This window comes from Schistocerca cancellata, chromosome 2, assembly GCF_023864275.1.
Source record: "Schistocerca cancellata isolate TAMUIC-IGC-003103 chromosome 2, iqSchCanc2.1, whole genome shotgun sequence".
Taxonomy (NCBI): Eukaryota; Metazoa; Arthropoda; class Insecta; order Orthoptera; family Acrididae; genus Schistocerca; species Schistocerca cancellata.
Window position 1 is genome coordinate 494,856,505 of NC_064627.1, and position 499,992 is coordinate 495,356,496.

The following is a 499,992-nucleotide window of genomic DNA, read 5'->3' on the forward strand; positions in this document are numbered from 1 at the left end:
TGAACGCTCGAGTGTGCGCTGCCAGTTCAGTTTCTTCAGCATCTCTGTGACACTCAGCCGTAGGTCAAATAAACCTATGGGCATGCGAGCTGCCTTTCTCTTTCTGCGTTCAATAGCGAGAAACCTATTTGGCACGATTTCCATACACTTGACTAATATTCAAGGATGATCCGTACGAGTGTACTGTAAGTTATCGCCTTTGCAAACTGACTGCATTTTCCGAATTTTCTACGAATGAACTAAAATTCAGCACCTGCTTTACCTGCGACTGAGCCTATGACATCATTTCATTCCATATCCTTACAAATTTTTACATCTTGGTATTTGTATCTACTGATCGATACCAATCGTCAATCATTGATACTGCAGTTACAGGATACTACGTTCTCTGGTTATGTGAAGTGTACTGTTTTACATTTTTGAACATTTAAATCGACGTGCCGAACTTTACACCACTGTGAAATTTCATCCAAATCCGACTGAATATTTGTGCAGCTTTTTTCGGAGAATATATTATAGACAAGTGCATTATTTTCGAGATGCCTGAGGTTACTGTTAATTTTGTCTTCTAAGCCAGAAACAATGGTCTGTAGTACGCCATGATAAGAGGTCGTGTAGAAAAGAATAACATTAATAAGTGATTAAATGACCGATATGTGGCGTACACGTAGATCCAACAGCGCCCTCTTTTGTGTGACCGGACAGGTCACTATTTCACACACAACGCTCAATCGGTGCGGAGCCGTCACACTAAGTGGAAACGTGTAGCAAAGCCCACTATGTCTTGCCGACAGCATGGGATGCAATATCGGCACGTGAGTGCATTTCAATGGCGCATAATGATTGATCTCCGGGAGGCAGGTCTGTCGTTCCGTGACACTGCGCCTTGTAAACTGCATTCTGCGACAACAGTGAGGCGTGTGTGGAACCACTGGAGAGAAAGAGGCGTACGTAGCGCCGACAGGGCACTGCACGATACAGTGCGACCACAGTTTGATATACCGCCATCTTGTGCGCTTGACCGTAATGGACAGAAGAGCTTCGTCCACAGTGTTGGCGCGACGTTGGAGCGCTGCAACGGGCGCTGACACACCTGCGTCGGCGGTTCGACGCCGTCTTCTGCGGACTGGATTGGTGTCAGGGATGCCATAGCGTCCGCTTCCGTTGACCAGAACCAACCGACGCCGCAGACTGTAATGCGCACGTCAACGCCGATACTGGCGTGCGGAGTGGAAAAATGTAGCGTTTTCTGAAGTGTCCCGCTTCAGCTTCTCCACAGTGGTGGCCACATACACGTTCGAAGCCGCCACAGTAAACGCAATCGGGCAGACTGCACTGTTGAATGACATAGCGGACGACCGCCAAGTGTGGTGGTTTGGCCGCTCCTAGCGGCCGCGCGGTTTGAGACGCCATCTCACGGATTGCACGGCCCCTCCCGCCGGAGGTTCGAGTACTCCCTCGGGCAGGGGTGTGTGTGTTGTTCTTAGTATAAGTTAGTTTAAGTAGTGTCTAGGGACCGATGACCGCAGCAGTTTGGTCCCTTAAGAATTCACACATACGCATTTTGATGGTTTGGAGCGTCATCGCCTGTATATGTCAACTCCCCCACTACGTCGTGAGGGCAATATGAACAGCCACACCTGTTTAGGGAGGTTTCACGGCCAGAGGTCGTTCCACATGCCATATTTCAGCAGGACGACGCGCGACCGCAGGTGGCGCGGAATGGGTAAGCCTTCTTCCTGGAATGACGAGTATCACTGCTTCCCTCGCCTGCCTTTCAACTGATACGTTGCCCATTGGACATGTCTGGGATACGGTCGGTCGGAAACTTGTTCGTTCAGATCCTCCTGCAGCCAAGGTTGATGCTTTGTGGTCGCGCCTACAAACTGCGTGGTAGAGTAGTCCCCAGCAGCATATTCACGCGCTCTTCGATTCCATGCCGCGACGTCTAGCCGCTCTGACTGCAGCACCTTGTGGAGCTACTCCGTGCTGAATTTTCACAGTCACAGTGCGTGTGCATGTCTGTAATGCTAATCATTTGTGTAGCTTCAAGTCCCTAATCAGTGGAATAAACGTCACTGAGACTACATCTCTCTGTCTTGGTGTTTCACTTGATAGACGTACCGTAGTTGCAATCACAACGGAGGGGTATCTGTTGAGAGGCCAGACAAACGCGTTGTTCCTGAAGTGGGGCAGCAGCCTTTTCAGTAGTTGCAGGGGCAACAGTCTGCATGATTGACTGTTCCGGCTTGTAACACTAACCAAAACGGCCTTGCTGTGCTGGTACGGCTGAAAGCAAGGGGAAACTACAGCCCTGATATTTCCGGAGGGCATGCAGCTTTACTTTATGGATAAATGATGATGGCGTCCTCTAGGGTAAAATATTCCGGAGGTAAAATAGTCCCCTATTCGGATCTCCGGGCGGGGACTACTCAGGAGGACATCGTTAACAGGAGAAGGAAAACTGGCGTTAATCGGATCGGAGCGTGGAACGTCAGATCCCTTAATCGGACAACTAGGTTAGGAAAATTAAAAAGGAAATGGATAGGTTAAAGTTAGATATAGTGGGAATTAGTGAATTTCAGTGGCAGGAGAAACAAGACTTCTGGTCAGGTGAATACAATGTTATAAATACAAAATCAAATAGGGGTAATGCAGGAGTAGGTATAATAATGAATAAAAAAATAAGATTGTGGGTAAGTTACTACAAACAGCATAGTGAACGCATTATTGTGGCCAAATTAGACACGAAGCCTACGCCTACCACAGTAGTACAAGTTTATGTAGCAACTAGCTCCGCAGATGACGAAAAAATTCAAGAAATGTGTGATGAGATAAAAGAAGTTATTCAGATAGTGAAGGGAGACGAAAATTTAATAGTCATTTGTGACTGGAATTCGATAGTAGGAAAAGGAAGAGAAGGAAACGTATTAGGTTAATACGGAATGGGGGTAAGAAATGTAAGAGGAAGCCGCCTGCTAGAATTTTGCACAAAGCATAACTTAATCATAGCTAACATAGTTACTACAAACAGCATAGTGAACGCATTATTGTGGCCAAATTAGACACGAAGCCTACGCCTACCACAGTAGTACAAGTTTATGTAGCAACTAGCTCCGCAGATGACGAAAAAATTCAAGAAATGTGTGATGAGATAAAAGAAGTTATTCAGATAGTGAAGGGAGACGAAAATTTAATAGTCATTTGTGACTGGAATTCGATAGTAGGAAAAGGAAGAGAAGGAAACGTATTAGGTTAATACGGAATGGGGGTAAGAAATGTAAGAGGAAGCCGCCTGCTAGAATTTTGCACAAAGCATAACTTAATCATAGCTAACACTTGGTTCAAGAATCATAAAATAAGGTTGTATACATGGAAAAGGTCTGGCGATACTCGAAGGTTTCCGATAGATTATATAATGGTAAGACAGAGATTTAGGTACCAGATTTTAAATTGTAAGACATTTCCAGGGGCAGATGTGGACTCTGACCACAAACTATTGCTTATGAACTGTAGATTAAAACTGAAGAAACTGCAAAAAGGTGGGAATTTAAGGAGATGGGACCTGGATAAACTGAGGGAAGCAGAGGCTGTAGAGAGTTTCAGAGAGAACATTAGGGAACGATTGACAGGAATGGGGGAAAGAATACCGTAGAAGAAGAATGGGTAGGTTTGAGGGATGAAGTAGTGAAGGCAGCAGAGGATCAAGTAGATAAAAAGACTAGGGCTATAAGAAATCCTTAGGTAACAGAAGATATACTGAATTTAATTGATGAAAGGAGAAAATATAAAAATGCAGTAAATGAAGCAGGCAAAAAGGAATACAAACGTCTCAAAAATAAGATCGACAGGAAGTGCAAAATGGCTAAGCAGGGATGGCTAGAGGACAAATGTAAGGATGTAGACGCATATCTCACTAGGGGTAAGATAGGTACTGCCTACAGGAAAATTAAAGAGACTTTTGAAGAAAAGAGAACCACTTGCATGAATATCAAGAGCTCAGATGGAGACCCAGTTCTAAGCAAAAAGAGAAAGCAGAAAGGTGGAAGGAGTATATAGACGGTCTGTACAAGGGCGATATACTTGAGGACAATATTATGGAAATGGAAGAGGATGTAGATGAAGATGAAATGGGAGATACGATGCGTGAAGAGTTTGACAGAGCACTGAAAGACCTAAGTCGAAACGAGGCTCCGGGAGTAGACAACATTCCATTAGAACTACTGATAGCCTTGGGAGAGCCAGCCCTGACAAAATTCTACCATCTGGTGGGCAAGATGTATGAACCAGGCAAAATATCCTCAGACTTAAGAATATAATAATTCCAAGCCCAAAGAAAGCAAGAGTTGATAGATGTGAAAATTACAGAACTAGCAGTTTAATAAGCCACGGATGCAAAATACTAATACGAATTCATTACAGACGAACAGAAAAACTGGTAGATGCCGACCTCGGGGAAGATCAGCTTGGATTCCGTGGAAATGTTGGAACACGTGAGTCAATACTGATACTATGACTAATCTTAGAAAATAGATTAAGGAAAGGCAAACGTACGTTTCTAGCATTTGTAGACTTAGACAATGTTGACTGGCATACTCTCTTTCAAATTCTGAAGGTGGCAGGGGTAAAATACAGGGAGCGAAAGGCTGTTTCCAATTTGTACAGAAACCAGATGACAGTTATAAGAGTCGAGGGGCGTGAAAGGGAAGCAGTGGTTGGGAATGGAGTGAGACAGGGTTGTAGCCTATCCCCGATGTTATTCAATCTGTATATTGAACAAGCAGTAAAGGAAACAAAAGAAAATTTCGGAGTAGGAATTAAAATCCATGGAGAAGAAATAAAATCTTTTAGGTTCGCCGATGATATTGTAATTCTGTCAGAGACAGCAAAGGACTTGGAAGAGCAGTTGAACGGAATGGACAGTGTCTTGAAAGGAGGATATAAGATGAACATCAACAAAAGCAAAACGAAGATAATGGAATGTAGTCGAATTAAAGCGGGTGACGCTGAGGGTATTAGATTAGGAAATGAGACGCTTAAGTAGTAAATGAGTTTTGCTATTTGGATAGCAAAATAACTGATTATGGCCGAAATAGAGAGGATATAAAATGTAGACTGGCAATGGCAAGGAAAGCGTTTCTGAAGAAGAGAAATTTGTTAACATCGAGTATAGATATAAGTGTCAGGAAGTCGTTTCTGAAAGTATTTGTATGGAGTGTGGTCATGTATGGTAGTGAAACGTTGACGATAAATAGTTTGGACAAAAAGAGAATAGAAGCTTTCGAAATGTGGTGCTACAGAAGAATGCTGAAGATTAGATAGGTACATCACATAACTGAGGAGGTGTTGAATAGAATTAGGGTGAAGAGAAATTTGTGGCACACCTTGAATAGAAGAAGGGGTCGGTTGGTAGGACATGTTCTGAGGCATCAAGGGATCACCAATTTAGTATTGGAGGACAGAGTGGAGGGGAAAAATCGTAGAGGGAGACCAAGAGATGAATACGCTAAGCAGATTCAGAAGTATGTAGGTTGCAATAGGTACTGGGAGATGAAGAAGCCTGTACAGGATAGATTAGCATGGAGAACTGCGTCAAACCAGTCTCTGAAGACCACAACAACAACAACATCAACGTAATGTGAAGAGTAACGGTCACATCTGAAGTTACTTCTACATCTGGCGGTGATTCTCCATCTAAGCTGCGTCTTCCGTACCAAGAAATCCTTAATACAGTCAGAAATTTGCTCTGTGTCATTCTTTGCTCATTGTTTTCCTTTCTTATTTGAGAATGAGTGAAGAGAATAATCCTGGCCCATTACAGGAACCGAATACGAGTCACGATACTAGAAGATTTCGTACCGTGTCCGTTACGCTTTCACAGAAGCGCAGAACACGGGTGTAGTTTGCGAGCCCGCTGAGAAGCAGGCTTGTCTTATAGCCTTGCACCGTCCCTCACCCCCTGAGCGGCATACGTTCTCGTTTGTTTGTGCTCGCAGCCGAACGCCACATTACACAGAACCTGGTCCACCGTGGCACACTCACGCACTTGCCCCTGTACCACCAACACCATGGTTCGCAATAACTCAATAATGTTTATGAGGTAGGGAAAAGGTACATTTTGAAATTACTTACACAAAACCCTGGTAACATCGTTTGTCCATTGAGACTAAAAATATATATTGCACCAGCTGCTCTCTTCTCAATTTGTACTCGTTCGTAAGGTAACTGGAATTGTAGCAGTGTTCTAAGGATAACTGGTATCTAATGATCATCTCGCTTGATAGATACATTTTTGCATGGTATACGTACATTTCGTCCTGATGTGCACAACTCAAACTAAAAACTAAAGTCGTAAGGCAGATTGGATAGGAGACCGTGAAGGGCTGGCTCAGCCCCCTAATTTCTTACCCTACGCGCACACTGGCACTTTCTTCCCGAAGTGTGATATATGCATCTTAAGTGATTGGTGCGATACGTGTGGATGACTGTAACGGCGGTGTGTGGTTGAGTGGTATTATCTTTGCGAGAAGGGAGAGGGTGAAACCCGATGCCGGCACATAGCCTACTCCTGTCAAATAGCTACAAGGGGGCCGTGGAGTTTAACGTCTCCATCCGACGGATGGATCAACAGTGTCACATGCTTTCACTCCATGAGACACGGTGGAGAAGTTTGGAAGTTAATCCAGTTTATTGGCCCGATGATCAGGTACATCCTTTGTGCCATTACCTCCCCTTTGCCGGAAATGTAAATGGAAAATTCCAATAGCGCATGCCGTACCCGGGTGATTATCCATTCAAGTACTGGCCACACCGAGCCTTTCTTAACTTTGGTAATCTGACGGAAACCGACGTATTTAACGAGGCAAGACCGTTGGCAAAATTCACAGCAATTGATTGGCACTCAGTTTCCGTTCACGAGGCCGGAGCCGTTCCGAGGTGACACTGCGCCACAAACACTATTGCCAAATCTGCAATCCCCGCCTCCCTCCTCCCCCTCCGTAAGCAGCGTTTTCTACGCTGGGTTAGCAAATTTTACAATATTTAAATAGCTTTACTTATTAGAAAGCACGGTGCAACCGACTGTCCAGTAATATTTGATACGAAAACTGCGTAATTTAATCATTTACCACGGTAACAAAAGACGCACTTTCGATGCTTTAGCATATCAGGGTTTCATTCACGCTAGAATACCAACAAAACAGATTACCTGTTGTGAAGCCATCGTACAACTATCTTATGAATCGGTACTGAGAAAGTTATGCACCCGTTGTCAAACGTGTGATATTTTTACTACACCATGTTTCAAGACTGCCTTATCCCATTATCAAGTGCTATGAAACAGGGACACAAATCAATACGTTGCAATACTACTACAAGCACTAACAACCATATAAATATTTATACTGTCCTGTAGCATAACATACCTTAAAATTTCTATGCCAGTAGGCAGTATGAAAATTAAAACCAGCAGCAAACAAGCATTGTCATGCATAAATTTCTTGGTAGAACACCTCATTTTGGCGTGTTATACTCTCAAGGCTCAGTTGTAAACTAAGGACAGCTGCTTTCACCCCTACCAAAGACAGTACTTTCCAGTAACGCGTGCATCACAGCCCCCAATGATGCTACTACCGTAAAATCTATGAACGCTACATGTAAAATCCTTGTAACTTCTAAAAACCAATACTACACCTATGTTACAACGATTGTATACATATAAAGGTCCAGTCACGTTAATGTGACCGGTGCCTATATGCGATAATCTCTCACAGACGGCGGTGCCAGTAGTATCGGTGCAGGGTGCGAAAAGCCTATCGGAGAGACACAGAAACAGTGCAGTTGTTATGGTAATCCAGCGATTTATCAAGGACGGAAGAGTTTCCGAAACGGCTTTGTTTGTAAACTGTATATTGACAATATGGCGCTATCCAAAACCAGCACCGAGTCAAATGTGGTGCACCACGGTCCATAAATGACAGGTGTGAACGACGGCTACGGATATGTGTACGGGCGAATACGCGTGCAACTGTTGAGCAGCCGAGCGCCCAGAAGTACGAAGAGGCTACCAATGGTGTCTCCTTAACTACCGTTTAGGGAACGTTGCAGCTTATAGACTTCCGCAATGCGCACCTGGTTCATGCACCCACGCTGACTGCTGTTGGACGGCATTCAAGACTGGAATTTGGACGCCAAAATCGCAGCTGAGTGTCCATTGAATGGCGACAGCAATTTCAGATGATTTGCGTTTTATGCTCCACGGGACAGATGGCCCTTCGCATGTATGGTATGAAACGTCTGAAACCAAACATGCTGCAACAACTGTCGGAAGGGTCCAGGCTGAAGGAGGAGCGTTATGGCCTACGGAATCTTTTCATAGCATTCTCTGGGTGACTTCGTCATTCTGGAAGGCACAACGGATCAACGCTAGTCTGCATCTATCATTTGGGATCATGTCCACCACTACACGCAGCTTGTTTTTTCCTCGGAATGATGGCATCTACCAGCAGTGCAACACAACGTGTCAGGCAGACTGCAGTGTACGTGCGTGGTTCGAAGAGCACCACGACCAGTTTGCTCTCCTCGCCACCAGACTCCCCTGACTTAAAAGCAGTCGAGAATCTGTGGGACCACCTCGCTCAGGCCGTTCGCGCCGTGGATCCACAGCCGTGAACCTGGCACAGCTTGCCATGACACTGGAGTCGGCTTGGTTCCATATCGCTGCCCGCATGGAGTCTCAACCTAGAAACCTAGCGCAGCTTGACACCGTACTGGCGTTGGTTGTTGGTACCTTCCAGAACCTCACTGACTCTCTGGTTATTCAGCCTTCTGACATGAGGTCACATTAATGCGACTGGACACAAAACCTAACGTCGCTAACTCTAGGCCCAGAAATGCCCCTTCTGCCTTCTCATTTATCACGCTGACGTGTTCATTTCTTTAGGCGCAAAACGTCCCCACATCCAACTTGACAACATCCTTTATCCTCAAAGCCCAATACCCTCATGCTCTGTGCGATGTTATCCAACGTACTCTGCTCTTTCTTGAAGTGCTTCGCCACCACCGATGAAGGATTGCTTTAGCCTTCTTCAGAAAGTACGGATCTTACGTTCCTACTTTTTCAGTAAAGTGGATTATGTTGCGCAAACATTCCCACTCCCCGCGACGATGGAATTCAAACCGATGCACTTACCCGATCGTTTCCTGCGGAAAAGTCATATTTCTCGACTTCGGTATGAAATGGTGGCGAGGCTCCGTACGCTTGAAGGGTTAGGACTTTCCAGTTTCAAAGTAATGGCTTTGTAAGTAGGCTATTCAGGTTTTTATACTGGTGACGCCACGTAGCGATCTGTATGAAAGTCACTGACTGTGCTGTGTGCAGCCTGTGGCTGGTTTGCATTGTTGGGCATTGTTGGGCAGTTGTATGTGGGCAGCGTGTGGCGTTGCACAGTTGGAGGTGAGCCGCCAGCTGTGGTGGTTGTGTGGAGATAGATGGCAGATTTTGAGATCAGACGATCTGGACGTGTGTCCTTCAGAAAGAGTAAATTTGTAATAATGGATATCATGAACTGATATATATAATGACTTTTGAACATTATTAAGGTAAATACATTGTTTGTTCTCTATCAAAATCTTTCATTTGCTAACTATGCCTATCAGTAGTTAGTACCTTCAGTAGTTAGAATCTTTTATTCAGCTGGCAGTATTGGCGCATGCTGTATTGCAGTAGTTTGAGTAACGAAGGTTTTTGTGAGGTAAGTGATTCATGAAAGGTATAGGTTATTGTTAGTCAGGGCCATTCTTTTGTAGGGATTATTGAAAGTCAGATTGCGTTGCGCTAAAAAAAAAAATTGTGTGGCAGTTTAGTGATGATCAAAATAAGTAATGAGAGAAATGTCTGAGTATGTTCAGTTTTGCTCAGCTGTTTGAAAATCAAATAACGTAGAGGTTTTCCAGCACTGACATTTATAGAAATTTTCTAAGGGGATGTTTCAGCTTCAATATTGTTTATACGGGATAACATTTTACTATTTACTCATATCATTATATCTCACCTGTTTAGGTGTCTTCGGCCGACCAGTCTGACTCCGCCTGCAGATGTTGACTGGATCAACTCTACATTGCGGCACATTGTATATCATAATAAGTTTTATGGGAGCCGACATTTTATCAGTGAATACATTTACACTAGATCTTTGCTTTCTCGTTGGGCAGTGCCGTTTCCCCCCTCTCTTGTTGAAATAGCCTCGCCATTGATATCCTGGAAAACAATGTGAGTTCACGCGGCCCTGCCTATCCTCCCGATGGAAGTCCATCATCGTGGTATAGGGTTTTTCACAATTTGATCCCGGCTAACGAACACCTCTATACCGTTGGTCTTCGTCTGACTGGTCTTTCGACATACACCGTCAACAACTGACTCTCCATAGGCGATCAGTTGAAGCTCTCCGTTGAACTTCTCTGTTATTACTTTTCCCTTTCCCTAGGACGAGGACTAATACGATCCTATGGCTGCTCGGGCACTACGGCCACTATGTAGTCGGGTGTGACAAAAAGCCAGACCACCGTGTTTTTCGTCAATATGTGTTGAATGCGCATTGGAAATGGCAGAAGCTTTATTAGCAAACAGGTTACACCTTGCTTTTAATCGTCAAAGTATTGGATAGCTTTTTTTATTTACACATGTTCCGTTGCCTTCCCTCGTTGTATTCTTTCTAGAGAAGAGATTTGTTTCTTTTGAGTCCCTGAACTGTGGTGCTATCAACTTTCATTTTCCTTTTAAAAAAAAAAAGAGAGAGAGAGACAAAGGAATAGAATCTTCAGCTAGCAATCAAGCTGGACCCAGGTTCGAATCTCGCCACTGTTTAAATTTTGAATACAAATCATCGCCGGCCGGAGTGGCCGAGCGGTTCTAGGCGCTACAGTCTGGAACCGCGCAACTGCTACGGTCGCAGGTTCGAATCCTGCCTCGGGGCATGGACGTGTGTGATGTCCTTAGGTTAGTTAGGTTCAAGTAGTTCTAAGTTCTAGGGGACTGATGACCTCAGAAGTTGAGTCCCATAGTGCTCAGAGCCATTTGAACCACTTTTGAACAAATCATCGGCACTGGTTGCTGAACACTTCTGGCATAAGATGTCACCTTCGTTTTGCCGAAGGCCTTGTCGAAGAAGGAGAAGGGGTGGACAGATGTTCAGGGCACTCTCATGCACTTCAGGTGGGAAACTGTAACTAAAATGCGGAAGAATCGGAAAGGCTGCGAGAATACAAAAAGCAATGGAAACCACTGCATTGAATACTAATTATGTGTATCCACAGGATACGTGGCCTGTAACTGAAAAGCGCCATGTTGTTCCCTCAACTAGCAAAGGATTCCGGACTAGTCCCCCATTCGGATCTCCGGGAGAGGACTGCCAAAGGGGACGTGACCATGAGAAAAAGACTGAATAACCAACGAAAGAGTAACATTCTACGAATCGGGGCGAGGAATGTCAGAAGTTTGATCGTGATAGGGAAGCTAGAAAATCTCAAAAGGGAAATGGTAAGGCTCGATCTAGATAGAGTGAAGGTAGTGGCGGACGAGGAGAAGATTAGTGTTTAACATCCCGTCGATAACGAGGTCATTAGAGACGGGGCATAAACTAGGCTAGGGAAGGATTGGGAAGAAAAACGGCCGTGCCATTTCAAAGGAACCATCCCAGCATTTGCCGGAAATGATTTAGTGAAATCACGGGAAACCTAAATCAGGATGGCCAGAAGCGGGTTTGGATCGTCGTCCTCCCGAATGCGAGTTCAGTATGCTAACCACTGCGCCACCTTGCTCGGTGAGGGTAGTGGAGTGGAATAGGAAGAAGACAGGATCTTTGGTCAGGTGAGTATAGGGTAATATCAACAGCAGCAGAAAATGGCATAACGGCAGGAGGATTCGTTATGAATAGGAAGATAGGGCAGAGTTACTGTGAACAATTCAGCGATAGGGTTGTTCCCGTCAGAATCGATAGCAAACCAACAATAATTCAGGTATACATGCCAATGTCGTAAGCAGTAGATCAAGAGATAGAGAAAGGATATGAGCTCACTGAACAGAAAATTCAGTACGTAAAGGGAAATGAAAATCTAATTGTCACCGGGGACTGGAATGCCGTTCTAGGGGAGGAAGTACACTGAAGCGCCAAAGAAACTGGAATAGCCACGCATCTTCAAATACAGAGATATGTAAATCGGCAGAATACCGCGCTGTGGTCGGCAACGGCTATACAAGACAACAATTCTATGGCCCAGTTGTAAGATCGGTTAGTGCTGCTACAATGGCAGGTTATCAAGATTTAAGTGAGATTGAACGTGGTGCTATAGTTGATGTACGAGCGATGGGACACAGCGTCTCCGAGGTAGCGATAAGTGGGGATTTTCCCGTACGATCATACCACGAGGGTACCGTGAACATCAGGAATCCGGTAAAACATCAAATCTCCGACGTCGCTGCGGCACCAAAAGAATCCTGCAAGAACAGTGCCAACGACGAGTGAAGAGAATCGTTCAGTGTGACAGAAGTGCAACTCCCCTGCAAATTGCTGCAGATTTCAATGCTGGGCCATCAACTAGTGTCAGCGTGCGAACCATTCAACGAAACATCATCGATATGGGCTTTCGGAACCGAAGGTCCATTCTTGTACCCTTGATGACTGCACGACACAAAGCTTTACGCCTCGCCTGGGCTAGTCAACACCGACATTTGACTGCTGATGACTGGTAATATGTTGCCTGGTCGGACGAGTTTCGTTTCAAATCGCACTGAGCGGATGGACGTGTACGGGAATGGAAACAACCTCAAGAGTCCATGGAACCCGCATGTCAACAGAGGATTGTTCTAGCTGGTGGAGGCTCTGTAATGCTGTGGGGTGCGTGCTGTTGGATTGATATGGGAACCCTGACACGTCTAGATAAGACTTTGACAGGTGACATTACGTAAGCATCCTGCCTGATCACCTGCGTCTATTCATGTCCATTGTGCATTCTGACGGACTTGGGAAATCCCAGCAGGACAATGCGACACACCACACGTCCAGAATCGCTGCAGAGTGGCTCCAGGAACACTCCTCTGAGTTTAAACGCTCCCGCTGGCCACCTGACTCCCCAGACACGAACATTGCTGAGCATGTCTGGGATGCCTTGCAACATGCCTCGTAGTGTTACAGGTTTATGGACAGCTCTGCAGGATTCATGGCGTCAGTTCCCTCCAGCACTGCTTCAGACGTTACTCGAGTCCATGCCACATCGTGTTGTGGCACTTCTGCGTGTTCGCGGGGGCCCTGTAACGATATTAGGCAGGTGTACCAGTTTCTTTGGTTCTTCAGTGTCGGAAAAGGGTTACAGGAGAACACTGGCTTGGTACTAGAAACGAGAGATAAGAAAGACTAATTGAGTTCTATAATAAATTTCAGCTAATAGTAGGAATATTCTGTTCAAGAAAGACAAGAGAAGGAGGTACACTAGGAAAATGCCGGGATATACGGTAAGATTTCAGTTAGATAACGTCATGGTCAGAAAGAGATTCAGAACACAGCTATTGGATTGTAAGGCGTACCCAGGAGCAGACAGACTCTGATCACAATTCAGTAAACATGAAGAGTAGGCTGAAGTTTAAGAGACCAGTCGAGAATAAATCGAAAAAGAAATTGTTGTCAGAAGGAATGACTCAGCATACATAAAAGTCAAAACAGGTTTCGGTGAAATTAAAGCAAGGGCAGAAACATTAAGACAGCAATGGGAATTCCACTGTTAAACGCAGAGGAGAGAGCGGATATGTGGAACGAGTACACTGAATGCCTCTATGAACGGGAGAAATTGTCAGATAACGCGGTAGATGAAGAAACAGGAGTCGATAGGGAAGAAATAGGGGATCCAGTACTAGAATCTGGATTTAGAAGAGCTGAAGAAGACTTCAAATCAAATAAGGCAAAAGGGATAGAAAGCATTTCATTGAAATTTTTAAAATCATCGTGGGAAGGGCCACAAAACGACTATTAACGATGGGGTCTGGAATTTATGAGTCGTGATATATCACTAGACTTTCTTCCACACAATTCGAATGACTGCAAGAGCCGACAAATGCGTGAACTGTCGCAAATCAACTTAACAGGTCATGCACCCAAATTCCTGACATTAATAATATACAAAAGAATGGAAATTAAAATTGAGGATTTGTTAGATGACGAAGAGTTTGGATTTAGAAAAGGCAAAGCCACCAGAGAGGCAGTTCTGGTGTTGTGGCTACTGATGGAAGCAAGACAAGAAGATTCAAGATACGTTCAAAGGATCTGTCGATCTGGAGAAAGCGTTCGACAGCATCAGGTGGTGGAAGATGTTCGAAAATCTGAGAAAAACGATAGGGAAAGACGGGTAAAATACAATATGTACGAGAACCAAGAGGGAAGAATAAGAATGAAAGACCAAGAACGAAGAACGAAGTGCTCGGATTAAAAACGGTGTAAGACAGGGATGTAGTCTTTCGACCCTATTGTTCGATCTATACATCGGAGAAGCAATGGCAGAAATAAAATAAAGGTTCAACAAAAGTGGGATAAAAATTCAAGGTGAAAGGATATCAATGATAAATAAGCTAACGACATCGCTATCCTCAGTGAAAGTGAAGAGCCGGCCGCTGTGGCAGAGCAGTTCTAGGCGCGACTGCTACGGTCGGAGGTTCGAATCCTGTCTCGGGCATGGATGTGTGTGATATCCTTAGGTTGGTTAGGTTTAAGTAGTTCTAAGTTCTAGGGGACTGATGACCTCAGATGTTAAGTCCTATAGTGATAAGAGCCATTTGAACCATTTTTTGAAAGTGATGAAGAATTGAAGGATCTGTTGAATGGAATGAATAGTAGGAGTAAATCGAAAGCAGACGAAAGTAATGTCAAGTAGTAGAAATCAGAACAGCAAGAACCTAAACATCAGAATTGGTGATCACGAAGTAGATGAAGTTACGGAATTCTACTACTTAGGCAGCAAAATAATCCATGACGGACATAGCAAGAAGGACATAAAAAGCAAAGTAGCACTGGCTAGAAAGACGTTCCTGGCCAAGAGAAGTCTACTGATATCAAACATAGACCTTAATTTCAAGAAGAATTTTCTGAGAATGTACGTTTAGAGCACAGCATCGTATGGTACAGAAACATGGACTGTAGGAAAACTGGAACAGAAGAGAAACGAATCGTTTGAGATGTGCTGCTATAGAAGAATTTTGAAAATAAGATGGACTGATAAGGTAAGGAACGGGGTGGTTCTCCAAAGAATCGGCGAGGAAGGAATGTACGGAAAACACTGACAAGAAGAAGGAATGGGATAATAGGAATACATCTAACGAATAAGTGCTACACTGAGATGAAGAGGTTGGACGGGAGAGGAATTCGTGGCGGGCTGCACCAAACCAGTCAGAAAACTGATAACTCAAAAGAGAGAGAAAGACAGAGAGAGGGAGAGACAGGGACAGAGAGAGGAGAGAGGAGAGAGGGGGGGGGAAGTAGGGAGAGAGGGAGTTAGGGAGCGAGAGAGAGAGAATGCGACTGAGGCAGAGACACAGAAAAAGAGCACCGGCAATGCGTTTCTACCAACACTGTAATCCCTCTTTCCATGTTGAACTTTAAAAGTACAATGAAGTACACTGAATCTGTCGCAATATATACCCAGATCTGATTACGTCGCCACCTACAAAGCTACATACGAGCTCAAACTTTATTGACTTGCATGGCACATATTCATAGAAACTAACAAATAATTCCTAGTGCACACCGGATATAGGAAACATGCCACCAGGAACTGTTCGAATTCCTGGACAAATATTCGTTTCAAAAATTGCCTAATGATGCTAGAAGCCATTGGTACGACATAGTAACGAGCTCAGTCACAACAAAGATCTTTAAAATAAAAACGGTGAACACCCTACTTTGTATCAGGTGACAAGTAACGGCTTCTGTGAAGAATATGTTTACATGTCAATACCTATTACAGATTCTGAAGCCGCTACAGAAGAAATTTACACTCAATAACAGAATGTCACACTGTGTAATCTTTTTGGATAATATCCTTACACTGTACTGATTCCCGGTGAAAGAACGGCAGTTATGTGTGGTTAATCGGCCATTTTCTATCTTATACAATAGCCACTGAAAACTCGACATAAGTTACTCGTGCTATTACGTCACGTCATAATAATAGACAATAGTTAATAGACCTGAGCAGAAATGTAGCTTCAAATTCCAGAAGTAACTTAAAATCCCCTTGCAATAACAGGTAAGACACAACGAATGACCTCTTTCCTGTGTACCGTTCGTCGTCGACTCCGCAACATAACAAACAGCACCACCTCAAAATAATACTAGTATTTGACAGCGCACCTATGAAGCATTGTTTTAGTCATAATTTTATTTGTTTTTAGTGTGAGAAATAATATACATTACAGACAAGAGATTTCGAGTAGTGAAGAGGAATTTTTAATGTCTGTAGTTTGACTTCATTAAGAGATTTATTTCAAAAGAATAAAGATTTTCAGAAGTTTCTTCATCTTCAAGAGAATTTTTTGATTCCAAAATGATTTAAGTGTTACTTTTTTCTAATAAACCAGAGAACTTTTAGTGCCAAGAGCATTCATTATCAGTAATTTTATTTTATTTTTTTAATTTCCAACAAAATATGGGGTAAATTTCACATTCAAACAATTTGCATCGTATAAGGCACCATGAAATTGCAAGGCAGTTTATGTTCTTATACAAGATAGTTAATATCATTTAGAGCATCCCCTTTACATGAAATTCCCATCTTCGTCATTCCACGAAAGACGGGTATGGAGGCCGGAGTGCAGGTCAAAGAAACTGGTTCAAAGAAGTCCATTATAGTGAATACAAGTCCGATCAAAGGGCAGGATGAGGGCTCGGAAAACAAAGCAGAATTGGATAAATTTCGCCTGTGCAGTGGCGCTCGACTCAGAGGTAGCCCCAGCTGATGATGATAGAGGTTTCCTTTACCAGTATTTGTCTGGCGAAATGATGAGGTGGCACCAAGATCCTGATCCCAAGACCTGGTGATGACCAATAATCAGTAAATAGAAATTCATGTGACCTCATTTTCTGTTTAGTGTCCCTTGCTAATCAGCAGCTGATATAACAAAGAAACCACTTACATTAAATTTTAATACTGAAGTCATACCTTTGTGCCTAAGTGCCTATGTGTTCAAAACTCGAACCCAATGAAAGGTTTTTATTTAAGTAACAGCTCATCCTGGTGATCCTGACATTTTTATATATTACAAGCTGTAGAGCACAGCATACGTAATATATACTGAAATTTGTAAATCTACTAATAGAGAGCCACTTCATGGTCTTGAACAGCCCACCAACAAATACAAGTCCACAGCTAAGAATCGTTTAGTGAAATTTCAAAACCATTTGTTGCACTGGATTGATAGAGAACTCTCGTTTTCTCTAGTTAAGTTAGAGATTTGAACGGAATAGGAGAAAAAATTTAGAAAAGTGCAGTCTTGGTACATATGTAATGGTAGTTAGTAATATACTAAGTGCTAAATATATATAGGAATTCAGTATCCACTTTAAATTCTTTCGCCCGCCCCTCACTCTGCCCACCTTCTCATCCCCCCTCCCTCTCCGTACATCTCCCCCTCCCCTCATTATTTTATGCATTCCCTCCAACCGCTCTCCGTCTATCTCCTCTTAGCCCCTCACTACGTCCCATTTCTGTCTGAATGTACAGTAGAATATCGTGTAAAAGTTTGAAGTAAATCTGTAAACGTCTTTTCGAGATTTTTGGAACCAACGTTTCCCCTTTATACGTTTATTACATATACATTTATACACGTAACAGTCCGTGTGTTAGAGTATCGTACAAAATAATTGAAATAAATGTATCAAGAATTTTTTAAGGTTTGTGGTAACACCGTTTCCCCTTATATATCTAAAAGTTCTTCACCAATTTATTACAAATTTTTATACGATACCCTAACGAACCTTCGAACTAACATAGGTTGTTATATTTTACAAAAATATACAGCCTATGTCGTTCGTTCGTTAATGTGTCGTATAAAAATTTGTAGTAAATTGGTGACGAGCTTTTCGAGATTTTCGGTAGCAGCGTTTCCCTTTATACATTTCATACGTATTTATATATTATATGTATAACTGCCAAACAGTTTTTTTGGTTATGGAAACATATATCATGTCACACTGAAAGTAAAATTATTTTTTTATTTTCTTTCTCAAGTCAGAGATAGTATAACTATCCACAATAACGGACATAACAAAAGAGCGCGACTGCTACGGTCGCAGGTTCGAATCCTGCCTCGGGCATGGATGTGTGTGATGTCCTTAGGTTAGTTAGGTTTAAGTAGTTCTAAGTTCTAGGGGACTGATGACCATAGATGCTAAGTCCCATAGTGCTCAGAGCCATTTGAACCATTTGAACCATAACAAAAGAATTAACCATATCGGTCGAGCCGTTCTGAGGTGACGATCTTTCACAATTAATTTTAATTTTGGACTTTTCTGACGAATTTTTCAAAAGTTTTATTTCATACAAACCTTGTCCTGACAATTACGAACACAACAAAGACAAAAATCAACCAGATCTATCAAGCCATTCTTAATCGATGATACTTCACATATGTGGCAGTTGATATTAATTTCCGACTTTTCAACTGGATTTTCCAAAAAATTTCTTTGAATCCTTGTCGTGACAATAACGGACACACACACAAAAAGTCAAATCGGTCTAGCCGTTCTCAGGCGATAGTTTTTCATACATGTTGCAAGTAATTATTTTTTGCATAGATTTATGAGGCAGTTGATGGCTCGTGATGACAGTGGACTCTGGGGACCAAGATCGGCGACTGCGCTGCTTGGCGCTACTGGCCGGCCGCCGCCCACCTCCTGAGGACCCTCTTGGCCACCTTGCCGCTGGCCGTGTGCGGCAGCTCCCCCACGATCCTCACGCCACCTCGCAGCTTCTTGTGGTCCTCCACCTTTTCTGCAAGACCAAAGAAAATCAAAGGTGCGTGAGCTGCACTGCCTAATGTTATAAAGTGCAGACGTGATTAATACTCGTATGAGCAGGGGTGAGTGCTCTACCTCGCAATATTTTTCAGAATTCCGCTTTTAGCCAAACCTCTAATAGAAGTTACAGATATTGTATTGTTTAATTTTTAAATGATACCATTGGTTTTTTGTACGATGCTGTATTCATTCTGAAATTTCAAAAATTACTCTGGAAAAGTAATTTTCTTTTCCAAAAGTGAAAAAATGTCCCAAGGTACAATATGGTCACGTATTTAGGAACAAATATGATATCGAATTTACAATGGTTGCAATCGAGGAAATCTTTTAACACTGTATGTAATAATGTGCAGGAGCAGACAAAAATAAGAAAATACCAAAAACACATTAAGATGCCGAATACAGAGTAGAAAACAGGTAGGCATTTTAAACAACTTCCAGTCGTCTCGGAATGCATAAATACAATCCTGTATGGTTTTCAAGAGAATCTATAAACATTCTTTCTTCATTATAGTGGTAAGTTTAGGTAAATGTAAATGTTGTGTGGCTAAGGTCTTCCGTCGGGTAGACCGTTCCCCTGGTCTTTCGATTTGACGCCACTTCGGCGACTTCCGCGTCGATGGGGATGAAATGATGATGATTAGGACAACACAGCACCCAGTCCCTGAGCGAAGAAAATCTCCGACCCAGCCGGGAATCGAACCCGGGTCCTGAGGAGTGACATTCTGTCGCGCTGACCACTCAGCTATCCGGGGTGGACGCAAGTTTACGTAACGGGGATGGAAACGGATACCGATCATGCACCCTTCTCTCCAAGAAGACCACAAAGGCTAAATTGAGATTTGGTGGCCGTGGTGACCATGGGAGGTGCAACAATACATCCTGGTGCCTCTAAAACCAGTCATGGATGATGTGAGCTGTGTCTTGCAACACAGCATCACTGGTGGGGAACAAACACTGTACAATGGGATGGACTTGATCAACCCAAATGGTCACATAATACGTGGTAGACTTACGACGTTGCAGGGTAACCATGGCGTCCGTGCAATGAAAAGGTATGGCTGCCCGAATTATCGCTGAATCCCAGCCAAGTTCCAGTCTTGGCCCGTCAATTCGGGCACGAGTGTTAACGGACATTTGCATCGCTGATGAGTAGTTTTAGAAATCCAGCTCGCCCTGCAATTCCACGCTTATGGAGCTCCCTTCGTAATGATTTAATGCTGATGATTGCGAAATACAGTTCTACAATAACTTTTGCATCTGTCGTCACAATCCTCTTCAATGACCGTGTGTCATGATCACTCAACACACGCTTACGTCCTCACTGTCACTTAGCGGATGATGTATTCCGATGTGGTATAAATCTTCCACACAGTGCCTCGTGAAACACGAACACTTCGGCTAACTGTGTTACAGAAGCACCCACCATACAAACACCAATAATTAGCACACGTTCGAATTTGATCGTGTCGGCTTCCTTTCCTTTTACAAATGTATCCGGATGAGTTCGCAGCCGCGGTATAGTGTGCGCAGTTCATCTACGGAGCGTGGTGGTAGTGGCGCGTTGGGGAAAGGGAGGCGTTGCCGCTGGGAGCAGTGACCTGCCACCGTTGGTGCGTGGGCGGCGACGTCGTCCTCCCCTTTCAGTGTCAAGGGGGTCACGTGGTTCGAAATTGTGGCGAGGCATACTCTCTTTCGACGTTGGGTATTTTACGTGTGTACAATGGCTTTATTAATATTGATATCACTCAGGTTTTCAGGAACTGATTTATTTGCCGTGTGATAATCTAGTTTAGCATGGTAGCTGATTCGTGGCTGCAGAATAAAGCCACTTGTTGCTTGTTCGCCTAGTGTGAATTTTGTCTCCAAGAAACCCACTACTTGTCTGAAAGGGTCAATCGAAATTTTACCAGCGAGTGTCAGTGTTCCAATCGGGTAAGAGTCTCCCTGCCCCATCTGTCTCGTCCCCAGTGCCTTTGTAAGTCGGAGCGGAGCCAAGTTGAGTTGCAAATTCTGGCTGTTTAGTTGTCTTAGTCCATGCATGACAGTTCTTTTGGAATTATTTTTCTATTCCACCATATTTTGTGACACCCGCAGTGCGTATGTGCTATAACGTTGAATCAATTTTACCATTTTCCCTGAGTGCTGCAACTGTGGCAGCGATGAGCGTGTAATGGTGGTCCAGACATAGACGCGGCTTAGTCTGTTCCAGCGTCACGGAGAGTGTTGCATGCCTGCTTATGTAACTCTTGAACCGTAGTTCCTTCGTAGCCACGTGGCACGCACCTTCCTCGCTGACAATGTCGTTGCTCTCTAGGTTATGTAATTCTAATCTATTAACTCTTTCTTGGAACTGCTGTTTTTCTCGTTCTAATGTACCTAAGCGGCCAGTTATTCTATGCCAGGTTTGTCCCTCTTGTTTTAATAGTGTAGTGTGTTTTGAAATTTTGCAAAGTTTTTTCTATTACTATGGGAAGGAACCAATGTTGCAATCTGCTCATTCTTTCGGTTAAGTAGTTTATTTAATGCGACAGCCCTCTTTCCCCCCCTCCCCTTTCTTGTAGTGTCGGGAGCTACAACGGCTCTGGCGTTCGGTTCGTTCCATTTGGTTTGGCCACAGTTGACTGTATTTCGTAGATGCGCTGCCTAGAGGCAAACACATTGTTTTGGTTATTCCTTATTTTTTAAGATCTTCGCCTTGTAGGGCTCTGTTTACTGTGTTTGATGTTAGCAGTCAAATCCTGTGAGAGAGAAAAGGATATAATCTGCATTACGTAGCTTAGACCTCGTGTTTAATGGATTTATCTCTGCTGAACATTCTGGCTGCACGTTGTGAACTGTGACCAGTCTTGTGCGAGGTAGAGTTCCTTAATACTTTACAAAAAGAAAAAGGGGCGAAAAGAAAAGGCCGTAGCACAAAACATTAAATTTATTGTATTCTAAGGCTGATCCGCACTAAAGATTTCCAGTCTATGGACGTGTTTATAAAGATTTACAATTTGATAAAGGGCCCGGTTTCACTTTAAAACTGTTGTTGGAATCCAAACTGTAGTGCCCTTTTTAACTGATCTTTAACGTTAATCTTGTTGATCTCAGAAATTGTTTCTTTTAGTACACATACAGTGTTTTTTAATCGTAATGAAGTTTGTCAAATGGTGAATAACGTGCAGTTAAAACCCTGGCTCGGTCCTTTTTACGTGCTTGATTTTGGTTAAGCCAAACTCTAAAAGGTGGAATTTTAGGATACACGACACAATGCACTCACAACCACACAAAACACTGCAATGTTGAGGACATTGCTCAAATAAAACAGCTTAGTTTGCAGGCTTGGATATCATCTGCATTTATGTGCAAGCATCCATTTCTCATGATTACAATTTTTTGTTCAGCCCATCTCTCTGTTACAACATGACTCTACAACTCACTAATAATCAGTACATTCAATCATTTTAAGTAGAAATATTATCAAAAACCAATTTCAAATTAAATACATTAAATAGCAGCTATTCAAAACTAAGAGAAAATTCTATTTTCAGTGCAGGTAAAGCTGTTCAGGAGTTAAATAAACTCATTACATTTGCAAATACACCCTCCTCTACAGTAGAAGACTGCTCCATTTTCAAGGTACAAGATAGTACACGACCAACAAAATGTGGCTTAACCATTCACAGATTGTATACAGAGGAAAAATAGTCCCCCATTCGGATCTCAGGGCGAGGACTACTCAGGAGGACGTAGTTATCAGGAGAAAGAAAACTGGCGTTCTATGGATCGGAGCGTGGAATGTCAGGCCCCTTAATCGGGAAGGTAGGTTAGAAAATTTAAAAAAGGAAATGGATAGGTTGAAGTTAGATATAGTGGGAATTAGTGAAGTTCGGTGGCAGGAGGAACAAGACTTTTGGTCAGGTGAATACAGGGTATATAAATAAAAAATCAAATAGGGGTAATGAAGGAGTAGGTTTAATAATGAATAAAAAAATAGGAGTGCGGCTAAGCTACTGCCAACAGCATAGTGAACGCATTATTGTGGCCAGGATAGACACGAAGCCCATGCCTACTACAGTAGTACAAGTTTATATGCCAACTAGCTCTGCAGATGATGAAGAAATTGATGAAATGTATGATGAGATAAAAGAAATTATTCAGGTAGTGAAGGGAGACGAAAATTTAACAGTCATGGGTGACTAGAATTCGAGAGTAGGAAAAGGGAGAGAAGGAAACATAGTGGGTGAGAGATTGGGGGAGAGAAATGAAAGAGGAAGACGTCTGGTAGAATTTTGCACAGAGCATAACTTAATCATAGCTAACACTTGGTTCAAGAATCATAAAAGAAGGTTGTATTCATGGAAGAATCCGAGAGATACTAGAAGGTATCAGATAGATTAAATAATGGTAAGACAGAGATTTAGGAACCAGATTTTAAATTGTAAGACATTTCCAGGGGCAGATGTGGACTCTGACCACAATCTATTGGTTATGAACTGTAGATTAAAACTGAAGAAACTACAAAAAGGTGGGAATTGAAGGAGATGGGACCTGCATAAACTGAAAGAACCAGAGGTTGTACAGTGTTTCAGGGAGAGCATAAGGGAACAATTGACAGGAATGGGGGAAAGAAATGCAGTTGAAGAAGAATGGGTAGCTCTGAGGGATGAAGTAGTGAAGACAGCAGAGGATCAGGTAAAAAGACGAGGGCTAGTAGAAATCCTTGGGTAACAGAAGAAATATTGAATTTAATTGATGAAAGGAGAAAATATAAAAACGCAGTAAATGAAGCAGGCAAAAAGGAATACAAAAGTCTCAAAAATGAGATCGACAGGAAATGCAAAACTGCTAAGCAGGGATGGCTAGAGGAAAAATGTAAGGATGTAGAGGCTTATCTCACTAGGAGTAAGATAGATACTGCCTGCTGGAAAATTAAAGAGACCTTCGGAGAAAAGAGAGCCACTTGTATGAATATCAAGAGCTCAGATGGAAACTCAGTTCTAAGCAAAGAAGGGAAAGCAGAAAGGTGGAACGAGTATATAGAGGGTCTATACAAGGGCGATGTACTTGAGGACAATATTATGGAAATGGAAGAGGATGTAGATGAAGATGAAATGGGAGATACGATACTGCGTGAAGAGTTTGACAGAGCACTGAAAGACATGAGTCGAAACAAGGCCCCGGGAGTAGACAACATTCCATTGGAACTACTGACGGCCTTAAGATAGACAGTCCTGACAAAACTGTACCATCTGGTGAGCAAGATGTATGAGACTGGCGAAATACCCTCAGACTTCAAGAAGAATATAATAATTCCAATCACAAAGAAAGCAGGTGTTGACAGATGTGAAAATTACCGAACTACCAGTTTAATAAGCCACGGCTGCAAAATACTAACGAGAATTCTTTACACACGAATGGAAAAACTGGTAGAAGCCGACCTCGGCGAAGATCAGTTTGGATTCAGCAGAAATAATGGAACACGTGAGGCAATACTGACCCTACGACGTATCTTAGAAAATAGATTAAGGAAAGGCAAACCTACGTTTCTAGCAATTGTAGACTTAGAGAAAGCTTTTGACAATGTTGACTGGAATACTCTCTTTGAAATACTAAAGGTGGCAGGGGTAAAGTACCGGGAGCGAAAGGCTATTTACAATTTGTACAGAAACCAGATGGCAGTTATAAGAGTCGAGGGGCATGAAAGGGAAGCAGTGGTTGGGAAGGGAGTGAGACAGGGTTGTAGCCTATCCCCGATGTTATTTAATCTGTATATTGAGCAAGCAGTAAAGGAAACAAAAGCAAAATTCAGTGTAGGTATTAAAGTCCATGGAGAAGAAATAAAAACGTTGAGGTTCGCCGATGACATTGTAATTCTGTCAGAGACAACAAAGGACTTGGAAGAGCAGCTGATTGGAATGGACAGTGTCTTGAAAGGAGGATATAAGATGAACATCAACGAAAGCAAAACGAGGATAATGGAATGTAGTGGAATTAAGTTGGGTGATGGTGAGGGAATTAGATTAGGAAATGAGACACTTAAAGTAGTAAAGGACTTTTGCTATTTGGAGAGCGAAATAACTGATTATGGTCGAAGTAGAGAGAATATAAAATGTAGGCTGGCAATGGCAAGGAAAGCGTTTCTGAAGAAGAGAAATTTGTTAACATCGAGTATAGATTTAAGTGTCAGGAAGTCGTTTCTGAAAGTATTTGTATGGAGTGTAGCCATGTATGGAAGTGAAACATGGACGATAAATAGTTTGGACAAGACGAAAATAGAAGCTTTCGAAATGTGGTGCTACAGAAGAATGCTGAAGATTAGATGGGTAGATCACATAACTAATGAGGAGGTATTGAATAGAATTGGGAAGAAGAGGAGTTTGTGGCACAACTTGACAAGAAGAAGGGACCGGTTGGTAGGACATGTTCTGAGGCATCAAGGGATCACAAATTTAGCATTGGAGGGCAGCGTGAAGGGTAAAAATCATAGAGGGTGACCAAGAAATGAATACACTAAGCAGATACAGAAGGATGTAGGTTGCAGTAAGTACTGGGAGATGAAGAAGCTTGCAGAGGATAGAGTAGCATGGAGAGCTGCGTCAAACCTGTCTCTGGACTGAAGACCACAACAACAACAACCTACAGAGAGTACATAAAATCTGGGAACATTTCCAATTATTTATTGCACAAGAACTAAACATTGTACAGAAGTCATACATATTGCATTTTGAAGAGAAACCATGAAAGTTTTTTTCATGTATACCGCCACAGTGTAGTTTGGTAATTTGCCGATAGCCAGCGCCAGCACATTCACTTCACTCACACCGGGACGTTCGCTTCTCTTTGCCGGCACAAGCAACGCGTCGTAACGAATTTATCGTGCCAGAGGTAAATGGCCTTCCTTGTTGGTGGCTTCTTACCGTGCATGGTTCCAAACATCCGTTGAACAGCTGTAGCACACTTGTTTTTGTCGAACTCCAAGTGGTTCAAATGGCTCTTAGCACTATGGGACTTAACATATGTGGTCATCAGTCCCCTAGAACTTAGAACTACTTAAACCTAACTAACCTAAGGACATCACACACATCCATGCCCGAGGCAGGATTCGAACCTGCGACCGTAGCAGTCGCGCGGTTCCGGACTGAGCACCTTAACCTGTCGAATTCCAAGACACAGAAAGCTCGCTCCGCATCTTAACTCGTCATGTTTGCGACTAGCAAATTACCAAATTACGCTGTGGCGGTATACATGATTCTGTCAGGGATTCTCTTCAAAATGACATATGTATGATATCTGTACGATGTTTGTATCTTGTGCAATAAATAATTGAAAGTGTTCACTGACTTCATGTACACCCTGCATTTAGTTTTAAAAATGTGTAGAATTTTAATCTACATAAAATTTCTAAACAGAAGAATTAATAGTATCATCCAAGTATCTTTAATATACAGTCTAAGATAAAAAAAAGAACTTCTCATCACGAAGGATTTGTGCAAATTAGATGCAAACTAATATTCTTAGAGATGTCGACGACAAATGTAAAATAATAAACTTTGTCGGCCGAGCAATTTTACCTCACACCTGGCCAGAATTGTAAACAGGGGACATGTCGATACCGGTACATAACGTCTTTGCGAAATTTATTCTGTGTACTCAGCTGGTCTGTAACTTTGCCTCGCGACAGCCTCGTGAAAGTATATGCAGGGGTCAGCATTTGAGAGAGTTGGTCTCGAAAAAGACGGTTGGAGTAATCGGTGAATCGCTCAACTTTTGAACAGGAGCGATGCTACTATTCGACGATGTTGGCAGGAATGGGTGAACCATAGCCGAACACAGCGTCGAGAAGGAAGCGGTCGACCTAGAGAGACGACAAAATAAGAGAACCGAGCAATCAGAGTGGCACTCAGAGCCCCAGAGTCATCACTGTCATCGATCGAGACAGCAACTGGTGCTTCAGCGAGGATCATTAATAGGCTGCACAGAGACAGAAGGCGGAGCTCACGGTGCCTCTGGTGCCGGCTAAGATGGACCTCTGTACCCCAACAAGCCCGTCTGCAGCATTGTAGGATACATTCGGCGTGTAATTCCGTTGAATTGAGTAGAGTTGTCTTCAGCGATGAGTCCAACTTCGATTGAGCCCCAGTGACCAGCGAACACGTGTCTGGAGACGCCTCGGATAGTGGAGGGATACCAACCAGACTGTCGTTCGCCATATGGCCAGACAACTAGTATGATGGTCTGGGGTGCCGTTTCGTTTCATAGCAGGATGTGTTCAGTTGTCATCCGCGGCACCCTTACTGCATAGTGGTACATCGACAATATCCTACGCCCCGTACTGTTGCCCTTCTTGGCAAGCTATCCTGGGCGTGAATTTCAGCAAGATAATGCCCGCCTGCACACGGTGAAAGTTTCTCCTATTTATATTCGTGCTTGCCAAACACCTCCTTGGGCAGAATGGTCGGCGGATCTCAACCCAATTTAAAACGTTTGGAGCATTAGGCTCAGGGTTCACGAACCTACTAGGGATTTTGACGATCTAAAGCACAAACTGGACAGGGTGTGATACGATATCCGACAGGAGGACATCCAATAATTTTAATCAGTGCCATGCCGAATAACTGTTTCCGTAAGGACTAGGGTTAGACGAACGCGTTATTGACTTGCTCAATTTGTGACGCTCTTTATCGCGAATAAATCATCAAATTTTCCTGAAGTTGTAGGTGCTGCACACAACAGAATCTCATGTCTCACAACATAAACAATAGAAGATGCCGTAAACTGCTTATGGCGGTCTCTGTTGCGCATTCCCTGATGTGATCCTAAAATCGGTCTCTACATTGAAACATCTGCCAGGAATGATCATGTGTTCCTAGGTACACTACCTTATGGATACAACACTCTCCCCTAGACAAGAAATGTGTCTTCTCTGAGTCTATGTTCTGCGGAAAACAACAGATCGTCCAATTTTTGTTCACCTAGACAAGTTTTTGTATCAGAGATCCATCACACATTAAATTCCTTATTAATTTTCTCACTATCAGTTCTTAACGGCATTGTGAAACTTGATGTGCGTTTGAAAAGTTCGCTTCGCTTCATGGTGTGAGAAACGAAATGAACTGGAAGAAACAAAGTACATCTACTCCCCTTCAACGTAATAATAATTGCTAATAAGACATTTTCGACAACCTTTATAAAGCAGCTGGAAACTGTCCGCTAAGCATAGCGTCATACGTCTTCGGATGTCTTTCGGAAAGTGATAAGGTTTTGCGCTGATCGAGCGTCAACAAGCATAAGGGCAGACAATATTGGGCAGTCTTCAGACTGGCGCTCGAGTAAATAACCGGTTAGTACCAAGGACAGATAATGCCACGTACGTCCTATTACAGACACGGAGATGTTTTCTAGAAACTACACTCCTGGAAATTGAAATAAGAACACCGTGATCACACTGACAGAACCACAGGCACATAGACACAGGCAACAGAGCATGCACAATGTCGGCACTAGTACAGTGTATATCCACCTTTCGCAGCAATGCAGGCTGCTATTCTCTCATGGAGACGATCGTAGAGATGCTGGATGTAGTCCTGTGGAACGGCTTGCCATGCAATTTCCACCTGGCGCCTCAGTTGGACCAGCGTTCGTGCTGGACGTGCAGACCGCGTGAGACGACGCTTCATCCAGTCCCAAACATGCTCAATGGGGGACAGATCCGGAGATCTTGCTGGCCAGGGTAGTTGACTTACACCTTCTAGAGCACGTTGGGTGGCACGGGATACATGCGGACGTGCATTGTCCTGTTGGAACAGCAAGTTCCCTTGCCGGTCTAGGAATGGTAGAACGATGGGTTCGATGACGGTTTGGATGTACCGTGCACTATTCAGTGTCCCCTCGACGATCACCAGTGGTGTACGGCCAGTGTAGGAGATCGCTCCCCACACCATGATGCCGGGTGTTGGCCCTGTGTGCCTCGGTCGTATGCAGTCCTGATTGTGGCGCTCACCTGCACGGCGCCAAATACGCATACGACCATCATTGGCACCAAGGCAGAAGCGACTCTCATCGCTGAAGACGACACGTCTCCATTCGTCCCTCCATTCACGCCTGTCGCGACACCACTGGACGCGGGCTGCACGATGTTGGGGCGTGAGCGGAAGACGGCCTAACGGTGTGCGGGACCGTAGCCCAGCTTCATGGAGACGGCTGCGAATGGTCCTCGTCGGTACCCCAGGAGCAACAGTGTCCCTAATTTGCTGGGAAGTGGCGGTGCGGTCCCCTACGGCACTGCGTAGGATCCTACGGTCTTGGCGTGCATCCGTGCGTCGTTGCGGTCCGATCCCAGGTCGACGGGCACGTGCACCTTCCGCCGACCACTGGCGACAACATCGATGTACTGTGGAGACCTCACGCCCCACGTGTTGAGCAATTCGGCGGTACGTCCACCCGGCCTCCCGCATGCCCACTATACGCCCTCGCTCAAAGTCCGTCAACTGCACATACGGTTCACGTCCACGCTGTCGCGGCATGCTACCAGTGTTAAAGACTGCGATGGAGCTCCGTATGCCACGGCGAACTGGCTGACACTGACGGCGGCGGTGCACAAATGCTGCGCAGCTAGCGCCATTCGACGGCCAACACCGCGGTTCCTGGTGTGTCCGCCGTGCCGTGCGTGTGATCATTGCTTGTACAGCCCTCTCGCAGTGTCCGGAGCAAGTATGGTGGGTCTGACACACCGGTGTCAATGTGTTCTTTTTTCCATTTCCAGGAGTGTATATGGCGCGGACGTGTCAATTCCCTGGCCCTTTTCTCATTAGTCTGAGCAGAAGATTATACGTGGACTAGCTAGAGTCTTCACACCGCCAAATCACCTATTGAGTTCGTCCACCTTGCTGGAGGGACGCATGCTCAAACACGGACTAATGTTTGCCTGACTACCCTGCCACCGTACTGTGGTCATTGTGGACCATTTTGCCACTGACTACCGCCTAGGCTAGGCACCGTCCTGCAGCACCGACCATGCTAGGGGCCACGGTTTGAGCACTGAAGCGGGCCAGCAGCCTGGATGTGGCTCTCATTGAACGGCCGCGGCGTGCTCTTCCTGCCAGCAACTGCAGTCCTGCCGACTCCATCGGGTGACGCTGCCTATGCACGCCGTTGCCCAGATGGTCCTTCTGACGACGGATCGCTGAGCTTCTACGTATCACTATGTCATACACAGGCCAGAGCCAGCTGGGGTGGCCGAGCGATTCTAGGCGCTACAGTCTGGAGCTGCGCGACCGCTACGGTCGCAGGTTCGAATCCTGCCTCGGGCATGGATGTGTGTGATGTCCTTAGCTTAGTTAGGTTTAAGTAGTTCTAAGTTCTAGGGGACTGATGACCTCAGAAGTTAAGTCCCATAGTGCTCAGAGCCAATTGAACCATTTGAACAGGCCAGAGGCCTCCGCTTCTGTACCTAACATGAATAAAAGTCTAATTCATCCGGAGACACTTTACTAGCAGTCTCCGCCCCTCCCCGCCCCCAACTCCAGTCCAGTCTACAGCACCACTCTCAATCGATGCCTAGAGGAAGGAAGCGATGCTTTATCCTGACGTTCGTACAGCCGTTTCCTCCGTCACTGCTCTCTCGGCCCCAGCACTTCTGTCTCTGATAAAAAGGATCCTTTATCTACCGAAAGGTTATAAATCACTCACAAAGTAACCGCTACTAAAGTCCTGGGGAGTGCGTTGGACAAATATCACTTATCTATGCAACCTGCAATTAATTACGAAGTGCGTACGAACGGGGATTAAGATGTAAAAGTGGTACCTTACCACAATAAATGTTGCCACAAGTCATTCCTTGTCATATTTATCATCATCACCTCTGCCGTCAGCATCTGCCACCAGTTTCGTCAGTACCATGAGTCATCAGGTATGCCATCTCTGCAATCTCTGCACTACCGTAATCGATAACGAGGATGTCGACAGAGTTTTCCTTTTGTTATATCCAATTACTAGTTTCGGAATAATTATAGTATCTAAAATCTAAAGCTTATCTGTTTTCAAGCGATTGTTGTCTTATGCGGCAGTTTGTGATTTCAAACTCAAATAAGGAACTACGTTACTCGGATAATCCAACGGTCTTGCCGCCGAGGTAACACCGGTTCACATCAGATCACAGAACTTAAGAGCTGTCGGGAGGGGCAGGCTCTAGAATGGATGACCGTCTGGGTCTACCAAGCATTGTTAAGCGGGGTACACTCAGCTCTTGGAAGGTCAATAGAGGAGCTACTTGATTGAGGAGTAGTGGCTCCGAAATCTGACAGTGGCCGGGGGAGCGACATGCTGACCAGCATGCCCCTCCATATCCGCATCCAGTGATGATTATCGGCCGATGATGCAGAGGCCGTCGGTACCGTCGGGGCTTCCGAAGCGGAGTTTACGTGAAATCAGTGTCGCAGCGCCGCGATACCGGTTAAAAGCTGAAGAGAGTCAATGTCTTTGTCACTTACAAGTGTCGAGAGCTGGTTAGTTTACAAAAATAACGTCTTTTAGAAAATAAGACTAACTAGATGTGCTACTTCTTTACGGGGAACGCACAAGGAACACCAAGAGAATACTTGAAAAGGTGTCCCGACAGACGGCATCCAACAAGAATGATAATTCAGTGAATGTGCAAAAAACAGCTATTGTAATGACACTGGAGCATTATGCAAAAATAGTACGGAGCAATCCTCCTAGTAGTTTCACGGCCGGAAGGTTCGCCATTAATAAAATGTTGCGGGCTATTAGGCCGTGGTCGAATGGATCTTACATTTAAATCAAAAGTTTCGTCTCCATATGCGGATAACATTTTCAAAGAGTACGGCAGCTTCTTTGAGTGTCCGATTAATACCGTGCTCACTGCTGTCAGTAGCGAGCTAGTGTGTGAATCGGACAGTCAAAGAAGCTGTGGTCTCCCTTGAAAATGTCATGCGCAGATGGAGACGAAACTTTGGATTTAAATGTGAAATCCATTCGACCACCACATAATAGCCCGAGAAATTTTATTAAATTTAAGGATCAACCCTGCAACAACTTGACTGAAGGAAATAAACACTCTGGTAGTTGTTATTCGTAATCCGCAAGTTAGGTCCAGAGAAACTGCGAGTGCCTCAGGAATAAGTCAGACCAGCTTGTTCGCATTTTACGCGCAAACAGATTCCACGTGTGTTCATCAGCTAGTTAACCAGCGCGTTATAAAAGGCACACGAAATTCTGTCGCTTGGTTCTGAAGCGCCAGCAAGACACTTAGTTCTTACTTCAAAGAATTATCTTCACCGATGAACCTCCCCTTACAAACCATGAGAACATGAATGTAAAAAATACGCATTGTTAGACAACGGAGAATCTCTAAGTTCACTCTCCACTGCTTCTAACGTTCAAGCTGACTGCTTGAACACCAGAACCATGGAGAGTGTTTCGCATGGGATTATTGGAATCAAGCAATGGCCCTTACTTCAATGAAGAAGCATTAACGTGTAAAAGATGCGCACAATTTCTTACCGAAGTGGTACTGGTTCTCCTAGTAGAAGTACCACTTGAAAAATGTATACGTACGTGATGCCAGCACGATGGGTGCCCGGAACACTAGTCGCTCGCGACTACGAAAGCGATCATCTAGCTCTTACCTGGCCGCTGGACAGATCATTAAGCCGTTATCAGTTAGCTTGCCAGCTTCGCCTGATTAGACGCTACTGGAGGTTTTTCTGAGATAAACTCACAGATGAAGTCAGTGTACAAGTTCCGACTAACCAAGAGATTTTGAAACATCGAACTTACGAAGTGCTTGCACCAACGACTGAAAACGTATATTACAGTAGCAGTGGCATTAGAAAACGTATGACATGAATGGAATTTTAAGGTGTCTTAATGGCGATATTATTTTGTGAGTTCGTTTTGTTGTGTTGTTAATCGAATTTTGCAGTGTAATAGTGTATCTTTACATTAAACTAATGACACCAGTTATTATTCAATAACATTTATATGTCAGTTTCCTGTTTTATAAATCCGTTCAATGTTTTACGTGTGCGTTTCTTTCAAGGATGTGTCAGAAACAGGAGCGTTCTGTTATCGTAGTTAATCGGTGAATGACACTTAGATGCCATGTCCTTTGCGTTCCATTTGGTGGGTCAGTTCAGCCACATGTAACCATTTGTGATTGGTATCATTATATAATTTAACTTTTGTCCACCATCCCGCTTTAATAAGTAGACTCTTTTAGCTGCGTCAGGCTGGAGTGCCTCTTCAATCAGACGCGACTGTTCCGTAAAACAACACCAACTTCTCCGTGACAGAACAATTGATAAAGAGTCAAACGCCGTTACTTCGTCTCATTTACAACTGCGATACTAGCAGCAGAAAATACTGTAGTTCATTTAAAAAGCAAAGCTGAAACCGTATTCTCTAAATAATTGATGTATGAGAAGAGACTTCTATTGCTCAGTCCGGAGACTGGGTTGAGCCAGTTGTCCACGAAACCTTATCCTGTGCAAGACTCATAATTTCGGAATCACTACTGCAACCCAGGTCCATTTGAACCTGCTTACTGTACTCGTCGCTTCGTCACACTCTGCATCCCCCCCTCCACACCCCAATTAGCTCCAATACTAAAATTCATGATTTCTTGATGTCTCGTTATGTCTCCTATCAACACACAATTTATGTCAAAAATTTTTAATAAATATCATGTCATTAGTTTCACGATCATCCCACCTAATCTTCAGTTTCTCTCTGTAATATCACATTCCAAAATCTTCTTGTCTGAAGCGTTCATCGCCAAATTTCACTTCCGTAGAGGGCTACAGTTCACAAAAATACGTTCAGAAGGGAGTTTCTAACACTTCTATGTTAACAATTTCTCTTCTTCAGTAACGTCTTGCTTCCCATTGCCAGACTATTTTAATATCCTCTCTACTTCAGCCATCATCAGTTCTTTTACTACTTTCAGAGTCTCTTTTCCTAATCTAATTCCCAAAGCGTCGTCTCATTTCATTACATTACTTTCCATTACACTTACTTTGCCTTTATTGTTTTTCCTCTTATATCCTTCTTTCAAGACACTGCCCATTCCGTTCAACTGCTCTTCTAAGTCCGTTGCTGTCTCTGACAGAATTACAATGTCGTCAGTAAACGTCAGAGTTTTTATTTCTTCTCCGTGAACTTTAATTCCCTCGCAAAATTTTCTTTTGTTCCTTTTATTGCTTGGTCATGTACAGATTTAATAACGTCGAGGATCGGCTATAGCGCTGTCTTGCTCCCTTCCGAACCACTGCTTCCCTTTCATGTCCCTCGACTCTTATAACTGCCATTTCATATCTTCACAGGTTGTAAATAGCCTTTCGCTCTCTATATTTTAATCCTAAGATACGGTACGTCGTTTACTGAGGGCTTTTTCATAATTCATTCGAGTGAAAAGAGAATTTCGAAACTTTCAACGCTTCAGCTTAGCTAAACAGCCTATAGATGTAATTTAGTTCGTCACTGCAGTTATGTCTAGATTTGAAGGAAGGGTAGAAGACGCTGTCATCAGAGGCAGACCGAGCGAGGTGGCGCAGTGGTAGCACACTGGACTCGCATTCGGAAGGACGATGGTTCAATCCCGCGTCCGGCCATCCTGATTTAGGTTTTCCGTGATTTCCCTAAATCGCTCCAGGCAAATTCTGGGCTGGTTCCTTTGAAAGGGCACGGCCGATTTCCTTCCCTAATCCGATGAGACCGATGACCTTGCTGTTTGCTCTCTTCCCCGAAACAATCCAATCAATCCAATCAGAGGCAGAAAAGAACATAGTATCAAGGACGTATCAGGGATGGACTGGAAAGAATGTTGATCATTTTCTTTTCCATTATTTTGACCAACACCACTTTGCTAATGGGCATGCATCATAGACCGCAAACCAGTCCACGTCAGCTGTGAATGCCGCATGCAGTTTCGGTGCAGGTAGTCCATGTGGAACACCGTATTCGAAATAGTTTCGCTAATCAGACTCACCGTCTACGAGCGCCTGCAGCTCCTCAGCGGTGGCGGACGCTCCGGGCCGCAGCACGACGAAGGCGGTGGGGTGCTCCTGGTCGGTGGGGTGCGGCTTCCCCACCACGGCGGCCAGCTGCACGCTGGGGTGCGACATCAGCAGCGACTCCAGCTGCGGCGACAGCACCTGTTCACACGCACCAAAATATCTTCAGTAACTGCCATCGCGTCTCTGCTTAGAGAGTGTCTCTTGCGTGGTCCAACGCCATCGGAAGCGAAACGAGGTGTTGTTGTGTTTTTGATAGCTTTATGACACTCCTGGAGTGAAACAGAATTAGCACGGATTCAGAAGAAAGACACTAGTGGCAAACACTGCCTGTTTTATTCATACACGGCATCTTGCACGTGAACAGATAGTTTCCTAGATCTCCGAAAGGCCTACCACACTGCACCACGTCGTAGACGACCATACGGAATATCTTCGCAAACATGTCATTGTCTCGAGGAATATTTGACCAACAGAGCCCAGTAGGTTATACTGGACGGTAAACGTTCAGGGATGAAGAAATAAGTGCTATCGACAGGGGATGTCAAACTGATTCCATATTTTTAGATTTCCAGAAGGCTTTCGACACCGTTCCTCACAAGTGTCTTCTAACCAAACTGCGTGCCTACGGAGTATCGCCTCAGTTGTGCGACTGGATTCGTGATTTCCTGTCAGAAAGGTCCAGTTGGTAGTAATAGACGGAAAGTCATCGAGTAAAACAGAAGTAATATCCGACGTTCCCCAAGTGAGTGTTATAGGCCCTCTATTGTTCCTGATCTATATTAACGACATGGGAGACAATCTGAGTAGCCGTCTTAAATTGTTTGCAGATGATTCTCTCATTAATCGTCTTGTAAAGTCATCAGATGATCAAAACTACTTGCAAAATGATTTAGATAAGATATCTGTATGGTGCGAAAAGTGGCAACTGACCCTGAATAAAAAAAGTGTGAAGTTGTTCACATGAGTACTAAAAGAAATCAGCTAAATTTCAATTACGCGATAAGTCACACAAATCTGAAGGCTGTAAATTCAGCTAAATACTTAGGGATTACAATTACAAATAACCTAAATAACGATCACATAGATAATATTGTGGGTAGAGCAAACCAAAAACTGCGATTCATTGGCACAACACTTAGAAGGTGCAACAGGTGTACTAAACAGACTGCTTATACCACGCTTGTCCGCCCTATTCTGGAATATTGCTGTGCGGTGTCGGATCCGCATCAGGTGGGACTGACGGATGACATCGGAAAAGTACAAAGAAGGGTAGCTAGTTTTGTATTATAGCGAAATAGGGGAGATAGTGTTACAGACATGATACGTGAATTGGAGTGGCAATCATTTAAATAAAGGCGTTTTTCGTTGAGACGGAATCACCTCATGAAATTTCAAGCACCAGTTTTCTCCTCCGATTGCGAAAACACTCTGTTGGCACCCACCTACATAGGGAGAAATGATCATCATGATAAAATAAGATAAATCAGGTGCTCGTTTTTCCCGCGTGCCGTTCGAGAGTGGAACGGTAGAGAGACAGCCTGAAGGTGGTGGTTCAAATGGTTCAAATGGCTCTGAGCACTATGGGACTCAACTGCTGTGGTCATCAGTCCCCTAGAACTTAGAACTACTTAAACCTAACAAACCTAAGGACATCACACACACCCATGGCCGAGGCAGGATTCGAACCTGCGACCGTAGCAGCAGCGCGGCTCCGGACTGGAGCGCCTAGAACCGCACGGCCACAGCGGCCGGCTCTGAAGGTGGTTCATTGAACCCTCTGCCAAGCACTTTATAGTGAATAGCAGAGTAAGCACGTAGATGTAGAAACAAAAGTATCAATGGATATGCCCCAAGGAAGCGAAATAGCACATCTCGTGTTTCTATATAGTTTTTCGAACAGGATCTGTGGCATTATAAGATAGTTTGCTGACAATGCATTCTGTACAGCGGAACATCACCATTGGACGACCGTAAGAAATCCACTTAAGGTATCGAATGGAAGCTCTATTTAGACGCGGGTACTTTTAACGTCAAATGTAAGGATGTAGAGCTTATCTCACTAGGGGCAAGATAGATACTGCCTATAGGATAATTAAAGAGACCTTTGGAGAAAAGAGAACCATTTGTATGAATATCAAGAGCTCAGATGGAAACCCAGTTCATAGCAAAGAAGGGAAAGCAGAAACATGGAAGGAGTATATAGAGGGTCTATACAAGTACTTGAGGAAAATATTTTGGAAATGGAAGACGATGAAATGGGAGATACGATACTGCGTGAAGAGTTTGACAGAGCACTGAAAGACCTGAGTCGAAACAAGGCCCCGGGAGTAGACAACATTCCATTGGAACTACTGACGGCCTTGGGAGAGCCAGTCCTGACAAAACTCTATCATCTGGTGAGCAAGATGTATGAGACAGGTGAAATACCCTCAGACTTCAAGAAGAATATAATAATTCCAATCCCAAAGAAAGCAGGTGCTGACAGATGTGAAAATTACCGAACTATCAGTTTAATACGTCACAGCTGCAAAATACTAACGCGAATTCTTTACAGACGAATGAAAAAACTGGTAGATGCCGACCTCGGGGAAGATCAGTTTAGATTCCGTAGGAATGTTGGAACACGTGAGGCAATACTGACCCCATGACTTATCTTAGAAAATAGATTAAGGAAAGGCAAACCTACGTTTCTAGCATTTGTAGACTTAGAGAAAGCTTTTGACAATGTTGACTGCAATACTCTCTTTCAAATTCTGAAGGTGGCAGGGGTAAAATACAGGGAGCGAAAGGCTATTTACAATTTGTACAGAAAACAGATGGCAGTTATAAGAGTCGAGGGGCATGAAAGGGAAGCAGCGGTTGGGAAGGGAGTGAGACAGGGTTGTAGCCTATCCCCGATGCTATTCAAACTGTATATTGAGCAAGCAGTAAAGGAAACAAAAGAAAAATTCAGTGTAGGTATTAAAATCCATGGAGAAGAAATAAAGAAGCGTTTTTTAGACTGTTTGTGAAGGAAATGGAGAGCTTGAACGTGTGGGAGGAGGAGAGAGATTGTATTGTTGAGAGACGCCATTACGGTGTATAGTAAATGTTCAAATAGTTTTTATGACGAAAACAAATTCCAATAACTAACATCAGGTATTCAAGGTATGATATCTCCATACCGAAATTAGTTAATTATCACAGTACAGATATTAAGAGACGTAGATCGCTCGGAGGTGAAGTTTGGAACGAAAGTGCGAACCTGCATTTTCACGGTCATAATTCATCGACAGATCATCTCTGAATTAATAAACTTTAAATTGCTAAACTGCTGGACCTCATCAAACAACATAGCACACAGTTGTGCCGAACGATCTGTGTAGCGAATAAAAGGTTTCAGAGATTTCAGATGGAGCAGATAACGACGAGGAATTTCCACGAGATCGACGTTGAGGAATGCATCTCTTGCTCTTCTGTGGTATTTCAAACGAAATGTTTATATTTTACAGGTTTTCAGGAGAGTAAAGATAAAAGAAAATAAGTACCTAAGCTAAACCAACTAAAACCAATAACTAAACAAATATTTAAAATAAAAGCACACATAAAGAATATTTATTTATAATAATAAATAAAGGATATTTATAATTAACTAACCAATGGTAATGAAATACTTAATTGTCGTCCGAGTACTGGACGAAAATGGCTCTGAGCATTATGGGACTCAACTGCTGAGGTCATTAGTCCACTAGAACTTAGAACTAGTTAAACCTAACTAACCTAAGGACATCACAAACATCCATGCCCGAGGCAGGATTCGAACCTGCGACGTAGCGGTCTTGCGGTTCCAGACTGCAGCGCCTTTAACCGCACGGCCACTTCGGCCGGCGAGTACAGGACGTCCAACAATTAACAATTCTTGTATATATTGTATTTCTCTATTGTATGCATATATCAATCCGTATCTTGTGTGTGTTTTTCATGTACAACAACTAATATTCGTGGAGTCCGGTCGTGTGAGCTGAGCAGTCCCGGTCCCCACCGCAGAACTTCACATCACTGCAAGCTATATAAGGCAAGCACACACAACGATCAACATTCTTGTCTCAATCTGAATAGTCTCAACTTGTACATTGTAGAATAGCGCTATATTTTCAGTTCATTTCTGTATTTTATTCAGAAGTAGTCATAGGCAATTATTCTGTGAATTCTTTTCAGGGGAATTCGTTATGTGAAGTGGTATAATTAGGTGTGTAAAAGCATATAGGTATTTTATTTTCTAATTGGGTTATGCTCAAGACACGATCATTAATTGAAATGGATCAAGAGAAAGCTTCAGACGTTCAGGAAATCTGTGAAGTTCCTAGTGTAGATGAGATTGCAGCTGCGTCTCAACAGGAGACAAATCCTTTTAATTTTGGAGCAGCTGAGACTTCTATCTGTATCGGTAACGACAGTAACACAAAAGCAAACGGATCTGTCAGTTGTGGTGCAGGATATGTCACAGAAACAAGCTGATATGTAATTGGTGGTACAAACAGTATCGCAAAAGCAAAGTAATGTGTCAGCAATGGTACAAATTGTATCACAGAAGCAAGCAGACATGTGTCAAAAACTAACTGTCAGCTGCAATTCAAGCAATAGTTAGCCAGCAACTATAAATCTCAAATGAGATAACGGAATTGCGAAATACGCATAAGCAGTTTCCTCTTGAAATCCAAAAGATTATCCAAGAAATACAAACCATTAGATCGAAGCAGGAGGAAGCAGACATTTCCGTAGGACAGTTAACAGAAACTGCGACTAGCATAGCTTCTTTGTGTGACCAGTTGATACAAGCAAATTTCAGTAAGCACCAACAAGATTTCTCAACTAAACTAGATGAATGGGTATCCGCTAAAGAGCAGCAGGTGATGCAATGTGTAGACGAAAGCATAAAAGAAGCGGTAAGCAAATTGCCTATTGACAGCTTACCAATTTCAGCGAGTATTATGCTAGATATTAAGGAGGTAACAGAATAATTAGGAGCGAATTTCAAACGATGGAAGGACGAAATAGTCCATTCTGTCGCAAATATTTCGCAAAATGTGGAACAGATTCGAAGGACAGTAAAACATCATAGAAACGAGCTGCGTGAAGCAGAGCGGACGCAGGCCTCGAGCCACGAAACATGTTTCGGTAACGGACGTGCTTCGCTTATGGGAAATGTAAATTACAACGGAATGCATGCAGTGCCACAAGCTGCAATGCTAATGGAAGAAAATTGTTGAAGCATTGAACGAAAATCAATAAACCCGGTTGTATGCATACGAAGGTTTCGTGGAGTATTACCAAGGGCGGGCCCGCCCGGCTAAATGCGCGGTCTAACGCGCTGCTTCCCGAGAGAGAAGGCATACCGGTCCTCGGCACGAATCCACGAATCCGCCCTGCGGATTAGTGTCGAGGTCTGGTGTGATGGCCAGCCTGCGTATGGCTTTTAAGGTGATTTTCCATCTGCCTCGGCGAATGTGGGCTGGTTCCCCTTATTCCGCCTCAGTTACACTGCGTCGGCGATTGCTGCGCAAACACCGTTTCCACGTACACGTGCACCATAATTACTCTACCACGCAAACATATGGGGTTACACTCGTGTTATGAGATGTTGGCCGAACCGCACAATAACCCTGGGTTCGATGTGGGGTGGCAGTGGAGTGAGTGGCTGTGGCCTGTTGTGGGGTTGTGAACCACTGAGGGCTACAGGCGGGACGAAGCCTCGCCGTCGTTTCTAGGTCCCCGGTCTAATACAATTGAACACAATACAAGTACCAAGGGCATGGACTGAAGCGCAAAAGATTAGCCACGTTTCAGGGTATATCCAAGGTGATGGTGCGTTACGAATACTTATCAGAACCCTTATCTGCAATTAAAGTTATAATAGAGGGTATTCCAGTGACAGTAGTTTTAGATATGGGCGCATTAGTAAATGCAGTATCTACGAACCTATTTAATAAATTAATGAAGAAGACCCAGTTATCGACTTTTCCTGCACAGCATTGCAAGATACTAGGAGCATTTGGCACGCGATTCCAACTCGTGAGGATGCAGACGATGCTAAAACTGAATCTAGGAAATGCAGCGATTACATTTGCGTTCCTAGTAGTAGATAAATTAATAGTCGACTGTGTTCTTGGATTAGAGACTGTCCGGGTGAAGGACGCATAATTAGATTTCTCTACCGTGATGGTAAATTTTTGGATCGACGGAACCCCACGTAGACTTGCAGAGGGAAAACATGGAATATACAGCCGAGGGGCAAAGTTACAATTAATAATAAAAGAGCACCGCCAATTCAAGACTATTTCGATTAGCGTAATGCAAGTAGTAGAAGTATCCGAGCAGATACAAAGGAGTGAAGTGAGCCAGAGCACCTTAAGAAAGAGCAAAGGACACAATTGTCTGCTCTGTTATGCATGTATACGAGAGTATTCAAAGACCAACCAGGCATAATCAAGGATTATACATGTCATCTGAACGTCAAGCCACACAGAACATAATGCCATAGTTTCTATCCCATTCCTTGGAAACTACACAGTGCTGTGGACGAAGAAATACAGAGGATGTTCGACTGGAATCTGATGAAACCTTCAAACAGTCCCTACCAGTCCGCTTCTCGTTGTTCCAAAACCAGGTGGAAAAGTACGCCTAGTACTCGATGCTCGTGTAACTAACACAATCATTGTACCAATATGTACTCACCTAGAAAATATAAATGAGCTGATTCAAAAGTTCAGTGGACTGAAGTATTTTACAACAATTGATTTGCGTGCTCCATACTGGCAGGTCAAGTTATATGTTCAAATGTCTGTGAATTATTAAGGGACCAAACTGCTGAGGTCATCGGTCCTTAGACTTACACACTACTTAAACTAACTTATGCTAAGAACAACACACACACCCATGCTCGAGGGAGGACTCGAACTTCCGGTGGGAGGGGCTGTGCAGTCCGTGACATGGCGCCCTAAACCGAGCGGCCACTCAGCATGGCGTCAAGTTATATGAAGATTCAAGAAAGTATACAGCATTTGTATATGCCGGTAGGAGTTATCAGTTCAAGGTTCTTCCATTTGGTTTGAATATCAGTGCAGGAGTATTCATATCCGCAGTGGATGCAGTATTAGGTCCTCAACAAAGAAGTCAGCTAACATTATTTGCCGATGACATCCTGATAGCTACAGATACCTCGGAAGAACATGTGAGTATACTGACATGAGTATTAGAGAGATTTTCTAGTGTGGGAATAACGGCGAATCTACAAAAGTCACATTTCTATCTGGAGAAAATAAAATTCTTAGAGCATTTGATAAATTCAAGAGATATTTTACCCGAACAGAAGAAGATCAGTGCAATAAAAAATTATCCTGTTCCCATAACTAAACGGCATTAAAAGGATTTCTAGGTCTTGCATCGTTTTTCGTCAATTCATTGAGAATCTGTCGATGAATTCTGAGTCATTATTAAATTTGGGATTGTCAGTGGATGAGGAATGTCGACGAGCATTCGAAGCAATCAAGCAAGCTTTGTCCAATGCGAAGATTCTATATCATACTGATATGTCACTTGAATTTGGATTAATGACTGATGCCTCATCTGTTGGTTTGAGTGTATGTCTGTACCAAGTTAGAATAATAAATGGCAAGCCCACCCTTTTCCCAATAGCTTTTGCTATTAGGACACTGTCAAGTTGCGAGACATCTTATACTACAACAGAACAGAAGGCTGTTGAAGTAGTGTGGGCATTCAAAAAGTTTCATTATTATTTATATGGAGCAAGAACCACAGTCTATTGTAACCATCAAACTCTTAGCCTTTTACAAACCTGTAAGCTATTACATGCGAGATTAGGAAAGTGGACAGTCGCTCTTCAGGAATACCAATTTCGTATTGTATATAACCAAGGAAAGGAGAATATCATAGCAGATGCATTATCCTGTTTTCCAGAAGGATTAGAAGAAGACTTCATTTGGGATGAAAATGAAGGCGAGTTTCCAATATTATTGATAAGAGATCAGGTAAACCGAAGATAATACTTAGAGTTATGTGGAGATATGGCGAGACACCAACAAACTAATCGAAGGTGGATAAACATTTGACAGAAATTAGAAGATCCACAAGAAGATAAAATAAGCCAATACTATAAGGTAGAGATTGGAATAATAGAGAACTGTGAAGGTGGTTCGATGAACCCTCTGCCAGGCACTTGAATGTGATTTGTAGAGTATCAATGTAGATGTAGATGTACTATTTCATCGTCAGAGCAATATGAATCAGAATTGGTGTGTGTGTATACCCGAAGAATATGAGGAGAAGATAATAATGTATACTCACAACACTTGGGGACATTTTCGTGTTGCGAAACGTTCAAACAAACTGAGAATCTACTGTTACTTCCCAGAATTCCGTAGGAAAGTATGGAGGGTACTGAAAAAATGTGTAATAAGTCAGAAAACAAAACTGAACAATAGACTCACCAAACAACATAGCACACACGATCTGCTTAGCGAGTAAAGTTTTTAGAGATTTCAGGTGGAGCAGATGACGAAAGGAATTTCCGCGAGATCGACGCTGCGGAATACATGTCCTGGTATTTAAAACGAAATATTTATATTTTCCAGGTTTTCAGGAAAGTAAAGATAAAAGGAAATAAGAAACTAAGCTAAACCAACTACAACCAATAACTAAACCAACAATTAAAATAAAAACACATAAAGAGTATTTATTTATAATAATAAATAATATTTTCATTAACTAACCAATAATAATATACTAAAGTCTACAACAAAGAGAAATAACCCCACAGTATCTGATGACAAGATCAGTGATGAACATCTTGAACATGTCAATATGAAATGCGACCATAACGTAAACTCAGTATTGTAGCTCCAGTTGTTGATATTGTTGTTGTTGTGATCTTCAGTCCAAGACTGGTGTGATGCAGTTCTCCCTGCTTCTCTATCCTGTGTAAGCCCATACATGCATGGACTTGCTTATTGTTTATGTCTCTCAGATTCCCTCTACAGTTGTTTTCCCCTACACTTCCCCTAGTACTTAATTGAGATTTATTATACCCCGGAATATGTACTATCAACCGATCCCTTCTTTTAAACGTCTCCGCAGTTTTAAGGATTTCAGACATTTCTCATCGCCAGTGAGACTAATATCTACTTCGCTCATCCTTGAGGAGGTGTATGCATTAAATTCAGCCTAAGACATAAATATGAGTCGATTAAATCAAACATCTGTCCAACGATGAATGAAATTGACATTAGCGGTAATTTTCTTGAGAAACAGCTGAATTGGAAAAAGTCAGTATAGGGAACACGAAGACTTAGATTTGTTGGAAAGGCTCTAGGAACGAGTGATGCATCTATTAAGGAACTAGCTACAAAATGCTTAAGACCTAGCACGACCAATTCTTACTCTTCCAGTGTTTGGAGCCCTTATCGAGTAGACGTTAAAACAAATTTCAAAAGAATTCGGAGACAGCGGCTAGTATTGTAACAGGACAGCGTACCACAATGCTTAAGCGTAACAAACACGCCGCAAAGCTAAGTGAGAGTTCTTCGAAGGAAGACGATGTAGTTCACGTGAAACCCTATTGGGTAAATTTAGAGAACCTGTAGTCGAATTAAATGCGATACTTTGAGCTATAGCCAGTAACGAAAGACAAACATTCAGCACATATTGCAGAGGGCCCTGTCCTACAGCCAAGAGAATAGAAGAGAATAGAAACAGTCATTTCATCCTTCATGTGAACACAGAAAAGAAATCTCCTAAATTCTTAACTTCAGTTAAAGAAGAGTATTTTATCTTATAAACAACATTCAATAACACTTCAAAATACCGCACTGGTCTACAAACAAAAGCTGCAAAATGTATAGGAATCATAGAAGTAAACATGGGAATGAAAAATATTTGGACCATCAACGTAGTGGTAAAATGTAAAGAGGCAGTACTCACGTGGTGTCCCCTGAACTTGACGAGCTGCTTGACGCGGTCCACGACGTAGAAGTAGCCGTCGCGGTCGTAGCGCACGACGTCCCCCGTGTGGAACCAGCCGTCCGCGTCCCAGGCCGCCGCCGTCGCCTCCGGGTTGTTCCAGTAGCCCAGCGCCGCCGCGGGGGACTTCACCCACAGCTCGCCCTCCTGCTCGGGACCCACCGGCTCCTGCGTCTCCAGGTCCACCACCTGGGGAGCTACAAAGCACCTTTACAGAGCTTTGTCACTAATCGTACTCTCAGTAGTGGGCCTATGCAGCTTCTAAGCAAAGGGCCCATTCTCCTCCTTATGTACACAAGCCGACCAATTGCCCTAGCGTAATTCAGTGACCGATAAGTAAACAAACCATTCACTTCGGCTCTTGTTAACGATGTAATTAATAGGCTACACCTGTGATTATAATTACAGCTCATGATTCATAATTAACATTTTAACTATCATAATTTATGGGCCAGATGGCAACTGAATAGCACACTTGCGCTCATGTTTGCCCAGATAGTAGCTGATGGTCAAATGCTTGTAGTCACAAGTGGTAATTTATTACCCAAAATACCGTATTCCCTCCTTCACTGGTGCAGTGTGGTCAAAATTGTACAGCCCCCACCACACACCCTTAGCGTCCCCAGCAATCTGAGAGGGAACTTGGCATTCTTCATCTGCACCTGAGCTGAGCAACAGCTCAGTAGCAGCAATAAATTCCCCTGATATTCTCAAAAATCCAGCAGAACATTTCATACAACGGTATTCGCTTACTTTTCGCAGTTTTCGACAGACTATCATGTCCAGTGGTATTTTCTACAATACGTATTTTTTACTGTTTTGAGGTAACTATACCGAAATTTTGTAAGAGGATTCATGAAAAAACAGGGTTCGTTACTGTTTTCCAGATCCATTGTTGTCCAACAGGTTTTTGGCCCAATTATCGCGAAGACACATGTAACTATGGATTTGTAAGTACCACCAACTTAATTGCCACACAGGAACCGCAATGTAGGACCCTATTTACAAATTTGTGGGATTTGCTGATTTTCTCCCACTTCTTAAGAATACCTACGTACGCCGGCGGAGCGGTTGTAGGCGCTTCAGTCCGGAACCGCGCGACTGCTACGGTCGCAGGTTCGAATCCTGCATCGGGCATGAATGTGTGTAATGTCCTTAGGTTAGTTAGGTTTAAGTAGTTCTAAGTTCTAGGGGACTGATGACCTCGGATGTTAAGTCCCATAGTGTTCAGAGCCATTTGAACCAATACCTACGTAAATATTGTCTGTAAACCACTGCCGTCACCTTGTATGCCCTGCAAATACACCGATTTATGATGCTATTTACAGATTTAGGTCACGTCGTTACTATTTTACCGTTTCTCTCTCACTTTTTAAGGAAGACAAACACACACACAGGACATCACTAAATAATGTGTGCTGTTGCTAACACCACCACTGAGGATAGGAAATAGGAGAACTACGCACTCTATTTAAAATCAACAAAAGAATAATGGCTTCCACGCTCTTCATAGTGTACTTCTATCACGCAACATAATCCGCAGTTTGACAGCCTATCCAGTTGTGTTTTGCTGGCCGCTGTGTCCGAACAGTTCTAGGCACTTCAGTCCGGAAGCGCTGTTTCTACGGTCGCAGGTTCGAATCCTGCCTCGGGCATAGATGTGTGTGATGACTTTAGGTTGGTTAGGTTTAAGTAGTTCGAAGTCTAGGGGACTGATGACCTCAGATGATTAGTCCCATAATGCTTAGAGCCATTTGAACCATTTTCCAGTTTTCTTTTGCCAAAATGCACTTGTTTTCTGTCGTTTTTCTGTTTTTTACAGTTCCAGCCTTTGCCTTTACAAACATTGGTGTCACGAGATCAGCCATCTAGACGTTCGCCTGTCACATTGTACATCGAGCAGACAAAAGTCATGGGAGAGCGATATGCACGTATACCGATGGCAGTAGTATCGCGTACACAAACTATAAAAAGGAAGTGCACTGGCGGAGCTGTCATCTGTATTCAGGTGATTTATGTGAAAATGTTAAGACGGGACTACGGCCGCGCGACGGGATTGAACAGGCGTTGAACGCGGACTGTTAGATGAAGCTGGAAACAAGGGGCATTCCATTTCGGAAATCATTAAGGAATACATTATTCCGCGATCCACAGTGTCAACACTCTACCGAGAATATCACATTTCAGGCATTATCTCTCGCGACGGACAACACAGTGGCCGACGGTCTTCACTTAACGGCGTTTGAGCAGTGCTGTCAGTGCTAAGCAACAAGCAGCACTGCGTGAAATTGCCGCAGAAACCAGTGTGGGACGTACGACGAAACTATTCGTTAGGACAGTGCGGAGAAATCTAGCGTTAATGGGCTATGCCAGCAGACGACCAACATGAGTGCCTTTGCTAACAGCACGACATCGCCTGCAGAACCTGGGCTCGTGACCATGTAGGTAGGACCCCAAACCACACCTTGGCCTGGTCATATGAGTCCCGATTTCAGTTGGTAACAGTTGATGCTAGGGTTCGAGTGTGGCGCAAACCCCATGAAGCCATGAACCCATGTTGTCAACAAGGCACTGTGCAACCTGGTAATGGCTCCATAACGGTGTGGGCTGTGTTTACTTGGAATGGCCTGGGTCCTATGCTCCAATTGAACAGATCATTGACTGGAAATGATTATGCTCGGCTGCTTCGAGACCACTTTCAGCCATTCATGGACTTCATGTTCCCAAACATGTCACTGGAACACAAGTACTCGCGACTGATTTGAAGAATATTCTGAACAATTGGGAGGGAATGGTTTGGCTACCCACATCGCCCGACATGAATCCCATTGAACATTTATGGGACATAATCTGCACCAGGAGCACGTCAGCGGTTATGAACAGATATATAGGCAGCATGGCTCAATATTTCAGCAGGGTACTTCCGACGGCTTGTTCACTCCGTGCCATGTCGAGCTTCTGCGCTACACCAGGCAACAGTGGGTATCACATGATTTTTGTCACGTCAATGTATTATACAGTACTGGCCATTAAAATTGCAACACAACGAAGATGATGTGCTACAGACGCTAAATTTAACCGACAGGAAGAAGACGCTGTGATATGCAAATGATTAGCTTTTCAGAGTATTCACCCAAGGTTGGCGCCGGTGGCGACACCTACAACGTGCTGACATGAGGAAAGTTTCCAGCCGATTTCTCATACACAAGCAGCAGTTGACCGGCGTTGCCTGGTGAAACGTTGTTGTGATGCCTCGTGTAAGGAGGAGAAATACGTACCATCACGTTTCCAACTTTGATAAAGGTCGGATTGTAGCCTATCGGGATTGCGGTTTATCGTATAGCGACATTGCTGCTCGCGTTGGTCGAGATCCAATGAATGTTAGCAGAATATGGAATCGGTGGGTTCAGGAGGGTAATGCGGAACGCCGTGCTGGATCCCAACGGCCTCGTATCACCTGCAGTCGAGGACAGGCATCTTATCCGCATGGCTGTAACGGATCGTGCAGCCACGTCTCGATCCCTGAGTCAACATATGGGGACCTTTGCAAGACAACAACCATCTGCACGAACAGTTCGACGACGTTTGCAGCAGCATGGACTATCAGCTCAGAGACTATGGCTGCGGTTACCCTTGATGCTGCACCACCGACAGGAGCGCCTGCGATGGTGTACTCAACGACGAACCTGGGTGCACGAATGACAAAACGTCATTTTTTCGGATGAATCCAAGTTCTGTTTATAGCATCATGATGGTCGCATCCGAGTTTCGCGACATAGCGGTGAAGGCACATTGAAAGCGTGTATTTGTCATCGCCATACTGGTGTATCACCCGGCTTGATGGTATGGGGTCTACACATATCGGGCACCTCTTGTTCGCATTGACGGCGCTTTGAACAGTGGACGTTACATTTCAGATGTGTTACGACCATTAGCTCTACCGTTCATTCGATCCCTGCGCAATCCTACATTTCAGCAGGATAACGCACGACCGCATGTTGCAGATCCTGTACGGGCATTTCTGGATACAGAAAATGTTCGACTGCTGCCCTGGCCAGCACATTCTCCAGATCTCTCACCTATTGAAAACGTCTGGTCAATGGTGGCCGAGCAACTGGCTCGTCACAATACGCCAGTCACTACTCTTGATGAACTGTGGTATCGTGTTGAAGCTGCATGGGCAGCTGTATCTGTACACGCCATTCAAGCTCTGTTTGACTCAATGCCCAGGCGTATCAAGGCCGTTATTAAGGCCAGAGGTGGTTGTTCTGCGTTCTGATTTCTCAGGATCTATGCACTCAAATTGCGTGAAAATGTAATCACATGTCAGTTCTAGTATAATACAATTGTCCAATGAATAGCCGTTTATCATCTGCATTTTTTTCTTGGTGTAGCAATTTTAATGGCCAGTAGTGTCCTTCTTCTCCAGACAGAGATACCACCCATCCTTTTTCTTTCGAACATATTAAGTTTCGTGTTAATCAATTATTTAACAGTAAAATACAAATGGTTGATTGATGATGTTCAAATGTGTGTGAATTCCTAAGGGACCACACTGATGAGGTCATCAGTCCCTAGATTTACGCACTACTTAAACTAATTTATGCTAAGAACAACACACACACACACACACACACACACACACACACACACACACACCCGCGCACACACATACGCACACACAAACGAGGTGTAGTTCACTGCACATGGTACCGTATGCTGCTAGGTACCTAAATTTCCCCACTGAGTTAAATTTAAATATAATTAGGTTTTAGCACATAACATAAGGTACAAAAACAAAATTATAAATAAAATTCAGGAATTCTTATTTGTCAGAAAGAATTTAACAATAATTTAATTCTAGCAAACAGACTAATTAACAAAATTATTTAAAATATTTCTAAAACACCGATGTTTAAAGAGCGTGAAAACGTCTTAGTCGCTATGTAACAAAACTGCTCACTATATAGTCCTATCTTTTCTGTTATTCAACTCATTAAGGACACTGATGGAATCAATAATAGTGGAGAAGTACACTATACAACGTTCCAAACGTTATTGTGGAGCCTGAAAGTGCCCTCACAAAACGAGAAGCTAACCTGTGTACCGCCATTCTTATACAGGCTATATAAGAAAGCAAGAAAGAAGAAAGAATTCTGAGGATACTTTGGCCTCCACGTTGAAAAGCAGCTTGCCGGAAGAGCCGGCTGGAGGGAAGGTCTCAGGCGCTGATCCCAGGACAAGTATGGTCTCCGTCGAGCCGTACCTGCACAACGGAAAAGCACCATTATACGCGAACCACGTCAACACTACAAGTTCACACCATCAGCTTTTTGCTTTCGGATGCATGTTTCTCAAACTATTTTCGTATGTTACGATTTGGGCATTTATGTTCCCATTGCAGACAACTAAAAGTAGATATTTTCGTTTTCATCGATACTGCCGGAAACTTGCATAATACAGTTAATGATAAGGTGCAGTTGCACCACGAAATAATAAGTGACTCAGTAACACAATGATTCTAATCCTGAATGAGTTCTTGCCATGCCGTTCTCCATGTGCGGAAGGTATTGGGTAGGGTGACGTTGTGGGGGGGGGGGGGGGAGGGGCAGCTGCGGGAGGGAGCGGGGACAGCGGTGTGTGCATGACAGAGAGACACAATGCATTCTTCACCAAGGTAGCTTACGGAGCATGTGAGTAGAAACTTAGATTTATATACGACGGCGAAATTCAACTTTCACTTGCTTTGCGATATGTGTTAAACCTAATTCAACCTAGTTACATCTAAAGTCCATCACTGTAATCACAGTTTAAAAAATTATTTCTTAAACAGTCTGGGAGTCATGAAAATAGATTTCTTAGTTTCTAATTTGGAGAGAGGGTTATTACAGCTAGGCAACTAGATTGGTCCAAGTAAGATAGTCGCTCTAGGCCGTCAAGTAGCTAGTCTTTACTGAATGCATTAAATTCACACCGTGCAACACATGTATCGACTCAGTGACAACTTCGTGAGTCTTTATATCATGGCTTCACAGAGCGAACAGTAGCTCTCTAAATTTGTATAGTTTTTATTATGATATTATTTTAAAGGCACTATTTCCAGAATAGGGATTAAACTTTTGATTGTACCAAATTACTTTCGTTCTCCTTGATTTTACATGTTATTTATTTTACATGCAAGATGTAGAGGATGTAATTGTAGATATTTTTATATACGATTCCTTAATACGTAAACACGTCAGGTGTTGGTTCTTTTCTGTCTGTGTCGAACAGTCTTCCCACAAACACATCACATACTTTACTACCTGATGTTTTCTGCACAGTCGTAACTGCACCACTAAGTAGTCCACACCTATCAGCATAGACTAACTGTTTTGCGTCCACTCTCCATCCTTCAACATCTGATCTGCTGCCTATGGGAAAATAGCGCTAATGACTTACTCTTGTCACATGTTCTTGGAAGTACTAACCAACCTACAAACATACGACACGTAATGGCTATAATTACTAGTATGCAAATGACATAAACGCTGATGTAATTACGTTCATCAGTCGCCAACAAGTATATCTACACGTACACAGATTACATCCTCTATTATTGTACATCTGTCTGTTCTACAATTGGTCACCTCCCACCGATATCTCCTTCTTGGGTGGGGTGAGCTTTGTATTTTCAAATGTGAACTATCACCCCCTCCCCTCAATTTTTACTGTGTATTCGGATTACACGCCAAAAAATACGTATAGTTTACTCAAACCATTGTTTCCTTTCTTGTTTAATGGTGCTGTAATCGACAAACATCAAGTGTGACTGATTTAGGAATTAAGAAACGACGCATATGATTCTGTATTTCATTTACGATGTAAACGTAAACCTTTGTGGATTAACGGTAGATTTTGATGTTCGAACGTTACTTGAGAGTTGCAAATGTGATTGTACACTACAAATAAAGTGGCTAGATATTGCAATTTCCTGCAGTCGAGCTACTTGCATGGCAACATAGTTTCTTCTTCCCTACAGGTTCATTGTGGTGAGTGCCTGAGCCATCATATGCTTGTTTTCGGTGGCCGCCCTCAAACCCGGCCATCAGGGTAGCGAATTTCCGTGTGTGCTCCAATACAACGGCGCATCTCTCGCGCTGGCCGCTACGTGGCTACCGACGGAATGCAAACCGCAGCCACTATAACAGCGTAAAATGGCCGTGAAGTGATAGTGACAGGCGCACCTGTTATGGATACACACATATCGTGTAGTCACTCACGCGCTCGCCCCATCGCTCAGCGCCTCACCAAATGGCACACCCCGCCCAGCAGCGCAGCCTTTATAAACACAATATTGATGTTTAAATAACAACCGTTAGAACACAAATGCGTCGATTCTTAATTGCCAAATAGGTCACACTTGATATTTGTCGATTACAGCACCATTTACCACGAAATGAAAACAGTGGTTTGTGTAAACTATACATATTTTTTGGCGTGGAGGCCTACAATAAAAGTTGGGGGGAGGGGGGGCGTGGTTCGCATTTTAAAATACAAGGCTGACTCCATCTAAGCACAGGAAGGCTAGGTAGGATGTGACCAGTTGTATCAAAGATAGATGTCCCCTTTACTAATGTTAACTTTTCATCTAGATACGATGGAGAAGAAATAAAAACTTTGAGGTTCGCCGATGACATTGTAATTCTGTCAGAGACAGCAAAGGACTTGGAAGAGCAGTTGAACGGAATGGATATAAGATGAACATCAACAAAAGCAAAACGAGGATAATGGAATGTAGTCGAATTAAGTCAGGTGATGTTGAGGGTATTAGATTAGGAAATGAGACACTTAAAGTAGTAAAGGAGTTTTGCTATTTGGGGAGCAAAATAACTGATGATGGTCGAAGTAGAGAAGTTATAAAATGTAGACTGGCAATGGCAAGGAAAGCGTTTCTGAAGAAGAGAAATTTGTTAACATCGAGTATAGATTTAAGTGTCAGGAAGTCATTTCTGAAAGTATTTGTATGGAGTGTAGCCATGTATGGAAGTGAAACATGGACGGTAAATAGTTTGGACAAGAAGAGAATAGAAGCTTTTGAAATGTGGTGTTACAGAAGAATGCTGAAGATTAGATGGGTAGATCACATAACTAATGAGGAAGTATTGAATAGGATTGGGGAGAAGAGAAGTTTGTGGCACAACTTGACCAGAAGAAGGGATCGGTTGGTAGGACATGTTCTGAGGCATCAAGGGATCACCAATTTAGTATTGGAAGGCAGCGTGGAGGGTAAAAATCGCAGGGGGAGACCAAGAGATGAATACACTAAGCAGATTCAGAAGGATGTAGGTTGCAGTAGGTACTGGGAGATGAAGAAGCTTGCACAGGATAGAGTAGCATGGAGAGCTGCATCAAACCAGTCTCAGGACTGAAGACAACAACAACAACACGTCGTTTTCGAGATATTTAGTTGTCTCAAGTGAAAACAAACACCCTGAATATTTCAGGTTTTGTGTTTTACCATGCACACTGGACCGCAGTAAATACCAGAGCTATTTGCAAAAGTAAGCTCGCTACAAGAATATGGAAGCTGAAGCAAATTCTAACTTGACATGATTATCTCTGTGATCGACTGCAGAACGCCAGCAGGTGTGGCCGAGCGGTTCTAGATGCTTCAGTCTGGAACCGCGCGACCGCTACGGTCGCAGGCTCGAATCCTGCCTCGGGCATGGATGTGTGTGATGTCCTTAGGCTAGTTAGGTTTAAATAGTTCTACGTTCTAGGGGACTGATGACCTCAGATATTAAGTCCCATAGTTCTCAGAGCCATTTGAACAATTTGACTGCAGAACTTCGTGGGCTGTCTATTATTGAGGAAGGACTAGTAATGACCGATCAATCTTTTCGTTTTCAAATTTGTTTAGTAATGAACTGAGTGACGAAACCGTAGACAGGTTGGCCATATAACTCAGAGAGCTTACGTCCATCCAAATCAGTTAGAAAATTACTAGCGTCATATCAGTAAATTGCAGGAGCGTCCGTGGTGAGGTCCCAGAATTAGTATCGCTTGTAAAAGTGTAATAATGCCCACATAGAATTACAAACGAAATGTTGGCTGGAACCGGAAGTGAATATAAATATATCGCAAGGGCTGGTTATATGCTAGTGATGGCATTGTATTTATTGCCGTAGAGTATTCGATAACATGTGTTAGGGTTATTACAGGTTCCGGATGTGAAACAAACTTCGTGAAGTTAGCGTCAGAGGCGAGGAAAACACGGTAGTTTGACGTTTTTATAGACTGTAGTAGCAGATCACTTCAGAGGGAACTTGCTGGAAATAGCAAGTAAGTTTCAAAATGGTTCAAATGGCTCTGAGATCTATGGGACTTAACATCTGAGGTCATCAGTCCCCTAGAACTTAGAACTACTTAAACCTAACTAACCTAAGGACATCACACACATCCATGCCCGAGACAGGATTCGAACCTGCGACCGTAGCGGTAGCGTAGTTTCATCGTCATGCTACTGTGCCGGAGGTAGACTTCATTTTGCCAGCTATAGAATGGGAGAGTCATGCGCATAAAAGTAATCTCAGAGACAGAGACTTGTGTGAGATACTGTCTCAAAATGACTTCGAAGATATAGAAAACCGACTCGTGAGGACGACGTCGTGTCCTCCTAGCAACAAACACAGCAGAACTTTTCGTATCAGTGAATGTAGACAGCATCAGTGATCATAAGGCTGAGACAACGTCAGTGACTAAGAGTGTTCCAAAGAATGTTAAGAAAGTTAGGAAAATATTATTGCTTAGCAAGTATGACAGGTTACAAGCTGCAGAGTACCTGAGCAGTACAACATAAAATTGTCTGCAGCTCGTGCTCGTGCGGTAGCGTTCTCGCATCCCGCGCCCGGGTTCGATTCCCGGTGGGGTCAGGGATTTTCTCTGCCTCGTGATGACTGGGTGTTGTGTGATGTCCTTAGGTTAGTTAGGTTTAAGTAGTTCTAAGTTCTATGGGACTGATGACCATAGATATTAAGTCCCATAGTGCCCAGAGCCATTTGAACCATTTTGGACAACATAAAATATTCCGCGTCAGCTATACAGCCGCCACCGCACTTACCACTGCTTGACCGGAACGCCCAGCTCTTTCTCGACGAACCGCTGCGTGTCGGCATCCATGGCGGCGCCGGCGACCATCAGCACAGCGAGCCGAGGCAGTATCTCCCTGACGGGGCTGTCAGCTCTCTTTGCTACTGTCACAGCTATGTTTGGGGGTACGTACAAATCTTTCACCTGGGGACATATGAAATCAAACATTAATATATGACTGCACTACGATCCACATAACTATTATTTCTTTGTCAGTAGCTGTCTAGTTAGCGGTCTGTTAGTAATGACTAATGACAGCAAAAGTAAAAATCATCTAATAGAATAATGAGCAATTTATGATAAATAACGGGTACCTTACCAACGGTTGTATTCACATCGACAATCAATATCTTCTTAATGTACTAATATTTGTGGTAAAATATGAAACTGGGGTAATATGACACTCAAATGGTATTGACCTGGGTCCCTTCCGGACGCCAAAAACATAGAAAATTCAAATTAAATCGAGATCGCCCAAAGTTGGGCGACAAGATGTTGTAAAATGTAAATGGCATGTTATGCATCTGTAGTTGAATGTTTCCACCTTGGGCACAAATGTACGAAATACAAATTACTAAAGAAGGCAAAAATTTGCATTTATTATTAGTGTTCTTCACAAGTCCGCCGGTCGTGGTAGCGTTCTGGCTTCCCGAGCACGGGTTCGATTCCCGGTGGTGTCAGGGATTTTCACCTGCCCCGAGATGACTGGGTGTTGTTCTGTCGTCATCATCATCATCATCATCGTCAACATTCATCCCCATTATGGTCGGAGAAAGGCAACGGTAAACCACTTCCATTACGACCTTGCCTAGTACGGCGGTGCGCGTCTTCCGCATCGTTCCCCTACGCTCTGTCAAGAGGTATGGGACTTCAATTCCATTTCCATTCTTCACAAATCATTAATTCAAAACTTTCAAGACCGATTTGACTGGATGTATAGACACAACTCGGTAATTAGACATATAAGAGGGAGATTAACAACTTCATGAAATCAGCGGTGTGTGCAGGCTTGGGCACCTGGTTTGACGTCGGCGCAAGCTGTCGATCTCCTAGAGAGTAGGTGGTGTTGAGTACCCGTTGACAGACATTTCTGAGCTTTCATCTCCACATTTCTGCAGCTATGTGAACGATGCTCAGAGCAGCTTAACCCGTTTCGTGTTCTTCACTTCAACACAGTACACACCCGACAGTTGCGATTCCATAAAACTGACTGGGAGGTATTGACTCCGAGAGACTAAGAGGAATAGTACAAGACAGAAACAGGGTGAAACCATCGAAGGCACATATGTTTACCGACATCACCACAAAAGCACAAAATACATCCATACCAAAAATACAGAACACAAAACGCACACAAATACCACGGACAAATAAACTTACTAGACTAAAACAAGAAACACGAAGAGCGAGACGACTATACCTACGATCAATAGCAAACTGAAATAGACAAAGGAGACTGGAAGCATATGGGCTCGTAGAAGACCAGTACAAAAACAAATTGTTCAAAACACGTAAACAACACTGGGACAGACATGTGGCATCGCAAATACATACACACATATGGGGGGGGGGGGGGGGGAAGCCATACAAAATAATTACTGAAAAAATAAAGTGCCCACTAGTTCTGGGAACGCTAATAAATGATGACGGCGCGATGACAAAAGGACGGAGACAAACAGCACAATTCCTGCTGCACAAGCTCCTACCTAATGACATCGTCTACACTGACACACACCAACAAGCAACACTACGAGAGGAACTGAACACACCATACAACACTGCAATAGTCACCTGTCTTTTTGTGGAAGAAGAGGTGGCGACAGCAATCTCAGAGCTCAAAAACAAGGAAGTACCTGGACCAGACGGAATTCATTCAGAAGTATTTAAACAGATAATACCACAGATCACCCCATTCCTTACAACTCTGCTAAACGACGCCTTAGGCTTGGTCGTGTGCCTACGATTTGGAAGATCTCCAAGACAGTCGTCATAAAAAAAGGCAGCTGAAAGAGTTCCAGCAAACCCCCCAAGTCGTATACGCCTATATGTCTCTTAAATAGGTCGAGGAAGAACTCCTGTGCAGGCGTTTACAGGAGCATAGAGCTCTCCATGGCGCAAGCCAACATCAATTCGGCTTCTGAGAGGGAAAGTCACTGATGATGCCATCAACCAAGCGTAACCAACAGCACAAGGATTAAAAATGCAAAGGCACTTTTGACCGACATTGCGAGTGGCTTTGATAATCTCTGGTGGCTCGCAGTGTTCAAGAGACTCAGACAACTGGAGGTACCTGAAACTCTACACAACAGTCTGCCAGACACTCTGTAAGGACGGAGTGGCCAAATGGCACACGAACGGCCGAAAAGTAATCAAACGAATTACAAAACGCTGCCCGCAAGGGTCGATCTGTGGGCCCATCTTCTGGGACATCACTATTGGAACTATCGGAGGGACAATAACGACGGATGGAGTTGTCGCTTACGCGAACGACCGTTTGGTAGTATTGTTTGCTAATAATAGGTCCCAACTAGAAGAAAGAGTAAATGGCACACTGAAAACAATAACACAATGGTGACACAACAACAAACTCGAGATATCCGATAGCAAAACAACATACACTTTACTGAAAGGGTCTCTCGAGAGAAACCCTAGTGTTAAAATAGAAGACACGAGCATTATGCGAGCTGTCACCACACCCTATCTTGGGTTATACATAGACGAAAAGCAAATTTTCCCTGAACACAGGCGCATTGTCATAAACAAAGCAGAAAAAAATACCGCGCAAACTGGCAAGAATAAATTGAGAACACTTTAAACTCCCCTTGTCAGTTACACAGACACACCATTGTCCTCTCTTCGAGTCGGTAGTTAGCTTCGCCACCAGTACATGGGTTCATAGGTTGAGCCTACCAACGAACCCGACCCTCATCAGACGGCTTCCTTAGACTGTCTGGAGCATTCGGCGCCATCTCAGTTGAATCTCCCCAATAGACATTACGACAAGATATAGAGCGGCAGTATACTGGCTTGAGGTGGGAAGGCATAACCAGGTTCGAAAGATCACTGGAGTATCGATTGACACGAAACGCCAATTAAAAAACTGGAGGTTGGATACCTGGCAGGATGAGTGGGACATAAGTGATAAGGGCAGCATGCTACATCAGATCTTTCCCGATGGAAGGGACAGACTAAAACTGAAACATGTCGAAACCGGCCGCGGTATTGTCCACATCTTAACACCACATGATCCTTATCCCACGCACTTAAACCGCTTGAGTCAAAGGCAGTCACCAACACGCACACGTGGGGAAGAAAGCTCTCCAGAAAACATCGTCTTTTTGTGCGGACGATATACCAACCACAGACACACATTACACTTAAACCCAACAATATTCCAGACACTATGCACACAATGCTCAGAGGCTAAGATCAATGGACCATGCTAAACACACTCACTGACGATATATCCAAAGCGACTTATGTACAATCTGTCCGAGCCAGACAACGAGCCTCTATGGAAAGACAGGAAGGAATCTACAGGGTAGAAAGCAGCATTCATTCCGACATGGAATCAGGTGATAACACTGACCCCGATACGACCGTAAACGAAAAGGAAGACATACGCTAAATAAACGACACAGTAGCATAAAATAATTAAATTTTAAGGTTTAGTTATTAGGAAATCTAGTGCAGATATTAGATTTAGATGAAAAACTGCTATTGGCGGTCAGTGGCTTGATGCACAATTCCAAGACATTCACCGTTATACACACTTGGTGAAGGGACATTCTTCCACCACCATCTTTCCTATCTCCTGTTTTCATTCTTTTAAAAAAGTTACGTTTTATACATCGATTGTCCAACATTTTGTTAATTTCATTAATGTTCATTATCTTTTATCCATCCATTTTTATATCAAGAATCTTGTTTACTTCAGAAAATTTTTTCAAGATTTATAATGTGTCTTGAAGTTATAATATGCCTAACCTCTTCCCTGTCTTAGTAAATTCCTATCTTCTGATCAGAAATCGTTAACTTTAAGACTTTCGTTTCTTAGTTACTTCTAAGTCTATAAGTATTTAGAGCTGTAATATTATTAAACCTTACCAAAAATAAGAAATAACAAATAAGTTTCACATTCTGTATATGTACAATTTCGTATTGTGAAAGTAGAATCTGTCTTGGTAACAAGATGGCAAGTTATTTTTAAATGGTAGCAAATGAATAAATAAATGATAAATAAATAATCCTCACTTCCTGCATAATGGCTGTCCTGGGAAAGCTGCTACCAAGTGGTCGATGCAGCTCTATTGTACGGACCTTAGTGGCCACTCACCGTCTCCCAGTGCACGTGTGATATCTATCGTAAACCGTAATCACAGTCGAGAGATGGCCTCAAAGTTGTACTTGGAGGTAGCAGTCAAATGGCGAGAACGCAGTCGCGTCGGCTTTCAAGCATCGGACCAAAAAAAAAATCATCCGACATGGAATGGATATCGTTGTGTGACGACGGGACTCAAAAGTCCGAACACTAGAAAACAGGCTGAAACGTCTCCGGCATCCAAAGTCAGAGCTCTCTATGTGAATCACGATGATCGTGAAAATCTACCAAAAGTGTCTCCAGTGCGATTCTCAGTACGATCACATAATCAATCCCAAATGCACTGAGTGAACTCAGAATGGTCCAGAATGAACTTCAAATCAACTCCGAATGATCTCCTGAATGTGTCTACTCACAGTTTTGTTATCCTTCCTCCACTCTTGCCCTACGGGCACTGAATTTCTTGTCGTATTATCTTGTCGTTGGTAGGCTCAATTTGCAATGTCACCCAATGAACGATCGTCGCCGTGTGTATCCTCCCATCAGTCTGTTGTTATATATTTTTTTTTTTTTGGTCATCAGTCTACTGACTGATTTGATGCGGCCCGCCACGAATTCCTTTCCTGTGCTAACCTCTTCATCTCAGAGTAGCACTTGCAACCTACGCCCTCAATTATTTGCTTGACGTATTCCAATCTCTGTCTTCCTCTGCAGTTTTTGCCCTCTACAGCTCCCTCTAGTACCATGGAAGTCATTCCCTCATGTCTTAGCAGATGTCCTATCATCCTGTCCCTTCTCCTTATCAGTGTTTTCCACATATTCCTTTCCCCTCCGATTCTGCGTAGAACCTAATCATTCCTTACCTTATCAGTCCACCTAATTTTCAACATTCGTCTATAGCACCACATGTCAAATGCATCGATTCTCTTCTGTTCCGGTTTTCCCACAGTCCATGTTTCACTACCATACAATGCTGTACTCCAGACGTACCTCCTCAGAAATGTCTTCCTCAAATTAAGGCCGGTATTTGATATTAGTAGACTTCTCTTGGTCAGAAATGCCTTTTTTGCCATAGCGAGTCTGCTTTTGATGTCCTCCTTGCTCCGTCCGTCATTGGTTATTTTACTGTCTAGGTAGCAGAATTCCTTAACTTCATTGACTTCGTGACCATCAATCCTGATGTTAAATTTCTCGCTATTCTCATTTCTGCTACTTCTTATTACCTTCGTCTTTCTCCGATTTACTCTCAAACCATACTGTGTACTCATAAGACTGTTCATTCCCTTCAGCAGATCAGTTAATTTTTCTTCACTTTCACTCAGGATAGCAATGTCATCAGCGAATCGCATCATTGATATCCTTTCACCTTGTATTTTAATTCCACTCCTGAACCTCTCTTTTATTTCCATCATTGCTTCCTCGATGAACAGATTGAAGAGTAGGGGCGAAAGGCTGTAGCCCTGTCTTACACCCTTCTTAATACGAGCACTTCGTTCTTGATCGTCCACTCTTATTATTCCCTCTTGGTTGTTGTACATATTGTATATGACCCGTCTCTCCCTATAGCTCACCCCTACTTTTTTCAGAATCTCGAACAGCTTGCACCATTTTATATTGTCGAACGCTTTTTCCAGGTCGACAAATCCTATGAAAGTGTCTTGATTTTTCTTTAGCCTTGCTTCCATTATTAGCCGTAACGTCAGAATTGACTCTCTCGTCCCTTTACTTTTCCTAAAGCCAAACTGATCGGCACCTAGCGCATTCTCAATTTTCTTTTCCATTCTTCTGTATATTATTCTTGCAAGTAGCTTCGATGCATGAGCTGTTAATCTGATTGTGCGATAATTCTCGCACTTGTCAGCTCTTGCCGTCTTCGGAATTGTGTGGATGATGCTTTTCCGAAAGTCAGATGGTATATCACCAGACTCATATATTCTACACACCAACGTGAATAGTCGTTTTGTTGCCACTTCCCCCAATGATTTTAGAAATTCTGATGGAATGTTATCTATCCTTTCTGCCTTATTTGACCGTAAGTCTTCCAAAGCTCTTTTAAATACCGATTCTAATACTGGATCCCCTATCTCTTCTAAATCGACTCCTGTTTCTTCTTCTTTCACATCAGACAAATCTTCACCCTCATAGAGGCTTTCAATGTATTCTTTCCACCTATCTGCTCTCTCCTCTGCATTTAACAGTAGAATTCCCGTTGCACTCTTAATGTTACCACCGTTGCTTTTAATGTCACCAAAGGTTGTTTTGACTTTCCTGTATGCTGAGTCTGTCCTTACGACAATCATATCTTTTTCGATGTCTTCACATTTTTGCTGCAGCCATTTCGTCTTAGCTTCCCTGCACTTCCTATTTATTTCATTTCACAGCGACTTGTATTTCTGTGTTCCTGATTTTCCCGGAACATGTTTGTACTTCCTCCTTTCATCATTCAACTGAAGTATTTCTTCTGTTAACCATGGTTTCTTCGCAGCTACCTTCTTTGTACCTATGTTTTCCTTCCCAACTTCAGTGATGGCCCTTTTTAGAGATCTCCATTCCTCTTCAACTGTACTGCCTACTGCGCTATTCCTTATTGCTGTATCTATAGCGTTAGAGAACTTCAAACGTATCTCGTCATTCCTTAGTACTTTCGTATCCCACATCTTTGCGTATTGATTCTTCCTGACTAATGTCTTGAACTTCAGCCTACTCTTCATCACTACGATATTGTGATCTGAGTCTATATCTGCTCCTGAGTACGCCTTACAATCCAGTATCTGATTTCGGAATCTCTGTCTGACCATGATTTAATCTAATCGAAATCTTCCCGTATCTCCCGGCCTTTTCCAAGTATACCTCCTCCTCTTGTGATTCTTGAACAGGGTATTCGCTATTACTAGCTGAAACTTGTTACAGAACTCAATTAGTCTTTCTCCTCTTTCTTTCTTTGTCCCAAGCCCATATTCTCCTGTAACCTTTTCTTCTACTCCTTCCCCTACAACTGCATTCCAGTCGCCCATGACTATTAGATTTTCGTCTCCCTTTACATACTGCATTACACCTTCAATATCCTCATACACTTTCTCTATCTGATCAGCTTCAGCTTGCGACGTCGGCATGTATACCTGAACTATCGTTGTCGGTGTTGGTCTGCTGTCGATTCTGATTAGAACAACACGGTCACTGAACTGTTCACAGTAACACACCCTCTGCCCTACCTTCCTATTCATAACGAATCCTACACCTGTTATACCATTTTCTGCTGCTGTTGGTATTACCCGATACTCATCTGAACAGAAATCCTTGTCTTCCTTCCACTTCACTTCACTGACCCCTACTATATCTAGATTGAGCCTTTGCATTTCCCTTTTCAGATTTTCTAGTTTCCCTACCACGTTCAAGCTTCTGACATTCCACGCCCCGACTCGTAGAACGTTACCCTTTCGTTGATTATTCAATCTTTTTCTCATGGTAACCTCCCCCTTGGCAGTCCCCTCCCGGAGATCCGAGTGGGGAACTATTCCGGAATCATCATGACACTTCTTCAAATACAGGCCACATGTCCTGTGGATACACGTTACGTGTCTTTAATGCAGTGGTTTCCATTGCCTTCTGCATCCTCATGTCGTTGATCATTGCTGATTCTTCCGCCTTTAGGGGCAATTTCCCACCCCTAGGACAAGAGAGTGCCCTGAACCTCTATCCGCTCCTCCGCCCTCTTTGACAAGGCCGTTGGCAGAATGAGGCTGACTTCTTATGCCGGAAGTCTTCGGCCGCCAATGCTGATTATTTATCAAAATTTAGGCAGTGGCGGGGATCGAACCCGGAACCGAAGACGTTTTGAATTTGAATCATAGACGCTACCCCTAAACCACGGGTACTGTTGGTTGCAGATTGCTAATCTCTGTGATTATTTTTCGAAACTTCTCTGGACGGTGGCCCACATGGACTACGGGAATTTACGCAGCACTCTCATATCGCCTACCGTCTTGGTGCTTGTAATTTCTTTTTTTTTTTTCAGTTACCTAACTGCTTACAAGACGTATTTTCTTGAATAAACAGCTGAGAATGACTTCAGATGTCACTAAAGACGAAATAATTGTCCTGAGAGAGTAAGCAACTGTTTAGGTAGTTAAGATAATTCTCCTTTATTGATTCGTCTCAGTTGCATATTTTTAAATATATGACATGTATCGATAACTCTGGATCGTTCTCACATCTCAAACAAAGTAAAAATAAATATGTATCGTCTAATATTTTACAATAAGTAGCAAAGACAAGGACTATACATAAACGTAGAATTAATCAAAATAGTTGCGTCAGCAAACCGTCGTGTCCACTCAGAACAACATATCAGAGAAATGTGTTTTGCTACTGCGGTCAGTATTTTAAGTAAGTGTACGTTGCAGGTAGGGGAAGGGAGTAAGGAGAAATGGAGCGAGGCTCATTGGGGGTGGGGGGGAGGGGGGGGGGAAGCAGGGAGTGGGTTTTGGGGATGTTATGAGATTAGCAAGAATGGTCGTCCTAATATTATAGCCCGTGTAATTATGTAAATAATTTCGCTGCAACACTAATAATGTAGAACGATGGGTACGTAAAATGTAAACGGCTTAATGTAGTGTAATTATAAAATGGAGAGAATGGGGATGGAGAGTTTCAAAAAAGTCAAAGGAAGGGGAGGGGATGGAAAGAAGGATTGTGGCAGTGATGCTATGGTTCAACAGGAAAGGATATTGTACTAAAATTGCAAGAAGTCAATAACGTAAAAAACATTCTGTTGAGATACCAGAATGAATGTGTCAAACTGTAAAAGCGGACAAAATAGTAGACTATAAAAGCGAAAATAAAGCCGCGAAAACTGAATTAGTAACTGAAGATATTCAAAGTGCGAACCTTTGAAAGTTTAAAGTCATGAGTTGTTACTCTCAAAGTCTAAAACTGTATGAAAAAATTTCTTTTCGTCAAAATATTAGAAGTATACACCCCGAACTTGCGTAATTTTACAATCTCTATGTTTCTCACTATTTATGCAGCCATTGTTCTAGGCTTATACCTCTAATATTTTAACGAAGACGAAGACTCATGACTGTTACTTTAAAAGGCCACGCTATGAATATCCTCAGATGGTAATTCAGTTTCCGCGACTTTATTTCCACGTTCACAGTCTACTATTTTGTCCCCTTTACAGTTTTATGCATCCATTCTGGTATCTTAACAAAAGAGCTTTCACATTACTGACTTATTGCAATTTTAGTACGGGAACCTCTCTTGTTAAACTCTTAGCGTCCCTCCACTATCCCTCCCTGTCCCTCCCCCCCTTTCCCTTGCCTTCTATGCTCCCTCTCCGCTCTCTTCATTCCGTTTCATAATCTCTCTATTCTGTGATGTTTACATTTTACATACCACTTGTTCTACACTATTAGTGATTCAACGTCCTATAATTTTAACACGATCTCTCTTTTTAACTCATGACAATCTCACCACCCCCTCCCTCCCTGCTTCCTTTCCCTCACCCAATCAGCCTCACTCAATTTTCCCTTCCCCTCCCCCGTATCTCCAACATATACCTATTTTAATCTCTGATCTGTGGTTCTTGGTCGACAAGGCGGGTTTCTGACGCAACTACACTCCTGGAAATTGAAATAAGAACACCGTGAATTCATTGTCCCAGGAAGGGGAAACTTTATTGACACATTCCTGGGGTCAGATACATCACATGATCACACTGACAGAACCACAGGCACATAGACACAGGCAACAGAGCATGCACAATGTCGGCACTAGTACAGTGTATATCCACCTTTCGCAGCAATGCAGGCTGCTATTCGCCCATGGAGACGATCGTAGAGATGCTGGATGTAGTCCTGTGGAACGGCTTGCTATGCCATTTCCACCTGGCGCCTCAGTTGGACCAGCGTTCGTGCTGGACGTGCAGACCGCGTGAGACGACGTTTCATCCAGTCCCAAACATGCTCAATGGGGGACAGATCCGGAGATCTTGCTGGCCAGGGTAGTTGACTTACACCTTCTAGAGCACGTTGGGTGGCACGGGATACATGCGGACGTGCATTGTCCTGTTGGGACAGCAAGTTACCTTGCCGGTCTAGGAATGGTAGAACGATGGGTTCGATGACGGTTTGGATGTACCGTGCACTATTCAGTGTCCCCTCGACGATCACCAGTGGTGTACGGCCAGTGTAGGAGATCGCTCCCCACACCATGATGCCGGGTGTTGGCCCTGTGTGCCTCGGTCGTATGCAGTCCTGATTGTGGCGCTCACCTGCACGGCGCCAAACACGCATACGACCATCATTGGCACCAAGTCAGAAGCGACTCTCATCGCTGAAGACGACACGTCTCCATTCGTCCCTCCATTCACACCTGTCGCGACACCACTGGAGGCGGGCTGCACGATGTTGGGGCGTGAGCGGAAGACGGCCTATCGGTGTGCGGGACCGTAGCCCAGCTTCATGGAGACGGTTGCCAATGGTCCTCGCCGATACCCCAGGAGCAACAGTGTCCCTAATTTGCTGGGAAGTGGCGGTGCGGTCCCCTACGGCACTGCGTAGGATCCTACGGTCTTGGCGTGCATCCGTGCGTCGCTGCGGTCCGGTCCCAGGTCGACGGGCACGTGCACCTTCCGCCGACCACTGGCGACAACATCGATGTACTGTGGAGACCTCACGCCCCACGTGTTGAGCAATTCGGCGGTACGTCCACCCGGCCTCCCGCATGCCCACTATACGCCCTCGCTCAAAGTCCGTCAACTGCACATACGGTTCACGTCCACGCTGTCGCGGCATGCTACCAGTGTTAAAGACTGCGATGGAGCTCCGTATGCCACGGCAAACTGGCTGACACTGACGGCGGCGGTGCACAAATGCTGCGCAGCTAGCGCCATTTGACGGCCAACACCGCGGTTCCTGGTGTGTCCGCTGTGCCGTGCGTGTGATCATTGCTTGTACAGCCCTCTCGCAGTGTCCGGAGCAAGTATGGTGGGTCTGACACACCGGTGTCAATGTGTTCTTTTTTCCATTTCCAGGAGTGTACTTTGGTAAATTCTATGTTAATGTACAATTGTTGTCTTTGCTGAGTATTGTAAAATATTAGATAGTACACATTTAGTTATACTTTGTTTTTCATCTGAAGATGATCCAGGGTGACCGAATCATGTAATTTAAAATATGTGCAACTGAAAAGGAACGTAAATGAGAATCATCTTAATTGACTTCAGATGTTTCTCTCTGAGACGCCAAAAAAGAAACCCTTTAAGCCCACCTCTCTTTACTTGAAGGAAGACATCTTAGGTCTTCGGGACTTCGGCAGACTTACTCAGCTGGAAGTCTGTCATTAAATAAGACACCCCTTTCTTTCATATGGCACGGAGTGCACAACGCTTACACTCGCACATTTCGTGATTCCCGCACAGGGAGGGACAAATATTTTATTCTAATTTTAGCCCGTCGATACGTCGTTGATGGTTACAATGTCTGTGTTTATACAGTGTCTGCATCTCACATTACAGTGTCACTAACGATTACAGTTGTGGTAAATTTTACGAAATGTGCAAACGGGTCTCTGTGTTTCATACATCAAAATGTCCACATAGATGGCAATGTTGACATACGACGACGGGGCAATAAAGCAGTTTTAGGTTTTTCAAATGCTACGGTGGAGTCACTGGAACCTGAAATAAGCAAAAAATGGCTCGCAGTGTCCCCACCAAGTTAATAACACTAAATACCAGTCACTGAGTAAGTGGTGGGAAGAGTTTAATTTAGCCAATGGTAGTCCCGTTACTAATCGTTTCCTTGGTTTCAAGTCCGAAGCAAAGATACTCTACGTAATATTTTTATGAACATTTGAGTGAGCTCTACCTTCCAAGTTGGACGATAAGAAGAAAATTTAGTTTGTGATAGGACATTTGGAGACCGAAGTGGCTGAATGGGCAGTCCTTCACGCGAACAAGTGTTTAGCAGTTGGTCGGATTTTCCACAACAATTGAAAGATAAATCCTGGTCTGAAGGCGAACAACATAAGCTTACACTGGAGTTACTCGATACTGGCCCCTACACCAGGCGATGGGGAGGATTCAGGAAATATTTCGAGCGGCATGTGTGTAGATAGAAAACTGAGGAGCTACTTGACTGAGAAGTAGCGGCTCCGGTCTGGTAAACTGATATGCGGCTGGGAGAGCGTTGTGCTGACCACATGCCCCTCCATATCAACATCCAGTGACGCATGTTGGCTGTGGATGACACGGAGGCCGGTCGGTACTATTGAGGGTTCATGGCCTGTTCTTCTATATAGAAGAACATTTTTAGACGAACCTGTTGGTGAATGTCACTTAATTAAGGTATTTACGAGCCGTGTGCCCGTTTACTTGAAGGAAAAGATGAAGGTTAAAAATGGTCCACGGCAAACGCTACACTGAATTATCTGGAACAGCTATATATTCTGAATAAGCCTAGGGAAGACGAGAGTCTTAGGAATAATAAAATGACTTAATAACGAAGGCAATTTCTATTCAAAAAAAGAATAACGATAAAAACAGCAGAGATGGTCAGGTGAAGAGACAACATTCCTAGGTTAGGGTTAAGGGACAAAGTGAGCATGGTTTCCATAATGGAAAATGCACATCCTGTTGAAGATGTCATAGAAATTTCGGGAAACGTATAGTGTTCATAGGTCTGTTAATGGCTCCTTTGTATTTTTGTAAACTGTTTACCGACTGATAGGTTAGAATCTGTTATATGAATTTTGTAAGTCCTGGACTGATTGTTAATCATATGTCTGTTTCTAAATAATAATATTAAGCGGGTTGACTAATATTCTACACTCGTGAACAGTATAGAAGTCATGTAATACGGTTGACGATAGTTTTATACAACATAAGGAAGTTGAATGAAGCTAGGAGATTGAGCAAAGACTGTAAAAATGAGGATAATAATCCTCATTAATATCAGTATAAATGGGAGAAATATTTAAGAATAAGTACACACGTTGACTGCTGCCGAGCACGGGTCTTTGATAGACAGAAGACAATACAGGAGGGAAAAATGTAATGGATTACATGTTTTTCTTTTCTTTTGTTTTGTTTTAGGGTGCAAAAACAACTATAGAATACGAAGGCAGAGAGGAGTTAAAAAACGACATAAAACAAGACAGCTAAAAAGGTACGTGGAGAAAGGGCTACAAAAGGCACCATACAGAAACGAAGTTCCAAAACTAAAAATTAATGGCCTTCGCCATATTGCTTTGACGGGCAAAAAGTAAAACGCGGTCGACAGCCCGCTCGTCATTTGCTGAAACGGCCGATAACTCACACCGCAAACCCAAGCGGATGTTTTATATGGGCCATAAGTGATAGACATATATATATAAAGAACGCCGAGCAACGAATGAAAACTAAATAGATAATGACCTGTGGACTGCTAATGGGAAAGGGATTGGGTAGATAAATGTGGCACCTTGCTGTTGTCTGCCGTTGACAGCATATTTTAAAGTCGTGTAATTGTGTTGTAGTCACTTGTTGGTGAATTAATATACGACCAGAAAGTTGCTGCACTTCTCTCACTATTGATTGTGTTACTCGTAGACTGTATAAATCTCTTCCATTCAGCAACTGCTGGCACTTGTCAGAGCGAGCTTCAGTGAGTAGAACCACTTACCACAGATCAACAGGTAGGTGTGAATATATCTGACGGAATGGGGCTAATCATGTTTAAGTCTAGAGCAGTATCTGAGATAATTGGTTGCTTGTCTTAAGTTGAAATGTCTGAAGTTCCAAAACATCTATGTGCCGTACTTTCGTTGCAGAGGGAGATGGTTTAAATCTTGGGAGTTTTAAGACGTTAGGAACGATGAGACTGTGGTAATTGGTTGATACCCTTCATGCTGCGAAAAGACAGCCAGTGATAGTGGTCACAGTAAAATCGCCATTGTCGAATACATACTGACAGCATGTTACACTTGGGACAGGCTCTTCAGTGTGATAGACAGTTGACAGCTCCAGCTGTCGAACGTTTTTACATAATAGCTCATATAATAATTGCAGATACACTCCAAAACCAAAAGAAGAACGCACGACGAAGGAATTATCGGAATTGGATGATAATCCGTAGATATAATGTACACGTACTGAAAGACAAATAAAGTTTCAGAAAAATTTGAGGATATATTCAAGTATTCAAGAAATAGAGTTTCTCAAATTGAACAAGTCAATTACGTGTTGCCGCGTGGTCTAGGGCGCCTTGTCACGGTCCGTGCGGCTAGCCCCGGCGGAGGTTCGAGTCCTCCCTCGGGCATGGATGTGTGTGTGTTGTCCATAGCGTAAGTTAAAGTTAGCTTAAGTAGTGTGTAGGCTTAGGTACCGATGACCTCAGCAGTTTGATCCCATAAGACCTTACCACAAATTTCCGAAAAATTACGGGTTGGTCCACCGCTGGCCATTATGTAAGCAGTTATTTGGCTTAGCACTGACTGGTGAAGTTGTTGGAAGTTCTCTAGAGGGATATTCTGCCAAATTCTGTCCAATTGAAGCGTTAGATCGTCAAAAATCTGAGATGATTGGAGGGCCCTGTCTTTAATGCCCCAAACGTTCTTAATTAGTCAGAGGTACGGTCACGTTGCTGGCCAACATAGGGTTGGGTAAGCATGTAGATAAGCAGTAGAAACTCACGCTGTGTGGACCTTACTGAAATGTAAGCCCAGGATGGCTTGCCCTGAAGGGCAACAATACGGGTTGTAGAATATAGTCGACATACTACAATGCTGTAGGGATGTCGCGGATGACAGCTACAGAGGTCGTGCTGTGAAATGAAGTGGCGCCCCCGACCATCACTCCTGGTTGTTGGGCCATACGGCGTACGACGGTCGGGTTGGAATCCCGCTGCCTTTTGGGGCGTCTCCAGACACGCCTTTGCTGGTCACTGGGGTTCACTTCTATGCGGGACACGTCACTGAAGACAGCTCTACTACAGTCAATGATTACAGGCCGAAGATCTGTCTTGGGCTGACCCAGACAGCGGTTGTACCTGCCTCTCTTCCGCCGTACGGTCCGACAATAAGAAGTGGCGGTGACCGCAGAACACAATTTATTCCTGAATACAGCTCTGCTGTGCTTAGACGTGATGCATTGCTCTTAACCCACTTCATTTAAAAAGAAACAGCAATTTTATACCATTAAAATATTGTTTTTAATAATCTGCAACTTTTCTGTCCTCTGCAACGCAGACGCGATTAGTCCTAGACAAAAAATTCAAGGACCTGTTTTTGTAGAAACTTTCCTTCAATTTAATTTTGTAGTTGTAAACATTTTCGTTAGATGCCTCTGAGTTCGAGTTATTCAAGAAAAATGTAAAAAAATTACCTTTCAATAACCGTCCCCCACACCCCCACGCCTACACCCCATCGGTAGCGAATTGTAGTATGTTGTTCATGATAATTCCTCCCAGCGCTGTACAAAAATTTGCGACTACTTGATTTTTCCTCCTATGCCATCTTATTTCATCTTCTTTGGCTGGGCTATATGTAGTTTTGGCGGCTACCAAATTTCGTATTAAAAGATTGGGTATCAGCAACACTGGTCTGAGCTGACTTCAACTTTTAAAGAGAAATTATATATCAGCCGTTCCGTACAGTGGACGCTAACTATTCTGTGCCTCCACATCATCCGCCTGACTGAAAGACTGCTCTGGGAACGACGCCTTATGAGAGACACTTCAAGTGTTGCCATCTGCTCCGGAATTTATCACTCTCTATCATTGTATACGCTTTCGTTTATTTGGATTTTCTTTGTATTTTCTCTTGTTTGGCGGGGGGGTGGCTTCTTGTCTTTTCCGCCTTTTCTAGGAAAGCCTTTAATCTGTTACCTGCTAACCGAGACGCGTCTCCCTTGCGGAAATGCTTTCAGGATCCTCAACAACTCTGTCTGACACACAAGGAGTTCCTGCGAAGGATTCAACCTCGATTTGTGTCTTTTGTGTAAGACATTTCTTCATTTTTAGTCTGTTCTCTCTAATCTTGCAATCGATCCTGGAATCTGAATGTGTATCTGCTCCCAGTTCTATTGTAAGTGTTTAATTATCGGTGTTTACACAACATTGCCACCTCTTTATGGATGTCCATCCTATTGCTTGGATGAGTTGATGAAATATGTGATAAAAAGTACCACCAATCTTGAGAATGTCTTCATTGAAACTTCCTGGCAGATTAAAACTGTGTGCCCGACCGAGACTCGAACTCGGGACCTTTGCTTTTCGCAGGCAAGTGCTCTACCAGCTGAGCTACCGAAGCACGACTCACGCCCGGTACTCACAGCTTTACTTCTGCCAGTATCTCGTCTCCATCCTTCCAAACTTCACAGAAGCTCTCCTGCGAACCTTGCAGAACTAGCACTCCTGAAAGAAAGGATATTGCGGAGACATGGCTTAGCCACAGCCTGGGGGATGTTTCCAGAATGAGATTTTCACTCTGCAGCGGAGTGTGCGCTGATATGAAACTTCCTGGCAGATTAAAACTGTGTGCCCGACCGAGACTCGAACTCGGGACCTTTGCCTTTCGCGGGCAAGTGCTCTACCATCTGAGCTACCGAAGCACGACTCACGCCCGGTACTCACAGCTCTACTTCTGCCAGTATCTCGACGAGGTAGCTCAGATGGTAGAGCACTTGCCCGCGAAAGGCAAAGGTCCCGAGTTCGAGTCTCGGTCGGGCACACAGTTTTAATCTGCCAGGAAGTTTCATATCAGCGCACACTCCGCTGCAGAGTGAAAATCTCATTCTGGAAACATCCCCCAGGCTGTGGCTAAGCCATGTCTCCGCAATATCCTTTCTTTCAGGAGTGCTAGTTCTGCAAGGTTCGCAGGAGAGCTTCTGTAAAGTTTGGAAGGTAGGACACGAGATACTGGCAGAAGTAAAGCTGTGAGTACCGAGCTTGAGTCGTGCTTCGGTAGCTCAGATGGTAGAGCACTTGCCCGCGAAAGGCAAAGGTCCCGAGTTCGAGTCTCGGTCGGGCACACAGTTTTAATCTGCCAGGAAGTTTCATATCAGCGCACACTCCGCTGCAGAGTAAAAATCTCATTCTGGAATGTCTTCATTGTTTCACACTACTGGCTTCGGCGGCACATTACCGCCATCCTCAGGCCCCACCACTGCCAAAAACGTATTATATTTCCCTGGAGAATTTATTATGCAGTCCTCGTTACTAGTACACGTGGGCTTCCTTTCCTCAGAAGTCTCTACTCGACACTGTGTTGTCTCCAATGCCTCCAAGGACTGCACAATAAATGCGCCAGGGAAATCTAACACTCTTTCGGCAGTGGTGGGGCCTGAGGATGGTGGTAATTTGACGCCGGAACTAGTAGTGTATGACAATAAACATATTCTCAATTAAGCCATGGTGGCACTTTTTTCATATATTGTCGCCTCTGTCCGTTACCGGTACTCTTTCAGGATTTTCCAGTTGACTGATCGTATTTTCTCGTGGTATTCTAACAGTGCTTGTACTAATTTTCTTCGAAGTGGGCGCTTCGACGGCCTTACGATCCTTACTGCTTGTTCGTGACGTAGCATTTTGCAGACAGTTTCTTCCGCAGTTACCTTAGGTGCAAACATAGAGAGTTGCAGACGCAGCGGTTCTTGGCCCCACGGTCACTTCCACCGGTGTAGGTAATGGCACTTCCTAACAGGAGCTGTACGGACCATGTGTGCGACAGTTATTACGCACGTGATCTCGCGGTCAACAAAAAGGTCTGCGGCTGGCCGCTATGCGATACAAAACCGCTGTGTACTGCTACGAACAGAAAGGATGGCTTTCTCAAATCAATAATAATGGTTCTTACGCCCTAATTGCAGTGGAATCTATACACAGAGGACCATTTGTCATTTCTCACACTCACTCTATTCCCGACTAATTTCTCATTTGGGCTTTCAGAAGCTATGTTATACACTGAAGAGCCAAAGAAACTGGTGCAGCTGCCTAATATCGTGTAGGGCCCCCGAGAGCACGCAGAACTGCCGCAACACGACGTAGCATGGACTCGACTAATGTCGAAAGTAATGTTGCAGGGATCCGACACCATGAATCCTGCAGGGCTGTCCATAAATTCGTAATAGCACGGTGCAAGGCATCCCAGATATGCACAATAATGTTCATGTATGGGGAGTTTGGAGTCCACCGAAAGTGTTTAAACTCGGAAGACTGTTCCTGGAGTCACTCTGCACCCGGGAGGTGTCGCATTGTCCTGCTGGAATTGTCAAAGTCCGCCAAAATGCACAATGGGCATGAATGGATGTAAGTGATCAGACAGGATGCTTACGTACGTGTCACCTGTCAGAGTCATATCTAGTCGTATCAGGGTCCCATATCACTTCAACAGCACACGCCTCACATCATTACGGAGTCTCCACCAGCTTGAGCATCCGCTGCTGACATGCAGGGTCCATGGATTCATGAGGTTGTCTCCATACCCGTACACATCCATCCGCTCGATAGAATTTGAAACGGAACTCCTCCGACCAGGCAACATGTTCATAGTCATCAACAGACCATTGTCGGTGTTGACGATACGTCCGGCCGCTGTGGCCGAGCGGTTCTAGGCGCTTCAGTCCGGAACCCCGCTGCTGCTACGGTCGCAGTTTCGAATCCTGCCTCGGGAATGGATGTGTTTGATGTTCTTAAGTTAGTTAGGTTTAAGTAGTTCTAAGTCTAGGGGACTGATGACCTCAGATGTTAAGTCACATAGTGCTTAGAGCCATTTGAATCATTTTTACAAAGTTGAAATGAAATCCAAAAACCACCGTTGCTTGTAATTAGCATCTATTCACGGATATCAAATGCAGATGGACGCTGATGGTTTCTGTCAAAACTACGCTATTTATCTACACGACTGATAGCAGACTTTTTCTAACTATTTCTACACCCATGAAACTGTTAGGTCGCTTACCTGCAAGTAGCTGCGTCGGCTGCGTTATACGACTACGTGGTGTCCGTTCTTTCGCACATGCATTCATATAATTGGTTCGCCTCGATGAGCAATTAATCCACAACCTTCACTACAGATGCACAACATCATGCGACCTCCATGTAGGAACCTAAAAGTAGCGAGCATGGAGCCCATGGACGAGGACTGTGGATAGGTGGCGCTAGTTGGGAATGTGGCTCGGCCGGAGACAGTGGCGAGATAATTCGCGCATTTATGACAAATACTGTGTCCGGATGGTGCAAAGGTAAACGGAACTACTTAGGAAGCAGAAGATTCCGTGTTCGAATCCCAGTGAGAAAAAAGTCCTAATGCAGCTGATGTCAGCTTGCCTTTCTTTTCCTTCCCCCCCCCCCCCCCCTCCCACTTCCAACTTCAATTTATATAAAACGTGGTGGCTTCGCAGACGCAAACACACGCGAATAGCCCTGGCTCCCCCTGCCGGCCGAGTGACAGCAGATTGACAGCCGGCTGAGCTGTACGACGTGAGCTCAGTCTTACTTCCGTCTCCACCTCATCTCCTACCCTACGAACTTCACAGAACGTTTCCTCAGTAACTTGCCTGACTAGCACTCCTGGAAGAAAGGGTATTGGGAAGACGGCTCAGTCACAACATGGGGAGTTTTTCCGAGAAAAATTTTTCACTGCTGGGGCAGCCCCCGCCAAGTTACGCGTGAAGAATTCTTTGGCGCTTGGAAGCTAGGAAATGAGGCGCTGGCTAAATTAAAACTGTGCTGAGGGGTCGCGAGTAGTGCTGGGGTAGCTGAGTCGGTAAAGTGCTTGGCTATGAAAGGCATAGGTCCCAAATTCGAATCTCCGTCTGGCACACAGTTTTAAATCAGGTGATTTTCAGGAGTGATATATCAATACCTGTATATTTTCAGTGAAAATAAGCTCTTGTACGATGTAAGCTAAAGGGCAATAATAAAAATTATCAATATTATTACACTCATGGAAATTGAAATAAGAACACCGTGAATTCATTGTCCCAGGAAGGGGAAACTTTATTGACACATTCCTGGGGTCAGATACATCACATGATCACACTGACAGAACCACAGGCACATAGACACAGGCAACAGAGCATGCACAATGTCGGCACTAGTACAGTGTACATCCACCTTTCGCAGCAATGCAGGCTGCTATTCTCCCATGGAAACGATCGTAGAGATGCTGGATGTAGTCCTGCGGAACGGCTTGCCATGCCATTTCCACCTGGCGCCTCAGTTGGACCAGCGTTCGTGCTGGACGTGCAGACCGCGTGAGACGACGCTTCATCCAGTCCCAAACATGCTCAATGGGGGACAGATCCGGAGATCTTGCTGGCCAGGGTAGTTGACTTACACCTTCTAGAGCACGTTGGGTGGCACGGGATACATGCGGACGTGCATTGTCCTGTTGGAACAGCAAGTTCCCTTGCCGGTCTAGGAATGGTAGAACGATGGGTTCGATGACGGTTTGGATGTACCGTGCACTATTCAGTGTCCTCTCGACGATCACCAGTGGTGTACGGCCAGTGTAGGAGATCGCTCCCCACACCATGATGCCAGGTGTTGGCCCTGTGTGCCTCGGTCGTATGCAGTCCTGATTGTGGCGCTCACCTGCACGGCGCCAAACACGCATACGACCATCATTGGCACCAAGGCAGAAGCGACTCTCATCGCTGAAGACGACACGTCTCCATTCGTCCCTCCATTCACGCCTGTCGCGACACCACTGGAGGCGGGCTGCACGATGTTGGGGCGTGAGCGGAAGACGGCCTAACGGTGTGCGGGACCGTAGCCCAGCTTCATGGAGACGGTTGCGAATGGTCCTCGCCGATACCCCAGGAGCAACAGTGTCCCTAATTTGCTGGGAAGTGGCGGTGCGGTCCCCTACGGCACTGCGTAGGATCCTACGGTCTTGGCGTGCATCCGTGCGTCGCTGCGGTCAGGTCCCAGGTCGACGGGCACGTGCACTTTCCGCCGACCACTGGCGACAACATCGATGTACTGTGGAGACCTCACGCCCCACGTGTTGAGCAATTCGGCGGTACGTCCACCCGGCCTCCCGCATGCCCACTATACGCCCTCGCTCAAAGTCCGTCAACTGCACATACGGTTCACGTCCACGCTGTCGCGGCATGCTACCAGTGTTAAAGACTGCGATGGAGCTCCGTATGCCACGGCAAACTGGCTGACACTGACGGCGGCGGTGCACAAATGCTGCGCAGCTAGCGCCATTCGACGGCCAACACCGCGGTTCCTGGTGTGTCCGCTGTGCCGTGCGTGTGATCATTGCTTGTACAGCCCTCTCGCAGTGTCCGGAGCAAGTATGGTGGGTCTGACACACCGGTGTCAATGTGTTCTTTTTTGCATTTCCAGGAGTGTATTATTTCTATTAATATAACAAAATTATTGACAACCAACAGTGATAAGTGTTTCACACATAAATTTCTGTAGGTTTGGATGTCGCAGACGCGTCGGACGGTGCGCTACTCACGTGGTACTGGCCACACGCGCGGGCGACCATGCCCTCGTCGAAGTGCGGCAGGAAGCACGTGCGCAGACCCGCGCAGAGGCAGAGCAGGTGCGCTATCAGGCCCGAGACCCAGGACACAGGCGTCGTGGACACGACCGCCTCTGGCCGCTGGCCGCTCGTGGCTGGGGCGCTTTTCTCTCCCAGGCTGCAACCCCAGTACTCAGTTCACATTCACAAATCTAAAGCCACCCCGGGAATTGATAACTTGTGTTTGAGAATAATTTACCGAAGGAGATACGCACAAACATTCTCAGGTGAAGCGACCTGTTGCTGTATCAAGCACCACGGAACTTGTGCTAGGACATTGTTACGAGTAGAAATATTATAAGATTCCAAGCAAAACTCCAGTTGAGTTGTGACGTGCAACATACTGTGAGCCTCAGGAATTAGGTGGGAGTAGAATTTGGCTGCGGGTTCTGTGACCGTGGACTTTTAATTAAATGCAGTTTCATTTTGTATAATATTTAACATACAATAATAAGAGCGCATGCATGAAGATGAGCAACGAGGAATTAGGGCTCCGTTCTATTAAATGATCTTGACATCTGATACGAGGGCGTGCTGAAAAGTAGTGCCTCCGAATTGTTTTTATGAGAACTGTTAAGGCTTTTTTCTATATACAACACATTTATTAACAATCTATACGTTTATTACTTATGGCTACATATTTATTTCTCAACATACCCATCCTGGAGACGAACGCACTTCCCCAACGAGAGACCAGTACGTTGATATCGCCACAGTAGAATGTTTCACTTTGTTGATGAAATCACAACCTTCACCACCGCTTCACTATCAAAGTGAAGTCTTCGAGGGTGTTCTTTAAGTTCTGGAAACATTAAAATCGGATGGAGCCAAGTCGGTACTGTATGCAGGATGACCGATGACAGTGAACAGGCATCGGATTGTTGCAGAACTCGCAGCACTCACCTGTAGTTTGGCATTGTCATGTGATGGAGATGGTGGTCCATGTGTGCACGAAGACCTCGAATGCATGCTTTCAGAAACACTATTGCAACACGCTGTTCCTCACGCAAGGACGTAGATGCGTTACACACCACCATGTTACACGCTACAATTTGGAGCTCTCTGGCGGCAGACCGTTGTAGTTTGCGGCAGTGAAGCGGGGAAGTCGACAGAGTAAAGTGCACGACGTGCGGTACCTCAGCCAATATTGAGAACAGAATAAAAAATTCGGAGGCGTTACTTTTCATTGCGCCCTCCTATAGTACAATAAAATTAAATGGTTCAAATGGCTCTGAGCGCTGAGGTCATCAGTCCCCTAGACTTAGAACTCTTAAACCTAACTAACTTAAGAACATCAAACACACCCATGCCCGAGGCAGGATTCGAACCTGCGGTCGTAGCAGTGGCGCGGTTCCGGACTGAAGGGCCTGGAACCGCTCGGCCACTCCGGCCGGCAATACAATTAACATGCACTCGCAACTCGTAACAATAAATAAAACCCTTAAAGTGATACACATGAGCATACAATTAGCAATTCTTAACCTAATACACAGCATGCAACATAACTTTTTTTTTCTCATAGGAGTTAACTTTACAAGGAGGTACGAAATATAAGTTGTAATAACAACGAGCACAAGGACATCCAAGGAAGCCGACAGTTTGGGGAAACACCATACAGATACAGACTACAAGAGAGACATACGGAATGTATAATGACACGTTAACCAACGTATATCTAATAACAACATACGTAGAAAAGTAACCTCAGTAACGAGAAGGCTTATCCATAAAACACTGTTCTTCATACTAATCAGAGCTTTACATAATTCAAGCGTCGTCGTATTTCTCTAAAACACAGTTCACTCGTACAAGACACTTGTCTGCAGTCCAACAGCGGCTTCACCGTGTTTCAGCAACTAAAATCTTGGCAATTCAGAATGCCAGCACAGACTCGACGATGGAGACATACACTGTCTTCCAACCGTCTGAACGGAAGCCCATCTCCCGGTAACACTAACTCGCTCCCGGCTGCCATATCTTTTGGACGCACGGAGACAAACACGGTCCACTGCTTCAGCCAGACAACGCCTCGTTTTGACAGCATGGCATATCCAGTCTTGGAGGTCCCCAGCCTCATTGCCTCGCTGCACCGTCTCACTATACAATTCGAATTCAGGCAGTGTTCTCGAGCTTCTTCAAATTTTGTCGTTTTCTCTGCTGCCCGTTACACGGCAGCTGCCTCACACAGGCCAGTGGTCGGCCGTCCTCCGTCAGACGCTACCAGACAGACACCGGCACGTCCTGGCCCGCCCCGCTTATACAAATAACTTCTGCCGTCACGCCGATGAATGGCCCACCAGTGATGTACCTCATACTTGTCCACCGCTTCCCACGCCGAGCAGCACTGTTTCCCAGAAGACGTGGCCAGTGCTTTCTCTGCTGCCCATTACACGGCTGCTGCCTCACACAGGCCAGTGGTCGGCCGTCCTCCGTCAGACGCTACCAGACAGACACCGGCACGTCCTGGCCCGCCCCGCTTATACAAATAACTTCTGCCGTCACGCCGATGAATAGCCCGCCAGTGATGTACCTCATACTTGTCCACCGCTTCCCACGCCGAGCAGCACTGTTTCCCAGAAGACGTGGCCAGTGCTTTCTCTGCTGCCCATTACACGGCTGCTGCCTCACACAGGCCAGTGGTCGGCCGTCCTCCGTCAGACGCTACCAGACAGACACCGGCACGTCCTGGCCCGCCCCGCTTATACAAATAACTTCTGCCGTCACGCCGATGAATGGCCCGCCAGTGATGTACCTCATACTTGTCCACCGCTTCCCACGCCGAGCAGCACTGTTTCCCAGAAGACGTGGCCAGTTCCGTTGCTGTCGTTCAGCTAACCTACATTGAACTGCACTGAATGCGGCAACTGCGTGGACCATTGACTAAACTGGCTTGAATACGGCAACTGCATGGGCCAGTGACTAAACAGGCTTGGCCAGCGCACCGCGCAAAATCCGAGGCGCCGGGCCCAGACATGTCAGCAGCTACCCTCAGCGACTCGGCACAGGTTCCCAGTTCCGTATTTCCAGCTGCACAGGGTGAAGCGAGATTTCATGTGTGCTGTGAATTAGCTCATTCACACAACTAACCATACTACACAGATTAGCCAACCATATAGAAGAAGGGATCTTACCACAGCAGTTTGTAATCGCCAAGTACATTTCCTTTTGTAATAAAATCTTTTGTGTTTGTTACCATGTCACTACGCAGTATAACTATGGACGCATCTGTTTTCTACTGCAGCCTGACTTCATCAGAGTGTCTATTTGTGGTGGTTACTGCTTTTCATAAACATGGCTTTCCACAATTCCTGAATAGGCTTCTATGAGTGCAAATGGGATTTACTAGATAAAGTTTTGATAAGAAACACGTGTATGGAACTGTACCGTTTGGATATAAAATAAGTCTGAAGATCGCATCACTTTCAAATCTCCTGCTTCACATTACACCCTCAAATTGAGAAGAGGGTGCCTCCGGACATCACATACCTACCACAACAACGGCTGCGAGGAGCTGGTGCGTTTGCATCTAGGAGAGTTGACTGCAGTACTCCCCGGATACGCACTTCCTCTAGATTTTATAGGCGATGTCCTGCGCTACGTAGAAGAGATCCCAACGACAAGTCCTCGAAACATTACCCACGTCATGGGCCTCTGTAGAGCACACAAGCAGAGCTTATTGTCTCCGCTGTAAGCGTTCCGTGAAGCAGCAGATTTCAAAGTGATCTGATCTTATTTTACATGCAAACGGTACATTTCTGGACCTTGGGTCCTTATCAGAACTTTATATACGAAGACTCCTTTGCAAGGCCCTAGAAGCTTGTAATAGGAATAGGAATTATAAGTTTCCCGTATTATTTAGAAATAGTTGGGCATCGTAGGATGCTGTGTTATGATTCAGTGACAGGTTCATGTGAGAGGGATATCAGATGCTTGTTTTTGGGAATACTTTACGTTAATTTGTTTGGTTGTCTTTGGCGAATCCAATGTAAATTGCCAGCCCAACGCAGAGCTTATTACATACTAGACGGTGGCGCCTATGACCCGTCAGAAGTTTCTGGTGCCCGCGCATTTAACGGCCCGCCGTAGGGTAGCTAGCTATGCAGCTGAGGCTGGCCTGCCGGCCTGCAACAACTGGCAACCAAGTCGATACATGTTGGGCGACCGCTTTGCTATCTCGACGGCTTCTGGTTTTTCGTTTAGTTCTAAGTGGCTGCCTAGCTAAAACAGCTTTTTTTTTTTTTTACACTTGACTTAATGCACAAAACCAACAAGTTTGATGGCCACGTTCACGTTGCAGATATTTTTCATGTATATCTGCGCATCAGAGTGTGCTATCTAGAATTCATTTACCTACAAAACGGTTTTCGAATAGAATGATGTCTGTATTATGGCTAGAACAGCCATTAGCAGCTCGATCGAACAAAAGGAAACGCAGACCAGCTAGAGAGTTTTATGGAGAAATATACATCGAACCTTGGTCGCATCTCAGATCCTCTTGTTGTGGTACTTAATTGTGAACCGTGCGACTGCTACGGTCGCAGGCTCGAATCCTGCCTCGAGCATGGATATGTGTGATGTCCTTAGGTTAGTTAGGTTTAAGCAGTTCTAAGTTCTAGGGGACTGATGACCACAGATGTTAAGTCCCATAGTGCTCAGAGCCATTTGAACCAACTTAATTGTGAATGACAAAATTCCAACGAATGGCAAAATCCACAGCATTCATCTAGTTTCCATTGCCACCTATGATATATTTGAAAACATTAATTCATTATTACGCACATTCGCCTTTGGAATAGTATCAGCAACATGGAAGTTTCTTATCCAATAGCTGTGAATCATCTAGCAAACAAATTCACGCAGTGTGCGATATCGACGTACAAAACGAAGTGCTGCCCAGCGGATGCTGAGGCAAAGTCCCACATACATCACCGCAAATTGAAAAGCTCCACTTCCTTAATATCTATCATACACTGTGCATGGGGGCTTAATTAAAATATAAAATGCAAATATTTTTAGTAGCTGTATGTCCGATTACGCAAGTCTCGTAAACGGCTGGCCCTGACTAGTATTATTACGCAATCTGACTGCTTAGAATGACAACAACGAATGTAAGAAAATTTTCGTTAACACAGCTAATTAATTAAGTCCCCAGCAACTATAAAACCTACGAAACAACAAACTCAAGTGTAGCTGTTCTGTATGTGGTAGTATGACTCAACGCACATCTGGCACGGTTCTTCTTCAACAAGGCAAGAATTTTTAAATACCAATTATACTGACGTGATAAAAGAAAATTAGAAATACTATAATTGTTCAAGAAAACCAAAATTACACTCTAATACAAGAACACACGCCAGATGCTTTGCTGACCGAACCTGTAATGACACATTATTCAGGTCACTGAAAGAATAAAACAATAAAAGAAAATACCTCCATATATATTGACGAAATGCACTCTGACCATTACAATATCTCCATTAGAACAACATCTGCTATCTCTCCCATCAAACCACTGCATAAAACATGGAACAAACACTCACTACTACCCCATCTCACTCCAACTTCAGCTACAAGCAGTGTCCACCACAACTTCTCGGCAAGAACTGCCTGCCGCCACGTCTCAATAATCACTGCCAGTGGAGGCGGCGGAACAATACTCTCTGGCGCGATTTCTGGCGCTGTGGCTCAGTGTAGCCACCTTTCAACTGGGTGCGAATTTTGGCGGGTAACAGAACGAAGTAAACGCAAAAACTACATTTGATAATAATTACACTCCATGGTCACCGAATCATCGTCAGTGCGATCCCTCACACTTTAATCAAGTCTACAAATACAACAGTGGAAGAATATAAAGTAATTTAAGCTTTAGGACAAATCTTCAAGGTACGAAATCGTGACACCTGTGAAAACGCACCGAATCAGAACACTAGCAACGGAAATAATTTGTTGCACTCTAATATAGTTATTTATCTCAAACTTTGTAATATGAAATCTACCAATACTTAAGTACAAGAGGAATTACCAAGAGCGATGAAAACAAATGAAAGTAGTGATCAGCGATTTCGGAATGTTTCGACCAGGAGAACAGTCCTCTGACCAAGCGGTGTAAATTTTTTAGGACGCAGAAACGTCATTATACACTCCTGGAAATTGAAATAAGAACACCGTGAATTCATTGTCCCAGGAAGGGAAACTTTATTGACACATTCCTGGGGTCAGATACATCACATGATCACACTGACAGAACCACAGGCACATATACACAGGCAACAGAGCATGCACAATGTCGGCACTAGTACAGTGTATATACACCTTTCGCAGCAATGCAGGCTGCTATTCTCCCATGGAGACGATCGTAGAGATGCTGGATGTAGTCCTGTGGAACGGCTTGCCATGCCATTTCCACCTGGCGCCTCAGTTGGACCAGCGTTCGTGCTGGACGTGCAGACCGCGTGAGACGACGCTTCATCCAGTCACAAACATGCTCAATGGGGGACAGATCCGGAGATCTTGCTGGCCAGGGTAGTTGACTTACACCTTCTAGAGCACGTTGGGTGGCACGGGATACATGCGGACGTGCATTGTCCTGTTGGAACAGCAAGTTCCCTTTCCGGTCTAGGAATGGTAGAACGATGGGTTCGATGACGGTTTGGATGTACCGTGCACTATTCAGTGTCCCCTCGACGATCACCAGTGGTGTACGGCCAGTGTAGGAGATCGCTCCCCACACCATGATGCCGGGTGTTGGCCCTGTGTGCCTCGGTCGTATGCAGTCCTGATTGTGGCGCTCACCTGCACGGCGCCAAACACTCATACGACCATCATTGGCACCAAGGCAGAAGCGACTCTCATCGCTGAAGACGACACGTCTCCATTCGTCCCTCCATTCACGCCTGTCGCGACACCACTGGAGGCGGGCTGCAAGATGTTGGGGCGTGAGCGGAAGACGGCCTAACGGTGTGCGGGACCGTAGCCCAGCTTCATGGAGACGGTTGCCAATGGTCCTCGCCGATACCCCAGGAGCAACAGTGTCCCTAATTTGCTGGGAAGTGGCGGTGCGGTCCCCTACGGCACTGCGTAGGATCCTACGGTCTTGGCGTGCATCCGTGCGTCGCTGCGGTCCGGTCCTAGGTCGACGGGCACGTGCACCTTCCGCCGACCACTGGCGACAACATCGATGTACTGTGGAGACCTCACGCCCCACGTGTTGAGCAATTCGGCGGTACGTCCACCCGGCTTCCCGCATGCCCACTATACGCCCTCGCTCAAAGTCCGTCAACTGCACATACGGTTCACGTCCACGCTGTCGCGGCATGCTGCCAGTGTTAAAGACTGGGATGGAGCTCCGTATGCCATGGCAAACTGGCTGACACTGACGGCGGCGGTGCACAAATTCTGCACAGCTAGCGCCATTCGACGGCCAACACCGCGGTCCCTGGTGTGTCCGCTGTGCCGTGCGTGTGATCATTGTTTGTACAGCCCTCTCGCAGTGTCCGGAGCAAGTATGGTGGGTCTGACACACCGGTGTCAATGTGTTCTTTTTTCCATTTCCAGGAGTGTAGCTACATAATTTTTATACGTTGTTGATTGTAACTTTATTGATTTATATTCTTGTGTTCTAGTTATTGATTCGATGCATTAAAAATGTCTTCTGCTACCACCGATTCAGTGCGCAGACCAATCCACATACACTGAGGGGGCAAAAGTCGTGGGATACCTCCTAATATTGTGTCGGACAACATTTTGCGCGGAGTACTGCAGAAACTCGATGTCGCTTCCATTCAAATTGTTGGGAGTCCCCTGCAGAAATACAGAGCCGTGCTACCTCTACAGCCGTCCGTAACTGAGAAAGTGTTGCCGCCGGTGCAGGATTTTGTGCAGTTAAGGTTTATGGAAGACTTCGAGGAACGTGCATTGGAGTCGGCGCCTTTAAAACCCGCCTGTTTCTTTAGATACGTTGACGATACCTTCGTTGTTTGGCCTCACGGTAGGCAGAATTTGAATGTCTTTCTAGAACATCTGAACTCGATCCACCCGAACATTCGTTTTACGATGGAGGTGGAAGAGGATGGTTGCCTTCCCTTTCTCGACGTGTTGGTTAGGAGGAAGGATGATGGATCATTGTGACATGCAGTCTACAGGAAACGTACTCACACCGACTTGTACTTACAAGCTAATAGTTGTCACCATTCGGCTCAGCGCGAAGGGGTACTTCGTACCTTGGTACACAGGGCACATGTCGTTTCTGACGCTGAGACTTTGCCAGCTGAGCTGTCCCATCTTGAAGTTACATTTCATCAAAATGGTTACAGTGATAGACAGATTGGACGTGCGTTGCGCTATCGACCAACTGTACATCGGGTGATTGATGATAATTCTGAGTCAACACCTAAGTCTACTGCCTTCTTGCCTTAGGTAGGAAACACGTCCAATAAGATCGGTCGTATTTTACGGAAATACGATGTGAAATGTGTTTTCCGACCTCCATCTAAAATTAGAGCACTTTTGAGTTCCGTTAAGGATGATCTTGGACTGCGTAAGGCGGGTGTATATCGTATTCCTTGTAGCTGCGGCATGGCATATATTGGTCAAACTATCAGGACCGTGGAGGACAGATGTACTGAGCATAAACGGCACACACGATTACAGCAGCCAAATAGATCTGCTATTGCCGAACATTGCTTGGATACTGGTCATCCCATGTTATATAATAACACCGAGATATTGGCATGCACGTCCAGCTATTGGGACAGTGTCATTAGGGAGGCAGTTGAGATTAAATTAGCGAGCAACCTCGTTAACAGGGATGGAGGTTTCTGTTTAAACTCTGTTTGGAATCCGGCTCTCTCCCTTGTCAAAAAACAGAGGAACAGAGTCAATGCTGCCTCACTTGCGAATTCATAGTCTCACTATCGATAGCTCTGACTTTGGTCATCTTTGGTGGCACTAGTGTTCAGTGTGTGTGTGTGTGTGTGTGTGTGTGTGTGTGTTATCTTTCCTGCTTCGGTCCGAGAACCGAGGTATTAAATTTGCATGTACGCCGTCTGTCCGTTGCAGTTTGCCTTGAAAATGGCGGGGTGTTCTCCCGCCGAAATATCGGCGGTCGCTGAAAGTGTTACCTGGCTGAATTCCCGGAAGTTATTTGAAATACCTCTGATTGTGTATCATAAATGCTCGATTGGATTCATGTCGGGCGATCTGGGAGGCCAAATCATTCGGTCGAATTGTTCAGAATGTTTTTGAAACCATTGGTGAACGATTGTTACCCGGTGACATTATTGATAACATGAAGTCCATGAATGGTGGCAAATAGTCTCCAACAGCCGAACATAACTTTTCCAGTTCACATGGACCAGAGAACCCAGTCTATTCCATATAAAGACGTCCCACGCTATTACGAAGCCACCTCCAGCTTGCACAGTGCCTTGTCGACAACTTCGTGCACTCTGCTCTATACTCGAACCCTGCCATCTTGTCAACTGAAATCGGGACTCATCTGACCAGACCACGGTTTCCCATTTGTCTAAGGGCAATCGATACGGTCACGAGTCCGGGAGAGGCGCTAACGGATACGGTTGTCGTACGTCCCACACTGATTTCTGCGGTTATTTCACGCAGTGTTGCTTATCTGTTTGCACTGAGAGCTCTACGAAAACGCCGCTTCTATCGGTTGTTAAGTGAAGCCTGACGGCCACAACGTTGTCCGTGGTGAAAGGTAATGTCTGATACTTGCTGTTCTCGGCACTCTCTTGACAATGTGGATCTCGGAACTTGTAATCTCTCACAATTTCCGAAATGGAATGCCTCATTCATCCAGCTCCAACTATCATTCCACGTTCAAAGTCTTAATTTCCATCGTGCGGCCGTAATCACGTAGGAAACCTTTTCACGTGGATCACCTGAGTACAAAGGACAGTTCTGCCAATGACATTTGTCATTCCAGTGTATTTCACTGTGTACCAGGATTGCAGTCATGTACCTCCAAACAAACAAAAAAATCGATTAGTGTGTGGTTACAATTTAATTACAACTACTCACAGAGGTCCAGTATGGACTGTAGTTATTGTACGGCAGCGAAAGGTTGTAGATACGGTAATGCGTTATTGCAGAAGTGATTTACGCTGGATAAACAACATTAGTTCGGTTGTGGCGCTGTGCACTGTTTGTATGACGGTATGGCATCCACCTGTCATTTGCCAAGCGATAACATGAGTGAATAGTATGGCTATAAAGAACAGAAGCGGCTTGTCCTTAATGAAACTGTTTTATGTGAACGGCAGAAATTACAGTGCTGCATTGAGAGAGTATTTTCGACTGAAAGATCTGAGAGAGGCCCGGTGACGTTAAATGGTTTAAAGAAAATAATGAAATCCGTAAACACGGGTGAGCTTGGTGTACCACCTGGAAGAGTACGGCATTCTATGCACATGGAAGTTACAGACGAATTTGCTCTTACTGTGGCCAAGCAGCATGTGCCTCTGGCAGTGCTAGTGCTCCTGCAGTGTCGCGAGAATTGTCCATCCCATGGTCAACAGTACGGAAAGTTTTGCGGACAGTTTTACACAGGTACGTGAAGCCTCATCCGCAGCAATCTGCTCATCGGTTTCTGCCACGGATCGAAGTTAATGAAATGTGGCCAGGCTGTATAGCATGGAGTGACGAGGCATATTTTACACTACAAGATGCAGTGAATACACAGAACTATTAAACCGCATGTTCTGCACTCAGAGCCATTGCATTCGCCGTTTGTGACTGTTGTCTGACTCCACAAGGCCATTATTCTCGGTTCGTTGTTCTATGAAGAGAGTACAGCCAGAGCGTCTGTCAGATGTATCGTGACGTTGCACGTTTTCGAGAGCTCCTTGCACGTGATTACTGTTTTGGGAGAGCGCAAATGTGTGGTAATCACTGTTTTCATGCCAGATGGGTCAACACCTCTCGCCGCAAGCCCAGTGAAAGGTGTGCTTAATGCAACCTGTTGTGGGTTGGCAGGAGAGCCAACACCGGTATGAGAGGAAGCCGAAAGACACGCGTTTTAGCTCACGCAGGCTGGCGTGAGGTCTGGAACAGGACAAGGAAATTAGACTGTAGAAAAAACTGACGTAGCTGGTGGAATACTTAACTTTAATCCATAAATGGTGAACGTCGCTCTTGACGGTACATGTTTTACAGCATCAATAGTAACTGGTAATGGCGCCTTGCTAGGTCGTAGCAAATGACGTAGCTGAAGGCTATGCTAACTATCGTCTCGGCAAATGAGAGCGTATTTAGTCAGTCAACCATCGCTTGCAAAGTCGGTTGTACCACTGGGATGAGTGCTAGGAAGTCTCTCTAGACCTGCCGTGTGGCGGCGCTCGGTCTGCAATCACTGATAGTGGCGACACGCGGGTCCGACATATACTAACGGACCGCGGCCGATTTAAAGGCTACCACCTAGCAAGTGTGATGTCTGGCGGTGACACCACACAACCTTCTAGGGAAGTGTTGTCTCCATAGGTTTTTCAAATGCGTGGCCTCAAAAATCACTTGATTTCTACCCCTGTGTCTTTTAGTTCAAGGGATATATAAAAGAACCTGAAGGCCAGTGTACAGGAAGACGTTGGTCAGATTCCAGTGGAAGTGCTTCGAGTAACTGTTGATCCAGTCGTTTTACGGATGCAGTATCTCGTCGACATCTCCAGTGCGCATACTCAACAAGCTATGTAAGCACCGGTTAGTAATGAAATCAGTATTATGCCCTTCTCACTTGTTTGGCCCTTTCTGCCCAAATCCCATTCCTAATGCATTACATAGGGAAACATTTCTATACTTCTTTCATGCATTCACAGAGCCAGGTTGGCACCTGGTGGTCAAAACGGAAAAAAAATTTCTGGGGTAAATCAGATCCGCGTTAACGCATTAGAATATGCTTCATACGTTATTAGAATATGCTTCATACGTTAATTACAGCCCCTACTGGAGCTGTGGGGATAGCTGCACTTCAATTATAACCATCCGCTACTTAATTTTATTTGTTTATTTATTTCCAGAATGAGATTTTCACTCTGCCGCGGAGTGTGCGCTGATATGAAACTTCCTGGCAGATTAAAACTGTGTGCCGGACCGAGACTCGAACTCGGGACCTTTGCCTTTATTTATTTTTAGGTGCAAACTGTAGACTAACTTTGGAAAATAAATAAAGCGAATTTGCTATACTGTAAATAAATGTATACAACACATCAAAAGCAAGGAACAAGTGAGAAACGGAATAAAACCGTGGAGAAAGCGTATCTTGCAGAGAGAAAAAGATGTGAGGAAAAGAAATCTGCAACCAGTATCAGACCTTGATCTACAACGGAGGAAGTTGCTCTCAGCTGAACATACTTCACACGAAGATACATCGTCAGTCGGGAAGCGGGACAGTGAGAAACTGAAAGCTAGTAAATATACCTTAATAACAGAGAGAATGAGTGTACCTGGCCAGAGTGCAGACGGTGAGCAGCCCCCGGTGTGAGAGCATGACGCCCTTGGGCGGCCCCGTGGTGCCGGAGGAGCAGAGGATGGCGGCGCACGAGTCCAGCCAGCCGGCCGCGTCTGGCGGGGACAGCGCCTGCAGCGCCTGCTCCGGGTCTGCGTCTCGCTGCAGCCAGCCGTCCACCTGGGACAGCGGCAGCGCGGCGCACCCAGCCGTCTCCCCCACTGCCGACAGCGCCGGCTCCTGGCTCACCACCAGCTTCGGCCTGAGCATCTGCTGCACCACCAACGTCAACTCGTCTGCAACAATGCCAATGTATTCCACTTACGGGAACACTTGTTTTGTTTCTCATTTATTAGAAAGCGTGCATTGTTATGCTGACTCAAGCGACTAAGATGTTTCGATTCAGTTCAGTTTATTTATTTTACTTTAGCAGGTGTTTCCTCTTATTAGCAGTTGCCTCTTCTCAGACGCCACAAATTTCTATTCCGCCAACCTTCTTCCGATAGACATCTCATTTCCACAGCTTTGGCTACAGTTCCTCTCCATGTTGCCCACGGTCTTCCTCGGCATCTTCTCTCTGGCAGACACCAGTTGAGCTAACACTGCCACCATCGTTGTTCTTCCCCGTACTACATCACAAGGAAGCCCTTGCGGGCGAGGTCGCAAGTTCAGTCTTTAGTAAGGCTCGTTTGAAACTGTTCTGTCAACATTTATGACAGGTCAAATATTAGCTGCTAATGAGGGTAACAGAAAATGAGTGCCAGGGAAGTGCAAAGATCAACCTTCTATGGGATGTATGTATTACACTTCACAAAATGGACATCGTCGACATTCAAGAAAGGTTAAAAAAAATCATTAACTTGCACCATCAACACCGAGTGAAAAATGGAGTGCCACAGTAATCACATACGTCGGCACAATCAAGTTCGAAGGCGAACTCATTCAGAGTTACAAACTGTCTAGGATGATGAGAACTGATGGAATGCGATGGCATGCAACCCAGTGCAAAACAGTCTCTCGTGAAACTGGATATCTTTTTCGTCGTAGCTGCAGATAGTGTGATAATATGTTTCATAGGTACGGAAAAAACAAACATCTAGAGGCTAAGGTTGTCCAATGGCCGTTGGTGGCATAAATTGCAATGTCACACACTTTTCAGGAGGGATAGTTTGCTCTAAACACAGACCAGCAATCAACCAGAAGAAGTTCTTTTTTTTACCAGAAATTGGCAAAACGCAGTGATCATACCATAGCTGCAGTTCTCTTACGCCCATTTCTCCACTCTTGCTTCCTGTGACGAAAATAGTCTCTACATCCATTGCAAGATCATTCACACGTGAAAGAAACGTCGGGGGCAGAGCACCTCCAACTTCTATCAGCACAATAAATCACTTTCCAGCGGATTTACCATTCACATTAACAGTCGGCATAATAGTATACGAATACGTTAAGGCATTGATGATAGCTGATCTAGATATGACTCTCTTCGTACCTCAGATTTCCAGGTCTCCTTTGATATGTATTTCCTCTAAAAATCCCGATTGGTCTGAGTTGAAAACAAATTCCTTACTGAATGATGGGATAAGTTTGTTTATTTCATGTAAAAATTTTCGGGCCGATTCCACAGTTTGCTGTGCATCGTCAAGTTGACACTTTGTTTGAAATTTCGTCGTCTTACGTCTTCGAATTCTGTAGCATTGTTTGGAATTATGCAACCATCCACTTCTTCCCTTTAAATCACTGTAATCTATGTCATGCGCAATTTGATGTGCTTAGCGCACTAGGTCACAATCATGCACATCCTGTAAATAGCATCAAGTATCCTTGAAACGTACGCAAACACCAGTTTTTGTAACAAGTGCGCCTTGTCCTCCCTAAGTATGTGTAGTTTTTGTTATGCACTACACGGTCATATTGCTGCGGACGTATTCGAAATCGGTTCAAAATTATTTTTTTACTATTCTGCGGATGTAACTATGCTGCGTACGTAATTATGTTTAGTATCCGCTCCTTTGACGATTGCCCTTTGCTACGTTTCACTGAAAAGGGATTTGTGGCTCGCTGTCCGACAAGGATGATGAACTACATGGCTCGACGCCTGTTTCAGTACCACTTTCACTTGTTAAGCACTTATGGTCAGCATTGTAGTCCTCATATACATTGTCCGCACAGTCGATCCTATACGACACCACGCATTCAACTACCTCACCTTGCAGAAACGCTACTATCTCATCCGTCACTTCTCTCTGACACTGCGAAATTCCTTCGGTTCCTTTCTGACGAAATGCCAACTATGGCTACTGTTGTTGTAGATATAGTACAATGTTTGCTTTGTTTATCGTTGCCATTGCTCTCTTTTGTACCAGCACCACTAGCACTGCAGAACTGTTGTGAGTTACTCGTTGGCTAAGCAGTTCAACTGCACACCGTAGCCTCATGCTGTGTTCCCCATGGGGTATCTCCAGTCCTGCCGCTTGTTTCCATTAGCAACCAATATCGTAGCTTCATAGAAGACAACACGTGGGTCGTCGAATGCCGTAAACATCATTGGCCTTGCACTCAAGGGGTTCCTTCTCAGTGATCGAACATCCGCCCTATCTGTGACTGCTTCCATTGCATCCACCTCCATTCTTATATATTCATTCCTTATTCGACCGAAGTGGGTTGCTTTCATGCTCCGCAGTAACCAATTCATTTCAGCAGCGTTAATTCTTCCCCCTCTGTCTCTCGTTCAATGTCAAGGACACTGAGCCGTATATCAGAATGCTTCACAGCACACAGCTCTGCTTTCTTTGTTCGTACGGACATGTGCCGACTACAAAACAGATCATGTAATGAGTTAGTAGGCACCTTCGCTCGACTTTGCTATGGCTTAAGTCGTCGTCGCACAGTACAGTCTTATCGACTAGTGGACCGAGATATTTGAATATTTCCACATTTCTTACCGTATCAAAAAATCCAGATCCTCATTTTTGCCACTTTCAACAACAAGATATTCTATTTGATCCATGTTGACTATTAGCCAAATATCCATTAACTTTTTCATTTGACACATGGCATCACGTTTCTACGGAGCTATAAGTAATTTATCGTCAGCAAACAGTAATGAATGTAAACTTTGATGCTATACTGTCGCACCTCAACTTTTGTACTTTATCTATTTCCATAAATTTTGGACCTGTTTTCTATAAACTATTACGTAGGTCGTAAATGTCCATTAATCAAAATGTGCAATGCTTTACGTTACGTACATAGTGGTAAGGAATAATAATAGAAAATGTTGTTAATACGCAGGGTGTTAGGGGTATAAGTGCAGAACAACACTACATCAGTATTTACTTCATTTTCAGACTCATAATTATAGCTATTAGGAATAGTATGGTTTTAGTTTGGTTAGTACCTCCAAGCACACATCGTAGAAGCAAGCCAATGATGTTTATTTTCCCCTGGCCAGCAGGAAAAGTATTGAAGCGTGGTCACCTAGCTGAAATACGGACAGTGCATACTGACACTTTATGGCGCAGTTACGATCACGCAGAAAACATCATGTACAAAATATGTGATGTGTTTGTGGGAAGCAAGTAACACACTGAAGTGGGTACAAGTTATCACAACATCTGCACATGACCCCTATCACTCTGTGCAATGAAGAATCGATACGGAATGTTTAAAATATATTCAAATAAAACCAACTGAAATAGAAGGAATACAATTAAAGTCATAAGGAACTAACCTTCAGCTTGAATGATAACGTTACCAGTGAAATTTAAAGCTGCCTGTTATATTCGTCAACGTCGATTTTTCATTTTTTTAATACGCGCGAGCAGTTTTGCTACGACTGTCCGTGCCCACTAATCGATATCGCTGCTGTAGTCAATACTGGATCAGCCATGATGGTTTGCCGTAACGCCTTCCTTCGGAGTGCGGTTGTTCGCCCAATGGGAATTCGAGGTGGCCAGTGCTGGTAGCACGGTCTGTTGTGTTCTGTGGTCGTATAGTATGTTGCTTGTAAGGAGGAACCGTGCCTCCTCACAGATACATCTAGTCAGAAAGAGACTGGTTGATTACAACCAGGGTTTGTATGTGAAAATATATATCAAGAATTGCGACCTGCATTCCTCTGTGCACAAATGAAGAGATGTAAGGTTGCTTGGCGTGCCGTATTGATGCAAGCTATTCACGTCTGTACTGAGACATTATGAATGATATTGTGGGACAAGCAGTTTCGATTAGTATTGCCCAGAACTCGTCATCTCCATGCTAGGCATTTGTTTCCTCAGCGACCTGTGTAACGCTGTTATTCATTCTTTTAATGATTCCTTGCATTTTCATTGGTTTCACGAATCCTTTGTGAGCGAAGTCTTTTTCAAGCTATGATACAGATCCCACCTGGTCAATGTAACTTTAACTACGACCTTCATGTAAATGTATTCGGTTGCAATAATCAACAGTGTTAATAAATCTTCCTGTATTCATTCACACACGTTCCCAACGTTAAACTGAGAGTAGATAATTATACAGCGATTCTTTTCACGAAGTCACGTGGTCATGGATTTACATATTATTCAGAGTGATCTGCGATCATTTGCCTTCAGTAAGAGAATCTACTGAGAATTGTTCTCCACATGTTGCATTTATTTAGTCAGCATAAGAGTGGTATCACTATTTTTCGTACGTTTCTTACAGGTGACAGAATGAAATGTTCCGCAAGATCTATAGAGCAGCAGATGCTGTGTCCTATTCCACACAATTTTCTTCTACACTTCTTAAAAGAATTAAAGAATTAGGGGAACATGTGTGGCAACGTCCTGTAAATTAAACCTGTTTTGATACAGGCGGTACCTGGGCTATTATTGAATAGCTTCGGCTCTTCGGCTTCAATGCATGCCACAACTGAAGTAATTCGCCATCTATCGGCTGTGTTACGCATTACAGTATGATGTGACCGCTCAGAAGGAAGTGAGCACTGGTCCCAGTGTTCCTTTCAAATGGTTCAAATGGCTCTGAGCACTATGGGACTGAACATCTGAGGTCATCAGTCCCATAGAACTTAGAACTACTTAAACCTAACTAACCTAAGGACACCACACACATCCAGGCAGGATTCGAACCTGCGACCGTAGCGGTCGCGTGATTGAAGACTGAAGCTCCTAGAACCGCTCCGCAACAGCGGCCGGCCACAGTGTTGTCTGGTGAGGTACGCAGCTGGCCGTTGTTATCTGTAAGTGTTGTTTTCAACCAAGCAAATGAAACGCGACTTCATAATGCAGTTAAAGTTTCATTGCCAGTCTGTTTGATCCAAAACAGATGGACTTTCCGTCGTGTTGCTGCAAATGCCAGTATCAATCTGTCATCCATAGGTTGTGGACACGCAATAGGGACACATGTCAGTACACAGTGCGAGCTGGACAAGATCAGTGACACATTACGTACCGAGTAGTAATGTAAAAAGCATACTGGAGAAACCAAGGTTTCAGTCACGGTTACAGTGGTGTTGTTCTGGGTCTACTGATCAGTAGACCCGGAAGAAGGCTAGTGTAAACGTGACCGAAACGTTGGTGTCTCGAGTGTAGCTTTCTTACGTTATGACGCTGCACGATACTCAGAAAACTTTTGTGTCATCTGACTCTTGCCGAAGAAGCCTACACAATTAAATTCATAAAACGTTAATCACAAAGTAAATTCTCCATAACTTTACAAATATAGCTGTCCCGCAAAATCTAAGACCAGTTTTAGAATCAGTACGACAATTTCTTTAAAATGAGATTCTTTATACATCACTGAAATCTTATTGTCATGGCAGTTCCTGCTCTATTACAAGTGGCGGGAGGATGGACGCTGAAAAATAAAGATTTGTGGGAACCAGAAGCATTAGAAATGAAATTTGTAAGATCTTTGACAGGCTGCACTGGGAAGACGAAAAAAGAAACGAAATAAGAAAGGAAGAATTAGGGGTTCAACCAATAATTCAAAAAGGCAATCAAACACAAAGACAAAAAATTGGCCGGATGGGAGTAGGACTAACGCACTGAGGGTCCTATTCAAACATAATTATGTATACAAACATTTAATTCGTTTTGGGAATCGAGGATCTCGACGATTTTTGCACGTCATCTACATTGATAGCGTTAAGATATTGGTCCCACGGATTCCAATACTTTCGAGGACGTTTTAATTTGAAGTCGGATAACAAATGACAAAATAAATATTATTTCGTTAGACATAATTAAGAATTAACCATTTTATGATTTTTTACCTTTACTGTGAACCCTTTCTTCTTGCTAGATATCATAAATCTTCGTCAATGGGAAGTTTAAGAGCAACAGAAAGTGTGACATAAACGGCCTTATCTCTTGCTTGCATTGTCTTAGCAGATTACGTATATTATACCCCCAAGGGAGCACAGACGTGACAAATTTCAAGTTGATACGCCTAGTCGTTCCTGAGAAAAAGGGTTCTGAATAGTCGGACGGACAGGTAGACAGACAGACGGATAGCCGAGTGATGCTACAAGGGTTCCGTTTTTACCAAGTGAGATACGAAACACTAAAAAACATTTGAGTGATCGTGTACTTCGTATGCTGGCACAAAGATTTTCCAAACGAGCAATGAATTATAAACCATGTGGCAAGAGAAATGTAGGAGGACCGTGGAAGAGATGGTGAAGCCGGAACAGGATCTAGGCCTAAACCTGGAGTGCTTGAAGTAGAAGAAGACCCACGAGTAACACCGCCAACTTTCAGTGATATATTCGTTGTATTAAGATGTAACATACCGTATTTTATCGCGTAATTCGTCCCTTTTTTCCTCGAAAAATTTTCTTGAGAACACTAAGGAGAGAATTACACGAGTAGTAAATTGATGCTTCTAGGAAGGGAAACTATGTATATTAGGTAGGTAAAAGTTATATTTACAGTAATTTGAGAAAAAAATGGTACCTACCTATCGGTATTTACTTTCGATTAACACAAAAGAACTGGATTCATACCACGGTTTCAATAGCTAACAATGAAGAGCAGCAATGCATTGTTTCATTGTTTCTTTTCTATACGTATTTTGCGGCCTACTTTTGTCACTATCATCCCTATTTTCAGGCACAGATAACACATCTTCATTTTCACTATTCCACAGCATGTCGTGCTCGGAACCGTCAATGGTACAAGAAATTCCAGTTTTTTAAAACTCTCAACAAAATCGATACTAATTCTCTCTTACACGGATTATCCACTCGCACATCGTCGTATTCTTAATTTCTCCGCTCGAGTTGGCTTTAAAAAATACTTTTTGAGCCAGTTGGAATAAAGGGAGTGTTACGCGGCATATCAAAAAACACTGGCGTTTAGTCAGCGTTACCAACGTGGGAGAGCAAATAGTCTTATTGCTGTCGCTCTTGTACATATTATGTAACGATGGAACTCTATTACTCCGTGTAGTCTCGAGGTGAACGCTGGCACAATGATGTTCTCCTTTGTAGACTGAGATTTTGCTGTCTCATAAAACGAACTACCCAACCAATGCTTCCTCTAAAATCCTTTATGTCAATGTTGAGCGTGGCAGCTGAATCATTTCATAAGAGACAGCGCGACCACGATTCCGAAGTTCATTGACATAAGCAATTACACCATTATCAATTTCGGGATATTTCCCCGCTTCAGGACCACGGAAAAAATTGTAGCTTGCCTTTCCAGCCATGAGTTTATCTTTTTGTTTCCGCCATACCGTATTGAATTAAAATGTCTTCCTTCATTTGTATCAGCGTAAGATTATGTGTTTAATTTAAATTTTGCCGTGTATTTTGATATTTCAACATTATGTTGAATTGCAACAAACTGACCTAGAAATGTGTCTGTAAGTTCACTTTTCAAATTTATGGTATGCTGTGACGATGGAAATGTTTAATGCCATGTACCACTGCATCCACTGTTGTCCATTGTCAAGTCTCTTGAAGGCCGCTCCAGTAGGAACGAACCAGGAGAGGGAATTATGGGCGATGTAATAATTTGTTAACGATGAAAACTCGAAGGGAAGGGGGAAGCTTATGGGATAAAATACGGTAGGCGGCTCTAATAAGACACGCTTATCAATCGTTACCAAGAAATCGAATATCATATGAGAGTGCCACCTGTCGACCAGCCGCTTAACCGGCTGAGGCGCCAGATTAAAAGTCTGACCGTACTTTCCACTTAGGCAATGCTGTTGTCAGTAACGAGAGCGAAGACGTACCCACGTCGAGGTCTGGGTTGAAGGGCGCCGGCACGGCGTTCCTGAGGAGGGTGCCTATGAGGAGCGGCGCGAAGTGCGGCACGACGCGGCAGCCGAGCGCCACCACGTCCCCGGGGCCCACGCCGCGCATGCGCAGCTCCTCTGCCACGCAGGCCGCGCGCCTCGACAGCTCCCTGTACGACAGCCGCAGATCCTGTTCCCCGGGGTACACCTGCACACAAGCAAGTACAGCTAAACTCAAGTTCAAGAGCACACATCTTGTAAAATCGACTGTAACTCTCATTTTAGTCTCATTTTTTTTACTTAGTAATTGAACATTTCTCCAATTCACGTGATTCTATGTAGCACTAGTATTCACTGACTACATTCGCCCTGCAATAGAGCTACAAAATGTAGAAGCGTTGAGACTCATTCCTTAAGCAACTGTGACGGAAATTTTTTCGGTACACATAATTAATATCGGTTCAATAGTACCATTGGCTCTGTTTATAACATACGCTTCTAATGTTCAGTTGATTCACATTTTTACTGGTTCTGTAAATACAAATGCTAAAATTTAATAAGGACACTTGAATGTATGTACTTATAATGGTTCAAATGGCTATGGGGACTATGGGACTTAACTGCTGAAGTCATCATTCCCCTAGAACTTAGAACTAATTAAACCTCACTAACCTAAGGACATCATACACATCCATGCCCGAGGTAGGATTCGAACCTGCGACCGTAGCAGCAGCGCGGTTCCGGCCTGAAGCGCCTAGAACCGCTCGTTAGCATTTATGGCAGGAAAAATAGGATTGTATTTATGCATTCCGGGACGACTGTAAGTTGTTTAAAATGTCCACGTGTTTCCTACTATATATTCGTCATGTTAACGCGTTTTTAGTATTTCCTTATTTTTGTCTGCTCCTGTACATTGTCACATCAGTGTTAAAACATTTCCTCGATCACGACCATTTTAAATTCGATATAATACTTGTTCCTAAATACCTGACCATATTGTACCTTGGGACATTTTTTCACTTTTGAAAAACAAAATTACTTTTCCAGAGTAATTTTTGAAATTTTAGAAAGAAAACTCCAGCATACAAAAAGTCAAGACTATCATTTAAAAATGAAATAAGAAAATATATTTAACTTCTATTACAGGTTTCGCTAGAAGCGGAATTCTGAAAAGTTCAAATGGTTCAAATGGCTCTGAGCACTATGGGACTTTACATCTGAGGTCATCAGTCCCCTAGAACTTAGAACTACTTAAACGTAACTAACCTAAGGACATCACACACATCCATGCCCGAGGCAGGATTCGAACCTCCGACTGTAGCGGTCGCGCGGTTCCAGACTGTAGCGCCTAAAACCGCTCGACCACTCCGGCCGGCTTACTTGTAATGGAATTGTACTTCTTGTTCTACTTTTGTGTGATATTAATGTAAAATGCCACTAATGTGAAATAACTTAATAAAATATTAAATGCACAAGAAGACATCTGAGTGTGGAGAGATGGCGGGAGGTATAGGAGTATGTTAAGAGAAAATCGATACATTTATTGAAGAGTGAGACTGGTGTGAGGTGGTACTGGTTGTCTGGAGGGCCCAATAGAAACACCGTTGACAGTAAAGACTGATTTCATTTAACTGCAATACATGACGTGTTGTGGCTCAGCGAGACAAGCACGCCTCCCTGTGTCGTTCTTGGCGGGGCTCACGCACGAACGGCGGTGTCCACCCTGGGTGCTGAGGCGGCGCCCTCCTGTGCTGATGGTAGGCCGGCGACCTTGGGTGCCACAGCCGTTCACGTCAGTGGCGCGCTACTTCCCTTGGCCGCGTGGAGCCCTGGTGATCCTTCACTCTACACTCGTCTCCACGGCAGCACGTGGAGGTGCCTGCGCGCCGGGTTCAACTGACTGCCCTCTGGTAGGAATCGGACGGCGGCTTCTGCAGAGGTGCGAGACGCAGCATCAGTGGTAGCAGCCACAGACGGCAGGTCTTTGGGGCTGGGGCACCAAGTCCCGTGAAGGACTTAGTGCTGGCGGCAGGTGCAGCCTGGTCTCGAACCCTAGCCTGCTGCTGGCGGTCTCTAGTCGTCTTGTTGTCCAGAGTAACTTCGGCGTCGTAGTGGTGCTGCTGGTCTCCAGTGACGAGAAGTGCCTCTACCTCAAGATTCATTTACATCCCTCTGGCCCACATTTGTTTCTCTAAAACCCAGTACCTAGTCACATCATCCACAACAAGAGTTTCCCTGGTGTGATGACATCAACCTACTTCCTACATAGTTAACACTGCGCGGTGCAGTTCACTTCAGTGCTCGGATGTCCTCGTCCCGCAATCCACTTGCATGTCTGGCATCGTGACCCACTGCAGATGCTAATGCAACGCACTACGGTGACTGTTTCACTACTTCTTTTAAGTTTTCAAAAGACTTATTACTTTTTCTCATTGTCTACACAGTAACGCTGCACTGCCTCCTGCACGGAGAAGACTCGGCCCCTCACTGTAGCCAGGTTTCCTGCTACTGTTACTCTCCATTTCTAGAACACATACAGCCCTATCGATGTGATCATCAACTTTACGAACTCGTCTCCTCTTTGTTTTCCTCTGTTCATCCTGCTTCTGAAATATATATGTGCCCGTACCATTTACGCCACAATAGCTGCAACACAACTATCAGCAACACTTTGTGCATTCCCCTGTAGTATCTAACAGAACAAAATTATCTGCAGTTCCACTACGCACGACGCAAAAATCGCCGGTATATGTATCTCCCTGTGCGTCTGGCGCAGGCTATCTGGCATTAACGTCATCACCCAATGGGGCAAATACTACCGCACTTACATCATCCATGTTGCTGTCCCCGCAGTTAGTCACTCTGGTACTGCCCATATCCAGACTCCACAATTCCATTGGATATTGGAGATGGTACATCTGCATTAGTTTCCTTTACTTCAGCAATTTCATTACTCTGTGCATCACACGCATTCTCAGGAACTTGTATTATGACATCATCTATATTTAATTGTTTCACTAAAAAAAATCGTCTAAACAACTGGGACAATGTGTCCTACTCTTCACAGAATCGACAGGTTCAACGACATCAACGGTAGTGGGACGTTTTACAGTACCATGTAAATTATGCACAAGCCTGCTCCTCTTCCTTTCAGCTTCCTCTTTCTCCATTCTTTCCATCATCTCCATAATACACACATACCGAGGCCCGTTTTCCATTATCCATTTCTCGTTCTCTCTCCACAACTCCTCCTACACTCCTGACTTTTGTGATAAGTTATTTTCGTCACCTCAGCATCAAGTGCTTCTAATCTCTCCCCACTCCATCCTTTCCGCTTGCAACTTGTCTGCTTCCAGCTGGAAGCGGTTAGTAAAATAGTCCAATGGCCGAATCCTGAAATCTTTCTGAAGTTGGTCAGCATAAAACGGAGTCCCATAATCAGAAATAAATGTTGGGGGCATGGGCAGGAATCTTGCATCGCTGTACTGGACAACGTCCTACTGGGATGGTTTGAGGTGTCAAGTGTTATGAGGTGTCAAGTGTGTATCCATCTCGTATGAGTGGCTCTGGTTAGTACTTATATGGTGCAGTGTTGGGTCTGTGTTATTGATGAAGGGGAGGGAGAGGCCGAAAACCGGTATTGCTTGTATGTAGCCTCCTCCTCCTCCTCTCGAACAGCACCAAGGGGGCAACCCAGCTTAAGGTCCCCATCTGACAGACGTATCTCCATCAAATGTGGCATAGGAAGTTTGGAATTTAATCCAGGATACTGGCGCAAAGGCTGATCATCGGAAATCGTATACCACCGTTCAGGCTCCGGTTGGTAGCCAAATATTATTACTGAAAATTTTCCACCCCAGGATTCGACCGAGCTTATCTTCTTGTTGAGCTCCACTGTACAGGAGTGCGTTAGCGACCTCTTCTACGGAGGTGGGTAGTCGCACTGCGGCAGGGGTTTTAATTATTGATTTCAGAGTACTGAGAAGTTTAACCCCATTTCACGACATAAAGTGAGGAATGTGATTCTTATTTAAATTGATATACTAGGATAGTACTTTTGAATGTTAATCCGAGTCCGCCAACGAATGTTTCCGATTGCAAGTAAGCATCAGTAATTCGCGCAATACGCCTATGCGTGGATGCGACCACAGCAGCGAGTAGGATTTCACCACAGAAGCTGCGAATAACAGACGAAAGGAATGTTGCACTACGGCTGCCTCCAGTACCACGGTAGGTATACCTCCTATCATCCTGTACTTCCTTCTCGTCAGTGTTCCCCACATCAACCGTTCCTCGCCTATTCTGGGGAGATGTTCTTCATTTCTTATCTTATCGATCCATTTTTCGGAATTCTTCCGTAGGACTACATCTGAAACGCTTAGATTATGTTTCCTAAGGTCCATGATTCACTTCTATACAGTAATGAGCAAGTGGACGTAATTTTTGAATTTTTTTCTCAAACTAAATACTGTTTTTGGCACTGGGTGATTATAATTAAAGTACAGCTACTCACGGACGTCCATTTCGAGGTGTAATTGTCATATGGCAACGAAACTTGGTAGATATGTCGATGCGTTAATGCAGAACTTATTTACGCTGTAAAAAATATAAGTTCAAACTGTAGCGCTGCACGTCGTTTGTATGATGGTATGACATCGACGCTGTCGTTTGAAACGTGAGAGAATTGTGTGGTTGTGGAGAAGAGACATCATGTCCTGTTAGTGAAACTGTTTTATGCGAACGGCTGTTATTACTGTGCCGTACTGAGAGAGAGTCGCTCTCCTGAGAGGCCTGAGGAGAGACCCGTTGTATTCAAATTGTTTAAAGAAGCTGATAATGAAATTCGAAAACACCAACGGTGTAGCACCTGGAAGAGGAAGGCGACCTATCACGGTGGAAGTTATTGCCGAGGTTGCTGTTGTTGTTGTAACTGACCATGCTGCACGTGGCGCGAGTAGTGTTAGTGCTCGTGCAGGATCACGAGAATTATCCATCTCATGGTCCACAGTACGTTTTGTGGTTTCTGTTACACTGATACACGTACAAGATCCAGACGGTAAAGAAACTGAAACCTCATGATCGGCAACTCCGTCTGAATTTGCCCTTCGGTTTCTGGCACGGATTGAATTTTATGACATGGGTCTGGGCAAAAGGGTGGGAATTTAAAGAGATGGGATCTGGATAAACTGACTTAACCAGAGGTTGTAAAGAGTTTCAGGGAGAGCATAAGGGAACAATTGACAGGAATGGGGGAAAGAAATACAGTAGAAGAAGAATGGGTAGCTCTGAGGGATGAAGTAGTGAAGGCAGCAGAGGATCAAGTAGGTAAAAAGACGAGGGCTAGTAGAAATCCTTGGGTAACAGAAGGAATATTGAATTTAACTGATGAAAGGATAAAATATAAAAATGCAGTAAATGAAGCAGGCAAAGAGGAATACAAACGTCTCAAAAATGAGATCGACAGGAAGTGCAAAATGGCTAAGCAGGGATGGCTAGAGGACAAATGTAAGGATGTAGAGGCTTATCTCACTACGGGTAAGATAGATACTGCCTACAGGAAAACTAAAGAGACCTTTGGAGAAAAGGGAACCACTTGTATGAATATCAAGAACTCAGATGGGAAGCAAAGAAGGGAAAGCAGAAAGGTGGAAGGAGTATAAAGAGGGTCTATACATGGGCGATGTACTTGAGGAGAATATTATGGAAATGGAAGGGGATGCAGATGAAGATGAAATGGGGGATACGACACTGCGTGAAGAGTTTGACAGAGCACTGAAAGACCTAAGTCGAAACAAGGCCCCGGGGGGAGACAACATTCCATTAGAACTACTGACGGCCATGGGAGAGCCAGTCCTGACAAAACTCTACCATCTGGTGAGCAAGATGTATGAGACAGTCGAAATACCCTCAGACTTCAAGAAGAATATAATAATTCCAATCCCAAAGAAAGCAGGTGTTGACAGATATGAAAATTACCGAACGATCCGTTTAATACGTCACAGCTGCAAAATACTAACGCGAATTCTTCACAGATGAATGGGAAAACTGGTAGAAGCCGACCTCGGGGAAGATCAGTTTGGATTCCGTAGAAATTTTGGAACACGTGAGGCAATACTAACCTTACGCCTTATCTTAGAAGAAAGATTAAGGAAAGGCAAACCTACGTTTCTGGCATTTGTAGACTTAGAGAAAGTTTTTGACAATGTTGACTGGAATACTCTCTTTCTAATTCTGAAGGTGGCAGGGATAAAATACAGGGAGCGAAAGCCTATTTACAATTTGTACACAAACCAGATGGCAGTTATAAGACTCGAGGGATATGAAAGGGAAGCAGTGGTTGGGAAGGGAGTGAGACAGGGTTGTAGCCTCTCCCCGATGCTATTCAATCTATATATTGAGCAGGCACTAAAGGAAGCAAAAGAGTAGTTCGGAGTAGGTATTAAAATCCATGGAGAAGAAATAAAGACTTTGAGGTCCGCCGATGACATTGTAATTCTGTCAGATACAGCGAAGGACTTGGAAGAGCAGTTGAACGGAATGGACAACGTCTTGAAAGGAGGATATAAGATGAACATCAACAAAAGCAAAACGAGGATAATGGAATGCAGTAAGATTAAATCAGGTGACGCTGAAGGAATTAAATTAGGAAATGAGACATTTAAAGTAGTAAACGTGTCTTGCTATTTGGGGAGCAAAATAACTGATGATGGTCGAAGTAGAGAGGACATAAAATGTAAACTGGCAATGGCAAGGAAAGCGTTTCTGAAGAAAAGAAATTTGTTAACATCGAGTATAGATTTAAGGCTACGCCGGAAGAAAGGTGGTCGCTGTATTTATATGAACTATAATTTCTCTTAGGCGAGATATATGTCGAAAAAATTTCGGAACATCGGCACTTGTAATTTTGTGAATAAGCCTATCCGCGACGCAGTGCCTTACTTCTAAGGTCCCTTACAGCCGTTGGTTGACCTTTTCTCTGACTCTCTCATGCGGACTAACCAAATCCATTACAAATGATGCAGTTCTTCTTATAATCTTTTCTGTTCCGTTATCCAACATGGTAAAGAACCCAGACCGATGAATAATATGTAGGAACTGGTCGAATAACTATGCAGTAAAACAATATCTGACCCTTCGGCTATTTACGCTCATCACATTACATAAAACTGATGTATCAGAGCAACTAGAAGTCGGCAGGCACTATTTTTCATGCAGGGGAAATTTGGAGCAACTCGGATGCACAAAAATTCAAAAGTGTACCGCAACTTTTTACCTGTGGGTTCCAATGGTATTCCAAAGTCAACGGAGACGTAAAGTTTCGTTCACCTATCCAGCATGATGTTTCTCCACACCAAGACATTCTTTCTTGGCGTTCTTTGATTGTGCTTGCTAACACATTTCACCCAGGGGAACGTGCAAGGAGAGCCGTTCTTTAAAGTAAAAAGGGGTACCTCTATTCGTTCAAAACCTAGCCTCGATCTAAATGACTCATCGACAAACGGACCAACGTCTACACTGCCGTGAATGGAATACACCTTGCCGGACGCCGAGCATGCAAACAACTTTTCCTGAGTCTCCGATACACCATTTTTCCGGGAACAACCTCTTTAGTGGCATCCGCCATTTCTGCAGACAATTGTCTTGTATGCCCTATTATATTTCCTGTGCAGGTGGGTCCATATATCGATCCAGTTGCAGAGTGATTTCTCTTAGTCGATCGTGTTTTGTCTTAGGTCTAGAACAACATTACATAGAAGACAAAAGTTTCGTAAAAAACATTGAAGCTACATCTTGTGGTATGTTAAATCGCGGTTCAGACAGTGCTTCCATCGTCTGGGGATTCTGCCTCGCGAAACTGGGTGTAAATAACATTGTTGCGGCGTGAACCGCCGAGAGACTACATTCTGTTCGTACCAATTGCGGGACATGCTCCATTGTGTGTAGAGTGAATTTTTATTCGTTGCCTTGCCTCACATACTTATTAGAAGCAGGAAGTAATTCTTTCCTATGCAATTAGCTCATCATTCACCCGTCCAATGTTCTCTTTTCCACAGCACGCTGAACTTTTGGTCGCTGCTGTTCATCGACACAATATTAGTCACTGCAGAAATGTGGCAGGTAACACGTTCCTATTGGCTACGTACTTGGATCTCTTTCCGTTATGTTTCTGGATGCAGCGTCGGAAGAGTGGCTGCTTGAATTCTTTTATGGGAACGGTCTAATAGGAACAAGAAATTTGCCTTAATTTCTTTTATTTTTGAAAGTAGATATTCTTGGAATCTTTCTTCGAAGGTCTCTCAGCACAGATTTTTCATAAATTTCCGTGAATCTTCCATCTGTTAAGCTAGGTTAGAGATTAACGTTTCTGTGACGTTGTGATGATTAGCTATGGAGCATAGGTCATTTGGAAAAGTGTAGGTGAGGAGGCTACCACTGTCTGATTAATGCGTCATCCCTTCAAGTATTTGGATAAACCAAGGAAAACTTAAATCAGGACGCCTGAAACAGCTTCTGTCGAATTCGAGCTAAGAATTTTAAACACCACTCCACCTCCCTATGACTACAATCGTTGCCGTTTTACAGCGACAGTCACTGTATTCTTTTCAGCATATGCTACAGTTAATTCCCTCATTGGTCAGTTACTGTTAATTCATCGTAACTGCAACGAAACCAAAAAAGACGGAAGCATACTTGTCATTTATATCCTCATAATGTTGTTGTTGTTGTTGTCTTCAGTCCTGAGACTGGTGTGATGCAGCTCTCCATGCTACTCTATCCTGTGCAAGCTTCTTCATCTCCCAGTACTTACTGCAACCTACATCCTTCTGAATCTGCTTAGTGTATTCATCTCTTGGTCTCCCTCTACGATTTTTACCCTCCACGCTGCCCTCCAATACTAAATTGGTGATCCCTTGATGCCTCAGAACATGTCCTACCAACCGTTAATGTTTGATTATTCGTAAGACAAAATTACAGAAAGTAACCCGCCATCCACACCAAAGTTGTCAAAAATTGCCTTGAGGCTACACACAGAACTGTCATCTTCTTAGTACGCTATAGAATAATGATCCCCAGTTTCAGGTATCATACTTGTTTTGATTTGTGCTTATTCAATATCTTGAATGCGTCTTATCAATACACCTGCTTTTTGGCCTTGGTGTAGTAATTACGTGAGTCGCACACCACATTAAGGTGCCGGTTATTTCGTATCTTGGCTTTAAAAACACAACATGCAAACACGTAGAACGATGTACAAAAATGGCTCTGAGCACTATGGGAGTCAACTACTGAGGTCATTAGTCCCCTAGAACTTAGAACTAGTTAAACCTAACTAACCTAAGGACAGCACAAACATCCATGCCCGAGGCAGGATTCGAACCTGCGACCGTAGCGGTCTTGCGGTTCCAGACTGCAGCGCCTTTAACCGCACGGCCACTTCGGCCGGCGTAGAACGATGTTTACACGATTTGCAGACAGATGGCTCTCACGATAATAAAGGGGTGGCTGCGTAGTGAAGAAAGACAGCCAGCCAGTGTAAAAATAAATGATAACTCCACAATCCGAAATATGGCATAAGGTTCTGATGCTAAAGCGAAAAGCAAAATAATGCCAGGACAAAAGCAAACTTGTTTCAATACTTACATTTTTGTTAATTTATTTCTTTGCGATTATTGTGTGGGTGGCAGTGCTCACTCTTGTTATCGGCTAAGCTGCCAAGCTGAAACCTGCTGTCATCATATCCTTTTAAAATAATCGAGAAGATGATGGATAAATAAACGGCTCGTGGTCCAACAAATTATTTCTGGGGTAAGCTGCTTCTTTTTGGTCATTTATCTCATTGTTCCTGGAACACTGAAATTCTTGTTTCCCACATGCTCCCTGCTTATTACAGATGAGTCAGTATGTAGTTCTACGCGCCGTCGTCAAATGGGACGAGTTAGCTAATGACATGGAGCCTTACGATTTTTGTGATGACAGTTCCTGTTATTTCACACTGAGAAGCCATTGCCTCATTTACAACACAAAATAAGTTCTGCGGTATTTCGGCAATGTGTTACCAAATAAGAGGCAAGATCACTCGATACGCCAGAAATAGAACCTATCATATTCGGTATTGTATTTGCCGTTTTCAGCTGAAGCCCATATTAGGTGTGTTTTATCTTAACTTACACCCTACGAATATATACTGTCTCTCAGCATCAGTACATTGAGGACCTTTCAAAACTGCGTCGTCCTACATACGATGTTTTGTATTTTCGTAATATATTACACATACAGGATGCCCCACTCGAGAGAGACCCCACAAACAAACATTTGCTTAAATGAAACATCAAGACTTTGCATAACAATCAGGAAATGAAAAAGATGAACATTTCATAACTTGTTCATGGGGAAAGATGTGGGAAGTGATCGCCCTCGACTTGTAAACACACTTGCACACGACGCGACGGATTCTCCAGTTTTGCTGCCAGAACCTCAGGTGTCACTGCCTGGATTTCACTGATGATGATATCGCGTAAATCTTTTCAAGTTTTTTGGTTTGTTCCTGTAGATCTTGGCTATTAGGCCACTCCAGATAAAAAAGACAAGTCGTATTAAATCAAGTGACCTTGGGGGCCACAGTTCTTTCAAAATCTCTCTACCGTGGAAAAATGATTCCACTTTAGCTATGGTCACTCGAGACGTGTGGTATGTTGTGTCATCCTGTTGGTACCAGCCGAGTGTAAGTTCTTCACCGTCCAGCTAGTTCACAAATTCCCGAAACATTTCGATGTTACCTGCACTTGACACAGTAGACTCGTGAAAACTTGGCCCGATGATGCGACGATAGATACTGCACAGAACAAGTCAATCTTCTGTGAATGCAGGTGTTGCTCGGTCAGTGCATGTGAATTTTCATGACACTACAAACGTGTATTCTGGTAGTTTACATAGCCGGAGTGGTGGAACCACGCCATCACTGAACCATGTGTACTGCAATATTCACGGCTTCTGAGCAATAAATTTCTGAAACCAATGACAAAATGCAATGCGTTTGTCTTTGTCATTGGCGTTCACTGCCTGAACAACTGTAAACCTATGTGGATACACGTCTGCTTTCTTCGCAGTTCTGCGAGATGTGCTCCGTGACATTCCACATTCCTGAGCTAAACGTCGAACAGACTTTGCAGTAGAATTCAACAATCGTTGTTTGACGTCAGTTACTTATTCTTCCGATAATGGCTGCTGCCCCCCGCCGTGAAGCTCCAGCACCGTTCAATTGCTCTTCAACTTGTTCATTAACTTCTGTATACGGCACTTAGATGGTATATGCTGGCCACCAAACCGAACACATTCACTGACATGTCTTAATGAAACCAGTAATCGAATATTGTTTCACAAGAAACTCGAGCTATTCAACAGAGTAGCGATACATTGTCACTTAACACTAAACACTGAGCTCCAGCCACAATGAACCGCGGAAACACACGGTTGCGTTAAACGATGTTGCAGAGATCAGTGTTGCCGCGTCAAATGTCACAGATTACACGGTGAAATTTCATCAGAATTGCTACACATGTTTTGGGAGCCTCTTTCGAGTGGAACACCCTGTGTTATTTAGTTATTTTCGTATTATAGCTCGTGTATTGAGTAAGTACGCCATTTTAAGGAAACTGCATATTGAAGACTAGTCTTTATTCGTAGAATTTATTATAATTAAGTCCCAGTTCGTAATATAACGACGATTGAAGCCTTCTGAATACCATTACATAAAATACAAAGTCCTCTGTTAGAATTCAGCGTAGCACTGCTGGTAGAGGCCCTGAATTACCAAACAATGTTTAATGGCTTCGCGTTTTGCTGCATCCTGATTTATTTTTCAATCGTCACGTTATCTGAAAAGGTTCTGGGACTTTCTGCAATATTCTGTGTTATGTAAATATAAGTGCGTTCTCTCTTAGGAGTGAGTTTGTTCGGTTTCGTTATGAGTTTCTTGTGAAACAATATTCGATTACTGGTTTCATTAATACATGTCAGCGAATGTGTTCTGAACGGTTTGGTGGCCAGCATATACCGTCTAAGTGCCGTATACAGAAGTTGATGAGCCAGTTGGAGAGTCTAGATGGAACTTTCCTTTTTGTGTTATAACATGTTCAAGGATACTGAAGTTATATTTAAGTGTACTACAAATTTAGAAATTTGCGGTAAGGAGTACGGGACCAAACTGCTGAGGTCATCGGTCCCTAGGCTTACGCACTACTTAATCTAACTGAAACTAACTTATGCTAAAGACGACACACACTACCATGCCCGAGGGAGAACTCGAACCTCCGACGGGGGAAGCCGCGCGAGCCGCGACAAGACGCCCAAGACTGTACGACTACCCCACCCGGCTGTGTACTACAGACAAAAAACATGGGTGGCACATGGAAAGGGTAGGAAGTTCGCGTTGTAATAGAACGAACGTAAGAATTTTTCACGAGTGCATTATTATAAGCCAACCGTACGGTTTGCGAACGAGATACAGCCGCTACGGTTTCAAATGGTCCCACGTGACGAGGGAGCTGTCTCTCGTGAGGTCGTATTTCCCATCCGCTTCTACGTCAACGTTAGATGCCTCGTCACATGCGAGGATGGCTTTAGTATGAGACGTCCTGCAAGTTGAATAGCGGACGAGACAGAGAATTCAACAAAGAGCTGCGTGTTTCGTCACGGCTGTGACAGGTCAGAGAACGAGGGTCTGAGAAATGCTCAAATATCTCTGGTGGGAGACACTGGAGGAGGGACGTTGTCCACAATGTAAAAGCTTACTTTTAAAATTTCAAGATGAATCAACAAATGTAAAACTCTTTTCTGCATGCGGCTCACGGATCGTTACGGCAAAATTAACTACGTTCTAGGTTACACGATGATTTACCGATGACTGTACATTCTGTGCATCATCCGATATTGTATTCGAAGAGGGTAAAATGGTCACAGTACCCCATGTGCGTCCTACCACACCCCATGCGGTGGCTTATGCATCACAGATGGAGGAGCAAACGAGACAACTTACTGTGTTTCATGAGTTTGTTGACCTCTGTCTCTGGTCATCGAGCTCCTCCTTATCACCAGCTGTAAGGACGTATAGAAGATACTTTTATATCATCATACTACTACTGACATTTTGCGTCGGCTATGACGCTGATTATTGTAGCGCGAGAGCTGTGAATCCCCTAAGCCACGTCTCTACAGTATCCTTTCCTCTAGGGGTGCTAGTCCAGCGAGGTATGCAGCAGAAATGCTGTGAAGTTTGGAAGGTAGGGGACGAGCTACTGCCGAAAGCTGAGCTGTGAGGCCGGGTAGTGAAGCAAGCTTCGGTACCTCAGTCGGTCAGAGCACTGACTGCCCTTTGTAACAAAAAAAATTAAAACATAAAAAATAGCTAAGTGAATTATTCAACGATCAACTTGAGGTTGTGCTGTGTGACGTCCCACCCACACCAAAGAATGAGAACAATAACGAGCAAAATACCGTAGAGAAAAAAAGAAAAGATGTATGTCTGTAGAAAACTTGCTAGTAAAAGACAAAAGTCGCAGGTTCGTGTCACGGTGTGGCATACAGTTTTAATCTGCCAGAAAGTTTCTCATCTGGATTGTTATGCACAAGCAACAATATGAGGTAATAAGATCTTCGGCGAGTGATGTGTCGCCACGTGCCAAGTAAACGTAGAATTTAATCTCAAAATGCACACTCTTATCAGTATAAAGAGTGTGAAAACAACAGGAAGTAAAGTCGAGAGACAGATTGTTATCAGTACCGTTATACGTAATCAGGCTGTCATCTACGGAGAAAGAACTTGTAGAACTGATATAAACAGACCTGAAGTTTCCAGAATGAGATTTCACTCTGCAGCGGACTGTGTGCTGATATGAAACTTCCTGGCAGATTAAAACTGTGTGCCGGACCGCGACTTGAACTCGAGACCTTTGCCTTTCGCGGGCAAGTGCTCTACCGACTGAGCTACCCAAGCACGACTCACGACCCGTCCTCACAGCTTCAATTCTGCCAGTACCTCGTCCTCTACCTTCCAAAAGGTTCGCAGAAGAGCTTCTCTGAAGTTTGGAAGGTAGGGGACGAGGTACTGGCGGAACTGAAGCTGTGAGGACGGGTCGTGAGTCGTGCTTGGGTACCTCAGTTGGTAGAGCACTTGCCCGCGAAAGGCAAAGGTCTCGAGATCGAGTCTCGGTCCGGCACACCGTTTTAATCTGCCAGGAAGTTTCAGAATGGTTCAAATGGCTCTGAGCACTATGGGACTTAACATCTGAGGTCATCAGTCCCCTAGAACTTTGAACTACTTAAACCTAACTAACCTAAGGACATCACACACATCCATGCCCGAGGCAGAATCCGAACCTGCGACCGCAGCGGTCGAGCGGATCCAGACTGTAGCGCCTAGAACCGCTCGCCTACAACGGCCGGCGAAGTTACAGACCTGAAGCTTATTTGTCGAAACCAGCCATCGTCAAATGAAGTCTAGAACGACATATACTGTATTTAGAAAGAGACCGTGCATATCTTCTACAAATTTTCTTGAAAAGTTTATCTTATATTCAACCAGTCATCGTTTACTGCCTCGACTGACACCAACAAATGAGAATGTAATCAAGGAACCCTTACTCGATCAATGGTTCGACAGTCACCATCCGGAAGGTTTGCTCGAAGACTACAGTCATTTAATTATGTCTCCAGTGCGAAGAAACGGGAGGTATTTTGTTCAATTTAAAGACCCAAAAGACCAAAGGAGACACAAAAAGGGTCTTTCATAGGGCAGTTTGTCGCCTTTCACTCCTTCAAAGTAAATAGAACAGATCATCATCTGCTAAATACTACTACAAATTTTCTTATGCTGTCCGTCTAGTAACTTCATTCCGTTGAGAGAAGCCTGACAAAAGCGTTGGATCTCATTTATTGTACATCGTGCTCAAAACTACTTTTACAATCTTTGGAGATAGGTTTCTTACACGAAAACAAGAACAAACGTTCATGTAAACATATGCTCGAAAATCCTTCGTTTTTGAGTTATTAATGAAAGGAGCTCATGAACACGTAAACTCATAACAAATGCTCTAAATGCTCTTCTCTTGCTCCCAAACACGCATGCACTCATCGAATCACGGATTGTCGCAGCCTTTCAAGTACTCCCTGACAGTTTCCAAAGGTTTCACGGCATCCATGACGAAGATTTTCCTCAGTCTGGAACAAGCGCGACCGCTACGGTCGCAGGTTCGAATCCTGCCTCGGGCATGGATATGTGTGACGTCCTTAGGTTAGTTAGATTAAAGTAGTTCAAAGTTCTAGTTGGCTGATGACTTCAGATGTTAAGCCCCATAGTGCTCAGAGCCATTTGAACCGTCTGAAGATTTTCTGCATCCGCGTGGCGTTCCGCATAGAGCAGTTGTTAAAGGTGCCCCCACACATAATAATCTAAACGACTGTGGTTGGCGAAACGTGAAGGTCACGGAACTGATCCTTCTTACCTATCGATCTGTCATGGTAGATACCAGTCCGTGCATTTCGAACACTTAGATCGATACGTGCTGGAGCTCAATCATGTATAAATCACATTTTTCTTCTACTGGGTTTTGGAGGGAATTCTGCATAAAAAACCTGGAAATTGAAGGTCTAAGACGTGATGGGAGAACGTATGGCCCTACCAGGCAGTCACCTACAATTCCAGCCCACACATTAATCTTAAACTGATGCTAATGTCTGGCCTGTACTGTAGCATGAGGACTGCAGTCGTTCCATATGTGTTGATTGTTCGTTACTCTGCGTCTCCCAAACGTTGCCTCGTATGTAAACAAAGCTGAAGAGGCAAACAACGGTTTGGTAGGGTTTATGTAACAAACTATCGGCAGAAGTTTTCTCGTGGTGGGTGATCGGTAGGCGTAGGGCCCTGCACACGTTGAAGACGATACGGATGTGTGAGTCGTTCGTGAAGTATCCTCCATGTGGAACTTGAAGATGTACCACGTGCCACGGCCACTTGCCTTGCACTGATACCTGGCTCTTCTTCGCCAGCTCGTAGAACGTGGTACGAGCAACACGTGATCTCTATAGTCTGTGGAGCTACGTATTCCGTGTCGGCAACGCGACGATACACGTCACCAAAGGCTGGATGACTCGGCTGTCTTTGGCATGGAGACGCCATCTGATACAGCCGTCCAGCGTAGGGTCCATTGTGTTGCCAAGCAGACTTGTTTACATTCTCCATTCATCTGTCTTCAACGTGCCCATTGTACATATGTACTACAGGTCGTAAGTTAATTGAGAGTGATCCCTTCAAACGTGGTAGTTATTCATGTCTGCCAGGTCACGACATGAACATTTACCATATTTGAACTGAGCATTCTTAGTTAACTCACAATGGCCACGTTGAAGATAGATGAATGGCGAATGTAAATAAGTCCATATGGCAACATAACACCCTCTAGTATACAGTGAGTCAAAGGAACGCATAGATAAGTGAGGTTGCTTGGTTGTACCTGGAAAGCCTTTGAACGTCAGCTTTCAACAACAACTCGATAATGAAAGATTACCGGCACATGTTTATATGAAGTTTTTTCTTGTTTTGGTGAGAGTAACTTGCCCCCAAAGTTTGTAAAAGTATTTTTGAAACACCTTGTAGAAGAGGAACAAACTAAGTCCTTACTATCAGACACACAAATTTGTGGTCTCCATTTGAGAAATCTGGAAACTGAAACAACGTCACTAGTAAAACGGAATGTCACCAACCAGGAGTATTATTACGCACCAAAGTGTCTGGGAGTAACTTTGGTCCGTACGCCGAATTTTAACTTACATTGTATGAATAAGAAACTGGCTAATATCAGCATCATCAGAAGGCTAAAGAACGCTCGTTAGTGTGCATAACCACTTACACTGAGGACATTTACGCTTGCCCTGTGTTATTTGGAAGGGCAGTGCACAATCTCTGTGTAGTACGTATCTATAACTGGTCATCACCCTAACGAGACTACCAGACTGATACAGGGTGCCTAAAACCGCACTTTGCCGACGCGTCCCACCCTCTGAGATACCGGTGAGAGCTTACTGCACAGTAAGAATGGGTCAAGATCCGAAGGCAGGAGTGTCAACTAGTATGTGGGCACCAGATTCCTGGAGTGACACACATCAAGCAATAGTCGTCTGAGGACCTCCACTGTTTCTTCTACCTGCAGGCGGCCACAGTCCGCATAAGAGTTGTGAAAGGCAAGTGAAGAGACATCAGGAATGTATCCGCCATCACGGCTATACCCAACACTAGGCGTGAACAATTATGTCGTTAAACAATGAGAATTGCTCTAGCAATCACTTACCTGTGCGGTCTTGTCCCCATGTTTCAACATGTTGCTGAAAACGTATTTTCCCAGAGAGACATCTGGCAGCGGCAGGTCCATCCTAGGGCCACGCAGGATTGTGTCCTGTGATTCCATCATGTCTATTGGTGCGATGTTGGTACTGAGCAACACGACACCCACTTACAGTGTGGGTGAATTTACGGCTTACAAAGCCGTTTCAGAACCGAACAGCTGCCTCTTTGTCGGCAAGAAATCACTTGGAACTATGTGCGAGCCTTGCTCCGAGTCTAAGAGACCTTAAGAGGAAAGTCATGAGCGATCACGAATAAAACGACGACTACCGAGGAGCTGTGGCGTTACATGAGTAAGATGCTAATTTATGTGATCCCTTCCCACCTACACCTTACGTTATTTACTCGCTTTCAAGCACAAGAAGATAAGTACTCGGACCTTGGAGCATAGTGGCTTACTCACCTGCCACAGATGTAATCCTGATAACGTATGAATTTTGCTCCACAACATCAAACTAAAAAGTGTACAGCTTCATTATCACCCTCATTTCGAGTGACTCCATAATGGTCCATGATGCTGACTGAATAAAATGTGTTGCATACACCTTAATACATAAACCAGTTCTTCGATCTTTAACAAGATTATGTTGACGATGAATATCCATCAGGCTTCTGAATTATATAGTCCATTTCGGAAGAAATCTGCTGCTTTCTGACTCCTAATCTCGCTGCTTTCCATTGTTTAATTTTCAGGTACCACAATACAAATTCAGCACACGCGTAATACTCACATACCGTTCTGTAATTGGGAACGACATTGTAACATGTATCACAAGGATGTTAGCCATATTACCAAAGATACTTATTCGGAGCTTTCCTGAAAAAGAGTTTCGACGTAGTTGAATTCTCACCACTCCCAGTCCGAGTCTATCTTACTCATTTTTACCATCAAGGGGAGTTCACAATATTTATAGGTGACCTAATAGATAATGTCGAAAGTTCCATGAGGCTTCACAATATTTATAGGTGACCTAATAGATAATGTCGAAAGTTCCATGAGGCTTTTCGCAGATGATGCTATGATGTACAGAGAAGTCACGACGCTACAGAATTGTAGCGAAATGCAGGAACACCTGCAGAAGATGGACGCTTGGTGCAGGAAGTGGAAAATGACCCACAACATAAACGAATGTAACGTATTTTGACTACGTAGAGAGAAGACTACAAAACTGCAGAACAGTCAATTCTTCCACGAAATATGTACGAGTACGCTTAAGGAGCGATTTGAAGTGAAATGACCACATGAAACCAATCGCGAGTAACGTAGATGGCAGAATGAGATTCATTGGAAGGATCCTCAGGAAATGTAGTTCACCAACAATGGAAGTGGGTTACAAAACACTCGTTCGAGCAGTACTTGAATATTGCTCGGCAGTACGGAATCCGTAGCACGTAAGACTGATAGAGAAACTGGAGAAGATCGAAAGAAGAGCAGCGCCTTTTCCTACAGGCTTTAAAAAATTGAAAATAATATTTCATAAAACATTTACATTACCAATAAACTATCATTTAAAAAATCAGTTCTATAAAATATACTAAGACAAATTCCAACAAAATTATTTATATTAAATAATTAAATAAACAAAAAATAAATATAATAAAATAAAGCGTGAAGCAGATGCTCAGCCAAATCCAGTGGCAGAGGATGCAAGAGAGGCGTTCTGGATAACGTTATGGTGTACTTTTGAAGTTCCGAGTGGGTACGTTCCTATAAGAGTCAGCCAAGATATTGCTTCCTTATACGTAAATCTCGCGAAAAGAGCACGAAGGTAAGAGAAGGTAAGAGGTTCGAGCACACACCGAGGCTTACCAGTAATCGTTCTTCCCGCGATCCATACTCTACTGGTACAGGAAAAGGGGGAAGTGACATTGGTATACAAAGTACTCTCCACCATACACAGTAAGGTGACTTTAGGAGTATAGATGTAGATGTAGAAGGAGATCCTAGACAGAGAACAAAGGATGATCTGCAATTTACAGCAGTAACAATTAAAAAATAAATGTGTGTGTCATTCAGTTTCGACGATCAAACGTGACAGGTCACTGCAAAACCTCTTTCAGTCTGCTTATATGCGTCTGCTCTGTGTGAATAACCGCGAGGTGCGCAGAATTGTATACAGCTGAAGCGTTGATCGAAAACCACGTCCCCTATGAGAAGTGGCCGCTGTTCTTCTAGCGACTTTTTACAGAGGTCAAACACGTGAACACATGTTAGGGGCACCTTTTCACCCACAAAGTGCTGAAAATTGCCTTAAAAGGCGAAGAATCAGCAATGATTAACAGCATGAGGATGCAGAGCGCAATGGAAACCACTGCATTAAAGCAACATAATGAGTACCTAAAGGACTTGTGGCCTGTACTTCAAGAAGTGTCTTGATCTCTTTAGTGGCTAAACATTCCAGATTAATTCCCCAGTCGGATCTTCGGAAGGTGACTGCTAAGGGGAAGTGACTGTGGTAGAAAGACTGAATAACCAACGAGTGGGCAACATTCTACAAGGAGGTGTGTGGAATGCTAGAAGTCTGAAGGAGGTGGAGAAGCTATACAATCTAAAAACGAAGGTACAAGAGCTCAATCTAAATACAGTAGGGCCGAAAACCTTTCAACAGCCAATACTGCGTAAAATATTTATTTAAGACAACCAGTTTCAACAGACTTTGCTGTCATCTTCAGGTCTAAAAAATATTTTTGCTATGAAAGATCTTTATTTTAAGCTGAACCTCACACCAAGATGTCAAGTAGATAAAAATCAGCACATTACCCACATCCGCTTGACATCTTGGCCTGAGGTTCAGCGTAAAATGAACACGTTTTACAACAAAATGACTTTTAAGACCTGAAGATTCAACAAAGTCTGTTGAAAGCGTTTGAGTTTAATAAGGACATATTTACGTGATCTCCGCTGTTGAATGGTTTTTAACAATTAAAACAGATCACTCTTCAGTACTCTTAAAGTGAGAAAGAACAATAGTACGGCCAGTGAAATGAAATGAAAAAAGAATACTATTCCTGGTGACACGATTGTAGGTTAATACCAAAATCAGCAGAAAATGGCATAGTGGGAGCAGGGTCATCGTGAACAGGAATGTAGGGCAGAGAGTGAGTTACTGGGATACAGTTGTTCCCATCAGAATCGACAGCAAATCAACGCCAGCAAAAATAGTTCAGCTATACATGCGACGTCACAAGCAGGAGATGAAGAACAGAGAAAATGTATGAGAATACTGAACGAGTATTTTAGTACGTAAAGGGAATGACAGTTATGGGAGAATATGGATTTGATTACATGAATGAGTGAGGAGAAAGACTGAATTCTGCAGTAAAGGTCAGCTAGTGATAGCTAATACACGGTTCAAAAATTCAAGAAGGAGAATTACACATGGAAATGGCCTGGAGACATGGGAACATTCCAGCTGGATTACACCATGGCCAAGCAAAGATTTTAAAATAATTGTATTTTAAGGCGTGCCCTGGAACAGAAATAGACTCACTTTACAATTTGGTAATGAAATTAGAACTTAGAGTGAAGTTTAAGAGACTCGTTTGGAAGAATCAGTGTGCAAAGAAGCGAGATACTGAAGTACGGACGAATGAAGAGATGCGTTTGAAGTTCTCTAGGACTATTGGTACTGCGAGAGTGAACACCACAGCAGGCAGTTTGAAAGCTAACAAATGAATGTCCAGCGGTGTTTTGTACCGCGCGTTAGCAGGCCAAGCGAAAGCCACGTTGACAAGGGGACCGTAAGAACTTCACGTCACCGATTTGCTTCGTATTGACTTGGTGTGTAGGGCACGACTAGGATTTCAACATTTGTAATTAGAAAGCCGCAACTCTCAACCATTTTCGAGAAAAACAAGTTTGAAAATTGTAGTCGTCCTTATATACTTTGTATGGTCACCAATACGCAACAAGCACTCAGTCGAACGAGTAAGGACTTAGTTTCATAAGCGCGAGGTCACTGACTTCATTTTCGCTCGTGGAGCTGTTTCGTTTCGTTAGTGATATACACAAGCTTTCGCCGCTATGCTTCGATAAGCGTGGCGCTGTGCGAAATTGTGAGGCGGACGAGAACTGATTACAAATGTAAACCATGTTTGTTTTATAATAGACACATTGAAAACAAAAAATCATTGGCATGCAAGAATTCGGCGTTCCTTACAGTATGTTGTAGATCATGATGATTATTGTTTTACATATTTCTACGATCAGTATCATCTTGATTCTTGCAGCGCTGCATGTCAAAAATGTAGATACAATACTGTAAATAAAATGACTACACTGATTTAAAAAAAAAAATTAAACTTTTTCCTTTTTCATGTTAAAAATTAAGAAAAAGTAATTGAATTATTAAATATTGATATTTTTCACGATCGTAATAAATATATTGTTGGGTTACTTGCGATTGAAAAATGAACTACCGGCAGTGAGACTTGATCCACAGACCTACCGCATATGAAAGTAAGTCTAAAAAGCGTACAGCAAACGCACGAATATAATTTAAAACTCGATTTTCTCAAGAACTGTTGAAAGTTTCGTCTTCTTGTTTACATACTTTAAAGTACTAGTGAATAGTAAGGATGGAAGGCCAAGAACGAAGTATTCGGATTAGAAAGGGTGTAAGACAGGAATGTAGTCTTTCGCTCCCACTGTTCAATCCGGACATCAAGGAAGCAGGGACTAAAATAAAAGAAAGGTTCACGAGTGGAATTAAAATTCAAGGTGAAAGTATACCAATGATAGGACTCGCTGATGACATCGCTATCTACGCAAGGGAAACTCCCCATCGCACTCCCCTCAGGTTTAGTAGTAGCATGGCCCAGTGGTTATCCCGTCAGAAACTGAACACAGCTCAAGCATGAAAACAGGAACGAAACGTACTGAAGCAAGAAAAAAAAAGGCAAACAGTGACCGGTCCAAGGTTAACAAGTGCAACATCGAGCGCCGTGTAAGAGCTACCACATGGCTTTGGACTGTAACGCGGACGAGCCGTGTCCAAAGGTTTCTCGTGACAATTTTAATTTTTTTTCACAAAATTATAAACTGTACATCCGGTCATAGGAATGTTTGCTCTCTTTCTCTACTCTTGGCAGTTGTCATACTGTAAAATGGTTACAGAACATGAGTCATGTGGTAAGAATACATTAGAAGACATTATCGTCGCAAGTAAATGTGATGAATAGTGAGAGCAGGCGACATATCACACATACGTCCCACAGAAATAAAAATAACTAATAAAAGGGTATGAACTAAGTTAAAACAAAAGGAATTCGTTAGTCGTAACTTCAAAAACGGTACGAAACCTTAAACAAGTTGAAAACATACGTTTTGACAGAGTACAGGGAAAACGGTGTGATTGAGAAACTTCAGCGTTCATTTGTTGCAGCTTCTGTGACAAACTATTATGTTTTCATCATTTCCTTGGGAGTGATGATATTCACATTCATACGAATATCTAAACCGGGAAAGGAGGCAAATTTCACTCACTCATCACGCGTACAAATTAAGTGCTTCGATAAGAGATTCCTATCATATGACACACGTATTATCATCAATGCCGTGTATGACACACCAGACGTGTTTTCCTGTGGAGGATCCGGTTGACTTGTCGCCTTGTCATCAAACATTTGCGGTTCTCATTTCATTTTAGGCCCTTTCCTTACACCTCATTTTGCACGTCACACCACGACACAGACACAAATTTGAATACAGCGAACAGCGGAAAAAAATGGCACGGGGTAGGTTCGAAGACAACTCGTTCATTTGGCAGTCCAACACCATAATCACTTTCTTCTTAAGTGGAACCAAAATAGCCTTCTTCTGGATAGTTGTGAAACAGAAATTTTCTTCTCCTGCCTTCTTGTATTTTTCTTAACCTATTCCATAACTAAAAAGGATAGTGCCACTTTTACGTAGACCTGTGCGGGTAACATTTTAAACCTTAATTTGCTACAAAGCGTGCAGTTGTAGGCTTTTCTAGGTTCCATATTCCTTCAAAAAATTCCATTCTGTAATTGTCTGACCTTTAAACAAACAGATAAATGGCCATAGTAAAAATATTGAAAATGGATGTATTTATTTGTAATTACTTCGGCCACCACCTGATTTTGGCTGTTTGGCATACGTCATAGGTATGCTTCAAAATGGCTGATGTAAATGTTCGCGAGCGAATAACTGCTGTCTAATAATTGCTGTGTTTGGAAACGGTGTTACGTGCATCTGAGGCAGGACGTCGTTATGGTGTTGATGCTTCCACAGCAAGAAGACAGATTAGAGGATCTAGAGAGGTAGCGAGAAGTCCAGTACCAGGAAGACCAAGAGTCTCTACACGGAGACAATATTAAGAATTGGTCAGAGGGTCTCAGAATGCTCCATCACTCACTCTGGAACTAAGGAAACCTTCACATTTCCCGGCCTCGTCGAAAACCGCTCTCAGAAGATTAAAGGACCATGGAATCAGGTCCCGACGTTATCTTTCACGATGTGAATACCAAACTGAAGCTCCACGGACCACTAGAGATGTGAACCCTGGCACTTCTGAACTTGGGAATGCACAATGTTGTTCTTGGACTCTAGATTGGTCGGGCCGAGCAATCTTTTGTATATCCCTGTCTTCCATTTCTTTTAATCATTTTTAAACTTATTGGAGAGTGTAGTGGACCGGGTCTTCGCAAATGCAACAAAATCTGTTTACACGCGTAGTAGATAGTTCTGTCTCCTTTCTTGGTAAGGACTTATGTCACAGAGCCGCTAAGGCGGAGAAGCAATTTTCAGGCAAGACACCTGAAAGAAGAACACAGATGGAAGGCGTAGGAGGCACTGTTCTTCACAGAATATTTTTTCAGGTGTCACTAGTAATTTGATCATATCTTGGGGAACCTTCGATGTCGACTCACATTTTGTTAGTTGAAAAATAAATTGATCTTTTGCACAGATGAATCGGTATTTAAATTCATCCTGAATTCAGGTCCATTTTATGTAGCTGTGAGATGAGAAAAAGAAACGGTTAGAAAAGGAAATTGTTTGAAAAAACATTGTACTCATCGGAAAATCACGTGAAGCCATGGGCTGCAATCGGTGAAAAGCATACTGTTCGATGCACGGACGCTAAACCGTTCGAGGGTGTGCCAAGGAACCGTCACAAACGCAGGCATAGGATGCTGATTGTGGTGAATGTTAAAAGTGAACGACGGCAAATGATTTGAAGGTGCTCTGGAAAGAATGAGGTAACTATTTCAGACGGAACACTAAGGGCACAAGGTGGGCGTGACTATTGAATAAGAAAATTATCGAACAAGTTTTATTTTAGTAATGTTTTGAACAAAGCGAAATGATACGCTGCAATCGATGGTAATATTGCATGTTAACAGTTTCTGTCGTAAAACATCGGAAATATTAAGTTATATCTGAAAGGGAATAGCTGTAGATCTATTATTTCATTTAATCAGTTACCTACGAATCTGGTCACGAAAACTGACAACGACCGGGAGAGCGGTGTGCTGACCACATGGCCCTCCGTATCCGCTTCCGGTGACCCCTAAGGGCTGCGGACGACACAGGAGCAGGTCTGTAGCGTTGGGCCTTCAAGGCCTCTTCGGACGGTGTTGGTATCAACATCAACATCAAGAAAAGACCGATGAACACAAACTGAGCTCAGCATCATCTTGCAGGTAACGCAGGTCCAAGGTAGAAAATGGATCACAACACTCTTCCCAGACAAAGAGTCGTGAATTTTAATGATCAAGGTTAAAGCATTAATATTATGTCATACGATCTGTGTAATGTTGATGCATTAATTTCTTCTGAAAGCAGTGCTGATATTCAAGACAATAAAAACGGGTTAAAAGCTGTGAGCTATCTGTGGAAGTTAACCTTGCATTACTGAGCAACTGTTTCACCAGGTATCCAGTCTAGCTTACCAAATTTCCAACCAGACTAACATTAATTATAATCTTTTAGTACTCATCTTACGATAACCGGTGATATATATATATATATATATATATATATATATATATATATATATATATATATATATATATAGGGTGAGTCACCTAACATTACCGCTGGATATATTTCGTAAACCACATCAAATACTTACGAATCGATTCCACAGACCGAACGTGAGGAGAGGGGCTAGTGAAATTGGTTAATACAAACCATAAAAAAATGCACGGGAGTATGTTTTTTAACACAAACCTACGTTTTTTTAATGGAACTCCGTTAGTTTTGTTAGCACATCTGAACATATAAACAAATACGTAACCAGTGCCGTTTGTTGCATTGTAAAATGTTAATTACGGCCGGAGATTTTGTAACCTAAAGTTGACGCTTGAGTACCACTCCTCCGCTGTTCGAGCGTGTGTATCGGAGAGCACGTAGGGATCCAAAGGGAACGGTGATGGACCTTAGGTACAGAAGAGACTGGAACAGCACATTACGTCCACGACCTTTTTATTGGTCTTTTTCACTGACGCACATGTACATTACCATGAGGGGTAAGGTACACGTTCGACGGGCGTTTCATAGGACGTGGAGGACGCATAAATTTGTCAGCCCGTTCTCCTGATCTTACACCTCTGGACTTCTTTCTGTGGGCTACGTTAAAGGAGAATGTGTACGGAGATGCGCCTACAACCCCAGAGGATATGAAACAACGTATTGTGGCAGCCTGCAGCGACATTGCACCAGGTGTACTGCGGCGTGTACGACATTCATTACGCCAGAGATAGCAATTGTGTGCAGCAAATGATGGCCACCACATTGAACATCTATTGGCCTGACATGTCGGGACACACTCTATTCGCCGGCCGAAGTGGCCGCGCGGTTCTGGCGCTGCAGTCTGGAACCGCGAGACCGCTACGGTCGCAGTTTCGAATCCTGCCTCGGGCATGGATGTGTGTGATGTCCTTAGGTTAGTTAGGTTTAACTAGTTCTAAGTTCTAGGGGACTAATGACCTCAGCAGTTGAGTCCCATAGTGGTCAGAGCCATTTGAACCATTTTTGAACACACTATTCCACTCCGTAATTGAAAACGGAAACCACGTGTGTACGTGTACCTCACCCCTTATGGTAATGTACATGTGCGTCAGTGAAAAAGACCAATAAAAAGGTGTTAGCATGTGGACGTAATGTGCTGTTCCATTTTTGTATGGTTTGTATTAACCAATTACACAGCCCCTCTCCTCACGTTCGGTCTGTGGAATCGATTCGTCAGTATTTGATGTGGTTTACGAAACATAGCCAGCGGTAACGTTAGGTGACTCACCCTGTATAAAGACAATTTAAATAAAAAGAAATACATCAGTTTATATTTGGACATTTATTTTAACATTGATCATTGTTCCGTTAAAATTTCAGCGTATTAAACTTGATTCATAACTAAACTGGTGCCTTATTTAGGATTGTGAAAACGTGAGTTTGTAGTCTCACGGAACACATCAAATATGGAGCCAAGATTGGGAGACTGCATACAACACTGCATTCATAAAATAACACACGAAGAATGTTGAAACATATGCAAGAGGAAATTAACCACAACCAACCGATTCAATTTTCATCCAAAGAACTTACGTTCATAGCGCAATCCTGTCTGTCATGAAATTACCACACACTGGTATACTAAATTCATACTAACGCTCTGTGAAATCTTCCCGGAAATAATAGCTGAGGGCTACTTTGATGATTACACTACATGTTTCACGTGGTCAAATTGGGTTACACAAAGAGTGTAACTCCACAATAATTTTGATAACTAAAATAAATTACATCGAAACACAAATTACAAACGAAAAACCTCGGACTGGTTACTATCGTCTTATTATTAATCTGATGGGTCAAACAATTGTATAAGCACGTGGTAAGTACACCGCACGTGGGTTGAACATAAAGAATAGTTGCTATATTGAAAAATATTGTCAAGACGAGACGTTATTATCTCACGCTCATTCGCATTTAAGATTGATGATCTTAGAGTTACGGATCATCCACATGTGGTTCCACTTTACTCACAAAGTAGTGACAAAGCTACTACTGGAAGATATTCTGAACTTCACACTCGAATTACACTGCTTTACAATTTAAGATATATTTTAGATCTAAACGTGAAATAAAGGTGATTAAATTTTCAGTTAGGCTGAACTTAAGAAATCCATTGTCCTACGGACTTAGCAGAGACGCGCTTAGCTGGAGATCTTACCACTTCATACGCTCGCCGTGTACAGACTGCCGTGGGCCCCTACCAAGGGCGCTTCCAGATACAAAACAGAAGTGACCAGAGATGCAGCTTCCTATACCAACATGACAAGGGACGGACAGGTCCATACTAAGAATAGAAACCTCTTTACTTTTAGAAAGCGTAGCTAACTGTTCCGACGTTGGTCCTACTGTTCTCTAGCAGACAGGCTTCTCTGCTACAATCCAGCATGCAACTAGAAATACATTTGCTCATTCATCCTTTCACACAGAAGGGAAGGGGGATGACAGTATCTTATCATATACAGTATATAAAATGAAGTGGATTTTTTACGTGAAGCTTTTTTGAATAATTAGGTACAACTGGTATGGCATAAATTTCTGACATGTTTATGCTCCACCTTTTGTGATCATTTTTTTATTTACTGCATATGGCATACGAGAGCATTATCCTGCTAAACTAACTACACACCTTTCTGTCTGCAAGTCAGATTATGACATATATATATATATATATATATATATATATATATATATATATATAGGCTGTTATGCATATATTCCAGATCTATGAGCTATAGTTGCACGTAGGATACATCGTTGAAAACACGTATGTTTTTATGACGACTCTAGGCAGAGATGGAAAACACCAAGGAGAAGATCATTAATGTTCCCTGAATAACAAAACCACAAAGGTAAGAGTTATTCAGAATATGCAAATGTATGTCGCAATTAAAAGTTACAAGTTTCAACATACTCAGAGCAATATTTTCGTTAAAATCGGCATCTTTATGAAAAATTACAGCTGCTAAATGTTGGACTCAGAAATTCGTCTGTAACCTCAGTTACATGTAAAAACATAAATATGTCATACCAATAAGTAACCTCAATTAGTTTTCAAGTTATTTACTAAAAACCAAATTTTGATCTAAAATGTTCTTAATCATGGTAGATTAAGTATCATTGGTATCTCTAATTCAAATTTCTAATTACAGCTCTCGATTACATTCAGGCAATAATATAACTAAGTTTCAAGACTATTGTACATAACAATGACTACAAGTAATCTTAAAGAGGCATTTCAGGGATCATGTTCTAGTGTCAGTTCCGTTCTAGAAATTCTAGCTGGCAAAGTTTAAATTCAGTAGAGCTAAGACTTCTTCAGTAACAAAAGAAAACTTAACTCTGTTTAAAAAAATTAAGAAGATTATCAATTGTCAAACGACAAAACTATTATTTAATACGTATCCGAGGAAGGGGCCATTTAGATACTGCTACATTTGCGCAGGGTAGTTGATACCAGATGTTCCGTTTGGCCGTCCGCTGTGCCCATATACAAATGCAGCAAGGGAGGCAGTTGTGCAGAAATACTTCGCACCGAGATATCAAACTGTTCGCTTCAGTGCCGGCCGGAGTGGCCGAGTGGTTCTGGGCGCTACAGTCTGGAACCGCGCGACCGCTACGGTCGCGGGTTCGAATACTGCCTCGGGCATGGATGTGTGTGATGTCCTTAGGTTAGTTAGGTTTAAGTACTTCGAAGTTTTAGGGGACTGATGACCTCAGAAGTTAAGTTACATAGTGCTCAGAGGCATTTTTTTGTTCGCGTCAGTCAAACGCCTGTGTGCGTAGTGCCTCGGTTGACGTTAGGGCTGAGCAGACTTGAATGCGTTTCCGATACAAGTAACAAGTGAACACGCGAGGACTGTACACCGTTCTGGATCCCTTACATTTATCGGAAGTCACTGGCTCTGGGCCCCCTGTAATGTTGACAAAACCGTGTGGCACTTTTAAGGCGTGCAACTAATTATTGTGATTAGGAAGTAGGGCGATAGACCATTTCACTTGGAACTTCCCGTTATTATTATTATTATTATGGATGTTATTATATTTGGTGTGTGTGAATTTTTACAGAATACTTTTACTGATTGAAACTCTAAACTTTTATTTATAATCATAGTTCTTGATTCCGCTGAGTAAATAGCAAGTAGGAACATTTTCTTTTCTTTCAGTGAGCACAAGGAATAATGTAGACATGCAGACTAGAAATTATGCTCAGCTTCTTCTCCATCTCTTTCTGGCTGATCACAAAAGCAGTTGTCAGGCCCTTGTAAACTGCGAAGGTAGGTACAACGCACGCACAGAAAATTTAAGTCTTTTAATTGTGGATTATCAACTATTTTAATATTTATACGCCGCCCCACAGTAGGAGGGGGTATGCAAAATAAACCGGAATTGTTTTTAATAGCTGTAAATTTTCAAACTGTTTACAGAACAACCTTATCCTCTTCAAAATACCCTCCATTACAACTAATACATTTGTCCCACCGGTGCTTCCACTGTTCGAAACATTTTTTGTAATCATCTTTATAGCTGGGCTGACAGCTCCTCCCTGGTTTTGTTTTTTTCCTTTACTTCTTCAACGTTGTCAAATCAGCGTCCCTTCATGCCTCTTTTCATGCGTGGATATAAGAACAAGTCGCAAGGAGCCAGGTCAGGCGAGTAAGGTGCGTGAGGCCGTTGAATCATGCCATTTTTAGCCAAAAACTGTCTAACAGATGTGGCTGTGTGTGGAGGTGCATTGTCCTGTTTGCCACAAATCTGCTCTTTTTTGGAGAACACTGTTGCACTTTCTTCTGAAAACTTCCAAATAAAAGGTTTCATTGACAGTCTGACCTGGGGGAACAAACTCTGAATGAACTACGCCATTGGCATCAAAAAAGCAAATCAGCGTTGTTTTGATTTTGATCTTACTTGACGATATTTTTTTGGACGGGGAGACGATGACGTCTTCCGCTGGCTTGACTGTTTCTTTGTTTTTGGGTCATAACCATAGCACCATGACTCATAATCAGTAATTATATACGCCAGAAAATCTGGATCAGTTTCAGGCTGTTGTTTCAAAGCACATGTTTCAACTCGACGTTCCATTTGATTGTCAGTCAGAACTCGAGAAACAAACTTGGCAGTAACTCTTTTCATTCTCAAATCTTCCGTCAAAATTCGGTGAACCGAGCTCCAAGATAACCCACTAATTTCTGACAGTTGATCATTTGTCAGTCGGCGGTCTGTGAGCACAAGCTCTCGAATTTTTTCTATGTTTTTATCGATTCGGGCAGTTGGCAGACGTACAGAACAACATTTTTAAATAGAGCAAACCACTCGTACAGTTGGGGTTTTCTCCAGAGCGTCATCTTGGTAAGCTGTTTTCAAAATTAAAACAGTTTCAGCAGCATTTTTGCCGAGTAGAAAACAAAATTTCACAGCTGCACGTCGTTCACTTAAATTTGCCGTCATAACAAACGAAACAAAAACAAAACAGCGTAGCAAAAACAAACACTGCAGCTGAACAGAACAATACAGGTCGACAACACAAGCGGCTCTGAATTGGTGATGAGTTGCGCTATACACGCATAGCGGCAGAAATGTGTATTACACAAGCTCCGCCCATGGCAATGTTATTCGTTTTTTTTTTACACCCTCATTTGATAATGAATTTGGCTGCATTGCTTTTCTGATAAACTATTTTTGTGGATATATGTACATCGCAGCGTCCACGGGTTTTATCAGAGCTCTTTCGGTATAAGCATATGCTGTTAGGTGCTATAAATGATGTAAATGGCAACATAATTAAGAAAAATTAGTGTAGGAAACAGTAAATCGAGAATATAGCAGGTACACCCAGAAGTAAGAAAGTAATGAGTACAGAGAAATGGAAATAATAAAAAGTGTGATTAGGAATTGCGCAATGTGGAAATGTAAATGAATATAGGGAGGCTCAATAATAGGTATATTATGTGGTTATGATGATGTGAAACACAGACAAACTGACATGGTGTTTTTGGCAGGTAAACTGACATGAGAAGTATTATTAGACGAATATAACGTTTTTGGCAAGTACATTGAGGGAAAGGCTATTACAAGAAAAGTCTGATATCTGAGAGAAAGTATAGTATGTATACAATACAGCAGTCAGAAAGCTGATCAGTGCACTAGAGAAGTACATCACACTAGGATAAAATATCACACAGACTCTCAGACTTTGACTTTAAACTGCACTTAATTCCCTTTGGTTTTCCTTTACATGAACCATGATACATTTGTTTGTCATTTATTTCTGATCTATATACCTCCTTCGCTTACACTGTGTTAATGTTCTTTGATGTATGTATTTTTACTACCACTCTTACTACGATTTACGTGTTATTTGTTATTTCTGAGTAACTAAAAATGTTCTGTAACATAATATCTATCATTGTGTGCATGCTAGATTTTCTTGTACATATTTTTGCCCATTTGTCACCATTAGATAATGATGTTTTGTCAGCTGCTTCTCTTGTGAACTCTGCTTTCTATCTGGCACAGAATACTGTATAATTCTTTTATATGTGATGTTTACTGATCACACTGATTACTACAATCAACAAAAATTCATGTGTTGTACGTAAACCTTGTCTTACATTTCCATACAATGGTCGGTGTACCATTTCACATATTTACTAGGAATAAGGTCATTTCTTAGAAAGACTGCATGTGCAGTTCAGATTTTTGTGAGGTATTGTGAAAACCAGAAATTCGATGAAGTCGTGAGAGATTTAACTATTTTTTGCACACACTTAAAGGAAATAGTAGTACTGAGAGTAAAGTTATACGAGGTGCATTCAAGTTCTAAGGCCTCCGATTTTTTTTCTCCGGACTGGAAAGAGATAGAAACATGCGCATTGTTTTAAAATGAGGCCGCGTTCATTGTCAATACGTCCCAGAGATGGCAGCACTGTACGGCAGATGGAATTTTACCGCCAGCGGCGAGAATGAGAACTGTTTTAAACACTTAAAATGGTGACTTTTCCTTACTTGAACAGCGTGCAATCATTCGTTTCCTGAATTTGCGTGGTGTGAAACCAACTGAAATTCATCGACAGTTGAAGGAGACATGTGGTGATGGAGATATGGATGTGTCGAAAGTGCCTTCGTGGGTGCGACAGTTTAATGAAGGCAGAACATCGTGTGACAACATACCGGACAACCTCCGGCTCGCACAAGCTGGTCTGACGACATGATCGAGAAAGTGGAGAGAATTGTTTTGGGGGATCGCCGAATGACTGTTGAACAGATCGCCTCCAGAGTTGGCATTTCTGTGGGTTCTGTGCACACAATCCTGCATGACGACCTGAAAATGCGAAAAGTGTCATCCAGGTGGGTGCCACGAATGCTGACGGACGACCACATGGCTGCCCGTGTGGCATGTTGCCAAGCAATGTTGACGCGCAACGACAGCATGAATGGGACTTTCTTTTCGTCGGTTGTGATAATGGACGAGACGTGGATGCCATTTTTCAATCCAGAAACAAAGCGCCAGTCAGCTCAATGGAAGCACACAGATTCACCGCCACCAAACAAATTTCGGGTGCTGAAAAAATGATAGTGTCCATGTTCTGCGACAGCGAGGGCGTAATCCTTACCCATTGCGTTCCAAAGGGCACTACGGTAACAGGTGCACCCTACGAAAATGTTTTGAAGAACAAATTCCTTCCTGTACTGCAACAAAAACGTCCGGGAAGGGCTGCGCGTGTGCTGTTTCAGCAAGAGAACGCACCCACACATCGAGCTAACGTTACGCAACAGTTTCTTCGTGATAACAACTTTGAAGTGATTCCTCATGCTCCCTACTCACCTGACCTGGCTCCTAGTGACTTTTGGCTTTTTCCAACAATGAAAGACACTCTCCGTGGCCGCACATTCACCAGCCGTGCTGCTATTGCCTCAGAGATATTACAGTGGTCAAAACAGACTCCTAAAGAAGCCTTCGCCGCTGCCATGGAATCATGGCGTCAGCGTTGTGAAAAATGTGTACGTCTGCAGGGCGATTACGTCGAGAAGTAACGCCAGTTTCATCGATTTCGGGTGAGTAGTTAATCAGAAAAAAAATCGGAGGCCTTAGAACTTGAATGCATCTCGTATACGAGATTTCAACTGGACGTATCAGTTGTCAGTGGAAAACTATTTCCCTGAGTCTGCTCATATTTGATTCTACATTTACTGCCTATCTCCAGAGTTTAGTCGGTGATGGACAATCAATTGCCTTACTTGCTTCCCTCAAGCCTGAAACAGTTTTTACTTTCATTAGCGACCTCATCGGTGACTGTACTTCAAGAAATGTGTCAAAATTGTGCTAGTTGCATTCCTTTTCTTAGTCACATGATTAATAACAAGAGACATTAACAGTATCTTCGTTTGTGCTAAGTGATGCAACATTTTACCTTCAATTGTAGTCACATTCCAGCTGAATATTAATGATATGAAACTTTAAAACAAATTTTCGATGTTTTTCGGTGATGCAACATTTACCTACAATCTACATTCTACAGAACTCAGCGAAGATTGTGTGCGCTTCCTAACTGTAGAAAGACGATATTCGCAAGTAAAATTCAAATCCGGACATTTCTTTTTTATTTCATTTTGTAACCTATACAAAAAATTAGAAAGAAATGTATTCAATAAGTTACAATTAAAACTAACATTACACGGTTTACGATATTACTTTATTAAGTCACATACAATACTTTCTTGCTTTTTATACTAATTGTGAAGATTTTAGAGGAATTTTAAAAGTATGTAATTGCTTTGTAATGAGAAAATTTTGTAATTATTAGTCTTCTTCTATGGGCCAGTCTTTTTGTCAATAATCAGAGTCTGACTTCTCATGTACGATTTTCTATAGAGTAAAGCCCACCTCCATGCCTCATAGTAGAGTTTTAAATTATTGCCGTGTGTTCATTGTTCCCATGCCACACACAGCTAAAGATTACTTCTGACAATAAAAAACAAATAGAGTAGGTTATTTTTCTTTAGCTGCTGATTTGTATTTGCTTTCGAGAACATTGGTACTCCAGACAAAATCAGCATGCTAAGCATGAGGAAATTCACGTTTGATTCAGGGAGGACGTCACCTTGCCTTCTTGAGCAAACGATGTGTAGTCCAGTTTGTCAGGTATTGTGCTAGCGATCAAATTAATTTTCAGTGAACAGTATTGATAGTTTCAAATAGTTATTTTCTTCCGAATAGAGCAGCATCTTTCTTTCGTGCGTTTTCCAATTCTAGCATGGCACTTCATATCGCGCAACATTCATAATGCACTTTGTTACTGAGTTTTAATACTATAGTGTCCATCGAGCACACAATTAGCTTTCTTTGACATTTAATTACATTCGTTTTCTTTGTTTCAAAGTTTGAATTTCATTAAGTTTAAAGTATTATTTCATGTCACCGTCCACATGCACAACAAGCCCAACCAACAGTCAGTTATGCTCACAACGCAACCTCCCCATCGCACCCCCTCAGATTTAATAGTACGATGACCCTGTGGATTGCCCGTCAAAACAGAAAGAAGGTGTACTGAACTGTGAAAAAAAGTAAAATAGGAATAGTGAGTGGTCCAAGAAGAAAGAGTGTAATAAAGAGCAGTCTAATAGTAGCAATGGCGTCGTGGGAAAGAAGTCCTCGTGTTGGACTGCCAAACGGGCGAACCGTGTTCAAAATACATCGGGTTTCTTTTCCATCATTATGTACTGTCAATCCGGTCACTGAAATGTTTGTTGTCTTTCTGTACCCTTGACAGTTTTCATACTGTGCATTAATTACAGAATATGAGTTATGTGGTAAGAATACGTTACCATCACGAGTAATTGTGATGAATCGTGAGAGCAGGCGAGATACCACATAGACGTCTCACAAAATAAAAACAACAAATAGACGGATGTGAACTATGTTACAACAAAGGAACTCAAGAATCAAGACTTCCAAAACAGAACGTAACTTAAAACGTTAACACATATGGTTTGATGGAACACAGAAACTGGGTGGCTGTGAAACTTGCTTTCATTTGTTGCAGCTTATGTGACAAATTATTTTGTTTTCATCATTCCCTTGGGAGTGATCATATTCATACGAACTCCTACATCGGGCAAGGAAGCATATCTCACTCACTAACTCACCAATCGTACAAATTAGCTCCTATCATATGACACATGTACCGTCACTAAAGCTGTATGTGACACATCAGAGCATTCCGTTGACTTGTCATCAAAGGTTTGCGGTTTCCATTCCAACGCCACTTCCTTTCGGCTGCTAATAAGGTGGTTGTGCAAAATCAGCTTTCATTGTAGGTCTCTTCTTTACACCTCGCTTTTGCAAACGGACTTACGTCACGACACAGACACAAATTTGAGTACAGCGAACAGCGAAAAAAAGAAATAATAAAGGCACGAGGGAGCTTTGAACGCAGCTCGCACGTTTTGCAATCGAACACCGTGACCAATTAGCATGGAAACGGTACTTTCATATTCAAGGCATTGTATAACAGTTGCCGTCTAGATGTTGTATGAGCTTATATGAGGAATTTATAAACGTTCTACATATCTGTAATGACGAGTATTACAAGTTTCTGTAGCCTTATCTACAACGTTATTGTGAGTACTCACAACGTTTCTAATATCAACTGTAAACTTTATCTTCGCCTTAGCCTCATCACATGCGTTTCAGGTGCGTTGCTTAGGCTCTGTATGTATGTACTTGCGGGTGACCGTCAGTAGAGTATGGAATAAATGAGAAGAACCATTTTTATGTAATTTGGAGCGGTGAGGTAATGTGTCAAGTCCGCTGCGACGTTTCGCTTCGAATAACACAGTCTGCGGGCAGGTGGTCGAATGTGGACTCTGTCCTGACACGCAGCTTGTCACAACGTATTATCCCTGAAATATCATTCTTACCAATAGTCAAGTGCAGCACGCTTAGAGGTTTTGTTTCGTACCATATTTACTGTTAACATTTCCATTTTCTGTCTGTAAGTCAACCAAACAAAAGATGTAGCGAACTATACTGCTTATTTTGTGGGTTGATTTATTTCATAAAGTAACTTGTGGAGATAGTCATGTGGCCTACGTACACTAAGTAAAATATTTTACATTTAGTGATATTACTGTCCGAAGAAGGAATACACAATAACAAACATTGCCGGCCGGAGTGGCCGTGCGGTTCTAGGAGCTACAGTCTGGAACAGAGCGACCGCTACGGTTGCAGGTTCGAATCCTGCCTCGGGCATGGATGTGTGTGATGTCCTTAGGTTAGTTAGGTTTAATTAGTCCTAAGTTCTAGGCAACTGATGACCTCAGAAGTTAAGTCGCATAGTGTTCAGAGCCAACAAACACCAAAAACATTCTTAGAATTTCACACATCAAACACTTTTAAGATTGTATGCTTTTCGGGCATGTATAACTCCGTTGAGGGTGCTAACACAGGAAACAGAGCAAACGTTACAGACTCCAAGTGCAGAGGATTCGTGTTTCTTAGGAAATTTAACAGAACTGAAAGGATAACCGTAAAACTATATTATAATTGAAGTTTCCAAGGAACGTACATGCTATTAGCTGAGTGAACTGTACTACATAAAGTAAAGTAAAAAATCTGTAAAGAATTAAAAATATAATGAATCAAAGTAGTTCAACACAAAAACTGAAACTACGAAAAAGAGAAATGGAGTATTTAATTTTAAGAGTCAGCTTTGGGTTCGTTGATGCTTCTCCGGCATTAGAGAGCCCTTTGAGAGGTGGGTAAGCGCACAGGTGGCCGCAGCTCCTACTGGCCGGCCGCCGCCCATCTCCTGAGGACCCTCTTGGCCACCTTGCCGCTGGCCGTGTGCGGCAGCTCCCCCACGATCCTCACGCCGCCTCGCAGCTTCTTGTGGTCCGCCACCTTATCTGCAGAAATAAGTTCACAATTGCCAAGGCACCAGAACCTGAGTGCACAACTTAAAATGATATTTATAGAACATTCATTGGGCTCCTATAGCAACATGGACATATTAACAACTTGAATACAAAGTATTAATGTTTCACAATAATATTTATTTAATAGTTCGTCATAAACCGGCTTTCAGCTTTTTAGGCCATCGTCAGATTACGTTATAGTAAACAGGTAGTCCACGAATTCATAGCTGTGCAAACATTGAAAGATACATGATATTTTATGACTATATCGATACAAAATACAAGCATAATGTAATTTCTGAAGAATTAACAAATGAATCTTACATTACAGTATATTCAAATATTAAAACTATGTGAATTTATAAGCCAAAGATGTTCTTCAAGTGAGTAATAGCACTAGCTACTATGTCATACTGACAAACTGGTGAATGTGACGAACAGACCGAATAAAGGGAGGAGGACAAAGAAGACTATGGAATTACCGCTATAACAAGCTTATAATGTAATGGTAAGATAAATAATAACTGGCTGCTACTTTAACAAGGGTGAGTAATGGAATTGTGTTTGTTCACTGAGAACCAGGTCAGGATTCTTTAACCGGTGTTTATTAATAGCCACAATTTCGAAAAATGTTAGTTTTCTGCCTTTAGTTCCTATGTAGAGAACACCACATTTCACATCATATGAATGATATTCATGTTCAGAAAAAGTGGAATCTTTCTTTTTCAGTCTCCAACTTCTTTCATGCTCAGTCAGTCCAGTAGTTATAGCACTGCCTATTGACCTAGACATATTTTGCCACACGGATGGCAGGAAATTCTGTAAATTCTACTCTTTTCTAAAGGAGAAATCTTATCTTTACTGTTGAACAGAGGGTGAGCAGTAGTATTCTTAGCATAAAAAGCTGGATTATATTTCCTGGATTTTAGTTTCTTGGCAAGAAACGTCAAGTTTTACCCACATATAGAATGAGGGCTCATTTGTCATCAGTGTAGTTTTGTGCTGTCTTAGGGGGATAAAGGAGTGCTGTTATCCTCTGTTTATTCTTTTTTCTGAGTATATTGTCACTTAGTGTAGGCTACAACCATTGATGTATGCTATTTATTTAATTATTTTCAATTCATTTTCAAAATCTGGTTTGGTTTGTGGTGTAGGTATTAGGTGGTGCACCACAGTGTGGAAGGCTGCGTGTCTGTGTGTTATGGGATACTGAGAACTGGTTGGTATTACTGTGTGTGTTGAGGTTACTTTGCTGTATATCTTAAATAAATGCTGTTGCTTGGTGATGTAATAGGTGAAACTAAATTTTAGTTGAGTCTCCTCCCAACTCCATTGTAAAGTTGACTTTACTGTGGTGTGAATTCAATTGTTAAAGAAATTTATTTAATCTGTTATTCTGTTGCTCATCTATCACTCACTCGTAGAATAGTTTTGGTTTGTACTTTCACATAATTGTAGTAGTTGTATATACTGTAATGTAAGATTCATTTGTTCAGTGTTTCTTTAGGTGTTACATTATGCTCCTACTTTGCATCGCTATAGTCACAAAAGTCACACATCTTTGTAGAGAAATCTTTTTACAGCTATGAAATCTCTCTGAAGTTGTGTGGACTATCCGTTTAGTAGTATTAAGTTATCTGACAATGGTCTAAGAAGGGGGCAGCCAGTTGACAACGAACTATTAAATAAATATTATTGTGGAACATTAATACTTCGCATTCAAGTTATTAATAAAATGGTGTTTACCGTATTTTTGCGCGAAAAGCTATCTGAACTCAAACATCGCCATCGCCATGTACAGAGTGGTAATCAAAGTTTTCATATTTTTCTCCACTGTCTTGTTTACTACACAAATGGGCAAATCATGTCATTTATAAACTCGTGGTTCTTTTGAGACGTACACCAACAAGCCTGAAGTGGAATAAAAGGATTTCAGGGTACGAATTTTTGGAGCCACTTTCAATTGGTCCAGACATAGTTTAGGAGAGAATGACGTATTGCCAGAATTATAATTCCTGGCACCAAAATGTTTTGTCAAAAGCGGAGATATCGATACACGCACTTCGTAACGGCACGAAGGAAGGCTCTCAGTCTGCCTTTTATGTGTTTACCGGTGGTAACACTGAAGACAATTTTCTCGCTTGTTTCGTACCTCTTAGGCAACGAGAAAGTGGATGTGTATTTTTTCTGTGCGTGGTGTGTTGTTGTTAAGTGAGAAACTATTGCTTACCAATGGTAGAAAGTGATACAATGTCCAAAAAGAGAGTATGAATTGCATCTCGCAGGAAGAAAACTGAGAAAGACCGTGCAAGAGACAAGAGCGACTCGTGTATGAACTACGAGGTTATTGTGTAGTACGGGGACGCTGTTTCCTTTCCTTTACACAAGTAAAGAATCGTTACCAAATCAACAATATTCATCAGATATCAGAGATTATTGTAAACTGCAGACAAAAACCAACGAAGTGCAGATATCGGATGTTTTTAATTTTAAAATTTTCTGGATAATGTTACAAAAAAGACTTTTCTTTCAGAAGGAACTGCTAAGAGAAGCGTTTCTTGAGATCGGAAAAATAAAATTTAACGTTAGAAGCTAGCAGATGTCCGATAAGTAAGGGCGAATTTGAATTTTGCGCCATTTTGTCATATAACGGTTGGCAAACGTGGTTTTTTTCATGTTTGTTATCTGCGATCCTTATTATTAGTAGCTTGATACCCTTTGTGTAGTGAGCATTGTTATTTGATGTTTATTTTCGCCATGGAGCAGGTGTCAACGGAGCAAGGTATCCAAGTGATACAAAGTTTTTACAAAAACAGTGAAAGTCCCGCGGCAACCGTTAGTGAGTTGCATATGACACACTGATGTAATGCTGCTCCAACCGAATCATTTCGAAAGTTGATCCGGAAGTCTGAGACCACGGGTTCTGCTTCAGACGTTAAGAAAACAGGACGCCTGCTTTCTGTTCGAACACAAGAAAACATTGCTGTCTTGCGCTCCAGAAAATCTGTTCGCCAACGAGCTCAACAACCAAGTTTATCACCAAGTTCACTGTGTGAAATAGTTTCAAAATCTAAAAATGCATGCGTACAAGATTCAGCTTACACAAGAGCTGAAGCCTGCAGGTCACGGAAAGAGAGATCGATTTACTCAGTGGGCCTTGGCTCGACGAGCAGAGAACGAGAAGTTCACAAAAAGAATAATTTTCTCAGATGAGGCGCACTTCCACCTCAGTGGGCATGTCAATAAGAAGAACTGTAGATTTGGGGCAGCGAAAGTCCGCAAGTGACTGTGGAAGATGAGATGCATCTATAACGCAAGATTGCGTCGTGTTGTTTCTGGGCAGGAGGGGGGATCGGCCCGTGTATTTTTGAAAATGATAAGGGAATTGCCGTCACTGCGAACGGCGACCCTTACCAAAATATGTTTCTGATTTTTTTTTCCTCTTATTGATGAAAATGAGTTTTGGTTTCAACACGGTGGTACATCTTGTCCCACATCCCATGAAACGATTGCTCTGTTGAATGAAAAGTTTCCTCAAAAAATTCTCTCTCTGTGTGGCAACCAGGAATGGCCTGCGATCTTACGCCATGTGACTTTTTCTGGGGATTTGTAAAATCAAAACTGTACTTGAACAAAACACAAACAATACACTAATTGAAGGATGAAATTAAAAGGGATGTTATCGGCATTCCACTCGATGTTTGTGAAAACGTCATCGAGAAGGTCAATGAACGCATTGCTCGTTGCCGCGTGGCCTTGGGTGATCCTATGGAGGGTATAATTTTTCATACATAAATGTAAGAAATTACTCAATGTGTCCGTAAAAAAAACATTACATGTTAAATTAATTTAGGATGTTCTATAATACTTTAATATTCATCCCCACTTCCCGGACACCCTCCATAAGCTTTCCATCCATATTCCACAGCGAAGTTTCTAGGTTGAATTGTTCCCAAAGATGGTATGATCAACCTAATTTCCCAGCAGCTGGACCAGGAGGACCTGCTCCCAGTCTACCCACCAGTTTAGCGTATCTAGTAGGATGTGTCCCAGTAAAATCTGCCAGGTCGAGTGATGTAGCAAAACAGCCTAGTTACAGGACTGAAGAGTATGAACAATTTTATAATAAACTTTACGCTTTGGAAGTGGGCGAAACTTCTAATGTTTTTCCACAAAAGCTCAAATGGATTACAGTTGACAGGTTCGATAACTAGGAAATTTAAATATCACGAAAATAACTGGATGGGGTTACTGCTAATGTTACATGACAAAGTCTCTATTTAACTGAAATATGTGAAAGCACGTGGCATTGTAATTCTTTTCTTACTAATGGTCAATGTGCGTGGTTGGCCACGTCTCGAAGTCAGTTTTTTTTGCGTTTTCTGGTGGAAATATAGGTAACGATTAACAAATTACATCAAAATATATTATGGAGAAAAGACGTCAGACCACCGGCCTTATTTCGTCACCCACATTAGGCTAACCTTTTACATGAAATTATGTTACGTAATAATATTAAGCACACTGCCGACTATAATACTGCATAAGTTTTTTTTTTAATTTAAAAGACAATCTATGGGAATTAAACTTATTTTTTCATTTGTCTTTAAAGTCGCTTAGCTCTGCAGAGGCCCTTTTAATATGGACGGATTCATTTCCAAATCTGGAATTCACCTGGTAAGCAAAAGTAACTTCTCGAACTGGAGGTAATAAGGACACCGTTCTCTATTGCTCGAAACAAAAATTAAAAAAGTTTGCCTCTATATGTACGCTAGCTATGTGTATGTGTGTGACTGATATTTAACGTTTTTATTTATTTTTTATTTTTTCCCCTGTTGGGTGAGAGGAGATAGAAAGTAATTTTTGGAATAATATTATCATTTCCAGCAATTGCCTTATGACCAAGGGAAACCTCCAAAAAACCCTCAGTGAGACTGTTTATTTCTGTACTCTATTTCTGAAAGAATGTTGTCCACCGTCTCAAGACGGTGAGAGAGAAAGTGTAATGTTCCTGACATAAACCACTATTCATTTCATTCTCTAGGTAGACCAAGCATATTAAAGCAATGATTAGTGTAGACTCAGAGACTTTTCAGCCAAAACCCCGACCGAGGGGTTTACTGACTACATTTGGGAGGCGGTTTCCAGTTTTGCCATTTGCCTGGTAACCAAAGGAAATCTCCCTACAGACTCGAACGGAATCAAAGCATGGAAACTATTTTTTATTTAATGTCCCATAAAAAATGAAAGCTTAGCGTATGTTGAGTTTGTAACATTGTTCATGAATATCCAGAGTGAAATCGACGCATTTTCGACATGTGGAGGGTACCTATGCCGCCATCGATCACAGGCTGGTATATAGCTATGTCCAGTGTGTGTGTGTGAGTGTGTGTGTGTGTGTGTGTGTGTGTGTGTCAGTGAAGTTAGTTCGGGTGGAATATCCTTTAAGGTTGCTGTATCTAAGTGGCTGCACAATTTGAACGTGCTTTATACCACGAAAGACTCTCTTGGTTATCGATGTTTGTTCACCTAAAGTTACAGGGAGAGAGACGTTTCAACCAAGTATAGGGTACCAGCTATATGTTATCATTATCTGTGAACAATCTAGTTATGGTCACTTTAATATGATATGCCTGACTGAATGATGTAGCTCTTATTAAAAAGGCCATACGGTTGCCTCTCTTAAAAGTTAATGACTTATGTATTTTCCAGTGTGCTCCATGTGTATGTACAACTTTACGTACGATTCCTTGGAACGAAACCAGCCGATTCACAGTTGCACAGTGACCTAATACTATGTTTTGCGCGAGTGTGCAATCTAAGTGGTCCTTACACACAACTCTCTCTTTAATTCCATGCTATCTCCTACAGATTTTGTTAACTACAATTCTATCATGCCCTTCCCTTTATGCACAGTGGCCTTTCTTATCTCTCCCTGGTCTTCTTTGCTCTAAAGTTTCTAACCTAGTTCAGCGAAAGCGATCCTGAACCTTTCTTACTATAATTGCTTCTCAAAGAAATATAGCTGGATAGGCACCTTACAAAAGAATAGGCCGCCTTCCTTCTTAGCGAGCGCCTCCTCGGTGCTCATCCCATGCCTGTGCCGCCTTCGCCCGGTAAGGAGGCGCACTTGGGTAGGAGCCGTGTTCACATTCCGTCCAGCCTTCTACATTTGTATTTCCGGTGGTTTCCCTACACTGATTGAGGCAAATGTAGAAATGGTGCATTTGTAAAACTGACTTCGTCACGTTCGCTTCATATTGTCGTCCATCAACGTCCTGGTCATCGATCATACAACAGTTATTAGCTACCCTTCCTTGTACTGCTCTCGTAGCACGACTGTCTCCTTGAAACACCTAGCCCGCATCTCGTGGTCGTGCGGTAGCGTTCTCGCTTCCCACGCCCGGGTTCCCGGGTTCGATTCCCGGCGGGGTCAGGGATTTTCTCTGCCTCGTGATGGCTGAGTGTTGTGTGATGTCCTTAGGTTAGTTAGGTTTAAGTAGTTCTAAGTTCTAGGGGACTGATGACCTAAGATGTTAAGTCCCATAGTGCTCAGAGCCATTTGAACCATTTGGAATCCTTGAAACACCCTAGTCTGGCTTACCGTCTACTAGCCGCTGGAGCTCCTCAGCGGTGGCGGAGGCGCCGGGCCTCAGGACGACGAAGGCGGTGGGGTGCTCCTGGTCGGTGGGGTGCGGCTTCCCCACCACGGCGGCCAGCTGCACGCTGGGGTGCGACATCAGCAGGTTCTCCAGCTGTGGCGACAGCACCTGCACATGTAACACATTATGTGCTTTTAAATTTCTAAAATATAAACTTTCACGGCCGGAAACGTCACAATTAATACAATGTTCCGGGCTATTATGTCGTGGTCGAGTAGATTTCACCTTAAAACCCAACGTTTCGCCCCCATCTGCGGAGGATGTTTTTCAGGGAGGATCGTAGCTTCTTTGAATGTCCGATTCATACCCTGGCTCGACACGATCACAGCAAAATTCCGCATCCACGTGCTTCCGGGCAGTGGTGTAACGTCACGTGTTTCGAATATGCGAGCGTGATTGGCCGTTGTCGACTGCCGTCGTCCTCTGTTGCTATCACCTGTTTCAGCACCGGAATCCGGGAATGATTGAATTTCAGGCCCTCCTCCTTCCTATAGAAATTCCTGGAGTGTTCCACAATCTCTATCACCCTCCGTATAACCTTCCATGGTACCCGCTAGTGGCTGGCAGTACTTTAGTCCTATCAAAATGAGAGTGTGAAAAGCATGTTCAGTCAATCTCTTCTCTTCTGTAATTGCCCTTGTGCTCTTCTAGTCGTTTTATGGCCGCTTTTTTTCTTCTCTGTCTCTCTCGTTTTTCTTTTTTAGTACCTGCGCATGCCTCCTCTTAACCACATGAAATCGCATAAATTCTTGCTTCTTCCAGCGGTTGGCGAGCATCGTTGGCCGATTTTAGGTGATTTTGTGTCTCCCAGGTGGGTTTGTACATTACGGTGATGTTCTGCTTTTTCAAGGTTTTCCCTATGCGGTCAGTAAAGTCCTTAATGGAGGGCAGGGAAACTTTCGATGTCACCGGCGCTTGAGTATCACTATGATTTCTAAGCGGTGGTCTTAACGCTCTTTTCATGTCAGCGAAAGGATAAGCATTCTTGAGCAAAGTATTGGTGAGATGTTTTAATTCTGCGTCAAGTAGCTCTAGTTCGCACATTTTCCTAACTCTGTCCACCAACATTTTTATGGTGCCTCGCTTCTCTTGAGGGTTTTAATGTGAAATCCAATAGACCACGGCATAACAGCCCGGAACATTTTATTAACTGTTCTTTTAAATTTGTTATTTGCTGTCGATGGGCGAAGACGAATCGCTGACATAGATCATGGACAGCGTAATATAATCGCTAACTACATCCGGGGGCCGGCGACTACGCAAGTCGGACGTCTGGGGAACTACCAAGAGCACGTTATAACCGGTCACTGAACAGGCAAATGTCAGTTTCTCTTCGGACAGGCTCCTCAAGCACATCTATGCCTTGTCTCTGACGACATGGCCCTGTTCCTGTTCCACCGGATTCTGCCGAATTCCTCGTCTCGTCCTGCTGTATTGCCACACTAGCTTTGTCAGCAGTGCTGAACTATAGGTGACAGACTCTGAAACAGATTCACTAAATACCCGTGCTACCGTGCCAAATGTCGAGTGGAACATTCCGAACTTTCTCTCGTTATTATCCAGTGTCACTGACTGTCATCTAAACTACTGTAACTTCAGCTGTCAAATTTTTCTACTTCCTTTACCTTCTTACGGACGATTTCAGTTGTATTAATATGGGATGCCCAGTAATAATTACAACGATAATTGTTTGTTAATCGCTTTAGGTTACAACATTTATCTTGTCCATTCTCGACGATGAACACTGTGACTGTCGTTAACTAGCGGACGATGTGTTTGCAAACAATCACCAGTTTCCTTATTAAGCATTTAAAATTTTTATTTCCCAATCATCCACTGTATACATCTCATAAGATGGTGAGTATCTACAGGATGTTGGCATGAAATAAAACATGCCTGTAAATTTTAGTAACCCTGCCAGACATCGATGTCGCTAATACATCATCCATCTGCGAGACTGGTCCGACGCCCGGCGGACACACTGCGAGCTGCCTAGCATGAGGTCCCTGGTGACGGAGTTCAGCTACCGGACGTCCCTGCCGCTATTTCAACCTTTACAGTGTGCTAGCACAGTGTCGTGACTTGGCACTCGAGCCACACCAAGCGAGCTTGCATTGGGAAAGCGTAAAAGTCTTATCAGTTTCTGGAACCGTAGCTGCAGCAGACATCAGTACTCCACTTACAGAACCAAATCGTGGAAAGGCCGACTGTGGTATCCAGGTCACATTTGGGCAGCATTAGTATTCTACTACCTCATCATTTTACAATTAAAGTGTATGTGGTAGCTGCTATACTGGAGTTCCTCCCTAGAATAAGTAAACAGAAACGCATTCTTCTGTAGTCTGCGACGCGGACTCAGCCGTAAATGTAATTTCATTGAATCGTTATAGTCATTGTGATACATTTAGCACGAGACCAAGTTGTTCGTTCACACGCGTTACGCAAGACAGATTCCTGCCTAACGGAAGTTCTCCAAATTGCCAAGGCTTTTGAGGTTTCACAAGTGGCACAATTAGCCTTATTAGAATACAATTTGAAATGAGACTCGTCAAACCAGGCAACATGTTTACAGTCATCAACAGTCCAATGTGCGTTGACGGGCCCAGGCGAGGCGTAAATCTGTGTGTCGTGCAGTCATCAAGGGTATACGAGTGGGGCTTCGGCTCCGAAAGCCCATATCGATGATGTTTCATCGAATGGTTCAAATGGCTCTGAGCACTATGGGACTTAACTTCTAAGGTCATCAGTCCCCTAAAACTTAGAAGTACTTAAACCTAACTAACCTAAGGACATCACACACATGCATGCCCGAGGCAGGATTCGAACCTGCGACCGTAGCGGTGGCGCGGTTCCAGACTGTAGCGCCTAGAACCGCTCGGCCACCACGGCCGGCCCATTGAATGGTTCGCACGCAGACAGTTGTTCATGGCCCAGTACTGCAAGCTGCATCAATTTGCGGAAGAGTTGCACTTCTGTCACGTTGAACGATTCTCTTCAGTCGTCGTTGGTCCCGTTTATGCAGGATGTTTTTGAGATCACAGCGATGTCGGAGATTTGATGTTTTACCGGATTCCTGATATTCACGGTACGCTCGTGAAATGGTCGTACGGGAAAATCCCCACTTCGTCACTACTTCGGAGAAGCTATGTCCCATCGCTCGAGCGGCGACTGTAACACCACGCTCAAACTCACTTAAATCTTGATAACCTGTCGTTGTAGCAGCAGTACCCGATCTAACAACTGCGCCACACACTTGTGTTATATAGGCGTTGCCGACCGCAGCGCCGTATTCTGCCTGTTTACGTATCTCCGTATTTGAATACACAAGCCTATACCAATGTGGCGCTTCAGTGTATATCCTGTTTGAGCTGCATTAATACAGCAGCTTACTATTCAGGATCGATAGGCCCCTACAGTATTCCAAAGGTATTTACATCAATTTAATAATGTTCCACAATGCGTAAGTTGCATAGACGATATTTTCGTCGTAGTTAAAACAAACTAAGCGTCTGCGTAATTTGGAGCTTATGTTTGAGGGACTTTCACTCCCCAGGCTCAACTGTAGGTATTTCGTTAATATCCTTCTCTGACTTCTACACAATACGTATTAGTATGTTAGAAAGTGGTTTATTAAGGAAACTAATAAATTATTTGTTTTTGGATAATTTTTATGAAACAAAAGCTACTTAATACGAGAACTGAAATAATTATCGTCTTTACAAAACATAATGCGAAGTTTCACAATAATCTGGTTATGCACAGCTTGAAGAGACCACTGATTCATATCATTCACATGCTGCTATCAGAGTGCGAAAGCATTTTCTAGCGTCGTGACTCATTGTATGCAGCAAGAACGCGTCTGTTGCATTCCCTACGACCTACAAGTGGTTTGACAAAGACATGGAAACACCGCGAGAAATGTATGCTTCAACATAAATGTAGATGTCAGCCAAGCCTGCAGGTTGCGCTGTTGCATTTGACTGCGAACGGCACCTGTGCCGTGTCCTCAATAAGTTGTACGTCTCAGTCGTGGTCAGAACAGTGTTCTGTGTAGTCGTGAGTGCATCATGGCGGAGTTCAGTGATTTTTATGTGAGCAAATTGTTGGTTCTGATATGGGGGTGCTATTGTAACCAAGAGAGCAGCAGTATTTGATATTTCAAGAGGCATCGTATCCAAGATTTACACCGCACACAGGAAACGCGGAAAGCCATCATCCGCAAAATCATAGCGCAGACGAAAGTGTGTTGTATGATCTCTGACAGACGGTCATTCAAGAGGACTTTGACGAAAAATAAGAGGACGACAGCTGCAAAAGTCACTGCAGAACTGAATGTCGCAGTCGCAAACCCTGTCACTCCAGAACTACACAAAGTAAGCTCCATAAGCATGGAATTGCAGTGCCAGCTGGAATTCCAAAACCACGTATTAGTGATGCAAATGCCCATAAAAGGACAAAGTGGTGCCAAAGCCACAAAACCTGGATTATGAACAATTTGGTAGGATGAGTCTTGTTTCACACTGTTTCGAATTCCTGGCCGAGTTTACGTCCCAAAAGTGATTCATGGCGTGAGTTCCGTGACGATTTGAGCAGCCGTATTGTGGCATTCCATGAGTTCCATGGTTACTCTGCAAGGTCGCATTACTTCCGGGGTTTAGGTTATCGTTTTGGCTTATCAGGTCCATCCCAAGGCACAATGTTTCTTTCCCAGTGGCGATGCTGTGTTCCAAGACGACAGAGTCCCTGATGACACAGCTCACATCATCCAGGACTTACTTTGTGAGAATTAAGATATATTGTCGCTCCTTCCGTGGCCACCACAGTCAGCGGATCTCAATGTTATTAAGCCTTTATAGTCTACTATGAAGAGAATGGTACGTGATCACTATCCACCTCCATTTTCGTTTCCTGAACGTATTACTATTTTGCATGAAGAGTGGTTAACATTCCCTCGAAAACCACATACGACCTGTATTTATGCACTCCGAGAGGACTGGAAGCCGTTTCATTTGCCAACGGATTACCTACACCGTACTACGCTTGGTACTGTGCTGTGTGGTGTTCCTGTATTTTGTCCAACCATACATCTCACCTCCTCCCCTGAAATGTTCACGGAACTTCCATTTAATTAGTCTCGAGGATGAAGTATTTAATTAGAGATGGTTTGACTGGTTCAGAAGTAGATGCCTTAATTTAATGTTTTGTGTTTGGTCTTAGTGTAGATCAACGTTTTCTACCCATAATTTCAGGTGCCTTTGGTTCCTTCGGGAATTGTTCTCCCAGTGTTACCCCAAAAATAAGACTGTGTGAGGTACAGCGCACTGTCGATATCAAGGTGGTCGGAATCAAGGCATCGCCTCAGTGTGGACAAGGATGATGGACGGAATTGGAAGATCTCTTCCTGAAGCAATCATATAGGCATTTGTGTAATTCGAATTCTTTGTTGAATTTTTTGCTGTAAGGAACACTTTATCTCTCCAGTGGCTCGATACAGATTCTCTTGGTGTTTTACTCCGGCTATTTTTGTGACAGTACTTAGTTGGGAATATTTGCGCATCTGTACAAATTTGTGTAACACGGCTAGTAAGCAGCCAGATGACACAGTGCTAATATATTCAACACGTATTCGGAAATACGGCTGCTCAAATCCCTGTATAATAATCGAGATGTAAGTTTTCCATAGTTTCCCTTGATAATGCAAGGAGAATGCCAGGATGGTTCCTCTGAATGGACGCAGCCGACTCGCTTCCCCATCTTTCTCCGAGCAGAGTTTGTGTTCTGTCTCTGATGATCTCATCATCAACAGGACATTGAACCCTAACGTTTCTTCCATGAAAATACAGAACTGTCTTGATTCTAGCATGCATCTAAGCACGTTCAGCAATCTACGGTGAGATGAAGCGACATCAGGGGCAGATCCTATTGACTCCGAAATGCGAGTTCCATTTGCGCTAACCCTCATAAGTAAACCTATTCTTTCTGTATTAGGCGCAGTTCATACTGAGGCGATAACGATACGCATAAGCAACGTGCACCGCCGGAACGCATAGAAACGTAACTGAAGCGATTTAACTGGTCCCACTGCGACGACAGCGATACGACACCGACACGTATCTATGTCGTAAGGCCGGCACAGCATGAAGTGTTTGTCGCTCCACGCTACTTGTGTCCTACGACACACAGCGAGGGAAATTTCAAGTCATCCTGTGTGCCCCAAAAAATTGTTTCTCGTAATTCAAGCAAAGCTACATCGCCTACGTAATTAGTTTCTCAGTGAAACTTTTACATTTCGCATAAAAACTTGGAAACCATTGTTATGGGATTCTTATGTGTTATCCGCTATGCAGTTTTTCTCATTCGATTCTGTGGAAACTATTCGGCAAAAACGATTTCTCCGCATCTTATAGTCTAATATCTGAGCTTGATAAGGAACTGATTTCCTTTTTGTTATTTCCCATAGTTACTGTGATACTTTGCAAACAAATAAACCACGAGCCACATTTTGAAGAGTCTGCAGTGAAGCATGTAGTCGCTGGCCAGTTTCCGTTTGGTTCACTTTAAGGCACACATTACCGCATACGGGATATGACTAACACAGCAAAACTGTTTGCAACGGCAGAAGGAGAGCGATACCTCTTTCCATTCCCGAGAAAATACGCGAGATATATTGTAGGTAGCCCATGAAACGAATGGCAGCTACTCGCCCCACGCGAGGATTCTGCTGCAAGCTATGGGCTGTTAAGCGGAGTGTGAAAAAGCCGCGTGTCTCTCTTTTCCATATGCTACTGATACAAGCTGAAGCTGGAAATGAAAAACTTACTAAAACGAAAAGACACCAGGCGTCATCAGCCTGTGATGCTGAGTGGATGTTTTAGAGCCTATGTTCCCTTACTTCAGGAAACTCTGTGGAAGGCATAAATAAGATCTGAGAGCTAAATTCCTGTCACTTCAGAATGAGTAGCAGGAGGAAGCCAGGAACGACTTCTTCCATTTCTTCAAATACGTTGCCTACCCAGCACAGAGTTCACCATCCTCCCCTACACCATCTATGGTGACCAAACTCACTTCAGATTCAGCCGTGTTTCTTCTGAGTACTCCTTAGCTGAACTTTACACTACTTTGAGAAACTGAACAGTTCTAGAAACACTATCCTAGGTTATTTAATTTGTAATGACATGGACTTTCCATGGTGGCATTTTAAAGCCATTGACACACTTTCGCCATCTTATTGTGATTAGTAGCTCCTCACCAGGAGACTTAGCAAGTCAGAAGTTACGTTCTGCTTAGTCACAGTAGTTGATATTAATTGCAACAAAAGTTGAAATTGACTCAATGAATTCTGTAGAATTTGTGAAATTTTTCGTGTTGAGAGACCTCGTGAGAAACCACAGCCGAACCATATTTCATATTTATAGTACTGTACGGCTGCATCCAGTATTTGCTTTTCTTATTCAGTTTCTTGACATTTAAGTAATAATAAGTCACAATAACGTCCTTTTCAGAAGAGGTCTAGATTGCAATTGAAACATAAACGTGATTCGTGCTGTCTTGTTCGTTGTCGTATGGCGAGTCTCATCGCGTATCTTATCGCATCGCGTATCGAATCATCCTAGTGTGAATACAAGTGTCGCACGAATAAGCTTCGTCGCATTGCGCAGCTGTTATTGCAACCTGTTGTACCTCATATTGTATCGTCTACGTGTCACTGATCAGTACACAAATAAAATCTGAGGACAAGGAGGTGAGGGGATATTTCACTGTGTGGTCGGATTGGAGAAACATGAGTCGATTGAAGCGTATTTGTTACAAACGTATCCTGTGTAAGTATTCTCCGTCCACTACGGTCACAAAGGTGGAGTGTATTAATTACTCTGTAACGTACTTCTGCAGACCACTGCTTCGGTAGATCAAAACCTTCAGCAAACAGCCCTGATTAGTTTCTGAAACAAAATGAGTGATGCTCGAGGGCGGACGAGGCAGTTACACAGACGCCCCCACAGACGCCGAAGCCAGCCTCTCAACGACCGCCGAAGCGCGGCCGCGGACACGGACCGCGGAGAGAACGCCTAGGGGGGGAGGGGATTTAGGACGGCCGCCCGCTCTCAGGAGCTCAGTTCGTCAGCGCGCCTGACGATGGCGACATGTCTGATCGCCGAAATATTGTGCCCGTTGGACACTATGGACCGGCAGTACACCCGTGAACTGTTAGAGCAAGAAATACGCCAGGAGAAGCTGGATCACAAAATGAGTGATCTTCGGAATCGCGTGGAAATCCAGCAATTCCTAAATGTGAATGCTTGGATGGGCATTTGACTCCTGGTCTGACGCGCTGTTAGGAAGATTGCTATGGCGTAACATATGAGGAGTGCGTCGGTACTCACGTGGTGTCCTCTGAACTTGATGAGCTGCTTGACGCGGTCCACGACGTAGAAGTAGCCGTCGCGGTCGTACCGCACGACGTCCCCCGTGTGGAACCAGCCGTCCGCGTCCCAGGCCGCCGCCGTCGCCTCCGGGTTGTTCCAGTAGCCCAGCGCCGCCGTGGGGGACTTCACCCACAGCTCGCCCTCCTGCTCGGCACCCACTGGCTCCTGCGTCTCCAGGTCCACCACCTGGAGAAATAGCAGCATGCGTCTTTCAAGTGCCAGCCACCGTTAGTCACGGGATCTAATGTCATGGGGAACTCAGGGTCTTATTAACGTCGGTTACTTGTATAGAAACTCGTGTGATCGAGTCACTCACGAAAATACACTGGTCTCCTATTTATGAAAAAAATGCTAAAATTTTTTGTTTTTGGTTGTTCCTAGTCAAATAAGTAGCTCGACAGCTCAGTGTAGGTGTCAGGCGTCAAATCCAAACGTGTGGGCTTCAGTATCTCCATTTGGTCGTGGGACTTATTTCCTGTCACTTGCCGATTCTTGCCGAGCAATGTTACGCTGTGGTTAGCAAACTGGACTCGTATTCATTGCGAGAATAACGGTTTAAATCTACATCGTAGGTTTCCCTAAATGGCTTCCTATGCACCGCCTCTAATCACATCATCGTCGACGGACCGTAAAACCTTAATATTCCTTCCTTATCGGTTCTTCACGTTTGGTATTAATTTGTATGCGTGAAAAATGCCGACTTGTACCATGTTTCTGAATCGATGTTGGACTGTAGGTCCCACCCTATTACTGGCTCGTTAAGTCAGTTCTAAGTTCAGAGGAAGGCAAACGCATACCTCCAACAGGACCACAAGATAGTACTCTCCATAATACGGATAGTATTTGTTGCTTTTTCCTTATCACTCGAGATGCAGTTACATAGTTATTTATTTTGCATGTCAAGGACTTAGGTAACACAAAATAATAAAAATGCAATACAAGAAGTAAAAATAAAATATTTCATCAAGCGTTTCATCGGTCACATTTGCAGTACATATGCTTGACGACTAGTTTCGAACCATCTGATTCACTCTCAAGCATAAACTACTGAGGCGCCTTATCTTAACAACAAACATGAAAATGGCAGTACACTTATTTACAAAGTAATCGCAAATGAGTTTCACAGTTAACATATGCCCACTTAGCAGGTCAGTTTGATTCTGACTTGCTTCGTAGTTACATGTTGATACTGACAGTCCTGTGCGATTACTTTGTTAGATCATGAATTACCGTTTTGATGTTTCTTATTGAGATACGCAACTTTAAGTTCAACTTCAGTACGTGACGCTTCAGAATGAACGAGTTGGACGAACAAATGTAATTCAATGGTGACAGATTTATTAATAATCGCTTCATGAAATACTAAAAACGGTTGCTGGTCTGAATCAACAAAACGTTGAAACTGTGAAAAAAGAATATAAGACATAGTGCAATAGTCTTACAAAACTCTGTAAGTTTTACTTTTGAGATAATTTCCGTTTCCTCCTCAGCTACTCTCAGGAAAATTGAAATTATTACACCACAAAGCATCATTCCGACATTTTTCGAAGTTCGTGCAGATGTTCATCATATAAAGGGTATTAACACCTAAATATACCTTCCACTGTTACAATATGAAACGTCCCCTTAGAACAATTGTACAAGACTGTGCTTAACCTGACACACAATAATTTTAGCGCAACGCAATCTGACTATCAAAAATCCCTGCAAAAAAATGGCCCTGAGTAACATTAAACTATACCTTTCAGAAATCACTTACCTCACAAAAATCTTCGTTGCTCGAACTACTGCAATACAGCGAGCGCCACTACTGCCAGCTAAATAAAAGATTCAAACTACTGAAGGCACTAACTACTGATAGGGATGGTTAGCAAATGAAAGATATTAATAGAGAACAAACAATGTATTTACCTTAATATTCATAATTGACATCCAGTATTACAAATTATCAAAACTCCGCCATCTCTCTGCCCACATCCACCACTGCTGGCGGCTCACCTCCAACTGCCCAACGCAATCTGCTGTTCACATCCAGCTGTAGCAGTTCATGACAACAATGGCAGGCAACAATGCAAACTAGCCACATACTGCACACAGCACAGCCAGTGATTTTCATACAGAGAGCGCTACGTAACGTTGCCAATAAGAAAACATAAACATCAAACTTACATAAAGAAAACATAAACAGCCTACTTACAGGGTATTAACACCTAAATATACCTTCCACTCGGAATTGATGTCCATCATCATCACTATGGGATGTGACGACCAACAGGTACAAATACACTCCCACATTCTTTGTACCACGAAAGCAAACAGCCTCCGAAGATCGTCAACAATTTTTTGGCATGCCTGAAACACATCCTGTAGAAGTTCAGTAAGATTTCTGTCTGGAGGCTGGTACACGAGAACACGTCTTCCCACCACTTGGCAGATGTTCTCTAGGGGTTAAAATCCAGATGGAAGGGGAGACCAAGCAAGAATCTGTACATTCGTCGTTACGGTCTTCCATTATTCTGCTGCAATTGCCATTTGATACCTCGTTTTGAAACTTATGACAACTGGGTTTCCCATTCTTTCCATACTGACGAGCTATCAGCCTCCTTTCAATATTTTCGAAATGCTGTTGTGATCTGTAATAGCTCTCCGGAGCACAATTATAGGAGTTAGGCAGGCACGTGTCTCGAGAGGCACGGTCTTCTGCGACCTTTCGCCACGCCGTCTCCTGACACGTTGGCCACGATCTCGTGACTCTCTCGTGATGAACAGAACAAACTGTGATACGCGCAACTCTATCAGTCTGTTAAATCTGTCTGTTAAAGACCCAGACAGAATGCAAAAGCAACATTGGAATGAGTTTTTCACCTCAAAAATCGTAAAATTTTGCTATTAGTTCAACAATTTCTTCTCATTCCACTAACTGATTTTGAGAATGTGAAATAATAGAAAATAAATGGCAAAGTATGCAATATAGCTACAGAAGGAGTGTACACATCAACTATACTTCTGACTATTATATTTAACAGTAATTTCTGTCCAATACTTTCATACTTTCTCTATGACTAAGCATATTAGATCTAAATCTATCAATTCACGATTCCCGAGACACAATGAAATTTTGGTAAATAGAGGAGTTGGTAACATACTAGAAGCTACCAAAAAAAATTCTGTAGGGTATAACAGCTTCACTAGACTTCTCCAGACGAAGTACAAAGTAAAACAAATGAACAGAAGCATAAGAATTACCTTGGCCTCCACGTTGAAGAACAGCTTTCCTGAGGAACCTGGTGGACTAACACTACCGGGTTGAGAACCCATGACGACAACAGCCTCTGTCATGCCATACCTGCAAAGAAAACACTGACATCGCAATAAGCTCTTATAGAATACAAGATTAATAACTTTCAAAATATTTATCTTAATATAAACTTTACCGAAAAATAAAATAATATTTTTTGGATTATTATCACACATGTATAATAATATCGGCTACGACCTACAGCCTATACAATTGTTAGTATGTAACGGCTCTTGATATCAGCTTACGTATCAAACTGAAGATATATATTGAATGAGTCATTTATGAAGTCATATAGGCGCAGCAGATTTATCACAAAACGTTGCTGTGGAAGAGAAGACTTCCTCGTGACTATTTCAGAGAGCTATTCAGGGTTAATACTCTGCTGGGACGAAGCCACTGAAGAAAGAGGAGGCCGTGAGTAGTGAGACTTCCTACAGGCCATCGCCACGACAGTCCAGTTCAGACATTGAGGCTGGATGGTGTGTGCTCGACTCCTGGAACTCTCCGTCTCCGGTAAAAGTGCAACCGCCGGTCTTTCACGTGCGACCGCGTCGCAGGTGTACGGTAAGAGGCTACATTCATAAAAAACCGCCACGGCCAGAGTAAACTGCCGTAAGCAAAAATGTGTTTACGTTTGAGGCCACGGTCACTTGTCGCAGATTATAGCAGCGTGCAGACGTCCACAATGAATTAAATCAGCTACCAGTTAAAATCTCGAAAACAACAGCCGGTGTGCAATCACACTACTACAGAACTATAGCCTTTCTATGGGAACAGAAGTCACTGCCCAGAGCGTGTTCCTCTGCTCCCATAGATCCGGGCACAGAGGAAGGACTCTGCCATATGACAATCAAAACATGGAGAACTGCCACCTGGATTGATGAACTGCTGTAGATTTGTGTACACAACGGTAGAAGGTGACGATTACGTGGAAAATCTCTAAATAGCGCTTCATTATCCGTGATTTAATGGCAGACCTGAACACATCATTATTGCTCTCGTCCTCATGAATGGCGACCAACTTTCAATATTCAGACAGGCCGAAAATCTATATCAAAAACTAATTACAATTAGTAACAAAGAATTGTAAAGTTTCAACAGTATATAGTATTTAATTGCGTGAACACTTGCCCGAGTGTCACATAACAAAACGATGAAGAATCTAAATAAAAAATTTTATTAGAACCTCAGATAATCAGAGAATAAAATTTCGGGACACGTTTTCTTCTTCTTCTTCATATACTAATGCTGTATCCTATCACATCTGCTCAGTCTTCTCTAACTCTTCCAGTATGAATCAAGTCCCCCGCATTTCTTATTCCTGTCCACTGTCTGACGTGGCCGTGCCGTGAAGCCTCCTCCTACCAGTTTGCCTTCAGCCTTCCCCTCGATTATAATTTGTATCACATGACCTAAGTAGGCTGTTTCCTTGCGTCTGATTGTGGTTAGCAGTTCTTGGTCTCTTTTTACTATTCTTTAGATCTCTTCACTTGTTTTCCTTGTTGTCCATGGAACTTTAAGGAATCCACAATGTAACCACATCTTGAATGCTTCTACCTTGTTCATAGTGTTTACTTTCAGCGTCCATATTTCTATGTCATTCGAAAGTACTGAGCACACATAGCTCTGAGATTAAGATCAAAGTCAGTACTTGTAAACATTTGTTAAATTTCATAAATGTATTGCGGGCCTCCTCTACTCTGCATCTGATTTCCATGTCGGACGACCAAGTTTCGCATAACCACGTCCCTAAGTAGTTGAATGTACTCTCCGTTTCTAAGAGTTCATTGTTATGCATTAGTTCTATATTTTTATGTTCGTTTGAACTGCGAGTTACTATTGTAAATTTTGTGTTTTGGTGTTGATACTGAGGCCCATATTCCTATTGTGTTATCCCACTGCAGTAAGAAGGTCTTGTAGACAGTTCATCTTAACAGCAATTAAGACTGTCACCCGCATATCTTAAGCTGTTAATCTACTTCCCATTTATTTTGATTCCAATCTCACGGTCTTCAAGCGACTCCTGGAATATACGATCTGGGTACGGATTAAAGAGGAGTGGTGAGAGCACACATCCTTGTCTAACTCCTTTACAGATACTTTGTGTTTCGGTCACTTGACTTCCAATTTTAACCACAGCTGTTTCAGTCCATTAAAGATTTTCTATGCAGCGAGTATCTTTTCCGTCTGTGTCAAGTCTCCTTAAAATTTGTACATGTTTATGGTGTTGCACTCTGTCAAACGCTTTATAATAATCTGTGAAGAACAGCACTACATTCTTTTTCATAGCATATCTGAACCAATACATGAATTGCTACCAATGTTTCCCTCGTACCGAAAACCCGTCTAAATCCAAATTGCGAAGATCCCACATCTCTTTCAAACTTCGCAGTGATTCTATATTGAATGAGCTTAAGAACTGTATTTAGAGTACGGCTTATTAGGCTAATTAGTCTGTAATCTCCGCATTTTGTTGCATTGTTCTTCTTGGATAAAAGGATGAAGTGTGGCATCAGCCCTTTATCAGGAAATTTACCCTTATTACAAAACTAATTAAATTTTTTTTGGAGAACTAACGTACTGCTATTATCTAATAGATCCAGCATTTCAACTGGTATCTGATCTAGACAGACTGCTTTCCTGTCTTTTGCCGTTACTATTGTTCTTTTGATTCCGACATTTGTGATGGCAGGACCCGACAGACCACCGTCAACTTAATTTCCTATTTCTGGTCTTTCATCTGCAAAAAGACTGTTAATAGAGTCCTGCCAGATACTTTTCTTTTCCTGATCGTCCTGTGCTATTTCTCCTTATTCATTTACTATATTTGAGCTTTTTTTACGATAACTACCATCCATTTTCTTTATCGTCTTATGTAAGCTGAAGTTGTCGTGTATTTGCTGCAGTCGTTCCAACTCTTCACATAGTTGTTTCAGCCAGTTACTTTTTGCTGCTCTAATCTCCATTCTTATGACTTTCTGTGTGTTCATATATTTGTCCGGGATTGTTTCGCTCCTATACTTACTTTTTTCAAATAATTCCAGAATTTCGTCTGTCATCCAATTTTTCTTGAGTGCTTTATGTTTGTAACCTATTTCAGTCTCCGCAACATTTGACACATATTTTTCCATTTCCTCCAGTTGGATGTTTATGTTATTCCCTCTTCTATTTGTGGTTTGACTATACCTGTAATCCTTTCCCAGATTTTTGTGGTTAACCTGTTTGGGATACCTTCATCTTTAAGCCGATCGTTTTCTTTTTTCGTTGTTCTGTATGTCTCTTGTCATTTGTAATTTTTATTTCTACTACTAGTAGGACATTATCTGAAGGAACGTCGGTTCCCGGACAGGTACATACCCTCCTCACCGAGGTTGTAGAGCGCTTTTTAATCATAATGTAATTCTGTACTGTACTTTACTATTTTTTCACAGGATGTAAAACAGATATTTTTTGCAGTCATCGTTCTGGCAAACCCCTAATACTCTGAAGAAAACCCAACATGATATAAGTTGTGAAAAAAAGGCCAGTTAGAACTAACAACAAATGTTTGTTATTTCTAGAATATCTGCCTGATTGATTATGATAGTGCCCCGCACAGCCAGTTCAGATGGTCGCAGTCGCACGAGTTAAGTGACAAGTACACGATATTTCCAGTTCATCGACTTCTCAGAGTGCAAGTCTCTCAGTACACTCTATTACAGATCAAGTACCTGTAAGTAGAGGATCGCTGCAGGTTCAGGCTCAAGAGTCGGTGATATCAGCATTAGCATGATGACATCAGCGTCGACTTTCCTAAAATCACTGGAGCCTGCAGTCGCCACTCAGACAATGACATCATTCCTGGAATTTCCTTCCCAACCCTTACACCTTCCCTCCCCTCCTCCCTCCTCCTCTTTGACCAATGGCAACACAGCAGTTTTAATTTTTGTAATTTGATTGGTGAACAACCTACTCTCCGTACGTATGTCCAGTATGAAGTGCCGTCAGCAACAGCAGCAGTGATCATCTGCGAAGCAGAAGACTGCCAGTGAGTATTCATCCATCCCTTATTATTCTTATAATTATAATTATGTGTGGAGAAGGATGGAGAAGGAAATCGGCCGTACCCATTCACAGGAACCATCCCGGTATTTGCCTGAAGCGATTTCGGGAAATCACAGAAAACCTAAATCAGGATGGTCGGACGTGGGTTTGAGCCTTCCCTAATCCGAGCTTGTGTTCTGTCTCTATACTTGGTTGGGGCTTTGCTATGAAGAGAAACGGAAGTTCCTGCCTAAACCACTGCAGGAGCCGCAGCAGCAGTCACTGCCCGCTGGATGTCTTTTCGACCCCCGAGACAGTTGGCGCAGTGGTTAGCACACAGGACTCGCATTCGGGAGAACGACGGTTCAAACCCACGTCCGACCATCCTGTGATTTCCCTAAATCGTTACAGGCAAATACCGGGATGGTTTCTGTGAAAGGGCACGGCCGATTTCCTTTTCCATCCTTCTCTAATCCGAGCTTGTGTTCTGTCTCAAATGAACTCGTTGTCGATGGGACGCTGAACACTAATCTGCTCATCTTTTAGACCTATCGTCCCTAGTTTCATCCAAGTATTCAATGTCACAGCTGCAACTGGAATTACCACAGCTCACCGAGTCACAGAAAACTCTCACAACGGTACTGCTCTTCGCTAACACTTATAATGTGACAGCGAGTGGATATAAAGGTGTTAATGTAGATCTGTCACCGCACTGTGACTTTGACGTGGTAGTAGAAGTTGAATACACAGAACACTTTGGTGCTGAAGTTCAGTATTTATGGTACAAGTGGAACTATATCTGGAGTGTGATGGAATATAAAGAGACGAAGATGATTGATGAATAAGTCACATCTTGTACCCCGACTGACATGCTTGGTCGTAAGGTGTCTTTAGTACATCTACATCTACATCCATACTCCGCAAGCCACCTGACGATGTGTGGCGGAGGGTACCTTCAGTACCTCTATCGGTTCTCCCTTCTATTACAGTCTCGTATTGTTCGTGGAAAGAAGGATTGTCGGTATGCCTCTGTGTGGGCTCTAATCTCTCTGATTTTATACTCATGGTCTCTTCGCGAGATATAAGTAGGAGGGAGCAATATACTGCTTGCCTCTTCGGTGAAGGTGTGTTCTCGAAACTTTGACAAAAGCCCGTACCGAGCTACTGAGCGTCTCTCCTGCAGAGTCTTCCACTGGAGTTTATCTATCATCTCCGTAACGCTTTCGCGATTACTAAATGATCCTGTAACGAAGCGCGCTGCTCTCCGTTGGATCTTCTCTATGTCTTGTATCAACCCTATCTGGCACGGATCCCACACTGCTGAGCAGTATTCAAGCAGTGGGCGAACAAGCGTACTGTAACCTACTTCCTTTGTTTTCGGATTGCATTTCCTTAGGATTCTTCCAATGAATCTCAGTCTGGCATCTGCTTTACCGACAATCAACATTATATGATCATTCCATTTTAAATCACTCCTAATGCGTACTCCCAGATAATTTATGGTATTAACTGCTTCCAGTTGCTGACCTGCTATTTTGTAGCTAAATGATAAAGGATATATCTTTCTGTGTATTCGCAGCACATTACACTTGTCTACATTGAGATTCAATTGCCATTCCCTGCACCACGCGTCAATTCGCTGCAGATCCTCCTGCATTTCAGTACAATTTTCCATTGTTACAACCTGTCGATACACCACAGCATCATCTGCAAAAAGCCTCAGTGAACTTCCGATGTCATCCACCAGGTCATTTATGTATATTGTGAATAGCAACGGTCCTATGACACTCCCCTGCGGCACACCTGAAATCACTCTTACTTCGGAAGACTTCTCTCCATTGAGAATAACATGCTGCGTCCTGTTATCTAGGAACTCTTCAATCCAATCACACAATTGGTCTGATAGTCCATATGCTCTTACTTTGTTCATTAAACGACTGTGGGGAACTGTATCGAACGCCTTGCGGAAGTCAAGAAACACGGCATCTACCTGTGAACCCGTGTCTATGGCCCTCTGAGTCTCGTGGACGAATAGCGCGAGCTGGGTGTCACACGACCGTCTTTTTCGAAACCCATGCTGATTCCTACAGAGTAGATTTCTCGTCTCCAGAAAAGTCATTATACTCGAACACAATACGTGTTCCAAAATTCTACAACTGATCGACGTTAGAGATATAGGTCTATAGTTCTGCACATCTGTTCGACGTCCCTTCTTGAAAACGGGGATGACCTGTGCCCTTTTCCAATCTTTTGGAACGCTACGCTCTTCTAGAGACCTACGGTACACCGCTGCAAGAAGGGGGGCAAGTTCCTTCGCGTACTCTGTGTAAAATTGAACTGGTATCCCATCAGGTCCAGAGGCCTTTCCTCTTTTGAGCGATTTTAATTGTTTCTCTATCCCTCTGTCGTCTATTTCGATATCTACCATTTTGTCATTTGTGTGACAATCTAGAGAAGGAACTACAGTGCAATCTTCCTCTGTGAAACAACTTTGGAAAAAGACATTTAGTATTTCGGCCTTTAGTCTGTCATCCTCTGTTTCAGTACCATTTTGGTCACAGAGTGTCTGGACATTTTGTTTTGCTCCACCTACCGCTTTGACATAAGACCAAAATTTCTTAGGATTTTCTGCCAAGTCAGTACATAGAACTTTACTTTCGAATTCATTGAACGCCTCTCGCATAGCCCTCCTCACACTACATTTCGCTTTTTGTTTGTCTGCAAGGCTTTGGCTATGTTTATGTTTGCTGTGAAGTTCCCTTTGCTTCCGCAGCAGTTTTCTAACTCGGTTGTTGTACCACGGTGGCTCTTTTCCATCCCTTACGATCTTGCTTGGCACATACTCATCTAACGCATAATGTACGACGGTTTTGAACTTTGTCCACTGATCCTCAACACTATCTGTACTTGAAACAAAACTTTTGTGTTGAGCCAACAGGTACTCTGAAATCTGCTTTTTGTCACTTTTTCTAAACAGAAAAATCTTCCTACCCTTTTTAATATTCCTATTTACGGCTGAAATCATCGATGCCGTAACCGCTTTATGATCGCTGATTCCCTGTTCTGCGTTAACTTTTTCAAATAGTTCGGGTCTGTTTGTCACCAGAAGGTCTAATATGTTATCGCCACGAGTCGGTTCTCTGTTTAACTGCTCAAGGTAGTTTTCAGATAAAGCACTTAAAAAAATTTCACTGGATTCTTTGTCCCTGCCACCCGTTATGAACGTTTGTGTCTCCCAGTCTATATCCGGCAAATTAAAATCTCCACCCAGAACTATAACATGGTGGGGAAATCTACTCGAAATATTTTCCAAATTATCCTTCAGGTGCTCAGCCACAACAGCTGCTGAGCCAGGGGGCCTATAGAGACATCCAATTACCATGTCTGAGCCTGCTTTAACCGCGACCTTCACCCAAATCATTTCACATTTCGGATCTCCGTCAATTTCCTTTGATACTATTGCACTTCTTATCGCTATAAACACGCCTCCTCCTTCACTGTTCAGCCTGTCTCTGCGGTATACATTCCAATCTGAGTTTAGGATTTCATTACTGTTTACGTCTGGTTTCAGCCAACTTTCTGTCCCTAGTACTATATGGGCGTTGTGATCGTTTATTAATGAGAGCAGTTCTGGGACCTTTCTATAGACGCTCCTGCAGTTTACTATTAGCACATTAATATTGTTATTCCCTGTTGCAGTTTGCCTACTCCTATCTTGCCGCGTCTCAGGAGGCGTCTTGTCGGGCCTAGGGAGGGGATTCTCTAACCTAAAAAACCCCCATGTGCACTCCACACGTACTCCGCTACCCTTGTAGCCGCTTCCGGCGTGTAGTGCACGCCTGACCTATTCAGGGGGACCCTACATTTCTCCACCCGATAGCGGAGGTCGAGAAATTTGCACCCCAGATCTCCGCAGAATCGTCTGAGCCTCTGGTTTAAGCCTTCCACTCGGCTCCAAACCAGAGGACCGCGATCGGTTCTGGGAACGATACTACAAATAGTTAGCTCTGATTCCACCCCGCGAGCGAGGCTTTCCGCCTTCACCAATTCCGCCAACCGCCTGTACGAACTGAGGATGACCTCTGAACCCAGACGGCATGAGTCATTGGTGCCGACATGAGCAACAATTTGCAGTCTGGTGCACCCAGTGCTCTCTATCGCCCCCGGTAGGGCCTCCTCCACATCTCGGATGAGACCCCCCGGCAAGCAGACAGAGTGAACACTGGCCTTCTTCCCCGACCTTCCCGCTATTTCCCTAAGTGGCTCCATCACCCGCCTAACGTTGGAGCTCCCAATAACTAATAAACCCCTCCCCCCGTGTGCCTGCTCGGACCTTGCTGAAGGAGCAGCCACATGTCCACTCACAGGCAGAGCGGGCGATGCCACACGGCCAGCCTCCACATTGACCTTCCGCCTCGTGCGCCGCGAACACCGCTGAACCCGCCACTCCCCTTGAGGAGAGGGTGGCCCAACCGCGCCCGGTACCCGCGAAGATGTCTCGACAGCAGGGACAGTGGGAGAAGCATGTAACACCTGGGGTGTACCTTGCGACGCACCAGACTCCCCACTGCCGCTACACTCCGAGGCAGCAGCCTGAAGTCGGCTGACCGCGGCCATCAACACGCTCAGCTGTTCGCGAACAGTGGCCAGCTCCTCCTGCGTCCGTACACAGCAGTCACACATCCTATCCATCCTAAGGAATCAATTTACTGAAGAGAGTTAATCAACTTTTAATTGGACTGCTAATTCACTAAAGGCGGCTGCTTATTCACTAAACTGTGGTTGCTAGCCACTTCTTGTAGAAAACAATGAAAATAGCACTACCTGTCTCTGGACTGTATTGAAAACAAACACTAGCACTACTGGCACTATGGTTGACTACAGGGACTCTCTCAGACTGTATTCAAAACAAACACGAAATCTATGGAACACTATTACTAGCTCTCAAAAATTAAAGCTTCCTAAAAGCAAATTCACACGGAAGAAGAAGTGACAAGTAAGAAAAATACAGTTAATACTTAAATTAAGGTAGCTCGCTGCACAGCAGACGTGAAGCAGGCGGCAGTTACGACGACACTGATGCATGGAGAGGCAACGCCAGAATTAGCTTCATGTGACACGAACATACACCTAAAACTTTCATTATCAATTGCAACAGACTCATTGGCAACAATATGAAAGAGAGGCACACATATGTGTGAATAGGACAGCAACATGGCGTCACTACAGCACGGCAATGAAACTAGGGTGTGGTTGCAGGAGATCAGATGTAAGTATACATATTTATATGTGTTTGTCTCAGCTTTTAGCTACCCTTCCGTGTAGTGCTTATGCGTTCCTATTTTTTCTGTAGGTGCAACTGACATTGAGCTGGCACAAGCCGTAATGCCATTTTCTAGTCAGGATCCGCCGGGGACGAAAATGGTCGTTGACAAGTGGATAAGTCAGTATGACTAGTTGTTGTTGTGCTCTTCAGTCCAGAGCCTGTTTGATGCCGCTCTCCAAGCTACTCTATACTGTACAAGCTTCATCTCTAAGTAACTACTGCAACCTACCTCCTTCTGAATCTGCTTAGTGTATTCCTCTACGTTTTTTACCCTCCACGCTGCCCTCTAATACTAAATTGGTGATCCCTTGATGCCTCAGAACATGTCCTACCAACCGATCCCTTCTTCTAGTCAAGTTGTGCCACAAACTCCTGTCCCCCCCCCCCCCCCCAATTCTGTTCAGTACCTATACATTAGTTATGTCATTTACCAATCTAATCTTCAGCATTCGTCTGTAGCACCAAATTTTGAAAGCTTCTGTTCTCTTCTTGTCTAAACTATTTATCGTCCATGTTTCACTTCCATACATGGCTACACTCCATAAAAACACTTTCAGAAAAGACTTCCCGACACTTAAATCTACACTCAATGTTAAGAAATTTCTCTTCTTCCGAAACGCTTTCCTTGCTATTGCCAATCTACATTTTATATCCTCTCTACTTCTACCATCATAAGTTATTTTGCTTCCCAAATAGCAAAACACGTTTACTACTTTAAGTGTCATTTCCTAATATAATTCCTTCAGCATCACCTGATTTAATCTGAGTGCATTCCATTATCCACTTTTTGCTTTTGTTGATGTTCATCTTATATCCTCCTTTCAAGACACTGTCCATTACGTTCAACTGCTCTTCCAGGTCCTTTGCTGTCTCCCATTGAATTACAATGTCATCGGCAAACCTCAAAGTTTTTAATTCTTCTCCATGGATTTTAATTCCTACCCCAAATTTTTCTTTTGTTTCCTTTACAGCTTGCTCACTATACAGACGGAATAACATCGGGGATACGCTACAACCCTGTTTCACTCCCTACCCAACCACTGCTTCCCTTTCATGCCCCTCGACTCATAACTGCCACTGCCACCTGGTTTCTGTACAAACTGTAAATATCCTTTCGTTCCCTGTATTTTACCCCTTCCAGTATTTCAGTCAACATTGTCAAAAGCTTTCTCTAAGTCTAGAAAAGCTGTAAACGTACATTTGTCTTTTCCTAATCTATCTTCTAAGATATTTCGTAGGGTCAGTATTGCCTCAAGTGTTCCAACATTTATACGGAATCCAAAATGAACTTCCCCAAGGTCGGCTTCTATCTGTTTTTTCCATTAGTCTGCGAAGAATTCGTGTCAGTTTTTTGCAGCCCTGATTAATTAAGCTGATAGTTCGGTAATTTTCACACCTGTCAACACCTGCTTTCTTTGGGATTGGAATTATTATATTCTTCTTGAAGTCTGAGGGTGTTTCACCTGCCTCATACATCTTGCTCGCGAGATGGTAGAGTTTTGTCACGGTGGGTGTCCCAAGGCTATCAGTAGCTCTAATGGAATGATATATACTCCCGGGGCCTTGTTTGGACTTGGGTCTTTCAGTTATCTGTCAAATTCTTCACCCAGTATCATATCTTCCACTTCATCTTCATCTCTCTTCCATTTCCATAATGTTGCCCTCAAGTACATCGCCCTCGTATAGACCCTCTGTATACTCCTTCCAACTTTCTGCTTTCCCGTCTTTGCTTAGAACTGGTTTTCCATCTGAGCTCTTGATATTCATGCAAGTGGTTCTCTTCTCTCCAAAGGTCTCTTTAATTTTCCTGTTGGCGGTATCTATCTTGCCCCTAGTGAGAAGCCTCTACATCCTTACATTTGCCCTCTAGCCATCCCTGCTTAGCCATTTTGCACTTCCTGTCGATCTCATTTTTGAGACGTTTGTATTCCTTTTTGCCTGCTTCACTTACTGCATTTTTGCATTTTCTACTTTCATCAGTTACATTCAATATCTCTTATTCTACGAAATATAATGATTTACACTTTCATGGAGAGCTTATGATGGGTGCATGTTTTTTTTTTCTTATTTGTTGAGGCAACTGAAGATAGTATGGCTATGAATGTGAATGTTTTATTGAACAATAAAATGTCTAAATATATGTGATATATCCTGAATGACGGAAATGATGAGTATCTTATATCACTTGTTAGCTTTAGCAACCGCAACATAAGTACCAGAAATTATAATTCTTATTGAAACCTCACTGTTCCTTTCCAGAAGTGCTGAAGTCATCTGGGGTGGATGCGCCACACCACCAATGTTAATGAACTGGCTGCTGAAACACCTGTGGTCACCGCTTGTGACTTTGTGACTTCAGTCGCCAACACTGCATGCAGCAGGCCTGTCACCTCAGAATGAATCCTCAAACCACATGGATTATCAACTTTGGCACGTCTGCCACGGCCTCCATCACGTGGGACTGTGTCAGTCCATACTGGGGCGTGAGATTTGCCATGCTCACTTTTCGACTGATCATTACGCACTGTCCTGGGTCTAGCCGTAGTAGAAGTCACCGAGCCCGTCTTGCTAATGAACGCCAGGTGAATCACACAGCTCCGTTAGACTACTCTGTGATTACTGTTGTTTTCATGGATGATAATCTTGCAATGCCACATTGATAACACTAACACGATGTACAGAGATCTGGGAATCTTTTTTTCTTATATTTGCCAAGCAGAGTTGGAACTTCCTGAAATCGTCAACAGCCAGCCGTTTCCCAACATCACGTGAAAACCAGTTCCGTGCAGTGAGCTGATGGCACCCTTCCAAGAGGAGGGCTGTAATGTTTCAGAGAAAAGCATTGCTGAAATTTGGGTGACGGATGGCGTCATATCATGGGGTCATTTGTTGAGTGATATTGAACTTCACGAGAACTTCATACTGAGCTGTTCTACCGATATGCAAAAAAGCCTGGAAAGGCAGTCAGCAGTGTACTCCAGCATGACATGACCTCTCTTGTGTTTGATCCAGTTAATGGAAGGGTCTAGTTTCATCCATCTTCCAGAAGACATTTCCCCTAAAAAAGCGTGTTTAACGTCTAGAATCTGGAGAAAGGTGATAAATATTGCTTCAAAGGGTCGCTTCTGGCATGTGAAAGGAACTACCCAAAACTTGCGTATCATACAGATACGTACAAGACAGCTAAAGTCCATGAGCATATTACTTTGAAGGTGTCTCATTTCCCATCACAATCCCAGACCTGCCAGTATTCAGTTCAAATTTATGATCTGGTCATAAGTAAAAAAAAGAAAGCCAAAATAATTGAAGCATATAGTAGTTGGACTCCACTTTTCCAAAGTAGTGGGTCAGCGCCCCAAATATATGGATCTACTGCTATTCTTCAAAGGTGTGAGGCATCGCTGAGTCTGGATCAAGAACATGTCCGGACTACTTATCTCAAACACTAAGTAAAAATATGGAGATAATGCATTTTTGCCATAGATGTCTCAACTCCCTCCCTATGAGTGATCATTTATAAACACATTTGATTCATTGTTCCAGCCAGAAACCAGTACATCTGGAAATCCCCACTGAAGGTAAACGTTCTTAAAGTTTAAGAATGCCCACTACCCGGAATGCTATCCTTTCGTTGAATACACTGAATTTCAGTGCTTACTCATTCCTGTGATACGTTATGGTGATCCCAGAGCCTGTCACAGCACTTTTACAGGTCTATATGTACATTATGCAACAGTATATCGTGTTTTATGCTCTTACGGTTGCAGTTTTAACATATTCAAACCATACCTCGTGAATAAATCTGAAAGATGATTTCTCTCTGTGTTTGAAAAACTTGCTTTGAGTGTTGTTGACAGTTATGGTAAACAATCCAATGACCAAACCGCAGGGGAAAGATGCCTTATATGAGCAGGCGAATATCATATTTGTGAGCTGCCATTGGATAGAAAAGCAGAAAATCCAGGCAGACACCACTGTCGTCTAATGGGAAAGTTCTGCATTGTAGCGCACAATGTATGCAACTTGAAATACTAACTTCCACGACATATATCCACCTTCTTCCGTAATTTGGGTGGGTATTATGCTCACTTGATTGTTGACCACTTGGATGATGTCACGGTGTCGTATCTGACAATGTAGAAAACATTTCATTCACCAAGGGAATCACATAAAGAATAGCGCTACACTCCCTGGATTTATTATAATTTATACATGCACAGCTTCAAAAACTTGCTGAGACAATGCATCAGAAGGATGTTCATATCACCAGCGGGATGATGTAAAGTTTCTGCTTGGGACGAAGAAGGGAGTCTTTCCATATGATTAACTGGATTTTATGGAGTGACTGTGAAATCACGACATAACAGCATTCACCAGCAAAGTCACAGGCTGCTGTAACAGATGCGGAGTATCAGCACACGGTAATTGTTGGGCAGGACTACAGGATCTCTGATTTAGACGGATATGTTAAACTGTAGATGGAGACAGATGTGCATTACCTCGCAGGCATTTTTGAGAAATTCCACATTGTAGGCCTGGGCACGTAAACTCTGGATCCTACCTTCTATTACACTGCATCAGAGCTTCTGTGGGACGCAGTGTTGAAAAAGACACATTATCATCGAACTGTTGACCAGTGTTGATATGTTGCTTTTTTTCGAACTCGGGATTCACTGGGGACGCCCCAATTGCATGCTCAGGTACGCCAAGGTGAATAACACACGAATTAGCTGGAGTGCAGCCATTTCACGATATGAGTTACATCTTTTACTTGTGTGTAACTATCTCTACGGGCATGCCATGCAATAAACTCATCTCTTTCGAGAGTACCGATACCTGTCCAAAGATGAAATGGTCATATTGAAGGATGCAGTCCAATATGTGACTTTAGCTGCTGATTGAGGGATATTTCCTAAAGTCAGACCAATCTACACGACACGTACAGCGACTTGCTTATGTGTCTGGAGCCCCTAGTCCCACGAAATGGTTCTGTACTCAACCTGGTGACAACGCTGGGAGATAAGCGGGGATACATTCTACACTATAGAAACCTCCAACAATGTTTCAGGTTGAGGATGAAAGTTGTTAGAATTGCCCACAGCATCTTCAAGCAGCATCCCTGGTTGAAGATCTACATGTATGTTAATACTGGAAAGGGGATCTCATGAATTTTTATAATTTAGTGAATAATTCAGTTTTCGGCATCATCATGGAGAGTGTGAGAAATCGTCAAGTTCATTTAGTTTACCGTTTGCATGGGCGTTATGGGACAATAAATTACATTGGCAGGCCAAGATTTAAGTTGGCGACAACCTTCAGTCAAGGACTAGTCGCTGCGGTGACGGCTACTCTCTCAGTGTAGTCCACAAAACATGTCTGCATCGATGTGTGTATTCGAGAACTCTCCAAATTCCACACGCACCGATTCAACCTCGAGTTTGCAAAACCAAAGTTCACTCACCGTAAGATACTTTATATTGATACAGACAGTTTCATCTTCTTGGTAAAAGGCTGTGACTCACATGAAGTAATTAGGTACAATCCTGAGGAATTCGACAGTTTTTTTTTTTTATCCACAAGTCTTCTGACTAGTCTGATGCGACTTTTTCTCCTGTGCGAATCTCTTCATCTCAGAGTAGCGCTTGCAACCTGTATCCTGAATTATTTGCTGGATCTATTCCAGTCTGTCTTCATCTACAGTTTTTGTCCTCTACAGCTCCCTCTAGTGCCTTGCAAATTATTCCCTGATGCCGCAGATGTTACACAATCCTGCCTCTTCTCTTTGTTGTTGTTTTCCATGTATTCCATTCCTCGCCGATTCTACAGAGCATCTCTATATTCCTTACCTGATGAATCCACCTAATTTTCAACATTCTTCTGTAGGAACACATCTCTACATCTACATCTACATTTATACTCCGCAAGCCACCCAACGGTGTGTGGCGGAGGGCACTTTACGTGCCACTGTCATTGTCTCCCTTTCCTATTCCAGTCGCGTATGGTTCGCGGGAAGAACGACTGTCTGAAAGCCTCCGTGCGCGCTCTAATCTCTCTAATTTTACATTCGTGATCTCCTCGGGAGGTATAAGTAGGGGGAAGCAATATATTCGATACCTCATCTAGAAACGCACCCTCTCGAAACCTGGCGAGCAAGCTACACCGCGATGCAGAGCGCCTCTCTTGCAGAGAATTGGTTCGATTCCCTACTATTCCGGTTTCCCAAAGTCCATAATTCACTACCATACAATGCTGTGCTCCAAACATACATTTTAAGAAATTTCCTCAAATTAAGGCCTTTGTTTGATACTAATAGACTTCTCTCGGCCAGGAATGCCGTTTCTGCCGGTGCTTTTTATGTTCTCCATGCTCCATACATCACGGGACAATTTGCTGCCTAGGTAGCAGAATTAATTTCAACTAATTCGTAATCACCGAGCCAGATGTTAAGTTTCTCGCTATTTTCATTTCTGTTACTTTAATTGCAACTTTCTTCAGTTTACTCTCAAAACATTTTCTGTACTCATTAGACCGGTTATTCCATTGAGCACACCACGTAATTCTTCTTCACTTTCGCTGAGGATAGCAATGTCATCAGCGAATCTTATCGTTGATATCGTTTCGTCTTGAATTTTAATTGCACTTTTGAACCTTTCATTTATTTCCATTATTCCTTCTTCAATGTATAGTTTGAACAGTAGGGGCGAAAGACTACATCCCTGTAATATCTGTCTTACACCCTTTTTAATCTGATCATTTCGCATCTGCTCTTCCACTCTCGTTGTTCCCTCTTGGCTCTTTTACACATTGTATATTATCCGCCTTTCCCTATAGCTTACCCTGTTTTTCTTAGAATTTCAAAATGGCTCTGAGCACTATGGGACTCAACTGCTGAGGTCATTAGTCCCCTAGAACTTAGAACTAGTTGAACCTAACTAACCTATGGACATCACAAACATCCATGCCCGAGGCAGGATTCGAACCTGCGACCGTAGCGGCCTTGCGGTTCCAGACTGCAGCGCCTTTAACCGCACGGCCACTTCGGCCGGCTTAGAATTTCAAACATCATGTACCATCTGACGTTGTTGCACGCTTTTTCCGGGTCGACAAATCCTATTAATATGTCTTGATTTTTCTTTAGGCTTGCTTCCATTATGTAGAACATCGTCAGAACTGCCTCTTTGGTGTCTTTACCTTTCCTAAAGCCAAACACGTCGTCATCCAACACATCCACAATTTTCTTTTCCATCCTTCTGTGTATTATTCTTGTCAGTAATTTGGATGAATGTGCTGCTGAGCTGACTGTGCGATAATTCTCACACTTGTCACCCTTTACAATCTTCGGAATTGTGTACAAGATATTTTTCCGAAAGTCAGATGGTATGTCACCGGACTCTACATTTTACACACCATCGTAAATAGTCGTTTCGTTGGCACTTGGCCGAATGATTTTGGAAATTCTGACGGAATGTTATCTACAACTTTGCTTTATTCGATCTTTAGTCTTCCAAAGCTCTCTTAATTTCTGATTTCAATAATGGATTCCCTATCTCTTCTACATCCACTCCTATTCCTTCTTCTATCATGTCATCAGACTATTCCTTCCATTTATAAATGAAATCACAGTAGTGCTTCCAACTACCCATTCTCTCCTCTGGATTTAACAATGGAATTCCCATTGCACTCTTACTGTTACCACCTTTGCTTTTAATTTAATTGAAGTTGTTTTAACTTTTCTATGTTCTATGTCAGTTATTCTGACAATCATTTCTTTTCCGATTTCTTCACGTTTTCCATGCAGCCATTTCGCCTTGGTTTCCCTGCACCTGCTACTTATTTCATTCTTAAGTGACTTATATTTCTCTATTCCTGAATTTCCCTGAACATTTTTGCATTTCCATCTTTCATCGATCATCTGAAGTATTTCTTCTGTTACGAATGCTTTCTTTGCAGCTACCTTCTTTGTACCTATGTTTTTCTTTCCAACTTCTGTGACTAACCTTTGTAGAGATGTCCGTTCCTCATCGACTGAAATGTCTACTGAGCCATTCGATGGTACATTGTCTACAACCTTGAAAAACTTGAAGCATATCTCTTCATTGCTTAGTACCTCCGGGTCCCTATTCTTTGTGCGTTCATTCTTCCTGACTATTCTCTTGAACTTTAGACTACTCTTCCACACTACTAAATTGTGAACTGTGTCTACATCTGCTCTTGGCTATGCCTTACAATCCATTATCTGATTTCGAAATCTCTATATGACCATGATGCAATCTAACTGAAATATTCCCGTATCACCCAGTCTTTTCCAAGCGTACCTCTTCCTCTTGTGATTCTTGAACAGAGTATTCGCTATTACTAGTTAAAATTTATTACAGAACTCAATCGTTGTCCCCTCTCATTCCTTGTCCCAAGCCCATATTCTAACGTAACCTTTTCTACCACTGCATTCCAGTCGCCGTTGATTATTAGAGTTTCATCTCCCTTCGCGTATTGTGTTACCCTTTCAATATCCTCATATAATTTCTCTATCTCTTCATCTTCAGCTTGCAACATCGGCATGTACACATGAACTATCGTTGTCGAGGTTGGTTTGCTGTCGATTCTGACAGGAACAACCCTATCACTGAACTACTCGCTGTAACACACTCTTTGCCCTACCTTTCTATTCATAACGAATCCTACTCCCGTTATACCATTTCCTGCTGCTGTTGATATTACCCTATACTCATCTGACCAGAAATCTTCTTTCCATTTCACTTCGCTTCACTGACCCCTACTACATCTAGACTGAGCTTTTGCATTTGCCTTTTCAAATTTTCTACATTCCCTATCACATTCAAACTTCTGACATTCCACGCCCCGACTCGTAGATCGTTATCCTTTCGTTGGTTAATCAATATTTTTCTCATTGTCACCTATCCCTTGGCAGTCCCCTCTTGAAGATCCGAATGAGAAGATCCGAATGGGATCTTTACCAGAATCTTTTACCAATGGAGAAATCATTATGATAATTTTTTCAATTACAGGCCACATGTCCTGTGGATACATGTTATGTGTCTACTGCATTGCCTTCTGCATCCTCATGCCGTGGATCATTGCTGATTCTTCCATTTTTTGGCGCAGTTTCCCAACTCAAGGACAAAAAAGCGCCCTGAATTTCTGTCCGCTGCTCTGCCCTCTCTCCATACATTCTGACAATTAACACCGCACCCTTTAACACGCTAATGCTGATAGGAGTATGCTGTGAGTTGTATTCACTTGTCATCTCTATCTCTATGAACTCTATCACGCTAAACTGATTGTCCCAATTGGACCACACATTCTCTACCCTAGTACCAAGCATTGAACTTCCTCTGTCTCAGTGACCGCATCAAAAACACCGTGAGGTGCTAGGCCTACATCCATACGTTCAGATGCATATCCAGTCATATTACATATTGGTGAAGTGTAGGGAAGCACATGACAACGCCAACAACAACAACAATAATGCTTACTGATAGTCTTCTTCTTCTTAGCTGCTCGCTGCTGCTGCTGGTGATGGTGGTGGTGCTTCATACTGTACATATGTACAGACAGCGAAGAAATTAGTGTTCACACAATCGAATCATAAAAATTAAAACTGCTTGAAGGGTGGGGGGCTGTACTTGCACACCATTGGTGCTTCGAAATCCTGATGCAACTAGCAGAGAGCACTATGAAGTTAATGCACAGGCATAGCACCATTGGCCGCAGAGAGAGGGGGTGAGGGAGGAGGAGGAAATTCTGGAAATGCTGATACTGTTGTCATTGAGTGCCAGATACTGGTATCAGCAGTTCTGGGAAGCCTGATGCTGATGTGGTCAATTCCAGGGTTTCCTCCCCAAAACTCCCATTGTCCTCCTATTCTCATAATTTCATCCCAATCAAACACATGGTCTCACTTATCTAATATCTAAGTCTTATTCATCCACTAGCTGAGAAACCCAGCGTTACTTGGATAGCTGTGCCCAAGAACATCATACATGTGGATTTATTTTTTATTTATAAAGCTCATTTGTATACATCAAAATGGTTCAAATGGCTCTGAGCACTATGGGACACAACATCTGAGGTCATCAGTCCCCTAGAACTTACAACTACTTAAACCTAACTAACCTAAGGACATCTCACACATCCATGCCCGAGGTAGGATTCGAACCTGCGACCGTAGCAGTCACGCGGTTCCGGACGGAAGTGCCTAGAACCGCACGGCCACCGCGGCCGGCTTAAATATATCATTTGAAGTAGTATCATTGGGGATTGGGGACGTGAACGAAGACCTTGTTTGCTTTAGTAACACATACACAGATATAGAGCCACAGAAAGGCGAAAAGTAATTGATCCTAAGGTCCACGCCTGCCACATACAACGTCTGGCTTTTTGCTTTGTTTGTGGTAATAAAATAACGTTAGCTCACTGGGAGTTGACATGTTAAGGCGAAATGGTAAATTGTTAGAAATAAGTGGGATTCGAGGTACACAATTTCACTCCCTAGCGACGCTTTCCGACAAAGTTTCTTCTTCTGTGTTGCTACGTTGGAGAGAAATAAATTTAAGTGTCTTTATTTAAGGGGAGCGAGATAATGCAGGACGCACTCGATCAGAATGATGTCACGCCCTGCTTTCGAAAGAACTTTCCAAACGGTGGGCTAAAGCTTCATGTTAGCTAGCAGCAGCAATTCTCGCTTCACGATCTTCACTGGATTCTTGAAGCCCAATATTGCTCAGTCGTTTAGCTATTCTGATGTATTCAGGAAGTCTCGACCGTTTTCTAGGCTATTTTCTTCATAAACAAACCGAATACAAAATTTAATGAGTAGCCACCTAAATCACGACGTCAATTTACTAAATTCGTTTTTCCTAGAAAAGAATATAAATAAAACGTATCGAAAGAAATAAAACAATGTCGTTCAGCTTTTAATACACAAAGCGAAATCAATTAAGTAAACTCGCTGTTAGTCTGTGTTCGTAATGATCCGATTACGGTGCTTAATTTTGTAACTGGTGTGAACTTCCCAAAATGCATCACTGTGTTAAAGAAAATTAACAAGGCCATCTGTTGGTTCTTTGTACACGGAAACTTACGATGCTATCTACTGGTTCTTTGATGAACTATGACGTGATGACTAAACATCTGAACTACTAAGCTGAGCTGACGATTCTAGATAAAACTTTAAACCACTGTACCTGCGGAAACCACACGAAATTTCTTCTAGTAATTTTGGAGTTTAACGTGTTCGAACAGAGAGACGAAGTTTACACAAAACTTTAAATTATGTTTTCTTTTTATCTGTGATCCAGTTTTGCTGAAATGAGGTAAACAAACAATAGTTTTACAGTTTAATTGTTAGTGTAGATATAGACAGAAGATAGAGAATACATATAGGTAAGTCACGAACGTTCTCAAACTTCACGTGCTAACGTAAATTCCTTTTTATCATATTTAATATTAACGTAATATTATGCTAATTTCAAGGGTTTGTACGCCAAAAAATACAACAAAATATTTCAGTTTTAATAAAACGTGTATATTTAACATGTCTAAAGCTACTAACTTTACTTCTTTTGCGTACAGCATATTTTACGTATGTACACGGTTTGGCTGTAATGCAATGAGACACTAATCTCAAGTCATTTATTAGTTTGGCTCAAAACACAGCCTAGAAAAAATATTTTAATCACGAAGCGGTCGAAGGATGTTACAGATCAACCTCTTATCACGTTAAACTCTAATAACCCGCATTTTTAATAACTTTTGTGTTACGTAGGATCAGGTCAGCGCCTGCAGAAATATTGTCATATATCAAAACTTAATTCGCAACTAATACTTGTGTTTATGGAAGCTGGAGGAGGGGAAAGTAGTGTGTGTGTGTGTGTGTGTGTGTGTGTGTGTGTGTGTGTGTGTGTGTGTGTGTGTAGGGAGGGGGGGAGAAGGAAAGTAATATTTCTGAACTAACTCTCAATGAGTTGCCTGTAGAAATGTTCGTAGTATTTTTGCACTAGAGTACTAAAAAATCTTCAGTTGATGTATTTTCTGTGGGTTCCTTTTCGGAATCATCGGCCGATTTTTGTTTAACGATTTTCCTGACGTTTTGCCTGCACGAGTGTGCCAAATACTTACCTTCCATTGCTGATGGAAATACACTGTGTATCTTCGCAACCTCGATTGTCTTAGACTAGAAAAATGTTGTCAATTCCGAAACTGTGTGTTAGTTTCGAGGGGTTAAATCACGAACTATGCTATTTTACCTCCATATCTGACTCAGTCTGTTGTTGCACTCACCCCTGGCTGACCCGCTTACCAAGCTCCTTTTCAACGAATAGCTGAGTCTCTGCGTCCATTACAGCCCCTCCGACTGATAAGATTTTGATGTTGCGCAGCATCTTTCGGACGGGACTTTGGGGGTTCTTGGCAATAGTCACTGCCAAGTTTGGAGGCATGAACAAGCTCGAAATCTGGAAACAAAGAATAAGATGCATCAGGAGCCACAAAACTGTTGTGACACGCATTTGGTTCAAATGGCTCTGAACACTATGGGACTTAACATCTGAGGTTATCAGTCCCCTAGAACTTAGAACTACTTAAACCTAACTAACCTAAGGACATCACCCACATCCATGCCCGAGGCAGGATTCGAACCTGCGACCGTAGCGGTCACGCAGTTCCAGACTGTAGCGCCTAGAACCGCTCGGCCACCCCGGCCGGCTGTGACACGCATTTACTTATAAACATGGCTCTATAACTATCCAACTTAATATAAATAAAGCTCGTAATAAACATTATTTTTCTTTCTGAGCGGCCGGCCGGGGTGGCCGAGCGGTTCTAGGCGCTACAGTCTGGAACCGCGCGACCGCTACGGTCGCAGGTTCGAATCCTGCCTCGGGTATGGATGTGTGTGGTGTCCTTAGGTTAGTTAGGTTTAAGCAGTTCTAAGTTCTAGGGGACTGATGACCTCAGAAGTAAGTCCCATAGTGCTCAGTCATTTGAACCATTTTTTTCTTTCTGAGCATTGAAGTTGCAATCAAGTTTCCACTGTGAAGGATCTATCGTTGTTGGGCATCAGCTCCAATCATTTCGTATCGAAAACTTAGCGGAGTCATACAGTATTTGGGACGTCTTCAACAAGTCTTTACCAATGTTTTACTCATAGTAAATTAGAGTGATGAGTATTGTATACAGAAGTCTGATTGATGGTTGACAATGAAGGTTGTCATTCCGTATCATAGTAAAAAAAGATATTTCTTACATCCATTATTAGAGATTACTTGCCAAATCCTAATTATTACATCTACTCGACTCTTACTAGTTTAATTGACCGAAGCACCCAGCTTTTTCTTTTCCGTGCCCAACAACTGTGCGTACATGGAACCCCAAACAAGTTAATTTGAAAGAGCACCACTCGCTCTTACCACTTTCATTGTCAGCACTGTCTAGCCAGTTGCATTCCTATAAATACTACAAAATTATCGTTAAGACTGATATCAAGCTAATTATCTCTGTAATTGAAAGCGTATCTATCTTAGGTGGATGTGCCTTCTGTAACAGTAACAAGAACCAATTACACTGACACGGAGTGTAGAGCTTTCATCTGTCTGGTCTCCACCTCTGTATCAACTTACAATTCGCGCTGTATGTTACCGCTTCTTCCGGCTCGCCTTCCTATTTCCGTTTCCTGAAACGTATATTTCGCAATCTGTTATCAGTAAGTTACGTTTAAAGGTACTATAGAGGAACAATAAATAATTGTTCAGTTGTTGTAAAACCATGTTATAGATACTACGAGCGTTAATCTAATGTTTATAAAGTTTTGAAAGAATGCTAAAATCCAGATCCAAATACTTTGGATGCAGAAAGAGCGTAGAGCTTCTATTGATATGCAATCTGTCAAAGGCAATACAAATATTTACAAAATGAATTTTTAACAGTGATAAGGCACATTTACGATGGAATATAAATATTTTCAAGCAATAAATAGCTATCTCCGTTCACATTCCATGATGAAATATTGCCAGGACGTGGTAGGATAATCTATGAGTTGGTGCTTCGAGAAAGGCAGGAGAACTGTTGTGGCACTTTGACTGACAATTAAAACATCCACAAACTATAATAATATATCATTCATGGTTTTCTTAAAGACGGTGGTATTTTCATTTATTTCACGAGCATAGCAACCCATAAAATAAATTTTCACCTTTAAGCGAATTGGAGGCGTTGTGGGTACTTTCTTACGAAAATGAAGGACGAGTGGTGTGGTCCGAGTTAAGTCATGTAAAGCAACAGCTTGGCGAGGTTCGTCCTCCTCCGTTTGTATGTTAACTGAGAACTCTTACTCTCCACGACACACAACCAATGCGATCTGTGAAATGAGAATGCATTCAATTAACGAGACTCAAGTAAACGCTTGCTTACATCAGGTTAGGAGTGATTTTGCCAGAGGGTTGGGAGTGATTTTGCCAGACATACTGTTTTGTGAAGTTGTTGGTTTTTTTCTGGTTGTTCTGAAATGGCAAAGAAGACTCTTCTTATCTCACTCAGCAACACTGCTCATTTGCGCATGGGACGAACCAAACAGAGATATTCCAAGAAACATTATCAAAAAGTAAAAAGCGCCACATGTTCCACTCTGAAAAACACGGTCCAGTCACAATGTGACCACCGCCTATGTTCGACGTTATCATGTTATAACCACTCACAGACGTCAAAAGGTAGCACTAGCAGTGGAGGGTACATCAAGCGTGTCGGAGAACAGTACATTCGTTGTCATAATGCGGAACAGGGCGATTTATCTGACGTCCAGAAGGGCATAATCATTGGCTTTCGGGCCAAGGACGGAAGAATTTCCGAAACGGCTAAAGTCGTAAACAGTTCGTGTGCCGCCGAGGTTAAGGCACACATGGCAAAATGGCGCTATCCAAAACCTTCGCGTAGGCAACTGTGACGCTTCACGGGCCACAGATGACTAGGGCGAATAACAGGTGCGGAGATGCGTACAGGCGATTAGACGTGCAATCGCTGAGCAACTGATCGCCCAGATGAACCCAGGGTCTACCAACAACGTCTCCTCAACGACAGTTCAGCGAGTGTTGCGGTGCCCGGGCCTCGGCAGCAGGCGCCTGGTTCAGTCGCCCATACCGACCGCAGTTCGTCGGTGGCGAAGGGTGGAGTTTGTACGCCAGTACCGTAGCTGGACGACCACTGAGTGGAAACTGGAGGCCTATTCAGCTGAACCACGTTTAAATCTCCATCGGGGTGAAACGTCTGAAAGCAAACACCCCAAACAATCGCGGAGCGTTATAATTTGTGAAATGTTTTTGTAGAATTCCCTGGGTAATCTCATCATTCTGGAAGGTACATTGGATCAACACAAGTATGCATCTATCCTTGGGAACCACGTCCACCCCTACATGCAGTTTGTTTCTCCTCGACACGACCGAGCGAGGTGGCGCAGTGGTTAGCACACTGGACTCGCATTCGGGAGGACGAAGGTTCAATCCCGCGTCCGGCCATCCTGATTTAGGTCTTCCGTGATTTCCCTAAATCGCTCCAGGCGAATGCCGGGATGGTTCCTTTCAAAGGGCACGGTCGACTTCCTTCCCTGTCCTTCCCTAATCCGATGAGAGCGATGACCTCGCTGTCTGGTCTCCTTCCCCAAACCAACCAACCAACCAATCTCCTAGACACGATGGCATCTACCAGCAGAACAATGCAACATGTCACAATGTACGTGATCGGTGAGAGTGCACCAAGACGAGTTTATCGTGTTCCACTGGCCAACCAATTACCCGAATTTAAACCCTATCGAAAGTCTGTAGGGCCATAGCGGAACCCAATACAGCGGCGATTCTGTGTGGCATGGATGGAACAAGTCCTTAGTAGTGAAACGTCCCCTTAGAAAAATTATTGAATTACTGTGCTGATAAATCTCTTACATTATTTGATATTCAAACAGCTGAGCAAAACTGAACGTACTCAGACATTTTGCTCTTTACCTATTCTGATCAACACTAAACTGATACACAATATTTTTAGTGCAACGCAATCTGACTTTTAATAATCCCTACAAAAGAATGGGCCTGACTAAGAATAACGTATACCTTTCACAAATCACTTAACTCGCAAAAATCTTCGTTACTCGAACTACTGCAATACAGCGAGCGCCACTGCTGCCAGCTAAATAAAAGATTCAAACTACTGAAGGCACTAACTACTGATAGGCATAGTTAGCAAATGAAAGATTTTGATAGAGAACAAACAATGTATTTACCTTAATAGTGTTCAAAAGACATTATATATATATATATATATATATATATATATATATATATATATATATATATATATATATATATATATATATATTCCTGGAAATTGAAATAAGAACACCGTGAATTCATTGTCTCAGGAAGGGGAAACTTTATTGACACATTCCTGGGGTCAGATACATCACATGATCACACTGACAGAACCACAGGCACATAGACACAGGCAACAGAGCATGCACAATGTCGGCACTAGTACAGTGTATATCCACCTTTCGCAGCAATGCAGGCTGCTATTCTCCCATGGAGACGATCGTAGAGATGCTGGATGTAGTCCTGTGGAACGGCTTGCCATGCCATTTCCACCTGGCGCCTCAGTTGGACCAGCGTTCGTGCTGGACGTGACCGCGTGAGACGACGCTTCATCCAGTCCCAAACATGCTCAATGGGGGACAGATCCGGAGATCTTGCTGGCCAGGGTAGTTGACTTACACCTTCTAGAGCACGTTGGGTGGCACGGGATACATGCGGACGTGCATTGTCCTGTTGGAACAGCAAGTTCCCTTGCCGGTCTAGGAATGGTAGAACGATGGGTTCGATGACGGTTTGGATGTACCGTGCACTATTCAGTGTCCCCTCGACGATCATCAGTGGTGTACGGCCAGTGTAGGAGATCGCTCCCCACACCATGATGCCGGGTGTTGGCCCTGTGTGCCTCGGTCGTATGCAGTCCTGATTGTGGCGCTCACCTGCACGGCGCCAAACACGCATACGACCATCATTGGCACCAAGGCAGAAGCGACTCTCATCGCTGAAGACGACTCGTCTCCATTCGTCCCTCCATTCACGCCTGTCGCGACACCACTGGAGGCGGGCTGCACGATGTTGGGGCGTGAGCGGAAGACGGCCTAACGGTGTGCGGGATCGTAGCCCAGCTTCATGGAGACGGTTGCGAATGGTCCTCGCCGATACCCCAGGAGCAACAGTGTCCCTAATTTGCTGGGAAGTGGCGGTGCGGTCCCCTACGGCACTGCGTAGGATCCTACGGTCTTGGCGTGCATCCGTGCGTCGCTGCGGTCCGGTCCCAGGTCGACGGGCACGTGCACCTTCCGCCGACCACTGGCGACAACATCGATGTACTGTGGAGACCTCACGCCCCACGTGTTGAGCAATTCGGCGGTACGTCCACCCGGCCTCCCGCATGCCCACTATACGCCCTCGCTCAAAGTCCGTCAACTGCACATACGGTTCACGTCCACGCTGTCGCGGCATGCTACCAGTGTTAAAGACTGCGATGGAGCTCCGTATGCCACGGCAAACTGGCTGACACTGACGGCGGCGGTGCACAAATGCTGCGCAGCTAGCGCCATTCGACGACCAACACCGCGGTTCCTGGTATGTCCGCTGTGCCGTGCGTGTGATCATTGCTTGTACAGCCCTCTCGCAGTGTCCGGAGCAAGTATGGTGGGTCTGACACACCGGCGTCAATGTGTTCTTTTTTCCATTTCCAGGAGTATATATATATCAGTTCATGACATCCAGTCTTACAAATTTACTGTCTCTGTCTCAAAACTCCGCCATCTCACTCCCCACATTCACCACTGCTGGCGGCTCACCTCCAACCGCGCAACGCTACGCACTGTTAACAGCCACTGTCCAACACTACAATAGCCAACAACAATGCAGCCACAGACTGCACGCAGCACAGCCAGTGATTTTCATACAGAGCGCTACGTGGCGGTGGCGTTACCAATATAAGAACCTAAACAGCCTACTTACAGTAGGCATGTGGAAACGGTCACGCAATTTGATGGCCGAGACGAAGTTAACTATTTTCCTTCTAAAACCACTGTCGCACGACTCTGGCCTTGTGATGTGATGGTGTTTTATTTGTTCCTGCGCTTAATATGCCAGATTGGGACATATTCTCACAATATGACAGTCAGGTTATCTTAATATACAACATGCTTAATATTGCGCACTACAATAAAGTAATTTCAGTAGACGAGAGATTTGGAACCTCACTCGAACACTCACCGCAAAAATCTTCTCGTTGGTTCACATGGATCAGCAATTAATAACTGATGTTTATACAACATTTAGTCACCTGATTATGGCAGTATGCTGGCGAAAAGCGTGAGTATTGGATAATAAAAGCAACTGATTCTCTCAGAAAGTTATTTTTATACTTGGTGACTATTAATGAGATCCGTTAGGCAACTGACATCGGAGGTAATTTATGAACATTCACGAAGAACATAATTCGACTTCAGTTGCAGTTTGCGACCAAAATAACAGTAAGTAACCCAGATTATGAGTGTTGGATTGTAACTGTGTAAAGTGTCAACGGAAAACCAACACGTTTAAAAATCTTTATAATGTATGGATAATATGAGAACAAGGAACTACTATCTGCAGAACGAAAAGTAATGCACTTTCATTATAATTTAGATGTTAATAATACTTCTCTGAGGGCACTGTGGCTGAAGAAATTAACCTTTTACACAAGATATATTCGGTGTTCAAAATGCACTCGACGCGTTCAATAAATTGATAAATTTGTAACTATATTAAGAAAACGGTCGAAATCCCGATAAGCATTTTGAAGTATCTTAAAAGATAGGGTGGTTGCCTTTCGTGTGTCACTGCACTGCTCTGCTTGGTGTTGGATGATACCCGGTGTACCAGCCAGGCTGTGTCGTATCGTGCACGCGGATTGGTGACATCTTAAAAGTAAATCTTGATATTTCCCGGAGTATTGAACACTCGATGACGCTTCGGGAGAGCAACCGGTTGTAGTTGTCTGCCTTGAACATGTCTGGCACGTGCCCAGACAAAATATGATGTTTGGCAGAAAACTATGAGTGACTTAACTTCTAAAACACCATCGAGCACCTTTTAAGTGAAAGGTGGGCAAACGGTTTCGTTACAAGGAAATCTGCCAATACCTACACCATTTTTGGTACTAACAAGCTCGAGAAATAGCTTTGCTTCCCCAAACAAAATAGTCGCTCCGAACTGAAGAGATTATGGTTGACAGAGGAAAATTTATGTGGAAAATTTATGGCTTAATGGAAGGGCATTTCTGAAAAACAAAAATTCTTTAACATGTTAGTCTTTTCTGAAGGTTGCTTTCTGGCGTGTAGTTTTGAAACGTGAACCTGAACAGACAAGAATATAATAGAGGCTTTTCAAATATTGTGCTGAAGAATGGTGAAGAATAGGTAGGTAGATAAAATAACTAGGTACGGATTCGAAATGGGATGAAGGGAATTAATGGCACAGTTGCCTAAAAGAAGGGATCGATTGGTGGGACAGCAGGGAACTACTTCACTTCATTCTTATAATAACTTTCTTAGAAAGACACTGGACATGAATTTTATTGTTGCCATCGTGGCCCTCCACCCAAAGACTTGTTTGATGCAGTTCTCCACGCTTGTCTATTTTGTGCAATCTTCTTCAGCTCTAGATAAGTCCTGCAGCTTAAATCCATTCGAACTAAGTATTCGAGCCTTGGTCTTCCTCTAGAATTCCCCCCTCACTCCCCCGCCTCAAACTTATCGTCGTTACCAAATTGGCGAGCCTTTGATGCCTCAGGGTGGGATACATCTACAACTTTCTTGTCATAGACACTAACCAATTCCGCATTATTACGACACTGGTGTATAATAGTTCTCGTCTTGTTAGAATGCCGACTCGTAAGTTAGAAGCTGTTGCTATCTCGGATGTAACAATGGTCTTGCTTCCAGCCGTCCTAGTTGGTCCATGACTTAGTTTCATCGGTTGACACGAACTGACGAAATGTGTTGACAGTAATTATTGGACGGGTAGCAGCGAAGGCCAGTCTTCCAAATCACGACTGCAATGTTCACAACACTAGTCACTCTTCCTGTGCAGGTGGCAAACTGCCTTTTGCACAGTTACTTGGTAATACACATGCGTAGAAACGGAAATGAAGTGTATCATCGACTGAAATCTAACCGAAAAAAACGTAGTTCGGCGCTTGGGCACCGTAGATTGCTATTCAAGACTGTAGTGTTCAGCATTACTCACGTTGTACTCGCCCAAGACGCGTGCTACCGTATCCTCGTCGAAGCTGGGAAGTATGCAGGCCGTCTTCCCAAGGTGAAGGGCATACAATAGCGTTATAAGCCCAGACACCCAGAAAATCGGCGTCGTCGCTATTACGGCCTCTGGACGTCGGTCACTCGATGTGGCAAACTGTGCTGACATTTTCCTGCAACAACATAGGAACATTGAAAGGTTCCTTTCATCCTATTTTCCTCGACTTATTGTTGTTTACGTCATACATTTGCACCTCTAAATTTACTGTGGTATTTCTAAATTTATCTGGGAGGAGACTGAGCAGTGAAATACGTTATATTGACACATAAACACGAACAACTTGTCACGCAACATTATCAAACACATTTTTGTATGTAATTCTTATCATACAGTTTCCTATGAAACCCACATCCGCCTTCTTTACGTAGTACGTATGATGTCTTAAGATACTGTCATATCCTTCCCTTCTGGTGTGAAAGGATGAATGAGTGAGAGTATTTGTAGTGCACGGTGGTAGCAGAGAAGTTCTGTCTGCTAGAGAACAGTAGAGCCAACGTCTGAGTAGGTAGATACGATTTCTAAGGCAAAGCGGTTGTCTCCTTGATGTGGTTCTGCCCGCCCCTTGTCAGGTTGGTAAAGGAAGCTACCTCCCTGGTCACTTCCTATTGTATCTGTGGGACGCTCTCGGACGGGGCCCGCGCTGGTCAGTCGGCGGGCAGTTTCTGAAGTGATAACATCTCCAGGTAAGCGCATGTTTGGTGAGTCCGAAGGACGATGAAATTCTTAAGTCTTACTGAAAAATTAGTTACTTTTCTTACAGATCTACATCGAAAATGTTTTATATATTATTTTAAATCGGGATTCTGTGTGATTTCAATGTTGGTTTCGAGTGTACTGCGGTAGTTGCTTTGTTTCCACCCAATAAAGGAAAGTGGAAGCACGTTGTCATGAGGCGTAATTCTTATAAAAATCATCTCTTTAGTGTGAATGTGCGTAGAAGTGTTTTCTCTCGCTGAAATTATTGAAATTAATAATTTTTCTTTGTGTTCAACCCACATGGTGTGTGCTTTGTAGTAGCAGTACCACGTGCTCGTAAAATTGAGGCATCAGGTCAATACTATGCCATTATTAGCATAGTTCGGAGGTTTCTTTAGTAACTAATGTGTATGGATTTGATTTCTTCATTACAATCGTTGTGGAATTACATATTCTCTGTAAATGTTCTTGTGCATGTGGAACATGTGGTGTAGTAACGAAACTAGCCTTCAGCTACTCTTTTGCATAATATTTCGCGTATTCAAACTTAATTCATCGCTATCGCGAGCAGTTTTTCCTGCTTCACGATTTCTATAAACATTTTTATAGAGCATTTTGGTAAGATTGTGGTTATATCGAAACACGTGATCTTTGTCTAAACTTCCAATACCAGTCTGTGGTTATCTATTGCCAACACTACTGCGCGAGGAGAGGAATTTCTTTGCCCAAATAGAATGGATTGTTGATGGTTCAGTTCCTTTTTTGTGTACACTTGAACAATCTTCGTGTGCTTGTTTGAATGTGGTATCCCATCCCATCCTGGTTCCTATTCTTAGAAAATCACGTTTGATGCTATTGAACCCCCTCTGAGTAACACTTTTCTTAATTAATTTACAATAGTAAATAAGGCACCAGCTTTGAGACGGGCTTAGCATGTGTTATCCGTTTTATTGAACACTGATGAATTAAAAATAACCATGAAAGTTTAAACTTAGTTTACTTTCCTTGAATCTAATTTTCCCCATCATCTGTTTACTTAAAATAATAATAAAATGATAAAAAAATGAGATGATAGTGTGGGTGACCATTGCATAGATTTAAAAATTTATAGCAGTAATAAGAATTTGTATATTAGCCACCCACACATACTTTCCACCCTAAGGTCGGAAGGTTTTAAAAAGGCTCATTATAACATTCGAGTACATCTTGTTCAAGTGTTGAGCGCGCTTTGGATACCTCGCGTCCACCGATCAACCACAGAAATTATCGAGGTGTGGTCGCTTGCGTGCCCCAACATTAAGGATAGTCGCACCGTAGGTGAGACCATAACGGAATGTTATCTATGGAGAAATCAAACTGATAGATCCCTCACGAGGGGTAGTAGGATTTTCCTACTATGAGTAACTGCATCATTACTCTGCAATTCACAATTAAGTACTTGGCAGAGAGTTCATTGAACCACCTTGAAGCTCTTTCTGTACCGTTCCGCTCTCAAAAAGCGAGCGGGAAAAACGAACATTCACAGCCTTCTGTGCGAGCTCTGATTTCTCTTTTTTTATGATGATCATTCCTCCCTATGAACGTGGGGGCCAACAAAGTATTTTCACACTCCAAGGAGAAAGTTGGTGATTGAAACTCCACGAAAAAATCCTGTCGCAACGACAAACGCCTTTGTTTTAATGATCGTCACCCCCACTCACGTATCATATCCATGGCGCTCTCTCCCCTATTTCGTGATACTGCAGATCGAGCTGCCCTTCTTTGAACTTTTTCGATGTTCTCTGTCGATCCTATTTCATGCTGATCCCGCGCCGCACGGCGGTTCTCCAGAGGAGGATGTACAAGCATAGTGTAAGCAATCTCTTTAGAAGACCTGTTGTATTTTCTCAGTGTGCTGCCAAAAAGTCGTAGACTTTGTTCTGCTTTATCCGCAACATTATCTATGTGATCGCTCCAACTTAAGTTATTCGTAACTGTAATTCCTAAGTATTTAGCTGAATTTACAGCCCTTGGACTTGTGTGATTTATTGTGTAACTGAAAATTAGCAGATTCCTTTCGGTACACATGTGGATGATTTCGCACATTTCAGTATTTAGAGGCAATTGCCACTTTTCACACCATATAGACATCTTGTCTAAATCGTTTTGCAGTTGGTTTTGATCGTCTGATGACTTTATAAGACGGTAAATGCCAACATCATCTGCAGACAGTATAAGAGTGCTACTCAGGTTGCCTCCTAAATAGTTCATGTACATCAGGAACAGCAGAACGCCTATAGCACTTCCTTGGGGAACACCAGATATTACATCTCTTATAGTCGATGACTTCCCGACAGTTACTATGAACTGTGAACTTCCTGACGGGAAATCACGAGTCCAGTCGCACAGCTGAGACGGTAGTCCATAGACACGCGATTTGATTAGAAGTCACTTGTGAGGTATGTTGTCATAAGCCTTCTGGAAATCTAAAAATATGGAATCAATTTGGCATCCCCCGTCAATAGCACTCATTACTTCGCGAGAAAGAAGGGCTAGTTTTTCACAATAACGATATTTTCTGAATCCGTACCCGCTGTTTGTCATAAATCGTTTGCTTATCGTTTTTTTTCGAGATAATTCATAATGTTCGAACACGGTATATGTTCCAGAACCCTACAGCAAATCGACGTCAGCGATATGGGCCTGTAATTCAGTGGATTACTCCTGTTATCTTTCTTGTGTAATGGTGTGACTTGCGCTACTTTCCAGGCTTTGGTATGGATCTTCCTACGAGTGAGTGGTTGTATATGATTGCTAAGTGTGGAGCTACAGTATCAATATACTCTGAAACGAGCCTGAGTGGTGTAGAATCTGGGCCAGAAGCCTTGACTTTCTTGTTTTAAACTGCTTTGATACACCGAGGATATCTACTTTTCTTTCTCCTGGCAGCAGTTTATTTTTTTGTTTTGTTTCAAATTCTGGAATAATTACTTCATATTGTTTGGTGAAGGAATTTTGGAAAACCAAATTTAATAACTCTGCTTCCGTGGTACTGTCGTCAGTAACATCACCATTGCTATCGCGTAGATAAGGTATTGATTGCGTCTTTGCTCTTGTGTATGTTAAATATGACCAGAATCTCCTTGGATTATGTACAGATACAGTTTCGTTGCGGAAAGAATTAAACGCATCTCGCATTGTAGCTCGCGCTACATTTAGAGCTTTGTAAAAAACCGCCAATCTGCAGGGTTTTGCATTCTATTAAATTTGCCATGTTTTTTTCGTTGCGTCTGCGACAGTGTTCTGACCTTTTAAGTGTACCATGGAGGATCAGTATCATCTTTTATCAGTTTATCTGGTATATAGCAATAGCCGTCGATACTGTTTCTTTGAATTTACACCACTGGTCATTAAAATTGCTACACCATGAAGATGACGTGCTACAGACGCGAAATTTAACCAACAGGATGTGCAAATGATTAGCTTTTCAGAGCATTCACACAAGGTGGGCACCGGTGGCGACACCTACAACGTGCTGCCATGAGGAAAGTTTCCAACCGATTTCTCATACACAAACAGCAGTTGACCGGCGTTGCCTGGTGAATCGTTGTTGTGATTCCTCGTGTAAGAAGGAGAAATGCGTACCATCACGTTTCCGACTTTGATAAAGGTCGGATTGTCGCCTATCGCGATTGCGGTTTATCGTATCGTGACATTGCTGCTCGAGTTGGTCGAGATCCAATGACTGTTAGCAGAATATGGAATCGGTGGGTTCAGGAGGATAATACGGAACGCCGTGCTGGATCCCAACGGCCTCGTATCACTAGCAGTCGAGATGACAGGCATCTTATCCGCATGGGTGTAATGGATCGTGCAGCCACGTCTCGATCCCTGAGTCAACACATGGGGACGTTTGCAAGACAACAACCATCTGCACGAACAGTTCGACGACGTTTGCAGCAGCATGGACTATTAGCTCGGTGACCCGGTTACCCTTGACGCTGCATCACAGACAGGAGCGCCTGCGATGGCGTACTCAACGACGAACCTGGGTGCACGAATGGCAAAACGTCATTTTTTCGGATGAATCCAGGTTCTGTTTCCAGCATCATGATGGTCGCATCCGTGTTTGGCGACATCGCGGTGAACGCACATTGAACGCATTTATTCGTCATCGCCATACTGGCGTATCACCCGGCGTGATGGTATGGGGTGGTATTGGTTACACGTCTGTGTCACCTCTTGGTCACAATGACGGCACTTTGAACAGTGGACGTTACATTTCAGATGTGTTACGATCCGTGGCTCTACCCTTTATTCGATCCCTGCGAAACCCTACATTTCAGCAGGATACTGCACGACCGCATGTTGCAGGTCCTGTACGGGCCTTTCTGTATACAGAAAATGTTCGAATGCTGGCCTGGCCAACACATTCTCCAGATCTCTCACCAACTGAAAACGTCTGGTCAATTGTGGCCGAGCAACTGGCTCGTCACAATACGCCAGTCACTACTCTTTATGAACTGTGGTATCGTATTGAAACTGCATGGGCAGCTGTACCTGTACACGCCATTCAAGCTCTGTTTGACTCAAAGCCCAGGCGTCTCAAGGCCGTTATTACGGCCAGAGGTGGTTGTTCTGCGTACTGATTTCTCAGGATCTATGCACCCGAATTGCGTGAAAATGTAATCACATGTCAGTTCTAATATAATATATTTGTCCAATGAATACCCGTTTATCATCTGCATTTCTTCTGGTGTAGCAGTTTTAATGGCCAGTAGTGTAAATCACATATGGTCTACACTTACATATTCAGATTGGAAGGAGTGAAGACTGTCTCTTGGAATGGCCTCAAGCGTATTTTTATCAGCTTGTTTAAATAGATTTAAATATATTCCGGACATAAAAGTATCCCATTCAGATCTCCAGGCCGCCTAGCTCTACAGATAATGAGCTGCAATCAATAAGTGTAGTGATGTAGTATGACAGCAACAAAAATGTCATTCTGTGAACCCTTCAATACGGACTAATGACATGTAACATCCAAATTTAGCCGCTCCACGGTGTCCTATCATGGATGGAAAGTAGAAAGGCGAGGAAAACGGAAATGGTTGAGACACCACAGAGCTGACGAGGCTGGTGACGCCTCTCGGCTTCTCCACCTCCACTGTCCATGATAAGTTGCTGGTCTTGTAGACCACTGAAGTGGGCTGTACTAGGTGACAGTGAGTCACTGCAGACTCCTGATCAGCCTGCCTGCACGACATCGTTGTTGGGTCCTGACCTGTGCCACGCCAGGGTGTTACATAGGCTACACATTCCTTGTAGCGCTCGAGTGTGGGATTCAGCATGCCTTCACATCGCCGGAGAAGACAACCCACGTTGTAAATCCACGAGTAATAAACGTGTTTCCAGACAGCGCTCTTCAACTGACGCTCTCACCAGCTTCAACGCCCAGCCTCCTGCACCTGTAGCGCCACCACCTCACCTGGTCAGCCTCTACACCCACTAAAAATCTTGATCCGAGGCTTGACCGCTACAACTGGCATCAGACATGACTGGCCACTTGCTGCAAATGGTGATCAAAAGCCGTCCTCACGATTATGCATTTACGACTGGAAGCAGTTTCCGATGTGGTCGTTGTCACCACAGCATTTTCGCTCATCTAGATTAGATAGATTATATTAGATTAGTACTTGTTCCATAGATCATGAATGCGATACTTCGTAATGATGTGGAACGTGTAAGGTTAATAAAAGGTGGCTATACAAGATATTACATTACACAAAATATTACATGACACTTTTTTTTTGACGGTTGGGGAAATTATTCACTTACTATATCCAAAAATTTATCTAATGAGTAGAAGGAGTTGCCGTTAATAAATTCTTTTAATTTCCTTTTAAATGCTATATGACTATATGTCAGACTTTCGATTCTGTTAGGTAAGTGACCAAAGACTTTTGTGGCAGCATAATTTACCCCCTTCTGAGCCAAAGTTAGATTTAACCTTGAATAGTGAAGATTATCCTTTGCCGGCCGAAGTGGCCGTGCGGTTAAAGGCACTGCAGTCTGGAACCGCAAGACCGCTACGGTCGCAGGTTCGAATCCTGCCTCGGGCATGGATGTTTGTGATGTCCTTAGGTTAGTTAGGTTTAATTAGTTCTAAGTTCTAGGGGACTAATGACCTCAGCAGTTGAGTCCCATAGTGCTCAGAGCCATTTGAACCATTTTTTGATTATCCTTTCTCCTAGTGTTATAGCCATGTACACTGCTATTACTTTTGAATTCGTTAGGATTGTTAATAACAAATTTCATAAGTGAATATATATATTGTGAGGCTACAGTGAAGAGCTCTAGCTCTTTAAATAAGTGTGTGAAGGATGTTCTTGGATGAGCTGCAGCAATTATTCTGATTACACGCTTTTGTGCAATGAACACTTTTACTCAGTGATGAGTTACCCCAGAATACGATGCCATACGAAAGCAGAGAATGAAAATAGACGTTAGCTAATTTACTCAGATGTATATCACCAAAATTTGAAATGACCCTAATAGCATAACTAGCTGAACTCAAATGTTTCAGCAGATCCTCAGTGTGTTTTTTCCAGTTCAACCCCTCATCAATGCACACACCTAGAAATTTTGAATATTCTACCTTAGCTACCGATTTCTGATCGAAGTCTTTATTTATTAATGGTGTCATTCCATTTGCAGTGTGGAACTGTATACACTGTGTTTTGTCAAAGTTTAATGAGAGCCCATTTGCAGAGAACCACTTAATGATTTTCTGAAAAACATCGTTTACAATTTCAAGAGTTAATTCTTGTCTGTTGGGTGTGATAGCTGTACTTGTATCATCGGCAAAATGTACCAGCTTTGCATCTCCGCGAATATAGAATGGCAAGTCATTGATATATTAAGAACAGCAGAGGACCCAAGACCGAACCTTGCAGCACCTCATTCTTGATTGTTCAAATGGTTCAAATGGCTCTGAGCACTATGGAACTTAACATCTGTGGTCATCAGTCCCCTAGAACTTAGAACTACTTAAACATAACTAACCTAAGGACGTCATACACATGCATGCCCGAGGCAGGATTCGAACCTGCGACCGTAGCGGTCAGGAGGTTCCAGAATGAAGCGCCTAGAACCGCAAGGCCACAATGGCCGGCTCTTGACTGTTCCCCAGTTTGAGAAATCACCAGTTTTTTTGCATATTATGTGAACTGCTTATTTCAACTTTCTGCACTCTTCCAGTTAGGTATGATTTAAACCATTTGAGCACTGTCCCATTCATACCACAGTACATGAGCTTATCTAGACGTATTCCATGCAACGGGTGACTTCCGGTTACTCAGAGGATTTAATATTTCATTAGTGAAAGTATATATAGCATTTTCCGTTGAAAAACCCTTCTGGTAACCAAACTGACCTTTTGTTAAAACTTTATTTTTACAAAGGTGTGAAGCTACTCTACAATACATTACTTTTTCAAGAATTTTGGATAAGGAAGTCAGAATAGAGATTGGGTGGTAGTTGTCCACATCAGACGTATCCCCTTTTTTATGCAGTCACTGCTTCACACACTGCAGGGCGGTGAGTGAGAAGCATTTTGTGTACCTTGTAATTGGCCGTTTTCATTGACCTCGGTGGATCATAGGGACGTTTTATTCTGGGGGTAATGATGTGAACCTACTAACCTGTCTGGAATCAAGGGCAGTTGTCACCAATTGCCTTTGGCACGTGTCAGATGTACATTTCATAGCCCTTCCGGGTATGTGTTGCTGTACCCGAAGGCTATGCCAGCCATATGTTTCACTTGTCGACGTAGGGGTCGGCCAAACGTTGCTAGTGTGGCGCTTTAAACCCAGCGTGTGTCTCCTGCACTGTCCAAATTGTTCTTCCTACATACATTTTTTCGCACTGCTAAGAGATGCGATAGACTCCCCGTTTCCGGAGTCCTGGGACATCCTTGACTGATCCTAATAAGGTTTACGTCTTGGCTGGCGGGCGGAAGGCACATCTGACATTCTGTTTCCGGAGTATTCCTCCGATTTTGATGTGTTCCCATGAATGGAATGATCGCCATCGCAACCGCTTTTATCTTCGCCTTCAGCTTGCTTTGGTCTTGCTTCTTGGATCTTAAGGTACGCCGTATTGGGCGGGTGCTGTAACCGTTACAGAATACGGCCTGTACGTGTTGCAGTTCATCTACTAGACAGTCGTGGTCTGGGATTTCAGGTGCTCTGTGCGCTTGTGTGCTTGGGACACCTCGTTGTGAAGGAGCATGGCAGTCTGAGGTGCTAGTGTGACATCTGGACACTGCTGGACGAGTACCTCCAGGATCGGAAGTTAATAGTTTTCTTCTTTCTCCTTCGTGAATTTGATGTTCTGGTGGAGCGAATTTAAGTGTTGCAGAAAGTCTTGTAGGTGATGTTCATGTAGACAGATGATGAATGTATACATATATAGAAAAAAAAAGACGGCTTGCAGAATGTCTACTTCAGGGCTTCTTCTTTACAGCCTCCAAAAATATATTGGCCAGCACAGGACATAGTTTGCAGTCCATCCTACTCAGTCGGTCTGTTAGTAATACACTACTGGCCAATAAAATTGCTACACCAAGAAGAAATGCAGATGATAAAAGGGTATTCATTGGACAAATATATTATACTAGAACTGACATGTGATTACATTTTCACGCAATTTGGATGCATAGATCCTGAGAAATCAGTACCCAGAACAAGCACCTCTGGCCGTAATAACGGCTTTGATACGCGTCGGCATTGCGTCAAACAGAGCTTGGATGACGTGTACAGGTACAGCTGCCCACGCAGCTTCAACACGATACCATAGTTCGTCAAGAGTAGTGACTGGCGTATTGTGACGAGCCAGTTGCTCCGCCACAATTGACCAGACGTTTTCAGTTGGTGAGAGATCTGGAGAATGTGCTGGCCAGGGCAGCAGTCGAACATTTTCTGTATCCAGAAAGGCCCGTACAGGACCTGCAACATGCGGTCGTGCATTATCCTCCTCCGACAGTGTGCGGTGTGAACAGACAGAGTATTAGTTAGTGACTGCGAGCCAACATTGAGTGGCATCGTGGTGGACTGATTATCTGACCAGCGTACCACGCCAATAGTTAGACTAGGGGCAGATAGGAGTTCTTGACTTCGTCATGGCGTAGTGAGAGTTCGATTGGCGAAGGTCAATCCAGATAGAGAGAGATAGTTTTGTTATTTTTCAGTAGCGAACGATGCAGGCAGCAGTCATCGCAGCTCACGGTATTGTGCGCTACAGCCCCATCTTTCCTCCACTAGAAATAACTTGCTTCATGCACGTCACTCCATTACATTCTCGCACGACAGCCTTGACCGTACTTAGAAAAATTCAATCGGATAATTATTCAAGTTGAGTAGGCACGGCTCTCAGCCATTCTGCCGAGTAAATAACGTTCTTAAAGAAAAAAGATAAAAGAGCCTTCCGACACTTTGTACATAAATTTCATTAACAGGATTTGTATCCATCAGAGGTAGCCTCCTATTCCGAAAAGAACTCGGCAATTTGTGTATCATTTTATATATAAAAGTTTCACTCGATTTTTTCAGATTTTGCAATAAATATTTTCCGTTCGTTTAATATTTTTCTCACACTAACTAGCAATACTCCAGTACCCACGTATCCCACTAGTTACGTAAGAAAATAGAATATTTTTGTGTCTTTTCCTTACAGCAGACGGCTCCAGAAGATATTTATTGCTGAAAGTTTTTCGGGCAATTTTGGTACGTTAGGAGCGTCTGTCTGACTTCTGTGGTAGTATGGGGTGGAAGCTGCTTCTTGCAGGAGCCAAAGTGTACTTGTCAGATCAATCTGTTGCGCAACTCGTTAACATAACAACCACATACTGACAACATTTTGATAGTATGAAGAAGTTGCCTGCAATGAAGAGACTGACATTGAAGGAAGCATTGGAGGAAACAGAGGGAGGGAAGTAGAAGACTTAGTGGAATGCTGTATGACATACAAAACAGACGAAGTTAGGAGCACATGAACGAAGAGACACTTGACAGAGAAAAGTGTAGAGCGTCTATTCGATACCTGTTTTAAGACAGATGTATCAAAGAAGACGGATACGTGGAGAGAGAATGCACGCACCCGAAGGCGACAGTCACGGTGAGCAGCCCCCGGTGTGAGAGCATGACGCCCTTGGGCGGCCCCGTGGTGCCGGAGGAGCAGAGGATGGCGGCGCACGAGTCCAGCCAGCCGGCCGCGTCTGGCGGGGACAGCGCCTGCAGCGCCTGCTCCGGGTCTGCGTCTCGCTGCAGCCAGCCGTCCACCTGGGACAGCGGCAGCGCGGCGCACCCAGCCGTCTCCCCCACTGCCGACAGCGCCGGCTCCTGGCTCACCACCAGCTTCGGTCTCAGCATCTGCTGCACCACCACCTTTAATTCCTCTGCAACAATGCCATTGTATTCCACTTATAGGCACACTTGTTCGATTGTTTATTTATTAGACAGTGTACATTGTTATGCTGACTCAAGCGACTAAGATGTTTCGATTCAGTTCAGTTTATTTATTTTACTTTAGCAGGTGTTTCCTCTTATCAGTAGATGCCACAAATTTCTATCCCGCCAACCTTCTTCCAATGGACATCTCATTTCCACAGCTTTGGCTACAGTTCCTCTCCATGTTTTCCCACGGCCTCTCTCGGCATCTTCTCTCTGGCGGACACCAGTTGAGCTAACACTGTGACCATCGTTGTTCTTCCCCGTACTACATCACAAGGAACCCCCTGAGGGCGAGGTCGCAAGTTCAATCTTTAGTAATGCTCGTTTGAAACTGTTCTGTCAACATTTATGACAGGAAAAATATTAACTTCTAATGACTCATCACATCAATCAGGAGGGCAACAGAAAATGAGTGTCAGGGAAGTGCAGAGCTCAACCTTCTTTGGGATGTGCGTATTACTTAACAGAATGGACATCGTCAACATTCAAGAAATGTTCAAAACAAACCGTTAACATGCGCCATCAACACCGAATGAAAAATGGAGCGCCACAGTGATCACATACGTCGGCACAATCAAGATCAAAGGCGAACCCCTTCAAGTTACAAACCGTGCAGGATGATGAGAACCGATGGAATGTGATGGCATGCAACCCAGTGCAAAACAGTCTCTCGTGCAGATAATCGTTAAACTGGCTATCCTTTACGTCGTAGCTGCAGATAGTGCAGGCACGGAAAAAACAAACATCCAGAGACTAACTTTGTCCAGTGGTAGCTGGTGGTATGAATTGCAGTGTCACACACTTTTCAGGAGGGTTTGTTTGCTCTAAACACAGACCAGGAAACAAGAAAAACAAGTTTTTTTTTACTAAAAACTAGCCACAAGCAGTGCTCATACCATACCTGCAGATCTCTTACACCCATTTCCCCACTCTTGCTTCCTGAGACGTAAATATTCCCTATTCCCTTTGCAAGATCATTCACACGAGAAAGAAACGTCGAGGGCAGAGCACCTCCGACTTCTAACAGCACAGTAAATAACTTTCCAGCCGATTTACCATCCAGATTGTCAGTAGGCATGTATACGAATACGTTAAGGCATTGATGAAAGCTGATCTTGATACGACTCTCTTGGTACCTCATATTTCCAGGTTTTCTTTAATATGTACACTCCTCGAAATGGAAAAAAGAACACATTGACACCGGTGTGTCAGACCCACCATACTTGCTCCGGACACTGCGAGAGGGCTGTACAAGCAATGATCACACGCACGGCACAGCGGACACACCAGGAACCGCGGTGTTGGCCGTCGAATGGCGCTAGCTGCGCAGCATTTGTGCACCGCCGCCGTCAGTGTCGGCCAGTTTACCGTGGCATACGGAGCTCCATCGCAGTCTTTAACACTGGTAGCATGCCGCGACAGCGTAGACGTGAACCGTATGTGCAGTTGACGGACTTTGAGCGAGGGCGTATAGTGGGCATGCGGGAGGCCGGGTGGACGTACCGCCGAATTGCTCAACACGTGGGGCGTGAGGTCTCCACAGTACATCGATGTTGTCACCAGTGGTCGGCGGAAGGTGCACGTGCCCGTCGACCTGGGACCGGACCGCAGCGACGCACGGATGCACGCCAAGACCGTAGGATCCTACGCAGTGCCGTAGGGGACCGCATCGCCACTTCCCAGCAAATTAGGGACACTGTTGCTCCTGGGGTATCGGCGAGGACCATTGGCAACCGTCTCCATGAAGCTGGGCTACGGTCCCGCACACCGTTAGGCCGTCTTCCGCTCACGCCCCAACATCGTGCAGCCCGCCTCCAGTGGTGTCGCGACAGGCGTGAATGGAGGGACGAATGGAGACGTGTCGTCTTCAGCGATGAGAGTCGCTTCTGCCTTGGTGCCAATGATGGTCGTATGCGTGTTTGGCGCCGTGCAGGTGAGCGCCACAATCAGGACTGCATACGACCGAGGCACACAGGGCCAACACCCGGCATCATGGTGTGGGGAGCGATCTCCTACACTGGCCGTACACCACTGGTGATCGTCGAGGGGACACTGAATAGTGCACGGTACATCCAAACCGTCATCGAACCCATCGTTCTACCATTCCTAGACCGGCAAGGGAACTTGCTGTTCCAACAGGACAATGCACGTCCGCATGTATCCCGTGCCACCCAACGTGCTCTAGAAGGTGTAAGTCAACTACCCTGGCCAGCAAGATCTCCGGATCTGTCCCCCATTGAGCTTGTTTGGGACTGGATGAAGCGTCGTCTCACGCGGTCTGCACGTCCAGCACGAACGCTGGTCCAACTGAGGCGCCAGGTGGAAATGGCATGGCAAGCCGTTCCACAGGACTACATCCAGCATCTCCATGGGAGAATAGTAACCTGCATTGCTGCGAAAGGTGGATATACACTGTACTAGTGCCGACATTGTGCATGCTCTGTTGCCTGTGTCTATGTGCCTGTGGTTCTGTCAGTGTGATCATGTGATGTATCTGACCCCAGGAATGTGTCAATAACGTTTCCCCTTCCTGGGATAATGAATTCACGGTGTTCTTATTTCAATTTCCAGGAGTGTATTTCCTCTTAAAATCCCGATTGGTCTGAGTTGAAAACAAATTCCTTACTGAACGATGGGAGAAGATTGTTTATTTCATGTAAAAATTTTCGAGCCGATTCCACAGTTTGCTGTGCATCGTCAAGTTGACACTTTGTTTGAAATTTCGTCGTCATACGTCTTCGAATTCTGTAGCATTGTTTGGAATTATGCAACCATCCACTTCTTCCCTTTAAATCACTATAATCTATGTCATGCGCAATTTGATGTGCGTAACACAGTAGCTCACTATCATGCACATCCTTGAAATGTACACAAGCACCAGGTTCTGTAACAATTGCGCCTTGTCCTCCCTAAGTATGTGTAGTTTTTGTTGTGCGCTACACTATCATATTGCTGAGGACTTATTCGAAATCGCTTCAAAATTGTTTTTTTATTATACTGCGGCTGATCTTCCAAGCACGTAATTATGTTCAGTACCCGCTCCTTTGACAACGATTGTCCTTTACTAAGTTTCACTGGAAAGAGATTTGTCGCTCGCTGTCCGACAAGCACTTATCGTCACCATTGTACCCCTCATACACATTGTCCGCACAGTCGATCCTTTACGACACTACGCATTCATCTTGCAGAAACGCTACTATCTAATCTGTCACTCCTCTCACACTGAGAAATTCCTTGGGTTCCTATCTGACAAAATGTCAGCTATGGCTACTGTTGTTGTAGATATAGTACAATGTTTGCTTTGTTTATCGTTGCCATTGCACTCCTTTGTATCAGCACCACCAGCACTGCAGCACTGTCGTGAGTTACTCGTTGGCTAAGCAGTTCAGCTACACTCCGTAGCCTCATGCTGTGTTCAACGTGGGATACCTCCAGTCCTGCCGCTTGTTGCCATATCAGCCAATATTGTAGCTTCGTAGCATCATTGGCCTTGCACTCAAGGAGTTCCTTGTCAGTCATCGAGCATCGGTCCTATCTGTGACTGGTTCCATGGCATCCACCTCTATTCTTATATATTCATTCCTTATTCGATCGAAGTGGGTTGCTTTCTGTTCCGTAGTAATCCATTCATTTTTGCAGCATTAATTCTTCCCCCTTTGTCTCTCGTTCAATGTCAGACACACTGAGCCGTATATCAGAATGCTTTCAACCACAGCGCAGAGCCCTATGTTCTTTGTTCGTACGGACATGTGCCGGCTACAAAACAGATCATTTAATGAACTAGTAGGCATCTTTCCCACTTGTTAATGTTGAATGTTAGTCAAATGTCGATTAACTTTCTCATTTGACACATGGCATCACTTTTCTTCAGAGCCATAAGTAATTGATCGTCGGCAGACAGTAATGAATGTAAACTTTGATGCTATACTGTCACACCTCAACTTTTGTACTTTATCTGTTTTCATACATTTTGGATCTGTTTTCTGCAAACTGTTACCTAGGTCGTAAATGTCCAGTAATCATAACGTGCAATACTTTATGTTGCGTACATAGTGGTAAGGAATGGTAATAGAAACTGTTGTTAATACAGAGGGTGTTAGGGGTATAAGTGCAGAGCAACATTACGTAAGTATTTACTTCATTTTCAGATCCATAATTATAGCTATTAGGAATAGTATGGTTCTAGTTTGGTTAGTACCTCCAAGCACACATCGTACAAGCAAGCCAATGATGTTTATTTTCCCCTGGCCAGCAGGAAAAGTATTGAAGCGTAGTCACCTAGCTGAAATACGGACAGTGCATACTGACAATTCACACTTCATGGCGCAGTTACGATCACGCAGAAAACATCAAGTACAAAATATGTGATGTGTTTGTGGGAAGACTGATAGAAGCAGAAAAAAAAGCAATTAACACATTGAAGTGAGTACCAATTATTACAACATCTGTACATGAGCCCCTATCACCCTGTGCAATGAAGGACCGCTATGGAATGTTTAAAATATGTTCAAATAAAACCAATTGAAATAGAAGCAATACAATTAAAGTCATAAGTGACTAACTTTCAGCTTGTTTGATAACAGTTATCGGTGAAATTTAAAGCTGCCTGTTATATTCGTCGACGTCGATTTTTCATGTTTTATGCGTCTGCTAACTCGCGAGCAGTTTTGCTACGACAGTCGGTGCCCACTTATCGATATCGCTGCTGTAGTCAATACTGGATCAGCCGTGATGGTTTGCCTTAACGCCTTTCTTCAGATGAGCGACTGTTCGGCCAATAGGAATTCGAGGTGGCCAGTGCTGGTAGCACGGTCTGTTGTGTTCTGTGGTCGTATAGTATGTTGCTTGTAAGAAGGAACCGTGCCTCCTCACAGATACATCTAGTGAGAAAGAGATTGGTTGGTGATTACAACCAGGATTTGCATGTGAAAATATATATCAAGAATTGCGACCTGCATTCCTCCATGCACAAATGAAGAGATGTGAGGTTTCTTGGCGTGCCGTGTTGATGCATCTATTCACGTCTGTACTGAGAAATTACGAATGACATTGTGGGACAACCAGTTTCGATTCGTATTGGCCAGAATTTGTCTTATCAATGCTAGGCAATTGTTTCCTCAGTGAACTGTGTAAAGCTGTTATTCATTCATTTAATGATACCCTGCATTTTCATTGGTATCACGGATCTTTTCTGAGCGAAGTGTGTTTCAAGCTATGATACAGATCCCACGTGGTTCATGTAACTTCAACTACGACCTTCATTTAAATGAATTTATCTTTGGGTTGCAATAATCAACCGTGTTAACAAATCTTCCTATATTAATTCACACACGTTCCCATCATTAAATTGAAAGTAAATAATTATACAGCGTTTCTTTTCACAAAGTCACCTGGTCATGGACTTAAATATTATTCAGCAGTGACTTTCTAACTGTGATCATTTGCCTTCAGTAAGAGAATCTAGTGAGAATTGTTTTCCACATGTTGCACTTATTTAGTCAGCATAAGAGTGGTAGCACTATTTTTCGTACGATTCTTACAGGTGACAGAATGAAATTTTCTGCGAGATCTATAGAGCAGTAGATGCTTTGTCCTATTCCACACAATTTTCTTCTATACTCCTTAAAAGATTTAGGGGAACATGTGTGTCAACGTCCTGTAAATTAAACCTGTTGGGATCCAGGCGGTAGCTGGGCTATTATTGAATAGCTTCGGACCTTCGGCTTCAATGCATGCCACAACTAAAGTAATTGGCCATCTATCGGCTGTGTTACGCGTTACAGTATGACGTGACCGCTGAGAAGGAAGTGAGCACTGGAGTCCCAGTGTTCTTTAATGAGGTACACAGCTGGCCGTTGTTATTTGTGGATAATGTTTTCAACGAAGCATATGAAACGCAACATCTTAATGCAGTGAAACTTTCATTGGCAGCCTGTTTGATCCAAAAAAGATGGTATTTCCGTCGTGTTGCTGCAAATGCCAGTATCACTCAATCTGTCATCCACAGGTTGTGGAAACACAATAGGGACACACGTCAGTACACAGTGCGAGCTGGACAAGAACAATGACACATTACGGCCCCACGTGAGCACCGATATCTGTCAATCTCTGCGTTGAGACGTCTTACGGCTATCGTCAGAGCACTACCAGACGATCACAGAAGGGCACTGGAGTCGCTGTGTCCGATTAGATTGTACGCAACAGGTTACGAGAAACGACCCTATGACCCAGACGTCCCGTTCGTTTACTTGACACAAGATCTCGCAGCTCGCCTTCACTTCTGCTGTTCCGATGTCAACTGGCAACTTCGTCGCTGGCGAAACGTGTTATCCATAGAGCAGTCCAGATTTTCTCTAGGGCAAGGTGTTAGTCTGTGGAGACGCCATGGTGAGCGGTACCTGCAGAATGCTATCCAGGAAAGCGCAGATTCCACCAAGGTTCAGTGATGGTATGAGGAGGCATCAGTGTTGACAGCCGTACGGATCTTGTCGTTGTTCTCATGGACGCCTCACCGCCAGACAGTACATCGAACATATCCTGGTTGACCATCTGGTGGCTGCTGCATACGGTGGTCGTCCTGAACTTATTCTCATGCACGATTTTGCCAGAGCCCATGTGGTGGGCGTATTTGGACATTGAAATAACGGAAAGGGCTGCGGTGGCTCCCGACCTAAACCCCATTGCGTATATGTGGGACGTGTCTGACAGACGTGTTCGTGTTCATCCTGTTCCACCAAAGACTCTCCAAGAATTCTCAAAGGCTCTCATCGAAGAATGGGAACGGATGCCAGAGGATGACCTCCACAGACATACAGAGCATGTGGCGTACGTATACGTGGTGATAAACGCTCACCGAGTGTACACACATTACTGAAGCTCTCAAATTCTAAAGAAAAGCATCCAGGATGACGCGATGAGTGATTGTTTCCACTTTGCTTTCGACACCTGTCGGAGATTTAAGTTATTGTTATGTAAATGAACGAGGATATAATGTTTTGTTGTGTGCTTATTTTGTGAAGCGAAAAGGTATAATTTGGTAACACACCCACTCCTCAGTTATTACTGAATGGATTATGGTAGACACACAGTCAAGTTCCCATAATTCTTTCGAGAGGTGTATTATTAAATATTTTCAGTTCTTTTGTAGACAAGTGTTTAAATTAAAATTACGGCCCAAGCATCCCTACTGTGCATAATTACTTGTAATATGGAGGTTTTTTAACATTTCAGAGTACAAATAGTAGTTCTTTTGGTAGGAAACTTGTTCATTAATGTGGATTTAGGCATTCTTTGCTCCGTATTTAACAGTTGCTCTGTGATAACTTAGTCATGAAATAGTCAGATAGCGTTACAATTGCACTTGCATAGATCAATATTCATCGACACAAGGGGCATTAAACTCAGGGCCATTTCCTGCATACATTTCTATATGCACTCAGATTCTACACTACATACACAGGCTGCTTAAGAGATGAGTGTCGAAGTTTAGTATCCCACACACTTTACGCTGTGTGCTACTGTTTCTTTAAAACCTGCTGTTATGCCTATAACTCTAAAGTTCGCCCAACCTCACGCGGCTCCTAAAATATTGTGACACAAACAAGTCCACTGAGTGTTTAAAGGGTTACGTTTTACACTTCAGAATGGTTGTTGTTGTTGTGGCCTTCAGTCCTGAGACTGGTTTGATGCAGCTCTCCATGCTACTCTATCCTGTGCAAGCTTCTTCATCTCCCAGTACTTACTGCAACCTACATCCTTCTGAATCTGCTTGGTGTATTCATCTCTTGGTCGCCCTCTACGATTTTTACCCTCCACGCTGCCCTCCAATGCTAAATAGGTGATCCCTTGATGCCTCAGAACATGTCCTACCAACCGATCCCTTCTTCTAGTCAAGTTGTGCCACAAACTTCTCTTCTCCCCAATCCTATTCGACACCTCCTCATTAGTTATGTGATCTACCCATTTAATCTTCAGCATTCTTCTGTAGCACCACATTTCGAAACCTTCTATCCTCTCCTTGTCTAAACTATTTATCCTCCATGTTTCACTTCCATACATATCTACACTCCATACAAATACTTTCAGAAACGACTTCCTAATACTTAAATCAATACACGATGTTAACAAAAAATTTCTCTTCTTCAGAAACGCTTTCCTTGCCATTGCCAGTCTACATTTTATACCCTCTCTACTTCGACCATCATCAGTTATTTTGCTCCCCAAATAGCAAAACTCCTTTACTCATTTCCTAATCTAATTCCCTCAACATCACCCGAGTTAATTCGATTACATTCCATTATCCTGGTGTTGCTTTTGTTGATGTTCATCTTATATCCTCTCTTCAAGACACCATCTATTCCGTTCTACTGCTCTTCCAAGTTCTTTGCTGTTTCTGGCAGAATTACAATGTCATCGGCGAACCTCAAAGTTTTCATTTCTTCTCCATGGATTTTAATACCTACACCGAATTTTTCTTTTGTTTCCTTTACTGCTTGCTCAATATACAGATTGAATAACATCTGGGAGAGGCTACAGCCCTGCCTCACTCCCTTCCCAACCACTGCTTCCCTTTCATGCCCCTCAACTTTTATAACTGCCATCTGCTTTCTGTACAAACTGTAAATAGCCTTTCGCTCCCTGTATTTTACCCCTGCCACCTTCAGAATTTGAAAGAGTATTCCAGTCAACATTGTCAAAAGCTTTCTCTAAGTCTACAGATGCTAGAAACGTAGGTTTGCCTTTCCTTAATCTAGCTTCTAAGATAAGCCGTAGGGTCACTATTGCCTCATGTGTTCCAATATTTCTACGGATCCAAACTGATCTTCCCCAAGGTTGCCTACTATTAGTTTTTCCATTCGTCTGTAAAGAATTCGCGTTAGTATATTGCAGCCGTGACTTATTAAACTGATAGTTCGGTAATTTTCACATCTGTCCACACCTGCTTCCTTTGGGATTGGGATTATTATATTCTTCTTGAAGTCTGAGGGTATCTCGCCTGTCTCATACATCTTGCTCACCAGATGGTAGAGTTTTGTCAGGACTGGCTCTCGCAAGGCCGTCAGTAGTTCTAATGGAATGTTGTCTACTCCGGGGGCCTTGTTTCGACTCAGGTCTTTCCGTGCTCTGTCGAACTCTTCACGCAGTATCATATCTCCTATTTCATCTTCATCTAAATCCTCGTCCATTGCCATAATATTGTCTCAAATACATCGCCCTTGTATAGACCCTCTATATACTCCTTCCACCTTTCTGCTTTCCCTTCTTAATTGGAACTGGGTTTCCATCTGAGCTCTTGATATTCATACAAGTGGTTCTCTTTTCTCCAAAGGTCTCTTTAATTTTCCTGTAGGCAGTATCTATCTTACCCCTAGTGAGATAAGCCTCTACATCCTTGCATTGGTCCTCTAGCCATCCCTGCTTAGCCGTTTTGCACTTCCTGTCGATCTCATTTTTGAGACGTTTGTGTTCCTTTTTGCCTGCTTCATTTACTGCATTTTTATATTTTCTCCTTTCATCAATTAAATTCAATATTTCTTCTGTTACCCAAGTATTTCTACTAGCCTTCGTCTTTTTACCTACTTGATCCCCTGCTGCCTTCACTACTTCACCCCTCAAAGCTACCCAGTCTTCTTCTACTGTGTTTCTTTCCCCCATTCCTGTCATTGTTCCCTTACGCTCTCCCTGAAACTCTGCACAACCTCTGGTTTAATTAGTTTATCTAGGTCCCATCTCCTTAAATTCCCACCTTTTTGCAGTTTCTTTAGTTTTAATCTACAGTTCATAACCAATAGATTGTGGTCAGAGTCCACATCTGCCCCTGGAAATGTCTTACAATTTAAAACCTGGTTCCTAAATCTCTGTCTTACCATAATATAATCTATCTGATACCTTCTAGTACCTCCAGGGTTCTTCCATGTATACAACTTTCTTTCATGATTCTTGATTCAAGAGTTAGCTATGATTAAGTTATGCTCTGCACAAAATTCTACCAGGCGGCTTCGTCTTTCATTTCTTACCCCCAATCCATATTCACCTATTACGTTTCCTTCTCTCCCTTTTCCTACTACCGAATTCCAGTCACCCACGACTATTAAATTTTCGTTTCCCTTCACTATCTGAATAATTTCTTTTATTTCATCATACATTTCTTCAATTTCTTAATCTGCAGAGCTAGTTGGCATATAACTTGTACTACTGTAGTAGGCGTGGGCTTCGTGTCTATCTTGTCCACAATAATGCGTTCACTGTGCTGTTAGTAGTAGCTCACCCACATTCCTACTTTTTTTCATTATTAAACCTACTCCTGCATTATCCCTATTTGACTTTGTATTTATAACCCTGTATTCGCCTGACCAAAAGTCTTGTTCCTCCTGCCACCGAACTTCACTAATCCCCACTATATCTAACTTCAACCTATCTATTTCCCTTTTTAAATTTTCTAACCTACCTGCCCGATTAAGGGACCTGACATTCCACGCTCCGATCCGTAGAACGCCAGTTTTCTTTCTCCTGATAACGACGTCCTCTTGAGTAGTCCCCGCCCGGAGATCCGAATGGGAGACTATTTTACCTCCGGAATATTTTACCCAAGAGGACGCCATCATCATTGACTATACAGTAAAGCTGCACTGAGGTGACAAAAGTCATGGACTAGCGAAATGCACATATGGAGAAGGTGGTCGTATTGCACTCAAGTTATAAAAGGGCTGTGCAATGACGCACCTGTCATTTGTACTTAAGTGATTCACGTGAAAGAGTTTCTGAAGTAATTATGCACCCAAGGCGGGAATTTGCAGGCTGTGAACGTGGAATCGTAGTTGGAGCTAGATGGGTCATTCCATCTCGAAAATCGTTATTCCGAAATCCACAGTGTCAACAGTATTGCCTACAATATCAGATTTCAGGCATGATCTCTCACCACGAACGACACAGTGGCCGACCGCCTTCACTTAACGACCGAGAGCAGCAGCGTTTTCTTAGTGTTGTCGGTGCTAACAGGCAAACACTACTGCGTGAAATAACCGCAGGTATCAATGCGAGACGTACGGAAACGTATCCGTTACGACAGTGTGGCGAAATCTGGCATTATCGGGCTGTGGCAGCAGACGACCAACGCAAGTGCCTTTGCTAAAAGTACGGCATCGCCCCCCTCCCCCCTATCCTGGTCTCGTGACAATATCGGTAAAACCCTAGACGACTTGAAAACCTTGGCTGGGTCACATTAGTCCTGATTTCAGTTGGCAATAGTTGATTTTAAGGTTCGAATGTACCGCAGACCCCATGAAGCCATGAACCCAGGTTGTCAACAAGGCACCGTGCAAACTGGTGACGGCTGCATAAAGGTGTGGGCTGTTTTTAAGTGAAATGGACTGGGCCCTCTGATCTAATTGAGCCCATAATTGACTGGAAATGGTTATATTAGGCTACTTGGAGACCATTTGCAGCCATTTGCGTTGCAATTTTTATCTTGTGATTCAAAAAGAGACGGATCGAGCTGCAACTAAAACAGATGCTTATTTGGTCGGTGACCAGTTTCGGACAACGCCCATACTCTAACCAACCAATGTTTGCTAAGTAAATAACAGATTGGACGGCCATTTTACTTGCCGAACATTGGGTAGTTTGAGAGTGGGCGTAGCCCGAAACCGGTCACCGACTAAATAGACTTTAATTTTAGTTGCAACTCTGGCTGTATCTAAGAAATGAATTTCTGTTCCCCTATACTCAGCATGCTGGAGTTGTGGGATTTTTATGGATGACAGTGCGCCATGTAATCGGGCCACAGTTGTTAGAGATTGGTTTGGAGATTATTCTGGTCAGATCGAGCGAATGGTTTGGCCAACCAGATCGTCCGAGATGAACCCCATCGAACATTTATGGGACGTAATAGAGCGATTTGTTCGTGCACCAGATTCTGCACCGGCAACAGCTTCTCATTTACGGGTGGCGACAGAGGCAGCATGGCTCCATATTTCTGCAGCGGCCTTCCAACGACTTGTTCAGTCCCTACCACGTCGAATTGCTGCTCTACGCCGGGCAAAAGGATGTTCGACACGATATTAGAAGGTACCCTATCACTTTCCTGAGCTTAGTAATGAACAATGCAGCGTAAAAGGTTGGTAAAATCCTAACAGTAACTGTCATTGCGACAAACTAATACCATCCAAGAAATTGTTTGGGTTTTGGGACATGACCAATTAGTATTTGAACCACGCCTCGAGTAGGGTCAGTGTTGCGAGTACTGAGCTTGTTCCTAAAGCTTGGGGATATGTTGCAAACGCCCTCTGCAGTGTTTCTAGTGTCCCAGTCCGATTGCCATTCGTCTAATCTTCAGGCTAGTAGGCATCTCTTATAGTTATGTGATCTCGTTTAGTCGATCATATTGTTCACGCAGCAACGAACGCTGCCCTGTAATGTACATAGATATCCAACGGAAATAGCCCGAAAATTACAAATAAAACCTCGGCAGGTGTGCTGCGAAGGCACCAGTGAGATTCCTGTTTACTACTTTGCTGCATTCGTTGCAGTTATGTTGTATAGCTCTCCATTCCAAGGTCTAATATGGGGTATCGTGAAAGAAAGCTGCTAGAAGAATGACCATCGGAAGGAAGTAAGATTATGATATACACTTAATTTCAGTTTGTCGGTCACTGTTTTGCTATCTCCCAGTTATGGGTTTCACGCATTGTCGCACATATGTGAGGCAGAGTATTGTACCTGGACGATAGTGTACCTAGGAACACATGTTTCTTGGTCGACGTGTTGAATCTAGCGACCATGTTTTGATTTAAATGAAGCAATAAGTGTTAGGCTGCCATAAGCAGATTCAGACATTTTCTACTTTTTAGGGGGCGGTAGGGGAAGACGACGACACGAGGTTGTGCTTTGTGCAGCATTTGTAAATATTTTGAGTATTACACGTTTAAGTGCTGTATAATATATTAAAGCTATTTAGAACGTAATATTAATTCTTCAGTTGCGGAATTTTCTACATATTTTCAAACTAATTGCATACCGTGTTAACGATTCAGTTTTTTTACCTTGGAACGGAGTAATATCTAATATTTGCAAATGTACTGAGTTTCTTTAACCTCTTAACAGTTTTATATGCCTTGTAAATGAAAAATGTGTTGGTTTCCAAACACTTCAGTTTCAAAATGTATTTAACTTTTAACTACTTTCTGATAATACTTTTACTTAATTTGACGACCATTACTCATTGTTAGTGTGTATTAAAGAAGGTAACAGAAAGACAACTAAATAGAATATTGACGAGATTTTCTCGATTGCAACTCTGTTAAATTGCAGTAGAATATTTGTTTCTAGATACAACACCATGTTGTACTTTGGAATATTTCTTCACGTTTCAGAAAAACCTTGCTTTTCCGGGGTAATTTTCGTAATTTCAGGAAAAGACTGCAGCACGCAAAAAGTAAATGCCATCAAACTTCCTGGCTTATTAAAACCGTTTTAATCAACCAGGAAGCTTCATATGATCGCACACTCCGGTGCAGAGTGAAAATTCATTCCAGTGAATACCATAATTTAACAAGAAAACATATTAAACTTCTATTACTTGGTAGGAACGAAAATTTGTTAAAATATCCAAGGTACAACAGTCTCCCCTATATATGACAGTTTAACTGGCTGTATTTATGTAACTCTGTTTACTGGTTATCAGGACATAATAAAACAGTCAGAAAAATGAGTGTATTTTCCATAATTAAGGATCTGGATCATTCCTCACTGACCAATACAACCAGTTTTGAAAAAAGAAGTTAGGAATTAAGGTCCACCGACGGCAAGGTCATTAAACATCTATTGCACACAAATGGAGAGTTTGTCAGATACCAGTATATGACGTTGAGGGATGACAATTTTTTAAAATCATTTTTATTCGGTTATAACTACCTGAGACTGGGTTCTTGTCAGCAATATATACAGTTTTACCAAAACTAATCACAACTGTGCCCAACCATCACTACTTTAGCTTTTTTTCAGTACACCCTGCATGGTGAGGAGGGTTGAGAGGAAGCCCAGCCCATACAGGTAGCACATCTTCTCGCACACAGTTCCCCAAGCCCGTAACTCTCACTGAGCGCTTGAAACGTTGGCTCGCATACTGCATAACGCGAGAATCGCATCTTCGTAACACCACTGACGTTACCACCGCTATGCAACAGACACACGATGAGCAAGAGTTGTCAAGAAAGCTTGCGACCAACGGTCACAGATTTTGCTCATTTTTCGGAGGACTCTACTGCACCTCTTTTATTTTTATGCTTACCTTCTGACTAGATGAACGTTTCGTGTGTTGATACTTAGTTTTCGACTGATAATTAACCAAGCACGAGAAACAGTTGCGCCTACATTTTTCTTTTATTACAAACTCATAATAAATATGTTATGTTTACCGGCCTTTTATCTATTTGTCTTTCACCTCGTAAAGTAATATATTGTACATTTATATGGTCAAGGTTTTTAAACTGGAAGTGAAAAATCCAACTTTTATGCTCAAGTGCCTCCTATTCCACAACATGTCGTGCTCGGAACCGTCAGTGGCACAAGAAATTCCAGTTTTTTAAACTCTTAACAATATCGACACTAATTCTTTCTTACACGGATTATCCACTCGCACATCGTCGTATGCTTAGTTTCTTCGCTCGAGTCGGCTTCACAAGACAATTTTTGAGCCAGGTAGAACAACGGGAGTGTTATGCGGCATATCAGGAAACACTGGCGTCTAGTCAGCCTTTCCAACCTGGGAGAGCAAATAGTCATATTGCTGTCGCACTTGTACATATTACGTAACGATGGACCTCTATTACTTCGTGCAGTCTCGAGGTGAACGCACAAAGATGTTTTCCTACGTAGACTGAGATTTTGTCGTCTCATAAAACGAACCACCCAACCAATGCTTGCTTTAAAATGCTTTGTCAATGTTGAGCGTGGCAGCTATCTCGCAGGCTTTGTTCGCAATCATTTCATAAGAGACAGCACAACCACCATTCCGAAGTTCATTGACATAAGCAATTACACCATTATCAGTTTCGAGATATTTCCCCATTTTAGATTCACGGAAAAATTTGTAGCTTGTCTTTCCAGCCATGAATTTGTCTTTGTCTCTGCCATACCGTATTGAATTAAAATGTCTTCCTTTCTTTGTATCAGCGTAAGATAAATTTTGCCGTGTAGTTTGATATGTCGACATTATGATGAATTGCAACAAACTGACCTAGAAATGTGTCTGTAAGTTCACTTTTCAAATTTATGGTATGCTGTGACGATGGAAATGTTTAACGCCACGTACCACTGCATCCACTGTTGTCCATTGTCAAGACATTTGAAGGCCGCTCCAGTAGAAACGAACCAGGAGAGGGAATAATGGGCAATATAATAATCTTTTAATGATGAGAACTCGTAGGGAAAGGGGAATCTTATGCGATAAAATACGGTAGGCGGCTCTAATAAGACACGCTTATCAATCGTTACCAAGAAATCGAATATCATATGAGAGTGCCACCTGTCGACCAGCCGCTTAACCGGCTGAGGCGCCAGATTAGAAGTCTGACCGTACTTTCCACTTGAGCAATCCTGTTGTCAGCATCGAGAGCGAAGACGTACCCACGTCGAGGTCTGGGTTGAAGGGCGCCGGCACGGCGTTCCTGAGGAGGGTGCCTATGAGGAGCGGCGCGAAGTGCGGCACGACGCGGCAGCCGAGCGCCACCACGTCCCCGGGGCCCACGCCGCGCATGCGCAGCTCCTCGGCCACGCAGGCCGCGCGCCTCGCCAGCTCCCTGTACGACAGCCGCAGATCCTGTTCTCCGGGGTACACCTGCACACAAGCAAGTACAACTAAACTCAAGTTCAAGAGCACACGTCTTGTAAAATCGACTGCAACTCTCATTTTAGTCTCTTTTTTTTTTTTTTTTACTTAGTAATTGAATATTTCTGCAATTCACGTGATTCTATGTAGCACTAGTATTCACTGACTACATTCGCCCTACAATAGAGCTACAAAATGTAGAAACGTTGAGGCTCATTCCTTAAGCAGCTGTGACGGAAATTTTTTCGGTACACATAATTAATATCGGTTCAATAGTACCATTGGTCTATTCATAATATACGCTTTTAATGTTGAGTTGATTCACACTTTTACTGGTTCTTTAAATACAAATGCCAAAATTTAATAAGGACATTTCAATGTATGTATTTATAATGGTTCAAATGGCTATGAGCATCTACATCTACATCTACATGATTACTCTGCAACTTACATTTAAGTGCTTGGCAGAGGGTTCATCGAACCACAATCATACTATCTCTCTCTACCATTCCGCTCCCGAACAGCGCGCGGGAAAAACGAACACCTAAACCTTTCTGTTCGAGCTCTGATTTCTCTTATTTTATTTTGATGATCATTCCTACCTATGTATGTTGGGCTCAACAAAATATTTTCGCATTCGGAAGAGAAAGTTGCTGACTGAAATTTCGTAAATAGATCTTGCCGCGACGAAAAACGTCTTTGCTTTAATGACTTCCATCCCAACTCGCGTATCGTATCTGCCACACTCTCTCCCCTATTACGTGATAATACAAAACGAGCTGCACTTTTTTGCACCCTTTCGATGTCCTTCGTCAATCCCACCTGGTAAGGATCCCACACCACGCAGCAATATTCTAACAGAGGACGAACTAGTGTAGTGTAAGCTGTCTCATTAGTGGACTTGTTGCATCTTCTAAGTGTCCTGCCAATGAAACGCAACCTTTTGCTCGCCTTCCCCACAATATTGTCTATGTGGTCTTTCCAACTGAAGTTGTTCGTAATTTTAACACCCAGGTACTTAGTTGAATTGACAGCCTTGAGAATTGTACTACTTATCGAGTAATCGAATTCCAACGTATTTCTTTTGGAACTCATGTGGATCACCTCACACTTTTCGTTATTTAGCGTCAACTGCCACCTGCCACACCATACAGCAATCTTCTCTAAATCGCTTTGCAACTGATACTGGTCTTCGTATGACCTTACTAGACGGTAAATTACAGCCTCATCTGCGAACAACCTCAGAGAACTGCTCAGATTGTCACCCAGGTCATTTATATAGATCAGGAACAGCAGAGGTCCCAGGACGCTTCCATGGGGAACACCTGACATCACTTCAGTTTTACTCGATGATTTGCCGTCTATTACTACGAACTGCGACCTTCCTGACAGGAAATCACGAATCCAGTCGCACAACTGAGACGATACCCCATAGGCCCTCAGCTTGATTAGAAGTCGCTTGTGAGGAACGGTGTCAAAAGCTTTCCGGAAATTTAGAAATACGGAATCAACTTGAGAGCCCCTGTCTATAGCGGCCATTACTTCGTGCGAATAGAGAGCTAGCTGCGTTGCACAAGAACGATGTTTTCTGAAACCATGCTGATTACGTATCAATAGATCGTTCCCTTCGAGGTGATTCATAATGTTTGAATGTAGTATATCCTCCAAAACCCTAATGCAAACCGACGTCAATGATAAAGGTCTGTAGTTCGATGGATTACTCCTACTACCCTTCTTAAACACTGGTGCGACCTGCGCAATTTTCCAATCTGTAGGTACAGATCTATCGGTGAGCGAGCGGTTGTATATGATTGCTAAGTAGGGAGCTATTCTATCAGCGTGATCTGAAAGGAACCTAATCGGTATACAATCTGGACCTGAAGACTTGCCCGTATCAAGCGATTTTGAGTTGCTTCGCAACCCCTAAGGTATCTACTTCTAAGAAACTCATGCTAGCAGTTGTTCGTGTTTCAAATTCTGGAGTATTCCATTCGTCTTCCCTGGTAAAGGAATTTCGGAAAACTGCGTTCAATAACTCCGCTTTAGCGGCACAGTCGTCGGTAACAGTACCATCGGCACTGCGCAGCGAAGGTATTGACTGCGTCTTGCCACTTGTGTACTTTACATACGACCAGAATTTCTTCGGATTTTCTACCAAATTTCGAGACAATGTTTCGTTGTGGAACCTATTAAAGTCATCTCGCATTGAAGTCCGTGCCAAATTTCGCGAGTCTGTAAATTTTAGCCAATCTTCGGGATTTCGCGTTCTTCTGAACTTCGCATGGTTTTACCGTTGCCTCTGCAACAGCGCTCGGACCTTTTTTGTGTACCATGGGGTATCAGTTCCATCTCTTACCAATTTATGAGGTATGAATCTCTCAATTGCTGTTGCTACTATATCTTCGAATTTTAACCAAATCTCATCTAAATTTGCATAGTCAGTTCGGAAGGAATGGAGATTGTCTCTTAGGAAGGCTTCTAGTGACACTTTATCCGCTTTTTTAAATAAAATTATTTTGCGTTTGTTTCTGGTGGATTTGGAAGAAACGGTATTGAGCCTAGCTACAACGACCTTGTGATCACTAATCCCTGTATCAGTTATGATGCTCTCTATTAGCTCTAGATTGTTTGTGGCTAAGAGGTCAAGTGGGTTTTCGCAACCATTTACAATTCGCGTGGCTTCGTGGACTAACTGCTCGAGATAATTTTAATAGAAAGCATTTAGGATAATCTCGGAAGATGTTTTCTGCCTACCACCGGTTTTGAACAAGTATTTTTGCCAACATATCGAGGGAAGATTGAAGCCCCCACCAACTATAACCGCATGAGTGGGGTATTTATTTGTTAGCACTATGGGACTTAACTGCTGTCCCCTAGAACTTAGAACTACTTAAACCTAACTAACCTAAGGACATTACACACATCCATGCCCGAGGCAGGATTCGAACCTGCGACCGTAGCGGTAGCTCGGTTACAGACTAGCGCCTAGAACCGCTCGGTCACTCCGGCCGGCTTACTTATAATGGAATTGTACTTCTTGTTCTACTTTTGTGTGATATTAATGTAAAATGCCACTAACGTAAAATAACTTAATAAAATATTAAATGCACAAGAAGACATCTGAGTGTGGAGAGATGGCGGGAGGTATAGAAGTATGTTAAGAGAAAATCGATACATGTATTGAAGAGTGAGACTGGTGTGAGGTGGTACTGGTTGTCTGGAGGGCCCAATAGAAACACTGTTGACAGTAAAGACTGATTTCATTTAACTTCAATACATGACTCGGGGCAAGTAAGGCTAGCAACCTGCTTCCCTGGTACTTCAAATATGATGCTGGCAACAATCAGAGCAAAATGCCTCGGGCCTTTGGAGGTGACTGAGTCCCACCTCTAACTGACAAACCAGGGACTCCTAAGATACGACTTGCCAAGCAAATGGTAATGAGATGGGGAGCTATTAATATCAATGGGGGCTACTCTGGGAAGAAGGTAGAGCTGGCAGAGGCTGCAAGTAAGATGGGGCTGGACGTTTTAGCTGTTAGTGACATTCGGGTAAGGGGTGAGAAAGAAGAGGAAGTGGGAGAATACAAGGTCTACCTGTCAGGAGTCAAAGCAGGAATAGCACATTGGGGTGTAGGGCTTTACATCAGGAAAGAAATGGAACCCAGCGTGGTTGCAATAAGGTATGTAAACGAACGACTGATGTGGATAGATTTGACAGTGTCTAGCAAGAAAATTAGGATTGTGTCAGTATATTCGCATTGTGAAGGGACAGATCAAGATAAGATGTATAGTTTTTATGAGGCACTCAGTGATGTAGTTGTTAGAGTAAAGGACAAGGACAGTGTTCTGCTCATGGGTGATTTTAACGCCAGGATTGGAAATCGAACAGAAGGGTATAAAAAGGTTATGGGTAAATTTGGAGAGGATATGGAGGCCAACAGGAACGGGAAACAACTCTTGGATTTCTGTGCCAGTATGGGCTTAGTAATCACAAACTCCTTTTTTAGACATAAGAACATTCACCGGTATACTTGGGAAGGCAGGGGAACCAGATCTGTCATTGACTATATAATAACAGATCAGGAATTCAGGAAGGCTGTGAGGGACACACGTATATTCAGGGGATTCTTTGATGACACTGATCATTATTTAATCTGCAGTGAAATTGGGATTGTGAGGCCGAAAGTGCAGGAGGTCAGGTCCATATTTAGGAGGATAAGAGTGGAGAAACTCCAGGATAAGGAAATCAGGCACAAGTACATAACAGCGATCTCAGAAAGGTACCAGTTAGTTGAATGTAGTCAATTACAGTCATTGGAAAAGGAATGGACAAGGTACAGGGACACAGTACTAGAAGTGGCTAAAGATTGTCTTGGAACAGTAGTGTGTAAAAGTAGGATGAAGCAAACAGCTTGGTGGAATGATAGTCAAGGCAGCCTGTAAAAGGAAAAAGAAGGCGTATCAAAAATGACTACATACCAGAACCCAGGTAGACAGAGAAAGTTATGTTGAAGAAAGAAACAAAGCCAAACAGATAATTGCAGCATCCAAGAAGAAATCGTGGGAAGACTTTGGAAACAGGTTGGAGACTATGGATCAAGCTTCTGGAAAACCATTCTGGAGTGTAATTAGCAGTCTTCGAAAGGGAGTTAAGAAGGAAATGACAAGTATTTTGGACAGGTCAGGAAAACTGCTGGTGAATCCTGCGGATGCCTTGGGCAGATGGAGGGAATATTTTGAAGAGTTGCTCAATGTAGGTGAAAATGCGATCAGTAATGTTTCAGATGTCGAGGTAGAATGATGGAAATAGGATCACATTTGAGGAAGTGGAAAAAATGGTCAATAGATTGCAGTGCAATAAAGCGGCTGGGTTGGATGAAATTAAGTCGGAACTCATCAAATACAGTGGAATGTCAGGTCTTAAATGGCTACACAGGATAATTGAAATGGCCTGGGAGTCGGGACAGGTTCCATCTGACTGAACAAAAGCAGTAATCACACCAATCTTTAAACATTGAAACAGAAAAGATTGTCACAACTACAGAGGTATCTCTTTAATCAGCGTTGTGGGTAAAATCTTCTCAGGTATTGTTGAAAGGAAAGTGCGAGTATTAGTTGAGGACCAATTGGGTGAAAATCAGCGTGGGTTTAGGCCTCTTAGAGGTTGTCAGGACCAGATCTTTAGCTTACGGCAAATAATGAAGTGTTATCAGTGGAACAGGGAATTGTATCTATGCTTTATAGATCTAGAAAAGGCATATGACCGGGTTCCTAGGAGGAAGTTATTGTCTGTTCTACGAGATTATGGAATAGGAGGCAAACTTTTGCAAGCAATTAAAGGTATTTACATGGATAGTCAGGCAGCAGTTAGAGTTGACGGTAAATTGAGTTCATGGTTTGGAGTAGTTTAAGGGGTAAGACAAGGCTGCAACCTGTCTCCACTGTTGTTCATATTATTTATGGATCATATGTTGAAAACAATAGACTGGCTGGGTGAGATTAAGATATGTGAACACAAAATAAGCAGTCTTGCGTATGCGGATGACTTAGTTGTGATGGCAGATTCGATTGAAAGTTTGCAAAGTAATATTTCAGAGCTAGATCAGAAATGTAAGGACTATGGTATGAAGATTAGCATCTCCAAAACGAAAGTAATGTCAGTGGGAAAGAAATATAAACGGATTGAGTGCCAAATAGGAGGAACAAAGTTAGAACAGGTGGACGGTTTCAAGTACTTAGGATGCATATTCTCACAGGATGGCAACATAGCGAAAGAACTGGAAGCGAGGTGTAGCAAAGCTAATGCAATGAGCGCTCAGCTACGATCTACTCTCTTCTGCAAGAAGGAAGTCAGTACCAAGACTAAGTTATCTGTGCACCGTTCAATCTTTCGACCAACTTTGTTGTATGGGAGCGAAAGCTGGGTGGATTCAGGTTACCTTATCAACAAGGTTGAGGTTACGGATATGAAAGTAGCTAGGATGATTGCAGGCACTAGTAGATGGGAACAATGGCAGGAGGGTGTCCACAATGAGGAAATCAAAGAAAAACTGGGAATGAACTCAATAGATGTAGCAGTCAGGGCGAACAGGCTTAGATGGTGGGGTCATGTTACACGCATGGGGGAAGCAAGGTTACCCAAGAGACTCATGGATTCAGCAGTAGAGGGTAGGAGGAGTCGGGGCAGACCGAGGAGAAGGTACCTGGATTCGGTTAAGAATGATTTTGAAGTAATAGGTTTAACTTCAGAAGAGGCACCAATGTTAGCACTGAATAGGGGATCATGGAGGAACTGTATAAGGGGGGCTATGCTCCAGACTGAACGTAGAAAGGCATAATCAGTCTTAAATGATGATGATGATGATGATGATGATGATGATGATGATGACATGACGTGTTGTGGCTCAGCGAGACGTCGTTCTTGGCGGGGCTCACGCACGAACGGCGGTGTCCACCCTGGGTGCTGAGGCGGCGCCCTCCTGTGCTGATGGTAGGCCGGCGACCTTTGGGTGCCACAGCCGTTCACGTCAGTGGCGCGCTACTTCCCTTGGCCGCGTGGAGCCCTGGTGATCCTTCACTCTACACTCGTCTCCACGGCAGCACGTGGAGGTGCCTGCGCGCCGGGTTCAACTGACTGCCCTCTGGTAGGAATCGGACGGCGGCTTCTGCAGAGGTGCGAGACGCAGCATCAGTGGTAGCAGCCACAGACGGCAGGTCTTTGGGGCTGGGGCACCAAGTCCCGTGAAGGACTTAGTGCTGGCGGCAGCTGCAGCCTGGTTTCGAACCCTAGCCTGCTACTAGCAGTGTCCAGTCGTCTTGTTGTCCAGAGCTAACTTCGGCGTCGTAGTGGTGCTGCTGGTCTCCAGTGACGAGAAGTGCCTCTACCTCAAGATTTATTTACATCCCTCTGGCCCACATTTGTTTCTCTAAAACCCAGTAACTAGTCACGTCATCCATGACAAGAGACTTCCGCTGGTGTGATGATATCAACCTACTGCGCGGTGCAGTCACTTCTGTGCTCGGATATCCTCGTCTCGCAATCCCTTTGCATGTCTGGTATCATGACCCACTGCAAATGCTAATACAACGCACTACGGTGACTGTTTCACTACTTCTTTTAAGTTTTCAAAAGACTTGTTACTTTTTCTCATTGGCTACATAGCAACGATGCACTGCCTCCTGCACGGAGAAGACTCGGCCTCTCACTGTAGCCAGGTTTCCTGCTACTGTTACTCTCCACTTCTAGAACAGATTCAGCCCTGTCGACGTGATCACCCGCTTTACGAACTCGTCTCCTCTTTGTTTTCCTCTGTTCATCCTGGTTGTGGAAAATATATGTGCCCGTACCATTTACGCCACAATAGCTGCAACAGAACTATCAGCAACATTTTGTGCATTCCCCTTAGTATCTAAAACAACTAAACTATCTGCAGTTCCACTCCGCACGACGCAAAAATCACCGGTATATGTACCTCCCTGCGCGTCTGGCGCAGGCTCTCTGGCATTAACTTCATCACCGAATGAGGAGAGGCCCGTTGTATTCAAATTGTTTAAAGAAGACGATAATGAAATTTGAAAACACCAACGGTGTAGCACCTGGAAGAGGAAGGCGACCTATCACGGTGGAAGTTATTGCCGAGGTTGTTGTTGTTGTAACTGACCATGCTGCACGTGGCGCGAGTAGTGCTAGCGCTCGTGCAGGATCACGAGAATTATCCATCCCATGGTCCACAGTAGGGAAAGTTTTGTGGTTTCTGTTACACTGATACACGTACAAGATCCAAACGGTAAAGAAACTGCAACCTCCTGATCCACAGCACCGTCTGAATTTGCCTTTTGGATTCTGGCACGGATTGAAGTTTATGACATGGGTCTGGGTAATATTTTGTGGAGTGACATTTTACACTAAAATTTGCAGTGAAGAAACAGAACTGCCGAATTTGGGTCACTGTTGGGGCGCGAAGAGCAATTTCGTTCGCAGTATGTGGCTATGTGGTGTGGATTCACAAGCACCTTTATTCTCGGTTCTTGTTTGAAGATAATACACACAGAGGGCCTGTTGGTGTACCGCGGCGTCTGTACGTTACTGAGACCTTCTTGTACAGAATGTAATTCCTGCTTTAGAAGATCGCAACTGTGTGGAAACCACCGCTCTCATGTCAAATGCGGCAACACCTCGTATCGTTCACCCAGTGAAAGATCTACTGATTGCAGCCTTCCACGAACGTGTTATCTCCAGCGGTTTGCCTGCAAGATCACCTGATCTGAATCACGTTACTTTTGGCTTTGGGGATATATAAATGAAAGCGTTTACCAAGGAAACCTTCGGTATACAGGATGGCCAGTATACAGGAAAGCGTTGCTCGGATTGTACCGGACTTGCTGCGAGCAGCTGTTCATCACTTCGTATTATGGATTCAGCATCTCGTGGACGTCTCCGGTGCTCATATTGTACAAATTATGTAAGGTGTGGTTGATAATAAAATGAAAATTATGCCTTTCTCTCTTGTCTGACCTTTTCTGACCACGCCACGTTCCTAATCCATGACATATGGAAACATTTCTTACATTTACAGCACTAGATTTGCACCTTGTGGCCAAAACCGGAACTATTTTTTTTTCAGCATAAATCGGTTCCACATTAACGCATTAGAATATCTACCAAGTTGCACTGGCATTTGGTAATTACAGCGCACACTGAACCTTTGTGAGGAGCTGCACTTTAATTGTAACCACCCGGTAGTTACAGACATATTTCTGTGAGAAATGCTGTCTTCTACTGTTTTAGTCTGCTTCTTATCGCGGTTCTAGGCGCTGCAGTCGGGAACCGCGCGACTGCTACGGTCGGAGGTTCGAATCCTGCCTCGGGCATGGACATGTGTGATGTCCTTAGGTTAGTTAGGTTTAAGTAGCTCTAAGTTCTAGGGGACTGATGACCACAGATGTTAAGTCCCATAGTGCTCAGAGCCCTTTGAACCATTTTTGCTTCTTATGTTCTCCTTCTTTCATCCGAAATTTTAGATAAGAGATTCATACATACATCTGTACTCCAAAACGCACCGGACGGTGTATGAAGGAAGGTAATTAGTGAGAGGGTACTTACTGTACAGCTATCATTCCCTTCCCTCTTCCTTGTTCAGTTACCGAAGGCTACTCAGGAGGAAAGATGGTCGCTGTCTTTATATAAACTACGATTTATCGTAGGCGAGATATATGTTGGAAAAATTTCGGAACATAGGCACTTGTAATTTCGTGAATAAGCCTAACCGCGATGCAGTGCCTTACTTCTAAGGTCCCTTACTGCCGTTGGTTGACCTTTTCTGTGACTCTCTCATGCGGACTAACCAGATCCATGAAGAATGGTGCAGCTCTTCTTAGAATCTCTTCTGTTTCGTTATCCAACATGGTAAAGGTCCCAGCCCGATGAATAATAGGCAGGAACTGGTTTAATAACTATGCAATAAAACAATATCTGACCCTTCGGCTATTTACGCTCATCACATTACATAAAACTGATGTATCAGAGCAACTAGAAGTCGGCAGGCACTATTTTTCATGCAGGTGAAGTTTGGAACAACTAGGATGCACAAAAAGTCAAAAGTGTACCTCAACTCTTTACCTGTAGGGGCCAATGGTATTCCAAAGTCAACGGAGACGTAAAATTTCGTTCACCTATCCAGCATGATGTTTCTCCACACCAAGACATTCTTTCTGGCGTTCTTTGATTGTGCTCGCTAACACATTTCACCCAGGGTTTAAAGTAAAAATGGGTCCCTCTATTCGTTCAAAATCTAGCCTCGATCTAAATGACTCATCGACACTCTGCTGGACGCCGAGCATGCAAACAACTTTTCCTGAGTCTCCGATACACCATTTTTCCGGGAACAACCTCTTTAGTGGCATCCGCCATTTCTGCAGACAATTGTCTTGTATGCCCTATTACATTTCCCGTGCAGGTGGGTCCACATATCGATCGAGATGCAGAGTGATTTCTCTTAATCGATCGTGTTTTGTCTTAGGTCTAGAACAACATTTCATGTAAGACAAAAGTTTCCTAAAAAACATTGAAGCTACATCTTGTGGTATGTTAAATCGCGGTTCAGACAGTGCTTCTACCGTCCGGGGAGTCTGCCTCGCGAAACAGGGTGTAAATAACATCGTTGCGTCGTGAATCGCCGAGAGACTACATTCTGTTCGTACGAATTGGGAGACATGGTTCACTGTGTGTCCAGTGATTTTTATTCTTTGTCTTTGCCTCACATATTTATTCGAAGCAGGAAGTAATTCTTTCCTATGCAGTTAGCTCAACATTCACCCGTCCAACTTTCTCTTTTCCACAGCACGCTGAACTTTTGGTCGCTGATGTCATCGACACAATATTAGTCATTGCAGAAATGTGGCAGGTAACACGTTCCTGTTGCCACGTACTTGGGTCTCTTTCCGTTCTGTTTCTGGATGCAGCGTCGAAACAGTGGCTGCTTGAATTCTTGTAAGGGAACGGTCTAATAGGAACAAGAAATTTACCTTAATTTCTTTTATTTTTACAAGTACCTTATCTAGATACTGTTGGAATCTTTCTTCGATGGTCCCTAAGCACAGATTTTTCATAATCCATCTTCCATCTGTTATGCTAGGTTAGAGATTAACGTTTCTGTGACGTTGTGATGATTAGCTATGGAGCATAGGTCATTTGGAAAAGTGTAGGTGAGGGGGCTACCACTGTCTGATTAATGCATCACCCCTTCAAGTATTTGGATAAACCAAGGAAAACTTAAATCAGGACACCTGAAACAGCTTCTGTCGAATTCGAGCTAAGAATTTTAAACACCACTCCACCTCCCTATGACTACAATCTTTGCCAATTTACAGCGACAGTCACTGTATTCTTTTCAGCATATGCTACAGTTAATTCCCTCATTGGTCAGTTACTGTTAATTCTTCGTAACTGCATCGAAACCAAAAAAGATGGAAGCATACGTGTAATTTATATCCTCATAACGTTAATGTTTGTTTATTCGTAAGACAAAATTACAGAAAGTAACCCGCCGTCCACACCAAACCTGTCAAAAATTGCCTTGAGGCTGCACACAGAACTGTCATCTTCTTAGTGCGCTATAGAATAATGGATCCCCAGTTACAGGTATCATACTTGTTTTGATTTATTCTTATTCGATATCTTGAATGTGTCTTATCAACACACCTGCTTTCTGGCCTTGGTGTAGTGATTACGTGAGTCGCACACCACATTAAGGTGGCGGTTATTTCGTATCTTGGCTTTAAAAAGACAACATGCAACAAGTAGAACGATGTTTACACGATTTGCAGACAAATGGCTCTCACGATAATAAAGGGGTGGCTGCGTAGTGAAGATAGACAGACAGCCAGTGTAAAAACAAATGACAACTCCACAATCCGAAATATGGCATAAGGTTCTGACGCTAAAGCGAAAAGCAAAATAATGCCAGCACAAAAGAAAACTTGTTTCAATAGCAGTTTTACAGCTACATTTTTATTATTTTATTTCTTTGCGATTATTTTGTGGGTCGCGGTGCTCAGTCTCGTCATCGGCAAAGCTGTCAAGCTGAAACCTGCTGTCATCTATCCTTCTATAATAATCGAGAGGATGATGAATAAATAAACGGCTCGTGGTCCAACAAATAATTTCTGGGGTAAGCTGCTTATTTTTGGTAATTTATCTCATTCTTCCTGGAACACTGAAATTCTTGATTCCCACACGCTCCCTGCTTATTACGGATGAGTCAGTGTGTTGTTCTACGCGCCGTCCTCATATGGGTCGAGTCAGCTAACGATATGGAACCTTACGATTTTTGTGATGACAGTTCCTGTTATTTCACACGGAGGAGCCATTGCCTAGTTTAAAACACAAAATAAGTTCTGCAATATTTCGGCAATGTGTTACCAAATATTAAACCAATGAGAGGCAAGATCACTCTCTGCGCTAGAAATAGAACCTAGAAGATGCAATATTGTATTTGTCGTTTTCAACTGAAGCCCATATATACTGTTTCATATTAACTTACATCCTACGAATATATACTCTAAGCATCAGTACAATGAGGACCTTTCAAACTGCGTCGTTATCCATACGATATTTTGTATTTTCGTAATATATTACATATACAGAATGTCCCACTCGAGAGAGACCCCAAAAACAAACATTGGCTTAAATTACACATCAAGACTCTGTAAAACAATCAGGAAAAGAGAAAGATGAACATTGCATAACTTGTTCATGGGGAAATAAAGGTGAGTCACGAAAGATGTGGGGAGTGACCGCCCTCGACTAGTAAACACACTTGCAGACGACGCGATAGATTCTCCAATTTTGCTGCCAGAACCTCATGTGTCACTGCCTGGATTTCACTGATGATGATATCGCGTAAATCTTTTCAAGTTTTTTGGTTTGTTCCTGTAGATCTTGGCTATTAGGCCACTCCAGATAAAAAAGTCAAGTGGTATTAAATCAGGTGACCTTGGGGGCCACAGTTCTTTAGAAATCTCTCTACCGTGGCAAAATGATTCGACTTTAGCTATGGTCACTCGAGACGTGTGGTATGTTGTGTCATCCTGTTGGTACCAGCCGAGTGTAAGTTCTTCACCGTCCAGCTAGTTCAGAAATTCCCGAAACATTTCGATGTTACCTGCACTTGACACAGTACACTCGCAAAAAATTGGCCCGATGATGCGACGACAGATACTGCACAGAACAAGCCAATCTTCTGTGAATGCAGGGGTTGCTCAGCCAATGCATGTGAATTTTCATGGCACTACAAAAGTGTATTCTGGTAGTTTACATAGCCGGTGTGGTGGAACCAAGTGTACTGCAACATTCACGGCCTCTGAGAAATAAATTTCTGAAACCAATGACACAATGCAATGCGTTTGTCTTTGTCATTGGCGTTCACTGCCTGAACAACTGTAAACCTATGTGGATACACGTCTGCTTTCTTCGCATTTCTGCGAGATGTGCTCCGTGACATTCCACATTCCTGAGTTAAACGTCGAACAGACTTTGCAGTAGAATTCAACAATCGTTGTTTGACGTCACTCAATTATTCTTCCGATAATGGCTGCTGTCCCCCGCCGTGAAGCTCCGGCCAGCACAGTTCCATTGCTCTCCAACTTGTTCATTAACTTCCATATACGGCACTTAGACGGTATATGCTGGCCACCAAACCGTTCAGAACACATTCGCTGACATGTTTTAATGAAACCAGTAATCGAATATTGTTTCACAAGGAACACGAGCTCTTCAACAGAGTAGCGATACATTGTCACTTAACACTGAACACTGAGCGCGGAAACACACTTTTGTGTCAAACGATGTTGCAGAGAGCAGTGTTGCCGGGGCAAATGTCACAGATTACACGGTGAAATTTCAGCGAAATTGCTACACATGTTTCGGGAGCTTCTTTCGAGTGGGGCAGCCTGTGTTATTTGGTTATTTTCGTATTGTAGCTCGTGTACTATGTAAGTACCCCATTTTAAGGAGACTGCATATTGAAGACTAGTCGTTCTTCGTAGAATTTATTGTAATTAAATCCCAGTTCATAATATAACGACTATTAAAGCCTTCGGAATATCATTACATAAAATACAAAGTCCTCTGTTAGAATTCAGCGTAGCACTGCTGGTAGAGGCCCTGAATTACCAAACAATGTTTAATGGCTTCGCGTTTTGCTGCATCCTAATTTCTTTTTTAATCGTCACGTTATCTGAAAAGTTTCTGGGACTTTCTGCAATATTCTATGTTATGTAAATATAAGTGCGTTCTCTTTTAGGAGTGAGTTTGTTCGGTTTCGTCAGGTTTTATGAGCTGATGTCCATACTGCCTAGATGGAACTTCCTTTTTTGTGTTATAACATGTTCAAGGATACTAAAGTTTTTATTTATGTTTACTATATATTTGGATATTTGTGGTAAGGAGTACGGGACCAAACTGCTGAGGTCATCGGTCCCTATTCTTAACCACAACTTAATCTAAATGAAACTAACTTATGCTAAGGATAACACACACAAATATGCCCGAGGGAGGACTCGAACCTCGGACGGGGGGAGCCGCGCGAACCGCGGCAAGACGCCTCAGACCGCAAGGCTACCCCGCGTGGCTGTGTACTACAGACAAAAAACATGGATAGCACATGGACAGGGGAGGAAGATCACGTTGTAATAGAACTGACGTAAGAATTTTTCGCGAGTTTGCGAACGAGATACAGCCGCTACAGTTTCAAATGGTCCCACGTGACGCGGGAGCTGTCTCTCGTGAGGTAGTATTTCCCATCCGCTTCTACGTCAACGTTAGATGCCTCGTCCCATGCGAGGACGGCTTCAGTATGAGACGTGCTGCAAGTTGTATAGCGGACGAGACAGAGAATTCAACAAAGAGCTGGGTGATTCGTCACGGCTGTGACAGGTCAGAGAACGAGGGTCTGATAAATGCTCAAATATCTCTGGTGGGAGACACTGGAGGAGGGACGTTGTCCACAGTGTAAAAGTTTACTTTTAAAATTTCATAATGAATCAAGAAATGTAAAACTCTTTTTTGCATGCGGCTCACGGATCGTTATGGCAAAATTAGCTTCGTTCTAGGTTCCCGATGACTGTACATTCTGTGCATCATCCGATATTGTATTCGAAGAGGGTAGAATGGTCACAGTATCCCATGTGCGACCTACCATATACTCTATGGGTGACTTATGCGTCACAGATGGAGGAGCAAACGAGACAACTTACTATGTTTCATGAGTTTGTTGACCTCTGTCTCTGGTCATCGAGCTCCTCCTTATCACCAGCTGTAAGGACGGCTAGAAAACACTTTTATATCGTCATACTACTACTGTCATTTTGCGTCGGCTATGACGCTGATTATTGTAGCGCGAGAGCTGTGAATCCCCTAAGCCACGTCTCTGCAGTATCCTTTCTTCCAGGGGAGCTAGTCCAGCGAGGTATGCAGCAGAAATTCTGTGAAGTTTGGAAGGTAGGAGACGAGCTAATGCCGAAAGTTGAGCTGTAAGGGCGGATAGTGAGGCAAGCTTCGGTATCTCAGTCAGTCAGAGCGCTGACTGCCCTTTGTAACAAAAAATAAATAAAAAATAAAAAATAGCTAAGTGAATTATTCAACGATCAACTTGAGGATGTGCTGGGTGATGTCCCACCCACACCAAAGGATGAGAACAATAACGAGCAAAATACAGTAGAGAAAAAGAGAAAAAACGTATATCTGTAGAAAACTTGCCATAGTTCAATTCTTTTATCTTGGCGGTTCGCACATGACCGCCCAGACGCGGGAGATTGCTGCGCTGCCAGTTGTACGCGCCAAGAGAAGCAGCGCCACAGTATAGTTAACAAACTTACGTTTCGGGGCGAGCGCGCAGTTTATGAAGTAAAGCCACCACGGCCGCATTAACCCTTTCGCTGCTACAGAGACGTGCTCCCCGCATTCCGCAATGTGAGCGATTTTGTCATCATTGAACTGCTCGCCTGTGCAGACAGATGGTGTTTCGACTGCTTTGACACACTTCATCATTCGATTTCACAAAAACTATTTGGCCCAAAAATTTGATTTTTACCCATCGTCTTGACTGATACCTTGCCCCCATAAATGACTTAATTTTGTTTCGATGTTCAACGCAGTTATTGTGCAGCAGTGGATGTAGTAAACCATTGCACGAAATTTTGAAGAGTTTGCAGAGGTAAAAATCCATAGCGTATACTTGGTCGATTTTAGTTGCCACTAGAAATTTCAAAAAATTACATTCAAACGAATAAAATTCATGAAGTAAGACACTTCGTTATTGTTTTTAAATAAAGAAAATATTAAGCACCGAACAAGCTTTGAACTCAGAATCTTTCGCTAAGCAGCTATACACTTTATCCATCCGGAGGACTTTAAACTATCACGCAGAATACCGACAAACACTGTTGGTATGACTATGAATTACTCATGTTTCGTCGAATTAAAATAGGAAACGAACAATTACCGCTGTTCTTTATTGCGAAAAAGCGGTTAGTGAGAATGATACAAACACCTTTCCTTGCTATCGCTATTAGGAGGTTCATTGCTTGTTTGGTGTAATTAATTAATAGAATATGAAGCAATTGACATAAAGAATGCTTTTTCCAAACTTTCTATAAAAGAAAGTCTGCTATCAAGACATTGCTTTTGTTCAATTACTTTATTTATGACTGAACGTTTCTAAAACTGAAGACACTCGTCCGTGCTCTGCACTGCAGTCGAGCTCCGGCAACGTCGTTCTCTGTTCATTGGATGACTGTGTTTTGTGACGTCAGAAGGGCAGAACGAACGTAAACTCGGCCGCTGTCATAAATGATGCGCACTTTAGTAAAAGACAAAATTCGCAGATTCGTGTCACGGTCTGGCATACAGTTTAAAACTACCAGGAAGTTTCTCATCTGGATTGTTATGCGCAAGCAACAATGTGATGTAATAAGATCTTCGGTGAGTGATGTCTTGCCACGTGCCAAGTAAACGTAGAATTTAATCTCAAAATGCACATTCTTATCAGTATAAAGAGTATGAAAACAACAGGAAGTAAAGTCGAGAGACAGGTTGTTATCAGTACCGTTACACGTAATCAGGCTGTCATCTACGGAGAAAGACATGAACTCATATCAAATCATGCTATGTCGGATCAATGACTTGGTTTTGAGTCCTTGATTTGACACTCTATAATTAATGGTAATGTTAGTTAATGTTAATATTAACAGACCTGAAGTTTATTTGTCGAAACAAACCATCGTCAAATGAAGTCTAGAACGACCTAAACAGTATTTAGAAAGTGACCGTATATCTTCTACACAATTTCTTGAAAAGTATATATTATATTCAACCAGTCATCGTTTAATGCTTCTATTTACACTAGAAAATGATAATGTAATCAAGGAACTGCTACTCTATCAATGGTTCGACAGTCACCATACGGAAGGTTTGCTCGAAGACTACAGTCATTTGCTGATGTCTCCAGTGCGGAGAGACCGGAGATATTTTGTTGATTTTAAAGTCCCAAAGGACCAATGGCAACACAAAAAGGGTCTTTCATAGGACAGTTCGTCGCCTTTCACTCTTTCAAAGTAAATAGCACAGATCATCATCTGCTTAATACTACTACAAGTTTTCTTCTGCTGACAATCTGGTAACTGCAACACAACTATATGTCCTCTGTTCCATTGAGAGAAGCCTGGCAAATGCGTAGGATCTCATTTATTGTACATCGTGCTTAAAAATACTTTTACAATCTTTGGAGACAGGTTTCTTACACGAAAACAAGAACAAACGTTCATGTAAACATATGCCCCAAAATCCTTCGTTCCTGAGTTATTAATAAAAGGAGCTCATGAAAACGTAAACTCATAACAAATGCCCTAAATGCTCTGCTCTTACATCCAAACACACATGCACTCGTCGAATCACGGATTGCCGCAGCTTTTAAAGTACCCTCTGACAGTTTATAGAGGTTTCACGGGCATCCATGACACTTCGACGAAGATTTTCTGCATCTGCGTGACGATCCGCATAGACCAGTTGTTAAAGGTGCCCCCACACATAATAAGCTAAACGACTGCGGTAGCGAAACGTGCAGGCCACGGAACTCGTCCTTCTTACTTATCCATCTGTCATGGTAGATACCAGTCCTTGCCTTTCGAACACTGAGACCGAAATGTGCTGGAGCTCCATCATGCATAAATCACATTTTTCTTCTACTGGGTTTTGGAGGGTATTCTGCATAAAATACCTGTAGACTGCAGCTCTAAGATGTGATGGGGGATGGTATGGCGCTACCAGACAGTCACCCACAACTCCAGCCCATACATTAATCTTAAACTGATGCTAATGTCTGGCCTGCACTGTAGCATGAGGACTGCGATCGTTCCATATGTGTTGATTGTTCGTTATTCTGTGTCTCGCAAATGTTGCCTCGTCTGTAAACAAAGCTGAAGAGGCAAACAACGGTTTGGCAGGGTTTCTGCAACAAACTGTCGGAAGAAGTTCTCTTGTGGTGGGTGATCGGCAGGCGTAGGGCCCTGCATACGTTGAAGACGATACGGATATGCGAGTTGTTCGTGAAGTATCCTCCATGTGGAACTTGAAGATGTACCACGTGCCGCGACCACTTGTCTTGCACTGATACATGGCTCTTCTTCGCTAGCTCGTAGAACGTGGTACGAGCAACACGTGATCTCTATAGTCTGTGGAGCTACGTATTCCGTGTCGGCAATGCGACGATACACGTCACCAAAGGCTGGATGACTGGCTGTCTTTGGTCTGGAGACGCCATCTGATAAAGCCGTCCAGCGTGGGCTCCATTGTGTTGCAAGGCAGACTTGTTTACATTCGCCATTCATCTGTCATCAACGTGCCCATTGTAACCATATACTACAGGTCGTGAGTTAACTGAGAGTGCTCCATTCAAAGGTGGTAGTTATTCATGTCTACCAGACACGACATGAATCTCTACCATGTTTGAAGTGAGCATTCTTAGTTAACTCACAATGGCCACGTTGAAGGTAGATGAATGGCTAATGTAAATAAGTCCATATGGCAACATAACACCCTCTAGTACACGATGAGTCGTATAGATAAGTGAAGTTGCTTGGTTGTACCTGGAAAGCCTTTGAACGTCAGCTTTCAACAACTCGAAAACGAAAGATTACGGGCATATGTTTATATGATTTTTATTCTTGTTTTGGTGAGAAAAACCTGTCCCCAAAGTTTGTAAAAGTATTTTTGAAACACCCTGTAAACGAGGAACAAACTAAATCCTTACTATCAGACAACACAAATTTGTGGTCTCCATTTGTGAAACCAGGAAACTGGAAGAACGTCACTAGTAAAACGGAATGTCACCAACCAGGAGCATTATTACGCACCAGTGTCTGGCAGTAACTTTGGTCCGTACGCCGAATTTTAACCGACATTGTATGAATAAGAAACTGGCTAACATCAGCATCATCAGAAAGCTAAAGAACGCTCATTAGTGTGCTTAACCACCTACACTGAGGACATTTACGCTTGCCCTGTGTTATTTGGAAGGGCAGTGCACAATCTCTGTGTAGTACGTATCTATAACTGGTCATCATCCTAACGGGACTACCAGACTGATACAGGGTGCCTAAAACCGCACTTTGCCGACGCGTCCCACCCTCTGAGATACCGGTGAGACCTTACTGCACAGTAAGAATGGGTCAAGATCCGAAGGCAGGAGTGTCAACTAGTATGTGGGCGCCAGATTCCTGGAGTGACACACATCAAGCAATAGTCGTCTGAGGACCTCCACTGTTTCTTCTACCTGCAGGCAGCCACAGTCCGCATAAGAATTGTGAAAGGCAAGTGAAGAGACATCAGGAATGTTTCCGCCATCACGGCTATACCCAACACTAGGCGTGAACAATTATGTCGTTAAACAATGGGAATTGCTCCAGCAATCACTTACCTGTGCGGTCTTGTCCCCATGTTTCAACATGTTGCTGAAAACGTATTTTCCCAGAGAGACATCTGGCAGCGGCAGGTCCATCCTAGGGCCACGCAGGATTGTGTCCTGTGATTCCATCATTTCTATTGGTGCGATGTTGGTACTGAGCAACAACACACCCACTTACAGTGTTGGTGAATTTACTGCTTACAAAGCCGTTTCGGAACCGAACAGCTGCCTCTTTTCGGCAATAAATCACTTGGAACTATGTGCGAGCCCTGCTCCGAGTCTAAGAGAGCTTAAGAGGAAAATCATGAGCGATCACGAATAAAACGACGACTGCTGAACAGCTGTGGCGTAACATGACTAAGACGCTAATTTATGTGGTCCCTTCCCACCTACAACTCACGTCATTTACTCGCTTTCAAGCACAGGAAGATAAGTACTCGAACCTTGGAGCATAATAGCTTACTCACCTGCAACAGATGTAAGCCTGATAACGTATGAATTTTGCTCCACAACATCAAACTAAAAAGTGTAAAGCTTCATTATCACCCTCATTTCGAGTGACTCCATAATGGTCCATGATGCAGACTGAATAAAATGTGTTGCATACACCTTAATACATAAACCAGTTCTTCAATCTTTAACAAGATTATGTTGACGATGAATATCCATCAGGCTTCTGAATTATATAGTACATTTCGGAAGAAATCTGCTGCTTTCTGACTCCTAATTTCGCTGCTTTCCATTGTTTAATTTTCAGGTACCACAATACAAATTCAGCACACGCGTAATACTCACATACCGTTCTGTAATTGGGAACGACATTGTAACATGTATCACAAGGATGTTAGCCATATTACCAAAGATACTTATTCGGAGCTTTCCTGAAAGAGTTTCGACGTAGTTGAATTCTCACCACTCCCAGTCCGAGTGTATCTTACTCATTTTTACCATCAAGGGGAGTTCACAATATTTATAGGTGACCTAATAGATAATGTCGAAAGTTGCATGAGGCTTTTCGCAGATGATGCTATGATGTACAGAGAAGTCACCATGCTACAGAATTGTAGTGAAATGCAGGAACACCTGCAGAAGATGGACGCTTAGTGCAGGAAGTGGAAAATGACCCACAACATAAACGAATGTAACGTATTTTGACTACGTAGAGAGAAGACTACAAAACTGCAGAACAGTCAATTCTTCCACGAAATATGTACGAGTACGCTTAAGGAGCGATTTGAAGTGAAATGACCATATGAAACCAATCGCAAGTAACGTAGATGGCAGAATGAGATTCATTGGAAGGATCCTCAGGAAATGTAGTTCACCAACAATGGAAGTGGGTTATAAAACACTCGTTCGAGCAGTACTTGAATATTGCTCGGCAGTACGGAATCCGTAACACGTAAGACTGATAGAGAAACTAGAGAAGATCGAAAGAAGAGAAGGGCGTTTTGTTACAGGCTCATTTAGTAACCACGAAAGCGTGAAGCAGATGCTCAGCCAAATCCAGTGGCAGAGGATGCAAGAGAGGCGTTCTGGATAACGTTATGGTGTACCGAGTGGGTACGTTCCTATAAGAGTCAGCCAAGATATTGCTTTCTTATACGTATATCTCGCGAAAAGACCACGAAAGTAAAATTGGAGAGGTTCGAGCACACACCGAGGCTGACCAGCAATCGTTCTTCCCGCGAGCCATTGCTGGTACAGGAAAAGGGGGAAGTGACATTGGTATACAAAGTACTCTCTACCATACACAGTAAGGTGACTTTAGGAGTATAGATGTAGATGTAGAAGGAGATCCTAGACAGAGAACAAAGGGGGATCTGCAATTTACAGCAGTAACAATTAAAAAAGAAATGTGCGTGCCATTCAGTTTCGACGGTGAAACGTGACGGGTCAGTGCAAAATCTCTTTCAGTCTGCTTATATGCGTCTGCTCTGTGTGAATAACCGCGAGGTGCGCAGAATTGTACACGGCTGAAGCGTTGATCAAAAACCACGTCCACTATGAGAAGTGGCCGATGTTCTTCTAGCGACTTTTTACAGAGGGCAAAGACGTGAACACATGTTAGGGGCACCTTTTCACCCACAAAGTACTGAAAATTGCCTTAAAAGGCGAAGAATCAGCAGTGATTAACAGCATGCGGATGCAGAGGGCAATGGAACCACTGCATTAAAGCAACATAATGAGTACCTAAAGGACACGTGACCTGTACTTCAAGAAGTGTCTTGATCTCTTTAGTGGCTAAAGATTCCAGATTAATTCCCCAGTCGGATCTTCGGAAGGGGACTGCTGAGGGGAGGTGACTGTGATAGAAAGACTGAATAACCAACGAGTGGGCAACATTCTACAAGGAGGTGTGTGGAATGCTAGAAGTCTGAAGGAGGTGGAGAAGCTATACAATCTAGAAATGGAGGTGCAAGAGCTCAATCTAAATGCAGTAGGGCCGAAAGCCTTTCAACAGCTAATACCACGTAAAATATTTATTTAAGGCAACCGGTTTCAACAGACTTTGCTGTCATCTTCAGGTCTAAGAAATATTTTTGTTATGGAAGAACTTCATTTTAAGATGAACCTCACACCAAGATGTCAAGTGAATAAAAATCAGCACATTAACTATTTCTGGTGAAACGATTGTAGGTTAATACCAAAATCAGCAGAAAATGGTATAGTGGGAGCAGGGTCATCGTGAACAGGAATGTAGGGCAGAGAGTGAGTTACTGGGATACAGTTGTTCCCATCAGAATCGACAGAAAATCAACTCCAGCAAAAATAGTTCAGCTATACATGCCGACGTCACAAGCAGGAGATGAAGCACAGAGAAAATGTATGAGAATACTGAACGAGTATTTTAGTACGTAAAGGGAATGACAGTTATGGGAGAATATGGGTTTGATTACATGAATGAGTGAGGAGAAAGACTGAATTCTGCAGTAAAGGTCAGCTAGTGATAGCTAATACACGGTTCAAGAAGGAGAATTACACATGGAAATGGCCTGTAGACATGGGAACATTCCAGCTGGATTACACCATGGCCAGGCACAGATTTTAAAATCAGACATTGTATTTTAAGGCGTGCCCAGGAACAGAAATAGACTCACTTTACAATTTGGTAATGAAATTAGAACTTAGAGTGAAGTTTAAGAGACTCGTTTGGAAGAATCGGTGTGCAAAGAAGCGAGATACTGAAGTACGGAGGAATGAAGAGATGCGTTTGAAGTTCTCTGGGACTATAGGTACTACAAGAATGAACACCAGAGCAGGCAGTTTTCGAGCTAACAAATGAATGTCCAGCGGTGTTTTGTACAGCGCGTTGGCAGGCCAAGAGAAGCCACGTTGACAAGGGGACCGTAAGAATTTCCCGTCACCGATTTGCTTCGTATTGACTTGGTGTGTAGGGCACGACTAGGATTTCAACATTTGTAATTAGAAAGCCGCAACTCTCAACCATTTTCGAGAAAAACAAGTTTGAAAATTTTAGTCGTCCTTATATACTTTGTATGGTCACCAATACGCAACAAGCACTCAGCCGAACGAGTAAGGACTTAGTTTCATAAGCGCGAGGTCACTGACTTCATTTTCGCTCGTGGAGCTGTTTCGTTTCGTTAGTGATATACACAAGTTTTCGCCGCTATGCTTCGATAAGCGTGGCGCTGTGCGAAATTGTGAGGCAGCCGAGAACTGATTACAAATGTAAACCATGTTTGTTTTATAATAGACACATTGAAAACAAAAAATCATTGGCATGCAAGAATTCGGCGTTCCTTGCAGTATGTTGATCATGATGATTATTGTTTTACATCTTTCTACGATCAGTATCATCTTGATTCTTGCAGAGCTGCATGTCAAAAATGTAGATACAATACTGTAAATAAAATGACTACACTGATTTTGAAAAAAATTAAACTTTTTTCCTTTTCATGTTAAAAAATAAGAAAAAGTAATTGAATTATTAAATATTGATATTTTTCACGATCGTAATAAATATATTGTTGGGTTACTTGGGATTGAAAAATGAACTACCGGCAGTGAGACTTGATCCACAGACCTACCGCATATGAAAGTAAGTTCTTAGTCGCCGATCCTGTGAAGACGAACGGCTCTAAAAAGCGTACAGCAAACGCACGAATATAATTTAAAACTCGATTTTCTCAAGAACTGTTGAAAGTTGCGTCTTCTTGTTTACATAGTTTAAAGTACTAGTGAATAGTAAGGATGGAAGGCCAAGAACGAAGTATTCGGATTAGAAAGGGTGTAAGACAGGAATGTAGTCTTTCGCTCCCACTGTTCAATCCGGACATCAAGGAAGCAGGGACTAAAATAAAAGGAAGGTTCACGAGTGGGATTAAAATTCAAGGTGAACGTATACCAATGATAAGACTCGCTGATGACATCGCTATCTACACAAGGGCAACTCCCCATCGCACTCCCCTCAGGTTTAGTAGCATGGCCCAGTGGTTATCCCGTCAGAAACTGAACACAGCTCAAGCATGAAAACAGGAAGGAGATGTACTGAAGCAAGAAAAAAAAGGCAAACAGTGAACGGTCCAAGGTTAACAAGTGCAACATCGAAAGTCGTGGAAGAGCTACGACATGGCTTTGGACTGTAACGTGGACGAGCCGTGTCCAAAGTTTTCTCGTGACAATTTTAATTTTTTTTTCACAAAATTATAAACTGTACGTCCGATCATTGACATGTTTGCTCTCTTTCTGTACTCTTGGCAGTTGTCATACTATACAGTGGTTACAGAACATGAGTCATGTGGTAAGAAGACATTAACGTCGCAAGTAAATGTGATGAATAGTGAGATCAGGCGACATATCACACATACGTTGCACAGAAATGAAAACAACACATAAAAGGGTATGAACTATGTTAAAACAAAAGGAATTCGTTATATGTAACTTCAAAAACGGTACGAAACCTTAAAAAAGTTGACAGCATATGTTTTGACGGAGTACAGGGAAAACGGTGTAATTGAGAAACTTCAGCGTTTATCTGATGCAGCTTCTGTGACAAACTATTATATTTTCATCATTTCCTTGGGGGTGATGATATTCACATTCATGCGAACATCCAAACCGGGCAAGGAGGCAAATCGCACTCACTCATCACGCTTACAAATTAGGTGCTTCGATAAGAGATTCCTATCATATGACACACGTATTATCATCAATGCCGTATATGACACACCAGACGTGTTTTCCTGTGGAGAATCCGGTTGACTTGTCGCCTTGTCATCAAAAATTTGCGGTTCTCATTCGAGGAGGAGGAGGAGATTAGTGTTTAACGTTCCGGCGACAACGAGGTCATTAGAGGCGGAGCGCAAGCTCGGGTGAGGGAAGGATGGGGAAGGAAATCGGCCGTGCCCTTTCAAAGGAACCATCCCGGCATTTGCCTGAAGTGATTTAGGGAAATCACGGAAAACCTAAATCAGGATGGCCGGAGACGGGATTGAACCGTCGTCCTCCCGAATGCGAGTCCAGTGTGCTAACCACTGCGCCACCTCGCTCGGTGGTTCTCATTCGAAAGCCATTTCCTTTCGGCTGGTAATAGAGTTGTTGTGCAGAATCAATTTTCATTTTAGGTCCTTTCCTTACACCTCACTTTTGGAAACAGATGTCACACCGAGACACAGACACAAATTTGAATACAGCGAACAGCGAAAAAAAAAAAATGGCAAGAGTGAGGTTTGAAGACAACTCGCTCGCTTGTCAGTCCAACACTGTAACCATTTTTCTTAAAGTGGAACCAAAATAGCCTTCTTTTGGATAGTTGTGAAACAGAAATTTTCTTCTCCTGTCTTCCTGTATTTTTATTAACCTATTCCATAACTCAAAATGATAGTGTCACTTTTACTTAGAGTTGTGCGGGTAACATTTTAAATCTCAATTTGCTACAAAGTGTTCTGTTGCAGTCTTTTCTAGGTTCCATATTCCTTCAAAAGATTCCATTCTGTAATTGTCTAACATTTGAACAATCAGTTAAATGGCCATAGTAAAAATATTGAAAATGGATGTATTTATTTGTAATTACTTCGGCCACCACCTGATTTTGGCTGTTTGGCATACGTCATAGGTGTGCTTCAAAATGGCTGATGTAAATGTTCGCGAGCGAATAACTGCTGTCTAATAATTGCTGTGTTTGAAAACAGTGTTAGTGCATCTGAGGCAGGACCTCGTTATGGTGTTGATGCTTCCACAGCAAGAAGACAGATTAGAGGATCTAGAGAGGTAGCGAGAAGTCCAGTACCAGGAAGACCAAGAGTCTCTACACGGAGACAATATGAAGAATTGGTCAGAGGGTCTCAGAATGCTCCATCACTCACTCTGGAACTAAGGAAAGCTTCACATTTCCCGGCCTCGTCGAAAACCGCTCTCAGAAGATTAAAGGACCATGGAATCAGGTCCCGACGTTATCCTTCACGATGTGAATACCAAACTGAAGCTCCACAGACCACTAGAGTTGTGAACCCTGGCACTTCTGAACTTGGGAATGCACAATGCTGTTCTTGGACTCTAGATTGGTCGGGCCGAGCAATCTTTTGTATATCCCTGTCTTCCATTTCTTTTAATCATTTTTAAACTTATTAGAGAGTGTAGTGGACCGGGTCTTCGCAAATGCAACAAAGTCTGTTTACACGCTTAGTAGATAGTTTTGTTTCCTTTCTTGGTATGCACTTATGTTACAGAGCCGCTAAGGCGGAGAAGCAAATTTCAGGCAAGACACCTGAAAGAAGAATACAGATGGAAGGCGTAGGAGGCACTGTTCTTCACAGAATTTTTTTTCAGGTGTCACTAGTAATTTGATCATATCTTGGGGAACCTTCGATGTCGACTCACATTTTGTTAATTTAAAAATAAATTGATCTTTTGCACAGATGAATCGGTATTTAAATTCAACCTGAACTCAGGTCCATTTCATGTAGCTGTGAGATGAGAAAAAGAAACGGTTAGAAAAGGAAATTGTTTGAAAGAACATTGTACTCATTGGGAAATCACGTGAAGCCATGGGCTGCAATCGGTGAAAAGCATACTGTTCGATGCACGGACGCTAAAGCGTTGGAGGGTGTGCCAAGGAACCGTCACAAACGCAGGCATAGAATGATGATTGTGGTGAATGTTAAAAGTGAACGACGGCAAATGATATGAAGGTGCTGTAGAAAGAATGAGGTAACTATTTCAGACGGAATACTAAGGGCACAAAGTAGGAGTGACTATTGAATAAGAAAATTATCGAACAAGTTTTATTTTAGTAATGTGGTGAACAAAGCGAAATGATACGCTGCAATCGATGGTAATATTGCATGTTAACAGTTTCTGTCGTAAAACATCGGAAATATTAAGTTATATCTGAAAGGGAATAGCTGTAGATCTATTATTTCATTTAATCAGTTACCTACGAATCTGGTCACTAAAACTGACAACGACCGGCAGAGCGGTGTGCTGACCACGTGGCCCTCCGTATCCGCTTCCGGTGACCCCTAAGGGCTGCGGACGACACAGGAGCAGGTCTGTACCGTTGGGCCTTCAAGGCCTCTTCGGACGGTGTTGGTATCAACATCAAGAAAAGACCGATGAACACAAACTGAGTTCAGCATCATCTTGCAGGTAACGTAGGTCCAAGGTAGAAAATGGATCACAACACTCTTCCTAGACAAAGAGTCATGAATTTTAATGATCAAGGTTAAAGCATTAATGTTATGTCATACGATCTGTGTAATGTTGATGCATTAATTTCTTCTGAAAGCAGTGCTGATATTCAAGACAATAAAAACGGGTTAAAAGCTGTGAACTATCTGTGGAAGTTAACCTTGCATTACTGAGCAACTGTTTCACCAGGTATCCAGTCTAGCTTACCAAATTCCCAACCAGACTAACATTAACTATAATCTTTTAGTACTGAGAAATTTATGCGTCCTCCACGTCCTATGAAACGCCCGTCGAACGTGTACCTTACCCCTCATGGTAATGTACATGTGCGTCAGTGAAAAAGACCAATAAAAAGGATATGAAACAACGTATTGTGGCAGCCTGCGGCGACATTACACCAGGTGTACTGCGGCGTGTACGATATTCATTACGCCAAAGATTGCAATTGTGTGCAGCAAATGATGGCCACCACATTGAACATCTATTGGCCTGACATGTCGGGACACACTCTATTCGCCGGCCGAAGTGGCCGCGCGGTTCTGGCGCTGCAGTCTGGAACCGCGAGACCGCTACGGTCGCAGGTTCGAATCCTGCCTCGGGCATGAATGTGTGTGATGTCCTTAGGTTAGTTAGGTTTAACTAGTTCTAAGTTCTAGGGGACTAATGACCTCAGCAGTTGAGTCCCATAGTGCTCAGAGCCATTTGAACCATTTTTGAACACTCTATTCCACTCCGTAATTGAAAACGGAAACCACGTGTGTACGTGTACCTCACCCCTCATGGTAATGTACATGTGCGTCAGTGAAAAAGACCAATAAAAAGGTGTTAGCATGTGGACGTAATGTGCTGTTCCATTTTTGTATGGTTTGTATTAACCAATTACACTAGCCCCTCTCCTCACGTTCGGTCTGTGGAATCGATTCGTAAGTATTTGATGTGGTTTACGAAACATAGCCAGCGGGAACGTTAGGTGACTCACCCTGTATAAAGACAATTTAAATAAAAAGAAATACATCAGTTTATATTTGGACATTTATTTTAACATTGATCATTGTTCCGTTAAAATTTCAGCATATTAAACTTGATTCATAACTAAACTGGTGCCTTATTTAGGATTGTGAAAACGTGAGTTTGTGATCTCACGGAACGCATCAAATATGGAGCCAAGATTGGGAGACTGCATACAACACTGCAACACTGCATTATAAAATAACACACGAAGAATGTTGATACATATGCAAGAGGAAATTAACCACAACCAACCGATTCAATTTTCATCCAAAGAACTTACGTTCATAGCGCAATTCTGTCCGTCATGAAATTACCACACACTGGTATACTAAATTCATACTAACGCTCTGTGAAATCTTCCCGGAAAGAATAGCTGAGGGCTACTTTGATGATTACACTACATGTTTCACGTGGTCAACTTGGGATACACAAAGAGTGTAACTCCACAATAATTTTGATAACTAAAATAAATTACATCGAAACACAAATTACAAAAGAAAAACCTCGGACTGGTTACTATCGTCTTATTATTAATCTGATGGGTCAAACAATTGTATAAGCACGTGGTAATGGTCTCACAAAGTACACCCCACGTGGGTTGAACATAAAGAAAAGTTGCTATATTGAAAAATATTGTCAAGACGAGACGTTATTATCTCACGCTCATTCGCATTTAAGATTGATGATCTTAGAGTTACGGATCATCCACATGTGGTTCCACTTTACTCACAAAGTAGTGACAAAGCTACTACTGGAAGATATTCTGAACTTCAAACTCGAATTACACTGCGTTACAATTTAAGATATATTTTAGATCTAAACGTGAAATAAAGGTGATTAAATTTTCAGTTAGGCTGAACTTAAGAAATCCATTGTCCTACGGACTTAGCAGAGACGCGCTTAGCTGGAGATCTTACCACTTCAGACGCTCGACGTGTACAGACTGCCGTGGGCCCCTATCAACGGCGCTTCCAGATACAAAGCAGAAGTGACCAGAGATGCAGCTTCCTATACCAACATGACAAGGGACGGACAGGACCATACTAAGAATAGAAACCTCTTTGCATTTAGAAAGCGTAGCTACCTGTTCCGATGTTGGTCCTACTGTTCTCTAGCAGACAGGCTTCTCTGCTACCATCAAGCATGCAACTAGAAATACATTTGCTCATTCATCCTTTCACACAGAAGGGAAGGGGGATGACAGTATCTTATCATATACAGTATATAAAATGAAGTGGATGTAGGTTCCGTATGAGACTGTGTGACATGAATTACATATAAACTGTGTTTTAAAGTGTAGTAGTGTGACAGATCGTTCTTGATTATGTGTAAAAGTAACACGTTCCACTGCTCCCAGATAGTCAGAAACACCACAGTAAATTTAGAAGTGGTGAAACGTCCCCTTAGAACAATTTATACAAGACTGTGCTTAAACTGACACACAATATTTTTTTTAGCGCAACGCAATCTGACTTTCAGAAATCCCTACAAAGGAATGGCCCTAACTAACATTAACCTATGCGTTTCACAAATCGCTTACCTCACCAAAAATCTTCGTTACTCGAACTACTGCAATACAGCGAGCGCCACTACTGCCAGCTAAATAAAAGATTCAAACTACGGAAGGCACTAACTACTGATAGGGATAGTTAGCAAATGAAAGATTTTAATAGAGAACAAACAATGTATTTACCTTAATAGTCATAATATATATAGCAGTTCATAATATCCAGTATAACAAATTTCAAAACTCCGCCATCTCTCTCCCCACATCCACCACTGCTGGCGGCTCACCTCCAACTGCGCAACGCTACGCGCTGTTCACATCCAGCTGCCGCTGCCCAACACTACAATGGCAGACAACAATGCAAACTAGCCACAGACTGCACACAGCACAGCCAGTGATTTTCATACCGAGCGCTATGTAACGTTGCCGATAAGAAAACATAAACAGCCTACTTACAGTGGAATGTATGCCGTAAATGACAATAGTTTTTAAAAATTAACATGAAAGGATTCCAACAGGGACCTTTCATCTGATATGAAAACCCGTTGCCCAAATAAACATTTAAAAATTACCCTTCAGAAGTTCAATGGGAGAAAAATTCATTTGAGAGCGCTCTATACACTAACAACCGTATCTGCTGCAACTGTAGAGAAAGAGAAGCAGGTATTATGTCGTACCTGGGCGATCAGCGAGCTTTGAACATCGTTAGGCAGGAGAGCCGGATCATAAATAAAGGCACCCAGGAGAGAGATGACCATGGTGAATAATTTGTGCTGGATTGGTTGCAGACGGTGAAAACGAAGAGAAAACTAGAAACCAGTATTCGTTAATTTATTAATCTAGTTTTACGCGTTTTGGCTATAGCCATCATCAGAATCCTGGTACAGATAAAAACCAGAGACTTACATAGCTACATGGTTGACTTGCTTGAGTCTTCTCATGTTCGTTACACACAATTAGTTTTCTTTGGCATTTAATTACATTCATTTTCTTTATTTCAAATTTCGAATTTCATGAAGTTTACAGTTTTATTTCATAATACTGTTCACATTTGCAACACAGGGCCAACCAACAGTCAGTTTCGCTGAGCAATTGAATACGGCAGCTGAAGTACACGTTACATGTGGAGAAAGTTTTATTAAATCAATATGTTCGGCTGTCTCACGTGCAGACAATAAATTTTATATGAAGCTGATTACGTAGTGGGGTTGCAGCACAGGTTCTCGAAAGCAAATTAGCGCTACGCGTAAGTGTACTAACATTGGTATTTTATCTTTCAGCTATTGTAAATCCATTGTCATATTTGTGTGTGATTTTGTGTGAATTTTTTTTCTCCTTTTGCAAAAAAAAATTGAGTGTGAAAATCTTTGTTGCATAGGCAGACAGAAGTATAAACCATATTAAACATTCCAGTGTTACACAGGTGTTTTGCAGATATTTCTGTTGCATGAAACAATTAATTACTTTAGTTTATTTAACTGCAAATAGGTCTTTTAAATTCAGTTTTTACACTTCAACGTTATGGCTTCCCACACAGAATTTCGTCGTGCCACTAGACCACCAACTACAGCACAAAGCAAAGATGCATTATTAATAGAACAGGACAAGTACAACAGTTGTTACACAAAAATAATTTATTTGAGATTTCAGAGAATGCAGTGAGTGTCCAACACAGATGAGTTCTTCACCAGGAAATGCACTAGAACATATAGCCAACAGTGAACAAGAAATATCAGAAGTCGAATCGGAAGGCGACAAGTCACCTCAGCCATGCGAAATTTTGCAACAACCACTTACTCAGACAGTCGATTTAGGTTGTGTTTCCATTTCTTTTAATCAAACAATACTAGCGACAACATTTACTGACAATACGCACTTTGTCGTTGCAAATCCAGTAGACATCCATACGGAACATAATAATCCTATTTTGTTAGAGTTACTACTAAAGACAGACAAAACTTATAACAGAACACATACTCACAAGAAGAAATGTGAAAAGACATCAAAAGTACGAAAAATGATCTCATATTCCACATTTGGAAGCTTGAAGAAAAATAGCAAAATCTTTCTGTAGAAATCCGACGATGGAGTGGATATGAATTACCACCTATTATTACGGGGCCTGAGCAAGGCTATGCAGCCTTGAAACTCAACAACATAATTTGAAAACTACGCGACAGAACGACAAAGAAGAGCAACTTGCAAAAATAAATATCACTGTACCGAGCACAGTGGTCTCACAATTCACAGAACATCACGACCACGTTAATGTCACTGTTGAAACAATTAGTAAACAGGCAGACGCATTAAACCTGAACTCTGTCGAACGAAAAGAACAACTTTGTACGTTGACTAAGAGCACAAAAGTAGCCGACACGAGTTTAAACAATGAAACAAATCCGCGTAGTGGCAAAGTAGAACAACTATCCAAACAAACCAACTCCTGTACCATTAGGGCTCAGAGAGAACAAAAACTCCAACACCTTGCTATCCCAACCTGTGAAGAACACGAACAAACGACAATATTATTATTTCGAGTAACGCTAAGCAGAAACTCGAATAACATTTTTCTGACTTGCTCCTCACATACAAAGAAACGTAAAGCTTTAATGCAGCATAAAGACGGCTATGTCAGAACAATAGAATAACAGCTTACACTTAGTGAAAGAAAATGCAAGTGCGATGATTTTGGCTACTCTCGTTCATATTTTGGCACTTTCCGTTTCTGTGTGTATTGGCACCATTCGGGTGACAACACAAATTTACTCGCACTCGAAACAGTGAACACTCGAAACAGTGAATAGCCTTGGCGGCATACCAGAAATGTTTTTTGGATACAGAAAGCCTCCAGTTAAAATTACAAACATTTTCATACAGTCAACTTACATGATTATTTTCTTGAACAAAAACGTATTTACACAAAAGACAGTGAACAGTCCGCGCATTGGAGCAAAAGAACTACGAAAGAAGTGACAATCTGAATTCCGTGCAATTTACTAAGTTCAAATGTAGGTAAAGGGTCCATTATTATTTTTTCGATACATCGGTTAGCGAACGATGCCTCCCCGAGCTAGAGTTAACTATTTTTCAGTTTCTTGGTACACTCGTCTTCTCCTACCATCCTTTCTAGTCGATAAGTACAAGGATTTTTCTTCTACTATCGTAATGCAAATATGTTGAAAGTAATTCTAATGACTTGTGGGCTATGATTGAGAATGTGTCACATTGCCGATAAAGTAAATTTTGCATCTGAAAAAACTGAACATTTCGATTACACGCATTTAGTGACTAACAAAACTTAACTTGGTTAAATATATCTTACTGATCGTCCCAGGCACGACGTTAAACAGTCCAGCACAAAAAAAACAGAAATAGGAAATGTGCTGTCAGTAAACATTTTCTAACACGAAATTTTTGGACTTGAACCAGATATTGGCGAAACCAATACACAACTTTCAATACCATCTTTTTTTCATATAGCAGCAGCAGTCTCGAGTAAGAAAATGAAAGACTTGGTACCAATTGTGTTGAGATAAAAGCTAACTGACATTTTAATTATGTTGTCCAAATGGAAAGTCAATTTGCAAGTAGTGGTGGTACTGATGAATTAAAGTATATGCAGGATTTCTACTAGTTCAAGGAACAATTATATCATGTTAAAGGTAAGGGTGTGTTGTCCGGAAGAAATTATTAGTGTCTGAGGTAACCTGTACTTCTGTCGAGATATTCTTTTCATGATCAGCTGTGCGGTAATGAAGATTTGTTTGCCCTATAGTGTTATTTGTGAAGTGTGACCGTGGAGCATTTCTCGTGTAAGGATTGATTAAATAAACAAAGCAGGAGGATTTACTTCTGATTATTTACGATTTATGAGGATATTATGAAATATGAGGTTATTATTACGATGATGGTACAGTAGAGACAAACATCGTGAAGATATTAGTGATTACTGATGTGCGAATTATGAGGATTATGATGAAAATATGATAGGAAGACGCAGTGGATAGGAATTATGATGTATAATGAGGAATGTAGAGGTCTGGCTAAGGCATATACTAGAGATCCTAGTTTCGGTGAAGCTGATTTTTCTTTGCAAGGATATATTTCATTAGTTTGCATGTAATAAAAGGAAGGTGATGAATAGTTACGTGGTTAGTAGCTCAACAGAGATCTGAAACACTAAGTAACACCTATAAAAGACAATAAAATTATTTTTTACGTGAAGCTTTTCTGAATAATCAGGTACAACTGGTATGGCATAAATTTCTGACATGTTTATGCTCCACCTTTTGTGATCATTTTTTTATTTACTGCATATGGCATGCGAGAGCATTATCCTGCTAAACTAACTACACACATTTCTGTCTGCAAGTCAGATTATGACATATCATATATATATATATATATATATATATATATATATATATATATATATATATATATATATATATATAGGCTGTTATGCATATATTCCAGATCTATGAGCTATAGTTGCACGTAGGATACATCGTTGAAAACACGTATGTTTTTATGACGACTCTAGGCAGAGATGGAAAACACCAAGGAGAAGATCATTAATGTTCCCTGAATAACAAAACCACAAAGGTAAGAGTTATCCAGAATATGCAAATGTATGTCGCAATTAAAAGTTACAAGTTTCAACATACTCAGAGCAATATTTTCGTTAAAATCGGCATCTTTACGAAAAATTACAGCTGCTAAATATTGGACTCAGAAATTCGTCTGTAACCTCAGTTACATGTAAAAACATAAATATGTGATACCAATAAGTAACCTCAATTAGTTTTCAAGTTATTTACTAAAAACCAAATTTTGATCTAAAATGTTCTTAATCATGGTAGATTAAGTATCATTGGTATCTCTAATTCAAATTTCTAATTACAGCTCTCGATTACATTCAGGCAATAATATAACTAAGTTTCAAGACTATTGTACATAACAATGACTACAAGTAATCTTAAAGAGGCATTTCAGGGATCATGTTCTAGTGTCAGTTCCGTTCTAGAAATTGTAGCTGGCAAAGTTTAAATTCAGTAGAGCTAAGACTTCTTCAGTAACAAAAGAAAACTTAACTCTGTTTAAAAAAAATTAAGAAGATTATCAATTGTCAAACGACAAAACTATTATTTAATACGTATCCGAGGAAGGGGCAATTTAGATACTGCTACATGTGCGTAGGGTAGTTGATAGCAGATGTTCCGTTTGGCCATCCGCTGTGCCCATATACAAATGCAGCAAGGGAGGCAGTTGTGCAGAAATACTTCGCACCGAGATATCAAACTGTGCGCTTCAGTGCCGGCCGGAGTGGCCGAGTGGTTCTAGGCGCTACAGTCTGGAACCGCGCGACCGCTACGGTCGCGGGTTCGAATGCTGCCTCGGGCATGGATGTGTGTGATGTCCTTAGGTTAGTTAGGTTTAAGTAGTTCTAAGTTCTAGGGGACTGATGACCTCAGAAGTTAAGTTCCATAGTGCTCAGATCCATTTATTTGTTCGCGTCAGTCAAACGCCTGTGTGCGTAGTGCCTCGGTTGACGTTAGGGCTGAGCAGACTTGAATGCGTTTCCGATACAAGTAACAAGTGAACACTCGGGGACTGTACACCGTTCTGGATCCCTTAGATTTATCGGAAGTCACTGGCTCTGGGCCCCCTGTAATGTTGACAAAACCGTGTGGCACTTTTAAGGCGTGCAACTAACTATTGTGATTAGGAAGTAGGGCGATAGACCATTTCACTTGGAACTTCCCGTTATTATTATTATTATTATTATTATGGATGTTATTATGTTTGGTGTGTGTGAATTTTTACAGAATACCTTTACTGATTGAAACTCTAAACTTTTATTTATAATCATAGTTCTAGACTCCGCTGAGTAAATAGCAAGTAGGAACATTTTCTTTTCTTTCAGTGAGCACAAGGAATAATGTAGACATGCAGACTAGAAATTATGCTCAGCTTCTTCTCCATCTCTTTCTGGCTGATCACAAAAGCAGTTGTCAGGCCCTTGTAAACCGCGAAGGTAGGTACAACGCACGCACAGAAAATTTAAGAGTCTTTTAATTGTGGATTATCAACTATTTTAATATTTATACGCCGTCCCACAGTAGGAGGGGGTATGCAAAATAAACCGGAATTGTTTTTAATAGCTGTAAATTTTCTAACTGTTTACAGAACAACCTTATCCCCTTCAAAATACTCTCCATTACAACTAATACATTTGTCCCACCGGTGCTTCCACTGTTCGAAACATTTTTTGTAATCATCTTTATAGCTGGGCTGACAGCTCCTCCCTGGTTTTGTTTTTTTCCTTTACTTCTTCAACGTTGTCAAATCAGCGTCCCTTCATGCCTCTTTTCATGCGTGGATATAAGAACAAGTCGCAAGGAGCCAGGTCAGGCGAGTAAGGTGCGTGAGGCCGTTGAATCATGCCATTTTTAGCCAAAAACTGTCTAACAGAGGTGGCTGTGTGTGGAGGTGCATTGTCTTGTTTGCCACAAATCTGCTCTTTTTTGGAGAACACTGTTGCACTTTCTTCTGAAAACTTCCAAATAAAAGGTTTCATTGACGGTCTGACCTGGGGGAACAAACTCTGAATGAACTACGCCATTGGCATCAAAAAAGCAAATCAGCGTTGTTTTGATTTTGATCTTACTTGACGATATTTTTTTTGGACGGGGTGACGATGACGTCTTCCGCTGGCTTGACTGTTTCTTTGTTTTTGGGTCATAACCATAGCACCATGACTCATAATCAGTAATTATATACGACAGAAAATCTGGATCAGTTTCAGGCTGTTGTTTCAAAGCACATGTTTCAACTCGACGTTCCTTTTGATTGTCAGTCAGAACCCGAGAAACAAACTTGGCAGTAACTCTTTTCATTCTCAAATCTTCCGTTAAAATTCGGTGAACCGAGCTCCAAGATAACCCACTAATTTCTGACAGTTGATCATTTGTCAGTCGGCGGTCTGTGACCACAAGCTCTCGAATTTTTTCTATGTTTTTATCGATTCGGGCAGTTGGCAGACGTACAGAACAACATTTTTAAATAGAGCAAACCACTCGTACAGTTGGGGTTTTCTCCTGAGCGTCATATTGGTAAGCTGTTTTCAAAATTAAAACAGTTTCAGCAGCATTTTTGCCGAGTAGAAAACAAAATTTCACAGCTGCACGTCGTTCACTTAAATTTGCCGTCATAACAAACGAAGCAAAAACGATACAGCGTAGCAAAAACAAACACTGCAGCTGAACAGAACAATACAGGTCGACAACACAAGCGGCTCTGAATTGGTGATGAGTTGCGCTATACACGCATAGCGGCAGAAATGTGTATTACACAAGCTCCGCCCATGGCAATGTTATTCGTTTTTTTTTACACCCTCATTTGATAATGAATTTGGCTGCATTGCTTTTCTGATGAACTATTTTTGTGGATATATGTACATCGCAGCGTCCACGGGTTTTATCAGAGCTCTTTCGGTATAAGCATATGCTGTTAGGTGCTATAAATGATGTAAATGGCAACATAATTAAGAAAAATTAGTGTAGGAAACAGTAAATCGAGAATATAGCAGGTACACCCAGAAGTAAGAAAGTAATGAGTACAGAGAAATGGAAATAATAACAAGTGTGATTAGGAATTGCGCAATGTGGAAATGTAAATGAATATAGGGAGGCTCAATAATAGGTATATTATGTGGTTATGATGATGTGATAATGAAACACAAACTGACATGGTGTTTTTGGCAGGTAAACTGACATGAGAAGTATTATTAGACGAATATGACGTTTTTGGCAAGTACATTGAGAGAAAGGCTATTACAAGAAAAGTCTGATATCTGAGAGAAAGTATAGTATGTATACAATACAGCAGTCTGAAAGCTGATCAGTGCACTAGAGAAGTACATCACACTAGGATAAAATTTCACACAGACTCTCAGACTTTGACTTTAAACTGCACTTAATTCCCTTTGGTTTTCCTTTACATTAACCATGATACATTTGTTTGTCATTTATTTCTGATCTATATACCTCCTTCGCTTACGCTGTGTTAATGATCTTTGATGTATGTATTTTTACTACCACTCTTACTACGATTTACGTGTTAGTTGTTATTTCTGAGTAACTAAAAATTTTCTGTAACATAATATCTATCATTGTGTGCATGCTAGATTTTCTTGTACATATTGTTGCCCATTTGTCACCGTTAGATAATGATGTTTTGTCAGCTGCTTCTCTTGTGAACTCTGCTTTCTATCTGGCACAGAATACTGTATAATTCTTTTATATGTGATGTTTACTGATCACACTGATTACTACAATCAACAAAAATTCATGTGTTGTACGTAAAGCTTGTCTTACATTTCCATACAATGGTTGGCGTACCATTTCACATATTTACTAGGAATAAGGTCATTTCTTAGAAAGACTGCATGTGCAGTTCAGATTTTTGTAAGGTATTGTGAAAACCAGAAATTCGATGAAGTCGTGAGAGATTTAACTATTTTTTGCACACACTTAAAGGAAATAGTTGTACTGAGAGTAAAGTTATACGAGGTGCATTCAAGTTCTAAGGCCTCCGATTTTTTTTCTCCGGACTGGAAAGAGATAGAAACATGCGCATTGTTTTAAAATGAGGCCGCGTTCATTGTCAATACGTCCCAGAGATGGCAGCATTGTACGGCAGATGGAATTTTACCGCCAGCGGCGAGAATGAGAACTGTTTTAAGTACTTAAAATGGTGACTTTTCCTTACTTGAACAGCGTGCAATCATTCGTTTCCTGAATTTGCGTGGTGTGAAACCAACTCAAATTCATCGACAGTTGAAGGAGACATGTGGTGATGGAGTTATGGATGTGTCGGAAGTGGCTTCGTGGGTGCGATAGTTTAATGAAGGCAGAACATCGTGTGACAACATACCGAAACAACCTCCGGCTCGCACAAGCTGGTCTGACGACATGATCGAGAAAGTGGAGAGAATTGTTTTGGGGGATCGCTGAATGACTGTTGAACAGATCGCCTCCAGAGTTGGCATTTCTGTGGGTTCTGTGCACACAATCCTGCATGACGACCTGAAAATGCGAAAAGTGTCATCCAGGTGGGTGCCACGAATGCTGACGGACGACCATATGGCTGCCCGTGTGGCATGTTGCCAAGCAATGTTGACGCGCAACGACAGCATGAATGGGACTTTCTTTTCGTCGGTTGTGACAATGGATGAGACGTGGATGCCATTTTTCAATCCAGAAACAAAGCGCCAGTCAGCTCAATGGAAGCACACAGATTCACCGCCACCAAAAAAATTTCGGGTGCTGAAAAAATGATGGTGTCCATGTTCTGGGACAGCGAGGGCGTAATCCTTACCCATTGCGTTCCAAAGGGCACTACGGTAACAGGTGCACCCTACGAAAATGTTTTGAAGAACAAATTCCTTCCTGCACTGCAACAAAAACGTCCGGGAAGAGCTGTGCGTGTGCTGTGTCACCAAGAGAACGCACCCGCACATCGAGCTAACGTTACGCAACAGTTTCTTCGTGATAACAACTTTGAAGTGATTCCTCATGCTCCCTACCCACCTGACCTGGCTCCTAGTGACTTTTGGCTTTTTCCAACAATGAAAGACACTCTCCGTGGCCGCACATTCACCGTGCTGCTATTGCCTCAGAGATTTTACAGTGGTCAAAACAGACTCCTAAAGAAGCCTTCGCCGCTGCCATGGAATCATGGCGTCAGCGTTGTGAAAAATGTGTACGTCTGCAGGGCGATTACGTCGAGAAGTAACGCCAGTTTCATCGATTTCGGGTGAGTAGTTAATTAGAAAAAAAATCGGAGGCCTTAGAACTTGAATGCATCTCGTATACGAGATTTCAACTGGACGTATCAGTTGTCAGTGGAAAACTATTTCCCTGAGTCTGCTCATATTTGATTCCACATTTACTGCCAATCTCCAGAGTTTAGTCGGTGATGGACAATCAATTGCCTTACTTGCTACCCTCAAGCCTGAAACAGTTTTTACTTTCATTAGCGACCTCATCGGTGACTGTGCTTCAAGAAATGTGTCAAAATTGTGCTAGTTGCATTCCTTTTCTTAGTCACATGATTAATAACAAGAGACATTAACAGTATCTTGGTTTGTGCTAAGTGATGCAACATTTTACCTTCATTGTAGTCACATTCCAGCTGAATATTAATGATATGAAACTTTAAAACACATTTTCGATGTTTTTCGGTGATGCAACATTTACCTACAATCTACGTTCTACAGAACTCAGCGAAGATTGTGTGCGCTTCCTAACTGTAGAAAGACGATATTCGCAAGTAAAATTCAAATCAGGACATTTCTTTTTTATTTCATTTTGTAACCTATACAAAAAATTAGAAAGAAATGTATACAATAAGTTACAATTAAAACTAACATTACAAGGTTTACGATATTACTTTATTAAGTCACATACAATACTTTCTTGCTTTTTATACCGATTGTGAAGATTTTAGAGGAATTTTAAAAGTATGTAATTGCTTTGTAATGAGAAAATTTTGTAATTATTAGTCTTCTTCTATGGGCCAGTCTTTTTGTCAATAATCAGAGTCTGACTTCTCATGTACGATTTTCTATAGAGTAAAGCCCACCTCCATGATTCATAGTAGAGTTTTAAATTATTGCCGTGTGTTCATTGTTCCCATGCCACACACAGCTAAAGATTACTTCTGACAAAAAAAAAAAAACAAATAGGGTAGGTTATTTTTCTTTAGCTGCTGATTTGTATTTGCTTTCGAGAACATTGGCACTCCAGACACAAAATCAGCATGCTAAGCATGAGGTAACTCACGTTTGATTCAGGGAGGACGTCACCTTGCATTCTTGAGCGAACGATGTGTAGTCCAGTTTGTCAGGTCGCTAGCGATCAAATTAATTTTCAGTGAACAGTATTGATAGTTTCAAATAGCTATTTTCTTCCGAATAGAGCAGTATCTTTCTTTCGTGCGTTTTCCAACTCTAGCATGGCACTTCATATCGCGCAACATTCATAATGCACTTTGTTACTGAGTTTTAATACTATAGTGTTCATCGAGCACACAATTAGCTTTCTTTGGCATTTAATTACATTCGTTTTCTTTGTTTCAAAGTTTGAATTTCATTAAGTTTAAAGTATTATTTCACGACACTGTTCACATGCACAACAAGCCCAACCAACAGTCAGTTATGCTCACAACGCAACCTCCCCATCGCACCCCCTCAGATTTAATAGTACGATGACCCAGTGGATTGCCCGTCAAAACAGAAAGAAGGTGTACTGAACTGTGAAAGAAAGTAAAATAGAAACAGTGAATGGTCCAAGAAGAAAGAGTGTAATAAAGAGCAGTCTAATAGTAGCAATGGCGTCGTGGGAAAGTAGTCCTCGTGTTGGACTGCCAAACGGGCGAACCGTGTTCAAAATACCTCGGGTTTCTTTTCCATCATTATGAACTGTCCATCCGGTCACTGAAATGTTTGTTGTCTTTCTGTAGTTTTGACAGTTTTCATACTGTGCATTAATTACAGAATATGAATTATGTGGTAAGAATACGTTACCATCACGAGTAATTGTGATGAATCGTGAGAGCAGGCGAGATACCACATAGACGTCTCACAAAATAAAAACAACAAATAAACGGATGTGAACTATGTTACAACAAAGGAATTCAAGAATCAAGACTTCCAAAACAGAACGCAACTTAAAACGTTAACACATATGGTTTGATGGAACACAGAGAAACTGGGTGACTGTGAAACTGTTGCTTTCATTTGTTGCAGCTTATGTGACAAACTATTTTGTTTTTATCATTCGGGAGAGATCACTTTTATACGAACTCCTACATCGGGCAAGGAAGCATATCCCACTAACTCACCAATCGTACAAATTAGCTCCTATCATATGACACATGTACTGTCACTAAAGCTGTACGTGACACACCAGAGCATTCCGTTGACTTGTCATCAAAGGTTTACGGTTTCCATTCCAACGCCACTTTCTTTCGGCTGCTAATAGAGTGGTTGTGCAAAATCAGCTTTCATGGTAGGTCTCTTCTTTACACCTCGCTTTTGCAGACGGACTTATACCACGACACAGACAGAAATTTGAGTACAGCAAACAGCGAAAAAAAAAATAAGTAAAAGGCACGAGGGAGCTTTGAACGCAGCTCGCACGTTTTGCAATCGAACACCGTGACCACTTAACCTCGACGTCGTCGGTTCTCTTTTTCGTTCAGTGTTGCACTTCTTAAGCTTTGACTGTTCACTGTTCTTATTTTGCTTTTTTTACAGTTTACTACACCTTCTTCCTGTTTTGATGCTTGATCTGTGTTCAGTTTTTGACGGAATGTTCACTGGGCCCTCTTACCCACTAAATCTGAGGGTGGAGGGGGGGAGGGGAGGCTGCGATGGGGAGTTTCCCTTGTCACACCTAAAGCACACGTTACTTGAGGAGAGAGATTTTGAAATCAATATATCCAGTTTTCTCACACACAGAGAGTTTTTACAGAAAGGTTAGTCTTGTAGCAAGGAAACGGTACTTTCATATTCAAGGCATTGTATAATAGTTGCCGTCTAGATGTTGTATGAGTTTATATGAGGAATTTATAAACGTTCTACATATCTGTAATGACGAGTATTACAAGTTTCTGTAGCCTTATCTACAACGTTATTGTGAGTACTCACAACGTTTCTAATATCAACTGTAAACTTTATCTTCGCCTTAGCCTCATCACATGCGTTTCAGGTGCGTTGCTTAGGCTCTGTATGTACGCACTTGCGGGTGACCGTCAGAAGAGTATGGAATAAATGAGAAGAACCATTTTTACGTAATTTGGAGCGGTGAGGTAATGTGTCAAGTCTGCTGCGACGTTTCGCTTCGAATAACACAGTCTGCGGGCAGGTGGTCGAATGTGGACTCTGTCCTGACACGCAGCTTGTCACAACGTATTATCCCTGAAATACCATTCTTACCAATAGTCAAGTGCAGCATGCTTAGAGGTTTTGTTTCGTACCATATTTACTGTTAACATTTCCATTTTCTGTCTGTAAGTCAACCAACCAAAAGATGCAGCGAACTATACTGGTCATTTTGTGGGTTGATTTATTTCATAAAGTAACTTGTGGAGATAGTCATGTGGCCTACGTACACTAAGTAAAATATTTTACATTTAGTGATATTACTGTCCGAAGAAGGAATACACAATAACAAACATCGCCGGCCGGTGTGGCCGTGCGGTTCTAGGCGCTACAGTTTGGAACGGAGCGACCGCTACGGTTGCAGGTTCGAATCCTGCCTCGGGCAAGGATGTGTGTGATGTCCTTAGGTTAGTTAGGTTTAATTAGTCCTAAGTTCTAGGCAACTGATGACCTCAGAAGTTAAGTCGCATAGTGTTCAGAGCCAAAAAACACCAAAAACATTCTTAGAATTTCACACATCAAACACTTTTAAGATTGTATGCTTTTTGAGCATGTATAACTCCGTTGAGGGTGCTAACACAGGAAACAGAGCAAACGTTACAGAGTGCAAGTGCAGAGGATTCGTGTTTCTTAGTAAATTTAACAGAACTGAAAGGATAACCGTAAAACTATATTATAATTGAAGTTTCCAAGGAACGTACATGCTATTAGCTGAGCGAATTGTAGTACATAAAATAAAGTAAAAAAAAAAATCTGTAAAGAATTAAAAATATAATGAATCAAAGTAGTTCAACACGAAAACTGAAACTACGAAAAAGAGAAATGGAGTATTTAATTTTAAGAGTCAGCTTTGGGTTCGTTGATGCTTCTCCGGCATTAGAGAGCCCTTTGAGAGGTGGGTGAGCGCTGCTTGGCGCTACTGGCCGGCCGCCGCCCACCTCCTGAGGACCCTCTTGGCCACCTTGCCGCTGGCCGTGTGCGGCAGCTCCCCCACGATCCTCACGCCGCCTCGCAGCTTCTTGTGGTCCGCCACCTTATCTGCAGAAACAAGTTCACAATTGCCAAGGCACCAGAACCTGAGTGCACAACTTAAAAAGATATTTATAGAACATTCATTGGGCTCTTATAGCAACATGGACATATTAACAACTTGAATACAAAGTATTAATGTTTCACAATAATATTTATTTAATAGTTCGTCATAAAACGGCTTTCAGCTTTTTAGGCCATCGTCAGATTACGTTATAGTAAACAGGTAGTCCACGAATTCATAGCTGTGCAAACATTGAAAGATACATGATATTTTATGACTATATCAATACAAAATACAAGCATAATGTAATTTCTGAAGAATTAACAAATGAATCTTACATTACTGTATATTCAAATATTAAAACTATGTGAATTTATAAGCCAAAGATGTTCTTCAAGTGAGTAATAGTACAAGCTACTATGTCATACTGAAAAACTGGTGAATGTGACGAACAGACCGAATAAAGGGAGGAGGACAAAGAAGACTACGGAATTACCGCTATAACAAGCTTATAATGTAATGGTAAGATAAATAATAACTGGCTGCTACTTTAACAAGGGTGAGTAATGGAATTGTGTTTGTTCACTGAGAACCAGGTCAGGATTCTTTAACCGGTGTTTATTAATAGCCACAATTTCGAAAAATGTTAGTTTTCTGCCTTTAGTTCCTACGTAGAGAACACCACATTTCACATCATATGAATGACATTCATGTTCAGAAAAGGTGGAATCTTTCTTTTTCAGTCTCCAACTTCTTTCATGCTCAGTCAGTCCAGTAGTTATAGCACTGCCTATTGACCTAGACATATTTTGCCACACGGATGACAGGAAATTCTGTAAATTCCACTCTTTTCTAAAGGAGAAATCTTATCTTTACTGTTAAACAGAGGGTGAGCAGTAGTATTCTTAGCATAAAAAGCTGGATTATATTTCCTGGATTTTAGTTTCTTGGCAAGAAACTGTCAAGTTTTACCCACATATAGAATGAGGGCTCATTTGTTATCAGTGTAGTTTTGTGCTGTCTTAGGGGGATAAAGGAGTGCTGTTATCCACTGTTTATTCTTTTTTCTGAGTATATTGTCACTTAGTGTAGGCTACAACCATTGATGTATGCTATTTATTTAATTATTTTCAATTCATTTTCAAAATCTGGTTTGGTTTGTGGTGTAGGTATTAGGTAGTGCACCACAGTGTGGAAGGCTGCGTGTCTGTGTGTTATGGGATACTGAGAACTGGTTGGTATTACTGTGTGTGTTGAGGTTACTTTGCTGTATATCTTAAATAAATGCTGTTGCTTGGTGATGTAATAGGTGAAACTAAATTTTGGTTGAGTCTCCTCCCAAATCCATTGTAAAGTTGACTTTACTGTGGTGTGAATTCAATTGTTAAAGAAATTTATTTAATCTGTTATTCTGTTGCTCATCTATCACTCACTCGTAGAATAGTTTTGGTTTGTACTTTCACATAATTGTAATATATGTATATACTGTAATGTAAGATTCATTTGTTCAGTGTCTCTTTAGGTGTTACATTATGCTCCTATTTTGCATCGCTATAGTCACAAAAGTCACACATCTTTGTAGAGAAATCTTTTTACAGCTATGAAATCTCTCTGAAGTTGTGTGGACTATCGGTTTAGTAGTATTAAGTTATCTGACAATGGTCTAAGAAGGCGGCAGCCAGTTGACAACGAACTATTAAATAAATATTATTGTGGAACATTAATACTTCGCATTCAAGTTATTAATAAAATGGTGTTTACCGTATTTTTGCGCGAAAAGCTATCTGAACTCAAACATCGCCATCGCCATGTACAGAGTGGTAATCAAAGTTTTCATATTTTTCTCCACTGTCTTGTTTACTACACAAATGGGCAAATCATGTCATTTCTAAACTCGTGGTTCTTTTGAGACGTACACCAACAAGCCTGAAGTGGAATAAAAGGATTTCAGGGTACGAATATTTGGAGCTACTTTCAATTGGTCCAGACATAGTTTAGGAGAGAATGAGGTATTGCCAGAATTATAATTCCTGGCACCAAAATGTTTTGTCAAAAGCGGAGATATCGATACACGCACTTCGTAACGGCACGAAGAAAGGCTCTCAGTCTGCCTTTTATGTGTTTACCGGTGGTAACACTGAAGACAATTGTCTCGCTTGTTTCGTACCTCTTAGGCAACGAGAAAGTGGATGTGTATTTTTTCTGTGCGTGGAGTGTTGTTGTTAAGTGAGAAACTATTGCTTACCAATGGTAGAAAGTGATACAATGTCCAAAAAGAGAGTATGAATTGCATCTCGCAGGAAGAAAACTGAGAAAGACCGTGCAAGAGTCAAGAGCGACTCGTGTATGAACTACGAGGTTATTGTGTAGTACGGGGACGCTGTTTCCTTTCCTGCGACCGGGTCCTTGGTCTTATAAAACACAAGTAAAGAATCGTTACCAAATCAACAGTATTCATCAGATATCAGAAATTATTGTAAACTGCAGACAAAAACCAACGAAGTGCAGATATCGGATGTTTTTAATTTTAAAATTTTCAGGATAATGTTACAAAAAAGACTTCTCTTTCAGAAGGAACTGCTAAGAGAAGCGTTTCTTGATATCGGAAAAATGAAATTTAACGTTAGAAGCTAGCAGATGTCCGATAAGTAAGGACGAATTTGAATTTTGCGCCATTTTGTCATATAACGGTTGGCATACGTGGTTTTTTTCATGTTTGTTATCTGCGATCCTTATTATTAGTAGCTTGATACCCTTTGTGTAGTGAGCATTGTTATTTGATGTTTATTTTCGCCATGGAGCAGGTGTCAACGGAGCAACGTAACCAAGTGATACAAAGTTTTTACAAAAACAGTGGAAGTCCCGCGGCAACCGTTAGTGAGTTGCATATGACACACTGACGTAATGCTGCTCCAACCGAATCATTTCGAAAGTTGATCCGGAAGTCTGAGACCACGGGTTCTGCTTCAGACGTTAAGAAAACAGGACGCCTGCTTTCTGTTCGAACACAAGAAAACATTGCTGTCTTGCGCTCCAGAAAATCTGTTCGCCAATGAGCTCAACAACCAAGTTTATCACCAAGTTCACTGTGTGAAATCCTTTCAAAATCTAAAAATGCATGCGTACAAGATTCAGCTTACACAAGAGCTGAAGCCTGCAGGTCACGGAAAGAGAGATCGATTTACTCAGTGGGCCTTGGCTCGACGAGCAGAGAACGAGAACTTCACAAAAAGAATAATTTTCTCAGATGAGGCGCACTTCCACCTCAGTGGGCAGGTCAATAAGAAGAACTGTAGAATTTAGGGCAGCGAAAGTCCACAAGTGACTGTGGAAGATGAGATGCATTTATAACGCAAGATTGCGTCGTGTTGTTTCTGGGCAGAAGGGGGGATCGGCCCATGTATTTTTGAAAATGATAAGGGAATTGCCGTCACTGCGAACGGCGACCCTTACCAAAATATGTTTCTGATTTTTTTTCCCTCTTATTGATGAAAATGAGTTTTGGTTTCAACACGGTGGTACATCTTGTCCCACATTCCATGAAACGATTGCTCTGTTGAATGAAAAGTTTCCTCAAAAAATTCTCTCTCTGCGTGGCAACCAGGAATGGCCTGCGATCTTACGCCAAGTGACTTTTTTCTGGGGATTTGTAAAATCAAAACTGTACTTGAACAAAACACAAACAATACACTAATTGAAGGATGAAATTAAAAGGGATGTTATCGGCATTCCACTCGATGTTTGTGAAAACGTCATCGAGAACGTCAATGAACGCATTGCTCGTTGCCGCGTGGCCTTGGATGATCTTATGGAGGGTATAATTTTTCATACATAAATGTAAGAAATTACTCAATGTGTCCGTAAAAAAAAACATTACATGTTAAATTAATTGAGGATGTTCTATAACACTTTAATATTCATCCCCACTTCCCGGACACCCTCCATAAGCTTTCCATCCATATTCCACAGCGAAGTTTCTAGGTTGAATTGTTCCCAAAGATGGTATGATCAACCTAATTTCCCAGCAGCTGGACCAGGAGGACCTGCTCCCAGTCTACCCACCAGTTTAGCATATCTAGTAGGATGTGTCCCAGTAAAAATCTGCCAGGTCGAGTGATGTAGCAAAACAGCCTAGTTACAGGACTGAAGAGTATGAACAATTTTATAATAAACTTTACGTTTTGGAAGTGGGCGAAACTTCTAATGTTTTTCCACAAAAGCTCAAATGGATTACAGTTGACAGGTTCGATAACTAGGAAATTTCAATATCACGAAAATAACTGGACGGGGTTACTGCTAATGTTATATGACAAAGTCTCTATTTAACAGAAATATGTGAAAGCACGTGGCATTGTAATTCTTTTCTTACTAATGGTCAATGTGCGTGGTTGGCCACGTCTCGAAGTCAGTTTTTTTTGCGTTTTCTGGTGGAAATATAGGTAACGATTAACAAATTACATCAAAATATATTATGGAGAAAAGACGTCAGACCACCGGCCTTATTTCATCATCCGCATTAGGCTAACCTTTTATATGAAGTTATGTTACGTAATAATATTAAGCACACTGCCGACTATAATACTGCGTAATTTTTTTTTTAATTTAAAAGACAATCTAAGGGAATTAAACTTATTTTTTCGCTTGTCTTTAAAGTCGCTTAGCTCTGCAGAGGCCCTTTTAATATGGACGGATTCATTTCCAAATCTGGAATTCACCTGGTAAGCAAAAGTAACTTCTCGAACTGGAGGTAATAAGGACACCGTTCTCTATTGCTCGAAACAAAAATTTGAAAAGTTTGCCTCTATATATACGCTAGCTATGTGTATGTGTGTGACTGATATTTAACGTTTTTATTTATTTTTTATTTTTTTCCCTATTGGGTGAGAGGAGATAGAAAGTAATTCTTGGAATAATATTATCATTTCCAGCAATTGCCTTATGACCAAGGGAAACCTCCAAAAAACCCTCAGTGAGACTGTATCTTTCTGTACTCTATTTCTGAAAGAATGTTGTCCACCGTCTCAAGACGGTGAGAGAGAAAGTGTAATGTTCCTGACATATATCACTATTTATTTCATTCTCTAGGTAGACCAAGCATATTAAAGCAATGATTAGTGTAGACTCAGAGACTTTTCAGCCAAAACCCCGACCGAGGGGTTTACTGACTACATTTTGGAGGCGGTTTCCAGTTTTGCCATTTGCCTGGTAACCAAAGGAAATCTCCCTACAGACTCGAACGGAATCAAAGCATGGAAACTATTTTTAATTTAATTCTGGAAATAATGTCCCATAAAAAATTAAAGCTTAGCGTATGTTGAGTTTGTAACATTGTTCATGAATATCCAGAGTGAAATCGACGAATTTTCGACATGTGGAGGGTACCTATGCCGCCATCGATCACAGGCTGGTATATAGCTATGTCCAGTGTGTGTGTGTGTGTGTGTGTGTGTGTGTGTGTGTGTGTGTGTCAGTGAAGTTAGTTCGGGTGGAATATCCTTTAAGGTTGCTGCATCTAAGTGGCTGCACAATTTGAACGTGCTTTATACCACGAAAGACTTTCTTGGTTATCGATGTTTGTTCACCTAAAGTTACAGGGAGAGAGACGTTTCAACCAAGTATAGGGTACCAGCTATATGTTATCATTATCTGTGAACAATCTAGTTATGGTCACTTTAAAATGATATGCCTGATTGAATGATGTAGCTCTTATTAAAAAGGCCATATGGTTGCCTCTCTTAAAAGTTAATGACTTATGTATTTTCCAGTGTGCTCCATGTGTATGTACAACTTTACGTACGATTCCTTGGAACGAAACCAGCCGATTCACAGTTGCACAGTGACCTAATACCATGTTTTGCGCGAATGTGCAATCTAAGTGGTCCTTACCCACAACTCTCTCTTTAACTCCATGCTATCTCCTACAGATTTTGTTAACTACAGTTCTATCCTGCCCTTCCCTTTACGCACAGTGGCCTTTCTTATCTCTCCCTGGTCTTCTTTGCTCTAAAGTTTCTAGCCTAGTTCAGCGAAAGCGATCCTGAACCTTTCTTACTATAATTTCTTCTCAAAGAAATATAGCTGGATAGGCACCTTACAAGAGAGTAGGCCGCCTTCCTTGTTAGCGAGCGCCTCCTCGGTGCTCATCCCATGCCTGTGCCGCCTTCGCCCGGTAAGGAGGCGCACTTGGGTAGGAGCCGTGTTCACATTCCGTCCAGCCTTCTACATTTGTATTTCCGGTGGTTTCCCTAGACTGATTGAGGCAAATGTAGGAATGGTGCATTTGTAAAACTGACTTCGTCACGTTCGCTTCATATTATTGTCGTCCGTCAACGTCCTGGTCATCGATCATACAACAGTTATTAGCTACTCTTCCTTGTACTGCTCTCGCAGCATGCCTGTCTCCTTGAAACACCCTAGTCTGGCTTACCGTCTACCAGCCGCTGCAGCTCCTCAGCGCTGGCGGAGGCGCCGGGCCTCAGGACGACGAAGGCGGTGGGGTGCTCCTGGTCTGTGGGGTGCGGCTTCCCCACCACGGCGGCCAGTTGCACGCTGGGGTGCGACATCAGTAGGTTCTCCAGTTGTGGCGACAGCACCTGCACATGCAACACATTATGTGCTTTTAAATTTCTAAAATATAAACTTTCACGGCCGGAAACGTCACAATTAGTACAATGTTCCGGGCTATTATGTCGTGGTCGAGTAGATTTCACCTTAAAACCCAACGTTTCGCCCCCATCTGCGGAGGATGTTTTTCAGGGAGGATCGTAGCTTCTTTGAATGTCCGATTCATACCCTGGCTCGACACGATCACAGCAAAATTCAGCATCCACGTGCTTCCGGGCAGTGGTGTAACGTCACGTGTTTCGAATATGCGAGCGTGATTGGCCGTTGTCGACTGCCGTCGTCCTGTGTTGCTATCACCTGTTTCAGCACCGGAATCCGGGAATTATTGAATTTCAGGCCCTCCTCCTTCCTATAGAAACTCCTGGAGTGTTCCACAATCTCCATCACCCCCCGTATAACCTTCCATGGTACCCGCTAGTGGCTGGGAGTACTTTAGTCCTATCAAAATGAGAGCGTGAAAAGCATGTTCAGTCAATCTCTTCTCTTCTGTAATTGCCCTTGTGCTCTTCTAGTCGTTTTATGGCCGCTTTTTTTCTTATCTCTCTCTCTCGTTTTTCTTTTTTAGTACCTGCGCATGCCTCCTCTTAACCACATGAAATCCTATAAATTCTTGCTTCTTCCAGCGGTTGGCGAGCATCCTTGGCCGATTTTAGGTGATTTTGTGTCTTCCAGGTGGGTTTGTACATTACGGTGATGTTCTGCTTTTTCAAGGTTTTCCCTGTGCGGTCAGTAACGTCCTTAATGGAGGGCAGGGAAACTTTCGATGTCACCGGCGCTTGAGTATCACTATGATTTCTAAGCGGTGGTCTTAACGCTCTTTTCATGTCAGCGAAAGGATAAGCATTCTTGAGCAAAGTATTGGTGAGATATTTTAATTCTGCGTCAAGTAGCTCTAGTTCGCACATTTTCCTAACTCTGTCCACCAACATTTTTATGGTGCCTCGCTTCTCTTGAGGGTTTTAATGTGAAATCCAATAGACCACGGCATAATAGCCCGGAACATTTTATTAATTGTTCTTTTAAATTTGTTATTTGATGTCGATGGGCGAAGACGAATCGCTGACATAGATCATGCACAGCGTAATATAATCGCTAACTACATCCGGGGGCCGGTGACTACGCAAGTCGGACGTCTGGGGAACTACCAAGAGCACGTTATAACCGGTCACTGAACAGGCAAATGTCAGTTTCTCTTCGGACAGCCTCCTCAAGCACATCTATGCCTTGTCTCTGACGACATGGCCCTGTTCCACCGGATTCTGCCGAATTCCTCGTCTCGTCCTGCTGTATTGCCACACTAGCTTTGTCAGCAGCGCTGAACTATAGGTGACAGACTCTGAAACAGATTCACTAGATACCCTGTAACAATAATGTACCTATAATAATCTTTTTCTTTATGCAATTAGATAAATGTTTCTTTCTGAATTTATGTGAAATAATGTAAATATTATTTTGGATTTTTTTTCTTTTCGTGTCATGTTAAAGAAACTGTACACAACTTTTGAAATGAATGTCATTACTTATGTTAGATTTTAAGCAATTTGATAACCAAAGGAAAATGTATTTAATGTTAAAACTATTGTAAAATGTGTAAATTGTAATTTAAACACTTGGTCCATACGTAGGTAATGCATTAGAATATGTGTAGTAGAAAACCTGTGGTGAATACCCTACCTGTAGGGGCGCGGGAAAAGGTGGATGCAGGCGAGCGCGGGAAAACGCACACTGGCGCGGTTCGGCACAACGGGCTCAGTAACAGTCGGAGTTGAGCATCGGTCAGAGGAACATGTACTGTACCGAGGAGGCTATCTAGGAAAAGTGGATTCCATTAAGCCTCGGATGGGCCGATTCCGACGACTATTTGGCATGGCTATATTCTCAGGCACAAAACTGGAAAGATTACGACGCTAAGAAGAATGAAAGTGCCGATACTGTGAGAGCCTTAGCCGTTCTTGTATGTGTGCTGTGCTGCCCGCTATCTCGCTGCCCGCCATCCGCCTCAACGACGTGCACAGGTCAAACATTTATATCATCTTTAGAAGTGTATCTGTGTGGACCAGTGTTGAGACTGTTCTAACTGTTCAATAATAACGTGACTTTTACCAGAATTGCCTTAGCCGTTACTTATCCTTATCACTGACCTAGACAGGGTCCTTACCACATATTGTGCAACCCGAGTATCCCGAACTGAAAGTTTACAGTTAGTATCAAATTATCTGCAGACCAATTTAAGCTATAAAGCAGTTAAGAGTTAGGAATACCAATGTAAATGTTAGTAAAGAACTACAGTGTGATTAAATTGAAAGATAAATTATGAATTGAGCTAGCAATGATATTTAATTCATTTGAGATTGAAAGAATGTTAGTCAATTACTCCAGAAGCGTGACAAAAGAATAGTAATCCATAGGTTGATAATTTTGAGTGTTAATGTACCTTCAGGACTTACTAGTTTCAGCATAACGACCGTAACAGTTTCAGGGCCCCTCCCCCTTCTCTTGCCTATTCTTGCACATTTTGAAGTGTACTGATCAGAATTGAATAGTAAAATTAATTTCTATGTTAAACCTAAGTGTATTAGTGTTTTTTCCAATTTTAATAGTGACATTGTATGTGTGTTTTCAAAATTGCTGATTCTAGGGTAATCTATGCCCGATTTCATTCTGATCAATATACAAAGTGCAGCTCGTAGTAATCATTGCTGTGTGGTGTTGTGTAAGTTTAGCTCATTCAAATTAGTACAAAAGAAGAAAACCTTAGTTCAGTAGATTCTTTCTGGTTCTAAATTTTGCTATAAAACGCAACATTACTACGTTTCATTATGCTTGAATATGCTATTACTTGTACAGGGAAAAACTCACTCAATGCCTAATTAGGCTGGCGACAGTACTATTAATTATTGATAGTATCTGCTGTGTGTACTTCTTGTCCATGCGATCGCGTAATTGTACTTTACATTTACTTGACGCATCACTGTAGTTACTGACTGAATATAAGTCCGAATTGCTTCCATTAGGTACACGCGGTCAACTTATGTACTAAATCCTTGTTTACAAGGTGAAGCCCGTGAACTTATTACAGTACAGGCTTTATTGAGCTAACGCACGTCCGACTGGGCGGAAGTGTTACACGTGGCTTCCCGGTGACAGGACATCCAGTTGTTGTCGGTGATAAACTAAAGACCGAACAGTGGATGTTCAGTGGCACGAATAGCAATAAAGTTCAGTAAATTAAACTGCAGTGTGAGTCAAGTATAATAGTGTGTGTGATTGGCCTTCAATATGGACAAGAACGGGGACAGTATAGATGTGCCGAGCGAAATGGAGAATTCAGCTAGCAGTAGCAGGAGTCTACGCGGCCAGATAACAGATGGCGTTAGCGGAAGACAATTGGCGTACATACAATACCATGAACACGTCAACGAACAGATTGAAATGTCGCGATCACCTCGAACACAGCAAGGGACAAAACAGGAAGTAGAGGGTGACTTTGTAGATGATAGTGGGTACGTGAACGAATCCACTGACATATTTGATTCACCACAGATAAAGAAAGAACCGAAAGAAACTTATGAAGTAGAATCGGAACACACGGATTCCGTAGAACAAAACAGTGTAAAAATTTTAAATATGAACGACTTATTTGAACAATTAACCAAACAAATTGTAGGACAGAATGAGCAGCTTAAAACACACGTTGATGAGCAGCTCAAAACACAGAGTAATCAGCTTCAAAAACAAGTCGGTAATCAGGTTGATCAGCTTAAAACGCACGTTGACGAGCAACTCAAAACACAGGGCCATCAGATCAAAACACAGAACGAGCAGCTTAAAACACACGTTGATCAAATTAAAGCACAGGTCAAAGATCAAGGAATTAGAATTAGTAAACAAATAGAGCAGGTAGAACAAAAAGTGGGAAATTTAAGTTCTGTGGTAAATAATATGAAATTTGAAATTGACACCATTAACAAAAATATGGATACTATGCAGGAGGAAATTGGTAACATTAACAGTAGATTCGATGTCGAAATTCTCAACATCCAAGAGAAAGTAGAACCGCTGGTTGAAACTAAGGTAGACGAAAAAGTTTTCGGTCTTAAAACTGAGATCGTAAACGAATGTCAATACGGAATATCTCAGTTGAAAAAGGTAGTTGTAGACACTGAAAAAGAATTAGGTGAAAAAGTAACCGGATGTGTTCAAAATTGTACGAAAATTCAAGACAAAATTTTCGATCTAGAGAGCAAAATTAAAGATAGGCCTGGTGTGGTCTGTAATGGCGCACCAATTACGAAGCTGTTAGAAGGCGAGGAACGCTTCGATCCAGCCAAGAAACATAACGGGTGGCATCCGTTAGACTTCATAAAAAATTGCGAGAGAATATTTCCTGGGCACTTGTCTGATCATGAAAAGATAAACGTTGTAATTAGCGCCTTAGCAGGTGACGCTAAGCGCTGGGGAATAAATTTAGATACCGAACGAATGACGTTCGAAGAATTTAGGCAAAAATTTACCGAAGAATATTGGTCTGAACAAAAGCAGGACCATTTATGGCGCGAATTTATCATGGCCAAACAGCATGATAACAGGGGCAGGAATTCTTTGAAAGATTTCTGCGAATATTGGTACCGAAAATTGACACATTTAAAAGGCCGAAGATCAGATTCAGAAATTATCTGGGAACTGTATAAAAAGCTCCCAGAAGATTCCAAGAGGTATGTAGGAAGCAACCATCGTAGCTTCCAAGCCTTTCTGGAAAGGGTCGAAGACGAAGACCATTGGCGCGCAAGTCGTACCAATTATCAAAATTTTGGTAACCATAATAACCGACACAATGACGAAAGAAATGACGGCGATGGATTTCGCGTCAATATGATACAGAGAGGAAGAGGCAGAGGAAGAGACAGGGGAAATTATCAAGGTCGCGGTAGAGGGTATGCCGCGCAAAATAATAACGACGCGGGAAACTAATTTCCGCGAACGTTGCGGGCCAAACGGAAGCGGACAATACATACCGGCCCCGATTTAAGAACAGATACCGGACCGACCGTAATGTAATGAGACAGGTTAGAGACAGGCGTGAAACGAAGCAACGTGTTGTGGCAAGACAAGCGTCAGGTGCGAGCGAACATGAGTCATCTATGCCGCACAGAAAGCTCCAGGTTAACGGGCGAGTGGAGCATCAGAGGGCAACGGCCCAGCATAGCGGAACATCTGTTCAGAGAGAAGCCGCTAGCAATACGGCAGCAGTAGGTACGAACGTAGCTGTAAGAGATAATGAAAATTTTACGAGTGATAATTCCGTGGCAAAGGAAACAATAAATGAAATTGTAAGTGCTCAGAGAGGTGCGGTTAGCAGTGTTCGCAATGAGGAAAAGGGCGATAATGAATTAGCAGAAGTAACTGATTGGCGTGTGCAGATCGACGATCTGTACAAGGGCCTAAAGCAAAGTGAGTGGGAGGATGTTAAGAAGGAATATGAGGCGAAGAAATTAGTTAGTAGAAAGGGAAATGATAGGGGCGTCAATAAATTGACGTGGCCCAAATTTGAAGAGGGGAAAATAAATAGCGCCGCGCAAAGTACGCGTGCTGCCGATAAGGGGAAGGTTAATGATAGGAAGGATTTGGAGGTTGAAATCCTCAGCATTGACGAAGAAATAACTTCTGCTAACAATCCGCCCATAGTACCAGCTGCTACCGAGAGGCACCGTGGAGAAGGGGCAGATGATTACATGAAAGTAATTAAAGTCCACGAGGATTACACAGAATATGAAGTCACAGTAGATGTAAATAAAGCTGATGATGAGGCCGTTTCGCCAAAAGAGGAGATTGAATTAAAATCTAAGCCTGACGTCAATACCGAGGAGGAACTTAGTGCCTGTCTCAGAAAAGCCTTTATGTTAGAACCTGATAGCGATCCGGAATGGTCGGATTCCGACGATAGTTCAGATGATGAAATATACGTAAATACAGACAAAATTGAATATACTAGCTGTCCCTGTTGTGCAAAAGTAGCGTACTTAAATGAATCTGATGTGGAGGAAGAAAGTAGTGATGACTCTAGTGAAGATGAATTTTTCGGGGTAAGAGAAAGTGAATATACTTTTACCGAAAGAGGGTATGAAAAAATCAGCGAAATCAAAGGGGATGTAGTTAAGTACGATATTGTACCTAACAATGACGAAGTGTCAAAACAGAATCCAGATGTTGTGACTGAACAAAGAAAGAAAGAGCCGCCTGACGACTCAGTGTTTATTTTGCGAAGAGTTCAAGTGAGCAAAGACTTTGAACTCCAGAGGCCTAAGAAGCCACCAGACTTAAGTGACTGTTTTATGAACCATAAAAGACTGCCTTGTTAATAAAGAGACGAGCAGGGGCAGGATATTGTATGTGTATATATTATTAATATTATGCATAACTTTATTGTTACTGTAACTCAGTGTTAGCTGAAATTGAATTTTGTGTTTTTTTTTTATTAGAGCCTGGGGCAGATTCATATCGGATTTTGAGAATGTCATGAACACATTACATCATGAAACTACAGGGTTCCCACCGGAAGAAATTTTGTTAGGTAGAAGTAGTAAAAGTTTAATTGAAGAAAAATTAGAGTTTCCACCTTGTACAAGTTTGGGATTAAATCAAAAGAAAGAATTGGTAATAAAAAGGGCAAAGCAAAAAGCCGAATCTAGATCTAGAAGACACGATAAAAATCTAAAAGTTTCAAAATTTAAAGTTGGAGATTATGTTCTTTTAAAAACCCACGAAAAATCTAGTGAACTAAACCATGAAATTTCAAAATTTAAATATATCTATAATGGACCATATATAATACAGAACATTCCACACCAAAATGCTTACTACCTAATCTACCCAAAATCCAAAAGACCTTTAGGTGTAAGAAATATAGTGGATCTGAAACTGTATGTTCCCAGAAACGAGTAATCGTGCTGTATCTTATGCTGAACACAAATTGTTTCAAATGTAACTATTCTTTGTAAATGTCTGTATACCATTGAAAGTTTACTAATGTAGTTATGTGAGTTTCAGATTACCAATTGTATTGTAACTATAAAAATGTATGGAGAAAAGGACTGAAAGGAAAGGGTAAATGCTTTCAGACAGATAACAGGTGGAACTGTCAAAAATGAAAATGGGCAGTGTATGAACCAGAATAGGAAGGACTGCCAAATACCAATGAGGGCAGATAAATAGTCGATGGCAAATAGTAGATGTAATCCAAAGGATGTGACAATATGAAGTGAAATGGACTGCCCAAATTCACATAATAGGCAGCAAATATGTGTAGTTAATTTTATGAAAATTTTGTGTGTGTGTGTTTTGTTTAATAAATTAAGAATTGGACTGATATTGAAAGCAATCAGCGACAAATTATCTTATAGTGTATAAGGAATATGCATTTGGTTTTGTAGTTAAATATTTGCATTCCAGAATTTTAAATTATTTCGTTAAGAAATTTGGGAAAAAATGATTAAATTGCTATTTTAGTAATATTTAAATGGGAAGTTGGACTGTGCAAAAGGCACTTAAGTAAATAACAAGATATTGGTCTTAAGATATTAAAATAGTGTGAACCTATATACAGTGAGTGGAAGGAAATATGTAGTGTAAATCTTCTTGAACTTTTACGTAAAGATTCAGAACCAGTGTATCATTGTAAAATTTAGTGTTCCCATAAAATTTGGACTTAAGAAAATTTTCTGGAAACAGGGGCATGTGTAACAATAATGTACCTATAATAATCTTTTTCTTTATGCAATTAGATAAATGTTTCTTTCTGAATTTATGTGAAATAATGTAAATATTATTTTGGATTTTTTTTCTTTTCGTGTCATGTTAAAGAAACTGTACACAACTTTTGAAATGAATGTCATTACTTATGTTAGATTTTAAGCAATTTGATAACCAAAGGAAAATGTATTTAATGTTAAAACTATTGTAAAATGTGTAAATTGTAATTTAAACACTTGGTCCATACGTAGGTAATGCATTAGAATATGTGTAGTAGAAAACCTGTGGTGAATACCCTACCTGTAGGGGCGCGGGAAAAGGTGGATGCAGGCGAGCGCGGGAAAACGCACACTGGCGCGGTTCGGCACAACGGGCTCAGTAACAGTCGGAGTTGAGCATCGGTCAGAGGAACATGTACTGTACCGAGGAGGCTATCTAGGAAAAGTGGATTCCATTAAGCCTCGGATGGGCCGATTCCGACGACTATTTGGCATGGCTATATTCTCAGGCACAAAACTGGAAAGATTACGACGCTAAGAAGAATGAAAGTGCCGATACTGTGAGAGCCTTAGCCGTTCTTGTATGTGTGCTGTGCTGCCCGCTATCTCGCTGCCCGCCATCCGCCTCAACGACGTGCACAGGTCAAACATTTATTTCATCTTTAGAAGTGTATCTGTGTGGACCAGTGTTGAGACTGTTCTAACTGTTCAATAATAACGTGACTTTTACCAGAATTGCCTTAGCCGTTACTTATCCTTATCACTGACCTAGACAGGGTCCTTACCACATATTGTGCAACCCGAGTATCCCGAACTGAAAGTTTACAGTTAGTATCAAATTATCTGCAGACCAATTTAAGCTATAAAGCAGTTAAGAGTTAGGAATACCAATGTAAATGTTAGTAAAGAACTACAGTGTGATTAAATTGAAAGATAAATTATGAATTGAGCTAGCAATGATATTTAATTCATTTGAGATTGAAAGAATGTTAGTCAATTACTCCAGAAGCGTGACAAAAGAATAGTAATCCATAGGTTGATAATTTTGAGTGTTAATGTACCTTCAGGACTTACTAGTTTCAGCATAACGACCGTAACAGTTTCAGGGCCCCTCCCCCTTCTCTTGCCTATTCTTGCACATTTTGAAGTGTACTGATCAGAATTGAATAGTAAAATTAATTTCTATGTTAAACCTAAGTGTATTAGTGTTTTTTCCAATTTTAATAGTGACATTGTATGTGTGTTTTCAAAATTGCTGATTCTAGGGTAATCTATGCCCGATTTCATTCTGATCAATATACAAAGTGCAGCTCGTAGTAATCATTGCTGTGTGGTGTTGTGTAAGTTTAGCTCATTCAAATTAGTACAAAAGAAGAAAACCTTAGTTCAGTAGATTCTTTCTGGTTCTAAATTTTGCTATAAAACGCAACATTACTACGTTTCATTATGCTTGAATATGCTATTACTTGTACAGGGAAAAACTCACTCAATGCCTAATTAGGCTGGCGACAGTACTATTAATTATTGATAGTATCTGCTGTGTGTACTTCTTGTCCATGCGATCGCGTAATTGTACTTTACATTTACTTGACGCATCACTGTAGTTACTGACTGAATATAAGTCCGAATTGCTTCCATTAGGTACACGCGGTCAACTTATGTACTAAATCCTTGTTTACAAGGTGAAGCCCGTGAACTTATTACAGTACAGGCTTTATTGAGCTAACGCACGTCAGGCAGGGCGGTAGTGTTACAACCCGTGCTACCGTGCCAAATGTCGAGTGGAACATTCCGAACTTCCTCTCGTTACTATCCAGTATCACTGACTGTCATCTAAACTACTGTAACTTCAGCTGTCAAATTTTTCTACTTCCTTTACCTTCTTACGGACGATTTCAGTTGTATTAATATGGGATGCCCAGTAATAATTGCATCGGTAATTGTTTGTTTATCACTTTAGGTTACAACATTTATCTTGTCCATTCTCGGCGATGAACACTGTGACTGTCGTTAAACTAGCGGACGATGTGTTTGCAAACAATCACCAGTTTCCTTATCATGCATTTAAAATTTTTATTTCCCAATCATCCACTGTATACATCTCATAAGATGGTGTGTATCTACAGGATGTTGGCATGAAATAAAACATGCCTGTAAATTTTAGTAACCCTGCCAGACATCGATGTCGCTAATACATCATCCATCTGTGACACTGGTCCGACGCCCGGCGGACACACTGCGAGCTGCCTAGCGTGAGGTCCCTGGTGACGGAGTTCAGCGATCGGTCGTCCCTGCCGCTATTTCAACCTTTGCAGTGTGCTAGCACAGTGTCGTGACTTGGCACTCGAGCCACACCAAGCGAGCTTGCATTGGGAAAGCGTAAAAGTCTTATCAGTTTCTGGAACCGTAGCTGCAGCAGACATCAGTACTCCACTTGCAGAACCAAATCGTGCAAAGGCCGACTGTGGTATCCAGTTCACATTTGGGCAGCATTAGTATTCTACTACCTCATCATTTTACAATTAAAGTGTATGTGGTAGCTGCTATGCACAGCTTGAAGAGACCACTGATTCATATGATTCACATGCTGCTATCAGAGTGCGAAAGCATTTTCTAGCGTCATGACTCACTGTATGCAGCAAGAACGCGTCTGTTGCATTCCCTACGACCTACAAGTGGTTTGACAAAGACATGGAAACACCGCGAGAAATGTATGCTTCAACATAAATGTAGATGTCATCCAAGCCTGCAGGTTGCGCTGTTGCATTTGACTGCGAACGGCACCTGTGCAGTGTCCTCAATAAGTTGTACGTCTCAGTCGTGGTCAGAACAGTGTTCTGTGTAGTCGTGAGTGCATCATGGCGGAGTTCAGTGAATTCATATGTGAGCAAATTGTTGGTTCTGATATGGGGGTGCTATTGTAACCAAGGGAGCAGCAGTATTTGATATTTCAAGAGGCATCGTATCCAAGATTTACACCGCACACAGGAAACGCGGAAAGCCATCATCCGCAAAATCATAGCGCAGACGAAAGTGTGTTGTATGATCTCTGACAGACGGTCATTCAAGAGGACTTTGACGAAAAATAAGAGGACGACAGCTGCAAAAGTCACTGCAGAACTGAATGTCGCAGTCGCAAACCCTGTCACTCCAGAACTACACAAAGTAAGCTCCATAAGCATGGAATTGCAGTGCGAGCTGGAATTCCAAAACGACGTATTAGTGATGCAAATGCCCATAAAAGGACAAAGTGGTGCCAAAGCCACAAAACCTGGATTATGAACAATTTGGTAGGATGAGTCTTGTTTCACACTGTTTCGAATTCCTGGCCGAGTTTACGTCCCAAAAGTGATTCATGGCGTGAGTTCCGTGACGATTTGAGTAGCCGTATTGTGGCATTCCATGAGTTCCATGGTTACTCTGCAAGGTCGCATTACTTCCGGGGTTTAAGTTATCGTTTTGGCTTATCAGGTCCATCCCAAGGCACAATGTTTCTTTCCCAGTGGCGATGCTGTGTTCCAAGACGACAGAGTCCCTGATCACACAGCTCACATCATCCAGGACTTATTTTGTGAGAATTAAGATATATTGTCGCTCCTTCCGTGGCCACCACAGTCAGCGGATCTCAATGTTATTAAGCCTTTATAGTCTACTATGAAGAGAATGGTACGTGATCACTATCCACCTCCATTTTCGTTTCCTGAACGTATTACTATTTTGCATGAAGAGTGGTTAACATTCCCTCGAAAACCACATACGACCTGTATTTATGCACTCCGAGAGGACTGGAAGCCGTTTCATTTGCCAACGGATTACCTACACCGTACTACGCATGGTACTGTGCTGTGTGGTGTTCCTGTATTTTGTCCAACTATACATCTCACCTCCTCCCCTGAAATGTTCACGTAACTTCCATTTAATTAGTCTCGATGATGAAGTATTTAATTAGGGATGGTTTGACTGGTTCAGAAGTAGATGCCTTAATTTAATGTTTTGTGTTTGGTCTTAGTGTAGATCAACGTTTTCTACCCATAATTTCAGGTGCCTTTGGTTCCTTCGGGAATTGTTCTCCCAGTGTTACCCCATAAATAAGACTGTGTGAGGTACAGCGCACTGTCGATATCAAGGTGGTCAGAATCAAGGCATCGCCTCAGTGTGGACAAGGATGATGGACGGAACTGAATTTCTCTTCCTGAAGCAATCATATAGGCATTTGTGTAATTCGAATTCTTTGTTGAATTTTTTGCTGTAAGGAACACTTTATCTCTCCAGTGGCTCGATACAGATTCTCTTGGTGTTTTACTCCGGTTATTTTTGTGACAGTACTTAGTTGGGAATATTTGCGCATCTGTAAAAATTTGTGTAACACGGCTAGTAAGCAGCCAGATGACACAGTGCTAATATATTCAACACGTATTCGGAAATACGGCTGCTCAAATCCCTGTATAATAATCGAGATTTAAGTTTTCCATAGTTTCCCTTGATAATGCAAGGAGAATGCCAGGATGGTTCCTCTGAATGGACGCAGCCAACTCGCTTCCCCATCTTTCTCCGAGCAGAGTTTGTGTTCTGTCTCTGATGATCTCATCATCAACAGGACATTGAACCCTAACGTTTTGTTCCATGAAAATACAGAACTGTCTTGATTCTAGCAGGCATCTAAGCACGTTCAGCAATCTACGGTGAGATGAAGCGACATCAGGGACAGATCCTATTGACTCCAAAATGCGAGTTCCATTTGCGCTAACCCTCATAAGTAAACCTATTCTTTCTGTATTAGGCGCAGTTCATACTGAGGCGATAATGATACGCATAAGCAACGTGCACCGCCGGAGCGCATAGAAACGTAACTGAAGCGATTTAACTGGTCCCACTGCGACGACAGCGATACATAGTCATGTGTAGGGACTGTGGTTGTTGTGAGCGGACGCAAGGAGAATTGGCCACTCTTCGGGGGCAGGTGGAGGCCTTGTCTGTTAGGCTCATCGAGCTCGAGGCGCAGGCGTCGGCTCGTAGTGGCGTTGGGGCAACTGTGGTGAGACCTATGCCTACTTCGGTGGCCTTGGAATCACATGGAACCCCTGATGTCGCTGCGTCTTCCGGCAGTGAGCATCTTACCGGTCAGCCATCACTCCAGGGTGAATGGCGGACAGTGGTGGGCTCGCGCGTGCCTGGCCGAAAGGCGAAGGTGGGATCTGGCCGCGTGGCGGCTGCCTTACCCCTTTCCAACAGGTACGGGGTGCTTCCTAGTGGTGATGACATCGTTTCCGAGCCACCACAGGATGCCTCGCCTGTTGGGCCAGTGGCCGATTCTCCGGCAAGGTCCCGACAGTCACAGAGGGCGGGCCTATTGGTTATAGGGAGCTCCAACGTTAGGCGGGTTATGGAGCCCCTCAGGAAAATAGCGGGTAGGTCGGGGAAGAATGCCAGTGTGCACTCGGTGTGCTTGCCGGAGGGTCTCGTCCGTAATGTGGAGGAGGCCCTTCCGGCAGCTATTGAACGCACAGGGTGTGACCGGCTGCAGATAGTAGCACATGTCGGAACGAATGACGCCTGCCGCTTGGGTTCTGAGGCCATCCTTGGTTCCTTCCGGCTGCTGGCTGACTTGGTGAAGACAACCAGCATCGCACGCGGAGTGCAAGCTGAGCTTAATATCTGCAGCGTAGTGCCCAGAGTCGATCGCGGTCCTCTGGTTTGGAGCCGTGTGGAGGGTCTAAACCAGAGGCTCAGACGACTCTGCGACTATAATGGTTGCAAATTCATCGACCTCCGTTATTGGGTGGAGAACTGTAGGGCCCCCCTAGACAGGTCAGGCGTGCACTACACACCGGAAGCAGCTACTAGGGTAGCAGAGTACGTGTGGCGTGCACACGGGGGTTTTTTAGGTTAGAGGGACGCCCCCTTGGGCGAAACGGTAAAATACCTGACGGCTTACCAGAGAGGACATTATCATCGTTGATAAATAACGTCCGTCCTCAGAGACCAAAAACAGGAAAAGTTAACGTAATATTGGTAAACTGCAGGAGTATCCAGGGCAAGGTTCCTGAATTAGTATCTCTTATTGAAGGAAATAGTGCGCATATAGTATTAGGAACGGAAAGTTGGTTAAAACCGGAAGTGAACAGTAACGAAATCCTAGACAGAATGGAATATATACCGCAAGGATAGGATAAACGCCAATGGTGGAGGAGTATTTATAGCAGTAAAGAATTCAATAATATCCAGTGAAGTTATTAGCGAATGCGAATGTGAAATAATCTGGGTTAAGCTAAGTATCAAAGGTGGGTCAGATATGATAGTAGGATGCTTCTATAGACCACCTGGATCACCAACCGTAGTAGTTGAGCGCCTCAGAGAGAACCTGCAGAACGTCGTGAAGAAGTTTCGTGATCATACTATTGTAATAGGGGGAGACTTCAATCTACCAGGTATAGAATGGGATAGTCACACAATCAGAACTGGAGCCAGGGACAGAGACTCTTGTGACATTATCCTGACTGCCTTGTCCGAGAATTACTTCGAGCAGATAGTTAGAGAACCAACTCGTGAAGCTAACGTTTTAGACCTCATAGCAACAAATAGACCGGAACTTTTCGACTCCGTGAATGTAGAAGAGGGTATCAGTGATCATAAGTCAGTGGTTGCATCAATGACTACAAGTGTAATAAGAAATGCCAAGAAAGGAAGGAAAATATATTTGCTTAACAAGAGTGATAGGGCACAAATCGCAGAATATCTGAGTGACCACCATCAAACGTTCATTTCTGAGGAAGAGGATGTGGAACAAAAATGGAAAAAATTCAGAAACATCGTCCAGTACGCCTTAGATAAGTTCGTACCGACTAAGGTCCAAAGCGAGGGGAAAGATCCACTGTGGTATAACAGTCATGTACGAAAGGTACTACGGAAACAAAGAAAGCTTCATCATAGGTTTAAGAGTAGTCGAATCATAGCTGATAAGGAAAAGCTGAACGAAGCGAAAAAGAGCGTAAAGAGAGCAATGAGAGAAGCATTCAACGAATTCGAACATAAAACATTGGCAAACAATCTAAACAAGAACCCTAAAAAGTTTTGGTCATATGTAAAATCGGTAAGCGGACCTAAATCCCCTATTCAGTCACTCGTTGACCACGATGGCACCGAAACAGAGGACGACCGAAGAAAGGCAGAAATACTGAATTCAGTGTTCCGAAACTGTTTCACTGCGGAAAATCGTAACACGGTCCCTGACTTCAGCCGTCGCACGGACGCCAAAATGGAAAATATTGAAATAAACGATATCGGAATTGAAAAACAACTGCTATCACTTAGTAGCGGAAAAGCATCCGGACCAGACGAGATACCCTTAAGATTCTACAGTGATTATGCTAAAGAACTTGCCCCCTTTCTATCAGCAATTTATCGTAGATCGCTGGAAGAACGTAAAGTACCTAGCGACTGGAAGAAAGCGCAGGTCGTTCCCATTTTCAAGAAGGGTCATAAATCAGATGCGAATAATTATAGGCCTATTTCGCTTACGTCAATCTGTTGTAGAATAATGGAACATGTTTTGTGTTCTCGTATTATGACGTTCTTAGATAATACAAATCTCCTTCATCATAACCAACATGGATTCCGCAAACAGAGATCATGTGAAACTCAGCTCGCCCTATTTGCCCAAGAAATTCTCAGTGCCGTAGACACTGGCGAGCAGATTGATGCCGTATTCCTGGACTTCAGGAAGGCATTTGATACGGTTCCGCACTTACGTTTAGTGAAAAAAATACGAGCTTACGGAATATCAGACCAGGTTTGTGATTGGATTCAGGATTTCCTAGAAGAAAGAACACAACATGTCATTCTTAACGGTTCAAAATCTGCAGATGTAGAGGTAATTTCGGGAGTACCGCAAGGAAGCGTGATAGGACCTTTATTGTTTACAATATACATAAATGACTTAGTTGACAACATCGGTAGCTCCGTGAGGCTATTTGCAGATGACACGGTTGTCTACAAGAAAGTAGCAACATCAGAAGACTCGTACGTACTCCAGGAAGACCTGCAGAGGATTAATGCATGGTGCGACAGCTGGCAGCTTTCCCTAAACGTAGATAAATGTAATATAATGCGCATACATAGGGGCAGAAATCCATTCCAGTACGATTATGCCATAGGTGGTAAATCATTGGAAGCGGTAACGACCGTAAAATACTTAGGAGTTACTATCCGGAGCGATCTGAAGTGGAATGATCACATAAAACAAATAGTGGGAAAAGCAGGCGCCAGGTTGAGATTCATAGGAAGAATTCTAAGAAAATGTGACTCATCGACGAAAGAAGTAGCTTACAAAACGCTTGTTCGTCCGATTCTTGAGTATTGCTCATCAGTATGGGACCCTTACCAGGTTGGATTAATAGAAGAGATAGACATGATCCAGCGAAAAGAAGCGCGATTCGTCATGGGGACATTTAGTCAGCGCGAGAGCGTTACGGAGATGCTGAACAAGCTCCAGTGGCGGACACTTCAAGAAAGGCGTTACGCAATACGGAGAGGTTTATTATCGAAATTACGAGAGAGCACATTCCGGGAAGAGATGGGCAACATATTACTACCGCCCACATATATCTCGCGTAATGATCACAACGAAAAGATCCGAGAAATTAGAGCAAATACGGAGACTTACAAGCAGTCGTTCTTCCCACGCACAATTCGTGAATGGAACAGGGAATGGGGGATCAGATAGTGGTACAATAAGTACCCTCCGCCACACACCGTAAGGTGGCTCGCGGAGTATAGATGTAGATGTAGATGTAGATGTAGATACGACACCGACACGTATCTATGTCGTAAGGCCGGCACAGCATGAAGTGTTTGTCGCTCCACGCTACTTGTGTCCTACGACACACAGCGAGGGAAATTTCAAGTCATCCTGTGTGCCCCAAAAAGTTGTTTCTCGTAATTCAAGCAAAGCTACATCGCCTACGTAATTAGTTTCTCAGTGAAACTTTTACATTTCGCATAAAAACTTGGAAACCATTGTTATGTGATTCTTATGTGTTCTCCGCTATGCAGTCTTTCTCATTCGATTCTGTGGAAACAATTCGGCAAAAAAACTTTCTCCGCATCTTATAGTCTAATATCTGAGCTTGATAAGGAACTGATTTCCTTTTTGTTATTGCCCGTAGTTACTGTGATATTTTGCAAACAAATAAACTACGAGCCACATTTTGAAGAGTCTGCAGTGAAGCATGTAGTCGCTGGCCAGTTTCCGTTTGGTTCACTTTAAGGCACACATTACTGCATACGGGATATGACTAACACAGCAAAACTGTTTGCAACGGCAGAAGGAGAGCGATACCTCTTTCCATTCCCGAGAAAATACGTGAGATATATCGTAGGTAGCCCATGAAGCGAATGGCAGCTACTCGCCCCACGCGAGGATTCTGCTGCAAGCTATGGGCTGTTAAGCGGAGTGTGAAAAAGCCGCGTGTCTCTCTTTTCCATATGCTACTGATACAAGCTGAAGCTGGAAATGAAAAACTTACTAAAATGAAAAGACACCAGGCGTCATCAGCCTGTGATGCTGAGTGAATGTTTTAGAGCCTATGTTCCCTTACTTCAGGAAACTCTGTAGAAGGCATAAATAAGATCTGAGAGCTAAATTCCTGTCACTTCAGAATGAGTAGCAGGAGGAAGCCAGGAACGACTTCTTCCACTTCTTCAAATACGTTGCCTACCCAGCACAGAGTTCACCATCCTCTCCTACACCATCTATGGTGACCAAACTCACTTCAGATTCAGCCGTGTTTCTTCTGAGTACTCCTTAGCTGAACTTTACACTACTTTGAGAAACTGAACAGTTCTAGAAACACTATCCTAGGTTATTTAATTTGTAACCATGACATGGACTTTCCATGGTGGCATTTTAAAGCCATTGACACACTTTCGCCATCTTATTGTGATTAGTAGCTCCTCACCAGGAGACTTAGCAAGTCAGAAGTTACGTTCTGCTTAGTCACAGTAGTTGATATTAATTGCAACAAAAGTTGAAATTGACTCAATGAATTCTGTAGAATTTGTGAAATTTTTCGTGTTGAGAGACCTCGTGAGAAACCACAGCCGAACCATATTTCATATTTATAGTACTGTACGGCTGCATCCAGTATTTGCTTTTCTTATTCAGTTTCTTGACATTTAAGTAATAATAAGTCACAATAACGTCCTTTTCAGAAGAGGTCTAGATTGCAATTGAAACATAAACGTGATTCGTGCTGTCTTGTTCGTTGTCGTATGGCGAGTCTCATCGCGTATCTTATCGCATCGCGTATCGAATCATCCTAGTGTGAATACAAGTGTCGCACGAATAAGCTTCGTCGCATTGCGCAGCTGTTATTGCAACCTGTTGTACCTCATATTGTATCGTCTACGTGTCACTGATCAGTACACAAATAAAATCTGAGGACAAGGAGGTGAGGGGATATTTCACTGTGTGGTCGGATTGGAGAAACATGAGTCGATTGAAGCGTATTTGTTACAAACGTATCCTGTGTAAGTATTCTCCGTCCACTACGGTCACAAAGGTGGAGTGTATTAATTACTCTGTAACGTACTTCTGCAGACCACTGCTTCGGTAGATCAAAACCTTCAGCAAACAGCCCTGATTAGTTTCTGAAACAAAATGAGTGATGCTCGAGGGCGGACGAGGCAGTTACACAGACGCCCCCACAGACGCCGAAGCCAGCCTCTCAACGACCGCCGAAGCGCGGCCGCGGACACGGACCGCGGAGAGAACGCCTAGGGGGGGAGGGGATTTAGGACGGCCGCCCGCTCTCAGGAGCTCAGTTCGTCAGCGCGCCTGACGATGGCGACATGTCTGATCGCCGAAATATTGTGCCCGTTGGACACTATGGACCGGCAGTACACCCGTGAACTGTTAGAGCAAGAAATACTCCAGGAGAAGCTGGATCACAAAATGAGTGATCTTCGGAATCGCGTGGAAATCCAGCAATTCCTAAATGTGAATGCTTGGATGGGCATTTGACTCCTGGTCTGACGCGCTGTTAGGAAGATTGCTATGGCGTAACATATGAGGAGTGCGTCGGTACTCACGTGGTGTCCTCTGAACTTGATGAGCTGCTTGACGCGGTCCACGACGTAGAAGTAGCCGTCGCGGTCGTACCGCACGACGTCCCCCGTGTGGAACCAGCCGTCCGCGTCCCAGGCCGCCGCCGTCGCCTCCGGGTTGTTCCAGTAGCCCAGCGCCGCCGTGGGGGACTTCACCCACAGCTCGCCCTCCTGCTCGGCACCCACTGGCTCCTGCGTCTCCAGGTCCACCACCTGGAGAAATAGCAGCATGCGTCTTTCAAGTGGCAGCCACCGTTGGTCACGGGATCTAATGTCATGGGGAACTCAGGGTCTTATTAACGTCGGTTACTTTTATAGAAACTCGTGTGATCGAGTCACTCACGAAAATACACTGGTCTCCTATTTATGAAAAAATGCTAATTTTTTTTTTTTTTGTTTTTGGTTGTTCCTAGTCAAATAAGTAGCCCGACAGCTCAGTGTAGGTGTCAGGCGTCAAATCCAAACGTGTGGGCTTCAGTATCTCCATTTGGTCGTGGGACTTATTTCCTGTCACTTGCCGATTCTTGCCGAGCAATGTTACGCTGTGGTTAGCAAACTGGACTCGTATTCATTGGGAGAATAACGGTTTAAATCTACATCGTAGGTTTCCATAAATGGCTTCCTATGCTCCGCCTCTAATCACATCATCGTCGACGGACCGTAAAACCTTAATATTCCTTCCTTATCGGTTCTTCACGTCTGGTAATAATTTGTATGCGTGAAAAATGCCGACTTGTACCATGTTTCTGAATCGATGTTTGACTGTAGGTCCCACCCTATTACTGGCTCGTTAAGTCAGTTCTAAGTTCAGAGGAAGGCAAACGCATACCTCCAACAGGACCACAAGATAGCACTCTCCATAACACGGATATTATTTGTTGCTTTTTCCTTATCACTCGAGATGCAGTTACATTGTTATTTATTTTGCGTGTCAAGGACTTAGGTAACACAAAATAATAAAAATGCAATACGAGAAGTAAAAATAAAATATTTCATCAAGCGCTTCATCGGTCACATTTGCAGTACATATGCTTGACGACTAGTTTCGAACCAACTGATTCACTCTCAAGCATAAACTACTGAGGCGCCTTATCTTAACAACAAACATGAAAATGGCAGTACACTTAATTACAAAGTAATCGCAAATGATTTTCACAGTTAACATATGCCCACTTAGCAGGTCAGTTTGATTCTGACTTGCTTCGTAGTTACATGTTGATACTGACAGTCCTGTGCGATTACTTTGTTAGATCATGAATTACCGTTTTGATGTTTCTTATTGAGATACGCAACTTTAAGTTCAACTTCAGTACGTGACGCTTCAGAATGAACGAGTTGGGCGAACAAATGTAACGCAATCGTGACAGATTTATTAATAATCGCTTCATGAAATACTAAAAACGGTTGCTGGTCTGAATCAACAAAACGTTGAAAGTGTGAAAAAAGAATACAAGACATAGTGCAATAGTCTTACAAAACTCTGTAAGTTTTACTTTTGAGATAATTTCCGTTGCTTCCGTTTGCTCCTCAGCTACTCTCAGGAAAATTGAAATTATTACACCTCAATTCCGACAATTTTGAAGTTCGTGCAGATGTTCATCATATAAAGGGTATTAACACCTAAATATACCTTCCACTCGGAATTGATGTCCATCATCATCACTATGGGATGTGACGACCAACAGGTACAAATACACTCCCACATTCTTTGTACCACGAAAGCAAACAGCCTCCGAAGATCGTCAACAATTTTTTGGCATGCCTGAAACACATCCTGTAGAAGTTCAGTAAGATTTCTGTCTGGAGGCTGGTACACGAGAACACGTCTTCCCACCACTTGGCAGATGTTCTCTACGGGTTAAAATCCAGATGGAAGGGGAGACCAAGCAAGAATCTGTACATTCGTCGTGACGGTCTTCCATTATTCTGCTGCAATTGCCATTTGATAGCTCGTTTTGGAAATTATGACAACTGAGTTTACCATTCAGCCTCCTTTCAATATTTTGGAAATGCTGTTGTGATCTGTAATAGCTCTCCGGAGCACAATTATAGGAGTTAGGCAGGCACGTGTCTCGAGAGGCACGGTCTTCTGCGACCTTTCGCCACGCCGTCTCCTGACACGATGGCCACGATCTCGTGACTCTCTCGTGATGAACAGAACAAACTGTGATACGCGCAACTCTATCAATCTGTTAAATCTGTCTGTTAAAGACCCAGACAGAATGCAAAAGCAACATTGGAGTGAGTTTTTCACCTCAAAAATCGTAAAATTTTGCTATTAGTTCAACAATTTCTTCTCATTCCACTAACTGATTTTCAGAATGTGAAATAATAGAAAACAAATGGCAAAGTATGCAATATAGCTCCTGTAGGAGTGTACACATCAACTATACTTCTGACTATTATATTTAACAGTAATTTCTGTCCAGTACTTTCATACTTTCTCTATGTCTAAACATATTAGATCTAAATCTATCAATTCACGATTCCCGAGACACAATGAAATTTTTGTAAATAGAGGAGTTGGTAACATACTAGAAGCTACCAAAAACAAATTCTGTAGGGTATAACAGCTTCACTAGACTTCTCCAGACGAAGTACAAAGTAAAACTAATGAACAGAAGCGTAAGAATTACCTTGGCCTCCACGTTGAAGAACAGCTTTCCTGAGGAACCTGGTGGACTGACACTACCGGGTTGAGAACCCATGACGACAACAGCCTCTGTCATGCCATACCTGCAAAGAAAACACTGACGTCGCAATAAGCTCTTATAGAATACAAGATTAATAACTTTCAAAATATTTATCTTAATATAAACCTTACCGAAAAAAAATAATATTTTTTGGATGATTATCACACATGTATAATAATATCGGCTACGACCTACAGCCTATACAATTGTTAGTATGTAACGGCTCTTGATATCAGCTTACATATCAAACTGAAGATATATATTGAATGAGTCATTTATGAAGTCATATAGGCGTAGCAGATTTCTCACAAAACGTTACTGTGGAAGAGAAGACTTCCTCGTGACTATTTCAGAGAGCTATTCAGGGTTAATACTCTGCTGGGACGAAGTCACTGAAGAAAGAGGAGGCCGTGAGTGGTGAGACCTCCTACAGGCCATCGCCACGACAGTCCAGTTCAGACATTGAGGCTGGATGGTGTGTGCTCGACTCCTGGAACTCTCCATCTCCGATAAAAGTGCAACCGCCGGTCTTTCACGTGCGACCGCGTCGCAGGTGTACGGTAAGAGGCTACATTCATAAAAAACCGCCACGGCCAGGGTAAACTGCCGTAAGCAAAAATGTGCTTACGTTTGAGGCCACGGTCACTTGTCGCAGATTGTAGCAGCGTGCAGACGTCCACAATGAATTAAATCAGCTACCAGTTAAAATCTCGAAAACAACAGCCGGTGTGCAATCACACTACTACAGAACTATAGCCTTTCTATGGGAACAGAAGTCACTGCCCAGAGCGTGTTCCTCTGCTCCCGTAGATCCGGGCACAGAGGAAGGACTCTGCCATATGACAATCAAAACATGGAGAAGTGCCGCCTGGATTGATGAACTGCTGTAGATTTGTGTACACAACGGTAGAAGGTGACGATTACGTGGAAAATCTCTAAATAGCGCTTCATTATCCGTGATTTAATGGCAGACCTGAACACATCATTATTGCTCTCGTCCACATGAATGGCGACCAACTTTCAATATTCAGACAGGCCGAAAATCTATATAAAAAACTAATTACAATTAGTAACAAAGAATTGTAAAGTTTCAACAGTATATAGTGTTTAATTGCGTGAACACTTGCCCGAGTGTCACTTAACAAAACGATGAAGAATCTAAGTAAAAAATTTTATTAGAACCTCAGATAATCAGAGAATAAAATTTCGGGACATATTTTCTTCTTCTTCTTCATATACTAATGCTGTATCCGATCACATCTGCTCAGTCTTCTCTAACTCTTCCAGTATGAATCAAGTCCCCCGCATTTCTTATTCCTGTCCACTGTCTGACGTGGCCGTGCCGTGAAGCCTCCTCCTACCAGTTTGCCTTCAGCCTTACCCTCGATTATAATTTGTATCACATGACCTAAGTAAGCTGTTTCCTTGCGTCTGATTGTGGTTAGCAGTTCTTGGTCTCTTTTTACTATTCTTTAGATCTCTTCACTTGTTTTCCTTGTTGTCCATGGAACTTTAAGGAATCCACAATGTAACCACATCTTGAATGCTTCTACCTTGTTCACAGTGTTTACTTTCAGCGTCCATATTTCTATGTCATTCGAAAGTACTGAGCACGCATAGCTCTGAGATTAAGATCAAAGTCAGTACTTGTAAACATTTGTTAAATTTCATAAATGTATTGCGGGCCTCCTCTATTCTGCATCTGATTTCCATGTCGGACGACCAAGTTTCGCATAACCACGTCCCTAAGTAGTTGAATGTACTCTCCGTTTCTAAGAGTTCATTGTTATGCATTAGTTCTATATTTTTATGTTCGTTTGAACTGCGAGTTACTATTGTAAATGTTGTGTTTTGGTGTTGATACTGAGGCCCATATTCCTATTGTGTTATCCCACTGCAGTAAGAAGGTCTTGTAGACAGTTCATCTTAACAGCAATTAAGACTGTCACCCGCATATCTTAAGCTGTTAATCTATATCCCATTTATTTTGATTCCAATCTCACGGTCTTCAAGCGACTCCTGGAATATACGATCTGGGTACGGATTAAAGAGGAGTGGTGAGAGCACACATCCTTGTCTAACTCCTTTACAGATACTTTGTGTTTCGGTCACTTGACTTCCAATTTTAACCACAGCTGTTTCAGTCCAATAAAGATTTTCTATGCAGCGAGTATCTTTTCCGTCTGTGTCAAGTCTCCTTAAAATTTGTACATGTTTATGGTGTTACACTCTGTCAAACGCTTTATAATAATCTGTGAAGAACAGCATTACATTCTTTTTCATAGCATATCTGAACCAATACATGAATTGCTACCAATGTTTCCCTCGTACCGAAAACCCGTCTATATCCAAATTGCGAAGATCCCACATCTCTTTCAAACTTCGCAGTGATTCTATATTGAATGAGCTTAAGAACTGTATTTAGAGTACGGCTTATTAGGCTAATTAGCCTGTAATCTCCGCATTTTGTTGCATTGTTCTTCTTGGATAAAAGGATGAAGTGTGGCATCAGCCCTTTATCAGGAAATTTACCCTTATTACAAAACTAATTAAATTTTTTTTGGAGAACTAACGTACTGCTATTATCTAATAGATCCAGCATTTCAACTGGTATCTGATCTAGACAGACTGCTTTCCTGTCTTTTGCCGTTACTATTGTTCTTTTGATTCCGACATTTGTGATGGCAGGACCCGACAGACCACCGTCAACTTCATTTCCTATTTCTGGTCTTTCATCTGCAAAAAGACTGTTAATGTAGTCCTGCCAGATACTTTTCTTTTCCTGATCGTCCTGTGCTATTTCTCCTTATTCATTTACTATATTTGAGCTTTTTTTACGATAACTACCATCCATTTTCTTTATCGTCTTATGTAAGCTGAAGTTGTCGTGTATTTTCTGCAGTCGTTCCAACTCCTCGCATAGTTGTTTCAGCCAGTTACTTTTTGCTGCTCTAATCTCCATTCTTATGACTTTCTGTGTGTTCATATATTTTTCCGGGATTGTTTCGCTCCTATACTTACTTTTTTCAAATAATTCCAGAATTTCGTCTGTCATCCAATTTTTCTTGAGTGTTTTTTGTTTGTAACCTATTTCAGTCTCCGCAACATTTGACACATATTTTTCCATTTCCTCCAGTTGGCTGTTTATGTTATTCCCTCTTCTATTTGTGGTTTGACTGTACCTGTAATCCTTTCCCAGATTTTTGTGGTTAACCTGTTTGGGATACCTTCATCTTTAAGCCGATCGTTTTCTTTTTTCGTTGTTCTGTATGTCTCTTGTCATTTGTAATTTTTATTTCTACTACTAGTAGGACATTGTCTGAAGGAACGTCGGTTCCCGGACAGGTACATACCCTTCTCACCGAGGTTGTAGAGCGCTTATTAATCAGAATGTAATTCTGTACTGTACTTTATTATTTTTTCACAGGATGTAAAACATATTTTTTGCAGTCATCGTTCTGGCAAACCCCTAATACTCTGAAGAAAACCCAACATGATATAAGTTGTGAAAAAAAGGCCAGTTAGAACTAACAACAAATGTTTGTTATTTCTAGAAGATTTGCCTGATTGATTATGATAGTGCCCCGCACAGCCAGTTCAGATAGTCGCAGTCGCACGAGTTAAGTGACAAGTACACGATATTTCCAGTTCATCAACTTCTCAGAGTGCAAGTCTCTCAGTACACTCTATTACAGATCAAGTACCTGTAAGTAGAGGATCGCTGCAGGTTCTGGCACAAGAGTCGGTGATATCAGCATTAGCATGATGACATCAGCGTCGACTTTCCTAAAATCACTGGAGCCTGCAGTCGCCACTCAGACAATGACATCATTCCTGGAATTTCCTTCCCAACCCTTACACCTTCCCTCCCCTCCTCCCTCCTCCTTCTCTTTGACCAATGGCAACACAGCAGTTTTAATTTTTGTAATTTGATTGGTGAACAACCTACTGTCCGTACGTATGTCCAGTATGAAGTGCCGCCAGTAACAGCAGCAGTGATCATCTGCGAAGCAGAAGACTGCCAGTAAGTATTCATCCATCCCTTATTATTCTTATAATTATTATTATGTGTGGAGAAGGATGGAGAAGGAAATCGGCCGTACCCATTCACAGGAACCATCCCAGTATTTGCCTGAAGCGATTTCGGGAAATCACAGAAAACCTAAATCAGGATGGTCGGACGTGGGTTTGAGCCTTCCCTAATCCGAGCTTGTGTTCTGTCTCTATACTTGGTTGGGGCTTTGCTATGAAGAGAAACGGAAGTTCCTGCCTAAACCACGGCAGGAGCCGCAGCAGCAGTCACTGTCCGCTGGATGTCTTTTCGACCCCCGAGATAGTAGGCGCAGTGGTTAGCACACTGGACTCGCATTCGGGAGAACGACGGTTCAAACCCACGTCCGACCATCCTGTGATTTCCCTAAATCGTTACAGGCAAATACCGGGATGGTTTCTGTGAAAGGGCACGGCCGATTTCCTTTTCCATCCTTCTCTAATCCAAGCTTGTGTTCTGTCTCAAATTACCTCGTTGTCGACGGGACGCTGAACACTAATCTGCTCATATTTTAGATCTATCGTCCCTAGTTTCATCCAAGTATTCAATGTCACAGCTGCAACTGGAATTACCACAGCTCACCGAGTCACAGAAAACTCTCACAACGGTACTGCTCTTCGCTAACACTTATAATGTGACAGCGAGTGGATATAAAGGTGTTAATGTGGATCTGTCACCGCACTGTGACTTTGACGTGGTAATAGAAGTTGAATACACAGAACACTTTGGTGCTGAAGTTCAGTATTTATGGTACAAGTGGAACTATATCTGGAGTGTGATGGAATATAAAGAGACGAAGATGATTGATGAATATGTCACATCTTGTACCCCGACTGACATGCTTGGTCGTAAGGTGTCTTTAGTAGAGATGCATGGAGAGGCAACGCTAGAATTAGCTTCATGTGACACGAACATACACCTAAAACTTCCATTATCAATTGCAACAGACTCACTGGCAACAATATGAAAGAGAGGCACACATATGTGTGAATAGGACAGCAACATGGCGTCACTGCAGCACGGCAATGAAACTAGGGTGTGGTTGCAGGAGATCAGATGTAAGTATACATACACTCCTGGAAATGGAAAAAAGAACACATTGACACCGGTGTGTCAGACCCACCATACTTGCTCCGGACACTGCGAGAGGGCTGTACAAGCAATGATCACACGCACGGCACAGCGGACACACCAGGAACCGCGGTGTTGGCCGTCGAATGGCGCTAGCTGCGCAGCATTTGTGCACCGCCGCCGTCAGTGTCAGCCAGTTTGCCGTGGCATACGGAGCTCCATCGCAGTCTTTAACACTGCTAGCATGCCGCGACAGCGTGGACGTGAACCGTATGTGCAGTTGACGGACTTTGAGCGAGGGCGTATAGTGGGCATGCGGGAGGCCGGGTGGACGTACCGCCGAATTGCTCAACACGTGGGGCGTGAGGTCTCCACAGTACATCGATGTTGTCGCCAGTGGTCGGCGGAAGGTGCACGTGCCCGTCGACCTGGGACCGGACCGCAGCGACGCACGGATGCACGCCAAGACCGTAGGATCCTACGCAGTGCCGTAGGGGACCGCACCGCCACTTCCCAGCAAATTAGTGACACTGTTGCTACTGGGGTATCGGCGAGGACCATTCGCAACCGTCTCCATGAAGCTGGGCTACGGTCCCGCACACCGTTAGGCCGTCTTCCGCTCACGCCCCAACATCGTGCAGCCCGCCTCCAGTGGTGTCGCGACAGGCGTGAATGGAGGGACGAATGGAGACGTGTCGTCTTCAGCGATGAGAGTCGCTTCTGCCTTGGTGCCAATGATGGTCGTATGCGTGTTTGGCGCCGTGCAGGTGAGCGCCACAATCAGGACTGCATACGACCGAGGCACACAGGGCCAACACCCGGCATCATGGTGTGGGAAGCGATCTCCTACACTGGCCGTACACCACTGGTGATCGTCTAGGGGACACTGAATAGTGCACGGTACATCCAAACCGTCATCGAACCCATCGTTCTACCATTCCTAGACCGGCAAGGGAACTTGCTGTTCCAACAGGACAATGCACGTCCGCATGTATCCCGTGCCACCCAACGTGCTCTAGAAGGTGTAAGTCAACTACCCTGGCCAGCAAGATCTCCGGATCTGTCCCCCATTGAGCATTTTTGGGACTGGATGAAGCGTCGTCTCACGCGGTCTGCACGTCCAGCACGACCGCTGGTCCAACTGAGGCGCCAGGTGGAAATGACATGGCAAGCCGTTCCACAGGACTACATCCAGCATCTCTACGATCGTCTCCATGGGAGAATAGCAGCCTGCATTGCTGCGAAAGGTGGATATACACTGTACTAGTGCCGACATTGTGCATGCTATGTGCCTATGCTATGTGTCTATGTGCCTGTGGTTCTGTCAGTGTGATCATGTGATGTATCTGACCCCAGGAATGTGTCAATAAAGTTTCCCCTTCCTGGGACAATGAATTCACGGTGTTCTTATTTCAATTTCCAGGAGTGTATTTATATGTGTTTGTCTCAGCTTTTAGCCACCCTTCCGTGTAGTGCTTATGCGTTCCTATTTTTTCTGTAGGTGCAACTGACATTGAGCTGGCACAAGCCGTAATGCCATTTTCTAGTCAGGATCCGTCGGGGATGAAAACGGTCGTTGACAAGTGAATAAGTCAGTATGACTAGTTGTTGTTGTGCTCTTCAGTCCAGAGCCTGTTTGATGCCGCTCTCCATGCTACTCTATACTGTACAAGCTTCATCTCTTAGTAACTACTGCAACCTACCTCCTTCTGAATCTGCTTAGTGTATTCCTCTACGTTTTTTACCCTCCACGCTGCCCTCTAATACTAAATTGGTGATCCCTTGATGCCTCAGAAAATGTCCTACCAACCGATCCCTTCTTCTAGTCAAGTTGTGCCACAAACTCCTGTTCCCCCCAATTCTGTTCAGTACCTATACATTAGTTATGTCATTTACCAATCTAATCTTCAGCATTCGTCTGTAGCACCAAATTTTGAAAGCTTCTGTTCTCTTCTTGTCTAAACTATTTATCGTCCATGTTTCACTTCCATACATGGCTACACTCCATAAAAACACTTTCAGAAAAGACTTCCCGACACTTAAATCTACACTCGATGTTAAGAAATTTCTCTTCTTCCGAAACGCTTTCCTTGCCATTGCCAGTCTACATTTTATATCCTCTCTACTTCGACCATCATAAGTTATTTTGCTTCCCAAATAGCAAAACACGTTTACTACTTTAAGTGTCATTTCCCAATATAATTCCTTCAGCATCGCCTGATTTAATCTGAGTGCATTCCATTATCCTCTTTTTGCTTTTGTTGATGTTCATCTTATATCCTCCTTTCAACACACTGTCCATTACGTTCAACTGCTCTTCCAGGTCCTTTGCTGTCTCCCATAGAATTACAACGTCATTGCCAAACCTCAAAGTTTTTAATTCTTCTCCATGGATTTTAATTCCTACCCCAAATTTTTTCTTTTGTTTCCTTTACTGCTTGCTCACTATACAGACGGAATAACATCGGGGATACGCTACAACCTTGTTTCACTGCCTACCCAATCACTGCTTCTCTTTCATGCCCCTCGACTCATAGCTGCCACTGCCACCTGGTTTCTGTACAAACTGTAAATACCCTTTCGTTCCCTGTATTTTACCCCTTCCAGTATTTCAATCAACATTGTCAAAAGCTTTCTCTAAGTCTACAAAAGCTGTAAACGTATATTTGTCTTTTCTTAATCTATCTTCTAAGATAGTTCGTATGATCAGTATTGCCTCAAGTGTTCTAACATTTATACGGAATCCAAAATGAACTTCCCCAAGGTCGGCTTCTACCTGTTTTTTCCATTAGTCTGCGAAGAATTCGTGTCAGTTTTTTGCAGCCGTGACTAGTTAAGCTGATAGTTCGGTAATTTTCACACCTGTCAACGCCTGCTTTCTTTGGGATTGGAATTATTATATTCTTCTTGAAGTCTGAGGGTGTTTCACCTGCCTCATACATCTTGCTCGCGATATGGTAGAGTTTTGTCACGGTGGGTGTCCCAAGGCTATTAGTAGCTCTAATGGAATGATATATACTCCCGGGGCCTTGTTTCGACTTGGGTCTTTCAGTTATCTGTCAAATTCTTCACCCAGTATCATATCTTCCACTTCATCTTCATCTCTCTTCCATTTCCATAATATTGCCCTCAAGTACATCGCCCTCGTATAGACCCTCTGTATACTCCTTCTAACTTTCTGCTTCCCCGTCTTTGGTTAGAACTGGTTTTCCATCTGAGATCTTGATATTCATGCAAGTGGTTCTCTTCTCTCGCAAAGGTCTCTTTAATTTTCCTGTAGGCGGTATCTATCTTGCCCCTAGTGAGATAAGCCTCTACATTCTTACATTTGCCCTCTAGCCATCTGCTTAGCCATTTTGCACTTCCTGTCGATCTCATTTTTGAGACGTTTGTATTCCTTTTTGCCTGCTTCACTTACTGCATTTTTGCATTTTCTCCTTTCATCAATTACATTCAATATCTCTTATTCTACCAAATATAATGATTTACACTTTCATGGAGAGCTTATGATGGGTGCATGTTTTTTTCTTATTTGTTGAGGCAACTGAAGATAGTATGGCTATGAATGTGAATGTTTTATTGAACAATAAAATGTCTAAATATATGTGATATATCCTGAATGACGGAAGTGATGAGTAGCTTATATCACTTGTTAGCATTAGCAACCCCAACATAAGTACCAGAAACTATAATTGTTATTGAAACCTCACTGTCCCTTTCCAGAAGTGCTGAAGTCATCTGGGGTGGATGCGCGACACCACCAATGTTCATGAACTGGCTGCTGAAAACACCATATGCGGTAGTCCCATTGTACCAGCACAGGCCGATGATGTGCACATCATCACCCCAGGCTGGAAAATCAGACTGTTTACCACGTGCAGTAGCCTCTTTGCCGTGGCTACAGTCATCACGCTTCCTGTGGTCACCGCTTGTGACTTTGTGACGTCAGTCGCCAACACTGCATGCAGCAGGCCTGTCACCTCAGAATGACTCCTCAAGCCACATGGATTATCAACTTTGGCACGTCTGCCACGGCCTCCATCACGTAGGACTGTGTCAGTCCATACTGGGGCGTGAGATTTGCCATGCTCACTTTTCGACTGATCATTACGCACTGTCCTGGGTCTAGCCGTAGTAGAAGTCACCCAGCCCGTCTTGCTAATGAACGCCAGGTGAATCACACAGCTCCGTTAGACTACTCTGTGCTTACTGTTGTTTTCAGGGATGATAATCTTGCAATGCCACATTGATAACACTAACACGATGTACAGAGATCTGGCAATCTTTTTTTTATATTTGCCAAGCAGAGTTGGAACTTCCTGAAATCGTCAACAGCCAGCCGTATCCCAACATCACGTGAAAACCAGTTCCGTGCAGTGAGCTGATGGCACCCTTCCAAGGAGGGCTGTAATGCTTCAGAGAAAAGCATTGCTGAAATTTGGGTGACGGATGGCGTCATATCATGGGGTCAATTGTTGAGTGATATTGAACTCCACGAGAACTTCATACTGAGCTGTTCTTCCGATATGCAAAAAAGCCTGGAAAGGCAGTCAGCAGTGTACTCCAGCATGACATGACCTCTCTTGTGTTTGATCCAGTTAATGGAAGGGTCTAGTTCCATCCATCTTCCAGAAGACATTTCCCCTAAAAAAGCGTGTTTAACGTCTAGAATCTGGAGAAGGGTGATAAATATTGCTTCACAGGGTCGCTTCTGGCATGTGAAAGGAACTACCCAAAACTTGCGTATCATACAGATACGTACAAGACAGCTAAAGTCCATGAGCATATTACTTTGAAGGTGTCTCATTTCCCATCACAATCCCAGACCTGCCAGTATTCAGTTCAAATTTATGATCTGGTCATAAGTAAAAAAAAAAAGCCAAAATAATTGAAGCATAAAGTAGTTGGACTCCACTTTTCCAAAGTAGTGGGTCAGCGCCCCAAATATATGGATCTACTGCTATTCTTCAAAGGTGTGAGGCATCGCTGAGTCTGGATCAAGAACATGTCCGGACTACTTATCTCAAACACTAAGTAAAAATAAGGAGATAATGCATTTTTGCCATAGATGTCTCAACTCCCTCCCTATGAGTGATCATTTATAAACACAATTGATTCATTGTTCCAGCCAGAAACCAGTACATCTGGAAATTCCCACTGAAGGTAAAACGTTCTTAAAGTTTAAGAATGCCCACTACCCGGAATGCTATTCTTTCGTTGAATACACTGAATTTCAGTGCTTACTCATTCCTGTGACACGTTATGGTGATCCCAGAGCCTGTCACAGCACTTTTACAGGTCGATATGTACATTATGCAACAGTATATCGTGTTTTATGCTCTTACGGTTGCAGTTTTAACATATTCAAATCATACCTCGTGAATAAATCTGAAAGATGATTTCTCTCTGTGCTTGAAAAACTTGCTTTGAGTGTTGTTGACAGTTATGGTAAACAATCCAATGACCAAACCGCAGGGGAAAGATGCCTTATATGAGCAGGCGAATATCATATTTGTGAGCTGCCATTGGATAGAAAAGCAGAAAATCCAGGCAGACACCACTGTCGTCTAATGGGAAAGTTCTGCATTGCAGCGCACAATGTATGCAACTTGAAATACTAACTTCCACGACATATATCCACCTTCTTCCGTAATTTGGGTGGGTATTATGCTCACTTGATTGTTGACCACTTGGATGATGTCACGTTGAAGAATGATAAGGTCGGTGTCGTATCTGACAATGTAGAAAACATTTCATTCACCAAGGGAATCACATAAAGAATAGCGCTACACTCCCTGGATTTATTATAATTTATACATGCACAGCTTCAAAAACTTACTGAGACAATGCATCAGAAGAATGTTCATATCATCAGCGGGATGATGTAAAGTTTCTGCTTGGGACGAAGAAGGGAGTCTTTCCATATGATTAACTGGATTTTATGGAGTGACTGTGAAATCACGACATAACAGCATTCACCAGCAAAGTCACAGGCTGCTGTAACAGATGCGGAGTATCAGCACACGGTAATTGTTGGGCAGGACTACAGAATCTCTGATTTAGACGGATATGTTAAACTGTAGATGGAGACAGATGTGCATTACCTCGCAGGCATTTTTGAGAAATTCCAGATTATAGGCCTGTGCACGTAAACTCTGGGTCCTACCTTCTATTACACTGCATCAGAGCTTCTGTGGTACGCAGTGTTGAAAAAGACACATTATCATCGAACTGTTGACCAATGTTGATATGTTGCTTTTTTTTCGAACTCGGGATTCACTGGGGACGCCCCAATTGCATGCTCAGGTACGCCAAGGTGAATAACACACGAATTAGCAGGAGTGCAGCCATTTCACGATATGAGTTACATCTTTTACTTATGTGTAACTATCTCTACGGGCATGCCATGCAACAAATTCATCTCTTTCGAGAGTACCGATACCTGTCCAAAGATGAAATGGTCATATTGAAGGATGCAGTCCAATATGTGACTTTAGCTGCTGATGAGGGATATTTCCTAAAGCCAGACCAATCTACACGACACGTACAGCGACTTGCTTATGTGTCTGGAGCCCCTAGTCCCACGAAATGGTTCTGTACTCAACCTGGTGACAACGCTGGGAGATAAGCGGGGATACATTCTACACTATAGAAACCTCAAACAATGTTTCAGGTTGAGGATGAAAGTTGTTAGAATTACCCACAGCATCTTCAAGCAGCATCCCTGGTTGAAGATCTACATGTATGTTAATAGTGGAAAGGGGATCTCATGAATTTTTATAATTTAGTGAATAATTCTGTTTTCGGCATCGTCATGGAGAGTGTGAGAAATCGTCAAGTTCATTTAGTTTACCGTTTGCATGGGCGTTATGGGACAAGAAATTACATTGGCAGGCCAAGATTTAAGTTGGCGACAACCTTCAGTCAAGGACTAGTCGCTGCGGTGACGGCTACTCTCTCAGTGTAGTCCAAAAACATGTCTGCATCGATGTGTGTATTCTAGAACTCTCCAAATTCCACACGCACCGATTCTACCTCGAGTTTGCAAAACCAAAGTTCACTCACCGTAAGATACTTTATATTGATACAGACAGTTTCATCTTCTTGGTAAAAGGCTGTGACTCACATGAAGTAATTAGGTACAATCCTGAGGAATTCGACAGGTTTTTTTTATCCACAAGTCTTCTGACTAGTCTGATGCGACTTTTTCTCCTGTGCGAATCTCTTCATCTCAGAGTAGCGCTTGCAACCTGTATCCTGAATTATTTGCTGGATCTATTCCAGTCTGTCTTCATCTACAGTTTTTGTCCTCTACAGCTCCCTCTAGTGCCATGCAAATTATTCCCTGATGCCGCAGATGTTACACAATCCTGCCTCTTTTCTTTGTTGTTGTTTTCCATATATTCCATTCCTCGCCGATTCAACAGAGCATCTCTATATTCCTTACCTGATGAATCCACCTAATTTTCAACATTCTTCTGTAGGAACACATCTCAATTGGTTCGAGTCTCTACTATTCCGGTTTCCCAAAGTCCATGATTCACCACCATACAATTCTGTGCTCCAAACATACATTTTAAGAAATTTCCTCAAATTAAGGCCTTTGTTTGATACTAATAGACTTCTCTCGGCCAGGAATGCCGTTTTTGCCGGTGCTTTTTATGTTCTCCATGCTCCATACATCACGGGACATTTTGCTGCCTAGGTACCAGAATTAATTTCAACTAATTCGTAATCACCGAGTCAGATGTTAAGTTTCTCGCTATTTTCATTTCTGCTACTTTAATTGCACCTTTCTTCAGTTTACTCTCAAAACATTTTCTGTACTCATTAGACCGATTATTCCATTGAGCACACCACGTAATTCTTCTTCACTTTCACTGAGGATGACAATGTCATCAGCGAATCTTATCGTTGATATCGTTTCGTCTTGAATTTTAATTGCACTTTTGAACGTTTCATTTATTTCCATTATTCCTTCTTCAATGTATAGTTTGAACAGTAGGGGCGAAAGACTACATCCCTGTAATATCTGTCTTACACCCTTTTTAATCTGATCATTTCGCATCTGCTCTTCCACTCTCGTTGTTCCCTCTTGGCTCTTTTACACATTGTGTATTATCCGCCTTTACCTATAGCTTACCCTGTTTTTCTTAGAATTTCAAAATGGCTCTGAGCACTATGGGACTCAACTGCTGAGGTCATTAGTCCCCTAGAACTTAGAACTAGTTAAACCTAACTAACTTAAGGACATCACAAACATCCATGCCCGAGGCAGGATTCGAACCTGCGACCGTAGCGGCCTTGCGGTTCCAGACTGCAGCGCCTTTAACCGCACGGCCACTTCGGCCGACTTAGAATTTCAAACATCATGTACCATCTGACGTTGTTGCACGCTTTTTCCAGGTCGACAAATCCTATTAATAGGTCTTAATTTTTCTTTAGTCTTGCTTCCATCATGAAGAACATCGTCAGAACTGCCTCTCTGGTGTCTTCACCTTTCCTAAAGCCAAACACATCGTCATCCAGCACATCCACAATTTTCTTTTCCATCCTTCTGTGTATTATTCTTGTCAGTAATTTGGATGAATGTGCTGCTGAGCTGACTGTGCGATAATTCTCACACTTGTCACCCTTTGCAATCTTCGGAATTGTGTACAAGATATTTTTCCGAAAGTCAGATGGTATGACACCGGACTCTACATTTTACACACCATCGTAAATAGTCGTTTCGTTGGCACTTGGCCGAATGATTTTGGAAACTCTGAAGGAATGTTATCTACAACTTTGCTTTATTCGATCTTTAGTCTTCCAAAGCTCTCTTAATTTCTGATTTCAATAATGGATTCCCTATCTCTTCTACATCCACTCCTATTCCTTCTTCTATCATGTCATCAGACTATTCCTTCCATTTATAAATGAAATCACTTTAGTCCTTCCAACTACCCTTTCTCTCCTCTGGATTTAACAATGGAATTCCCATTGCACTCTTACTGTTACCACCTTTGCTTTTAATTTAATTGAAGTTGTTTTAACTTTTCTATGTTCTATGTCAGTTATTCCGACAATCATTTCTTTTCCGATTTCTTCACGTTTTCCATGCAGCCATTTCGCCTTGGTTTCCCTGCACCTGCTACTTATTTCATTCTTAAGTGACTTGTATTTCTCTATTCCTGAATTTCCCTGAACATTTTTGCATTTCCATCTTTCATCGATCATCTGAAGTATTTCTTCTGTTACGAGTGCTTTCTTTGCAGCTACCTTCTTTGTACCTATGTTTTTCTTTCCAACTTCTGTGACTAACCTTTGTAGAGATGTCCATTCCTCATCGACGGAACTGTCTACTGAGCTATTCGATGGTACATTGTCTACAACCTTGAAAAACTTGAAGCATATCTCCTCATTCCTTAGTACCTCCGGGTCCCTATTCTTTGTGCGTTCATTCTTCCTGACTATTCTCTTGAACTTTAGACTACTCTTCCACACTACTAAATTGTGAACTGTGTCTACATCTGCTCTTGGCTATGCCTTACAATCCATTATCTGATTTCGAAATCTCTATATGACCATGATGCAATCTAACTGAAATCTTCCCGTATCACCCAGTCTTTTCCAAGCGTACCTCTTCCTCTTGTGATTCTTGAACAGAGTATTCGCTATTACTAGTTAAAATTTATTACAGAACTCAATTAGTCGTTGTCCCCTCTCATTCCTTGTCCCAAGCCCATATTCTAACGTAACCTTTTCTACCACTGCATTCCAGTCGCCGTTGATTATTAGAGTTTCATCTCCCTTTGCGTATTGTGTAACCCTTTCAATATCCTCATATAATTTCTCTATCTCTTCATCTTCAGCTTGCAACATCGGCATGTACACATGAACTATCGTTGTCGAGGTTGGTTTGCTGTCGATTCTTACAGGAACAACCCTATCACTGAACTACTCGCTGTAACACACTCTTTGCCCTACCTTTCTATTCATAACGAATCCTACTCCCGTTATACCATTTCCTGCTGCTGTTGATATTACCCTATACTCATCTGACCAGAAATCTTCTTTCCATTTCACTTCGCTTCACTGACCCCCTACTACATCTAGACTGAGCTTTTGCATTTGCCTTTTCAAATTTTCTACATTCTCTACCACATTCAAACTTCTGACATTCCACGCCCCGACTCATAGATCGTTATCCTTTCATTGGTTAATCAATCTTTTTCTCATGGTCACCTATCCCTTGGCAGTCCCCTCTTGAAGATCCGAATGAGAAGATCCGAATGGGATCTTTACCAGAATCTTTTACCAATGGAGAAATCATTATGATAATTTTTTCAATTACAGGCCACATGTCCTGTGGATACATGTTATGTGTCTACTGCATTGCCTTCTGCATCCTCATGCCGTGGATCATTGCTGATTCTTCCATTTTTGGGCGCAGTTTCCCAACTCAAGGACAAAAAAGCGCCCTGAATTTCTGTCCGCTGCTCTGCCCTCTCTCCATACATTCTGACAATTAACACCGCACACTTTAACACGCTAATCCTGATAGGAGTATGCTGTGAGTTGTATTCACTTGTCATCTCTGTCTCTATGAACTATATCACGCTACACTGATTGTCCCAATTGGACCACACATTCTCTACCCTAGTACCAAGCATTGAACTTCCTCTGTCTCAGTGACCGCATCAAAAACACCGTGAGGTGCTAGGCCTACATCCATACGTTCAGATGCATATCCAGTCATATTACATATTGGTGAAGGGTAGGGAAGCACATGCCAACGCCAACAATAACAACAATAACAATAATGCTTACTGATAGTCTTCTTCTTCTTAGCTGCTCGCTGCTGCTGGTGGTGGTGGTGGTGGTGCTTCATACTGGACATATGTACAGACAGCGAAGAAATTAGTGTTCACACAATCGAATCATAAAAATTAAAACTGCTTGATTGGTGGGGGGCTGTACTTGCACACCATTGGTGCTTCGAAATCCTGATGCAACTAGCAGAGGGCACTATGAAGTTAATGCACAGACATAGCACCATTGGCCGCAGAGAGAGGGGGTGGGGGAGGAGGAGGAAATTCTGGAAATGCTGATACTGTTGTCATTGAGTGCCAGATACTGGTATCAGCAGTTCTGGGAAGCCTGATGCTGATGTGGTCAATTCCAGGGTTTTCTGCCCAAAACTCCCATTGTCCTCCTATTCTCATAATTTCATCCTAATCAAACACATGGTCTCACTTATCTAATATCTAAGTCTTATTCATCCACTAGCTGAGAAACCCAACGTTACTTGGATAGCTGTGCCCAAGAACATCATACATGTGGATTTATTTTTTATTTGTAAAGCTCACTTGTATACATCAAAATTGTTCAAATGGTTCAAATGGCTCTGAGCACTATGGGACTCAACATCTGAGGTCATCAGTCCCCTAGAACTTAGAACTACTTAAACCTAACTAACCTAAGGACATCTCACACATCCATGCCCGAGGTAGGATTCAAACCTGCGACCGTAGCAGTCACGCGGTCCCGGACGGAAGTGCCTAGAACCGCACGGCCACCGCGGCCGGCTTAAATATATCATTTGAAGTAGTATCATTGGGGATTGGGGACGTGAACGAAGACCTTGTTTGCTTCAGTAACACATACACAAATATAGAGCCACAGAAAGGCGAAAAGTAATTGATCCTAAGGTCCACGCCTGCCACATGCAACGTCTGGCTTTTTGCTTTGTTTGTGGTAATTAAATAACATAAGCTCACTGGGAGTTGACATGTTAAGGCGAAATGGTAAATTGTTAGAAATAAGTGGGATTCGAGGTACACAATTTTACTCCCTAGCGACGCTTTCCGACAACATTTCTTCTTCTGTGTTGCTACGTTGGAGAGAAGTAAATTTAAGTGTCTTTGTTTAAGGGGAGCGAGATTATGCAGGACGCACTCGATCAGAATTATGTCACGCCCTTCTTTCGAAAGAACTTTCCAAACGGTGGGCTAAAGCTTCATGTTAGCTAGCAGCAGCAATTCTCGCTTCACGATCTTCACTGGATTCTTGAAGCCCAATATTGCTCAGTCGTTTAGCTATTCTGATGTATTCAGGAAGTCTCGACCGTTTTCTAGGCTATTTTCTTCATAAACAAACCGAAAACAAAATTTAATGAGTAGCCACCTAAATCACGACGTCAATTTACTAAATTCGTTTTTCCTAGAAAAGAATATCAATAAAACGTATCGAAAGAAATAAAACAATGTAGTTCAGCTTTTAATACACAAAGCGAAATCAATTAAGTAAACTCGCTGTTAGTCTGTGTTCGTAATGATACGATTACGGTGCTTAATTTTGTAACTGGTGTGAACTTCCCAAAATGCACCACTGTGTTAAAGAAAATTAACAAGGCCATCTGTTGGTTCTTTGTACACGGAAACTTACGATGCTATCTACTGGTTCTTTGATGAACTATGACGTGATGACTAAACATCTGAACTACTAAGCTGAGCTGACGATTCTAGATAAAACTTTAAACCACTGTACCTGCGTAAACCACACGAAATTTCTTCTAGTAATTTTGGAGTTTAACGTGTTCGAACAGACGAAGTTTACACAAAACTTTAAATTATGTTTTCTTTTTATCTGTGATCCAGTTTTGCTGAAATGAGGTAAACAAACAATAGTTTTACAGTTTAATTGTTAGTGTAGATATAGACAGAAGATAGAGAATACATATAGGTAAGTCACGAACGTTCACAAACTGCACGTGCTAACGTAAATTCCTTTTTATCATATTTAATATTAACGTAATATGATGCCAATTTCATGGGTTTGTACGCCAAAAAATACAACAAAATATTTCAGTTTTAATAAAACGTGTATATTTAACATGTCTAAAGCTACTAACTTTACTTCTTTTGCGTACAGCTTATTTTACGTATGTACACAGTTTGGCTGTAATGCAATGAGACACTAATCTCAAGTCATTTATTAGTTTGGCTCAAAACACAGCCTAGAAAAAATATTTTAATCACGAAGCGGTCGAAGGATTTTACAGATCAACCTCTTATCACGTTAAACTCTAATAACCCGCATTTTCAATAACTTTTGTGTTACGTAGGATCAGGTCAGCGCCTGCAGAAATATTGTCATATATCAAAACTTAATTCGCAACTAATACTTGTGTTTATGGAAGCTGGAGGAGGGGAAAGTAGTGTGTGTGTGTGTGTGTGTGTTTAGGGTGGGGGGGGGGGGGGGAGAGGGAAAGTAATATTATTTCTGAACTAACTCTCATTGAGTTGGCTGTAAAAATGTTCGTAGTATTTTTGCACTAGAGTACTAATAAATCTTCAGTTGAGTATTTTCTGTGGGTTCCTTTTCGGAATCATCGGCCGATTTTTGTTTAACGATTTTCCTGACGTTTTGCCTGCACGAGTGTGCCAAATACTTACCTTCCATTGCTGATGGAAATACACTGTGTATCTTCGCAACCTCGATTGTCTTAGACTAGAAAAATGTTGTCAATTCCGAAACTGTGTGTTAGTTTCGAGGGGTTAAATCACGAACTATGCTATTTTACCTCCATATCTGACTCAGTCTGTTGTTGCACTCACCCCTGGCTGACCCGCTTACCAAGCTCCTTTTCAACGAATAGCTGAGTCTCTGCGTCCATTACAGCCCCTCCGACTGATAAGATTTTGATGTGGTGCAGCATCTTTCGGACGGGACTTTGGGGGTTCTTGGCAATAGTCACTGCCAAGTTTGGAGGCATGAACAAGCTCGAAATCTGGAAACAAAGAATAAGATGCATCAGGAGCCACAAAACTGTTGTGACACGCATTTGGTTGAAATGGCTCTGAACACTATGGGACTTAACATCTGAGGTTATCAGTCCCCTAGAACTTAGAACTACTGAAACCTAACTAACCTAAGGACATCACCCACATCCATGCCCGAGGCAGGATTCGAAACTGCGACCGTAGCGGTCACGCGGTTCCAGACTGTAGCGCCTAGAACCGCTCGGCCACCTCGGCAGGCTGTGACACGCATTTACTTATAAACATGGCTCTATAACTATCCAACTTAATACAAATAAAGCTCGTAATAAACATTATTTTTCTTTCTGAGCGGCCGGCCGGGGTGGCCGAGCGGTTCTAGGCGCTACAGTCTGGAACCGCGTGACCGCTACGGTCGCAGGTTCGAATCCTGCCTCGGGTATGGATGTGTGTAGTGTCCTTAGGTTAGTTAGGTTTAAGCAGTTCTAAGTTCTAGGGGACTGATGACCTCAGAAGTAAGTCCCATAGTGCTCAGTCATTTGAACAATTTTTTTCTTTCTGAGCATTGAAGTTGCAATCAAGTTTCCACTGTGAAGGATCTATCGTTGTTGGGCATCAGCTCCAATCATTTGGTATCGAAAACTTAGCGGAGTCATACAATATTTGGGACGTCTTCAACAAGTCTTTACCAATGTTTTTCTCATAGTAAATTAGAGTGATGAGTATTGTATACAGAAGTCTGATTGATGGTCGACAATGAAGGTTGTCATTCCGTATCATAGTAAAAAAAGATATTTCTTACATCCATTATTAGAGATTACTTGCCAAATCCTAATTATTACATCTACTCGACTCTTACTAGTTTAATTGACCGAAGCACCCAGCTTTTACTTTTCCGTGCCCAACAACTGTGCGTACATGGAACCCCAAACAAGTTAATTTGAAAGAGCACCACTCGCTCTTACCACTTTCATTGTCAGCACTGTCTAGCCAGTTGCATTCCTATAAATACTACAAAATTATCGTTAAGACTGATATCAAGCTAATTATCTCCGTAATTGAAAGCGTATCTATCTCAGGTGGATGTGCCTTCTGTAACAGTAACAAGAACCAATTACACTGACACGTAGTGTAGAGCTTTCATCTGTCTGGTCTCCACCTCTGTATCAACTTACAATTCGCTCTGTATGTTACCGCTTCTTCCGGCTCGCCTTCCTATTTCCGTTTCCTGAAACGTATATTTCGCAATCTGTTATCAGTAAGTTACTTTTAAAGGTACTATGCAGGAACAATAAATAATTGTTCAGTTGTTGTAAAACCATGTTATAGATACTACGAGCGTTAATCTAATGTTTATAAAGTTTTGAAAGAATGCTAAAATCCAGATCCAAATACTTTGGATGCAGAAAGAGCGTAGAACTTCTATTGATATGCACTCTGTCAAAGGCAATACAAATATTTACAAAATGAATTTTTAACAGTGATATGGCACATTTACGATGGAATATAAATATTTTCAAGCAATAAATAGCTCTCTCCGTTCACATTCCATAATGAAATATTGCCAGGACGTGGTAGGATAATCTATGAGATGGAGCTTCAAGAAAGGCAGGAGAACAGTTGTGGCACTTTGACTGACAATTAAAACATCCACAAACTATAATGATAAATCATTCATGGTTTTCTTAAAGACGGTGGTATTTTCATTTATTTCACGAGCATAGCAACCCATAAAATAAATTTTCACCTTTAAGCAAATTGGAGGCGTTGTAGGTACTTTCTTACGAAAATGAAAGACGAGTGGTGTGGTCCGAGTTAAGTCATGTAAAGCAACAGCTTGGCGACGTTCGTCCTCCTCCGTTTGTATGTTAATTGAGAACTCTTACTCTCCACGTCACACAACCAATGCGATCTGTGAAATGAGAATGCATTCAATTAACGAGACTCAAGTAAACGCTTGCTTATATCAGGCTAGAAGTGATTTTGCCAGAGGGTTGGGAGTGATTTTGCCAGACATACTGTTTTGTGAAGTTGTTGGTTTCTTTCTGGTTGTTCTGAAATGGCAAAGAAGACTCTTCTTATCTCACTCAGCCACACTGCTCATTTGCGCATGGGACGAACCAAACAGAGATATTCCAAGAAAAATTATCAAAAAGTAAAAAGCGCCACATGTTCCACTCTGAAAAACACGGTCCAGTCACAATGTGACCACCGCCTATGTTCGACGTTATCATGTTATAACCACTCACAGACGTCAAAAGGTAGCACTAGCAGTGGAGGGTACATCAAGCGTGTCGGAGAACAGTACATTCGTTGTCATAATGCGGAACAGGGCAATTTATCTTACGTCCGGAAGGGCATAATTATTGGCTTTCGGGCCAAGGACGGAAGAATTTCCGAAACGGCTAAAGTCGTAAACAGTTCGTGTGCCGCCGAGGTTAAGGCACACATGGCAAAATGGCGCTATCCAAAACCTTCGCGTAGGCAACTGTGACGCTCCACGGGCCACAGATGACTAGGGCGAATAACAGGTGCAGAGATGCGTACAGGCGATTAGACGTGCAATCGCTGAGCAACTGATCGCCCAGACGAACCCAGGGTCTACCAACAACGTCTCCTCAACGACCGTTCAGCGAGTGTTGCGGTGTCTGGGCCTCCTCAGCAGGCGCCTGGTTCAGTCACCCATACTGACCGCAGATCATCGGCGACGAAGGGTGGAATTTGTACGCCAGTACCGTAGCTGGACGACCACTGAGTGAAAACTGGTGGCCTATTCAGCTCAACCACGTTTAAAGCTCCATCGGCTTGAAACGTCTGAAAGCAAACACCCCAAACAATCGCGGAGCGTTATAATTTGTGAAATGTTTTTGTAGAATTCCCTGGGTAATCTCATCATTCAGGAAGGTACATTGGATCAACACAAGTATGCATCTATCCTTGGGAACCACGTCCACCCCTATATGCAGTTTGTTTCTCCTCGACACGACCGAGCGAGGTGGCGCAGTGGTTAGCACACTGGACTCGCATTCGGGAGGACGACGGTTCAATCCCGCGTCCGGCCATCCTGATTTAGGTTTTCCGCGATTTCCCTAAATCGCTCCAGGCAAATGCCGGGATGGTTCCTTTCAAAGGGCACGGCCGACTTCCTTCCCTGTCCTTCCCTAATCCGATGAGACCGATGACCTCGCTGTCTGGTCTCCTTCCCCAAACCAACCAACCAACCAACCAACCAATCTCCTAGACACGATGGCATCTACCAGCAGAACAATGCAACATGTCACAATGTACGTGATCGGTGAGAGTGCACCAGGACGAGTTTATCGTGTTCCACTGGCCAACCAACTACCAGAATTTAAACCCTATCGAAAGTCTGTAGGGCCATAGCGGAACCCAATACAGCGGCGATTCTGTGTGGCATGGATGGAACAAGTCCTTAGTAGTGAAACGTCCCCTTAGAAAAATTATTGAATTACTGTGCTGATAAATCTCTTACATTATTTGATTTTCAAGCAGCTGAGCAAAATTGAACGTACTCAGACATTTTGCTCTTTACCTATTCTGATCAACACTAAACTGATACACAATATTTTTAGTGCAACGCAGTCTGACTTTTAATAATCCCTACAAAAGAATGGGCCTGACTAAGAATAACCTATACCTTTCACAAATCACTTGCCTCGCAAAAATCTTCGTTACTCGAACTACTGCAATACAGCGAGCGCCACTACTGCCAGCTAAATAAAAGATTCAAACTACTGAAGGCACTAACTACTGATAGGCATAGTTAGCAAATGAAAGATTTTGATAGAGAACAAACAATGTATTTACCTTAATAGTGTTCAAAAGACATAATATATATATATATATCAGTTCATGACATCCAGTCTTACAAATTTACTGTCTCTGTCCAGATCATCCGCTCTTAAAACTCCGCCATCTCACTCTCCACATTCACCACTGCTGGCGGCTCACCTCCAACCGCGCAACGCTACGCACTGTTAACAGCCACTGTCCAACACTACAATAGCCAACAACAATGCAGACCAGCCACAGACTGCACGCAGCACAGCCAGTGATTTTCATACAGAGCGCTACGTGGCGGTGGCGTTACCAATATAAGAACCTAAACAGCCTACTTACAGTAGGCGTGTGGAAACGGTCACGCAATTTGATGGCCGAGACGAAGTTAACTATTTTCCTTCTAAAACCACTGTCGCACGACTCTGGCCTTGTGATGTGATGGTGTTTTATTTGTTCCTGCTCTTAATATGCCAGATTGGGACATATTCTCTCAATATGACAGTCAGGTTATCTTAATATACAACATGCTTAATATTGCGCACTACAATAAAGTAATTTCAGTAGACGAGGGCTATAGCATTTGGAACCTCACTCGAACACTCACCGAAGAAATCTTCTCGTTGGTTCACATGGATCAGCAATTAATAACTGATGTTTATACAACATTTAGTCACCTGATCATGGCAGTATGCTGGCGAAAAGCGTGAGTATTGGATAATAAAGGCAACTGATTCCCAGAAAGTTATTTTTATACTTGGTGGCTGTATTAATGAGATCCGTTAGGCAACTGACATCGGAGGTAATTTATGAACATTCACGAAGAACATAATTCGACTTCAGTTGCAGTTTGCGACCAAAATAACAGTAAGTAACCCAGATTATGAGTGTTGGATTGTAACTGTGTAAAGTGTCAACGGAAAACCAACACGTTTAAAAATCTTTATAATGTATGGATAATATGAGAACAAGGAACTACTATCTGCAGAACGAAAAGTAATGCACTTTCATTATAATTTAGATGTTAATAATACTTCTCTGAGGGCACTGTGGCTGAAGAAATTAACATTTTTCACAAGATATATTCGGCGTTCAAAATGCACTCGATGTTTTCAATAAATTGATAAATTTGTAACTATATTAAGAAAACGGTCGAAATCCCGATAAGCATTTTGAAGTACCTTAAAAGATAGGGTGGTTGCCTTTCGTGTGTCACTGCACTGCTCTGCTTGGTGTTGGATGATACCCGGTGTACCAGCCAAGCTGTGTCGTATCGTGCACGCGGATCGGTGACATCTTAAACGTAAATCTTGATATTTCCCGGAGTATTGAACACTCGATGACGCTTCGGGAGTGCAACCGGTTGTAGTTGTCTGCCTTGAACATGTCTGGCACGTGCCCAGACAAAATATGATGTTTGGCAGAACACGATGAGTGACTTAACTTCTAAAACACCATCGAGCACCTTTTAAGTGAAAGGTGGGCAAACGGTTTCGTTACAAGGAAATCTGCCAATACCTACACCATTTTTGGTACTAACAAGCTCGAGAAATAGCTTGGCTTCCCCAAACAAAATAGTCGCTCTGAACGGAAGAGATTATGGTTGACAGAGGAAAATTTATGTGGAAAATTTATGGCTTAATGGAAGGGCATTTCTGAAAAACAAAAATTTGTTAACATCTTAGTCTTTTCTGAAGGTTGCTTTCTGGCGTGTAGTTTTGAAACGTGAACCTGAACAGACAAGAATATAATAGAGGCTTTTCAAATATTGTGCTGAAGAATGGTGAAGAATAGGTAGGTAGATAAAATAACTAGGTACGGATTCGAAATGGGATGAAGGGAATTAATGGCACAGTTGCCTAAAAGAAGGGATCGATTGGTGGGACAGCAGGGAACTACTTCACTCCATTATTATAATAACTTTCTTAGAAAGACACTGCACATGAATTTTATTGTTGCCATCGTGGCCCTCCACCCAAAAACTTGTTTGATGCAGTTCTCCACGCTTGTCTATTTTGTGCAATCTTCTTCAGCTCTAGATAAGTTCTGCAGCTTTAATCCATTCGAACTAAGTATTCGAGCCTTGGTCTTCCTCTAGAATTCCCCCCTCACTCCCCCGCCTCAAACTTATCGTCATTACCAAATTGGCGAGCCTTTGATGCCTCAGGGTGGGATACATCTACAACTTTCTTGTCATAGACACTAACCAATTCCGCATTATTACGACACTGGTGTATAATAGCTCTCGTCTTGTTACAATGCCGACTCGTAAGTTAGAAGCTGTTGTTATCTCGGATGTAACAATGGTCTTGCTTCCAGCCGTCCTAGTTGGTCCATGACTTAGTTTCATCGGTTGACACGAACTGACGAAATGTGTTGACAGTAATTATTGGACGGGTAGCAGCGAAGGCCAGTCTTCCAAATCACGACTGCAATGTTCACAACACTCTTCCTGTGCAGGTGGCAAACTGCCTTTTGTACAGTTACTTGGTAATACACATGCGTAGAAACGGAAATGAAGTGTATCATCGACTGAAATCTAACTGAAAAAAACGTAGTTCGGCGCTTGGGCGCCGTAGATTGCTATTAAAGACTGTAGTGTTCACCATTACTCACGTTGTACTCGCCCAAGACGCGTGCTACCGTATCCTCGTCGAAGCTGGGAAGTATGCAGGCCGTCTTCCCAAGGTGAAGGGCATACAATGGCGTTATAAGCCCAGACACCCAGAAAATCGGCGTCGTCGCTATTACGGCCTCTGGACGTCGGTCACTCGATGTGGCAAACTGTGTTGACATTTTCCTGCAACAACATAGGAACATTGAAAGGTTCCTTTCATCCTATTTTCCTCGATTTATTGTTGTTTACGTCATACATTTGCACCTCTAAATTTACTGTGGTATTTCTAAATTTATCTGGGAGGAGACTGAGCAGTGAAATACGTTATATTGACACATAAACACGAACAACTTGTCACGCAACATTTTCAAACACATTTTTGTACGTAATTCTTATTACAGTTTCCTATGAAACCCACAACTGCCTTCTTTACGTAGTACATATGATGTCTTAAGATACTGTCATTTCCTTCCCTTCTGGTCTGAAAGGATGAATGAGAGTATTTTTGTTGCATGCTCGGTGGTAGTAGAGAAGTTTTGTCTGCTAGAGAACAGTAGGGCCAACGTCTGAGTAGGTAGATACGATTTCTAAGACAAAGAGGTTGTCTCCTTGATGTGGTTCTGCCCGCCCCTTGTCAGGTTGGTAAAGGAAGCTACCTCTCTGGTCACTTCCTATTGTATCTGTAGGACGCCCTCGGACGGGGCCCGCGCTGGTCAGTCGGCGGGCAGTTTCTGAAGTGGTAACACCTCCGGGTAAGCGTGTGTTTGGTGAGTCGGAAGGACAATGAAATTCTTAAATCTAACTGAAATGTTAATTACTTTTCTTACAGATCTACATCCAAAATGTTTTATATATTATTTAATCAGGATTCAGTGTGATTTCAGTGTTGGTTTCGAGGTGTATTGCGGCAGTTGCTTTGTTTCCACTCCAATAAAGGAAAGTGGAAGCACATTGTCATGAGGCGTAATTCTGATGAAAATCGTCACTCTTCAGTGTGAATGTGCGTAGAAGTGTTTTCTCTCGCTGAAATTCTTGAAATTAATAATTTTTCTTTGTGTTCAACCCACATGGTGTGTGCTTTGTAGTAGCAGTACCACGTGCTCGTAAAATTGAGGCATCAGGTCAATACTATGCCGTTATTAACGCAGTTCGGAGGTTTCTTTAGTAACTAATGTGTTTGGATTTGGTTTCTTCATTACAATCGTCGTGGAATTACATATTCTCTGTAAATGTTCTTGTGCATGTGGAACATGTGGTGTAGTAACGAAACTAGCCCTCAGCTACTCTTTTGCATAATATTTCGCGTATTCAAACTTAATTCATCGCTATCGCGAGCAGTTTTTCCTCTTCACTATTTCTAGAAACATTTTTATAGAGCATTTTGGTAAAATGGCTCTGAGCACTATGGGACTCAACATCTTAGGTCATAAGTCCCCTAGAACTTAGAACTACTTAAACCTAGATGAATGCTGTGGATTTTGCCATTCGTTGGAATTTTGTCATTCACAATTAAGTTGGTTCAAATGGCTCTGAGCACTATGGGACTTAACATCTGTGGTCATCAGTCCCCTAGAACTTAGAAGTGCTTAAACCTAACTAATCTAAGGACATCACACACACCCATGCCCGAGGCAGGATTCGAACCTGCGACCGTAGCAGTCCCGCGGTTCCGGACTGCAGCGCCAGAACCGCTAGACCACCGCGGCCGGCAGAGCATTTTGGTAAGATTGTGGTTATATCGAACCACGTGATCTTTGTCTAAACTTCCAGTACCAGTCTGTGGTTATCCATTGGCAACACGACTGCGCGAGGAGAGGAATTTCTTTGCCCAAATAGAATGGATTGTTGATGGTTCAGTTCCTTTTTTGTGTACACTTGAACAATCTTCGTGTGCTTGTTTGAATGTGGTATCCCATCATGTTGCCTAATTTTTGATTCCTATTCTTAGAAAATCACGTTTGGTGTTATTGAACCCCCTCTGAGTAACAGTCTTCTTAATTAATTTACAATAGTAAATAAGGCACCAGCTTTGAGACGGGCTTAGCATGTGTTATACGTTTTACTGAACACTGATGAACTAAAAATAACCATGAAAGTTTAAACTTAGTTTACTTTCCTTGAATCGAATTTTCCTCATCATCTGTTTACTTAAAATAATAATAAAATGATAAAAAAATGAGCTGATCGTGTGGGTGACCATTGCATAGATTTAAAAATTTATAGCAGTAGTAAGAATTTGTATATTAGTCACCCACGCATACTTTCCACCCTAAGGTCGGAAGGTTTTAAAAACACTAGGCTCATTATAACATTCGAGTACATCTTGTTAAAGTGTTGAGCGCGCTTTGGATACCTCGCGTCCACCGATCAACCACAGAAATTATCGAGGTGTGGTCGCTTGCGTGCCCCAACATTAAGGATAGTCGCACCGTAGGTGATACCATAACGGAATGTTATCTATGGAGAAATCAAACTGATAGATCCCTGACGAGGGGTAGTAGGATTTTCCTACTATGAGTAACTGAGTAACCTACATCATTACTCTGCAATTCACAATTAAGTACTTGGCAGAGAGTTCATTGAACCACCTTGAAGCTCTTTCTGTACCGTTCCGCTCTCAAAAAGCAAACGGGAAAAACGAACATTCAAAGCCTTCTGTGCGAGCTCTGATTTCTCTTTTTTTATGATGATCATTCCTCCCTATGAACGTGGGGGCCAACAAAGTATTTTCACACTCCAAGGAGAAAGCTGGTGATTGAAACTCCACGAAAAAATCCTGTCGCAACGACCAACGCCTTTGTTTTAATGATCGTCACCCCCGCTCACGTATCATATCCATGGCGCTCTCTCCCCTATTTCGCCATACTGCAGATCGAGCTGCCCTTCTTTGAACTTTTTCGATGTTCTCTGTCGATCCTATTTCATGCTGATCCCGCGCCGCACGGGGGGTCTCCAGAGGAGGATGTACAAGCATAGTGTAAGCAATCTCTTTAGAAGACCTGTTGTATTTTCTCAGTGTGCTGCCAAAAAGTCGTAGACTTTGTTCTGCTTTATCCGCAACATTATCTATGTGATCGCTCTAACTTAAGTTATTCGTAACTGTAATTCCTAAGTATTTAGCTGAATTTACAGCCCTTGGATTTGTGTGATTTATTGTGTAACTGAAAATTAGCAGATTACTTTCGGTACACATGTGGATGATTTCGAAGTTTTCAGTATTTAGAGGCAATTGCCACTTTTCACACCATATAGACATCTTGTCTAAATCGTTTTGCAATTGGTTTTGATCGTCTGACGACTTTATAAGACGGTAAATGCCAACATCCTCTGCAGACAGTATAAGAGTGCTACTCAGATTGCCTCCTAAATAGTTCGTGTACATCAGGAACAGCAGAACGCCTATAGCACTTCCTTGGGGAACACCAGATATTACATCTCTTACAGTCGGTGACTTCCCGACAGTTACTATGAACTGTGACCTTCCTGACAGGAAATCACGAGTCCAGTCGCACAGCTGAGACGGTAGTCCATAGACACGCGATTTGATTAGAAGTCACTTGTGAGGTATGTTGTCATAAGCCTTCTGTAAATCTAAAAATATGGAATCAATTTGGCATCCCCCGTCAATAGCACTCATTACTTCGCGAGAAAGAAGGGCTAGTTTTTCATAAGAACGATATTTTCTGAATCCCTGTTCGCTGTTTGACATAAATCGTTTGCTTGTCGTTTTCTTCGAGATAATTCATAATGTTCGAACACGGTATATGTTAATCCTACAGCTAATCGACGTTAGCGATATGGGCCTGTAATTCAGTGGATTACTCCCGTTATCTTTCTTGTGTAATGGTGTGACTTGCGCTACTTTGCAGGCTTTGGTATGGATCTTCCCACGAGTGAGTGGTTGTATATGATTGCTAAGTGTGGAGCTACAGTATCAATATACTCTGAAACGAGCCTGAGTGTGGTAGAATCTGGGCCAGAAGCCTTGACTTTCTTGTTTTAAACTGCTTTGATACACCGTGGATATCTACTTTTCTTTCTCTTGGCAGCAGTTTTTTTTTTGTTTTGTTTTGTTTCGAATTCTGGAATAATAACTTCATCGTGTTTGGTGAAGCAATTTTGGAAAACCAAATTTAATAACACTGCTTTCGTGTTATTGTCATCATTAACATCACCATTGCTATCGCGTAGCTAATGTATTGATTGTGTCTTTGCTCTTGTGTATGTTAAATATGAACAGAATATCCCTGGATTTTGTGGACAGAGACAGATTCGTTGTGGAAAGTACTAAACGCATCTCGCATTGTAGTTCGCTCTACACTTCGAGCTTCTGTAAAACTCCGCCAATCTGGAGGGTTTTGCATTCTTTTAAATTTGGCATGTTTTTCATTGCGTCTGCAACAGTTCTGACCTTTTTAGTGTACCATGGAGGATAAGTATCATCTTTTATCAATTTATCTGGTATATAGCAATAGCCGTCGATACTGCTTCTTTGAATTTACACTACTGGTCATTAAAATTCCTACACCATGAAGATGACGTGACTCGAAATTTAACCAACAGGATATGCAAATGATTAGCTTTTCAGAGCATTCACACAAGGTGGGCACCGGTGACGACACCTACAACGTGCTGACATGAGGAAAGTTCCCAACCGATTTCTCATACACAAACAGCAGTTGACCGGCGTTGCCTGGTGAATCGTTGTTGTGATTCCTCGTGTAAGAAGGAGAAATGCGTACCATCACGTTTCCGACTTTGATAAAGGTCGGATTGTAGCCTATCGCGATTGCGGTTTATCGTATCGCGACATTGCTGCTCGAGTTGGTCGAGATCCAATGACTGTTAGCAGAATATGGAATCGGTGGGTTCAGGAGGATAACACGGAACGCCGTGCTGGATCCCAACGGCCTCGTATCACTAGCAGTCGAGATGACAGGCATCTTATCCGCATGGTTGTAACGGATCGTGCAGCCACGTCTCGATCCCTGAGTCAACAGATGGGGACGTTTGCAAGACAACATCCATCTGCACGAACAGTTCGACGACGTTTGCAGCAGCATGGACTATCAGCTCGGTGACCCGGTTACCCTTGACGCTGCATCACAGACAGGAGCGCCTGCGATGGTGTACTCAACGACGAACCTGAGTGCACGAATGGCAAAACGTCATTTTTTCGGATGAATCCAGGTTCTGTTTCCAGCATCATGATGGTCGCATCCGTGTTTGGCGACATCGCGGTGAACGCACATTGAACGCATTTATTCGTCATCGCCATACTGGCGTATCACCCGGCGTGATGGTATGGGGTGGTATGGGGTGGTATTGGTTACACGTCTGTGTCACCTCTTGGTCACAATGACGGCACTTTGAACAGTGGACGTTACATTTCAGATGTGTTACGATCCGTGGCTCTACCCTTTATTCGATCCCTGCGAAACCCTACATTTCAGCAGGATACTGCACGACCGCATGTTGCAGGTCCTGTACGGGCCTTTCTGGATACAGAAAATGTTCGAATGCTGCCCTGGCCAACACATTCTCCAGATCTCTCACCAACTGAAAACGTCTGGTCAATTGTGGCCGAGCAACTGGCTCGTCACAATACGCCAGTCACCACTCTTTATGGACTGTGGTATCGTATTGAAACTGCATGGGCAGCTGTACCTGTACACGCCATTCAAGCTCTGTTTGACTCAATGCCCAGGCGTCTCAAGGCCGTTATTACGGCCAGAGGTGGTTGTTCTGGGTACTGATTTCTCAGGATCTATGCACCCGAACTGCGTGAAAATGTAATCACATGTCAGTTCTAGTATATTTGCCAATGAATACCCGTTTATCATCTGCATTTCTTTTGGTGTAGCAGTTTTAATGGCCAGTAGTGTAAATCACATATGGTCTACACTTACATATTCAGATTGGAAGGAGTGAAGACTGTCTCTTGGAATGGCCTCAAGCGTATTTTTATCAGCTTGTTTAAATAGATTTAAATATATTCCGGACATAAAAGTATCCCATTCAGATCTCCAGGCCGCCTAGCTCTACAGATAATGAGCTGCAATCAATAAGTGTAGTGGTGTAGTATGACAGCAACAAAAATGTCGTTCTGTGAACCCTGCAATACGGACTAATGACATGTAACATCCAAAATTAGCCGCTCCACGGCGTCCTAGCATGGATGGGAAGTACAAAGGCGAGGAAAACTGAAATGGTTGAGACACCACAGAGCTGACGAGGCTGGTGACGCCTCTCGGCTTCTCCACCTCCACTGCCCATGATAAGCTGCTGGTCTTTTAGAGCACTGAAGTGGGCTGTACTAGGTGACAGTGAGTCACTGTAGGCTTGCGCTTGCAGACTCCTGATCAGCCTGCCTGCACGACATCGCTGTTGGGTCCTGACCTGTGCCACGCCAGGGTGTTACATAGGCTACACATTCCATGTAGCGCTCGAGTGTGGGATTCAGCATGCCTTCTCATCGCCGGAGAAGACAACCCACGTTGTAAATCCACGAGTAATAAACATGTTTCCAGACAGCGCTCTTCAACTGACGCTCTCACCAGCTTCAACGCCCAGCCTCCTGCACCTGTAGCGCCACCACCTCACCTGGTCAGCCTCTACACCCACTAAAAATCTTGATCCGAGGGTTGACCGCTACAGCTGGCATCAGAAATGACTGGCCACTTGCTGCAAATGGTGATCAAAAGCCGTCCTGACGATTATGCATTTACGACTGGAAGCAGTTTCCGATGTGGTCGTTGTCACCACAGCATTTTCGCTCATCTAGATTAGATTAGATTATATTAGATTAGTACTTGTTCAATAGATCATGAATGCGATACTTCGTAATGATGTGGAACGTGTAAGGTTAATAAAAGGTGGCTATACAAGATATTACATTACACAAAGTATTACATGACACTTAATTTTTTTTTTTTGACGGTTGGGGAAATTACTCACTTACTATATCCAAAAATTTATCTCATGAGTAGAAGGAGTTGCCATTAATAAATTTTTTAATTTCCTTTTAAATGCTATATGGCTATATGTCAGACTTTCGATTCTATTAGGTAAGTGACCAAAGACTTTTGTGGCAGCATAATTTACCCCCTTCTGAGCCAAAGTTAGATTTAACCTTGAATAGTGAAGATTATCCTTTCTCCTAGTGTTATAGCCATGTACACTGCTATTACTTTTGAATTCGTTAGGATTGTTAATAACAAATTTCATAAGTGAATATACACTCCTGGAAATTGAAATAAGAACACCGTGAATTCATTGTCCCAGGAAGGGGAAACTTTATTGACACATTCCTGGGGTCAGATACATCACATGATCACACTGACAGAACCACAGGAACATAGACACAGGCAACAGAGCATGCACAATGTCGGCACTAGTACAGTGTATATCCACCTTTCGCAGCAATGCAGGCTGCTAATCTCCCATGGAGACGATCGTAGAGATGCTGGATATAGTCCTGTGGAACGGCTTGCCATGCCACTTCCACCTGGCGCCTCAGTTGGACCAGCGTTCGTGCTGGACGTGCAGACCGCGTGAGACGACGCTTCATCCAGTCCCAAACATGCTCAATGGGGGACAGATCCGGAGATCTTGCTGGCCAGGGTAGTTGACTTACACCTTCTAGAGCACGTTGGGTGGCACGGGATACATGCGGACGTGCATTGTCCTGTTGGAACAGCAAGTTCCCTTGCCGGTCTAGGAATGGTAGAACGATGGGTTCGATGACGGTTTGGATGTACCGTGCACTATTCAATGTCCCCTCGACGATCACCAGTGGTGTACGGCCAGTGTAGGAGATCGCTCCCCACACCATGATGCCGGATGTTGGCCCTGTGTGCCTCGGTCGTATGCAGTCCTGATTGTGGCGCTCACCTGCACGGTGCCAAACACGCATACGACCATCATTGGCACCAAGGCAGAAGCGACTCTCATCGCTGAAGACGACACGCCTCCATTCGTCCCTCCATTCACGCCTGTCGCGACACCACTGGAGGCGGGCTGCACGATGTTGGACCGTGAGCGGAAGACGGCCTAACGGTGTGCGGGACCGTAGCCCAGCTTCATGGAGACGGTTGCGAATGGCCCTCGCCGACACCCCAGGAGCAACAGTGTCCCTAATTTGCTGGGAAGTAGCGGTGCGGTCCCCTACGGCACTGCGTAGGATCCTACGGTCTTGGCGTGCATCCGTGCGTCGCTGCGGTCCGGTCCCAGGTCGACAGGCACGTGCACCTTCCGCCGACCACTGGCGACAACATCGATGTACTGTGGAGACCTCACGCCCCACGTGTTGAGCAATTCGGCGGTACGTCCACCCGGCCTCCCGCATGCCCACTATACGCCCTCGCTCAAAGTCCGTCAACTGCACATACGGTTCACGTCCACGCTGTCGCGGCATGCTACCAGTGTTAAAGACTGCGATGGAGCTCCGTATGCCACGGCAAACTGGCTGACACTGACGGCGGCGGTGCACAAATGCTGCGCAGCTAGCGCCATTCGACGGCCAACACCGCGGTTCCTGGTGTGTCCGCTGTGCCGTGCGTGTGATCATTGCTTGTACAGCCCTCTCACAGTGTCCGGAGCAAGTATGGTGGGTCTGACACACCGGTGTCAATGTGTTCTTTTTTCCATTTCTAGGAGTGTATATATCGTGAGGCTACAGTGAAGAGCTCTAGCTCTTTAAATAAGTGTGTGCAGGATGTTCTTGGATGAGCTGCAGCAATTATTCTGATTACACGCTTTTGTGCAATGAACACCTTTACTCAATTATGAGTTACCCCAGAATACGATGCCATACGAAAGCAGAGAATGAAAATAGACGTGGTAAGCTAATTTACTCAGATGTACACTCCTGGAAATTGAAATAAGAACACCGTGAATTCATTGTCCCAGGAAGGGGAAACTTTATTGACACATTCCTGGGGTCAGATACATCACATGATCACACTGACAGAACCACAGGCACATAGACACAGGCAACAGAGCATGCACAATGTCGGCACTAGTACAGTGTATATCCACCTTTCGCAGCAATGCAGGCTGCTATTCTCCCATGGAGACGATCGTAGAGATGCTGGATGTAGTCCTGTGGAACGGCTTGCCCTGCCATTTCCACCTGGCGCCTCAGTTGGACCAGCGTTCGTGCTGGACGTGCAGACCGCGTGAGACGACGCTTCATCCAGTCCCAAACATGCTCAATGGGGGACAGATCCGGAGATCTTGCTGGCCAGGGTAGTTGACTTACACCTTCTAGAGCACGTTGGGTGGCACGAGATACATGCGGACGTGCATTGTCCTGTTGGAACAGCAAGTTCCCTTGCCGGTCTAGGAATGGTAGAACGATGGGTTCGATGACGGTTTGGATGTACCGTGCACTATTCAGTGTCCCCTCGACGATCACCAGTGGTGTACGGCCAGTGTAGGAGATCGCTCCCCACACCATGATGCCGGGTGTTGGCCCTGTTTGCCTCGGTCGTATGCAGTCCTGATTGTGGCGCTCACCTGCACGGCGCCAAACATGCATACGACCATCATTGGCACCAAGGCAGAAGCGACCCTCATCGCTGAAGACGACACGTCTCCATTCGTCCCTCCATTCACGCCTGTCGCGACACCACTGGAGGCGGGCTGCACGATGTTGGGGCGTGAGCGGAAGACGGCCTAACGGTGTGCGGGACCGTAGCCCAGCTTCATGGAGACAGTTGCGAATGGTCCTCGCCGATACCCCAGGAGCAACAGTGTCCCTAATTTGCTGGGAAGTGGCGGTGCGGTCCCCTACGGCACTGCGTAGGATCCTACGGTCTTGGCGTGCATCCGTGCGTCGCTGCGGTCCGGTCCCAGGTAGACGGGCACGTGCACCTTCCGCCGACCACTGGCGACAACATCGATGTACTGTGGAGACCTCACGCCCCACGTGTTGAGCAATTCGGCGGTACGTTCACCCGGCCTCCCGCATGCCCACTATACGCCCTCGCTCAAAGTCCGTCAACTGCACATACGGTTCACGTCCACGCTGTCGCGGCATGCTACCAGTGTTAAAGACTGCGATGGAGCTCCGTATGCCACGGCAAACTGGCTGACACTGACGGCGGCGGTGCACAAATGCTGCGCAGCTAGCGCCATTTGACGGCCAACACCGCGGTTCCTGGTGTGTCCACTGTGCCGTGCGTGTGATCATTGCTTGTACAGCCCTCTCGCAGTGTCCGGAGCAAGTATGGTGGGTCTGACACACCGGTGTCAATGTGTTCTTTTTTCTATTTCCAGGAGTGTATATCACCAAAATTTGAAATGACCCTAATAGCATAAGTAGCTGAACTCAAACGTTTCAGCAGATCCTCAGTGTGTTTTTTTCCAGTTCAACACCTCATCAATGCATACACCTAGAAATTTTGAATTATGTACCTTAGCTACCGATTTCTGTTCGAAGTCTTTATTTATTAATGGTGTCATTCCATTTACTGTGTGGAACTGTATACACTGTGTTTTGTCAAAGTTTAATGAGAGCCCATTTGCAGAGAACCACTTAATGATTTTCTGAAAAACATCATTTACAATTTCAACAGTTAATTCTTGTCTGTTGGGTGTGATAGCTGTACTTGTATCATCGGCAAAATGTACCAGCTTTGCATCTCCGTGAATACAGAATGGCAAGTCATTAATATATATTAAGAACAGCAGAGGACCCAAGACCGAACCTTGCAGCACCCCATTCTTGATTGTTCAAATGGTTCAAATGGCTCTGAGCACTATGGGACTTAACATCTGTGGTCATCAGTCCCCTAGAACTTAGAACTACTTAAACCTAACTAACCTAAGGACGTCACAAACATGCATGCCCGAGGCAGGATTCGAACCTGCGACCGTAGCGGTCAGGAGGTTCAAGACTGAAGTGCCTAGAACCGCAAGGCCACAATGGCCGGCTCTTGACTGTTCCCCAGTTTGAGAAATCACCAGTTTTTTTGCATATTATGTGAACTGCTTATTTCAACTTTCTTCACTCTTCCAGTTAGGTATGAATTAAACCATTTGAGCACTGTCCCATTCATACCACAGTACATGAGCTTATCTAGAAGTATTCCATGATTTACATAGTCAAAAGCCTTTGATAGATCACAAAAAATCCCAACGGGTGACTTCCGGTTACTCAAAGCATTTAATATTTCATTAGTGACAGTATATATAGCATTTTCCGTTGAAAAACACTTCTGGTAACGAAACTGACATTTTGTTAAAACTTTATTTTTACAAAGGTGTGAAGCTACTCTACAATACATTACTTTTTCAAGAATTTTGGATAAGGAAGTCAGAAGAGAGATTGGGCGGTAGTTGTTCACATCAGACGTATTCCCTTTTTTATGCAGTCACTGCTTCACACACCGCAGGGCGGTAAGTGAGAAGCATTTTGTGTACCTTGTAATTGGCCGTTTTCATTGACCTCGGTGGATCATAGGGACGTTTTATTCTGGGGGTAATGATGTGAACCTACTAACCTGTCTGGAATCAAGGGCAGTTGTCACCAATTGCCTTTGGCACGTGTCAGATGTACATTTCATAGCCCTTCTGGGTACGTGTTGCTGTACCCGAAGGCTATGCCAGCCATATGTTTCACTTGTCGACGTAGGGGTCGGCCAAACGTTGCTAGTGTGGCGCTTTAAACCCAGCGTGTGTCTCCTGCACTGTCCAAATTGTCCTTCCTACATTCATTTTTTCGCACTGATAAGAGATGCGATAGACTCCCCGTTTCCGGAGTCCTGGGACATCCTTGACTGATCCTAATAAGGTTTACGTCTTGGCTGGCGGGCGGAAGGCACATCTGACATTCTGTTTCCGGAGTATTCCTCCGATTTTGATGTGTTCCCATGAATGGAATGATCGCCATCGCAACCGCTTTTATCTTCGCTTTCAGCTTGCTTTGGTCTTGCTTCTTGGATGGTAAGGTACGCCGTATTGGGCGGGTGCTGTAACCGTTTGTACAGAATACGGCCTGTACGTGTTGCAGTTCATCTACTAGACAGTCGTGGTCTGGGATTTCAGGTGCTCTGTGCGCTTGTGTGCTTAGGACACCTCGTTGTGAAGGGGCATGGCAGTCTGAGGTGCTAGTGTGACATCTGGACGCTGCTGGACGAGTACATCCAGGATCGGAAGTTGATGGTTTTCTTCTTTCTCCTTCGTGAATTTGATGTTCTGGTGGAGCGAATTTAAGTGTTGCAGAAAGTCTTGTAGGTGATGTTCATGTAGACAGATGATGAATGTATACATATAGAAAAAAAAAGACGGCTTGCAGAATGTCGACTTCAGGGCTTCTTCTTTACAGCCTCCAAAAATATATTGGCCAGCACAGGACATAGTTTGCAGTCCATCGCTACCCAGTCTGTCTGTTAGTAATACACTACTGGCCAATAAAATTGCTACACCAAGAAGAAATGCAGATGATAAAAGGGTATTCATTGGACAAATATATTATACTAGAACTGACATGTGATTACATTTTCACGCAATTTGGATGCATAGATCCTGAGAAATCAGTACCCAGAGCAACCACCTCTGGCCGTAATAACGGCTTTGATACGCGTCGGCATTGCATCAAACAGAGCTTGGATGGCGTGTACAGGTACAGCTGCCCACGCAGCTTCAACACGATACCATAGTTCATCAAGAGTAGTGACTGGCGTATTGTGACGAGCCAGTTGCTCCGCCCCAATTGACCAGACGTTTTCAGTTGGTGAGAGATCTGGAGAATGTGCTAGCCAGGGCAGCAGTCGAACATGTTCTGTATCCAGAAAGGCCTGTACAGGGCCTGCAACATGCGGTCGTGCATTATCCTCCTCCGACAGTGTGCGGTGTGAACAGACAGAGTATTAGTTAGTGACTGCGAGCGAACATTGAGTGGCATCGTGGTGGATTGATTATCTGACCAGCGTACCACGCCAATAGTTAGACTAGGGGCAGATAGGAGTTCTTGACTTCGTCAAGGCGTAGTGAGAGTTCGATTGGCGAAGGTCAATCCAGATAGAGAGATAGTTTTGTTATTTTTCAGTAGCGAACGATGCAGGCAGCAGTCATCGCAGCTCACGGTATTGTGCGCTACAGCCCCATCTTTCCTCCACTAGAAATAACATGCTTCATGCACGTCACTCCATTACATTCTCATACGACAGCCTTGACCGTACTTAGAAAAATTCAGTCGGATAATTATTCAAGTTGAGTAGGCACGGCTCTCAGCCATTCTGCCGAGTAAATAACGTTCTTAAAGAAAAGAGATAAAAGAGCTTTCCGACACTTTGTATATAAATTTCATTAACAGCATTCGTATCCATCAGAGGTAACCTCCTATTCCGAAAAGAACTCGGCAATTTGTGTATCATTTTATATATAAAAGTTTCACTCGATTTTTTCAGATTTTGCAATAAATATTTTCCGTTCGTTTAACGTTTTTCTCACACTAACTAGCAATACTCCAGTACCCACGTATCCCACTAGTTACGTAAGAAAATAGAATATTTTTGTGTCTTTTCCTTACAGCAGACGGCTCCAGAAGATATTTATTGCTGAAAGTTTTTCGGGCAATTTTGGTACGTTAGGTGCGTCTGTCTGACTTCTGTAGTAGTATGGGGTGGAAGCTGCTTCTTGCAGGAGCCAAAGTGTACTTGTCAGATCAATCTGTTGCGCAACTCGTTAACATAACAATCACATACTGACAACATTTTGATAGTATGAAGAAGTTGCCTGCAATGAAGAGACTGACATTGAAGGAAGCATTGGAGGAAACAGAGGGAGGGAAGTAGAAGACTTAGTGGAATGCTGTATGATATACAAAATAGACGAAGTTAGGAGCACATGAACGAAGAGACACTTGACAGAGAAAAGTGTAGAGCGTCTATTCGATACCTGTTTTAAGACAGATGTATCAAAGAAGACGGATACGTGGTGAGATAATGCACGCACCCGAAGGCGATAGTCAAGGTGAGCAGCCCCCGGTGTGAGAGCATGACGCCCTTGGGCGGCCCCGTGGTGCCGGAGGAGCAGAGGATGGCGGCGCACGAGTCCAGCCAGCCGGCCGCGTCTGGCGGGGACAGCGCCTGCAGCGCCTGCTCCGGGTCTGCGTCTCGCTGCAGCCAGCCGTCCACCTGGGACAGCGGCAGCGCGGCGCACCCAGCCGTCTCCCCCACTGCCGACAGCGCCGGCTCCTGGCTCACCACCAGCTTCGGCCTGAGCATCTGCTGCACCACCACCATTAATTCCTCTGCAACAATGCCATTGTATTCCACTTATAGGCACACTTGTTCGATTGTTTATTTATTAGACAGTGTACATTGTTATGCTGACGTATGCAACTAAGATGTTTCGATTCAGTTCAGTTTATTTATTTTACTTTAGCAGGTGTTTCCTCTTATCAGTAGATGCCACAAATTTCTATCCCGCCAACCTTCTTCCGATGGACATCTCATTTCCACAGCTTTGGCTACAGTTCCTCTCCATGTTTTCCCACGTCCTCTCTCGGCATCTTCTCTCTGGCGGACACCAGTTGAGCTAACACTGCGACCATCGTTGTTCTTCCCCATAACATATCACATGGGAACCGTTCAGGGCGAGGTCGCAATTTCAATCTTTAGTAAGGCTCATTTGAAACTGTGCTGTTAACATTTATGATAGGAAAAATATTAACTGCTAATGACTCATCACATCAATCAGGAGGGCAACAGAAAATGTGTGTCAGGGAAGTGCAGAGCTCAACCTTCTTTGGGATGTGCGTAGTACACTTAACAGAATGGACATCGTCAACATTCAAGAAATGTTCAGAACAAACCATTAACATGCGCCATCAACACCGAATGAAAAATGGAGCCCCACAGTGATCACATACGTCGGCACAATCAAGATCAAAGGCGAACCCCTTCAAGTTACAAACCGTGCAGGATGATGAGAACCGATGGAATGTGATGGCATGCAACCCAGTGCAAAACAGTCTCTCGTGCAGATAATCGTTAAACTGGCTATCCTTTACGTCGTAGCTGCAGATAGTGCAGGCACGGAAAAAACAAACATCCAGAGACTAACTTTGTCCAGTGGTTGCTGGTGGTATGAGTTGCAGTGTCACACACTGTTCAGGAGGGTTTGTTTGCTCTAAACACAGACCAGGAATCAAGAAAAACAAGTTATTTTTACTAAAAACTAACCACAAGCAATGCTCATACCATACCTGCAGATCTCTTACACCCATTTCCCCACTCTTGCTTCCTGTGACGTAAATATTCCCTATTTCCTTTGCAAGATCATTCACACGAGAAAGAAACGTCGGGGGCAGAGCACCTCCGACTTCTAGCAGCACAGTAAATAACTTTCCAGCCGATTTACTATCCAGATCGTCAGTAGGCATGTATACGAATACGTTAAGGCATTGATGAAAGCTGATCTTGATGCGACTCTCTTGGTACCTCGTATTTCCAGGTTTTCTTTAATATGTATTTTCTCTTAAAATCCCGATTGGTCTGAGTTGAAAACAAATTCCTTACTGAACGATGGGATAAGTTTTTTTATTTCATGTAAAAATTTTCGGGCCGATTCCACAGTTTGCTGTGCATCGTCAAGTTGACACTTTGTTTGAAATTTCGTCGTCTTACGTCTTCGAATTCTGTAGCATTGTTTGGAATTATGGAACCATCCACTTCTTCCCTTTAAATCACTATAATCTATGTCATGCGCAATTTGATGTGCGTAACACAGTAGCTCACTATCATGCACATCCTGTAAATAGCATCCAGCATCCTTGAAATCTACGCAAGCACCAGGTTCTGTAACAATTGTGCCTTGTCCTCCCTAAGTATGTGTAGTTTTTGTTATGCGCTACACTATCATATTGCTGAGGACTTATTCGAAATCGCTTCAAAATTGTTTCTTTATTATACTGCGGCTGATCTTCCAAGCACGTAATTATGTTCAGTACCCGCTCCTTTGACAACGATTGTCCTTTACTAAGTTTCACTGGAAAGAGATCTGTCGCTCGCTGTCCGACAAGCACTTATCGTCACCATTGTACCCCTCATACACATTGTCCGCACAGTCGATCCTTTACGACACTACGCATTCATCTTGCAGAAACGCTACTATCTAATCTGTCACTCCTCTCACACTGCGAAATTCCTTGGGTTCCTATCTGACAAAATGTCAGCTATGGCTACTGTTTTTGTAGATATAGTACGATGTTTGCTTTGTTTATCGTTGCCATTGCCCTCCTTTGTATCAGCACCAGCAGCACTGCAGCACTGTCGTGAGTTACTCGTTGGCTAAGCAGTTCAGCTACACTCCGTAGCCTCATGCTGTGTTCAACATGGGATACCTCCAGTCCTGCCGCTTGTTGCCATTATCAGCCAATATTGTAGCTTCGTAGCATCATTGGCCTTGCACTCAAGGGGTTCCTTGTCAGTCATCGAGCATCGGTCCTATCTGTGACTGGTTCCATGGCATCCACCTCTATTCTTACATATTCTTTCCTTATTCGATCGAAGTGGGTTGCTTTCTGTTCCGTAGTAATCCATTCATTTTTGCAGCATTAATTCTTCCCCCTTTATCTCTCGTTCAATGTCAGACACACTGAGCCGTATATCAGAATGCTTTCAACCACAGCGCAGAGCCCTACATTCTTTGTTCGTACGGACATGTGCCGGCTACAAAACAGATCATTTAATGAACTAGTAGGCATCTTTCCCACTTTCAACAACAAGATATTCTGTTTTATCCATGTTGACTGTTAGTCAAATGTCGATTAACTTTCTCATTTGACACATGGCATCACTTTTCTTCAGAGCCATAAGTAATTGATCGTCGGCAGATAGTAATGAATGTAAACTTTGATGCTATACTGTCACACCTCAACTTTTGTACTTTATCTGTTTTCATAAATTTTGGATCTGTTTTCTGCAAACTGTTACCTAGGTCGTAAATGTCCAGTAATCATAACGTGCAATACTTTATGTTGCGTACATAGTGGTAAGGAATGGTAATAGAAACTGTTGTTAATACAGAGGGTGTTAGGGGTATAAGTGCAGAGCAACATTACGTAAGTATTTACTTCATTTTCAGATCCATAATTATAGCTATTAGGAATAGTATGGTTCTAGTTTGGTTAGTACCTCCAAGCACACATCGTACAAGCAAGCCAGTGATGTTTATTTTCCCCTGGCCAGCAGGAAAAGTATTGAAGCGTAGTCACCTAGCTGAAATACGGATAGTGCATACTGACAATTCACACTTCATGGCGCAGTTACGATCACGCAGAAAACATCAAGTACAAAATATGTGATGTGTTTGTGGGAAGACTGATAGAAGCAGAAAAAAAGCAATTAACACATTGAAGTGAGTACCAATTATTACAACATCTGTACATGAGCCCCTATCACCCTGTGCAATGAAGGACCGCTATGGAATGTTTAAAATATATTCAAATAAAACCAATTGAAATAGAAGCAATACAGTTAAAGTCATAAGTGACTAACTTTCAGCTTGTTTGATAACAGTTATCGGTGAAATTTAAAGCTGCCTGTTATATTCGTCGACGTCGATTTTTCATGTTTATGCGTCTGCTAACTCGCGAGCAGTTTTGCTACGACAGTCCGTGCCCACTAATCGATATCGCTGCTGTAGTCAGTCCTGGATCAGCCGTGATGGTTTGCCTTAACGCCTTTCTTCAGATGAGCGATTGTTCGGCCAATAGGAATTCGAGGTGGCCAGTGCTGGTAGCACGGTCTGTTGTGTTCTGTGGTGGTCGTTTAGTATGTTGCTTGTAAGGAGGAACCGTGCCTCCTCACAGGTATATCTAGTGAGAAAGAGATTGGTTGGTGATTACAACCAGGATTTGCATGTGAAAATATATATCAAGAATTGCGACCTGCATTCCTCCATGCACAAATGAAGAGATGTGAGGTTTCTTGGCGTGCCGTATTGATGCATCTATTCACGTCTGTACTGAGAAATTACGAATGACATTGTGGGACAACCAGTTTCGATTAGTATTGGCCAGAATTTGTCTTATCAATGTTAGGCAATTGTTTCCTCAGTGAACTGTGTAAAGCTGTTATTCATTCATTTAATGATACCCTGCATTTTCATTGGTTTCACGGATCTTTTCTGAGCGAAGTGTGTTTCAAGCTATGATACAGATCCCACGTGGTTCATGTAACTTCAACTACGACCTTCATGTAAATGAATTTATCTTTGGGTTGCAATAATCAACCGTGTTAACAAATCTTCCTATATTAATTCACACACGTTCCCATCATTAAATTGAAAGTAAATAATTATACAGCGTTTCTTTTCACAAAGTCACCTGGTCATGGACTTAAATATTATTCAGCAGTGACTATCCAACTGTGATCATTTACCTTCAGTAAGAGAATCTAGTGAGAATTGTTTTCCACATGTTGCACTTATTTAGTCATCATAAGAGTGGTAGCACTATTTTTCGTACGATTCTTACAGGTGACAGAATGAAATTTTCTGCGAGGTCTATAGAGCAGTAGATGCTTTGACCTATTCCACACAATTTTCTTCTATACTCCTTAAAAGATTTAGGGGAACATGTGTGTCAACGTCCTGTAAATTAAACCTGTTGGGATCCAGGTGGTAGCTGGGCTATTATTGAATAGCTTCGGACCTTCGGCTTCAATGCATGCCACAACTAAAGTAATTGGCCATCTATCGGCTGTGTTACGCGTTACAGTATGACGTGACCGCTGAGAAGGAAGTGAGCACTGGAGTCCCAGTATTCTTTAATGAGGTACACAGCTGGCTGTTGTTATTTGTGGATAATGTTTTCAACCAAGCATATGAAACGCAACATCTTAATGCAGTGAAACTTTCATTGGCAGCCTGTTTGATCCAAAAAAGATGGTATTTCCGTCGTGTTGCTGCAAATGCCAGTATCACTCAATCTGTCATCCACAGGTTGTGGAAACACAATAGGGACACACGTCAGTACACAGTGCGAGCTGGACAAGAGCAATGACACATTACGGCCCCTCGTGAACACCGATATCTATCAATTTCTGCGTTGAGACGTCTTACGGCTATCGTCAGAGCACTACCAGACGATCGCAGAAGGGCACTGGAGTCGCTGTGTCCGATTAGATTGTAAGCAACAGGTTACGAGAAACGACCCTATGACCCAGACGTCCCGTTCGTTTACTTGACACTAGAAGATCTCGCAGCTCGCCTTCACTTCTGCTGTTCCGATGTCAACTGGCAACTTAGTCACTGGCGAAACGTGTTATCCATAGAGCAGTCCAGATTTTTTGTAGGGCAAGGTGATGGCCGTGTTAGTCTGTGGAGACGCCATGGTGAGCGGTACCTGCAGAATGCTATACAGGAAAGCGCAGATTCCACCAAGGTTCAGTGATGGTATGAGGAGGCATCAGTGTTGACAGCCGTACGGATCTTGTCGTTGTTCTCATGGACGCCTCACCGCCAGACAGTACATCGAACATATCCTGGTTGACCATCTGGTGGCTGCTGCATACGGTGGTCGTCCTGAACTTATTCTCATGCACGATTTTGCCAGAGTCCATGTGGTGGGCGTATTTGGACATTGAAATAACGGAAAGGGCTGCGGTGGCTCCCGACCTAAACCCCATTGCTTATATGTGGGACGTGTCTGACAGACGTGTTCGTGTTCATCCTGTTCCACCAAAGACTCTCCAAGAACTCTCAAAGGCTCTCATCGAAGAATGGGAACGGATGCCAGAGGATGGCCTCCACAGACATACAGAGCATGTGACGTACGTATAGGTGGTGATAAACGCTCACGGAGTGTACGCACATTACTGAAGCTCTCAAATTCTAAAGTAAAGCATCCAGGATGACGCGATGAGTGATTGTTTCCACTTTGCTTTCGACACCTGTCGGAGATTTAAGTTATTGTTATGTAAATGAACGAGGATATAATGTTTTGTGAAGCGAAAAGGTATAATTTGGTAACACACCCACTCCTCAGTTATTACTGAATGGATTATGGTAGACACACAGTCAAGTTCCCATAATTCTTTCGAGAGGTGTATTATTAAATATTTTCAGTTCTTTTGTAGACAAGTGTTTAAATTAAAATTACGGCCCAAGCATCCCTACTGTGCATAATTACTTGTAATATGGAGGTTTTTTAACATTTCAGAGTACAAATAGTAGTTCTTTTGGTAGGAAACTTGTTCATTAATGTGGATTTAGGCATTCTTTGCTCCGTATTTAACAGTTGCTCTGAGTGCTTCCTGTGATAACTTAGTCATGAAATAGTCAGATAGCGTTACAATTGCACTTGCATAGATCAATATTCATCGACACAAGGGGCATTAAACTCAGGGCCATTTCCTGCATATATTTCTATATGCACTCAGATTCTACACTACATACACAGGCTGCTTACGAGATGAGTGTCGAAGTTTAGTACCCCACACACTTTACGCTGTGTGCTACTGTTTCTTTAAAACCTGCTGTTATGCCTATAACTCTAAAGTTCGCCCAACCTCACGCGGCTCCTAAAATATTGTGACACAAACAAGTCCACTGAGTGTTTAAAGGGTTACGTTTTACACTTCAGAATGGTTGTTGTTGTTGTGGCCTTCAGTCCTGAGACTGGTTTGATGCAGCTCTCCATGCTACTCTATCCTGTGCAAGCTTCTTCATCTCCCAGTACTTACTGCAACCTACATCCTTCTGAATCTGCTTGGTGTATTCATCTCTTGGTCTCCCTCTACGATTTTTACCCTCCACGCTGCCCTCCAATGCTAAATAGGTGATCCCTTGATACCTCAGAACATGTCCTACCAACCGATCCCTTCTTCTAGTCAAGTTGTGCCACAAACTTCTCTTCTCCCCAATCCTATTCGACACCTCCTCATTAGTTATGTGATCTACCCATTTAATCTTCAGCATTCTTCTTTAGCACCACATTTCGAAACCTTCTATTCTCTTCTTGTCTAAACTATTTATCCTCCATGTTTCACTTCCATACATGTCTACACTCCATACAAATACTTTCAGAAACGACTTCCTAACACTTAAATCAATACACGATGTTAACAAAAAATTTCTCTTCTTCAGAAACGCTTTCCTTGCCATTGCCAGTCTACATTTTATACCCTCTCTACTTCGACCATCATCAGTTATTTTGCTCCCCAAATAGCAAAACTCCTTTACTCATTTCCTAATCTAATTCCCTCAACATCACCCGAGTTAATTCGATTACATTCCATTATCCTGGTTTTGCTTTTGTTGATGTTCATCTTATATCCTCCCCTCAAGACACCATCTATTCCGTTCTACTGCTCTTCCAAGTTCTTTGCTGTCTCTGACAGAATTACAATGTCATCGGCGAACCTGAAATTTTTTATTTCTTCTCCATGGATTTTAATACCTACACCGAATTTTTCTTTTGTTTCCTTTACTGCTTGCTCAATATACAGATTGAATAACATCTGGGAGAGGCTACAGCCCTGCCTCACTCCCTTCCCAACCACTGCTTCCCTTTCATGCCCCTCAACTTTTATAACTGCTATCTGCTTTCTGTACAAACTGTAAATAGCCTTTCGCTCCCTGTATTTTACCCCTGCCACCTTCAGAATTTGAAAGAGAGTATTCCAGTCAACATTGTCAAAAGCTTTCTCTAAGTCTACAGATGCTAGAAACGTAGGATTGCCTTTCCTTAATCTAGCTTCTAAGATAAGCCGTAGGGTCACTATTGCCTCATGTGTTCCAATATTTCTACGGATCCAAACTGATCTTCCCCAAGGTTGCCTACTATTAGTTTTTCCATTCATCTATAAAGAATTCGCGTTAGTATTTTGCAGCCGTGACTTATTAAACTGATAGTTCGGTAATTTTCACATCTGTCCACACCTGCTTCCTTTGGGATTGGGATTATTATATTCTTCTTGAAGTCTGAGGGTATCTCGCCTGTCTCATACATCTTGCTCACCAGATGGTAGAGTTTTGTCAGGACTGGCTCTCGCAAGGCCGTCAGTAGTTCTAATGGAATGTTGTCTACTCCGGGGGCCTTGTTTCGACTCAGGTCTTTCCGTGCTCTGTCGAACTCTTCACGCAGTATCATATCTCCTATTTCATCTTCATCTAAATCCTCGTCCATTTCCATAATATTGTCTCAAATACATCGCCCTTGTATAGACCCTCTATATACTCCTTCCACCTTTCTGCTTTCCCTTCTTAATTAGAACTGGGTTTCCATCTGAGCTCTTGATATTCATACAAGTGGTTCTCTTTTCTCCAAAGGTCTCTTTAATTTTCCTGTAGGCATTATCTATCTTACCCCTAGTGAGATAAGCCTCTACATCCTTGCATTGGTCCTCTAGCCATCCCTGCTTAGCCATTTTGCACTTCCTGTCGATCTCATTTTTGAGACGTTTGTGTTCCTTTTTGCCTGCTTCATTTACTGCATTTTTATATTTTCTCCTTTCATCAATTAAATTCAATATTTCTTCTGTTACCCAAGTATTTCTACTAGCCTTCGTCGTTTTACCTACTTGATCCTCTGCTGCCTTCACTACTTCACCCCTCAAAGCTACCCAGTCTTCTTCTACTGTATTTCTTTCCCCCATTCCTGTCATTGTTCCCTTACGCTCTCCCTGAAACTCTGCGCAACCTCTGGTTTAATTAGTTTATCCAGGTCCCATCTCCTTAAATTCCCACCTTTTTGCAGTTTCTTCAGTTTTAATCTACAGTTCATAACCAATAGATTGTGGTCAGAGTCCACATCTGCCCCTGGAAATGTCTTACAATTTAAAACCTGGTTCCTAAATCTCGGTCTTACCATAATATAATCTATCTGATACCTTCTAGTATCTCCAGGGTTCTTCCATGTATACAACTTTCTTTCATGATTCTTGATTCAAGAGTTAGCTATGATTAAGTTATGCTCTGCACAAAATTCGGCGGCTTCGTCTTTCATTTCTTACCCCCAATCCATATTCACCTATTACGTTTCCTTCTCTCCCTTTTCCTACTACCGAATTCCAGTCACCCACGACTATTAAATTTTCGTCTCCCTTCGCTATCTGAATAATTTCTTTTATTTCATCATACATTTCTTCAATTTCTTAATCTGCAGAGCTAGTTGGCATATAAACTTGTACTACTGTAGTAGGCGTGGGCTTCGTGTCTATCTTGTCCACAATAATGCGTTCACTATGCTGTTTGTAGTAGCTTACCCGCATTCCTACTTTTATTCATTATTAAACCTACTCCTGCATTATCCCTATTTGACTTTGTATTTATAACCCCGTATTCGCCTGACCAAAAGTCTTGTTCCTCCTGCCACCGAACTTCACTAATTCCCACTATATCTAACTTCAGCCTATCTATTTCCCTTTTTAAATTTTCTAACCTACCTGCCCTATTAAGGGACCTGACATTCCACGCTCCGATCCGTAGAACGCCAGTTTTCTTTCTCCTGATAACGACGTCCTCTTGAGTAGACCCCGCCCGGAGATCCGAATGGGAGACTATTTTACCTCCGGAATATTTTACCCAAGAGGACGCCATCATCATTGACTATACAGTAAAGCTGCACTGAGGTGACAAAAGTCATGGACTAGCGAAATGCACATATGGAGAAGGTGGTCGTATTGCACTCAAGTTATAAAAGGGCTGTGCAATGACGCACCTGTCATTTGTACTTAAGTGATTCACGTGAAAGAGTTTCTGAAGTAATTATGCACCCAAGACGGGAATTTGCAGGCTGTGAACGTGGAATCGTAGTTGGAGGGTCATTCCATCTCGAAAATCGTTATTCCGAAATCCACAGTGTCAACAGTGTGCCTACAACATCAGATTTCAGGCATGATCTCTCACCACGAACGACACAGTGGCCGACCGCCTTCACTTAACGACCGAGAGCAGCAGCGTTTTCTTAGTGTTGTCGGTGCTAACAGGCAAACACTACTGCGTGAAATAACCGCAGGTATCAATGCGAGACGTACGGAAACGTATCCGTTAGGACAGTGTGGCGAAATCTGGCATTATCGGGCTGTGGCAGCAGACGACCAACGCAAGTGCCTTTGCTAAAAGTACGGCATCGCCCCCCTCCCCCCTATCCTGGTCTCGTGACAATATCGGTAAAACCCTAGACGACTTGAAAACCTTGGCTGGGTCACATTAGTCCTGATTTCAGTTGGCAATAGTTGATTTTAAGGTTCGAATGTACCGCAGACCCCATGAAGCCATGAACCCAGGTTGTCAACAGGGCACCGTGCAAGCTGGTGATGGCTGCATAAAGGTGTGGGCTGTTTTTAAGTGAAATGGACTGGACCCTCTGATCTAATTGAGCCCATAATTGACTGGAAATGGTTATATTAGGCTACTTGGAGACCATTTGCAGCCATTTGCGTTGCAATTTTTATCTTGTGATTCAAAAAGAGACGGATCGAGCTGCAACTAAAACAGATGCTTATTTGGTCGGTGACCAGTTTCGGACAACGCCCATACTCTAACCAACCAATGTTTGCTAAGTAAATAACAGATTGGACGGCCATTTTACTTGCCGAACATTGGGTAGTTTGAGAGTGGGCGTAGCCCGAAACCGGTCACCGACTAAATAGACTTTAATTTTAGTTGCAACTCTGGCTGTCTCTAAGAAATGAATTTCTGTTCCCCTATACTCAGCATGCTGGAGTTGTGGGATTTTTATGGATGACAGTGCGCCATGTAATCGGGCCACAGTTGTTAGAGATTGGTTTGGAGATTATTCTGGTCAGATGGAGCGAATGGTTTGGCCAACCAGATCGTCCGAGATGAACCCCATCGAACATTTTTGGGACGTAATAGAGCGATCAGTTCGTGCACCAGATTCTGCACCGGCAACAGCTTCTCATTTACGGGTGGCGACAGAGGCAGCATGGCTCCATATTTCTGCAGCGGCCTTCCAACGACTTGTTCAGTCCCTACCACGTCGAACTGCTGCTCTACGCCGGGCGAAAGGATGTTCGACACGATATCAGAAGGTACCCTATCACTTTCCTGAGATTAGTAATGAACAATGCAGCATAAAAGGTTGGTAAAATCCTAACAGTAACAGACATTGTGACAAACTAATACCATCCAAGAAATTGTTTGGGTTTTGGGCCATGACCAATTAGTATTTGAACCACGCCTCGAGTAGGGTCAGTGTTGCGAGTACTGAGCTTGTTCCTAAAGCTTGGGGATATGTTGCAAACGCCCTCTGCAGTGTTTCTAGTGTCCCAGTCCGCTAGTAGGCATCTTTTATAGTCATGTGATCTCGTTTAGTCGATCATATTGTTCACGCAGCAACGAACGCTGCCCTGTAATGTACGTACATAGATATCAAACGGAAATAGCCCGTAAATTACAAATAAAACCTCGGCAGGTGTGCTGCGAAGGCACCAGTGAGTTTTCTGTTTACTACTTTGCTGCATTCGTTGCAGTTATGTTGTATAGCTCTCCATTCCAAGGTCTAATAAGGGGTATCGTGAAAGAAAGCTGCTAGGAGAGTGACCATCGGAAGGAAGTAAGATTATGATATACACTTAATTTCAGTTTGTCGGTCACTGTTTTGCTATCTCCCAGTTATGGGTTTCACGCATTGTCGCACATATGTGAGGCAGAGTATTGTACCTGGACGATAGTGTACCTAGGAACACATGTTTCTTGGTCGACGTGTTGAATCTAGCGACCGAGTTTTGATTCAAATGAAGCAATAAGTGTTAGGCTGCCATAAGCAGATTCAGACATTTTCTACTTTTTAGGGGGCGGTAGGGGAAGACGACGACACGAGGTTGTGCTTTGTGCAGCATTTGTAAATATTTTGAGTATTACACGTTTAAGTGCTGTATAATATATTAAAGCTATTTAGAACGGAATTTTCTACATATTTTCAAACTAATTGCATACCGTGTTAACGATTCACAGTTTTTTTATCTTGGAACGGAGTAATATCTAATATTTGCAAATGTACTGAGTTTCTTTAACCTCTTAACAGTTTTATATGCCTTGTAAATGAAAAATGTGTTGGTTTCCAAACACTTCAGTTTCAAAATGTATTTAACTTTTAACTACTTTCTGATAATACTTTTACTTAATTTGACGACCATTACTCATTGTTAGTGTGTATTAAAGAAGGTAACAGAAAGACAATTAAATAGAATATTGACGAGATTTTCTCGATTGCAACTCAGTTAAATTGCAATAGAATATTTGTTTCTAGATGCAACACCATGTTGTACTTTGGAATATTTCTTCACGTTACAGAAAAACCTTGCTTTTCCGGGGTAATTTTCGTAATTTCAGGAAAAGACTGCAGCACGCAAAAAGTAAATGCCATCAAACTTCCTGGCTTATTAAAACCGTTTTAATCAACCAGGAAGCTTCATATGATCGCACACTCCGGTGCAGAGTGAAAATTCATTCCAGTGAATACCATCATTTAACAAGAAAACATATTAAACTTCTGTTACTTGGTAGGAACGAAAATTTGTTAAAATATCCAAGGTACAACAGTCTCCCCTATATATGACAGTTTAACTGCCTGTATTTATGTAACTCTGTTTACTGGTTATCAGGACATAATAAAACAGTCAGAAAAATGAGTGTATTTTCCATAATTAAGGATCTGGATCTTTCCTCACTGACCAATACAACCAGTTTTGAAAAAAGAAGTTAGGAATTATGGTCCACCGACGGCAAGGTCATTAAACATCTATTGCACACAAATGGAGAGTTTGTCAGATACCAGTATATGACGTTGAGGGATGACAATTTTTTAAAATCATTTTTATTCGGTTTTAACTACCTGAGACTGGGTTCTTGTCAGCAATATATACAGTTTTACCAAAACTAATCACAACTGTGCCCAACTATCAGTAGTTTAGCTTTTTTTCAGTACACCCTGCATGGTGAGGAGGGTTGAGAGGAAGCCCAGCCCATACAGGTAGCCCATCTTCTCGCACACAGTTCCCCAAGCCCGTAACTCTCACTGAGCGCTTGAAACGTTGGCTCGCATAGTGCATAACGCGAGAATCGCATCTTCGTAACACCACTGACGTTACCACGGCTATGCAACTGACACACGATGAGCAAGAGTTGTCAAGAAAGCATGCAACCAACGGTCACAGATTTTTCTCTTTTTTCGGAGGGCTCTAGTGCACCTTTTTTATTTTTATGCTTACCTTCTGACTAGATGAACGTTTCGTGTGTTGATACTTAGTTTCCGACTGATAATTAACCAAGCACGAGAAACAGTTGCGCCTACATTTTTCTTTTATTACAAACTCATAATAAATATGCTATGTTTACCGGCCTTTTATCTATTTGTCTTTCACCTCGTAAAGTACTATATTGTACATTTATATGGCCAAGGTTTTTAAACTGGAAGTGAAAAATCCAACTTTTATGCTCAAGTGCCTCCTATTCCACAACATGTCGTGCTCGGAACCGTCAGTGGCACAAGAAATTCCAGTTTTTTAAACTCTTAACAATATCGACACTAATTCTTTCTTACACGGATTATCCACTCGCACATCGTCGTATGCTTAGTTTCTTCGCTCGAGTCGGCTTCACAAGACACTTTTTGAGCCAGTTAGAACAACGGGAGTGTTATGCGGCATATCAGAAAACACTGGCGTCTAGTCAGCCTTTCCAACCTGGGAGAGCAAATAGTCATATTGCTGTCGCACTTGTACATATTACGTAACGATGGAACTCTCTTACTTCGTGCAGTCTCGAGGTGAACGCACAAAGATGTTTTCCTCCGTAGACTGAGATTTTGTCGTCTCATAAAACGAACCACCCAACCAATGCTTGCTTTAAAATGCTTTGTCAATGTTGAGCGTGGCAGCTATCTCGCAGGCTTTGTTCGCAATCATTTCATAAGAGACAGCACAACCACCATTCCGAAGTTCATTGACATAAGCAATTACACCATTATCAGTTTCGAGATATTTCTCCATTTTAGATTCACGGAAAAATTTGTAGCTTGTCTTTCCAGCCATGAATTTGTCTTTGTCTCTATCATACCGTATTGAATTAAAATGTCTTCCTTTATTTGTATCAGCGTAAGATAAATTTTGCCGTGTAGTTTGATATGTCGACATTATGATGAATTGCAACAAACTGACCTAGAAATGTGTCTGTAAGTTCACTTTTCAAATTTATGGTATGATGTGACGATGGAAATGTTTAACGCCACGTACCACTGCATCCACTGTTGTCCATTGTCAAGACATTTGAAGGCCGCTCCAGTAGAAACGAACCAGGAGAGGGAATAATGGGCAATATAATAATCTTTTAATGATGAGAACTCGTAGGGAAAGGGGAATCTTATGCGATAAAATACGGTAGGCGGCTCTAATAAGACACGCTTATCAATCGTTAGCAAGAAATCGAATATCGTATGAGAGTGCCACCTGTCGACCAGCCGCTTAACCGGCTGAGGCGCCAGATTAGAAGTCTGACCGTACTTTCCACTTAGGCAATGCTGTTGTCAGTAACGAGAGCGAAGACGCACCCACGTCGAGGTCTGGGTTGAAGGGCGCCGGCACGGCGTTCCTGAGGAGGGTGCCTATGAGGAGCGGCGCGAAGTGCGGCACGACGCGGCAGCCGAGCGCCACCACGTCCCCGGGGCCCACGCCGCGCATGCGCAGCTCCTCGGCCACGCAGGCCGCGCGCCTCGCCAGCTCCCGGAACGACAGCCGCAGATCCTGTTCCTCGGGGTACACCTGCACACAAGCAAGTACAGCTAAACTCAAGTTCAAGAGCACACATCTTGTAAAATCGTCTGCAACTCTCATTTTAGTCTCATTTTTTTTACTTAGTAATTGAATATTTATGCAATTCACGTGATTCTATGTAGCACTAGTATTCAATGACTACATTCGCCCAACAATAGAGCTACAAAATGTAGAAGCGTTGAGGCTCATTCCTTAAGCAACTGTGACGGAAATTTTTTCGGTACACATAATTAATATCGGTTCAATAGTACCATTGGTCTGTTCATAATATACGCTTTTAATGTTGAGTTGATTCACACTTTTACTGGTTCTTTAAATACAAATGCCAAAATTTAATAAGGACATTTGAATGTATGTACTTATAATGGTTCAAATGGCTATGAGCATCTACATCTACATCTACATCTACATGATTACTCTGCAATTTACATTTAAGTGCTTGGCAGAGGGTTCATCGAACCACAATCATACTATCTCTCTCTACCATTCCACTCCCGAACACCACGCGGGAAAAACGAACACCTAAACCTTTCAGTTCGAGCTCTGATTTCTCTTATTTTATTTTGATGATCATTCCTACCTAAGTATGTTGGGCTCAACAAAATATTTTCGCATTCGTAAGAGAAAGTTGCTGACTGAAATTTCGTAAATAGATCTTGCCGCGACGAAAAACGTCTTTGCTTTAATGACTTCCATCCCAACTCGCGTATCATATCTGCCACACTCTCTCCCCTATTACGTGATAATACAAAACGAGCTGCACTTTTTTGCACCCTTTCGATGTCCTCCGTCAATCCCACCTGGTAAGGATCCCACACCGCGCAGCATTATTCTAACGGAGGACGAACTAGTGTAGTGTAAGCTGTCTCTTTAGTGGACTTGTTGCATCTTCTAAGTGTCCTGCCAATGAAACGCAACCTTTGGCTCGCCTACCCCACAATATTGTCTATATGGTCTTTCCAACTGAAGTTGTTCGTAATTTTAACACCCAGGTACTTAGTTGAATTGACAGCCTTGAGAATTGTACTACTTATCGAGTAATCGAATTCCAACGGATTTCTTTTGGAACTCATGTGGATCACCTCACACTTTTCGTTATTTAGCGTCAACTGCTACCTGCCACACCATACAGCAATCTTCTCTAAATCGCTTTGCAACTGATACTGGTCTTCGTATGACCTTACTAGACGGTAAATTACAGCCTCATCTGCGAACAACCTCATGAGAACTGCTCAGATTGTCACCCAGGTCATTTATATAGATCAGGAACAGCAGAGGTCCCAGGACGCTTCCATTGGGAACACCTGATATCACTTCAGTTTTACTCGATGATTTGCCGTCTATTACTACGAACTGCGACCTTCCTGACAGGAAATCACGAATCCAGTCGCACAACTGAGACGATACCCCGTAGGCCCTCAGCTTGATTAGAAGTCGCTTGTGAGGAACGGTGTCAAAAGTTTTCCGGAAATCTAGAAATACGGAATCAACTTGAGATCCCCTGTCGATAGCGGCCATTACTTCGTGCGAATAGCTGCGTTGCACAAGAACGATGTTTTCTGAAACCATGCTGATTACGTATCAATAGATCGTTCCCTTCGACGTGATTCATAATGTTTGAATACAGTATATGCTCCAAAACCCTACTGCAAACCGACGTCAATGATATAGGTCTGTAGTTCGATGGATTACTCCTAATACCCTTCTTAAACACTGGTGCGACCTGCGCAATTTTCCAATCTGTAGGTACAGATCTACCGGTGAGCGAGCGGTTGTATATGATTGCTAAGTAGGGAGCTATTGTATCAGCGTAATCTGAAAGGAACCTAATCGGTATACAATCTGGACCTGAAGACTTGCCGGTATCAAGCGATTTGAGTTGTTTCGCAACCCCTAAGGTATCTACTTCTAAGAAACTCATGCTAGCAGCTGTTCTTGTTTCAAATTCTGGAATATTCCATTCGTCTTCCCTGGTGAAGGAACTTCGGAAAACTGCGTTCAATAACTCCGCTTTAGCGGCACAGTCGTCGGTAACAGTACCATCGGCACTGCGAAGCGAAGGCATTGACTGCGTCTTGCCGCTTGTGTACTTTACATACGACCAGAATTTATTTCTGGTTTTCTACCAAATTTCGAGACAATGTTTCGTTGTGGAACCTATTAAAGGCATCTCGCATTGAAGTCCGTGTCAAATTTCGCGAGTCTGTAAATTTTATCCAATCTTCGGGATTTCGCGTTCTTCTGAACTTCACATGCTTTTACCGTTGCCTCTGCAACAGCGCTCGGACCTTTTTTGTGTACCATGGGGGATCAGTTCCATCTCTTACCAATTTATGAGGTATGAATCTCTCAATTGCTGTTGCTACTATATCTTCGAATTTGAGCCAAATCTCATCTAAATTTGCATAGTCAGTTCGGAAGGAATGGAGATTCTCTTAGGAAGGCTTCTAGTGACACTTTATCCGCTTTTTTAAATAAAATTATTTTGCGTTTGTTTCTGGTGGATTTGGAAGAAACGGTTATTGAGCCTAGCTACAACGACCCTGTGATCACTAATCGCTGTATCAGTTATGATGCTCTCTATTAGCTCTAGATTGTTTGTGGCTAAGAGGTCAAGTGTGTTTTCGCAACCATTTACAATTCGCGTGGCTTCGTGGACTAACTGCTCGAGATAATTTTCGGAGAAAGCATTTAGGACAATCTCGGAAGATGTTTTCTGCCTACCACCGGTTTTGAACAAGTATTTTTGCCAACATATCGAGGGAAGATTGAAGCCCCCACCAACTATAACCGCATGAGTGGGGTATTTATTTCTTAGCACTATGGGACTTAACTGCTGTCCCCTAGAACTTAGAACTACTTAAACCTAACTAACCTAAGGACATTACACACTGTAAGTAGGCTGTTTATGTTTTCTTATTGGCAACGTTACGTAGCGCTCTGTATGAAAATCACTGGCTGTGCTGTGTGCAGTCTGTGGCTAGTTGGCATTGTTGTCTGCCATTGTAGTGTTGGGCAGCGGCAGCTGGATGTGAACAGCGCGTAGCGTTGCGCAGTTGGTGAGCTGCCAGCAGTGGTGGATGTGGGGAGAGAAATGGCGGAGATTTGAAATTTGTGCATGAACTGCTATATATATTATGACTATTAAGGTAAATACATTGTTTGTTCTCTATTAAAATCTTTCATTTGCTAACTATGCCTATCAGTAGTTAGCGCCTTCCGTAGTTTGAATTTTTTATTTAGCTAGCAGTAGTGACGCTCGCTGTATTGCAGTAGTTCGAGTAATGAAGATTTTTGTGAGGTAAGTGATTCGTGAAAGGTATAGGTTAATGTTAGTCAGGGCCATTCTTTTGTAGGGATTTCTGAAAGTCAGATTGCGTTGCGCTAAAAAAATATTGTGTGTCAGTTTAAGCACAGTCTTGTACAATTGTTCTAAGGGGACGTTTCATATGTCGACCCTTAGCCGAGGATACCTCACTGGAATCTTCTGACTTGTGATTAGTGTAGCTATTGTTTATTGCTAGCACGTAATTGTAGAGAGAATCTCCTTTGTAGTTGCAGTCTTTCATTGTTGTACAGTAAAACAGTTGTGGCATGCATGTTGATTTGCACCAAGTATTTCGTAGCTGCAATTAACTAGATATTATTTTCAGTGCTATGTTAATGTGTTCCCGTATTTTTCCTCTTCAAATTGTGTTTTTCTGTGTTGTCGTGTGAAATATTGTGACAATAATGGCGTGTGAAAAACGTAATACTAGGCTCCAAAGTAAACTGAGAAATGACAGTGAAGACGAAAGTAGTGTGTTAGCGCCACCATGTAATGAATTAACTAATGTTCAAAGTAGTAATTTGGTAATTGTGCATACGGAAATGGAGCGGGCGGCAAACAATGGCGTAGGCAGTGAAACAATTAGTGAACAGGGAAGGATTATCGATCGATCGCTCGGCAATAGCTCGCCTCAGGAATCCGAAAAGATAGGACACAATTTTGCAAATACTGTAGATTCAGGTTTTGCGTCCTCACCGTTTTCTCAAATAAGTCAAGACACATTTTCTGCTTGTCAAAATGTGAATGTTGCTGGTGCAAATGCACTGCCGAAAAGCGTAGAGGAACAGATTCCAGACACTAATGCATTGTTATTACAATTAATGCAACAAAATCTTCAAAAGTTAGACACAATGGAACAGAATTTTCAAAAGTTAGACGCAATGGAACAAAACCTTCTAAAGTTAGACATAATGGAACAAAATCAGAGACAAACACAGCAAAAGCTTCAAAAGTTAGACACAATGGAACAAAATCTTCGGAAGTTAGACACCACACTTGAACAAACGCGTGAAGATTTAACTACTGAGTTACATAACATTGAATCGAAATGTCAAAAAGTCTGTAATGACGTAAAAACACAAATTTGTGAGCATTTTCAACCTATTTTTTCGCGGCATGAAAATGCATTACAGAATCACGAAGCAGCCATAAAAGAACTGCAAACCATTGTTCATGAAAATCATGAGACCTTGTGGGCTAAAATTGACTCAGTTGCATCTACCGATTCGGTTACGCAACTTGCAAAAACTCAGGAAAACTTGAAGGATACAGTAGATTCGATTTCAACACAAATGGACACTCTGAAACTTGGTTCAGAAAAACACACTGAGGAAATGTTTTCACTATCGGAGAAAGTAGCTGAACTTTCGGATCAGGTCACTAACTTATCTACAAAGGTAGATGATGATCTGAATGACACAAGACCTGTAGCCTTCACTGACACAGAAGAGTATGAACAAATTAGAAAATTCAAACAAAATCAAAATCAAATCAATACACAGTACAAAAGAGAAATCCGGGAAGTACAAGATTAGTTGACGCAGGTAATACAAGAATTACATATTTCAGAGGACACTCGTGCTCCACTACGGGAAGAGGGACATAGAAATACGGAACAAACACAAAATATGAACACAGGACACTTCGGAAATTATGAAAGAAATTGGCAAGGCGCATTGGATTTTGAGATGGAACCGCCGAAACGACGTAACAATGACCGACATGTGACTCGCCGACATGATGATTTTGACTATAAGCTGTTCATTACTACACGTAAATTCAAAACATTTAAGAATTCTGGCAACGACATTCATCCACAAGCATGGCTCCATCAATTCTCTCATTGTTTTCCTCCCAACTGGTCATTGGAGCACAGGTTTTTTTTATGTGTGGCTACTTGGAGAACGAACCAGCTGTAAGAATGCGATCGGTTATTCACGATTGTTACAGTGAAGGAGAATTTTACCATGCGTTCCTCTCAGCATATTGGTCTCAAGCTACACAAGACCGAGTAAAACATAGCATCATAATGATGAAACATTTCGAACAATCTGAATTTTCCAGTCTTGTGAAATATTTTGAAGACATGTTGCACAAGAATCAGTACCTGTCAAACCCATACAGCCCCTCAGAACTCATCCGCATTTGCTTAATCAAACTGCCTGAACATTTACGACATATTATTTTAGCAGGACGTTGCAAAGACGACATTGAAGCTTTTCAGGGACTGTTACAAGAACTGGAAATTGACACTGACAATCGCGGAACGCGAAAACAGGAGCACAACAATTACAAGTCACATCTGTCACAATTCCGCGATGACAGAAATAATTAATGGACACGACAAGGCTATTCTTACAACGTAAATCGTGACCAGAACAGACACCACCCGTATGACATCCGTTGGCAGAGTAGTAATAATTACAGGGAAAGATCACCTCTCCGTGTTAATGACTATCACAGAGACAATCAGAGAAACAGACAATTTGGCAACCAGAACTATTATTATCACGGGAGACAGAATAACTTCAGACGCAAGAGTCCACCATGCAGTGATAATTCAGGGAGAAACTCTCCACCACGTGACCGACAAGAAAGAAACTATGGAATCTACCGACATGACGACAGACGATATGATCTTAACGACAGACCTGAACTGCATCAGAACTGGCGGGATTTAAACAGGGCAGGGCCCTCTCGTCACGGTGAATTTGTAGAAGTTAGGTCTCCAAATCCCAATAACGACGCGCGCCAACAAAGGAACAGACAATGACTCGCACCGCAGGCTGCCGCGTGCGCCGGCTGGCTCAGAGAAAAATAACATAGACGCTAACCTTGAGAAAATGTCCAGTATTCTTTACCGACGTATACCACATGATAATTGCGTTAAAGTTGAAATTCTGCGTACTAGGAAGAGCAAAGGGCTACACCACATTTCACATGTGAAACCATTTATTGAAAGATAATCTGCTTTTTAACTTTGTCTTTGCCATAAAACGTTTCACTTCACGTTACTAGTATGCTTTAGAAACTGTTATCATGCAACAATGTTTGAAGTTAAATATCCGGTCAAGAACCAAGAGAACTTATTTAAACAGAAATTACGAATGCATTGTTATTGTGAACAGATGTCACAGTGTGCATTCTTGCTTGTTAGTTCCACGATTACGTAACGACTATCAGGCTTACATACTTAGGACATATACTGGTACTGCTAATGATATTTTAATGCAAAATTTTGGTTTACTTGAAAATACATTCTGGATTTAAAGTACTTTCTGTGAGATACCAGATGAGACAGTGGTTAGTTTATGTGACAGCTACACGATTTTATCACGACACTACTAATGAGTGACAATTTACAATGTTGATTGTGCGGTGTATCTGTTTTATATCTGCACAGTCCCCCCCCATGAACCATGGACCTTGCCGTTGGTGGGGAGGCTTGCGTGCCTCAGCGATACAGATGGCCGTACCGTAGGTGCAACCACAACGGAGGGGTATCTGTTGAGAGGCCAGACAAACATGTGGTTCCTGAAGAGGGGCAGGAGCCTTTTCAGTAGTTGCAGGGGCAACAGTCTGGATGATTGACTGATCTGGCCTTGTAACATTAACCAAAACGGCCTTGCTGTGCTGGTACTGCGAACGGCTGAAAGCTAGGGGAAACTACAGCCGTAATTTTTCCCGAGGACATGCAGCTCTACTGTATGATTAAATGATGATGGCGTCCTCTTGGGTAAAATATTCCGGAGGTAAAATAGTCCCCCATTCGGATCTCCAGGCGGGGACTACTCAGGAGGACGTCGTTATCAGGAGAAAGAAAACTGGCGTTCTACGGATCGGAGTGTGGAATGTCAGATCCCTTAATCGGGCAGGTAGATTAGAAAATTTAAAAAGGGAAATGGATAGGTTAAAGTTAGATATAGTGGGAATTAGTGAAGTTCGGTGGCAGGAGGAACAAGACTTTTGGTCAGGTGATTACAGGGTTATAAATACAAAATCAAATAGGGGTAATGCAGGAGTAGGTTTAATAATGAATAAAAAAATAGGAGTGCGGGTTAGCTACTACAAACAGCATAGTGAACGCATTATTGTGGCCAAGATAGACACAAAGCCCATGCCTACTACATTAGTACAAGTTTATATGCCAACTACCTCTGCAGATGATGAAGAAATACATGAAATGTATGACGAGATAAAAGAAATTATTCAGGTAGTGAAGGGAGACGAAAACTTAATAGTCATGGGTGACTGGAATTCGTCAGTAGGAAAAGGGAGAGAAGGAAACATAGTAGGTGAATATGGATTGGGGGGAAGGAATGAAAGAGGAAGCCGCCTTGTAGAATTTTGCACAGAGCATAACTTAATCATAGACAACACTTGGTTCAAGAATCATAAAAGAAGGTTGTATACCTGGAAGAATCCTGGAGATACTAACAGGTATCTGATAGATTACATAATGGTAAGACAGAGATTTAGGAACCAGGTTTTAAATTGTAAGACATTTCCTGGGGCAGATGTGGATTCTGACCACAATCTATTGGTTATGAACTGCAGATTGAAACTGAAGAAACTGCAAAAAGGTGGGAATTTAAGGAGATGGGACCTGGATAAACTGAAAGAACCAGAGGTTGTACAGAGTTTCAGGGAGAGCATAAGGGAACAAGTGACAGGAATGGGGGAAAGAAATACAGTAGAAGAAGAATGGGTAGCTTTGAGGGATGAAGTAGTGAAGGCAGCAGAGGATCAAGTAGGTAAAAAGGCGAGGGCTAATAGAAATCCTTGGGTAACAGAAGAAATATTGAATTTAATTGATGAAAGGAGAAAATATAAAAATGCAGTAAATGAAGCAGGCAAAAAGGAATACAAACGTCTCAGAAATGATATCGACAGGAAGTGCAAAATGGCTAAGCAGGGATGGATAGAGGACAAATGTAAGGATATAGAGGCTTGTCTCACTAGGGGTAAGATAGATACTGCCTACAGGAAAATTAAAGAGACCTTTGGAGAGAAGAGAACCACTTGTATAAATATCAAGAGCTCAGATGGCAACCCAGTTCTATGCAAAGAAGGGAAGGCAGAAAGGTGGTAGGAGTATATAGAGGGTTTATACAAGGGCGATGTACTTGAGGACAATATTATGGAAATCGAAGAGGATGTAGATGAAGACGAAATGGGAGATAAGATACTGCGTGAAGAGTTTGACAGAGCACTGAAAGACCTGAGTCGAAACAAGGCCCCGGGAGTAGACAACATTCCATTTGAACTACTGATGGCCTCGGGAGAGCCAGTCATGACAAAACTCTACCACCTGGTGAGCACGATGTATGAGACAGGCGAAATACCCTCAGACTTCAAGAAGAATATAATAATTCCAATCCCAAAGAAAGCAGGTGTTGACAGATGTGAAAATTACCGAACTATCAGTTTAATAAGTCACAGCTGCAAAATACTAACGCGAATTCTTTATAGACGAATGGAAAAACTGGTAGAAGCCGACCTCGGGGAAGATCAGTTTGAATTCCGTAGAAATGTTGGAACACGTGAGGCAATACTGACCTTACGACTTATCTTAGAAGAAAGATTAAGAAAAGGCAAACCTACGTTTCTAGCATTTGTAGACTTAGAGAAACCTTTTGACAATGTTAACTGGAATACTCTCTTTCAAATTCTGAAGGTGGCAGGGGTAAAATACAGGGAGCGAAAGGCTATTTACAGTTTGTACAGAAACCAGATGGCAGTTATAAGAATCGAGGGGCATGAAAGGGAAGCAGTGGTTGGGAAAGGAGTAAGACAGGGTTGTAGCCTCTCCCTGATGTTATTCAATCTGTATATTGAGCAAGCAGTAAAGGAAACAAAAGAAAAATTCGGAGTAGGTATTAAAATTCATGGAGAAGAAGTAAAAACTTCGAGGTTCGCCGATGACATTGTAATTCTGTCAGAGACAGCAAAGGACTTGGAAGAGCAGTTGAACGGAATGGACAGTGTCTTGAAAGGAGGATATAAGATGAACATCAACAAAAGCAAAACAAGGATAATGGAATGTAGTCGAATTAAGTCGGGTGATGCTGAGGGAATTAGATTAGGAAATGAGACACTTAAAGTAGTAAAGGAGTTTTGCTATTTAGGGAGTAAAATAACCGATGATGGTCGAAGTAGAGAGGATATAAAAGGTAGACTGGCAATGGCAAGGAAAGCGTTTCTCAAGAAGAGGAATTTGTTAACATCGAGTATAGATTTAAGTGTCAGGAAGTCGTTTCTGAAAGTATTTGTATGGAGTGTAGCCATGTATGGAAGTGAAACATGGACGATAACTAGTTTGGACAAGAAGAGAATAGAAGCTTTCGAAATGTGGTGCTACAGAAGAATGCTGAAGATAAGGTGGGTAGATCACGTAACTAATGAGGAGGTATTGAATAGGATTGGGGAGAAGAGAAGTTTGTGGCACAACTTGACTAGAAGAAGGGATCGGTTGGTAGGACATGTTTTGAGGCATCAAGGGATCACAAATTTAGCATTGGAGGGCAGCGTGGAGGGTAAAAATCGTAGAGGGAGACCAAGAGATGAATACACTAAGCAGATTCAGAAGGATGTAGGTTGCAGTAGATACTGGGAGATGAAGAAGCTTGCACAGGATAGAGTAGCATGGAGAGATGCATCAAACCAGTCTCAGGACTGAAGACCACAACAACAACAACAACATCTGCACAGTTTTTCTGTTTTATTCTGGAAAGCAAAACATGTTTTAGTAGTAACTTTTGTGGTATAGCTACAAGGAGACAGCCTTTTCCGTAGGACAACAATACGTTACAGCACAGTACTTTCCTCATCACGGCAATAAGCGTAATAACTAAGATATCTATACGCAAAGCATTTCACTTTTGTGTATCATGAGGTAAGTACATTGACTTCTGCAGAACTTAGCTTTCGGAGGACGATACCTACGACACTTCCACAGAGATTATCCTACCACAAGACGCACAGTTTAGCGCTACAGGACACGTATTTGAGTGATTAATTTTGTACCTAAAACATTTATTTTTAAAGATATTTGAAGTACAATGATACAAAGGTTTTCCGTGATACATTTCATTCCATTGCTGTAATCTGTAACACCTGAGGGTATAATTACATTAATCCTCAGGGGGTACACGCCTACTTTGTGTACAATGTGTTTGGCGAGCACAAGGAGCCTTAGCTAATATGGTATTTGCTTATACAACTTTACACATCAGTACCATATTTCTCTAACACGTAATTACACAGCTATCTGATCATTTAACTGAGAGACAAACATTTTTTTTCCACATAAGTGACAGATGTTTACGAAATTACATCGTTGTATAACTTCACACTTACGAAATTGTATTTTGGCTGTACCTTGTGAACTGTTCATATTTTTTCAGACCCATTGTGATATTATGAGAACTTTGAATGATGTATTTAGTATGGGATCATGATTTTTAAAGTACGTTTGAGGTAGATGACACTATTGAAATGAGCAGAGAATTTTTTTTAGGTTTTGAAGTTATTGGAGGAAGCTACGACGATTTTGAGATTTGACTGAGGTGTTATGATGTTATTTTTACGACGATGATGTGTATTATGCTGTTGAGGTATGTTTATGATCAGTAATCTGATGCTATATGAGGAATTTATTATGATGAAATGTTGAAGAGTGTCGACGAATATGTATATGTGTAATAAGGTAAGGAATAATGAGTAGTGGTTAGGGACTCTGGTTTGTGAAAAAGGATGTTGGAAACCGAGAATCGTACTTTAATAATTATGAAATGTGTGTGTATATGCGTGAATGTATCACAATGCCGGCGAAAAGTTTTTGGACACTGTTATATTTATAGGATTTTGTTTCTACACATTTGCAACGTAAATTCTTGACCTGTGAAATATTTTTATATGAGACTGTCACTGTAGCAGAAACTGCTGTCATAAATATTTCCGTAAGAAAGTTAAGTGACCACCTGCACGTAATGCGTCGTGGGCACCCAGTTGTCAGACGGCTGGAGAAAAAGCCATTAGTGGGTGCCTTTTCAGAGGCACAGGTAGAAAAAAAAAGGGACGCCATTAACCTCGCTATTGACATTCCTTTATAGAAAGCACCGCAAATACGACACACTCATTACTTGGAAACATTCTTACATCTGCACACCTGATTATGACAAGTGTCATTCTATGAGAGTTGAGAGCTACTGACTTACGAAATGCCACATAGCTATTGAATAATGTTTTTATGCTTTGGTTTGCGTAATTGCTTATTTCATTTGATATCTGTTTTCCAGCTGTGTTGCAGCATTGGTTTTGTAAAATAAACTTAAATGCATCTGCTAATGTGAACACTTTCTGTCAACAGATCTATTAAATAATTATTTTCTGATCCACATTCTTCGAAAAAGGAGCTCTTGGAATGGAAAGAACAATAAGAAGGGACTAATAACAGTAACTGCATATATAATTTTCTTTTCAAGTACTTGGTAATTTTTTTTAGATTTAGTTTTTGTGGTGCAACACTTTAATTACATAGACATTAAGACGTGAATATACATTTCCCTTGTCTGCATTATTGTCTTTAGTGTAATGTTTTTTCTGCTTGAGCTATTGCTGCTGCTGTTTACCAGGCATAGTTTTACTGAATTTGACTTTGTATTACGCTGTTAAGCCAGTTTTACTACGGATTTATTTTCCTTGTTTGCTGCACAGTGCCTTATATTAGTTGTAATATTGCAATTGCTTTGCCTATTTAAATTTTTTGTCATTGCTGTTTGTGTTAATTGTTTTGTGCTGCTGCATTGTCTCATCCCTTAGTTTAGCATCTGAGCTCAGTAGATTTAAGTTAGCTTAAGAGGCGGTAGCCTATAAGAGAATGAGTTGCGATGAATTTGAAGAAATGCACTGAGAGGTTATATGAGAAAAATACAGAAATCATGCTTGGATAGGATTTTTTTGGTGGAAGCCAAGGTTGAAATAAGACGAAAGATCTATGGAATGAAGTTTTGGGTTGGACTGCAGTACCAAATGTTACACTGAAAACAAACCCTGTCCTTTACTTTTGTGTTATCCCACTATGTGTTTGTGTACCCTTGTGTATTTGTTTTCTTCCTGTCTCTGTGTAGTTTCATAGAATTTTTTCTTCTTCTAATACTAAGCTACATTCACTATGATGAGGAATACTGTTATCCTCAAATATAATTGGCATTAATAATATGTTATTTACCTTGTAAATATGCTTAGACATTATTTATTCTGTTTTATTTTAATGCTCATGTGTAAAGTTGATGTTTCAATAATTATTCTGATCTTTTATGTATGTACTCATGTCATAATTCCTGTAACACTGATGTATATGTTATTTCGATTCTTTTGTAAAGCCTGTGTTACTACAAATGTTATCTGTATTGTTATGTTTTTAATGATGTATTTTGTACCTTTGTTACGGTATTCTTATGTTATAAAATTGCAATTGACACCAGTTCATCAAATTAAGTAACTTGTAAGCATTCATTTCACTGCACACATTTCTGTTGGTCATAGTAATGCACAATATGTAAGAAGTTGGGACTGTTAGTGTTTGCACATGTGTTACTAATTCAGCAAGGGACTGGATAACAGCATTGCTGGTTCTAAGGACAATTCCAAAAACTTTGTGCGTGCACAAGTGGTGGTTTATGGACTTGCTATCTTCTCTGCAAGACTCTACGATGGTGATTGTGCACCTGTACAGTCGCAACAGATGGCTGCTGGCCATCTCTACAAGGACTACAGTGGGTCTACACCTTTGATGACCCACCAATACCATTATTTCTACAAGGACTGCAGTGGATCTGCACCTCTGGTGGCCCACCAATACCATACTCTCTACCAGGACTACAGTGGGTCTGCTCTGTGATGACCTACCTACCAATCTTCTTCAAAACGTCGAATGACTCTGCTGTGGGTTTGCTCTGTTGTGGCCCATTACCTGTCAGCATGTCAAGAGTCAGCACTGTCTTTCAGTTGGAAGAACAACACTACTTCTTCAAGAGTGCATGGAAATCCACTACTTCCGTGTGCATTGTCTTTTACTGCTCAGACTTTGAAAAAAAAACACTGAAATTTTACTGTGATGAGCAATCTGGACTGTCTTTATGGACTGTGAAAAAATTTTAGCTTTTGACCAACATTGTATCAATAAGTGTGTGCAGTTGATATCTTTATTATTGTAATAAGGCAAAATTTTATCAAATCATTATTGGCTACTGCCCAAAACAATTTGTAAAATTTTTTGTGGGGTGCATGGGGGCTATGTAAGTAGGCTGTTTATGTTTTCTTATTGGCAACGTTACGTAGCGCTCTGTATGAAAATCACTGGCTGTGCTGTGTGCAGTCTGTGGCTAATTTGCATTGTTGTCTGCCATTGTAGTGTTGGGCAGCGGCAGCTGGATGTGAACAGCGCGTAGCGTTGCGCAGTTGGAAGTGAGCCGCCAGCAGAGGTGGATGTGGGGAGAGAAATGGCGGAGATTTGAAATTTGTGCATGAACTGCTATATATATTATGACTATTAAGGTAAATACATTGTTTGTTCTCTATTAAAATCTTTCATTTGCTAGCTATGCCTATCAGTAGTTAGTGCCTTCCGTAGTTTGAATTTTTTATTTAGCTGGCAGTAGTGACGCTCGCTGTATTGCAGTAGTTCGAGTAATGAAGATTTTTGTGAGGTAAGTGATTTGTGAAAGGTATAGGTTAATGTTAGTCAGGGCCATTCTTTTGTAGGGATTTCTGAAAGTCAGATTGCGTTGCGCTAAAAAAATATTGTGTGTCAGTTTAAGCACAGTCTTGTACAATTGTTCTAAGGGGACGTTTCAACACATCCATGCCCGAGGCAGGATTCGAACCTGCGACCGTAGCGGTAGCTCGGTTCCAGACTGTAGCGCCTAGAACCGCTCGGCCACTCCGGCCGGCTTACTTATAATGGAATTGTACTTCTTGTTCTACTTTTGTGTGATATTAATGTAAAATGCCACTAACGTAAAATAACTTAATAAAATATTAAATGCACAAGAAGACATCTGAGTGTGGAGAGATGGCGGGAGGTATAGAAGTATGTTAAGAGAAAATCGATACATGTATTGAAGAGTGAGACTGGTGTGAGGTGGTACTGGTTGTCTGGAGGGCCCAATAGAAACACTGTTGACAGTAAAAACTGATTTCATTTAACTTCAATACATGACGTGTTGTGGCTCAGCGAGACGTCGTTCTTGGCGGGGCTCACGCACGAACGGCGGTATACACCCTGGATGCTGAGGCGGCGCCCTCCTGTGCTAATGGCAGGCCGGCGACCTTCGGGTGCCACAGCCGTTCACGTCAGTGGCGCGCTACTTCGCTTGGCCGCGTGGAGCCCTGGTGATCCTTCACTCTACACTCGTCTCCACGGCAGCACGTGGAGGTGCCTGCGCGCCCGGTTCAACTGACTGTCCTCTGGTAGGAATCGGACGGCGGCTTCTGCAGAGGTGCGAGACGCAGCATCAGTGGTAGCAGCCACAAGCGGCAGGTCTTTGGGGCTGGGGCACCAAGTCCCGTGAAGGACTTAGTGCTGGAGGCAGGTGCAGCCTGGTCTCGAACCCTAGGCTGCTACTAGCAGTGTCCAGTCGTCTTGTTTTCCAGAGCTAACTTCGGCGTCGTAGTGGTGCTGCTGGTCTCCAGTGACGAGAAGTGCCTCGACCTCAAGATTCATTTACATCCCTCTTTGTTTCTCTAAAACCCAGTAACTAGTCACGTCATCCATGACAAGAGACTTCCGCTGGTGTGATGATATCAACCTACTGCGCGGTGCAGTCACTTCTGTGCTCGGATATCCTCGTCTCGCAATCCCTTTGCATGTCTGGTATCATGACCCACTGCAGATGCTAATACAACGCACTACGGTGACTGTTTCACTACTCCTTTTACGTTTTCAAAAGACTTGTTACTTTTTCTCATTGGCTACATAGCAACGATGCACTGCCTCCTGCACGGAGAAGACTCGGCCCCTCACTGTAGCCAGGTTTCCTGCTACTGTTACTCTCCACTTCTAGAACAGATTCAGCCCTGTCGACGTGATCACCCGCTGTTCATCCTGGTTGTGGAAAATATATGTGCCCGTACCATTTACGCCACAATAGCTGCAACAGAACTATCAGCAACATTTTGTGCATTCCCCTTAGTATCTAAAACAACTAAACTATCTGCAGTTCCACTCCGCACGACGCAAAAATCACCGGTATATGTACCTCCCTGCGCGTCTGGCGCAGGCTCTCTGGCTTTGACTTCATCACCGAATGAGGAGAGGCCCGTTGTATTCAAATTGTTTAAAGAAGACGATAATGAAATTCGAAAACACCAACGGTGTAGCACCTGGAAGAGGAACGTGACCTATCACGGTGGAAGTTATTGCCGAGGTTGCTGTTGTTGTTGTAACCATGCTGCACGTGGCGCGAGTAGTGCTAGTGCTCGTGCAGGATCACGAGAATTATCCATCCCATGGTCCACAGTAGGGAACGTTTTGTGGTTTCTGTTACACTGATACACGTACAAGATCCAAACGATAAAGAAACTGAAACCTCATGATCGGCAACACCGTCTGAATTTGCCCTTCGGTTTCTGGCACAGGATTCAATTTTATCACATGGGTCTGGGCAAAAGGGTGAGAATTTAAGGAGATGGGATCTGGATAAACTGACTAAACCAGAGTTTGTGCAGAGTTTCAGGGAGAGCATAAGGGAACAATTGACAGGAATGGGGGAAAGAAATACAGTAGAAGAAGAATGGGCAGCTCTGAGGGATGAAGTAGTGAACGCAGCAGAGGATCAAGTAGGTAAAAAGACGAGGGCTAGTAGAAATCCTTGGGTAACAGAAGGAATATTGAATTTAACTGATGAAAGAAGAAAATATAAAAATGCAGTAAATGAAGCAGGCAAAGAGGAATACAAACGTCTCAAAAATGAGATCGACAGGAAGTGCAAAATGGCTAAGCAGGGATGGCTAGAGGACAAATGTAAGGATGTAGAGGCTTATCTCACTACGGGTAAGATAGATACTGCCAACAGGAAAATTAAAGAGAACTTTGGAGAAAAGGGAACCACTTGTATAAATATCAAGAGCTCAGATGGGAACGCAGTTCTAAGCAAAGAAGGGAAAGCAGAAAGGTGGAAGGAGTATATAGAGGGTCTATACAAGGGCGATGTACTTGAGGACAGTATTATGGAAATGGAAGGGGATGCAGATGAAGATGAAATGGGAGATACGATACTGCGTGAAGAGTTTGACAGAGCACTGAAAGACCTAAGTCGAAACAAGGCCCCGGGGGGAGACAACATTCCATTAGAACTACTGACGGCCTTGGGAGAGCCAGTCCTAACAAAACTCTACCATCTGGTGAGCAAGATGTATGAGACAGTCGAAATACCCTCAGACTTCAAGAGGAATATAATAATTCCAATCCCAAAGAAAGCAGGTGTTGACAGATATGAAAATTACCGAACGATCCCTTTAATAAGTCACAGCTGCAAAATACTAACGCGAATTCTTCACAGATAAATGGGAAAACTGGTAGAAGCCGACCTCGGGGAAGATCAGTTTGGATTCCGTAGAAATTTTGGAACACGTGAGGCAATACTAACCTTACGCCTTATCTTAGAAGAAAGATTAAGGAAAGGCAAACCTACGTTTCGGGCATTCGTAGACTTAGAGAAAGCTTTTGACAATGTTGAGTGGAATACTCTCTTTCAAATTCTGAAGGTGGCAGGGGTAAAAAACAGGGAGCGAAAGGCTATTTACAATTTGTACAGAAACCAGATGGCAGTTATAAGACTCGAGGGATACGAAAGGGAAGCAGTGGTTGGGAAGGGAGTGAGACAGGGTTGTAGCCTCTCCCCGATGCTATTCAATCTATATATTGAGCAAGCACTAAAGGAAGCAAAAGAGTAGTTCGGAGTAGGTATTAAAATCCATGGAGAAGAAATAAAAACTTTGAGGTTCGCCGATGACATTGTAATTCTGTCAGAGACAGCAAAGGACTTGGAAGAGCAGTTGAACGGAATAGATGGTGTCTTGAAGGGAGGATATAAGATGAACATCAACAAAAGCAAAACGAGGATAATGGAATGCAGTAAGATTAAATCAGGTGACGCTGAAGGAATTAAATTAGGAAATGAGACACTTAAAGTAGTAAACGTGTCTTGCTATTTGGGGAGCAAAATAACTGATGATGGTCGAAGTAAAGAGGACATAAAATGTAAACTGGCAATGGCAAGGAAAGCGTTTCTGAAGAAAAGAAATTTGTTAACATCGAGTATAGATTTAAGGCTACGCCGGAAGAAAGGTGGTCGCTGTATTTATATGAACTATAATTTCTCTTAGGCGAGATATATGTCGAAAAAATTTCGGAGCATCGGCACTTGTAATTTTGTGAATAAGCCTATCCGCGACGCAGTGCCTTACTTCTAAGGTCCCTTACAGCCGTTGGTTGACCTTTTCTCTGACTCTCTCATGCGGACTAACCAAATCCATTACAAATGATGCAGTTCTTCTTATAATCTTTTCTGTTCCGTTATCCAACATGGTAAAGACCCCAGACCGATGAATAATACGTAGGAACTGGTCGAATAACTATGCAGTAAAACAATATCTGACCCTTCGGCTACTTACGCTCATCACATTACATGAAACTGATGTATCAGAGCAACTAGAAGTCGGCAGGCACTATTTTTCATGCAGGGGAAGTTTGGAGCAACTCGGATGCTCAAAAATTCAAAAGTGTACCGCAACTTTTTACCTGTGGGTTCCAATGGTATTCAAAAGTCAACGGAGACGTAAAGTTTCGTTCACCTATCCAGCATGATGTTTCTCCACACCAAGACATTCTTTCTTGGCGTTCTTTGATTGTGCTTGCGAACACATTTCACCCAGGGGAACGTGCAAGGAGAGCCGTTCTTTAAAGTAAAAAGGGGTACCTCTATTCGTTCAAAACCTAGCCTCGTTCTAAATGACTCATCGACAAACGGACCAACGTCCACACTGCCGTGAATGGAATACACCTTGCCGGACGCCGAGCATACAAACAACTTTTCCTTAGTCTCCGATACACCATTTTTCCGGGAACAACGTCTTTAGTGGCATCCGCCATTTCTGCAGACAATTGTCTTGTGTGCCCTATTATATTTCCTGTGCAGGTGGAACCATATATCGATCCAGTTGCAGAGTGATTTCTCTTAGTCGATCGTGTTTTGTCTTAGGTCTAGAACAACATTACATAGAAGACAAAAGTTTCGTAAAAAACATTGAAGCTACATCTTGTGGTATGTTAAATCGCGGTTCAGACAGTGCTTCTACCGTCCGGGGAGTCTGCCTCGCGAAACAGGGTGTAAATAACATCGTTGCGTCGTGAATCGCCGAGAGACTACATTCTGTTCGTACCAATTGGGGGACATGGTTCATTGTGTGTCCAGTGAGTTTTATTCGTTGTCGTTGCCTCACATATTTATTCGAAGCAGGAAGTAATTCTTTCCTATGCAGTTAGCTCAACATTCACCCGTCCAGCTTTCTCTTTTCCACAGCACGCTGAACTTTTGGTCGCTGCTGTCATGGACACAATATTAGTCATTGCAGAAATGTGGCAGGTAACACGTTCCTGTTACCACGTACTTGGGTCTCTTTCCGTTCTGTTTCTGGATGCAGCGTCGAAACAGTGGCTGCTTGAATTCTTGTAAGGGAACGGTCTAATAGGAACAAGAAATTTACCTTAATTTCTTTTATTTTTACAAGTATCTTATCTAGATACTGTTGGAATCTTTCTTCGATGGTCCATAAGCACAGATTTTTCATAATCCATCTTCCATCTGTTAAGCTAGGTTAGAGATTAACGTTTCTGTGACGTTGTGATGATTAGCTATGGAGCATAGGTCATTTGGAAAAGTGTAGGTGAGGAGCCTACCACTGTCTGATTAATGCGCCATCCCTTCAAGTATTTGGTTAAACCAAGGAAAACTTAAATCAGGACACCTGAAACAGCTTCTGTCGAATTCGAGCTAAGAATTTTAAACACCACTCCACCTCCCTATGACTACAATCTTTGCCGATTTACAGCGACAGTCACTGTATTCTTTTCAGCATATGCTACAGTTAATTCCCTCATTGGTCAGTTACTGTTAATTCTTCGTAACTGCATCGAAACCAAAAAAGATGGAAGCATACGTGTCATTTATATCCTCATAACGTTAATGTTTGTTTATTCGTAAGACAAAATTACAGAAAGTAACCCGCCATCCACACCAAACCTATCAAAAGTTGCCTTGAGACTGCACACAGAACTGTCATCTTCTTAGTGCGCTATAGAATAATGGATCCCCAGTTACAGGTATCATACTTGTTTTGATTTGTTCTTATTCAATATCTTGAATGTGTCTTATCTATACACCTGCTTTTTGGCCTTGGTGTAGTGATTACGTGAGTCGCACACCACATTAAGGTGGCGGTTATTTCGTATCTTGACTTTAAAAACACAACATGCAAACACGTAGAACGCTGTTTACACGATTTGCAGACAGATGGCTCTCACGATAATAAAGGGGTGGCTGCGTAGTGAAGAAAGACAGACAGCCAGTGTAAAAACAAATGACAACTCCACAATCCGAAATATGGCATAAGTTCTGACGCTAAAGCGAAAAGCAAAATAATGCCAGCACAAAAGAAAACTTGTTTCAATAGCAGTTTTACAGCTACATTTTTATTATTTTATTTCTTTGCGATTATTTTGTGGGTCGCGGTGCTCAGTCTCGTCATCGGCAAAGCTGTCAAGCTGAAACCTGCTGTCATCTATCCTTCTATAATAATCGAGAGGATGATGAATAAATAAACGGCTCGTGGTCCAACAAATTATTTCTGGGGTAAGCTGCTTATTTTTGGTAATTTATCTAATTCTTCCTGGAACACTGAAATTCTTGTTTCCCACACGCTCCCTGCTTATTAAGGATGAGTCAGTGTGTAGTTCTACGCGCCGTCCTCACATGGGTCGACTCAGCTAACGATATGGAACCTTACGATTTTTGTGATGACAGTTCCTGTTATTTCACACGGAGGAACCATTGCCTAGTTTAAAACACAAAATAAGTTCTGCAATATTTCGGCAATGTGTTACCAAATATTAAACCAATGAGAGGCAAGATCACTCTCTGCGCTAGAAATAGAACCTAAAAGATGCAATATTGTATTTGTCGTTTTCAACTGAAGCCCATATATAATGTGTTTCATATTAACTTACATCCTACGAATATATACTCTAAGCATCAATACAATGAGGACCTTTCAAACTGCGTTGTTATCCATACGATATTTTGTATTTTCGTAATATATTACATATACAGAATGTCCCACTCGAGAGAGACCCCACAAACAAACATTTGCTTAAATTACACAGCAAGACTTTGTAAAACAATCAGGAAAAGAGAAAGATGAACATTTCATAACTTGTTCATGGGGAAATAAAGGTGAGTCACGAAAGATGTGGGGAGTGACCGCCCTCGACTTGTAAACACACTTGCACACGACGCGACAGATTCTCCAATTTTGCTGCCAGAACCTCAGGTGTCACTGCCTGGATTTCACTGATGATGATTTCGCGTAAATCTTTTCAAGTTTTTTGGTTTGTTCCTGTAGATCTTGGCTATTAGGCCACTCCAGATAAAACAGTCAAGTGGTATTAAATCAGGTGACCTTGGGGGCCACAGTTCTTTCAAAATCACTCTACCGTGGAAAAATGATTCGACTTTAGCTATGGTCACTCGAGACGTGTGGTATGTTGTGTCATCCTGTTGGTACCAGCCGAGTGTAAGTTCTTCACCGTCCAGCTAGTTCACAAATTCCCGAAACATTTCGATGTTACCTGCACTTGACACAGTAGACTCGCAAAAAATTGGCCCGATGATGCGACGACAGATACTGCACAGAACAAGCCAATCTTCTGTGAATGCAGGGGTTGCTCGGCCAATGCATGTGAATTTTCATGACACTACGAACGTGTATTTTGGTAGTTTACATAGCCGGAGTGGTGGAACCACGTGTACTGCAATATTCACGGCCTCTGAGAAATCAATTTCTGAAACCAGTGACACAATGCAATGCGTTTGTCTTTGTCATTGGCGTTCACTGCCTGAACAACTGTAAACCTATGTGGATACACGTCTGCTTTCTTCGCATTTCTGCGAGATGTGCTCCGTGACATTCCACATTCCTGAGTTAAACGTCGAACAGACTTTGCAGTAGAATTAAACAATCGTTGTTTGACGTCACTCAATTATTCTTCCGATAATGTCTGCTGTCCCCCGCCGTGAAACTCCAGCTAGCACCGTTCCATTGCTCTGCAACTTGTTCATTAACTTCCATATACGGCACTTAGACGGTATATGCTGGCCACCAAACCGTTCAGAACACATCCGCTGACATGTTTTAATGAAACCAGTAATCGAATATTGTTTCACAAGGAACACGAGCTCTTCAACAGAGTAGCGATACATTGTCACTTAACACTGAACACTGAGCGCGGAAACACACTTTTGCGTCAAACGATGTTGCAGAGTGCAGTGTTGCCGGGGCAAATGTCACAGATTACACGGTGAAATTTCAGCGAAATTGCTACACATGTTTCGGGAGCTTCTTTCGAGTGGGGCAGCCTGTGTTATTTGGTTATTTTCGTATTGTAGCTCGTGTACTATGTAAGTACCCCATTTTAAGGAGACTTCATATTGAAGACTAGTCGTTCTTCGTAGAATTTATTGTAATTAAATCCCAGTTCATAATATAACGACTATTAAAGCCTTCGGAATATCATTACATAAAATACAAAGTCCTCTGTTAGAATTCAGCGTAGCACTGCTGGTAGAGGCCCTGAATTACCAATGTTTAATGGCTTCGCGTTTTGCTGCATCCTAATTTCTTTTTTAATCGTCATGTTATCTGAAAAGTTTCTGAGACTTTCTGCAACTGTGTAAATATAAGTGCGTTCTCTCTTAGGAGTGAGTTTGTTCGGTTTCGTCAGGTTTTATGAGCTGATGTCCATACTGCCTAGATGGAACTTCCTTTTTTGTGTTATAACATGTTCAAGGAGACTAAAGTTTTTATTTATGTTTACTATAAATTTGGATATTTGTGGTAAGGAGTACGGGACCAAACTGCTGAGGTCATCAGTCCCTATTCTTAACCACAACTTAATCTAAATGAAACTAACTTATGCTAAGGATAACACGCACAACTATGCCCGAGGGAGGACTCGAACCTCCGACGGGGGGAGCCGCGCGGACGCCCTAGACCGCAAGGCTACCCCGCGTGGCTGTGTACTACAGACAAAAAACATGGATAGCACATGGACAGGGGAGGAAGATCACGTTGTAATAGAACTGACGTAAGAATTTTTCGCGAGTTTGCGAACGAGACACAGCCGCTACAGTTTCAAATGGTCCCACGTGACGCGGGAGCTGTCTCTCGTGAAGTCGTATTTCCCATCCGCTTCTACGTCAACGTTAGATGCCTCGTCCCGTGCGAGGATGGCCTCAGTATGAGACGTGCTGCAAGTTGCATAGCGGACGAGACAGAGAATTCAACAAAGAGCTGGGTGATTCGTCACGGCTGTGACAGATCAGAGAACGAGGGTCTGAGAAATGCTCAAATATCTCTGGTGGGAGACGCTGGAGGAGGGACGTTGTCCACAATGTAAAAGTTTGAAATGTCCCCTTGGAACAATTTACACAAGACTTATGAAATGTCCCCTTTGAAAAATTATACAAGACTTTGCTTAAACTGACACACAATGTTTTTAGCGCAACGCAATCTGACTATCAAAGATCCCTGCAAAAGAATGGCCCTGAGTAACATTAACCTATACCTTTCACAAATCACTTACCTCACAAAAATCTTCATTACTCGAACTACTGCAATACAGCGAGCGCCTCTACTGCCAGCTAAATAAAAGATTCAAACTACAGAAGGCACTAACTACTGATAGGGATAGTTAGCAAATGAAAGATTTTAATAGAGAACAAACAATGTATTTACCTTAATATCATCAAAAGTCATAATATATGTAATTTCAAAACTCCGCCATCTCTCTCCTCACATCCACCACTGCTGGCGGCTCACCTCTAATTGCGCAACGCTAGGCGCTGTTCACATCCAGCTGCCGCTGCCCAACACTACAATGGCAGACAACAATGCAAACTAGCCACAGACTGCACACAGCACAGCCAGTGATTTTCATACAGGGCGCTATGTAACGTTGCCAATAAGAAAACATAAACAGCCTACTTATAAGTTTACTTTTAAAATTTCAAGATGAATCAGGAAATGTAAAACTCTTTTTTGCATGCGGCTCACGGATCGTTATGGCAAAATTAGCTTCGTTCTATGTTCCCGATGACTGTACATTCTGTGCATCATCCGATATTGTATTCGAAGACGGTAGAATGGTCACAGTACCCCATGTGCGACCTACCATATACTCTATGGGTGACTTATGCGTCACAGATGGAGGAGCAAACGAGACAACTTACTGTGTTTCATGAGTTTGTTGACCTCTGTCTCTGGTCATCGAGCTCCTCCTTATCACTAGCTGTAAGGACGGCTAGAAAATACTTTTATATCGTCATACTGCTACTGTCATTTTGCGTCGGCTATGACGCTGATTATTGTAGCGCGAGAGCTGTGAATCCCCTAAGCCACGTCTCTGGAGTATCCTTTCTTCCAGGTTAGCTAGTCCAGCGAGGTATGCAGCAGAAATTCTGTGAAGTTTGGAAGGTAGGAGACGAGCTACTGCCGAAAGTTGAGCTGTAAGGGCGGGTAGTGAGGCAAACTTCGGTATCTCAGTCGGTCAGAGCGCTGACTGCCCTTTGTAACAAAAAACAAATAAAAAATAAAAAATAGCTAAGTGAATTATTCAACGATCAACTTGAGGATGTGCTGGGTGATGTCCCACCCACACCAAAGGATGAGAACAATAGCGAGCAAAATACAGTAGAGAAAAACAGAAAAAACCTATGTCTATAGTTCAATTTTGTTATCTTGGCGGTTCGCACATGACCGCCCAGACGCGGGAGATTGCTGCGCTGCCAGTTGTACGCGCCAAGAGAAGCAGCGCCATAGTATAGTTCACAAACTTACGTTTCGGGGCCAGCGCGCAGTTTATGAAGTAAAGCCACCACGGCCGCATTAACCCCTTCGCTGCTACAGAGACGTGCTCCCCGCATTCCGCGATGTGCGCGATTTTGTCATCATTGAACTGCTCGACTGTGCAGACACATGGTGTTTCGACTGCTTTGACACACTTTATCATTCGATTTCACAAAAACTATTTGGCCCAAAAATTTGATTTTTACCCATCGTCTTGACTGATACCTTGCCCCCATAAATGACTTAATTTTGTTTCGATGTTCAACGCAGTTATTGTGCAGCAGTGGATGTAGTAAACCATTGCACGAAATTTTGAAGAGTTTGCAAAGGTAAAAGTCCATAGCGTATACTTTCCGTATGGTCGATTTTAGTTGCCACTAGAAATTTCAAAAAATTACATTCAAACGAATAAAATTCATGAAGTAAGACACTTCGTTAATGTTTTTAAATAAAGAAAATATTAAGCACCGAACAAGCTTTGAACTCAGAATCTTTCGCTAAGCAGCTATACACTTTATCCATCCGGAGGACTTTAAACTATCACGCAGAATACCGACAAACACTGTTGTTTCGTCGAATTAAAATAGGAAACAAACAATTACCGCTGTTCTTTATTGTGAAAAAGCGGTTAGTGAGAATGATACAAACACCTTTCCTTGCTATCGCTATTAGGAGGCTCATTGCTTGTTTGGTGTAATTAATTAATAGAATATGAAGTAATTGATATAAAGAATGCTTTTTCCAAACTATCTATAAAAGAAAATCTGCTATCAAGACATTGCTTTTGTTCAATTACTTTATTTATGACTGAACGTTTCTAAAACTGAAGACACTCGTCCGTGCTCTGCACTGCAGTCGAGCTCCGGCAACGTCGTTCTCTGTTCATTGGATGACTGTGTTTTGTGACGTCAGAAGGGCAGAACGAACGTAAACTCGGCCGCTGTCATAAATGATGCGCACTTTAGTAAAAGACAAAATTCGCAGATTCGTGTCACGGTCTGGCATACAGTTTAAATCTACCAGGAAGTTTCTTATCTGGATTGTTATGAACAAGCAACAATGTGATGTAATAAGATCTTCGGTGAGTGATGTCTTGCCACGTGCCAAGTAAACGTAGAATTTAATCTCAAAATGCACACTCTTATCAGTATAAAGAGTATGAAAACAACAGGAAGTAAAGTCGAGAGACAGGTTGTTATCAGAACCGTTATACGTAATCAGGCTGTCATCTACGGAGAAAGACATGAAGAACTCATATCAAATCATGCTATGTCGGATCAATGACTTAGTTTTGAGTCCTTGATTTGACACTCTATAATTAATGGTAATGTTAGTTAATGTTAATATTAACAGACCTGAAGTTTATTTGTCGAAACAAACCATCGTCAAATGAAGTCTAGAACGACCTAAACCGTATTTAGAAAGTGACCGTATATCTTCTACACAATTTCTTGAAAAGTATATATTATATTCAACCAGTCATCGTTTAATGCCTCTATTGACACTAGAAAATGAGAATGTAATCAAGGAACTGCTACTCTATCAATGGTTCGACAGTCACCATACGGAAGGTTTGCTCGAAGACTACAATCATTTGCTGATGTCTCCAGTGCGGAGAGACCGGAGATATTTCGTTGATTTTAAAGTCCCAAAGGACCAATGGCAACACAAAAAGAATCTTTCAAAGGACAGTTTGTCGCCTTTCACTCTTTCAAAGTAAATAGCACAGATCATCATCTGCTTAATACTACTACAAGTTTTCTTATGCTGACAATCTGGTAACTGCAACACAACTATATGTCCTCTGTTCCATTGAGAGAAGCCTGGCAAATGCGTAGGATCTCATTTATTGTACATCGTGCTTAAAAATACTTTTACAATCTTTGGAGACAGGTTTCTTACACGAAAACAAGAACAAACGTTCATGTAAACATATACCCCAAAATCCTTCGTTCCTAAGTTATTAATGAAAGGAGCTCATGAAAACGTAAACTCATAACAAATGCTCTAAATGCTCTTCTCTTGCTTCCAGACACGCATGCACTCGTCGAATCACGGATTGCCGCAGCTTTTAAAGTACCCTCTGACAGTTTATAGAGGTTTCACGGGCATGACACTTCGACGAAGATTTTCTGCATTTGCGTGACGATCCGCATAGACCAGTTGTTAAAGGTGCCCCCATACATAATAAGCTAAACGACTGCGGTTAGCGAAACGTGCAGGCCACGGAACTCGTCCTTCTTACCTATCCATCTGTCATGGTAGATACCAGTCCTTGCCTTTCGAACACTGAGACCGAAATGTGCTGGAGCTCCATCATGGATAAATCACATTTTTCTTCTTCTGGGTTTTGGAGGGTATTCTGCATAAAATACCTGTAGACTACAGCTCTAAGATGTGATGGGAGAAGGTATGGCCCTACCAGACAGTCACCCACAACTCCAGCCCATACATTAATCTTAAACTGATGCTAATGTCTGGCCTGCACTGTAGCATGAGGACTGCGATCGTTCCATATGTGTTGATTGTTCGTTATTCTGTGTCTCCCAAATGTTGCCTCTCTGCAAACAAAGCTGAAGAGGCAAATAACGGTTTGGCAGGGTTTCTGCAACAAACTGTCGGCAGAAGTTCTCACGTGGTGGGTGATCGGCAGGCGCAGGGCCCTGCACACGTTGAAGACGATACGGATATGTGAGTTGTTCGTGAAGTATCCTCCATGTGGAACTTGAAGATGTACCACGTGCCACGGCCACTTGTCTTCCACTGATACATGGCTCTTCTTCGCCAGCTCGTAGAACGTGGTACGAGCAACACGTGATCTCTATAGTCAGTGGAGCTACGTATTCCGTGTCGGCAATGCGACGATACACGTCACCAAAGGCTGGATGACTTGGCTGTCTTTGGTCTGGAGACGCCATCTGATAAAGCCGTCCAGCGTGGGCTCCATTGTGTTGCAAGGCAGACTTGTTTACATTCGCCATTCATGTGTCATCAACGTGCCCATTGTAAACATATACTACAGGTCGTGAGTTAACTGAGAGTGCTCCATTCAAAGGTGGTAGTTATTCATGTCTACCACACACGACATGAATATCTACCATGTTTGAAGTGAGCATTATCAGTTAACTCACTATAGTATGTATATACAATGGGCACGTTGAAGACAGATGAATGGCAAATGTAAACCAGTGCGTATGGCAACATAACACCTTCTAGTACACAATGAGTCGTATAGATAAGTGAAGTTGCTTGGTTGTACCTGGAAAGCCTTTGAACGTCAGCTTTCAACAACTCGAAAACGAAAGATTACGGGCATATGTTTATATGATTTCTTTTCTTGTTTTGGTGAGAAAAACCTGTCCCCAAAGTTTGTAAAAGTATTTTTGAAACACCCTGTAAACGAAGAACAAACTAGATCCTTACTATCAGACAACATAAATTTGTGGTCTCCATTTGAGAAATCTGGAAACTGAAACAACGTCACTAGTAAAACGGAATGTCACCAACCAGGAGCATTATTACTCACCACAGTGTCCGGCAGTAACTTTGGTCCGTACGCCGAATTTTAATCGACATTGTATGAATAAGAAACTGGCTAACATCAGCATCATCAGAAGGCTAAAGAACGCTCATTAGTGTGCTTAACCACTTACACGGAGGACATTTACGCTTGCCCTGTGTTATTTGGAAGGGCAGTGTACAATCTCTGTGTAGTACGTGTCTATAACTGGTCATCACCCTAACGAGACTACCAGACCGATACAGGGTGCCTAAAACCGCACTTTGCCGACGCGTCCCACCCTCTGAGATACCGGTGAGAGCTTACTGCACAGTAAGAATGGGTCAAGATCCGAAGGCAGGAGTGTCAACTAGTATGTGGGCACCAGATTCCTGGAGTGACACACATCAAGCAATAGTCGTCTGAGGACGTCCACTGTTTCTTCTACCTGCAGGCAGCCACAGTCCGCATAAGAATTGTGAAAGGCAAGTGAAGAGACATCAGGAATGTAGCAGCCATCACGGCTATACCCAACACTAGGTGTGAACAATTATGTCGTTAAACAATGAGAATTGCTCCAGCAATCACTTACCTGTGCGGTCTTGTCCCCATGTTTCAACATGTTGCTGAAAACGTATTTTCCCAGAGAGACATCTGGCAGCGGCAGGTCCATCCTAGGGCCACGCAGGATTGTGTCCTGTGATTCCATCATGTCTATTGGTGCGATGTTGGTACTGAGCAACAACACACCCACTTACAGTGTTGGTGAATTTACGGCTTACAAAGCCGTTTCGGAACCGAACAGCTGCCTCTTTGTCGGCAAGAAATCACTTGGAACTATGTGCGAGCCCTGCTCCGAGTCTAAGAGAGCTTAAGAGGAAAATCATGAGCGATCACGAATAAAACGACGACTGCTGAACAGCTGTGGCGTAACATGACTAAGACGCTAATTTATGTGGTCCCTTCCCACCTACAACTCACGTCATTTACTCGCTTTCAAGCACAGGAAGATAAGTACTCGAACCTTGGAGCATAATGGCTTACTCACCTGCCACAGATGTAAGCCTGATAACGTATGAATTTTGCTCCACAACATCAAACTAAAAAGTGTACAGCTTCATTATCACCCTCATTTCGAGTGACTCCATAATGGTCCATGATGCTGACTGAATAAAATGTGTTGCATACACCTTAATACATAAACCAGTTCTTCGATCTTTAACAAGATTATGTTGACGATGAGTATCCATCAGGCTTCTGAATTATATAGTCCATTTCGGAAGAAATCTGCTGCTTTCTGACTCCTAATTTCGCTGCTTTCCATTGTTTAATTTTCGGGTACCACAATACAAATTCAGCACACGCGTAATACTCACATATCGTTCTGTAATTGGGAACGACATTGTAACATGTATCACAAGGATGTTAGCCATATTACCAAAGATACTTATTCGGAGCTAATATACACCTTAATACATAAACCAGTTCTTCGATCTTTAACAAGATTATGTTGACGATGAGTATCCATCAGGCTTCTGAATTATATAGTCCATTTCGGAAGAAATCTGCTGCTTTCTGACTCCTAATTTCGCTGCTTTCCATTGTTTAATTTTCGGGTACCACAATACAAATTCAGCACACGCGTAATACTCACATATCGTTCTGTAATTGGGAACGACATTGTAACATGTATCACAAGGATGTTAGCCATATTACCAAAGATACTTATTCGGAGCTCTCCTAAAAAAGAGTTTCGACGTAGTTGAATCCTCACCACTCCCAATCCGACTGTATCTTACTCATTTTTACCATCAAGAGGAGTTCACAATATTTATAGGTGACCTAATAGATAATGTCGAAAGTTCCATGAGGCTTTTCCCAGATGATGCTATGATGTACAGAGAAGTCACCACGCTACAGAATTGTAGCGAAATGCAGGAACACCTGCAGAAGATGGACGTTTGGTGCAGGAAGTGGAAAATGACCCACAACATAAACGAATGTAACGTATTTTGACTACGTAGAGAGAAAGCTACAAAACTGCAGAACAGTCAATTCTTCCACGAAATATGTACGAGTACGCTTAAGGAGCGATTTGAAGTGAAATGACCACATGAAACCAAGCTCGAGTAACGTAGATGGCAGAATGAGATTCATTGGAAGGATCCTCAGCAAATGTAATTCACCAACAATGGAAGTGGGTTACAAAACACTCGTTCGAGCAATACTTGAATATTGCTCGGCAGTACTGAATCCGTAGCACGTAAGACTGATAGAGAAACTGGAGAAGATCGAAAGAAGAGCAGCGCGTTTTCCCACAGGCTTTAAAAAATTGAAAATATTATTTCGTAAAACATTTACATTACCAATAAACTATCATTTAAAAAATCAATTCTATAAAATATACTAAGACAAAATCCAACAAAATTATTTATATTAAATAATTAAATAAACAAAAAATAAATATAATAAAATAAAGCGTGAAGCAGATGCTCAGCCAAATCCAGTGGCAGAGGATGCAAGAGAGGCGTTCTGGATAACGTTATGGTGTACTTTTGAAGTTCCGAGTGGGTACGGGGCACCTGTAAGAGTCAGCCAAGATATTGCTTCCTTATACGTCTATCTCGCGAAAAGAGCACGAAGGTAAAATTGGAGAGGTTCGAGCACACACCGAGGCTGACAAGCAATCGTTCTTCCCGCGAGCCATACGCTGCTGTTACAGGAAAAGGGGAAGTGATATCGGTATACAAAGTACTCTCTACGATACACAGTAAGGTGACTTTTAGGAGTATAGATGTAGATGTAGAAGGAGATCCTAGACAGAGAACAAAGGGTGATCTGCAATTTACAGCAGTAACAATTAAAAAAGAAATGTGCGTGCCATTCAGTTTCGACGGTGAAACGTGACAGGTCAGTGCAAAATCTCTTTCACTCTGCTTATATGCGTCTGCTCTGTGTGAATAACCGCGAGGTGCGCAGAATTGTATACGGCTGAAGCGTTGATCGAAAACCACGTCCCCTATGAGAAGTGGCCGCTGTTCTTCTAGCGACTTTTTACAGAGGGCAAAGACGTGAACACATGTTAGGGGCACCTTTTCACCCACAAAGTACTGAAAATTGCCTTAAAAGGCGAAGAATCAGCAGTGATTAACAGCATGCGGATGCAGAGGGCAATGGAACCACTGCATTAAAGCAACATAATGAGTACCTAAAGGACACGTGACCTGTACTTCAAGAAGTGTCTTGATCTCTTTAGTGGCTAAAGATTCCAGATTAATTCCCCAGTCGGATCTTCGGAAGGGGACTGCTGAGGGGAGGTGACTGTGATAGAAAGACTGAATAACCAACGAGTGGGCAACATTCTACAAGGAGGTGTGTGGAATGCTAGAAGTCTGAAGGAGGTGGAGAAGCTATACAATCTAGAAATGGATGTGCAAGAGCTCAATCTAAATGCAGTAGGGCCGAAAGCCTTTCAACAGCCAATACCACGTAAAATATTTATTTAAGGCAACCGGTTTCAACAGACTTTGCTGTCATCTTCAGGTCTAAGAAATATTTTTGTTATGGAAGAACTTCATTTTAAGATGAACCTCACACCAAGATGTCAAGTGAATAAAAATCAGCACATTAACTATTTCTGGTGAAACGATTGTAGGTTAATACCAAAATCAGCAGAAAATGGTATAGTGGGAGCAGGGTCATCGTGAACAGGAATGTAGGGCAGAGAGTGAGTTGCTGGGATACAGTTGTTCACATCTGAATCGACAGCAAATCAACGCCAGCAAAAATAGTTTAGCTATACTTGACCAACGTCGCAAGCAGGAGATGAAGAACAGAGAAAATGTATGAGAATACTGAACAAATACTTTCGTACGTAAATGGAAAGACAGTTATGGGAGAATATGGGTTCTATTATACGAATGAGTGAGGAGAAAGACTGAGTTATGCAGAAAATGTCAGCTAGTGATAGCTAATACACGGTTCAAAAATTCAAGAAGAATTACACTTGGAAATGGCCTGGAGATATGGGAACATCTGGGTTACATCATGGCTAGGCAGAGACTTTGAAATCAGACACTGTATTTTAAGGCGTGACCAGGACCAGAAATAGACTCAGTTTACAATTTGGTAATGAAATTAGAGTTTAGACTGAAGTTTAAGAGACTCGTTTGGAAGAATCGGTATGAAGAGATGCGAGATACTGAAGTACGGAGGAATGAAGAGATGCGTTTGAAGTTCTCTGGGACTATAGGTACTACAAGAATGAACACCAGAGCAGGCAGTTTTCGAGCTAACAAATGAATGTTCAGCGGTGTTTTGTACAGCGCGTTGGCAGACCAAGAGAAGCCACGTTGACAGAGGACCGTAAGAACTTCCCGTCACCAATTTGCTTCGTATTGACTGGGTGTGTAGGGCACGACTAGGATTTCAACATTTGTAATTAGAAAGCCGCAACTCTCAACCATTTTCGAGAAAAATTTTAGTCGTCCTTATATACTTTGTATGGTCACCAATACGCAACAAGCACTCAGCCGAACGAATAAGGACTTACTTTCATAAGCGCGAGGTCACTGACTTCATTTTCGCTCGTGGAACTGTTTCGTTTCGTTAGTGATATACACAAGCTTTCGCCGCTATGCTTCGATAAGCGTGCGCTGTGCGAAATTGTGAGGCGGCCGAGAACTGATTACAAATGTAAACCATGTTTGTTTTATAATAGACACATTGAAAACAAAAATCATTGGCATGCAAGAATTCGGCGTTCCTTGCAGTATGTTGTAGATCATGATGATTATTGTTTTACATCTTTCTACGATCAGTATCATCTTGATTCTTGCAGCGCTGCATGTCAAAAATGTAGATACAATACTGTAAATAAAATGACTACACTGATTTTTTAAAAAAATTAAACTTTTTCCTTTTTCATGTTAAAAATTAAGAAAAAGTAATTGAATTATTAAATATTGATACTTTCCACGATCGTAATAAATATATTGTTGGGTTACTTGGGATTTAAAAATGAACTACCGGCAGTGAGACTTGATCCACAGACCTACCGCATATGAACGTAAGTGCTTAGTCGCCGATCCCGTGAAGACGAACGGCTCTAAAAAGCGTATAGCAAACGCACGAATATAATTTAAAACTCGATTTTCTCAAGAACTGTTGAAAGTTGCGTCTTCTTGTTTACATACTTTAAAGTCCTAGTGAATAGTAAGGATGGAAGGCCAAGAACGAAGTATTCGGATTAGAAAGGGTGTAAGACAGGAATGTAGTCTTTCGCTCCCACTGTTCAATCCGGACATCAAGGAAGCAGGGACTAAAATAAAAGAAAGGTTCACGATTGGGGTTAAAATTCAAGGTGAAAGTATACCAATGATAAGACTCGCTGATGACATCGCTATCTACACAAGGGAAACTCCCCATCGCACTCCCCTCAGGTTTAGTAGTAGCATGGCCCAGTGGTTATCCCGTCAAAAACTGAACACAGCTCAAGCATGAAAACAGGAAGGAGATGTACTGAAGCAAGAGAAAAAAAAAGGCAAACAGTGAACGGTCCAAGGTTAACAAGTGCAACATCGAAAGTCGTGGAAGAGCTACCACATGGCTTTGGACTGTAGCGTGGACGAGCCGTGTCCAAAGTTTTCTCGTGACAATTTTAATTTTTTTTCACAAAATTATAAACTGTACGTCCGATCATTGACATGTTTGCTCTCTTTCTGTACTCTTGGCAGTTGTCATACTATACAGTGGTTACAGAACATGAGTCATGTGGTAAGAAGACATTAACGTCGCAAGTAAATGTGATGAATAGTGAGAGCAGGCGACATATCACACATACGTCGCACAGAAATGAAAACAACACATAAAAGGGTATGAACTATGTTAAAACAAAAGGAATTCGTTAGTCGTAACTTAAAAAACGGTACGAAACCTTAAAAATGTTGACAGCATATGTTTTGACGGAGTACAGGGAAAACGGTGTAATTGAGAAACTTTAGCGTTCATCTGATGCAGCTTCTGTGACAAACTATTATGTTTTCATCATTTCCTTGGGGGTGATGATATTCACATTCATGCGAACATCTAAACCGGGCAAGGAGGCAAATTGCACTCACTCACCATGCGTACAGATTAGGTGCTTCGATAAGAGATTCCTATCATATGACACACGTATTATCATCAATGCCGTATATGACACACCAGACGTGTTTTCCTGTGGAGAATCCGGTTGACTTGTCGCCTTGTCATCAAACATTTGCGGTTCTCATTCGAGGAGGAGGAGGAGATTAGTGTTTAACGTTCCGGCGACAACGAGGTCATTAGAGACGGAGCGCAAGCTCGGGTGAGGGAAGGATGGGGAAGGAAATCGGCCGTGCCCTTTCAAAGGAACCATCCCGGCATTTGCCTGAAGCGATTTAGGGAAATCACGGAAAACCTAAATCAGGATGGCCGGAGACGGGACTGAACCGTCGTCCTCGCGAATGCGAGTCCAGTGTGCTAACCACTGCGCCACCTCGCTCGGTGGTTCTCATTCGAAAGCCATTTCCTTTCGGCTGGTAATAGAGTAGTTGTGGAGAATCAATTTTCATTTTAGGTCCTTTCCTTACACCTCACTTTTGGAAACAGATGTCACACCGCGACACAGACACAAATTTGAATGCAGCCAACAGCGAAAAAAGAAATGGCAAGAGTGAGGTTTGAAGACAACTCGCTTGCTTGTCAGTCCAACACTATAACCATTTTTCTTAAAGTGTAACCAAAATAGCCTTCTTTTGGATAGTTGTGAAACAGAAATTTTCTTCTCCTGTCTTCTTGTATTTTTATTAACCTATTCCATAACTAAAAATGATAGTGTCACTTTTACTTAGAGTTGTGCGGGTAACATTTTAAATCTCAATTTGCTACAAAGTGTTCTGTTGCAGTCTTTTCTAGGTTCCATATTCCTTCAAAAGATTCCATTCTGTAATTGTCTAACCTTTGAACAATCAGTTAAATGGCCACTGTAAAAATATTGAAAATGGATGTATTTATTTGTAATTACTTCGGCCACCACCTGATTTTGGCTGTTTGGCATACGTCATAGGTGTGCTTCAAAATGGCTGATATAAATGTTCGCGAGCGAATAACTGCTGTCGTTATGGTGTCGATGCTTCCACAGCAAGAAGACAGATTAGAGGATCTAAAAAGGTAGCGAGAATTCCAGTACCAGGAAGACCAAGAGTCTCTACACGGAGACAATATGAAGAATTGGTCAGAGGGTCTCAGAATGCTCCATCACTCACTTTGAAACTAAGGAAAGCTTCACATTTCCCGAGCTCGTCGAAAACCGCTCTCAGAAGATTAAAGGACCATGGAATTAGGTCCTGTCGTTATCTTTCACGATGTGAATACCAAGCTGAAGCTCCACAGACCACTAGAGTTGTGAACACTGGCACTTCAGAACTTGGGAATGCACAATGCTGTTCTTGGACTCTAAATTAGTTGGGCCGAGCAATCTTTTGTATATTCCTGTCTTCCATTTCTTTTAATCATTTTCAAACTTATTAGAGAGTGTAGTGGATCGGGTCTTCGCAAATGCAACAAAATCTGTTTACACGCGTAGTAGATAGTTCTGTTTCCTTTCTTGCTATGGACTTATGTTACAGAGCCGCTAAGGCGGAGAAGCAATTTTCAGGCAAGACACCTGAAAGAAGAATACAGATGGAAGGCGTAGGAGGCACTGTTCTTTACAGTATTTTTTTCCAGGTGTCACTAGCAATTTGATCATATCTTGGGAAACCTTCGATTTCGACTCACATTTTATTAATTGAAAAATAAATTGATCTTTTGCACAGATGAATCGGTATTTAAATTCAACCTGAATTCAGGCCCATTTTATGTAGCTGTGAGATGAGAAAAAGGAACAGTAAGAAAAGGAAATTGTTTGAAAGAACATTGTACTCATTGGGAAATCACGTGAAGCCATGGGCTGCAATCGGTGAAAAGCATACTGTTCGATGCACGGACGCTAATCCGTTGGAGGGTGTGCCAAGGAACCGTCACAAATACAGGCATAGGATGTTGAATGTGGTGAATGTTAAGTGAACGACGGCAAATGATATGAAGGTGCTGTAGAAAGAATGAGGTAACTATTTCAGACGGAATACTAAGGGCACAAAGTAGGAGTGACTATTGAATAAGAAAATTATCGAACAAGTTTTATTTTAGTAATGTGGTGAACAAAGCGAAATGATACGCTGCAATCGATGGTAATGTTGCATGTTAACATTTTCTGTCGTAAAACATCGGAAATATTAAGTTATATCTGAAAGGGAATAGCTGTAGATCTACACTCCTGGAAATTGAAATAAGAACACCGTGAATTCATTGTCCCAGGAAGGGGAAACTTTATTGACACATTCCTGGGGTCAGATACATCACATGATCACACTGACAGACCCACAGGCACATAGACACAGGCAACAAAGCATGCACAATGTCGGCACTAGTACAGTGTATATCCACCTTTCGCAGCAATGCACGCTGCTATTCTCCCATGGAGACGATCGTAGAGATGCTGGATGTAGTCCTGTGGAACGGCTTGCCATGCCATTTCCACCTGGCGCCTCAGTTGGACCAGCGTTCGTGCTGGACGTGCAGACCGCGTGAGACGACGCTTCATCCAGTCCCAAACATGCTCAATGGGGGACAGATCCGGAGATCTTGCTGGCCAGGGTAGTTGACTTACACCTTCTAGACCACGTTGGGTGGCACGGGATACATGCGGACGTGCATTGTCCTGTTGGAACAGCAAGTTCCCTTGCCGGTCTAGGAATGGCAGAACGATGGGTTCGATGACGGTTTGGATGTACCGTGCACTATTCAGTGTCCCCTCGACGATCACCAGTGGTGTACGGCCAGTGTAGGAGATCGCTCCCCACACCATGATGCCGGGTGTTGGCCCTGTGTGCCTCGGTCGTATGCAGTCCTGATTGTGGCGCTCGCCTGCACGGCGCCAAACACGCATACGACCATCATTGGCACCAAGGCAGAAGCGACTCTCATCGCTGAAGACGACACGTCTCCATTCGTCCCTCCATTCACGCCTGTCGCGACACCACTGGAGGCGGGCTGCACGATGTTGGGGCGTGAGCGGAAGACGGCCTAACGGTGTGCGGGACCGTAGCCCAGCTTCATGGAGACGGTTGCGAATGGTCCTCGCCGATACCCCAGGAGCAACAGTGTCCCTGATTTGCTGGGAAGTGGCGGTGCGGTCCCCTACGGCACTGTGTAGGATCCTACGGTCTTGGCGTGCATCCGTGCGTCGCTGCGGTCCGGTCCCAGGTCGACGGGCACGTGCACCTTCCGCCGACCACTGGCGACAACATCGATGTACTGTGGAGACCTCACGCCCCACGTGTTGAGCAATTCGGCGGTACGTCCACCCGGCCTCCCGCATGCCCACTATACGCCCTCGCTCAAAGTCCGTCAACTGCACATACGGTTCACGTCCACGCTGTTGCGGCATGCTACCAGTGTTAAAGACTGCGATGGAGCTCCGTATGCCACGGCAAACTGGTTGACACTGACGGCGGCGGTGCACAAATGCTGCGCAGCTAGCGCCATTCGACGGCCAACACCGCGGTTCCTGGTGTGTCCGCTGTGCCGTGCGTGTGATCATTGCTTGTACAGCCCTCTCGCAGTGTCCGGAGCAAGTATGGTGGGTCTGACACACCGGTGTCAATGTGTTCTTTTTTCCATTTCCAGGAGTGTATTATTTCATTTAATCAGTTACCTACGAATCTGGTCACGAAAACTGACAACGACCGGGAAAGCTGTGTGCTGACCACATGGCCCTCCGTATCCGCTTCCGGTGACCCCTAAGGGCTGCGGACGACACAGGAGCAGGTCTGTACCGTTGGGCCTTCAAGGCCTCTTCGGACGGTGTTGGTATCAACATCAACATCAAGAAAAGACCTATGAACACAAACTGAGCTCAGCATCATCTTGCAGGTAACGCATACCAAGGCAGAAAATAGATCACAACACTGTTTCAAGACAAAGAGTCGGGAATTTTAATGATCAAGGCGAAGGCATTGATATTATGTCATACGATCTGATGTGAAAACCCGTTGCCAAATAAACATTTAAAAATTACTCTTCAGAAGTTCAAAGGGAGAAAAATTCATTTGAGAGCGCTGTATACACTAACAACCGTATCTGCTGCAACTGTAGAGAAAGAGAAGCAGGTATTATGTCGTACCTGGGCGATCAGCGAGCTTTGAACATCGGTAGGCAGAGAGCCGGATCATAAATAAAGGCACCCAGGAGAGAGATGACCATGGTGAATAATTTGTGTAGTCTGTAATTTGCTGGATTGGTCTCAGATGGTGAAGACGCAGAGAAAACAAGAAACCAGTATTCGTTAATTTATTAATCTAGTTTTGCGCGTTTTGGCATTATCCATCATCAGAATCCTGGTTCAGATAAAAATCAGAGACTTACATAGCTATATGGTTCACTTGCTTGAGTCTTCTCATGTTCGTGGCACACAATTAATTTTCTTTGGCATTTAATTACATTCAATGTCTTTATTTCAAATTTCGCATTTCATGAAGTTTACAGTTTTATTTCACTACACGGTTCACATTTGCAACACAGGGCCAACCTACAGTCAGTTTCGCTGAGCAATTGAATACGGTAGCTGAAGTACACGTTACATATGGAGAAAGTTTTATTAAATCAATATGTTCAGTTGTCTCACGTGCAGACAATAAATTTTATATGAAGCTGATTACGTAGTGGGATTGCAGCACAGGTTCTCGAAAGCAAATTAGCGCTACGCATAAGTGTACTAACATTTATATTTTATCTTTCAGCTATTGTAAATCCATTGACATATTTGTGTGTGATTTTGTGTGAATTTTTTTTTTCTCCTTCTGCAAAATAATATTGAGTGTGAAAATCTTTGTTGCATAGGCAGAAAGCAGTACAAACTATGGTAAGCATTCCAGTGCTACATAGATGTTTTGCAGATAATTCTGTTGCGTGAAAGAATTTATTACTTTAGGTTATTTAACTGCAAACAGATTTTTAATTCAGTTTTTACTCTACAACATTATGGCTTGCAACACAGTATTTCGTCGTGCCACTAGACCACCAACTACGGCACAGAGTAATGATGCATTATTAATAGATCAGAACAAGCACAACAGTCGTTACACAAAAATAATTTATTTGCGATTTCAGAGAACGCAATGAGTGTCCAATACAGATGAGTTCTTTACCCGGAAATGCAATAGAACATGTATCCAACAGTAAACAAGAAATTTCAGAAGCCGAATCGGCAGGCGGCAAGTCACCTCAGCTATGCGAAATTTCTCAACAACCACTTACTCAGACAGGCGATTTGGGTTTTGTTTCCATTTCTTTTAATCAAACAATACTCGTGCCACCATCAATTACTGACAATACGCACTCAGCCGTTGCAAATCCAGTAGACATCCATACGGAACGTAATAATCCAACTTTGTTAGAGTTGGTACTAAAGATAGACCAAATTTAATGAAACACAAAATCATAAGAAGAAATGTGAAAAGACATCAAAAGTACGATAAATGATCTCACATTACACATTGGTAAACTTGAAGAAAAATAGCAAAACGTTTCTGCAGAAATCCGACGATAGATTGGAGATGACGTACCACTTATTATTACGAGGCTTGAGGCAAGGCTATGCAGCCTTGAAACTCAACGACGTAATTTGAAAATTACGCGACAGAACGACAAAGAAGAGGCAAAAATAAATACCACTGCACCGAGCACGGTAGTCTCACAATTCACAGAACATTACGACCACTTTAATGTCACTGTTGAAAGAATTAATAAACAGTCAGACGCATTAAAACTGAAGTCTGTCGAACGAAATGAACAACTTTGTACGTTAACTGAGAGCACAAATCTAGCCGGCATGAGTTTAAACAATGAAACAAATCCGCGCATTGGCAAAGTAGAACAACTATCCAAACAAACCAACTCCTGTACCATTAGGGCTTAGGAAGAACAATAACTCCAACCTCTTTCTATCCCGATCTGTGAAGAACACGAACAAACTACTATTATTTCCAGTAACACTAAGCAGAAACTCAGATAACATTTTACGAGCTTGTTCCTCACATACAAAGAAACGTAAAGCTTTGATGCAGCATAAAGGTGATTACGTCAGAACAATAGAATAACAGCTTACACTTAGTGAAAGTAAATGCAAGTGCGATGATTTTGGCTACTCTTGTTCATATTTTGGCCCTTTCCGTTTTTGTATGTATTCGTGCCATTCAGGTGACCTTTCGGGAGAACACAATTTCACTTGCAGTCGAAACAGTGAACAGCCTTGGCGGCTTACCAGAAACGTTTTGTGGATACAGAACGCTTCCAGTTACAATTACAAAAATTTTCATACAGTCAACTTACATGATTATTTTCTTGAAAGAAAACGTATTTACGCAAAAGACAGAACAGTCCGCGCATTGGAGCAAAAGAATTGCGAAGGAAGTGACAATCTGAATTCCGTGCAATTTACTAAGTTCAAATGTATGTAGAGGATCCATTATACTTTTTTGATACATCGATTAGCAAACGATGCCTCCCCGAGATGAAAGTTAACTATTTTGCCGTTTCTTGGTACACTCGTCTTCTCCTACTATCCTTTCTAGTCGATAAGTACAAGGATTTTTCTTCTAATATCGTAATACAAATATGTTGAAAGTAATTCTAATGACTTGTGAGCTATGATTGAAAATGTGTCATATTGCCGTCAAAGTAAAACTTCTATTACACGCAATTAGTGACTATCAAAACTTAACTCTGCTAAATATATCTTACTGATCGTCCCAGGCACGACGTTAAACAGTCCAGCACAAAAAACAGAAATAGGAAATGTGCTGCCAGTAAATGGTTTCTAACACGAAATTTTTGGATGTGCACCAGATATTGGCGAAACCAATACACAACTTTCAATACCATCTTTTTTTCATATAGCAGCAGCAGTCATGAGTAATAAAATGAAAGACTTGGTACCAATTGTGTTGAGATAAAAGATAATTGAGATTTTAATTATGTTGTCCAAATGGAAAGTCAATTTGCAAGTAGTGGTGGTATTGATGAATTAAAGTGTATGAAGGATTTCTACCAGTTCAAGGAATAATTACATGTTGATAAAGGTAATGTTGTGTTGTCCAGAAGAAATTACGAGTGTCCTTGGTAACCTGTACTTCTGTCGAGATTTTCTTCTCATAATCAGCAGTGCGGTAATGAAGATTTGTTTGTCCAATAGCGTTATTTATGAAGTGTGACTTTGGAGCATTCCTCGTGGAAGGACTGATTAAATAAACAAAGCAGGTGTATTTACTTCTGATTATTTACGATGTATGAGGATATTATGAAATATGCGGTTGTTATTATGATGATGGTAAAGTAGAGATAAATATCGCGAAGGTATTAGTGATTACAGATGATGGGAATTATGAGGATTTTGATGTGATAGGAAGATTCAGTGGTTAGGAATTATGATGTAAATGAGGAATGTATAGGTATGGCTAGGGCATATACTAGAGATCCTGTTTTCAGTGAAGTTGATTTTTCTTTTCATTGATATATTTCATTAGTTTGCATGTTCTAAAAGGAAGGTCATGAACAGTTATGTGGTTAGTAACACAACAGAGATCTGAAATGGTAAGTAACACCTATAAAAGAGAACACAATGATTTTTTATATGAAGCTTTTTTGTCATCAGTTACAACTGGTATGGCATAAATTTCTAACATATTTATGGTCTACCTTTTGTGATCATTTTTTTTATTTGCTGCATCTGGCCTACGAGAACATTATCCTGCTGAACTAACTACACACCTGTCTGTCTGCAAGTCTGATTATGACAGACATACACAAATTTGACTATTACGCATATATTCAGATTTATGAGCTGTAGTTGCACGTAGGATACATCGTTGAACACGTTTTTATTACGACGCTAGGCACAGTTGGAAACCACCAACGAGAAGATCATTCATGTCTACTGAATAACAAAACCACAAAGCTAAAAGTTATTCAGAATATGCAAATGTATGTGACAATTAAAAGTTACAAGTTTCAACATGCTCGGAGTAATGTTTTCGTTAAAATCGGCATCTTTATGAAAAATTAAAGCTGCTAAATATTAGACTCAGAAATTCGTATGCAACTTCAGTTACATGTAAAAACATAAATATGTGACACCAATTAGTTTTCAAGTTCTTTACTAAAAACCAATTTTTGAACTAAAATCTTCTTAAACATGGTAGATTAAGTATCGTTTGTATTTGTAATAGGATATTCTAATTACGGCACTCTATTACATTCAGGCAATAATATAGCAGTACTAAGTTTCAAGATTATTGTACATAACAATGACTACAAGTAATCTTAAAGAGACATTTTAAGGATCATGTTCGAATGTCAGTTCCGTTCTAGAAAATATAGTTGGCAAAGTTTAAATGCAGTCGAGTTTTCTTCAGTAACATTAGCAAACTTCACTATCATCATCATCATCATCATCATTTAAGACTGATTATGCCTTTCAGCGTTCAGTCTGGAGCATAGCCCCCCTTATAAAATTCCTCCATGATCCCCTATTCAGTGCTAACATTGGTGCCTCTTCTGATGTTAAACTTATTACTTCAAAATCATTCTTAACCAAATCCAGGTACCTTCTCCTTGGTCTGCCCCGACTCCTCCTACCCTCTACTGCTGAACCCATGAGTCTCTTGGGTAACCTTGCTTCCCCCATGCGAGTAACATGACCCCACCATCTAAGCCTGTTCGCCCTGACTGCTACATCTATAGAGTTCATTCTCAGTTTTTCTTTGATTTCCTCATTGTAGACACCCTCCTTCCATTGTTCCCATCTACTAGTACCTGCAATCATCTTAGCTACTTTCATATCCGTAACCTCAACCTTGTTGATAAGGTAACCTGAATCCACCCAGCTTTCGCTCCCATACAGCAAAGTTGGTCGAAAGATTGAACGGTGCACAGATAACTTAGTCTTGGTACTGACTTCCTTCTTGCAGAAGAGAGTAGATCGTAGCTGAGCGCTCACTGCATTAGCTTTGCTACACCTCGCTTCCAGTTCTTTCACTATGTTGCCATCCTGTGAGAATATGCATCCTAAGTACTTGAAACCGTCCACCTGTTCTAACTCTGTTCCTCCTATTTGGCACTCAATCCGCTTACATTTCTTTCCCACTGACATTACTTTCGTTTTGGAGATGCTAATCTTCATACCATAGTCCTTACATTTCTGATCTAGCTCTGAAATATTACTTTGCAAACTTTCAATCGAATCTGCCATCAAAACTAAGTCATCCGCATATGCAAGACTGCTTATTTTGTGTTCACATATCTTAATCTCACCCAGCCAGTCTATTGTTTTCAACATATGATCCATAAATAATATGAACAACAGTGGAGACAGGTTGCAGCCTTGTCTTACCCCTTAAACTACTCCGAACCATGAACTCAATTTACCGTCAACTCTAACTGCTGCCTGACTATCCATGTAAAGACCTTTAATTGCTTGCAAAAGTTTGCCTCCTATTCCATAATCTCGTAGAACAGACAATAACTTCCTCCTAAGAACCCGGTCATATGCCTTCTCTAGATCTATAAAGCATAGATACAATTCCCTGTTCCACTCATAACACTTCTCCATTATTTGCCGTAAGCTAAAGATCTGGTCCTGACAACCTCTAAGAGGCCTAAACCCACACTGATTTTCATCCAATTGGTCCTCAACTAATACTCGCACTTTCCTTTCAACAATACCTGAGAAGATTTTACCCACAATGCTGATTAAAGAGATACCTCTGTAGTTGTTACAATCTTTTCTGTTTCCATGTTTAAAGATTGGTGTGATTACTACTTTTGTCCAGTCTGATGGAACCTGTCCCGACTCCCACGCCATTTCAATTATCCTGTGTAGCCATTTAAGACCTGAAATTCCACTGTATTTGATGAGTTCCGACTTAATTTCATCCACCCCAGCTGCTTCATTGCACTGCAATCTATTGACCATTTTCTCCACTTCCTCAAATGTGATCCTATTTCCATCATCATTCCTATCCCATTCTACCTCGAAATCTGAATCATTACTGATCGTATTTTCACCTACATTGAGCAACTCTTCAAAATATTCCCTCCATCTGCCCAAGGCATCCACAGGATTCACCAGCAGTTTTCCTGACCTGTCCAAAATACTTGTCATTTCCTTCTTACCTCCCTTTCGAAGACTTCTAATTACACTCCAGAATGGTTTTCCAGCAGCTTGACCCATAGTCTCCAACCTGTTTCCAAAGTCTTTCCAAGATTTCTTCTTGGATGCTGCAATTATCTGTTTGGCTTTCTTTCTTCAACATAACTTTCTCTGTCTACCCGAGTTCTAGTATGTAGCCATTTTTGATACGCCTTCTTTTTCCTTTTACAGGCTGCCTTGACTGCGCCATTCCACCAAGCTATTTGCTTCATCCTACTTTTACACACTACAGTTCCAAGACATTCTTTAGCTACTTCTAGTACTATGTCCCTGTACCTTATCCATTCCTTTTCCAATGACTGTAATTGACTACATTCAACTAACTGGTACCTTTGTGAGATCGCTGTTATGTACTTGTGCCTGATTTCCTTATCCTGAAGTTTCTCCACTCTTATCCTCCTACATATGGACCTGACCTCCTGCACTTTCGGCCTCACAATCCCAATTTCACTGCAGATTAAATAATGATCAGTGTCATCAAAGAATCCCCTGAATACACGTGTGTCCCTCACAGCCTTCCTGAATTCCTGATCTGTTATTATATAGTCAATGACAGATCTGGTTCCCCTGCTTTCCCAAGTATACCGGTGAATGTTCTTATGTTTAAAAAAGGAGTTTGTGATTACTAAGCCCATACTGGCACAGAAATCCAAGAGTTGTTTCCCATTTCTGTTGGCCTCCATATCCTCTCCAAATTTACCCATAACCTTTTCATACCCTTCTGTTCGATTTCCAATCCTGGCGTTAAAATCACCCATGAGCAGAACACTGTCCTTGTCCTTTACTCTAACAACTACATCACTGAGTGCCTCATAAAAACTATCCATCTTATCTTGATCTGTCCCTTCACAATGCTAATATACTGACACAATCCTAATTTTCTTGCTAGACACGGTCAAATCTATCCACATCAGTCGTTCGTTTACAAATCTTATTGCACCTACGCTGGGTTCCATTTCTTTCCTGATGTAAAGCCCTACACCCCATTGTCCTATTCCTGCTTTGACTCCTGACAGGTAGACCTTGTATTCTCCCACTTCCTCTTCTTTCTTATCCCTTACCCGAATGTCACTAACAGCTAAAACGTCCAGCCCCATCATACTTGCAGCCTCTGCCAGCTCTACCTTCTTCCCAGCGTAGCCCCCACTGATATTCATAATTCACTGTGTTAAAAAAAAACTAAGAAGATTGTCAGTTGTCAAACGAGAAAGCTATTATTGAATACGCATCCCAGGAAGAAACCATTTAGGTACTGCTACCTGTGCCTAGGGTGGTTGATAGCAGATGTTCCGCTTGGCGGTCCGCTGTGCCCATATACAAATGCAGCAAGAGAGGTAGTTGCGCAGAAATACTTCGCACCGAGATATCAGACTGTTCGCGTCACTCAGTGTGCGTTGTGCCTCGAATGACGTCAGGGCTGAGCAGAGTTGATTGAGTTTCCGGTAAAAGTAGATAGTGAACAAGTGAGGACTGTACACCGTCCTACGGTCGCATGTTCGAATCCTGCCTCAGGCATGGATGTGTGTGATGTCCTTAGGTTAGTTAGGTTTAATTAGTTCTAGGCAAATGATGACATCAGACGTTAAGTCGCGTAGTGCTCAGAGCCATTTGAACCATTTTTTTTTTTTGTACACTCTCCTGGATCCCTCAGTTTTCATGGAGGTCACTGGCTCTATATCCACTGTAGTGGTGAAGAAACCGTGTGGCACTTTTAAGGCGTGTAATTAACTTTTGTGATTAGGAGGTAGGGCGATAACCTATTTCACTTGGAACTTCCCGTTACCATAATCATTATTATTATTCTATGGATCCCCCCCCCCCCATGAACCATGGACCTTACCGTTGGTGGGGAGGCTTGCGTGCCTCAGAGATACAGATAGCCGTACCATAGGTGCATCATAACGGAGGGGTATCTGTTGAGAGGCCAGACAAACGTGTGGTTCCTGAAGAGGGGCAGCGGCCTTTACAATAGTTGCAGGGGCAACAGTCTGGATGATTGACTGATCTGGCCTTGTAACACTAACCAAAACGGCCATGCTGTGCTGGTACTGCGAACGATTGAAAGCAAGGGGAAACTACAGCCGTAATTTTTCCCGAGGGCATGCAACTCTACTGTATGGTTATGATGATGGCGTCCACTTGAGTAAAATATTCCGGAGGTAAAATAGTCCCCCATTCGGATCTCCGGGCGGGGACTACTCAGGAGGACGTCGTTATCAGGAGAAAGAAAACTAGCGTTCTACGGATCGGATCGTGGAATGTCAGATCCCTTAATCGGGCAGGTAGGTTAGAAAATTTAAAAAGGGAAATGGATAGGTTGAAGTTAGATATAGTGGGAATTAGTGAAGTTCGGTGGCAGGAGGAACAAGACTTTTGGTCAGGTGAATACAGGGTTATAAATACAAAGTCAAATAGGGGTAAAGCAGGAGTAGGTTGAATAATGAATAAAAAAACGGGAGTGCCGGTAAGCTACTACAAACAGCATAGTGAACGCATTATTGTGACAAAGATAGACACGAAGCCCATGCCTACTACAGTACTACAAGTGTATATGCCAACTAGCTCTGCAGATGACGAAGAAATTGAACATGTGTATGATGAAATAAAAGAAATTATTCAGATAGTGAAGGGAGACGAAAATTTAATAGTCATGGGTGACTGGAATTCGGTAGTAGGAAAAGGGAGAGAAGGAAACGTAATAGGTGAATATGGATTGGGGGTAAGAAATGTAAGAGGAAGCCGCCTGGTAGAATTTTGCACAGAGCACAACTTAATCATAGCTAACACTTGGTTCAAGAATTATAAAAGAAGGTTGTATGCATGGAAGAAGCCGGGAGATACTGACAGGTTTCAGATAGATTATATAATGGTAAGACAGAGATTTAGTAACCAGGTTTGAAATTGTAAGAAATTTTCAGGGGCAGATATGGACTCTGACCACAATCTGTTGGTTATGAACTGTAGATTAAAACTGAAGAAACTGCAAAAAGGTGGGAATTTAAGGAGATGGGACCTGGTTAAACTGAAAGAACCAGAGGTTGTACACAGTTTCGGGGAGAGCACAAGGGAACAATTGACAGGAATGGGGGAAAGAAATACAGTAGAAGAAGAATGGGTAGCTTTCAGGGATCAAGTAGTGAACGCAGCAGAGGATCAAGTAGGTAAAAAGACGAGGGCTAGTAGAAATCCTTGGGTAACAGAAGAAATATTGAATTTAATTGATAAAAGGAGAAAATATAAAAATGCAGTAAATGAAGCAGGCAAAAGGAATACAAATGTCACAAAAATGAGATCGACAGGAAGTGCAAAATGGCTAAGCAGGGATGGCTAGAGGACCAATGTAAGGATATAGAGGCTTATCTCACTAGGGGTAGGATAGATACCGCCTACAGGAAAATTAAAGAGACCTTTGGAGAAAAGGGAACCACTTGTATGAATGGAAACCCAGTTCTAATTAAGAAGGGAAAGCAGAAAGGTGGAACGAGTATATAGAGGGTCTATACAAGGACGATATATTTGAGGACAATATTATGGAAATGGACGAGGATGTAGATGGAAATGGGAGATATGATACTGTGTGAAGAGTTTGACAGAGCACTGAAAGACCTGAGTCGAAACAAGGCCCCGGGTGTAGATAACATTCCATCAGAACTACTGCCAACCTTGGTAGAGCCAGTCCTGACAAAACTCCACCATCTGGTGAGCAAGATGTATGAGACAGGCGAAATACCCTCAGACTTCAAGAAGAATATAATAATTCCAATACCAAAGAAATCAGGTGTTAACAAATGTGAAAATTACCGAACTATCAGTTTAATAAGTCACGGCTGCAAAATACTAACGCGAATTATTTACAGACGAATGGAAAAACTGGTAGAAGCCGACCTCGGGGAAGATCAGTTTGGATTCCGTATAAATATTGGAACACGTGAGGCAATACTGACCCTACGACTTATCTTGGAAGCTAGATTAAGGAAAGGTAAACCTACGTTTCTAGCATTTGTAGACTTAGAGAAAGCTTTTGACAGTGTTGACTGAAATACTCTTTCAAATTCTGAAGGTGGCAGGGGTAAAATACAGGGAACGGAAGGCTATTTACAATTTGTACAGAAGCTAAATGGCAGTTAAAATACTTGAGGGGCATGACAGGGAAGCAGTGGTTGGGAAGGGAGTGAGACAGGGTTGTAGCCTCTCCCCGATGTTATTCAATCTGTATACTGAGCAAGCAGTGAAGGAAACAAAAGAAAAATTCGGAGTAGGTATCCATGGAGAAGAAATAAAAACCTTGAGGTTCGCCGATGACATTGTAATTCTGTCAGAGACAGCAAAGGACTTGGAAGAGCAGTTGAACGGAATGAATAGCGTCTTGAAAGGAGGATATAAGATGAACATCAACAAAAACAAAACGAGGATAATGGAATGTAGTCGAATTAAGTCGGGTGAAGCTGAGGGAATTAGATTAGGAGATGAGACACTTGAAGTAGTGAAGGAGTTTTGCTATTTGGTGAGCAAAATAACTGATGATGGTCGAAGTAGAGAGGATATAAAATGTAGACTGGCAATGGCAAGGAATGCGTTTCTGAAGAAGAGAAATTTGTCAACAACGAGTATAGATTTAAGTGTCAGGAAGTCATTTCTGAAAGTGTTTGTATGGAGTGGAGGCATGTACGGAAGTGAAACATGGACGATAAATAGTTTGGACAAGAAGAGAATAGAAGCTTTCGAAATGTGGTGCTACAGAAGAATGCTGAAGATTAGATGGGTAGGTCACATAAGTATTGAGGTGTTGAATAGGATTGGGGAGAAGGGAAGTTTGTGGCAGAACTTGACTAGAAGAAGAGATCGAGTGGTAGGACATGTTCTGAAGCATCAAGGGATCACCAATTTAGCATTGGGGGGCAGCATGGAGGGTAAAAATCGTAGAGGAAGACCAAGAGATGAATACACCAACCAGATTCAGAAGGATGTAGGTTGCAGTACGTACTGGGAGATGAAGCACCTTGCACAGTATAGAGTAGCGTGGAGAGCTGCATCTAACCAGTCTCAGGACTGAAGACCACAACAACAACAACATTATGGATGTTATTATATTTTGTGCGTGTGTGAATTTTTACAGAATACTTGTATTGGTTGAAACTCTAAACTTGTATTTATAATCACAGTTCTTGATCCCGCTGAGTAAATAGCAAGTAGGAACATTTTCTTGTCTTTCAGTGAGCACAAGGAATAATGTAGACATGCAGACTGGAAATTATGGTCAGCTTGTTCTCCATCGCTTTCTCGGTGATCACAAAAGCAGTTCTCAGGTCTTGTAAACCGCGAAGGTAGGTATAACGCACGCACAGAAAATTTAAGAGTATTGTAATTGTGAAGTATTGGCTGTTTGAATGTTTACACGCCGCACCACAGTACGAGGGGGTATGCAAAATAGACTGGAATCGTTTTTAAAAGCTGTAACTATTGACATTGTTTACAAAACAACCTTATCCCCTTCAAAATACTCTCCATTACAACTAATACATTTGTCCCACCGGTGCTTCCATTGTTAGAAACATTTTTTGTAATCATCTTTATACCCGGGCTGACAGCTCCTCCCTTGTTTTTTTTTTTCCTTTACTTCTTCAACGTTGTCAAATCAACGTCCCTTCATGCCTCTTTTCATGGGTGGATATAAGAACAAGTCGCAAGGAGCCAGGTCAGGCGAGTAAGGTGCGTAGGGCCGTTGAATCATGTCTTTTTTAGCCAAAAACTGTCTAACAGAGATGGCTGTGTGTGTAGGTGCATTGTCGTGGTGGAAAAACCAGTCTCCTGTTTGCCACAAATCTGATGTTTTCTGACGAACAATGTTGTGCAGTCTTCTGAAAACTTCTATATAAAAGGTTTGTTTGACGGTCTGACCTGGGGAACAAACTCTGAATCAACTACGCCATTGGCATTAAAAAAGCAAATCATCATTGTTTTGATTTTGATCTGACTTGACGACACTTTTTGGACGGGGTGATGGAGACGTCTTCCGCTGCCTTGACTGTTGCTTTGTTTCTGGGTCATAACCATAGCACCATGACTCATAATCAGTAGTGATATATGACAGAAAATCAGGATCTCTTTCGGGCTGTTGTTTCAAAGCACAACATTTTTCAACTCAACGTTCCTTTTGACTATCAGGCAGAACCCGAGAAACAAACTTGGCAATAACTCTTTTCACTCTCAAACCTTCCGTTAAAAATCGCTGAACCGAGCTCCCAGATAACCCACTTGGTAAGCTGTTTTCAACATTAAAACAGTTTCAGCAGCATTTTTGCCTAGTAGAAAACAAAATTTTACAACTGCTCGTCGTTCACATAAACTTGCCGTCATAAAAAACGAAACAAGAACATAACAGCGCTAGCAAAAACAAACACTTCATCTGAACAGAAAAATCCAGGTCGACAACACAGGCGGCACTGAACTGGCAATGAGTTGCGTTATACACGCATAGCAGCAGAAATGTGTACTACACAAGCTCCGTCCATGGCAATGTTATTCCGATTTTTTTTTACACCCCCGTTTGATAATGAATTTGGCTGCATTGCTTTTCTGATGAACTATTTTTGGATATATGTACATCGCAGCGTCCAGGGGTTTTATCAGAGCTCATTTGGTATAAGCATATACTGTCAGGTGCTGTAAATGATGTAAATGACAACAGAATTATGAAAAATGGGTGTAGGAAAACACTAAATCGAGAATATAACAGGTACACCCAGAAGTAAGAAAGCAATAAGTACAGAGAACTGGAAATAATAAATAAGTGATTAGGAATTACACAATGTGGAAATGTAAATGAATATAGGCAGACTCAATAATAGCTAAAATATTTGGTTATGATGATGTAATAATGAAATACAGGCAAACTAACATGGTGTTTTTGGCAGGTAAACTGACATGAGAAGTATTATTAGACGAATATGATGTTTTTGGCAAGTACATTGAGATAAAGGCTATTACAAGAAAAGTCTGATATCTGAGAGAAAGTATAGTATGTATACAGTACAGCAGTCAGAAAGCTGATCAGTGCACTAGAGTTGTACGTCACACTAGGATAAAATTTCACACAGACTCTCAGACTTTGACTTTAAAATAAACTTCATCCCCTTTGGTTTTCCTTTACATGAACCGTGATACATTTATTTGTTTGTCATTTACTTCTGATCTATATACCTCCTCCACTTACGCTGTGTTAATGTTCTTTGATGTATGTATTTTTACTACCACTGTTACTACGATTTAGGTGTTAGTCGTTGTTTCTGAGTAAGTAAATATTTTCTGTAACATAATATCTATTATTGTGTGCATGCTAGATTTTCTTGTACATATTGTTGGCCATTTTTCACCATTAGATAATGATATTTTGTCAGCTGCTTCTCTTGTGAACTCTGCTTTCTATCTGACACAGAATACTGTATAATTCTTTTATGTGATGTTTACTTATCACACTGATTACTACAATCAACAAAAATTCATTAGTTGTACGTAAAGCTTGTCATACATTTCCATACAATGGTCGGCGTACCATTTCACATATTTACTAGGAATAAGGTTACTTCTTAGGAAGACATTACTGCATGTGCAGTTCAGATTTTTGTAAGGTATTGTGAAAACCAGTTATTCGAGGAAGTCGTCAGAGATTTAACTGAGTTTTGCACACACTTAAAGGAAATAGTAGTACTGAGAGTAAAGTTATACACGAGATTTCAACAGGACGTATGAGTTGTCAGTGGAAAACTACTTCCCTGAATCTGTTCATATTTGATTCTACATTTACTGCCAATCTCCAGAGTGTAGTCGGTGATGGACATTCAATTGCCTTATTTGCTACCCTCAAACCTGAAACAGTTTTTACCTTCATTAGCGACCTCATCGGTGACTGTGCTGCAAGAAATGTGTCAAAATTGTGCTATTTGCATTCCTTTTCTTAGTCACATGATTAATAACAAGAGACATTATCAGTATCTTCGTTTGTACTAAGTGATGCAACATTTTACCTTCAATTGTAGTCACATACTAGCTGAAGATTATTGATATGAAACTTTAAAACAAATTTTCGATGTTTTTCGGTGGTGGAACATTTACCTACAATCTACATTCTACAGAACTCAACGAAGATTGTGTGCGCTTCCTAACTATACAAAGACGATATTCACATGTCAAACTCAAAGCAGGACTTTTCTTTTTTATTTAATTTTGTAACCTATACAAATAATTAGAAAGAAATGTATACAATAAGTTACAATTAAAACTAACATTACAAGTTTTATGATATTACTTTATTAACTTACATATAATACTTTCTTACTTTTTATACTGATTGTGAAGATTTTAGAGGAATTTTAAAAGTATGTTTGTAATTTCTTTGTAATGAGAGAATTTTGTATTTATCAGTCTTCTATGGTCCAGTTTTTTTTTGTCGATAATCGGAGGCTGACTTCTCATGTACGATTTTCTTTAGAGTAACACCCACCTCCATGACTCAAAGTGAAGTTTTAAATCATTGCCGTGTGTTCATTGAACTCATGCCACACACTGCTAAAATTTATTTCTGACAATAAAAAACAAATAGAGTAGGTTATTTTTCTTTAGCTGCTGATTTGTATTTGCTTTCGAGAACATTGGTACTCCAGACACAAAATCAGCTTGCTAAGCATGAGGTAAGTAACGTTTGACTCAGGGAGGACGTCACCTTGCATTCTTGAGCAAACGATGTGTAGTCCAGTTTGTCAGGTATTGTGCTAGTGATCAAATTAATTTTCAGTGAACAGTATTGGTAGTTTCAAATAGTTAATTTCTTCCGAGTAGAGCAGTATCTTTCTTTTGTGCGTTTTCTAAGTCTAACATGGCACTGCATATCGCGCAACATTCATAATGCACTTTGTTACTGCGTTTTAATACTATAGTGTTCATCGAGCACACAATTAGCTTTCTTTGACATTTAATTACATTCGTTTTCTTTGTTTCAAAGTTTGAATTTCATTAAGTTTAAAGTATTATTTCATGACACTGTTCACATGCACAACAAGCCCAACCAACAGTCAGTTTTGGTCACAATGCAACCTCCCCATCGAACCCCCTCAGATTTAATAGTACGATGACCCAGTGGATTTCCCGTCAAAAATTGAACACAGATCAAGCATGAAAACAGAAAGAAGGTGTACTGAACTGTGAAAAAAAGTAAAATAGAAACAGTGAGTGGTCCAAGAAGAAAGAGTGTAATAAAGAGAAGCCTAATAGTAGCAATGGCATCGTGGGAAAGTGGTCCTTGCGTTGGACTGCCAAACGGGCGAACCGTGTTCAAAATACCTCGGGTTTCTTTTCCATCATTATGTACTGTCAATCCGGTCACTGAAATGTTTGTTGTCTATCTGTAGTCTTGACAGTTGTCATACTGTGCATTAATTACAGAATATGAGTCATGTAATAAGAATACGTTACCATCACGAGTAATTGTGATGAATCGTGGGAGCAGGCGAGATACCACATAGACGTCTCACAAAATAAAAACAACAAATAGACGGATGTGAACTATGTTACAACAAAGGAATTCAAGAATCAAGACTTGAAAAACAGAACACAACTTAAAACCTTAAAAACATATGGTCTGATGGAGCACAGAGAAACTGGGTGATTGTGAAACGCCGGCCGGTGTGGCCGTGCGGTTAAGGGCGCTTCAGTCTGGAACCGCGTGACCGCTATGGTCGCAGGTTCGAATCCTGCTTCGGGCATGGATGTGTGTGATGTCCTTAGGTTAGTTAGGTTTAAGTAGTTCTAAGTTCCAGGGGACTGATGACCACAGACGTTAAGTCCCATAGTGCTCAGAGCCATTTGAACCATTTGATTGTGAAACTGTTCCTTTCATTTGTTGCAGCTTATGTGACAAACTATTTTGTTTTCATCATTCGGGAGAGATCACGTTTATACGAACTCCTACATCGGGCAAGGAAGCATATCTCACTCACTAACTCACCAATCGTACAAATTAGCTCCTATCATATGACACATGTACCGTCACTAACGCTGTATATGACACACCAGAGCATTCCGTTGACTTGTCATCAAAGGTTTGCGGTTTCCATTCGAAAGCCACTTCCTTTCAGCTGCTAATAGAGTGGTTGTGCAAAATCAGCTTTCATTGTAGGTATCTTCTTTACGCCTCGCTTTTGCAAACGGACTTACGTCACGACACAGACACAAATTTGAGTACAGCGAACAGCGAAAAAAAAAATAATAAAGGCACGAGGGAGCTTTGAACGCAGCTCGCACGTTTTGCAATCCAACACCGTGACCACTTAATCTCAACGTCGTCGGTTCTCTTTTTCGTTCAGTGTTGCACTTCTTAAGCTTGGACTGTTCAGTGTTCCTATTTGGCTTTTTTTACAGTTTACTACACCTTCTTCCTGTTTTGATGCTTGATCTGTGTTCAGTTTTTGACGGAATGTTCACTGGGCCCTCTTACCCACTAAATCTGAGGGTGGAGGGGGGGGGGGGGGGGGGAGGCTGCGATGGGGAGTTTCCCTTGTCAACAATTTAATACGATACCTAAAGCACACGTGACGTGAGGAGAGAGATTTTGAAATCAATATATCCAGTTTTCTCACACACAGAGAGTTCTCACAGAAAGGTTAGTCTTGTAGCATGGAAACGGTACTTTCATATTCAAGGCATTGTATAACAGTTGCCGTCTAGATGTTGTATGAGTTTATATGAGGAATTTATAAACGTTCTACATATCTGTAATGACGAGTATTACAAGTTTCTGTAGCCTTATCTACAACGTTATTGTGAGTACTCACAACGTTTCTAATATCAACTGTAAACTTTATCTTCGCCTTAGCCTCATCACATGCGTTTCAGGTGCGTTGCTTAGGCTCTGTATGTATGCACTTGCGGGTGACCGTCAGTAGAGTATGGAATAAATGAGAAGAACCATTTTTACGTAATTTGGAGCGATGAGGTAATGTGTCAAGTCTGCTGCGACGTTTCGCTTCGAATAACACAGTCTGCGGGCAGGTGGTCGAATGTGGACTCTGTCCTGACACGCAGCTTGTCACAACGTATTATCCCTGAAACACCATTCTTACCAATAGTCAAGTGCAGCATACTTAGAGGTTTTGTTTCGTACCATATTTACTGTTAACATTTCCATTTTCTGTCTGTAAGTCAACCAAACAAAAGATGTAGCGAACTATACTGGTCATTTTGTGGGTTGATTTATTTCATAAAGTAACTTGTGGAGGTAGTCATATGGCCTACGTAAACTAGGTACAATATTTTACATTTAGTGATATTATTGTCCGAAGAAGGAATACACAATAACAAACATCGCCGGCCGGAGTGGCCGTGCGGTTCTAGGCGCTAGTCTGGAACGGAGCGACCGCTACGTTTGCAGGTTCGAATCCTGCCTCGGGCATGGATGTGTGATGTCCTTCGGTTAGTTAGGCTTAATTAGTCCTAAGTTCTAGGCGACTGATGACCTCAGAAGTTAAGTCGCATAGTGTTCAGAACCAACAAACATCAAAAACATTCTTAGAATTTCACACATCAAACACTTTTAAGACTGTATGCTTTTTGGGCATGTATAACTCCGTTCAGGGTGCTAACACAGGAAACTGAGAGGAAACGTTACAGACTGCAAGTGCAGAGGATTCGTGTTTCTTAGGAAATTTAACAGAACTGAAAGGATAAATATAAAACTGTATTGTAATTGAAGTTTGTAAGGAACGTACATGCTATTAGCTGAGCGAACTGTACTACATAAAGTAAAGTAAAAAATCTGTAAAGAATTAAAAATGACTCAATGAATCAAAGTAGTTCAACACAAAAACTGAAACTACGAAAAAGAGAAATGGAGTATTTAATTTTAAGAGTCAGCTTTGGGTTCGTTGATGCTTCTCCGGCATTAGAGAGCCCTTTGAGAGGTGGGTGAGCGCTGCTTGGCGCTACTGGCCGGCCGCCGCCCACCTCCTGAGGACCCTCTTGGCCACCTTGCCGCTGGCCGTGTGCGGCAGCTCCCCCACGATCCTCACGCCGCCTCGCAGCTTCTTGTGGTCCGCCACCTTATCTGCAGAAACAAGTTCACAATTGCCAAGGCACCAGAACCTGAGTGCACAACTTAAAATGATATTTATAGAACATTCATTGGGCTCTTATAGCAACATGGACATATTAACAACTTGAATACAAAGTATTAATGTTACACAACAATATTTATTTAATAGTTCGTTATGAACCGGCTTTCAGCTTTTTAGGCCATCGTCAGATTACGAGTAAACAGGTAGCCCACGCAACTTCAGCAAGAATTCACAGGTGTGCAAACATTGTAACATACATGATATTCTATGACAATATCGATATAAAATACAGGCATAAAATAATTTCTCAAGAGACTCTTTAACAAATGAGTCTTACTTTACAGTATATTCAAATATTAAAACTATGTGAATTTATAAGCCAAAGATGTTCTTCAAGTTAGTAATAGCACTGGCTACTATGTCATATTGACAAACTGGCGAATGTGACTAACAGACCAAATAAAGAGAGCAGGAGAAAGAAGACTATGGAATTTGGATGTGGAACCGCTATAACAAGCTTATTATGTAATGGTGAGATAAATAATAACTGGCTGTTACTTTAACAAGGGTGAGTAATGGAATTGTGTTGTTCATTGAGAACCAGGTCAGAATTCATCGATTGGTGTTTATTAACAGCCAGAATTTCAAGTAATGTTAGTTTTCTGCCTTTAGTTCCTTTGCAGAGAACACCAAATTTCATATCATATGAAATACATTTATTCAGATGATGTTCAAAAAGGTGGAATCTTTCTTTTCAGCCTCCAATTCGTTTCATGCTCAGTCAATCTAGTAGTTATATCCCTACCTGATGGAACTGGACATATTTGACCACACGGATAACAGGAAATTCTATAAATTCCACTCTTTTCTAAAGGAGAAATCTTATCTTCACCGTTGAACGGAAGGCGAGCAATAGAATTCCTAGCGTAAAAAGCCCGAGTATATTTCCTGGATTATAGTTTCCTGGCAAGAACCTGTCAAGTTTCACCCACATATAGCATGGATGCTCATCTGTTATCAGTGTAGTTTTGTGCTGTTTTAGGGGGATAAAAGAGTGCTGTTATCCTTGGTCTAATCTTTTTGCTGAATATATTGTCACTTAGTGTAGGCTATAACCATTGATGTATGCTATTTCTTTAATTATTTTCAATTTATTTTCAAAATCTGGTTTGTTTGTGGTACAGGTATTAAGCGGTGCACCACAATGTGGAAGGCTCCATGTTTGTATGTAATGGGATGCTGGGAAATGGCTGGTATTACTGTGTGTGTTGACGTTACTTTGCTGTATATCTTAAATAAATGCTGTTGCTTACAAATGTCAAAGGTGGAGCTAAAATGTTGGTAGAGTCTCCTCCACATTCCACCGTAAACTTGATTTTACTGTGGTGTGAATTCCATTGCTGAAGAAATTTATTTAATCTGTTATTCTGTTACTTATCTATTACTCTCTTGTAGAATATTTTTGCCTTATGCTTTCACATAATTTTAATATCTGAATATACTATAATGTAAGATTTATTTGTACAGTGTCTCTTTAGGTATTACATTATGCTCGTATTTTGTATCGCTACAGTCATAAAATGTCACACATCTTTGTTCAGCTATGAATTCTCTATGAAGTCGTGTGGACTATCTGTTTAGTGGTACTAAGTTTCCTGACGATGGTGTAAGAAGCCGAAAGTCAGCTGATAACGAACGATTAAATAAATATTATTGTGGAACATTAATACTTTGGATTCAAGTTATTAATAAAATGATATTTACGGCATTTCTGCGTGAAAAGGCATCTGAACTCAAACATCGCCATGTACGGAGTGATAATTAAGGTTTTCATATTTTTCTTCACTGTCTTGTTTTCTACACAAATGGGCAAGTCATTTCATTTCTAAACTGGTGGTTCTTTTCACAAATACCCCAGCAAGCCTGCAGTGGAGTAAAAGGATTCCATGATACGAGTATATGGAGCCACTTTCAATTGGTTCAGACATAGTTTTGGAGAAAATGAATTAGGGCCAGAATTATAATTCCGGGCACTAAAATGCTTTGACGAAAGAACCTTCGGTCTCTTGTTTACAAAGCGGAGATACCGATACACGCATTTCGTAACGGCACGAATAAAGGTTCTCAGACTGCTTTTTCTGTGTTTACTGGTGGCAACACTGAAGACAATTGTTTCGCTTGTTTCGTATTTCTTAGGCAATAAGAAAGTGGATGTGTATTTTTTTCTGTTTGTGGTGTGTTGTTGTTAAAAGATAAACTATTGCTTACCAATGGTAGAAAGTGACATAACGTCCAAAAAGAGAGTATGAATTGAATCTCGCAGGAAGAAAACTGAGAAAGACTGTGCAAGAGTGAAGAACGACTCGTGTATGAATTACGAGGTTATTATGTAGTCGGGGGACGCTGTTTCCTTTCCTGCGACCGGGTCCTTGGTCTTATAAAACACAGGTAAAGAATTGTTACCACATCAATAGTATTCATCAGATATCAAAGATTATTGTAAACTGCAGACAAAAACTAACGAAATGCAGATATTGGATGCTTTTAATTTTAAAAATTTCTGGATAATGTTCCAAAAAAGACTTTTCTTTCAGAAGAAATTTCTAAGAGAAGCGTTTCTTGAGATCGGAAATATGAAATTTTAAATTAGCAGCTAACGGCTGTCCGATAAGTAAGAACGAATTTGAATTATGCGCCATTTTGTCATGTGACAGTTGGCAGCCGTGGTCTTTTCTTGTTTGTTATCTGCGATCCTTCCCATTAGTAGCTTGATACCTTTTGTGTAGTGAGCATTGTTATTTCATGTTTATTTTCACCATGTAACAGATGACAACGGAGCAACGTATTCAAGTGACAAAAATTTTTTACAAAAACAGTGGAAGTCCCACGGCAGTGAGTTGCGTGTGACACGCTGACGTAATGCTGCTCCAACGGCATCAGTTCGGAAGTTGATCCGGAAGTCTGAGACCACCTGTTCACGTTAAGAAAACAGGACGACCGCTTTCTGTTCGAACACCAGAAAACATTGCTGTCGTGCCCGAGAGTGTGATCGTAAGCTCCAGAAAATCTGTTCGCCAACGAGCTCAACAACTGAATTCATCACCAAGTTCACTGCATGAAATCCTTTCAAAAATCAGCTTACACAAGAACTGAAGCCTGCAGATCATGGAAAGAGACATTGACGAGCAGAGAACGAGAACTTCACAAAAAGGATAATTTTCTAAAATGAGGCGCACTTCCACCTCAATTGGTACGTCAATAAGAACTGCAGAATTTGGGCTAACGAAAATCCACAAGTGACTGTAGAAGATGAGATGCATCCACAACGCATGTTGTTTCTGAGCAGGAGGGAGGATCGGGCCGTATATTTTTGAAAATGAAAAGGGAGCTAGCGTCACTGCGAACGGCGACCGTTACCAAAACATGTTTCTGATTGGTTTTTCCCCTCTTATTGATGAAAATGATTTTTGGTTTCAACACGATGGTACAACTTGTCTCACATCCCATGGAACGATTGCTCTGTTGAATGAAAATTTCCTCAAAAAATTCTCTCTCAACGTGGCAACCAGGAATGGCCTGCGATCTTTCGTTGCAGTGAGGCCTTGGTTGTCCTATGAAGGATATAATTTTTCATACATATATGGGAGAAATTACACAACATGTTCCTAAAAAACATTACATTTTAAATTAATTTTGGATGTTCTATAACACTTTAATACTCATCCCAAATTCTCGGACACCCTCTAAGCTTTCCATCCGTATGCCATCGCCAAGTTTCTTAGTTGGATTATTCCCAAAGATGGTATGATCAACATAACTTCCCAGCACCTCGACCAGGAGGACCTGCTCCCAGTCTACCCAACAGTTTAGCATATCTAGTAGGATGTGGCCCAGTAAAATCTGCCAGGCTGAGTGATGTAGCAAAACAGCTTAGTTACAGGCCTGAAGAGAGTAAACAATTTTATAATAAATTTTGCGCTTGGGTAGTGGGCGAAACTTCTTGTGTTCTTCCACAAAAGCTCAAATGGATTACAGTTGACAGGTTCGATAACTAGGAAACTTAAATATCACGAAAATAACTGGGTGGAGTTACTGCTAATGTTCTACGACAAAGTCTCTATTTAACGTAAATATGTAAAAACACGCGGCACTGTAATTCTTTTCTTACTAATAGTCAATGTGCGTCGTGGGCCAATTCTCGAACTCAGTGTTTTTCTGCGTTTTCTGGTGGAAATATAGGTAGGAATTAACAAATTGCATCAAAATATACCATGCAGAAAAGATATCAGACATTCGTCCTTATTTCATCACGCACATTAGGATAACGTTTTATATTAAGTTATGTTACGTAATAATATTAAGCATACTGCCGACTATAATACTACATAAGTTTTTTTTAATTTAAAAGACAATCTAAGGGAATTAAACTTATTTTTTCCACTTTCCTTTCAAATCGCTTAACTCCTCTGAGGCCCTTTTAATATGAACTGATTCATTTCCAACTCTGGAATTCACCTGGTAAGCAAAAAGTAACTTCTCGAATTGCAGGTAGTAAGGACAACGTTCTCTATTGCCCGAAAAAAAAATTTTTAATTTTGTCTCTATACGTACACTAGCTATGTGTATGTGTGTGACTGATAATTAACATTTTTATAATCTTTTTTATTTTTGCCGTATGGAGTGTGAGGAGATAGAAAGTAATTTTTGGGATAGTATTATCATTTCCAGCATTTGTCTTATGACCAAGGGAAACCTCCCGAAAATCCTCAGGGAGACTGCATCTCCCTGTACACTATTTCTGAAAGAATGTAGTCCACCGACTCAGGCATAAATAAAAACTATTTGAGAGAGAAAGTGTAATGTTCTTGGTATATATCACTATTCATTTCATTCTCTAGATAGACCAAGCTCATTCAAGCAATGATTAGTGTAGACTCAAGGACTTTTCAGTCAAAAACCAGACCATGGGGGACCCAACTGATTACATTTGGGAGGCGGTTTCCAGTTTTGCCAGTTGCTTGGTAACCAAAGAAAATCTCCCTACAAACTCGAAGGGAATCAAAGCAGGGAAACTATTTTTAATTTACTTCTGGAAAGTATGTCCCAGAAAAAGATGAAAGCTTAGAGTATGTTGTGTTTGTAACATTGCTCATGAATATCCAGCGTGAAATCGACGACTTGCTCGACATGTGGAGGGTACCTATGTCGATCACAGGTTGGTATACAGCTATCTCCATTGCAGTTAATATCGTTAAAGATAATGAATACGTGAGAAGGGAATATTTGTATGTGTGTGTGTGTGTGTGTGTGTGTGTGTGTGTGTGTGTGTGGCAGTGAAGTTAGTTCATGTGGAATATCCTTTCAGGTTGCTATATCTCAGTGGCTGCACAATTTGAATTTGCTTTATACCACGGAAGACATTCTTGGTTATCGATGATTGTTCACCTAAAGTTACAGGGTACCAGCTATATGGTATTATTATCTGTGAACAATCTAGTTGTGGCCAGTTTAATATATGTCTGACTGATTGATGTAGTTCTTATTAAAAAGGCCATATGGTTACCTCTCTTAAAAGTTAATGGCTCATGTATTTTCCAGTGTACTCGATGTGTACGTACAACTTTACTTACGATTCCTAGCACAGCCCCACAGTGACCTAATACTGTGTTGTCTGTGAATGTGCGATCTAAGGGCTCCCTACTCACAACTCCCTTTTTGACTCTAGACTATCTCCTAGATATTTTATCAACTACAGCTCTATCCTTCCGTTCCCTTTAATCAGCAGTGGCCTTTCTTATCTCTCATGGTATCCTTTGCTCTAAAGTTTCTAGCCTAGTTCCGCGAACGCGATCCTGAACCTTTCTTGCTATAGTTGCTTCGCAAAGAAATATAGCTGGATAGTTGCCTTACAAGAACTGTTGGCCTCGTGCCATCGTAGCGAGCGCCTCCTAGCTGCTCATCCCGTGCCTGTACCGCCCTCGCCCAGTAAGGAGGCGCACCTGGGTAGGAACCGCATTCACTGTCCGCCCAGCCTCCCTCATTTGGATTTTCGGTGGTTTCCCTAGACTGATTAAGGCAAATGTAGGAATGGTGCATTTGTAAAACTGACACCGTTATTTTCTCTTCACTTTATTGTTCTCCGTCAACAATGTCCTGGTCATCGATCATACAACAGCTATTAGCTACCCTTCGTTGTACTGCTCTCGCAATACGACTGTCTCATTCTAACACGCTAGTCCGGCTTACCATCTACCAGCCGCTGCAGCTCCTCAGCGCTGGCGGAGGCGCCGGGCCTCAGGACGACGAAGGCGGTGGGGTGCTCCTGGTCTGTGGGGTGCGGCTTCCCCACCACGGCGGCCAGCTGCACGCTGGGGTGCGACATCAGCAGGTTCTCCAGCTGCGGCGACAGCACCTGTTCACGTGCAACACATTATGTGATTCTAAATTTCTAAAATGTAAACTTTCAGGGCCGTAAGTGTCACAATCAATAAGATGTTCCGGGTTGTTATGCCGTGGTCGAATGGATTCACCTTACAACATAACGTTTCGTCCCCACCTGCGGAGGATATTTTTCAAGGGGGATCATAGCTTCTTTGAATGTGCGACTCATACCCTGGCTCGCTACTTCCACGTGCTTCACACAGTGTTGTGACGTCACATGTTTTGAATACGCAAGCGCAGTTGGCCGTTGACGACTGCCGTGGTCCGCTCTTGTAATCACCCCATGGTGGAAGAGTGGTACACATCTTCAGGACCGGAATCCAGGTGTAATTCAATTTCACGCCCTCCTCCTCCGTATGAAAATTCCTGGAGTGTTTTAAAATCTCTATCGCGTCTCCGTGTAGCCTTCCATGGTGTCCGCTAGTGGCTGCCAGTACTTGAGTCCTACGAATATGAATGTTGTGATCTCCTGGCTGCAAAGCCCGTTCCGCAACAGCTGACCTGTTAATCTCCCCTGGTCTGCAATTGCTCTTGTGTTCTTCTAGTCTTCTTTTACCGTTCTTTTTGTAGTACCGACGTATACCTCTCCGCAACTACAGAGAATCCTATAAATTCTTGCTTCTTCCGATAGTTGGCGAACATCCTTGGCCGATTTTAGGTTATCTTATATTCACCGGGTGGATTTGTAGATTACCACGATGTTCCGCTTTTTCAAGGTTTTTCCTATGCAATCATTGACGTCCGTAATGAAAGGCAGGAAAACGTCCGATTTCACCGGCGCTTGAGCATCGCTATTATTTCTAGGCGGTTGTCTTAACGCTCTTTTCACCTCATCGAACGAATAACCATTTTTGAGCAATGCATTGGTGAGATGTATTAATTCTGCGTGAAGCAGCTGTGATTCGCAAATTTTCCTTACCCTGACCGCCAACGTTTTTATGATGCCTCCCTTTTTTTGTGGGTTTTAAAGTGAAATCCATTGTACCATGGCATAATAGTCCGAAACATTTTATTAATTGTGCTTTTAAATTTGTTCTTATATCTTTGCGATCGATGGACGAAGTTAATCGCTAACAGAGATGATGGGCAGCGTAAGTTTATCGGTAACTACACCAGGTGACCGGCGGCTACGCAAGTCGGATGACGGGGGAACTGCCGCTCACAGAACAGGCAAATGTCAGTTTCCCTTCGGGCAGCCACCTCAAGCGCATCTATGCTGCCGTCTCCTCATTGCCTTTGACGACATGGCCTTGTTCCACTGGATTCTGCCGAATTCATCGTCTCGTCCTGCTGTACTGCCACACAACTTTATCAGCAGTGCTGAACTATAGGTGACAGCTTCAAACAGTTTCACTGGATATCTGTGCTACCCTGAGAAGTGTCGTGTGGAACATTCTGAACTTGCTCTCGTTATTATTGAGTGTCACTGACTGCAACCTGTGATAGACGCTGAACTTCTTGAACTTCAGCTGTCTCCTCTTTGTATTCACTTCTTTGTATTCAAACGTGATGCCTAGTAATTATCGCAACGGTAACTGTTTATCTCTTTATTTTAAAACATTTATCTTGCCCAATCTCTACGTTGAACACCGTCACAGTCCTCAAAATAGAGGACGATTTGTTTGGAAACAAACACCAGTTTCGATATAGGATTATAAAAGCAACCGGTTGCACGTAACTGGTAGGTACATTGACCTACATAGGTTTCGACACCTACGAGGAGCGTCTTCATCAGAATGAAAGTTTGCTAAATGGTAAAATTACATTGCTGAAAAGTAAGGTTTGAATTTAGAGATCTATGCTCAAGTCGAAAGTGAAATAAAACGTTCTAGCCATCAGGCTAATTGAGTTCCCAGCTGGGCACACGCGGCAAAGTATAGAACGTTTTATTTCAATTTGGAGTTGAGCATAGCTGCTGTAAATTCTAACCGTTACTTTTCAGCAATGTAATTTTACGATTTAGCGAAATTTCATTCTGATGAAGACGCCCCTCGTAGGTGTCGAAACCAACGTAGGTCAATGTACCTACCATTAAGTGCAACCGGTTTGCTTTATAATCCTATGTTGAAGTCAGTATACGGTTGCTGAGTAACGGCCACGTTCAAAACTGAAAACCAGTTTTTATTTCCCCATTATCCAGTTTTCTAGCCACTGTGTACACCTCGTAAGACGGTGGGTATTTACAGAACGTTGGTATAAAATAAAACGTGCCTGTTAATTTTAGTAACCCTGTATTGACGAACACATCATCCAACTGCGAGACGGGTACGACACCCGGCGGGGACACTGCGTGTTGTCTGGCTAAGGTCTCTGGTGATGGCAGAGTTTAGCGACCGGACATCCGTCCCGGTATTTCAACCTCTGCAGTGTACTAGGGCTATGGAGTGACTTGTCACTCGAGCCACACCAAGTGAGCTTTCATTAGGAAGGGGCAGAATTCATATATAACTTTCTGGAACCATAACTGTAGCGGAAATCAGTACTCCACATACACAACCACATCGCGGAAATGTCGACTGTGACATAGCTCCAGCTATCCTGGCATTTTTGCTCTTGGATGAAACTGAATACGATTAATACTAAATTTCCAGGTAATTAATATCACTGGTCGGCAGCGCGATTATTTTCTTCAAAAGTCCGCAGTCATTTCATATAGAGCAGAAACAGGAGCCGTTATAAAGGACATCCAATTCGCATTGGACACATTAGTATTCTACGATCTCATCATTTTACACTTAAAAAATACGTATGGTAGCTGCTACACTGGAGGACCTCCCCAGAATAGCTAAACAGAAGCGTATCCTCAAGCAGTCTGCGTCGCGGACCTATAAGGTCTCAGTCGTAAGTGTAATTATCCTGAATCGTTTGTCATTGTGATACGTTTAGCACGAGACTAAGATGTTAATTCACATGCATTACGCATGACATATCCCTCCCTAGCGGAATTTCTCCAAATCACCAAAGCTATACAGCTTTCACAAGTGGCACAGCTAGCTTTATCAGAATACTGATGGGTCTCCAAAATTTCCCTTCTACCTTACAGTGCATACACCTTACGCTCATCTGCCCACTTATCAAAATGGCTCTGAGCACTATGGGACTTAACATCTATGGTCATCAGTCCCCTAGAACTTAGAACTACTTAAACCTAACTAACCTAAGGACAGCACACAACACCCAGCCATCACGAGGCAGAGAAAATCCCTGACCCCGCCGGGAATCGAACCCGGGAACCCGGGCGTGGGAAGCGAGAACGCTACCGCACGACCACGAGATGCGGGCTGCCCACTTATCAAAACAGTAAAGAGAACTGTATTTACTCGACCAAGACAGTGTCCTACAATTACTGCTACTTGCGAAGATGCCTAGAATGTCGGCGTATAGAATACCTCCAGCACAAATCTATCAGACAAATTTGCTTTTTGTAAGGAATGTAGCAGAAGTTAGAGCCTCAAGGGCCCGCTGCCTGTAAGACAAATATGATGGCACAGAAACAATATGCAACCGTTCTCTCCCCGAAATTTACTCTCTCCAACAAATTAATGCTGTCGGTGGCATGTCCTTTACAAATAAATTCATGTATTTAAATATCGTTAGGCACAAATAAAACCTCCAAAATTGTAAGTTTGTAAGCATGGACATCATTCGACACCATTGATAGCTAACGGTGCCCCTAAAATGCTAACAGTTGACCCGTGTCATCACATTCTCAGTGACAGCAGATCCTACAGTCTAAAAAATTTTAGACTCTGATAACATAGCCGTTGAGCTCCCGTAAGCACCAGCCAACCTAAAACGTTTTCGACCTGCATCCATACATCGTTTTCTTATTTTCCGTCGAAAATCAGCTCATGCCATGCTGCATCCTATTTCTTGAGCTGAAACAGATGTGCTTTGTTCGTTTTTCCCTTGCCACTGACCTCGAAGAATAACTAGATCGCCCGGACAGTAAAATATTTTGATACCTATAGCCAATTACCAGTTACTAAGTCGATAACCGTCTCCAAACCAGGAAATACATTGCGCTTTTGTGGTGATCTGAAAGGAACCTTGAGCGTACGAAAGAATTAGATTCAGATCATTTACCTAGATACGACTGAATTTTCTCATAGCCTCCAAGAGGGAAAAATATTTCCAAGATAGATTCGTCTTTAGAATGAAATTTTCACTCTACAGCGGAGTGTGCCCTGATGTGAAACTTCCTGACAGATTAAAACTGTGTGCTCTACCAACTGAGCTACCCATGCACGACTCACACCCCGTTCCCACAGCTTTCATTCCGCCAGTACCTAGTCTCCTACCTCAGATTCACCTTATTTACACTTCATTTCCATCTAAACTATGTGATCAAAAGTATCCGGACATCCTCAAAACATACGTTTTTCATATTAGGTGCACTGTGCTGCCACCTGCTGACAGGTACTCCACATCAGCGACTTCAGTAGTCGTTAGACATCGTGAGAGAGCAGAGTTCACCACCCACTGCTACTCCGTCTATGGTGACTGACCTCATTTCACATCCAGCCGTGTTTCTTCTGAATTCTCGTTAAGCTGAATTGTGCACTACTTTGCCAAATTAAACAGTTCTAGAATCACTATCTTAGGTTATTTTTAAAGTCGTTCACACACTTTCACTAACTTATCATATTATGATGAGTAGCTCCTCACCAGGAGACAGCGTGTCGGAAACTTACGCTCTGCTTTGTCAGAGTAGTTGATACTAATTGCTTCAAAAAGTGGAATTTGACTCAATGAATTCTGTAGAATTTGTGGAATATTTCGTGCTGAGAGCACTGTATCGGCGCACCCAATATTTGTTTTATTTTTTTTATTTTTTTTGAGATTTAAATAATGGTAAGCCACAATAACGTCCTCTTCAGAAGATATCATGATTGCTATTGAAACTGAAACAGAAACGTGATTTGTGCTGTCTGTTGCTTGTCGTATGACGAGTCGCACCGTATATCTTACCGCATAGCATGTTGTATCATCCTAGTGAGAATACGAATAAGCGTAGCGTAGCGTCGCGTAGCGCGACCTTTATTGCAACCTGTCGCACCTCATAGTGTTTCATCTCTGTTCAACCCTGCCCTAGTCTTTACATACAACAGACACCGACGGAAAAACAAGCACTGAGCAGTATACAATTAAAATATAAGGGCGAGGAGACCAGGAGATATTTATCTGCGTTATTGGCATGGAGAAACATGGATCGGTTTGTTGCAAACATATCATGTGCAACTTCCTGGCAGATTAAAACTGTGTGCCCGACCGAGACTCGAACTCGGGACCTTTGCCTTTCGCGGGCAAGTGCTCTACCATCTGAGCCACCGAAGCAGTTTTAATCTGCCAGGAAGTTTCATATCAGCGCACACTCCGCTGCAGAGTGAAAATCTCATTCTGGAAACATCCCTCAGGCTGTGGCTAAGCCATGTCTCCGCTATATCCTTTCTTTCAGGAGTGCTAGTTCTGCAAGGTTCGCAGGAGAGCTTCTGTAATGTTTGGAAGGTAGGAGACGAGATACTGGCAGAAGTATAGCTGTGAGTACCGGGCGTGAGTCGTGCTTCGGTAGCTCAGATGGTAGAGCACTTGCCCGCGAAAGGCAAAGGTCCCGAGTTCGAGTCTCGGTCGGGCACACAGTTTTAATCTGTCAGGAAGTTTCATATCAGCGCACTCTCCGCTGCAGAGTGAAAATCTCATTCTGATATCATGTGCAAGTATTATCTCGTCCACTACAGTCACAAAGGTGGTGTGTGTAAATTACTCTTTACAGTACTTCTGAGGACCATGGGTTCGCTAGATCAAAACCTTCAGCAAACAATCCTGTATTGTATTGTATTGTATGTCGATCGGGGACCTAGAAACGACGGAGAGGCTCCGTCTCCGCCGCAGCCGCAGTGGTCCACAACCCCACGACGACTGCCGCAGTCCACTTCACCCCTCCGCCGCCCCACACCGAACCCATGGTTATTGTGCGGTTCGGCCAACGATGGACCCCCCAGGGAACGTCTTACACCAGACGAGTTTGCGTGGTAGAGTAATGGTGGTGTATGCGTACGTGGAGAGCTTGTTTGCGCAGCAATCGCCGACATTAACTGAGGCGGAATAAGGGGAACCAGCCCGCATTCGCCGAGGCAGATGAAAAACAGCCTAAAAACCATCCACAGATTGGCCGGGTTCACCGGACCTCGACACAAATCCGCCGGACGGATTCGTGCCGGAGACCAGGCGCTTCGCCGGCCGCGGTGGCCGAGAGGTTCTAGGCGCTTCAGTCCGGAACCGCGCGACTGCTACGGTCGCAGATTCGAATCCTGCCTCGGGCATGGATGTGTGTGATGTCCTTAGGTTAGTTACATTTAAGTAGTTCTAGGGGACTGATGGCCTCAGATGGTAAGTCCCATATTGCTCAGAGCCATTTGAACCAGGCGCTCCTTCCAGCCCGGAAAGCCGTGCGTTAGACCGCAAAGGCCAACCGGACGGACAGACAACCCTGAATAGTTTCTGAAAGCAAATCAGTGGTCTTCGGATTCACGTGGCAGTCTAGCAAACCCTAAATCTGAATGGTCGGATGGGGATTTACCTCCTGGTCTGATGCGTTGTTTGAAAGATTGCTATTGTGCACCATGTGAGGAGTGCGTCGGTACTCACGTGGTGTCCCCTGAACTTGATGAGCTGCTTGACGCGGTCCACGACGTAGAAGTAGCCGTCGTGGTCGTAGCGCACGACGTCCCCCGTGTGGAACCAGCCGTCTGTGTCCCAGGCGGCCGCCGTCGCCTCCGGGTTGTTCCAGTAGCCCAAAGCCGCCACGGGGGACTTCACCCACAGCTCGCCCTCCTGCTCGGGACCCACTGCCTCCTGCGTCTCCAGGTCCACCACCTGGAGAAATAGCAGCATGCGTCTTTTAAGCGTGAGCCACTGTTTGTCACAGGCTCTCATTTCATCGGGAACTCAGGATGTTATTAACTTCGATTACTTTTATAGAATCTTACGTGATCGAGTCACTCACGAAAATACACGGGTCTCCTATTTATGAAAAAACACCAACATATTTCTTTTTTAGTTGCTCCTAGTCAAATAAGTAGCTCGACAGCTCAGTGTAAGAGGCAGACGTCAAATCCAAAGGTGTGGGCTACATTATCTCCACTTGCTCGTAGGACTTATCTCTTGTTACTTACCGCTTCTTGCCGAGCAGTGTTACGCTGTGGTTAGCAAACTGGACTCGTATTCATTAGGAGAACAGCTGTTTAAATCCCCTCCATATGTCCCCCAATATGAGCGTGTGCTCTGTCTCTAATCACATCGTCGTCGACGGAATGTAAAACCTTAATCTTCCTTTCTTATCGCTTCTTTCACGTCTGGCAGTAATCGTCGACTTGCACCGTGTTCCGTAGTCAACGTTGGACTGTAAGAGCCCCCCACCGCCCGCTATTACTGGTTCTTAAGTCAGTTCTAAGTACAGAGCGCATACCTCAAACAGGACCATAGGATGGTCTTCTCCGTTATATTATCTTCTTTACCAGCCGTGTTACATAGTTATTTTTTGTACCGCTTGTCCAAGACTTAGGTAACACAAAATAATAAAAATACATTATCATAACTAAAACCACAATATTTCATCAAGCTTTTATTACAAATCGAACATAGTTGCAGTACATATGCTTGGTGACTAGTTTCTAACCAACTGGTTCACTCTCAAGCATGAACTACTGAGGCTGCTCAGAAAGTGCCTTATCTTAATAATAGACATCAAAATGGCAGTACACTCATTTACAAAGTAATCGTAGATGATTGTCACAGTCAACATGTACCCACTTAGGTCAGTTTGATTCTGGGTTGCTAAGTAGCTACATGTTGATAGTGAAAGTCAAGTGCGATTACTTTGTAAAATCATGAACTACCATTTTGACGTTTGTTATTAAGATAAGCAACTTTAAGTACATCTTCAGTGCGTCAGGCTTCAGAATAAACCAGCTGGTTCGAAACTACTCGCCAAACAAATGTAACGCAGCTGAGACAGATTTCTTAATAAACACTTCGTGAAGTACTAAAAATGGCTGCTGGTCCCCGAAACAACAAAATGTTGAAACTGAGAAAAAGGAATACAGTACAAAGTGCAACTGTCTTATAAAACTTAAGTTTTACTTTGGAGATAATTTCCAACTGTTCTTCAGCTATACTCAGGAAAATAAAAATTGTTACAGCACAAAGCATCATTCCAACATTTTTCTACGTTTGTCGAGATGTTCATCACATAAAGAGTATTAATACCTAAACATACCTTCCATTCAGAATTGATGTTCATCATCATCAGTATTGGGTGTGACCACCCACAGGCACTAATACACACCCATATTGATTGTGGCATGAAAGGAAACAGCCTCCTAAGATAATCAAGAATTTCTTGCCATGCCTGAAACACATCCTATAGAAGTTCATTAAGATTTCTATCAGGAGGCTGGTACATGAGTACATGTATTCTCACCACTTGGCAGATTACAGGTGAAAAACCAGGTGGAAAAGGAGGCCAGTGAAGAATCTGTACATTCGTCGAAGTGGTCTTGCATTATTCTGCTACAATTCGCCATTTTATACCTGGTTTTGAAAAGTATGGGAACAGGGTTTACCAGTCTTCCATTACTGACGAGGATTCAGCCTCCTTTCAGTATTTACGAAATGCTGTTGTAGTATGTAATAGCTCTCCGGAGCACAATTACAGAAATTAGGCAGGTATGCGTCTCGAGAATCACGGTCTTCTGTGACCTATCGCCACACCGTCTCCTAACACGTCGGCGACGATCTGACCGACAGAAGCAGAAGCGATACTCGTCGATGAGTTGTCCACAGACCGCCGCTCGAAGTCACAGTTAACTCTGGTTCCATGCCACACAAGTCTCTGTCGTCTGCGGTATGACGTCAGCAGTAAACGATTTGTGGTAACTCGAGATCCCAACGCAGCTTCCAATAGATGCTTTGACTGAGCCAGAACTGTCCGGGGTTTGCGTGAGATGGGAAGAGGAGGGGGAAAATCCATAGTCTGACTTAGAAGTGGCACCCACATCCTAGACTTTCTAGTGCTGAACTGAACAATCTGTGATACGCGGAACTCGTTTGAATTTTCTCTACCAGCCTGCAAAATCTGTTAAAGACCCAGACAGAATGAAAAAAAATCACTGGAATGAATTTTTCATCTCAAAAATCGTAAAATTTTGTTGGTAATTCAACTATTTCTTCTCATTCCACTAACTGGTTTTGAGAATGAGAAATAACCTAGAAAAATAACTAGCAAACTACGCAATGTAGCTACAGCAGTAATGTACACGTCAACTATACTTCGCCGGCCGGAGTGGCCGTGCGGTTCTAGGCGCTACAGTCTGGAGCCGAGCGACCGCTACGGTCGCAGGTTCGAATCCTGCCTCGGGCATGGATGTGTGTGATGTCCTTAGGTTAGTTAGGTTTAATTAGTTCTAAGTTCTAGGCTACTGATGACCTCAGAAGTTAAGTCGCATAGTGCTCAGAGCCATTTGAACCATTTGAACTATACTTCTGACTGTTAAATATAACAGGGACCAGACAGTACTTTCTGACCGGTACCGGTACTTTTATATTTTCTCTCTGACTACACATAGTGGATCTAAATCTATCAATTCACGATTCCCGTGACACACTGAATTTTTGGTAGAGGAGTTGGCAACATACTAGAAGATACAAAAAAAATTATTCTACAGCACATAACAGTTTCATTAGACTTCTCGAGACGAAGTACAAAGTAAAACATATAAACAGAAGAATAAGGATTACCTTGGCCTCCACGTTGAAGAAGAGCCTTCCAGAGGAACCTGGTGGAGGATTACTACCGGGTTGAGCACCCATGATGACAATAGCTTCTGTCATGCCATACCTGCAAAAACAACATTGACGTCACAATAAGTTCTTTTAGAATACAATATCGCTGCTTACTTTCAAAATCCTTATCTTAAAATAAATTTTACCGAAAAATAAAATAATACTTTTTTCGATGATAATCACACATATACGGTAATATCGCCTACGACATACAGCCTTTACAATTGGTAGTATGTAACGGCACTTAATATCAGTTTACACATCAAACTGAAGACAGATATTGAATGAGTCATTTATGAAGTCATATGGGCTAGCAGATTTCTATAAGTGATTCACTAAACAAAACGTAATTGTGAATCAGAAGACTTCCTTGTGACTATTTCAGAGAGCTATTCATGGTTAATACCTCTGCTGAGACGAAGCTACCGAGGAAAGAGGAGGCCGTGAGTGGTGAGACCTCCTACAGGCCATCGCCACGACAGTCCAGTTCAGACATTGAGGCTGGATGGTGTGTGCTCGACTCCTGGAACTCTCCATCTCTGATAAAAGTGCAACCGCCGGTCTTTCACGTGCGACCGCGTCGCAGGTGTACGGTAAGAGGCTACATTCATAAAAAACCGCCACGGCCAGAGTAAACTGCCGTATGCAAAAATGTGTTTACGTTTGAGGCCACGGTCACTTGTCGCAGATTGTAGCAGCGTGCAGACGTCCACAATGAATTAAATCAGCAACCAGTTAAAATCTCGAAAACAACAGCCGGTGTGCAATCACACTACTACAGAACTATAGCCTTTCTATGGGAACAGAAGTCACTCCCCAGAGTGTGTTCCTCTGCTCCCGTAGATCCGGGCACAGAGGAAGGGCTCTGCCATATGATAATCAAAACATGGAGAAGTGCCGCCTGGATTGATGAACTGCTGTAGATTTGTGTACACAACGGTAGAAGGTGACGATTACGTGGAAAATCTCTAAATAGCGTTTCATTAGCCGTAATTAAGTGGCAGACCTGAAGACATCATTATTGCTATCGTCCACATAAATGGCGACCAGCCTTCAATATTCAGATAGGCCGAAAATCTATATCTAAAACTAATTACAAATAGTAACAAAGAATTGTAAAGTTTCGTCAGTAGATAGAATTGAATTGCTTGAACACTTGCCCGAGTGTCACATAACAAAAGGATGAAGAATCTAAGTAAAAAATTGTATTAGAACGTCAGATAATCAGAGGAAAAAATTTCGAGACACGTTTTCTTTTTCGTCTTCTTCTTCTTCTTCTTCTTCTACATATACGCTAATGATGTTTCCGATCACATCTGCCCAGTCTTCTCTATCTCTTCCAGTAGGAATCAAGTCCCCCGCATTTCTTATTCCTGTCCACTGTCCGACGTGACCGTGCCGTGACATCCTCCTCCTATCAACTTATTCCTCTCTTGCCTTCAGTCTTCCCCTCGATTATCGGTTGAAGAAAATGATACCTTTAAATTTGTATCACATGACCTAAGTAAGCTGGTTCCTTGCGTCTGATTGTGGTAATCAATCCTCGGTCTCTTTTTACTATTCTTTAGCTCTCTTCACTTGTTTTCCTGGCTGTCCATGGAATGTTAAGGAATCTTCAGTATAACCACATCTTGATTGCTTCTACCTTGTTCAAAGTGTTTACTTTCAGCGTCCATATTTCCATGTCATTCGAAAGTACTGAGCACACACAGCCCTTTGTAAATCTAGTTCTGAGATTAAGATTAAAGTTAGTACTTGTAAACACATTTTTTTTCTCTATTGTACATCTGATTTCAAAGTCGGACGACCAATTTTCGCATAAGTAGTTGCATGTACCCTCCATTTCTATGAGTTGATTGTTATGCATTAGTTCTACATTTTTATGTTCGTTTGAATTGCGAGTGACTATCATAAATTTTGTCTTTTTGGTTTTGATACTGAGGCCCTTATTCCTACGCTGTTATCCCACTGCAGTAAGAAGGACTTGTATGTAGTTCATGTTATCAGAAATTAAGACTGTCACCCGCATATCTTAATCCGTTAATCCATACCCCATTTATTCTCTTACCAATCTCTCGCTAAACACTAATCTCCTCCTCTTTTCGATCTATCGGACCTAGTTTCATCCAACTATTCAATGTCACAGCTGCAGCTGGAATTACCACAGCTCACCGAGCCACAGAGAAGTCTCACAACGGTACTGCTCTTCACTAACACTTATAATGTGACAGCGAGTGGATATAAAGAAGTTAATGTGGGTCTGTCACCGCACTGTAACTTTGACGTGGTAATAGAAGTAGAATACACAGAACATGTTGGAGCTGAAGTTCAGTATTTATGGTACAAGTGGGACTATATTTGGGGTGTGATGGAATATAAAGACACGAAGATGATTGATGAATATGCCACATCTTGTACTCCGACTGACACACTTGGTCGTAAGATGTCGGTAGTAGAGATGCATGGAGAGGCAACGCTAGAATTAACTTCATGTGACAGGAACATACACCTAAAACTTTCGTTATCAATTGCAACAGACACTTTGTGTCATTGGCACCCATATGAAAGAGGGGCACACAATTAATTTGGTGTGTATTTGCACAATAACTGTGTAAATATGGACCACGTGAAGCAATGCATGAATGCCTGTACCGCACCTGCAAGAGTAAGAGTCGGATCTATCAAGTCCTTAGAGGCTAAGTTTACAAACGTTTCCTAATCTGTGTGTTCATGCCTCTTGGACTCAGTGTTATATGGGTGAACTATAGGCTTATAGAAGAAACATTTAGCGAGATACTATGCTACAACACAATGATTGAAAATAAGTGTATACATACGAAAATAAAACTAAAGTACCGGGTGCCTCAGGCGCATTTTATCTGGTGTTTCGGCAGAGAGTTGCCATTTCGCTTTTGCAGCATTTAGCTGGCATCAACACAAAAAATGCTACTCATCACGTCTTTCATACGACGCCCAGCTTCGACGGAATGCCTCGGTCTGTTCCCCGTTTCAGACAATCGTTTTTGAATCGGAAGTTTACGTCCTCATTCGATAGAGAACCGCCAGATACATGTAGTGCGATATTTGTTTTGCTGATATGTATTAAGAGGGACGGTTAAAAACGAAGGATAATTAGTACTGCGGCAGCGACTGAGCAGCACACTTCTGCACGTTGCAAAGCATTCCAGATATGCTCAATAATGTCCTTGTCTGGGGAATTTGGTGGCCAGCGGAAGTATTTAAACTCAGGAGAGTGTTCCTGGAGCCACTCTGTAGCAGTTCTGAAGGTGTGGGGTATCGCATTGACCTGCTGGAATTGCGCAAGTCCGTCGGAATGCACAATGGACATGAATGGATGCAGGTGATGAGGCCGGATGCTTACACATGTCAGAATCGTATCTAGCTATAAAATGGGTCCCATATCACTCCAATGCACACGCCCAACACCATTACAGAGCCCCCATCAGCTTGAACACTCCCCTGCTGACATGCAGGGTCCATGGATTCATGAGGCTGTCTCCATACCCGTACACGTCCATCCACCTGATACAATTTGAAGCGAGACTCTTCCGACCAACCATAAGTCATCAACAGTCCAATGTCAATGTTGACGGGCCCAGGCGAGGCTTTGTGTCATGCAGTCATCATATGTACACGAGTGGGCCTTCGGCTCGGAAAGCCCGTATTGATGATGTTTCGTTGAATGGTACGCACGTTGGTACTTGTTTATGGCCCAGTACTGAAATCTGCAGCAATTTTCGGAAGGGTTGCACTTGTGTACAGGAACGATTCTCTTCAGTTTTCGTTGGTCCCGTTGTTCCAGGATCTTTTTCGGCCGCAGCGATGTCGAAGATTTGATGTTTCATCGGATTCGTAAGATTCACTGTTCACTCCTGAAATGGTCGTATGGGAAAATCCCCACGTCATCGCTACATCGGGGACTGCTGTGTCCCATCGCTCTTGCGCCGACTATAACGCCATGTTCAAACTCACGTAAATATTGATAACCTGCCAATGCAGCAGCAGTAACCCATCTAACAACTGTGCCAAACACTTGTTGTCTTATATAGGCGTTGCCGACCGCAGCGCCGGTTCTGCCTGTTTAGATATCTCTGTATTTGAATACGCATGCCTATACCGGTTTTTTGACGCTCCACTCTATCGTGAAAAGGAATATTTTGCTAGACTAATTTGGGACCGCTCTGCCCAATGGGCGCGTATTTCAGTTTCAAAATCGTTCTGTCTGAAACGGGAAAGATACCGACGTTTTCCCTTTGACATGAAAGACGTCACGAGCAGCAATTTTCTGGGCTGTCTCCAACTACACGTTGCAAAAACAAAACTGCAAATATCAACGAAACTTCAGAGCAAATGTGCCTGACGACTCTTATGAGAGCCATCGTGTAAATATATTTCCTACAAAAAATATTGATGTTCTTTGCCCCCCTCCCTCCCTTCCATGGCCTACCCAGTTACACATTCTTTTTTTTTATATAAATATATATTGCTCCTTTCCTATGAAGCAGTGTGCTAGCAATTGACCCCTAGCTTAGTATGTTAAATTCTGAGTTATTAGTAACAAGACACAAACTTGCAGTTTATAAAAGCACTTTCTTTAAATATAAATTATGTGTAGCTTCAGCATTGCTACTACTGATATGCTGACATGGCCACTGCATGTACCCGTACTGTCACGACAGTTACTCCATGCACACAACTTAATTATGCAACAAATACGCCACAGACATGTTATACACTGTATATTCACCAAATATGCACCATACATACATAGGACATACAGCGTGGCAAGATACGTTGACTTTACAAAACGATATTGTAACACAGCCTGTTAAATGTTAGTTGAGTGGTCCAAAGCTGTAGATTGGTAAAAATGGCTCTAGAATTAGGAATAAGGTAGGATATGAAATTGTAAATTGCTAAAATTGGTAGGATAAACCAAAATTCAGATTATCAGCCAAAAGGAATTGACGGATATGTAAATACACTGATAAGCCAAAGGACTAAGACCGCTGCCCGCAGAGGCGTTGAAGGTGCCACCTTGTGGTGTTGCGGGTACATCAGGCGGTAACAAAAGTATGTACGAGTAAGTGGAGCAGGCACGGACGGAGAAGATGTGGCCTGCAAATGATGAAGTTCACTGGGGTAATCAACTCTGGCAAAGCGCAGATTTGGTACTTGCATTGTTAAATTCATAAATTTCGTGCGTATTATAGTATTTGAGAGTTGTAGCATCGCGTTTTAGTACCTGAATAGTGTAAATTCGCGTAGTCGTCTGTCTTATGTTTTTGTTTTGAACGGCCAGTGTCGGTTGGTCACAGTCAGTGTGCTCCCTGCCGCCGTTGGATAAGCAGCTGCAGCAGCAACTCGTATACTCCTAGCTCACTCATTTGTTACATAGTTTAATTCTTAATTTATTTGCGTGTTTTTGGTACTTGCATTGTTAAATTCATAAATTTCGGGCGTATTATAGTATTTGAGAGTTGTAGCATCGCGTTTTAGTACCTGAATAGTGTAAATTCGCGTAGTCGTCTGTCTTATGTTTTTGTTTTGAACGGCCAGTGTCGGTTGGTCACAGTCAGTGTGCTCCCTGCCGCCGTTGGATAAGCAGCTGCAGCAGCAACTCGTATACTCCTAGCTCACTCATTTGTTACATAGTTTAATTCTTAATTTATTTGCGTGTTTTTGGTACTTGCATTGTTAAATTCATAAATTTCGGGCGTATTATAGTATTTGAGAGTTGTAGCATCGCGTTTTAGTACCTGAATAGTGTAAATTCGCGTAGTCTCCTTCCGCCGCCGAGCAGTGTGTCAGCAGTGCACAAGCTACTGCATTTACTAGGCAATCTCGTATTTTAATAACCGTTTAAATTTTGTGTCGATTTGTTTGCGCTCTGTGTAGATTAGTTCAGACGTTCTTTGCACAAGTTTTTAGCATGGATAGGGACTGCAACTGCTGTGTTCGGATGCAGGCTGAGTTGGCATCCCTTCGCTCCCAGCTTCAGGCAGTGTTGGCTTCGGTCACACAGCTTGAGGCTGTTGCCAATGGGCATCACTGTGGGGGTCCGGATGGGAGTTTGTCGGGGACGGCCAGCTCGTCCCACGCATCCCCCGATCGGGCTACGACTGTGGTTGCCCGGGATACTGCCCGCATTGAGGCTGATCCCTCACCTGTGGTAGAGTGGGAGGTCGTCTCAAGGTGTGGCAGGGGGCGAAAGACATTCCGGAGGGCTGAACGGAAGGCCTCTCCAGTTTGTCTGACGAACCGGTTTCAGGCTCTGTCTCTGGCTGATACTCAGGCTGATACTGATCTTCGGCCTGACATGGCTGCCTGTCCTGTTCCAGAGGTTGCCCCTCAGTCTGCAAGATCCGGGCGGTCGCAGAGGGTGGGCTTACTGGTAGTTGGGAGCTCCAACGTCAGGCGCGTAATGGGGCCCCTTAGGGATATGGCAGCAAGGGAGGGGAAGAAGACCAAAGTGCACTCAGTGTGCATACCGGGGGGAGTCATTCCAGATGTGGAAAGGGTCCTTCCGGATGCCATGAAGGGTACAGGGTGCACCCATCTGCAGGTGGTCGCTCATGTCGGCACCAATGATGTGTGTCGCTATGGATCGGAGGAAATCCTCTCTGGCTTCCGGCGGCTATCTGATTTGGTGAAGACTGCCAGTCTCGCTAACGGGATGAAAGCAGAGCTCACCATCTGCAGCATCGTCGACAGGACTGACTGCGGACCTTTGGTACAGAGCCGAGTGGAGGGTCTGAATCAGAGGCTGAGACGGTTCTGCGACCTTGTGGGCTGCAGATTCCTCGACTTGCGCCATAGGGTGGTGGGGTTTCGGGTTCCGCTGGATAGGTCAGGAGTCCACTACACGCAACAAGCGGCTACACGGGTAGCAGGGGTTGTGTGGCGTAGGCTGGGCGGTTTTTTAGGTTAGATGGCCTCGGGCAAGTACAGAAAGGGCAACAGCCTCAACGGGTGCGGGGCAAAGTCAGAACATGCGGGGACCAAGCAGCAATCGGTATTGTAGTTGTAAACTGTCGAAGCTGCGTTGGTAAAGTACCGGAACTTCAAGCGCTGATAGAAAGCACTGAAGCTGAAATCGTTATAGGTACAGAAAGCTGGCTGAAGCCAGAGATAAATTCTGCCGAAATTTTTACAAAGGTACAGACGGTGTTTAGAAAGGATAGATTGCATGCAACCGGTGGTGGAGTGTTCGTCGCTGTTAGTAGTAGTTTATCCTGTAGTGAAGTAGAAGTGGATAGTTCCTGTGAATTATTATGGGTGGAGGTTACACTCAACAACCGAGCTAGGTTAATAATTGGCTCCTTTTACCGACCCCCCGACTCAGCAGCATTAGTGGCAGAACAACTGAGAGAAAATTTGGAATACATTTCACATAAATTTTCTCAGCATGTTATAGTCTTAGGTGGAGATTTCAATTTACCAGATATAGACTGGGACACTCAGATGTTTAGGACGGGTGGTAGGGACAGAGCATCGAGTGACATTATACTGAGTGCACTATCCGAAAATTACCTCGAGCAATTAAACAGAGAACCGACTCGTGGAGATAACATCTTGGACCTACTGGTAACAAACAGACCCGAACTTTTCGACTCTGTAAGTGCAGAACAGGGAATCAGTGATCATAAGGCCGTTGCAGCATCCCTGAATTTGGAAGTTAATAGGAATATAAAAAAAGGGCGGAAGGTTTATCTGTTTAGCAAGAGTAATAGAGGGCAGATTTCAGACTACCTAACAGATCAAAACGAAAATTTCTGTTCCGACACTGACAATGTTGAGTGTTTATGGAAAAAGTTCAAGGCAATCGTAAAATGCGTTTTAGACAGGTACGTGCCGAGTAAAACTGTGAGGGACGGGAAAAACCCACCGTGGTACAACAACAAAGTTAGGAAACTACTGCGAAAGCAAAGAGAGCTTCACTGCAAGTTTAAACGCAGCCAAAACCTCTCAGACAAACAGAAGCTAAACGATGTCAAAGTTAGCGTAAGGAGGGCTATGCGTGAAGCGTTCGGTGAATTCGAAAGTAAAATTCTATGTACCGACTTGACAGAAAATCCTAGGAAGTTCTGGTCTTACGTTAAATCAGTAAGTGGCTCGAAACAGCATATCCAGACACTCCGGGATGATGATGGCATTGAAACAGAGGATGACAAGCGTAAAGCTGAAATACTAAACACCTTTTTCCTAAGCTGTTTCACAGAGGAAGACCGCACTGCAGTTCCTTCTCTAAATCCTCGCACAAACGAAAAAATGGCTGACATCGAAATAAATGTCCAAGGAATAGAAAAGCAACTGGAATCACTCAACAGAGGAAAGTCCACTGGACCTGACGGGATACCAATTCGATTCTACACAGAGTACGCGAAAGAACTTGCCCCCCTTCTAACAGCCGTGTACCGCAAGTCTCTAGAGGAACGGAAGGTTCCAAATGATTGGAAAAGAGCACAGGTAGTCCCAGTCTTCAAGAAGGGTCGTCGAGCAGATGCGCAAAACTATAGACCTATATCTCTGACGTCGATCTGTTGTAGAATTTTAGAACATGTTTTTTGCTCGAATATCATGTCGTTTTTGGAAACTCAGAATCTACTATGTAGGAATCAACATGGATTCCGGAAACAGCGATCGTGTGAGACCCAACTCGCTTTATTTGTTCATGAGACCCAGAAAATATTAGATACAGGCTCCCAGGTAGATGCTATTTTTCTTGACTTCCGGAAGGCGTTCGATACAGTTCCGCACTGTCGCCTGATAAACAAAGTAAGAGCCTACGGAATATCAGACCAGCTGTGTGGCTGGATTGAAGAGTTTTTAGCAAACAGAACGCAGCATGTTGTTATCAACGGAGAGACGTCTACAGACGTTAAAGTAACCTCTGGTGTGCCACAGGGGAGTGTTATGGGACCATTGCTTTTCACAATATATATAAATGACCTAGTAGATAGTGTCGGAAGTTCCATGCGGCTTTTCGCGGATGATGCTGTAGTATACAGAGAAGTTGCAGCACTAGAAAATTGTAGCGAAATGCAGGAAGATCTGCAGCGGATAGGCACTTGGTGCAGGGAGTGGCAACTGACCCTTAACATAGACAAATGTAATGTATTGCGAATACATAGAAAGAAGGATCCTTTATTGTATGATTATATGATAGCGGAACAAACACTGGTAGCAGTTACTTCTGTAAAATATCTGGGAGTATGCGTGCGGAACGATTTGAAGTGGAATGATCATATAAAATTAATTGTTGGTAAGGCGGGTACCAGGTTGAGATTCATTGGGAGAGTCCTTAGAAAATGTAGTCCATCAACAAAGGAGGTGGCTTACAAAACACTCGTTCGACCTATACTTGAGTATTGCTCATCAGTGTGGGATCCGTACCAGATCGGGTTGACGGAGGAGATAGAGAAGATTCAAAGAAGAGCGGCGCGTTTCGTCACAGGGTTATTTGGTAACCGTGATAGCGTTACGCAGATGTTTAACAAACTCAAGTGGCGGACTCTGCAAGAGAGGCGCTCTGCTTCGCGGTGTAGCTTGCTCGCCAGGTTTCGAGAGGGTGCGTTTCTGGATGAGGTATCGAATATATTGCTTCCCCCTACTTATACCTCCCGAGGAGATCACGAATGTAAAATTAGAGAGATTAGAGCGCGCACAGAGGCTTTCAGACAGTCGTTCTTCCCGCGAACCATACGCGACTGGAACAGGAAAGGGAGGTAAAGACAGTGGCACGTAAAGTGCCCTCCGCCACACACCGTTGGGTGGCTTGCGGAGTATAAATGTAGATGTAGATGTAGATGCAGAGACTGTGAACTAGTTCCTCAAAAACGGCGAAGCTGGTCTAATGTTCACGTGCTACTATCGTGAGCATCTACGGATAGAAGTAAAAGGATAGTTAACCTACCACTAGGCGCTAAATGGTTGCACATCCACGACTCTTTACAGACCAGACAAACCTCCAAACCTCATGTTCCGAGAAGTAGGATACATGGTGATCTGTGGTATCTCTGTTGAAAGAGCACAATGCTGGCGATAGCAAAGTATTTCGGAGCACACCTTTCATCGTACATTGTTGACCACGGAGCACCGCAGCAGACCACCCTGGTATGTTCACATGTTGACCCAACGACATCGTCAATTACGATTGCAATGGGTATGGGACCATCAGGATTCGACTATCGATCAATGGTAAAGTGTCAGCTGTTTGGGTGTATCACATTTTTTGCTACATGTAGTAGGTGATCATCTCGACAACTGCCATCATGGAGGTGAATGGCAGCTCGAAACGTGCAACGCCCACAGTCGCAGGACGGTGGGAGCAGTATTATGCTGTGGGAGACATTCTCCTGCGGTTGTATGGGACTTGTGGGAGTACTCAAAGACCCGCTGACAGCTGCAAACCACCTGCATCCCTTCATTCTTGATGTCTTTCCCGACAGCGATGTCATCTTTCACCAGTATGATTGTACATATCTTGGAGCCAGAATTGTGCTACAGAGGTTTGAGAACCATTATAGTAAACTGACGTTGATGTTTCTGCGACCAAATTCGCCTGATATAAGTGCTACTGGGCGCCATCACCGCATACGCAAATCAGCGACCTGTTATTTACGCGAATTACATGACTGGTGCGTACACATCTAATGCCACATACTGCAACAAAGATAGCAACAAACTGTCGGACCCCTGATACACAGTATCAATGATGTATTTCATTAAAAAGACGGTAAAACAAGCTACTGAACAGGTGGTTTCTTTGGAAATTTGTGGTAAGCTTCTATGGGACCAAACTGCTGAAGTCATCGGTCATACGTGCACTGCTTCAGAAACTTGCTGAGACAATGCATCAGAAGGATGTGCATATCACCAGGGCAATGATGTAAAGTTTCTGCTTGTTATGAAGAAGGGAGTCTTTCCATATGATTAGCCGGATTTTATGAAGTGACTCTGCGAAACAACATTCACCAGCAAACTCGCAGGCTGCTTTAACTGCTGAGTATCAGCACACAGTGAATGTTGAGCAGGACTACAGGATCTCTGATTTAGACGGATATGTCAAATTGTAGATGGAGACAGATGTGCATTACCTCGCAGGCATTTTTAAGGAATTCCAGATTTACGCCTGGACACGTAAACTCTGGATCCTGCCTTCTATTACACTGCATCAGGGCTTCTGTGGGACGCAATGTTGAAAAAGACACATTATCATCTAACTGTTGACCAATGTTGATATGTTGCTTCTTTTCGAACGCGGGATTCTCTCGGGACGCCACAAGTGCATGCACAGATAGGCCGAGGTGAATAACAAACGAATTAGTGAGGAGGAGTGCAGCCATTTCCTTTACTTGGGTGTAACTATCTCTAGGGCATTCCACGCAACAAACTCATCTCTTTCTATGATACCGATACCAGTCCAGAGATGAAATTATCATACTGAAGCATGAGGTCCAATATGTGACTTTAGTTGCTGATGAGAGATATTTCCTAAAGCCATATCAATCTGCACGACCCGTACAGCGACGTGCTTATGTGTCTGGAGCCCCTGGTCCCACGAAATGGTTCTGTCCTCAAGCTGGTGACAATGCTGGGAGATAAGCAGAGATACATTCTACACCATAGAAACCTCCAACAATGTTTCAGGTTGAGGATGAAAGTTGTTAGAATTACCCACAGCATCTTCTTCATGCAGCATCCTTGGTTGAACAACTAAATTTATGTTAATACTGGAAAGGGGATCTCATGATTTTTTATAATTTAGTGAATAATTTAGTGAATAATTTAGTTTTCGGCAGAATCATGGAGATTCTAAGAAATCGTCAAGTTCATTCAGTTTACCGTTGGAATGGGCGTTATGGGACAAGAAATTACATTCCCACGCCAAGTTTTAAGTTGGCCACAACCTTCAGTCAAGGACTAGTCGCTGCGGAGATGGCTACTCTTGCAAAACTAAAGTTCACTCACCGTAAGATGCTTAATATTGATACAGGCAATTTCATCTACTAGGTAAAAGGCTGTGACCCACATGAAGTAGTTAGGTACAATCCTGAGGAATTTGACACATCATTTTTATCTACAAGTCTTCTGACTAGTTTGATGCGAATTTTTCTCCTGTGCGAATCTCTTCATCTCAGAGTAGCGCTTGCAACCTGTATCCTGAATTATTTGCTGGGTCTATTCCAATCTCTGTCTTCATCTACAATTTTTGCCCTCTACAGCTCCCTCTAGTGTCATGCAAGTTATTCCCTGATGCCGTAGATGTTACACAGTCCTGTCTCTTCTCTTTGTTGTTGTTTTCCATATATTTCATTCCTTGCCGATTCTACAGAGAATCTCTATATTCCTTACCTGATGAATCCACCTAATTTTCAACATTCTTATGTAGGAACACATCTCAAATAAATCGATTCTCTACTCCTCCGGGTTCCCACAGTCCATGATTTACTACCATACGATGCTGTGCTCCAAACGTACAACCTCAGAAATTTCCTCAAATTAAGGGTTTTGTTTGATATTAGTAGATTTCTCTCGGCCAGGAATGCCGTTTTTGACGGTGCTTTTTATGTCCTCCATGCTCCATCCATCACGGGACATTTTCTGCCCAGGTAGCAGAATTAATTTCAACTAATTCGTAATCGCCAAGCCAAACGATAAGTTTCTCGTTTTTCTCATTTCATTACTTTAATTTCATATTTCTTCAGTTTAGTCTCAAAACCTATTCTGTATCATTAGACAGATTATTCCATTCAGCACATCACGTAATTCTTCTTCACTTTCACTGAGGATGACAATGTCATCAATGTCATCAGCGAATCTTATCGTTGATATCCTTTCGTCCTGAATTTTAATTGCACTTTTGAACCTTTCTTTTATTTCCATTATTCCTTCTTCAATGTATAGGTTGAACAGTAGGAGAGAAAGATTACATCCCTGTAATACCTGTCTTACACCCTTTTTAATCCGATCATTTCGCATCTGCTCTTCAACTCTCGTTGTTCCCTCTTGGCTCTTGACATATTGTATATTATCCGCCTTTCCCTATAGCTTACCCTGTTTTTCTTAGAATTTCGAACATCATGTAGCATCTGACATTGTTGCACTTTTTTTGCAGGTCGACAAATCCTATTAACATGTCTTGATTTTTCTTTAGTCTTGCTTCCATCATGAAGAACATCGTCAGAACTGCCTCTCTGGTGTCTTTACCTTTCCTGAAGCCAAACACATCGTCATCCAACACATCCTCAATGTTCTTTTCTATCGTTCTGTGTTTTATTCTTGTTAGCAACATGGAGGCATAGGCTGCTAAGCTGATTGTGCTTTAATTCTCACACTTGTCAGTTCTTGCAGTCTTCGCAAATGTGTACAAGATGTTTTTCCAAAAGTCAGATGGTACGTCACCGCACTCTACATTCTACACACCAGCGTGAATAGTCGTTCTGTTGCCACTTGGCGGAATGATTTTGGAAACTAATGGGATGTTATCTACACCTTTGCTTTATTCGATCTCTTAATTTTGTGATTTTAATACTGGGTCCCCCATCTCTTCTATATCGACTCCTATTTCTTCTTCCATCATGTCATCAGACTATTCTTTCCATTCATAAATGAATTCACTGTAGTCCTTCCAACTATCCACTCTCTCCTCTGGATTTAACAATGGAATTCCCATTGCACTCTTACTGTTACCACCCTTGCTATTAATTTAATTGAAGTTGTTTTAACTTTTCTGTGTTCTATGTCAGTTGTTCCGACAATCATTTCTTTTTCGATTTCTTCACGTTTTCCATGCAGCCGTTTCGCCTTGGTTTCCTTGCACCTGCTACTTATTTCATTCTTAAGTGACTAGTATTTCTCTACTCCTGAATTTCCCTGAACATTTTTGTACTTCCATCTTTCATCGATCATCTGAAGGATTTCTTCTGTTACCAGTGGTTTCGTTGCAGCTACCTTCTTTGTATCTATGTTTTTCTTTCCAACTTCTGTGACTGCCCTTTTTAGAGACGTCCATTCCTCATAACTAACCTGCCTACTGAGCTATTAGTTAGTGCACTGTCTATAGCCTTGAAAAACTTGAAGCATATCTCTTCATTCCTTAGTACTTTCGGGTCACTATTCTTTGTGCGTTCATTCTTCCTGACTATTCTCTTGAACTTTAGACTACTCTTCCACACCACTAAATTGAGAACTGAGTCTATATCTGCTCCTGGCTATGCCTTACAATACGGTATCTGATTTCGGAATCTCTATCTGACCATGATGCAAATCTAACTGAAATCTTCCCGTATCACCCAGCCTTTTCCAAGCGTATCTCCTCCTCTTATTATTCTTGAACAGAGTGTTTGCTATTACTAGTTGAAATTTATTCTAGAACTCACAGTCGTTCTCCTCTCTCATTCCTTGTCCCAAGCCCATATTCTCCTGTAACCTTTCCTTCTACTGCATTCCAGTCGCCGTTGATTATTAGAGTTTCATCTCCCCTTGCATATTATGTTATCCTTTCAATATCCTCATATAATTTCTCTACCTCTTCATCTTCAGCTTGCGACATCGGCATGTACACATGAACTATCGTTGTCGATGTTGGTTTGCTGTCTATTCTGAGAGGAACAACCCTATCACTGAACTATTCGCTATAACTCACTCTTTGCCATACCTTTCTATTCATAACAAATCCTACTCTCGTTATACCATTTCCTGCTGCTGTTTATATTACCCTATACTCATCTGACCAGAAATCTTCTTTCCATTTCACTTCACTTCACTGACCCCTGCTACATCGAGATTGAGCCTTTGCATTTCCCTTTTCAGATTTTCTACCTTCCCTACCACAGTTAAGCTTCTGACATTCCATGCCCCGACTCGTAGATCGTTATCCTTTCGTTGGTTGCTCAATCTATTTCTCATGGTCACCTCCCCCTTGGCAGTCCCCTCTTGAAGATACGAATGGGGGCTATTCCAGAGTCTTTTACCAATGGAGAGAGCATCATGACGCTTTTTTCAATTATAGGTCACATGTCCTGTGGGTACACGTTATGTGTCTTTAATGCTTTGCCTTCTGCAGCCTCATGCAGTGCATCATTGGTGATTCTTCCGCTTTTGGGCGTAGTTTCCAAACTCAAGAGCAAGAAAGTGTCCTGAATTTCTGTCCGCTGCTCTGCCCTCTCTCCATACATTCTGACAATTAACACCGCACCCTTTAACACGCTAATGCTAATAGGAGTATGCTGTGAATTGTAGTCACTTGTCATCTCCATCTCTATGAACTCTGTCACGCTACACTGATTGTCCCAATTGGACCACACATTCTCAACCCTAGTACTAAGCACTGAACGTTCTCTGTCTCAGTGACTGCATCAAAGACTGCATCCATACGTTCAGATGCATATTCAGTCAAATTACATATTGGTGAATAGCTATATTTTGCTATCACTTAGCTGAGACTCAATTTCTGTCAATGGTTGTGCTATAACATAGTGGAGTGGTACCAGGTTCAGAAGTTCAGGAGGACATCCTATCGAGAGTAACTGCTGCTTTTACTGCTGTGTCAGTTCAGGAAGAAACTACCAGGAGACCTCATCTATAGCATAACAACAAAGCGCTAAGTGTAGCGAAACACATGCCAACGCCAACGCCAACAACAACAACAACAACAATAATAATAATAATAATAATGCTTGCTCATAGTCTTCTTCGCCTTCTTAGCTGCTCACTGCTGCTGCTGGTGATGGTGGTGGTGCTTCATACTGGACATATGTACAGGCAGCGAATAAATCAGCGTTCACGCAGTGACGAAACGACGCTTAAAGTCCTGCAGATTCTTCCTGAACAGCTGCAAACCATCCTTGCAATACTTCAAATGATTCAGTTTTTGGTCAAGCATGAGCAATCGCGGAACCCATCTTGCAGATAGCTTTCTCATGTCCAAATGTTTATGCAAAATATTATGTATCCGTTCATTCGATATGCCCACGGCACTAGCAATCTCACGCACCTTTTCTCTCATTCATCACCATATCATGGATTTTATCAATAATTTATGGAGTTGTAATCTCCACAGGGCGTCCAGAACGTTCAGCATCACTTGTGTCCATATGTCACTCCGATAGTTTTGAAACCACTCTTCTAATCGAAGGTGCAGAGTCACCGTAGGGTTTATCAAGCTTCTCTTTAGTCTCCTGAGGCGTTTTGCCTTTCACAAAGTAATGTTTAGTCACCACACGAAATTAGTTTTCGTCCATTGTTTGACAATCACTCGACTTTCTTGATTCACACGAATGCCAGACACAAAGAAATAGACCAATATGGCTCAAACTTGGTGTGCATTCTTTCCAAAGATGATACTAACTAAACATGAACTCAATACGCGCCGGTGGTGCCATCTCTCAGACTTTTCACAGACTTTTCTAACGCCCCTCGTATGCACACAGTTTGGCTGTTATGAAATGAGACACTAATCTCTAGTCATTTATTAGTTTGGCTCAAAACACTGCCTAGAAAAAATATTTTAATCACGAAGAGGTCGAAGGATGTTCCAGATCAACCTCTTATCACTTTAAACTCTAATAACCCGCATTTTTAATAACCTTTGTGTTATGTAGGTTCAGGTCAGCGCCTGCAGAAATATTGTCATACATCGAAACTTAGTTCTCAACTAATACTTGTGTTTATGGAAGCTGGAGGAGGGGAAGGTAGTGTGCGTGTTTGTGTGTTTGTGTGGGGGGGGGGGGGGGGGAGAGAGTGGGGGGGAAGGGTAATATTACTACCGAATGAACTCTCATTGAGTTTCCTGTAAAAATGTTCGTAGTATTTTTTCCACTAGGATACTAATAAATCTTCAGTTGATTTACTTCCTGTGGGTTCCTTTTCGGAATCTTTGGCCGATGTTTGTTTAACGATTTTCCTGACGCTTTGCCAACACGAGTGTGTCAAATACTTACCTTCCATTGCTGATGCAAGTACACTGTGTATCTTCGCACCCTCGATTGCCTTAGACTAGAACATTGTTGCCAGTTTCGAAACTGTGGGTTAGTTTCGAGGGGTTAAATCACGAACTATTTTATTTTACCTCCATATCTGACTTAGTCTGCTGTTGCACTCACCCCTGGCTGACCCGCTTACCAAGCTCCTTTTCAACGAATAGCTGAGTCTCTGCGTCCATTACAGCCCCTCCGACTGATAAGATTTTGATGTGGTGCAGCATCTTTCGGACGGGACTTTGGGGGTTCTTGGCAATAGTCACTGCCAAGTTTGGAGGCATGAACAAGCTCAAAATCTGGAAACAAAGAATAAGAGACATCAGGAGCCACAAAACTGTTGTGACACGCATTTACTTATAAACATGGCTCTATAACTATCCAAGTTAATATAAATAAAGCTCTTAATAAACATTATTTTTCTTTCTGAGCGTTGAAGTTGCAATCAAGTTTCCACTGTGAAGGATCTATTGTTGTTGGGCTTCAGCTCCAATCATTTCGTATCGAAAACTTAGCACAGTCAAACAGTATTTGGATCGTCTTCAACATGTCTTTACCAATGTTTTTCTCGTAGGAAATAAAAGTAATGAGTATTCTATTCAGAAGTTTGATTGATGGTTGACAATGAAGGTTTTCATTCCGTGTCATAGTAAAGAACGATATTTTTTACATCCATTATTAGAGATTACTTGCCAAATCCTAATTATTACATCTACTCGACTCTTGCTAGTTTAATTCCCCGAAGCACCCAGCTTTTACTTTTTCGTGCCCAACAACTGCGCGTACATGAAACCTCAAACAAGTTAATTTGAGAGAGAACCACACGTTCTTACCACTTTCATTGTCAGCACTATCAGCCAGTTTCATTCCTATAAATACTAAAAAATTATCATTAAGACTGATATAAGCTAATTATCTCCGCAACTGAAAGCGTATCTATCTTAGGTGGATGTGCCTTCTGTAACAGTAACAAGAACCGATCACACTGACACGTAATGTAGAGCTTTCATCTGTCTGGTCTCCACCTCTGCATCAACTTGCAATTCGCGATTACCGCTTCTTCCGGCTCGCCTTGCTATTTCCGTTTTTCCTTAAACGTATACTTCGCAATCTGTTACCAGTAACTTACGTGTAAAGGTACTATGCAGGAACAATAAATAATTGTTCAGTTGTTGTAAAGCCATGTTATAGATATTACGAGCGTTAATCTAACGTTTATAAAGTTTTGAAAGAATGCTAAAATCCAGATCCAAATACTTTGGATGCAGATAGAGCGTAGAACTATTGATATCCACTCTGTCAAAGGCAATACAAATATTTACAAAATGAATTTTTACCAGTGGTATGGCACATTTACGATGGAATATAAATATTTTCAAGCAATAAATAGCTCTCTCCGTTCACATTCCATGATGAAATATTGCCAGGACGTGGTAGGATAATCTATGAGATGGTGCTTCGAGAAAGGCAGGAGAACTGTTGTGGCACTTTGACTGACAATTGAAACATCCACAAACTATAATAATATATCATTCATGGTTTTCTTAAAGACGGTGGTATTTTCATTTATTTCACGAGCATAGCAACCCATAAAATAAATTTTCACCTTTAAGCGAATTGGAGGCGTTGTGGGTACTTTCTTACGAAAATGAAAGACGAGTGGTGTGGTCCGAGTTACGTCATGTAAAGCAACAGCTTGGCGAGGTTCGTCCTCCTCCGTTTGTATGTTAACTGAGAACTCTTACTCGCCACGATACACAACCAATGCGATCTTTGAAATGAGAATGCATTCAATTAACGAGACTCAAGTAAACGCTTGCTTACATCAGGTTAGGAGTGATTTTGCCAGAGGGTTAGGAGTGATTTTGCCAGACATACTGTTTTGTGACGTTGTCGGTTTTTTTCTGGTTGTTCTGAAATGGCAAAGAAGACTCTTCTTCTTATCTCACTCAGCCACACTGCTCATTTGCGCATGGGACGAACCAAACAGAGATATTCCAAGAAAAATTATCAAAAAGTAAAAAGCGTCACATGTTCCACTCTGAAAAACACGGTCCAGTCACAATGTGACCACCGCCTATGTTCGACGTTATCATGTTATAACCACTCACAGACGTCAAAAGGTAGCACTAGCAGTGGAGGGTATATCAAGCGTGTTGGAGAACAGTGCATTCGTTGTCATAATGCGGAACAGGGTGAGTTATCTGACGTCCAGAAGGGCATAATCATTGGCTTTCGGGCCAAGGACGGAAGTATTTCCGAAACGGCTAAAGTCGTAAACAGTTCGTGTGCCACCGAGGTTAAGGCACACATGGCAAAATGGCGCTATCCAAAACCTTCGCGTAGGCAACTGTGACGCTCCACAGGCCACAGATGACTAGGGCGAATAACAGGTGCGGAGATGAGTACAGGCGATTAGACGTTCAATCACTGAGCAACTGATCGCCCAGACGAATCCAGGGTCTACCAACAACGTCTCCTCAACGACCGTTCAGCGAGTGTTGCGGTGCCTGGGCCTCGGCAGCAGGCGCCTGGTTCAGTCACCCATACTGACCGCAGATCATCGGCGACGAAGGGTGGAGTTTGTACGCCAGTACCGTAGCTGAACGACCACTGAGTGAAAACTGGAGGCCTATTCAGCTGAACCACGTTCAAATCTCCATCGGCGTGAAACGTCTGAAAGCAAACACCCCAAACAATCGCGGAGAGTTATAATTTGTGAAATGTTTTCGTAGAATTCCCTGGGTAATCTCATCATTCTGGAAGGTACATTGGATCAACACAAGTATGCATCTAACCTTGGGAACCACGTCCACCCCTATATGCAGTTTGTTTCTCCTCGACACGATGGCATCTACCAGCAGAACAATGCAACATGCCACAGTGTACGTGATCGGTGAGAGTGCACCAGGACGAGTTTATCGTGTTCCCCTGGCCAACCAACTACCCGAATTTAAACCCAATCGAAAGTCTGTGGGGCAATACCGGAACGCAATACAGCGGCGATTCTGTGTGGCATGGGTGGAACAAGTTGCGACGGATTTTTTACGTGCGTGCGTGCGATGCACCAATTGCGACGGATTATACGTCGCTGCTGCAATGCAATTTCTTTTATAATTTTTGTTCACCTACCTCTTTACAGCGTAGATCTTCACATGTAAACTCCCGACTGCAGCTGCTTACGAGATCGCAGAAAAGCAGTGTTGAGGAAACTGTAACTTCATAGCTACACACCGGAGGCCGCTATGAGTAAAATTTGCTGAAAATTTTCTATGTACTTCAAAGAAATGATTCGGAAAGGGGATGTCACTCGTACTTTAAATATAAGTTCAAGTTTAAACCTTCAACAGATCTTTATTGCCGTCAAGCAAGATCATCAGCCCACATTTACGAAAATTACTAAAGTTTCTGCTCACAGTTATCACCATACCTAAAACAGCCAGAACTTTTACCTTCCCAAAGTCCGAAACCAATTACTTGTAACACAGTCAATGGTCGGCCAATTACTTCTGCACACGATATTCAGTGGTTGTCTTCAGTAAAAGTTTATGCTCGCGATAAAATACTCAATAAGAATATACTCAGTACCGCCACGCTATATAATTCAAAGTTCACTCGCGATTTTCGTAGGAACGAATTATCACAACACTCTAAAGTTTTCATAAACAGTTTCTGGTCACTACCAGATACCATTAACACTGGACCATAACGCAGAAGTCATCCCAAGACTTCATCTTACACATAATGCGAAAAGTCACATCCAGCATAACCGCCTCGAATCAAAGCTAGCTCGCGACTCCCCTCTCACTCTCCCACACTCAAAACCCGTATCTCCTCGCTAGGCGGCCAACCGTCTCGCTTCTCATTGGTTGTCAGCACTTACGACCAATGAGAAATCACTTCTCGGGCGCGGCTCGCGCCAAAATCTAGCAAGCATTGACGTCATCAAATTAAGTAACACAAAACTCTCTAATTAAATAAACAAAACAAAATGAACTATAAGCTTTACTCTATATCTGGAAATTTATTATGGAGTCGCGAATGTTCTGGCTGTCTTATACATAAGCATACATACTTGGACATCCGACATTCACTAGTAGGGGAACCACTAGTCGATTCGTTCCCACGTTACAGAGTTGGAACACTTGCCAGTTCCTGTAGAGAATTACATGAATGATTTTTAATAATTCCGAACGTCCCACATACTCTCATGTACGCTTTCTCATTCACACGCACCCTAACACGCAGTATACATATTTACTTAGAATTCTTGAAATTATTATTGTAGAAAAGTCACAGAGGTTTTCTGAAACTAAAAACTTTCCAAATTTATATATAACCACTGAAAGTGTTATCAGATCATCGTACATAGTCACTGAAGGTGAACTATTACATCGCTGTATTTATTTAAATTCTTGACTGTCGGAAAATTAGGTTTTTTTATGGAATTTTACTAACTTCCTAAATACAACTATTTTTGATCTGAGACTTTGACATATTGTTTGTTTTCACAACAGAAGGATGTACATCAAATATGACGTTCCTCATGTTATTCCTTTATTAGTTATTAATATTTTTAGTTTCGTATGATGTAAGTGGCCTGCCAGCGCTACTCCACTGCTTTCACACGCGCAGCTGCGACAGATGGTCGTGACGTCAGTCTGCAGGACACAACTCGTCCGTTACTGACCGTATAATACTCTACCGGCTTACATTACAGCCCACATACATTCTGAAGTAAAGCTTTTAATAGACAAATGGGCGATCGCGCACTAGTTGCGACGCCACAAAGTCCTTAGTAGGTATGTGGAAACTGTCACGCAATTTGATGGCCGAGACAACGTCAGTTCACTATCTTCCTCTTAAAACCACTGTAGCACGACTCTGGCATTGTGATGTGATGGTGTTGTATTTGTTCCTGCGCCTAATATGCCAGATTGGGACATATTATCACAATATGAGAGTCAGGTTATCTTAATATACAACATGCTTAATATTGCGCATTACAATAAAGTAACTTCAAAGGACGAGGGCTTTAACATTCGGAACCCCAGTGGAACGCTCACCGAAAAAATCTTCTCGTTGGTTCACATGGATCAGCAATTAATAACTGAAGTATATACAACATTTAGTCACCTGATTATGGCAGTATGCTGGCGAAAAGCGTGAGTATTGGATAATAAAAGCAACTGATTCTCAGAAAGTTATTTTTATACTTGGTGACTGTATTAATGAGATCCGTTAGGCAACTGACATCGGAGGTAATTCATGAACATTCATGAAGAACATAATTTGCCCGCATCTCGTGGTCGTGCGGTAGCGTTCTCGCTTCCCACGCCCGGGTTCCAAGGTTCGATTCCCGGCGGGGTCAGGGTTTTTCTCTGCCTCGTGATGGCTGGGTGTTGTGTGCTGTCCTTAGGTTAGTTAGGTTTAAGTAGTTCTAAGTTCTAGGGGACTGATGACCATAGATATTAAGTCCCATAGTGCTCAGAGCCATTTGAACCATTTGAAGAACATAATTCGACTTCAGTTGTAGTCTGCGACCAAAATAACAGTAAGTAACCCAGATTATGAGTGTTGGATTGCAACTGAATAAAGTGTCAACGAAAAACCAACACGTTTAAAAATCTTTATAATGTATGGATAATATGAGAACAAGGATCTGCACAACGAAAAGTAATGCACTTTCATTATAATTTAGATGTTAATAATACTTCTCTAAGGGCACTGTGGCTGGAGAAATTAATATTTTTCACAAGATATGTTCGGCGTTCAAAATGCATTCGACGTGTTCAATAAATTGATAAATTCGTAACTATATTAAGAAAACAGTCGAAATCCCGATAAGCGTTTTGAAGTATCTTAAAAAATAGGGTGGATGCCTTTTGTGTGTCACTGCACTGCTCTACTTGGTGTTGGATGATACCCGGTGTACCAGCCAGGCTGTGTCGTATCGTGCACGCGGATTGGTGACATCTTGAAAGTAAATCTTGATATTTTCCCGGAGTATTGAACACACTATGACGTTTCGGGACTGCAACCGGTTTTAGTAGTCTCCCTTGAACATGTCTGGCAGGTGCCCAGACAAAGTATGATATTTGGCAGAAAACGATGAGTGACTTAACTTCCGAAACACCATCGAGCACCTTTTAAGTGAAAGGTGGGCAAACGGTTTCGTTACAAGGAAATCTGCCACTACCGGCCCCATTTTTGGGACTAACAAGCTCCGTACTAACAAGCTCCAGAAATAGCTTTGCTTCCCCAAACAAAATAGTCGCTCCGAACTGAAGAGATTATGGTTGACAGAGGAAAATTTATGTGGAGAATTTATGGCTTAATGGAAGGGCATTTCTGAAAAACAAAAAATTGTTAACATGTTAGTCTTTTCTGAAGGTTGCTTTCTGGCGTGTAGTTTTGAAACGTGAACCTGAACAGACAAGAATATAATAGAGGCTTTTGAAATATTGTGCTGAAGAATGGTGAAGAATAGGTAGGTAGAACAATAACTGGGCTACAGATTCGAAATGGGATGAAGGGATTTAATGGCACAGTTGCCTAAAAGAAGTTATCGATTGGTGGGACAGCAGGAAACCACTTCATTCTTATAATAACTTTCTTAGAAAGACACTGCACGTGAATTTTATTGAAGCCATCGTGGTCCTCAGGCCAAAGACTTGTTTCATGCAGTTCTCCCGAAACGGGACGCGCTTCAGACAGCTCCCACAGATGGTGACCTAGTCGGGCGCGGACGTCAGAGGGAGCACCGGGGAAGAGACAACACATTACAGGCAGCGCCAGGCTGGTGCGGACGGCAGAGAGAGCACCCAGCGCCCTCTGAGCATAAATACTGGGCAATATCCTCCAATACGGCAGTGCCCGCGCCCGAGAGCGGCCTGAGCTGGCGAGGCGAGCGCATCGCTGTCGTTGCGCGCTTCGCTTACTCGGCCGTTGAGAGCTCGTGAAGAGGTTTTCTGTGCTGTGGGCGCCGCGGAGAGCAGATTGTCGTGCGTTGTTCTTACAACGCGTGCAAATTGTCGTGTTCCGCGCCTCGCAACATGGGAAAGAAGGGTGCGCAGAGGAAACCTGCCGCTACGAAGGGTCCTTCGGTTGTGCAACTCACCGAGTCTGCCGACCATGCGAGGAACTCCAGTGAAGACGAGTCGCGGCCTGCTCCCCCTTTGTACGTCAAGTGCAAAGGCGCGTGGACAGCGCTGTTCGACACCATCACGAATTGCGCTCGGAACGAGGTGGTCTACGAGTCTGTCGATACAGACTCGCTGATCTGCGTTCGAGCTGCAAACGTGGCCGACCACAGGGCGATCAAGGTCGCAGTGGCCGACCACGTCGTCGACGCACCACCGGCGCGTGATAAGGCACCTTCCGTCGGAAGGATGAAGACGACCAAGGCACTCCTCAGGGGGTTACCTTGGTGCTGTGACGAGGCAGCGGTCCGGGAAGGGCTGCTGCGAGCCGGGTTTGGTTGCGCAACCGCAAGGTTGCACAACCGGACCAACAGGAAGAGGGCGCCGCTCTATGCCGTGACCGTGCAAACGGTCGACGGCGGGAGTGACATCTTCGACTTGCGGAAGTTGCTGGGCTTCCCGGTGACGACAGAGGCTCTCCCAACCGCCATGGACCCTCTGCCCCAGTGCTTCAGGTGCCAGGACGAGGGCCATGTAGCGAAGTATTGCCGCAACGCGGCGCGGTGCGTCAAGTGCTCAGGCGAGCACGACAGCCGCGCCTGCGACCGCGGCAGCAACGCTCTGCCGACCTGTGTCCGGTGTGGCGGCCCGCACGTCGCCAGCTGGCGCGGTTGTGCGGCTTTCTCAAGCCGCACCCAAATCGGGGGCGGCGAAGCGGCCGCGGCCGCACCGACGCAGCAGCAGAAGAGAAGACGACGTCGGAAACGGCGTAGGGTGCAGAGCAGCCCGGCACAGCTGAGGAACGGCGCAGTAGCAGATCCACCTGCCAGGGGCAGGGACGACCGCTCGGAAACGGGCAGCCAGGACGCAGCTCGCCCTCCCGTGAAGAAGTGTGACGTCGAACTCGGCGCCGCCGTGAAGGAGGCCACAGCAGCCCTCAAAGCCGTCATGACGGCGGAGAGGGCTGCCTTCGCAGCCGCCGTGGCTGCAGAGAAGGAAGAGGCCCTGAGGCAACTGCGAGCAGTCTTCGCCCAAGGCCTCAGCGCAGTCGTACCTGCGAACACTCCTGCGACCTCGCAGAAGGACGTTCGCGCGCCTATCCCAGCGGTTGTCCCAGCAGCACCGCAGGTGAGAGGCGCAAAGAAGACAACCGCCGCCCCAGCGGAACCGGTGGCGACGCCGACCGCTACGGCAGCGACCATCATCGCGACAGCGAGAGCGAACGGCGCACCTTTCTCCGACGCTGGAGCGGCGCAGCTCACTGAGACAGCGGCGCGTCTTGACGCTGTAATGCAGAAGGGCTGTGCCGTGCAGTAGAGGAGAACGCTGAACGGTAGCCGATCGCCGCCGTTCTGCACCAGCCTGATGAAGCTGCACCAAGTCACTGACGACAAGGCGCAGCAGAGGGCCTAACAGCAACGCATGCGTTGCCGCGCCGAACTTTTATGTTACAGGGAGTAAGCCACTGCGGCCGGCCCAGGAGACTACAAGCGAGCCCAGCCGCAGCAACCGGACTGACCCAGCTAACGACCACGCAGTACATAGGTAACGTTGCACGATACCTCACGCTAACCTTCCCTCACCTTGCATGCTCTGTCGCAGCTAGCAAGCCGCTACTGCCCTTACTACCCGTCCTACTGTCGCAGAGGTTTTTTTCCCTTGGCGCTGGCCTTGGCACTTTTTTTCCTCTGCCCTTACAACCGCTACCCTTCAATCGTTTTCGACCACTTCTATCTCCTGATGGACCATGTTAATGAGTAGTCTTACCCAGACGCATGGATAACATCACAGCCTGCATCCTGTGACGCCTGATTCAAATACTAACATGCTTACGGAGGTGACAGTAGAACTTTTGGTTTGGTCACCACGTTGGTGCGGGCGTGGAGGGGCCCCATCCTTATCCAAAAAAATTATCCAATACGGCAATCTCAGGCAGCACCTGGAGAAGACAGCGAGTTACGTGGCCGAAATATTGTGCCAGAGCGACACAAACATCCGGCAGTAGACCCGATTATTCCACATGTCAAAATATCGCCGGGGAAGCCTGAAGAGTTACACGATTGCAATGTTCAAAACGCCTATCACTCTTCCTGTGCAAACTTGTGCTGCACCTAGCATATCTTAAAACGAATGTGTGGTAGACATGAAACAATTTCAGGTGACGAACTGCCTTTTGAGCAGTTACTTGGTAATACACAGGTGTACAAACGGAAATGAAGTGTACCACCGACTGAAATCCAACCGAAAACAACATACCTCGGCTCTTGGGCGTCGTAGCTTGCTATACAAGACAGCAGTGTTCAGCATTACTCACGTTGTACTCGCCCAAGACGCGTGCTACTGTATCCTCGTCGAAGCTGGGAAGTATGCAGGCCGTCTTCCCAAGGTGAAGGGCATACAATGGCATTATAAGCCCAGACGCCCAGAAAGTCGGCGACGTCGATATCATGGCCTCTGGACGTCGGTCACTCGATGTGGCAAACTGTGCAAACATTTTCCTGCAACAACACAGGAATATTGAAAGGTCTCTGTTGGATTCCTTTCATGCTATTTTCCTCGATTTATTGTGGTTTACGTCATACATTTGCACCACTAAATTTACTGTGGTATTTCTAAATTTATCTGGGACGAGACTGAGCTGTGGAATACGTTATATTGACACATAAACACGAACAACTTGTCACGCAACATTTTCAAACACATTTTTGTATGTAATTCTTATCATACAGTTTCCTATGAAACCCACATCCGCCTTCTTTACGTAGTACGTATGATGTCTTAAGACACTGTCATATCCTTCCCTTCTGGTGTGAAAGGATGAATGAGTGAGAGTATTTGTAGTTGCATGCACGGTGGTAGCAGAGAAGTTCTGTCTGCTAGAGAACAGTAGGGCCAACGTCTGAGTAGGTAGATACGATTTCTAAGGCAAAGAGGTTGTCTCCTTGATGTGGTTCTGCCCGCCCCTTGTCAGGTTGGTAAAGGAAGCTACCTCTTTGGTCACTTCCTATTGTATCTGTGGGACGCCCTCGGACGGGGCCCGAGCTGGTCAGTCGGCGGGCAGTTTCTGAAGTGGTAACATCTCCGGGTAAGCGCGTGTTTGGTGAGTCCGAAGGACAATGAAATTCTTAAATCTAACTTAAATCTAGACTTTTGTGGCAGCATAATTTACCCCCTTCTGAGCCAAAGTTAGATTTAACCTTGAATAGTGAAGATTATCCTTTCTCCTAGTGTTATAGCCATGTACACTGCTATTACTTTTGAATTCGTTAGGATTGTTAATAACAAATTTCATAAGTGAATATACACTCCTGGAAATTGAAATAAAAACACCGTGAATTCATTGTCCCAGGAAGGGGAAACTTTATTGACACATTCCTGGGGTCAGATACATCACATGATCACACTGACAGAACCACAGGCACATAGACACAGGCAACAGAGCATGCACAATGTCGGCACTAGTACAGTTAATATACTTAGCTTGAAAAAGTTTTTTGCCTTTATCTTTAAATTTTTTCATTTATTTAGTGAAATTTTTTAAGAAAAGTTAATAGAAGAGTTAAACTTCTAGTTTTATGTTTTCAAAACATATGCTTTTCCTAAGCTAATTAACTTATTATTCCTTAATTAGTGTATCTCATGCGTTTGCAATATGTACATTAATTAAGAAGTATGTAAAGTAGATAATTGTTAAGATTTGCCCTGTTATAATGTAAGGCTCTTCAACAGGTCGTTTACCAATTCATGTTAATAAGCATACAACAACTACTATAATTCAGAATAAAATTTGATTAATAGGATAGAATTGAATACCTCGAAATGGTGTTTTATTATAAAATGGTAAAATTATTAAGATTCTAATTGATAAAAATAGTGCAATAACACCTCCTAACTTATTAGGGATTGATCGTAGAATTGCATATGCAAATAAGAAATATCATTCCGGTTGAATATGGACGGGAGTTACTAGCGGGTTAGCAGGTACAAAATTATCTGGATCTCCTAGAAGGTAAGGATTAATCAAGCATAATATAATTAATAATGATGTTATTAATACAAATGTAATAGAGTCCTTGAAAGTAAAGTATGGGTGAAATGGGATTTTTTCAATATCTCCATTTAGGCCTAAAGGGTTATTAGACCCTGTTTGGTGGAGGAAAAATAAATGAATTGCTGCTATTGCAGCAATAATAAATGGTAGTACAAAATGAAATGTAAAGAATCGGTTTAATGTTGCATTATCAACAGCAAACCCTCCCCATACCCATTGAACTAAATCTGTTCCTAAATATGGAATTGCTGATAATAAATTAGTAATTACTGTCGCACCTCAAAATGATATTTGACCCCAAGGTAAAACATATCCTATAAATGCTGTTGCTATAACTAAGAATAGAATTACTGTACCAATTATTCAGGTGTGCATGTACATGTAGGATCCATAGTAAATTCCCCGTCCTACATGTAAATAAATACAAATAAAAAATATAGAGGCTCCATTTGCATGTAAGGTTCGAATAATTCAACCATTATTTACGTCTCGGCAGATGTGAACTACACTACTAAAGGCTATTTCAATATTTGATGTGTAATGTATGGCTAAAAATAGTCCGGTTACAATTTGAATTACTAAACATAGTCCTAGCAGTGATCCAAAATTTCATCAAAATGAAATATTTGTTGGTGCAGGTAAATCAACTAAAGAGTTATTAATGATTTTAATTAAAGGATGTCTTAATCGTAAGGGTTTATTCATTAGTAAATTATCTTATTTTACGAATAGGCCCCTGGTTAATATTGGTGATTTTAACGACTGCTAATAGTGCCAAAAATAAATAAATTATTATTATTATTGTAATAATAAATGTTGGTCTATTATATAGTTTTTCTAAAGATATTGTTATTTCTTGATAATTGATTGAGTTATCAATATTTATAGTTTCAGTATTTTTGAAAAAGTCTATAAATATTGTTATATCTAGAATAATTAATATTGATATAATAAATACTCATATAGTTAAGGTAATAATTATCGTAATTGATTTAGGTTGAAATATTTCATTTGATGCAATTCTCGTAATATAAATAAATAGAACTAATATACCACCAAGAAACGTTAAAAATAAAATATATGATAATCAATATCTTTCCATTATTGTTCCTGTTATTAGCCCAACTAAAAAGGTTTGTAGGATAATGAAAAGCATTATTGATATTGGGTGTCTTAATTTAATAAAATTAATATTTATTACGTTTGATAGTGATATAATTATTATTTTAATCATTTCAGGGGTTAGTTTATTAAAATATCGGTTTTGGGGACCGATGATGGAAAGCTTTTCCACCTCTGAAGTTTTAAAAGCGGGGGCTGAACTTATTTCCGGTTTACAAGACCGGCGTTTTTTTAAACTATTAAAACTAATGTTTATATTCTCTGTCTTTACTTCTTTATTGATTTATTTTGCTGGTGTTTATGTTTTTTCCTCTAAACGTAAGCATTTATTAATGGTTCTTTTGAGATTAGAATATATTGTTCTTTCTTTATTTATATTAATTATTGTTTTTCTTATTGAGTTTGATTATGATTATTTTTTTCCTGTTATTTTTTTGGTTTTTTCTGTTTGTGAAGGCGCTTTAGGTCTTTCTATTTTAGTTTCAATAATTCGTTCTCATGGGAATGATTTTTTTAATTCTTTTGGTTTGTCTTTATGTTAAAGTATTTATTTATAACTATTTTTTTGATCCCTCTTTGTTTGGTTAATAATTGTTGATGATTGGTTCATTCTTTAATGTTTATGTCTAGTTTTGTTTTTATGGTTTGTGTTTATTCATATGCTGATTTGAATATAATTAGATATTATTTTGGTGTTGATTATTTTTCTTTTAGTTTGATTTTGCTTAGTTTTTGGATTTGTTCCTTAATAATTACTGCTAGAGGTTCAGTTTATTTAAGTTCTTATCATTCTAATTTTTTTGTCTTTATGGTCTTAATTTTAATGATTATACTTTATTGTTCTTTTGCTAGATTGAGTCTTCTTTCTTATTATATTTTTTTTGAGGCTAGATTAGTTCCTACTTTACTTTTAATTTTAGGTTGAGGTTATCAACCTGAACGTTTACAGGCTGGTGTTTATTTAATTTTTTATACTCTGGTTGCTAGATTGCCTTTATTATTAGTTTTATTTAGGGTTTATGATTTTTCTAATACTTTGTATTTTCCTTTATTGATTGATTTTGGTTCTTACTATTTTATATTTTATGTTTTTATAATTCTTGCCTTTTTAGTTAAGATGCCTATATTTTTGGTTCATTTATGGCTTCCTAAGGCTCATGTTGAGGCCCCTATTTCAGGTAGAATGATTCTTGCTGGTGTTTTATTAAAGTTAGGTGGTTATGGTATTTTTCGTGTTATGAAGGTTATTTCTTATTTGGGTTTAAAATTTAATTATTTTTGATTGTCTTTAGGTCTATCTGGTGGTGTTATTGTTAGATTTATTTGTTTTTGTCAGGTTGATTTAAAGTCTTTAATTGCATATTCTTCTGTTGCTCATATAAGAATAGTTATTGGGGGTTTAATGACTATAAATTGATGGGGTTGTATAGGTTCTCTTTCTTTAATGGTTGGTCATGGTTTATGTTCTTCTGGTTTATTTTGTTTATCTAATATTATTTATGAGCGTTTAGGTAGACGAAGATTATTAATTAACAAGGGTATAATTAATTTAATAGCAAGAATGGCTTTATGATGATTCCTTTTGAGTTCTTCTAATATGGCTGCTCCTCCTCCTTTAAATTTGGTAGGTGAACTTAGACTATTAAATAGAATTATGTCTTGGTCTTCTTTTAGATTTTTTGCTTTAATTTTTTTGTCTTTTTTTAGAGCTGTTTATACTTTATATATGTATTCTTATCCTCAACATGGTAATTATTATTCTGGTGTTTATACTTGTTCTCTTGGTTATTTTCGTGAGTATCATCTTTTACTTTTACATTGATTACCTTTAAACATTCTTTGTTTAAAGGGAGAGTATTTTTTTGTTTAGGTTGCTTAAGTATTTTAATTAAAAATGTTGTTTTGTGGAATCAATGATATGAATTTTTTTCATCTTAGGCCGTGAATTTGTTTTCTATTTGTTCTTTGAGTTTTTTTTCTTTATTTTTTTCTAGAACTATAATTTTTATTTTGGGTATTTATTATTTAATAATTGATTATAGAGTTTTTGTTGAATGAGAACTTTTTAATTTAAATGGTTCTATGGTTGTTATGACTTTAATTTTGGATTGAATGTCTCTTATTTTTATGTCTTTTGTTATATATATTTCTTCTTTGGTTATTTATTATAGAGAGGATTATATATCGGGAGAAAAAAATATAAATCGTTTTATTATTATTGTTTTAATATTTATTCTTTCTATAGGTTTTTTAATTATTAGTCCTAATTTGATTAGAATTTTGTTAGGATGAGATGGTTTAGGTTTAGTTTCTTATTGTTTAGTTATTTATTACCAAAATGTTAAATCTTATAGTGCGGGCATATTAACTGCACTTTCTAATCGTATTGGTGATGTTGCTATTTTAATTTCTATTGCTTGAATATTAAATTTTGGTGGTTGAAATTACATTTATTATTATGATTTTATTTCTAATTCTTTTGAAATAAAGCTTATTACTATATTAATTGTTTTGGCAGCTATAACTAAAAGAGCCCAAATTCCTTTTTCTTCTTGACTTCCTGCTGCTATGGCTGCTCCTACTCCTGTTTCTGCTTTGGTTCATTCTTCTACTCTTGTTACTGCTGGTGTTTATTTATTAATCCGTTTCAGACCAATATTAGATACTTATAATTGTGGTTGATTTTTGCTTTTAATTGGTTGTATAACTATGTTTATGGCTGGTTTAGGGGCGAATTTTGAATTTGATTTGAAGAAAATCATTGCTCTTTCTACTTTAAGACAACTTGGTTTAATAATAAGAATTTTGGCTATAGGTTACCCAAAACTTGCATTTTTTCATTTATTGGCTCATGCTTTATTTAAGGCTTTACATTTTATGTGTGCAGGTTCGATAATTCATAATTTAAAGGATTCTCAGGACATTCGTTTTATAGGTTCTATTGTTAATTTTATGCCTTTAACTTCAGTTTGTTTTAATGTTTCTAGTTTGTCTTTGTGTGGTATACCATTTTTAGCTGGTTTTTATTCAAAGGATTTAATTCTTGAAATGGTTTGTTTAAGATGAATTAATTGTTTAATTTTTTTTCTTTATTTCTTTTCTACTGGCTTAACTGCTTCTTATTCTTTTCGTCTTTTCTATTACTCAATGTCTGGTGATAATAATTTTTATTCTAGATTTTCTTTTGATGATAAGGGCTATTATATTTCTTTTGGTATAATTGGTTTATTGTTTGTTGCTGTTTTTGGTGGTAGTCTTTTGTCTTGGTTCATTTTTCCTATTCCTCATGTTATTGCTTTGCCTTATTATTTAAAGTTTTTAACTATTACTGTAGTTGTTTTGGGTGCTTATTTAGGTTATCTTATTTCTAATTTTGATTTTTCTCAAAATTTATTTTCTTTAAGTATACTTTCTTTTGTTAGATTTTCTGGTTCTATGTGGTTTATACCTTTTCTTTCAACTAAGTTTATTAGATATATTCCTTTAAAATTGGGTTATTATTCATCTAAATCATTTGATTATGGTTGGGGTGAATTGTTTGGTGGCCAAGGTTTATATAGACTATTTATTTATTTAATTGGTTATATGCAAGGCTGATATGATTCTAATTTTAAGATTTATCTTTTAACTTTTATTTTTTGAATGTTTATTTTGGTGGTATTATTTTTCGTTTACTTAAATAGCTTATGATTAGAGCGTAACACTGAAGATGTTAAGGAAGTATTTTTACTTTTAGGTATTTATAAATATACATATATTATTTTTACAGTGAAAATGTAATGTTTTATTTAAACTATATAAATTTTAGAAATGTTAACGGAATTTAACCGCTAATATAAAAAGTTAGCAGCTTTCATATTGACTTTACATTTCCTTAATTGGAACTTTATAGTTCAATTATATTATTAACAGTAATACGCCTCTTTTTGGCTTCAATTAATAAGAATAAGGGTATTTTATTTACCAACCTTCCAGGTCGAAACTGACTGCAATATTTCGCTTCTTATTCTATTTAAGGTTGATTGATTATATCAATACTTTTTGAATGCAACCCAAATGTTATAGTTAACTACAACCCTTTATTCTGCTCATTGTAAGGCTCCTTGATTCCATTCATGGTATAGTCCTCCTAGTAATACTATAATAAAAAATATTATTGATATTGTTCAGATCCACATTTCGCAGCAATCCAGGCTGCTATTCTCCCATGGAGACGATCGTAGAGATGCTGGATGTAGTCCTGTGGAACGGCTTGCCATGCCATTTCCACCTGGCGCCTCAGTTGGACCAGCGTTCGTGCTGGACGTGCAGACCGCGTGAGACGACGCTTCATCCAGTCCCAAACATGCTCAATGGGGGACAGATCCGGAGATCTTGCTGGCCAGGGTAGTTGACTTACACCTTCTAGAGCACGTTGGGTGGCACGGGATACATGCGGACGTGCATTGTCCTGTTGGAACAGCAAGTTCCCTTGCCGGTCTAGGAATGGTAGAACGATGGGTTCGATGACGGTTTGGATGTACCGTGCACTATTCAGTGTCCCCTCGACGATCACCAGTGGTGTACGGCCAGTGTAGGAGATCGCTCCCCACACCATGGTGCCGGGTGTTGGCCCTGTGTGCCTCGGTCGTATGCAGTCCTGATTGTGGCGCTCACCTGCACGGCGCCAAACACGCATACGACCATCATTGGCACCAAGGCAGAAGCGACTCTCATCGCTGAAGACGACACGTCTCCATTCGTCCCTCCATTCACGCCTGTCGCGACACCACTGGAGGCGGGCTGCACGATGTTGGGGCGTGAGCGGAAGACGGCCTAACCGTGTGCGGGACCGTAGCCCAGCTTCATGGAGACGGTTGCGAATGGTCCTCGCCGATACCCCAGGAGCAACAGTGTCCCTAATTTGCTGGGAAGTGGCGGTGCGGTCCCCTACGGCACTGCGTAGGATCCTACGGTCTTGGCGTGCATCCGTGCGTCGCTGCGGTCCGGTCCCAGGTCGACGGGCACGTGCACCTTCCGCCGACCACTGTCGACAACATCGATGTACTGTGGAGACCTCACGCCCCACGTGTTGAGCAATTCGGCGGTACGTCCACCCGGCCTCCCGCATGCCCACTATACGCCCTCGCTCAAAGTCCGTCAACTGCACATACGGTTCACGTCCACGCTGTCGCGGCATGCTACCAGTGTTAAAGACTGCGATGGAGCTCCGTATGCCACGGCAAACTGGCTGACACTGACGGCGGCGGTGCACAAATGCTGCGCAGCTAGCGCCATTCGACGGCCAACACCGCGGTTCCTGGTGTGTCCGCTGTGCCGTGCGTGTGATCATTGCTTGTACAGCCCTCTCGCAGTGTCCGGAGCAAGTATGGTGGGTCTGACACACCGGTGTCAATGTGTTCTTTTTTCCATTTCCAGGAGTGAAGTTGGAGCTAGACGCATGGGACATTCCATTTTCGGAAAAACGTTAGGGAATTCAATATTCCGAGAGCCGCAGTGCCAAATTTCAGGAATTACCTCTTACCCCCGACAACGCAGTGGCCGACGCCTTCACTTAACGACCGGAAGCAGCGGCACTTTCTTAGAGTTGTCAGTGCTAACAGACAAGCAACACTGCGTGAAGCAACTACATCGTACTACAATCCTGTCCGTTAGGATAGTGCAGTGTATTTGGCATTAATCGGCTATAGCAGCAGACTACCGACCCGAGTGCCTTTGCCAATAGCAAGACATCGCCTCAGTGCCTCTCCTGCGCTCGTGACCATATCGATTGGACCCTAGACGACTGGAAAACAGTAATGTGGTCAGACGAGTCCCGATTTCAATTGTTAAGAGCTGATGGAAGGGTTTAAGTCTGGCGCAGACTCAACGAAGCCGTAGACTCAAGTTGGCAACAAGGCACTGTGCAAGCCGGTGGCGACTCATAATCGTGTCGGCTGTGTTTACATGGAATGGACTGGATCATCTGGTCCAACTGAACCGATCCTACACTAGAAACAGTTATTCTCGCCTACTCGGAGATCATTTCCAGCCATTCATGGACATCATGTTCCCAAACAACGATGAAATTTTTATGGATGACAATGCGCCTTGTCACCAGACCACAATTATTCACGATTGGTTTTAGAACGTTCTGGATAATTTGAGCGAATGATTTGGCCTCCCAGATAGCCCTACATGAATCCCATCGAATATTTATAGAATATAATCGAGAGGTCAGTTCGTGCTCAAAACCCAGCACCGGCAACACTTTCGCAATTATGGACGGCTGTAGAAGCAGGATGGCTCAATATTGCTGCAGGGGACTTCCAGCGACTAATTGGGTGCATGCGACATCGAAATGCTGCACTGCGCTTGGCAAAAGAAGGTCCGATCAGATATTAGGACGTACTTTCGTCACCTCAGTGTATGAAATACCTACAATATGGGGACGCGGGCTGCCATAAGAAAGCGTACTTGCTCCTTTGTTGTTCTTATTCGTGTCTCGTTTCCCTCAGAAACAATTTTGTGTTGATAGACGCTGTAAGCAGACGCAGATTGTAAAAGGCCCTCGAAGAAAATATATACATCTTAAACGATTACTTTCGAAGGCAACGGCTTCTACCAAAATCTCGTGAGTTACGTGCCTACCGTAGAACATATAGATGGAACACATTTGAGAGAAGCTACAGGTCCAAAACGAGCACGTCAGGCATCTAGATGCAGTAATTGACTATAGACTTAAATTCGAGACACATATTACGAGGTTTGCGTAGGACACCAGCGCGAGAATAACATTCTTTCAACTGTTAATAAATAGGACGAGGGGAACTGCTGGATGTACTCTCTGCACACTATTACCGGATATATTGCACTAACTTAACATTACCCTTCTGTTCACACAGTAGTGTGGTTAAGTACAAACTAAACGTACTCTTTAACGCAAGAATTTCAGATTTCCAAAGTCTACCCAACTATTCATCTTTAAAGAGGAGACATAGAAACACAATATTTGCATTAGACACTGAAAGAACATAACATAGGCAATTATTCAAAGCGCTGAGCTGTGGGCAGAGCAGAAATCATTGTACCTGCCTGAAACAAAGATACGATTACATGGAGTAATTTTACAGGCAAGCTGTTGCCTCGATGAATTCTTCGATGACAGCACTAATTATGACACATCGAACGACGAATGTTCAGTGGAAATGAAAGTAGCATCAGGCGTGCCCCGAGGAAGTATAATGGAACTTCTAACGTTCTTATTACACGTAAATGCTATTTCATATAAGATTAGTGGCGCTTGCACACTGTTCACTGACGAAGCTGCGCCTACGCGAAAGAATCCTCACTGGACGGTAGTATGATAATCCGAAAAGATAAAGACAATATTTTCACTTGGTGTAAGGAATGGCAACTGTCTTCGAATATGTGTAAACGTAAGGTAATAATCACATTAAAAAGAAAAACCTGGCAGTATCAGACTACACAATTAGTACTGAACTTTTACAGCCTATCGCATCATATATCTTCATAACGCTAAAAGCATTATGAAATGGAAATTTATGTAAAATCAGTAGTAGCGAAGGAAGAGTTAAGTTTGTTGGGGGAATTCTGAGAAAGTGGTGCGCCTGTGTGAAGGAAGTCACGTGTAAGACACTAGTGTCACCAGTTCTACAATACTGTTCCAAGTCCTCAGCCGGCCGCTGTGGCCGAGCGGTTCTAGGCGCTTCAGTCCGGAACTACGCTGCTGCTACGGTTGCAGGTTCGAATCCTGCCTCGGGCATGGATGTGTGTGATGTCCTTGGGTTGGTTAGGTTTAAGTAGTTCTAAGTTCTAGGGGACTGATGACCATAGATGCTAAGTTCCATAGTGCTTAGAGCCATTTGAACCATTTGAACCAAGTCCGGTCGCAGATTCGAATCCTGCCTCGGGTATGGATGTGTGTGATGTCCTTAGGTTAGTTAGGTTTAAGTAGTTCTAAGTTCTAGGGGACTGATGACCATAGATGCTAAGTTCCATAGTGCTTAGAGCCATTTGAACCATTTGAACCAAGTCCGGTCGCAGGTTCGAATCCTGCCTCGGGTATGGATGTGTGTGATGTCCTTAGGTTAGTTAGGTTTAAGTAGTTCTAAGTTCTAGGGGACTGATGACCTTAGAAGTTAAGTCCCATAGTGCTCAGAGCCATTTTTTGAACCAAGTCCTCATTAAGTAGGTACGACAACAAACATCAAATGAATTCAGGCAATAGGTGGTAGAATCGCAAGGAGCCAGTGTAATTTCTTATAATATGGGTCCACAGCTTCCATAAATTTTTTATATGATGTTATCTTTCATTCAGGTGTTAGTGTTTTATTTTATGATTGCAATTTCGACATTATGCCATTTTCAGGCATCTACAAAACATAGCACGACGTAATGACAACAATGTGGGGTGGGAACAGCAGTACGTGCAACCAATTTTATAAGGTTCATTCAGATGGAAAGGTCTAATTGTAGATATCCGGACAACGTGTTGAGGGAAATGTTAGTCCTGTATGCTTTTTTAAGCCCGCCTATGTGCAGGCCTTAATAAATGTTACATTTGTTGCGCATGGGCTAGTGTGGCACAATGGTTACTTATCACTGTTCCTTTCTCTCCCCCCCCCCCCCCCTCACCAGGTAATGCCAGGGACAAACGTTACTAAGGAAGAACGCTTTCTTTGTGCGGAAGGGTTGGGGTTGGGTTCTTTGGGGTAGAAGACCAGACATCGAGGTCATCGGTCTCATCGGATTAGGGAAGGACGGGGAAGTAAGTCGGCCGCGCCCTTTCAAAGGAACCATCCCGGCATTTGCCTGGAGCGATTTAGGGAAATCACGGAAGACCTAAATCAGGATGGCCGGACGTGGGATTGAACCGTCGTCCTCCCGAATGCGAGTCCAGTGTCTAACCACTGCGCCACCTCGCTCGGTGTGCGGAAGGTATCCACCAGCGGACATATACAGAGGACAGCACGGTGCGTATGGTGCGAAGTGTGTTTCAGACAAAAGTGGTGTCGGCGTTTTCGTGGTGGCAGGGAGACACTAGCGGATAATGGCGCGACCCGGGCAGGTTACGAATCCATGTCCTGATGAGACAGTTGCTGCTACTGACAATTGCATTCACTGTAATAGAGGGGTCATCTCTGATTCCATTAGTGCTCAAGTTCAGGTGTCCCATGGCAGTATAGATGCCACTGTATGCAATAGACTTGATTGCCGGAAGGTTTGTGCTCAATGGGTCCCCAAATGTTTGTCCGAGGAGCAGCGACACAACGTAATGGGAATACCACTGAACCATTTGTCGCTATATCTGTACGAGGGCGACGATTGCGTTTCCAAGATCACCGCCAGAGATGAATCCACGTGCCCACTATTTCAACCGGAACCCAAACGTCAGAGTACGCAGTGGAATCATTAGGGGCACCTAAACAAAACAAAAAAATCCGTTCCACAAAATCAGCGGCTAAGTGTTCTTCGATGAGCAGGGGCCTCTGCTAGTGGAGTTCCTCCACAAAGAAGAAATAGTAAACGTCAACAAATGCTGCGACGTTCTCTATCGGGTGCAGCTAGCAACAAAAAATAAAGGTCAAGGTAACCTCACAATGGCCATCATCTTACTGCAAGACAATGCCCGTCTACATGTTTCAGAACAAACACAGGATCTTTTGGCGTCGTGGAAGTGGGAAGTGCTAGATCTCCCTGCGTATAGTCCTGGCTTCAGTTCCTGTGATTTCCAAGTTTTTGAGCCACTCAAGAAACACCTGCGCGGGCACCACTCTTGATCGTATCAAGAAATGCAGGAAGCTGGACAGAATGGTTCCATACTCAACCCAAGGATTTCTTCTTCCAGGGCATTCATCATGTGGTACGTGCCTCAACAGCTATCGTCATTATATATAGCTCTATGAAGTAGTAAAGTCTGTGCGTGGAAATGGACCTTTTGATTTGACGGCACCTTATATTTTTAGTTCTTTGACATTTGTGTACTTACGAGATTGTGACATATGTTTATGGTAAGCAGATATTACAACGTAATGTGCACTAGTCAGCGATGCTAGTCAATATTTCGTTTTATGTACTGTAATTTTACTATACGTTGAGGTGAAAAAAGTCATGGGATAGCATACAAATGGCGGTAGTATCTCGTACACAAGGTATAAAAGGGCACTGCGCTGGCGGAGCTGTTGGTGTCATGATTCTGCTGCTCGACTCGTTGCGGGTCGCGTCGTTGCTGCTGTCGCTCGTCTCGCTCGCCTACACATCGCCGACATGTCCGGATGCGGAAAGGGAAGGGACGCAATGTCGTCGTCGTGGTTGAGTTCCTGCTCAATCTGGCAGGGAACGATCACAACGGCAAGAAGACGACGGCGAAAAAAGAGCATTGCTACCGCTGCTTGAAATAGAGGCATGTCGCCTCTGCAGTTCTGCAAATACAGTCGCGTGTCTGAAATTTGCGAAAGCGCTTGATACAAGCGACTGTGACGAACCACGAGATGTCGCTGTCACATGCTTGCCATATCAACTAATGCAGCTGCAGCTACATCAAGAATTGGAGCCGCAGGAAGAAGAGGCGAACGAAGAAACGCACTGGCGCCACACATGAAGAGGTGGCACTGAACAAGAAGCAGTGGCCACCACCGACCCCATCAAAGACGGGAAAGCGGGTCGCCCCAACACGAGAAAGAAAAAGACATGCGCGCCAAACTGCTTGCGGCATCCGACGACGCAATGGCCGCCCTCAAAGCAGCTTTGGAGGCGGAAAGGGCGGCAGTAAGGACATAAGTCCTAGACTTCCGCCGTCAGCTGCAGTTGCTATAGTAAGAGCTGTCGGCGACAAAAGAGGAAAGGTGTCCCCCCACCAAGGCGGGCGCCGCCACACAGACGGACGCTCCCCCGGCCCGTGCAGAAATGCAGGAAGCCAAGAAGGCGCCCATGGGAACAGACATGCCTGCTCACCTTCCCGAAGAGGAGGTCGCGCAGAAGACATAGGAAGCCGAATAGACGCCTATCGCGGTAGTCCCCAGGAAGAGAGTGCGTCGGCGGAGGATTCAGACGTCTGCTTGCCACACCCTGACAAGCACAGCGTACAGGCGCTGCTGAAGAAAACTTCCGAGTCGCTTCGTAACGGAACCCTATCCCTTCACCCCTCCCACTGATCACAAATCTCCCTTCCAACACAAATTGCTCGATTTCGTTGGGTCACGAGGAATCGTCACCTCGAAGAAGGAACTCAAGCTCATCAACGCCCGCCCTGTATTCATGTCATCGAAGTTTCGGTTCAGTGGATAAAGGAGTAATGCAGGTCGGGAAGGAAGCAAGCCTACCCCCGATGTATACCGACTGTATATCCAACAGATGAACAGGAAGAACAAGACATAGAAGACCAAGTCTTCTAATAACCGCTAGCCTACTAGAAGTCCATGTTTTTATTTGTTTCAGTTAACCATCATGACTGTTCATCAAAGAGAGGTCGTTATAACCATCAAACAGTCAAAAGTAGGATCGGCAATTATTTCCTCAAACAATAAAGGATGACAGCCAAAAACAGTTGCAGGATAAAATTTTTTATTAGAATTCTTGACCAAGGTTTCGGTATATATAAATATACCTTCATCAGAAGTAAAACTTCTAAAATTACATCATGCAATGGAGAATAATAAAAACAATTATGCCAAAGGCGTCGTCAATAATTGGCATAATTGTTTTTATTATTCTCCATTGCATGATGTAATTTTAGAAGTTTTACTTCTGATGAAGGTATATTTATATATACCGAAACCTTGGTCAAGAATTTTAATAAAAAATTTTATCCTGCAACTGTTTTTGGCTGTCATCCTTTATTGTGAAGAATTTTAACAGTTGCTGCCGCAGCCATGTTTAAAATCATGAGATTTCCTCAAACCTCTTAAATCTCTGACCCGAGGGCGAGGTCCGTCACTCAGCAACAGCTTCAGTAACTGTCGATTATACTCTAGTGCTTCATGTCAAAAGGTTTCTGATGTTACTGTGGCCGCATGGCGGGAGTTAATAGACTTTGAACCGGAATCATAGTTGGAGCTAGACGCTTGGGACGTTCCATTTCGGAAATCGTTAGGGAATTCAATACTCTGAGATACAGAATGTCAAGAGTGTGCCGAGAATACCAAATTTCATGTATTACTTCTCGCTACGGAAACACGGTGGCCGAAGGCCTTCACTTAATAGCAGAGAATAGCGACATCTGCGCGGAGTTGTCACTGCTAACAGACAAGCAACATTGCGTCAAATAAGCACGGAAATCAATGTGGGACGTACGACTTATGCATCCATTAGGATACGACGGCGAAATTTGGCGTTAATGGATTATGGCAGGAGACGACCGACGCGAGTGCCTTTGCTAAAAGCACGACATCGCCTGCAGCGCATCTCCTGGGATCGTGGCCATATCAGTTGCAATCTAGGCGACTGGAAAACCGTGACCTGGTCAGGTGAGTCCCGATTTCAGTTGGTAAGAGCCGATCATAGGGTTACAGTGTGGCGCTGACCCCCCGAAGCCGTGACCCAAGATGTCGACTAGGCGCTTTGTAAGCTGATGGTGGTGGCACCATATAGGTGTGGGCTGTGAGTACATGGAACTGACTGGGTCCTTTGGTCCTCTGAAACGATCATTGACTGGAAATGGTTACGTTCAGCTACTTGGAGACCATTTGCAGGCACTCACGGAATTGACGTTCCCAAACAACGATGTCATGTATCTCCATGTCAAGTCGAGATGCTGCGCCCGACGGACAAAAGGAGGCCCGAAATGGTATTAGGAGGTACCCACGACTTTTGCCACCTCAGTGTCTATCATGACAGGTTGCAACGACGTGGGCACATATTACAGTAAATGTCTAAAGCAACCGATAAAATTATTTCCGAGGTCTGTTCATTCAAGATGTATTGTTGTTCATTGACGGCGCTATAAATGTCTATTTCTTGTAGAGCGCCACTAACAGCGTCCATTAATCTGCCTTTCTCTGCCCTATGTAATACGTTTAAAGACTCCTCGTTACTGCTGGTGTTGTGACTGTAGTTTCGTGTATGTATACTAAATGAAGATTTACAGTTACCGCTTATGTCTATGTTTTCTCCGAATCTGGTGGAGAAACATCCACCTGTTTACTCCACACAGAAACTTTCACATTCACTATATTTGATTTTATGAGCCCCTGATTATTTAAATGGTTTTCTTTTGTGAGTGGTGTGTCAGACTGTTATCCCTCCTTTGTTCGTGCGGAGACCGATTCGTCCACTAGTTTTAAGAAAATTTTTGGCTGTTTCGTCTGATACGGCACCTTAATACGGTAAAGAAATGTACTTTGTTTTTGCTTGTTCAGCTTCTCTTGCTATCGTTATTTATCTACTTCCTGCTTTCGTTATGTAATTTTGTTGTATACATTTTGTCCAGCGTATCAGCGTTATATACGTTATTTGTTGCTATATGTTGTAGTGTACACACCTCTTCGGCAATTTCATTGTTTTCTGATGGACGGTTACTACAATTCATAAGAAAGTGCTACACAGATGTGTGGGGAACTAAAATGAGAATCTCTGGACGAAAGGCGAAGTCGTCCTCGTCAGTGCTTGTTGGGTAAATTTAGCGCATCGCTATTCGAGGTACACTATCAGTATAGGGGTGTATTTCGTGTAGTGATCACGAGAATAATATTAGACTTATTCAAGAGCTTACCGAATCAGACAATCATTATACCATATTCCATACTCCAGTAGAATAGAACAGCAAGTGGATAATACTGGAACGAATACGCTCTCCCATGCAGTGACGTCTCGTTAAATGAATCTCATAAGCATTGTAGGTAATGAGAAGAATAGTTCCGAATAAATATACCCACATTCGAACCTCTGGGTGGAAAATCTCGACTGAGAATTGGAACATGGAATGTAAAGTCGCTGAAAATTGAAGGGTAAACTGGAAAATAAGATGTATTAAGAGGTACAACATTGATATTTTAGTACTAGTGAAGAGCCATGGTAAAGAAAGGAGAATTTGAACGTGGAGACTACAAAGTAATATTTAAAGGAGCAGGAAAAAAGCATTTCGCCGTTTTCTGCGATCCAGAAGACCCTGATAGATGCTGATTCGACTGGAAGAACTGTAGAGTGAAAAAGGAACTGTATAAGACAAAAGGTGATAGTAAGGAATGGCTATAAAGAGGTAGGCAGGTGTTAGTCAAATGTGTTATTCGTCGTCAATGTTTCTCAATATTTATGCTCGGAAGCTAATACACAAAGCATTAGAAACCACAAGGAGCATAATAATAGTAGTATTCATGTAACCAAGCTGAATCGGAGGAGGAACTACTCTTCACTGTGCATGTCGTTTGGCCATTCTAGGGGGTAACAGGAGTTTTTATTGTTAATGTAAAATTTTTCCACTTGTATTTTCGCCTTCAGTGCTCACAGACTTTTGGCCTACGTGCCACACAGAATCGTTGTCTCAGCAAGAGTTGGTTGCCCTCTTAAAGTACGCTGACTGACAAGTCCCCACAAAAGTAAGAAAGAGTACGAAATGAGGCTTCCGTGAAAATACAATTAGAAGGAAAGCCCTCGGAAGATGTAAGATCTTCTAAGTACAAAGGAAGTTTGGTAGCACAAAATAAAAACTGTGCGGTGGAAATTAGCAGTGTAATTTCTATGGGCAAAGGCACTTTTGAAAAGGTGAAACAACTGTTGGCAGCAAAAAGAATTCCGATAGGTCTTTTTTAAAAAAATAGGGATGAAGGTGTGTTCAGCAGGAACTGTAAATCTTTGCTTTGTGCACATCTACTAAACTACAACCGCAACACCAGCAGCCTGGTGCTCTAGAAAAAATTGAAATTTATAGCGCCTTCAAAGAATAACCGCAATACACACTGAATGAACAGAAATAAAAATTTTCTCAACTTGTTTAGACATTTGCTTTAATATAAGTGCCCACTTTGCGGCAACCTGTCGTGATATATACACCCTGTTGCAGTACATAAAATGAAATGTTGATTAGTATTGTTGAGTAGTGCATATGACATTATAATCTCTGCCTACTGTAAACCCATATGCCAAAATCTTGTAAGTATATCAATATCAACTAACTAAAAACTTGGTTCTACGTACTGTTATTCACACGATACATGGTTGTCATTACGTTGAGTTATGTTTGGTAGGTTCATGAAAATGGCATAATACCGAAATTGCAATTGTAAAATAAAATAGCTGAAAGCTAGAGGACTTCATTTAGCAAATTATAGACAATGTGGGCGCATATTACAAGAAGTTATTCCAACAAGAATTCTTCCAACAAACGAACTTTTCATTCACTGCTGCTGATTTTATGTATTATTTCCGTTTCATATCGCTTTTAGTGTCATTTCTAAGTAGGTAAATGATGTAACAGGTTGTAAAAGTTTAATACAATTGTGTATTCCGATACTACCGGGCTTTCTTTTTATTATGGTTATCATCTTACATTTATGCACACTGAAGAGAGCTGCACATGAAAATATTGTCCATGTCTTCTCACAGTATTATACTACCATTCAGCGAGGATTCTTTGCTATAGGCACAGCATCGTCAGCAAACAGTGTGGTTGCGAAGAAAAATGGTAGAAGTGAAATGGACTGACAGATTGACAAATGAAGAAGTAAGAGTGTACCTAAGAAATGGAGGAGAAAGAGAAATAGTGGAAATGAGAAGTAGGCCTAATGCGTAAATATTGTAAGGTGGCGTGGTCTGCTGACCTTCATTTCTTACATATTCCGACCTCACCATCATATTCTGCGTACCAAGACGTTTCATTCCAGCCCAAACTCGATAGGGTAGAGTTAATTTTACATATTTCCATTTAATCGATAACCAAATCTAATAAATAAATTGCAAGTGCGCATCGAGTTTAAAAAGTCGAGGCTGGTGTACACAACCATTCAAGAAATGACGGCCACAGGCGTTTTTGTTCGGCAGAGGCAACCAGCCCGCTGGACAGTCCGTAGGAGCAAAACCCGCTGTATTGTTTGGGAGAACCCCAGCATACGCATTTTTGATGGACCTAGTGCGCAGTTTGAGTTCTCACAGATGGACAGTAAACGCCTAACACAGATGCTGTATATTTCCAGATTGGTTGGCTTAAACAGAGCGCCATTCTCCCGTTTGTAAGAGTAACGCTGATTGTCGGACTGTTTCTGATGCAATGAGCCAGAACAGTGAGGGAAAGACAGCAGATGATATACCCTTTCGCTTTTTGCATGGAGAGGGGTCGTTCCAGTGACGTTCTTGAAGCGGGAACACGTGGCGGGAGCGAGTGCGCTCGTGTGTGTACGCAGAGTCGAGTCTCTACTCAGTACTGCACTGAGAGAGCACCTGTGTCGCTAGCGAATCAGAGTGATAATTTATATTGAGTCGCTCGTGATTGTTTGTTAACTGTGTTGGCCACAACAGAGTGCAGTGTGAACACACAGAGTATTAGTTAGCGCCTGCGAGCGAACATTAAGTGGCATCGCAGTGGACTGGTTAAGTGACCAGTGTACCAAGCCAATAGTTAAAGTAGGGGCAGATAAGAGTCCTTGACTTGATCAAGGTGTAGTGTGAGTTCGATCGCTGAAGGTCAATCCAGATGGAAAGAGATAGTTTTGTTATTTTTCAGTGGCAAACGATGCAGGCAGCAGTCATCGCAGCTCACAGTATTGTGCGCTACAGCATAGGCGAGCCCCATCTTTCCTCCATTAGAAATAACATACATCATTCACGTCACTCCATTACATTTCTCATGCGACAGCCTCGACCATGCTTAGAAAAATTCAGTCGGATAATTATTCAAGTTGAGTAGGCGCAGCTCTCAGCCATTCTGCCAAATAAATAACATTCTTAAAGAAAAGAGATAAAAGAGCTTTCCCACAGTTTGTATATAAATTTCATTAACAGGATTCTTATCCATCAGAGGTAACCCCCTATTCCGAAAAGAACCCAGTAATTTGTGTGTCAGTTTATAAATAAAAGTTTCACTTGATTTTCTCGTGCGGTCTAGGCGCTTCAGTCTGAAACCGCATGACCGTTCCGGTCGCAGGTTCTAATCCTGCCTCGGGCATGGATGTGTGTGATGTCCTTAGGTTAGTTAGGTTTAAGTAGTTCTAAGTTGTAGGGGACTGATGACCACAGATGTTAAGTCCTATAGTGCTCAGAGCCATTTCAACCATTTCTCAGATTTTGCAATAAATAATATTTTCCGTTTGTTTAATGTTTTTCTCACACTAACTAGCAATACTCCAGTACCTACGTATCCCACTAGTTACGTAGGAAAATAGAATATTTTTGTGTCTTTTCCTTACAGCGGACGACTCCAGAAGATATTTATTGCTGAAAGTTTTTGAAGCAATTTTGGTACGTTAAGAGCCTCTGTCTGACTTCTGTAGTAGTATGGGTTGGAAGCTGCTTCTTGCAGGAGCCAAAGTGTACTTGTCAGATCAATCTGTTGCGCAACTCGTTATCATAACAACCACATACTGACAACATTTTGATAGTATGAAGAAGTTGCCTGTAATGAAGAGACTGACATTGAAGGAAGCATTGGAGGAAACAGAGGGAGGGAAGTAGAAGACTTAGTGGAATGCTGTATGATATGCAAAATAGACGAAGTTAGGAGCACATGAACGAAGAGAGACTTGACAGAGAAAAGTGTAGAGCGTCTATTCGATACCTGTTTTAAGACAGATGTATCAAAGAAGACGGATACGTGGAGAGAGAATGCACGCACCCGAAGGCGACAGTCACGGTGAGCAGCCCCCGGTGTGAGAGCATGACGCCCTTGGGCGGCCCCGTGGTGCCGGAGGAGCAGAGGATGGCGGCGCACGAGTCCAGCCAGCCGGCCGCGTCCGGCGGGGACAGCGCCTGCAGCGCCTGCTCCGGGTCTGCGTCTCGCTGCAGCCAGCCGTCCACCTGGGACAGCGGCAGCGCGGCGCACCCAGCCGTCTCCCCCACTGCCGACAGCGCCGGCTCCTGGCTCACCACCAGCTTCGGCCTGAGCATCTGCTGCACCACCACCTTTAATTCCTCTGCAATACAGGTGTCGCACTTCGTATATGTGAATATCTTCCAATACCCCAATATTGCACTGTACAATAATTAATAAAAGTCTGGGTGACACTGATACCCATTGCAAACATAGGGTAGGTGGCGGTAAAGCACCGAAATTTTCAGTTTTTCTGATATTCTGGTCAACGATGGGTCAATTTTCTTGCGATTTCAAACTGAAGTCATAGGTTTGGTTGATGCCTATAAGCCATCCAAATTCCAGCTCTATCTGATCGTAACTTACAGAAATATTTGTAATTTAGCTGAAACAAAAATTTCCACAATGTTAACTGTAATGTGTTGTAAATTGGAGCATAATACTTAAAAAAATGCTTCTAAAAAAATAATACGTTCTCCACGAAAGGCGGAGTTGTAGGACAAACTGGAAGAGATCAGGTACTGAGGTTAAGCTATCTAGGTACCTAATAAAAATTGTATTTCGTTAGGTCCTCTGATACTTTCTTGAAGTCCCCACATTTTCTTCTTCTTCCTTTTCTTCTTCTTCGGATACTTCTCCACCAAATAGTAAGTCCATATCTATATTTAAGCTACTTTCATCATGAGAGAAGTCTGAATCTGATCCTGAAGAATAGTCAACTAGCTGTTGATCTGTTTCCTTCCTTTTGCTGGTACTGATATATTGAAATCTACTATCAGTTGTTTTGTTTCGCGCGACCGCTACGGTCGCAGGTTCGAATCCTGCCTCGGGCATGGATGTGTGTGACGTCCTTAGGTTAGTTATGTTTAAGTATATAGCAAGCTCTTTCCTATTTTGGCACGTCTTTCCTTCTCAGTAGCAAGTGTTTCTTTCCCGATGCATTCTTCTTCCATTCGTTCTTCATTGGGTATCGACGTTAGAGGTCCAATTTCTACGCTTTGCGAGAAAGTTTCCCGTAAATTTTTATTTCAGAGAGCGGAATTATATCGTCAGGTAAGATAATCTCACGCAATATGTGTTGAGTGCCATATTTTGTGGGGTTATAATTGAAGAATTGCAGTCATATTGTCGAAGCTGCGGGGATTTACCCCAAAACACCTACAGGGATTTGCCCCATTTCGTCGTTCTCTTACAAATGCGCCGTTGTTGATTTTGGGTACCAACTGGAACAATTATTTCAACGCGAAAGTGAACCTTAAATGCAGTAGTGTTAACGCGTAATTCGTTGACTCTTCTTTTCAAACCCTATATTACACAATTTTCAAGTAAAACGTCAGAAGTTACAAGTTACGGTTCTACGTGTATGTGCCTATTATGCTGTTCACAACGGTCCTATGCAGTCCTAATGGTCTGACCAATGACTGGCATGCCACTGCAGGAAATACAGTAGACACGCATCTTAGCAAAACAGGATAATCCGTTAAAAACCCCTAAAAGGTCCCTAATCTTAGACTAAGGTCAAACAACGCATTTCACATCGTGTTTCCTGAATATCCGCTCAATTAAGTTGTTCATATTACCTGCGAAAAGGATCTTTGGTTTTGTGATGGCGCTAGTTCTTTACTTTGTGTCTTGTCTTTCTGCGTACACCGCCGTTTGGTTTCCGCATCGGCGCAGCCCCGGCTACCGAGAGCTTAAAAATGGTTCAAATGGCTCTGAGCACTATGGGACTTAACTGCTGAGGTCATCAGTCCCCTAGAACTCAGAACTACTTAAACGTAACTAACCTAAGGACATCACACACACCCATGCCCGAGGCAGGATTCGAACCTGCGGCCGTAGCGGTCGCGCGGTTCCAGTCTGTAGCGCCTAGAACCGCAGGGCCACTCCGGCCGGCAAGAGCTTAAACTGGCATGCACAAGGGTCTCTAGTTCCAGTAGTGTAACGAAAAACGACGCTATATTTACCTGCCAAAATTTAGGACGCTGTCGAGAACGTTTCCTGACTGCCTTCCCGTAAGAAATTTGAACATTCGCTACGCTGGTGGAAGCTCAAGATTCACGAAGTCAGGAATACGCTTTGATTTGAGATTGTGGATGCGATTTGTAAATTACTGAAGCTCCTCCCAGTTTCTGAGAAGTATGAAATAGCAGTTAGTCTTCTTGATACATTACAAAAATTTGTAAGTCGTCAGCTTGCATCATACATGTCATGAAGCAACATTACACGACGAAAATGGTTTCATTTCAGCCGGTGCTGTCTTGAGTACGGTAGGTGGGGGTAAAGCCCTGCGTGGGTTAAAAACCACACCGAGTTTTTGAAATTCCTTTCTTCGATTCCGGAGCTGACGAGAAGGTGGTAAGTTTGTCTTACTGCAACTTATTGTTTGCATGAAGATTCATCCCAGAAGGTTGCTCCAAAGATGAGATTGCCTTGGTACCGGAAACCCTATGGAATATAACAATACAGAGATTCTGGCGTGCACTTACAGTTATTGGGATGGTGTCATTGAGTAACTGATGCGATTGAACCAGCAATTGACCATATAAATAGAGACACTTTAATTTCTGTTTGAAATTCTCGCAAAAACAGATGAACACAGTTAATGCTAATTGTTCACCTGTTGCTAACAAATATTTCACTTTCGATAACGTCTGACGTTAATCATCTTTGGTTGTGTGGTGCCACCTGGTGTCTACTGAGTGATATCTTTCCCCGTACGCCGTCTTTTGGTTTCCGCGACAACGCAGCCCTGCAGATAAATGGTTAAGTTGCAACGAACAGCGATCCTTAGCTGCATTCTTGCCTTGAAACTGATTACTTGTTCACATATCGAAATATTGGCTATTATCGAAGACCATACTCGTCTGCATTCCCAGGTGTAGTTTGAACATACCACACATAGTAATTGACTTTCGCCATACTGTCATCCTACATACCCATATGCATAATTCGTAAATACTCATTCTATGTTCATTAACTACCATTTACAAAATAAGCAACTCTGACAAATGACTCATTATCCTACATACTTGTTAGAGTTTCCATTTGTATTCATCGTTTCCTTTATAGCTCCCTGATACATGGACGTCGGAACAACTTTAAATACAAAGTTGGCTTATACATTTTGTCTCTAACATTAGAACGAATTGATTAACTCTATTTTTTGCCAAAGTATCTTCCTAAAATAAAAATCAGTTGAAATGTCTAGAAGGTAAGTCACAATACGCTGTTTAGTGATAAATCTATGAAATATCATCACTGTCCATACATCGTAGTGGTAGCACCTTATCTACACAGTCCACCTCAGCTTCGTACTGTATACAGTCTTCCTTCAGTTCCCATAACTGCAAAGTTTATCATTCCACATCATCGACTTAACTGCATTGGCTTCTACTGCGCAGACGAGACGTAGCATTCTGACCATGTTTAACATGAAATCTTCAGTGAACGCAATTCAGTCATTTCAATGTATTTCTGAACGCTCAACAGCTTTTCTTCTAGAGATTACAGTATAAGTTGAACAGTGTCAAGCCATTCCCAACCTGACACTTCAGTTTTCTAATATGCAAATCACTTCTGACAGGCTTGTGCAGGCTGATCAGCTCATTTTTTATTTAAATAATGCACGCTATGACAGTCATTGTACAGGCCAATCAATGCATGAACGCAATACACTCACTTAGCCACCAACTCACAGCCTGACAAGGGCGCGACTCGCTCACCGATCCACTCGCCATCAGTCTGTGTGTGGGCAGCAGCGACTGCTTGGAGGACCCAGCCTGACGGAGTGTGGGCTAGCAGGTAGCGGTTGGGGCTAACAGCTGGCGGTTCGCCATATAATCCGACCCATCCGGATCACGGACCCGACTACTATAAAATCTCCCACACATAGGCGAACGAGTCGAGCTGGACCCTCCCGGCAGGGAGGGTCTGCTGTCTGGTCGGCCTTTCTATGGGCGCCAAGGTCAAGCCCATGAACAGCCAGCTTTAACAGAAAGCGAGGGCAGTGACTGGCACACCTTGCCGTGCCACTACCAGGGGAATATTGGGGCGTAGACTGGAAGCAGAGACGCTCCTGGCCGCCCAGTTCAGGTAGTTTGGATCTGCATTGTCCTTCTGGCACCACCTTGATGGAAGCAACAAAATTCTTCTGAGAAATTCGGGAAGCAGAGAACAAATACCACTTATGTCCAGCGAATACGCTAAACAGATAGCTTATGGCGACCCACGTCCTGCAACAAAGGATGTTTTACAATGTATTCCTTCTCTCAACACGATATCTGCAGACGGCGTTTGCCAGCTAGTTTACGGAAAGCACATGGAATGAAGGAAACTTTTCTGTCCCACAGTTGTGAAATCTATGGGTTAGGTGTTCTACAAAAGGCAGCTAAGAAGTGAAGGCCACTGACCACTTTCCAAATATTTTCGAAAGGAGACTGCGGAGCGGTAGTTAAAGAAACGACACTTGATGTAGGCCTGCTTCATCTAATTCTCAAAACAGTGCGAGTGGGGAGACAGACGACTGGAGCGCGATTTTTATGCACTAGTGCGAGAAACGAACGTCACAAAAGTTGCACAGTTGGCTAGCGCTATATGAACTTTTTATTCGTTGGTGAGTTAGGTTTCTCAAAGGACTCTGAACAGAGCGAGAACAAGAAATGGATTGCTCTATTCACACATGTGGCCGACAACACTAGTGGCTGATATCTTTCTGGTAGCAGGTGGCACTTGGATGACAGAATTAGAAGAAGACAAGAGTTCACTTTTGGACCAGAGGGATGTGAGACTTGGGCGGACAGAGGCTAATTGCAGTCAGATCTCTCACTGCTAGTGAGGAGCTGATTTGATGGACTAGCTTCGGCAACATCCACCTGCAATGCTCGATCTACTAATCCACCTATGCATAATGATATGAATATCCTGCGGCACCAGATAGTTAGGGCAGAATAGAATTAAATGTTTGTTGTTGCTGTTGTTATCTTCAGTCCGAAGACTGATTTGACGCAGCACTCCTTGCTACTCTGTCTTGTGCAAGCCTCTTCATCTCCGAATAACATCTGTAACCTACCTCCTCCTGAATCTGTTTAGTGTATTCATCCCTTGGTCTACCTCGACGTATCCCCCTCACTTCCCTCTAGTATTAACTTGCTGATCCCTCCGTGTCTCAGAATGTGTCTTGTCAACTGACCCCTTCTTTTGGTCAAACTGGGCCACAGATTTCTTTTCTCCCCAATTTTATTCAGTACTATCTCATTAGATACGTGATGTGGCCATATAGTTCTGAGAGTTCTTTTGTAGCACCACAGTTCAAAAGCTTCTATTCTTTTCTTGTGTGAACCGTTTATCGTCCACGTTTCATATCCATACATGGCTTAACTCCAGACAAATAACCTCCAGCACAATGGTGCAATCATTGGTTTCACTTTGTGGTATATTGTACGACACTAATACGTCAGGAAGTTGAGTTACATCAGCACAGTTTCCCTGTTAAATTATCTTTTCCAAACGTATTGTTGGATATCATAACTCAGTTTCATGTAAATTTGTGATATTAGAAGTCGAGATTGTTTGATGCGAGATAGTTTATTTCATGACCAATTTCTGTCATCTTCAGATCTACAGTGCATGGATAGAATAACGTTAGTGTAGTAAGCTAAATGATCGTACAACAATTACACACAAGGAACCAAATTATATCAAGAATAAAAACTACGGAGCATCCTGGAATATCATCACATCAGTCACGTTGACATAATCAAAAATCCACACTGGTTTGTCAGATACATAAAGCTAGCTAAATAAAATACGCATAGCACCAACAAGGAGTAGAACAGAAAAAACAGGTACACCAGTAAAGTTGATGCGTCAAACACAACTCACGAAGACAGTCGATGAGCTCTGGACACCACGTGAAGTGTTTACAAGCTTGGTCACCAGGCGACGCCACAGCACTAAGGCAACGACGTGTACACGCTTATTTTGAAGATTGTACTAACCATCTCTTTTCATAAAGGTTTTAAGCCTTGGTACATAACAAAACTACTGACAAACACTGACACCTCTTACAGCACAAAACAAGTACATAATCGGGCATAGCGTCGAATAAATTACAAATATTTAATCGCTTTATGTAGGTATTACTTGCAAATGATGGTATATTCATTCCTAGAGCAAGAGAGATTATTACGTTATATAACTGACAGCCAGTGAATGGAAGCAGATAAAGATGGCTTGGTACTGGTCACATACGTCTCATGTCTCATTTTCATGTTTCTGTTGTGTGCTCCATTAATAATCTTGTAATGTCCGTTAACACTTGGTGCTGACTAAGAATTTTGGGATTTACCTGGATCATCTTTTGATTTCATAATTATTAAATCCCTCACATAAAAACAGTTAACAGTAAATTATGGGAACACGAGTACCTGGAATTCAATTTTAGGGCCAACATATTCATTAACTACTTGTAGTTAGATCCTTTGCATAACTTTATTAAGCACTTTTTTTTCGGGCTGAGATCTGCGGCGCAGAAGACAGATCAGCTTGGGGTCAAACTAGTGTATCGCAACATTTCCTGACCACCTATGTAACATTCTTATGGTGACGGTAACTAAGGACTGGCTCACTAGCAGCATGCTTCTGAATGCCTTCAGTCGTTCCCCTGTAAGTAAGAAACCACGAAGTGAAAATGTGTACCTTGGTCGAGATCTGGGTTGAAGGGCGCCGGTATGGCGTTCCTGAGGAGGGTGCCTATGAGGAGCGGCGCGAACTGCGGCACGACGCGGCAGCCGAGTGCCACCACGTCCCCGGGGCCCACTCCGCGCATGCGCAGCTCCTCGGCCACGCAGGCCGCGCGCCTCGCCAGCTCCCGGAACGACAGCCGCACCTCCGGCTCCCCAGGGTACACCTGCACACACCACAACAGCGCTGCGTGTTGAGAAACTACGGTAGGTCTGGTAAAATTCTCTCGAGCTTTCAGCCGCGTCGTGTGGCACGACCTAGGGGTCAGAGTACTCCTGTACGCCGCTGAAGCTGGCACCAGTGACGTCACCGAAGGCATATAAGGATTGTGGCAGCAACCAAAAAACAGTCACTACTTGGCAACTGCCCAGGAGTATCCGGCCGAAATCTCGTGGGTTTTAAACCACTCGACGTGGATGGAAGCTCGGGCGAAATTTATCAGTACGTATTGCCACGAAACCATGGATTCTTGTGGAGAGGTAAGATTGCAACCTTCCGCTGCTAGAATGCTTGAACTAAAAGTAAACTGTCGAGCCTGCTTAAGGAATTGGGCAAATGTGCGACCCTGTTTGAATAAACCTGGCGCTTTGAGGGGAGGGTCACACACTCCTACCCTAGGCTCTGAAATATTTCTTCGTTACCAGATAATTGCTCACAGACAGTTTCCGAAATTTAATGATTCACTGAACGAACGTTGATTCGAAATTATATTAATATGTCCTATGTATTCAGAAATAAACATATGAAATTTAGGTCTACCATTAGCCAGAAATGAATCTGCGTGGTGTAAAGTTTGATATTTTGGAGCACTTGCGGAATGTCTATCCTTAATTCAGATGCTAGCTGCGTAAATTGCAAGTCACTATGCGCGTTAACTTAACACGAATTAGTGTAATAAAATGCTTTTTAATAAGTATCTGCAGCCACATAATGAAATAAAACGCGATTTCAAATTCCAAACTATCGACAATATTCCAAAACCGAACGACTGTAAAACTGTGTGAGACCTTAGCTCCTGCCAGGGTTTAGAATGTTCAGGTAACTTACGGGAATGCAGTCGGATTCCGTCGTCCACAACTGCCGATATTTTGAGAAGACCACGTCCTGCCATTTTTAAGGCAAAACTGCAGCAAGAAAGAGCCGTGCAAGCGAATTTAAAAGCTCTGTTTTCAGGAAACTCCGTAAAGATATAACACGCACACACACACACACACACACTGTAAACACTAGCCCCATCACAAACCAAAGATGAACGACGTCAGTGACAGTTTGAACGGCTTTTTACAACACCTGACTTCAGTCCACCCGAATATTCATTCCACGATGGAGGTGGAAAATGACGCCAGTCTTCCCTTGCTTGATGTGTTGGTCACGAGGAAGATGGATGATACGTTGGGACATGCCGTTTATAGGAAGCCTACTCACACTGACTTATCTGCAGGCTGATAGTTGTCGCCATCCGATTCAAGGAGAAGAGGGTACTTCGTACCTTGTTTCACAGGGCCTCTGTTATCTCGGACCCTGAAACTTTGTCAGCTGAGTTAGCCTATCTAGAGGTCACCTGCCGTCAGGATTGTTAAATTTAAAGATAGATTAGGCGTGCGTTGGGCTATCGACCAACTGTTCACCGGGTGAATGATGATAATACCGAGGTGGCACCAAAGTGTACTGCCTTTTTTTCTTACGCGGTGAGAATTTCGGACAGGATTTTGCGGAAATATGATGCGAAATGCTTTTCTTGATCACCACCTATGATCAGGGTCCTTTTAGGTTCCGTAAAGGATGATGTTGGTTTGCGTATTCCTTGAAGTTGTGGCATGTCATGTATAGGTCAGACTGTCAGCATTGTGGAGGACCGGTGTACTGAACACAAGAGGCACACACTAAACAATAGCCGAGCAGATCCACCACTGCAGAACATCGTCTTGGCACCGGTCATCCTATGGAATATAACAACACAGAGATTCTCGCATTCGCTTCCAGCAATTGGCATGAGGTTATTAAGGAAGCTGTTGAAATTAAATTAACAAGTGACCTTATAAATAAAGATGTAGATTTTTGTTTAAATTCAGCATGGAATCCTGCTTTCTCACTTGTCAAAAATCGGAGTCTGAAACACACGAAAATATTTGCATCAATTGAAACTGTACGGCCTCGTACCTTGCATTACTGCTTGACTTACTGTCCAGAACTTCCCGACTGGAATGAGAAACCATTCAGGGCCGAAACTGCACGCAGATTACCCACGGCTCATACACGGTGAGGCACCTAACACAGGCCACACCCAATATATCCAGAAACAATTATATCGGTGAGCAGTTGCCACAAGTTTTATATGACGATATGGTGAATTCTCTGACATTCGCAAGTACTTTTTATCGTTTGTAGTCGTCGAATTACGACACTGATACTGTTATTTAACTCCGCATTTGCAAACATTGCACTGACAGCAAAATCACGTTCGTGATGAACACTAACCTGTTGATGCTACGTACTGATGTGCTTGATGCTAGTACTGTAGAGCAATGAGTCGCATGTCAACACAAGCACCGAAGTCAACATTACCTTCCTTCAATTGGGCCAACTGGCGGTGAATCGAGGGAGTACAGTACATACTGACGAAACTAAAATGAGCTCTAACATGGAAATTGAGTGTTTCCGGACATATGTCCACATAACATATTTTCTTTCTTTGTGTGAGAGGAATGTTTCCTGAAAGTTTGGCCGTATCTTTTTGTAACACCCTATATATATATATATATATATATATATATATATATATATATATATATATGGTATGGCATTAGAAAGAAGCTTCTGCGAGGACTATAGCGACATAACATGTACGAGACGTGGTCAAATCGTATCTAATGCCAATAACCACCGCCCCGCCATCAGGAGAAGAGGTAGCACAAACGTCTGCTCTGTTATATCAAATCTAAGCAAACACGTAACTGAGGTACAGTTGGTGTGTTTCTTACGGTAGCTGTCATACTAAGTGTTCAAAATGTTGAATCTGAGGATTGATATACGCTATAAAGTGATTCTGGAGAAACAATACTGCATATTGAATTTAACCTGGAGTTAACGGCAGCACTGGCTCATGTTATAGGACATGTCATGCCTGCTGGACTCGTCGGTGTTTCGTAATAGACTTCTTGTTTTAATTTTGGCCACAAATAAAAGATAGAAATGTTAAGTCTGGTGTGTGTGCAGACCATATTGCGTTTCCTGAACGACCGTTCCAACGCTCTCCAAATGTTCTCTTAGGGTGGTCTGTGTTTACATGTGCAGAACTGATGAGTTCAGCTATGTATAACAGAACCACAATCCACAGCATATCTTAAAGATCTACTATTTAACGAAGGAAAGCACACAATACCACCTAGAGGAAATCTACCCTCTGATAAAGTTTAAAAATGTCTGGAGGAATCTATACGGAAACATTCTACCATGTTATATTAACGGTACATGATAGTCAACGGAAAAATAGCAATTAACGAAAAATTCTGCAACATCCACCTCCGTACAATTTTCGCTATTGAACACGTAGTGTCGTCGATACATTATTTCACAGATTCCCTCGAGGAACCGCATTTGCTAACCATTCTAACTTCATGGATCGTACAACCCCACATTGCACTGTCATAAGCGAACTGATATGGCGGCAAAAGTCACATACCTATGAGCCAACAGCAACAAAGCAATCTGGACATCAGACACGCGGCTACTCACTTAATCTACAATCTACCAGTCGTTTTTACTGGTTATTATTCATATGTACAATTGATACATCACAGAATAAGATACAATAAGAAATACGCAAAATTATTTGGCAGTGTAGCTGAACTCAATGACCAGATCACCGTAACGAAGAAGAGAAAAAAAAATGCAAGCAACAACAATGTTCGATTAAGAAATACCAGTTTGCGTAATTACATTGCCTGACAAAGTCAAGCATTCTGAAGAGATGGTCGGATATCATTATATCATTGTAACTTCGAACATACACACACACTATTTGCGGTTATGTAAAGAATTACAGTTTTAATTGTCTGTGGTAAGTAGAACGGCCACCAGGATGCATTAGTGTTCAGAGACGAAGCTGTGGTGAGTGGGGGAGGGGGGAGGAGGGGGATGAGAAGGATCAATACCCCCTCCCACCCCTACGAAATAATCATGAAAGAATTTTGTGTGTCGTATCCCCGTTATATCGTATCCCTATTATACAATATTTTAATAATGTTGTAGTTTTCAGACTTCAGTTTGATGTCATTGTAATCTAAGTGAACTATGCAATAGAGCCACTCAGTATTACGCACCAGTAATTATTTTACAGAATAATCGGGTTTTCTATACGCAATAAAAAGCGTGTAAGCGGACTTAAGTAATTATGCATCCAGCTATACTTCTATAATGTAAGTATAGCCAACCCTTAATTCATGAACTGACGAATAATGTGATGAATTTCACTACGCGTTTGCCGTTTTTTATGACCACTGTTGAAATTACCTAGTATAATCCGCGACATGAATGCATTATTTTGGAAACGCATTGGTATGAAACCTAAATATCTTCTAACTTAAAGAAAATCATTGTTTAAGCGAGAGATTTTTACATTGGTAGCACCGACTGGTTCTCGTGGAGTCGAACACTTGTGTTGTGCTTCATTTTTGCTGAACAAGCGGGAAGTTTTTTCCTCCATTTTACGCAATAGACTGATTGCTACCTACTGAGCCGGAGGTGGTGTTGAAAGTATTTTGCGTGCACAGTTGTAAAATGAAACGAGGACAGTGCTCGATATTGAATTTCGTTCAAGAGCTTATGTGCACTAGGTCATGCTGATGAATCAGTCGCCTCAACAACAAATTGTACGACTACTGTATGAGAATTAACGAGAGGACCCAAGCTATAAGATCCAGAGGAACGAAGACTCTGTGCATGTTCCAGGTACGTCTTCTCCATTGATTCTACATTTGATAAATTTGATATTGCTGCCTATGTAAATCACAGACCTCTTCACTGAACTGACAATGAAGCCTGTTACTGAACCTTGGATTCCACCTAAATATTTTGCGTCTCCGATCACGGAGCCCCTAGGGAAATTGCCTTTCCAGTATCAGTGGTAAAAATGCTCTCCTTGCTTGGTGTACTCATTGAAACTAAGTGGGGCCCTGCGTAAGTATTGTGTTGTATTCCGTAAAGAACAAGCTGGAAAGAGTAGTCATCAAAACTTTGGTGCGCTTGTATGCAGGGTATTTACAAAATGGGAAGACGTATTTGAGGCGTTTAGGGAACACGAACAAAGTCATTACCACGAATGAATGTTTTGGTTGTTAATAATTCTGTTGTCAGCGTTACACACAAACAGTAAGATGTCATCACTCGAGTGAACTCCTCACTTTAAAAAAATACAAGATAACAAAGAGTTGTGCCCGTAGTATAAACTGACCTGCTGTTGGTAAAACAGGAAATACCATTGCGGGGAGCACGCAGTGCCATAGCTACACAGCTGCATAGAACCAACCCTGACTCGAATGACGCTCTGAGAAGGCCCACAGAAACCGTGCCATTAAAAACGCTTTACACAGTACCGGTCACCCAGAAACATAATATCCATTTGTGTATCTTTAATTCAAGAAAAAATAGTCAGTAGAATACATAGGTCATAGTTTTTGCTATTTTGGCAGACGAAACCTGCAATACATCAGGGACAGGGAAAATGTTACTGTATTACCCTTCTACAGTCTGGAAGTGATGAAAGAGATCCAAAATCTGGATACATTGGCTAAGGCTAGCCAGCTTTTTCTTGCGGTACAGAAGATTAAATTCCTATTCTCACTTGCTGTACTTAATGTTTCCATTAAATCTGTTCATAAGTACAACACTTCAAACTGACGGCTGTGATCTCTCACAGATAACATAACTCTTGCAGCATGTTTGCAACGTTTTGAGTGACGTAAGTGAAAACGCAGATCTCAAATTCCAAGGACTCTTCTCTCAAATAAAGGTAGTAGCAAAAGTAGGCAAAAACGAACTGCTTGTCCCTCGTATTGTTTCATAACACAGAGTTCAGATGCGGGATGCCACTACTCCGGAAGACTATTTCGGAAGAAATATGTGCTTTCCTTTATTAGACGACATAACAGCACAGCTTAGCGAAAGATTTGTGAATCTTAAGTCATTGATTTCTGCATTAACTTCAATATTGCCAGAATAAAACCACAGAGTAACATAGTTTTGTGGCGGCGTTCGTAGCGACAAACACTTCGCTGTAGAAACGGCTTACGAAGTCACCGCCACACTTTTAATAGCGGGCCGACCGGTCCGCTGGAACAGTGAACAGAAAGATGAAAACCCAAACACTCTGATTAAATAAAAGTCGGTACTTATCTTTATTAACGAAGATACAGAAACACAGTAGTGAACTCCGTGTCTACAGAAATCTGTCTAGTTCGAGTCGGAGCGGCTAGGTCAGCGTCGGCTGACGACAAACAACAACTCTGCTGCGATGAACACACAACTGACTAGCAAGTACACAAATCGGTGGCGAGTATACAACTGAGCGGCGAATACAGAACTGTCCTAGCGCTCGCGACTCCAGCGCTTAAGAAGCCAGAAGCCAGCGGTGGCGCGCGCAGACTTGCGGCGATTTCCTGTATCGCTGGCGCTGCTTATGCGGACGGCGTCCGGACTCTGATGCTGCCAACCTTTTGGCAGCGGGCTCGGTTGGCATTACTGGCTAGGATATAACACATAGAACCCATTGTTACCCCACACATTCCATATTGATGAATGTAGGTTACGGTCAGAAATGCAGTTATGGAAGTGCAACTGGAATAAAATACCAAGGACTTATCGACCCGATCGTGCTCGCGCAGCTCTAGTCACTCCTAAACTCCGTCCGGACAGGCCTTGGAAGGCCCAACGGTACAGACCGGCCGCCGTGTCATCCTCAGCCCACAGTCGTCACTGGATGCGGATATGGAGGGGCATGTGGTCAGCACACCTCTCTCCCGGCCGTACCTCAGTTTCCGAGACCGAAGCCGCTACTTCTCAATCAAGCAGCTCCTCATTTTGTCTCACAACGGTTGAGTGCACCTCGCTTGCCAACAGCGCTCGGTAGACCGGATGGGCAGCCCGACAGCGCTTAACTTTGGTGATCAGACGGGAACCGGTGTTATCACTGTCGCAAGGCCGTTGGCTTTAGGTGACCCCAGTGAACATTTTTCCCATAATAATAAACCGTACCTTTAACGTTTTCGCTACCATTCCAGTATCCACTGCAAGGCTTGAGAGAACATTTTTAACAATTAAGAAGGCTAAAGACTAATTCGCGCAGCTAGCACGAGAAATAACATACTTCTGGCCTACCACAGTCCTCTACCCATAGGAGCCTGATTACGTAATTGAAAAGTATGCTCATATCACTCCTCGGAGACGAGCCATGTAATAAAAGGTAATATTATGTCTGCTGCAATATACGCTGGAGCGCCAAAGAAACTAGTATAGGCATGCGTATTCAAATAGGAGATGTGTAAACAGGAGACATATAAAAACCATAATACGGCGCTGCGATCGGCAACGGCTGTATAAGACAATAAATGCCTGGCACAGTTGTTGGATCGGATACTGTTTGCTACAATGGCAAGTTAGCAAGATTTAAGTGAGTTTGAACTTGGTTGCATAGTTGGCGCAAGAGCGATGGGATACAGCGTCCCCGGGGTAGCTATAAATTGGGGATTTTCCCGTTCGACCAGTTCACGAGTGTGCGATGACTATCAGAAATACGGTAAAATAACGAATCTCAAACATTCCTGCGGCCAGAAAAAGATCCTGCAAGAACGGGACCAACGACGATTGAAGAGAATCGTTCAACGTGACAGATATGCAACCCTTCCGCAGATTGCTGCAGATTTTAATACTGGGCCATCAACGAGTGTCAGCGTGCGAGCCATTCAACGAAACATCAATGACTGCACGACACAGAGCTTTACGCCTCGCCTGGGCCCATCAATACCGACATTGGACTGTTGGTGACTGGAAACATGTTGCCTGGTCGGACGAGTCTCATTTCAAATTGTATCGAGCGGATGGACGTGAACGGGTAGGGAGACAGCCTCATGAATCCTTGGACCCTGCATGTCAGCAGTGGATTGTTCAAGCTGCTGGAGGCTCTGTAATGTTGCTGTGATATGGGACCCTTAGACGTCTAGATACGACAGGTGACAAACGTAAGCATCCTGTCAGATAATCTGCATCTATTGTTATCCATTGTGCATTCCGACAGACTTGAGCAATTCCAGAAGAACAATGCGGCACCCCACACGTCCAGAATTGCTACAGAGTGGCTCCAGGAACACTCTTCAGCTGGGCACCAAACTCCCCAAACATGAACATTATTGAGAATATCTGGGGTTTCCTACAACGTGCTGTTCAAACGGCTCTGAGCACTATGGGACTTAACATCTGAGGTCATCATCCCCTAGACTTAGAACTACTGAATCCTAACTAACCTAAGGACATAACACATATCCATGCCCGAGGCAGGGTTCGAACCTGCGACCGTAGCGGTCGCGTGGTTCCAGACTGAAGCGCCTGGAACCACTCGGCCACAACGGCCGCCGTGCTGTTCAGAACGGACCTCCACCTCCTCGTTCTCTTACGGATTTATGGACAGTCCTGCAGGATTCAAGACATCAATTCCCCCCCAGCACCATTTCAGACATCAGTCAAGTACGTGCCACGTCGTAATGCAGCACTTCTACGTGCTCGCGGAGCCCTACACTATATTAGGCAGATGTACCAGTTTCTTTGGCTTTTCAGTGTATGTGCTCATTTAAATGCACTTACGTTGTAACGCTTTAGAAGGTACAGCATATGGTAGCATTTACGATTAAGGATTTATTAAAGCTTTTCGGAAGTGACTGTCGATGTGTGTTACGTACACTCTAATTTGGACAAAGCATATTTGTGCCAGTAGCTGTATAATTATATGTTTATTCTCTACCCGTTTAGCTCATTACGATTTTATTACGATTATCTTCACACGAGACGTACATTGTTTCTCTCCGGTAGAGAATGAAAATACAATTGTACAGCTGATGCCACAAATATGTTTTCTCAAATAAGGGTTTATTGCCTGGTTTCCCTCATCCCCTTCCAACACACAAACACACACAACAAAGAAGGCAGAATCCTGGCTACGACCCCAGCGTTCTTCAAGCGTAGTGTTGTTACCAGGCCTGGTAGGGTACGTGAGTTGCATGCATAGCGTCAGATGTTTAGTGGGCACTGAAGAGCATGTAGATGCCGGGTACTCATCTGAGACAGCATTATCGGCAGCTGGTTGTGTTTGAACGGGGCTTCATCATTGTGGGTCTCCATTAGATCAGCTGATCGAGCCGCACAATATCCAGAGGCATTTGGATATGACAATTGCCCGATGTTCGAACGTGCGGGAATGTGAGGGCAGGCATACTCTTTATCAAAGTTCCTGTCGACCACATCTAACCACAAGGGATGAAGCAGTGTTGTGCATCAAGTACATCACAACCCCTTCATATCTACATCTGGCACCCGAGAACAAGTAGTGAACTCGCTGCAACATTCTGTGTCATCCCAAACTACTAAGACAAACGGCTGCCTTTGGAGTGGTGCAATGACCGGTAAGCATCGCATTGTGTTCAGCGACGAACTGTGGTCCTGCACTGCCCTGGATGACGTTTGTCGCTGTCTAAGACGGCGACCTAGGGAGAGATACCATTCTTCCAGTGTTCTGGAGAGGCACAGCGATCTTACTCCCTGTGCCATCGGTTGTGACTTCAGTTCACGGCTGGTAGTTACTGAGGGAACTTTGACAGCACAGCACAGCACTACGTCACGGACATCCTACGTCATCATGTGTTACCGCTCTGGCGCAGGATCGTTACGCCATTTTTCAACACGACAATGCTCGTCCATACATGCTCGTTTGTCTATGACCTGCCTGCTTGATGGTGGTCAGCAAGATTCTGTGATCTGTCGCAGTACCAGTATCCAGTTCATCAAGCACCAGTTACATGGCAAGCATGGACCACCTTATCTCAGGAGACAACAACTTATGACACCTTATCCAACTGAACAAGTGTGTGCAGCCAGGACAGGCAAGTGCAATGTCATTCTGATAGATGGCCTCATACAGCCAAGTTATATGGAGATCTGATTCGCTTCTGTAATCGCTGCAGTTACATCACACTCTTTCAACCTGTGAAATTTCGTTTTCCCCTTCCCTTCTAGGTGCTTCACCTATTTCGTCACGTACTCTGTTAGTGAAGCTATTAATAAATAAATTCCAGATTGTTACGTAAATCAGATAGTGGCATTCCCACACCAAAGTCGAAGTATGGTGAAAATATAGGGACAGAGGTCGGAACTGAAGATGGCATCAGCAGGAAACCCCAAAGATCAGTCTTATACCCTGCACTGCACAACATTTATATGACTGGCATCTCAAACACGGACAATTTGATGCTTGCCAAATTAGTAGATGACACAGCCTTTCTCGTCAGTAGCCGTCACCATACAGCGAACGTTCGAAAATTTCAGGCCAAGTTCACGACAATGGAAAGATGGTACACGAAGAACAAAGTGCAACTAAACCCCCAGCAATCCACTGTTATCTATTTTACCACCAAGAGACTCATGATCGATGATCCAATCCCATGAGCAAAGACGGTGAAATATCTGGGAGTGACATACGACACGAAAGTACCGCTGTACAAAGCAACAGTTCTGCCTCCAGTTCTCTATGGTAGCTTCTCTTGGCGCTTCTCAGAAAACATGTCACGCCAGTTGCACAGCAAAACAGACAACGTAAGGCAAATCATACTTTAGGTCATCCATTCCCGCACAACATTCCCGCAATGTAGACACAACATTCCCGCAAGCAGCAAATCATTTTAATATATGAAAACCCCTCACTAGATGAGTATTAATCATGACAGCTTTTAAATAAACGTGGAACATCTAGCTACCCTAAATAATTACATCACTGGAACAAGTAAAAGGAGCTCAGGTGGCCAGTGTAAAACACTTTCAAACGAATAAAGACGACTACCCACGAACCAAACATAAAAGAGACAGAACAGTAAGTTCCAGTTATGGGACTTAAAACCGGGAGAGAAAAGAAATCTCTATCATATGGAAATGAGCTTGGCTTTTGGAAGAAGAAAATGATCAAAACCATAAGTATAGTAGATAGGCCCCAAAATACCATGGTAAAAAGTCTCCAACGAAAGTGCAGTAGAGAAGGTGTATGCGATGCTGTTTTGTAAGTAGTTACCTTGCCTGTTGTGCATTAATCGAAATTGAATTGACAATATTTGATCAAGTATTCCACTTTATTTTACTCTCTCTCAAACGCTCTTAAACTGTGTTTAATAAATGAATAAGACATCACGCCAAAGTTAATTGTATGTTAATGTACGTATTTTTTCGCTGAACTTAAGTCAATGAAACGTCTTTCTGTTAATCATTAGAGTTAATGAGACTGTTATAGCACGTAGGGAGAAATGTGCTCCTTATTTGATGCAGTAGTTGCGATAATTCTTGAGAGTATGTCCACTTACTACTTAAACCAGAAAAGGTAGGGAACTAAACATCATTTGCTTCAGTATGTTTCAAGTGTGTCCAAATGTAGGTTTAGTGCTGCTGACAACATACGACAGTATGACCATTCAATTTTAGAAAGTATAACATTGCTGCTTTCCTTGCTTAGGGTAGACTGTGTGCTGTCTTCTGAATTTCTAAACTAATTACGTATCCCAAAAACAGTAGATCCTTTCGTGGAAAACTAATTTTAACAAATGTGCCTCCATATTGGTTCATGCTTTGTGTTTAACATGTCCAAATTTTGAATTTTTATACAATTACTGTCCGTGTTTTAAAATATTTAACGATTATCATTAATATTGCACAGTATATGTAATTATTACTATTGATGTCAACTGCTAAACTAAATTTATTTAATTTTGAGTCACTGTATGCCCGAGTAATACCAAATACCTTAGGCTTTACAACTTTGGACTGGTTTTACTCTAACATTCTGCGTGGTGTCTGTTTGTTCTAAGTCGTGTCTCCCTACCACTTTCACGCAACGACGCTCTGAGCGTGTTTTTTAGGGAATTGTCTAGTTTGAACCTGGGACCTGTTGCTGGCAAGGAGACGCCAGACCACACATGACATGTAGAGTTCAGAAGAGTTCAGTGAGACTAGCGATGATATAACCAAATACTTAATGATTTCAGCGTCAGCTCCACTGCACTCCCTGTAAAAGAATCTTAACACTAACTAAATTTAGCGGAAGGGGTTCAAGGCTTTCCTATTTTTAGTTAGCTGGTAAAATAACGTCGAAAAAGCAGTTAAGTTTACCATTGGAAATTTTATTCTACTGACAAAACATTGTTTATAAATTGCTCTATTGATAAAAGGAAATATTTTAATACAGGATGATAAACACCAACGTTCAACAAAAATGTGAACGAATATTCCCTGAATGGGTTTCCAAGTTCTACAATGGAACGAAGGATGACCTATGCCATATCACATCTATAATCTAGATTTAAGTTAAGTTTCATAAAAGAGAAAACTATCAAAATGGTCTACAGTGACCCTCAATTATCTTTAATTACTTATCTAACTTGTCGTAAATTACAGTGACTGATGTGGCTTCTCAATAATTATATAACACAAAAATCATCGCGTTTCAGATTTTAACTTCACGTAGCAAATGTGAATACCATGAGATTTAATTGACGATCGACAGTAGTATTACGTAAAAAGGGGATGTAACAGATAAGACTTCTGCAGTTCTGAGTGAAGCCTTATGCGCTCAAAAATGCGGCATCGCGTTCATTCATTACCTTGTCGGTGTTCGTCAGGGGGCGGCGGGCAGCACAGCTCCATGCACCTTGCCGTCTCGGAAGCAACTCTCTCCTAACTTCTCCTTACTACAATTTACCGAAGTTGGTTTAAAAAAAACTATCTGGCTGTGTTTTCATCTGACCAATCAGGGTCTCAATGTTAACCTTAACCTCCGCCTACAAAAATTCTGTCTATCCAATGAGAAACGTTATACTTTTCGTGGTGCGGCAATGTTTTTAACGTTTGCAACGTAACAGAGACGCGAAAAAGTCTCACGCTAAAACTTGCAGCTGTTGTGGCCCTTTTAGTGTTATCGTAAGATCTATACTGTTCTTTTGAAGGACTCTATCTTCTAACATGGGCTGGGGGTGGTCCTGGTGGCTGGCTGGCGACGTGGGTGTCCGTCCCTTATCGTAGGGCCTTCTAGCTTAACACGGTTCTGCTCTCGGCTTCTGTTCTCGTTTCTTCCCTCGTAACTGCGTCTGTTTCACGGTGGGAAGGTATGACATGCATTTAGGCGTTCTTGTGTTAGTTTGTGGTATTCCATTTGCTCAGTCGTTGATCGTATTACTTTGGTTAATTTAATGTCAGGATTTATTCGGAGCTATGTGACATACTGCCGGATTTGCTTATCATGTCAGGGTTTTCTTGGAAGGTGTTGGATTTGCCTGACACCTTACATTACGTTGTACTGAAAATTATTTTAATCAAAACGGCATGGACTCCATTCTGAGCACTGCGAATGGTGACTTACATACAACACAGCGTTCAGTACGAAAGCAGAAGCAACACGTGGAATTAGGTATCACTCTGCTATTATGCGCAACTGCGTTTGAAATAATCTTATTTACTGAAATCTGAGACGTATTAAACACAGCTGTATGTTAGCTGAAATTGGTAGCAACTGGAAAGCACTCAAAAGAAGTCAAAATTTTCGATTCAGTAACACCCAGCCATCATCTCGCTGAGAGTCGTCTTGTAGTGCGCATTCATTGAGTCTCTACGTCGATAATTATCACAAATTCTACTCTCTTATTGCTGCGTCTGCAGACTGAAAACTAGTTTTTAGGCTGAAAATGAACTTATTTTTCTATTAGTAGTTTGCCTTCTGTAGGGCAAATACCTGCCTTCATTTTTTTAGTGCGTGTGATTTTTGAAAGTCTACAAAATAGTCATCTACCGGTATCATACAGTATCTATTCGATTCAGTACGGTTACCAACCATAATTATTTGAGACTGAAGGCCAATGCAGTTCGTACATTGGATCCCCAGATCTCCGATACCTAAAGTTCCAACCACCCTGATGAAACGCTTTTTCATCTTTTGCAATTCAAGCACCTTCTCACCTATTTACACCGAGCTGGCTAAAAAAGAGTTGTATAGGATTGTTGTGTCACTGAGCAAACTTTTCCAAGCAATATAGCACTTACCTCTGAGTGCGCCCTGCGAGTGGTTTCAAGACGTCAGCAAGAGGCGGCAACATCTAGCAGAAGGTAAAATGCACGAAGCTAAAGCTAGAATTTTGAGCTGTTAAGAACTCGGCCGAAAACTTAGCAGATTCCGAATGTGGTTCAAGAAAAGAAATTGGTCTGATATATAAAGTTTTAATATACCAAAAAATGATTATACTTGGGTTCACATAGTCGACTCACAACTTATACGAAGTGTGAATACAATCACACGTGAAATACATCCAGTCGACCCACGTCTGAGACTACAAGAACGAAGTTAACTGCTATCTACAGTCATAGGGTTCTGAAATACAAATGCTTCGCAGCCTCTCACATGTTGTCTGCTTACATCATCACTCTTACCTTTAACTCTTTTCTCCTTACTCTGGACTTCGCTATCTCCTGGACTACCAGCCCAAGGTTTATACGATACTTTACGTGACGTTAGAGGGGCCATGCCCAAGAAATCTGTGCCATATCAATAGATGTTCATAGTCCGACAAATATGTCATAATGTGGAACATTCCTCAGAAAGTCCCTTGTTTATATCATGTATCGCCTTACCAAATGTGGCCGTTTCCGTCTTTGATTATATTACCTTATTTCACGAGTCTGATAAGATGGAGCGGCGTTTCTGTCGATAATATTATCCGAAGTGAAGTGCTAATCAACCAGAGTTTACTCGGAACACACTGTTAATGTGGACTTTTGGCCGGCAGCTTAATGGGATGCTATCTCCATGTACAGAGAAGATAGCTCATCGCCAGTGGCTCTAATGGGAATATGTAAACTGAAAGTACATTTAATAGGTAATTAGGATTTTCCACTGGAAAGAACCACTTTTAAATATACATTCATGTATTGGTTACCATGAAGACGAAACTCAAGTTGGTTAATATTTTACTGAGAACCTTTATCTATTTACAACATATTTTTTTGTAGGCTCTATTAACGAACACACTTTATTTCGTCCCCTTTCTGTGCGGATATGTGTACCAGTTTTGTCTGCTTTCGTTTCTTTTTTTTAATAATGTGGTTTGATTTCCAACGGTGCTAGCTGTCATATGCTACTAACTCTGTTCACAACTGAAGTTTTGACATACAATTTTAGATAACTGTCATCAGTTGTTATTCTAGTCTAGATATAAATCAGTAACAATCTCTGCAACATTTGCAGCATTGACACACACAACACATTATTACCATTAACACTGTAACTGTTCCCAAGTATCCTACAGTTGATATGCATACAAGATACCTGTGATAAATTCCTCTCTTGTTAGTCTAATTCTTCTTCTAACTTTTTCAATTTATGTACACTTATCTTGAGATCTCTTGGATTCATTTCACATGTTCTAGGGGTATAGTTAGTTTTAATTCTGTTGAATTCACATTTTCATTATTAGTCATACAACAATGATCCTTCATCGGGTGTGCAGGCACAGTATCATTACTCGATACTTTAGTCATTATTAGATTTTTTGAATGCATCAATACTTGGCACCGTAAATCGCCATTTTCCATAAAATTTCAACTTCCCCATGTTGATTTTTTATAATTTCTAACGGCTTTTAGTTGTTACACAAGATGGGTACAACATATTTATTAGGAGTGATGAAACATCATTCTTTACTATTAAGTTTTGTCCATATACTATCATTAAACCTAATCATTTTCTTGTTACAATAGTTAGATGCCTTTCAAACTGGCTGAACTCTGCTAGGGTTGCAATCTTCGTGATCATGGTTAGACACATGTACAAAGTTCTGCTTACAAATCCTGCAGTTTCTTTCTATGGGTTAATATTGAAGTTTTTCATTGCTCAGTTCCTCTTACTATTTTTTCACAATGTTAGCTAAGAGCATTTCCTCTGAAACAACACACATATATATTTCCTGTTTAGACCCAACTTCCGTTGCTAAAGGTAACAAATTGTAGAGGCTGAACACTGTTTTCTTAATGGAACATTCAAAATGTAGATCAAAATGCTATCTGACGTGACGACATCTAAATCAGTTATTCATAATTGACAACCATTACCCTCCGTTAGTGCTATTAGGAACTTCTTACCTTCAATGTCATCCCCAGTTACTTCTAGATGCTTTACCACTTTTGTTGGATTTATATTTTTTAGCTCTAAAATTCCTTCCTGCACATTTAGAACAGCATTAATTAATTTACTGCATTCTGTTTTTAGTCATTAAATCTACGCATGAACTGTGTTTATTCTTCGTTTATGGTCGTTATTATCGAGTCATGCTGTAATCTTTTCTCAGCGCTATAAACGTACCTGTTGAAGTATTTCTTTAACTCCCGCACTCTGTTAGCAATAACGTCTTCGTTGCAATCCTTGGTGAATAACATTTCACTGAAACCAGTTAAAGTGGCTTTCTCTGCGATAACTTGTTCCTTACTAAGCTATAACAATTGCCTCTGCTCTTCTTCCATCATGCTCAATTTCTCTTTAAAGTGTTAGGCATCTCCATCGTCCCTTGTAACAAAGTGTTTTAGTAACTTTACCCACGAAGTTTACTACTCCACGTTTGCTTCGTGTTTCCTGCTTCGTTGTTTCTCCTACTAGACTTTGAGGTTTTTTTTTTTTTTTTTTTGCCATTTTGACGCTGGTTCTGCTACATGACTGCATAACGACCTCGTAAACTTAGCACACATCTACATCTACATCTACATCTATACTCCGCGAGCCACCTTACGGTGTGTGGCGGAGGGTACTTATTGTACCACTATCTGATCCCCCCTTCCCTGTTCCATTCACGAATTGTGCGTGGGAAGAACGACTGCTTGTAAGTCTCCGTATTTGCTCTAATTTCTCGGATCTTTTCGTTGTGATCATTACGCGAGATATATGTGGGCGGTAGTAATATGTTGCCCATCTCTTCCCGGAATGTGCTCTCTCGTAATTTCGATAATAAACCTCTCCGTATTGCGTAACGCCTTTCTTGAAGTGTCCGCCACTGGAGCTTGTTCAGCATCTCCGTAACGCTCTCGCGCTGACTAAATGTCCCCATGACGAATCGCGCTGCTTTTCGCTGGATCATGTCTATCTCTTCTATTAATCCAACCTGGTAAGGGTCCCATACTGATGAGCAATACACACGTTCCGTAGCCTTCTTTTACAGGTATCTACTGGTACTTGCAATAATTGTTCAGTTTTTTTCGTATTTGCCCATTAATTCTTTCAAACTTACGTAACAAAATTTTCAGTTTGCTGCTGTACAGGGTGAATAAACTAATTTGCGCCGAGAATATTGTATAAATGGATGTCTTTAGGTTAGTTAGGTTTAAGTAGTTCTGAGTTCTAGGGGACTTATGACCTAAGATGTTGAGTCCCATAGTGCTCAGAGCCACTTGAACCATTTTGCTACACATTCTCCACCGACATAGGCTCCGTTTCGATCACATGTTCCTCCTCAAGGACTGCTTGGAAGCGATCATGAGAATCGTGTTAACATCTATACATGGGCATTAAAACAGGATACTCCAGATGTATTTTGTTTAGTGATTAAGCAAGATTTAACCAATCATGATCAGGTAAACTGCCGAAATATGCACTATTGGCCTGTTACAGTAGCCAGTGGCTTCGTCAGGTGGAACGTCAGCAACCGTGGAGTGTAAACATGTTGACCTGTGATGGTGAATCATCAACCTTTAGGCTTGTTTTTCATAGACAGAACATTGAACGCGTTCAACTATCGCAGCCTTCTAATAGACCATCTTCCACGTTCCAAGGATGCAAAAAAACGGTCTTCTTCAGACTAGAAGGAGCCTATCGTACCAACATGATGGCTTTACAGCCCATAGTGCACGAAGTACTCAGACATGTCTTCACGAATTTTTTCCAAAACGTTGGACTGCTGGACGCAGAGGCCTGTACCTTGGCCGGCCTGTTCTCCGGGTTTTACGCCTGTAGACTTTTTTCTGGCGTGAAAGCTAAAAGACGCTGTCTTTAAGAACATACCAGCTACACTATGATATGCAACGAGATACGACTGCAGCCTTCTCGGACATTGCCGCTGAAATGCTAGCACATGTGCGACAGTCATTCCACTGCCAGTGGTCTTTTTGAACACAACGTGTGATGGTCAATTGTCTTTTTACTGGTCAGAATCTACATAACAAATGTATCCATTTGTGTTGTTCTTTAGAATGTACTACTATAGGTACTGCACAAGTGTCGGTGTGATGACTTTTCAAAATATGATCTCTCTCTAAACGTCCCGGTCTACGATCTTACAACAAACACCACTGACATTACAGTTTATCCTGCTTTTCGTTTGTCAGTGTCAATAGGTATTGCTCTATTTAAAAAAAGTGGACGTTTGTACCAAAAATACACTTTCTAAGTATTACTGCAATCTGTGTATACTATCTTATCGTAGTACAGTCTTGGTACTTCCTCATTTCTTCATTTACTACAGCAAACGTTATTTCTTGAACGTCTTTCGCCTGTTCTAGCGGATACTACTTTTCCTTATTTCTTTGCTTGCTCTAGCTAATATTTCTTTAACACTCTTCGTCTCATCAGGTTACCTTCCATTCGGAAAGTGGGTGCACTGAGCGACTGTAATGTGATTTATAAATTATCGAGCGCAGCAAACAGTCGTCCTTTTTTTGTAGGTTTTATTACGCAAATCCAGATTTTGGCTAGTGCCTAGCCATTATCAATGCACTATTTTCTTATCTCGATGCATGTTAATTTCCTGTTGTTCGGGCGTCAGTCACAGTTGTTTGAATACCACTTTTCATCTGTTCCAAAACATCAAAGTTATTTCTTTTAGCCATAGTAGACTTTCCGTTACCTTCCCTACCTTTCTTAGTGTAATTCCTCGTAGTTCATCGGCGAACGTTGCTCTTTCTGGCTTCAGCTAGATTCATTTTTCCATAAATTCTATTGACCCTTTGGACTACAGTATTTTTTATGCGTTTCGAGGGTTTGTCATGATTCCTGTTAAGTCGAGTTGCCTCTCATTCCGCTTTCATTTGAATTTTTTTCCTCGAATTTAGATTGTCTTAGAGGCGCAGTCTACCACTGCCTCATGAAGAAATGTGTACCATCAGGTCCGTAAATGGTGGATCCAACTATTCCCTTATAAGGTGAAATTCATGTTTCACCTTCTGCTTATCACCTATTGCCAACCAAAAGTTTGCTGTATCTTTGTTATTAATTATCTAATTCAGAACTCCATTTATCTGAATTCTCCTTGTGGAGTTGTATGACGTCCCGTTTTCATCATTTCTCTACTGATCAGACACAACTGCGTTACAGTGCCAGATATAAACGGCTTTGTGTTACTTTCCTGACAATGTAACTGGATACTCGCTTTCTGTTATACTAAGAGTCACTTTTCGAGCATGTCAGGCATGATGTCCCGGTTGCAGACAGGTACAACACGCCATTATTATTATTTTTTTTTTACACAAGGTCCTTTATGCGCTGGCAAGTTACATTCTACACGCTTCACTGGACGTAATGTTTCTTCCTTTTTATCGTTACATAGAACGTATCTCGTATCTACCACAGATATTCTAATCTGTACCAATTTTTATGTTATGGATCTACTGATACTGGTGCTATAATTAATATCTTTTTGGAACGTCTAGAAACTCGATTGTATGATCTCATTTACTGCATAAATTGCACTACGGAGAGCTCTGATATTCTCTTGATGTGTGCCCCATTTTACCACATGACAAATTCTTATTTACTCACTGTTATGAGTTACTTGCCGCCTGAAATACGTCTCTGCTACTGATAACATCGCGCTTTCTACCGTTAGAGAGACTTCCGCAGCTTCAGCTCAACTCAAAAACGCTCCTTCCGATCTTACTATTATCTTGATTCGATCGTCATAAATATCTTGCAAGAAAACTGCTCTACTCAGCTTCCAAATTAGAGCCAGACCACCTTCTGCTTCTGTACTTTGTAGTACTTCTCGGAATGCTTAACTGTACTGGTGCTGTAGAGAATCTGTTCGTGATTCCCACTGTGTTATTCCCTCTAAATGTTCTTGTCAGTTTGTGAACGTTTCCCAAGAATAAAAATCGAATGAACGTATGCGTCTATAATATTTCATTAATACTTTTCTGACGTCAGGCCATCTAGACGTTAGGTCACGGACTAAAAATTTACTTCGAGCAGGGTCTATTACACCAGTTTTAATAAGTTGCAGCACTACTTCATGCTCCTCCTGAAGTTCAGAGACAGTGTCTCAATTATCAAAGAACTCACGCAGCTCTAATTTATTTCCATTAACGAATTGGGGAACGATCTTAAATGCCTCAGACTAACGCACTATCTCGAATGTTGTATTTCGCTTTTCAAATTACTACTAGGGGCTGCTATGTTGTTGTGTGATTTTGATGCTAGTGCAATGACTGCGATGAGATTGCTCGTATGTATGGCGCTGGTGCTGTGCTGGTGGTGGCGACATTACGGTGCAGTAAGATGTGCTGGTAGCTTTCCTGGGTATCCAGTGGTTATCAGTTGCTGCACCGACTTTAAGATAGGGCAGATTCTTTCGGCGCATCCACCTTCCAGATGGAAGCTGACGTGCCGCAAAAGCCGTCGAGCGCCGACGCCACACGGCAACACATCAGCGTCAGGTTGGTTGCCAGCTCAACCCCTCTGGCTACATGTTCATCAATTGCAGCATAACTACAGAGGGCCTTCGCATACACCGGACCACAGTACAGAGGCCGTGTAAATCGTCAGGGGGGGGGGGGGGAGGGGTCGCTCATACCATGTCGCTCAATCCATGGCAAAGATGGAGGGAGGCGGCCGGCGGTAGACTGGTTATGAGATAGGTGCGTATCAGTGCACTGGGGTTAGTGCCACCTGAAGTCAGCTGTGTGGTTGAGAGAATGGCCCACCTCCCTGCAGAGCTTAGCAGTGCATGGCAAGGCCCCATGGATCCCCTGAAGGCAGCAGCTGATCACCTCCTAACACACTGTAGCTACCAATAGATGGGTCTCACCCATGGGTGGGGCCCACCTTGCAACATCTGGTGGCTTGTCTGCTAACACAGGTCCAGCAGGTCGCATGGCGTGCGCCACATACTGGTACCGGGGGCTGCAGCTGACACATGAAGAGCAATCATGGGTCCTGTCCTGGTCTTGGTCACTGGCTATGATGCTGCTATGCTAACACTCTGTATTTGTCAATGAGAAGATCTAACCTGCTAACTAACTTCATCAAGTAATGGAACTGAACCTGTAACTCAGTCTGCACACGAAACAAGCTTCTGTGCTTTACAGCAGCCACCACAATGTCAATACCTTTCTCCTAGGGGAACAGCCAATAGCAGTCTGATTTCCAATAGCAATCAGCCGTCAAAATGAATCTTACATGGTGATCAGTATCTATAACCGATGGATGGCAATAAGGCATCAGTTGTGACACACTTTAAAAAAATTCTCCTCTTTGGCTTGCTGCCGAGCACGATATCAGTCGCTGTCAACTGGCAGCTGACTACACACACACACACACACACACACACACACACACACACACACACACACACACACACACGCACACACACACACACTGGGACAGTCTCTAACACATCGTACCTGCTACGCCAATACGCCAATGGCTCCACCACACGAGCTGTCTGGCTATTGGCTGACCAGCGAGACAAGCCATTGGCCACAACCATGGGCACATGTGCCTGACAAGAGGAGGTGTGGTGAAGCTCTCTGCTGCCTACCATTGTGTCATGCCTTGTTGTGCACAAGTGGGCATGGCCCACAGAACTTCCCAAACACCCCAACACACACAACCACTCACACTGACTTCCACCTGCCCCCTTAAACAGTTGGCACTGGAGGAGCCTTGGCGTGTGTCAAGTTTCTGATCAGTGCTTAACATGTGTAGCCTTGCTTTGAACCATTCCACAGTGCCAGAATGAGATTTTCACTCTGCAGCGGAGTGTGCGCTGATATGAAACTTCCTGGCAGATTAAAACTGTGTGCCCGACCGAGACTCGAACTCGGGACCTTCGCCTTTCGCGGGCAAGTGCTCTACCATCTGAGCTACCGAAGCACGACTCACGCCCTGTCCTCACAGCTTTACTTCTGCCAGTATCTCGTCTCCTACCTTCCAAACTTTACAGAAGCTCTCCTGCGTACCTTGCAGAACTAGCAGTCCTTTGCCCGCGAAAGGCAAAGGTCCCGAGTTAGAGTCTCGGTCGGGCACACAGTTTTAATCTGCGAGGAAGTTTCATATCAGCGCACACTCCGCTGCAGAGTGAAAATCTCATTCTGGAAACATCCTCCAGTCTGTGGCTAACCATGTCTCCGCAATATCCTTTGTTTCCGGAGTGCTAGTTCTGCAAGGTTCGTAGGACAGCTTCTGTAAAGTTTGGAAGGTAGGAGACGAGATACTGGCAGAAGTAAAGCTGTGAGGTCCGGGCGTGAGTCGTGCTTCGGTAGCTCAAATGGTAGAGCACTTGCCCGCGAAAGGCAAAAGTCCCGAGTTCGAGTCTCGGTCGGGCACACAGATTTAATCTGCCAGGAAGTTTCATTCCACAGTGGTTTCAAACAAACATTTGAACGCTATTGATACGCCCTGCTAAGCCCGCAGAACAGGTAGTTTAAGTTGTAAAAGGGGCCAAAATAACTGGCTGTCAGTTACATTCGAACATACAACTTTATTTATTTGACCAAATATTACAAGAGCCAAGAAAATTAAAAAAAAACAGCATTAATTTTTGGAACTTAATAGCCGGCTGAATACACCATACAATTTCATGCCTTAAGGGCAAGACCACTTTAACTTAAAATCGGCTGAAAGCCAATAACTTAAAACTCAAACCAAAATCACAATTTTTAAAAGGCCAAAGGACTTACCTTAAAACAGTTCTTTAATTGGGTTGAAGGCCCACACAACGTTACGCCTTAAGGGCAAAACAACCATAATTTAGAAATCGGTTAGAAGCCATACAAATACAAACAACAAGAACAAATAAGATTAGATAGTACACCCAAGTTTCCGAGGGTCGGCCTGAAATTCAAACACTAACGGTCGCTTAGGCGAGATAGGCAGTCGGCCCAACCATTCTCGATCTGGTGACAACCCAACCGACAGACAGTCAACGGACCCACCGACGAGATAACATTTGCTCCACCCGACCAGCACAAAACAGGAAGTTCAATGGAACAACATAGAAGCTATTGGCGCCCACAACCAATTATACATTGAGCTGTCAAACTACATACCGTGCAGAAACAGCGACAACACGATGAGGAAAATACACTGCCCGAATTTACGTCAACGGCCGTGGCAGGTAACCAGAACGTTAACGGCCACAAGGCAGCAGATTCCGCTGGTGTACTTCAGTTCAAAATAACCAACTACAGTCAAAGTCCACCGGAGAGTGGCTAAAATTGGCCAACTTGAAAACACACGATGTTGCTCGCGGGAATATCGCAACAGCCGACAACGAAATCCAAACTACACAATGTGAACAGTCGTGACTTGCTGGAAGATTAAGTCAAAACTCAATTTTCGTGTCCAGGATCGGTGAGCCACGGACCTCGTAGCAACGAGAACAGCACCACAGACTCCAACCCCGCGTGGACGCCGCCAGCGGCCTCTGCCAAACTATGAGCCGTGGAGATTTCCTCGCTGCTCCACGCCAATCGACCAACTGCCCGCACACCGTACAGCCGGAAACTATAAGCGCCATGACCAAGGATAGTACAAGGTGTGAATATCCATACACACCACTGCTGCCACTCGCGGAGTGGCGTCACTAACTTCCTGCCTTACTTGCCCGTGAGTGGCAGCAGCAGCGCGTATCGGTAAGTGCACTGTCGCACCATCTCTGGAGCGCGCGATAGTATTTCCGGGTCGTCGTGTGTCGGGTAGTCAGTGAGGGGGAGACGCATCAGCAGTGGGGTCGCGACAGCGCAGCAGTCGCGGACGGACCAGCAGTCCAGTCGGTCGGTTGGCGTGGAGCGGCAAGCAAGCCCCCATCGCGCAGAGTCGGGCTGGAGCCGCTGGCGGCGTGCACGCGCGATTGGAGTGTGAACTGCTGCTTGCGAGTGCTACGAAGTTCGTCGCCCACCGATCTTGGACATGAAAGTTGAGTCCTCACTTATCTTACTATAGAGCCTCAACTGTTTACATTACTTCGTTTGATTCTGGTTGTCGCTTTTGGGACATACCCGCGAGCTACAACGTGTGTGTATTTAAGTCTGCTAAGATCACAGACGTCTTCCTGTGAAATTTAACTTAATTTATTCCCTGTTATGGAAGTTGACCAGCGGTATCTTCTGCCTTGTGGCCGTTGACGTTCTGGTTACCTGCCCTGGTCGTTGACGCAATTTTAGGCAGTGTATTTTCCTCGTCGTGTTGTTGCTGTCCAGCGCGGCGTGTAGTTCGACAGCTGAGGTGTTGTTGGTCGTTTTGGGCGCCAATATTCTGTGTGTCTTGTATTGAAATCTTGAAGTCGTTTTGCTGGTTGCGTGGAGCGGAACTGATTTGGTTGATTGGTTGATCGGCTGTCTGTCGGTTGGGTTGCCTCCAGATTAAGAAGTCGTTGGACAGGCTGCCTGTCCCACCTAAACGGGTGTTGGTGTTGCAATCCCAGGCCGACCCTTGGAAACTTCTGAGAGCCGTTCCTTGTGTGTTATGTAGTAATTTCCCTGTTTGGATTTTAGTTTTTTGGTTGATGTGTGGCTTTCAGCTGAGTATCAATATCTCTTAAATTAATGTTCTTGTCTTGCCCTTAAGGCATGAGATTGTTATTCTTTATTTTATATGAAATGTTTTAAGATACGGCCTTCTGCCCTTTAAAATTGAAATTCTTTCTTTTAAATTATTTGTTGGTGAGCGGCCTTCAGCCGACTTTTAATATCTCTTAAATTAATCTTCTTCTCTTGTCCTTATGGCATAAGATTGTTATGCTTTTGAATGGGGCCTTCAGCCCAATTTGCATGAAATGTTTTAAGATAAGGCCTTCTTCATTTTGATTGAAACTCTTCTTATTGCTTAATATGCGACCTCCAGCCTAGTTCCATTAAAATTAAATTGCTAGATTGAAGATTTAGAAAATATTCCTGGTTGAAACCTCCAGAAGAACCTTGTATTTCAATTTTGCTTAAGCCTTGCGTCTTGGATTAATCAAAGGAAGTCGATTAAAGTTCTGAGTGTTTTTCATCTTTGTTGTAATATTGTGTGATGATAAATAAAGTTTGCATGTCGAGTGCAACTGACACGAACTCATTTTGGCCCCTTTCCACAACTTAATCCGGTCTGTCGTGCTAGCCCATGCATTTCATCACTAATGAATTATTATGTTTAACTTGCCTTTGTATGTTGTCATTGTAACCTGACAAACAGATCTCATTGCTTATACACATTTAGTCACCTCATTGCAACAGTACAGTTTTAACACATTACAATTAATTGAAATTATCCCATTTGTAACATGCGATATCTTGTGCTTTTAGTTTTCTGGCTGTACATTTGTATTTTTTTCATGCTATACTTTTTGCTTGATACTACTAATTTAAGTGTATATATCATTTTTCATCATGTTGCCCATTATGAATGTTTGATTCTTTAGTGTACTTACACAATGATGGGGACACTGTCTGACATTGATGTTCTCTACTTTAATTTTTGAGGTATTCATGACCATCAAAGTCACACGTTTATCATATTTGCAATTTAACATCTCTCAGTGATCAATGTTCATCAGTGTCAAACCATTGCAGATATTTTGTATGTTCTTGTTTGATTATCTAATGTTCGGAAACTTTATTACGATATACGATTTGTTACACAGTATGAACTTCCCAATAACACAATTTTTGCTCTCGAAGCGTATGTGAGTGGGATGCACGTTGCCATCTCCATGTTTTTAAGGGTGAGCGGTGCATGGATGGGCCATGAGTCGTATCTACATTTTTTTGGGAATTTTGCTCAGGGAAATACACTCCTGGAAATGGAAAAAAGAACACATTGACACCGGTGTGTCAGACCCACCATACTAGCTCCGGACACTGCGAGAGGGCTGTACAAGCAATGATCACACGCACGGCACAGCGGACACACCAGGAACCGCGGTGTTGGCCGTCGAATGGCGCTAGCTGCGCAGCAGTTGTGCACCGCCGCCGTCAGTGTCAGCCAGTTTGCCGTGGCATACGGAGCTCCATCGCAGTCTTTAACACTGGTAGCATGCCGCGACAGCGTGGACGTGAACCGTATGTGCAGTTGACGGACTTTGAGCGAGGGCGTATAGTGGGCATGCGGGAGGCCGGGTGGACGTACCGCCGAATTGCTCAACACGTGGGGCGTGAGGTCTCCACAGTACATCGATGTTGTCGCCAGTGGTCGGCGGAAGGTGCACGTGCCCGTCGACCTGGGATCGGACCGCAGCGACGCACGGATGCACGCCAAGACCGTAGGATCCTACGCAGTGCCGTAGGGACCGCACCGCCACTTCCCAGCAAATTAGGGACACTGTTGCTCCTTGGGTATCGGCGAGGACCATTCGCTACCGTCTCCATGAAGCTGGGCTACGGTCCTGCACACCGTTAGGCCGTCTTCCGCTCACGCCCCAACATCATGCAGCCCGCCTCCAGTGGTGTCGCGACAGGCGTGAATGGAGGGACGAATGGAGACGTGTCGTCTTCAGCGATGAAAGTCGCTTCTGCCTTGGTGCCAATGATGGTCGTATGCGTGTTTGGCGCCGTGCAGGTGAGCGCCACAATCAGGACTGCATACGACCGAGGCACACAGAGCCAACACCCGGCATCATGGTGTGGGGAGCGATCTCCTACACTGGCCGTACACCACTAGTGATCGTCGAGGGGACACTGAATAGTGCACGGTACATCCAAACCGTCATCGAACCCATCGTTCTACCATTCCTAGACCGGCAAGGGAACTTGCTGTTCCAACAGGACAATGCACGTCCCCATGTATCCCGTGCCACCCAACGTGCTCTAGAAGGTGTAAGTCAACTACCCTGGCCAGCAAGATCTCCGGATCTGTCCCCCATTGAGCATGTTTGGGACTGGATGAAGCGTCGTCTCACGCGGTCTGCACGTCCAGCACGAACGCTGGTCCAACTGAGGCGCCAGGTGGAAATGGCATGGCAAGCCGTTCCACAGGACTACATCCAGCATCTCTACGATCGTCTCCATGGGAGAATAGCAGCCTGCATTGCTGTGAAAGGTGGATATACACTGTACTAGTGCCGACATTGTGCATGCTCTGTTGCCTGTGTCTATGTGCCTGTGGTTCTGTCTGTGTGATTATGTGATGTATCTGACCCCAGGAATGTGTCAATAAAGTTTCCCCTTCCTGGGACAATGAATTCACGGTGTTCTTATTTCAATTTCCAGGAGTGTAGAATGAATGGGGTCACTCCTTCTCAGTAATTTTTATCAAGAATCTTTTTACTTGTAATTCGAATGAATGCGTTTGCACTGAGTATAGATAATTTCAATGTTGTTTACTTAAGACTGGTGATTGCTGGAACTATGTAATCCAATGCCACTTCACAGCAATATCCGGCATGGCCATCTGGCACATATCCACTATTATTTGAATGAGAGAGTGACTGCGTTGGCAATTTGAATACCCCTGCAGATGGATCTGCGTTACAAGAAATGTTAGTTTAGAGAGGCTGAGAGGGTGGCATATTTGAACCTGTTTCATTGCGTTTTGAAGGTACCCAGTTTCCGGAATTCCATGTCCGCGCCCGTTACCTGAATGGTCAGCGCGGCAGAATACCACGTTAAGGGGCCAGGGTTCGATTCCCGGCTGGGGTAGAGGATTTTATCCGCTCAGGGACTTGGTGTTGTGTTGTCCTCATCATCATCATTTCATCCCCATCTCCGACACGCAAGTCGCCCAATGAGGCGTCGAGTGCAATAAGTACTTGCCCTCGTTGGCCGAACTTCCCTGAATGGGGGACACCCGACCCACAATGCTGTACGCTCATTTCCATTTTTTCCGGAATTGTCTTTCTCAGATTTTTACTTGTTATATGACACGTCTCCTTAATTCCAGGTGAGTCATTCACAGCGCGAAAATATAGTGTGAGTGGGGAGTAATGAGATATGGCAGATTCTTTCGGTTCATCCATCTCCCAGATGGAATTCGCTGCAGGCTCCTCCACCTCTCATTTTATCAACATCAGATTTAACTATGGTATGTGGGATGACTGGAAATACACACACAGTGTTTGCACTCATAATACTTGCGTGTTCTAAGATTATAATTAGCTGCGGTGCAGGAAATTTCTTCCCATCATTGTCTGTTCTCTTTCACTTAACAGCCGTAGGGAACCGCCAAGCCATGTTGCAGCTGGATGTCAACAGGGATGGCGTGTTCGACGGCTCAGTTCGTAGAAGGCACCTGGTGGACAGAATAGCGACGATGCAGTCGCAAGCAGGAGGTGGGCGAGGTCACTGACTGTGGGGCTAATAGCTGTCGTCGAATCATGCCGAGCTTGGCATCGTATGCGTTTTAGGACATTTGGCACTGGTGCCGTGCGTTCTTGTTGGCGCAACGTGCTCCTTGCCGGACAGTTTGTTCCCGTCATGGCAGAGCATTCCAATCACAGAACCGGCAGGTTTTCGTTAGCCAACTTCCCCCAAAGACCTGTGCATATTTTGTTGCCTTGATCCCACACAGAGTACTTCCCATAGTTGTAATTAGCAATAGCGGTGATTTGTGGATCTCGTTGTGACGTCAGAGCGCATACGATAGAGCCGTTTTTTGGGTGCGAAGGAAATTCATTGGCTACAGGTGCTAAACGATGCTATTGGTGGGAGAATAGTGGGTGAGTCTCAGAAATGCAACTGGCGCAGAGTTTGCCAGATAGCCGCGATTGGTAAGTCCTGGTTTGTGGTAGAGTTAACGGGGCGTGCTTTTCCTGGTGAATACGGAGAACCAGACCGCCGGCAAGCTAATTAATCTTTTATCCGCATCCTCCAGACTTTCGGAGTTCTTAGAGTTACCGTGAAAGCGGTTCCCGTGCCTACTTCGCGGTGAAGATCGGCATATGAACTTTTCCCAGAGTCATCTCATCTGCATCATCTGCGGCCACACTGCGCAGCCGACGGTGCACTGCACGACGACACCAGTCAGTAATATACGCAGCTCCAGCAGTTGGAGATTGATACGAGGGTTGGAACTTAAATAGTGGCAACAATTTATTCACAACCGATAGAAAAGAGTTACATATTTGTACCTGTTACTGTCCTTCAAAGTAGTCACCAGCGTTGTGTAGGACAGGTTGCCAGTAATGTGGAAGGCGTAGTATACCGTTAGCAGAGCCTGTTCTGTCGATGGTGCGAATGGAGCGCTCTGATGCCTGTCGAATGACTGGAAAGTTCTGAAGCGAATGCCGCTAAGTGGTTCCTTCATCTTCGGAATCAAATCAAAGTCACAAGGACTTAAGTCCGGGGAGAATGATGGATGGTACAGTACTTCCCAGTCCCACTGCCCGAACAGAGCAGCCACAGCTTGCGATGTATGCGCCCGCGCATTGTCGTGCAAAATAATGGGTAGGTTGGGCAGAAAGTGTCGCCGCTTCTTTCGCCAAAGCTGGTCGCAGGTGATGCACCAAAAACGAGCAGTAATACTGTACATTGACAGTCTGTCGTGGAGGAACGTAATGCGTTAGGATAACACCATCACAGTCGTACACGAGAATCACCATAGCTTTAGACCGCTCCATTCGCATCATCAACAGAACAGACTCTACTAACTGTATACTAAGCCTTCCACATCGCTGACAACGGGTTCTACACAAACCTGGTGACTACTTTGAAGGACAGTAAGAGGTGCAAATATGTAACTCTTTTGTATCGGTTGTGAATAAATAGTTGCCAATATTTAAGTTCCAAACCTCGTAGATTGTTTTGTCGCCAGTAACACTGATGCACTACAATTGACCATTGCATGGTAATTCGTACCTGGCAAACGTGCTCAGTCACTGACTTGCACTTTCATAATCATAGATTTTTATTGCCCTTCATATCACACTGGATAGGAGAGTGAATCGTAAGAGTCCTGATAGGTTCATATTGCGATCAGATTTATCTGCCGCTAAATAATGTTTGTTTGTTAGGAGATATCCACTCATGATTGTGCTGCCAATGACATATGTTCATATGTTGTTTTGAATAAATTTAACTGCGAAATTTCAGAAGTCAAAGTTCCCTTACACGCACCTTCACTGATTATATATATATATATATATATATATATATATATATATATATATATATATATATATATATATATATATATATATATACCAATGAACAGAAAATGGAAGAATCATAGCTGAAACACATTACTGGAGCCATCAATGAGTGCTGCCGCCTTTTGTGTTTCATCTATACTTTTAGACTTGCTAGCAGTGGACTTTATTTAAATCCAAGCTTTATTTTTCATACATTGCCTTATTTCAAATAATCTGACAAGCATATCAAAATGGGTTTGAAAGGAAACGCATTATAGGAGTTGTATGCGTTTTCCTACGTCTACAGCTATACCCCGGAAGCCATTTACGGTGTGTGGCAGAGGATACTTTGTGCACCAGTGACACTTCCCACTTTTGTCGTTGCGTATCGTTCGTCGGAAGAACGGCTGCTGGTAAGTCTCCGTGTGGGCTCTTATCTCTCTGATTTTATCGTCATCGTCAATCCACTCTTCCAGGAGATCGCGCTCCCGGGCCTTTAACAGGAGACCACAAAGTGACACAGAACGTCTGCCACTGGAGTTGGCTGAGCATCTCACTTACTACACTTACTAAATAAACCTGTAACTAAACGTGCTGCTCTGATATAAACCTATTGCACATGACCACCTTTTCTTTAAGTCAGCGAATCTCGTAACGGTTCATAATATTAATTATTTTAATATCAAATCAAGCTTTCTTTTCGAATATGTGACGAGACCCACTTATGGTAAATACCGCCAAGTAGACGACCGTGGCCGCGCGAGATTAGCCGAGCGGCCAGAGGCGTTGTAGTCTTGGACTGTGCGGCTCATCCCGGCGGAGGTTCGAGTCCTCCCTCGGGTATGGGTGTGTGTGTGTTTGTCCTTAGGATAATTTAGATTAAGTAGTGTGTAAGCTTAGGGACTGATGCCCTTAGTTAAATCACATAAGATTTCACACACATTTGAACATTTTTTTAGACTACCGTGGGTCCTGGACAGGCTAGTGATTTCTAGTTGAATCCTGCCGTTGAAACAACTGCCACTCACGAAGTACGACTGGTGGATCTCTTGAAAGAAGAAATTCGAATAGATGTTTTCGGCAGTGACAGGAATTTCCAAGAAAGTAGGCTAATAAGGCTGATAGGCTGCCGAAATCTCGGAAAATTCAAGAAAGAAAAATTCAATGGCGAACGAATTCTTAGGAATGTGTACCGAAATTTCGAGAATTTCAGATATTGTGGAGATGCTCCTGTATCCGAAATTCTGAAAAGACATCATACGATATCGAAGGAATTATCCGTTGAAATATCAGCGTTGTAAGGAACTCATCCCTGTATACCGGCTACAGTGCATAAATGAACAGACGGTGTTAAAGACTTTAAAAAAACACATTCCGCACTCCGTGAAAATGTTCAACAGCTTGTCATAGAGTGGATAATAGTGCTGCAGAGGAGGAAAAATCCCTGCGAGAACGATTCGCGACGCAGAGTGACCAATTTGCGCAGAAGTTCACGGCTTAGGTTGCTGAAAAGGAAACCCGTATTGTACAACTGTTAGACGCTAAGATACAATAAGTACTTGGAAACATTTCGAATGAAGTGAGGGAGGAACATAGCCGTTCCGGTAGTCAAGCAGAAAGTGAGCTGCCTAATGCAAACGAAAAATTAGAACAAGATGATTGTGGCAAAATACTGTCCATATTGTGTGACTAAAACTGCTTAGATCGCTTATTAAAATTTTTTAATTTTTCTAACGATTCGGCCACTGTCATCATCAGATATCAAAAAGTTTAGAACTTATAAAAATATACTGTCTCTGACATACTGTCCCTGTATTAAACACTGTGCTTAATCTATATCTGATAATGGGAGTAGCCTAAATGTCATAGTAAATAAAGAAATTTTAACAAGCGATCTAGTTGGACACTACGAACCGGCAGTATACCCGTGGACTGTTCGAGCATTATACGATGTTGATTCAAGCTTCTGCAACTTCCACGGGGGATATTTCAGAATGGCACTAACTAGAGTGAAAATAATGCTGTGAGGAAGTCACGAGCATGGGTTGAAGCTAATAATAAAACGAACTCTGATCTAACAAACAGAAACTACAATTATAAGTGCTCACTGAATATAAACCAGGCACGTCATATTATCTATTAAAATGAACAATTCATCAAAATGTAGTAAATGATCGAAATGGGGTTGGTACTAGGCATAGGGTCGTAGTTCTTAACCTTCTATTGTTTACCTGTAGGTGGGTTACTCACCCAAACTAAATAATTTCCGGTTGTTTTTAATGAAATTTGCGACCGTTAATAACCATCGCAACATAGTGAAACGGGATGGAAGCTCACAAGAGGTCTGGAAAATGAACACTCACATCCGTGTCATACGGGCACCGTGCAGCGAGTGAATGACCATCTCGCTCCTGCACTCGTCCGTCACAGCTTTCAGCTGAACGCGGGGACGTGGTGGTTACATGATGAGTTCGGTGAGCTCACTACATAACTTGCTGGTATTAGTAGTCTGCTTTCAAAGATTGTACTCATTTATAAGATTCACACGGGTACTTACCTGTGCAACGTGGTCGCCGTGCTTCAGCAATCCAGAGAAAATGTATTTGCCCAGAGTGACCTGGGGCAGTTCCAGGTCGTACTTTGGTCCCCGCAAGAGCCGGTCCTGTGGTGCGGCCATGTCGCCGGGTGCCTCGCGATTCTGGGTGTGACTGTCAGGGAGCGGCGCCACGCGTCCAATGGAGTTCGAAGGGCGGGCGAGAGCGCTTTCTTCTGTAGCAGTTCGCTGAGCGGTTGCAGAGCGCGACTCGACTTATCAGTGTCCCACGCGACGACGTAGTACTCGGTAAATCCGAGCACGAGGCACGTGAAGTGGCATGACGAGCCACACTCTTATCTCTGTACCTTATTTAGGTTACGTCGCCCAGCCTATCCAGTTCCTTCTGTCATGTACAGGAACCCCATCTCACTGATCTTAGATCGAAAACGTTATCAATATACCGCATGCGGCGATAAAAGCTTTAATCCGCAGCATCACTCTATCGGCTGTTAATCATTTATAGGAGCTATACGACAAAGACATAGAGTAATTTGACAGCTTTATTAGTCACGCTGACGCAGCGTAAAAGTTATGTGACTCACGCCGTTCTGCGTTGATTTATAAATCAATCTTATACGTTAAATTCTGCACGGTTTGAGGAAGAAAACGAAAAACGCATTACAATTAAACGGACACCAGATAATTAATAAGAGTACTTACCTCATAAACTTGTGCTCATCCCTAATCATAAGTTGTTATAAACGACTTTTCGAGTGCTTAGGAAAGAGGAATGTGAAGCCTGCTTGCGTAATATACTGTATAAAATACTTTTTTAAAGAAAATTTTTATTTGTAGCATTTTCAGGAGCTTCCTTAAAACTGTAAAGGATATGTTGAAGATGTCACATGTTTGTAAGTAAAATATTCATAGAATGTGATAATTGGTATGAAACTATTGTTTCCTCATTTTTTCACGTATTTTCGACCCTCACAAGTGGGTGGGTCAGATTATACCAAATATGTAATTTTCTCTTACAGTGAAATTCACGGGAAAGTTATTGTCTTTCGACTAGAAGACATAAACGTTACACTTCAAACACCTCGTTCGCAATAACTGTCAAAATACAGTCTTGCAATCTGAGGTAAAATTTGTGCAAATTAAAGTGCTAAACAAGTTTCAAGGCCAAAGCTAACATCTGGCAGAGATGGTTATTACTCCTGATAAAATTTGAAACTGATAACATTTTTGTTGTTTTTGTTTCCAGAACACTGTTCTTAAACCAAAAGACCCCGGGTTTCTCGTAAAATTCTAAGATAGTGTGCAACGTACCACTACTTATCGACGGAGTAATTATTTTCTATAAGCGTGTAAATCCCAAACAAACATTGTGTGAAAAGATAAATGCCTTTGGTAATATTTTCAATCTGACTGTTGATGATTTATGTGGAACGTCGCCAATATCAGCAACGTCCAGTGCTGTTCTGAGAGCCCTTGGCTTGTTATTTGCAATCGACGCTAAAAGCAATGGTCTCTGCTAAGCATAACGATTCGATTTTTTATGACAACGGTTGATGTACACCATACAGTTTCTTATTTTCTTCGGGATTTTTAGTCAGTGTCCCAACTTTATTCGAAAAAATCTTCATATACAGATAAATAGACACAGTTAGTGTCTTATTAGATTTATGAATGATTTCGTTCATCAGGCGAGAGCATCCGCAGATATGAACTTCCCTCATAACAACACGTTAAAGGCTTAAAATTCCACTCGGCACCATCGCCAAAACAAAGTGGTGCGAGTTGGATGTATACAAGTGTGGTGGGCCGATTGAGGCCAGTCAGAACACTAACGACCCAATTCAAAAGTAGCAGCAGAAGACCGACGACAATACTTTTTCGTATAGCACACCACCGCATCCAGCATCACACGTTTTTCATTTATTAGAAGCTGAATCACAGGGAAAAATGCTACTGCATACGAAGTGCGAGGATATAAAACAATTGTTTAAATACTCTGTTTTATGAAGAAATGATGCTCTGTTGTACCCAGACACACAGTGACTTGAAGTTCTGGTAATGTAAGAGAGAGTTGTGATGAACGAGATGAAAATAAGGGGAGGAGGTAATGTTCCGATGACTTAAATCACTACAAGACGCAACAGCTTATAGTCTGCCATAAATCCAGAGTAAATAAATTAGCCTACGTGAAAGGCTACGTCACCGCCTTATTTATACGAACTCAGCGCTGTGAGCTACTGATAGCTATACCTTGTCAGTAACTGATTGATAATATTGTCGATTCCAGATCTTTTAACGTCCATATATGTTTTGTACAGAAAAACTGACACCTCATTCGATCACTGACGAACTCTAACTACATTACTTACCTGTACAAGTAAACAGCGTGCTATGTTGCCTGCTTGCAGCATTAGCTCAGAACCGGTACACCTGGTATTTTATGCAAGCGTCGTGGGGCCAAATTACTTGGAAACGAAGTAGCGTGCTTAGGATGTTGGTCCACAGAGCCCTAGCCACATCGGATTTAGCTTATCCGATGAGTTTCGCCATCTCCGTATGTATTCCTAAACAACAGATATTCCGAACGGGAGATTCGCCGTCTCTTACACCCGACGCATAGTAGACAAAGCGAGGAGCTAGAAGAGGATGAAGGACAGAAGGCACTGGTCGACTTACCATACGTTGGCGGTGTATCTTCGTAAATAGGAAGATTACTGACGAAATATACAATATGTGTCTTCCATCCGCCAAAGAAACTCGGACCTCTTTTAGACTCAATTAAGGACAATCTTGGCTTGAGAAGGCTTGGGATTTAAAAGATTCCTTGTAGGTACGAGAAATCATACAACGGGCACACTTGTCGTATCATGGAAGACAGAAGCATCGAACTTAGATGACACACTTTGTGGGGAAGCAAGCACTTATCAGTACGTCTAGTGTGGCGAGCGAGACATTGATGTTTCTCTATGGCTCCGCCAATGCCAAGACGGCAAGCACCTAATGCAGACCGTGAAAGGAGTGAACAAAGAGACTGAGCAATAATCTCATGTAAAAGTAAATGCTTAAACATTGTTTCAAAATTTGGCCCGATTATGTAATACAAAGCCAGAGTGTTAGCACGTTCCTATAACTATTTTCTTCAACAATACACTTCTTTACGAAATTTTAAAAGCTTGTTATGTTAAACTTGAAAGTTGTACTTTTGGAATTGGGTTCAGTTAGTTATAAAAAAACATTATGTAGAGATTTTCATGAAGCTACCTCCTTTATCTTTTTAATTATTAAGTAAAAACCAATTTTCATACCAAAAACTATAAAAACGAATTACATTAAGTTAGCTTAGTATATAAGATGCAAAGCTAAGACAAAACGTTTCAACGAATATAAATAGTGATGAAAGTGTGCCCATTTTTTCACTATGATACTGTGATTTACCAAAGGTATAGAAATTAGAAAGAGACAATTCAGAGGCCACTATATGCTCTCGGTTCCTCTTGAAAAATTCTGAAGGTTAAAGTTTAAAAACTATCGAGCTGATAATTTTATACAGTATAAACAGAGTGTAGATTTAAGTAGAGGAAAAAATTTAGAAACATTAAAAAAGTAAAGTTAACAAAAGGTACTAACCATATATAAAATTTTACCCGCTACCACACAACGCGTCTAAACAAGCAAAGAAATCTACAGTGGCCAACCACTGCCTCAGATAGGGCACAATACGGATTCCAGAAGTAGCAAAATTCGTACTGGGACAGCTTAATTAAAGAAATTCGCAACTCTACAAATCTTGCGAATAGAGAGAGGGGTTTCCAGCTTAGTGCAGCATGGGCTCCAGCGCTGGTAATTAATGTCACGGCGACTACAAGAGAAACTATTGGTCATCCAAGCTATGACGTTTCGACGACGACATAAATCCACATCTACATAGATACTCCACAAGCCACCATACGGTGCGCGGCGGACGGTACCCTGTACCACCATCAGTCATTTCCTTTCCTGTTTCATTCGCAAATAGAGGTAG

At 42.6% G+C, this 499,992-nt stretch overlaps 2 protein-coding genes and 1 non-coding gene across 3 annotated transcripts; all 3 read right to left on the reverse strand.

The window, feature by feature from the left end:
• Window positions 1-18,907: 18,907 nt before the first annotated feature.
• On the reverse strand, window positions 18,908-435,409 carry LOC126155626 (luciferin 4-monooxygenase-like). Its single transcript, XM_049916241.1, has 6 exons — window positions 435,275-435,409; window positions 425,945-426,117; window positions 408,771-408,870; window positions 45,053-45,280; window positions 35,050-35,215; window positions 18,908-19,029 (listed from the first exon to the last, which is right to left on the reverse strand). Exons 1-6 carry the CDS (start codon window positions 435,407-435,409, stop codon window positions 18,908-18,910), a joined length of 924 nt encoding a protein of 307 aa, XP_049772198.1.
• On the reverse strand, window positions 71,761-71,835 carry Trnar-gcg (transfer RNA arginine (anticodon GCG)). The gene has a single exon. It is a non-coding gene; the product is annotated as a tRNA-Arg (tRNA).
• Window positions 435,410-455,842: 20,433 nt separating the features above from the next.
• On the reverse strand, window positions 455,843-496,094 carry LOC126155642 (uncharacterized). The gene is made up of 3 exons (XM_049916242.1): window positions 495,975-496,094; window positions 462,789-462,999; window positions 455,843-456,192 (listed from the first exon to the last, which is right to left on the reverse strand). Exons 1-3 carry the CDS (start codon window positions 496,092-496,094, stop codon window positions 455,843-455,845), a joined length of 681 nt encoding a protein of 226 aa, XP_049772199.1.
• Window positions 496,095-499,992: the final 3,898 nt, after the last annotated feature.

Bases quoted from the DNA above. Each gene is read 5' to 3' on its own strand.
- LOC126155642 (XM_049916242.1), bottom strand. From the start codon at position 496,094: ATGGCCGCACCACAGGACCGGCTCTTGCGGGGACCAAAGTACGACCTG. The intron at 463,000-495,974 runs GTAAGTACCCGT...TGGTGTGTGCAG, and splicing joins ACGGCGACCACGTTGCACAG to GTGTACCCTGGGGAGCCGGA. The intron at 456,193-462,788 runs GTACACATTTTC...CCTGTATTGCAG, and splicing joins CAACCCAGATCTCGACCAAG to AGGAATTAAAGGTGGTGGTG.
- LOC126155626 (XM_049916241.1), bottom strand. From the start codon at position 435,409: ATGATATCGACGTCGCCGACTTTCTGGGCGTCTGGGCTTATAATGCCA. The intron at 408,871-425,944 runs GTGAGTGCAACA...TTGTTTTTGCAG, and splicing joins GGTAAGCGGGTCAGCCAGGG to GTATGGCATGACAGAAGCTA. The intron at 45,281-408,770 runs GTAATCCTTATT...GTAGCTCCCCAG, and splicing joins TCTTCAACGTGGAGGCCAAG to GTGGTGGACCTGGAGACGCA.